This window comes from Notamacropus eugenii, chromosome 3, assembly GCF_028372415.1.
Source record: "Notamacropus eugenii isolate mMacEug1 chromosome 3, mMacEug1.pri_v2, whole genome shotgun sequence".
NCBI classification, from domain to species: Eukaryota; Metazoa; Chordata; class Mammalia; order Diprotodontia; family Macropodidae; genus Notamacropus; species Notamacropus eugenii.
In genome coordinates, this window is record NC_092874.1 from 8,201,582 (window position 1) to 8,748,581 (window position 547,000).

At 38.6% G+C, this 547,000-nt stretch overlaps 2 protein-coding genes and 1 pseudogene across 6 annotated transcripts in view; 1 reads left to right on the plus strand and 2 right to left on the minus strand.

Annotated features, from left to right (window-relative positions):
* Positions 1-20,020: 20,020 nt before the first annotated feature.
* On the minus strand, positions 20,021-433,131 carry AGMO (alkylglycerol monooxygenase). Of its 5 annotated transcripts, none has more exons than XM_072650817.1 (13): positions 432,746-433,126; positions 429,440-429,570; positions 411,652-411,803; positions 259,524-259,627; positions 248,997-249,092; positions 233,490-233,556; positions 225,034-225,099; positions 224,852-224,931; positions 221,466-221,600; positions 219,444-219,560; positions 188,851-188,933; positions 177,591-177,696; positions 20,021-21,833 (listed from the first exon to the last, which is right to left on the minus strand). In XM_072650817.1, the coding sequence occupies exons 1-13, from the start codon at positions 432,869-432,871 to the stop codon at positions 21,753-21,755; spliced, it is 1,344 nt and encodes a 447-aa protein (XP_072506918.1). In that variant the 5' UTR covers positions 432,872-433,126; the 3' UTR covers positions 20,021-21,752. The 5 variants fall into 5 exon arrangements, 4 of the variants coding, with proteins under 4 accessions (XP_072506918.1, XP_072506919.1, XP_072506917.1 ...); XM_072650818.1 differs by lacking the exon at positions 20,021-21,833 and adding an exon at positions 90,202-92,042 and having other exon boundaries at positions 432,746-433,128; XM_072650815.1 differs by lacking the exon at positions 20,021-21,833 and adding an exon at positions 151,643-153,016 and having other exon boundaries at positions 432,746-433,129.
* LOC140532392 (large ribosomal subunit protein eL6-like) lies at positions 404,980-405,716 on the plus strand (annotated as a pseudogene).
* A 77,860-nt stretch (positions 433,132-510,991) lies between the features above and the next one.
* Positions 510,992-547,000, minus strand: part of MEOX2 (mesenchyme homeobox 2) — an 81,623-nt gene continuing 45,614 nt past the window's right edge. Inside the window, exons 2-3 of the mRNA XM_072650819.1 lie at positions 531,339-531,511; positions 510,992-512,307 (exon numbers count right to left, since the gene is read on the minus strand). Of these exons, the coding sequence (XP_072506920.1) occupies positions 512,083-512,307; positions 531,339-531,511 (398 nt within the window). The 3' untranslated portion in view covers positions 510,992-512,082. The remainder of the gene's footprint in view (positions 512,308-531,338; positions 531,512-547,000) is intronic.

Here is a 547,000-nt window from a genome sequence, read left to right on the forward strand (position 1 = left end):
CAAGTGAAAATAAAGACAGTCCCTGCCCTGGCCCACATTCACAGGGGGAAAGACAGTGCATGGAAGAGAGTGAAGATGATGGAAGGACAGGCACAGGTTTCCAGGGGAGCCAAGGTAGAGAATCCGGCATCCAAGAGCAGAGCTGAAAGATGAGATGCCTGAGCACAGACACCTCTGACAATTTCTCACATGGAGGGTCCACAGAAGAACTTGGCCCACAGAGGTGGGGCCTAGGGTTGATGGCATCTCCCACAGTGAGATGTCTGCTGGGAAAAGGATGAAGAGGCAGCAAGGGGGTGTATTGGAAGATCCAAGGAAAGAAACAGGCAATCACTTTGAAGTCAATGAAGTTCTATGTAAATTTAAGTTGCTATTATTTTTTTAAAGTAATTAGCACCTGGCTACTCTTGACAAGGCCAATAACACTAAAGCCAGAGTATTAGAACGGGATGTGGCCTTTGGCTTCATCTAGTCCAATCCGTTGATTTTACATTTCAGGAAACTAAGGCAGAAAGAAAATAAATGGCTTTAAGAAAGCCACAAAGGTTGCAAAAAACCAAGGTGGGATTTGAATTCCGGTTTTCTGACCACAGAGCCATTGTTCATTTAATAGCAACGACCAAGGAAACTAATATTTACATTGCACCTCGATATGCCGGTCACTGCACTAAGCACTTTGTAAATGGTGTCTCATTTTATCCACACAACAACCTCGAGGAGCAGGTGCCATTATGGTTTTAGAGTGGGAGAAACTGAGGTAAGCAGAGGTTGAGTAACTTGCTCAGGGTAATAGCTAATTAGTTTCTGAGCCTGGATTGTAAGTCAGGGTTTCCTTACTCCAGTCCTACCACTCATTTTTCCTCCACTTTTCCTTTTACTAACATGACATATTTATAAAGATCCTTTAAAGTCTGTGAAGCACTTACATACCATCTTATTTGAGCCTCACAACAATCCTTTGGAATAAGGACAATGAACATGACTTTTTTACCAAGACTATTTTACAGATGAGGAAACTGGGGATCTGATAGACTGAGTTCCAGCTATTGTATTGAAAGAGGGGTTTCCAATGATAGGTCCAACACTCCATAAAACCATGCAGGTTTATTTGAAAATTGTATTCAATTTTAATATGACTTAGCTGCATGTTTTAACTTTTAATGTTTACAGATGGTTGATTTTTTTTTTAATAAAAGAAAATGTATAAATGGACATGAACCAACGGGCTTACCATGTGGGTCTCATATTATAATTCCAACTGCATGCTAATATGAATGAAAAATAGAAGATTTCACTTCATGCATGAAAAATGATGCCTGAATAATTCATCCCTTCATCCTCTCCAAATGCATTTATTTAAATGTAAGACTAAACGTTCTGCTCCGAGAACCTGTCTAGACAGAGTATGGGCAGTGAGCTCCTTGGATCCAAATCCCTTTTGTCATCACAGAAATACCACAGTCATTATCTTTCTTGACTCTGGAGTTTGAATGAGCTGAGATGGGTTTCTGATCTAATTGGTGTGGATGCTCTATCCAGTACATAAATTTAGAAAAAAAAATAATGTTTAAAAGATCGTAGAATATGTACTTCTCAGTCCATTTGCCTCACTGAGTTGTTCATAGCCTTAGAGACTCCATTTAAATTTTGGAAAAATGTACAATGAGAATGAAAAGATCAAAATGAAGGACCCGATGTCAATTTTATGAGTATCTTGAAGCACTATAAGTTTTTTATGAACATGTAAACAAGTTTTTTATAAACCACCAAAGGCTTTGGCTAGATAATGCATCCAGGATTTTTTTTTTTTTAAATTTATGAATCACTCCCTCTGGATTTATTTTCCCAATCCCAAATGGACTAGCAGACTAGGTTAGAGGTCAACATCCACTTCACTCTCAGAATTCCACAGGTAATTCTAAGGTATTTTTATGAGCCCCCATTAGTGAGTTCTATTAAATATCAACCAGTAGCTAAATTTGCTTCTAGGAAAAGCATTTTTTACTAAGACAATTTAGTAAGAAGAGTTGGGACAAAAATATTTCCTCCAGAAGTCTGAAGCATATTCTTTCACAAATATACACAGATTCGGGAGAAAGAGTAAATTTAAAGATGGAAAATGATGATGGTAAAGAAAGAATACATATGGTCAAAGGGTAAACTCACAGTTCCTGAATAGCTTTTGCAAAGTCCCAACTAACTGCACTATTTTCTCTGGGACACTCTTTCATCATCATAGATGACCTATATGTTTGCTTTCAGGCCCTGAGCTCTGGTACAAGGACAAAAGAAATGGTCAGATCAGATGGGCTAGGTGAGGCTTTCAATTCACAGGGGCAGCCAAGGAGAATATGGGTGCATCTCTTCTTTGAGCTGAATATAAACTCTATTTTTTCACTTCAAATCAAAGATACCTCTACCTCCTAACACACCCTGTCACTCAATCATTCTCTGACTCTATGAATCAATTAATTAATTATTTCATTCCTTCATATAGATATCTGGGTCCAGTGGTTCCTTTCTGGATGTCTCAGATTTGTTCACTTTCTCTACTCATACAGACACCACTCCATCATAGACCGACATCAACTCTCATTACAATGACAGCTTGTTAATTAGTCTGTAAGCTTCTGCAATCAGTCCTCCACCCAGCTGCCAGAGTTTCATAAATTTAGATCTGATAATTTTGCCCCTGCTTCCTCCCCAATAAATTCTAGTGATGCTTTATTGTTTCTAGGCTCCGTTGTCGACTCATTCACTTGTCGTTGGGAGATCTTCACAAACTGCCCCTAACGACATTCCTCCATCCTTCTCCCTGCCACGCACTGTAAGAACCAGTTATACCAAAATCATTACTGGCCCTTACGTGCAATGATTCATTTTTCATCTCCATGCCTTTGTTTAACAAGCTAGAATCCTGTCTCTCTGCACCTCTGCCTCTTAGAAGTCCATAGAGAGGTAGACCTGGAGTCACGAAGAACTGAGCCTTAGACACTTACTAGCTGTGCAACTCTGAAAAAGTCGCTTAACTTCTGCTTGCCTCAGTTTCCTCCACTGTAAAATGGAGATGATAACAGCAGCTACCTCCCAGGATTGTTGTGAGGATCAAATGAAATAATTGTCAATGATCGAGCTAGTCATAAACTGCTTGACGCACAGTAGGAGTTACATAAGGAGTTATTCACTTCCTTTTCCCTTCCTTCCCTCTTCTTGGAATCCCTAGCTCCTTCAGGGCTCAGTTGTTAGAACATTTCCCTCTGAGGTTACTTTCCATCTCTGGATGTATCACATATGCACACACATGTTTACATGGTATCCTCCCTACCGTTAGACTGTGAGATCCTTGAAGTCAGGGATTGTTTTCATCTTCACCTAGCTTAGTGATGCCATAGAGGAAACCCACTGGAATAATATTCCTGCTTGTTTAACCAATTTGCAAGGATTTCTGTGGGTAATGCTTCACTGACATTAGCATGCCTCCAATCTCCAAACGTGACAATGATATTACCAGCCTGCTCAAGATTTTCCTAGGGTCATTTGTTTCTAATATTTGACAGGCTGAGGATGGAGAGAGAACATCAGATGGCCAGAGGGTAAAATGATAAGCAGGCATGACGACATCAGGCTTAACCTTCTGGGCTGGGCTCCTGAAGTCTGTCCTCAATGCTGACTCATTGCATGACTCAGGACAAAGCACTAAATCCCCAGCCTTTCAGTACTTAATTTGGGAGCAGGATGAGAGAACTTTCCTGGGCAGCCAGGGAGTCATGGATCATAGTCAGAACCAAAAAGCTCTCAGCAGATGGGAGCTAATGGCATTGATAAATACAATGACTCAGCCTGACAAGGAATCAGAATTCGAGATGTTCATGACTGTCCTTGATGGAAAATAAGAGGTTCAGACCTAGAATACAAGACTAACAACTACTCCATCTCGAAGGGGCCTGGCTTTCATTTTCACCCCTGCTTTCCAGGCAAAAGGATTTTGTCAAAATTAATCAGAAAGATGAATAAAAAAGGTAATCATTTAAATACATAGCAGCTCATAACAATATTCCAATTGGTTCATTGTCCTGTTCCTTGTTGAATGTTTGCATTACCTCACTTTTTTCTATCTCATCTGATCTTGGCTCATCTGCAGGCCACCTTCTGGTGGATGAATGCTAAAGGGTGAGGACACAGAGCTCGTGTAGATTCAACTCATATTCACAGATGCATTTTTTCATCTTATTCAAGGAAAACAAAACAAAACAAAAACAGAGTTTTGCCATATTATGAGTGAATGTTATTACCCAGTTTATCTGAATGACTGACAAATCAAAGACCATGTGTCAGATCCATTAAGATCAAATGGTGATGGTCTAATAAAGCAGTAGGGACAAGTTGGGCCTCATCAGAAGAGCTGTGAACCCCCCAAGGTAGAATTCCAATTCAGTTTCTGTTGTCTACAAGGAAGGAATGCGTCATTCTTTCTGATCTACCTCATTTCCTTTCTAAAATAATAGTAGATAATAGTTGTATTTGTCAATTGTTTCACATATGTGTAGATGAAGAGGAGTGAGGGAGACAGGGAGAGATGAGTTAGGGGGAGAAAAAGAGGAGAGAGAGAGAGACAGAGAGAGGGAGAAAGAGAGAGACAAAGACAGAGACAGAGTCAGAGACGGAGATGGAGAGACAGACACAGAAAAAGAGACAGAGTCAGAGACAGAAAGAGTGAGTAGCATTTTTATGAACAGAAGAGAACAGAAACAAGCTCAGAGCAATGTACAGAGAAATCAGATAGTTTAGAAAGTAGCATTTGGATTCATTATATACTTTTTTCAACCAAAAGAAAAGTAGTGTGAGATGAAGATTTAGGGTTTCATGGAAAAAAAAGAAACTTCTATATCTGGCTGTACATATGAACTATTTCTATTTTGTTTAAATTCTGAATAATGTTTTAAAAGAGAAAATGCCTCATTGTCTAGAAACGAGAGAAAATAAAGTCCCTAGAGTCCAGAGAAAATTCATAGTTATCTCAGTCATTCAGTTACTAAGATTCACTAAGCCACTATGGCTAACTGTACTTTCCAGACTTCAGGTTAGGAGCACACTGAGGAGTGCTGGACTTAGAGTCAGGAAGACCTTGCTCTGTGTCCCACTTCAGACACTTCCTGGTATGTATTCCCAGTATTCGTCAGTCAGATGGAAAATGAGAATGTTGGACTGGATGACTTCCAAGGTCACTTCCAGCTCTACAGCTATAATTTTGTAATGGAAAGCCAAAAAATCAACAGTACTTATGTCTCATCAGCAGAAATGATCTTTACATGAAATAATTACAGGGATGATAACTTAATCTCATTTCATTGGTATAAGGAATTCTCATGTGAACAAAATCCCTCCACCAACACAGGACACAACTTTATCAGAAATGTACACTTTTGGAAAGCTGCCTACAGTTAACTTTCCTGGTAAGTTAAGTGACTTGCCCAGAATCACAGATTCAACACTTGTCAGAAATGGGGCTGGAACCAAGAACTTCATGGCTTCAAGGCTAGCTCTCTAACTACTGAACTTCCTGCAGAGGCTGGGTACCTTTGTGTGTGTGTCCCCATCACTAGAGTCATGTCCAGGAAAGTGAACACTACAGGCAAATCTGTTGTGCCTTCCCTAAGGTGGGAGTATTACAAGTGTGGATGAGGTCTATTACAAATAGAGTCATACAAATTTGGGAGATGTAATTCCTTAATTCATTCAGGAAAATTTTCAAGTATTCAAATAGTTCCTTGGATATTTACTGTGTGCCACTGGGACAGTAACTGAACTTCCATGGGCCTCACTTTCTTCATCTTTAACATGAGGAGATTAGATGTGATGACTTCTATGGTCTCATCTACCTCAATTAGTAGCTACCGCTTATAAGACACTTTAAAAGTCTGAATTATCTCATTTGATACTCATGATATGTCTGAGGGATAGGTGATATTATCCTCATTTTACAGATAAGCAAATTAAGGCAGAGAGAGGTGAAGGTCCTATGATTAAAGACTTTTGAAGTCAGGGTATTTGGGGCCAAGGTTGGAAAAGATGATTAGCCACCTACTGAACATACCTAAGGAGGAAGAGAAGAGTTTACAGATCAGATGCCAAAAGATCACATGAATTGCCCAAGGTCACACTGCTCACACCGGCTTTTTCTGACTCAAATTTAGCTCCTTTAGTACCATGATAGAACCTCTGATCTGTGTTTGGTGAAGACCTGAGAGAGAAATCATTAATTAAGCCCTTAACCAGAAAGAAAACAAGGTGCCACTTGTTATGTTGGGAGATGGTTAAAGACTTGGCAGCACTGGCAGGCATTCTTGGAAATCTCTGTGTCTACTTCTTCAGGAGGATGGATTCCTCAGCTAGGCTTTGCTAAGAACAGCCACTCTGAAACCTCCAACCTAAGCCTCCTCAACCTGCCTTCTCTGCCCACTACCAGGTCACAGAATTTCTCCAGCTTCTCTCTCCTGCCAGAGTAGAATGCCATTGACTTGCATGGAGTCACTCCTCCATCTGGTGGTCACATGGGGCATTGCTTTATTCACTTCCCAAGATGTTGCATTTTTGCAGTCTTATGAAGAAATATCAAGTCTCATGTTTTATAAACAAGACAAAATTAATCCAGGAGCCATATCCAGTCCATATGCCAAAGGTTTCCCCTGAGAGAGAAGATAGTTTTTCAAAGACTAGGACTGAGTCTGTTTCCAGATACATGTAAAGTACTTTACAAACTTTAAAGGACTGTTATAAATAATAGGTATTATTGTTACTACTGCTACTACTACCACCAGCACCACCACTACTACTCCACCTCCTCCTCCTCTTGCTACTCCTACTCCTACTCCTCCTACTACCACCACTACCACCACTGCTAATACTGTGTAACCTCACCATTATTGTGAATCTACTGGTCTATAAACTCAGTGAGGGCAAGCATCATTTCCATCAAAAATTCCCTCTTCCCCACTATCCAGCACTTAGTAAAATGCTCTTCACACTGAAATTCAGTTTCAAAATCTGGGATGCCATTTAGTGAGACTTTCCTTGACCAATCACAAAGACAAATTTTAAATTAGTGACTGAACCAAGTCCAAAAGAGGGAATATTAAAGATGACATCATTTGTGTTAGAGACTAAATAATTTGAAATTAATTAAGATATTGTTTTTGAGATATGGCCAGTACAGACATTTATTTTGCTCTGTTGTGATGACTTTATTACTTTTTGTTTGTTTCTTTATCAGGGAAAGACAGTGGGAGGAATAAATTAATAAAAGAGCAAACATTGTATATTGCATATATGTACATACACACATATTTATAAATCTATGCATACATACGATGGCTATCTGGGAGGAGGTAGTATATTAGAGAAAATGTAAGTGACCCAAAATAGCACGTATTGATATAAATTTAAGGAATTAAAAATAACTAAACCTTGATGTTTCTGGGTTCCAGAATTCAGACAGTTCACAGAATACAGCGAGGCTGGTCCTACAGAGCAGTCACCGAGCATTCTCCAGATTGGTAGCACTGACCAGAGATGGGCCCAGCTGGCAAAAAATGAATGCCAGAATGGGGATTGCAGAGGACTGAGCAAGATAGACCTGGCTACCTCTGTATGTATGGAATTGAACAAAAATTGCTCAGTTGGGAGGAGAGTGAATGCAATGCCCACAGTGCCAACTTAGAGTCACTCTTCTATATTCCAAGGCTATCTTTGGTTTCCATCCATATCCGGATAAGTGCGGATCATTTCGGTTGGCTGCTTCTGCCCTGACATCATGGAATTTTCATGGATAAAGATCACGCCTGTTATTTCCATAGTTCCCTAAAAGGCATGTTGATTTACCCAGGGGTTTCTGGGTATCCTGGCACTATACCCTCCCTGACCATAGATGGGCATTAGCACACAGATTCAGACTGGCCCTTGTAAATACTAATGCTAATAATGACATGCCTTGCACTTGACTTTGTTTTGAGTGAGGGAGGGCTGTGCAGGTCACCAGCCTCACTTCTCCAGAGCCATCTGAATCCAGTGACCAGATATTCATCAGGATGACTGGAGATGACCCAGGATGAGGCAATTGGGGTTAAGTGACTTGCCCAAGGTCACACAGCTAGTGAGTGTCAAGTGTCTGAGGTGAGATTTGAACTCAGGTCCTCCTGACTCCTGCACTGGTGCTCTGTTCACTGCACCACCTAGTTTCCTTTAATGCTAATATAATAACACTTGAAAGCATTTCTAGAGAGCGAACTTGTAGGTGTGCAAAGGACTTTATGGGTTATATTATGTGTTCCTCAAAGCATCCCTCTCTGATAAGTGTTATTATTACATTATCCCCATTTTACACCTTAAGCTGACAGAGGTGAAGTGCCCAGGATCATATCTTGTAAGGGGCAGATTTTGAACTCAGGGTTTCCTTATTTTAAATCCTATGCACTGTTCCTTAAGGCACCCAAAGACAAGAAAGAAATAGTCTAACCCTGGCCAGGCAAGGATGCATGCCTGCTGTATATAGGACACTTAGACCCTTCTAAGTGTTCTTAGGAGTTTGAATCAACCAAGAAAAAATAGAGAGAAGAATGAAAATTCTTTACAGATGCACTCCACTCCATTTCTTTGGTAACTCTCCACCCCTCTTTGTTATGAAGTCCAAACTGGAGTAGGAAGAGGATCCAAAGAGGCTTATTCAAGTTGTTTTTGAAAAACAAAAGATTTTAAAACCAGATTTTGTTTATTTACCCACTTTGGGGGGGTTTTTGTTTTTGTTTTTGTTTTTGTCTCTCACCCCACACTGTAAAATTGTCGGCTTGCCTTACAGGCTGTGGTATTTTCCTCTCTAAGATGCAGATGGCTTAGACAGGTTCTGTAGTTCTGTTTTCAATAACAGTCACTAACTTGGCACATTTTTTTAAAAATCTAAAATGTCAGCATTGAAACACAGAAGATGCGTTCTTTGAGAATCAGAAGGGATCTGCTCATGTATCAACCTCATTGAAGTCCATTTTCCTTTCCTAATGTCTAATGTTGTCATGCATTTAGTTATTTTTCTTTCCTTCATGTTAAACATCTTCATTGAATGAAATTATTTTTGTCTTCATCTGAAAAAAAAAAAACAACAAAAACCACAACAAACCCCAAACCCCAAGTGTTCTTTGCTTAAACCCTTTCTTCAGGCTTCCAATAGATGGCAGCGTCAAAGTAGGAAAGAGAGTTGGTCGATGCTCCAATGGAGCAGTCCAAAAGGCCTAGAGGAAGGGTTTTCTGTCTCCCTTTTTGTCAGTCCTCCCAGGGACTGAACAAAGTCTGGCCTCCGACTGGGCGATTAGCTCCCAAAATGGAAGTGTCCTGATTGAGGGGAAATTCCTAGTGGAGGGAGATCTGGGTGAATTGGCGATTGAGAGAGAGGAGGGTAGCCCTGGGTTGATTCTTTATCATTTTTCAAAGCCTGGCTCTCTTAGTCCCTCTCCACCCTGGCCTCCCCTCCCTTTGCTTCATCCTAACACAGCCCAAACTCCATCTTCTCTCCTTTTCTCTCGAACCCAACTCTAAAATCAATTTCAGATTCAAAGCCAGCACTCCCTGAAGAACACACCGATGATTTCTGTTCTTGGCAGAAATTCCATTTATGTAATGTAATTGGACTAACCTTCCTGCAGCTCTACTCAAGGAACCTCTTCTTATGTTAGAGGGAGTACCACAGGAAAAGGAAAGACTGGTCTAGGAGAGGATGGGCACTCAGCCACTTGGTCAACAGATGGGAAGACAAAACATGGTTAATTTGCCTCTTCTTGTTAATATCTTTAAGTCCCAACAATGAAGAACCAATAGGAAGGTTCCAAGGATAGGAAGGAGAGAAATTTAGGCTCTAAGGTGGCTTTCCTCAGGTCCTGGGGCTGCATCTGCGTAGGTAAGTCTGAAGGAAGCACCTCTGGCTGGCAGATCTTACTTATGTTGCTTCCAGCTTCTCCTCCCTGTTACACTCCTCTCCTGAGCGTCTTCTGCTCAGACATACCACTTTAGGAATGGGAAAATGGCAATAAGACCCAAATCAGTCTCTTCAGAAGGATTGCTTTTCCCCTTGAACTTACAAAGCCACTTTGTGTCCATCTGAATCCTTGGATCCTTTAACACCTAGCCTCTTTGCTGCCATGGGAGTAACATTGCTTTCCAAAGCTACTATTCTGTTGTGTGCGTCTTGGCTTCAAAGACATAGTCACTTATCAGAATCATCATTTGAGAAAGAAGGACCCTGTGAGCTGATCAGTTTGGGAATCAAAATAACTTGTTACATTCACAAAATAAAAGATGAGTACAGAGGATGCTGAGATTCTTGTCACTCTGCTTCCATTCCACTGTTTTATCATGGCTAAAAAATATGTGTGTATATTTGTATGTGTATATATATATGTATATATATATAAACATGTGTATGTATATATACATGTATGTAGCTAGATATAGATATATACACATATATGCATGAATATACATATATGTATACACAGTCACGTACATAAATACCTATGTGTGTACATCTACACAATGCATATGCTACTCACATGTCAGTCCATCACTAAACATTTATTAGGTGTAAGTTCTGGGGATCTAAATATGAAAAGGCAGATGGTTGCTGCCCTCCCGGGGCTCACCACTGCTGGAGCCAGAGAAAGCCTGACAGAGTCTTGTCCTAAAGAGCACAGCCTGGTGGCAGATGTTGTAAGGGCTGGCCTGGGACCCCTCTTTGAAGAGAGCCTGTCAAGCATCAGATAATGGTAAGAAATTCTTCATATCTCTGCTCAGTCTGGGCTTTAGGACAGGCCTTCTTAACCTTTTGTGTCCTGGAACCCTCAGGCATTTTATAGAAGCTTATGTACCCCGTTTCAGAAAGAAATATTTGTAGAAGCATAAAATAGAAGAGGCAGAGCCAAGTGGGCACAGTAAAGACAGGAACTCATCTCAGTTCTCCCAAATTCCTCTACAAAGAATTTTAAATTATGCTTCAAAACAAATTCTGGAAAAGTAGAACCCCCAAAATGGAGAGGTGAAACATTTTCGAGCCAAGGCAACTTAGGAAGTTGGCAGGAAAGGTCTATCACCCTGGCTGAGAATGGAGCAGAGTCTAGGACAGTTTATACCAGCACAGGCCCCAGCAAACCAGGAGCAGTCCTTGGGGCATGACTAAATCAGCTGAATCAGTAACTGCTTGCAGAGTTCTTAGGTCACAGATGGTAAAGGGTAAGACCAAGATTACAGGGGTCCTTTTGGTAGTATTGGGTGCAGGGCTCTGCTGCATAACCTATACATGGATCCAGGTGGCAGTCCTGAGTCATAGTCCAAGGAAGACAAGGAGCACAAGGAGTTTGTGGTCACAGGGGAGCAGAGACCCTGGTCACAGTTCTAGGACTTGTGATCATTTATAGACCATAACACAGGCCAGGAGAGGAGTAAGTGCACCTCGACTTAGATCCTACCGCTTTGGAAAAACTGAAAGCATACAGACCCCACAGAATGAAATCTGAAAATAAGTGCACAAAAACCTGAAGCTTGGGCCAGCATCCCCTTACCCTAGGAGCAGAGTCCAATTTTAATATAAAGTTAAAAGGCAAGAAATAGGCTAACTGGGGGAAGGGGTAATCAGAATTCACGCTGTCTTGGGGTGGGCAGAGGGGAGAGATGGGGAGAAAATTTGGAACTCAAAATCTTATGAAAATGAATGTTGAAAACTAAAAATAAATTAATTTAAAAAAAACAAAAAAAAAGTAACAGACTGGAAAATGAGCAAACAACAACTAAAGATCCTGACTATAAAAAGTTACATAAAAATAAAATTTAAGGGTCAGAAAGGGCAATATATGAGCACAAGGGGGAAGGGAGAGGTAAATGGGGTAAATGATCTCATAAAAAGAGGTGTGAAAGGAAGAGCTTTTACAGTGGAGGGGAAGGGGGGGTGGTAACAAGAGTGATTGAATCTTACTCTTCTCAGACTTGTCTCAAAGAGAGAATAACATACAAACTCAGTCAGGGACAGAAATCTATCTTACTCTACAGGAAAGTTGGGGGGAAGGGGATAAGAAAAGGGGGAGCTGATAGAAGGGAAGAAGGATTGAGGGAAAGATAAGTCAGAAGTAAAACATTTTTGAGAATAGACACAATGAAAGGAAAGAGGGAGTAGAATGCACATGGGAAATACAATGGAAGGAAATAAGAGGTTTGATTTGTTTTGTGGTCATTAAATGAAACAAAACTGAAAGTTACAGGAGTGCCATTGATGAAGGAATGGATGAATGAGTTGTGATGCATGAATGAGGTGGTTATGATTGTATTTTAATAAATGAGAAAATAGAGAATTTAAAAGATCTTTGGGAAGCTATACATGAAGTGATGCAGAGAGAAGTGAGCTGAACCCACAGAACAACTTATATTGTCAAAAAAAAAAAAGAACTTTAAAAAACTAGCGAACTCGATCAACTCGATGATCAAGCAGGATTAAAGAAGTTATTGAAAGAATGTTGCCCATGGCTCAGTAAATGGATTAATATGGTCAATAAGAAAAAATATTGTTGGATATGACCAGTCTGGGAATTTGGAATTTGATTTGTTAGATTATGCTTATGGGATACAGAGATTCTCTCTGTCTCTCTGTCTGTCTCTGTCTCTATCTCTCTGCCTCTCTCTCTCTGTCTCTCTCTCTCTCACTGTCTCTGTCTCTGTCTCTCTCTCTCTCTCACTGTCTCTGTCTCTCTCTGTCTCTGTCTCTCTGTCTCTGTCTCTCTCTCTGTCTCTCTGTCTCTGTCTCTCTCTCTCTCTCTGTCTCTCTCCCTCTCTGTCTTTCTATCTCCCTCCTTTTCTCAGCTGGGGCAATTCCTCTCTTCATTTTACAGAAGGAAAATGGCACTCAGAAACTGAAGTGACCTGTCTATGGTCACAAAATCAACCAGAGTCAAGTGCTGAGCTTTGGACCCCAGTTCTTTGATGCCAAATCCCAAGTGCTTCCCACTGTCCCACACTCTTTTCCTTTGCTTAGCAAGGGGCGGGGAGGGGAAATCCTTTCCCAGATCATCGGGTCACTACATCCACAACAGCAGGCAGTATTTCAAGTTTTCATGATAGAAAGTGTAATCTCTCACAGTTGACATTTGATAGGCAAGGACTGTGCTGGCCCTTGTTGTGGACAGAAGCACAGTGACCCAGGCAACAGCTGGGACAATAGTCAACAAGTAGAGGGAGATTTTGGATCTGGACATTTTGTCCACGTAACTGTTAGGCCCAGGTCACTTTGGAACAGCTTGGGCCATATATACCAGAAGGCAGCAGGCAGCCCCAGTGACTATGGCAAAGACTCTTGGTCAATCTTGATCAAAGGGACCACATGGCTTTTCTTTCTGGACCCCGAGATCTTGCAAATATTTTTTTAGTAGTAAATAGCTGGGACTTCTTCATAATAACAGTCTGCCTTTGTCAGGCACTTCTGGACCCAGACTGCTTTGTGAAGGCCATCTGAGATGAGGCCATCCTTTCTTCACATCACCAGTAGTATCTGCTATAATCAGGTAGTTAAGAAAGCCAGGCTTGTATCCATAGAAGACAAAAGAATTGTTTACTCCCTAGGGCAGAACCATGATGGTGGCCATGATCCCAACACCTCCATTTTCCCTCACTAGGCCAATGTAATGTAAGCTGTAAAGAGGCAGGTTGTTTGCTGACTTCTCTCTCTTTTTTTTTTTTTTGTATTTCCAAATCTTTGCACCAAGAATGTCCTTAAGAAATGTCTGTTACATTAGATTTTATCAGAAAACTGAGGTCTGGCTAAAGCTGGAACACTTCTGCATAGTTCTGACATCATCCTCAAGATGACTTTTGACATGCTGTGCTTTTGCTCTCAACACCTTTCCTTTCAATAGTGAAGACCAGAGCATGGAAGGGCATGAAGGATTAGCCCTTTGGAGGGGGGGGCAGTTTAGGCCTAACTTTCTCCTCACTTGTTTACTGTTGTCCACCTCCTCCACCCTCCCCTGGCTTCTTCTTCCCTGCGCCTCTGGTGGTCTGCTGTCTCTGAGCAGATGTTTCTCCCACACAATGGAAACATTCCCTCAAGTCTCTATGCACTTCCAGGCTTCCCTCATATGGGAAAAGAGAAAAAGAACAAGGATGGAAATTTCAAAACTTTCCTTTTGTCTCTTTCAAAAGGCTTAAAATTGGCTAGGAGAAATGCTTTAGTCCAGACCTCTCACCTTTCCCATGACACTGCCCATAAGAGATGTTCATCCAGGCCTTCCATATGAAACATATACAAACAAGCCTCTCTTTTCCACATCACCTCATAGAAATCTGGGCTATCACAGTGAATCACTGATAGTGAGCCTTCAAAGCAATCTCAGAGACCATGTCATCAGAATGGTTCCTGCGAGTCTGTTATTAGCCTCTGTGTAGGGGGCCCTAACCCCTGCCCTCAGCAGCCTTCACCACTTTGGGGCAAGGTCATTTCCTTCTCATCTAGCCTCAATTCGCCTCCTTGCATCTTCCCCCACTTTGCTCCTGGTTCTCTCCTTTGGCCCCAAATAGAACAACCCCAGGAGTACCAAAGGATCCTAGATTTGAAGAATACTCAGAGACCAGAGGCCCCCTTCATTGTTTGAGTACCATAGTAAAACATTAAGTGACATAGTCATACAGACAGTAAATGTTTGAGGCAGGATTTGAGCCCAGTTCTTGACTACAAGTCTAACACCTGATGCCACAGCAGAATGCAATGTCGTTGAGACAGAGTCACTTTGATTTCTGGCTTTGTATATCTTGTTCATTGAGTAGTGTCTAGCAAGGAGCAGGTTCAATTATTTTCTGTGACTTTCACGTCCTTTTCCCTGTAACAGCTGTCTTTCCAACTTACAACAATATAAACTCCTTAGGAATTTCCTGATTTGCTGGATAATGAACAGGGAGGAGACCTCCTATATGGAGAATATTGGGACCATACCTCATCCATATTGTGATATTCCGAGCCACCAAGAATCTGGAAGGTTTTCCATTCTCAGTGACATTTGGAAAATGGATTTCACTTCTAGAACTTTCCAAGGAAAAGGGGAGTCTTACCTCTTTGATTTTTGCCACCATTGGCTGAATTTGAACAAGCTAATTCCCCATTAATTTTCTGCATTTTCTTTATCAGTCAGTCAGAACGCTCTCCCCCACCCCCCTGCCTTACCTGCCAAAGTCTCCCATCCAATACCCAATGGGGACCATGGCAGGAATAAACAGTGGTGCCTCAAGGTTTGCCAGTGATAGTTTATTCATGCTCACAGTCCCATGTGGGAAGCAAATAAAAGTAGGAAAGTGAGTTTTGTGCATCATTCAAACTAGTGGAGCAACGTTCGCAAGGAAGGATCTTTGCCCAGCTCCTGAAAAATAAAATTTGTTTATGATCCCAACCTGATGATACAATTGGGAAAACTTGAAACTTTTCCTGAGCCTTATAGTAAAGCAATTTCCTCTTCCCAGCCCCCACCCCCACAGTGTTCTTCATGCCCACGGATGTAAAATGAGCTGAATTTCCTGTGACTTTTAAGTCCACCTACTCATATCTCCAGAGTGCTACATAATGGGGGTGGGGAGGAATGGGAGAAGCTTTCCATTTTAAGGCAAATTTTTACAAGGATGCCCCTATATTCCTCTTAACTTCCAGACAGCAAGAAGTTAGGCAACCTAATGTGATTTCAAAACAGAGATGGGGAGATTGGTACAACTTTATAGAAGGCTTCTTAACTTTAACGGATGAAGGGGAGTGGAAAGCAGAGAGGGGAAATGAGAGCTTGGGGATGATGCCATAGAGAAGTGGGACTGCACATGAGAAATGATGGCAAATATTCCTGAGCTTCTTATGTACACAGAGAAAGACCTATTTGCAACAACGGTAACACAAGTTTTCTCTCTCCTTAAGGCCATGCTATCACTGTAGAATGATTGCTTTTAAAGCCTATCATTCAGTCAAATTCAGGGCAAGAACTCTGTGAGATCTTCCAGTCCATTTAAAGATGGCATCCAATATGTTAGAATGGAGGTTCAGAGAAGAACAGGGCCTTGTGTAGGGTCACACAAAGAGTTAGTAGCAGAGTTGGGAGCAAAACCCAAGTCTCCCAACTCCCAGCCCAACCTGTCTTTCCACTACATCAGCTAAAAGTGTACTACTTTTATAACACATTCCTTGAAATCATACCCCACCCCCAAAGAGAAATCTTTCAAGCCTACTTTAATAAGCATATGATTCATGTATATTTATTGGAAAAATATACAAAGATTTAAAGCAGGTCTTAAATTTTACTTATTCTTTTAAGTAGATTAAAAATGTTTCCTGCTTACTTTTTTTGTGCCCTCAAATGATAAAGTAGACTATCTTTCTAAAGCCTCTTTCTCCATAGATTGCACCCTAGTAAAATTCTGCTGGCTCAGCATGAATTAAACATATTCCAAAATGAGGTCTTTTTATTATGTAGTATAAATATTCTATATCATGAGCAAAGGATGGACTGATCACACAGGAGGAGCAGGGTGTAAGTAAGGAACAGGCCACGTTCTCCACTGAGAATTCTACAATGTGAAGAGAACTCGAGACATCCCCTTGTCTCCCTCTTCCCTCAGCACGTTCCCCTTGTGGAACATTTATGAGAGGGCATGAACAAGAGTCACATAGGATGGACTGGCCTGGAGGGACTGTGATCTGCATCCCTAAAAGAAATTTTCTTATCAGTGACATCCCATCTAAATACATAATATATAATATACATCAATATATGAAAAATACGAAATATTCTACATCATCGGTTCTTCCACTCAGAGGACCCTTCATTATTTTCTGATCAAACAAAACATGAAGCTTGAAATAATCTGCATCCTGTCTGAATTAAAACTTCATCTACAGGTTACGGATATTTTGACTCCAGACTGTGGCCATCTTTTGACTCAAGGGTCAATAACTAAACAAGGGATAAGGAAGCCTTCTTATATGTGGCACTCTTAATGTGGACCCTTTTCTTGTAATTTCTACACCCCACATTTTTCAGTTTGTAGGCTGAAAAGCAAGGGCTGATATGTTTGAACTGAAACATGGACAAAAACACATTTTCTAAAGTATGTGGATTGTGGGGACAAAAGCCTCTCCAATTCTGGATACTATTTTATATTAGAAGCTTCTCTTTAATTCCTCTGGCACAAAGCAATGCCATGGCTATGACCATATCTTGGGCCATCATGAAATGTAAAAATTACTTTTTTAAATGTTAAAAATGTGTCAGTCAAGAAGCAAATTTGGACACTATCCTGGTGAATTTCATGTACAAGGCAACTTTATTAACAACCTCAAATGGTACATTTGACTACCTATGGACTAGTGCTTTTGTTAGGTTATTGTTTCTATCTGCCACACTGAAATACATTAACAATGGCTGGTGGTGCTGTTGAGAAAGGTTATTTAAAGAATCTCAGAAATTAATCCATTTTATCTAAAATTATCCATGATATTAGGCCATATTGAAACCCTGATACATATAGTAAATGATTGATAAATCTCTGTCTCTCTCTTTTTTTGTCTCTGTCTCTCTTTTTCTCCTCCCCCCATATCCCACATGTGGCTAAACCTCCAAGAACTTTTTTTTTTTTAATAGAGGAGGATTTATAATATTATCTCCAGTTAACAGACTGAAGATCAAAGACTCTGACTAGCCACAAAAGTATTCTTATTAAACTGAGGAGTGACTTGTCCAGGGTCACACAGCTAGTAAGTGTCTGAGTGCAAAACTGAACTTACAAAGATGAGCCTTCCTGACTCCAGCCTACGTGCTCTATCCACTCACTATACCACCTAGTTTTCCAATAATGAGTAATATCTGCCACTTATACTTTGAGTTTTGGAAAGAACATTACATATATTATCTCAGTCGATCCTCAACAACAGCCTATCAGATAGAGATTAGAATCAGTCCCTTTATACTTATGAAAACTAAGACCAGAAGGGCTTAAGTGCCTTTTACAGCATCATAAAGCTAATACATGTGTCTGAAACAGGATCTGAACTCATGTCTTCCTGACTCTAAGTTTGATGCTCTATCCACTACTTAATAGTGTCCCTCATACCATATGCCCTTAACAAATGCCCCTACACTGAGTTTTTGTGTCTGAGGTAGGGCTTGGATCTATTTCTCATGACTCCTTTCCCTTCTCTTTTCAAAAAGTGCCCCAAATCAAACTTGAAATAATTAGAATGATAAAAGAAATAGAAGACTCAGATGATAAGTAGGATGCTTTAGGCAGAAAACAGAGAAAGATTACTGGAAGTGGAGAAGTTTACTCTAGGCAAAACCTCTCCAATAGATCCGGGCCAAGTTCATGGCTCTGACCGATAGAGAAAGCCTGGGAAGCATTTCTCTGAAGCTCATGGCTAAGATTGCTTCCCCACCTCCCACCTCCTGGCATGTTTCACACACTGAAAACTACTTCCACAAGGTCCACCCCCAATCGTCACCAGACACTGGTCATCATCTGTCTGTCGCTGCAGCTTCCTCTCTTCTGCCTGTGCTTTAGTCCAGATTACCTTGAAGGCTTGGCCTAAGTCTCTCTCCATTTTCCCTAGCTATAAATGAGCAAAATGAGGATAGTCCCTAATTATTTGCCAAGTCTTTTGGCATTTCTCTCTGAGCAGCTCTAGATAATTGCCCAGTCTTGTGATTAGCACTTAGCCCTTGGGGAGCTGGGGTCAAATTTCTTCCAGCCATGATTGAGCATAAATTACATGGCATAGTTCAAGTTCAATTTCTGATGCAAAAAATTTACAAGATCTGTCATCATACATTAGTGTTTTCCAAAGAAAAGTGAAATTGGAAAATTAGCAGGTTGAAGGTACAGAGTCCTGTGCCCTGGCTCAAAGGACCACTACCTGTCTGGATTTCATCCCTCTCTCCTGCTTAAATATCTGGGAATCCACAGCCAGAAATCTTAAAAGTATAGTTCCATATTTGTCTTAAGGAAAAAAATATTCCAGATCACAGTTTCCCTGGAGAGATGGGGAGGGGAGGATGAAAACAGCATGGAAGGTATTTTATTTTTCCAAATACAGAAAGCACATTAGATAGCTAAGAATGGACTTATTCAACACTGAACCTCATCTCAGGTCTGTGTCTTCTACACAATAACTTTTTTTCTTCTCCTGCGCTAAACTCAAGGCCAATTCTCAAGGCGTTCATACCACATCCTTGTATGAATGTAGCTGTGAAACAAGTGTTCATATTTCAAATCTTGAATTCATCTTAAAAGATAATGTGCAAACAGATTCAGGGATCAGAAATGTGGGGGTCAAATCTGACTTGAGATACTTAGTAATTATATGATCTTGGGTTAGGTTTCCTTGGGTCTTTGAGTTTCCTCATCTTTAGAAAGAGACTTTTGGGCTAGAATAGCCTGTGAGGACTCCTCCAGTTTAAGAGATACAATCTCACCTTGGTAAGACACTGAACTATTCAAATAGAAGTTACCTTGGAGGGAACAGTCATTAAAAAATGAAAACTTATTTCAATATTTGAAAGGAAGGCATTTTTCCTCCTTGCCTAGGGTATTATAATTTATGGGCATAAGCACTGGAGGATGGAGCCTGGGACTTTGGGGCATTTTCACACTGGAGGACATGGGCACCCTGGGAATTCTCCACACTTTCAGATTCTGCTCATGGAAAGTCTAGAGACTTGCTAAGGGACAAAAGCAGGGTCCAGTATTTGTTTAGATCTTGAAAATAATTCTGTATTGTTAATAAATATGAAGACACATAAAAATAAATCAACCCAACAACTTGAATGTCTGATGTTTTAGATAGAGTTGGTTAAGTTTTCCACAAAGCAAAATTTCATCTGCCACAGCTATTCCAGTTTGAAAAATCAATGCTTTTCAGGCCTGGAGATGATGCCTGCTCCAAACAGACACCTGCAGTTCCAGCTCCTTCCTAGTTTCATTCTTTTTTTTTTTTTTTCTTTTTCTTTGGCTGTGCTTAGAGAGAGGGGCAGGCGCCAAAAGCCGGGGCCGTGGGAGCAGAGGTTTGGTCTGGTTTTGTCATAAAATGCAATGGAATATAGGCCAGGAAAACACTCGCTCCATGAAGGCACCACTTTGGCTGCATTTTTCAGTAAATGAAAGTGCCCGCAACAAAAACAAAACTGAAATGGGCAAAAAGGAAAGAAGAAAAGAACTGAGGTCTGTGTTTCCATCAGTCTTCTTCTTTCCAGAACTCCCAGTTCCTGTCCACCATTGAGCTAGACACCAATATCACGGCGACCTTTACCTTCATTCCCCAGTTTTCAGCAACATGAAGCACAAGGAAGCTGCTCAGTGGCGGGCTCCATCAGGCTGCCCGTACGCATTTGGAAAAACCACTAATTTTTTTTTTTCCTTGTTTATTAGTTTATTTGCCTATTCATTTACTCATTCATTCATTTAACTGCATTCTTATTCAATCATTAATCTATCAGTTTATTTATTCATTCGCTCATTTAAATGTTTGCTTATGGGTTTATTTCTTCCAGACCTGTAATTTCATTGATGTTAAGTATTTGCTCCTGTGAAAATATCTTCCAGCGATACATGTGGATCAGAATCTCATGTGGCACTTTAGTCTTACATGTTGCCTGGAACACTGAGAGGTAAAGGCACTTTCCCAAGGTCACACAGTATGTGTCTGAGATTGAACCCAAAGCCCATCTTCTTATCAGATGAGCATAAACACATTTTGTGCATAACATACACATTCATGTGTATGTGTATATATATGTATATATATATATTTGCAAAGTTTACAGACTCACAAAAATGATGTTTCTGGCTGTCATTATTGCTATTTACTACTACTGTTATTATCTTATTGTCTTGACTATACCATGTTTCCTCTCAGTGTTGAACTCAGGAAGTTTGGTATAGAGGGAGGGGCAATGGATTGAAAGTCAGAGAACTGGTTTCAAATCCTGCCTCTCTTATTTACTGTCTATGTGACCTTGGACAAATCACTTTATCTCTGGGTCTGCATTTCTTCATCTTCTAAACCAAGCAAGAAATCCGCAAGTATTGATTCAATGTCAGTTACACACCATATACTGGAGCAGTAAGGAAAAGGTTCAGCTAGAGACTCTCTCAGCTCTTTAGTAGCCTGAAGCTGATGATGGTTTGGTTTTCATGTCAATCATAGATCTTCTCAAAGGTCCAATCATGTGCTTGTAAGAGTAAAATCTGCCATATGTAAAGTTTTGAGTTCCTGTTGTAATGATGCATTTATGGACCTAGATATATGTTTTAATACTATTACAATAAATTCCCACGGAAAAGCAGGCTGTATTATTACGCTGTCACAAATAAAATCTTCAATTTGTACAAAAGTACTTGTGCTCCCACCACTGACCTAACTGAAAAGTGACAACAGAAGAGATATTTAGTGGGGATTTTGACATGGTATTGAAGTTAGAGTTGATATGAACAGAATTATATCAGATTCTAGTGATAACAGACCACAATTCGCCACAAAATTAAGCCAAACCCAGTGACCACTGGAGTCAATCTTTATGTAAAGGTTGTTTCCAAGAGTTAAGTATTGAATTACTTCCTTTGCACCAAAACCTTGACATCTTCTCCTAGGTTAGATTCAGCCTTCCAATGAAGCCCTCCTTTCCGTAGCTACAGAAGGTCATAGACGTTCCATGTCAGAGTTGCTTTGCATGACCTGAGGCAAGTTGTCTTATGCTTCTAATTCCCCAGTACATGGTGCAGATCGAGAATAAAATCTGTAGAAAATAAAACACATATATAAAGCATGTGGAAAGCAAAAAATAGTATTAATTCTGTGCCTTGATCAATATTTAATATTCATGTTAAACTGGCAAAGAGAAATTTCTCCCATGGGAAATGAACCCAGGCATTCTAGCTCGAGTTAAATTACACAGATTAGATCTGGCAGCCTGGACTTTGATATGGCTTAACAAACACAAGTTAAACATGAATTCAGGAGGCCCAAGTTGGAGGAGAGAAATTATTTTGTTCCCGTGCCTTTCTTCAGCTATGCTACGCCCAGTGGCTGCCACACATGGGCTTCTAAATTTTAGGTCATGAACAGAAGGAGCTCTCTCCTGGCTGTCGGGCATACCGCGAGTTTTATGGACTGTAGTAAATGATCTCATTGTTTTTATAGACCAAGATGCCTTTAGAAAAGAAGGCAAAAATGATTTTTAAAACTGCCCCCTCCCTTAAAGGCTATATATTCTCGGAGACCAGGAACTCCACTAGTCCCAAATGGCATGGGCTGGATTCCAAACACATTATCCCTGGTTCTCTCAGTGACCCCTATACTTCCTTCCTTCCTTCCTTCATTCTTTCCTTCATTCATTTGCTCATTTACCCAACAAGCATTTATTAAGCACCCATAATGGAACATGTGCTTTACTAGATATTGGGGATATAAAGACAAAATCAAACTATTTTCTAACCTCAAGGATTAGACATTTAGATCTGGAAGGGAATGCAGAGGCCATCAATTCCAAATTTCCCATTTTACGCATAAGGAAACTAAGGCACACAGAGGAGAAGTGATTTGCTCAGAATCAAGCAGATAATAAGAGTCTAAAGCAGGATTTGGACCTCCAGCTTCGTAATTCAAAGCCCAGCAGACAATCCTTCTACTGTTCTCAAGGAGTTTACAATTAATAGGGGGAAAAGAAAGACACACAGAAGATACATTCGATATAGACAGGCAGATAGGTAGATGAGAGAGGTAAGTAGTTAAATGACAGATAATGTGATAGAGAACTAGGTTGAGAGATGATAGACAAATAGATAGACAGACACAAAGACAGGTAGGTAGATAGATAGATTAGATAGATAGATAGATAGATAGATAGATAGATAGATAGATAGATAGATAGATAGATAGATAGATAGATGGATGATAGACAGACAGACAAAATAATGTTTGGGTGGGGATGAGACCCGTGGTTCCATTGATATATGGAGTATAGGTGTGTGTGTGTGTATGTGCGTGTATGTTAGAGAGAGAGAGAGAGAGAGAGAGAGAGAGAGAGAGAGAGAGAGAGAGAGAGAGAGAGAGAGAGAGAGAGAGAGAAGGGGTAAGGCCACAAGCTATATCTCTATAGATAGGAAAGGGGTGTATTATTTCAATGCTGCAGTCAATTCCCAGGAGAGGGAACCCCCTCTACTAATGCAGGTTGGCACATTCTCTACAAGTAATAGTTTTAAAAAGTAGCTTTTAGTAATAATATAAAACTCAAAGTGAAACGGGGACCATGTACAGCTGTACCTATGGCTCCCTGAGAGCTGCACAATTTTAAAATGTAATGTTAAATTTCTCATTGTCTTAGGGAAGAGGCAGAGGAGTAAGGAAAGAAGAAAATTTGGAACTCATAATTTTAGAAAAAATAAATGGTAAAAATTATCTCTATGTGCAATTGGGAAAAGTACCATTAAAAAAAAGTAATGTTATCAGTGTTTTATTAAATTTTTAGAGTTAGTTAAATATTTCCCACTTACATTTAGTTTGGGTTGGGCTGCCCTCAGGAAAATCCCAGTCCCTGCTGGCTGGATATCCTTGATAGTACAGTACTAAAATGTGTGATGGTTAGGGTTAGTAAATGTCCAAGTCAGGACCTGAATGAACATCTTCCTGCCTTTGAGGCTTCTACAAGGTAAATATAAAGCATTTTACAAGAAAAAAAAATCACTTGCTGCCAGGCCTAGAGGCCTGAGGGCTACCCGAGTCTTACCTTACCTATCGCAGGTCTTCGGCTGGCCAAACCGGATAAACGTATGAGAGAAGAGACTTTCCAGAGTCGAACGAGGGTTAGGCTTTATTCAGGGTCTTGGTTACATGTGCAGGGGGAACTCTTCCTTAGGAGAGAGGGAAATCTCCCAAGGAGGCAAAGATCTTACAGTAAGAGAATGAAAGCAGAAGTGGAAGTGGGGAGAGAGGGGAGAGGGAGGAGCAAAGAGAGGAAAGAGGGAAGAGGGGCCTTCTGTCCTCTAAGGGCCCCTCAGCGCTAAGAGTGCCTTCAGGCTTTCCTGACCCTACTTAAGCTCTCCGCCGCATAGTTTGCACCTGAATACCGTGCCTGTTAGATAACAGTAGGTGTGCTCAGATCTGGGCCAATCTCGAGGGCGGGGATGCGCTCTCCCAGCACTTTTCTCACGGGAAGAGGCGGAAATGCACGAGATAGCTTGGTCTCACACCTCAATTCCCTGCTGTTCCCTGGGGGGCCTCATGAGAACTCTAAGGTTTAGAAGTCCTCACTTTTACCCGCCCGAGACTGTCCACATGGAACTGAGCTTACACCCCCAACAACTTGCCACTGACGATACAGAAGCTATCTCGTAAGACTTCATGGAGGGGGTGGCATGTGAGAGACACTGAGAGGCTTAAGTGATGAAGGAGTATGTTCCGGGAACAGTGACTTGGATGTGCAGGATTCCTGAAAAAAGACAAGGAACCTGGAAATGAAATGTCATATAGAGAGGAGGGAGCAAGAGAGTTTGACTAGAATGATATCAGAGGCACGCACTGTCACAGTCATAGCCCAGTCCATCTGTAAGGAGGTCAGCTTGACAGCTGGGCAAAACCTCCCTTGGACAGGGGAGAGTCTGAAAGCAAGGAAACCAAATAGGAAGTTACTGTGATCAACAGCCACCCAAATTATGGTGCCTTGGCCTTCTCAGGTGTAAAATTGCATTGGCTCTGAAAATGTTCTCTTCTTAGAGAAAAGAAACAGTGTAATAAATCCATATATCTCCCTGGCTGTTCCATGTCTTCCTAAGTTTTACCTTCCAAGGGTGATATAGGAAACAATATAAAAAAAAAATTGTATATGAAACGACTTCAGCCTGATGAGCAGCCCATCTCCCCTTCCTCACCTCTCTGCACTCGCTCCTTACTCTCCTGCAACACCACAAATGCCAGGTTCTGGAAAGGAGGGTTTTATCAAGCTTCCTAGCATTAAACTCACTCATCATAGGAGATTCTTTTTTTAGATCTCTAAGGTTGTCAAGCCCCAAATGGAGCCTCAGACTAGGTGCCAGACATGCCCCACCCTGCCATCTTTGGGGTTAGGTTTTTAAGTCATTTAAATCTGACTTCATCTTACTTTGCCCTTTTTTATTACCTGTTCACAAAATGTTAAAAATATCATAATTTTTTCACAACTTCTGTGTGCATTGGTGTATCATGCAGGACAATGGGAGTTTGTTGGGCAGTGATGTTGGTGGCATCTGCAGTGTGTACATGAAAATCACTTATTTTCTTGTATTATTCCACTTCCTTCCTCAGTTACTAAACCACTTCCATCCCCCATTCCCAGGAAGAATGTCACTATTCCTGGAAGATCTATAAAAACCTATTTACAGAGGAAGCACATTTAAGCAATAAGGATGGATAGACAGAATCATTCCTGAGGAGATGCCGATGTCCTGAGGTAGAGCCAAGGGCCATTACCCAAGGCCAGTCATTAATCTACAGGAAGGGCCCTATACTGAAGGGCTTTTGGCTCTAATAAGAGGGAAAATGAGGGGAAAAAAAGTAATAACTTCCAAACATTGCCATTTGGATTTTATGTGTGGGTGGTTTAGTTTCAAATGATCCTTCTGGGCCATTCTAGAGAACTAATATCCCAAACATTAACCAGTCTGATTGCTTCATTCAATTCCCGACATTCCTTCCAGTTTATAATACATACAATATGAAAAATTACTAGAAGGACTTCAATAGTAATGTTGTATCGGGAGTCAAATAAGCATAGCATAAAATGTCTCTAGTGGTACTCATGGAGGAAAAAGGAAAAACAATGCTTCCAAAACTGGTTTTCATTTTCTTCTCTATGAATGTGATTCCCAAGTGATGGCGTAAAGGATTTTCTTTGTTGTGCTGGTACTAAAGAAAGTACTTCCCCATCCTTTTCAAAATATATTTCCCCAAAGGGGTAACCTTTGGGAATGGAATGGCAAATAGTTATCTATTCAATGTTATTTTTTTTCTTTACAGCGGGAAAGGTGTGTATTCTTATAGGAAAAGGGACAAAGTGAGAGGATTTGTGAAAGATGAGGACCTAGTCTGCTGGATGGTACAGGCTGGTCACATCCTATGCTCTAGGTCCAGTAACTAACGATTATTAAGACTATGACATGTCCCCTTTTGTGAATTTTTTAAAAGGTCTAACTTTGATAAACATTGAAAAATGTAGACATTTCCACTGAAAAAGTGAAAGGGAAGCAAAGGGAAGGGAAGCAGTATTGTTAATCATACCATTCTGTAGAGCTGGTTTTTAGAAGCATACACTCAAACCAGAGTGCCGGTTCTTTCGCTGTTTTTGCTTTCCTTGTAGCAAGTTAACATATCAAACTGAAGTCAAAACCAGACATTTTCTATATTCCCAAAATATGTCCCCTTCTGCCCTGTGGGTTCAGCATCTCCCTGTCAAGAGTTGGGTCATGTGCTTCATGATTGTTTCTCTAGAACTGCTACCTGAAGTCTTAGATTCTTCAGTTATCTTTTACAATATTCTTATTATTGCATCACTTATTTTCTCAGTTCTGATCACTTTACTGTGCATCATTAGTTACTATAATTCTCCTCAAGTTGTCCTGAACCTAACTCTTTTGTAGTCTTTTCTTATGGTACAATTATGTTCATATATCTTAATTTCTTTTGTCACACCTCAACTGACTGGGAACCTACTTATTTTCCTCTTTTACTGTAATCAAGAAAAAATGCAGTTAAATTTTTTTGCATATAAGTGTTGTTTCCTTCCCTGCTCCTCTCCCTCATTTATGATGTGAGCTTTCCTGTGTAGGCCATGTCTCTACTTGGAGCTTTATTGTAGTAAAAGGCATGAAGCATTAGTTAAAACCTACTTGCTGCCAGACTTATTTCCAGTCATCCCATCAGTTTTTTGTTGAACAAAGTGTTACTAAACTAAGCTTCACTCACGATCCTCTGCTTCTGAGTGGAGATGGAAGAAGTTAGACAACCATACTGGTGGGACATATGATCAGCTCATGTTATCTCATTTCAATGGGGCCCTACCTCCAGCAAGGCAATCTTTTTTTTAATCCCCTTAACATCTCTCCCCTCATCCCTATTCTCATGGGACATTAGTCATTCAGGTAAAATTGGAATTATCTGAGATCTCAGTACTTCGCATGTGATATTCCATTTCTCATTTCTATGCCTTTGTACTGACTGTCTATCACACCGTGAATGCCCTCCTACCACACCTACACCTCATAGAAAACCTCTTTTCTTTTAAGATTCAGCTGAAGCACTACTTTTAGCATGGAGATCCCACAAATAATAGGGTGGATTATCTCTCTCAAACTACCTTGAATTGCATTGAACTACTACGTATGTTTGCATTTAGTCTCTGCATATTTTGTGTATGTATATACTATTATGCATGTCCTTACATCGCCTTGGTTCGGGTGAAAGTGCCTTAGAAGTAGAGAGTGTTTCTTTCTTTTACTTGTATTTCCAGTGCCTTGCCCAATGCCCATTACCCTCTATTGTTGCATTCAGTCATGTATGTCTGCCTCTTTATGACTTCATTTGGGATTTTCTTGGCAAAGATACTGCAGTGGTTTGTCATTTCCTTCTCTGCCTCATTTTCCATTTGAGGGAACTGAGGTAAACAGAGTTAAGTGGCTTGCCCGGGGTCACATATGCACTTAGTTTATGAGGCCAGATTTGGCAGATAGGTCTTCCTAACTCTGAGCCAGGCACTTTATCCACTGCATCACATAGGTGCTCCCCCCTCCCCCCACCAAGTACACAGCCAGGCTTTCATAAACACTTGCTTTTTTGATTGTTACAGTGTTGCAGCCTTGAATGAGACTCTGGATCTTGTATAACTAATCTGTTCTCCCAATCAGCGTTGATGTATTTCCTTAACCAGAGCTAATGCTTCTGATGATCATTACTGTGTAGAAGAGATCGCCACCTGGCTTTCCCAAGTCTTTTTTTTTTTAATTATTATTCTTTTCCCTGATCATTCCCCTTGAGGTTGTTAGTCTTTTGCTTTTCTAGATGATGTTTTTTCTCCCTTAGCTCTATAGAGTAATATTTAGTAATATGACTGGAAAGCTAATGGATAAATAAGTTAATGTATGGAATATTTCCTTTAGTAGTAAGTTTATTGGCATGGCCCAACTACACTGATCTTTCCAATTATATAGGTCTTTCTTTAAATCTATAAAAAGCATTTCAGATTGTTTTCATGGATTTCCTATGTGAATCTTGGTAGAAGTCCTCCCAAGTATCTCACACCTTCTACAATTATTTTGGATTTCTTTCTGTCTGTTTTGTGACACATATACAGAAAAGATTAACACATTTTCCTTTTTATCAGGATAATATCCATGCAGCTCCAGACCTCCTCCAAATAAAGAGCTAGTGAACTAAAGAGGTAGTGGGGTAATATAAAAAAATGATAGGGAGTCAGGACTAGCTTTTTATTGCCACTACTGTGTGACCTTGGGAAAGTCATTTAAAGTCTTTGGGCCCCAGTTTCTTCATCTGTAAGATGAGGAGTTGGATTAGACCACAGATTATAATTTTATTTTTTATGTCATAGACTCTTTTGTCATTTTGGTTGAGTCTGTTGATCCCTTCTTAGTCAGTCAGCAAGCATTTATTAAGCAGCTATATGTCTGAAATTGTGTAAGAGCTCGGGACCCAAACAAAGCCAAGATAGCTCAAGGAGCTCACTACCTAGTAGAATGTTTTTAAACATGAAAATTCAAGTGCATTCGGTTTTAAATGAACCATGAACCCAATCAAATTGAAATAATGAAATACATACATACATACATATCTATATTTGTATGTATATGTATATATGTGTATATATACATGTGCCCCAGGTTGAAAATCCCTGCCACTAAATGACCTCTAGTATCCATTCTAACTCTCACTCTTAAGATAAAAGTTTCCACCTTTTCCCTGAAGTCTTTTCTCATCTCCCAAGCTCACAGTATTTCCTTCTCTAAGTAGCTAAAGCTTTGATAGCATCTGCTCTATGGAGGTGATTATTTAGCTAAGCCCTGCTTCATATTTGCCTCACAATTTTTAACATAGATGTGATTTATTTTCTTAAATATAGAGCAAGCATAGAGGCACAGGACACTTCTTACTGGTCTTTGTAATCCTAGACTTTATGTGTTAAAAGGCGTTATGTCAAGTCCAATCTCTCTTGCTTTCTTAGACAAAGCAGAGAATGCCAAAATGGCTCAACCCATCTATGTGGATCTAATTTAAAGAAGTACATGTAATTTTGTAGCAAATTGTAAGGCTGTTTTCTCCTTCACACTCATAGTTTTAGACCTGGAATGCACATGAGAGATCATTTAGCCCAACAGCCTCCTTTATAGATGATCAAAATGAGAGAAAGAGAGTACAAGGTGTATGCGTAAGGTGACACTGGTAGTAAGTGGCAGAGCTGAGATTTGAATGAGAGAAGTATGTACACATGATAGGAAGTACACTGCCTTGAATAGCCACTGATTTTTAAAAAATGGGAAAATTGAAACTGGATTTTAAAGCAGTAATTATCAAAAGAATTGACTAAGAAATAGAGTGGTGGATCAGTGGAATAGATTTGATACAAATTGCATTAGAGTAAATGACCATTGTATTTTAGAATATGATAAACCCAAAGATGCTAATTTTTGGAACAAAAAATAATTATTGATAAAAACTACTAGGAAAACTGGAAAGCAGTATGGCAGAAAGTAGGTATGGAGCAACATCTCACAACATATACCAAGATAAGATCAAAATGGCTACATGCCTTACACTTAAAGGGTGATACCATAGGGAAATTAGGAGAGAATGGAATAGTTTATCTGTCAGATTGATGAATAAGGAAAGAATTTAGGACCAAAGAAGAGATAGAGAACGTTGTAAAATGCAAGATGGATAATTTTGCACAAACAAAACTAACTCAACAAAAATATAAGTGAAGTAGAAAACTGGGGGGAAATACAATATGTCTGATAAAAATCTCATTTCTCAAATATATAGAAAGCTGAATCAAATTTATAAAAGTATAAGTCATTCGCCAGTTGATAAATAGTCAAATGATATGAACAGGCACTTTTCAAACAAAGAAATGAAAGCTATTTATAGTCATGAAAAAAGTTCTAAATTACTACTGATTAGAGAAATGAAAATTAAAATAACTCTGAGGTACCACCTCATTCCTATCAAATTGATAAATATGACAAAAAGGGAAAATGTTGAGTGTTGGAGAGGATGTGGGAAAAAAAATAAATCAGCCAGATTAACAGAAGAGGAAGTAAAATATTTAAATAACCCTGTCTCAGAAACAGAATTTGAACAGCCATTAATGAACTCCCTAGGAAAAAAAATCTTCAGGACCAGATGGGTTTGCAAGGGAATTCTATCAAACATTTAAAGGATAATTCCAATACTATATACACTATTTGTAAAAATAGGTAAGGGAATCCTACCAAATTATTTTTATGATACAAATATGGTAGTGATACCTAAACCAGGAAGAGTCAGAGAACAAAACTTATAGACCAATTTTCCTAATGAATATAGATGCAAAAATTTTAAGCAAAATATTAGCAAAAAGATTACAGTAACTTATCATGAGAATAATACACTATGACTACAGGACTTATACCAGGAATGCAGGACTAGTTCAATATTAGGAGAATGATCAGCATAATGGATCATATTGACAACAAAGCTAACAGAAACCATATGATTATCTCAGCAGATGTAGAAAAACTTTTGACAATATATAACCTCCATTCTTCTTAAAAACACTAGAGAGCCTAGGAATAAATGAATTCTTCTTTAAAATGATAAGTAGCATCTACCTAAAATCATAAGCAAGTATTACATGTAATGGGGATTAGCTAGAAGCATTTCCAGTAAGATTAAGGATGAAACAAGAATTCCTGTTATCATGACTGTAATTCAATATGGTATTAGAAACATTAGCTTTAGCAATAAGAGAAGTAAAAGAAATTGAAGGAATTCAAATAGGAAAAGAAGTAACAAAGCCATCATTCTTTGAAGATGATCTGATGATATACTTAGAGAATCAAGTAAAAAAAAAAACTACTTGAAATAATAAACAACCTTAGCAAAGTTATAGGATATAAAATAAAACTACATAAATCAAAGTTGTAGGAAATAAAGTAAAATCACATAAACCATCAGCATTTCTATATGTTACTAAGGAAGCCCAACAGTAAAAGACAGAAAGAGAAATCCCATTTAAAGTTACTGTAGACATTATAAAATATTTGTGAGGATAGATACCAAAAGAAACCCTCGAACTATATGAATACAATTACAAAACATCTTTCACACAAATTAAGTCAGATCTAAATAACTGGAAAAAACACCACCAGTTACATAGTTAGACTGAGCTAATATGATGCAAATGACAATTCTACCTAAATTAACTTATTAAATACCACATGAATCAAACTTCCAAAAATTATTTTATTGAGCTAGAAAAAAATAATAACAAGATCCATCTGGAAGAACAAAAGGTTCAGAATACCAAGGGAATTAATGAAAAGAAATTCTAGGGAAGCTGACCTAGCCATAGCAGATCTTAAATTGCATTATTTTTTTTTATTTTTATTTTTTTTTATTTTTTTATTTTGTAATGTTTAACAATCACTGCCATACAATTGTGATTTTATTCCCCCCCACCTACCCCCCACTCCCCCCCTCCCTCCCCACGACTTCATACAATTCTGTATAGATTCTACATATACTTTCCTATTGAGTATATTTTCACTATAGTCATTCTATGTAGTCAGACTAAGATAAATGAAAGAAATCGTAAAACAAATCAGAACAAGATACACAAACACATACACATACACAAACATGATCTGCTACAATATATGAGTGACTTCCATATTTCTCTCTCTGAGTGTGGCAGGCATTTTGCCTTGAGATCCTCCATTGGGATTTTTTTTTTTTTTTTTGGTAAGAAGTTCTTGTGTTATTACATAAATCTAAGTCTACCAGAAAAAACTCTCACACACTGTGGTTGTTGCTGTGCATAAAGTTCTCCTGGTTCTGCTCCTTTCACTCAGCATCAGGTCATATAAGTCCTTCCAGGCCTCTCTGAAGTCTTCTTGTTCATCATTTCTTATGGCACAATAGTACTCCATTACATTCATATACCATAATTTATTCAGCCATTCCCCAATTGATGGACATCCCCTTGACTTCCAGTTTTTGGCAACTACATAGAGTGCTGCTATAAATATTTTTGTACATGTGGGACCGTTTCCCATTTTTATGATCTCTTGGGGATATAGTCCTAGTAGCGATATTGCTGGGTCAAAGGGTATGCACATTTTTGTAGCCCTTTGGGCATAGTTCCAAATTGCTCTCCAGAATGGTTGGATGCGCTCGCAGCTCCACCAACAATGAATTAGTGTTCCAACTTTCCCACATCCTCTCCAGCATTTATCATTTTCTTGTTCTGTCATGTTTGCCAATCTTATAGGTGTGATGTGGTACCTCAGAGTTGTTTTGATTTGCATCTCTCTAACCAATAGTGATTTAGAGCATTTTTTCATATGATTATAGATAGCCTTAACCTCTTCCTCTGAAAATTGCCTGTTCATATCCTTTGACCATTTATCAATTGGGGAATGACTTGTATGATTATACATTTGGATCAGTTCTCTATAAATTCTAGAAATGAGGCCTTTATCCCCGAGCTTAGCTGTAAAAATTCTTTCCCAATTTACTACATCCCTCCGGATTTTGGTTGCATTGGGTTTGGTTGTGCAAAAACTTCTCAGTTTAATGTAATCAAATTTATCCATTTTGCATTTCTTAATGCATTCTATCTCTCCTTTAGTAAAGAATTCTTCCCTTCTCCATAGATCTGATAAATACACTATTCCTTGCTTCTCCAGTTTATTCATGGTATCAATCTTTATACCTAAATCATGTACCCATTTGGACTTTATTCTTGTGTACGGTGTCAGGTATGGGTCTATGCCTAATTTCCGCCACACTGTTATCCAGTTTTGCCAGCAATTTTTGTCAAACAATGAGTTCTTATCCCAGAAGCTGGGGTCCTTGGGTTTATCAAACAGAAGGTTGCTATATTCCTTGCCTACTGCATCTTGAGTGCCAAGTCTATTCCACTTGTCTACCTCTCTGTTTCTTAGCCAATACCAAGTGGTTTTGATAATTGCTGCTTTATAGTACAGTTTGAGGTCTGGTAGCGCTAGGCCACCTTCCCAAGCATTTCTTTTCATTAGTCCCTTTGATATTCTGGACCTTTTGTTTTTCCAAATGAATTTTGATATTATTTTGTCCAGCTCTAGAAAGTAATTGTCTGATAGTTTAATTGGTATGGCACTAAATAGGTATATTAATTTGGGTAGAATTGTCATTTTTATTATATTAGCACGGCCTACCCATGAGCAGCTAATGTTTTTCCACTTACTTAAATCTGACTTTATTTGTGCAAAAAGTGTCTTGTAATTGTGTTCATATAATCCCTGGGTTTGTTTTGGCAGGTAGACTCCTAAGTATTTTATACTGTCTACCCTAACTTTAAATGGGATTTCTCTTTCTATCTCTTGCTGTTGGACTTTGTTGCTAATATATAGGAATGCAGAAGATTTGTGTGGGTTTATTTTGTACCCTGCAACTTTGCCAAAGTTGTTTATTAATTCTAGTAATTTTTTACTTGAATCTCTGGGATTCTCTAGGTAAATCATCATATCATCTGCAAAGAGTGATAACTTAGTTTCTTCTTTGGCTATTTTAATTCCTTGGATATCTTTATCTTGTCTAATTGCTACAGCTAACATTTCTAGTACCATATTAAATAATAGTGGTGATAATGGACAACCTTGTTTCACCCCTGATCTTATTGGGAATGCATCTAGCTTATCCCCATTGCATATAATGCTTGCTGAAGGTTTTAGATAGATACTGCTTATTATTTTATGGAAAGTTCCCTTTATTCCTACATTCTCCAATGTTTTTAGTAGGAATGGATGTTGTATTTTGTCAAAAGCTTTTTCTGCATCTATTGAGATAATCATGTGGTTTTTGTTAGCTTTGTTGTTGATGTGATCGATAATGCTAATAGTTTTCCTAATATTGAACCAGCCCTGTAGTCCTGGTATGAATCCTACCTGATCATAATGTATTAATCTCGTGATAAGATGCTGTATTCGTTTTGCTAGAATCTTATTTAAAATTTTTGCATCTATATTCATTAGGGAAATTGGTCTATAATTTTCTTTCTCTGTTTTGTCTCTTCCTGGTTTGGGTATCAAAACCATATTTGTATCATAGAAAGAATTTGGGAGGACTCCTTCTTCCCCAATTTTCAAGAATAGTGTATGTAGTATTGGAATTAACTGTTCTTTAAATGTTTGATAGAATTCACTTGTGAATCCATCTGGCCCTGGAGATTTTTTCCTAGGGAGTTCATTGATGGCTTGTTCAATTTCTTTTTCTGAGATGGGGTTGTTTAAGTATTCAACTTCCTCTTCTGTTAATCTGGGCAATTTGTATTTTTTAAAATATTCATCCATCTCGTTTAGATTATCGAATTTGTGGGCATAAAGTTGGGCAAAGTAGTTTCTAATTATTGTTTTAATTTCCTCCTCATTGGAGGTGAGTTCACCCCTTTCATTTTTAATATTAGTAATTTGGTTTTCTTCTTTTTTTTTTTTAATCAGATTGACCAAAGGTTTATCAATTTTATTAGTTTTTTCATAAAACCAACTATTGGTTTTATTTATTAATTCAATAGTTTTCTTAATTTCAATTTTATTAATCTCTCCTTTGGTTTTCAGTATTTCTAATTTGGTATTTACTTGGGGATTTTCAATTTGTTCTTTTTCTAGCTTTTTCAACTGCAAGCCTAAGTCATTGATCTCCTCTTTCTCTATTTTATTTATGTAAGCATTCAGAGATATAAAACTTCCCCTAATAACTGCTTTTGCAGTATCCCATAAGTTTTGGTATGTTGTCTCACTATTGTCATTCTCTCGAATGAAATTGTTGATTGTTTCTATGATTTCTTCTTTAACCCAACCCTTCTTTAGAATTAGATTATTTAGTTTACAATTGACTTTTGGTTTCTCTTTCCATGGCCTTTTATTACATGTAATTTTTAATGCATTATGATCTGAAAAGGATGCATTGATTATCTCTACCTTTCTGTACTGGATTGTGAGATTTTTATGTCCTAGTACATGGTCAATTTTTGTAAATGTTCCATGTACCGCTGAGAAAAAAGTATATTCCTTTCTATTCCCATTTAATTTTCTCCAAAGATCTATCATATCTACCTTATCCAGAGTTTTATTTACCTCCTTAACCTCTTTCTTGTTTATTTTGAGGTTGGATTTATCGAGTTCAGAGAGGGGGAGGTTGAGGTCCCCCACTAGTATAGTTTTGCTATCAATTTCTTCCTTCAACTCCCCCAACCTCTCCTCTAAGAATCTGGATGCTATACCACTTGGAGCATACATGTTTAGTAATGATATTGCTTCATTGTCTATGGTGCCTTTTAGCAGGATATAGTTTCCATCCCTATTCCTTTTGATTAGATCTATTTCTGCTTTTGCTTTGTCTGAGATTAGGATTGCTACTCCTGCGTTTCTTACATGAGCTGAAGCACAATATATTCTGATCCATCCTTTGACCTTTATCCTATGTGTATCCCCCCGTTTCAAATGTGTTTCTTGTAAGCAGCATATTGTTGGATTATGGCTTTTAATCCATTCTGCTATCCGTCTCCGTTTTATGGGAGAGTTCATTCCATTCACATTCACAGTTATGATTACAATCTGTGTATTTCCCTCCAACCTCTTTCCCACCATTTGTGCTTTTAGCTCTCCCGTCTCCCTTCCCCTCCTCATTAGTATTCACTTTTCTCCCCCTCCTCCTGCAGCCTTTCCCTCCTTCTTTTAGCCCCCCTCCCTTTTGGTCCCCTTTACTCTTATTGCTTCTTTCCTCCCTTTTAGCCACCCTCCCCTTTCTTCCCCCTTCCCCTCCTACTACCTATAAAGCTAGTTAGGCTTATCTACTTAAGGTTATTGTTCCCTCCTTTGAACAAATCAGATGAGAGTACCTCTCAAACAATGCTCATCTCCCTCCCGTCCTTCCCTCTACTATAGTTTTGTACTTCTTCCTGTGATATAATTTGCCATTTTCTGCTTCCCCCTTTCCACACCTCCTATTACAACCCCTTCTCATACTTAAATCATATTTTTGACATGACATCATTTACTTTATGCCCGTTCCCTCTACATATATCCCTTTTATCATAATAGCTGCACAGTTCTCAAGATTAACAGGTATCATCTTCCCTTATAGGGAGGTAAACAGTTTGCCCTAATTGAGTAGCAAGTTTTTGTTTTTGTTTTTCCCCCCTGTTTACCTTTTTATGATTCTCTGGAGACCTGCATTTGAAGATCAAATTGTCTATTGAGTTCTGGTGTTTTGGTCAGGAAGCTCTGGAAATCCCTTATTTCGTTGAATGACTTTCTCCTTGCCTGAAATGTTATGCTGAACTTTGCTGGGTAGTTGATCCTTGGTTGAAGTCCCAACTCCTTTGCCTTACGGAATATTGGGTTCCAGTTCTTTCGATCTTTTAATGTAGAAGCTGCAAGGTCCTGTGTGATCCTGACTGTGTGTCCTTGATATTTGAATTGTTTCTTTCTGGCTGCTTGTAGTATTTTCTCCTTCACTTGATAGCTCTGGAATTTGGCAACTATATTTCTTGGGGTTTTGAGTTTGGGATCCCTTTCGGGAGGGTAACGGTGGATTCTTTCGATGACTATTTTGCCCTCTGAGTCTAGTATTTCTGGACAGTTTTCCTTGATGATTTCCTGGAAGATATTGTCCAGACTCTTTTCTTCATCATGGGTTTCTGGCAGGCCAATAATTCTTAGATTTTCTCTCCTGGATCTATTTTCCAGGTCAGTTGTTTTTCCAATTAAATATTTTAGATTTTCTTCTATCTTTTCATTCTTTAGATTTTGTTTGACTGATTCTTGTTGCCTCATTGAGTCATTAGTTTCTACTTGCCCAATTCTAATCTTCATCATAGTGTTTTCTTCAGTTAGCTTTTCCATCTCCTTTTCCATCTGACCAATTTTTCCCTTTAAGGAGCTATTTTCTCCATTTAATTTTTGTACTTCTTTTTCCATTCGACCAATTTTCCCAGTTAGGTTTTGGGTTTCCTTTTCCATCTGATCAATTTTCCCCATTAGGTTTTGGGTTTCCTTTTCCATTTGATTAGCTCTTCCTTTTAGGGAATTATTCTCTCCATTTAATTTTTGAACTTCCTTTTCCATTTCTTCAATTTTCTTTTTCAGGGTGATGTTCTCATCAGTGAATTCTTTTTTTATAGTTTTAAAATCATTGGCCAGTTTTTCTTTTATATCCTTCTTCAGATGTTCCAGGTAATCTAGTTGTGCTTGCAAGAAATTCATAGTCCCATCTGAGGTTTCAGATGGAAGTACAGTCTCAGCTCTGACCTCTTTGGTGTTTGTGTTTTGGTCCTTATCCCCATAGAAAGATTCTATGGTTTTTTCACTTTTCGTCTGCTTTTTCCGATTCATGATGTTGGCTGAGTGTTGTAGCTTTTGGTTCTTTCAGTCAGAAGGTACAGATCTTTAAGTTGAGCTGATGTGTGTCTAGGCTAAAAGCAGGCTTTTGTTTTTTGTTTCCCCGATCAACCCTGGAGTTAGCTTGTTAGGTATGTGGGAGGGGTGGTCTGTCCTCAGGATATCTCCTCAGCTGACTTGAGGCAAAGGCAAGGTCAGAGGATGGTGATCCCACCTTCCCTATTGTCTTCCCTTTTCCCCTGGAGGGCTGGGGCATGCCTAGAAGCTAACGCGTGTTCCTGCCCCTCCTTGGGCTCGTCTCCTGGCTCTGAGGCTTGCCTGGGTCTCAGTGCGAATTTTCTCTGCCCTGGGTCATCTGTCCCTCCAGCCGTCTCCGCTACCGTAGGAAGAATCCCCCTTTGCCACTTTTCCAGCCTCTGGTGTTATGAGACCACCCGCCCCCTTCTGCTGTTCCCGCTGATCCTGGATTAATCTGGGGAAGAATTTTATGGTTCCCTCATGGTCATCAGGGGGGAGGAGAGAGCACTTACTGATCACTCTGCCATCCCAGTTCCTGGAAGTTCAAGTAGTGACCCACCGAAGTCCGTCTTCAGGCTGAAGATTTCAAGGGCTGCTGCGCTGATGTCTGGCACTCAGCGGCTCTCACCGGCTCGGCCTGGCTTATCTCCTGCTCCTCTGGTCTCGCACGCCACTCTCGGGCTCCTCTGGTCCCCTCCACCCTGCCGCACCGACCGCTCTGCGCTGTGCGCCGGGGTCTTACCCCCGCGGAACCGATCCCTCCCGTGGACCCTCCGGTCGAGCCTGGGCTCCAAATCCGTCAAAGTCTGTCACCCACTGGATTTTACACCTCCAAAGTCTGGTCAGACTCTCCCCCCGGAGATATCCAGAGGAGTTTTTCCAGGAGCTTAGGTGAGTCGTTGCTTTCACTCCGCCATCTTGGCTCCGCCCCCAAATTGCATTATTAAACTGCAATCATCAAAGCACTTTATACTGACTAAGAACTAGTATAGTAGATCAGTGGAATAGGTTAGGTATACAAGACACAGTAGTCAGTGACTATAGTAATCTACTGTTTAATAAACCCAAAGAGCCCAGTTTCTGGGATAAGAACTCACTATCTGATAAAAAAAAAATACTGCTGGGAAAACTGGAAAATAGTATGGTAGAAAGTGAGCATAGAACATATACCTTATACCAAAATAAAGTCAAAATGTGTACATCATTTAGATATAAAAGCTGACACTATAAGCAAACTGGGAGAGCAAGAATAGTTTGCCTGTCAGATTTATGGAGAACAGAAGAATTGATGACCAAACAAGAGATAGAGAATATTATGATATGCAAAACAGATAATTTTGATTCCATTAAATTGATTTTTTTGCACAAATAAAGCTAATGCAACTAAGATTAGGATGGAATCAGAAAACTGGGGAAAAATTTTTTACAACCAGTATTTCTGAAAAAAGGCTCATTTCTAAAATATACAAAAAAAAAATGAATCAAATTTAAAAGAATACAAGTAATTCTCCAACTGATAAATGGTCAAAGGATAAACAGGCAGTTTTCAGAGGAATAAATTAAAGCTATCTATAGTCATATGAAAAAATGCTCTAAATTACTACTGATTAAAGAAATGCAAATCAAAACAACTCCAAGGTCCCACATCACACCAGTCAGATTGGCTAACATGACACAACAGGAAAATTATAAATGCTGGAGAAGATGTGGGAGAATTGGAACAATAATTCATTGTTGGGGGACCTGTGAGCTGATCCAAACACTTTGGTAAGCAATTTGGAACTATGCCCAAAAGGCTATAAAAATGTTCATTCCCTTTGACCTAGCAATACCACTTTTAGGTCTGTATCCCAGAGATCATAAAAAAATGGGAAAAAGACCTGCATGTACAAAAATATTTATAGTAGCTCTTTTTGTGGTGGCCAACAACTAGAAATTGAGGGGATGCCCATCATTTGGGGAATAGATGAACAAGTTGTGATATGTGAATGTAATGGAATACTATTGTGCTATAAGAAATGATGAGCAGGCCAACTTCAGAATGCTGAGTGAGTGGAGCAGAACCAGTAGAATATTGTAAACAGTTACAAGTACATTGTTCAATGACTAACTTTGATAGACTTAGATCTTCTCAGCAATGGAAGGTTCTAAAACATCTCCAAAAGGCTCATGATGGGAAATGCTCTCCACATCCAGAGAAAGAACACTGGAGTCTGACTGCAGAGTGAAGCATGCTGTTTCCTCTCTCTCTCTCTTTTATTTTGTATGGGTTCTTCTTTCTCATTGTTCATCCTACTGGTTATAATTCATCTTTATAACGTAGCTAATGTGAAAATGTTTAATATGAATGTATATGGAGATCCTGTATCAAACTGCATGCTATCTTGGGGACAGGGGAGGGAAGGGAGGTGAAGAAAATTTAAAACTCAAAAGCTTGTGGAAATGAGTGCTGAAAAGTAAAATTTAATTAATGAATTAAAAAAAAAAAGGAAATGTGATACTAAGGGAAGAGTCTGGAGCTAGAGAACCTGGGTTCAAACCTTACTTCCTACCCCATCTTTCTGACCTTGGACAATTCACTTTACCTTGGTGGGAATAAGATAATGCTTCTGTGAAATGAGAGCATCATAAATGATGGTCATTAAGGCCCCTCTATCTCTCTGAGCCTATGATTATATGTCCTTGATTGTCATCATAGTGCACTGCCACTACCCCTCAAAGTCATTAAGTGGCAAGGCCAAGACTTGAACCTGGGCTCCTGATTCACTCCACAATGGTCCACACTTTGCCATGCTTATTCCATGTATGGAGAAGGTCATGAATGAATGCCTGAAAATGTACCAGAACAGGGGAGATGGTTTGAAACCTAAGCAGACCAGGTAAATCAGATCAGATGTCCCAGTCCATGTCAGGGACAGGGGCGATAAGGTAATGATTTGGAGGCACACTGGAGAGCCCTGAGAACTACTTGCTGTGAGAACTGAATCTGAACATTTATTATCAACTGGTGCAATTGGTGAGAGAAACTGTGCATTAGGAAAATAACTAATATCAAAGTGACTCAGGTGAGTCATGGCTGAGTGGATAAAGGACTGGCCTCAGGACCAGGAAGACTTGAGCTCAAGTTCTACCTCTGAGTCAAACAGGCTTGTTGGCCCTTGTAAGTTCTTGACCCCCAGGCAGTTGTATAAGGCTAGATGTTTTATTCATATAGCTAGTTTTCTCTATGGGGAAATCCAAACACCAAAATGTTCCAGTTCAGAGTAATAAAAAGAAATAGCAACAGTAATAATGATGGTATTTATATGACACTTGAAAATTTGAAAAGCACTATATGTGTGATCCCTCTGGAAGAAGAAAAGGGAGGAAGTTACAACTAGGCCTAATTGATTTTAACCTCTAGCCCACTCACAAAAAGGAAACGTCCCTCAGGTTAAGTTTTGTTCTCTGATTCATTTTCACTCTGTCCAAGAATTTAAATCTATGAAACACTTAATACATTTTGTCACATCATGAAGTATTTAGGTGTTCCAAAGAAGACAACTTAGTGTTACCTCTTGCAGACAGCTCATTCTCCTGGATATCAAAAAATCAAGGCTCTCCATGAAGACAACATTGGTATAATTGCTAGGCAGTGTCATTATTAATGGAAGACCCTCATAAAGACACTCTGAGGTGACCAGGTGGAATGAGGTTGGAGTCAGCTCATTAACTATTCAAAACTACATTAAAATTTTGAAAGAATCTCATGCTGTTCTGGCTTCTGGGTCTCTCATTTATTTTCTTAAATATTTATGTGGGAAAATTCCTCCCTGAGAAGCCACCTCTCATTGACTTTTATGTGCATTGACTGTGGTAACAGAATTATACACACCTCCCTGCCTCATTTAGAATGTGGACAGGCATTAGGGGATCAAGCAGAGAGGTGAATAATTTCATTAATAATGCAGAAAGTCACTTATTTTGCTTCTTATCAAGGACTTGCAGTGTAAAATGCACTTTAAGAGATCTGAGTACTAATCATATTCGAAATAGCTTGGGCATTGTCCATCGTCTCTTCCCCATCACTGAATTATTGGCAGGAGGACTTTAAGTTCTTTGAAAAAACAAACAAATGAAGAGTTCACATCTCATATCAGCTTCATTGATATTGACACCGTTTCCAAGATGACAAAATTGGAGATGATTTCATCAAAAATTTCAGTCAACTCTTTGCAGAGGTGGAGTGTCAGATAAAAAATAACTCCAACTTGTAACTTAGCCTCATTAAAGGAATTTTCAGCCAGATGTGCTTGGGATCAGACATAAGTCATTGTCTGTCTCAGGAGTGTTCTCAACCCACAGATGTAATCATCTCCATGGGTAAATATAAAGTACCCTCAAAATAACATGTTTTAGGGACTTCCCTTGATAAAGATTAAAGTTTTACAAAGGAGGTAGGGAGAAGAACCCACAGGGTAAGATCCACAATAGCTGGAATGCCAAAATTCACATAAAAAAATGAAAGAAAGATGGAGTCCTTTTTGTCCAAATGGTTTCCTGTTCCTAGTTATGTAATTGAAATATTGCAATGGAAAAAGGGACTGCAATTGAGGTGCCATTAGGAAAACTAGAACCATCCAATGTCCATCCCTAGCATTAAGTTTACTTCCCTTTGAGAGTCTAAAAGGCACATGGTCACAACAGGCACTTTCCCGCTTTCCTGAAAACACAAAGCCAAATGTAGCCAGATGCTACTTAGAAGTAAAGATATCATGAATAAATAGATTATATAGAGATATTCATATAAATATCTACACCTATATGTGTATGGCACAGATATAGTTATAGCTTATATAGATTTAACACACACATACACACATATCCACATATGCACATGCACACACACATTATATCCCAGCTTAAAACTGAACTAAGAATTTTGGAAAACTATATTTCCTATCTATTTATAATGCCTTAATTTCCTGAAAATAGCATCTAAAATATGAATTTTTGTTATAGCTCTCTATTTCTGTAATTCATTTGCTATATTTTTTTCTGCCAGTAATTCTTAAGGAACCACAAGATGACAGGGAAAATTCATACAGAGGTTAAAAGGGGAATATAGACTATCTCATCCAAAATCTTCAGTCTTCAAGAGGAGGAAACTGAGGTCCAGGCAATCAATTGACTTGTCCAGGGTCACTTAGTTTATATCAGGGGCAGAATTTGAACCATGGTCATTTGATTCCAGAGACCACTCTTTGTCTGCTGTCCCTAGTGCCTGTTAAACTTTGGAGCACACCCAGCTCTGAGGGAAGAGAAACACTGGCCCTGTTACAAAATTTATTCACTTGTCTCATTTAGAAAGGTATTCAAGAACCCTCAATTTTCCTCACCCCTCTGGAGTATACCAGTTACCACTAAGCTTGGTAGGCACCTATTTAAGGGCACATTCATGTTTTGAACAAAGTTGTCCATCAATTATATCATTATTATTGTTTTTTATCTGAAATAAAGATTAAAAATTCCATTTCAGTCAAATAGCAAAAGATGGTATATATAAAATAGATGTTTATTTATTTACTGGTTAAGCTAGCCCTATTTATTTTGTATAAATAGGGAAAATGAGGAATATGATAGATATGGCACATGCTCTGTTAGATCTCTGATTTCACAGGGGGGAATATCTATCCTCTGCAACAAAGCAGAACAAAATCCATCAACGCCTGCTCTTCCCATGCGACTTTTGACCACATGCTCCCATAAATTCCATACCAGGAGTTCATCCATCTATTGAAGAGTTCCTCACTTCTGTTTGACATCCTAAAGATGCCAACATACAGGCTGACCATTAGCAGTCCCTCAACCCTGCCACACACCTAGACAATTTTGATAGAAAAGCAGAACTGGAGAAGTGGACAAGTCAGTAGCCTTCTGGTCCAGGTTATACACCAAAGGAATCCATAGCTTAATATGCTTGACCATTGGTTAAATTGAAGACCTATGAGAAGGGAAACCTTACCACCTCTTGCCTAATGCAGTCTACTTTGGGTCAACTCCCACTGTTAAAGGTTTGGCTTATATCAAACCTAAATATGTTTCTTTCCATATTCCACCCATTTGTCTTAGTTCTGTCTTCTGGGTCCAATAAGAACAAGCTTCATCCTTGTTCCACATGACAACTCTCCACATATTAAATAATAGCTAATAACAGTAACATTTATATAGTATAATCAGGTACTGTATAAACTCTTTACAAATACTATCTCATTTGATTAAAATGAGATAATAAACTTTCACACAGTTATCATTCCCTCCACTTCACTCTGCGCTTTGTCAATACTAAACCTACCATTTCCTTCAATCAGTCTTCATGTGACATGAACTCAAGGCCCTTAAATCTTCTGATTGCCTTACTTTTGATAGTATCCAACATCCTTCTAAAACCATGGTGCTCAGAACTGACTGTAATGTTGAAGATGTGTTATGAGAAGTGAAAAGGATACTGAGATTCTCTCTTCTTATTTTTAGTTCATACAGTAACATCATGAAAGCCTTCTCTTTTGTGCTTTATATTAGTAGCAGTGTGTTTTGTGTGTACATATAAGTGGGCATGTGTATATACCTTAGTAAGTGTATATGTATGTACAGACATAATTTGTATTCATTTTCCTTCTAATAAGTAATCTTAAAAAGTTACTTTAGGCATTTAAGAAGTTAAGTAACTTGTCTTTTTGCAGAATCATGGTGTGGATTGAACCCACGTCTTTCTGGGAGATTATATATGCAGCAATTCTATAACAAAAGCAAATAATGAGCCCAACATGTCAAACATAGATGTGCAATAGCCATAAAACCTGCCAACTACATATTAGAAAGTGGAATTGTAAAGTCTCTCATCAAAATGATGAAAATAGGAAAAAAGATAATGTCCTTAACTTTTTCTTATGCACATTCAAGCAGCTTGAGGACCTTAAACAAATCAAGAACAGGAGATGGGAGTTCCATTCTGACAATTCTAGCCAGATCTCTCAGTAGCAGCCCTTTCTTCACTTCCCCAGAGTTGAATGTCTCTCACTGTCTGTAATGATTTATTAGCCCTGAAAAAAAGTTTTAACCACACAAGAAACTTTAGGCCATCCCAGAATGGCTTTCGGCAATACCACTGGAATGTGTCTTATGTTCATAGAGACCATGTTCAAGCTGTCACACTTGCTCACATTTGAAACTTATAAACAGAGGTAGGAAGAGGAGGGTCTGTTCAAGACTCTCAGAACATATGTTGTATTAAATAGAAACTTACCTCCGGCTCAGAGAAAATGCATCAAGACAGTTGGCATGAACCAGCTACTGGGCCGGCAAAGCCATCTGGTGGGAATTGTCAAAACCACAATTAACATACCATGAAAACAGACGATACATTGCTAAGGGTTTTCTCCGGCTTTCCCATTCTTGGATCTGGTGCTACTGACACTGTTTGTGTACTTCTTCCAATGTCAACTTTGGTTGGCCTTTTCCTCCATGTCAGCTCAGAAAAATGGATGGGAGCAAGCTACCAAAGACTTCAAGATGGAGGTTTCCAAGGAGAGAAATCAAGGTGGATAACGTGAAGCTTTCTGTTACACTAGGTTCCTCTCACACTATCTTCTTACTGTTTTCTACTGCATAATAAGAAATCTTCAATTCCAAAGGCTTTAGTGGAAATCTATTGGCTCCTGCAACACACACAGACACACACACACACACACACACACACACAGAGCAAACAACCATGCTTTCTTTTCCCTCAAAGGGTTGATTTTCCCTGGGTGTGGCAGTTTATACTTGAAATTTGTCAACAAAATGTAAGGAAAATGCCCAGAGCTCCTATGATATTCATAGTAGAAAACTGAATTTAAAAAAAAATCTACACATGTGATTTCCATCAAGATGTTAGTGAGAAGACACAACTTATAAAAATTGTATGGGAATTTTATATTTTTTTCCATTTACCAAAATCGCTAGTTTTCCAAAAGGCAGTTTTTTCCAGGAAAGTAAAATATAAAAATAATACAAGGCAAAACAAATTATCCATGATATAGGAACATGCATACTCAAAGGGTCATTGGGCAAATATTATTAGACCACCCTGTCAAATGACCAATGAATGTTCTATAAAAATATATTGTCCCAATGCTTAGCCATCTCACTAATATAGAACTTCCTAAAGTAAATTCCGCTAAAGTTTTCTAAAAATGTTTTTATGTTCCCTGAAATGCTACATTTCTTTTTAAACTAGAAAAGTGATAGAATGTTACACAAGGGAAGACAGAGAATGTATCCCTCCAAACCCTCAAGTCCCTACTATTCAAAAGGCACATTAGGGCAGATGAAGTCACTTAGCCTTAATTGTCACCCATGAGGGGCAGAATCCTGATAGTTCATAGCTGAAAAGTGCTCTGTGGGGAGGGGATATAGAGTCCAGCCCATCCCAGGACAAGAACTTCATTCACTACAAGAGCCCCATCCCATCACTGCCCTCAAGGATGACTCTCCCTAGTTACATACTGACAAACATAAGTAGCTCATCCCAGGCCTTTGCATTATCTAGTTTTATATAGGTATCTATTTTATAAAAAAGAAAGAAAGAACATATAAAGCAAGACAGATATTACATAAAATGTTCTATTTTAATTTTTATAAAATTGGAAGCAAAACCCCAAGTCACCAGCCATTGGTCTACTGTACCTTGAGTGAGAGCATTTTTTCCCCTTTTTTTGCATTGAAATGTGAGTTGGCCAAGTCATTCCAGTTAAAAGAGAAAACCAAACTGAGAATTAGACTGAGCTTTGGCCACTGAGACCTCTACAGGAATCTCTTCCAGAGGATGATGATCAATTCATTAAAAAAAAATGAATGAACTCCATATCTACTTCATATCCTTCTACTTCTTGGTGCATTTATGTCCTAGTGGGTCTCAAGCTTACTTTTCATTCACTTTTCCTAAAAAACTGGAACAGAGCTTGCCAGCACCAAAGTCTCAACAGCACTAGCCTTTCCCTTCTCCTCCACCCCCTCTCCAAGACTTGCAGCTGTGAGATCAAAGCATCTTGTGCAAAACACCAACCCACCAAATGGTGGCTGATTATGCTCACAACCTTCTTGAAAATGTATTGGAAGGAAAGCTGGCATCTAATCTAGCAGGTTGCTAAGCCTGAATCGTGCACCATGTCCTGCTTGGCTCCAATATGCAGCTTAAAGATGAAAGGATTAGCCTTGGAGAATACAAGACTCATTGTTTTTAATATACCAACTTGCTTGTTAAACAATATTGTTCAACCTTCCTGTCATCAGTGTCTCATGGAAAATGGATGACATAGAGGGAAGGAAGGGAGGAAAGAAAGAGAAGGAAAAAAGGAAAGGAAGGAAAGGAAAATATCTATACATACATGCATGTGAATATATACAAATATAATAAAATATTTCACGCATAGAAGAAAATAAAATACAATTAGAAATGGACACGATCACAGTGTCTTTCTTACTACCTCATGGAATTTAGTATACATTTAAAAATTAACAGTATATAACAAAATTTCATAGTTTTATGTTTCATATAGAGTTCCTGTAGTCTGTTTTCTATATATTGCTAGCATTGTCATTGCTCATTAAGTTGATGTTGGATAAGAAAGTTTTCCAAAAAGAAAATCACTATGGCTCTGTCAGATCGTCTCACCTCCCCAAAACACTATTTTTCACTGTTCCGCTAATGGCTAAAGCTCCCCGTTGATGTCCCTCTTACATAAATCTTCATCCTATTGTTCTCACTCAGACATTGTTTCTACATGAAATGGTAAACAGTTTGGAACTGGGCATCCCTGGGAAGTAACAAGCAGCAGTGCTCTTATTCTAGGAATATCTACAAAGGACTGAGATTCATTTTACTGTCTAGGAAACAAAGGAACACCATTAAATGATGAAGCAAGGATTCCATTTTTGCCTCATACAAATGAGTACACTGATGGCATTTGTGAATGGTCTAGCTGATGCCCACATATTGTATAATTTCCTTTCTGGTTTTAAATAGGACACTGCATTTTGTATAAATTTACGTCTTGGAAAAATACTTGCCCTTGTTTTTTCATTGTATATCAAAGAGCTGCTTAGATTCTTCACAATGGTGGCCCTTTCTCATTGTGGACTATGGAAGGTCAGAGGCCCACATGTGGCTCACAGCTTTGGGGAAGTTTTCTCAATGTTCTGCCAGGGATGGGACCGCCTGAATGCTCTCTCTCATAAGTTCTAAGTCATAAACTGCATCCTTCTTGACCAGTCATGCCAGAAGTGGCCCCAAGGGTCCTCTGAGGCTTGGCTGATTGGATAATGGGAGGGCTTCCTGGGCCGCCACAGCTGTTTTCCTGAGGGAGGCCCAGATGCCTGGGTCTGTCCCGACTTTCCGTTTTTTGACTACCTGTTCTGGAAGCAGTTCCAACAAAGGGGGAGGAAAACAGCAGGCATCCAGCTGTTTTAAATAAGCCTTGGCAACACAGGTACTGATTACATAAACACTGAAAAAATTCAAAAAGCATTTTTCTCTGACTTTCAGGCTATAAAAAAGGTGTGAGACTGTACCCACACTCCACATTGCCTCTTCTTGAGGAGAAATTTAATGATGAGGATAAAGCCTTCAATTAGGAAAGCAGAGATGTTTCCAGAAAAAAAAAAAAAAAGATACCACATCCAACTGGGAAAGATCACACATTATAAAGAGAGAGGATTGGAAGGACCTGCATTCTCCACATGGCTTGGTATAGCATATCATTCTTTATGGAAGTTTCAAGACAAAAATGGGCACTGGACTCAGAGACACAGTTGTTTGTCTCACAGCCTGGGCGGGAAGAAAGTGTGTGTGTGGGGGCCAATTCAGTGTGACTTTATCCAATTGGCAGTTGAGAATTTCTTTTCTTTTTTCTTTTTTCGCCTCCAAATAGACTCCATCGTAATATTTTCCACTTTTCATATTAATCAGCTCCCGAGTAACACTCCATTCATGAATGAAAGATCATCCATGATCCTACTTTTCATATTTATATCTGGTTGCCAATCAAGAGGAGACAGGACTATGGAGAAGATTAGAATCACAATATTATATCCACTTGTGGATGGGGAGAAAGATGGGAGAGAGAACTGGTAGAAAAGGGATCTCTCAAGTGGGCACATGTTCCAAAATGGATGTTTGGATCTGGTAGAATTGCTCAAAAACAGAGTTTGATAAGGAGTCCTTTTTTTTCCTAACACATTAAGTCAGAAGTTGAACTAACCATTAGAATTATGCTGAATTAGGCTTGGCCAGAGCAGTTGTAGGGATCTAGCTAAATCCTTCTCTGGTAAACCACCAAGCTCTTCTCCTTTTGTTGTCACTCCTCTGAGCCCTAGACACTGCCTTGGACCATGTCTCTACCCTTTAAAATGCCCATTTTCGTTGACCAAAGATATTTTAAGACAGGAGGGAGTACAGATGAAGCTCTTACTTTCTGTTTGCTTCAGAGTTCTAAACTACACCTCACCTCCAAGAGTAGGTCCATCTACTATAGTGCTTTCACAACCAATTAGATTCAATTTTTTTTGTCTATAACTAGAAAATGTTTTTTTTTCTGGAATCTATTTGAATGTCAGAACGCTCTTTTCAATGGAAGGAAAGTGCTTAATGTATCTTAAGTATCGTTCTTCTTTTTTCTTTTTAGAGTTGAACCTTTTCATCAACACTCAACATCAGAGCAAATTTAAAATGTGTATAATAAGATCCACTAATGACTGCCTCCCTTTATTTAATAGCCTCCATTAGGCCCTTGATCTGATGGATCCCTGGTATATATGGTTACATGGTGCCAGTGTTTTGCTCACTATAGCTTCACTTGTAAAGCAGTTGTTATCGCTGTCTCAGCTCCAATATTATACCAAGACCATACTGTGCAACAAAAGTATGTGTGTCCAAATGCAAAAAAAAAAAGAAAAGAAAAGAAAATGTTTATTACTAAATGCTTACATATATATGTAGGATATGTATGTATGCCTACATATATATGTATGTATATGTATACATGTTGCTTCCCTACCCCCATTACTTCTGGTTGAACTCTGAAGTCCTTATGTATCACAAATAATAAAACCCTTGCCTAAACATGATAAAAATTCTATAAACATAGACACTCCCACACATACACAACTGCTTATCAGAGGTAGGGGCTACCGATTCACAAGTACAGAAAAAAAAACTTATTTCGTAGTCCTCATACACAGATGTGCATATATAAGTTTACATGGATATGTAAAACCATAAACAATTAATGGAATGAGCACAGAACTGAGATGAGCTGGGAAAGGGTCTTTCTGGGCTGGTCGAGTGGGGGTGAGCTAGTGGAAGCCAAATGAATCTTAGGAGGAAAGAGCTGGAGGTAGGGGGAGGGGTATGGGGTCAGTCATCTGGAAGGATTTAGGTGACTTAGTAGAAGGCAGCTGCTCAAACCAGAAGTTTGAGTTAGGCGCTGCTGAGCTGGTTTGGTCTCAGACTACTAATGTGATAGCCTTCCAGTAGGATCGGAACATGAATATAATATTTGACATTATTGCAAAATTATACACAGAGAGGTATTTCAGGTTGGTGACGGGTTACAAAAAACCATCCTGGATTATTCTAGGAATGCCAAAGTTGAATTGGCTGGCCCCCTCCTCAAACATTGTGGGCTACCCCTCATGGAGAGGGTGTTTCAAGAACAGGTTAGATGGTGCTGAGTACATTGTAGAGAAGGTTCTTGGTAAGGATCAGATTGGAATCAGTGGTCTCTGAGTAATGATGAAACTGGATATTTTAAGGAGCATCTCCCCACACATCACCCATGTTACACATTTCTGAATACCTTTATTAGATATGAACTCATTGAGTGTGAGTCCATTGGGCATTGTAAAATATCGGTGAGGATGGAGGAAAATGTAATACTGGTTTCTCTTTTAATTACAAATTATACTTAGGTAAGCAAATGTCATTTATATGCAGTTTATGCCATTTGTAAATAAATTAAATCCACACTTTATGCTATTTAATGATCTATACCTAAAAGCAAAAGACTTTTAAATAAAGTTCTTTGACAGCAAATTAGTTATGCCTACAAATCAACAAGGATAAATTTATTAAGTGTTTATTGTATGCAAGGCACTATGAAAATGCTAGAGGGAAAAAATAAAGGGAAAAGCAGGCTCCCTGCCCTCAAGGAGATCAAAGTCTGTTTAGGGAAATAACATCCAAACCATTGCATGCAAACAGAATATGTGAGGGTCAACTGGAGGTTTTCTCAGAGAAAAGTAATTAGCATTGATAGGTACCAAGAAGCCCTGCTTAGAATGTGGGAATTAAGTGGACACTTGGGAAAAAAAAAAACAAAAACATGCAGTTAGATTAGTCAGGACAAAAGCAAAAGCTAGACAAAAAGAATTCACTTTTTTCAATAAATACTGATTAAGCACATACTATAGGAAGAACTCCATGACAGATGCCATGAGAAATATTATAATGAATCAAGTAAATACTCTGCTCTCATGAAGCTCACAATTTAATTCACTAAAAAAAAGAATGAATGAAGCATTTATTAAGCACTTACTATGTACAGTGTTGTTGTTCAATCATTTAGTTGTGTCTCTTTATAACCCCATAGACCACAGCATCAGACCTTTCTGTCCTCCACTATCTCCAAAGTCTGCCCAAGTTTATGTTCTTTACTTCCATGGCACTATCTATAGATCTCATCCTCTGCCACCCCCTTTTCCTTTTGCCTTCAATTTTTCCTAACATCAGGCTCTTTTCCAGTGAGTTGCACCTTTTCATTGTGTGGCCAAAGCATATAAGCTTCAGTTTCAGTATTTGACCTTTCAGTGAATGCTCTGAATTAGTTTCTTTAGGTATTGACTGATTTGATCTCCTTGCTTTCCAAGGGACTCTGAAAAGTCTTCTCCAGCACCACAATCTGAAAGTGATGCTCAGCTTTCCTTATAATACAATTCTAGCAGCTATACATTGTTACTGGAAGAACCAAAGCTTTGACTACTAGCATTTTGTCAGCAGGGTGATATCTCACCTTTTTGTGTTAAATCTTGGTGATAGAACTAGGAAAACAATGAATTCCCATTCCAATGGGGAAACAACACAGTTGGAAGGTTTTAGCTGCTAGTCAGATGGAAGGATCCCATGGTCTTTAGGGTACAGAGAAAAAGCTGACAGTCAAATCTTTTCTGTAATGTCATTCTCATTCATAATCAGTCAACTTCTTATGGTGAACAAGGACCGTTGGTTGGAATTTCCTTTCTTGTGTCTTCAGTAGCTGTGATTGAAGCCCCTGTAAAAGCCACTGGGTCCAAGGCTATATCTCCACAGCCAAGATGATGACTAAGGGTCCTGGGCTAGAGGCCTGACTATTCCCAAAGGGTTCTGAAACTGGGCTGTCTCCGTCATGACTTTAAGCAAACTACTGAATCTCTGTGATGTTGAATTTATTTACCTATAAAATGAGATTTAACAAGGCAACAAATTTTCATCGTGTTTTTCTGATTCCAGTGAGAGCACTCTATCCACTGTGACACCTAGTTGCACTATCTGTACCCTTTAGGGAGAAGGGGGAGATGGTTCCTGTACAATATATATTCCTAGGGGAACTGTGAACTTTAAAGATACATACATATGAGCATATGTTCCTATATATGTGTGTGTGTATATGTATATATTATATATAGGTATATATACTTTTGTGTGTGTATATGTGTGTGTATCTGAAATAAAGTACATAGGCTATATCAGATTAGCACCAAAGAGAACCACAACTCAGAAGAAAGGTTAAGAATCCTTGGTCTTGATATCTCTAGGTCTCTTTTGAGTCAGAGTTCTGGTTATTTAAAGTGATGGCAAAGAAGTTATAAGCAGTATCCATTAGAAATATTAAATCCAACATAGCATTTTGATAGAAAAATCAAATGATAATATCTTGACTATGACTGCATGGTAATATGTGGAATAAGAATACCAATTGCATATATTTGGTAAATATCACTCCTAATTCAAAATGCCTTACTGCATCTGTGATCTAATTGGTTTTCCAAGCTCCACCCAATGATGTAGACCACAAATCATCCTATAATTCTTGCTCATGGCCTCCCATGAGTCTGCCCAATGGGGTTCCACAGCCATTGCAGGACTATCTTTGTTTTCTGCTGACATTGCTAAGGCTCCAAGAGGGCAAAGGCCTTGTCCATCTGCCTTGCAGTCTTGTCATGTGACCTGGTCATCTTCTCTTTCCATAGTAATATCCTCCCTGTGGGTCTTTGGGAAGATCCTCATTGGTTATCAATTATAGCCTGTTGTTGTCCATGGTGGAGTGACAATTGTTTTTAAAAAAGTAGGAATACATTTGCATAGACCCTGGAGGTTACTTATTTAGGGCCTGACTTGTCCTCTAACTCAAAATCCTCTTTGGGAATAAGCCCAAATAGTGGAATGTGTGTTATCGAAGAATTATTTCCCAGACCCTAAAAGGGTACACATGGAACAGCTAGGTGTCACAGTGGATAGAGTGCTGGGGCTGGAATCAGAAAAACCTAAGTTAAAAATCTGGCCTCAGATACTTATCAGCTGTGTGACCCTGTGTGACTTAGCCTTGAGCTGGAGAAGAAAATGACAAACCACTCCAGTATCTTTGCCAAGAAAACCCCAAATGAGGTCACAAAGGATCGACACAATTGCAAACAACTGAACCACAACTAACTTTCAACAGTAGAGACTCTTTTATAGGTTCCTCAGAATCGTCCAAGCAATTCTCCCTCCCAAATGTCTCTCATACTGAATATGGTTGAGCCTTCCTGAATCGAAATAATAGCTTGGGGTTTACAGAACACTTATTTTGAAAGCATTATCTCATTGATCACCAATTAATCAATCACAAAAATTAAGCACACTTGCCAAGTGTAGTCCTAGGCCTTGGAATATAAATACAAAAAGGAAATAATCTCTGCCCTGAGGAAACTTAAATCCTACAAAACACAAGGCCATAGTAACTTTGCAGAGTGGTCAACATGCAATTATACTGATTTTACATATCAAGAAAATGATCCTCATGGAAATCAAGTAGTTTGCCCATGGTCAGAGTAAGGCAGTTTAGTCTAGTGAATAACTTCATGGACTTGGAGTGAGGAAGACGAGTTTAAATGTTGCCAGGGACATATTTAACTGTGTGACCTTATATAAGCTACTGATCCTGTAAGGATTTAAAAGTTACAGAGCAATAGAAGTTATTAATCGGTATTAGTGAAAGATGTGTCCTCAATGTATTTCCTTACACCAGTGGAATTAGAAGTCCAGACCAAAAGAAGAACCAAAAATGGTACTCCAAAGGAGATAGCATATGTGAAATCCTTGGCAAATGTGAAATATTATTGAAATATTATGAAATATTAGAAATATCAGCTCTTATTATGTGTCAGAGGCAAGATTTTAACCCAGGTCTCTCTAAACTACTCTCTAGACTCTATGATTATACTAGATGTCACTGACTGTCTCTGAACCATTGCCAGAGATGGGATGAGGAAATAAACCTTTCTCCTGTTGTTGTGGAGATAGCTTAGAAACTTAGCCCTTCTGGACACATGGATGGGCTCTTCCTCTCTTGAGGGGAGGTAGTATTGATTGTTGGACAATCAGAATGACATTCTAACTGACATTGAACACTGACAAGTACCCTATAGAATACCTGTGTTTTCTAGGGCCTGCGAATCAAGTTCAGAGGGATAGGGATGTGGGTCATATCCTGAGACATAGGATCATGGTTCTAAGTTAATTCTTGCTCACAATTATAATTTGTTTCCTTGGAAATGCATTTCTCATGTCTCCCTGTCACCCTGGGGAGCAAATCAGAGCTACTCAGTCTGGAAGTAAGACAGCAAGAGCCCAACTCCCCTAAGTAAAGTAACCCAGCAACGTGAAACATATTAGTTTGAGGGTTTTAGGAATCTGGAAAATGGAATATCGAGGATGTGGGCTTAATTGAAAGACATGATGATAACCATGGCTTTTCTTCTGGAGAATATGGGGAAAGTGTATGCAAATCCTAAATAGTCATGCCATGTTCCATCATGGAGATGCATCTCAAAGGGCCCTCATCAAGAAGATGAATGTCACTACACCTCCCTTCCCCCCACCCTGCTTCCTGTTCCACTAGGATTCAAGCTTGGACATGAGACACTAGACAGGAATACACGAGCACTACAGAGGTGAACCAGTCAGTTCTCCAAAAAGGCATTCCTCAGAACCTCAACACATTTTTCTGGAAAAAAATCTCACCTTGGTTTTAAACATCAATCAGGGTTAGCACATAAAACCTCTCAAACTCTAGCACATCTGAGAGTGCTGGGGGCAGGCAGTCTTACTGAGACAATGAAGTGTCCACAGTGCCTGCAGACCAAAAAGCAATCAGGAAGGGGATGTCACAACTGTGCGATCCATCTGTCCTTCTACTCAGGACCATAGAGATTCAGCTTCTCTCTCTATTCTAGGGGAAAGTTTTAATGGGGAACCAACTGTTCCATTTTCTCTGCTGGCATGATTTTCAGGTAAGCTTTGTAGAGTCAATACTAATGGGAAAAATTAGGTCACACTGGACTGCAGAGCACTTGTCCATGACAGAGTATCTTGCAACCAGTCCATGGGACCCCCAAACCCTCTAAGGAGAGTGCCTGGAGTCAGATCTATGGGAAATTCTGCAGTAATCAGGAAGTGACAAACGGGGGCAACCTTGCTCTTTGACTGGAGCAGTCACATGCAAGTCAAGTAAAAACTTGTAGGTAATGACAGCATGAAATGATTCCCACTCTTCCTTCAGTTCTACTCCCAACACACAGTGAAGTATGTTGATTTCTGCAATTCCTAGTCATACAAATCGAAATGTGCATACTTAGATTGGTATGTTTGTATGCAGGCATGCATGTATATAGAAATATACACATAGAGTTATATGCATGGTCTTATAGAATGCATATCTGGGCCAGATTTTTCATGTGGTCAAAATAGAGTCAGATTGAATGCAGGGAGAGTATAGAAGGCATTTTTTTGAAAATCAGCAAGCACTTTTTAATGAGCCCAAGCTTCTCTCAGAAGCATAAGATTTTTTTTTTTTCATAGAAGTATTCTACTGGCATTATATGACTGTGAGTCATGGAACACTGACATTACCATATCAGAGAAACAGAGGATAAATATCAAATAGAGAGAATGGTGAGGAGCATGATGGATGTGAGCGGGTCAGAACACCTAAACTGTGGGACTCCATTGATTATATCAGCCCAATCTATTTCATTGTTGAATCCAGCAATCAGAACTGAATGTAAGCAAGGTTCGTGTCCTCCTTGAACTAATTAAATAATTCCTATGAGAACTGACCATGCTCAAAGGAATTTGTAATAAAGCATAACAACTCAAAATCAGACAGAAATTCTCAGGGACTGGAAGCATAGAAGAAGGAGCAAGGTCATATCTATCTGAGTCAGAAAAAAATAAAAGAAAACCTCAGCTCCAAGACAATCAGAGAAAGGAGGGGAGTAAGCAAAACAAGCTATGACAAAAAGGGATGATATTTAAAAGAGACATTGGCCTCATAGGCATTGGCATCAAGGCAATGGCACTGGTGATGGTTCTAGCAGAGAGGGAAGTCCCAAGAAATTATCAGTTTCCACAATTTCTTCCACTACTTAGTTGGCTTCTGGAATCAGAGAAATTTAAACTTCTAAGAGAGCTATTTTGAGTTCCTTTTTCTAAATGTCATTGCCTTGTAAACTGTTTTCCTGGCCTCTTCTTGTTTCCAGTTTAACTCTCCTGGAAATACAAATTCCTGAAGCTAGAATTACCTTTAGTAGAAATTTTCCTAAACCTCTGATTATGCATTTCATTATTAATCTTTGCCCTCCTCGTGGCCATTTTCTGAATTTTCTCTTGAAAATCTTCCCTGGGTTCATGTCGTCCACTCTTCTTGGTGTCAGTTGCCTCCAGAAATTGTGATTGCTCTTCTCATGAACCAGGACAAGTGGTTGATGGACCAAAGTCGTGCAGATTCTTTCAGTTTCAAGGTCTACATCTCCCTTCACAGAGGATCTCAACTCTTCCATAGAAACATACACAAGTAGTATGCCTTCCACCACAAAGCATAATCCTCCCCTTTTCCATTTTTCATTCCTTCCCTTTGCCTCCTTACCTAATCTCCTGTGGGATTTCTCCTTTTCAAGAAACTATAGGAATTATGTTTTTGTTTTCTCTTCTTTTGTTAGCCTTTGACTTGCTTAGTGTCAGGGGTGTCAGAATCAAACAGTAATGGATGCAGGCCACATAAAGATTTAGAAACCCTATTTTAACATTATCTATTCTGTATTGTATTTTTAGCTAATTTGTTAAACATGTTTTAATTACATTTCAGTCTCATTCTTGCCATATCCTGGCCACAGGTTTACCACCTCTGGTGTATAGCACATATCCCTTTCTATTTTCTTCTTCCCCTTGCTCTACTATTCTGTAATTCAGTGGCATGAAAACACTGATCTATCTCTAGGTGGGGTGCTGTGAGACTTAGTCAGATACATTAGCTCATTAGACTGCTACCTCAGTGGGTTTCTTGTGAACCTTGACCTAGAAAAAAGCTGAAATTACTTTATCACTTTTATCTAATTTCTATTTTAGAGAAATTTTAGAATTTGTCAGGAATAGAAAAAATCTGATCTATTTTGATGATCATGTAACTTGAAATTCAAATTTAAAAAAAGAAACCACTCTTCTGTTTATGACAGGAAAACCCCAAAAGGAAGTCCCAAAAATTTGGACAAGACTGAACAACAAATGCCACAGAGAAAGGGATTAAGAATACTTCATGGATCATTATATTGGTTCTATACTTAAACTGAGTTAATTTGATTTTATGTTGTAACTGAGAGCTCTTTTAGAATCAATATTGACCTGTAAGGATTTTCAGTGACTCATTGGAAAGTTTCTGTATCACAGAATTAATTTATTGGATACTCTTGACCTAGGACAAGAAATTAAATAGTCAAGCAGAACAAATTCCTAATCTGGTGAAGCCAAATACTATACATAAAATAACCTTTTTCTCTGTCATCCATTGACCTTCATGTCTTTTCTGTGACTTCTACAAAACTCTCAAAAAATTGCCATTTCATTTCTTATGGAGATCCACAATATGTTGAAAGTACAATGGTGGAAGTCATGATGTGGAAGGGATACCTCTACTTCAGATGTGTTCTGATGGGGCAGAAGAAAGGGACTATAATTGTCCCTGTTTTAAACATTAGACTTCCATTTATGTTAAGCCAATGAGAAAGTGTTAAGCACCTACTGTTTACCAGTCATTATGCTTACTGCCAGGGAAATAATAAAAAAAAGGGTGAAAACAGTCTGTTTTCTCAGTGTGTCCACACTTGAATCAGGGAGAAGACCTGCAAACAGCTATGTACAAACAAGCTATAAACAGAGTTCACTGGTGACAGACAACAGAGGGAAAGCATCAGAATAGAGGATGAGGAAAAGCTTCCTCTAGATGTTGACATTTTAGCTTGGTTTTGAAGGAAACCAGAGAGGTTGGGAGCAGCTCAGTGGAACCATAGTGCATATGGCACTTGGCCTGAGGTCAAGAATCATCTTTGTAAGTTCAAATAGGGCCTCAGACATTTACCAGCTATGTGACCCTGGGCAAGTCACCTAACCTTGTTTGCCTCAGTTTCTTTATATATAAAATGAGCTGGAGAAGGAAATGGCAAACCACTCCAGGATCTCTGCCAAGAAAACCCCAAATGTGGTCATGGAGAGTTAGACACAACCGAAACATGATTCGACAAGGAAGTCAGGAGGCAGAGATGAGGGTGGAGTTTCACGCATGTGGTACAATCAGGGAAAAGACCTAGGAAACAGAGATTGTATGTTGTGTTTGAGAAATAGTAAGAGGACTAGGCATGGAGGAAAGTACTGCTAAGTGGTAAAGAGCTTTAAAAAACAAGCATTGGATTTTATATTTTATCCTGGATGTAATAGTGAGTCACTTATGTTTATGGATTGGGAGGTGGGGGATGGATAATTGTACAGCCCAAGAACACAATAGTTGCTGCTGCTGCTACTGTTTTTAGCTAGTGACATTTACTGAGCTTGACATTCCTCCTAAAACCTCAGATCTTTTTCAAACACACAATAGAGTTTTGAGGGAGACTTGATAGGCTGCAATTTTCATTATTCTGAGGAACTACTCAAATTCATGGGGTTACATATATATACTGGGATAAATTTGAGTGTGTGTGTGTGTGTGTGTGTGTGTGTGTGTGTGTGTGTGTGTGGTCCTTTAGTCTGCTCTCCAATCTCATTCCTTCCATACTGGTGGAGGTAATTTTTTGACCCCAAATATTATGCTTGTCCCGATGGTTGGTTGGTTGGTTGGTTGGTTGTTGTCCTTTATCTTCTAAGAGGACCAAATTGACATCACCATGATAAAGTGAAATTTCAGTGTGTCTGACTGTGGCTGATTACACCAATATGAGCTCAGAATGTTCTACCACAGGTTGGGCACAGATAGTCCATGTGAATATCCGAAGTAGATATCCCAAATTTATGCGTCCTAAATTTACTTTGTGCTGTCTCAATTCTGCTTTGCTCAAAGAGCACAGCACCCTTTCTGACGTGGGCATGCCATGCTGAGTGGTCCTTTGCTAGTGTCCCCCATGTGGTACAGTCAAATTCAAAGTTCTTGAGAGAGACCTTGAGAATGTTCTGATATCACTTCTTCTGGCCACCATGTGATCTCCTGCCCCATGTGAGTTCTCCATAAAATAGTCTTTTTGGCAAGGGTACATTTTGCATTTCAACAATGTGTCCAGCCCATTGGAGCTGCACTCTCTAAAGCACAGTTTGAATACTTGGCAATTCAGTTCGAACAAGTACTTCAGTGTCTGATACTTTATTGTGCTAGGTGATCCTCAGAATCTTCCTAAGACAATTCAAATGGAAGTGATTCAGTTTCCTGGTATTGCGCTGGTAGATGGTCCATGTTTCACAAGCATATAACAATGAGGCCAGCACAATGGCTCTGTAGACTTTCAGTTTGGTAGTCAATCAATACCTCTTCTTTCCCAAACTTTTCTTCAGAGCCTCCTAAACACTGAGCTAGCTCTGGCAATGAGTGTATCCCTCATTGTTGATATGTACGTTCCTGGAAAGTACACTACCAAGCTAAGTGAACTTATCCACAGCATTCAAAACTTCTCTATTTGTTGTAGCCAATGGTTCCACGTATGGATGGTGTGGTGGTGACTGATGGAGCACCTGTGTTTTCTTGGTGTTAATTATTAGGCCAAAATTAGCACAGGAAGCAGAGAATTGATCCATATTTTGTTGCTTCTTAGCTTCAGAGGCTGCATTGAATGCTCAATCATCTGCAAACAGGAAATCATGCACCAGCACTCCCTCCACTTTGGTCTTGGCTTATAGCCTTTTCAAATTGAAGAACTTACCATTAGTATGGTAGTTTACCTTGATGCCATGTTCATTCTCACTGAAAGCATTTGCTAACATGGCTGAAAACATTATGCTAAAAAGGATGAAAGCAAACACACAGTCTTGTTTCACTCCATTGGTAACTGGAAAGGCACAAGAGCATTGTCCATTATCCAGAACCTGGACAAACATGCCATCATGAAACTGACATACAATATTGATGAACTTCTCTGAGCAACCAAATTTTGACATAATTTTCCATAAGCCCTCACAAATAACAGTGTCAAAGATCTTGGTCAGATCTACAAACGTTGTGTACAGACCTCTGTTCTACTCTTGGCACTTTTCCTGAAGTTCTTTGGCAGCAAACACCATATCGACTGCTCCTTGGCCGTTTCTGAAGCCACACTGGCTCTCAGGTATATGACCATCTACCAGGTGATGGATCAGCCTATTAAGAAGGACTCTAGCAAGAATTTACCACAATGACTAAGAGAGAGAGAGATCCCCCTATGATTGTTGCAGGACAATCTATTCCCTTTACCTTTATAGAGATGGATAATTGAGGCATGCTTGAACTCCTGGGGGATAACTTCCTTTTACCATATAACATGGAAAATTTCAGTCAGTTCTTGTATAAGCAATTGTCCCCCAACCTTGTAAATCTCAGCTGAAATAGAATCAGCACCAACTGCTTTGCCACATGAAAATAGCCTAATGGCCCTCAACATCTGTTCTTCAGTTGGAAGGTCAGCTAAGGAGGAATTGACTTCAACCTGAGGTAAATGGTCAATGGCTTCAGCATTGATTGATGACAATCTGTTGAGAACACTATGGAAGTGTTCAGCCCATCTCTCTAGGATCATGTCCTTATCACTAATCAATGTGACTCTAAGAGCACTGAGTAGTTGTGGTGCACCATAGGTTTCTGGTTCATAAATAGCTTTCAGGAAATCATAAAAGGGATGTAGGGTGTTCTCAGAAAGAACCAGTACCTTTGGTGTGTTGGCTGCCGACCCACTTGTTCCACCTAACTCTCACCTTTGGCTCCAAGAAGCTGCAGCATGGGCAGCAGCCATACCCTGGTAAGGCATTTAGGCAGAGCGGTCAAACCAGGCTGAGGGTAACCAAGGGTTCTATCTCTTCATCATTTAACCCTGGCTACTAATCTCACATGAAACTTCTCCCTAAACAAAAAGAAAACCTGGTACTCTACTCTGGAGAAATTCTAGTTCATCAACAGCACTCTTAAAATGTGTCATCCCAAACCGTCAAAGTATTCCAGGCATGAGGACTAAGGCAGAGTACAGGGAAATTCTGACTTCTCTGACTTCTCTTCTAATTCCAATAGTTTGCTTTTCTTTTATTTTTTTTGTAAGTAGGATATGCTTCTTACCCAGTCTGAAACACTCCCATAAACAACTCTGCTTTTTACAACATCTCTCTGAGTTCATATTTATCTAACTCATTTTTGACCCTTATAAACTGTCTTCAATAATAACTCTCACTTATGTAGTGCTTTTAAATTTGCAAAGCACTTTATAAATATTCTCTAATTTTATTCTCACAACAACCTGAGAATAGGTGATATTAATTACCCCAATTTTTCAGATGTAGTAACTGAGGCAGATAGAGGTTGTTACTGACCCGAGGACATATAATCAGTAAGTGTCTAAGACTTCCTGAATCTATGGTCAGCATTTTATGTGCTGCGCATCCTAGCTGCCTTAAATTTTCAACACTTTGGCCTCTCATTCCAGTTGACTACCAGAGTTCTGAATTGTAGTCTTGTCAGCCAACAAATTAGCTTTATCCGTTCTGGCTTTTTTTGATCCATAAATATGATAGAGATGCCTTACATATCCTTCCTCTAAGTTCTGGCATTATGAACAGAACAGGAACTGAGAACTAACAGCCTCCTTTTGTCCAGAATGCTGCCATTGGTGGTCATGTTGATTTGCTTTTTCATGAGAATGTTTTCACATGGAAAGTTTTGAACAGTTTCAAAATAGTTGTTTTTATTTTTGTCAGGCTAAAATCCCTCTCTGTAGTTTAAATTTGAAAAGACTCTCTTCATTCTTCCTTTTAAAAAGCCCTTGTTTTGTTTAGCTTCTAATGACTTGTACATTCCCCTATAGAGTAGCACCATGGTTATGGCATCTGAGTCATATTTATATATACAACTGGCTAAGTGCTTTTTGCTCAAGGGCTAAAAACACTTTGTAATTGTGTAAACTCCTACAATTATCATCTGGGGAAATGTGGCAAGCATTGCACTATGCTTATATAGTAAACAATCCAATTGTTTTCTAACTGTTTAATGGAAACTTTCCTAAAATATGTATATATGGGAAGTCTACCGTGATTATTCTTTGATACTTAACATATATTTACATTGAGGCATACCAATACTATTACTCATTGGTAACAAAATGAATTTAATATCCAACCGAAATTGGTAAGTAAATTAATAACCCTGTCCAAGGACATATTTCTAAAGCCACAGGCAGCTACAGAACCAGAGAAAAACAATGGTTCTGGGCCCTCCTACCATCTCTTTGATTTGTGTCTTGCTCTGAACTTCATTTATTTACTCTTTTCTAGGTGTACACCCTCACACACCTCTGGAAGCTATAGGGTAAGTGGAAAGCATATCAGATCAGAAGACTAAAGACCTGTGTTTAGATTCTAGTTCTTCTATTATTTTGTGTGTATATGGACATATATATATATATATGTATATATATGTATATGTATATGTATATGCATGTGATTGTGTGTTGTGGGGTGGTGCTCTTCATAAGTGGCTGTGTATGTTTCCATAGGGGTATATATTTATATCAAACCTTTCCTTTCCCCCCCCCTCCAATTCCCACCTATCCTCCTCCTTACACAGCATGATGGCAATATGTCCTTTAAATCATGTGTAAACCAACTTTCCTTCCTTTATCTTTCCTGAGTTTTGTCAAGAAAACTGTAAAAGCATTATATGTAGTAAAAGTATTATATATGTTCGAGAGAGATATATTCATAAGCAGGAAGGAGATCCTAAATGCCCAAGTTCCCTTACCATGGGGCAATAGAGGATTAGAGACTGGAAGATGGATGGGAATTTGGAAACAATTGAGTCCAACCTCTTCATTTTTGAATGAGTAAACTAAGTCTAAGTGATGTGACTTGGATCATCCAGTTCAGAAAAATCTAAAATAGGATCTGATCATGGGTCTTCTTAGATTCAAGTTCAGTGCCTTATCCATAACAATAGACTAGACACTTCATAAAACGAACCACACTAAGCTCACTGCTCACTATGATCTCAACAAGAAGAGCGCATTAACTAACAATGCCATCAGACTTTTTTTTTTATTAAATGAGAACTTGTGATCATTGGACTGATGATGATTAAATCCCCAGTTCAAGTAGTTTAGGAATGTTTAAATCCCATCCTCTTTCCTACAAGGGTTGTCTAATTTTATTTCTGATTAGAAACCAGTGGAGGGAACTGTAGGTAATATTATGTCATCAGAGAATCATAGGATGCCAAAGCTGGAAGGACCTCAGACATGTTTTTCAAAATTAATGCATTTTGCCTAAGAATTCTTCTCAAATACTGTTTCTCAGGCACATTAAGTTCCAGCCAAATCACCCTATTGTTTGTTCTTCACAGAAAGTATTCTATCTCCTACCTCTCTGCTTTGTCACAGGCTGTCCCCCAGGCCTATAATAGACTGTCACCACTTCCAAGTCTTTGTATCCCTAGCTCCCTTCATGATTCAACCCATTTGCTATATTCCAAAAGACTTTTTTCCAGGTCCTCTCAATGGTTAGAACTTCCTCATCTCACCCCTCCAAAAAATTGTATTTATAATTATATGGAGGGTGGGCTGGAGTTAAAAACTGCACTAAAACTTATCAGACACTTTTAAAACTTTAATAGCTTAAAACTGTACCAAGACCTTTTCTTTTTGTATTTGCTCCTTATTTTCCATTTACTCATGAATGTAAATGCCATTTTCCCCAGCAAAAGATAATCACCTTAAAGACAGGCATTCTTTCCCTTTTGCCTTCATACCCTTAGATATTGTATGTGGTTTAAAAAATGTTTAGGGGATAAATGAATAGTAGTAGGCTGTCATCCAAGAAATGCTTAAATTGCTAAATAATTGCATTCATTTCACATGCCAGTAAGGTTCTGTTTAAGATTCTGTAAGCTAAGTTTCAACAATATGTGAACTGAGAAGTATCAGAAGAACAGACTAGTTTTCAAAGAGGCAGAGGAACTAGAGACCAAATTGCTGATATTTGCTGAATAGTGGAAAAAGCACAGAAGTTGCAGAAAAAAAAATTTACTTCTGCTTAAATTGCCTACAAGAGCCTTTGACTGTATGGATCACAGCAACATGTGGCAAATCTTCAAAGGAGGTAGGAGTACCAGATCATCTACTTATCTCCTGAAGAACCTGTATGCAGACCAAGAAGGAACAGTTAGAACTGAACAGGAAACAACTGATTTAAGATTGGAAATGAAATGCAAAAATCCTGTATATTGTCACCTTATTTATTTAACTTATAGGCAGGATACATAATGAAATGCAACACTAGATGAATCAAAAGCTGAAATTAAGAGATGGCAGGAGATATAGCACTAATTTCAGATGGGAAGATGATACCACTCTGATGGTAGAAAGTGAAGAATTCGGAAGCCCCTCAAAGAGGGTGAAAGAAGAATGTGTAAAAGCTGACGAAGCTTAGCATAAAAAAAAGCCACCTATGATATTGGCAACTGGTCCCTTCACTTCCTGGCAAATAAAAAGAGAAGAAATGTTTCAGATTTCATATTCTTGGACTCAAAAATTATTGCAGATGGTAATTGCAGTCATGGAAATTGAAAGATGCTTGCGCCTTGGAAAGAAAACTATGGCAAATCTCGGCAGCACTCCAAAAAGCAGAGACACCATCTTGATGACAAAGGCCCATATAGTCAATTTTTTTTTCTAGTATCAATGTATGGATGTTAGAGTTGGACGCTAAGGAAAGCTGAGCACTGTAGAATTAAAGCTTTCAAATCGTTGGCCAGAGAAGACTCTTGAGAGCAACCCCAAATAGGAGGAAAGTCAAATCAGTCAAAACTAAAATAAATTATTTTAAGCTATTCATTGGAAGGTCAAATACTAAAGCTGAAGCTTAAAAACTTTGTCCCCACTACGAGAAGATTGGATTCATTGGAAAATACTTTGATATTGAGAAAGATTGAAAGCAAAATAAAAAAGGGGATCCAAAAAGGATGAAATGGAAAGATAGTATCAAAGATACATTGAACATGAACTTGTTCAGATTTTGACAGATAATGGAGGATAGACAGTTCTGGAGTGCTATGGTTCATGGAATCACAAAGAGGTAGACATGACTGAATGACTAAACAAAAATAATAAGGTTTCCATCCAGAATATGTTTAAAGACATACAGTGAGACAGAACCCACTACTTTGTGAGTCAAATTGCACTTTGGGAAAACCTAATTTTGTTGGATCATTGATAAACAACAAGAATGGATTGTAGAGGTCATTAAGAATCCCCTTTGTCTTGACAATGAGGAAAGTGAGACATATAGAGGTTAAATGACTTGCTTTAGATCACACAGAAGTGCTAGTTATAACCAGATTAGCTGACATCTGAACCCAGGTTCTCTTATTCTAACTAAAAATGTTCTTTCATAAAGACAAAGTTAGGAAGGATTTCCTTACAGCCTCAGTTTATATTTCTTCAACCTTCACCCATTTCTGCTCACTGCAGTCAAATAAAGCAAACCATATGTGTCTTCAATAGATGCTTGGGTAGTCTAAAAGCAGAAAACACAGTGTTTGGTGCTTTCTCATTCATACTGTTTTTCAAATTATTTGGAACACTAGCATAAGAATGTCTTGTGGGGTGATAATTTAGAGTAAAAAGAATCTAGGTTTGAATCCAGTCTTTGCCACTTATTTCTTTTGTGTTATTGGGAAACTACTTCTCTTGAATACAGCTCAGTTTCCTTATCTGTAAAATAATTTGGTGTGAGGAAATTTGCTGCTAAGATGACAGTGGAAGATGGACCAATCAAATAACTCATAGAAACTTCAGTGATTTTTTTTCCATTGTACCAGATGGAATAAAGATGAAGAAATCTAATAAGAAACTTCAGTGACTTCTTTCTCAATAAAATTACACCAAAAGTCAGTCAAATGCCCCTGGGAAATTCAAAACATGGCTCTGTAAAGCAAATAAAATGCCTGTAAGACAAAAGATTGGACTTGTACAGGCTGTAAGCTTCTGTGTCATGAGGCAACAAGAATAGAGAGCAATGGTAAGAAAACCCCAACATGATCAGAAAGTTCTAGTATGGGACCTTGGAATCCCTGGGAGTGGCAATGAGTAACCATTTGCAGAGTGTAGTGTTCTATATGTCATAGCACTCTATCCTGAGATTTCACCGTTGTTCTTGAGGACCCAGCATGCTGAACTTAAAAGATATGGAATAAAAAGATATGGTGGGTGTGGGAGTAATAAAAGATAAAGACCAGTGCGTGGATCTGAGGAAATTAAAACAAGACAAAGCAAGACCTCCCCCCATACCATTTAGCTTCACATGAACCCTGGACCTGGAGTTAGTTGTATTTCAGTATACCTCCTGGAGACATGAGAAAAATATAAGAAAATATCAACTGGAATCAAAGCTTTTACAAAGGCAGAAAGCTCCCTCCTCCATCCTCCACCCAAATGGAGGCAAACAACTCCATAATATCTTTAAACAGTGGTTCAAAGGAAAAAAATAAAACTGAATTTCTATAAAGTATATGTGAATACCTAGAAGAAAATAATGGAAGCAAGTGATAACATTGTATAAAAAACTCTGGAAAAGGAATTAAAGGAAGAATAACTTAGGAGAGTAAATGATGAACTTTATGCCAAAACAGACCCCCTTAAAACTTGAATAAACAAATAGAAAGTAATGGAATAGCAATAAATCTTAGAACAAGATTAAGGAATAAAAAAGAGAATGAAATGTACAATATCTAATGTAAAAAGGGAACTGATCTGGGAAACAAGTCAAGGATTGAGAATTGAAGAATTGTTGAACTTCTTGAAAACCCTGAACAAAAACAAATGAAGACGAAGAGTTTATTTCAACAAATCATAAATGAAAACTGGCCAGATCTATTAGAAATGGGGTAAAGTAGAGATCAAAGAATCAGTCACTTTCTAAAAGGAATCCCTAAATGTCATAGTCAAATTCCAGAGCTTTTACTTCAAAAAAACATGTAATACATCCTGCTAGAAAGCAACAGTTCAAGTGCTAAGAATTTACAGTTAAAGATCATATATGACTGAACAGTGTCTACTGAATAGAGGAGATCTTGGAACACAATATACACAAGATAAAACAGGTAGACCTAAAACCAAGGATAACTCTTCTTGCAAATCTTATCATCCTACAGTTTTGCTGAGGGGAAATGTATCTTTCATGGAGTAAGCTATGTTCAAGAATGGTTAATGAAAATGTCAGAGCTGGGTAGGAACTGTGAAATACAAACATGAGTCTAGAGAGAAAGAGACAAAGGTAAATTTATTTGAACAATTAGAGATTTTTTATGATTTCCCATAAGGGGGCGCATGAAAAACAAACATAAAGGAAAGGATGAAGAAGAGGGCATCTAAAGAGTGTTGCTCCTCTGAAAGGGGAAAAAAGTAGGTTAAACATGCCCATACACAATTTACATTTTGTTGTAGAAATACAATAAATTTAATAGAAAGATGAGCTTAAAAAGGGGAACAATACCAGGGATGAAATAGTTGCAAGCAAAACAAACTTCCTGACACAAACGAGAGATTAAAAATGAAAAACTTTAAAAAAAATTTTTTTCCTTAAGAAACACCAACAAAATATATCTAGAATCAATCAATGGGGTTGGAGATTGCCTTCAATTGCCACTTAGACAAATAAATAAACATAGATAGACAGAGAGATGATAGACATAAAATAGAGATAAAGATATAGATAGATATAGATGCATATGATTGCAACGAGATATTATTAGGCCATCATCAATTATTAAAGAGATAATTTCAGAAAATCCTGGATAGTAGGACATGAGGTATAGTGATATGAATAAAATCAGGAGAACAATTTAAAAAGGAAAGCAATATTATAAAGGAATACAATTTGGAAAGATTTCAGGATTCCAATCAATATCAAGGCCACCATGCCTCCAAACATCTCATGATGAATCAGGTTACCAATCTCCTCATGGAGAGGGGTGACACAAGGTGCTGAGACAAGCACTTCTAAATGTTTCTACTAGACTCACTCATTTCACTTGACTTTGCTTAATAGTTAGAAGGTGGTTTGGTTTCTTTTTTCTTTCCTTTGGTTGGAGAATGTGGGGGGGTTCAAATAACGATTCAAAAATGAGATCTAATGTCACATTTCTTTTTTAAGCATGGAAGAGAATGAAATGAAGTTCAAAGTGAAACATATATAAGCAGAAAAATGTATTAACTACTTGAAAAATCAAGGAGTTTTAAATTGATCTTCATGGTTTCACAAAGAAATCTCTTTTTGTGTTCTGCCAGACATATGGATGTATAAAATGCATATACATAGATGATCTTAGATACAAGGTAGTTAGGTGGCACACTGGATGGTGTGTTGGGTCTGGACTCAGGAAGACCTGAGTTCAAATGCAGCCTCAGACACTTACCAGCTGTGTGACCCTGGGCAAGTTACTTAACTCCATTTACCTTAGTTTCTCTTCCATATAATGAGGTCAAAACGGAAATAACAAACCCTTCCAGTATCTTTGCCAAGAAAACCCCAAATAGGGTCACAAAGAGCTGGACACAACTAAAGGAAGGGAGCAACAATAACAAATGTATAAATACACAAAACATACGATCATATGTATGTATAAATACATATATGTTATATTGTGGTGTTTAAGTTCACATACAGAGACTGAGGAGACGTTGCACTCAGGCATGTCATCTGAACTTGAAGACCTCCTCATGTAACATTTCAGGATTAACTGGGCTGTGGACCTAGAATTAAGTTCCATTTCACAATAATTCCTGCAGAGATGAGAAAATTAAAGAATACACCTACTGGAATCAAAATTATTGTAAACCCTCCCAAAAAGGGGAGTGAGTGACTCCATCATAGCTAAAAGCAGTGACTCAAAGGAAAACAGCAATGACATCAAATTTTCATAATGTCTACATGTATACCTAGGAAAACAAACAAACAAAAAACCAAAACTAACAAAAAACCCCAAACCTAAACCTAAATACATTATGGACCTCACTAAGGGTCAATTTCCTCACCTGCAAATTTAGCAAATTGAATTTGCCACATTTTGAGGTCCCTTTTAGATTTAAATGTACGCTCCTATGATGAGCTGGAGGTTTAACTTGTGAGAGACAATCCATTATTAGGCTCATATCATGACTAGTTCCATTGCTGGGGAAACTCATCCAAGTAGAGGCCATTGAAGTACAATCAAGCAGTCACCCAGACCAAATAACTCCAATTGAAACCTATCTTATAATGATGGCTTTCAAGCAAAGATCAAATCCAAAGACAAGATGAAAATGATGACCTAACCTCATTGTCCAAGCAAATGTTCCACATCTTCCTTCAATTTGCTCCCCAGAGTTCCCCACTTCTGATTCTGCCAAAACTTCCTTATATTGTTTTGGAACAACTGCACTTTCTTTTCATAGTTCTCCTCACAGGAAATTAAAGTCTCTACTTCCTTGACAGGTAAGAGTGTGAGTCCTTACTTTGGTGGGCAAGTGATAAAATATAACTTAAATTAACAGGTAGCTTGAGACACATATGGTCAAAGTCTGATTGAAAGGTCCTCTACGTGTAAGAGGAAAATGATCCTTTATACAGGAGGGGAAATTCCCCGATAGCCTGACTCAATAAAGCAAAAGAGTAATTTTTAAAAGATATCTTCATGCCATTAAACTGCAAAAAAAATCAATTTTAAAAGGAAGCAATGAAAGTTAAAATAAGAAAAAAGTATAGGAGGAAAAATAGACGGAATGAAGGTTAAAGAAAATCGGAAGACAGTAGGGATGGGTGATCACGAACAGGCAGAGGGTATCATAAGAAAAAGAGAAGTAAGGAAGAAATGATGGGAAAATTTACAATTGGGGAATAGAGAAAATCTTTGCAGCGAGAAGTTAGGAAAGACAGTCACAAGATGAGAAGGAGGAGAAATAAAAAATAAGGTAGAAAAAAAGAAAAGAACATAAAGGTAGAGGAAAGACAGGGGAAAATATTTAAAATGAGACCTATTTGAAATTATTAACTGGTTTGCCATTGCAGTCATTTGGCCCAATTGGAATTACAGCATTCCTCAGGGCATTGTCTTAATCGACTTAGCCAGGTGCATTATCTGGGAGGATTCCGATTTCGAGAAGAGTTAGCCAATCATTGCCCTGGATGGGAATTTAAAGTCCAAAAGAATAAGGGAGAGCTATCCAAATGATATTTATGCTGTGATCCAATCAAAATTGCATAAATTACCTAACTCAATTGCCAGGGAAGGGGGGTTAACTCTGATGCAGCTAGACAGCCGAGCAGCTGCTTTCATGATTTAAATCAAAACAAGCTGCACCCCCTTGCTGTCAGCCCAGTGATGTATGACTTGTAATGGGATGTTTCCAACCTTTGCTTCCATATGGTTGTCTGCATGTTAGGTCATGCGCACTGCCTGCAGTGTGACCAACTTTCCAGAAAACATCTGTGTCTTATTCTACCCTATTAGCTACAATGTAGCCTCCCACAAACATCAATGATTCATTGGACCACATCTTTCACTTTAGGATTAAATTAGGAAGTTTCATTGATAATTTTATCATGTGTACAACCTGACATGATGCATGGGAAAATGACTCCCTTTTGATTTTCTCTGGGGGTAGATGGAAGGGGATTCTGACAAAAATGTAGTCCTTTGCTTCTGGAGTTATAGGTGATAAATATATAATTTAAGGTTCAATTCTAATAGTTTAGTTTTAAAGAAAAGAACGTAAACAGACATCTATCTGCCAGTTCCCTTGGGGCTGAAAGGTACTTTTTCCTTATCTCTGCATTTCCAAAGACCAGTCCAAGTATTACCTCCTACAGGAAGTCTCTTTACTCTTCTTAGGTCTCTCTTTCTTTTGTTGTCATGTGGTTCTTATTCAGTCATTTCAGCCCAGCTTTGGGGTTTTCCTTGCAAGGATCCTGTAGTGGTTTGCCATTTCATTCTCCAGTGGATCAAGGCAAACAGAGATTAAATGATGTGTCTATGATCATACAGCTGGTAAATGTCTAAGCCCAGATTTGAACTCAGGGCTTTTTGACTCTATACTCAGTGATCTATTCACTGAGCTACCTGTACACCTTTTTAAATTTGGTAGCCACCAAAAAACCAATCAGACAAAGGGATAGTGATAGCACCTGGACCTTGATTCATTGAGAAAGGGAACTCACAGATGAGAAACTCTCCTAGGAAAACTGGTACCTGATTTATGGCTAATAAATCACAATAATGAAAAATAAAAAATAGTAACAAAATAATAGATTGATCTATGTATCTCTGTATCTATCATGTATCTATTTGTGTAACTTCAAGCTTTGAAAAGCAATTTACACATATTATCTGATTTGATCCTTACAACAACCAGGTTATGAAGTATTATTACTATTCTCCTTTTCCCATGATGAAATGAAGAAACTGAGGTTTATGGTCTAGCTAGTTGCCTCCAGCATTCAAATGTGAAGCTACGTGGTAGGTTTACAGTCTTCCCAAGTTTACAGTCTTGAATCCAAGTCTTCCTGAGAACAAAAATGACCCTCTGCTCACAACACATTATCTTTCATAGCAAAAGCAGTAACAGCAAAGGAGTCAGCATCTCATGGGATCAAAGCCTCAGTCTACATAGAGAAAAGGCACATGAACAAAGAATGAGACAAGGAAACTTCTGTTGGGTCCCCTTCCAAACCTGCCTAAGGTTTAACCACCTTTAGCCATGTTTTCTTTCTTTCCAATTTTATTTCATCTATGTTTTTTTTTTCTTTTTTCCTTCCTTCCCTTTCTTCCTTCTTTGCCCCCACTTAGGCATACTTCAGGGTATTTTCAGTCTGTATCCAGCTCAATCTCTTCTCACTCTGCACCAACTCATCTAAATCTTCCTTTATTTCCCTAGAGATCTTATATTGGTCATTGTTTTATAACTTTTTTTTTTTTTTTACAGTACTCTCATATTACAGTGGAGGAGGGATTTAAATTGCCTTTGGAAATTACAAAGGTTTTTTTTTACTAGTCCAAGCCTCTCAAAGACTTATTTTTTATTTATTTGTTTGATTTTTCCATCCTTTATCTGTTTACTTATTTACACAGCTATTTATCTCTCACCCATTACATTTATTTGTAGCTTTTTAAAAAAAAATTGTCCTTTCAATTATTCATTTACATTTATTTGTTTGCTTACTTATTTTTAACCATTATTCTTCTGAAAGTATGGTATGCTAGAGAGTCATGGAATAGTACAGTCTGAAAAATTGAAACCAAGGGACACCTGGAGAGGCAATGGTGAGGCATCCTTGAAAAGTCAAATCCACATTCCCAAACAAGGCTCACATAGAAGTGGCATAAAAGATGCCTTTGTTCCTGTAGGAAAAGAAAGAATACCTATATGACCTGAGTTGGAGAGAAGTGGTGGACAGCCCAAGCATTCCATCAGAATATTCATCAATTCAAAAGAACAGATGAAAGGCCCCAATTTGCTTGTCCCTCCTCCTTTTTCAGCTTCCCTGTATGGATCTTCATTCTCCATTAGATTGTAAATTTCTTAAAAGTATAGACTATCATATTCTTATTTGTATCTCTAGTACCTTGCACATTTTAAGCACTTAAGTGAATATTGAAATATTATTATTAATTTTGGAGATGTTATTTTCATTTCTAATGTGCAAAGTCCTTCAACTATTATGTAACCAAACTCATTCATTTTTTCTCTCTCATTTCATATACTATTTGGATGATTGACTGAAGATACTCCCTCTTCTCCAAAGCTGAAAGAAATATATTATTCCATTTTGGTCTTTTTGTGATAAAATCTTTTTACATTACTGATGTAGTTTCTTTCTTGTGGATTTTTCAGCCATAAAACTGTCAGTTATCCCGACATTACAAGTGAATTTCCTTGACTTGAAGTAGCTAACACAGTGGATAGAGAACTGGGCATGGAATGAGGAAGAACTAAATTTCCAGCTTGCCTCAGATGCTTATACCTGTGGTACCTGAATTAGTTACCAAACTGTTCTCAATCTCTATTTCTTTATCTGTACCATGAAGCCATCGCACTTAGTGGTCACTAAAGTCTCTTATACTTCTAAATCTATGATTTTCAGATAAAATTTTTAATTTTCTTTTGTTTAACAAAAACAATTCAGATATTAAGCCAATTCATAGTAAAAAAAATCATTTAGTTTTATATTCTTTTATATCAGCTTTTTGGGGAAAAGTGGAAGGTTAATACCATCGAGGTCAGTGCGTCTAGACTTGTTTTCTTTCCGTATTTAAATCAGGATTCTGTATTTTCTTGAATTCTTCACATTTGTCATTTCTCCTAGCAAGAGAATATTTCATTACGCTACAGTTTCTCCAGATTCCTTCCCCCATCATCACAATCATGGGTTACTTCCATTTGCTATTGAAAAAGAGCTTTTACGAACAATTTAAGACAGATAAATCCTCACGTAACACCTTTAAATGGTTTTCACATTCTTAGTGTATATTCTCATGTTATTTCCTGCCAAATTTCGGTAAATTGATGTTTTCCCCAAGCTCAGTATAATAGAAGTCTGAGCTCCCCAGTGTCCTGCCAAAATTTTAATTTCATCATCTTTAACTGACACGTGAAAAAAATAGAGGGCAGTAAGTATGATCTCAAAGGTCATCAATGGCTTCATTGCTCAATTCAATGGCCTTTGCTAAGCATTTTCTTTGACTTTTTGGGATGCTTAGCAGTTTTTATAAGCAGTAAACAGTCTTTGACTCCCAAAAAACTGTTTTCTTTTCATTTCTTACTTACCTCTCTGGCCATCACTTCTTTCTCTCCTTTCTAATTCATCACTTTCCTTTCATTTCCTCAACATCAATGTCCCCTCAAGTCTCTGTGTTTGACACTCTGCCCTTCTTTCTCTATAGTCTCTCTCTTCCTATTCTCTTTCAAATGTTTCAAAGACTATTTCTTATATTTGTGTATCCAGTTCTAATATCTCCCTAGGAATCTAGTCCCACTTTGCAAACTTAGACATCCCTAGCTAGATAACCTCACTATCCCCTCAACTTTAATATGCTCCCAATGGAATACATCAAAAATGTGCCCCTAGCCCATACTTCCTATTGTAAGAGCCTCTGAAAAGCTCAGCCCAGATGGTTTCTATTGTCCCTTCTCCATCCTTTTTGCAGTTGCCCAAATACATTTGCTAATCTGCAAGGTAATGTAGTGGGTAGAGTGTTTCACTTGGAATCAGAGATAACCAACTTTAGTCATGTCTCTATGATGTATTGACTAGGTGACTTGGGGCAAGCCTAAACCTCCATCACCCTCAGTTCCATCATCTATAAATAGAGATAATAATAGCACTTACCCTTAGGTTATTATGAGGATCAAATGGGATAACATATCAAAAACTATTTTAAAAACATTTAAAGCCCCACACAAATACTAGCTATAATTACTATTATTATATTGTTGATCTTAAAATACAATTTCTTTGCTCAAAATCCTTAGATATCTGCATTTTAGCTGAGTTTACATCTATAGTTTTTTTTTTCCCTGTCAGACAAGGGCCTGGATTGGGCCCCCATGTTGAATTTGCTCCTTTTTCCACTGAGATTTAGTATGATTAAGTGAGCAGAAACTTGGTCTTGATATGAGGAAATCTTGGAGTTTACATACATGCACAGAAAAGAAATTAGGCCCTCAACAGATCAAGGAAACATCAGTACAGAGAGAAAGAAGCAGAAAGCGGAGAAGATAGGGACCAAACAATGGGGGAGTTGAATCCCACTAACGTCTACACGTACTAGAACTGAAGGGACAACAAGTAAGGAAAAGATGAGACAATGTTCTCTGTGTCCATGAAAGGATAGCATAGACTGAAGAGCTACTGAAGGAAGGAAATTAAGTTATTAATTTGAAAATGTGACTGGAGAGTTGGAAAGGTACTGGGATGAGTTTGAGTAAGAGATTACTGAGATGTCATCACTAGACTTTAGTTTCACTTTTTTTCCAGGAGGGAAAAAGTTTGATCCCCTCCTTGAGGGTAGCGTTTGCCGTCCAGAAGGAGCAGAATTTTTTTCCTGTCTGGTGCCTTGACATTCCTGAACAACGATGATTCCTTGGTTATCACACAATGTTTGAGATAATTGTCATGGATGACCTCAGCAGCAAATACCTCCTCCTGCCGCTCCAGAAAGGGTCTTGACCTTTAACTTTTCATGAACGTTCAGAACAAAAGAAGAAACAGAGCATCCTCTTCAGGGAAGAGCAAGCCCAGTTTCTGGGAGTTTTCTTTATTGCGAGATCAAATCAGTCTCCATCCACTCAGTTTGCTGCTTTTGACGCTGGACCCTCACCCCATCCCAGGTGGAAAATGCCCTAAAATTCCCTCGACTTCACCTTCTCCAGAGCTTTTCCAGATTGCTGATCAATTAGCGATTCCGTTCCTCCCCCCATCCCAGAAAATAATTATGGATTTTCACTTATTCCACATTTTACAAGACCTGTCAGTGTGTGTGTCGCTTTACCCCATTAGCATGGAAGCTCTGTGAACTCAATGTTTTTATCATATTTGTTTTATTTTATTTATTCACCACCCAGCAATTAACAAGCATAAAATGAAGGCAGATTTCAATCTAACAAAAGTGCAGCCAAGGGTGTTTTGATTTATTATTTATAGGTATAATTAATATTTTATATATACACATATATTGTTAATTATTTACAAGTTTTGAATCATGAAATTCTAATTAAATTATTAAAAATATATTTAAATCCATAAAGTGACTGAAGTTGTTTAGACCATACAGATGAAAAAAATTAAGGAATCTAGTAGAAAGAAAAAGTCAAAGTGTTCAACAATGTTTCAACAATGTTGAAAACAGATAAGAAAAGGAAAAAAAAAACAGATGTAGTATTTTTCTAGTTCACCTTGCCATACCCACAAGAAAATTCTCGTCCCTGGATATGTCTTGGAATAAGAGGAAAGGAAGGAAACTTGGCATACCACCCAGAGTGCCAAGTAAGTTCAAATTCAAGGAGGCTCATAGGAAAAGAAGGATGCCAGAATGCCTCATCATAGCCTGCCTGAAAAGCTCAGGTCTTTGTCCCATAATGGTTTCCCGGAGTCTCCATCCTTCCTTCTCCAAACCATTCAGACTCAAGGTCACCCTCCCAAGTCATCTTCTGAGGAAGGAATTTTTATGACAGTTATTATGGGCTAGTGAAGTAGTTATGTTCATATGCTGCCTCATATTCTGCTTTAGCCTCTATGCTAATGTCCTCAAGGAAAGTGCTCTTTATGGTAAATAATGCTAATATAGATAATTAATAAGAGGAAGAGAACATTTGTTAAGGACCTACTGCATGCCAGGTACCAGGATAAACACTTTACAAGTATTAGCTCATGTGTTCCTCGCAACAAGGTAGGTGCTCTTATTATCCTAATTTTACTGTTGAAGAAACGGAGTCAGACAGAGATTAAATGACTTGCTGAGGGCAATACGACTCGCAAGTGTTTGAGACTGCCTGTGAATTCAGGTCTTTCTGACTCTGGTCGCCACTATGTGTATTTGTGAAAGAATGTTCACAATATTTGTGGTGTTAATATTTTGTATCTTTCACTTGCACCATGTCATGTTAGTAAATTACTTTGCCAAAAGCTAATGTTTTGGGGTCAGAATAAGAAGAAATATTTTAGCCTAGCTCTCACAACATATGTCCTCCACAACCACCTAGAAAATGTACCAAACCAAATATGATTAGGAAAGTCAACAAAAAGTCACAATGAGCAATTTGCCCCAGCCCCTGCAGAGCTTAGGAACACAGAGAGGTCTGGGGACATTGAGGTGGTGGTTGACCAGGAGTGTAGCCTTGTGGAAATGGTAGAAGCAGTAGGACTAGAAACACTCCAATCGTCATGGACCAGTGATGGGAAAGGAGCTGAGATAGAATGCCAGGACAGGAATTACTGGGACAAGAAGAGATCCCAGGGAGCCCCTGAACTAGTGCTGGGAACAGAAAGAATTATTGTCTGGTGCTCCGTCAACCATGACCCAGTTCTGTGTCATGGAACCAGGGAAGAAAAGAGGGGCCATGGTGGAACACATCATCTCTGTGTCTAAGAGGAGAGCCGTGTGATCGAGTTCAACCTTTAGCCCAACACATCAGCCTTTAGCAGAGTGGGAGAATTGCAGCACCCAGGAACAGGAAGGGAACAAAGATAGAGCACAAAGGCAGGAAGCCTTGGGGCAGATAGAAAGGGATCTCAAGGAAGCCCAGAAAAGCTCAGGGAATAAGAATGGATGCCTAGATCCTAGATGTGTCACCCATTACCTAGTTCAAGGTCACAGATCCAGAGAGAAGAGGAGTGGCCACAAAAGGGCATGGGGTAAGCTATATAGGGCACATAAAGAAAATTCCATAGGCTTACCTATGTGGCTCAGAGCACAGGAGAAGAGCAGTGAATTAGTTCTAACTTTTTCATCCAGTACAAAAATGTGCAGTGGAAAAAACCAGGGCAGGAAACCAACAACAAAAGGGGTTTACTTGAACTTGCAGAAGCACCCAGTGGGCTAACAGTGACTAACTATAGCAAAAGCCTTCTAAAATTAACTACACTCAAGACACCAGACCCAGTCCCAGGCAGGAATTTGCAGAGCTCAAACCTGGAGGGGAGTGAAGAAATATCGCTGCAGACCATATCACTTTGGAAGCACAGAAAAATTTGTAGGCCCCCAGACTGAGATGTGAAAAGAGAAGATGCTCAGGCTGATAAGAATCTACCCCTAACATAAAATCCAAAGTCAAGTTGTAGATTGAAAGAACTGAAACAATCTTGATCTTAAAGAGCTATTAAAGTGATGATGACATTCAAGATACAAATACAGAAAAAACTATTACGTGGAAATATCTACAAGCAACGGCTCAAAAAAAAAATAGGTTGAACACAAATGCCCATGAGAATTCCTAGAAAGGTGAAAGAAAGAAGTAAATAAAAAATAAATAAAACAATAGAGGGGAAAAATGAAAGAATGAGAAAATAAAAAATAGCTATCCACAAAGCTATGAAAACAGAATTAAAGTTTGGTAAAAGAGGGAAAAAATGTTACTGAAAATAACTCTTTAAAACACAGAATTGGCTAAGTAGATGCTAATAACTTAGGGCCTAACAGAGCCTGACACATAGTAGGCACGTGAAATGTTTATTAATTGACTGACTCAATAAAACAAAGTCAAAACACTGAAAATTAGAAGAAAAAATGAAACATCTGATAGAAAAATCAATAATGAGGAAAAAGATCAAAGAGATATAATTTGGGAATCATTGGTTCACTCTAAATGTTATGAACAGCAACAATAAGAAAATAATCATATATATGTCACATTTTGAGAAATTTTAAAGGAAGAATGCCTGAAAGTCTTAGAACTAGAAGGCAAAAGAGAAACTGAAAGAACTCACTGGCCAGTTCTTAAAAGAAACCCCAAAATGAAAATTTCTAGTAACTTTGTAGCTGAAATTCCTAACTCTTAGGTCAAGGAAAAAAATTAAATCAATCGAAAAGAAAGAGTTCTACTATTGTGGAAGCTCATTTAGAATATGGTATTATGAAGAGGTAGAGACAAGCTGACAGAGTAAAGAAGGCATAGTAGTTGAACTCACCCAGCATTCCCCTCCAAGTAGCTTTAAAATATCACATCAAATTGAATTCTAAAATGGGAAAAAACCAACAAAAGTTAGAATAAGTCACATTTTTTATTCCAGCACAGCTGAGGAAGTCCAAAGGAGAAGTCTTCAATGTTGGAGTTGAGGTTGGCTAGAGTACAAAGCAGCAGCAAAACTGACTGTGGCTTTAGAGTAGGGAGGGGGCAGTGATAGCAATAGTGGCAGCTGCAATACTAGGAGTTCTCAGAACCAAGAGGTAGTAAAGGACTGGACACCTGCCCTCAAAGATATTTCAAGGGATTTGTGTAAGAACACTTGGTGTAATGTTAAGCACCACTTGACAATTCCATTGCCTATTACCCAGTTCTGGGTCACAGTTCCAGGGAAAAGAGGAGAACTAGTGCTTTTGGACACAATTGGGCATGCTCCCTACTAGTTATAGTTCCAGTGAGGGATTTGTGGGAACAAGTAAATAAAGGCCATTCTTGGGTAAAGACCAGAGTGCAAACCAGCAGAGCAGTGAAAACACCGCTCCCTAGATCACACTGGAAACACTGAATATTTACAGCCCCCGGAGCTAACTGTAAAAATAATAGGACAAAAACACCTAAAGCTTGGGATAGTGACCAACCTTTCCCAGCCATGCAGCTGAGCAGAGCTCGACTCCAAAAAAAGTTCAAAGCCAAGAAATGGACTCCAGAAATGTGCAAACAAAAAAAAGTACCTGACAATAAAAAGCTACTATGCCACATGGAAGTTCATGACACAAACTAAGAAGCAAACAATGATATGAAAACAACTCCAAGTAATGTGCAAAAGAAAAATACAAATTGGGCAGAAGACAAATAATAATTCATGGAGGAGCTAAAAATATATTTAAAAATAATTTTCAAGATCAGAGTGTCAGAGGAAAAAATAGGGAGAGACATGAGAGCAATGAAAGAAAAATATGAAAAGAGAATCAATAGATCAGTATAATTGTTAGAAAAAAAATAAGGAAGAAAATAACTCCTAAAAAAGTAGAATTGGCCAAATGGAAAAAGTAGTGCAAAACCACACTGAAGAAAATAGCTCCTTAAAAATTATAATTGGCCAAGTGGGAGCTAATGACTCCTTTAGAAATTAAATAAAACAATAAAAGAAAGTCAAAATAATGGAAAAAATCAGAGAAAATGTGAAATATTATGGCAGAAAAAAACTCACCCATAGTGAAAAGAAATAATTTTAAAATTATTGTACTAACTGGAAGCAAGAAATGGTGAAAAAGAACTTAAAATTATATTTCAAGAAAATTTAAAGGAAAACTGCCCATATATCTGGGAACTAGAGGGTAAAATAGAAGTTAAAAGAATACCAAAAATTGATGAAAATGATCCCCAAATGAAAACTCCAGGAATAATATAGCCAGTTCCAGAGCTATCCATTCAATGAGAAAATGCTGACAACATCCAAAAAGAAATAATTCAAATAACACAGAGTTAGAATAAGAATCAAACAAGATTTAGCATTTACCATAATAAAGTGGAAGACGTGGGATATGATATTCTGGAAAGTAACTATCTGGGATGAGAATTTGCTGGAATTACCTTTCTAGCAAAACAGAGTATAATTTTTTAGGGGGAAGAACATTTAACGAAACAGAAGATCCCATGTCTTGCAGGGAGAACAGAGATGCATAGAACATATAACATTCAAACACTAGATTTGAGAAAGGTATAGAAACATAAACATGAATGAGAAATTATGAGGAACTTAATAAGGTTCAGTTACTTAATTTCCAAGTGAGAAAAAGACACATAGAACTCCAAAGAACTTTATCATCATTGGAAGAGTTAGAAGGAATCTACTTAGAGAGAGAGGGCATGGGTGTGAGTCTATTATATTGAGATGACCTGAAAAAAAAAAAAAAGGTAAAATTAAAGTAATTATTATTTCATTTTGTTCAATTTAGGTTAGGGTTAGGACACAAAAACAACAATTATATCAGTATGATTATAACAATGGAAGAAAAAATCTTTTGATAAAATCCAGCACCCATTACTATAAAATACCAATAGAGGTCATAGGAATAAAGGGAGTGTTCCTTAAAAGGATAAATAGTATCTATCTAAAACCATCAGCAAGAATCATCTATAATGGGGCCAAACTAAAAATCTTCCCAGTAAGATCAGGGGTGAAGCAAATATGACTATTATCACCACTATTGTTTAATATAGTACTAGAAATATTATTTATAATAATAAAAGAAGAAAAAAGAAATTGAAGGAATTAGAATCAGTAATGAGGAAACAAAACTGTCATTCTTTGCAGTTGATATGATAGTAGACTAAGAGAACCCTAGAGAATCAACTTAAAAAGCTACCTGAAATAATTAATTTTAGTAAATTTGCAGGATATAAAATAAATCCACATAAATCATCACCATTTTTTTTTATGACCAACAAAGCACAGCAGCAAGAGATTGAATGAGAAATTCCATTTAAAATAATTGCAAACAATATAAAATAATTGGGACGTTACCTACCAAGACTAACCAGGAACTATATGAACACAATTACAAAACAGTTCACAAAAATAAAGTCGGATTTAAATAATAAAAAAATAAATTCCTCATGGGTAGGCTGAACCAACATAACAAAATGACAATTCCACCTAACTTATTTTACTTATTCAGTGCCATACTAATCAAACTACCAAAAATATCTCATACAGTTAGGAAAAACAGCAAGTAAATTCATCTGGAAGAGTAAATGGTCTATGATATGGAGAAAATAAATGAAATGATTATATACAAAGGAAGGTGATTTAGCAATACTAAATCTCAAAGTATGTTAAAAAGAAGTATTCATCAAAACTATCTGATGCTGGCTAAGAAATAGAACAATGGATCAGTGGAACAGATTAGGTGCACAAGACACAATGTCAAATGATCATATCAACTTAAGTCTTTGGTAAGTCCAAAGACTGAAGCTTTTGGGAATAGACCTCACTGTTTGACAAAAACTGTGGGGAAAACTGGAAAATAATAGTGCATATACAAGGTATAGACGAACAGCTCATACCATATGTGAAGATAAGATAAACATGGGTACATGATGGAGACATATAAGGTGACACAGTAAGAAAATCAGAAAAACAAGAAATAATCTACCTGTCAGTTCTATGGATGAGGGAAGAATTCATGACCAAACAAAAGATACAGAGTAACACAAAATGTAAAATAGATGATTTTGATTATTTTAAATTAAAAAGGCTTCTGCACAAACAAAACCAATACAGCTCAGATTAGAACGGCAGCAGAAAGCTGGGAAACAATCTTTACAGCAAGTGTCTGTGATAAAGGACTCATTTCTAAAATGTATAGAGAACTGAGTCAAATTTATAAGAATACAAGTCATCCCCAACTGATAAATGGTAAAGGGATGTGAACAGGCAGTTTTCATGTGAAAAAATCAAACCTATCTATAGGCATATGAATAATGCTCTAAATCACATTTGATTAGAGAAATGTAAATTAAAACAACTCTGAGAAAAAGGAAGATTAAAGCACCTTACACCTATCAGTTTGGCTAATATGTCAAAAAAAAAAAAAGAAAATGATAAATATTGGAGAGGATTGGGGAAAATGGCACTCTAATGCACGGCTGGTGGAGTTGTCAACTGATTCAACTATTCTGGAGAGTAATTTATAACAATGACCAAAAGGCAACAAAACTCTGCATTCCCTTTGATACAGCAATACCACTACTAGGTCTGTATTCCCAAGAGATCATAAAAAAGGGGGAAAGAACCTAAATGTGCATAAATATTTAGAGCAGTCCTTTTCATGATGAAAAAATATTAGAAATTGAGGGGATGCCTATCAATAGCCTTCAATAGCTGAATAAGTTGTGGTATATGAATGTAACAGTATACAATTGTGCGATAAGAAATGAAGAACAGACAGATTTCAGAAAAATAAAAGCAAAAAACTTGTATGAACTGATGCAAAGTAAAATGAACAGAACCATGAAAACACTGTACATAGTATCAACAACATTGTGTGATGATCAATTATGATGACTTCGTTATACTCAGCAACACGATGATCCAAGACAAGCACAAAGGACTAATGAAGGAAAATGAAATCCACATTCAGATAAAGAACTGATCGATTCTAAAACAGGCAAGTTGAAGCATACTTTTTTTTCACTTTATTCTTTTTTATGTTTTTTATTTCTTTGGATATGTGTCTTCTTTCACAACTGTGAATAATATGGAAATATGCTTCACATAATAGCCCATGTATAACATAACAAATTACCTACCATTTTAGGAAGAGAGGAAGAGGAGGAAGGAGAAAAATTTGGAAGTCAAAATCTTGTAAAAATGAATGCTAAAAATTGTTTTGATATGTAATTGGGAAAAATGATTATTAAAATAACAGAGATCAACAGGGAAACTACAATTTACTGAAAGACATCATAGAGAATAAGTTGGCATAAATACTGAATATGATGAAACAAATGGCATAGCATCTAAATTCTCAAAGGAAAATCTAAATGACTTAGAAGAGGAAGTAGGAAAATTATAATACAATAACAACTTAAATTCCCTTTCTAAGTAGTAGATACATTTAACCATAAAATGAAAGGAAATCAGATGATTAATGGAATTTTAGAAAAAAATCAGACATGGTAGAACTTTGGGCAATATTGATTGGTATGGGATTGTGTGCACCCTTCTTAGGTGTGCATGATAACTTTAAAAATTGAATAAGTATTAGAGCATTAAAATCTCAACAAATGCAGAAAAGCAGGAGTATTAAATATATTTTTCCTGATCATAAGGCAATAAAATTGCATTAAATAACATGTAAAAGATTTAAATTAATTTGAAAGTAAACAATTTAATCTTAAAGAATGTGAAAATCAAAGAAGTAATCAAAGAAGCCCTCGATAATTTTATTAAAGAGAAAGATGACAATGAGACAATTTATAAGATACACCCAAACCAGTCCTTACAAGAAGATTTATATCTTTAAACACCTAAATCAACTGATAAAGAATTGGAAACAGAAGAAAAAGTAGATAAAACCAAATTAAAAGCTGACTGTTTTCAGTGGCTGATTGTTAATAGAAATTACACAAGCATCCACTACAATGCTAGTGGAGACCATGTCCTAATTCAGATATGTTATAAAGTCTAATTTTATAGAACTTTTTTTTATAAATGTAGAAAAATGAGTTACAAAATTAATTAGTATATAATACCAATTAACTTCTATTTATTAATGACATTAATTCACATTAATAAAATATTAATGGTAAGAAAAACTATTTGAATTCAATTAAATAGATGGAATTTTGCTTTATACTTATTATTGTAATGGAAGAAATGCTATTTTCCTCCAAATACAGTTTTTCCATCCAGGTGAACTTATTTAAAGAAGAAGCCAGATACAGTGGGAAGAACTTTGACCATAATCAGGAGAACTGAATTTGAATTTCAGTTCCCCTATGTAATAGGTGAATGTTCTTGGATAAATTATATAACCTCTGCCAGACTGTTTTCTCAGATGAGAAAAAGGAATATTAATAGTTTCATGACCTGCCTCCAATTGTTATTGTGAAGAAAGGACTTGGGAAAGACTTAAGCACTACAGAAATGGGAGTTAATGCTACAATTGCTAATAATAACAATATCACTAAAACCAAACTACCACTGGACAAGAACAGAACAGGAGCCTAGATTATATTCTGCATGTTGATACATGCATATATTTATAAACGCCATCTGCAAACACATACTAACATGGGAGGGGGATCTTTTACAATTCATATTATTCTAATTTTCTCCTCCAATATGACACTGTTAACTGATGCTACCAGAAGAGTTCTCTGAATCAAATAGTCTTTATCTTTACCTGAGTATATATTAAATCTTCAATTCAATTGTATTTTTAAGCATCTATATTGTCTTTACATGCGATCAAAAGAGGGGAAAGTTTATTGGCAATTCACTTACGTTATCTAGCAATCAGTAATAAATTTCTTTATAATGCAGATCTTCTATCTTTGCTTATTCAGCAACCCACTGAAATGATCTCTCTTTATCCTCTATGCCTAGCATGGTATCTAATGTCCACTAAGTCCTTAATAAACATTTCTCTATGAGTAAAACTGTAAGGTGTGACCTAGAACTATCACCACTCAAACAGTCCAGCAAATTCACCAACATTGCACAAGCCTCTGCTCCAAAACAATTGTTGATCCATGGGACTAAAATAGAGAAAATTTCACAGTGCGATTTTAAAAGCATAATTCCTCATTTGGCACCAATTGTCCTATGAACCCTAAAGAATAGATTTAGTTGGGGAAAAGTTTTTAATCTTCACATGGATATTTTGGAGAGAGCTCCTGGAATTTGTTGAAAAATGCAACCCAACTACATCTAAGACTACAGGGAAATGGACATCCCCAAGTTCAATGGCAAAAGAGTATTCTTTCAGAGTCTGTGATAAACTCTGAGGGAGGATTCTTTCATTCTCCAAGAAGTCTTAGTGTTATTATCCTCTAGACTATGCAGTTATTGCAGTATCATCTGCAGGACAAGAAGTGCATCTGGTTAGAATTGATGGAAGCAGGTTACACACAAAAAAGAACATGAGTAGATAATTCCCTAGAAAATAGAACTAAAAGTTAAATCAATCCAGATCCACCTATTTTATTTCTGGTTAGGGAGTTGGAAGAATCTCTGTGTTTTCCAGTGTTGGCCCATGAGAGTGTGCTATGGGTAGTATAAATGTCATTGGGCTTTGGATGGAGATAGCTTTGCAGAAGTCAGGGCTGGAGAGTTTCAAATAGAAAAACCACAGAACAACTAAAATATGTTGCCAATTAAGCTTTAAAATGGAGTTTTAATTTTAAAGGTATAAAGTTGATTGGTTAAATTCTTGTAGACAATATGAATGGACTTCAAACACAGGGAAATAAGATGCTGGAGAACACGGGAGTTCAGTTTATCAAGTTCTATAGAGGTCTTCCCACAAATCAGGATAAGCTGCAAGAAAAGAAAGTATAGATGGCTAACTCCACTATTTAGTGCTCTGTTTCGCTCTTCCTCTGTTTGTGTGTATGCGTATATATAATATATTTAATAATAATATTTATACATATATATGTATATTTATACATATATATGTATATATAGTATATATGTATATATATATGTGTATATATGTATGTATATATACATAGCATTTGTGTATACACACACAGAGAATGTAGTGTTTTAAGTATGTGTGTGTGTATGTATCTGGGGTTGGGGAAGATAAGTACATACATGTTTTGATTTAGAGGCAGGCTATTGTAGTGGAAATATTGTTAAACATGAAGATGAGAAAGAGTGGGTTTACATCTTGGTAACATCTACTGGCTGTTTGACCCTAGGTGTCATAGTGGATGGAGTACAAGGCCTGGAGTCAGGAAGACTTATCTTCAAATCTGATCTCTCACACTTAGTACCTGTATGACTCTGGGCAAGTCACTGTAACCGTGTTTGCCTCAGTTTTCTCAAGTGTGAAAGGAACTGGAGAAGGCAACGGTAAGCCACTATATTATCTTTTCAAAAACAAAAACAAAAAAAACAAAACAAAAAACCCCAAATGGAGTCATTAAGAGTCAGACACAAATGAAATGACTAAACCACAACAATAACGTGACCCTAGATAAGCCATGGAAGGGCTTTATCAAGCCTTTGCTTATTCAGCTATAAAATGAGGACTAAAATGAGAAGAGGCAGAGTGATGTAGGGACATAGCTGGCTTGGGTATCAGGTAGACGCAAATTCCAAAGAGGCTGATGCAACATATTGACTAGGAGCAACTAGAAAAGTCATTTAGAGCATCAGTGGTCCAGACAACTGACTATGACTGTTAGGGGATGGGTATTGGACGAAGGCATCTTCATGCTAGGAGAGGAGCTTCGTACACTATTTAAGTCACATGCCACAGGTCTTCCAAGAAAAATGCTTTGGATTCGAAAAGAGAGACAAGGTCAAATGTATAACCAGGAATTTTTCAGAGAAGGAAGGGAACTTATCAACAACCATGTGAAAAATATCCCAAATCCTTAACAATCATTGAAATGAAAATTTCAGACTGAGAAATACGTTAAACACAAACACACACATATGACATTTGTTAATAGAGCTATGAAGGGAAAAGTTCACTAACTCACTGTTCATGGAAACATGAAGTAATGAAAGAATGTGAGAAAGCAATTTAAAACTATAAACAGTCATTAGCCTGCATGTGCCCTTTGTCCAAAGTAGTAAGAAATGACAGAAAGAAATGAGGGAATGTCAGTGTGTCATACCGACAAGGTAGAGAGTGGGAGAAATGTGAGGAGTCCTGATGATTTTTTAAATTGTATTTTATTTTTAGCTAAAGAATAATATAAGTATTTCCATAATATGGTGTAATAAAAAAGATAATTGCGCATAAAACTGCAAATCTATAATATACCACTTCCTATTTATGTAAATATATAACAAAATTATGATGCAACATTCATTTTCTACCTTTTCTTCTCTCTCCCTTCACCATAGAGATGGTTATCATTAGACATGAATAGATGTGTGTGTGTGTGTGTGTAAAATTATTTTATATTTACTTCTATTTATAAATTATTTTTCTGGATGCAGATAACATCTTTCTTCATTTACCCCCTTTATTGGTAATTTGGATATTGATAATAGTTAAAATGACTTATTCCCTCAAAAGTCCTTCTTAAAAAAAAAATATTGCTGGGGTGCAGAGCCAAAATGGCAGAGTAGAAGGAAGGATCTGCTTGAGCTTTCCCCCCCAAACCCTTCAAAATACCAGTAAAAAATTACTCTAAACAAATTCTAGAGAAGCAGAAGCCACACAATGGCAGAGTGAAAGAGATTTTCAGCCCACGACAATCTGGAAGGCCAACAGGAAGGGTTTAATGCATCAGGCTCAGAGTAGAGTGCAGCCCAGCATAGGCTGCACCAACACAGACAGGACTAGTGCAGGGCTCAGAGTGATGAATCACTGGCAGCTGTAGTATTTTCCAGACTTCTCAATTCACAAATGCCAAAGACATCTTCAAATATCAGTGGGAAAACTCTCTCACCTGAGTGAGAGGGGAACATAGTCCTGGTCCAGCCCCAGGGTGGTGGCAACCACTACCAAGGTAGTGGCTGCTTCTGGAGTTCTCAGCCCACAGACAGTGGGGGAATCAAGTGTCTGAACTGGTTCACATTCCTGGGTGGAATTTCTGGGGCAAGGAGGAGCACTGGCATGTCAGAGTTGGTGGTGGCTGTGGAGAGGAAATCTTACTTACTGTTCCAGGGCAGAAAAGGATGTTCCTAGTTGCTCATAGATCAGAGTGCAGGCAAAGAGAGGAGTTAACACCTCTCCTTTGATCATACCGCTTTGGAAGAATTGAGAATTTACACATCCCTAGAGATATCTCTGACAACAGCTACAGAAAATCCATGAAATTTGGGGCAATACACTCTCCACTTAACAAAGAACTCAAAAGTCAAGTCATTGCCTGGGAAAATGAGATAAAAGGAGAAAATAAGACTATAAAAGTTTACTTTCTTGATGAAAAGGCATTTTCTTATGATAATGAAGGTCAAAGCATACAACGGAGGGACCACAGCAATCAAGGCTCCTACATCCAAAGCCTCCAAGAAAAATATGGAATGGTCTGAGTACATGGAAGAGCTCAAAAAGGATTTTGAAAATCAAAGTAAGAGAAGTAGAGAAGAAATTAGGAAACAAAATGAGAGGGATACAAGAAAATCATGAAAAATGAATCAAAAGCTTGCTAAATCAGCCCCCCAAAAATGCTAAAGAAAAGGATACCTTTACTAATAGATGAACCCAAATAGCAAAAAGCCAGTGAGGAAAAGAAAGCCTTAAAAAGCAGAATTGGCCAAATGGAAAAGGAGGTCCAAATTCTCAGTGAAGAAAATAATTCCTTAAAAATGAGAATGGAGCAAATAGAAGTTAATGATTTTATGAAAAATCAAGAAATTATAAAACAAAATCAGAAGAATAAAAAAGAAGACTGTGAAATATCTCATTGGAAAAACAACTGACCTGTAAAATAGATCCAGGAGAGATAATTTAAAAATTTTGATCTACCTGAAAAACATGATCAAAAAAGAGCCTAGATATCATCTTTCAAGAAATTATCAAGGAAAATTGCCCTGATATTCTAGAACAGAGATTAAAATAGAAATAGGAAGAATACACTGATCACCTCCTAAAAGTCATCTCAAAAGAAAAACTCTTAGGAATATTGTAGCCAAATTCCAGCATTTCCAGGTCAAGGAGAAAATGTTGCAAGCAGCCAGGAAGAAACAATTCAAGTACTGTGGAAATACAACCAAGAAAACACAGAATTTAGCAGCTTCTACACTAAGAGATCAAAGGGCTTGAAATATGATATTCAAGAGGTCAAAGGAGTTAGGAATAAAACCAAGAATAATCTATCCAGCAAAACTGAATATAATACTTCAGGGAAAAAATGAAATTTCAATGATAAGAGAGGACTTCCAAGCATTCTTGTTGAAAAGATCAGAGCTGAACAGAAAATTTGAGTTTTAAATACAAGACTCAAGAAAAGCATGAAAAGGTAAACAGGAAAGAGAAGCCTTAAGGGAATCATTAAAGTTGAACTATTTACATTCCTACATGGAAAGATGATATTTACAACCCATGAGGGCACAGGGTGAGCTGAATATGAAGGGAGGATACCTAAAAAATAAAATTAAGTGTTGAGAGGAATATACTGGGAAAAAGGGATAAGAATGTAGCAAATAGTCTCACATAAAAGCGGCAAGAAATAGCTTTTACAATGGAAAAGAAGAGGGGCAGTGAGATAGAATAATTGAGCCTTACTTTCATCAGATTTGGCTTTTATTCCAATGAGTTACTGAATAATTTTACTTTTATTTATTTACTTGTATTTTGCACATAGAAGCTGATAAGGCTTTGGCCTGTAGGCTTGTCAAGGTGTCATCACAAGTACAAAGCTCCACACCTCAACAGCAGGGTTGGGGTTGAGAAAAGGCATTCTATCCCAGTCACAGGATGATAAGGGTCTTCAACAGAGATCCATATGATTAGGTAGTCTCTGCTGTAAGACAGTTCTAATGAAGCAGAGACGACATCACATAAAAGTGGAAGGGAGAGGGAAGTGAAACAGCAGTGGCCCTTGCACCCAAAACAAGACTGGTCTAGTGGTTCTTAGGACAGGAGCAGACTTCGACAGAGGTGACTGGTGGCTACCAGTTCCCAGGCCTCCTGGCCACAGTTTACTTGGCCTGAGGGTTTTTGAAGTTCCTTCCAACAAATTTGTCCTCACTGCCTAGTTCTTCCTCTGTTCTGAGAAGCTGGTTGGACTTAGCCAGATGCTGAGACACACAAGGGAGTACCAGTCTTGATCTGCCCAGTGCAGAGACCCACCAACAGGTCTGCAATGAAGGTATCTTCAGTCTCCCCAGAATGATGGGAAACCATTACTCCCCATCCATTGGACTAGGCCAACTTGCATGCCTAGAGAGATTCAGTCATGGAGCCAATCTGGTTCACTTTGAGTAGGAGGCAGTTGCAGGCCTTCTCATTTGCAACCTTTTCAATTAGCTTGGAATTGGTCACTGTGAGATTGGTACTGTGAGTACCAGTGAGGGATTGCCTACCACCTGGATGCCTGCAGGAGCAGTGAAATTCTTCCAGGCTTCCCAATCATCCTGGTCAAAGGGATCCTCAATAGAGATCACTGGATAGTCCTCGATGAAGCTCTTGTAGAGATTCCCAAGCTCAAAAGGGGAGATGTATCTATTTGAATCATCAGGAGACTTGAAGTCCAAGACATATTTCCCAGATTAGAAGAATTCAGAGGCAGCAACATCCATGCCAATTATGACCTTATCAATATAGCCAGCCTTACCAATAGTATTATTTAGTAGGTCCAGAGCTTCTTTATTCTTTGGAATGTTGGGAGCAAAGCCACCCTCATCCCCTAAGTTGGTGGCGTCCTATCCATATTTCCACTTAATCACACTTTTCAGGGTGTGGTAAACCTCAACTTCAATGCTCATTTCCTCCTTAAAGGTTACTACTCCACCAGAGAGGATCATGAACTCCCATGTGGCCAGCTTGTTACCAGCATGGGATCCACCACTGATCATATGGAAGTCTGGAACTGGTAGGATGACTCCATCACTGCCTATAAAGTCAGCAATATGGTGATACAAGGAGACATCTTTCTCAGCAGCTCTAGTCTTACAAACAGTCAGAGACATTCCCAATATGGCATTTTCACCAAATTTAGATTTATTCTCAGTGCTTTCCATCTCTGTCATCAACTTGTTGATCTTCTCCTGCTTCACAACATTCAGTTTCTTGATTAATAAGGCTAGAAGAAATAGTTTTATTGATGTGCTCACCTGCTTTTGAGAATCCTTTTCCCATATAGCGGGTCTTATCATTGTGTCAGAGTTGTAGAGCTTCATGAATACTGGTAGAAGCACCACTGCACATAGCAGCTCAGAACAGATCTTTTCCAGGGTAGAGATCAACTTCAACAATAGGGTTTCCAGGAGAGTCAAAGATTTCTCTTGCCTGGATCTTGTAAATAGATATGTTGAGGTTCTGGTTAGTGCTTCCTCCACCAAGCTCAGAGAACAAAGGCCGAGGGGTCTATCTACACCCAGAGGGAGTGTTAAATGGGCAGGTTTATTCCAGGGAAACTCTCCTTCTTGTATTTGCCTAAAGGAGAGAATAACACACATTCAATTGGGTATGAAAATCTACCTTACCTTGCAGGAAAGCAAGGGGACGGGGATAGTAGAGAGAGGAAAATAGAAAGGACAGCAGATTGGAGGAAGGCGTAATCAGAAGTAAACACTATTGTTGGGAGACAGGTCAAGGAAGAGAATGGAATAAACAAAGGCCAGGACAGGATAGAGGCAAATGTGGTTAGTCTTTCACAATATTACTCTTATGGAAGTGTTTTACATGGCTATATATGACCTATGTTGAATCTCTTCCTTTCTCAGTGAGGGTGGGTGAGGAGGGAGGAAGGGAGAGAATGTGGAACTCAAAACTTTGAAAATAAATGTTAAAAATTGTTTTTGTATGCAACTGGGAAATAAGACGTACAGGCAATGGGGTATAGAAATCTATCTTTCTCTACAGGAAAATAGAGAGGAGGGTGATGGGAGAAGGGGGGTAATAGAAGGGAGGGCAGATAACAGAAAAGAGTGATTGAGGCACATGCTGCCCTAGGTTGTGGGAAGGAGAGAAAATTTGGAATTGAAAATTGAAACAATATTGCTATTATTGTGTACAGTGTTCTCTTCATTTTGTTCATTTCACTGTTCATTAGTTCCTGTAAGACTTTCCTTGTTTTTCAAAAATTATCAAGCCCGTCATTTCTTATAACACAGTTGTATCCCATTGCAATCATATGCTACAACTTGTTCAGTCATTCCCTAGTTGTTGAGCATCCCTGCAATATTCAGTTCTTTGCCATCACAAAGATAACTGCCACAAATATTTGAGAAATATAGGTTCTTTTCTTTTTTCCCTAATCATCTTTTGAAATAGACCTAGTGGTTGTATTGCTAGATCAAAGGGTATATGCAGTTTAGTAACTCTTTGGCCAAAATTCCAGATGACTCTCCAAAATGAACTGACTAGAAGAAGGAGAAAAAATACACACAGGGACTATGCAGTAATGTAAAAAAAAAATAACTGTTCAAAACTTTAGAGTTCGAATAACTAAAATGGCCCATCCTGACTGGAGATGTTTGATGATGAATCTTACTTTCCACATCTTGACACTGACATTATGGAGTAGAGGTTGGGAATGATATATACATATACACATACATACATACATACATACATACACACACACACACACATATATATATATATATACATATAAATGTCTGTATATGTGTGTATGTATATATGTGTGTATATGCTATATGTACGCATGTATATTCCAGAGAAGGCAACTTGTGAATTTCCATACTTTAATTAAATTTATTTTTATAAGGCAAGATTTTATTTTGGGGGATAGGGAGGAAGTGATAGTGATGTAAAAATATTACAGAGTAGATCATCAAGGAAACATTAAGCATTTAAAAAAGTTATATACAAGAAAGTAAAATGACTTTAAGGTGAGGACATAAATAGTACGGGTAGGAAATGCATTATTAAATTCAATGTATGTGTAAGGCTTCCTGCACAATGGGGAAGAAAAATGTTCTGAATTCACAGAGAATACTGAGATTTAGAATTTTTCACTCATCTTCTGATCCAGAAGTGAGTATCACATGGTTATAAATGAGGAGGAACTAAAAAAAAATAATAAAAATGTAAATGGGGCAGGAAGGAAGAAGAGTTAGGGCACAGTATTTTGCCTTACTAGCGAGAGGCCCAGACTCTTGCTCATGGGACTGAGGGAAGCAGTCTGAGAAGTAATGTGGACTAGGAGCTGCTATGGCAGTTTGAACAGCAGTCAGACATGTTTTTTTTTTCCTTTCTTTTCTTCCTAGACCATTGTGTGGGGAGGGTAAGATAGGGGGAGATGACCAAAGAACTACCAACTGCTCTGATCAATGGTGGCAAAACAAACTGGATTATTTCTACTCTCTACCTCTTTGATTGGAGACAAATAATGCCTGCCTCTACATGTGTTCCATGATTCTTTTACAGACTGTGCTTTGTCTTCCTTTGTCTTCTCCTCATAAATTCCTGGGCTTGAACCAGGAATATGCATTTCGTTGGTTTGAGGTATGAGGGCACATGGACAGCTCGGGTGATAATGACCTTTCTCATGCAGAGAGGGGATCCTAACCCCAAGCCTTAGAAATTCATGTTTTATAACAACACACCCATCTGGCCTACCAGAGCACCGGGGCCATTGAATTCCAGAGGAATAACTCCAACTGTATATACTTAAAAAATGTAGATCTAGTATAAATTCCTAGTTTGATGCAATCTGATTGCAGACCCCCCAACACAGCCCTACAACAACCCCTTACTTCATAGTTCAACATTTCTCTACACCCCAATGTTCAGGAGAACCAAGATCCATCCCCTTGTGCTGGTGTGGTGCTAATATGCAAAATTCTTATTGCCAGCCATGTCTAATTTAGTCGGTTTCCTTTCCCAGTGATAGCACACCGAGTGCAGAAATGAAACTTTGTCAGCAGCTAGCAAGTCCAGTTAGTCACCTGCCTAAAGTCAAGCAGATAGTAATTGGTAAGACTGAGATTGGAACTCAAAGCCTCAATTACACAGCTATAACACTTCATAATAGAGTTTTACAGAGGTGAATTGCACCCCTCTTCAAAATAGGGAGAATATACCTTACTTATATCTCTAACACTACAAATTCTGAATGCCTAGAACTTGGAGTCAGGAAGATGGGATTCCACATCCTAGAAACTTAGTAGAGTTGAACCTGCACTGATTTCACGTATATGCAGGATACGTCTTGGATTTACACATGGATGTCTGCTGCTCTACCTGTAAGCCCCTTCAGGATAGGAATTACCTTGTTTTTGTGAATACCTGATGCCTAACACATAATGCATAGTTAGGGCGGGGAGCTTGATAAGTGGTTATTAATTGGTTGCTTCACTATGTGACCTTGGACAAATACCTTAATCTCAATGTCATATTCCTTATGATTTACAGTAACCTCTCTAGGCCTCAATTTCTCCAGACATAAAATACAGCTGTGGGATTGGGGGTTCTTAACCTAAGGTCCAGGAACCCACAAGATAGATATAAAAGGGTATATGGACTGGGACAGGAAAAACACATCTTTATTTTCACTAACATCCAATTAAAAATGAAAATTTTCTCCATATATAAGTAACCCTCTTTCCTTTTTTCCTGATAAGGGGACCATGGGTTTCATTAGATTGCCAAAGGCATGCACGATCCCTGGATGGCATGATTCCTTTGTTGTTTTTTAACTGTAATTTATAGATGGCCAGTTAGGAGACAGTTCTCACACCAGGAGCTCCCCACATCAAATTACTGTTTCATGTGCTCAATTGTCTATTTTGACAATAGTCTGTTCTCTTAAGAATCCTTTCTAATTGTGCTTAATAGAACTCCTTCACTCCACAGAGACAGACACACTGCTAGGATGGTCTTGGGATTAATAAAGAATCCAGAGCGAATGCATGCAACGGGGGAGGAGAAAAGAATTCACGAGAGGCTCAAACAACAGCTCTGTATCTTGTAGCCAGACTATCAGTCAACACTTAAACGTTTCCACTGTTCATTTCCTTCTTCGTGGACATAGTGAGACTGTCCAGGGTGTTTAAGGGATGACTTCATAGGAATAAAAAGGTGTTTTCCTAGAATATCCCATTAAAAGCAAAGGCTGATTAAATCTTTCATCTCCTTCCCTCTCCATCAGATAGACAGATCATACACTAACCCCAGAAACTTTTCCAGAGATTAGGGTTTTATTTTAAGCCAATTTGATTACACATTCCAGCAATTACTCTCTCAGGATACTGGTTTTAGCAAAATAACTTCCAGCAGTTAAACTATTTCAACCTTTCTTGCTGAATGATGGCTTGGGTTTCTCTAGAGAGAATCTCACAAAGGATGAATAAATCTACTTCTGGTGATCATTACTGCCATTGATTCAGGCTTCAGTCTATGAGCCTAGAAGACAGTGTTGGCAAATTGGACTTTGATCTAAAGGTTATTGTCTTTAATAAGCAAATGTCAGTCAAAGAAGCATCTGCTTCAGTGCCAAGGCTTCCACAAGATACCAGAGAGTTGTCATAAGAGAGTTGATTCAGGGTACCTATTGCCTTGCTTAGAGGAATTGCAGAAGCAGCTGTCTGTAGGTTTGGGATAATAAATTTTACAAAAAAGGTGACTATTTGAATTATTGGAAAGAAAATGTATGTCCCTATCCATTGACCTCATACTTAAGTGCAGTTTGGATAACACAAAGTTATGTCTCCAACTGTATGAAAATCCAGATTTATAAACCACAGACCGATCTGTGAGTGTGGCTGCCCAGATGCTGGACACTGGGCCAGGAGCCCAGATTACTCCACTGGCACAGCAGCTGCATGAAACTCAAAAGCTATATTGCCCCCTCTGGTTTCTAAAGTGATGTAGTTAATAGAACCCTTCATAGATGCCCCAGTTTACTAATCAAATACTCTCTTTAGCATAATGGAATCTCCTTATATTTAACTCGGTAAATATTTGTTAAGTACTTATCCAGTGTTAGACACTGTGCTAGCCACAGGAGACAAATAGTCCTTGCCTTAATGGAGCTGACATTTTACTGCACAGATAAAACACTCCCTGCCCCAGACACAGAGAGAAAAACAGAGAGAGAGACAGAGACAGAGAGAGAGAGAGAGAGATGGCTCTTTGTGGAAGGAAGAATTTAATTTAAGAATTTAAAGTGATATAAAACAAAAATATATCCATGACATAAATTTATTTGGGAGTACTGAACACTGAACTTTTGGAAGAGAAGAATAAGACGACCAGATTTATACACAGGGAAGATAAGCCTGGCAGTGTTGGAAAGAAAGTATTGGAGAGAAAACTGCGTTAGGTGGAGATGAGGAACTGTCAAGAGTCTATTGGAGTAGTGTGACCAATAGCCCTGTGGTCTCTACGACCAAATATACCATTTATTATTCCATGTTTTTGTTATTTATCTAGTGTAGTGAAGTTGAAATGTCATAGAAATGATCCCTCTGACTTCTTGCCTCAAAAAATTAAGCCCTTGCATGAATCAAAAAACAAAAATAAATAGTTATTTTATTTTTAGAGGGAAAATCTTATTTGAAAGCAGAAAAAACAACTATTTGAGTTTCGAGTTTACAGGACATTTCACCAAATGAGTGTTTACATTGATTTTTTTTTGTTAATTTTTAGCTAATTATATTGAATAGGCATAGCTTGAATTATTTTGGTATTCCCATACTGGCCATGGATCTGGGGAGAATGAGAAAACTGTTGTAGAGATAACATTGAAAGTGCCTGATAACCAACAAGATATGAGAAATAAGGAAGAATAAATGATACAACCGAGGATTGAAAAATGAGAGATCAATGAATTCTGATGCTCTGGACAGAGTGAAGTCATAAAGGGGAGAGCACTGGGGATTTTAGGAGGAGAGAGAATGAAAAACAAAACTCAATGCTAGACAGTCCTGAAGTGGTCCCAAGTCTTAGCAATATTCTTCTTTTCAATATCCTGAATTCCTTATTTATACTTTCCCCACATATTAAATTCGTTTCTAAGTCTTGCTGCTTCTAAATTCACAATATTCCTGAATTCTCACCCTTCTCTCCTCTGACACTGCCTCCATGCTGGTTCAGGCCCACATCACGTCTCACCTTAATTATTGCAATAGCTGCTGGTGGATCTGTATGTCTCAAGTCTCTCCCCACTTCCATCCATCCTCCATTAGTGGCCAAAGTGATTTTTCTAAAGTGCAGATCTGATGATGTCACCCTTCTCCTCAAACTCCACTTAGTTAAGTTCATTGGCTCCCTTATGTCATCTATGGTCAAATATACTTTTCTTTACATATTTTAATGTTATTTGCCTAATTAGTTGAAGTTTAAATGTCATAGAAAAGCTTTATCTGGCTTTTTACCTTAAAAATGGTACTATTATATATCAGAAAAAAAAAAAAAGATGTTTGAATTGGGGTGGGGGTTTTGGGGGTGGAAATCTGAAATCAGAGAAAGAAAACCAACTATTTGAGATTTTGGTCCACAGGACACTCCGTCAAGTAAGTGGTTATGCTGAATTTTGCATTAACTTTTTGGTTAATTATACTGAATAGGCATAACCTGAATTATTTTACATATTTACTTTCCTAGTTTATGTCTAGTTGATATGCAACCGGATCCTGATTAGTGCCAATAATAAATGCTTTGAAGTTGTTGCATATATTTAAAATTATAATTATGTTAAATGTGGTAATTATTCCCAGATCATTGGAAATAAGCAGTGCAAATCATATCATTGCTTTAGAGGATTCATTACTCTCACTTATGTGGACTTAACTCTAATCAAATGAGACAGAGAGAATACTGTGCAAGTCCTAAAGCCTTAGGCAAACATCACTGGTTATGACTGACCATTTGATTCATCACATCTAGGAAATGTCTTTGTATGACTTTGGATAAGTGTCTTACCTCTCTAAAACTTAGTTTCTTATTTTTTCAGCTTTTATTTTTTCCAATTTCATATAAAAACTTTTCACATTTATTTGTTAAGATTTTGAGTTCCAAATTTTCTCCCTACTTCCTTCCTTTTTGCCTCATTGAGAAGTCAAGGAATTTGATATAGGTCATATGTATGCAGTCGTTCAAGAGTTATTTCCATTTTTCTTATGTTGTGAAAGAAAATAGAACAACAACAAAAAAAGAAAAATAAAGTTTAAAAAAAGTAACCTTCTATCTGCATTCAGACATCCATCAGTTGTTTCTCTGGATTCAGATAGCATCTTTCATCATAAGTCCCTTGGAATTGTCTTGGGTTATTATATTACTGAGAATAGCTAAGTCATTCACAAATTATCATCAAACAATGTTTCTGTTAACGTGGACAATATTCTGGTTCTGCTCACTTCACTTTGCATCACATCATATAAATCTTTCCACATTTTCCTGTGAAAAAGCAAGTACCCTGACATACAGAGGAGGACCTGCTACCACAGGTGCTTAGATCTCCTTTTCTAAAAGGAGAGATAACTTCTGATGGGTAAATAATCAAGCACATCTATTATTCACTTAGTTCAGAGGAAAAAGTCAGCATCCTGAACTTCAGAGAAAGTACAGAGAAATCAAAATCAAAGACATGCTTCCAACTATCTCACATAAGCAATGCATACATCATAGATCAACAGACAAATCCAACTGTCTGACCATTACATGTATACATAACTACCAGAAAGGGAAGCACCAACATTTGGATTTTCAAAGCCCAGGGCTACTTAACAGTTGCCCAGAGTCTCATGGGACACACAAAGCTTCTTCTAAAAACTAAGCCTTCAGGTAAAACCACACCTCACAATCCTTATACACTTTTTAGAGCCAGAGGGCATCACAACCCTGCAGAACCAGTGCCTAATTACCAAAAGGTGTGGATCTTCCTACAAATCTTCCAGGTCCATTAATAGATGAGGAAGATCTTTAATCACATTATTCAATCAGAGATACTTGATTACACTAAAATAAAAAATAGCAGAAGATCATACTTTGCTTGTCATTACATCCTGCAACTATCCTGCTTATCATTTCTTACAACACAATAGTATTCCATAAAAATCATATGACAAAACTTGTTTGGCCATTCCCCAATTGATGGGCATCCCCTAAATTTCCAATTCTTTGTCACCACAAAAAGACCTGCTATACACATTTTTGGTACAAATATGTCCTTTCCCCATTTTTATCTCTTTTTTGAATAGTGATCTAGTGGTTCTATTGCTGGATCAAATGATATGCCCAGTTTTATACATCTTTGGGCAGAGTTCCAAATTGCTACATAGAGGGGTTGAATTAATAAAATAGGTTTTAAATCTCTGTCTTTCTACCTCTCTCTGTCTCTGTCTCTCTCTGTCTCTGTCTCTCTCTTTCTCTCTCTCTCTTCCACTCTCTGTGAGTGCATGTGTGTGTATGTGAAAGAACCATGTAACCATTTGAAAGTGTTGTGAGAATAATATTGTAAATAAAATATATGGGGAGGGGAGGCAGAACCAAGATGGCTGAGTAGCATCACACACTTTCTAAAGCTCTGTCCCCAAGCCCAGCCAAATACCTGCAAAAATGACTCCAAACAAATTTTGGAGCTGTAGAACCCACAGAAAGATGGAGTGAAGCAAATCTACAGCCCACGACATCCTGGAAGGTCACCATGCCAACATTGGACAATCCAGCATGCACAACACTGGCACAGACAGGACATAAGCAGGCCTTGGGGGGGGGGGGCAGATTGAACCTCTCACACCTGTGATGGTTTCCAGCCATCAGGACCCAAGAAAACTGAGGAGAATTTGTAATGTCAATGGAAAAAATCTGTGGGACCAGTGTGGGAGAGTGGAGTAGTCCAGCCCTAGCCCCAGAGCAGCAGAGGAGGAAAGGGGCAGAGGAACCCATAACAACCACAGCAGCAGCAAGAGGAGAGACAGCTACTGTTTCTGGGGCTCTAGGCCCACAGATTATGGGGGAATTGAGCAACTGACAGTACACCCTCAACCTCACTGAAAGCAGAGAACTACCTTGACAAAGAGTTCAAAAGTTACATAAATGGCTGGGGAAATGAGCAAAAACTGAAAAAAAGAATCAGATTATAAAATCTTACTTTGGAGATAAGGAAGACCAAAACATGCAAACAGAGGAAAACAAAGTCAAAGTTCCTCCATCCAAAGCCTCCAAGAAAAATATGAATTGGTCTCAAGTCATAGAAGAACTCAAAAAAGATTTTGAAATTCAAGTAAGAGTAGAGCAAAAATTTGGAAGAGAAATGAAAGAGATGCAAGAAAATTATGAAAAATGAGTCAACTGCCTGCTAAAGGAAACCTCAAAAAATGCTGAAGAAAATAACACTGTAAAAATAGACTAATCCAAATGACAAAAGAGATCCAAAAAGCCAATGAAGAGAAGAATGCCCTAAAAAGCAGAATTGGCCAGATGGAAAAGGAGGTCCAAAAGCTCATGGAAGACAATAATCCCTTAAAGATTAGAATGGAGCAAATGGAAGCTAATGACTTTATGAAAAATCAAGATAGTAGAAAACAAAACCAAAGGAATGAAAAAATAGAAAACAATGTGAAATATCTCATTGGAAAAACAATAGACCTGGAAAACAGATACAGGGGAGACAATTTAAAAATTATGGGACTACCTGAAAGCCATGATAAAAAAAAAAAAACCTAGACATCATCTTTCAAGAAATTATCAAGGAAAACTGCCCTGATGTTCGAGAACCTGAGGGTAAAATAAATATTGAAACAATCCAGCAATGGCCTTCTGAAAGAGATCCCAAAAGGAAAACTCTTAGGAATCTTGTAATCAACTTCCAGTGCTCCCAGGTCAAGAAGAAAATATTGCAAGTGGCTAGAAAGAAATAATTTGAATATTGTAGAAATACAACAAGGATAACATAAGATCTAGCAGCTTCTAAATTAAGGGATCAAAGGGCTTGGAATGTGATATTCCAGAAGTCAAAGGAGCTATAATTAAACCCAAGAATTACCTACACAGCAAAACTGAGTATAATACTTCAGGGGAAAAAATGGTCATTCAATGAAATAGAGGACTTTCAAACATTCTTGATGAAAAGGCCAGAGCTGAATAGAAAATTTGATTTTCAAACACTAGAATCAAGAGAAGCATGAAAAGTTGATCAGGAAAGAGAAATCATAAGGGACTTACTAAAATTGTACAGTTTACATTCCAACATGGAAAGATAATATGTGTAACTCTTGTGACTTTTCTCAGTACTACGGTACTTGAAGGGATTACATACATATATACAGAGGGCACAGAGTGAGTTTAATAGGAAGGGATGATATCTAAAAAAATAAAATTAAGGGGTGAGAGAGGAGTATATTGGGAAGAATAAGGGAGAAAATAGAATGAGCCAAATTATCTCTCACATAAAAGAAACAAGAAAAACTTTTTCAATGGAAGACAAGAGAGGGCAGGTGAGAGGGAAGAAGTAAACCTTACTCTCATCATATTTGGCTTAAAGAGGGAATAACACACATACTCAATTTGCTATGAAACTCTATCTTACACTACAGGAGAGTAGGGGAGAAGGGGATAAGCAGGGTTTGGGGGGATGATAGAAGGGAGGAGCAATGGCAAGAGTGTCCTCCATAATTAGAAGTTAATACTTTTGAGGAAGGAGAGGGTCAAAAGGGAGAACAGAATAAATGGGGAGCAGGACAGGATGGAGGGAAATATAGTTAGTCTTCCACAACATGGCTTTTATGGAAGTCTTTTGCATAACTTCACATGTATAACACATTGAATTGCTTGCCTTGTCAGTGGGGATGGGTGGGGAGAAAGGAAGGGAGAAAAGTCGTAATTCAAAGTTTTAAAAATAGATGTTAAAAATTGTTTGTACATGCAACTGGGAAATAAGATACACAGGCAATGGAATACAGAAATCTATCTTGTCCTCCCAGAAAATAGAGGGGATGGGGATAAGAGAGGGGAAGGGTGTGATAGAAGGGAGGGCAGATTGGGGAAAGCGCTAATCAGAATGCATGCTCTCTTGGGGTGGGTGGAGGGGAGAGATGGGGAGAAAATTTGGAAATCAAAATCTTGTGGAAATGAATGTTGAAAACTAAAAAATAAATAAATTAAATTTTGAAAAAGAAAAAAATAAATGAAATATATGATTAAAAAAGAGACCAAGTTTTTGAAGTCTAGTTTTGTATATGCAGATGTGATTGTATATTACATATTATATACTATATTATATAATATGATATCATATATAATTTATTGTTGTTCAGTTGTTTCACTTTTCTGACTATCTGTGACCCAATTTGGGACATTCTGGGCAAAAATACAATAGTGGTTGGCCATTTTCTTCTGCTCATTTTACAGATGAGGAAACTGCAGCATAAAAGGTTAAGTGACTTGCCCATGGTCACACGACTAGTAAATGTGAGAGGACAGATTTGAACTCATTTCCCTGACTCCAGGCCTCGTGCTCTATCCACTGCACCATCCAGCTGCCCTTATAATATAGTATGCAATATAATATATAAGTATATGTTATGCTTAAGAAAACAAGTTCACAGTTTGAAGGGCCTAAAACATGCTAATATACACAATGAATGAAAGTTTTCTTCACTTGGAAATTGCTTACTTCAAGGAAATTATAGGGCTAAGATCAAACCTCCTCGTGTCTGTTTGTGTTGAGGAGCAATGCCGGGCTTCAGACGTACAGGCATACAATAAAACACAGTCCCTAGGTTTAAGAATTCATTAGGCATGCTTATAAATATCGTGAGTACAAGAAAAAAATGTGAAAAGACTATGTAAATGAAAACAAGCAGGAAGCAAAAATCTGAGCAAAGAAGGAACATTTTCAGATGGGTGGGTTAGGCCATGCTTCCCTGAAGTCTGGACTTCTATGCAGTCTTTGAAAAAGAGAGGAAACATGTTCAGAAGCAGAGATTGAGTAAAGAGGCAATGATCAGAATAAGAGCAGAAAAAGAGGGGAAAGGTGGGACAGTATGGCACAATGCTCATTTTATCCTTATAACAACTCTGGGTGGTAGATGCTACTATAATCCTCATTGTACAGTTAAGGAAAATGAGGCAGAGATAAGTTAAGTGGGAGTGTGTAGGGCTAGATTTGAACTCAGACCTTCCTGACTCCAGAGCCAGTGCTCTATCCATTTTGCCACCACCTGCACACCTGGCAAGACTCAGGTTGTAGAAGAATTTGAATGCCATCACAAGTCATGGTTCTTACATATTAAAATGAAGTGACAAAAATGCCTTGTTTGCAATTGGAAAGCATAAAATGGGACTTTTGCTGATTGGTTAAGGCTAGAGAAAAGGGCTTAGAATCGGTAACATAGAACAGATAAGAAGTTCTAGTAAAAGTTTATTTGCTGAGAGTGAATTTTTAACAAGAAATGTAGGACACCGAAGTTTGAGACTTGGAAAACCATCACCAGGAGGGGAGACAAAGAGAAGTCACTGAGGCAGGGAAAAGTGAAAGTCAAGATGGTTGATGGAACCAAGTGCTGTAAGACATAAGGGATGATAAAAACAGAAACATCTGTCAGAATGGACTAAAAGGCAGGTAACAAAGTCTTTCCAGAATGTGGTTTTGATTGAATATAAAGTACACAAGATAAATACAAAGAATAAAGGAAGAGAGGATGATGATAAAATTGGGACAATAGACTTCTTGCCCAAGAAACTTGGCAGCAAATAGGAGAAAAAAGGGTAGTAACAGCAAGGGGCAGAAGGTTAAATAACTTTTTTTCTTTCATATGATGAGGGAGACTATAGTATATTTGATGGAAAACTGAACAGACCAAGTTATCCTAGAGAAGGAGAAAGGGGATAAGTATTTATTCAAAGTTATGTAGGAGGTGAGACATTGAGAAACACTACTCCTCAGAGACTGGAAAGGAAAGGCGGTAGGATATTTGTAGACTGAGAATGATGGAAGTGAATGAATGGTAGATAGGAGAGATCACAATAATGGCCTTTATTTTCATATGTGCCTATGTTGTTGTGGCTAATTATTTTTTCTCCCTGCAAATCTGGTTGTTGATTATTTCTTGCTGAGAAGGAGGGGGAGGAGATCACAGAGGAGGAGCAAGAGAAAGAAGGAAGGAAGGAAGGAAAGGAGAAAAGAAGGAAGGAAGGAAGGAAGGAAGGAAGGAAGGAAGGAAGGAAGGAAGGAAGGAAGGAAGGAAGGAAAAGACATTAAAGAATAATTAGGCATATCATTGTTTATGGTCCTATTGTCTTTTATTTTCTAGTCTAATAAGAGGAGCTTGTCTGATGAAGCACGACTTTTCCCTTGTACCCTGCCCTGATGCGTATTTTAGATACAGCCACATATCAGGCATTCAAGGCTTAGAACAAGGCAAAATTACTTAATTATATTTATATCTTAATTATTTTAAAATTAATAATTAATTTATTACTTAAATATATATTTAATTATGCTTTTTGAATCAACAGTTTGAAAGTCACACATCACTTACTTTAGCATATTTCTGCCCTTAGGTAAATGACTGTTTTGGATTTTGCTTTGACTTGTACACACGTGGGCTTGAATTTTTCAATCAGTTCATTCAAGTTCCACCGACATCCAATTAATTCCATGGTTCAAGGAGGCCCTTTGCCCAGAATCACACCTGAGAAATTATGTGTATTTCCCCACCTAAGTCCATCAATTTCCACCTGAACAGCTAATTGGAGGCAATAAAGTGGCCTACCACTCATTGTCAAAGAAGTACCAGAGAGATGGTTGTCTTAAATGCTGAGGGGGTCAGACTGAGTGTTGACCACAGAAGGCTTGCTGGTCTCCTAATGATCTCCAGAAGGCCCACAATAGCTGCAAAAATTCCATAGTTTACAAACATTTAAATTGTTGCACAAACCAGAAGGGAAGAGACGTGGCTTACCTTGCTCTGTTTATATGGGATGTGTTACAGGATGCTCACTTTGTTTGGTTTAATTAGCTTTGTTTCATAGCCAAAATATGTCTGGGAACCAACAGAGTTAACAGAAACCATCGTTTCTGGATTGGAAATGTTGTTAGTTTTGCAGATTCTTCAGGGGGGAGAATTGTATCCCAGATGACAGACATGGCTCCTCTTTACTTTTTACATGTATTTCAGGAGAGAAGAATGGCTCAAGTTAAGACAAAGGTTTATATTCTATCATTGGATTATAGAAGCATAGATTTAGAGTTAGAAGAGATCTCAGATACTATCTAGTTCAGTTATATTATTTTACAGATGAGGAAACTGTGGCTCAGAGAATTTGCACAACTAGTCCAAGGTCAGAGAGATTGTAAAGAGCAGAGCTAGGTTTTATCACTGGTTCCCTAGAATCAAAATCTACTTCTCTTTTAACTACATCAAACTGCTTCCTGGAATATGCACTTAATTAGCAAATAGTCACTATACAAGCCTGAGCACTGTGCTCCCCAAAACTCCCAAACACTCACACACACACACACACACACACACACACAGAGAGAGAGAGAGAGAGAGAGAGAGAGAGAGAGAGAGAGAGAGAGAGAGAGAGAGACAGAGAGAGAAAGAGAGAGAGAGAGAGGGACAGAGAGAGAGAGAGAGAGAGAGAGAGAGAGAGAGAGAGAGAGAGAGAGAGAGAGAGAGAGAGAGAGAGAGAGAGAGAGGCGGAGACAGAAAGAGACAGAGTTGAGAAGCTGGAAAACTCTCTGGAAACTTCTTTTCATGAAGAAAGATGTCACCTAAAGTTGACCTGACCAAGCAATGATGAAAATGTCTTTTTCCAAGCAAGATGAGGTGAAAGTCCACCTGTCAGGGGCCCAAGTGCGAAGGTGAGGAGTTGAAGAGTTCCAGCACTTGCGACATGGTCACTATTGGTCAGGAAGACACTATTGTTATCTTGGCAATTTTAATGAGCTATTTTTGCTGTTATTTTTTTTGTTACAAGGAAGCTTGACATAGGAAATAGGGATTCTGCCTCAATGATAGAAAGACCTGAGATCAAGTTCTGCCTTCTCTGAGAAGGCTGTTTGCACTCTGTGCTCTAGGCAACTTTCAGGGCTGGTAACTCTTAGAAAAGTGCTGCCTTGTATTGACTGAAAAGGGCAGCCCATTCAAAGAAACCATGAGTCCAATCCCTCTGCCTCTAAGTCACTGTTCCCTGGCAAAGATATATTCAGAAATGAGTGTGATATAACAATTCAATTTCAAGAGGAACCTAATCACATACACATGGAAGAATTAGACTGTTTAAAGTAAGAAATGAGACTTTAAGTTGCCCAATACTCCAAGAGACAACATAGTTCAGAGGTTAGAACACAGGACTTGGAGGCAGGACTGCATTGGGCAGATGGTAGCTCAGATACTTAGCACATGAGCCTAGGTAAACTCAACCTCTCTTATTCTTAAATGGAAACAATAGCACCACTAGTGCATGAGCACCTAGGGCTGCTGCGAGGTGTGGAATGATTTAAGATGGGGAAAGTACCCTGTGACTCTTAAAAGACTTGTATAAATTTCTACTATTGGAACAAAGTTGTTGCTTTTGTCCTCTATTTCAAAGAGGTCCAATAACATTAGGGATAATGTCTTGACTACAACATGAATGGGATTTAAGTGAAGCAGAGTTGGATAAAAGTGCCAGCCTAGCTCACTCTCTTCCAGGGTCATTGGATTCCAGTAGTCAGACAAAAGTCAAGACAACTGTCAACGTTCCCCAAAGTATTGAATAACTTTGTCATCTTGGATGTTTGACCAGGCTCTAAGCACCCCAAAACCCCTGACTCAGCTGCCTTCATTGCCACTGGAACATATGTTCTCATCTGCCAGACAAAGTCTTCACATACTTGGGGAAGACATCTCCCTAATTCACCAATGGGTTTGAGATCTGTCAGCTACCCTTAAAGTATCATGCAAAGTATATAATATGATATGAAATAAAATAATATGTTATAAAGTATTAATGAAGTAGATCACATGAATAGCAGCCAGCATGTCTATGACATATTCACTTTTACAAAGTGCATAAATTATCTAAACAGGCCTCAGTTTCCTAATTTTTAAAATGAAAGGGTTGGACAACATGGTATCTAAGATACCTTCATACTCCAGATCTATGATGCTTTGACCCTCTCAATGAAGCAGGGAGGTAGGTACTATTATACCCTAAATCCTCATTTTTCAGATGAGGTCACGGAGTCAAATAGAGGTTAAATGACTTGCCTAATGCTAGGAAGGGTCTGAGGTTGGATTTGAAGTCAGGGTTCTTGACTTTAGGCCCAGAACTCTATCTGCTGTGCCCCTCACCTGTCCTGATAGATCTTTTGTCTCATTCTATCAATGAGATTTAAGAACCAGTCAGTCAGTAGGCATTCATTAAGTGATTATTTTGTGCCAAGCACCATGCTAAGCCCTGGAGTTATAGAGAAAGGAAATCCTACACGGATTTTTACTCTGTATCTTGTTATCAGATGTGTCTAAATATGTTACCCATTCCCTTCATGTCCCTCCAACACAACAGGAAATAGAGCAGTCCTCCAAGAATGAAAGCTACCTTCCAGTCCTTGTGCTACAGGGAGATTCCGACAGACACAGAAATCATTAGGCCAGATATAGCTGTTGCAGACATGTTCAGATTCTACTACCATAAGGTCACAGATGAAGCTGTTTTTACACACACGCACACACACACACACACACACACACACACACACACACACACACAGAATTCCACCCAGGTTCACTTAAATAACACATTCATCCCCAATCCAATGTGGCTATGAAGAGACTATTACCTCATCGGATGAATGGGAGCTGCTATTTTCTGTCCTGCTAACTGGCACTGCTTTGAGAAAAAAAAAATATTTCTGAAGGAAATTAGTCAATCTAGAAGGTGTGGATGACATTCTGTAATATTCCTTGTCTAAAACCTGGCACATATTATGTATGGCTGGGGACACTTTGGCCAAACAGCAACCAATGCTCTTTCCATGGAAAGCAACCACTGTCTAGGGAGCAATCACTGAAAGGGTCAATATTTGAAGACAATGAGGCTGTACAGAACCAGTCTACTGAGGGCTTTGGCTTTATTTATTTGTTTTTATTTAATTAAATTTTTTAAAAAATGCTCTCATGAACTCCTAGAGGACCCAGGGAACAACGCTATACTCTTTAGAAATAAATTCCTTGAAACCAAAGTGGGATGTTAAAGAAAACTATATAGAGGGCTATTCTGGAGGTCTTCAAGTACCTAGTAGGTCTGTTATTATTCTCTAGTCATGGATTGTGAGAGAATAGTAAGGACATCATACCTACGGGGTAGATGGCAGCCCCGGGACCATGAGTCTATCTCTCTCCGAAGCCTTGTGCTGCTTACAAACCACCTCACCACCAATCAGCTCATCAAAGACTGTGGCCACAAGGGAAAGAGTCCTAGATTTGGAATATGGAGGCTTTGACTCAATTTGTGGCTCTTCTCTTTCCGACACATGTAAATTGGGAGAAATCACTCAACTTCTTTTGCTTCTTGCCTTCCTCCTTTGTAATATGAGGAGGTTGGATAGGAGGATGCCTTAGGTCTATTTCCCCAATGCTTATCAAAATACCTGGAAGGCAATTAATAAATCCTTTTGACTGACCCATGAGAAGGGCAGGGAGGGTGGTACCATCCTCATTCTAAAGGGGACCATATCACGATACCAGAAGCGTGATAAGCAGGTTGGGAAATGTCAAATAGAGAATTTGTACACAACTTCTCAGATATCATTGCTTTTCTCACAACACAACACTCATAAAGGAGATAAAAATGCTATAATGTGAAATATGCTATTCATTTTGTAGTCCAAAAAATAAAAGGCTAATTATCTGGTTCTGTGTTCAAAACAAGATGAGAAGAAGAAATTGTTCAACAATCAATTCTTTGAACAGAATTTTCTTTCTTTTATTATTTTTCACTGTTAAAAATTAGTGGAAAATTTTCTGAATGTGTTCAAGGGAAGTCATGAGTTTCTTTTTAATACATATTTTCCTTACTAGACTGAATCAACTTTTTTGGAAAGGGCATTTTTTTTCCTCCAAGAGAAATGTGATTTTAATTTGGAGAATTGTTTTTAAGATGTTTTCTTTTTTTTTTCTTTTTGAAATTTGTTCAGTTATAGATTTTTGGTGTGTTTTCGTCCAACAAATTTATTACGGAGGTAGTAAATGTGTGTTCACTTTATCATCATTATTTTTTCCAATTCCCATTCCTCATTAGGAGAACATAATATATTCAAAGAAAATTAAAATATTTTTCAAGTTAATAAACATCACACAAATCTATTAAGTAAACATAATAATAATAATGTATTTATATAACACCTTGAGTTTTACAAAGTATTACACAAAATCTCATTTTATCTGATGCGATCCTCACAACTCTGTGAGGGAGGTGTAATATTATCCTCATTTTACAGAAGATGAAACTAAGGCACACAGTGGTTAAATGACTTCTCCAGGATCAAAACTAATAAGTATCTGAGACTAGGTTTGAACTCAGGTCTTTCTGACTCTAACATCATCCAGTGCTCTAGCCACTGCACCAGTGTGCTGCCTATAGTTTAAGAGTAGTATTTAATCTAAGTAGTCACTGGGAACTGGGATATCCCTAGTCAGTAGCTGCTGAAAGGAAAGAAATTGGCTTTCAGTATTGCATCTAGTCCTACCTGTGGTGACATGGGGAGACTGTTCAGCCAAATCTTTTCAATGAGTAGTTAAGCAATCCATATCTCTAGATTACACACTGTCTATGCAGATAGCATTTGACCCAGTGCTCAGGCATAGAGGGAAGATTATGTTAGATAACACATAGAGAAATAGCTTTTAGAAAAAGGTATTTTATGGAAGTGTTATAATAGGAACAGTTGGTACATAATATCCACCTATCCACCCTAAAAGTCTGTGACTCACTCTTTTGTCAGCACGTAGAGGTGAAGGGAGAGTGGGCTCAAGTTTAGAGCATGCATTCAAGAAAACAGTAACAGACTTTAGGAGACTTTTTCTTGAAGTACTCAAGATTGTTAGCACCATTAAGTGTGGTGTAACTTTTCTTTTGAGATCTTTGTAGACCTTGCATCTGATTTCTTTACCTTTTCCAGTCATTTCATGGCTCCTAAGACAGACTCTTCAACTAGCTGATTCAGAGACTATACTAAGATGCTTATGGGGAGATGGGAAGCCCCAAATTTCATGATACCTTGAAGGTCATAAGGCCCCACTCTTGACAGTGGTGTGCAGAGGAGGTCAAGGGTGAGGTTGGGGTATTCCCCTCCTACTCCAAATGATTCATTCCTTCAACGTTGTCTCTTTCTCTCCAACTCTCTGTCTTTCTACATCTTTGTCCAACCTAATCCATCCGACACCTGCAACAAATTTTCGAATCTTTCCTTCCAACTAGACTGATGGTTTCCCAAAGATGTAACAAAGTCCTGAGCATAGGAGAAATTTCTTTCAAAAAATGAATTTATTTCATTAAATATTTCCTAATTGTGTGTATAGAATTTTAACCATCATTTTAAACTTTTGAGTTCTAAATTCTCTCCTCCTTCTTTCTCCCTCCCTTTCTTCAAGCAAGAAAACACTTTGATTTTGGTTATAAATGTGAGGTCTGGCAAAATATATTTAAATATTAACAATATTGAAAAGAAAACATCAAAAATAATAAAAATAAATACAGAAAAAATGTCTCATTTTGTACTTAGTTCGTCATTTTTTGCTCTGGAGGTAGATAGAATTTTTCATGATGGAATTTTCTTGGATAATTGTCTTGATCAGAATAACTAAGTCTTTCACATTTGATCATCTTTAAAATGTTGTTGTTAATGTATACAATATTCTATTGGTGCTCCTTATTTTACTTTGCATCAATTCATCTAAGTCTTTTCAGGTTTTTCTGAAATCACGTTGCTTGTCATGTCTTACAGTACAATAGTATTTCATCAAAATAGTATACCAGAACTTTTTCAGCCATTCCCTGATTAATGGGCAGTCCCTCAATTTCCTATCACACATTTCTTATCACAACAACATAGGTATATTGACCTTGATCATTCCAAATAAATAATTGAGATGTTCTTGTCTGAATAAAAATATATCAATCAGGGATAAGTGCGGTATCCCAGTCTTACATAGCCAAGAAAACTAATGCATTCTTAGTCTAGATTATGAGAAGTAAAGTGACCAGAAGGCAGAAGGTAATACATCTGCTTTTCTCTTATTTAGAGGACTGCACTGAGGGCTGAAACCATATTTTAATAAAGATACCAAAAAACTAGCAAAGATCCAGAAGAAGTCAGTCAGGTTATTGAAAGGGGCACTCATGACACACGAGGATCCACTAAAGACAGTGGTAATATTTCACCAGGAAAAGAGAAGATTTGGGGATAAAATACCATTGGTTGTCTGGAAATACAAAAGGTTGCTATGTAGAAGAGTAATAAGATTTTTTCTGTTTGTCTATAAGGAACAGAATGAGGAGCAATTGGTGGATGTTCCAAAGAGACACATTCAAACTTAATGTATAGAGAAGTCTTTCTAACACTTAGACCTCTACCAAAATATAATGGGTTCCTTCAGGAATCATGGATTTCCCCCTTCAAATGCTGACTGGAAGATATCTTGGCAAGCAAGCATCAGAGGAGATTTCTGGTCAGGAACAGTTTGAAAAATATAGGCTATGAGCCCCCTTCCAACTCTTTGTTACCCTGGACACATTTTATAGGTTTTAGTGAGCCATGAGGACCTTACCATCTAACTGAGAGAAAAGGTTTACAAGGAAGTCTAATGTGATGTTACGTGTGTTGCAGGGCATGACTGACACATGAGAACAGGAAGGGACATGGCTGCTAATAGAGCTATACAGATTGAGTAGATAGACTGTGTTAATAATGGCATTATAATGTGCTGCAAACAGGAATGGATTTCCAGAATTGTGCTTGTGAATGAAAAATAGGCATCCATAACCTGTAATTTATCCCATATGTCAGTTGTTTTCATTTTCCAAGTGCATAGGTGGAAGTAAAACTCAATCTTCTGTCAAAAGAGGAGAAGATAACTTGTAAGAAGAATGATGGGCCAATATGAATGTGGACTTGGCAAACAGTATGGAAGAGACCCTGAGAGCGGCAGAGTGAGGTGGAGAACATCTGGGGTGGTTTCTTTTATCCAGTCAGGGAAAAGGTTACATCCCACCCAGTGAGAAATGACCCTCAGAAAAATGTAACTGATACGACTTGGCCTATGACATCAGCGTAGCGGTGACCTCTGAGGCTTCCTCCCAGCGTGTGTTTCTGGTTAGAAAAAGGGAGAGAGGGCTAGATGTGTCCTGCCAGTCAAGAATGTGAGGCATAGGAGAGATGCTGCAAAGCCAGGCAGTGATGAGAAACTTGGGGAAACCAAAGTTGGCAGTGGGAAAGAGGGCAATTAGAGGGCCTGACTGTTCTGGGAAGTTTGGGCAGAAAAGTAAGAGAAGTGGTTTTCCTCAATTCACTTAAATTGAGGCCAGACCTACTTTTTGGTCATTGCTTCCTTCTATTAACATAGAAATGATATTACATGATAATGTCTAATGGAATATGCCTCATGGCTCCTGATTGCCAGGCCAACTGCCCTACACACCAATCCTCAACTTCCTCCAGGCCTCGAATTCTTTTCCTCCTAATAAGTACTCCACAAAAATGCCTAGCACCTTCAATGCTTAGCTCAGGTGCCAACTTATAAAGCAAGACTTCTCTCACTTCTCGAACTGTTAGTTCTCTCTCCTTCAATCTCAAGCCATCATCTATGTGCTTAGGTTTGTGCTCAACCTTTTAGAAGACAGGACTATGAAAAACATTGTTTTGTCTCTCAAGCACTTCACATGTTACTCACAGGCACTCTGTCTCTTTAATTAGAACCTTTGAATTTCCTCTCTTTTGCTCATTACCTTTAATCATTCCATCTCAATGTTTTACCCCTTAAATCTCATTTCCCTCATCAAGACCCCCAGTGGATCCACCTCTCAATGATTGCTCAAGTCATAGAGTTATTTAGACTTTACTTTCCTCCTTTTCCATTTTCATGGAAGTAGTCTAACTGCCATTTATTTCATTGTCCTCTCCTCACATTTACACTGTCCTCTTCTCCTAAATCCCCTGCCCTCATTTCCTATGCTGCTCAACTATTGTCAGTTTTTAGTTCTGGATCATTCCCACCATTGACCTCCTCAACTCTGACTCCCAGAGTGAGTGACCCAACTGTGCTGTTTGTGCATATTAGAAATTCATATTATCTAGCTTCAGCAGCTCCCTTCCTCCAGAAGGGTGATTCTTTATTCCCCTCAAATGGATTTCTTATCTCTCTACCTAAAAAAAAAACTATGTCAAACTTCTCTTGCCCCTCAGGCCTGCCATACCAACTTCTGTCCCATCTCTCCACCCCATCAGCTGAAGGCTATTCCACATGAGCTAGTTCTTCCACTAGTCATTTCATCACCAAATCCCTCACTACACATGACACTTTCTCATTTTTCCATCTCTGAAAATGACATAGCTTTTTGCTACATATGTACTTGATTCCGTTGCAAATGGTCTTCTCCAGTAGATTTTTCATCTTCAATTACCTCTCCATTTCTACTGATTCTCTTCTCTTTCCTTTTCTTCCACTCTCTCCCTCCCTTCCAAAAATACACATGCATCACCCATCCTAAAATGAATAAACAAGCAAAAAGAAACACATCTTCACTAGATCCTAGGATATTCTGTGTGGATGTTCTAAAGGCACCTCAAACTCAAGGGTAAAATTGAACTAATCATTCATGAGCCCATTTAGGGTTTTCTTGGCAGAGATATTGAAGTGGTTTGCCTTTGTCATCTCCAGATAATTTTACAGATGAGGAAACTGAGGCAAATGGGATTAAATGACTTCTCCAGGGCAACGCAGTGAGTAATATCTGAGACCAGGTTTGAACTTGGGAAGATGAGTCTTCTTGACTTCAGGTCTGGTGCTCTATACATTGTACCACCTATCTGCCCATAACACATTATTACTCTCTCTTCTATTGTGAATTTTCCTATTTCTGTTAAAGTTAGCATCTACCTCCCAGTATCTGTAACCAGGTTATCCCTTTACCTCCTCACCCTCCCTCACCACACACATTTCATCAACTGATAATCATCCAATTTCAACCTCCTCAGTACCTCTCAAATCTGACTCCTTCACTGTTCTAACACAGCCACCATCTTCGTTAAGACCCTCATCCCTTCATGCCTGGACTATTGCAACAATTTCCTAATGAGTTTTCCTGCATCACATCTCTCCACTTTCCACTCCATTCTCTATTCAGTCAATGTAATTATTTTTCTTGAACATAAATCTAATCATATCTTCCCTACTCAGTCAACTCCAGCATCACCCTACTACGTCTGGCATAAAATGCAATTTCCTCACTTTAGCATTTTAATTCATTCACAATCTGGCCCAAATTTATCTTTCTGGCTTCCATGGATGTTATTGTTCCCTATACTCTACAATGAAGTCAAGATGTCCTTTTATCTGTTTCTCAAGGATGAAACAACAATTTCTATGTCCACGCCCTTGCAATGTCAGGGCCCGTGCATGGGATGATCTCTTTCCCTTCATCTACCTTAAGAGTCTTTCTCTTTTTTTAAGTTGTTACTCAAACTATCTTCTGTATGAAGACTTTCCTTATCCCTCCACTTGCCAGTACCTTCTTGCCCTAAATACCTTGTGATTCAGACCTCCTTTTGCTAGCACATCCAACATGGCAGGCTCTTCTCCTCCCAGAAGGCTTCTCATGGTGTGTCCATTTTGGGAACAGGACCCAGCCAGTCATCTTTCATTGCCCTTGCACTTGTGCTTCTGACTTCCTGGATTTCAACACCATGTCCTCATGATGGTATCTTCAGTTCAGTTCTCCTTGCCCTTGCTCTTTCCAATTCCATTTTTGTGTCTCATTATCCCCTTTGGATTGTAAGTTCCTTGAGGGCAGGAAGTATCTTTTAATTTGATTGTATTTGTTTTCCCAAGACATAAAGCAGCATATAGTTGATGATTAACAAATGCTTGCTGCCTTATTTCCTTGGATATTTTATCCAAATTAATTTTGTATTCTATATATTTTTACATGTGCTTATTCCTCTTTCTGAGTAGGGATTATTCATTTCTTACATTTAGATCTCTAGATACAATCCCAGTAAAGAGATGGGGACCTGGTAGATATTTAATAATTGCTGGTGGAATTGTCTTAGATGATACTTGAGTCTAACGAACGCATGCTATACAACTAATCATAACACAATAATATATGATATGATATGACATAAAATATTGATTAAATGCCTCCTTTGTGTCAGGTGCTATGCTAAATCCTGGGGATAAAAGAGTAAGAAAAAGGAAAGAGTGTTGGCCTCCAAGGAGCTTATAACCTAGTAGAAATTAATATAATGCAACATAATATAATACAATATATCTTCAGTTTTTTCAGTTGTGTATGACTCTTCATGATCCCTTTTGGGTTTTCTTGACAGAGATACTGAAGTGGTTTACCATTTCTTTCTCCATTTCATTTTTCAGTTGAGGAAATTGAGACAAATAGGGGCAAGTGACTGGCCCAGGGTCACACAGCTACGAAATGACTCAGGCTAGATTAGATTTCAGGAAAATGAGTCTTCCTAACTTCTGTCCTGGTGTTCCATGAACTGTGCCACCTAGCTTCTGAGAATCAGGAAGACTTGAGTTCAGATTTAGACTCTGAAACCACACGTGTGAACATGGGCAAGTTGCTTCACCTTCATGTCTTGTAAAATGAGGATCATGATAGTTCTTGCCTCCAAGACTTGATTTGAAACTCTCTGTGGCATAATGTATTCAAAGCGCTTTGCTAAGTTGAAGGTCAGTTAGTATTATTACTTGATATCCCTTCCTTGCCATGGTATCGAGCTTCTCTGCTAGCAAGGCTCCTTAGGACATAGCAGCACTTTGCTATCTATAGGAGGAGCCTCCAAGGAAACAGCTTCAAGAGAAAGAGTAAAATGGAAATATATTGTGAGACACAAGTAGACCATCTTTCAGTTAATGTAGGGAAAATGTTTTGTTAAGCTAACAATGTCAAGGATGGCTGGTGCATATGTGTTCACTTTTTGGCACACATGCTATCACTGTTATTATCACTATCTCACTCTCCTCATACTTACTGAGAGGTTTTTGACAGCAATGGCCTTGGAAAAAGGCCCTAGCCTAATATTTTTCACGTTCAGTAAGCTCTACACAACTGCATAAATGGTTAGAATATGTCAGTGCCTTTGTCAGTATTGTTACTAGGAATTAACATTGACAAATCTCAAATATACTATGTAGTTACTTCCCCAAAGTCAAAGAATCCCAAAACTTCTGAGGATTTCTTTGTTAATCTCTTTGAATATTAATAATTTGGAATTAACTATGTAATCCTGACTGAAAGCGTGGAAAAACAGCATTGACCCACTAAAAAAAGAAAATTTTTAAAGTTCAGAATGTTTGTCTCTGGTCATTTTCTTCACTGAAAGTCTTATTTATCCAGTTATTGGTGGCAAACTGCAACTTTTGTTTATCTATGAAATCGAGTCCCTGATTGGACTTTTCCAGGGTCATGGATTTTAATAGTCCATTGAAATACAGGCTTGTATTTTCCAGGATGCTGCCGGCAGGAGCTCCAATGAAACAATTCATCAAGTTGTTTAAACAGCCCTGGGAAGCGATAAGTCTTCCCCATCCCCAACCCCCCATTATCCACCTGGAAATAGAAGGCCAGCTTTCCCTTGCAGAGAGTACAAAGGCCTAATGTTTCATAAGAAAGGCAAGTCTAGCCAAGGATGGAACTGAGCCCTGGAAAGCCCACAGGAGAGTCATTTCCTTCTCCCACAGGCCTCAAGGAGGATAAGCTTCTGATGGTCACTCATTAGACAGAATAAGTAAGACAATACTCTTGGAACTGACTTGTACCATAGAAAATCATAATTTGAAGATAGTACTAACATATATCCATATGGGGCCTTGGTCTAATTACTCATTGGATGGTTATCTCCTTTGTGAATTTCCCATGAGTTCCATCCTTATTTTTTTCTTGGGCTATTCTCCTTAAGGCTGTTTAGCTGTTCATGAGAAGTTCCACAAGGGGGCAGGCCTGGGCAAGGGAGAGTTAGGGAGACTCAAAGGCCTTAGCAAAGAATCTGTTAAGACTGTTAGGAAAGAGTTGGGTGGGACAGGAAGTGAAATCACAGGCTAAAATACGATCTGGAGATCATCTGTGGACTCTGTATTCCTTCTCCTATTTCTATCCTCCAGGTGGAAAAAAGGCAGTGTGGTACAATGAATACAGTGCAGGACTCAAAGTCCTAAAGAGCAAGGTTCCCATTCTCTCTTTGAATGTGGTGAGTGGCTCAGGCACCACTCTGAGACAGAGCTCTCACTCACAGAATCTAAGACATGGAAGGGACCCTGCACAAAAGTGTCGTCTCTATATCATATGCAGCAAGCACCCATTAATCTTCTGCTTGAACACATCCTGTAACAAAGACCTCACTACTTCTGTTACTCATTGTAATTGGGCTTTCTTTAATTTTCTTTCCTCCTTCCTCTTCATCCTTGTGCTGTTGTCTAGAGCCAAAAAGAATCATCAAAACATGCTTTTGTATGACAGTCTGTTATATATTTAAAGACAACTATCAAATGCCTCCCTTGTCACACTTTCCTCTTCTGGGGTAAATATGCCCAACTCCTCAAACCGGTCATGGAAGAGTTCCAGTCTGCAGTGATGGAAGACATTTCTATACTTGCATTTGCCAAGCTTGACAAAAGTCACAATTTCTTTATTAATTTGGATTTATAAGTGAAGGTTACTTCTCTGGTGTAACAATTTGGGCCAAATAGTTTCAGAGTAAGGGTTCCATACTGTGGTCTTGAACAGTGATTGCCTGCCTATGTCTAAGCAATTCAGTCACAGAAAAAGAAGAGATGATTCTCAGCCTGAAAATTTGTTACTCCATTGTTACCATGAAAAGTCAGAGAAGGAAAATAAGGACCTAAAATAATGAGGACAATGATTTTTTTCACCTTAACCCCAAGTAAAAATCATGGTTTTTGAAATAGGGCACATTAAAAACCAAGTTCATTTATGATTCAAATACTAACGTGGGACTGAGGAAGAAAAATCTGAATTCTTAAATCTGTAGACCTTCTAGAAACTTCCAGGAATACAAAATTAGAGTGGGAAAGGTCATCTAATGACAGCTAGTTGAGTCCACACTTGAAGCCCACACCATCAAGTGGTCATCCATCCTCAGCAAGAAGAGCTTGTGTGAGGGGTGAATCCCCCATCCTGAAGACTTATATGACCTGATGCAAGGCAAAATGAACAGAACCATGAGAACATTGTACACAGTAATAGCAATAGTGGATGATGATCACTTGTCAATGACTTGACTATTCTCAGCAATACAATTATCCAAGGCAAATCGGAAAGACTTGTGATGAAAAATGCTCTCTCTAGAGAAAGAACTGACTGAGTCTGAATACAGATTGAAGCATAATTTTTACAAAATGTTTCTTTAGTTTTCTTGGGGGTTTTTTGTTTGTGTTCTCTTTTGCAACATGGATAATATGTGAAGATATTTTATGATTGCTCATTCAATAATGCCAATATCAAAGTTCTTGACTTCTCAAGATGGGATGGGTGAGGGAAAAAGGAAGAGAATTTGGAACTCAAAAATAATTTTAACATGAATATTAAAATTTTACATGTAATTTAAAAATTAAAAAAAAACATTCTTTAAAAAAAGGAAAACCCCCATCCCAAGGCAGCCCATAACACTTTTGGATAATTTTCGAATTGAGAAGCTCTTTCTTACATCAAGTCAAAATGTGTCACTTGAAAAACATACCACCTGCGCTACCCCCTGGAGCTAAACAGAAGCTTTCAAAATCATTGCCTGTGCAATAGACATTCACAAACATAAAAATAATTCATGTAACTCTTACCCACCACTCAAGTTGGCTCTTTTTTTTTGGAAAACCATCCTCAGTTCTTTCACCTATGCTCTGATCTTGGAGTGGGTACTCTGTCCTCTGACACAGATTGGAGCCTTTATGTGATTATATAGATGGTCTCCAAATACTTGTAGAAAAAACAAAATCCAGTCCTTGAGGACACATTGATCAGGAGCTTCTGGATGGAGCTGGGCTGCTCATTGGATGACAGACACATAATCCTTCTCTGCTCCACAATTAAAGACTTTTCACTTCAGACAACTTTGCAGAGTTTACAGTCCATTGGTAAAACTTTAGAGACCATATGGTCACCTCTTCTCCAGGATGAAACTTCCATCAATCCAAAGAATTGGCATGATTGAGAAAAAGAAAGGTCAGGAGGAAAACGGTAAATTTCTTCAACTATTTGACTGTCTGTCTTGAGGCAGGAAGATAATTCTTTTTCTGTGTGGCCACATGGAACAAAATTGGGAACACTGGACTGAATGTACAAAGAGATCAACTGAGGCTGGATGTGAGGAAGAGCTTCCTAACAATGTGAGTTCTCTAAAAATATGATGCACTCCCTTGGGAGGTGGTATGAACTCTCTCCTGGGAGGTCTTCAAACAGAAGACAGAAGATACCTTGTCAGGTGGGTTAAGAAGGGAATCCACATAAATTGGACCAAATGACTGCTGGGCTTTTTCCAGCTCTTATACTGTGTGATTTTGTAAGGACATTAGGAGACATTCTATGATAGTAAGTCAGATCACTCTTCTACATCTATTTTCTCCTCTATAAAATGTGATGGTGAAGCTAGAAAATCTTCTCTACTTTCCAGCTCTGAAACCTGTGAATCATTTATTATTCAATCATCCAGAAAACTTCAAACATTTAAGAGACAAGAAAAAAATCAAATGTCTCTTTTCTCTCAAGTCGTTGTTTAACATCTTTGATAAGAAATGTAGTCCCCCAAAGTAGACACTGGACAAAATAGAGATAAGGGAGTAAAGAAGAAAGGAAGATAAGGAGGAAGAAAGAAAATAAGTATTTATTAATAGCCTACTATGTACAAGGCATTGTACAAAACATCTTAAAATATTATTTAGTTTGATTTGTGAGGTATGTACTATTTTGTGACAAATTTGTGAGGTAGGTTCTATTATTCTTATTTTACAGATGAAAAAAATTGAAATGGAAAGTAACTCATCTGGGATTATGTAGCTATTAAGAGTATGAAGCTGGATTTGAATTATAGTCTTTTGAACTCCAGATTCAGCCTTCTACACACTGTGCCTTCTAGTTGCCTCTGAAGACAGAGCTGATTAACCCAGAGTGATCAATTTGGTAGCTAAGAATTCTGCCTGTGCTATTGACTGGATCTCGTAGAATATTTCCCCTCTACTTTCCTATTCTTTGATCTCCTCCTATATTCACTCAACTCTGGCTTTCATCTAAATGCAATCAAAGTAGCTCAAATATCCTTATGAGGAGTCCAGTAAGAGATCCATTTTGCCATTTCAGAAGGTCCTTTCTGTTTCACTTTGAGAAACAGATGGGTTTTCTGTTCTGATTCAGCAAAGCCAAGACCAAGTATGTTCATCTGACCCTGAGGTAATCTGTTGTACTTTCAACAAACAAAGGCCTAATGGGAATTCTTCCCAATTCAATATTCTTTTAGAGCTACAAGGGAAAACTTGGTGGAGATTAGAGTAACAGGAAACATACTCTTCTGGGACAGATCCACTTTGGGGAATTTTCCAACTGGGAGATAGTCCCTACAGCCTAAAAAACCCTCTCCAAAGCCCTACCTGGCTTAGGGCCCACAATTTCTAGTAACCAAACTTGACTTTTGAAAGAATTATTAAAAAAGTGTAGCAAAAGACTTTGTCACAATGCTGGAAAAAAATGTGATATATGGCAGCATTATGAGTTGTTAATGCTTTCTGGAGATTAGTTTTTCAACTTTTATGATCAGGAAAATACTAATTTTTACTTTCCAGTACAGTCTGTGCTGATTCTTATGGGATGATGAGTATATCTCTAAAACAAGCTTCCAGGGATATTATTCAAAGTCTAGGAAGTGGAAGCATGTTCAGGGCATGGAGGGGGGGGGGATGGCTTGCTATAATCTGAAATATACATGATAGATGAAAGTTCTTTTATTAAAACAAAAATGTAGTTATTGAGCCAAAAGGATTCTTAGAAGCCATGCTTTGCAAACACATCTATAGCCAGGGGCTTGAGAGTTGAAGCAACATATCCAAGCAAGTGGCAGTAAGTGAATTGAAACCCAGGTTCTCTAAACCCAACAATCTTTCCTGTGCAATTTTAGTAAGTACTAATTACTGATATGTTCCAATCACCTTACATTTTATAAATGCTAGTTCATAACTTCCAAAGAGCATTTACACGAGAAACCATAAAACCAAAAAATGTCTAACAAATTGTATTTAGAATGTTCAGAAATTTCACTGGTTAATGCCTATCAACCTTTAAATAATTAAACAAATCAACCCTGAAACTCATCTAAATAAAAAAGTCAGAAACATGCTCTATTCAATATATATTCTTTTTTTTATAATAATGCCCAACGACCAAAATCCTCCATTTAGACAACTCTGAAAAGTCATCAAGAGATAATCGTTTTCCATTATATTGTACCACGATCTTTAAGAAGGCCTGTACATATGTAATTCACTTCAGACCCTGCCAACCTGTTAAGCAGATAATACAAACATCCTCCTTCCATTCTCAAAGAACAAAGTAAGCTTTGAGAAGAACTACGCTTGCTCATGTTGACAGAATAAGTAACAAAGATGAAACTTGAAGCCGTGTTTGCCATGGTCTAAATCCAGACTATCCAAGCCCAGGCTGGTGACTCCATGATGACCTGAAGAAAGGGCTCCAAAATGTGTCTAGTGGACTGAGACCCAGTCCTGAAGAAAGGAAAACCTGATTTCTAAGCTCACCTCTAATATTTATAATCTCTGACTGAGCAAATAAGCAAATCTACCCATGCTCTGGGAGCTCTACCATGATCAAATGTACAAAAAAGTGCCAACCTGCATGAGTAGAAGGAGGCTCCTCACCATTTGATAATAGCTTTTGGGAGAGCATAAGTCACTTCCCTGTCCCTACATGGGAGACTTTTTTTAAGGTGATCATATACATCTCACCTTGATTCTGATTTATTTAATGGCAAGAAATGTGGTAAATTCTGCTATTTACTATCACTGGTATGGCTCATTGTGCAATTCATCAACCATTAATTAGGCATCTACTGTATGCAACATACTACATTAGTGACTGGGATCTAAAGACAAGAATAACAACAACACTCCCCCTGCCCTCTGGCCACTTTCCTTTAGCCTGGGATCCAATACATGCACAAAGAAGTGTAATATCAAATAAGCTAAAGAGGGACAGAGTGCTAAGCAAAAGGGAGATCAATAAATCTGTCTCAGAAGAGATGATCCCTCAGTTGATCCTTAAAAGATATAGTCCAATTACTCAGTGAGGGAGGTGAGAAAGGAGAGTAGCCTACGTTTAGTGTACAGCCTGTGTAAAAGTATGGAGATGGGAAGTGAGTGCCCTGCTGAGTTGGCCGGAATGGGAAAATGGCCCCTGAGTATTTACTGCTGACTCCCTCCTCCAATTATCTCTTATCCTCATGTCTCTTTGTATCTTTCAGCAGATGAGTGGTTGATTAGCAACAGGGACTATTTTTTTCATTTTTATCTCAGTATTCCCAATCCCCAGAACAGTGTCATATAAAGCATAGATGGGACAGTATTAACACACCCCAACATGCAAACACACACACACACACACACACACACACACACATAAACTTCAGTAAATGCAAATGGATCCCAGTCACCTCCAGGATTAAATATGAAACTTTCTGTTTCACCTTAAAAGCTCTTCATCACTTTGACCCTCCCTGCCTTACTCCTTCTTCTGCTCCAGTTCCTCTCCAACCCAGTGACATGGACCTCCAGAGCTTTTCCTTGTACAGACTGTGAGCTCCTTGAGAGCACAGGCTGGTTTGTCTTTGTTATCTCCAGGACTTAGCCTACAGTCTGCTAACCCTAACCCTAAATCAGTGCTTGTTGACTTGTTTTGCTTCATACAAAGTCATTGATTAGTTAAAGTCCAATGAATTACATTGAAATGAATGGCACATTCTCCATAGTAATTAGAATGTGAAACACATGAAGATGGATAATGAGTAATCTCTCTGGAAAGGTCAATGATGAGATATGGAGTTTACATTTCATCCTAGAGACATGAGGACCCACAGAAATTCTTTGAGCACCTGAGTGACATGGGTAGATCTGACTTGGGCAGGACTTTCTGGAAAAGAGGACAGGAAAGAAATGGAGAAACTTTTGCATATGGTGAATCTTCCTACCCCTGAGGGTTCAAGGAGCCAGAGGAGAATAAGTTTCCATATCTAACCCAAGACCTTTTAGGCACAAAGCAGAGAGACTGGGAGTGAGAAATCAGTAATGGGGCATCCCGACTGCCTGTCCTGCTTCAAATGAGGAGGGTTTAGGAATTTTGGGGAGCCCCAGCATAGTCTAGGCTAACTATCATTAGGACATAAGATCCTGGTCCCTGTATCTCTCTAAGGGAAGGAGAGGCAACATTTCTCAAAGGCTACAAAGTAAAACCCAGCATCTAAAACTTGTGGTCTTCAGGCTGTTGTGAGTGGCCACTCTTGGCTCAATGTATGCGAGTCTGGGCCAATGGCTCCCTGTGGGGCTGTATTTGAGTGCATATCTCCACCCTGGAAAATGTATAAAACAGCCTGGACATATTGGGAGATTTCATTTCCCCAATATGTTTGTTCTATGTTGCTCAGGATTGCAGATTTCCAAGAAATTTGTCAAATGGGTCAGAGAAATCCCTTCCTTTGGATTTACATGAAATTTTTCATCCTTGTGACACTTAAGTCAACATCAAAAGTTATTTTTAGTTTCAAAAACTTAATATGGGTTGATGAATAAGCTTTCCTCCAGAGATAACTCCTAAAATACATCATGAGGGTATTTGTCCCTTGGTTAATGTACATTAATTGACATTGCTTTAAGAAATCATCATTAAAATGCCATACAATATGCACATAGTTATTTCTCAATTATGCCTGCTAATGGAATGGAGCAGAGCCACAAGGGATCCAAAAGAATAAGCAATCTACAAAGCTTTTTATTTCATTTTGGAATGTGGAGCACTTTACATGGAATAAGTGTTAAATTCAAGCTGTTTACACACACTCAGGCACAGGCATGCAGGAGCAGGCATGCATGTGTACACACCCACATGCACACAGACTGCTCTCTGCTTATCCTCAGCATGCTTCCAGCTCCATCTGACAGTGAAGGGCCAAGGTCACTACAGGGAGGTAACAGGAAAGGCTTACAAATAATTTGGAGGATCATTCAGGTGGTGCAATGAATAAAGTACTGGGCCTGGAGCCAGGAAGACTTATCATTGTGAATTCAAATGTGGCCAAGTCATTTAACAGTGTTTGCCTCAGTTTATTCATCTACAAAATGAGCTGAATAAGGAAATGGCAAGTGACTCCAGTATCTTTACCAGGAAAAACCCAATAGGATCACAAAGAAGCAGATGTGACTGATACAGCTGAACAACAACACAGATAATCTGTATACTGTGCTATAGTGGAAAGAGCCCTGGACCTGCATTCAAAACCTACCTAAGTAACTTTTGGCAAGTCGATTTAATTTCTTGGTCAAAGAGAATTTTCTTTGTAAAATGAATGGGTAGGACAAGATCACCAAATCAAAGAGTAAAAGAATTGTAAGAGATCTCGAGAGGCATGAAGTCCAACCCGTGCATGAACAACACCCCCTTTTACATCCCAAGTGTTGCTTGACCATCTCCAAGAATGGGAAACTCTACACTTCTTTAAACAACTCATTCTATGTTTGTCAGCTTTCATTGTTTGGAAGTTTTATTGGACGTCGTCGAAACTTGTCTCTTGGGAAATTCTGCCCACTGCTCTTTGTTCAGCCCTCTAGATCTAAAGAGAAAAAGGCTAATTCATCCTCCAGATGACAGCTGACCTTTAAGGGTCCTCCATGCTTTAAATCTATGATCTTTCTTATGATCCTGCAATCAGAAATGGGAGGAATGTTAGAAATTATTGTAAAATCTGTTTTGAGCATCTTGCAGATGGTTACCATGCTATTCCTACATCCCCATGCAATCCGTCAATATGCATTTATGAAATACTTACCTCATGCCAGGAATCATGCTAAGCCCTAGGAATATTGCAGCCAAGTGTCCAGGGGCACTTATTAAGCACCTACTATGTGCCAGGTATGGTGCTAAGCACTGGATTACTACAGTGAAGAAATAGTAACAAACACACGTCTTTTCGCCTTACAGCCCTTCATTTTGTTTTCAACAACCATGAACTTTTACTTATGAGATTACCAGATTCTTTCAACTAAGACACACAACAAATAATTGCAAATCAGAAAACTGGGTACTGCATTTCCACTTCCCTTATAAACTAGAGACATAACCTGGGTTTTTACTTAGTCTCTTTATCTAAAAATAAATATAATAAAACTCTCCAGCATAGGTGTTAGGGACGAGGCTGACACCTATGTTGCTGAGAGAGGAACATGGCAGATTCATTATTACGTGCCAGGAAATGTATTTGGATTTAGTTTCTCTGACTCCCATGACTACAGTCTAGCAACACCCATCTATCCCTTTTCTCATCCGTCTTCTACACAGCTGTCAAAATGTTCTTCCCAAAACACAGTCATGGCCATGCTTATAGCACCCATTCAAAAATCTTCAATGGCTCACTATTGTTTTTAAGAGAAAATACAAGCTGCTAAACTTGGCTTCCTAAGTCCTCTGTTATGTGGAGCCAACATACCTTTCCAGTTTTCTTTTCCTTTTACACTCTTTCCGACATACTTCATCCCAGTTCAAATGGTCTCTGTTTCCTGTATGTAACATTTGTCAATCCATCCCCTCCATCAGTTCTTTCCACATAGGGACCCCTATCTGGAATGTACCACCTCCTGATGGGAATTTCACGGAATTTCAAGTTTTCTTCCAATAAAAGCTGAGTTATGCCTCCTCCAAAAGATGCTTATAATTCTGATGTTTAGTATAAATTGCCTTTTGAACTAACTTTTTATTCCATCGAATATACTTGGTTTATTTGGTCATTCATGCATCTATTTAACCCCCTCCCCTAGAATGGAAGTTTTTCAAAGGCAGGGAACATTTATGTTTTGTCCTTGTATCACCACGACAATGATAGTTCTTAATAAATGTGTTTAGAATTATCCTAAAATCCATTTCTATTAGTCACATACTAACATGATTTCTTCTTGTGGCCAGTTTAATCCCTGCCTGTCAATAAGACACCTGTAAACGTCATATTAACTCTTTCAAGTCTCTGGGACACTGTTTAATCAGTTACTAATTGGATAAATTAAATTCTTCTGTACCCTTGGCTACCACTAAGATGTCGTAGTGCTCTGACTCACTGACTGGCAATCTGATCTTGAATCTTCAGCCAGTTTTCTGCATCGTATTCTGACAGGAAACATAGATTTACTGGATACCTAACATAGACACTATATCAGGAATGAATTCTCTCTTGCAAAAAGGATATTGTTCATAATACCTAAGATACTGTATGTGCTACTCAAGTCAGTGTTAGCCCAGCTGTTGACAGCTGTGTAGATGGGACCATGTGCTTGCATTTACAGATGGGATATAAAAATCAGCACAAATGAAAATAAATCACCCTGGAGTCATCCTATTCCATTCATGAGACAGGGAGCAGGGGTAGGTATCTGGCCAAAGGCCACTGAATCTATGGTATACTATCTCATTTTACAATAGCCCTCTCTCATCTGCCAGCAAGAAGCAACCTAATTACTGTAAGCCAGAGGTGACTCCTCCCCAGGTCTGATTGGAGAGAACATGATGTCACTGAAGGCTTTGCAATCATAAATTAACATAGTACCCAAGTCTTTCAGCCATAGCCTGTACCTCCCACATAGAAACTAGGAGTGCTTGGATTTGACTTTCTATTTAAAAAGGACTTGGCTTCTGTAGATCAGAATATTTTCAGGCTGCCTCCCTCCACTCTGGTATTTGATGCAAAACAGACATTAGTTTCTCCCTATCACTAAAAGTAAGGAAGCAATTTATTTAGCTGAACATATTATATCCCCCTTAATAGAACACAAGCCCCTTGAGGGTAAGGATGATTTTACATTTGTCTTGGAATTCCCAGTGCCTATCATAGTGAAAATGTGATAAATGCCTGCTAATTTCAGTAAAACAATCAATTGTGGTTGTTGTTTTGGGCCAGATGTTTAAAAATCAAAGATCTATAATTAAAATGGTTAATGAAGTCTAACCTGCATTAAGGATTCACCCAGTTTTCTGCAAAGCCCAGGTGGCAATGGAATATTTGAACATGTATCCATGAAAAGAGAAGATAAAACTTGCTGTCGAGTCTTGCATCTCATCTGTATCAGCTATCATGAATTTACGATCTGCTTAGATCAGTTTATAAGCCAGTACCACAGGATGTGATGTGCCCACTTTTCCCTAAACTTCCTATAAGGGAACTCCCTATAATACCCATGACTCCAAAATTTTCTAACCTTGACTCATAAGGAAGTCACATCATGTTTTTGTTGCCTGACTAAATGAAGAGAAGGACAACATACTAGTATCTAAGCATTGTATGCTGGGAAATTGTTGGTTTTTCTTCACCAAAAACTTTTAAGTCAATGTCAGGGCCATGCCACTTGCACAATAAACAGGTAAAGCAAGAAGGTAGGAAGTGTCTGAGTTCTGGTGAATATCTCACACACCTTATTGTATTGCTAATGTATTTTAATGGACTATATTTTTATATATGAGATATATATATATATGTATGTATATATATATATATATATATATATATTTGACGCAATGGAAAGATCTTTCCCATCCTTTAATAGGCTTATGTGAGCTACTTAAGTCACATGGAAGCCTAAGCCACATGAGTTTCAGTCAAGTGAAGTCTGTGGTAGGAGGAGGTTTTCTGAACAGGTGGAGCAGGAAGAGGAGGAGCTGGAGCAAAGATGAGAGGAAATTGGTCAAACTAGTCAAATCTGGGAGAGAGATAGGAAGCAGGCAACTGGTTGTGAGTGAAAGGTCATTTTGCTTGATGGTGTTAGTGGGAAGGCCTGATAACGTATATAGACTTTCTGGTTTTTGGGTTGGATTTTTTTGTTCTCATGCTGGATTTGGCTTTCCAGTGTTGGGATTTGGCTTTCTGGTATTTGAATGAATGTTTTGATTCTGTATTCCATGTGGACAGTCTGTTATATTTTGCAATTCAGAATTGTGCTGGCATATTCATAATCCACTGTAGGCACTGTAAATATTGCATCAGTGCTACACTTATATAGTCAATAAACATTTGTTTCAGTTAGTTAAACATTCATATTTGAAACTGCCTCAAGGATATGATGTGAAGAAGAGTCATTAATGGACCAAGGTACATTTGGAGGGGCAGCTCTAGTGTTATGCCTGAGCAATGTACCCTTAGCCTTGTGCTAGTCACTGCTTTTATTTTGACTGTAAGCAATCACTCAATTAACAAATAATAATTTCGTACCTACTATGTGCTAGGAAAGAAAAAAGGCATATGTAATTGTTCAATTTCCTGTGGCATAAAGTGGGAAAGCAGAGGAACCATGCTGGATGATAGTGAGGATCCAGTGAATTCTCTGCTGTCCAACCCATTAGGCAGAGTGATCTGGTGTTCTAAAGCAGAATGTATTTGGAGTTAGGATGCCAATTCTGGTTCTGACAGCTATCTGCTTTCACCTGGGCATATCTTCTGTTCTCAATGTCCTCATCTGTGAGAAGCTAACACTCCTGGGTCTCCTACCTACATCAAAGGGTCATTAGGAAGAGAGTGCTTTGTCAATAGAACAGAAATTCTACCTGATATTTATGGGTCAAGCTACCATGTCTTCTATTAGAACCTGTAGTCCTAAGTTCTATTAGAACCTGTAGTCCTAAGAACATGTTACAAGAGGCCACCATTGCTGTCAATATGTTAGGACTACGACAGTCGCCTTGGAGTCAGGAAAATCGAGATTCGAATCCTATCTCTAATGCTTTATAACTATAAATAAGATCATGGGGAAAACACTTCACATCTCTGAGGAGGGATGATAAAAAATGTGACAAGTATCCATGAAGATTCAAATGATATCATATATATGGAGTACTTTTCAAACTTGAAAGTACTATGTAAATGCCAAGCCTTGCCTCCAGACACATTGTCTCTTCTATTTACTCACTCTCTACTGATAGCCATTAAGGGAACTCGTTAATTTGCACTACGAAACATAATGGGCTTACTGTAGACAAATGTATACACGCTTTACATCTGAGTGCAATTAATTCTGTGTTAAATATAATGTTTTTTTTGAAAAAATTGACAACAGCTTGCAGACCCTGGGATCCAATGTGAATGTATCTTTTTATGTAAAATGGCACAAGATAATGAAAGTTCAAAATAAAGCTTTTGGCATAGTTCACCGCTTTCTTCTTCTGTCTTCTATGTGGGGAATACACTTATTTTAAAAACTTTTCTGGAACTTTATGATGATCTTGTTAATCTCCTATTCCAGAATATTCATCTTGTACTAATTCTCCAATGTTTTATGAACCAAGACTTCAGTCTTCCCAAATTTTTGTGTATGTATGTATGTATTCATTTATATATTGTTTTCAAATAAATGCAAATTTACTTCAGGGTCCTCTTCTATTTTCTTGATGGAACCCATGCATTTTAGACAAAAGTCTAGTTTCTTTGAGACCCCAAGGTCAATCACTGATCTGGTACAAATGCAGGGAAGATATTTGTCATGAAGCACCTATTTCAAGCCTCCAGACCATAAAGTTTTCAAAAGGCAAATGATGAACAGCAAACTTTGGGCAGCAAATTTCCAGAAAGCCCCTATGTTGTGCCTCCTTCATAAAGATGATTTCAACAAGAACCCTTGGGAAGAGACAATGGGAAACCTCTACTTTAGTGTTCAAAAAAATCAATTTCATGAATGCAGGGTGGAGGTGACAACAGGCTCTACACAAAACATCTGGTGGTGGTTTGTAGGATGGTTAGGAAAATAAAAATCTCAGTAAGAGACAATATAGTGTTATATAGAAGCTTTAAAGTATATTGTAGAAGAGACATAGTATCCAAAGGAAAGAAGGGCCAAATCAGTTGCATTCTGCTCTGGTCAAAGTACAGAGGAGTTTCTTTATGGAAAAATCTAAAACATCATTTAACAAGAACATTCATCATAGTGAGAAGACTATAGACCATGCCATAAGAGGATCAGGTGAGGGAACCAAGGATGAGAAGCCTGAGAAGTGAAGGTGTGGGGGGCAGTCATAATGATCATCTTAAAGAAAACCCCAAAATTTGGTGAAATAGACCAGTGCAAGCAGTATGATTTCATCCGAATACTAGGAAATCAATGTAACTGTTTTTCCGCCCAACACAAGTAGAGGTACTGTTGGTAGACACATTGGAATTAGCAATAGTGCTTTAAATCTCGCAAGTGACAAATGTGTAGAGATGGTTTAATTGATAAACAAAGAATAAATAATTCTAAACAAAGAACTGTAATTGTCTTTTTGGTTCTTTACCTTCCAATAGAAACTTCCTTACTCCTCCCTCTCTACTTATCCAGGACTTTGAGATCCACACAGAGTAGGAAAAATGGGTAGTTAGTAATGACAACTTCAAATGTATATGATATGAACTCACTGATGAAAGAGAAGCAGATAACTGAATGTATTAGAAATCAGAACACAAGAAACAAACAAAAGAAAGTTAAAATAAAGGGCCAGAGCAAAATATATCAGGCTTCAGTTGAAGTAAAAGAAAAAAACAAAATAGGGTAGCAATGATCTCAGATAAAGCAAAAGCAAAAATAGGATTAATTAAAAGGGATAAGCAGACAAACTATGCTTTGCTAAAAGACACCATAGACAATATAAAACTTATACACACCCAATGGAATAGCATCCAAATTTTTAAGGGAAAATCTAAATGAATTATAGGAGGAAATAAGAAGTAAAACTCCACTGTTGGGGGACTTCAGCTTTCCTCTCTCAGAGATAGATATATTTAACTGTAAAATGAATTAGAAAGAAGTCAAGGAGATGAATAGAATCTTAGAAATGTTAGAGAAGACAGACCTCTGGAGAACATCTATGGTTATAGAAAAGTATATAACTTTTTTCAGCTGCACATGGAACCTTCAAAAAACTGACCATATCTTCGAGCACAAATACTTCACAATCAAATATATAAAGTCATAAATATTCAATTCACCCTTTTGAGACCATGACAGAACAAAAAATACATTCTGTATAGGGCTTTGAAAACACAGATTAAAAGCTAATTGGAAACTAAAAAATATAATTGTAAAGAATGAGGGGATTATAGGATAAATCATAGAAAATCTACAATTTCATTAAAAATGACAAAAAGTAGAAAGCATCCCAAAATTTGTGGGATGAAGCCACAGCAAAAAGTGGGAAAAATGTTATATCCTCAAAAATCAGTAAAAGAGATGAGGTTTTTTGGGAGCTCTAAGTGGTTACATTGCTGGATCATACACTTTCGGATTTGTGGGGATCTGAAATGAGAAGTGGCATCAGCAAAATGAGGGAAAGAATGAATTTTAGGTTAATATGCTACAGCATAATTGTATTTTTCCTCAGCAGACAAAACTCAAGCCTTTCCAATAAGATCAGAGGCAAAGCAAGGATGTCCATTGACACCACGATAAAGAAATTCTTTCCATAGCAATAAGACACGCAAAAAAAAACAAAACAACTCAAGGAATAAAAATAGGCAATGAGGAAAGAAAAATATCATTTTGTAGATGGTCTGATGGCATGCTTATGGAATCAAGCAAAAAACTAGTTGAACAATTAACAACTCTGGCAAAGTTGCAGGATATAACACATAGCCAAATAAATCATCAATATTTTTAGACACTAACAACAAAATCTAGCAGGAAGAGGAAGAAAAAAGAAAATTAATTTAAAATTACCTCAGATATTATAAAACACGTGGAAGTCTACCTGATCTGAGAAATCCAGGGACTATATGAACACAATTACTAAACACTTTTCATGCAGACATATCTAAAGAATTGGAGCAATATTAATTATTAATTATATAATGAAAATGACAATTCTTAATTTACTTATTCTTGCTATATCAGTCAAATTACCAAATAATTGCTTTATAGAACTAGAATAAATAGTGACAAAATTCATCAGAAAGAACAGAAGTTCAAGAATATCAGAGCAAAAAAAATTTTTTAAAAAGAATATCAGAGCAATGAAAGGGAAAAAAAAATGTGAAAGAAAGACAACCATCAGTATTAGACTTGCAACTACATTACAAAGTTTGGAAACAGAATGGTTCTTGTTGGATTTATGGAGAATGGAGGAATTTATGACCAAGTGAGATAGAAAACATTACGGAATGTGAAATGGATAATTCTGATTACATTAAATTGATTTTTTTTCACAAACACAGCCAATGCAACCAAGATTAGGAGGGAAGCAGAAAACTAGGAAATATTTTTTTTATAACTACTGTCTCTAATAAAGACCTCAATTCTAAAATATATAGAGAACTGAGATAAGTTTACAAGAACACAAGTCTTTCCCCTGTTTATAAATGGTCAAAGAATATGAATGGGCAGTTTTCAGAAGAAGACATTAAAGCTATCTATAGTCATATTAAAAAATGCTCTAAATCACTATTGATTAGAGAGATGGGAATCAAAACAAATCTGAGAGTTTGGTATGGCACTGAATCTACCTAAATTAATTTACTTATTCAGTGCCATACCATCAAACTCTCAGATAATTATTTTCTAGAGCTAGAAAAAATAATATCAGAATTCATCTGGAAGAATATAAGGTCCAAACTATCAAGGGAACTAATGAAAAGAAATGCCGCAGAAGATGGCCTAGCCCTATGAGATCTCAAATTGTATTTATTATAAAGCAACAATTATCAAAACCACTTGGTACTGGCTAAGAAACAGAAGGGTAGACCAGTGGAATTAGTTAGGTACTCAAGACAGAGTAGTTAATGAATATAGCAATCTACTCTTTGATAAACCCAAGGACTCCAGCTTCTGGGATAAGAACTCAGTGTTCTACAAAAATTGCTGGGAAAATTGGATAACAGTGTGGCGGAAACTAGGCATAGACCAATGCCCGACAACGTACACAAGAATAAAGTCCAAATGGATATATGACCTAGGTATAAAGATTGATACTGTGAACAAATTAGTGGAGCAAGGAATAGAGTATTTATTTAAGGAGATTTAAGGAGAAGGGAAGAATTTTTGACTAAACAAGAGATACAAAGCATTATGAAGTACAAAATGGATAATTTTGATTACATTAAACTGAAAAGCTTTTGCACAACCAAACCCAATGCAACTAAGATTAGGAGGGAAATAGAAAACTGGGAAAGAATTTTTGCAACTAGTGTCTGTGATAAAGGCCTCATTTCTAAAATATATAGAGAACTGAGTCAAACGCACAAGAATACAAGTCATTCCCTAACTGATAAATGGTCAAAGAATATGAGCAGGCAGTTTTCAGAGGAAGAAATTAAAGCTATCTATAGTCATATAAAAAAATGTTCTAAATCACTATTGATTAGAGAGATGCAAATCAAAACAACTCTGAGGTACCACATCACACCTATCAGATTGGCTAACATGACAAAACAGGAAGATGACAAATGTTAAAAAAGATGTGGGAGAGTTGGAACAATAATTCATTGTAGGTGGAGTTATGAGCTGATTCGACCATTCTGAAGAGCAATTTGGAACTATGCCCAAAGGGCTACAAAAATGTGCATACCCTTTGATCCAGCAATACCGCTTCTAGGACTGTATCCTCAAGAAATCATAAAGATTGGAAAGGGTTCCACATGTACAAAAATATTTATAGCATCTCTCTTTGTGGTGGTCAAAAACTGGAAATCAAGGGGATGCCCATCAATTGAGCAATGGCTGAATAAATTGTGGAATATGAATGGAATGGAATACTATTATGCTATAAGAAATGATGTACAGGAAGACTTCAGAGAGGTCTGGAAAGACTTATATGAACTGATCCTGAGTGAAAGGAACAGAATCAAGAGAACTTTGTACAGATCAACAACCACAGTATGTGAGTAATTTTTTCTGGTAGACTTAGTACTTCATTGCAATGTAAGGACTTAAATAATTCCCAATGTTCCCTTACGGTAAAAAGTCTTCCACACCCAGAAAAAGAACTATGGGATTCAATCACAGAATGAAGCAGATAATTTTCTTTTGTATTAGGTTTTGGTTTGTTTTATAATTTCTCCCATTCATTTTAATTCTTCTATGCAACATGATGAAGGTGAAAATGTATTTAATAGGAATGTATGTGTAGAATATATATAAAACTTTATTCTGTCTCAGGGAGGGAGTGAGGAAGTAGGGGAGAAGGGAGGGGGAAAATCTAAGATATATGGAAGTGGTTGTGGAACACTGAAAACAAATACAAAAATAATAAAAAAAAACATATCTGAGGTACTACATCACACCTATCAGACTGGCTAATATGACAAAACAGGTAAATGATACATGTTAGAGAAATTGTGGGAAAGCTGGAATGCTAATTCATTGTTGATGGAGCTGGGAGTGGATCTATCCACTCTGAAGAGCAATTTGGAACTATGCCCAAAGGGCTATAAAAATGAACATATACTTTGAACCAGCAGTATCATTTCTAAGACTGTATCCCAAAGAGATCATAAAAATGGGGAAAGGACCAACATGTACAAAATATTTATAGAAGCTCTTTTTGTAGAGGCCAAGAACTGGAAATCAAGGGGTTCCCCATTAATTGAGGAATGACTGAACAAATTGTTGTATATGAATGTAATGGAATACTACTGTGCTATAAAAATGATGAACAAGAGGACTTCGAGAAAACCTGGAAAGATATATTTGAATTGATGCTGAGGGAAGTGAGCATGACCAGGAGAACATTGTACACAGTAACAGCTGCAGTATGTGAGGTCTAATTTTTAGCCCTTCTCCGCAATGCAGGGATCTAAAACTTTTCCAAAGGACTCATGATGGAAAATGCCATCCACATTCTGAGAAAGACCTATGTAGTTGGATTCCAGAGTGAAGCAGACTTTTCTCTTGTTTTGTTTTGCTTTCTTTATCATGGTTTTTCCCATTTGTTATAATTCTTCTATGCAACATAACTAAAGTGAAAATGTGTTCAACAAGAATGCATGTGTAGAGTGTATATTGTTTTACATCCTGTCTTGGGAAGGGAGGGAGGACAGAGGTGGAGAAAATTTATAACTTATGGAGGTGAATATTGAAAACTGAAAATAAATAAATCAACTATTTTAAAAATAGAATAGTGAATCAGTGGAATAGTTAAGGTATATAATGACCAGAGTAATTTAGTTTTTCAATAAATACAAAGATTCAAGTTTTCCGAGTAAGAATTCAGATTTTGACAAAAATTTCTGGGAAAACTGAAAATCCGGTTTTCAGAAAGTAGGTATAGACCAATATAATTACACTATATACTAAGGTAAGGTCAAAATGGAGAAAAAAATTTAGACATAGAAGGTAATGTCATAAGTAAATTAAGAGAGTATGGGGAAATATTCTTGCCAGATTCATAGATAATGGGAAAGTGTATGAAATAGAAAAAATTACAGGAAATAAAATCAATTATTACAGGAAATCAAAAAGCTTTTGCACAAACAAAATAAATGCTACCAAAATTAGAAGGAAAATAGTAAACTGGAGGGAAAATACAGCAAATTTCACTGATAAAAGCCTCATTTTTCAAATATATATGGAAAGGAATCAAATGTATTTTTAAAAAGAGGCCATTGCCCAGTTGATAAATGGTCAAAGGATATGAATAGGCAATTTTCAGAAGAAATCATAGACATTGATAGTCACGTAAAATGTTCTAAATCATTACTGACTAGAAAAATGCAAATTAAAACAGTTCTGACATATCACTTCACAACTTTTAAATTGGCCAACATAATGGAATAAAGACAATGACAAATACTGCAGCGAGTGTGTCAAAACTGAGACACCAATACACTGTTAGTGAATTACTCGAACCATTCTGGAGAATAATTTGGAACTATACCCAAAGGCAACAAAATTGTGTAAACCCTTTGACCCATCAAGACCACCATTAGGTCTGAATCATGAAGAGATCAAAGTAAATGTAAAAGGAACCATTTGTACAAAAATATTTGTAGCATTTTGTTTGTTTTTGTAGTGGTGTTGTCAAAAAATTGGAATTCAAGGGAATAAGCATTAAATGGGGAAGGCCTGAATAAGTTGTAGTATATGTTTTATTTTATTTTATTCATAATTTTTGGAATAAAACAAACATTTTTATATAATATTACAACAAAAATAATCACATATGAAATTGCAAATCTATTATGTACAATTTGCTATTCTGTTAAATATACAACAAATTATCATGCAAATTTATGTTTTCTTCCCTCCCCTCCAACCAAGAGATGGTTACCATTAACCCCAAATGTGTGTGTGTGTGTGTGTATGTGTGTGTGTGTGTGTGTGTAAAAATGATTCTATACATGTTTCCATTTGTCAGTTCTTTCTCTGGATACAGATAGCATCTTTCAAAATAACTAATTCACTCAAAGTCATACTTAAAACAATATTGCTGTTTATGCATACAATGTTCTCTTGATTCTAATCTGTTCATCTTCGTTATTTTGGGCTAGTTCTTCCATGCCTCCCTAAAATCATTGAGCTCACCATTTCTTATAGCGCAGTAGTATTCCATCACAATCATATGCCACAAGTTGCACAGCCACTCCCCAGCTGATGGTCATTCCTGCAATTTTCAATCCTTTGCCACAACTAAGACAGCTGCTATAAACATTTTAAACTATATAGGTTATTGTACTTTTTCCCTAATTATCTTCAGAAATAGACCAAATAATAGAAGTTCTGGGTCACAGAGTATAGGCATTTTAATAACTTTTTGGGCATAATTCTACATTGCTCTCCAAAATATTGGATCAGCTCACAATTCCACTAACAATGAATTAGTGTGCCAATTTTTCCTCATTCCGCCCAACATTTATCCCTTTTTCTGTGACATATGATTATGATGGAATGCTATTGTGCTATAAGAAATGATGAGCAGGTATTATTTCAGAAAAACCTGGGAAGACATAAGAAATCATGTAAAGTGAAGTTTGCGGAACCAGGAGAACATTGTATATAGTAATAATAGTACTGCAAGGATGATAACCTGCGAAAGGCTTACCCACTCTGATCAAGGCAATGATCAACAAAATTCCAAAGGACCCATGATGAAGAGTGTTATCCACCTCTAGAGACAAAACTGAAAAAACTCTGAATGTATATTGAAGCGTACTTTTTTTAACTTCATTTTTTTTCCTGTTTTGGTTGCCTTCTGCAACATGGCTAACATGGAAATATGTTGTATATGACTTCACATGCAATCAATTACAAATTACTTGCCTTCTCAAAGACGGGTGAGGATTTGAAAGGAGGGAGAGAATTTGGAGTTCAATTTTTTTAACGAATATTATTTTTTTCAAGTAATTAGGAAATACTCAATGAAATGAATTATATATATATATAATGTACATATATGCACACAGACATATATATACATATGTTATATATGTGTGTGAGTGCATATTGTATGTATATATCAATATAACCTTGAGCAAGTGATTTCATCTTTCTGTGCTAATCAGTAAAATAATTGAAAAATGGACAACAAATAGAAATAATCTTGGAGGGGAGAAGAAAGAGAGAAATGAAGGAAAGTAAAGAGAAAAAAATAAATACTTAACAATTGAAAGACAAAATTTAATTTAAAAAAGAAAGAAACCATAGACACTGAGATGTTGTCAGAACCTAACTAGACTGGCTAATTAGAAGTTCTGCTACTGTATGTAGGGAACTGATCTGATTGAAGGAAATTTTAGCTTTTTGAAAAAGTTGTTTGAGGGAAATGAGATTCTCTTCTGTGAGTGAAAATTTGACTAGGGAAGACTGCCTTGTGCTCCAACACCATATGCAACTTGAGAAAAAGGAAACGCCTTGAAGAGTTATTGACATTTCCCTTTACTGTGCTCTATGGTTTGAAAGGAAGGAAATATAAAGTACTTACATTCCTGTATAGAGCAAAACCTGAGCAGCATTGGCAATACCAGGATCAAAAGGAACTTTCTTACAGTTAACTCAAAGAATGTAACTGCCTCAGGGCCTAGCCATTTGTATAGATCTGGGGAATTCTACAGATTCCACCTAAAATATCTTAATACTGTTTCAGTAATCTGAGAATAACAGTGAAACTGTTTTGTCCAGCAAGTGAGTTAGAGAGGCTCAAAAAAGGAGTAAGTCATATGGTGTGCAGACCATTGCCAAAAGAAATCATAGGTATCCAGGTGGAAAATAGCCACAAGTATTTGGGTCTCTCTGTATTCTGTGGCGCTAATTTTTCTATAAATTTGTGCCTACTTTTCTTTCACGAAAACTTTCTGCACTGGTGCTCAATGATACTGTTCAGAGTACTGGAGATGTTTTGTCATTCTTATTTAATGGGGAAGATTACATTCATTTTGTCATTTAAATATTTATTAAGTACCTACAATGTGCCACACACTGTACTAAGTGTTGGCAATATGAAGAAATGCAAAAAAAATGAAATTCCTTCTCTCCAATCTCATCTATTAAGCTGGTTACAGAATATTTAGGAAGATCCTGAGGATGATAGATACAAAGTTTAGATGATGTATCATGATCTTCATCCTTGAGAAATAAATATGCTACTGAACTACAAGCTCAATATGATACTGACTATGGAAAACACTTTGGATTCTTCATCATTCTTCATCCACTAGATTTTCAAAGCCTAAGAGTGAGTGGAAAGCTCAGACTCTGCACACACTTTGAAAAGAGCATGACCAACAGAGACACAGTTCATATGCAGACCCATCTAATCAAATGTGGATGTTTCATTTCCAGTGGGTTGACTACCAGATAATGATACTATTAGTGGAAATTCATGAAAATCATTTACTCAAGTGTAGAAAGATTTATCTCTACATTAGGAGAAAGAATGCTAACTCTGAGTAAACACTCTGTAATTGAGGCGTAGTAGGTGACTGTATTTGTCTCAGTGTTTTCAGTATCATATTTAGCTCAGTTTTATAGTTGCCTACAAAGGGCCAGGCTTCGTGCTCCAAAACAAGGACACAATGGTGAAATACACATCAGTCTCTCACCACAAGAAACTTGTATTGCCCATCAGCTGCACTGCTTTTGAATTTCTTTGGAGCACTCTATCATGTCTTCAGGCAGGTAAGTTACACAGTGGATAGAGAATTAGACCTGGAGTTAGGAAGACCTAGGTTCAAATTTGGCCTCAGGCACTTACTACCTATGCAACTCTGAACAAGTCACTTAACCTCATCTGCCTCAGTTTCCCAATCTGTGACATGAGCTGAAGAAGAAAATAACCAGCCACACCAGTATCTTTTCCAAGAAAACTCAATCTCAAAAATTGGGGTCAAAAAAAATTAAACACAACTGAAACAACTGAACAATCAATTCCTTACCCAGGAAACTCATCATTAGTAAATCACATTATCCTCCAGTATTAAATATGCAAAGCTTGAATATATGCTACTCACACCTTCTCAGTCCCCTCTGCCCCTTTGATTGGACCCTCCTATTGAAGGTCAAGACCATAGGATCCAGAGTCTCAATTTAAGTACAGGGGTTCCTTCCATCTTCTCCTCTTTCTTACCAGCTCCACTGCTTTTTGATTTCTTTGGAGCTCTCCATCACAGCCCTGGTTATAGGGTAACCAGGAAGTTCCCCATCCCCACAATGCAGTTTCACTTGGTGTTTTTCCTCCATCAGATTGTAAGATCCTTGAGGATAGGGACAGTGTTTATATTTTCATCTGTATCCCTAATATTTGCCAGTACCTTGCATATAGTAGGTGCTCAATAAATATTTACTGATCATTGTCTAGAGCAAAGACACACAGTCTACATAGATTGGTAAATAAAATGTAATCTGAGATGAGAATGAGCACTAATTGATGGGGCATCCTTCAGGTAGAAGGAAACAAAGATAAGAGACTGAATGCTGAGTTTGGCAGACAAATTTCACTGGGCCACATAGTTAGTCAAAGGGAATAATGTGAAATAAGTCAGAAAAGATAGACTAGAGTCAGACTGTGAAGGGCATTAATTAGCAAGCCAAGAAGTTTATATTTAATCCTGAAAATAAAAACAGGGATTCAGTCAAACAGTGAATATTAATTGAGCACTTACTATGTGACATGAACCATAATAAATGCTGAAGCAACACTAAAGTCTCTCCAGGAGGGAGATGATACCTCCAGTGCTTTAAGAAGAGTAGCCTGAATTGTATAGAGAGAACAATCTTGCCCTACAAGAAGAAACAGGGGATGGGGATGAGAAAAGGGAGAGTTGTGATGGAGGGGAGGGCAGATTGGGGGAGCAGGTATTCTGAATGCATGCTGTCTTGAGTAGGAGGAGGGAAAATAGGGAGAAAATTTGGAACTTAAATTCTTTTTTAAAAAAATGTTTATTTATTTTCAGTTTTCAACATTCATTTTCACAAAATTTTGAGTTCCAAATTTTCTCCCCATTTCTCCCGTCCTTGCATCCCAAAACACTGTACATTCTGATTACCACTTCCTCAGTCTGTCCTTCTTTCTATCACACCCCTCCCTTCCCTTACCCCATCTTCTATCTTTTCTTGTAGGGCAAGATAGATTTCTATACCCTATTACCCGTATTTCTTATTTCCAAGTTGCATGCAAAAACAATTCTCAACATTTTTTCCTAAAACTTTGCGTTCCAACTTCTCTCCCTTCCTCTCTCCCCACCCATCCTCACTGAGAAGGCAAGAAGTTCAATATAGGCTATATATCTGTAGGTATGCAAAAAACTTCCATAATAGTCGTGTTGTGTAAGACTAACTATATTTCCCTCCATCCTATCCTGCCCTCCATTTATTCTATTCTCTCTTTTGACCTGTCCACTCCCAAAAGTGTTTACTTCTAATTACTCCCTCATCCCATTTGCTCCCCATCTATCATCCCCCCACTCCATTTATCCCCTTCTCCCCTACTTTCCTAGAGTGTAAAATAGATTTTCATACCAAATTGAGCGTGCGTTATTCCCTCCTTAAGCCAAATGTGATGAAAGTATCACTTTTTCCCTCTCACCTCCCCCTTTTTCCATTCATTTAGAAAAGCTTTTTATTGTCTCTTTTATGAGAGATAATTTGCCTCATTCCTTTTCTCCTTTCTCTTTCCAATATATTCCTCTCTCACCCCTTAATTTTATTTTTTAGATATCATCCCTCCCTATTTAACTCACCTTGCTCTCTGTGTGTGTATATGTGTGCATAATTCCTCCAACTACCCAAATATTGAGAAAAGTTTCAAGAGTTAAAAATATTTTCTTTCTATGTATGAATTTAAACAGTTCAACTTTAATGAGACCCTTGTGATTTCTCTTTCCTGTTCACCTTTTCATGCTTCTCTTGATTCTTTTGTTTGAAAGTCAAATTTTCTATTCAGCTCTGTTCTTTTCATCAAGAATGCTTGAAAGTCCTCTATTCCATTGAATTAACATTTTTTCCCTGAAATATTATACTCAGTTTTGCTGGGTAAGTGATTCTTGGTTTGAATCCTAGTTCCTTTGACTTCTGGAATATCACATTCCAAGTCCTTTGATCTATTAATGTAGAAGCTGCTAGGTCTTGTGTTATCCTGATTGTATTTCCACAATACTTGAATTGTTTCTCTCTAGCTGCTTGGAATATTTTTTCCTTGACCTGAGAATTCTGCAATTTGGATACAATATTCTTAGGAGCTTCTCTTTTTGGATTTCTTTCAGGAGGTGATCTATGGATTTTTTTTCAATATTTGTTTTACCCTCTGGTTCTAGAATATCAGGGAAGTTTTCCTTGATAATTTCATGAAAGATGATGTCTAGGATCTTTTATTTTTCTTGATCATGGTTTTCAGGTTGTCCCATAATTTTTAAATTGTCTCTCCTGGATCTGTTTTTCAAGTCAGTTGTTTTTCCAGTGAGATATTGCAAATTGTATCTTATTTTTTCATTCTTCTGGTTTTGTTTTTTCTGTAATTTCTTGGTTTCTCATAAAGTCATTATCTTCCATCTATTCCATTCTAACTTTTAAAGAACTATTTCCTTCAGTAAGCTTTTGAACTTCTTTTTCCATTTGGTTAATTCTGTTTTTAAAACATTCTTCTCCTCATTGATTTTTGAACCTCTTTTTCCAATTGAGTTAGCCTATTCTTAAAGATGGTTTCTTAAGCATTGTTTTGGGTTGCGTTTAGCAAGCTGTTGACTCGCTTTTCATGATTTTCTTGCCTCATTCACATTCCTCTTCCCAATTTCTCCTCCACCTCTCTTACTTGATTTTCAAAATCCTTTTTGAGCTCTTCCATGGCTTGAGACCATCGCATATTTATTTGGGAGGTTTTGCATGCCAAAGGGTTCACTTTGGTGTCTTCCTCTGATGGTATACATTGTTCTTCCTCACGCAAAAAATGGAAGAAAATACCTGTTCACAAAGAAAGTAGCCTTCTATAGTCTTATTTTGGGGGGACAATTTCCCAGCCAGTTCCTTGACTTTTGAGTCCTTTGTCAGGAGGAGGGTATACTCTAGTGACCCATAAGTTCTCAGTTCCTCCAAGGTGGCACAATCAAAGGAGAGGAGTTTACTCTTCTCCTGGCATGCTCTCTGGTCTGGGAGCAACTACAAGCACTCTTTTCTGCCCAGGATCTGTTAGTAGAATTTCCTCTCCAGAGCCTTTACCAGTTCCACCAGGCCAGCCAGAGCTTCCTCTCACCCCAGGACCGCCACTCAGGATGGAGATCCAGAGCAGTGATGTGATTCCTCCAGGGACTTTAGGCTGAGGGTTCCTAAAATGAACACTGTGCTGCAGCAACTTCTGTTGCCCTAGGGTCGCTGGGGTCAGACTTCATTCCCTTCTCACCCAGGTGAGAGAACTTTCTCATTGACCTTTGAAACTGCCTTTAGTGTTTGTGGGTTGAGAGATCTGGGAACCGCAGCTGCTGCTGGGGATTTCACCCATTAGGCCTGCTCTGGTATGGTCCCTACCACATGACCAAGGCTGGGTGCCACTCTGCTCCACAACAGTGAAGTAGACCTTTCTTTTTTTTTTTTTTTAATTTTTATTTTTTAATGTTTAACAATCACTGCCATACAATTGAGATTTTATCCCCCCCACCTACCCCCCACTACCCCCCTCCCTCCCCACGACTGCATACAATTCTGTATAGATTCTACATATACTTTCCTATTGAGTATATTTTCACTATAGTCATGCTATGTAGTCAGACTAAAATAAATGAAAGAAATCGTATAACAAATCAGAACATGATACACAAACACATACACATACACAAACATGATCTGCTACATTTTGTGAGTGACTTCCATATTTCTTTCTCTGAGTGTGGAAGGCATTTTGCCTTGAGAACCACCTTTGGGATTTGTTTTTTTATAAGAAGTTTTTGCGTTATTACAAAAATCCAAGTCGAGGTAGATCTTTCTTGTAAGCCTTCCAGGCTGCCTTGGACTGGGAACCTCTTTCACTTTGTTGTTTTGTGGCTTTTGTTGCTCTAGAATTTGTTTAGATTCATTTTACAGGTATTTTAGGGGCTATGGAGGGAGAGAGGGCTTCTACAGATTCATCCTTCTACTCTGGCATCTTGACTCCACTCCCCTGGAATTCAAATTCTTATGGAAGTTAATGTTGAAAACTAAAAATAAATGTATTAATTTTAGAAAAGGTTTACTAAAGAAAAGGAGACTTCAGTCAGGTTCTAAAGGGTGTATCAGCTGTATCATAGGTACAGGTACTAATTTTTAGTAACTTACCATTTTATAAATGAACACCTGGGTCCACTAACAGTTAAAAAATAAATTTGAGGCCATTGTGCAAAAAAAAGATAGCTTCTAGGGAAGTTACTATTTGTTTTTTGTTGTTGTTGTATATATATACACCTAGATCCATAATATTTAAGGATATATACGTGCACTTACGCACTTATACACACATACATATATATATATATATATATAGTGCATTTCTTTATGTTTGTGTATGTTTGTGTGTGTGTGTGTGCATGTGTGTATGTGTGCGTACACATTTCTAGTCTGGTCCCCCTTTCTCAGAGAAAAATAGAGCAGCCAGCTTTGAAGTTTCTTCTACTACTCTCAGGCAAGAATCACAGTCTCCTTTGGAAAGTTGAGGGCAAGTTTCTAGAGATGTCTCCCCACATCTTCCCTACTTAAAAAATAGTATCCTGATGGCAGGGCATCAGAAAAGATGAAGAGAAAGACTGGATGTATAGACACTAAACAGGAGGCTATGGAAATGATCTAGATATGCATGGGTGAGGGTCTGAATTAGGCTGATGTCCTTGCAGTGGAAGGATGGGAACAGATATTAAAATGTTCTAAGAGTAACATCAGTGAGACAGAAAATTCATTATATTTATGGCAGAAGGAGAGAGTAATATTGAGGATAACTCTAAGGATAATATATGGGACTGGAAGCAGGATTTTGCTCCCAACCAAAAGTAGGAAGTAAGAAAGAGGGTGTGTCTAAGGGGATGGATAATGAGTTCAGTTTTCTACACGTAGTTTAATATGACAATGGGACGTGCAGAAAGGAAAGTCAGTTGTTATTCTGTAGTGCCTTTAAAAAGAGGATAGAGCCAAGATCATAGAGTTTGAGTACAGAAAATTGCTTTACATTCCTTCCATTAGCATTCTCTCTCTCTCTCTCTCTCTCTCTCTCTCTCTCTCTCTCTCTCTCTCTCTCTCTCTCTCCATATATATATATATATATATATATATATATATATATATATATATATATATATATATATAGTGTGTGTGTGTGTGTGTGTGTGTAATGAATTTTGAGAATGTGGACTTTGGTTGTAGCTACTAATAGAATCTCATTTTCCCTGAATGAGTGCATTGATAAAGACTGCAATATTTGGGGTATAAAACTCACTATTTTTCTCAATGAATCTCAATATTTCTTTCTTTAAAAGACAAAAACGTATAAGGGTAACATATACCCACAGATTAAAAAAAAATAACTTTCAGCTTTGATAGCAGGATGAGGAATAAAAGGTCTCTCAGGTCTTTTTCTAACTTAGATTCAATGTAATTCCAAGACATATGGACAGATTTATTATTCCCCCAGAAGCCAAACACATTGATGATTCTTCTTTTTTTGTTTTTTTCTCTTCTTTAACCTCCATAACCAGTCAAAGCTTTAGAAATGAATATTATTTTAAGAGCTGAAGCAGCAGAATTTTCATTGTCAGTTTCAACAAAGATTGTAGTTGTTTTTTTCCTCTCATTTCTATACTTGTTTTCCACAATGGGAGGATTTTAAAGGGAGGAAATAGAAGGGAATAATTCTAAGTTCTTACTTAGAATTCCAATGACCAGGGAGATTTTTAAAATGCACTATAGCTTTATATCTTTTTCTCGTGAAATGGCAACACTGTGAAGTAGTTTCAGAATTTAAAGGTTTCTGGTGTGTTTGCTCTGAGTTTTATTTAAAATGACAATTTACTTCCCTGCTGCCAAAATTACAGAAGAGATTTATTTAGACACCTAATGAAGCATAACTAGGAAATCGGTAGAAGGCTATATTACTTTCTCAAGTCCTGGGAGTCAAGACTTTAATTTAAATTTTCCTCCAGCTGAAAGACCATTAATTTAAAGCATTTATTTTCTCACCTCCTTTGTCATGTGAAAATATTATACAAGAAAGATAAGAAAAATAAGTCACCAAGATACATACTAGCTCTAGAGACCACTTCAAAATAGAATATCGGGAAGGGAGAAATTGCTTCTACTGGCCTTTTTAGAGCATGAGCACACTATTTGGAAAATTAGGTACATGTTACTAAGTTAGTTTTTTTCTTCTGGAAAAAAAGAAACAATTAATACTATAAAACTTACATTGTACTTATAGTGCCCTGAAATTTTTTTTCAGTGATTCCGACAATGAGAAAATATTTCAAGTATTTAAAACATTACAATTAGACTTGTAAATTTCCCTTCAAGGAATAGTTCTTTACCAATAGCATTCTAATTCTGACTATTTAAAGTTCTTTTTAATTTAAGTAAAACAGTGTCACCATGAGAGAAATATATCCACAGAAAATTCATTTATTCAGCCTAGATTGGAAAGCATGGCAATTGTAAATAAAATCTTCTTCTTCTTCTTCTTCTTCTTCTTCTTCTTCTTCTTCTTCTTCTTCTTCTTCTTCTTCTTCTTCTTCTTCTTCTTCATAAAAACTGATGTGGACAATTTCCTCTAAGAAAACATCACAAGAGTCAAGAAGAAACTTGAGGGGGCTATCATTCTAGTGAAACACCTTGGCAAAGGTCTTTGCATTGTCACAGAAAAATGTCCAGAGCCCAAACAGAAAAGGTATGGCCTATAATTGTCATTGTGGAATGATTTCTGAGTGTCCAAAAGAAGGGGGAAAAGTTTGCTATAGAACAGTGGAGGAAAGCTGGTGGGAAAGGAAGACAAATGAAGAGGAAAATTCTATAGAGAATTTCTCTCTCAAGAGGAAAAATAGGATATTTTGTTAGTGATTTCCACTAATTCATGCCTTCTTTACAAAATAACGTATTTCTTTTAGTTGTAATTTATGGAACAAAATAAGCATTTCTATAATGTAGTATAATTTTTAAAAAAAGACGATTACACATGAAACTGCACATACATTATGCATAACTTGTTATTCTGTGTAAATATATCGTAAGGGTATCCTGTAACTTCCTTTTTTTTCTTTCCTGCCCCTCATCCTAGGATTGGCCTTTGATGTCCTTAGGTCATATTCTGCTATGAATCTCACGGAATTCCCTGTAGCATGAAGAACAATGGGAAATGTTCCTGATCAATACTCTTACCATCCCCCTCATGACATGGTTAGCATTTAGATTTCTTATAGCCAGTGCTTTTTTTCCTATGTGCCAAGAGTGTTTCTTTCTCCTTGACTTCCTCTCACTTCTCTTTCTTCTTCTCTTCTTGGCTCACAGTAAGAAATGATTGTTGACTGACTGTAATCTGCTAAAATTGACTTATAACCACTATGTGCTTCTCCATTGCCCTTTGGGTGATCTTTAACTTTAACTCTTAGCAAAACGTGGCATTTCCTGGATCATAGCCACATGGAACCACTGAATTAACAGAGATGATATAATTATGTCATTGAGAAGATTGAAGTCATTAAAAGCATTGCACATTTTCCCAAAGGCGACTTTAGTTATGATTCTTCCATTTAATTCTGGAACTTTCTTGTTGTCTATTTGTACTGAAGATGTGCTATTAATGGACCATTACCCCCATTAGATTGTGAATTTCTTGAAAGCAAACACTTTCTTGCCTCATGATAATAATATGCTCATTAATAAATGCTCATCAACTGACTTAGGTCTATTGATTTTCTATCACACTGTAAACCACAATCTAGACAACAGACATTCTTCATCTACTTGAAGGTTCTTAAGTGGCTTTTTGGATGAAACAATTTGAGTAGCAATGATGTCACTTAGGAAGTTCTGCAATATTTCTGAGCTTAATGTAATCAATATAATGTCAAACAAAGAAAGACAACTGATGTCCTTGGGTAGATCTAAATTATAGGCAATCTCTTTTCTATTTGGGCTCTGGACATTTTCTGTGACAATGGCAAAGACCTTTGCCAAGGTGTTTCACTTGATTTAAATAATTTATAATCCTCTTTCTCCTTCATATAAAGTGTTATCGCTTGCAATAGAGAGAAATGGAAGGGAGGAAGGAAGTGAGGGAGAGACAGAGAAAGAGACAGAGAGAGAGAGAGAGAGAGAGAGAGAGAGAGAGAGAGAGAGAGAGAGAGAGAGAGAAATTAAATGTAGGTACAGAAACATTCTCAGTGAGTTTCCTTGTGATGTTCCACATTACCAAATCAAGATTGGTTGTTGATATAAAGGTGTTCATGAAGTACAGGAAAGTAATTTATTGTTTGGCTTCATCTTGGAGGCTGAACTCTTCTTATGAGATAACATTTATTAAACATGGTGCTCATCATATAAAAGTTGCTTTTACCCTTTCCTACTCACCCCCTTATTTTGTTCTGTTGTTCAGTCGTAATTCTCTGATATCATTTGGTGATTTCTTGGTAAAGATACTGGAGTGGTTTACTATTTCTTTCTCTAGCTCCTTCTACAGATGATAAAACTGAGACAAACAGAGTTAAGTGATCACCCAGGATCACTCAGCTAGTAAGTTTCTGAGACCAAATTTGAACTCAGTTGTTCTTGGCTCCAAATCTGGAGCTCCATCCATCCAACTGGCCTATTTTCTCAGAGCACACAATTAGGACAAAAACATTTTTGTCACCAAAAGTTGCAAACTTCTTTGCAGAGGGAACCTTTTCAAATAGCCTCAAGGTATTGAACTAGACATTATAAAGACATTCAGCACCTATTAAATTGGCAAGATCATTGAAGAAGACATTAGTGTCAGTGTAAATTCAATATTTAAAGGGGACTTTTATTGCAAGCCAGACACTGAGTTACTGGCCTTGTTCAGGTATCAGGGAAAAAAATTGAAGACTGGCCTGACATTTGGCATGGGTTCTCCCCTGCGGCTGACTTGGAGGTCAACTTTCTTCACTTAACTAGGTTGGCTTTTAGGAAACAGGCATAGAGTCCATTACAGGCCCCAAATGGAAGCTTTTGCTGTGATGTCAGTATGATCTGCTAAAATGAGTATGTGCTGTGCTGGTAAAATCTCAAGAAGCCAGAATGACCACAGCTTGGCGATGATAGGAATGGCATCAGGGGGGATTTATGAGAGAACACAGACAAGAACAAGACAAGAAAGAAAGGGATGCCTGGGTTAGCATTTGCATCCTTTGAGGAGTCATCCACTTCAATCCCTTCTTTACCTCGGTGAAAGTGAGATCTAAGGTGGTTAAATGACTTATTCAGAATCATATAGGTAATAAACATCAGAAATGAGATTTGAACCCACACCTCTAGATTCATGAAAACATATACATATGTATATGTTCCCTACACACATATATGTGTATATATGTACATGTGTGGGATTATATACATATATACCTTTACATATGCACACTTGAGCTGTCTTAATATAATTACATTAGAGCATGAAATAATCCATAAACAATTTTTCCGGTGATAAAGATTTATACATTATTCCCCCCTAAGACAATTTACCCATAGTATATAAGAAAGGAGGAGTTTGTGTTAGCATCAAGTGACCCAGATACAGGGACCACCCACCAGAGGGGCTTTCTTTTGAAGTCTCAGAGCACTTCATTGCCATGTAGACTGTCTCCTCTCTGTGGCTCCTGGACAAGGCTACACTAGAGCACCAAGATATGAATAAGGCACAGAATAAAGCAAACCTGACTTCCCTTCTTCTGCTTTAGCATATTAAGTGATTTTCCTATATTCAGACATGGGGAAACTCTTCTGAACTGATTCAATGAATCAAGAATAACCAGGCAAACAGTGTATACTCAGGGGAAACAAACACTGTTCACAAGGAAAAATGGCCCACAACACAGCCCTGGCTCAGCCCCAGGAAGAGTTGAACATGGACACCTCCCTCTTCTCTTTGGAAAGGTATGGGTCTGGAGTGGTGGTGAACCATCAACCAGGCCTGAAGTGTTGGCTGCTTTTGCTCAACTTTTTTTTTAATTTTCTCCCAGTGCTTGTTATGATACACAGCTCACGACACAGAGGTGGGGGTGAAGGATGTAATTGGAAATTAAGGTGATGTGAAAATAAATAAAAGTTAATAGTTACATTGTAAGTGTTTAAAAGAAAAGGAAGGAATAGAGAAGTGGTATTAATAATAAAGAGGGCTTCATGGATCTGGCTTCAAATCCTGACTTTCTCTCTTCCAGTCTATGTGACTACAGGCAACCTACTTAACCTTTGCAGGTCTCAGCCGCAGGTCTCAGTTTACTCAACTATGAAATTAGGGGATTGAACCAGGTAACCATGAAGGCCCCTTTGTTTATAAATTGTTGTTTCCGTGTTGCAATTTGTGAGCTCCTAGAAGGCAGAAGGGACTGTCTTTTGTTCTCTGTTGTTGCTCCAGTGCTTATCACAGTGGATGACATACAGTAGATACTCAATAAAGCCTTGGTGACCAACCTGGCCTCCAACTCCACATCTCTGATGTCTGTTCACAAAGAGGGATAAGCAGAGTCCCTGGCCTGCAATTTTATTGATATTAGGCAGTCTGGGCCAATTCCTTCTACCAAAGGAGGCTGCATCTCCTCTGCAAGTACAATCTTAGAGAATTGTCCACCCCATGGAGAGATAAAGTGCCCAGTTAGTGAGTGTGTCAGGAAATTTCTAATCCACGGATCTCTCTGACTTTGAGTCAGGCTCTTCGTCCACTAAACCAAACTGACTATGTTGTTTACAAAAGATACATTCAATGCACATTTCATTCATTTTGAGACAAAATAGAATTGATTTTAAAAACACAATATTTAATTTAGTAATATTGGAATATGCAGATAAAAATCAATGAAACTTGAAGACATTCATATATACACACATACATATATACATGTATGTGTATATACATATATATACGTATATGTATATATATTATACATATACATATATGGACACTATATATATATATATACATATATATACATATATATCCTAAGTTTTTGGACTCATTTTCATCCTTTTCTCAAATTCCTTTTTTTAACTTTCTAAATAAAAAACAGTCACAGATTCCTTATACAAAGCTTTCCTATATCTCTAGTAGCCTTTTTGTAACATGTGCCAGTTGCTTTTCTCATGTCCCCATCTCTGGGCAGCTTTTATTATCACCTCATTACTTCCATGCTCCCTCCATGATATCAAATTGACTTAAAAACATGTGACTAAGAATCAGAGGCTTTCCATTTTTCAATCCCTGGGCCTCCCTGGGGCCTGCTGATGATTACTCGGTCCTAATATCTGTTAGTTAATACCATGGGCTTCACCCAACTTCAAAGCTGAGATATTAAAGGCTCGTTTTCCACTCCCAAGCAGGTGTATTTTTATTAGCTCTCCCTTTCAAAATTGCAATGACTTCACTTGTTGCTATCCCGCCAACAACCGTTATTGGGAGCCGGCCGTAACTGCGAGGTCCCATGCAATGTCTGAAGTTGTAAAGCCAGGCGTCTCACCGCCCTCCAAACAATCGGCTGGAACCAAGTGTTACATCATTAAATCTGCCTTCCAATACACCCATGGCATGTTTTCCATGTGTGTTGGGCTCAACAATAGCCCAGCAAAAGCTGGTCATAAATTCACAGACCCCCAATTTGTTCAGATCCACGAACAATGAGTACAAGCTGACAGGCACCACTGGCATTGTTTGAGTCAGAAATGTCATACACTGAAATTGAATGTGTGTTTGGCCTTTATTGGAGATGGAAATGTTAGCTTTTTGCTGTAAATTTAAACAACCTGTCACAAGGGGAGACTCCACATTTGGGTAGCTTGGGAAAGCCTAGCCCTAAGTAATTGCTTAGAGAAAAACAAATAAACGCATAGAAAGTCTTCCACATCCTAATTGGTTTTGTGTAGAAAAAGGGCAGCTGAAGTGATGATGGCTTTCGTTTGACTCAGACTGGTTTTCTTTTCTTTAGGATGAATGGATACACTGGGCCTGCCTTCATCAGGGAGTACTGATGGATGGTTCCTGAAAATTTACTGAAGGAGAAGGCATGAGAAGGGGCCACACCATTCTCCAAAGCCTCACTATTCTGGAGAAAGAACACTAGTACGCACAAGACCAGGAAAATGCACATATAGAAACATTCATGCAAACACATATGCCCCCTCTCCCCCCCACACCATTCAACTGAATTCAATTTTTCAGAATGTTGCCATCCAAGTGGAAATATTTTCACTATCACACTGGTATGTGAAGGTTATCCTAATTACTTTTAGAAAGTTCTGCAGGTTTTTTTTTCTTTTTAATTCAGTTCCACTGCTTTTATGGTGCCCAGATTCCACCGGAAAATATGTGGTCACTCGTTTGCTTGGATAGAAATCCATCACCTGGAATAGAAATCATGGTTGGTTGGGTAGCCAGCATCCTTGTGCAGACAGGCCTGCAAATATACACTAGGACAGGCCCCTGCCAAATAACTTGCGTCTGGCCAACAGTGCCTCTGAAACACTCTGTGCGTACTAGTTACCAGTAAGATTAATTGCCACGCATGTAGACAAATATTATTTTAGCTCTCACACCCGGGACTTGGGTTGTACAGTAGCAAGTTATGGACTGTCCATCCAGTACCTGTCTGCAGGTCTGTTGGCATCAGCCAATCATAACATTCAAACTTCTTGTAATTGAATGGCATTCCTCATCAGATTGAAAAGAGATTACTATTCAAAGGCAAAGCTTTCCAAAATACCTTTAACAAATCCACAGAAAAAGCAAACCAAAACAAAACATGTCACCTAACAGATCCACAAGACAGGAAAACACACACAAAGAAATGCTAGTGTGATCCCAGGGTTCCCACTCTTTTGTGGGCACCACATCACTTTTCTCCTATCTACCTAATCAGTTCTCCTCTGCCCCAGGCTGAATCTGCCAAGGAAAACTTTTTCATTTTTGGTAATCCATAGAGCCCTGTGAAAAGCAGCTTACACATCCCATATTGGGGTAGAAGAAAAGGTTACCACACCTTTCCAAAATAAAAAATAAAAACGTATATCCACCCAGTTCTTTCCTTTACTTAAGGAAACTCTTAGCCAAGTGAATCAAAGCAGAGATGCCATTTTAAGCTGTGTTTATTTTCTTTCAATTTGGCCCTTTCCACAATTTCCCCCCAAATGACACCTTTCTTTCCTCTGAAATTGGTCCAGCCAATGGGAAAAAAAACTCCTGGTATGAAGACTATGGACATCCAGAACCTCCAGCATTCCTGCAAGTTATTTTTCCGGTTTTCCTGGTTTGTGTCCAAGTATTGGCCATTGGGCCATATTGTTATTTTTGGGGAATGTTGGCACCATACTTTCAGATAGGGATTTGAAGGTTATTTTCATTTGGCATAAATCAGACTTGGAAAAATTAGTCACCAGTTTTATAACATTCTTTATGTTTTAAGAAATGGATTATTTTATAAGTGAAAATGATGATTCTCCAAAGTAGCTGTGATTCTGTCACCTTGCCCTATGAGTATGACCAGCCTCTCCCAGAAACATCATTCTTTCCTTTTTATATGTATTTTTTCTCCCATCACATTCAATCAAACTCAAGGAAGGGTCTATGGCAACCCAGGTCCTACGCCAAGCACTGGAGATCAAAGACAAAAATAAAACAACCTCTACACTCAAGGAGTATCTATTTTACTGTGGAGATACATCATGTAAACAGAAACCTATGATACAGGGAACATGGAGGCAGCAGCCAGCACTAATTACCAAGGTAGATGAGGAAAGCCTTTCCAAAAGCACTTAACTCATGAGCGAAGTCATACAGAAAAATAGGGATACCAGAGAGCTCAGGTGAGAATGGAGGACATTGGAGGCAGGAGAAACAATCCATTCAAAGGTACAGAGATGGGAGATGGAACATCTAGGTGGGCAAAGGATGAGCAGTCCAGTTTGCCTGGAACATTGAGTATGAGAAGGGAAATTATTAAAAAAAAACCCAGAAAAGCATTGACTGGAGTCACAAAAAGGTTTTCAATGTGAACCAGAGAAGGACTTAGAATTAGAAAGGACTTCTGAGGCCATAGATCTCTACCTTCTCATTTTGAAGATGAGGAAACTGAGGCCAAAGATTTTCAGCCTAATGTTACATAGGAGTATCAGGGCAGGGACTTGCAACCAGGGGTTTAGTTACCAAACTAACACTCCTCCCCCGTACCTTCTTTCTTCATGTCAATAGGAGGTGATTCAGGATTCTGATGAGGGAAGTGACCTATGCTCAAGCAACCTGCATTTGTCATTGACATTGAAGTTCTGTTGAAGGGAGGAGAGACAGGTATGGGAGACCAATGAGGAGGCTATTATGATGGTTCATGTGATCTGGGGAGGGTCTGGTGGAAAGTGGGGCCTATGGGGGAATGCAGAGAGGCAGACAGTTCCAGCAAATGTTTGGAAAAGAGGAACAGGAAAAATTGGCCAAAGTCTGTGTATGGGGAATGAAAGAGAGTATGGAGTCAAGGACAACTGTGATTTCATTAGAAGGGAAATACCTTCTCATTCAAAGGTTAGGTTTCTATGTATTATGGCATATTATGTTTAAAGAAAAATCAAAGTCTGTATAAAGGAATAGGGGTGGGGCATCAAGAAAGACCTCATGTAGGGATCTATGCTTGGACAGAGCTTTAATGGAAGTTGGAGATTCTCTAAAGTAGAAATAAGGAGGGGTGAGTTCCAAGTATGAGGGCCAGCTAACCTGCCTCACGGCGAAGGAGCAGGAGATGGAATGTCCCATCTGGGGAATGGTAAAGAAGCCAGTTTGACTGGAGTGTAAGTCAAAATCCTTGAGACTTTTGTGAGTAATTGGCTCACATCATAGCCCGAATCTGGGAGGTCACAGTGGTTAATATTGTTAGGAATTCTGCATGATTTAATTTTGCATAAATATGGACAGGCTTGTAGAGTGGGCACTAGGATTTGTAGGGCACAGCTCAGGCAGGGTGGCCTTCTTCAGCCTGGGCAACCAGCCTGAGTTGGAGGGCAGAAGGAGGCTAAGGACATGAGGGCCATGGGAAGAGGGAGGCTCTCTTGCTTGACTGCATACTTCTGGTCACAAACCACATTCAGTACCTGCAATGCTCTTATTTTTGATGAGGGAAAATTTCTCTTAGTCATTTCACTGAAAAAAACATCAGATATAGATCTAGAGGGGTCCAAGAGGTCATTAGGTTCAATCTCATAATTTAGAATATGGGGAAAATGAGGCACAAAGGGATGAAATGTTTTGCCCAAGGTCACTCAGGTCATAAATAGCAGAACCTGTATTAGAATCTAGGTCCTCTGGCTTAAAATCCAACATTGTTTTATACTCCTTAGATAATCATAAATAAAGATGTAGAAAGAATTGCAAGACCACAGAACAAATAGCCTTGTTTTTTATAGATGAGAAAACTGAAGATTATAAGTGACTTTCCCAAAATTACTCCAGATAACCACCTTTATCTTGAATTCCAAAGAACCACTGCCATGTCATTAATTTGATTAAAGAAGATAATTCCATTACCATCTCTTTTCAGTAGCTCTCACTAGTATGGACCACATTAAATGGAGAAAAAGTAATTTAAGTATGAATAAGAAGCAACTCCTACTACCCAAGCCAACCCTTCACCCCAAAGAGTGAAGTGGTAAGGGCTAAGAGCTTGACAAGTTCTCGGGATAACTCTTGCTTGTTTGAAGTGAACTGGCTGTTGAGTCAAATCCTCTAATGAGAGACTTCAATGTTCTCAGTGAACAGGAATAGTCTGAGGTCATGTTGTACAGTAGGAAAAAAAGTAGTTGCTATATTTTACCTGTGTGATCATGGGCAAGACCCTTCACCTACCTGGACCTCATTTTCTTTATTTGTAAAAATGAGATAGTTGAATATAATGACCTCTAAGACCATTTCTAGCTTTAAATATATGGTACTGAGGATCTAACTCTGGGACTCTAAAGATTCCGTTCTTTTATTTAGCCCACAGAACTACAGCTTCAAGCCTGACAGGAATGAGGGCTGATGGCCTCTGTACTCTAATGAATTCCTGATTAATTTCTTTATTACTAGATTCTACAAAGTAATAATGTCATGGTGGGAGGGGGGGCTTGCCCTAAGCCAGTGGTGATGAAGGCACACGTCAAAGTCCTTGAACTTTTCTATTGCTTCCTTTCATGGTCCATATTTGAAATCATTGCAAATAGTGACAATCTGTGATTCTTAGTCCCAAAGAATCAGTAGATGATTTTTGACACTGGAATATTGAGACTGATGCTAAGGAAAAGTGGGATCGCTCAGAGTACTACACAGTTTCTTAAAGGCATCCATTCTACTGGGCTCCTCAGACTTGATACTGACACCAATTCATTTTTCATTGGCAGAGTCTGTCCAAGGTCTATATACTAAGGCACCAGCTATAGGTGCTGTGCCTACAACTGCATGAAGCAGTCTGGGATTTATACACTATCCACAAACCCACACAGAAGGAAATAATTTTATGAAAGTTTATTTTCAAGATTCAAGACAAGTGTGATAATGAATACTATATTTTTTTTTTCTAGAGAAGACAAAGGATCTTCGCAGGGCCATTTTTTTAAAATACAAATATTCATGGCATTCAGAACTTTGCACAGGGTCTGGCACAGAGCAGGTGCCATTTACTATGTATAGGTCTATTGATTTTTCTTACTTAGAAAATACTTGGAATATTCTTCATAAATGTAACTGAAATGAAATAATATATTCTGGGAAGAAAGGACAACCTAAACCATAATCACCCATTTTCAAAACCTCCATTTACAAAAGAAGGTGAGCTCAGATATCTTATTTCTCACCTGGCCACATTCTTTTGGGGTCACACATTTCACACATCTTCCTTCCTCGTTTACCCCCTCTCAGCTCCATTTGGACATTGTTTTCTTACATTAGATTGTAAGACGCTTGAGGGCAGGAAATGTCTTTTTTGTTTTCATATTTGTATTACCATTGCTTAAAAAGTGGCACATAGTAGGGACTCAATAAAGGTTTATTGACTACCATTAAGTAATCATATTGAATTAGAATCTGATATTTTCAGAGCTGTAGTCTTATTGATAACAGCTGACCCAATAACTATTTATGTTTCTTCTACTATTTATATGTGGAAAACAAGAATAGTTTCCCCTAATCAAATATTAAATATGGGAGCCATGAGGTATGGGATATTTTTTTATAATTCTTCTCACAGGGGGAGAAATAAACTGAAAGTCTAAATTTAAAACTATGCTTGCGTATGATAGGTTAGCTGAAGAAGAGCTTATTTCAGCACTGGGTGATGAATCCATCAATCCTCTTCCTTTCACGAGTCACAGTCACTTGGGAAGGTGATCCATTAAGACCAAATAACACTTTTGCAGGGATTTTGTGGTCAGGATTATAGCTGAGTGTAAGATGAAACCCCCAAGCTCATGTCCTCTCCAGTCAGATAGGGATCAAATTCAAACAAAAGTGAGGTGAGGAAAACCAGCTGATGAGTGGTGGGATGCAGAGGGAAGAAGTTGTTTTTGTTGTGATTTCTGTTTTTCAAGGCTTTGTGTTTAATTTTCTTACTTGATGCTAATGAGTTCTGAAAGAATCATATCATAAATGCCAAAAGGAAACCTGGATTCACCAAAGTTTCTATGACTTTCCTCTTTGAGCTACCCCACACCCCAACCCAAAGCTGCTTCTAGCCCAAACTTGGAACTGCATCTCTGAGAAGGGCGCTGCTATGGGGATTAATGTGGGTGAGAAACTCGTCCAAAAGTGTGAAATGATATGGCTAATAGCGCCTTCAATGACATGGAAAACCCTCTTTAAGAGTCAATATGATGGAGTGAAAATGTAATCAAGGCACCATGGACAGAAGGAATCTTTCTGTTTAAGATATTAAAGGGAGAGGCCAGTAGGGCTGCCTGGGCTCTTGAAAGCTCAGAGGGCTTTCTGAAGGAGTGATCTTCATAGACGGCGCAGCTATAAAATTAGAACCCTAATATAACACTGCATAATTTATGACTGAAGTTAGTATCCAGAGAATGGAACCTACTAAGGGGACAAAGGATACTCTGTCCATTAAAGGAGAGGCTGCATTCAAAGTCTTTCTATCTGGAGAAGATCAATTAGAATTTTAGGTCAAGCATTACAGCCTATATCTTTGCTGGATAAGCAGAGTAGCACATTCAGAGCGGATTAGGGTCAAAAGATAGCAAAAACTGTACTAATTAATTAATTGATCAACAAGCATTTATTCAATATTTACCGTACCAGGCACTAGACCAGATACTGGAGATGCAAAGATAAAAACGACACAGGCCTCGCCCTGGGAAGTCAAAGTTTGTTTGATTATAAAGACACCCAATATAAATGTATTGCAAATGGAGAGGGGTAGAATACCATCATCTGGGAGACCAGGAAAGTAAAATTTTAAAGAAAATAAGAGATTCTAAGTGGCAGAAGTGAAGAGTGACTGCCATTCCAGCATGGTGGGCAGCCTGTGCAAAATGTCATGGGCCAGCAACAGCAAAAAGGCCAGTTTAGCTGGATCAGAGTGGCAACGGTCTGAACTCTGAGCCTTTTGAGGCTGAAGTCTTAAGATCTGAGCTTAAAGACCCTCTCCATCCTGGAGGAGGGGAAGGGAGCTTTGCAGACTCTGATGACATAAGAGCTGCCTTAGGAGAAGGAAGGTCCTTGCCGTATGAAGGTGTGAAATGACAGGGTCACCATTTTTTGAGGTTATAAGGGACCTCCAAAGTCATCTAGCCCAGAGGTGTCAAGCTCCAAGCCTCCATCCCAAACCAGATTACAATAATTGGTAAATGTTTAACAACATAAGTAAGAGTAGAGTCCAACATAGATAATGTCACTTTTTGGTTTTCTAAGTCACTACATGGTCTACAAGAATCCTTTCTTTTTGAGTTCTTTAAATCAGTTTCCCAAACTCAACTTCAGAATGACAAGGGCCTATGCAACTCTAAGTCTATAAATGGTAAAGCAGGTACAGAGTCATCAGAGAGATTGTTTACCAAAAGCTTCCTACATCTATGATATCAAAGGTCCATTCCCTCTTTCTTTCCTCAAGAAAGTGCAGGACACCAAGTAAGACAAATCTAACATATTCTCTCTCAGCCCTCATTGACCTAGGAGATAGACACCTACATAGATAAGTAAATAGAGAAAGAAAACACTAGCTCCTGGGGGATGAGGGGGAAGGAAATCGAAGGAGGCATCCTATAAGAAGTTATATCAGAACCATTCTTTGAAGGAAACTAGGGATAAGAGGTAGTGATGAGGATGGAATTTATTCCACACTGGGGAGGGGGGTGAATGGGCTGCACAAAGTCAGAGAGGCAGAAAATGCAATGATGCCCAGTATTCTACGGAGCTCATTGTCCCTATAACAGGGTTCCTTAACCTAGGCTCCACATTCCCCTTTGTCAACAGATTTCAGGGATTTGAAAATAAGGACGGGGAAAAATACATCTTCCTTCCACTAAACTGTACCTGAAATTTACCATTACCCTCAGTTATAATTTAAAATTTAAAAATAAAAGATTATTTTGAGAAATCTATAGGTTTCGCCAGATCGCCAAAGGGGTGCACATAAAAGGATAAGAATCTCTGATCTACAAATTTACCAAAATCATAAGATATGTAGCCAGTGGGAAAACTCACCTACATATGATTCTCTCACTAACAGAAGGGGAAATGTTGAATGCACAAAGAAACTTCGAATCATGGAACAAGTTCAGGTACGAACCTAACCCCACCCCACCCTCTCCCCTTCCTCTGGAAATCTGTACTGTTAAAACGAGAACCAGGCATCACACAAGGCATGGCATATACTGTATATTAGCTTTCAATCAGCAAAGTAAACAATGGAATATAAGCATTACATGGCCCTACATTAAGATAAACCAAACTGCCTTTGTCTAGCCAGATGTAATCACTCAAATTCCATGAGGAAGGAGGTAACAGCATTATTTTGTCTAAGTCTCAAGTGCTGTATTTAGTAAATAACCAGGATTTTTGTATATTCATCTCTTCATAACACCTATTTCCAACTTCTAAACATGACAAAGTAGTTCAGTGTTCTGGGCTCAGAGCTCGAGGCTACAACGGGGCATTTGGTAATCTTCCTTCATCAGGCCATTTTTTTTGGCAGTTGAAGGAAAAATGTTATTTAAAAGACTTGCTTCTTGCATAACACCTAAATAGTAAAGTAAATACAACATTTCTTGCTAGCCACTTTCTATTCTGAGACCTCAAGTTTGGCATCCAACATATTTATATGGGACTCCCCCCCAAAAAGGCAAATGATGCATAGCAAAGCTAATGATGATAGGGATAATAATAATAAATTTACTCCAACAGTATAGTGAATGTGAACCTGAAACATTACTATTCATTTTACACACACACACACACACACACACGCACACACACACACACGTTGGAAATGAGTGAAAAATCAGCTGAGATGGAAGGTGAAGGATATTCTTTTACCTTATACAAACTCTACATCTATTCAAGGCATTTCATCTCCCGGCTCCATGACTTTGACTAGAGCATTCTCAGTGCCTGGAAGTAGTCCTTATTCCTGCCTCTTGAAATCCCTTATTCTCTTGTAAACCCATTTCAAGGATCACTTGCCCCAAAAAATTCCTTCCTAATTCCCCTTAGTTGATAAAGATTACCACCTCCCCTTCAAAGTAGGTGTATTTTGTTTCTAGATATTTTTAGTTTATTTATCTGGGTATAAGCTATTACCTTCCCACAGAATATAAGATCCTTGTTGATGGGACAGGATTTTTTCTCTTGTTTCAATTTGATTTAGTTTTTTCTCCATTTCTATCATCTGGACCAGGACCCAGCACTAAGAAGGCAGCCAATAAGCCTTTGTTGAGATGGATACTGGATTTGAAATTATGATTGGTCCCTGTCCTTGATACAGGAGGAATCTGAGTTTCCATACTTCTTATGGTATCTACATTTTTCCTGTAAGTCTTTACTTACTAAACATCTTTTCAGATCCATGTTCACAATTCCAATATATTCCTATGATGACATTGAGAGTTTGTTTATGTCTTCCCGTGTTCCCATGTAAGCACAATTGCCAACATGAACTGGAAGAATTCTCGGCTGTCTTCCCATCAGTTCACATGAACGCTGTGGGATGTCATGGAAAGAAACCAGAGACCTGGGTCTCAGGCTGTTTGCCAGTAACTAGCCATGTGACCTGGGGAAGTCACTTCCTTTCCAGAGGTTTGGAAAATTAGGTATGCACTGGACCGCAAGATCCCCAAGGGAAGGGGCTAGTAATCCCACCTGGAACATAGAAGTCCTTAATAAATAAAACTGGACAACTCCTAGACTGAAAGATGATGTCTGTGGCTCTTCCTATCCTAAGGTTCTGTGCTTCTATTCTTAGTGTTACTTTTCAGTAACTGCCAGGAGCAGAGAATTTGCCCATTTTCTCACTATTGCCTGCTCCATCCTGGCCATTCCACTCTTCTCAAGCTTTCCTAGGACCCAGTGTATGTTACTTACTGTGGTCAGCTATAGGTTGAAATACAATAGTTAGTCACTGTTCTCATTGTTAGTGTCAGCTGTATAGTTATTTAGTCTCAAATAAATGAGTAGCTAGTTTCAGATCAAATAGGGAGTGGGATGAGGTAAACCATGATCCGAGAATCAAAGATCAAAATAAATTGCCATTCACTTGGAAGGATGAACTGGGGCTGTATACCTGTTTATCATATTCTTAGAGGGAGTTACTTATCAAAGTTTATACTGTCATTATATGACAGACAGTAATTGAATCTAAGTATTTCTCATTCCGAGGCCCACTAAGCCACACTATCTCTCTCTTTATTGACTTATTTTTTTTAGGGGGAGAGGGTTCTCCCCTGTCCCACTGTGGTCAACTCTTTCCAATGACGATGAATCTCATTTAGAAGATTCTGCCATATTTTCAGGACTTTATTTTGCAGTTGTCACATTGTCTTCCATTAAAAGGGACATAAGAAAGACCTCTGAGAACTATAGAATCACATCATTTTATAATTCAAAATGTTCTCATTTGCCACGTCCTAATTCAATTGACTTTTAGATATGCTGAAATATTTGAAAGCCTAAATTATATTCTTTTAAAATTTCAGCCATTCTTTCTAGTTTTATTGTCTGGGGCCAAACATGTTGTGCTAGTTGTGCTCCCAAATGACTTTAGATAACTGAAGATACCTACCATGTCCACATCTTCTCTTCCCCAAGCTAAACATTTGTAATTTCTTACCAGGTCTCACTTCAGGGGATGGCTCTGCTTATTGGACCATGTACTGGATGTTCACCAAGATTGCATTCAACATATTTTTGGTGAGAATGCAACTCCTTGGTTGATCCCTGACTCAATATTATTCATTAGAGGCAGAAAAAAGAAAAAAGTCAAGCAAACAACAAGAAAACCAAAAAAGAAACAGCTATTGCTAGATGTTAAAATTTCTTATAGATTTTGCCAAATCATGGGCTCTGATGTAGAAACAATCCCCTCATATCCATTAAATTCACAAATAAGTATATTATTCTATAAATATTTCTGATCATCAATTCCTTCTCTGGATGATACCCATATCTAGGGTAGAGGGGAGAGGGAAGAAAAAGAAAATTACCAGATAATTTTGTTACATATTTGAAAACAATAGCAAGTTAGTTACATAGTAGATATCCAGTTTCATGTGCAATCATCTTTTTATTGTACTTACTGTATTATGGAAATACTTTATTCTACAAATTAAAATGCATTTTAATAATGATTTTTTTTTAAAATTCACATCCTGAATTGTCAAGACGTGTGATCAAATTTTGATTTAACTTTGTTCAATGATTAGGTAGCAAAGGCCATTGTTTGTATATTCCATTCACAAGACTTCTGTATGAATTTGCTGATGCTGGGTAAGAGTGGTCATGTGAATAAAGATTTTCCCCTATTTATTCCATACTGCTTTTCTCCAGAATAAGTCCTCTGGTATAGAATAAAGCTTAATCTCTGCAGATTTTCTCACATTCTCTCCACTTAGAAAAATCTAATTGAGAGAAAAGAGCGATGGAACCATCCACACCTCCTATTGGACCAGTGGGTTCAAAGAGGCCCAGAAAAAGTGAAAGCTGGATGGATTTCTAAGGAAAGGAGTAAACCTCTTTATAGCCCATGTAAAGAAGGTTCGGTCAAGCCCAGTTTCCACTGAAGCCACAATGAGGTATAGGGATGCCTTTCAAGTGGAATTACCCAATTGGCCTGAATAAGTGAGAAATCACAAGCTAGAGGGTGCTTCCAGTACCACGAATGCAGCAACTCAAGTATCACAACCAGACAGTGAATAGTTTTAACCCCTTTATACTCACTCTCATTTAACTTCACCTGTGTAAAGCTGTCTTCTTAACTAAGGGGAAGAAGGAGCTGCATACATTGTGACAATTTATATGAAGACAACAATTTTAGTCACAGAACCACGTGTAGCTCCCAGCTCTCCCTCCCACCTCATTCATAAAAAGACTGGGCTGAGATCAGGTCTTCTTTTGAGTTCCACATCTTCACTGTCTACCACAGGGACTAGTGGAATTCAATGTTTGGATAAGGAAACCAGGAGTTGTTTTACCCCAGGAACACTGTCAGCAAATTATCACTGAATTATCTTCATATACTCCAATGGTCCTTTGGTCTCCTTGATGTAAATGTTGTCCCAATAATAAAGATCACAAACCATCTAACCCAGCCTCTGTCCCTGCTTACCTCTTTTTCAAGTCAGTAAGCAAAGATTTCAATCTTCTTAGGACATTCCTTGGGTTCTTTGGAGATTGGGAAGATTCTAGTAAAGTCTATGAAGTGGACATCTATTGAAATGATCTCTCTCCTTCTTTCCCCAGCTCCAACCTCTAGGGATTTGCCTCTAGGCTCTTTGGGGAATATACTTATTAGTAATGAAGATTTCAGGTGTGTATTTTTAGATACAGTACTTTATCAAGCAAGCAATTCCTCCTCTGAACCCTTCTCAGCAAGGGCCACAAAGGTAACTCATCTCTGATCAAGGAAACCCAGTAATTGAACCTCAAAGGATCAAATTAAATCAATTCCCACAACTGAACCCAGGGGGAAATCAGAAGACCTGGACAAGAAACGGCAAGTGGTCCAGAAATGATCTTTGGTTACACTATAAATTACAAGAACTTATGGCAAGACAGCAGTGTCAGGAAAATATGTTTTTAGGTAGATTATACGAGATAATATTTGTAAAGCACTTAGCAACTGGCACATCATGAGAAGTATATAATAAATGATTATTTCCTTTTCCTTCCTTCCTTCCTCCTGCTACAGATTGCCAATACCCCAGTTTCAAGAGCTGGAGGTGGAGTTGAATTGATTTCAACACTTACTTGGTGTCCCAGCACAGGTCAAGGGCTACCTCCCCCACCCAGTGGCCCCATGTTATAAGGTTGGGAATTTTCTTTGTATTTCTTTGTATATATTTTGGATTTATTTAATCGTACATAAGATACTCCTTCCCCTTCTCCAGCAGAATGCAAACTTCACGAACACAAGGGTGTTTTTTTTTTCATGTATATCCACATCACCTAGCACTTAGTAGGTGGTTAGTGCTACTAGAACTGAATTCACTTCAGTTTTGTATAACCAGTATGGAGCTATCAATTCTTGTTTAGAGCAATTACATCTTTCCAGTTCACTGTACAATGTCAACTGTATTTCATTTGGACACTTTGATACAAAGAATGTGTTGCCAGGTGTTGGCCCTCAGAATGAAACTGGATTGCAGGTCAAGTCATTATGTACTCCAGATGGTATTCAATGAAAATGACCCAAATTGACACCTTTGAAACAAGCAATACCAATTTCTGGTTTCTTTTGTTTTCAAATGTGAAACACACACACACACACACACACACACACACACACACACACACACCAGATGCTCAGAGCCATTACTAGGAATATACTATTTTAAATAATTGGCCATAAAAGTCTTTGAATGCAAAGATGAGTGAAACCCCAATGCTATGGATCCCATTAAAAACCAAACCAACCAACTTTGCACTAGCTTATTTGCTGCCTACAGTAAGTATGTTATCTTGTATCTTTTCTTTCCATGGTTTTGCCCAGGAAGAATCCTGGGTTCTAAAGGTGTTTCTTGCTCCCCTTATCCATCTATAATCCAGCAGTCTTAAGGCTTAAATCAAAGACTGTCACCTCTGGGAGAACTCTCTGGATCTCTCCTTGTTGCTAGTGCCATTCTCCTCATGTACTTATCAATACATGTACATTATTGTTAAAAAATAGAAAGCATTCTCCACATATATAGCCTGCTCCTCTTTTTGTCCTTATAAGCTCAGTTTTTAACTCATCATTTGGAACCCAGTTTGTTGCATGTTGAAATTTGGGTGATGCTTGGCAACATCCACGTAAGTCACAATGGAGCTGTGAAGAGAGAATGTCACCTGCTAGTTCTTGTATTTTCCCAACATGACTCTGGTGCTCTTTGATTCTGATGAGTGTCAACTATCTCTCACTAATCAAAGTAGTAAAATGACCAGAGGAACTACATAGGCTTCTCTTAAAGCAACTTAGAGCAGGGAGGTCTAGGTTTCCAGTTTATTCCAGTCACTTGCCACAGTACTGCAAAGTAATTGAAAAGTTCCTGATAAAAAGGGACTGGTTTATTCATCTGGGACAAAAGAAATACATAATCCCCTTTAAGCTTCATTTCAATGGCACATGAGATGGCCTCCAACTTGTCCTGAGTGGGTTCAGTTTAAAAAAAAACTTTATGATTGTAAATAAACCCTGGAAAATTCTTTCTTGGATTTTACCACCTGAAAATGCAGCTGTTGGCTGACACTATCAAAGCCTCACAATTCCAAACTCACGTGCAGATCTCATCAAGGGCAGACATTTCTAATTGATTCCAGAAGTATTCCTTTTGCTAAGATCAGGGGGCAGAAGAAGAATAATGAGGAGCTTTTCAGAGAAAAAAACGAGGGGGAAGGGAGCTTTTCAAAGTTTTGACTTGGTTGCTTTGCCAGAAATATGTAGCAATTTTACGGTCAATTGGCTGGAGCATCTGGAACCAACCATACATCTTAGCCTCATTGAAAGTTGGTTGTGAAACCAGACCAATGGCCAAAGCAAAGCAGCAAGGACTCCCTGGCCCATCTGAGGAGCAGGATAGGCAGCATCTCTGTTTCCAAGCAGATATCACTGGACCTTTTGGAATTGGAGCTTTTGTTTACCCAGTGAACCCAATGGAATATGGTCATCCATTCAAGAGAAAGCTCAAGGAGAAATTCAAGCTTAAATGGCCTTTGGTGAATTCCATTCCTGCTGACAACGTTTTCTATCATGAGAGTATGTTTGCTTTCATTTTTTGTATAAGTTTCAAATCCACTAGACTATCTTGTTAGTGCCCAGAGAATGTGTAAAGGCTAAGGTCATAAATCATAGTTCTGAGTGTGGCATACTCAGCCGGGAGGAAATGCAATCTGGGACACATGGCTATTTCAGATTGGGGAGGGGGAGGAATGATTATAATGAGGGGAAGGGCTGAAAGCTGGGCACAGCACAAAACAGAGTTTGATGTGGAAATAATTTCTTATGAGCAAATGATGTTTACTTTAAAGTGATGATCATAATTCACTACTCTGACATTGGTGGATTGTAGCACAAACATGATAGGTAACTGTGAGGCAATGAAAAATGGGAGGTGATAGAAGTCAGCAGGCTCAAGATGGCCCCAGCTGTGACAAATGGACCCTGGGAGAGAGGGGTCTTCGAAACTTCTTTGTTTATTCAAACACTGTAATTAATTGAGATTTGCTTTCATTTGAGAACCCACTCAGCGTTTGTTGGTTGGCCATTTAGAGCTGACATCGTGAGTGTGCTGGCTCTTTGAGCACATTTCCCCCAACAAGCAACTATTTCCTGTTTTCCAGAATTGGAAAAAAGGCAAAACAAAACATCATCATTTAAATATTAAAAAGACTCAAAAGTATTTTTGGTATAAAACTGTCTTTAAAAAGAATGATATTTTGATGACTTCAGTGTAAATGAATTTAAAACATATGTATTACATGTCCCTCAAAATGCACAAAGTATGAAAATTAAGGAAAAAAAGTACTTATCATCTTCTATCTCCTTGAACTTCTGACACATGCTCAATAGTTGAAAGAGTCCAAGAGCCTTTGGAAGTCCCCAGCATGCATGCATTATAACTGGTGCCTGAATCATAGCATTTCTTCTATCCATTGTACCACCTAGCTACCCTGCAAAAATGTTAGTTTAGTTTTCAATCAATTAAGCTTAAAACAGTACTGAGACTTTTAGGAAACCAGTATAGCACTAAAAAGTTTGCAAAGCATCTTGTAACATTATCTCATTTTATCCTCACAACAACCCTGGGAGGTATATGCTGGTATTATTTGCATTTAACCAATGAAGAAACTGAGACAAAGAAAAGTTAAATGATTTGCATGGGTTCATATAGACAATAAGTGTCTGAAGTCACCTTTGTACTCATGTCTTCCTGACTCTGAGTCTAGCACTCTATTTATTATGCCAATAGATGTAGTCTATGTCAAATTTAGGGGTCATCCAAAATGATGAGGATGAAGCCTCCAGTACCCCGTTAGACCCAGAAGACATCAGAGGCAGCTATGGTAGAGGTGCAGAGATTCATCCATCAGCTAAGCTAGATTTGGAAGTAAACTTGGTGGGGCAAATGCTATGTAAAAAAACTGCCTCAATTTCCCCTCAAGAGCCAAGATAGTAGAGTAGAGGAAAGAGGGCGTGCCTACAAGTTGAGGGTGGGTGGGATGCTTTGTCATTTCTATATGTGTTGTACTTTTGCTATAAAATATTTTGTAAAATCTAACAGATATTAACTGGTTAAATGAAATTGAGGTGCTAATATTTGGCTATTAATGTTGGGGAGAACATACCAGAATGAGAGTTTAAGTCATAACATTAGAGAAGTATCTGGGGATAAGCAGGAGGCAGCTTCAGTAGACTCAGGAGAATCCAATGTTAGATTTTCATTGTGAGTACTTACACCTTGGAAATCAGTAAACACTACAAGTTAAGGCTTGATTCATTGCTTTGTTTGATTTTCAACACTTGAGAACATGATGGAGAAAAATAGTAATAATGCAGCTACGACTGAACTGGTACATTCTTTAGAGAGTTGATAAACATTTATCACATATTTACCAGCACATGCCACCTTTCTCCCCTCCAAGAAACTTGTGGAGCCTTTTTCTGAGGGACCTGCCACATCAGTATGAGCATTGGGGTGAGGTACGATGAGGATTCTCAGAACTTAAAAGGACTATACTTACATTAGGAAAGGGACGGGTAAAAAGGAAGAGGAAGGAAAGAAGTGAGGAAAAGATAAGGAGGGTAGATGGCAAGAAGGTGGGCAAACTGTCTCGATGGGATTTAAAGCACAGCATGGTCCAGGACTGGATAGAGGTAGTGTGCATATGGGAATAAATGGGAGTGAGAGTGAGGAGAAAACACTTAGTTGAAGTGCATTCTTTTTTAAAAAAAATAACATTAATAAAAAAAAAATTTCTGGCAAAAATTCCTATGCCACTTACACACCAACATGGTGCTACAAGTTAGTTTTCATATTTAAAATTCCTATGTAGGTGTCAAGTAATTACAAGAAATTTGCAAGACATGTCATAGACCTCCATGTTCAACTTGACTTAGTTTCTCTCCTAGACTCTGCCCTTCTCCCAGTCATCTTCTATAGCAACACCCTCCCATAATTTCATGTGTTTAAACAATACAACTTACAATCCTCAAAAATTATATTGTTCTTTATAAAAGAAACACATCAGGGAAACAACAGAGAGAATAGAAGAACAGTGCACACGTCCCTTCAAAGACTTCATTTTTCACTTAGCATTCATTTCCTTCTTCCAGGATAATGTGAAAGAAATCTAGCCACAATTGCTGCATGTATCTGTTATATAACGTATGTCATCTGTAAAGTTTTTTTTAAATAAAGTTTTAAGGATGTAAGCTATGAGTAAAATCTATGGGTGTTGTTGTAAGAGAATGACTAACAATACATGATGTAAAGTTGGGAAGATGCATCTAGTTGAGACAGAGAAGGCCAATGTTAGTGCTTCAAGCAAAGAAAGTAAGCCAATTAACACTTTGACTGAGGTTTTGACTGAGGAAAATAAATTTTCATGACCATTAGTCTAGTGAAAAAAAACCTGAAATCCAGATATTTTGCCTACATCTGCCTGACCTAAAGGGGTCAAGGACTCCTAGTGCATCCTGATGAATATCTGGTCACTGGATGCAGATGACTCTGCAGGAGAAGTGAAGCTGGTGACCTTGTACAGCCCTCACTCACTGAAAAAGAAAGTCAAGTGCAAGTCATGTCATCATTTCTCTGATGTCAGGGTCTTCTTCAACAATGAAAGATGAACACAATCCTTGTTAGCATATCCCTAAATTAAGTCAAGCTAGGTCAAGTCATCAAACATTTATTGTTTACTGTTTTCCAGGCACTGAGCATTTATTAAGCATTTATTAAGTGTTCACTGTATCACAGGGACTTGGAATAGAAAGAGAAAGAAAGAGAAAATCTGCCTTCATTTTAATGGGGAAAGACAGAACATGAAAGAAATTCAAGGACAGAGTAGAACAGGGCTACTCATGGAGGGGAATAGCAGAGAAAGTCCTAAGAGTCAAAAGTGTGACCTGGGGTGGAAAAAGGTTATATCTAACCTGGTCATCCTCCAAGAAATGGAGGTTCTGGAGGAAACAGAAAGTGAAAGGAAAAGGTCACAGAGGGCAGAAGGTAGGCACTTCCAGTGTGAGAAGTTCAGGGGTTGAGTGAATTTCCAGGGTGAAGAGGTTCTGGTGGAATGCACAATAAAGAAGGTCTACAAAGTAATGAAGGAAGCTTAGAGAGCAAAGTCATATGCACTGGGCACATAGAGATGAAGCTAGAAATCCAACATGGCATGTGGGCAGCAAGAGGGGTTCAGTCTATGGCCAGGAAGTGGATCATAGTATTAATCTAGAAGAAAAAGAGGCAGTGTTGCCTAATGGATGGAGGACTTCCCTTAGAATCAGGAAGACTGGAAGTGAAGACTTGCTTCTAACATATACTAGTTAGATGACATCAGTCACATAACTGTAACTCCAAGTATCTCTGGGCAGCTAAGAATATGTTATAAACAAGTTGAGAATTTTCATTGAAGATGAGAATTTCCACAATGGGAATTCTCTGCACTGAAAAAATCATGAGATTGGGACAAAACAGAATAAAAACAGAGCTGACTCACCTTAACCTTGGATTCTTAAATCATATTAAACAAAATAATAGAACACAACCTTTGTAAAGTCTTATTAAATGGTATAGGCTTTGAATGCAGTGGGATCATTTTCCAATAACCAGCTTAAGAACGTCTTCCTCCACATTCATCTTGGCTTGTAGCCTTTTCAGGTTAGATAATTTGCCACCAGTGCAGGAGCTTACTTGGAACCCATTTTCTTCCTTGTCGAAGGTATCCAACATCATTGAAAACATCATGCTAAAAACATGGGAGCAAGCACGCAACCCTATTTCACTCCACTGATGACTAGGAAAGTGAAAAAGCGTTATCCATTTTCCAGAACCCATGTAAACATGCTGTCATGAAACTGGCATACAATATTTATAAGCTTCTCCAGGTAACCAAATTTTGTTATGGTCTTCCACAGACCTTCACAACTGACGGTAGTAGATGGCTATCTTCCAGGTGAAGGATGTGTCCAACTTGGAGTAGAACCTTCCAAGCTCATATTGTTCTGATCAGCCATAGTCAGATACACTATGCCCAACATAGTGATGTCATTTTGGTGCCCTTCAAAGAGGAAGGGCACCAACTAAACATCTAGGACCTGGAGACTAGGCACTAAATTTTAAATCACAGCTACTCATGAATAGGATGATATGGGAACTGGACCTGTGTTTTCATCAGAGTAAAAGACTCTGATAAGGAAACACTCGACCAGTGCAGATTAATACTTGCCCTTAAAGGCATTAAGTGACCTGACCCAGAGGAGAGAGCCAGGATGTTGGAGAGATCAGTCCTGAATTCTGGTCAGTCAAGGTTTGAAGTCATCTCTTTCAATCAAAGTCACTACTCCATCATGGAGCATCTCCTGATCACAGGTACAGAATAATTGGAATCTCTACAAGGAGAAAATAGAGCCACCCTGATGAAAGGAAGAATACTTAAAATATTCCATTTTTGTTGTTTTCATTAATATAAAATCAAAATAATGCTGTTAAGCATATTGAGGACATATGCTTCTAAGTTTATGCTAGGAGTGGTCACATGCACTACCCACTCATCCATATCTTTTCCTAGTCCTCCATGATCAGCCACATGCAATTATAAGGTGACCAGGATTGATGTTTACTAAATAGTTGTTTTGTTTTGTTTTGTTTTGTTTGCATATCTAGGGAGTTGCATTGAATGACTCCTAGTGGGATCAAAGTCTTACTGTTGATGCCATTCGTATGACACAACACCAGAGATCTTCCTATTCAGATTATAATAAAGGGAGAAACAGGAACTGATACGTAGGTATGAAGAGGTAGACTCAAAATCCTAGAATGGTAAAGTCATAAGAAGTTGTGGAGGTCATCTACTCTAACCAGTTCTTTTCACAGATAAAGAAACTAAGGCTAATAGGAGCAAGAACTTGCCTAAATTCCCATAACTCGTAAGAGACAGTGTCAGGATCATAGTTATTTGTCTCTACACATCAGGGAACCCTCAATGAAAAGACTCTTTCAGACAGCTCTGCATTAACTCCAATAGCAGGGAGTCAATAAAGTTTGAGTGAATGTGAATTTTCTCATTGTATCTTCATTTTACATAAGTAGCAGTGATTAATGTGACTTCCCCATCCAGCAAAGCCAAGAGGATGCTGGGATTTCTGCTCACAAGAGTTGTCGCAATGAAATGACTATCTGCTGCCAATGCAACCTCCAAGTTTTAGGAAAGATGGACATCACACATTGATTACACGTAAACAAATGAAGTGGAAGTGGCATCTCTACTGGAGGATCCCAAAAGCAGAAAGCAGTTTTATAATTAACAGATGTTAAAGTGACCCATTCTAAAACTGGCTTTTATAGCTCCAGGTTTATTCATGTTTCTCCCCAAGTGAAATTTCTACTCCACTTACCCTGGTTTGCCCATTCACGTATGAGCAGATCATTCTAATGTTTTACTGATTCCTTCCTACCATGTTCTCTCTAACTACCCCATTTAACCTAACCTTTGGAGACTTCCTCTGAGGCTTTGTGCCAATATAGTGTCAATGTCATTCATGGTTTCAGATTCAGATGATCTTGGTTTGAGTCTTATAACTGACATCATTCTAAATGTTGGGTCTTGGGCAAGTCCTTTAACTCTGCTAGGTATCTGTTTATTCAACTAAAACATGGGAGAGTAATCATTGCACAGTATAGGATGGTTCTTATGGGAGGAGGAGCAGAGTCTTCAAAAAATATGAATTATAGAAATGGGAATTACATTTTATTATCAGTAGTAGACATAAATTGAATTAAGATTTATATGTCATCAGAAAACTGTAAAATAGTTTGTATTTTTTTTATAAATTCTTAATCTATCAAATGAATTTGTTTTCAAAAGTCAGTATGGTCATGAATCATCTTTGGAGGCCATTAGAGCATCTTAACTTTCATATTCATTAATCTTTGCAATACTTATGATTTCATTTCCATTCCCATTCATTTTATTGCATATGTATGTAAAACAAAATACAAATATTGTAATAAAAACTTAACCCTTGTGAGTTTCTATTGGCTTCAGTTTCTAGAACCTACTTTACCAAATGAATAGCTGGTCACCTTTGACCTTTCTTCTCTCCACTTGGTATAAATACTCACCAAGTTAAACATTTCTAAATCCATTAATGTAAGAAAAACTAAATGGCCAACAGATGCACAGGTATATTTCAGAAAAAAAAATGTGTGTGTGTGTGCGTGTGTGCGTGTGTGTACGGTATGTGAATGGAGGGAAAATTTGGAAAGAAAAGATATGAAAAAGGAGTAATCTTGATTTTCTGACACATTTATTTCAATAATAATATATAGGAGAGAATCAATGGGAGAATATTTGACTTAATATTCGGTAAAATTACAGGGACACATCAGTATAGAGAGGGGAAAGAAACTTTCATCAACATTCCCCACACCTTGCTAGGTAGAGATGTATTTGTGCTTCAGTGTATCATGGGAATTAGCAAAAGTGACTAGTCCTGATTAGGAACAGCACTCTACCCTGACCTAATCAATATTTCAGGCAAACTAAAAAAGGGATCTAAAACTTTTCATGATTTGACATGGGATCAAATTCACCAGCTTTCATATTTTATCCCAAATGGTAACCATCTGAGAACTGGGGCTTCCAAGGCAATATGGAACACAAGTGGGGTCTTTTGTCCATTTGGGGGAGGGAAGCTACACAAGTAACCATCAGGGGTGGGCTCACGGAGTGGGAAAGGGCTAAGGAATGGAGGTACCATTATCAGTCAATGGTGGCGCTAGCTTCAGGAAATAAAATCATGTCAATCAAAATTTGGAAACCTCCGGACCTCTGAAATACCTTCCAAGCTCCCCACTAATCAATGCAGCTGTTCCCTGGATTCCATCGTCTCTTGAGCCGTTAGAACTTTCCCTTACCCATAGCACAATGTATTTGTCTTACATATATTATGATTTTCCCTGTTTAGGATTTTGCCAATTTCTCCCCATGGAGTGTAATCTCCTTGAGGACAGACACTTTGGTGGTTATCTTTATAATAACCATGTTGTAATGGCAGCTACTAGCATGTATATAGCATTTTAAGATTTTCAGGGTGATATACAGATATCCGTCTTTCATTTCCCCTACAACAATGTGGAGAAGGTGCTATTATTACCAGTATTTTTGTATATAAAGGCAATGTGCCACAGATGGTTAGATGACTAACTTTAGGTCACACAGTGAGGGTCTGTAGCTGGATTTAAATATCTCTCCTTGGCTCCAGGCCCATTCCATGGTGCCCATGAGCCACCTCTATCTTCATATGCAAATTCCTACTTAATAAATTGTTTGATATGTTAGGGATGCTGAATTCATATGGGTTAAAATGAACCTGTTAAAATCTCCTGCTAAAAGTAGATTTTATAGAAAATACTTCATTTATTTGAGAAAAACATTGACTATGTACAATCAGTTAAGAGAAATGTTTACAAAATGTTTAGATAACACTAATTGTCTTGTAATCATTTTAAAGACAAATGATGAGAATATGGTGTCCTGGCATTAGAAGGGTTTTCAACCAGCCAGCACTAATTAAGATTGAATGGGACCCTTAAGCTTATCTGTCATGGTTTTATTCACACAACACTAGCAAAGAAAAAGTGGGAAAGTAGAGATTTCATAATGAAGTGTCCAAGAGAAGGATAGATTTGGAAGACCTCATCTATCCAGGGTAGATGGAATGCTAAGAAAGAGGGTAAAAATTGTGTGTGTGTGTGTGTGTGTGTGTGATCCTGACTATACATTTGAAATTCACAAATATGATCCTGATTATGGTTCTCTGACTCAGTTTCTTGCTCTATAAAATTAGAAGAATTATTCCACTATCACCACCCTCACAGCAAGGGGGAAGGGTGGAGAGGAGAAAGAACTTTAGGGTAAGAAAGAAATGTGAGCAATTTTTTTTTTTTACAAATTTTTAGCCCATAAAAGTTAAATATATCCATTTCCAAAAAATGCTACCCATTGCACCCTTGTATGTCTAATAGTTCCTTATTAGAATACAGGCTCATTAATGGAGGAATTGAATCTCTTTCTGTCTCTGTTATCTTGCAGTATTGGATGTCATAAGCATTTCTGGGTTGATTGATTTGGCTAAAGATAAGATATCCATTATAAAGAATATGATCTAGATCTCACATTTGCTCGTGAGTTCAATGGTTTAATGTATGTGATCATTAATGTTCTCGTTTTGTCCAATATGACCAAAAAATAAATCAACATGATAATCAAATCTTCTCCCCACAAAAACATTACCTTTTGGAGGATATTGAAGAATTTTTCCCCCAAAGCCCTTATCCCACTGAATTTTATTCTTTAGGTCATTGTCTTATTTTTCTTCCAACACTTTTTTTCTTTGGTGGGGGGAGGTGCTGCTTTTGTCTTCTTTTGTTCATTTTTCATGTTTGTGTTTTGGAAAGGAAGAGAGAATAAGTATCTGAAAAGATGAATGATTGACCACATAGGGGTGTGACATGGGAAGAATTAGATCAGTGTGTGGCCGGATCTCCTTGAGTCCTATCTGTGAAACAGCTGATTCACATTTGGTAAAAAAATGTGCCCAGGAAATAAAGGTATGGATTTCAGAAATGGCACTCCACAAACCTTCAGAACCTTCCTTCTCATTGTGATGTTGTCAGTAGAGGGCACACCTTGGGGTAGAAATAACTCTCCTTGATGCACACGGCCAATGGGTCTATGAGGGATTGAGTGACTAATCTAATGCCAGATGTCCAGTGTGTTCCAGGTAGGAATTTAACCTAGTTTTGACTGATTCTAAGGTAAATCTCTTCATCCACAACACAGAGCAGCTCCTTGTCATGTGAGAAAGTCAGTTTCAGCTACTCCTCATTATATTGCTTAAGGCTTTCAGGTTTACATGTTATCTCATGTGTTTCTCATCCTAATCCTCTGAGGCAATTTGTGCAAATATCATTTTCATTTTACTGATCTAACAAAGCTAAGTAGTGGTAGCATATCTCGGTATTTTTATTCATTCAATTCATGCAATGAACATTTTTTTTAATTACTTTAATGGTGCCAGGAGCCATACTTAGTACTTTGAATTTGCAATGCCTAGCCCAAGGTCAGACTTAGACTAGGGATTTTAAAAGGTTTGATAAATTGAACTGCTTGTAAAATGAATACCTCATCATACTTGTTGTATATTGACTTTTCTGGACTCACCACATATCTCCAGTTCGACAATCAAAGGGACAAGAACTGCTTCACCTTCTCTGGAATATGTCCCTTGACTGTTTGCTTTGTGTTCATGGAGCTCACCAGAGCAAAGGTGCCAAAGAGTAAAACTCAGCCTCTAATCCACATGACCACAGCCAAATGTCTTACCTTGCTTAGCCCATTGCCTTGCCATCTACAATGCTAGTCATTTCTCAGAGGGGTCTTAGGAGTGTCACAACAAGAATAAAATTTTTCCAAATATTAGAAAAATATTGCTAACAGAACAAGCTTTCTGACTGATAAAATTGAGAATAAAAAGAAAACCACCAAGGAAAGCCCAGTGTTATTAACCTCCCAAGTGTCTGAACTAGAAGGGTGCTCAGGGACCAGTTAGTGCTAAGCATGCCTACACAAGGATCTCCTGGACATCATGCTTGCCAATGGCTTCTTGGACATAACGATCAACAATCCCACTAAGCATACTTAAAGTATACACCATCAACCGAAGTGGGGCCATCATCTACATCATGGCAGGATTTAATGTATATAAAGAACCATGTGAAGGTTTTCAAATGTTAAACATTTTTTAAAGAAAATATGCTTTTTTTCTTTTTTTGTTACTTGGCATAAAAAAAGTGGCCATGTTAAAAAAAAATTGCCTACAAGATGACATCAGTGAAATGTTCACTAAATTTTTGTCATTAGAAAATGAATTGAACTTAACAACTAATCAAGCCATTATTGTAACAAGATAATATCAGTAAAATATGTATGTGGACCTGGAAAGGTTTGAGCAATCCAAATAGGTGGAAGTCATGTGCATTCAAACATTACCTCAAAAGCATATGCCCACGAAGGAATGAAAGGCTTCAAGTAATGCAACCAATATAGCACCAAAAACACTGCGCATCGGATGGTTTCCAAAATGGCTGCCCGAGTCCTGAAATGAAAAAGTAATTGACATGAAGTTAACATAGGATCCTAGAACTAGGGCTAAAGTGGTCACTTAATTCAACCTTCTTATTTTGCAAGCAAAGAAAATGAGGGCCAGGTTGTTTTGCTAGAAATTAGGAGGAACAAGATTTGAATCCTGATTATCTGACTTCAAATCCAATAGTCTTTCTATTATATTCTACCTGAAGTGGAATTATTTACCATTTCAATGCTGTAATTTTATATTTGTAAAATATTGATGGGTCAAAAAGCTCCAAATGAGCACATATTTTCAGATGCCTACCCTTTTCAAGGTAAGACGTGGTGCTGCTTAGTGGATGGTATCAACCCTGGCCTCTGGAAGACTAGGATTCCAGCATTGGCTCTTACACCGGGTTATGTGATTGTGGACAAATCCTGTGGTAAAGTCCCCAGGCAACATTTTAAAAGCTTTCAGTTACAGACTACTTGCTAATCTGTACTGGGAAAGGGAATGAACTCCCTGGGAATTTCCCCCAATGAAAGCACAGATCAGACTCCCAAAATAAGAAATAATAAAGCACAAAGCTATGAGTTCAGGGCTCAGGAACATGCAAAAATAACTTAACAACAGTCCTTGGCCTCAAGTTAAGAGTCTAGTGTTGTGGAGGGACAAGATATTCCCATTGATAACTCTAATACAGTTTTGAATCTATTTAATTCATGAGTACAAACCACACGGTACCCTAGATGGAAGGGACAAATATTGTCTGGGAAGGTTTTATGGAGAATGAAACTCTGGAGCTGGGTAAACTTTTCCCTCATGGAAATTGAGAGGGCATTGCTGATCCACCAGAAAGTCTGAGAAGCTAGACCGTCTGGCCAAGGTCCAAAATAAGTGTTGACCAAACAGTGGATCCAGACAGCTCTGCAGAAAGTCACAGACTGAGAGTGAGAGTAGAAAGGGGCCACAGTGCTGCTAAGATCATAGGGAAGAAAGGCAGAGCACAGCATGTAAAGAGGAGGCAAGAAGTAGTAGGGACTCCAAGACAAGAGCATGTCCAGACATTGTGGCAACACTGGGATCCAAAAATCAAAACAGGACAAGGTATTCTCAGCTTAGGCAAAACTTGAAAAAGCTAAGGCAGCATAATACAAAACTAGACATGGAGTTGGAAAGGTCTGAATTCTACTCTATTGTAGTTGGATTGCTATGTGAGCATGACCAAAATCCTTCATCTCTCTTTCCCTCAGCTTCCTTATCTCTAAAATGGGTATAATATCTCCTATGTTTCTTGTGAAGAAAGTGATTTACAAACTATACAGCAAAGAGAAACATGCCACTTTTTATTGTACTGTATCAATATGATGACAGTTAGCATGTTTCTGAGAATTACCATTGAGGTTCAACTTAACCCATGTTCCCTTAATTCTGTAAAGGTTTCTCATCTGTAACTCACTCTCCAGTACTTGCTTTGTGGAAAAGAGTTATTCAAGCACGGGAGGAGAGGAGTAGGACAGGGGACAGCATAGATTACCTCTAGATTGTAGAATTCTGGAGAAACCAAAAATGGAACACTAGTCAAGGATCATAAGGATCCTAAAGAGAAATCACAATTATCTTGATACTCCATGATATCCTAGCTCTGGCCCTACCAAGGCAGAACAATAGGTTCTCTCTGCATGGACATCTAAACTCGTTAATGTTATTGTTACTTAGTTTTTGCCAATTTGGTACATCAGGGTTCTGGGAGGGAAACAGATTATGGAGTCTGCAGTCAATAGAGAATATGGAAACCAAGGCAGAAAATGAAGATCATGGAAGTCAAAGAATAGCTGAAATAGTCAATGATCAATGTCTTTAAAGATACTACTTATTTAATGTCCTGAAATGCAGGCCTTACATTCTGAAATATTTAGAACATAAAACATGTGTGTTCCAAATTAAACACCATAGCCAATGGAAAAGTAGCCCTTTGTTAATTTATTTAATTGATGATTAATGTTTGCTGTCCACATTTTGTCTGATACTGTAAACAGCCCTAATATGCAGGAACTGTGTCTGTTTAACTTGCTTTGAACGAAACCTAATCTAGGACTAAGTGCAGATTGGCTTTTAATTAATCTCTTTACAATGACAGTGATGAACAACTATTTAAGTGGCAGAGATTATGTTCTATTGAATTTTCATCATGCTTTTGCTTTCAGTTATTAAATCACAGAGGAGAGAAAAAGCTATGGTTATCCCAGTAGACAGACAGCTCATTACCTTCTCTTACTCATTTGGTTGAAAAAACTAAGGCTGTGCTTCAAAGTCAGCTGCAAATGCAGAGTTCCAGGAAAAAAATGTTTTTGCTGGACTTCAAAGATTCTTTTCTGGGGCAATTAATCACTTAGATTTTTCAGCAGGGGGACTAACAAATTTTATAGGATATAAGAGCAAGTCATTTCTCATAAAGCTTAAATAGAGAAGCTAAAAGTGGACTTAGACAAGTCATGTTTGTGTTTGCTTACAAATGAATTCATCAGACTTGTTTTCTGAAAAAAAAAATGCCTAGTTGAGTTTTCAGGTAAAATGTTTTCAAATATCAGGAAACCAAAAGAGTAGAAAAATAAATAAATACATAGAAGGGCTCTGAAATGTCAGTGTTGGAATATTTTCTCACAATGTTTCCAGGTAGCCCCCGCATTTTCACTTGTTTTATTAGCCCCACTGGTAATTTACACTTGTTAGTTCTATATTTCTTTAAAGGAGAAGGAAAATGGCCACTAATTACTTTTGGAAGTTTGGTTTTAGGACTTTGTAACTGTTGGCAGCTTAGAATGTAAACAGATAGGGAAAACACAGCCGCCAAAGCAGGACACATACAGACATTTACATTTCCTCTTCAGTTGAATATTTTAGTCACTTGCAAAAAATGTCCTGAACCCTGGTGTTGAGCAAAACCAGCTCTCTGCTCACCTTGTCACCCATCAATTGACCTCTGAATGTAAAATGTGTGTCTCCATCCAAAAGTCTGGATATGGCCAGGACAAGACGAACTACAAGAAAATCCTTCTACCTGATAAGGATCAAAGATAAGTTAAATGATCACTGAAGACATCAGGCTAAGGACATATTTGTACATTCAAAACGTTTATCTTTATAATTAAAATGGACTGAAATGTTAACATGGCTGACATGATCCTGTTCACACACACCTTGCAGAAAGGTTTCTAGAAACTCTGGGGTGCAGCCCCTTTAAGATCTGGCCCAGCAGCCATCTTGGCTAACTTGCTGATTGGGGAAGGAATGTAAATAGGGATCAGAAACAGAGAGGAGTATGCAGAAAACGGTAATAATTTGGGGGCTTTTTTGATCTTTTTATTTTTTTTTTATTTTTTATTTTTTTTTAATGTTTAACAATCACTGCCATACAATTGCGATTTTATCCCTCCCCACCCACCCACCACTACCTCCCTCCCTCCCCACGACTGCATACAATTCTGTATAGATTCTACATATACTTTCCTATTGAGTATATTTTCACTATAGTCATGCTATGTAGTCAGACTAAGATAAATGAAAGAATCCGTATAACAAATCAGAACATGATACACAAACAGATACACATACACAAACATGATCAGCTACATTATGTGAGTGACTTCCATATTTCTCTCTCTGAGTGTGGAAGGCATTTTGCCTTGAGGTCCACCATTGGGATTTTTTTTTTTTTCAGAAGTTCTTGTGTTATTACAAAAATCTAAGTCTACCAGAAAAAACTCTCACACACTGTGGTTGTTGCTGTGCATAAAGTTCTCCTGGTTCTGCTCCTTTCACTCAGCATCAGGTCATATAAGTCCTTCCAGGCCTCTCTGAAGTCTTCTTGTTCATCATTTCTTATGGCACAATAGTACTCCATTACATTCATATACCATAATTTATTCAGCCATTCCCCAATTCATGGACATCCCACTGACTTCCAGTTTTTGGCAACTACATAGAGTGCTGCTATAAATATTTTTGTACATGTGGGACCCTTTCCCATTTTTATGATCTCTTGGGGATATAGTCCTAGTAGCGATATTGCTGGGTCAAAGGGTATGCACATTTTTGTAGCCCTTTGGGCATAGTTCCAAATTGCTCTCCAGAATGGTTGGATGCGCTCACAGCTCCACCAACAATGAATTAGTGTTCCAACTCTCCCACATCCTCTCCAGCATTTATCATTTTCTTGTTCTGTCATGTTTGCCAATCTTATAGGTGTGATGTGGTACCTCAGAGTTGTTTTGATTTGCATCTCTCTAACCAATAGTGATTTAGAGCATTTTTTCATATGATTATAGATAGCTTTAATTTCTTCCTCTGAAAATTGCCTGTTCATATCCTTTGACCATTTATCAATTGGGGAATGACTTGTATGATTATACATTTGGGACAGTTCTCTATATATTCTAGAAATGAGGCCTTTATCCCCGAGCTTAGCTGTAAAAATTTTTTCCCAATTTACTACATCCCTCCAGATTTTGGTTGCATTGAGTTTGGTTGTGCAAAAACTTCTCAGTTTAATGTAATCAAAGTTATCCATTTTGCATTTCATAATGCATTCTATCTCTCCTTTAGTAAAGAATTCTTCCCTTCTCCATAGATCTGATAAATACACTATTCCTTGCTTCTCCAGTTTATTCATGGTATCAATCTTTATACCTAAATCATGTATCCATTTGGACTTTATTCTTGTGTACGGTGTCAGGTATGGGTCTATGCCTAATTTCCGCCACACTGTTATCCAGTTTTCCCAGCAATTTTTATCAAACAATGAGTTCTTATCCCAGAAGCTGGGGTCCTTGGGTTTATCAAACAGAAGGTTGCTATATTCCTTGCCTACTGCATCTTGAGTGCCAAGTCTATTCCACTTGTCTACCTCTCTGTTTCTTAGCCAATACCAAGTGGTTTTGATAATTACTGCTTTATAGTACAGTTTAAGGTCTGGTAGCGCTAGGCCACCTTCCCAGGCATTTCTTTTCATTAGTCCCTTTGATATTCTGGACCTTTTGTTTTTCCAAATGAATTTTGATATTATTTTATCCAGCTCTAGAAAGTAATTGTCTGATAGTTTAATTGGTATGGCACTAAATAAGTATATTAATTTGGGTAGAATTGTCATTTTTATTATATTAGCACGGCCTACCCATGAGCAACTAATGTTTTTCCACTTACTTAAATCTGACTTTATTTGTGCAAAAAGTGTCTTGTAATCATGTTCATATAGTCCCTGGGTTTGTTTTGGCAGGTAGACTCCTAAGTATTTTATACTGTCTACCCTAACTTTAAATGGGATTTCTCTTTCTATCTCTTGCTGTGGAACTTTGTTGCTAATATATAGGAATGCAGAAGATTTGTGTGGGTTTATTTTGTACCCTGCAACTTTGCCAAAGTTGTTTATTAATTCAAGTAATTTTTTACTTGAATCTCTGGGATTCTCTAGGTAAATCATCATATCATCTGCAAAGAGTGATAACTTAGTTTCTTCTTTGGCTATTCTAATTCCTTGAATATCTTTATCTTGTCTAATTGCTACAGGTAACATTTCTAGTACCATATTGAATAATAGTGGTGATAATGGACAACCTTGTTTCACCCCTGATCTTATTGGGAATGCATCTAGCTTATCCCCATTGCATATAATGCTTGCTGAAGGTTTTAGATAGATACTGCTTATTATTTTATGGAAAGTTCCCTTTATTCCTACGTTCTCCAATGTTTTTAGTAGGAATGGATGTTGTATTTTGTCAAAAGCTTTTTCTGCATCTATTGAGATAATCATGTGGTTTTTGTTAGCTTTGTTGTTGATGTGATCGATAATGCTAATAGTTTTCCTAATATTGAACCAGCCCTGTAGTCCTGGTATGAATCCTACCTGATCATAATGTATTAATCTCGTGATAAGATGCTGTATTCGTTTTGCTAAAATTTTATTTAAAATTTTTGCATCTATATTCATTAGGGAAATTGGTCTATAATTTTCTTTCTCTGTTTTGCCTCTTCCTGGTTTGGGTATCAAAACCATATTTGTATCATAGAAAGAATTTGAGAGGACTCCTTCTTCCCCAATTTTCAAGAATAGTGTATGTAGTATTGGAACTAACTGTTCTTTAAATGTTTGATAGAATTCACTTGTGAATCCATCTGGCCCTGGAGATTTTTTCCTAGGGAGTTCATTGATGGCTTGTTCAATTTCTTTTTCTGAGATGGGGTTGTTTAAGTTTTCAACTTCCTCTTCTGTTAATCTGGGCAATTTGTATTTTTTAAAATATTCATCCATCTCATTTAGATTGTCGAATTTGTGGGCATAAAGTTGGGCAAAGTAGTTTCTAATTATTGTTTTAATTTCCTCCTCATTGGAGGTGAGTTCACCCCTTTCATTTTTAATGTTAGTAATTTGGTTTTCTTCTTTCTTTTTTTTGATCAGATTAACCAAAGGTTTATCAATTTTATTAGTTTTTTCATAAAACCAACTATTGGTTTTATTTATTAATTCAATAGTTTTCTTTATTTCAATTTTATTAATCTCTCCTTTGGTTTTCAGTATTTCTAATTTGGTATTTACTTGGGGATTTTCAATTTGTTCTTTTTCTAGCTTTTTCAACTGCAAGCCTAAGTCATTGATCTCCTCTTTCTCTATTTTATTTATGTAAGCATTCAGAGATATAAAACTTCCCCTAATAACTGTTTTTGCAGTGTCCCATAAGTTTTGGTATGTTGTCTCACTATTGTCATTCTCTTGAATGAAGTTGTTGATTGTTTCTATGATTTCTTCTTTAACCCAATCCTTCTTTAGAATTAGATTATTTAGTTTCCAATTGATTTTTGGTTTCTCTTTCCGTGGCCTTTTATTACATGTAATTTTTAATGCATTATGATCTGAAAAGGATGCATTGATTATCTCTACCTTTCTGCACTGGATTGTGAGATTTTTATGTCCTAGTACATGGTCAATTTTTGTAAATGTTCCATGTACCGCTGAGAAAAAGGTATATTCCTTTCTATTCCCATTTAATTTTCTCCAAAGATCTATCATATCTACCTTATCCAGAGTTTTATTTACCTCCTTAACCTCTTTCTTGTTTATTTTGAGGTTGGATTTATCGAGTTCAGAGAGGGGGAGGTTGAGGTCCCCCACTAGTATAGTTTTGCTATCAATTTCTTCCTTCAACTCCCCCAACCTCTCCTCTAAGAATCTGGATGCTATACCACTTGGAGCATACATGTTTAGTAATGATATTGCTTCATTGTCTATGGTGCCTTTTAGTAGGATATAGTTTCCATCCTTATCCCTTTTGATTAGATCTATTTCTGCTTTGGCTTTGTCTGAGATTAGGATTGCTACTCCTGCCTTTCTTACATGAGCTGAGGCACAATATATTATGCTCCATCCTTTGACCTTTATCCTATGTGTATCCCCCCGTTTCAAATGTGTTTCTTGTAAGCAGCATATTGTTGGATTATGGCTTTTAATCCATTCTGCTATCCGTCTCCGTTTTATGAGAGAGTTCATCCCATTCACATTCACAGTTATGATTACAATCTGTGTATTTCCCTCCACCCTCTTTCCCACCATTTGTGCTTTTAACTCTCCCGTCTCCCTTCCCCTCCTCAATAGTATTCACTTTTCTCCCCCTCCTCCTGCAGCCTTCCCCTCCTTCTTTTAGCCCCCCTCCCTTTTAGACCCCTTTACTCTTATTGCTTCTTTCCTCCCTTTTAGCCACCCTCCCCTTTCTTCCCCCTTCCCCTCCTACTACCTATAGAGCTAGTTAGGATTATCTGCTTAAGATTATTGTTCCCTCCTTTGAACAAATCAGATGAGAGTACCTCTCAAACAATGCTCATCTCCCTCCCCTCCTTCCCTCTACTATAGTTTTGTACTTCTTCCTGTGATATAATTTTCCATTTTCTGCTTCCCCCTTTCCACACCTCCTATTACATTCCCTTCTCATACTTAAATCATATTTTTGACATGACATCATTTACTTTATGCCCATTCCCTCTACATATATCCCTTTTATCATAATAGCTGCACAGTTCTCAAGATTAACAGGTATCATCTTCCCTTATAGGGAGGTAAACAGATTGCCCTAATTGAGCAGCAAGTTTTTGTTTTTGTTTTTTCCCCTCTGTTTACCTTTTTATGATTCTCTGGAGACCTGCATTTGAAGATCAAATTGTCTATTGAGTTCTGGTGTTTTGGTCAGGAAGCTCTGGAAATCCCTTATTTCATTGAATGACTTTCTCCTTGCCTGAAATGTTATGCTGAACTTTGCTGGGTAGTTGATCCTTGGTTGGAGTCCCAACTCCTTTGCCTTACGGAATATTGGGTTCCAATTCTTTCGATCTTTTAATGTAGAAGCTGCAAGGTCCTGTGTGATCCTGACTGTGTGACCTTGATATTTAAATTGTTTCTTTCTGGCTGCTTGTAGTATTTTCTCCTTCACTTGATAGCTCTGGAATTTGGCAACTATATTTCTTGGGGTTTTGAGTTTGGGATCCCTTTTGGGAGGGGAACGGTGGAGTCTTTCGATGACTATTTTGCCCTCTGAGTCTAGTACTTCTGGGCAGTTTTCCTTGATGATTTCCTGGAAGATATTGTCCAGACTCTTTTCTTCATCATGGGTTTCTGGCAGGCCAATAATTCTTAGATTTTCTCTCCTGGATCTATTTTCCAGGTCAGTTGTTTTTCCAATTAAATATTTTAGATTTTCTTCTATCTTTTCATTCTTTAGATTTTGTTTGACTGATTCTTGTTGCCTCATTGAGTCATTAGTTTCTACTTGCCCAATTCTAATCTTGATCGTATTGTTTTCTTCAGTTAGCTTTCGCATCTCCTTTTCCATCTGGCCAATTTTTCCCTTTAAGGAGCTATTTTCTCCATTTAATTTTTGTACTTCTTTTTCCATTCGACCAATTTTCCCAGTTAGGTTTTGGGTTTCCTTTTCCATCTGTTCAATTTTCCCTATTAGGTTTTGAGTTTCCTTTTCCGTTTGATTAACTCTTCTTTTTAGGGAATTATTCTCTCCAGTTAATTTTTGAACTTCCTTTTCCATTTCTTCAATTTTCTTTTTCAGGGTGATGTTCTCATCAGTGAATTCTTTTTTTATAGTTTTAAAATCATTGGCCAGTTTTTCTTTTATATCCTTCTTCAGACGTTCCAGGTAATCTAGTTGTGCTTGCGAGAAATTCATAGTCCCATCTGAGGTTTCATATGGAAGTACAGTCTCAGCTCTGACCTCTTTGGTGTTTGTGTTTTGGTCCTTATCCCCATAGAAAGATTCTATGGTTTTTTCACTTTTCGTCTGCTTTTTCCGATTCATGATGTTGGCTGAGTGTTGTAGCTTTTGGTTCTTTCAGTCAGAAGATACAGATCTTTTAAGTTGAGTTGATGTTTGTCTAGGCTAAAAGCAGGCTTTTTGTTGTTGTTGTTGTTGTTGTTGTTGTTGTTTCCCAGATCAACCCTGGGGTTAGCTTGATAGGTGTGTGGGAGGTGTGGTCTGGTATCAGGATATCTCCTCAGCTGGCCTGAGGCAAAGGCAAGATCCGGGGATGGTGATCCCAGCTTCCCTATTGTCTTCCCTTTCCCCTGGAGGGCTGGGGCACGCCTAGAGGCTAATGCGTGTTCCCGCCCCTCCTGGGGCTCGTCTCCCAGGCTGAGGCTTGCTTGGGTCTCAGTGCGAATTTTCTCTGCCCTGGGTCGTCTGTCCCTCCAGATAGCCTCCACCACTGTGGGAAGAATCCCCCTTTGCCACTTTTCCAGCCTGTGGTGTTATGAGACCACCCGCCCCCTTCTGCTGTTCCCACTGATCCAGGATTAATCTGGGGAAGAATTTTATGGTTCCCTCACGGTCATCGGGGGGAGGGGAGAGCACTCACTGATCACTCCGGCATCCCAGCTCCCGGATGTTCAAGCAGTGACCCACTGAAGTCCCGTCTTTAGGCTGAAGATTTCAAAGGCTGTTGCGCTGATATCGTTGGCTCGGCCTGGCTTATCTCCTGTTCCGCTGGTCTCGCCCGCCACTCTCGGGCCCCTCGGGTCGCCTCCGCCCTGCCGCGCCGACCGCGCTGCGCTGTGCGCCGGGGTCTTACCCCAGCGGAACAGATCCCTCCCGTGGACCTTCCAGTCCAGCCTGGGCTCCGAATCTGTCAAAGTCCGTCTCCCACTGGATTCTACACCTCCAAAGTCTGGTCAGACTCTCCCCCCAGAGATATCCAAAGGAGTTTTTCCAGGAGCTTAGGTGAGTCGTTGCTTTCACTCCGCCATCTTGGCTCCGCCTCTCTTTTTTTGATCTTTTTAAAGACAATGGTCAAACAAAAAAATCTTCATAGTACCCAAAGAAAAGGGGCACATGTGGCTGTGTAATGCATACATAGACAACCCAGAATAAATGAAAATTTAGACCCTGACAATATGCTTGACATCTGGCACATTGCTCCCCTAGCCAAATTTATACCTGTATGTATTCCTCGACAAGATGGAGACCCATCAACAATTCTTTGGTACATGGATGATAATGGGACTCTATCTGGGGGCATCAAAGTAATGCTATCCATGCACCTCTGGGAAAATAGGATCTGTTGCTTATTTAGTAGAAAACAATTGAAAGATTAAAGGCAAAAATCAACATTGAAATTGATATAACATGATTCCTGTTCTGTAGAGAAATGGGATTATGGGTGGCAAATGCTGTCAGAAGAAAGCAGCATATGGGTTGCTTTTGCTTAACTGTTTTTTTTTTCCTTTATCAGAGCAGAGGTGTCCAGTTTGGGGGGGGAGGGTCTTTTTTCTCTCTCTGTCTCTCTTAATGATTCTATTTGTCTGTGTGTCTGTCTGTCTTTATCTCTGTTTCAGTCTCTGTGTATGTTTCTCTCTCCTCTTTCTCTCCTTAATTTCCTCCTCCATCTCTCCCTCTCTTAACAGGATTCATCCATTCTCATATGCAATTCTGTTCCTGCGTGCTCTTTAACACAGTTAAGGTCCAGGTCCAGCATTTTTAGCCAGTGTTCCCAAGGCCACAATTCTTCCCATGACTCAGTTAGTGGTTCATTAGGCCTATAAGACATGACATGTGTCTGATCCTAAAGACACTTGATTGCTTCCAAGGCACAATTAAATTAAGTGAAAGAAAATGAAAACATTTTCCATTCTACCTTTGCTCCATGAGGAATCCAATGGAAGTCAGTGTCAGGATGATGTAGCCTGATCTCAGGAGAAGAGTGGCCTGTGATAACACCTGTTAAAGCAACAAGTAGACAAATTGATCATTTAGGGGGATTCACGAAGAAGTACTGTATGACACAGAAGTGGTCTGAAGCCTCTTTCCGTGTTGTCACATTAACCCTGGCACATTTTCAGCACAGTATGATCCATCATTACATTTGGGCTTTTTCGGAGGTTGAGCATTTTCCCTAATATCATTCTGCTTCTACGTTGGACGCTTTGGTGATCAGATTTTTCTGAAATCAGTTTTTATATTAAATAATCTTCTAAATGTTTCATTTTCTTTCAACCCTCCCCCTCCCACCAAGACTTCTCATTCCACTGGTCTTTGAACCATGTGTGTGCCTCTACCTAGGGGGAGATAGCTAGCATTTTTATAAATAAATACCACATTCCAGATCTGATTTTGAATATCACCAATTCTGTTGTCAACCCCAGGATCCTTCAGCAATGACAGTATTAAGGATTTTGGGGAGAAGAATTAGACAAGCAGAAATGTAACCAATGACCTCTGACATTACTAGTGTGTAGAATGAAGTGTTGTTTTTTTAAAATTACATATTGTAATAATCTTAATGAATCTCAGAGGCTCATAATTGGAAGGTCTATCAAATAACCAAAGTTCACTCTAGATAGGACAGAGCCCTTTTATAAAATGACAAATCAAATCAATCAAAATATTAAACATCTAGATCAGATATCACAAATGACCGTTCAGCCTATGCTGGAAGAGCTCGCAGTGACTCCCCAGGTAGCTCAGCCCACTCTCCAACAGCCCCAACTATTAGGTTTGTTTTATTGTTTTATTGTAGTTTTGTTGTTGTTTTTCTGAGGTCAAGCCTCAACTTGCCTTCCTATAGATCCAGCCCTTTGCTCCTATTCTGTCCCTGCAGCCAAGCAGAAAAGGTTTGATCCTTCTTCACCTGCTATTGAATTCCTATCAAATTTAGCCATTTTGCATAGATTTATATTTATTTTATATTGGTGCTATAGATGTTTATGTACTTGCTTCATTCATTAAAATTTTATCCCCTTCAACTGGCATTGCCTGATACATGGTTTGATAAAGATGTATGGATAGATTCTACAGAACTACCCTTCCAAATCTTTTATTTTAAATTTATTTATTTATTTTTAGTTTTCGACACTCATTTGCACAAGATTTTGAGTTGCAAATTTTCCCCCATCTCTCCCCTATCCCCACCCCAAGACACTTTGCATTCTGATTACCCCTTCCCCAATCTTCCCTCCCTTCTATCACACCCCTCCTTTACCTTATGCCCATCTTCTCTCTTTTCTTGTAGGACAAGACAGATTTCTATACCCCATTACATTGTGTTTCCTATTACCCAGTTGTATGCAAAAACAATTTGCAATATTCGTTCTTAAAATTTTGAGTTCCAACTACTCTCTCTTGCTCCCTCCCCACCCATTCCCATTGAGAAGACAAGCAATTCAATATAGACTATATATGTGTAGTTCTGATGAAGATTTCCATAATAGTCATGTTGTGAAAGACCTATATTTCCCTCCATCCCATTCTGCCCCCCATTTATTCTACTCTCTCTTTTGACCTAGTCCCTCCCCAAAAGTGTTTACTTCTAATTACTCCCTCCTCCTATTTGTCCTCCCTTCAATTATCTCCCCTACACTCCACTTATCCCCTTCTCCCCTACTTTCCTGTAGTGTAAGATAGATTTTCATATTAAACTGAGTGTGAATCCTTAAGCCAAATGTGATGTAAGTTTCACTTTTTCCCTTTCACCACCCCTTTTCTTCCCCTACATTTGGAAAGCTTTTTCTTGGCTCTTTCGTGAGCAATAATTTGCCCCATTCCATTTCTCCCTTTCTCCTTCTAATACATTCCTCTCTCACCCCTTAATTTTATTTTTTAGATATCATCCCTTCCTATTCAACTCACCCAATACCTTTTTTCTATATATCTCTCCAACTACCTAAATACTGAGAAAAGTCTCAACAGTTACAAATATTATCTTTCCATGTAGGAATGTAAATAGTTCAACTTTAGTAAGTCCCTTATGATTTATCTTTCCTGCTTACCTTTTCATACTTCTCTTGATTCTTGTGTTTGAAAGTCAAATTTTCTATTCAGCTCTGGCCTTCCATCAAAAATGCTTGAAAGTTCTGTATTTCATTGAATGACCATTTTTCCCCTGAAGTATTATACTCAGTTTTGCTGGGTAGATGATTCTTGGTTTTAAAGTTCCTTTGACTTCTAGAATATCATACCCCAAGTCCTTTGATCCCTTAATGCAGAAGCTGCTAGATCTTGTGTTATCCTGATTGTATTTTCACAATACTCAAATTTTTTTTCTTCTGGCTCCTTGCAACATTTTCTCCTTGATCTGGGAACTCTGGGATTTGGCTACAATATTCCTAGGAGTATTTCTTTTTGGATCTCTTTCATGAGGTGATCAGTAGACTATTTTAATATTTATTTTATCCTCTGGTTCTAGAATATCAGGGCAGTTTTCCTTGATAATTTCAGGAAAGATTATGTCTAGGCTCTTTTTTTCATCATGGCTTTCAGGTAGTCCCATTATTTTAAAATTATCTCTCTTGGATCTATTTTCCAGGTCAGTTGTTTTTCCAATGAGATATTTCACATTGTCTTCTATTTTTTCATTCTTTTGGTTTTGTTGTGCAATTTCTTGGTTTCTCATAAAGTCATTAGCTTCCATCTGCTCTATCCTAATTTTTAAATAACTATTGTCTTCAGTGAGCTTTTAAATATCCTTTTCCATTTGGCTAATTCTGCTTTTTAAAGCATTCTTGCCCTCTTTGGCTTTGTGGGCGTCTTTTGCCATTTAGGCTAGCCTAATTTAAAAGGTGTTATTTTCTTCAGCATTTTTTGGGTCTCCTTTAACAAGCTATTGACCCACTTTTCATGATTTTCTTGAATCATTCTTACTTATCTTCTCAATGTTTCTTCTGCCTCTCTTATTTGATTTTCAAAATATTTTTTGAGCTCTTCCATGGCCTGATACCATTGCATTTTTATTTTGGAGGTTTGAGATGCAGAATCCTTGACTTTGTTGTCTTCCTCGAGTGGTATCCTTCATTTTTCTTCATCTGAAGGGATGGAGGATAATACCTGTTCACCAAGAAAGTAACCTTCTATGGTTTTATTTTTTTCCCTTTTTGGGGAATTTTTCCAGACAGTTACTTGACTTTTGAGTCCTTTGTCAAGTGGAGGGTATACTGTAGGGACCTGTAAGTCCTCAGTTCCTCCAAGGAGACACAATTAAGGGAGAGGAGTTTACTAGGCTCCTGGCCTCCTCTCTGGTCTGAGAGCAACCACAAGCTTTTCTGCCCAGGACCTATGAGTAGGATGTCCTGTTCACAACTGCCTCCAGCTCCACCAGTCAGTGCTCTTTCTCGCCTTAGCGTTGCCACTCAAGTCTGAGATCCAGATCAGCTCCTTGATTCCCCCACATGCTTTAGGCTGACGGCTTCTAAAATGGATGCTGCTGCATCAGCAACCAACTTTCACCCACCTGACTATGGGGCCAGACCATGTTCTCTTCTCACTCAGGTGAAAGAGCTTTCTCACTGACCTTTGAAGCTGTCTTTGGCATTTGTGGGTTGAGGAATCTGGGAACTGCAGCTATTTCCAGGGATTCCATGCCCTGAGACCTGTTCCAGTTCTGTCCTTACCAGCAATGCGGGACCAAGGCTGGGCTGAACTCTACTCTTAGCCTGGTGTGACAAATCCTTACTGTTGGCCTTCCAGGCTGTCTTGGACTGGAAATCTCTTTAACTCTGTTGTTTTGTGTCTTCTGCTTCTCTAGAACTTGTTTAGAATGATTTTACAGGTATTTTATGGGCTTTGGGGGGAGAGCTAGAGTAGATCCATCTTTCTACTCCACCATCTTGACTCTGCCTCTACTATTCCAAATCTTAAATGCAATATCATGTCTTTCTCTGCCTCTCACCTCTTGAATCTTTTCTTCTCTAGGTTCTCCTTGTTCGTTCATCTAATTCCTAGAGGATACTTTCTCTGAAACATTCACCATCTTGATGACCTTTCTCTTCACTTGCCAATTGATCCATATCTTTCCTAACATGATACCCAGAACTGAACAGAGTACTGTAGGTATGGAGAGCAAAAGATAGTGAGATGATTACTCCCTGAGACTATCTAGGTTTCTTATAATGGAATCTGAGGTGATATTTGCATTTTGGGGTGCTGCCTCATGCTGTTGCCTCCTTTGGAGCCTATAGGCCACTCCCTAGATTCTTTCCAAATGAACCCCTTCTAAGCATTCAACTATCCCTTCCTCTTTTAGGGCATGTAAAGTTGGAATTCTGAATCTAGATGGAAATCCTATTCCATCATCTTCTTGACTTGCATCATATTTATTTAAGCTGAATGTTTGAACTCCTCAAAATTTTCTGAATACTTTCTTTAGAATATCATGGGATACATTTTCCCTCCAACTTTGTATCATTTACAGATTTTTAAGTATGGCATTTATGATTTTATCTAATACTTGATCAAACAAATTAATAAACAGCCCAGGTCCAAGCACTTAATTATGGGGATACTCAGCTGGAAACCTCTTTCCAACTTCTTATGGAAACATTAATGTCTACTTTTTAGCCCTGCTTTTCATCCAATTCTGACATCACCACCCCCTTCTAGTATTTTTTTCAGATTCCATCCTTCTGCCTGGTTATCAATATGGGAAGGCCGATGGGAGTTTCAAGCAAATATTTTTCCCAAGATATGCATAAAACATCAGTATCATTTTGTTATTTGTTTCTGTTTAGTCATTTTTCAGTCACATCTGACTCTTCATGACCACATTCAGGATTTTCTTGGCAAAGATACTAGAGTAGTTTGCCACTGCCTTCTCACATTTTACAGATAAGGAAGCTGAGATAGATAGAGTTCGGTGTCTTGTCCAAGGTTACACAGCTAGTAAATGTCTAAGGTCAGATTTGAATTGAGGATGATGAGCCTTCCTGACTACTTGGTGCTCTTAACTGCCCAAATATATCTCTAGTTTCTCCCAATCTACCACGTTAGTAACTCTACCAAAAACAGTATAGAAGTTGAAACATTTAAAATTAAAGAAGCAATCTTTTCTCCTATGGAGTTTCCATTCACTATAACACAAAGAAAATGTACAGAGATATGAAATATATATATATATATATACATATATATATGTATATGTATGTATATGTGTTCACATGGGTCTACATATTATAATAATTTGAAGGGATAGAGAGGACCAGGAAAACCTCTTGAAAAGAGTAGCCCTTGATCTGAGCTGTAGTCAGAGGGAACAAGAGACAGAAGGAAGAGCATTCCACATGTGTAGGGTGGACTAGCAGATAAGGGACGAAGACAGAAGATGGAATGTTGTACGCAGACAACAGAAAACAAGCAAATCAGCACGAATTTAAAGGTTGGAGACAGGTTGTGGTGGGTTTTAAATAACAAATGGAAAAAAATACATTTTATCCTAGAGATAACAAGGAGCCATTGGTGATCTTTGAGTAAAAGAATATAGTGTTTAGAAGTAAATCTTAACTGTCTGTTTTGCATTTGCCCAATACTACCCATTCCACTCCTAAAGAGGATATATTATGGGAAGATATTCCCCTTACCTAACTTCAGACTATTGCAAGGTTTCTAGAGATTTATTTTTTTGTATCCCTCCTGTTTATTACACTGGCTTGCAAAGCATAGGTGCTTAATGAATGCTTATATACTTAACTATCAATGAGTAGTTCAAAGTGGGGGAAAAAATAAGAAGGTATGCATATATTCTCCAGAAAGAAAGGAAATTCTCTCTCTCTCTCTGTCTCTCTCTGTCTCTGTCTCTCTCTCTGTCTCTCTGTCTCTCTCTCTCTCTCTCTCTCTCTCTCTCTCTCTCTCTCTCTCTCTCTCTCTCTCTCTTTCCCTCTCTCTCTCTCTCTCTCCTTCCTGAGAAATCTGAGAGAACTAATCTTGGAGTTGAGAATATCTGAATTTGAATCTTGTCTCTCTTACCATGTGAACCTGAAATCTTTCTTTCAACTTCAGTCCTCTCAACTGTAAAATAATGATAACAAGAGCTAACTCCTAGGATTTTATGAGACTTCAATCATATGATATGTGTAAAACACACTGCAGACTTTACAATGTTCTATAGATGGTTATTACTATTTTTATCATCATTATTCTATATATAGCAGCCTCTATAATGCCAGATCTCACACACTCATGCTATTGAACATGCACGACCCATAAAGATCATTGTTCCTCAATCCTTTCTCTTTGTCTGAGGGTCTAAATCTCATACTTTAACAGAAGCCCAAACTCTTGCCATAGGCTTGGCTGTGGCAATGAGAGGTTACCTTCCTTTCTGCCAAATCTTGTGTAGAAAAGCATTCCCAAGGCTCTCTGGAGTCCTTTCATAACAGGTAAAAGAACCCTGATTGCATTAGACTTCCTCTCATTTCAGGGTGGCAGTTACTGGCAAGAGTTTCCCTGAAGATACCTTTGTCCCAAAGGGTGCAGCCAGTGGTACGTTGGTAAGCGGTTAAAAACTGGCTCTTCAGGAGAAAACTAAAAGTATGCAGGGAATGTTTGTAAGTTTAATTTGTGTTAACATTTTTCTCCATCCTTTTCCTCAGTCTACACAATAACCCAAACTACACACTAAGCCATGACTTTTAACGTTTTGCCATTTACAAGTTGTAAAGGATCACATAGTAGGTGATTAATAAAACTGCTGGGGTAGCCAGGTGGCTCAGTGGATAGAACACCAGACTTGGAATCAGGAAACCAGCCTCAGACACTTACTAGCTGTATGTCTTGGAGCAAGTTACTTTTACCTTGCTTACCTCAGTCTCCTCACCTCTAAAATGAGTTAGAGAAGGAAATATCAAACCATTGCAGCCTCCTTACCAAGAAAACCCCAAATGGGATCAAAAAGTCAGACACAATTGAAACAAGTGAACAACAATAACATGGAAACAGAAAATTGTATGATTTCACAGTTGGCTCTCATGAGTTGATATGAACCAGCCCCAACACTGCTCTGGGTGCAGCAGAGACCCTCCAAATTATTGTTCAGAAGCAATGAATTCAGGCCTTGCCTCAGTCGGCAGATGAGGAATGGAGGGTACCCAGGTCATCTCATTCAAGACAGATCCATTTTTTTCTACCTTCCCAGAAAATCCCTCATATTCAAATAAAGGCTAGGTAGGTGGCCCTAATTGCTGTGTTCTGGCTTATCACGTGGCTACTATCTACCTGGTGAAATATTTAAAAGAAGTCAGAGAATTCCAATCCTTAACCTTGTTTTAAACCACATAGTCTTCTTTTTTCTGTCTCTCCAAAGAAAATTAACTGAAAAGTGCCTTTGAGTTTTGAAGTTTTCACATGGATCTTTGATGGAATAATGCCCCAGTGAGTCTTTTTGGAGAATGGGTCATCTTGAGAAAGGATTCTGGGATGCTTGTGGTCCTCAGGCAGATGCTAGGCCATGGTTCAGCATCTGAGGAGTAGAGCAGCACTTCATCTCCACATTCTCCTGAACCTCTAGCCCATGAACAGGCCAGCTTTGCTCAGCATGCTGATGTCCTTCCTATGGCCTCTCTGCAGATGAGACCATTTCAGCCGCTCTACATTTTTCATGCTATGTGACTCTATGGAGTCTCTGACAGTATTTCCCAGGGTCCTAATTATAAGGGTGTGGAACTAAAAATGGTCGGATTCTGTTACTCTCACAAAAAGGTACCTAATAAAAAACTCCACCAGTGGTCCCCCAGGAGAGTCACAGCTTCAGCTGCTTTTGGCTTGGCAAATAATCACTTCAACAAACTCCAGGACGACATGAGGTCATTGAGTTTTTCCTTTTTCTTGCTCAATGACCCTATTTTGACCTTGAAGGCAACAAATGCAGGGGATCTGGGCTTCTCCATGGACACAAATCTCACCTCTGAGACAGTTTCCACTCACCCACCTTGATTGTTCTTTTGGCACCAGATTTGGGGACCCTACCACAGGGAGGATGGGGCCTGTGACTGCATGAGGGGCCTCATGTTGAAAGGGAAAATAATGTGATAAACTTGGAACAAGAAAGACGGGAGTTCAAGTTATGCCTTCAACATTTAATAGGAGTGTGGTAATGGAAAATTACTCCATCTGTCTTAATCTCAGTATCATCATTTGTAAAATGGGGATAATAATAGGATTCATGGGTAGCTGTGACTTTAGCTGGATTAAGTCCAGCTGAGATGATGCATGTAAAGTTCTTAATACAAATTAATGTAACATAAATTCTAGTGAGGATGATGATCATGGTGATGATGATAATGATGATGACAACAATGAGCTAATTAATGTAGTATGATATTACTTGATTAATGGGGAAACTGAGGCAAAGTGAAGTTAAATGGTTTACCCAGACTCACAAGACTTTAAGTGCCTGAGCTGGAATTTAAACACAGATAATAAGATGATTAAAACATGATGAGTGAGAGCAGAAAACCTGGGGTCAAGTCCCAGCTGTTCCATTGACTAGCTTTGTGAGCTTAAATCAGTCACATTTCTTCTCTAGCTTTATTTGTAAAATGGGAATTATACTTCTACTAGCTACCTCTTGGGGAGCTAAAATAACGTATGTTCCATGCTGTACTAAGATAACTCAGTATTTTAATCTTCATTTGTTCAAGGACCTGTATTTCCATCTATGGAGCATTCTTACTACAAATGTAGATTGCAGCCTCATCAGGCCTTAGATGATGGTTAGTGAATTGAATCATGGCCAATGACCAGGTCCTCAGTGATGAATTTTGGGGTCTGTCCATGGGCCTGAACTCAAAGCTTTATTTCACCCTGGGAAGATCAGATGGGGCCTGAGTTCTGCTGACAGAGCCACTAAAAACCTGGGATATGGTAGAATCTGAAGAGCAGCATCATGTAAGGCTGAGAGGCTCATTAGTATTTTGAACAAAGGCTGATGCATTTTTCAGTTTTCCTCCTTTGCAAGTTCCTGTTCTTCTCCACTTTGGAGGAGGGAACACCCACCCTAGCATAGTGATAACCTCTCCAAGTCTAGATGCATGAAAACTAATGAAAACCAGGAGTATCTACCATAAAACAAGTTACAAATGAAATAAAACGAACCTGTGAAAATATGAGTTGAAAGGTCTGAGCACTGGATTCTGATTGAGAGTCAGATTTGGAAGAGATCTCCAAAGCCATGAAGTCCAATTGACAAGAATCCTCAGACAACATACCCAGTCACTGTCTCAGAGAAGATCCTTGACCTTAGCGGGGAGGATGGGTACATGCTCTCACTACAGTCCTTTCCACTTCAGTACAGCTCAAATTGTCAGTGATTTTGTCCTTACCTCCACCCTAAATTTGCTTCCTTGCAGCCTCTGTCCTGGTTCTGATGTCTAGGCTGGAAAAGGATAATTGTATCCTCCCTTCTTCAAAACAGTCCCTCAATACCACATCACACCTATCAGATTGGCTAACATGGGAAAACAGGAAAATGATAAATTTTGGAGATGTGGGGGAGAGTTGGAACATTAATTCATTGTTGGTGGAACTCTGAGCTGATCCAACTGTTCTAGAGAGCAGTTAGGAACTATGCCTAAAGGGATGCAAAAATGTGCATACCCTTTGACCCAGCAATAACATTTCTAGCGTTGTATCCCAAAAAGATCATAAAAGTGGGAAAAGGACACTTATGTACAAAAATGTTTATAGAAGTTCCTTTTCTGGTGGCCAAGAATTGGAAATTGAGGGAATGCCCATCAACTGGGAAATGCCTGAACAAGTTGTGGTATATGAATGGAATGGAATATTATTGTGCTGTAAGTAATGACCAACAAGAGGATTTTAGAAATACCTGGATAGACTTAAATGAACTGATGTTGACTGAAGTGAGCAGAACTAGGAGAACATCGTACACAGTAACTGCCACAGTGTGAGAGGACTATTTCTGATAGACTTAGTCCATCATCGCAAGGCAAGGACCTAAAACATTTCCAAAGGACTCATGATACAAATGCCATCCACATCCAGAGAAAGAACTATGGGGTTAGAACTCAGAAAGAAGCAGACTATTTCTCTTTTGTTATGTTTGTTTTTGTTTAGTGTTATTCATGCTTTCTCTCATTCATTTTAATTCTTCTATGCAAGATGACCAATGTGAAAATGCGCTTAATAAGAATGTATGTGTAGAACGCATATAAGATTGCATGCCATCTTGGGGAGGGAGGGGGGAAATTTAAAACTTATGGAAGTTATTGTTGAAAACTGAAAACAATTAAATTAATTTTTTAAAAAAGCAGTCACTTCCCCTTTCTCTTCCCAAAAGCAAATATCTAGCATCATTTTAGATTATCTTTACATAGCATAATTTCAATTTGGTTTACTGTCGTGCACACTATTCTTTGATGAAATGTCCTCCATAAAACATGGCAGCCAGAAATGAAGCCAGTACTTCAGATTTGGTTTGCCAATGTGAGAAGAGAGTAGGTCACTCATTACCCTTACCTCGTGCTTCTCTTCAAGAATATCAAGAACTCTTTTGGTCTCTGGCCACCTTATCATGATGATTATTCTTGCAGGTCACTAATGTCCCCAGGTCTTGCCATTGTCATTGCCAGACAATGTAGCTATACCTCTCCTATCCTGGAATTAACAGTTTTGATTTTTTGAATCCAGGCAAAACTTTATATTGATCCATTTTTTCATTCAATGGCCTCTTGGGATCATATTTTTTTCATCTTAATTCATCACCTACAGTGTTTACTCTCCTTACTAGTTATGTGTCACTTGAAGATCTGATAATCATACAATCAATTTGAATGTTGGATATGTTTTGAAGTCATAACAGAAAAAAGATATCAGATAAAAAAATCACATTAAAGTAATGACAAAAAGGGGAGACTGGGTGGTACAATGGATAGAATGTCAGGCCTGGGGTCAAGAATATCTGAGTTCAAATATGATCTCAGACACTTATTAATTGTGTGACCCTGGACGAATCAGTTAAACATGTCTTCCTCAGTCTCCTCATTTGTAAAATGAGTTGGAGAAAAAATGGCAAACTATTTCAATATCTTTGCAAGAAGCTCTAAAATAGGGTCATGAAGACCCTTTGCTGAACAGCAGCAACAAAAATTGTAGAGCCAATATGTATTTGAGCAAGGAGTGAGCGTACAAAGACAATCGCAGATTTTTGAAGTCCTAAATATTTCCTATATCACTATTTTTCACCAGCAGAAAAGCCCCAAATATAAGTTCAGACATTCAGTGTTTTCAGACTTGCAAGTCCAATTGTCAGGTTTAGAACACTGAGGATGTCCTTTGGGTTTGACTGACATTCCATCGATGTCACCCGAGTTGCAGCTTTTATTTTGTTTTTACATGTATTCCCTCCAAAGCATCGTTTCAAGTGGGTAGGGAGCTGACCTTGGAAGCATCCAGATGTGGATTCACATCCTTGTCATTGATACTTATTGGGTATGGGAATTTGAATATGTCACAGAACCGTTTAGTGATCTACACAACTACTTATGATGACCCATTTCAAAGGAAATTCTGACCTGAATTGGGAGAACTCATGTTGCCTCATTTGGGAATTGCCCTTTCCAAAGAAATCATATGACTAGCTTTAAAAAAAAGTGTTAATGTAAGAAATTCTCTGGTCTAATTCACTAACGAGCATTTTTGTCTTTGCTTATTCATTCCACAATAGTTTCTTAAATAGTTTACTGATTTTGACTAAACCCTGAAATCCTCTTAAAACCCACAGGAATGGCTTTGGATAATTTCTTTACTGACATGGTAGAAATACTGATAAGATACATGTAATTCCACACTTGAAGTGATAATTATTTTATTAAGTCAAAATTTTAGAAAGTGAATTCTGCCTTTTTTTTACCTGTAATATTTCCCAGTAGAGAATTTGTACCCACATGTCACTATTTATAACAACTAACCAATCACCACTCTTCCAAGGTTCTCAAATCTCTGTGTATTAAATAGGGATTTAGAAATGACACCCTGTCTTTTCAGCATATTTATTTTATTTTCTCACTGCCCACAAGCAGGGTAGATAGATGATCTTTATGGCTCAAATTTCTCTGAACATATTACATTAATAATCACCTAGAAAGTGTAGGAAATTAAGAAGAAACCATTCCCAATGGAGCATACTTGTAGAAAAGTGAATATACTGCAGATAGACACTAGGGGTTACTTTAAGATCTGGCACTCTGACCTAGGTTATACTTTTTGGTATGAGTGCTGAGGCTACAGTATATTATTTTTTCAGAGGTGATGTTAACACATGCTAACAAGAAAACCTTAGTAAGAGAATTGTGTGTACAGGGCATTTTACAGTAAATGGTGAATGAGTACAACATTCAAGGGATTTAGTCTGCAAAAATGTGGTTCCATGTTTATACTGGAGAGGCTCAGTCACTCTTTAATGGGGAGGGAATAGCCCGAATGATCTGTGTTATAGCCTATCTGCAGCTGCTGGATTTCACTCTGTAACAATCAGGGCCTTTTTTCAGCCCAGCGGTTGTCATGTGTGCTCTCATATCATTTGAAAAGACAAATGTCTTAGCTGTTTTAAGTTGGGGTACAGATGAATGCCAAAGGTATTTTCATTTCCAGTGTCGGCTCCCAGTATCACCCCATGAAGTGGACCCTGGAAGCTAAGCAATGATTTTTCAAGTCTGGCTGTCCCAAGATCAACAGAAAGCCAGTGGGTTATATCACTAAGCTAAACACCATATATTTAAATAGACATTCTGCAGGCGGCATCTAGGAAGGAACGTGCCTTTCACACCTTTGTGTGCTCTATAGCATCCCTTTTCTTCCTTCCAAAGAAATTCTACATATGTAATCTACGACCATATAAAATAAATGAGTGTTTCTACACTGCTGTCTATGTATAAACAGAAAGGCCTGGGGAACCACAGCAGGACCCCCAGTGACAAGCCCACCACCGCTTTTCCAATGTGGTTATTGGCTGCAATGAAACAGGAAAAAAATATTGCTGTTGGATTCCTATGCCTTTGTAAGGTTTATCAGAGGCCCCAGGTCCAAAAAGGCTCTGTGAAATTCTGCAAATAAGCAGTAATTCTTCATCAGCACACAGCATGATGGGAATTAGAAAAAATGTGCAAAAGCAGGCTCAAGACAATCCAATATGGCAGAATAAAGGCAGAATCTCACCTGAATTCCCCCAAATTCCCCTACAAGCAACCTTGGAACAATGTCTCAAATCAAATCCTGGAGTCACAAAACCAATAAAAGGTCAGGGAGAAAGAATTTTCTAAAGCAAGAAAACTTAGGAGATTGGTAGGAAAGGTCTATCTCACAAGGCAGTAGTTCAGGTTGGGCTATAGTGCAGCACAGACTGCCCTGCGGCAATGTGTAATGCCAATGTGATTCCCATAGCATCTGCTATGAATATATATATGTATCTCCAGGTCTGATTCAGAAAGTATAACAAACTCTCTTCCTCCAAGATCAAAATATTTATTTGAAACATCCCTATTGGGATACCAGAAGGCAAGATTGAGTAAGGTACTCATCACCAATCTAGGGAGCACTGACATTTCTCTCTGTCAAACCTTCCAGAGAGCAAGTTCCCGTAGACAAGTTCTTCCCTCAGCCTGTTTCTCTTTCTCACCACAGATGGTAAGAGGAGCATAAAAATGGTGAGAACAGGACTACAAGGGGCACTTTATTGGCGCTGGGTTCAGGATCCTTTTGCATTGCCCAGACATATTTTAAGGTTCCAGTCTCAGGGCGTAAAGGAGTAGTAGCACACCAGCACTTGTGACTACAGAGGAGCAGTTCCAGGGCAAAGAGGAGTGTTTGTGGTTGTTCACAAGGTAACAGGGGCACTGGTCTCAGTTCCAACACAGGAGCAATAGTGTCTGCAGTCACAGGAGAGCAATGACCTGAATCATAGTTCCAAGGACAAATGGAGCAATAGCATTTGCCACCATAGGAAAGGAGTGGTGATAGTCACAGGGAACTGGTAATAGACTGGAGAAGAGTGTTTCTGATCACTTACAAACCAGAGTACAGACCAGAAGAGCAGAAACCACACCTCTCATTCGATCAGACTACCTTAAATGAATGAAAATATTACAGATCCTGGAAAGAGAAAGCAACACACAAAAAACACACGCTAAAGTTTGGGACTTTCCCTCCTCTTCACCAGTTGAGCAGAACCTAACTTTAACATAAAGTAACAAATCAAGAAATAGGCTGGAAAAAATGACCATACAACAAGAGCAAAAACAACAACAACAGCAATTACCCTAGAAAGTTACTATTGTGACAAGGAAGATCAAGACACAAACTCAGAGTGGGAAGAAAAAACAAAGTCAAAACAGCTACAAGGAAATCCTCAAAGACACATGTGAATTGGAAAAAAACCATTAAGAATTTCTGGAATAGATTAAAAAGGATTTTAAAAATCAAATAAAAAATGTAGAAGAAGGTTCAGATTTATCCAGCTCAGACTCAGTGGAGTAGCTCAGATTCTTTCTGGCCCACTTGTAAATACAAGCATTACAAATGCTTAGGCTCCTTAAGAATTAACCCATTATGGTGAAACTTTAATAAACTTTATTTTTCTTTGACTCTTTTAAGAAGTCTTGAATTGAATTCATTTGAACAGAACCTGGTGTGTTGGTATTTTGGGGTCTCCAACACCCCTGAACCTCAACATTTATGGTTCCCTGACTGAATAACTACTAATCTCAAGATCTTCTGCCAAGACTGGAAAGGATTTGTCTTTTCCAGAGTGCAAGTCCTCAACTTCCAGATAACTGCTCAGGCTATGTACCCCTTGAACAGGACCCATCGAGGCAGGGACAGGTCTACGCCCTTTGCCAGCAGGAAGCAGTTTCAGAAGCAGAGACCTTTGTCCTTTCCCCAAAAGACTTTGGGTCCCATATGTTTGAGGGGGTAATCATGGGGTTCAGACTCTGGGAACCTCCCTGAACTGCTCCTAAATCTTGCCCCACCTACTTCCCACCCAAGCTTTGCAATGCCTGATAATTCCCAATTGCTTCCAGCTGTTTCCCACCCTGGATTACATTACTGCACTCCAGTCCCATGAAGATTCTCCTTAGACCCTCCTTGAAGACCACTAGACCACCTCTAGATCTTTCCCACTGACTTTCTATATTTAAGTTTCATCTCACCTCCATGAAGGTACTTGGATTCAATCCAGCTCAGACTGTCTAGCTGAGATTCTATCTGGCCCGCTTATGAATATAAGTGTTACAAATGCAACCCAATGTGGCAAATCTTTAATAAACTTTGTTTTTCTTTGGTTTAAAAAATGTAGAGGGCTTTTAGCCTAGACACACATCAGCTCAACTTAAAGATCTGTACCTTCTGACTGAAAGAACCAAAAGCTACAACACTCAGCCAACATCATGAATCGGAAAAAGCAGACGAAAAGTGAAAAAACCATAGAATCTTTCTATGGGGATAAGGACCAAAACACAAACACCAAAGAGGTTCGAGCTGAGACTGTACTTCCATCTGAAACCTCAGATGGGACTATGAATTTCTCGCAAGCACAACTAGATTACCTGGAACGTCTGAAGAAGGATATAAAAGAAAAACTGGCCAATGATTTTAAAACTATAAAAAAAGAATTCACTGATGAGAACATCACCCTGAAAAAGAAAATTGAAGAAATGGAAAAGGAAGTTCAAAAATTAACTGGAGAGAATAATTCCCTAAAAGGAAGAGCTAATCAAATAGAAAAGGAAACCCAAAACCTAACTGGGAAAATTGGTCGAATGGAAAAAGAAGTACAAAAATTAAATGGAGAAAATAGCTCCTTAAAGGGAAAAATTGGTCAGATGGAAAAGGAGATGGAAAAGCTAACTGAAGAAAACACTACGATGAAGATTAGAATTGGGCAAGTAGAAACTAATGACTCAATGAGGCAACAAGAATCAGTCAAACAAAATCTAAAGAATGAAAAGATAGAAGAAAATCTAAAATATTTAATTGGAAAAACAACTGATTTGGAAAATAGATCCAGGAGAGAAAATCTAAGAATTATTGGCCTGCCAGAAACCCATGATGAAGAAAAGAGTCTGGACAATATCTTCCAGGAAATCATCAAGGAAAACTGTCCAGAAATACTAGACTCAGAGGGCAAAATAGTCATTGAAAGACTCCACCGTTCCCCTCCCGAAAGGGATCCCAAACTCAAAACCCCAAGAAATATAGTTGCAAAATTCCAGAGCTATCAAGTGAAGGAGAAAATACTACAAGCAGCCAGAAAGAAACAATTCAAATATCAAGGACACATAGTCAGGATCACACAGGACCTTGCAGCTTCTACATTAAAAGATCAAAAGAAGTGGAACCCAATATTCCGTAAGGCAAAGGAGTTGGGACTTCAACCGAGGATCAACTACCCAGCAAAGTTCAGCATAACATTTCAGGCAAGGAGAAAGTCATTCAACGAAATAAGGGATTTCCAGAGCTTCCTGACCAAAACACCAGAACTCAATAGACAATTTGATCTTCAAATGCAGGTCTCCAGAGAATCATAAAAAGGTAAAGAGAGGGGAAAAAACAAAAACAAAAACTTGCTACTCAATTAGGGCAAACTGTTTACCTCCCTATAAGGGAAGATGATACCTGTTAATCTTGAGAACTGTGCAGCTATTATGATAAAAGGGATATATGTAGAGGGAACGGGCATAAAGTAAATGATGTCATGGCAAAAATATGATTTAAGTATGAGAAGGGAATGTAATAGGAGGTGTGGAAAGGGGGAAGCAGAAAATGGCAAATTATATCACAGGAAGAAGTACAAAACTATAGTAGAGAGAAGGAGGGGAGGGAGATGAGCATTGTTTGAGAGGTACTCTCATCTGATTTGTTCAAAGGAGGGAACAATAACCTTAAGTAGATAAGCCTAACTAGCTCTATAGGTAGTAGGAGGGGAAGGGGGAAGAAAGGGGAGGGTGGCTAAAAGGGAGGAAAGAAGCAATAAGAGTAAAGGGCACTAAAAGGGAGGGGGGTCAAAAGAAGGAGGGGAAGGTTGCAGGAGGAGGGGGAGAAAAGTGAATACTATTGAGGAGGGGAAGGGAGACGGGAGAGTTAAAAGCACAAATGGTGGGAAAGAGGTTGGAGGGAAATACACAGATTGTAATCATAACTGTGAATGTGAATGGAATGAACTCTCCCATAAAACGGAGGCAGATAGCAGAATGGATTAGAAGCCATAATCCAACAATATGCTGCTTACAAGAAACACATCTGAAATGGGGGGATACACATAAGATAAAGGTCAAAGGATGGAGCAGAATATATTGTGCTTCAGCTCATGTAAGAAAGGCAGGAGTAGCAATCCTAATCTCAGACAAAGCAAAAGCAGAAATAGATCTAATCAAAAGGGATAAGGATGGAAACTATATCCTGCTAAAAGACACCATAGACAATGAAGCAATATCATTACTAAACATGTATGCTCCAAGTGGTATAGCATCCAAATTCTTAGAGGAGAGGTTGGGGGAGTTGAAGGAAGAAATTGATAGCAAAACTATACTAGTGGGGGACCTCAACCTCCCCCTCTCTGAACTCGATAAATCCAACCTCAAAATAAACAAGAAAGAGGTTAAGGAGGTAAATAAAACTCTGGATAAGGTAGATATGATAGATCTTTGGAGAAAATTAAATGGGAATAGAAAGGAATATACTTTTTTCTCAGCGGTACATGGAACATTTACAAAAATTGACCATGTACTAGGATATAAAAATCTCACAATCCAGTGCAGAAAGGTAGAGATAATCAATGCATCCTTTTCAGATCATAATGCATTAAAAATTACATGTAATAAAAGGCCATGGACCCTAATGAATATAGATGCAAAAATTTTAAATAAGATTCTAGCAAAACGAATACAGCATCTTATCACGAGATTAATACATTATGATCAGGTAGGACTCATACCAGTACTACAGGGCTGGTTCAATATTAGGAAAACTATTAGCATTATCGATCACATCAACAACAAAGCTAACAAAAACCACATGATTATCTCAATAGATGCAGAAAAAGCTTTTGACAAAATACAACATCCATTCCTACTAAAAACATTGGAGAACGTAGGAATAAAGGGAACTTTCCATAAAATAATAAGCAGTATCTATCTAAAACCTTCAGCAAGCATTATATGCAATGGGGATAAGCTAGATGCATTCCCAATAAGATCAGGGGTGAAACAAGGTTGTCCATTATCACCACTATTATTTAATATGGTACTAGAAATGTTAGCTGTAGCAATTAGACAAGATAAAGATATCCAAATAATTAAAATAGCCAAAGAAGAAACTAAGTTATCACTCTTTGCAGATGATATGATGATTTACCTAGAGAATCCCAGAGATTCAAGTAAAAAATTACTAGAATTAATAAACAACTTTGGCAAAGTTGCAGGGTACAAAATAAACCCACACAAATCTTCTGCATTCCTATATATTAGCAACAAAGTTCCACAGCAAGAGATAGAAAGAGAAATCCCATTTAAAGTTAGGGTAGACAGTATAAAATACTTAGGAGTCTACCTGCCAAAACAAACCCAGGGACTATATGAACACAATTACAAGACACTTTTTGCACAAATAAAGTCAGATTTAAGTAAGTGGAAAAACATTAGTTGCTCATGGATAGGCCGTGCTAATATAATAAAAATGACAATTCTACCCAAATTAATATACTTATTTAGTGCCATACCAATTAAACTATCAGACAATTACTTTCTAGAGCTGGACAAAATAATATCAAAATTCGTTTGGAAAAACAAAAGGTCCAGAATATCAAAGGGACTAATGAAAAGAAATGCTTGGGAAGGTGGCCTAGCGCTACCAGACCTCAAACTGTACTATAAAGCAGCAATTATCAAAACCACTTGGTATTGGCTAAGAAACAGAGAGGTAGACAAGTGGAATAGACTTGGCACTCAAGATGCAGTAGGCAAGGAATATAGCAACCTTCTGTTTGATAAACCCAAGGACCCCAGCTTCTGGGATAAGAACTCATTGTTTGACAAAAATTGCTGGGAAAACTGGATAACAGTGTGGCGGAAATTAGGCATAGACCCATACCTGACACCGTACACAAGAATAAAGTCCAAATGGGTACATGATTTAGGTATAAAGACTGATACCATGAATAAACTGGAGAAGCAAGGAATAGTGTATTTATCAGATCTATGGAGAAGGGAAGAATTCTTTACTAAAGGAGAGATAGAATGCATTATGAAATGCAAAATGGATAACTTTGATTACATTAAACTGAGAAGTTTTTGCACAACCAAACCCAATGCAACCAAAATCCGGAGGGATGTAGTAAATTGGGAAAGAATTTTTACAGCTAAGCTCGGGGATAAAGGCCTCATTTCTAGAATATATAGAGAACTGATCCAAATGTATAATCATACAAGTCATTCCCCAATTGATAAATGGTCAAAGGATATGAACAGGCAATTTTCAGAGGAAGAGGTTAAGGCTATCTATAATCATATGAAAAAATGCTCTAAATCACTATTGGTTAGAGAGATGCAAATCAAAACAACTCTGAGGTACCACATCACACCTATAAGATTGGCAAACATGACAGAACAAGAAAATGATAAATGCTGGAGAGGATGTGGGAAAGTTGGAACACTAATTCATTGTTGGTGGAGCTGCGAGCGCATCCAACCATTCTGGAGAGCAATTTGGAACTATGCCCAAAGGGCTACAAAAATGTGCATACCCTTTGACCCAGCAATATCGCTACTAGGACTATATCCCCAAGAGATCATAAAAATGGGAAAGGGTCCCACATGTACAAAAATATTTATAGCAGCACTCTATGTAGTTGCCAAAAACTGGAAGTCAAGGGGATGTCCATCAATTGGGGAATGGCTGAATAAATTATGGTATATGGATGTAATGGAGTACTATTGTGCCATAAGAAATGATGAACAAGAAGACTTCAGAGAGGCCTGGAAGGACTTATATGACCTGATGCTAAGTGAAAGGAGCAGAACCAGGAGAACTTTATGCACAGCAACAACCACAGTGTGTGAGAGTTTTTTCTGGTAGACTTAGATTTTTGTAATAACACAAGAACTCCTTACCAAGAAAAAAAAAAAATCCCAATGGAGGATCTCAAGGCAAAATGCCTGCCACACTCAGAGAGAGAAATATGGAAGTCACTCACATATTGTAGCAGATCATGTTTGTGTATGTGTTTGTGTATCATGTTCTGATTTGTTATACGATTTCTTTCATTTATCTTAGTCTGACTACATAGCATGACTATAGTGAAAATATACTCAATAGGAAAGTATATGTAGAATCTATACAGAATTGTATGCAGTCGTGGGGAGGGAGGGGGGTAGTGGGGAGTAGGTGGGGAGGGATAAAATCGCAATTGTATGGCAGTGATTGTTAAACATTACAAAATTAAAAAAAAAATCTCTTACATGTCAAAAATATGTAGAGGAAAAACTTGGGGAGTAATTAGAGCAAAATGAGAAAATTACGAAAAGAGAATCAATAACTTGGTAAAAGAGATGCAAAAAGTACTGAAGAAAATAACATCTTAAAAAACAGAATTAACCAAGTGGTAAAAGAAGCATAAAAGCTCATTGAAGAAAATAATTTCTTTGAAAACAGAATTGGGAAGGTAAGTAGGAGCTAATGACTCCATGATCCATTGAGAAATAATAAAATAAAAAGAATGAAAAAGTGGAAGAAAATGTAAACTAATTTATTGGGAAAAACACTAACCTGGAAAATCAATTAAGGAGAAATAATTTTAAAATTATTGGTCTACCAGAAAACCAAAATCAAAAAAGGAGCGTAGCCATTGCTTTTCAAGAAATTATAAAGGAAAAATGCCCTGATATCCTAGAAGGAGACAGTAAAGTGGAAACTGAAAAAATCCAATGATCACTTCCTGAAAGAGATTCCAAAATGAAAAGTCACAGGAATATTATAGCCAAATTCTAGAGCTCCTAGTTCAAGGAGAAAATATTTCAAGCAGCCAAAAACAATTCACATATTGTGTAGAACCATAGTCAGGATAACATTAGATTTAACAGTTACACCATTAAACTGGCAGAAGACTTAAAATATGGTATTCTAAAAAGAAAAGAATCTGAGAACACAATTAAAAATAACCTACTCAGTCAATTGAGTATAATCCTTGGGGGGGGGGGGGGGGAGTTATTTAATGAAATAAAAGACTTGCAAGCATTCCTGATGAAAAGACCAAATCTGAATAGAAAAATTTCCGTTCCAACAGAGGACTAAGAAGAAGCATAAAAAAGTTAAACATGAAAGAGAAATCATGAGGTGTTATTCAATAAGGTAAAACTAATAACTTTCTTATATGGCAAGATGATACTTGTTACTCCTAAGAATTTTACAATTATTATGGCAATTAGAACAGGTATATATAGGCGGAGGGTATAGTTATAACTTGACTACAATGAGATGATTTAAAATAAATCATAAATGAGCACCCTAAGGAAAAAAATCCTGAGGACTAGATGGATTTATAAGTAAATTCCATTAAATATTTAAAGAAAAACATACTCAAATGCTATATAATCATATAAACTATTTGGAAAAATAGACAAAGAGGGAGTCCTACCAAATTAATTTCATCATATACAAATATGGTGCTGATAACTAAACAAGCAAGATAAAAAACAGATATACAAAACTGTAGACCAACTTGTCTAAAGAATATTAATGCAAAAAAAAATAAATCGAATGCAGGCAAGTAGATTATAACATATATTACAAAGATCATACACTATGACCCGGTTGTATTTATATGTGTAATGCAGAGCTGATTCCATGCTAGGAAATCTATCAGCATAATTAACTGTATCAATAACAAAAACAACAAAAAAATCACATGAATATATCGACAGATGCAGAAAAAACTTTAGATAAAATACTACACCGATTCCTATTTAAAAGCACTAGAAAGTATAAAAATAGAGCTTTTCCAAAAAAAGAAGTAGTATCTCTCTAAAACTATCAGTAATTATTATGAGTAATAGAGATAGCATATAATAAGTAAAGGAGAAGCCTTCCCAGTGAGATCCGGAGTGAAGCAAGGATGCTTATTACCACCACTATTAGTCATTATTCTACTAGAAATGTTAGCTATAGTAGTAAGAGAAGAAAAAAATAAAGGAATTAGAATAGGCAATGAAAAAACAAAAGTATCACTCTTTGCAGATGACATGATGGTATTCTTAGAGAATCCTAGAGAATCAACTAAAAAAAGTTGAAATAATTAACAATTTTAGCAAAGTTGCAGAATTTAAAATAAACCTTCATAAATCATCAGTATTTCCATTTGTCACTAACAAGATCTAATGGAGATAGAAAATAAAATTCCTTTAAAATAACTATAGACAATATAAAGTACTTAGGGGAATACCTGCCAAGACAAACCCAGTAACTATATGAACGCAATTATGAAGCACTTTTTACATAAATTCGGATCTAAATGACTGAAGAAACATTAGTTGATCATGGGTAGGCAAGTCAATATAATAAAAATGATAATTCCACCTAAATTATGGTACGTATTCAGAGACAGACAAAATGACCAAAAAATTTTTATACAACCTGATAAAGTAATAACAAAATTCATCCAAAGAAGAAAAGGATAATAATATCAAGGGAATTAGAGAAAACAAATATGCAGGAATATGACCTCACAGTGCTAGGTCTCAAACTATATTAAAAAGAGGTAATCATCAAAAGAATCTGGTACCAGCTAAAAAAAAGAATGCTGGATCAGAGGAATAGATTATTTATACAATATACAATAGTAAATGATCATAGTAATCTATTGTTTGATATGTCCAAAGATCCAAGCTTTTTAGACAAGAACTCACCATCTGACAAAAATTGGTTGGATAACTAAAAAGGCTAAAACTAGGTATGGACTAATATCTCACAAAGTATTCCAAGATAAGATCAAAATGGGTATATGACTTAAATATAAAAACCAGGGGAGGATTTATTTTCCCTGCTTCATCTGTGGATAAGGAAATAACTTGTGAACAAACAAAAGAGAGAAAACATTATAGGATGTAGAGCGGATAATTTTTATTACATTAAAATAAAAAAAAAATAAATCTCTCCAAGAATAGAAAGAAAGTAGGAAACTGATGGGGAGGGGAGGATTTTAACAAATTTCTCTGATAAAGTCTTCATTTTTCAAATATGTAGAAAACTGAACAAATTTTTAAGATGTCTCATCCATTTATTGACAAATTGTCAAAGGATATGAACAAGTAGTTATCAGAAAAATAAATCAAAGGTATCTATAGACATATAGAAATGATTCAAGTCACTGCTGATTAGAGACTTGGGTATTAAAATATATTTTGGCACCATTGTCTAATATGACAGAAAAAAAATGTTGGATGGAATGTAGAAAAATTGGGACACTGATGAATAGTTGGAGTTGTGAACTGATCTAACCATTCTGGTGAGAAATTTGGAATTTTTCCCATTGGACTACAAAATTCTTCATACCCTTTGACACAGAAATGCCACAACTAGGTCTGTACAACAAAAGAAATCAAAAGAAAACGGACCTATATGTGTAAAATTATTTATAGACCCTCTTTTTGTGGTAGCAAAAAACTAGAAATTTTAATGATGCCCTTCAATTGGAGAATGGATGAATAAGTTGTGGTTTATGCTTGTGATAGAATGCTCTTGTACTATAAGAAATAATGAGTAGCATGGTTTCAGAAAAACCTGGAAAGACTTATATGAACTGCTGCAAAGTGAAGTGAGCAGAACCAAAAAAACATGGTACACAGGACCAGAAATATTGTATGATCACCAACTATGAATAATTTAGGTATTCCAAGAAATACATTATGAAAAGAAAACCACAAAATAAAACAAAACAAAGTTACATGTATAGTCATGTAAAATATATTTCCATATTATTCTTGTTGCAAAAGAAAACAGAAATATAATAAAACAATAGAAATATATGAAATAAATCAGTTCTGAAGGACTTAGGAAAAAAAAGTCACTCACTTTCAGAGAAAGAATTGAGAAAGTCCGAATGTAAGTCAAAACATACATTAAAAAATATTTGTTTTTCTTGGGTTTTGTCTGTTCCTTTTGCAATAAGGCTAATATGGAAATATGTTTTGCATAACTGCACATCTATAATCAATGAAAAATTTCTTCCCTTTTTGAGGAGTATGGAAGCAATCAGTGGAGGAGAAATATTATTTGGAACTCATTTTTCTAAATTGTTTTTGCAAGTAAATGAGAATTTAGATAGATATAAAAGATACTCTACTTACTTTTTAAAAATTTTATGTAAACATAGTCCAGTTACCCAAATCCAGTAAAAAAAAAAAAAGACAAAGAAAAAATAGACTAATCTTACATATAAATACTGGCTTAAAATTTAAATGATACCATTTTCATAGACTACAGCAATAAATTTGAAATACACTTTAGAACTTTGATTTCTAATCATAAAATAAGTGTGGTTCAACATTGGGAGTACAATTAGCACAATCAATTATGAAAACAACAAGAATACATAATTGAGTGGATTAAGAAAAGTTTTTTTTTTTTAAGAAAACAATCATTTCTTTTTTAAATAACTCTTAAGTGTGTAAGAAGGAAATTGAGTTTCTTCTATATGATTACTTGTATGTATGTAAAGTCAAGTAATAGTGTTATTTTCAATTCTGAAAGAAAATAATCTTCTCTATGATAAACATGGGTAAAACATACTTCACTATTTTTAGATACAATTCTAGAAATGTTAACTCTAATAATAAGAGATGAAAATACAATTACAGTTGTAAACAGTAAGTAGGAGACCATATTATTCCTATTTGCAGATGACATATAGCAATAATTTCAAAAACTCTAGAAAACCATTGTTGTTGTCAATGTTGGTTCTGCTGCTGCTAATGATAATGATGATGATGATGAGGAGGAGGAGGAGGATTATGATGAGGATGATGATGATGATGATGATGATGATTAACTTCAGGATAATTACTGAGTACAAAATAATCTCACAAATTAGCAAAAACAAAAGCCAGACTCCAGCAATGTTTTGCAACGAATTTGAGTACCCCACTCAACGTTTATGTCCTCAAAGCACATCAGCACTTGGCATTTCTCCTGGTCCATCTAGTTACTTGGCTTTTTATGGCATCTTTTGTGGCAGTGTGAACCCCAGGGAAGGGGAGATGATCTTGAGGTGAGTGTACTTTGCATAAGTATAATGTGCTTGTATGGTCATTCTTAGAAATGCACCTAAGGCCCTCAAATCCACGGATAAGTTCAACTCCCTAGACTTTTCTTTAAAAGAGGGGAGGGGAAAAAGGCCTAGTCTAGCACCAAGGATGTAAATTTCCATTCTGGTTGTACGTGCGTGCGTGCATGCGTGTGTGCGTGTGTGCGTGTGTGTGTGTGTGTGTGTGTGTTTGGCTCAGGGACTTTTATTTAGAACATCTGGGAGAACTTGCTACCACACTCATCTGCACACCATGCCAAGGTCCTTTCATGGCACAGAGGGGTGGGAGCCTCAGGGCCTGAGAATCAGAACCATTTGTCCCAGCTCCTCTTTCAGCTTTAGCCAAACATCCCAATTGTTAATGCTTGGACATTCTCATCTGCTGAGATTGTGAAGGAACAGATTAGCAAGAGATTTTTAAAGTGAATGATGATGGAGGTTGTGCTAATGATGCCCCACTCAGAGCATTTGGTGTCAGGCCTCATTCTACAGCCAAGATGACTAAAGGGTTGGCTAGTACTTCCTGTAATCATGGAATGGGAGACTCAGAAATTTAGAACTAGGAAAGACATAAAGACTATCTTGTTCAGTTCTCTCCCCATTTTTGCAGGTAAGGAAACTGGTGCCCAGAGGGGAGGAATGTTTTTTCCAAAGTCATACAATAAAGGAATAGGGATTTGAACCCAAGACTGCAGAGCCAATACTTATTTCACTGTACTATCCAGCATCCTGCATTGGTCAGAGAGGTGTCACTGTTGGGAAAGTCTTGGCTGTGGTGAAAAACCTTCTTGGATTCAAATTTCATCACTCATGGAGGAAATAAACGACAGGTTGCATATGTAAAGTGTGACATCATCAAGCATTTAAAAAATTGCAACAATCATAAACACAGAAGACCTTCCTAAATGTGATTCTTAAGCACTTCAAGGAGTTCAGCCTGCTTATCCACAAAGGAAAAACAAACTTAAAAATAAGTGGATGAAAATTGCCTTTACTACGGACCATGAAAGGCGTTTGAATAGACACCCAATGGAATTTATTCTAAAAGTTAGTAATATAGACACTGAATATGGAAAATGAGTCAGACACAGCATTGAATAAAAAGAGGATAATATAGAAGTAGCCTTTGGGCAATCACAATGTTCTCTTAATAACCCCATCCTTCAGCCTGAAAATAAAGACTTGTCTTTTTCATACCAGTCTTTCAGTGACCCTGCATGTCTCTGTGGTAGGGGATCATAGATCTGGAGTAGGGAAGGAAGCACTGAAGACCTGAATCAGGAGAACATAGAGAGGGTAATGCACAGATGAATTGTGGGTATGTGTAGGCTGCAACACACTGCTTAATTGTACAAGATAGTTGATATAAAGGATGTTATAAGACACATGTATAACTAGGAGGAAAAAAAAAAGATCGTTCACACAAGAGGAAGAAATACCATCAATCCATTGACATCCACACCAATTGGCAAATGAATTGATTATTAATTCATGAAATTATGAAACAGGGGAAGGCACACCCAGTTCACTGAGAACTCAAGAAAGACAATGATTGACAGTGGGAAAAAAGGCTGCAATACCACTTCAATAAGGCATAAAGATGAGAAGCCACAGATTAGAGTCAGAAACCCAGACAGCATAAACTCAATGGAGATGGAAGAGGGCTTAAGGGCAGGAGTTGGAGGTCTCATTTTTATAGGGTTTGGGGGAAAATCAGACCAACTCCTTTCCGGGCCACCTTGGGGTGAGTGCATTAACATATCCAAATCATCTCAAAATTATCAGCATTTTTGATATTCTGGTAGTCTGGAATTGTAGAGGTCAAGTTAATCTGGAATTTACAAAGCATAGGACTAGAATCCTGATAGCAGCACCTAGGTGACTTCTGCTGATTCAGCAATATTACCAGGATGTGAATTTTAGTTAATATATAATACAGTTTGCAAACTGTTCTCTGATCTTTGGGATGCTTTGTATAGAACTTCCAGATTCCCCTTAGTAATCTTATTTCCTGTTGTTGTACCTTTGCAGTGACTTCTTATAAATTTACACTACTGATTAAAATTTGAGGAGGTGGTTAGGGTGAACAGAACAAGACACAATTTTAACACAGAAAAGAATATGAGAATGACCTGTAGAAACATAGCTAGATATCCTGAGGCAACTTTATGTGAGGACATGGAGGAGACTCACATGAATGAGACAGCCACAAATGGTTCACAATCTTCATTGTTAAAAAGAATGGCTAAATAGATGAGACTGTAGAACTATTGGAATGTCAAAGTAAGAGTAATGAGAGAGTGGAAGTGTCCTTAGGGGATAGAGCTGGCTGCGGAGACAGGAAGACCTTGATCCAAGTCCTATCTATGTGTTCCTAGGCAAATAATTCCCTTCATTTCCTGGTACCCCAGGTAGCTGCCTAAAGCTCTACTTCATAAATGAACTCCTGACCTATAGGTAGTTCTTTATACTAATGAAATCTCTGAAATTAAAGACGACAGATAGACAACCAAGAGGTACATTGATGCTTAGAAAATAATAAAATACTCAGAGAAAGACTAGGTGTAATAGCGGGGAGGAACATGGATGAACATCACCCGGGATGGGTTGGAAAGGGGGGTGGTTTTGGACCATTTGCACTCATCACATTAATGAAATCATGGACATATTAAAGTATCAGAGAGATGACTGAAATAAGAAGAAAATTGATTTAATCATGAGAAATTTTCTTAGAAAAAACATACATTTCCATGTAGTATAACCTCAAGATTGTTTTTCCAATGTGGAATACAATGACTAGAGCATTTTTCACTCCAGTAAATGGGAGATAAAGTGGTCATTTTTTCCTATGACTCAGCATTTCTTCAAATGTATCCCAAGTAACCTTTCTAGCAGATGTGAAGGGAGTGTGAACACAAGGGTTTTATTTAAGTTTGGGGTAAAAGCAAAACAAAACAGACAAAATGGATTGCTATTGTACGCACAGTCATAATTTTTTTTAAGTTGACAACATGTAAATGTGCATACATGTATTTTGCCAAATAGCCTTGAAGCAAAAATTGGTCTCAATAACATTCTGTCATCAAAAAACTCTAAGGAATCTTCCCATCATTCAGAATGTAAAAGCAACCAGAATTCCTTGTTTCCTGATGACATCAGATACACCAATTTATTTGAGTTGATAGTTTATTCATAAAATATGTTTTTCTCTGTTCACATATTTGTTTTGAGAACAAAATTTAATACTTCTCATTTTGAATGTGAAGATTCTTCATAGTACCTCAGTCCCATGGTAGCTACAACCCTAGATTTGAATTCAAGAAGACCAGAGATTCATAATTCTCCAAATCAAGGGGTCATAGACTATCATCTATAAATGATCTATAAACTATAATAACAGCAATTCAATATCCGTGATTTTCTTTGTCCTTTTTCTTTCCAGAGAAAAGTTCCCATTGATTTTGCCAGACCGCCACCAAGAGGGTCCATGAGATCCAAGCTAAGAAGCTCAGGTCCAAATGTTGAACTTCATCCAAGAATATTCTTCTTTTCCTTTCCCTCCTTTGTTATCTTATCAACACTCCCCACTTCTAACCTATGACACATGTCTGTATTTCTGGGCCCACCTACTTGTCTGAGACCCAGTTTTCTGTTGTTGCGGCTGTTCTTTTGTTTTAATTTCCAGTTGTCTGCTGAACCTCTTGACTCAGTGTTCCACTGACACTTTAATCTCATCAATTCTCAAACCCATCTTCTTTATTTCTTTTACTCTTAATGGTCCCACCATTCCTGGTCAATCAACCTTGGATTCATTTTTGACCCATCCTTCTTCTGTCAACACCCATACAATTATTCCTTATATTCTATGAATTCCCTTTCAATATAATTCTCCTTCATCTCCTCTCACTTTAGGTTCACTGTTCTAGCTAAGATATCACCGTCTCTTGCCTGGATTGGTGCATTGGTGTCATTTAACATTATTTCCATCCTCACAGCTCCTTTTTCTTCAATTTCACTTGGCACCACGCACCACTGCCAGAGGAATCTTGCAAAAGAATTCCTCTCTTATGGTCAGATCCCTGATCAAAAATGTCTTTTTTTTCCATTTCCTGTAGCAGTCCAAACTCCATTGTCTAGGGTTTAAGACCTCCACTGCTTGAGTCAAGCTTACTTTTCTAGACCCACTGCTCCTGTGAGCTCAAAATGGTGCATGCTCTATCCTGGTGTTTTTTTCTTCTTACCTTTTACTTTCATCCTAAAGCAGAATAACTTTACAACTCTGCTGACTTAATGCTTCCCCTATTTTCATGGGACTTTAGAGACCATCTAGTCCAAATTCTTCATTTGACAAGAGAAAAAAAAATGCCACTCAAGGAAGTTAAGACTAGTATCACACAGCTAATAAGTGTAAAGAATCAGGATTTGAACCCAGATCTTCCAAATTCCACGTCACACAAGCCATGCACTGAGCCAACTGCCATCTTCTCTGTGGCACCTTCATGATGACTCCCAGACAGGAATAATTTATTTCTCCTTCAAACTGGTTTTTCTTCTCTTACTGTGTTTTTCATATGAAATTTGTATTGTGATCGTTTGTAGCCATGTTTTCTCTCCTGGATGAATTTGTAAGTTGCCCATGGGCCCTTTCCGTAGCCTTCCTCACAGCTACCATGGAATCCAAAGAAATAAGGGTGGGACACAATGATAGTGAACCTTTCTGCAAATATTTCTTGATGGAAATAATATGAATCTACTCCTTTAATGAAGGTACAAAGAGTAAAAAGGATATAAAGTACTTCTCCAAAAAATGTTTTATTCCCTATTTTGGAACTTGGTTCTGCCCAATCCCAAAGGCATTTTCTAGTCATCAGTTATGCCTAAGCTAACTAATTTATAAAACTTTCTAAGATACCATTGGACATGGGCCCTTCCCAGCAACTACCCCTGATGACATATCCTAATCAGTGTTTTAGGGATTCTGTGTGAATTGAATTCAAATCCCTCAACATGAGTTTTTTTCCAAAGTTGACTTAGACTCTTCCTGGAATGAATTAAATTGGGGTGATTGACCTGATATAATGAGAGAGCATGTCTCCGCTGGAAAATAGGGGACTAGATCATACACCTCATAGTTAGCTAGACATAGGAGAATTACTTACGCCTTTGTCAGCAAATGTGTCCTCATAAAAACCAAGCATAAGAGCAAACTGCACAAGAGCATACAGCTGGAGTGAGCCAGACACATGGGTGGCATAAGGGACTTCTTTTCCTGTGACCTATGGCAAGGAGAGAAATGTCCTTGTGGTCAGCTAACCCCATCTTTGGTAATAAAGTGATGCTTTACAGGTCCTCACCAAAAAAGACAGGGCCGTGAATAATAGTACTGTAATTGTGGCCCCTTTATTCCCCTGTCCCCCCAAATAATTCCTACTTAGAATGATTTTTAGGTGTTAGAAGTTCTAGTCTAATTTGAACACAACCACAACAAATGGAGAGACACTAAGTCTCTGCTTCAGGCTAGTAACATCTCTGGACTTATCAGACAGACCTCTGCCTGCTCCAGACTCCTGTCTGCCATCTCCCTTCCCTACTTCCTCTCAGGGATTAGAGGTCAAAGGTTAGCAGTGCCAAGAATGTTAGATTTAAACTATTTTAGGAACAGTTCCACCATTCTCCCAGTATGATTCCCCTTGAAGAGGGAAGGTTATCCTATCCCTCTCCTCAAACTAAGGTTATTTCTGGTCACAAGAAGTCTTAACTATCAACCACTGTCAAGTGTCTCAGTCCCTATAGTCATAAAACATGAGGGCTGCAACTTAGCTGACATGACCAGTGCTGTTCAGCTCTATCAGGTTGGTTACTGATAGATTTCACGTTAAAGATAATAAAAATCACCAAAGAACAGTGCAGAAGCTGATCCTGATCATAAAAATGAATGAGCAACGGATGACCATGGTCATTTAGGCCTTTTCCTAACCCATTGATACCAACATAATGGAGAACTCTAGAATTACACAAAACAGAAGGTGGGATAATCAGGTACCACCAAGAAGATGAATGAAGGCAACAGAGGCAGAATTCATCCATGGTAACTAGGACAGCTGCATTTGGGTAGGCATAAAAGCCTGAAAACATGAGCAGTCATCTCAAATGGAAATCATGTCCAGATTTTTTAAAATTGCTACAATTTGATCAAGACACTAAATCTTCCAGCCTAAATGGTGAGCCTTGCTTTTCATTAGTCTGTATTGGCCTTTGCTGTGACTAATTTCTGATCTTTACCCTTTTGCCAATACAGACACAACCCTTTTTCTCCTTGCTCTCTCTTCTATCCACTCCAGCAGAGTCTCCTGACTAAAAGGCTACTCCATATCTCTAATCCTCTCAGAAGAGGGAAACCTCTTCCTCCTCTATTCAGCCCTATCATCTCTCCCTATGTTAAGGAGCTGCTAACCAGGCCCACAGACCTTACTCAAGTCCCAACTTTGCTGTTCTCCAACCCTGACCCTACCAGTGGTTGGGAGGTAGAAAATCATCAAACTGGACAATTAATTGGGACTGAGTAATCAACCATCCTAGATGAAACAGTCCTTACAGTGAATTAATTTTCACTGGGTTATATAATCATTGTCTACTCTCCTGAGTAACGTAGCAATTACTAAACTCTTTTTGTGGTACCGGAGCGAAAATAGGTAACTGATTTACAAAGAATATTCCTATCCTACTCTCAAAAAAGCAAATGTTAGCCCCTTGAAGGCAGGGACTTTTTACTATCATCTTCATATTTTCAGTGTCTAACAAGCATAGCCATCAGATTAAGAAATACTTGTTCATTAAATGGCACTTGCATCTGCAACATTGCTTATTTCTTCCACGGAGAGTTAGACTAGAATTCCTAGGGAGCTCTCCATCAGGATTGTTTGGTTTTATATTGCCCTTAATTTTCTTTATACAAAAAAGCACTCATAACATTCAGGGAAAAAATGCTCAAGATTTGGTAAATTCTTTATATCAATGTGGAAAGGGAAGGAGGCACAATCAGAAAATCCATTCCCCCCTTTCCTTAATTCCCCTATTTTCAAAGTCTCCATGTTGCTTGTCTCCAATTTATAGTAAATAGGCTCCTGTAGAGTTGAAAATTGCTGTGAGAAAGTAAATCAGGATGTGGGAATTCTCCTTACCTCAGGGATTTCCTCAAGAAGACCAAGCCTAGGTTTGCCAGGACTCCATCCTGGTCCTTTGAATAGGACAGACAACTTGTTCCAGAACCCAGGTGTGATCCAAAATGTAGTCCAAATATAATGCAAGTGATGAAACTGTGGAGGAAGGGGAAGTATTGCTTACTTTTTTTTTCCTCCTAGGTGAGGAAAAGTTTAAATAAATATGTAACCAAAGCATTATATTTCCTTTCACTATTACATGGAATTTGGGGTGAATGGTTCTTTCCCTTAAAGCCTTTTGACCACACCAATAAATTAAGCAGTTGAACATCAAGTGCCTTTGAGGGGAAACTTTTTGAATGAAACAATATGCATGTTTGGGGAAGTATTTTTTAATGAATCCCAATTGTATTTTCTACATTGCTTCTCCAGCTCAAAATTATTTTCCTGATTATAAGAAAAGAGCAGAGAAATTTAAGAAACCATTGTAGTGGAAAATCTTTTTCAGGAGATACCACTTCCAGAAGTATCAGCTAGAGGATTATACTCTGGGTTTCCATTTCTAATGACAAAATGTATTTTCTGTGCTCTTGTCCATGCGAATGTTGGAAATGAGTAGTGGTGGTGGTTATGGAGCAATTAGGTAGCAAAGTGGATAGAGTGCTGGGCCGGAAGTTAGGAAGAGTCATCTTCCTGAGTTCAAATATGACTTCAAACAGTTTGGTCAAGTCACTTAACCCCGTTTGCCTCAGTTTCTTCATCTTCAAAATTAGCTGGAGAAGGAAATGGTAAAGCACTCTAGTATCTTTGCCAAGAAAACCCCAAAGGGGATCAGGAAGAGTCAGACAAAACTGAACAAATGAACAACAGATAATACACCTCTTTAAACATTATTTGCCAAAATTTGATGCTTTTATTAAATGGTCAAATTTTTAGGCAACACAGTTTTTGAAATGTTGTCCAGTGGAAAACCAAGTCTACAAAGTCCCAATGGCAGCTTAGGACACACTACTGCAATCCAAGTAATCTTTTACAGATACTTAGAAAATTATGAGAAACTTGAGACTGCTTCACTCCATGTTAGCTATACTTGAGGCCATAAGTAACTGACAACCTAAAACTGTTCGTCTTCGATGTTTTATTGACAGAGTCAAAGGAAGAAATCTCAAACAACTAAGGAAGTAGAACACAGATGCATGGATGAGGGAACTATTGGAGATTATCAACTTGGAGGGAAAGAGTGAGAAGGGCAGTGTGCCCTAAGCATAAGTGGAGAAAAGATGGGCATCACTGCAATTAACAGGGAGAATAAACATGTTAAAGAGATATTGGAAGGAGGGCATTTCATCTGGAATGTTAGAAATATAAAGTGGCTCAAGAGTGAAAGAGAATAAAACATCTAGGAGCTGAATACAAATAAAGCAGAATATTTTTTGTAAAAGGAAAGTGACTACACTGTGTTGGGCACGCTCAGAAACTCAGAAGTCCTGTGTTAGCCTTCTTGGGAGCCGTCGAAGTGCACCCGAGTACCATTCCTGTCCCAGAGTAAATACTTCCTAAATATATGAGGAATGGGGGAGTGGAATTAAGGAAATAAAGAAAGAGTGGAGACATGGGACAAAGGAGAAGGAAAGGAAAGAAAAGAAGAAAGGAGAAAGCACATTGGATGAATATGGGGGGAAGTAGATAAGAATTTGAGGCATATATTATAGTAGGCAATGACTAACATGTTGACTATTTGAATCAAAATGTAGCCCACCCTTGAGAAATCAACAGAGGTCCTCCTTCTTTAAACTTTATCTGGTAACCTAGTTTACAATGAACCTTGCTTTCTCTGAACAGCCATTGAATGAATAATCAATATGATATATCTCAATAAACTGCTAAAACTAGTGAGGGCATGCTCATTACACTGAGTAGGAAAGAGAGGTCAAGAGCTTCCTTCAGTACAGAGAGATAGAGATACTTCCAAATACATTCTCACATCTCTATATCTATGTGTGTATATGTATGCTTATTTCAGATGTTATTTGCATTATTGGAGGATGTGAGTTAAAAGGAGTTCCACTGCCTTAATCTGTATCTCCTTGATCTAAAAGTCCCTTTGGACTCTCCAGTTTTAAGATCATTTCCAAAAAATAGTATTGTTGGTCAACTATCTTTATTTCCAAATGTTTCCCTCACTGTCTGTGAACTAAATGGTACATATAAGATCCTTGAGCTGAACTTCAGATCCTCCTCTTTTTTTATGTGACCAAGGAAAATGTAACTGGCACAGCCAAACGCATCTATCTAACAGATGGAATTTCAAAGTCAACCAGCAGTCTTACTCTTATCTAAACCCTCTTTGAATTGTAATTGTTTGACATTTGACCTTAAGTAAATGTGGTTACTGGCCCCACTAGCCTTCTTAAGTTAGAATATAAGCTTATGTCAATGAGGAATTGATTCAGAAATTGTCTTTTTCATTCCCAGAATCCAGAACAGTGTCTGACATATAGCAGTTGAGTTCTTTTCCAGTTACATCTGCCTCTTTGTGAGCCCAGTTCGGTTTTGTTGGCAAAGATACTGGAGCAGTTTGTCATTTCCTTCTCCAGTTCATTTTTTTTCAGATCAGAAAACTAAGATAAAGTTAAATGACTTGCCCAAGGTCATGCATTTAATAAGTGTCTTAGGTCAGATTTGAACTCAGGAAGATGAGTCTTCTTGATTCCAGACCCAGCACTCTCTCCTCTGTGCCACCTAGTTACCCCATCTGATATATAATAGGGATTTAATAAAAGCTTTTTGATTGATTCAAATGCTTGATTAGTTTAAAATGTACCAGGGTGCAGGAATCCATGCAAGATAGACTTTTTTTTAAACATGGGATATTACAGATGTTTTCCAATGAACAGAGGCTCTATCATAACTGATATCTGATAAATACCTGTTAAATCTCTTGGATTTTTATATTTAAGGCAGCAATGTATAGAAAAGAAAACAATCCTCAGAGACAAGAAATATGGGATTCAGGCAATGACTGTGATGCATACTGGCCCTCATATTTCACCATGGAAAGTCATGGAACCTCCTCTTTTCCACTCACTGTCTCCCCATCTGTCTGCATCTCTGTCTGTCTGTCTCTGTCTCCCCCTTGAGTCTCTGTCTCTGTCTCTGTCTTTGTCTCTCTGTGTCTGTGTCTGTATCTGTCTCTGTCAGTCTCTCTCTCTGTCTCTCCGTCTCTCTCTCTGTCCCTCTGTCTGTCTGTCTGTCTGTCTCTCTCTCTTTGTCTGTCTCTCTCTCTCTCTCTCACACACACACACACACACACACACACACACACACAGAGTAGGCAATAAATGATTGTTTGATTTGACTTGGCTGTATTTGACCTATTCCCCAAGAATGAAAGAAATTAGTCATACCTGTACTTTGAGAGGTTCAAAGGTGTTAATGGGGTGGGTGAGGCCATATGACACCTTTTCATTTTCTGCTTCAAATGTTCCTGAAAGAGATATTTAATGAGCAACACTTAAAAAGCCATTCATTTCTGTTATGCTAATAAGAACATGAATTTGCTTGATGGATTTCCATTAATGCTACTTACCAAAAATTCTATCCCAAATAATAAGGGTGCCAGCAAAATTTTTGTCTATGCAATAACGATTTCTGCCTAAAAGACAAAAACAGAAAAGAGAAAAGGCAAAAATTGTCACCAAAGAACCAAGAACGAAATTAAAATATTGAACCAGCTGCTAGTCTGGCCTTGTTGAATAATATCAAGACTTCAGAAATACCATGGCTTTTCTGGGGCTGTTGTCTCACTAAAAAAAATGTACTAAAAACAAATCCTTACAATGATTCCATTTGTGACTGTTGGATTTACGAAGTGTTTTCCCCACAGTAACTCAGTAACAACTCTTAATGCAAATAACAACTTCCTCTTAGACTTGAGTAAGGGAAACCGAGGTTCAGAGAAATTATATGACTTGCCCAGGGTCACACAACTAAGAAGTGTCTGACTTAGATCTTTCAATTCCCATACTGTTTCTGCTTACTACACTGAATTTCTATTGAAAATATATTGACCCATGATTTCTTATCTCTATTTTTTTCTTTCTATTTAAGTCTTATTAGATTATTGTGTAACTTTGTTTCTTTGATTTTTTTCAGAAATGTTTAAATGCTTAGGAATTTCTTTAAAAGTAAAAGTTCATCTTTGCTGGAATGTGAATTGAAAATAAGACGTAGTCCTATCGATTTTTGTCCTTCATGCTTGAAGAGAACTAAAATATCTTTACTATATTGGGGTCAAAGTACAGTGCAGCTGACTGTGGCTGTTTCGGACCAATATGAGCTTGAAAGGCTTTATCCTAGCTTGGGCAGAAATAGTCCATGTGAACATTTGGAGTGGAGATGTCTCTAAATATGCACATCTCATATTTCTTTTGAGTCACTTGCAATTCTGCTTTGATCATGCAGCACAGTGCCTTCTTTGATGTGGGCAATGTTGTGCCAGTGTCTCCCATGTCTCACCATTGATTCCAAAGCTCTTTAGAGAGACCTTGAGAGTGTCCTTGTACCACTTCTTCAAAAAAAAAGCTTACTTTTTATTATTTCATTTACAAAATACTTGCTTATTAAATTTAACCAGTTATCTTTTTTAAAATTAATTTCTTCATTTTTAGTTTTCAACACTCAGTTTTATATGATTTTGAGTTCTAAATTCCCTCCTTTCCCAAAATGACGTGCAATAGGCTATACATCTATAATCATATTAAACATATTTCCACATTATTCATGTTTTGAAAGAAAAATCAGAGCAAAAGGGGAAAATTATGAGAAAGAAAAAAAAGAGAAAAAAGAGAAAATATTGTGCTTTGATCTGCATTCAGACTCAACAGTTCTTTCTCTGGATGTGGATAGCATTTTCCATCATGAGTCTTTTGAAACTGTCATTCCATTAATGAGATCATTTCGTTGCTGAGAAGAGTTATGTCTTTCAAAGTTGTTCATCACACGATGTTGCTCTTACTGTGTACAATGTTCTGGTTCTGTTCACTTCACTCAGCATCAGTTTATGTAGGTCTTTCCAGGGTTTTTTTTTTTTTCTGAAATCCACCTGTCTGGTACATTATCTTGTCATGTGATCTTCAAAATCTTCCTAAGACAATTCAAATGGATGGTGATGGCATAATGTCCAGGTTTAACAGACATACAACCATGTGGTTAGCACAGCAGCTCTGTAGATCTTCAGTTTGTTAGGCAGCCTAATACCTCTTTTCTTTCACACTTTTCTTCGGAGCCTCCAAAATATTGAGCTCATGTTGGTAATGTGTGTGTCAACTTCATCATCTATGTGTACACCCCTGAAAAGCACACTGCCAAGAAAACGGAATTCACTCACAGCATTCAATATTTCTCTATTAGTTGTCACTGATGGTTCCACCTATGGATGGTGCAGTGCTGGCTGGTGGAGAACCTCCTTATTCTTGGTATTAGATAGACAGATAGATGGATAGATACACGTATGTATGCACGTATATGTACACATACGTGTATGAACATACGTACGTACATACACATGCATGTGCACATCGTATACATACGCACATAAACATATGTGCATATACATATACACAAATATATATACATATGTGTATGCATGCATGTACATGTGCATAGAAATATGTGTAAATATCTCTATATACTCATACATATACATACATGTACATACACACATGTGCATGTATGTGTGTGTGTGTTTGTGAATGTATATATTTGCATCTCAGCCTCAGAGATTGTTTTGGGTCCATAATCATCAGCAAACAAAAAGTTCTTAGAGAGAGATGGACCATCCTGCTGTAAACCCTATGGAGTTCTCGTTTTTCATTGAGCAGCTTCTAAACTTCTACATCATTTTTTTTCTTTTCTTTTTTTTTTTTTTTAAAAAAAAAACTATGCTCCAATCTGTATTCAGACACTACCAGTTCTTTGCCTGGGCATGGATAACATTTTTCACCCTAAGTCCTTCAGATTTACCTTAGATCATTGTATTGCTGGGAATAGCTAAATCATTCACAGCTCATCATCTCACAATATTGTTGTTACTTTGTACACAGTGCATTTCACTTTGCATCAGCTCATGTGAGTCTTTTCAGGTTTTTCTGAGAGCATCCTGCTCAACATTGCTTATAGTACAATAGTATTTCATCACATGTAGCACAATTTGTTTAGCTATTCTCCATTTGATGGGCATTCTCCCAATTTCCAACTACTTTTTTATGCTTCTCTTGAGTCTTGTGAAGACTCAAATCAAGTTTTCTATTCAGCTTTGGTCTTTTCATCAAGCATACTTGAAAGTCCTCTATTTCACTGAATGTCAATTTTACCCCTGAAGGATTATACTCAGTTATACTGGGTAGGTAGGTGATTTTTCATTGTAATCCTAATCCTTTTCCCTTCAGTATATTATATTCCAAGTCCTCTGATCCTGTAATGTAGAAGTTGCTAAATCCTGTGTTATCCTGACTGTGGTTCCATGATATTTAAATTATTTCTTTCTGGCTGTTTGCAATATTCTCTCCTTGATGTGGGAGCTCTGGAATTTGGTTACAATATTCTTGGGAGTCTTCATTTTGGAATCTCTTTCAGGAGGTAATTGGTGGATTCTTTCCATTTCCATTTTCCATTTCCATTATTCCATTTTAGAATATAAGGGCAGTTTGCTTTGATAATTTCTTGAAAGATACTGTGTAGGCTTTTTTTTTTTTTTTGGTTATGACTTTCAAGTAGTCTGATAATTTTTAAATTATCTCTCCTGGATCTATTTTCCAAGTTGGTTGAGTTTCCAATGAGATATTTCATGTTATCTTTTATTTTTTCATTCTTTTGGTTTTGTTTTATTGTTTCGTGATTTCTCATGAAGTTATTAACTTCCATTTGCTTAATTCTAAGTTTTAAGTAATTATTTTCTTCAGTGAGCTTTTGTACCTCCTTTTCCATTTGACCAATTCTACTTTTTTTTTTTGTTGTTGGATTATGGCTTTTAATCCACTCTGCTATCCGTCTCCGTTTTATGGGAGAGTTCATTCCATTCACATTCACAGTTATGATTACAATCTGTGTATTTCCCTCCAACCTCTTTCCCACCATTTGTGCTTTTAGCTCTCCCGTCTCCCTTCCCCTCCTCAATAGTATTCACTTTTCTCCCCCTCCTCCTGCAGCCTTCCCCTCCTTCTTTTAGCCCCCCTCCCTTTTACTCCTCTTTACTTTTATTGCTTCTTTCCTCCCTTTTAGCCACCCTCCCCTTTCTTCCCCCTTCCCCTCCTACTACCTATAGAGCTAGTTAGGATTATCTTCTTAAGATTATTGTTCCCTCCTTTGAACAAATCAGATGAGAGTACCTCTCAAACAATGCTCATCTCCCTCCCCTCCTTCCCTCTACTATAGTTTTGCACTTCTTCCTGTGATATAATTTGCCATTTTCTGCTTCCCCCTTTCCACACCTCCTATTACAACCCCTTCTCATACTTAAATCATATTTTTGACATGACATCATTTACTTTATGCCCGTTCCCTCTACATATATGCTTTTTATCGTAATAGCTGCACAGTTCTCAAGATTAACAGGTATCATCTTCCCTTATAGGGAGGTAAACAGTTTGCCCTAATTGAGTAGCAAGTTTTTGTTTTTGTTTTTTCCCCTCTCTTTACCTTTTTATGATTCTCTGGAGACCTGCATTTGAAGATCAAATTGTCTATTGAGTTCTGGTGTTTTGGTCAGGAAGCTCTGGAAATCCCTTATTTCGTTGAATGACTTTCTCCTTGCCTGAAATGTTATGCTGAACTTTGCTGGGTAGTTGATCCTTGGTTGAAGTCCCAACTCCTTTGCCTTACGGAATATTGGGTTCCAATTCTTTCGATCTTTTAATGTAGAAGCTGCAAGGTCCTGTGTGATCCTGACTGTGTGTCCTTGATAGTTGAATTGTTTCTTTCTGGCTGCTTGCAGTATTTTCTCCTTCACTTGATAGCTCTGGAATTTGGCAACTATATTTCTTGGGGTTTTGAGTTTGGGATCCCTTTTGGGAGGGGAACAGTGGATTCTTTCGATGACTATTTTGCCCTCTGAGCCTAGTACTTCTGGGCAGTTTTCCTTGATGATTTCCTGGAAGATATTGTCCAGACTCTTTTCTTCATCATGGGTTTCTGGCAGGCCAATAATTCTTAGATTTTCTCTCCTGGATCTATTTTCCAGGTCAGTTGTTTTTCCAATTAAATATTTTACATTTTCTTCTATCTTTTCATTCTTTAGATGTTGTTTGACTGATTCTTGTTGCCTCATTGAGTCATTAGTTTCTACTTGCCCAATTCTAATCTTCATCGTATTGTTTTCTTCAGTTAGCTTTTGCATCTCCTTTTCCATCTGACCAATTTTTCCCTTTAAGGAGCTATTTTCTCCATTTAATTTTTGTACTTCTTTTTCCATTCGACCAATTTTCCCAGTTAGGTTTTGGGTTTCCTTTTCCATCTGATCAATTTTCCCAATTAGGTTTTGGGTTTCCTTTTCCGTTTGATTAACTCTTCCTTTTAGGGAATTATTCTCTCCAGTTAATTTTTGAACTTCCTTTTCCATTTGTTCAATTTTCTTTTTCAGAGTGATATTCTCATCAGTGAATTCTTTTTTTATAATTTTAAAATCATTGGCCAGTTTTTCTTTTATATCCTTCTTCAGATGTTCCAGGTAATCTAGTTGTGCTTGCGAGAAATTCATAGTCCCATCTGAGGTTTCAGATGGAAGTACAGTCTCAGCTCTGACCTCTTTGGTGTTTGTGTTTTGGTTCGTATCCCCATAGAAAGATTCTATGGTTTTTTCACTTTTCGTCTGCTTTTTCCGATTCATGATGTTGGCTGAGTGTTGTAGCTTCTGGTTCTTTCAGTCAGAAGGTACAGATCTTTAAGTTGAGCTGATGTGTGTCTAGGCTAAAAGCAGGCTTTTTTTTTTTGTTTCCCATCATTTTTTTCTAATCAATCTTAATGTTTGTGAGTAATTTGCCCCAGATTAGCAAATGTAGTGCTGTACACTAAATCTCTCAAAGTTGTCCATTCCTTTTCTGTTCCACTTTTGTCAGTCATGTGTTGGTTCAGCTTTCCTCCAACTTAGTAAAGTATTCTCACTCAGAGAAATGCTCTAATCTGTTGACATTAAATTTTCTGATAATAGCCTTGCCTTGGGGCTAATGCATTTGTTGAATGTTAATGTTTAACTTGGAGAGGTTAAGTCTATGATTGGTGCAGCATTCTACACCATACAACACCTTTGCCATTCTTATATACTGTCTATCTCTTCTTAACAATGACATAGCTTATTAAGCATTAATGTTTACTGTAGGGCTGAAACTACAAGGTTTTATTGCATCTGGGTAAATGGAAGATGGTGTTTGGTGAGAATGTCATGAGATGGGAAAATCTTCAGTAGTAAATGACCACTGCAGTTATTTCTGACTCTGTTCCTCCCAAGCACTCCCTGCCATGTTAGATAGTCTGTGCCAACTCTAATAATAAATCACCCAGAATTAAGCTTGTCTTCTTTTGGAACATTAATGACAGGGGTCTCCAGGTCTTCATAATTTTTTCTACGACATCATCAGTGTTCATCATGATGGGAGCATATGTACTGATGATGGTTGCGTTGTGCTTTCTTGTAGGTGCCAATCACATTGTCATGAAGCTGTCCCCTGCTTTTGTGAGGCATATAAGTTTGTTGGCTGCTATGCATGCTACAGCTTCTTGGAGCCACAGGTGGGAACTTGGTGGCAGATGGACACTAAAGTTGGAGAGCAGCCCTGAAAAGGGCTCAGCAAACCCTCACACAAGAAATACTATTCTTCTCTGAACATCTGCACACTAGTATCCTAGCACTATGGCAATGCAGTCAAATAACTAAGCAGACAACTGGATGACTAGATAGATAGATAGATAGATAGATAGATAGATAGATAGATAGATAGATAGATAGATAGATAGATAGATAGATAGACAGACAGACAGACAGACAGACAGGTAGGTAGGTAGGTAGGTAGGTAGGTAAATAGATATGATAAAGAAAATATGTAGCAGATAAATAGTTCATTCATTAAATGTTTACTATATGTCCATTGTTTTTCAGTCTTTTCAGTCATGTCCAACTCTTCATGATCCCATGTAGAATTTCTTGGCATTCATACTGAAGTGATTTTCCATGTCTTTCTCCAGCACATTTAATCAGTGAAGAAACTGAAGCAAACAAGGTTAAGTTACTTACCCAGGGTCACATAGCTTGTAAGTCTGAGGCCAGATTTGAACTCAGGAAGATGTCCTTCTGATTTCAGACTCACCACGCCATCCACTGCACCCTCTGACTGCCCACTATATGTCAGACACTGATAAACGTTGGGTATACAAATAAAAGCAAAATATTCCTTATCCTCAAAGAGGTACAGAAGTCTAGAGAGTAAATGGAGATCGGAATGAAGGTAGCTTGAATTGGACACTGAAAGACATGGCTGATTCCACTTTCACATTTTTTTCTACTTTATGCATCTGATTTTGTGACGTATAATTCATTTTATCTTTCAGAAACTATGTGTTGTCATCTGTGAAAGAAAATGTGTCTTTTCTTCCCTTACTTCCATAATTTATCAAAGAATCAATGAATGACCCAGAGTTTGGAGAACTCATTAAGATATTGCCACCATAATGTCTTCTAACTCCAACTGCTAAATGATGAGAGTTCTCATGAAACAGAGACTGAGTTTCATTTTTTCATAATATGATTACTTTATCTGGTTAGTTATTAGTGATTTGATTTAAGAGGGCAGTGAGATGGGGGCAGTAGATAGGGCAGCACTGAACCTGAAGTCAAGAAGACTCATCTTTCTGAACTCACATCTAGCCTCTGACACTTACTATGTGTGTGATCCTGGGGAATCCACTTAAAAGTACTGACCTCAGTTTCCTCATCTGTAAAATGAGTCAGAGAAGGAAATGGCAAACCGTTCCAGTATCTTTGCCAAGAAAACCTTAAGTGGCATCACAAAGAGTCAGACACAACTGAAACAACTTATCAACAACAAATTTGTTACAATTAAAGTGTTTATATTAACATTACTAACAACCATCACAATGAGAGCAAGTATTTATAGAAATTTTAGATATGCAAAATGTTTTACGAACACTATCTCATTTGATCATCATAAGTCAACTCTCAGAGATAACTTCCAATATCATTCTAATTTAATAGATGAAGAAACTGAAATTATCTATTTGAATAAATATATGTATATATACACATACACACATACATATATATACATGTATGTGTATACATATATATGTATTTGAGGCTCAATTTCATCATCTGTTAAATTGGAGGATAGGTATCAGGTTAGGCTTCTTGCTCTACAAAGTCTCTGCCAGTTCTAAATCTATGATCCACTGAGACTTGAGAAAGTTCCTATTCCTAAACACTTTTCCCATTTGTTTCCTCAGGAGAAGAAAACTCACTTAATCTTAGCACTTAAGTGACTAGATAGCATTGGTAGCACAGAAGAAGTACAATAAAGCTGCTACCTCAATCGAATAAGTGAAACTGTTCAACATAAGAGCCATCTCACATGTTCACACATGGCTCAAATGGAACTGCCTGGTGGGAAAAGGGGTGCTGTGATGTGGCAGAGCATGCTGGTACCAGATTTCCCAGGTCATGCTCCCATCCATGTGTTAGCAGAACACCAAAAGGTTCTGTGTCAAGGCCATCACATGCCACTAGGAGAATCATTCTCAGGGCTACTTAATCCATTTCCCTCTTCACTTGGGCTGGTGAGATGCCAAGGAGGGGAAGATAAGCAGACAACCTCCTTACATGCCTTGGTATTAAGGTCAAGCCAGGCTCACAAGTCAGGATTGGGCTTCTTCTTCTCTGATACAATAGCTGAATTCCAATAAAATTCCACAAAGGACTTCCAGAAAAAGTGTGTGTCCAAGTTTAAAAAACAACAACACATAGATTCCATTCTCACTCACCATGGTGAACCCGATGATGGCTTGGGGTGTTGAGAATCAGTTCCAAAGGTCCAAGGTGTTCAATGACCTGTTTGAAAGCAGTGTTATTACCAAAAGAGAAGTCGGAAAAGCACTCTGAAAGTATAACTGTACATATGTAAATAAGGATGTCATCTCTGAAAATCCACTGGATTTAGTGCAACTTTAAAACTGGCAACACATTTGATGAAGATATTTATGTCTTTGCTAGAGTCATGACGTGGAAGACGGATTAGATTTGTTCTGTTTGATCCTCAAGGCAAGAAAGGGCATTAGTTGGCAGATGGAACAAGGCAAACTTGGGTTTTATGCAAAAAACAAAAATCTTCCTCCATTTAGAATTATCCCAAACTAGAATGAACTGCCTTGAGGGAAGAAGGAGGCTACTTTTTTCTGGGGCTGCTCAAAGAAAAGCATGTGATGTTATAAAAAAGAATGATGATGATGATAATCACTGTTTATATAGCAAAATTTCACAAAACAGGTTATGTAGATTAGCTGATTTGATCTTCACAAAGGTTTTCTTCATTGTATAAATGAGGAAACTGAGCCTGAGAAAAGTTAAGTGACTTGCCAGGGTCACACAACCAGCAAATGACTAAAGATGTGTTTCCTTCTACCTCTGAGTCCTCTGCATCCTCGCCCCCTTCACAATTCTGCTTCCTCCTTTCTGTGATGGCATCTGAAGGAGAATCTTGCTTAGGACAGGATAGGCTAGGTGGACATTGAGGTCCCTTCCCATTCTGATATCCTCAGATTTTACAAGTCAATATCGACATGTCACATAAAGGAATTGAACCGAATTATGCTATGAAAATTGCTGTTTGCATGAACTTCTCGCTGTGTTCATACATCAGAAATTTGTCTTATGCAAATTAATGATAACATTTACATTTTTCCCTTTCATGTAGCATTCGATCTATGATGTTTAAGTCAGATAAAAGTCCCCTGCATACTCCTTCAGTTCCCATTCCCATTAATTCCCTTAAACTTGCCAGGATATTATAAGTTTTTCATGCATTGCATCAAACCCCCAATTTTATTGCTAGTCAGTCACCCTCTATGATTCACTTGACAGAAAGTTGGTGATACAACATGACTATTATGGATATGTTTTGCATGATTACACATGTATCACCTATATCGAGTTACTTTCCTTTTCGATGGGGTGAGGTGGAGAGGGAGGAAGGGAGAGAATTTGGAATTCAAAGTTTTAAAACTAAACGTTAAAAAGTTGTTTTTATATGTAAATGGAGAAAATAAAATACTAAATAAATTTTAAAAATTTAAAATGAATCTTGATATATTGTGAAGGAAAAATGTTCATTTCCATTTTGAGCATTTGTGGTAAAGCATTCTGGTAAGGCAGGAAATTTTACTTCAAAGACTCTAGCATCATGATTGACAGCAACACTAACATCATAGAATAGAGATTCCTTTATGGCAGGGGCTATAGCTTGTTTCTACAGCACCTAGTACAAGGCTGGCACACTGGATGTGCTCAATTCATGATTGTTGATTGGGTCATCACTACCACTAGCATCAAATGTTCTTGCAAACTCAATGCTATACCAAGATTTGTAAGGTGTAGACTATCTTGCTTATCCTCCATTTGTAAAATGGAGATACGTAGAGAGGCTAAGATATTCTCTTATATCTTCAAGTGACCATATTTGGCAAGACTTGAATACATATCTCTTGATTCCCAGCTCAGTATTTTCCCCACTGTAGTACATATCTTCTCTACTTCCCATATCTATTTTAGGCACGGTTTAATAATAGAGATATTGTAAAGATGACTGAAATGATGAACTATTCTGTACTTAAAGGATCTGTGAATATGTTGGCATATGTCATCCCTCCATTAATGGACATCTCTATCATCGTGAGAATATTATATTCTCATAGATGGGAACAGAATTCTATAAAAGAATAGTTGCCAGAGAAGGAAGTTTGGATCTGGAAGTCACAGAAAAGATTAGTTAGATACATGAGATAAATGGATACATAAGATACATAGATACATAAGATTATCAACTTACATGCTCTTTCATGAAACAAACATAGTGTTTACTTTACTAAAGGACCCAAAGCAAAAATGTGGAAATAGATCATATGCAAGGTAGAACAAGGTAACTGTGTGTGGGTTGGGAAGGGGAAATGTCTAGCTGAAATGTGAATCACAGTTTGGCATTGTCCGGGGCTTGCTAGATACAGTGGTTTCATCAAGTTTGGATCCTCTTCTATTTTGCAAGGTCTTTCAAATATAGTGGACAATGATTTAGCAATCACATCTGTCAGTAATTTGATGGTCTGTCTTCAAGAGTTGGTGTGGTCAAAGGATTTATTGCTTTGTGACTAATCCCCCTGATGATGAACCTTTGATAAACAGACCACACTGGTCCTTGGATGACAAGCATACAGCGCATTCCCAGGCTCATATTTGAAGTCTTTATATCTTGTTTGACCCTGACAAAGGTTCCCCCAGTGCTCAATAACACAAAATTACTTCTGCCCCTAAGAGTAGACTAGTACAGAATGTTGAGAAGATCAAATGAGAAAATCACCACAAAAGTGTTTTGCCAACTGTAAAGTTCTGGTCATTACATAAGGTAATATCTGCCTCACTGAGCCAGACTAAATGTCATCTCACATTCTGAAGTTATAAAAAGAGCTCCTCCCTAACAGAATGTGAAGTGATTGGAAGCAGTCATTGGCGAGACACAGAATGAACCCTGTTTTCTAACATTCAACGGTAACTTGTGAATCACCAGCTATGTATGAAGTACCATGATCAGTGCTTGACACATAAAGAGCAATGGAGATCCAAGCCCTATTATCAATGAACTTCCATTGCACCACTCAGCCTTTCGATTCCTAAGAGAAAGGGATGATGGCTGAATGGATGGATGGATGAAATAAACTGGGCATATTTCACTAACCATTACACTGAAATATCAAATGTGAATCTTTACTGAACTAATCAATCTCTGGCAAAGGTTCAGATGGGCAAAAAGAAAATGATTTTATCCTTGTTTGCCCGTCCCCAGTCCAACATGTGTTCCAAAAACAAACAACAAAGGAGAAGGGGGTGGATGGAAGGAGGACATGGCCAACTGACTTCTTCCACCCAGATGTATTTCAGATGAGGAGAAGGGGTGTGTGTATTGCAGTCACAATGAAAGGAGCACTGGAGGCAAGTACATTCAGATGACTGCAGGCTGGGTTGGGGAGTGTTTTTTAAACATCTTAACCTTTCTTTACCCCAAAGAAAATCTTTACAATCATGAAGGATTAAACACTGGTGATACCAGACCTGGAAGCAGGAAGTTTTCTTCCTAGGCCAATTACAGTATAAAGCTCCACACCCTGATTATCTGGTCAGGTCTCCCTGCATCTTTAAGTCTGATAGGCCCCCTGGATGAGGAATGAGTCAGCACCTAAGCCCCTCACATTAGGGATCCTTCAAGCATAAAGTCTATCTTGTTTCAAGGTGAGATGTAGTTGCTAAATCAACACAATGGAATTTTAAGGAGGAAATTGAAGAGTCCTGGTAAATACGTCAGTTTGGCTAGGAAGTTCACCTTGCCATTTACCACTTTCTAGAAAATGAAAATTTGCATAATTCCTGCAGAGGTTATTTAGCCAAGGGAGTAGAGTGATAAGAGGATGGAGTCAAAAGATGTGGGTTCTCATCTCAGGTGCAGCTTACCTACCATTGGCCAAATCACTTGAATCCCCTAAACTTCAGTTTCCCTTTCAATAGAATGAGAGGGTCAGTTGTCTATCTCTAGAACAATGAGTTCTTAACATTTTATTGCATCATGGACTCCCCTGGCAGTCTGGCAAATTCTACTTTTAAATGTGTAAGATAAAATTCATAACATTAGAAGGAAGAGAATTGTATTGAAAAACAGTAATAAAAGTATAAAACACACCCACAAAAATCTATACACCTCAAGATAGGGACCCCAAAAGTTATATTTTCTGAGGTTCCTCCACTTCTAAACCCTAGGAAGTCTTTTAACACCATAGTGCTACTAAGTCTCTTTATGACTTTATAGATCCCTAGTTATGAAAAACAGATAAAAAGACAAAGACAGAGAAAGAGATAGACATAGGCACAGAGAGAAGGAAGAACAGAGGGAGAGATAAAAACAGAGAGGAAGAAAGGAAGATATGTATCAGCTGTGGGCCTGAATCCCTGTCACCTTCTTCACTCTTGCAGATAACAATGTGCCAGGTCCAGATATGCCTGGAATTTGGAATCATTTTAGAACATGTCTAGTTGGGAAGATATCCTAGACATCCCAGAGATCTATGCCCTCATTTTTAAAAATTGACCTTCAATTTAAGTCCATTTAAAAAACTGTTTTATTTATGAGTTCTAATCAATCCAGCCCAGTGCCTAGCACATAGTAGGTGCTCATTATATGTTTATTAAACTGAATTGAATCTGTCAATCATCATTTATTAAGTGCCTGGTATATGCTTAGCCCTGTGCCGAGTGCTGGAGATGAAAATCCAAAGAATGAATGGATCTCTACTTTCATTCAGTCAGTTACTTATATATTTCATAACTATTTAGACTGTGCAAGGTGCCTTATGCTAAACCCTGGGGCTTGCAAGAGACTTTCCTAAAATTATTTTTGTGATGTGCCTATGATTTCTACAATTAACATTCTGCCTCATTTTACCTAAAAGTTGATTTGATCTAGTTAGAAATAGAATATCTCTCTATGCCTGATTCCAATGATCTGACATGTATTAATAAAATCACATATTAGAAGAGAATGTTTTACTCTTGGCACATGAGAAAAGCCACAATATGTTTCCTTTCTTCTCCTCTCTTCCTACATCCCAGTAAAACCAAGATGAGAGCTCGAGACAGTCCCTCAAGTGGGCTACAGTGATGGAGAGGAATGGGGCAGTCCTCATTTCCCTATTTCAGGATGAAGAAGATGTGATTTTCTCTGACCACAAATGAAGCTTCCCTCAATCCAACAGCCTGGCCACTCCTCAAATGGACCTCACTTTACACTCTTGGTTTCTGCTCAAATTGTGATATGAATGAATGGATTATTGCTTGGAGGAATGCTATAAATTCACGGAAACGTTCTCTGATATGAATCAAAGTCAAACAAGACAGCAATAAATATAGCATTTATAATATATTTTTAAAACTAGAGACTGAACTCAGATTGATTTTAATGAAAACCCCTGGATTTGAACGATAGACAATGAAGCACATTTTCCTATGAGGTTAGAGCAGGAAAGAGAAAAGTGAAGCAGATAAGTGGTTGTTATTCACTTACTAGTGAATTACTATACAACACTGAATCTTTGCCTGGTATGTAGGAAATTACTGGAAGAATAGAAGATTTTCCTGAAAGCTGCAATGAGGATTCAACCTCAGCTTCTTTGCTGTTGTATGATCGCAGGCATCCATGTTATAGTCTTAAGTCTGTTATCATTAAGAGGAAGTTTTATATACTGTTATCTGCAGCGATAGGAGAGCCTTTTTTAAAAAATAAGACCACAAAGTCCTAAGGAAATGCTAAATATTGAGAAGGAACTTTTGTCACCACCAAAGAATGAACCCTTAATTTACAAAGGTCTTTACATGCTTTCTACAATACATTGGAATGAAATGAATGGAATGGAAACCATCCAGATGGTCGCAAGATTGTTAGAGAACATACCTTTCCTCTTGCTTCAGATAATTGTCCCTTATTTAATTGTCTGAAAATTGTGATGAAATCCATGGATATCATAAGCAGAGAAAAGTAATTTGAGTTCATTTTTGGAATTGGTTGACCCTAAAACAACAAACAGTTTCCTTTCCCAAATCTTAATCAATGTGGACATTTGAGGATAAATTTATCTTCTGGGCCATCTGGTAAGGAAATGTAAAAATAAAATCTTAATTGCATTCCCCACTAGAGCTGCCCAGTTAATTCATGACAACATGTCTTGGTGTTTTTACAGATGGCTACTGTGGCCATATTGACCATCTGATTACTCTATGGGGCAGTAGGGAAAGCAGACCTCCTTGGATAGGCCTTCATCTGTGGAGTTTCACACTTTGAAATCCTCTGTGAAGGCTGATTTATTCATTGCCAAATGTTTTCTTATCTGATTAGGCAGTTTTCTACTTCAGTAGGCATCTTATGTGGATGTAGTCAAATTTCCACGCTACAGAGTGAAAAAAAACAATATTTGTGATTTGAAAACAAAACAATCTAGAGGGGTCAGCCTGTTGGGATCATAAAGAGTGTCATAGGGAGCCTTGTTCTGATGAATCCCTACTAGAGACCTCAGGAGGGGAAGCCTAGCTTGAATGGAGCATGGAGCTGGGGAATGCTTATACATTAAACAAAGGAAGTGAGGAACTGTGTTAGTCATATATTATGTTGAAGCCTAGTCTTCATCATTTCTGGTTGCAACAACTGACAATGAGGGGATTAAAGGGGTGGGGTGGGAGTGGGATCTAGTTGTAATTTTAATTTAATACTCTTCAAATCTGCTTCCAAAAAGAGATGAGATTTGTCTTTAAGAAAACAACCTAAGCAATTACTGAATCTGAACTTTCAAGAAGACATGAAATCTATGTCACTTCTTTCTATATTTCTAATGAAAGGTACTGTTTGGTCCCTTTGTACAAAGACATGATGTTATCCTCATAAGGAATACAAGATATAGAAGTTCTGTTTGCTGATGAAGATAGACAGTTCAAGAGTACCTGCATTATGGAGACTTTCCTGGGGGCACTGAGATGTTAAGAAACTTACTCAGTGTCATATAATACTTACATGTCAAGAGGTGTCCTCTATTCACAAATTATGTCACACCAAGCCCACTAGCCCATGAGCAATGTGTTTCTGGAGCTTAGGAAAGAAATCAAAGTGAGAAATAGAGTTTGGGGAATGATTTGGCTCAAAGGTGATACTGACAGCCACTAGATCAAATTAGATCAATGGGGGGGAGAAGATAGAGGGAGCCAAGAGGAGGACTGAGGATAAAATTTTTCAGAATTTCACAATAGGGTACAAGATGGAGACAAGGAAGAAAGGAAAAACAAGAGAACTTAGTCACCTTACTATTACCAGGTTTATTTAAAGGAATGAGCCAGTGGTTTAGAGTGACAATACAGTTCTTTCTAGCAAGACAGACCTGGGTTTGAATCATGCCTCTGAGACTTTTTGCACAGTCAATGATTCACAATAGTCATTAAGCTTCTCTGACTTTCAATATCTTGAAACCAACCAATAGTTAACTGGTGTTTAATAAATGGTTATTAAATTTAATACATAACAGAGGATTTATCATGCCTATAAGCAGCCACTTCACAGGGATATGAAGATTAGGAACATTAATGTCCTTAGAGTGCTTTGCAACCTATTAAGAAGTATGAATATTAATAACAGGAGTCTTCTAGAATTGCCGCAAGCTTAAACTGAAGGAAAATCTATGAAATGCAATTTATAAATGTAATTACATTAACATATTACCCATTACACAAAAATTACCTGTTAGTTATTATATACATACCTCATTACATTAAGTCTTTGCCCCAGAAATACCTCTACTAGGTCTGTAGCCCAAGAGTCAAAGAAAAAGGAAAATAACTTACATATCCAAAACATTTATAGTCACTCTTTCTGTGGAAGCCAAGAATTGAAACTGAGAGGATCGTCAAAACTGGAAAAACATTGTATACAGCAAGAGCCATGTTATATAATGATCAACTGTGAATGACTTAGCTATTCTGAGCAGTAAAATGATACAAGACAATTCTCAAGGACTTATGAAAAATGCTCTCCATCTCCAGATAAAGAACTGATGGAGTCTGAACGCATATCAAATATACTTACAACAAAATTTCTTTATTATTCTTGTTTTGTTGTGTTTAATTGGATAGTGATTTCTTTAGCAATATGTTTTCCATGAGTTCATCAGATTGCTCGCCTTCTCAAAGGAAAAGGAAGGTAGAGAAGGAGAGAATTTGGAAGAAAAAATTTATAAAAATAAAAGTAATTTTTGACATATAATTGAGAAATATTTAATGAAACAAATAAAAATATATTGGAGTGAATTTTTTAAAGTGCCCATAATCTTTCCATTTGCCATAAGAAACTCTGCTTGGTTTCCACTTCATCATCACCCTCATCACACAGCATGTGTCAACATGAGTAGCCTATGTCCTTTCCTTTTTTAACTTCCATTTATGTATCATCTTCACTCATTAGACTGTAAAGTCCCTGAGGGCAGGAGGTGTGTTTATTTTTCTTACATGTATCTCCAATACTTAGTACATGTAGTTCTTGCTTGAACTAGCTGACTGAACAATTTCCTCTCAAAACACCACTCTGGCAGAGAAGTAGTACAGGCTTTAGAGCAGAGGATTCTAACCCTAAATAGAGCAGTGAGGAAGAACTAAATTCAAATCCTGCCTCAAATACATACAAGCTGTGTAATCTTGAGTCAGTCACCAATGCTCTTTCAGTTTCAGTTTTCTCATATTTAAAATGGATATAGAGCACTTGAGTTGTGAGGATTGAAAGGGACAATATATGGAATATCTCTTATGAACTTTAAAGGGCTATGAAAATATGAGCTATTCTTATTCTTGTAATTTCTATCATTAGAAATTATTCCCCTTCTCCCCTCTAGGCCTGAGCTCCCCTCACCTCCCTACCTTAATTCAGAGTTCAGATCATCTATTCCAAGCCACAGTCATTTCCATTGTTGTATGATCCAGTAGACTGTGAGTTCCATGAGGGTAAGTGTCTCTCCCTTGTGTCTTGCTTTGTTTTTAGAATTAGGCATTTGCTGATTGGTCAATATTTAATTTATCCTTATTTTGATTTTATGCTAAATGCATAAACACATATGTGTACATATGTGTGTATATGTGTGGATCCTTATTTTGAATTTGTTACATGCTTACATACATATACATATATTTATATATGTGTGTATATCTGTGGATCCTTTATCTTCATTTTGAACTTGTTATAAATATATGTATATACATAGATACATATATACCCACATATATGTGGGTATATATGTATGCATATGTGTATGTGTGTGTATGTATGTATGTATATCCCAACCCCCAATCATATATGCTCCTTGGAAGCAGAAACTTGTTTTCTCTTTACAACTCCTTCATCTAAGCACAATGCCTGGCACATAGTAGGTAGTTAAGAAATATCTGTTGAAATAAAATTAATTAAAAAGCAGCAAAGTAAGGCTCCATATGCACTAAGTATCTATTGGATACCCTTTTGAGATAGCAAATAAATGAAAATTAAAAAAACCTATAAAACTTTTCATCAGAAAATACTGTCACTCCAGAAATTATATTTATAATCCTACCCTTGAGCTCATCCAAAGGGAGAGATTTGGATGCACACTGGATAGTTTGGATGTAGACCTCATGAGAAAAAAGTGTAATGGTGATGGATCAGATGACAGGTGGCCAAGCAAGGGAGCCTTCTCTACTGATATTCTAGTTGCTGAAAGTATCACCCAGAAATCAACACAAACTGAATGAAAAAAAAATGATAAAGGATACCACAACATAAAAATTGACAACATAAAAATATCATTCAATATTTGAAAAATCAAATATCAATAATAAATAATTGAGTTTTCAGGTGTTTTTTCTTTCTTGTAAGTTTGTAGCACTGTGCTTTAGAAGTTATTGAATCATAAAAGCACTGACTGCATAATAAACCCTTAAAATAATATAATGAATATAATTGTGTCAATACAGGTCAAAGAGACTTTTGAAAAAATCTGACACTCATTTATTTTAAAAGCCTTGAAATCACAGGAATAAATTAATATTTCCTTACCATAATGAGTTGTATTTATATAAATCCAAAAGCAAACATATATAATGGAGAAAAATTAGAGGTCTTTCCAATGAGAATGGGGGTAAAACAAGGATGTCCATTACTAGCACTACTGTTTAGCATCATGGCTGAAATGCTAGGTGTAGTGATAAAGGGAAAAAAATGAGGGATAATAAGTTCACTAATGTACTTTTGGCCGAACTGTGACTTCATTCAGCCACACAATGGGATAGTATGGGATGTAACAACCAATGAACATGAAGAACACAAAGACTGAAGAGAAGTCTGGGAAAGCAGATGAGTACATGAATAGTGAAGTAAGCAGACCTTGGAAAATCATATTCACGAAGACCACAGCCTTGTAATTCAAAGACCAACAAAACAATTAGAAAACTGAAGAACTGGAAGAACTTAGCCCCAAAGAAGTGATATAAGACCATTTCTCTCTAGGTGTTTTCCAGAGTGGGAGCCTGGGGAGGGGGGTTTGGCTATAGGTTTGGAACTTTGCATATGATGCAGATGTTTCCATTTATATTGTCAGATTTGTTGCTGTTTTTGTATTTTTATGCTTAAAAGGTTTAATTCTCTGGATTCCTTATGAAATGCAAGTGATGTAAAAGCAAATTAAAGTTTAGAAATTAAGAAAACAAAAAGAAGCAAACTTCTCCAGAGCTCCCCTGGACCACAGTATCTCTACGGCTAAATGTGATCTGGACAGGATCTTTCTCTAATGGATGACATGGAAAACCAATGGTGTGGAAAATGTCTGAGTAACAAGTCTTTTAACTATAAGCAGAAATTAAAATGCAAGTTTGCTTGAAAATCTGTTAGGTAGCCATGTATAGCAACAGGAGATGCAAGCATTTGCTGCAATATGTTTTCTTGTTCTCTGTAAAAGTTTGTTTTTTGTTTGTTTCAGATGTGAGGTAATAGAAAGGTATGACCTATCCTAGTTGGAAGTATGGAAGTATTATTCTTCTTTCATTCTTATTTCCTACTGATTCAGTTATTTCCCTTAGTAGTCCATGCCCCTTTATCTTCTCTAAGCAAATTTTGTTATTAAGTAATCTAGTTATATAACCTGTTATTAATTATAGTACTAAAAATAAATTAATTTAGGCAGAATTATCATTTTTTAAAACTTCAAGTTTATTTTCAGCTAAACTGGAAGAAATATGTACTTGTAACTTTCATATTTTTTATAATTTATGTCTGTTGTAACAAGCTAGCCATGAAGAGTGAGTATCCCTCAAATGTTATTTTTATTTCTTTTAAAACTTTTGTAATTATGTGTACACACACAAACATACACATATACACATACAATAAAGAGAGAGAATCAGATAGACAAAAAGACAGACTGATGGTTTACCAAAACTTTTGTGCATTTTGCATTTATTTTGAATGGAATTTCTCTTTCAAGAAATGTTGGGGTTTTCAGCACATATTTAATTTGTATCTTGCTATTTTGCTAAAGAATTCATGAACTTCTGTGAATATGGGTGATTGAGGCATTGAATAAGTCATTATATAGTCACAGAGTCTGTAAAGAGTTGAAATTTGAGTCAGGAACACGAGTTTGAATCTCATCTCACACACTTGCTAGGTATATGAAACTGACCAAGAAACTTCACTTTCCTGAACCTCAACTTCTATGTTGGTAAATAACTACTTCCCAAGGATGCCTGCAGAGCAAATGAGATAATGCATTTAAAACACTATAAAATTTAAACTCTTTCTGTATGCACATATGAATTATTATTACTATTAATATCTTGCATTATTTTATGTAAATTTTCACTCCCTTATCAAAGTCTCACATGCATATCCACTGGAGAGGCAGCATGGTACAGCAGATGTAAAGGGCTGGCCTTCAGTCAATAGGCAGCCTATAAACAGTTCTCAACCGCCTACTACATGACAATCACCTTACATGAGCCTCATAGTCGGAAGAGCTGGTTTCAAATCTGCTTTTGACCCATAATGACTAAATGGAAAGAAATCCTTTAAGCTCTCGGTGCTCCAGTAACTCCCTAAGATTAAGTTACTTTGGAATTGTTGATCTGTATCCATTAAGGGACTTTCTGCTTGCATACTTCCCTTTATAAATGAACTCCTACATTTGGAGCCTTCTCTGCTTAAAAAAGGGGGAAAAAAGAAATATGTGTACATACATGTGCTATACGTTCAATGACAGTTGCCTTGTCATGATTGCAGTTCAAGTCCACTTATCGAGTAGACAAAATTCCAGCAAGTGAAACCACCTGGAACATACAGGGTGTTGAGGAATCAGTGAAAAAGATCTAGGAGCTGCCAAAAGTAGATTGGCTGTCAAAAAGTCATTGTCTCTATGGGTCATTAAAATATGGAGAGAGGATGGTGGCCACACAAAAATTTAAAAAAAAAATCTTCCTTGGACTTAGTGCTCTAAGATTCTTCCTTGGTTTGTAAGTACAACTATTCATAATCATCTACCAATTGGACTTAATTGCCATGGATATCATATGGCTTTTAGAGTGAGTTTCATTTCTTTTATTTTTTTTTCTTTTTTAATGGGTTTGGAAGCCCCTGGAGGGAGGAGCTGGTTACAAGCACCCAACGCAAAATAGTTGAAGATCTTATTCTTAGCTATGTTGTCACTGCTCTGCCTTTTCTTCTTTTGCTATTAATTTTAGCCCGTAAGCTATCTGCCACTGAGACAAGAAACCCTTAATCCCAGAGAAAATGCGCCAAGAAGTATGAGTATGGACCAAACCACTTTTTTGCTAGCTTTCTGCAGCTCTTGGATTTCTCCTCCAGGGCACAGTTTGTGGAAGCTTGAGAAGCTGTATTTTATGCCCTGAAGCTAGAAACAGTGAACAGAAAAATAAAAGGCAAGGAATAGAGCCCTAGGAAAAAAAGGAGTTAGAGGGGAAAGAGATGCTTTTAACTATTCCAAATTCTATTACAACTCTCCCCAAATCGGGAGGAGATCCTTGCTTCTTCACAAGTGCAGTTTGCTCACTTTTATTTCTCTGGACCTCAGTTAGCTTGCCTGTAAAATAAAGAGGTTGGATCTAATGACCCCTAAAATCCCCTACAACTCTAGTTCTATGGTCCAAGGATCCTGCGAGTGTGAAAAAATCACACCCCCTTTTCTTTACACTGGCGTAGAAGAGAAATGTTTTCAGCTAGTTATGCAGGATCAAAGAAGCAACACAGTCTACCCGTTAAGTCTCCCGAAATCCAGATACACTGAATGATTGTTGTTTGTTGGGGTGGTGGTTGTTTGAGCCTCATTCTTGGAGAGGACTATAACATCAGGGAGGTGAAAGGACCCTCACTTTCTCCTCCAGAGCCATCTGGGTCCAGTGGCAAGATATAGATCATAACAATGGGATATGGCCCCACTGAATGGGTAAACATAGGGAGAGAGATGTTAGTGGACAAGAAATCAACAAGATAAAACAAGAAAGTTGTCCCCTCAATCAATGCCTCCAATTGGATGAAGATTTCTGGGCATAGTGGTCACATTGCCCTCTGTGGAGGACAGTAAGGAGAGAAGGGATGTGCATCCATCTTTGATGACCCAAAAGGTCTTTATTTACTTCTTGTTTATCTTGAAATAACTAATTAATTTAAAGCTGTGTCTTGACTCTGAGTGTCTCTTCTCGTCATACTAGGTAGAAATCTTCATGACCTCCATCAGCAATTTCTCAGATTCAAAATGCTGACCACACTAGGAAATATTGAGATGAATATTTGAACATCCTCTTCAGTTAACAAAATTAAATCAAATAACCTAGAAAGAACCTCATTGTCAATGATATTGCCCAGGAGCAACTGACTGACTTGGAAGAATCCAAATGGTAATTTCAAGTGCCCTGTCATGATCCAGTCACAGCTACAGTTACAGAAGTGAATACTTCACAGTGTAGGTGTTTGGGTAGTTATAAGCAGAGTTCACTTTTTTTTTCATTGAATGAAGTAAGATTGTAAAGAGGCTATCATGAAATGAGATTCAATGGCCTTTGGAATCTCGGGAAGAAAATAAAGACAAATGAGAGATTTCTGTGACAATTAAAAGATAACCAAATAAAGAACAAAATTAAGCAAACATTTTTGGGAGCTTAGAAAAGAGCAAACTAGGAAAGAGAATAAAGATTCTAGGGAATAACAAAAAGAATTCAGGATAGGCAGTTAGGAAGATAGGGTTCCAATCCTTCCCCAGTCACCTATTAGCTCTGTGACTAAGAACAAATTATTTTTCCTCCCTGATGCTCCATTTCCTCATGTTGTTACTGGGGATAATAATAATCACAGAGCTGTTATGAGGACAAAATCAAATATAAATCCACATTATTAATGTTAAGTGCTACATCAATTTCAATCATCATTAAGATTCCTTCCTCAAGGTGATTTATTGCAGCCTGATTTATGAAAAAAAAAATGAATCCTATATAGAAGATAAAGTCAACAGACCATTCAGAACAAAATCTTATCTATTCATGTGCAGAGCACCTGACCTGGAGTCAAGAAATCATGAGCTCAACTCTTGTCTCGCAAACTCACTATCTGTGGGACCCTGGGCAAGTCACTTCACCCTGTTTGCCTCAGTTTCCTCATCTGTAAAATGAGCTGGAGAAAGAAATGGCAAACCACTCCAGTATCTTTGCGAAGGAAGTTCCAAATAGGGTCACAAAGAGTCCAGACACGACTAAAATGACTAAACAACAACTGATACTCTCATTTTTTTGCCACAATTGCATTTTTACCTGTGCTGCAGCTAGAATTACTGACAAGTGCAGTGATTGAAGAGTTTGAGAGCTTTACAGGCACTATGAAGATCATCTTGTCTGAGCTCATATTGTTAAATAAACGGTGTACTTGTCAGAGGAATTCTCACTGAATCATCAAATTTTGTTTCTCTAATAAATAACAAGTGTGAAGAGGCACCTGTGTATAAAAGGTGAAAGTCTGTAGTCATTTTATTTGTCATTTTGATGGCCCTAGTTCAGGGGATTTTCACTTCTATACCAAGCATTACTGATAGTAGAGTTTCACCAACTCATCCCAAGGTAAAGGACTAGGATTACATTTTTTTACATATGTTAGTTCAGAAGTCACTCTTCTGACGCATATAATGTTTTTATGATCCCCACTAATAAGTTGGAATATTGTTCATTAAGAACACAAAAAGAAAATTCTAAAATCTTCATAATACCACAATTGGAATGCTTCCAATTGTCTGCTTACCATTTCTCAAATTATCAGGCCTTTTGATTAAAGGTATCATGCTAGATCACAAGGTACTTCTATTTGAAATGTCTATCTCTAGAACTAAAGGAATCTCACCACACTTAATAAGCTACAGTACAACACACGCTCATATTAAAAGCTGGTATTAAAATGTTTTGATACTTTATAGTTCAAAAATGGTTTTATGTAATTGGGACCAACTGGCCTCATTGCTTCTTATAAACTTAGCAATATATATTCTGCAAGGGAAATAAAAATGAACAGCTGTTTTTCCTTAAAGAAAGCAGACAAAGATTTTTCTTACACAATAAATCAGTTGCTAGCAGATTTCCAGGACATTGCCTCAGGCCAGCTGTTTAGGTAGAGGATTTAAAATGGTATTTACCTCAGTGTGTATCCAAAACTGGTAGAGAAGGTTGAACTGGAGATGGACGGCATACACTGGAGGAGGGATGATGAGTGCCAGGGGACAATAAAAGATCTGACCAAGAATAAGAAAAAGACAGTTACAAAAAATCATAGAGAGTGGAGTGGAAATAAACATGAAGAAATATCAGTGACTCCACAGTCTGAATGTACGTTTCAGGCATCTATGGGTAAAAAAAAAAAATCTTGTACATTTCTTAGCCATTTGGACTTCATGTTATTCAGTAATGAGGTTAAAGCTATGCAGAAAACTCCGTCTGCTGACAGGCTTTTAAAGAATTGAATCCTGTGTGTTGACATAGCACACTCCCTATGTTAGCCTGTTAACCTTGGGAAGCTGAAAACATGCTTCTTTTGCAGAGGGAGGTTTCCTCTAGATGTTCTTTTTCTTCAAAGACAGGTAGGTGGATAGATAGGGAACTTACCTAGATAGACAAAGGGAATCTCATAGTAAACTGCATAATAGTTACATGTTGATTGAATGATTGAGAACCAATAGAGAGCCAGGAAACTGTACAGACCTCTCATTTACAGAGTGTAAATTGAAGACCCCAAAAGTTCAGAGGTCTGTCCAGGGTTCTACAAGCAATGTGTGGCTGAGCTTGGATTGGAACCCAGCTCCTCTCATTCCCAAGCCAGATTCAGAGTAATAAAAGTTAAATTCCATTTTTTCTATCTTATTCTACTTGTTCAAGTGAGAGAGTCACAGAGTCTAACTTCAAATTCTAGCACAGGGCTTTCTCTCTCCGTCTCTCTGTCTCTCTGTCTCTCTGTCTCTCTGTCTCTCTGTCTCTCTGTCTCTCTCTCTCTCTCTCTCTCTCTCTCTGTCTCTCTGTCTCTGTCTCTCTCTCTCTGTCTCTGTCTCTCTCTCTCTCTCTCTCTCTCTCTCTCTCTCTCTCTCTCTCTCTCTCTCTCTCTCTCTCTCTCTCTCTCTGTCTCTCTCTCTCTCTCTCCCCTTTTCCCCACTCTTTGCCTACTCCTTGCTCCCTCTGTCCTTCCATTGTGCATGTGGATGTACACCCTGAATGGGGGTGCCTGTTCATAGACATGCCTATGGAAAGAGGGACAAGGGCAAAGTAATGTGGTATACAGAGAACAGGATTTGAATTCAAAGGGTCTACATTCAAATCTCTGCGTTGATAGTGATATAAGTCACTTCCTCTCTTTAAAGTTCAGGTTTCTCATCCATAAAGAGGGGGAATTAGATTAGATGAGATCTAAGATGCCTTCAGTTCTAAATCTCTGATATATGAATAAGGACAGATGAATCCAAACGGAAAGGGAACAGCTTTTTGTATTTCAAATGACTCCTTTCAGAGAATGACTCGATCCAGATGATCATCACCTATGATGTCACTGATCATTTTCCCAAACAAAGAAGAAACAATCACCATCACCTATAAAAACCACCAGGGAAAAGCAAACCCAGTGCCAACAACAAACAATCTCAAAAGAGTGTGGAGAATGGTGGCATGCTAGTGGAAGCAAACTCTTCACAGGCTCTATTTTCTAACAGACGGAAACGCTTCTGCCTTTAGGAAAACAACTTCTGCTCTGACCACAGGGCTGGTTTGCATCCACAAGTAAACAGAAGCTAATGTTTTCTTCTAATTACTTTGATCCTTCTAGAATGACTGTATGTTTGGCAGGAAATATTTTATTAAGTGAAAAACTCCATAGGACCAGGAGAGGAAGAAACAGCATGACTTCCACTTTCCAAGTTTGTGCTCCTATTTCAGAAAACCCTGAAATGTGCAAAACTGATTTTTGAGGTTACTTCTGCCTTGGAGAAATAAATACCTTTGAACTTGTTTAAAGCTATTTGTCTACAATTAGGCAAAATGTCATTTCAAGGATTTCCTGTAATTCTCCATTTTTTTTACCTAAGAATAGGTTGATTTATGTGCCTCTTTTCTTTTTCCATCTTCATTGATGTCCTCAAGAATTCCATGAAGGCAAAGACCATTTCTTATACAAACTTTATATCTCCCTTGGCTCTGAGCAGAGGACACAGAGCACAGGAGGCAAACTATCTAAATGTTGTCAACTTAGTTTGTATTTATTGTATCCCCTGCATCATCATATAAAAAACTCAAGTCATTTCTTTGGCCTGTGGCCACCCCAAAAGACATTTGGCCAAATCATTTTATGTAGTTTCCATTAACACACAATAAATATGGGAAGTCCTTAGATGATTTGATCCCTCCTTGAAGAACAGATTGCATCTCCAGAGACAACTGAGTTGGCTAATGTGGCTAAAGTCTGATGCCATCAGAAGAAAAAAAGGTGGAAAAAAGTTTCAAATTTATATAACTGCGTCAGTTCCTCGGTCTACAGCAGTGAAGTCATTCTTTGAGACTCCCTTTGGGGTATATTTATAGTACATTTAAAATAGACTAAATTAATTAATTAACTTGGCTAACATGAGTGCCATAGAATCATTCACTTTCATGAAATCTTGCCAAATATGAAATCCAAATCCTTAATTTCACTCATAGGAAAGAGAACTAAAGGATGGTCAAGTGCATGAAGATGGCCTGAGTGTCTCAAAGAGTCTAATACTTTTCTAGATGCCAAATCAAGTCTGGAAGATAACATAAAAGGATACTACCCACTAGACTATCTTGTCATCCAACCAAATTCTTTTGTCTCTTGAAAAATATTTTAAAATCCCCATCACCTATTTTTACTTTTAAAGAGAAAGAGTATTATTTTTCTGCTGTGCCCACATAAAGCGCAGCATAGTTGGGGATGTAATCACTAAGCTCAGGATTAGGAAAGGGCTTCTGATAAGATCCTAACTAGATACCTCATTATAGTTCAGAAGGGACTCTGCCTCTGCTAGAACCACACAGCCTCTGTCAAGTTCTTCACAACTGGAAAAGACCTGGAATTTCTTTTGGAAATGTGTTGGGTGTCCACCATTTTGAAGAGCATCCTAGCTACATTTAAAGAAGCTCGTTAGAGAAGTTTGGATACCAGGTGATGGATTTTTTTTTTTTTTTTTTGCAGAAGGAAGATCAAAAACTAAGAAAGTCTGTGTACTAAGATATAGAGTCTCCATGATCTAGACTAGTGAGTGGAACCTTCATATGAATCCGATCAAGGATCTTTGAAGTGATTGAAATAGAACAAGAATAATGGTAAGAAATTCTTTGCATATGGAATAGGTTACTCAGTGTGATTTCTTGTGTATTGTGGATACTTAAATTAGACAGAGACATATTGATTGAGAGTTATCAGTGGCCTTAGGGGTCATAAGACCCAACACTCTTATTTTCTAGTTAAGGAAAATGTAGCCCAGAGATAAAAAGTAATCTACTATGACACAAACAACAAGTGGAAGAGCCAGGATTTAAACCCATTTCCTCTGATTACAAACTCCAGGCCCTTTCCTAGTGCCATCTTGCCTCCTATATTTATTTTCTATTGTTGTTGTTGGGTCATTCAATGTGACCCCATGGACAAAGTCCATGGGATTTTCTTCACAAAGATACTGGGGTTTGCAATTTCCTTCTTTAGTGTATTCCTATTTTATAGGTAAGGAACTGAGGTAAATAAGAATTAAGTGACTGGTCTGCTATCACATAGTTAGTAAGTGTCTGAAGGTAGATTTGAACTTAGATCTTCCTGACTCCACACCTGGAGCCTATTGCACAGCCCAGCTGCCCATACAAAAAAAAAAGTTGCCTTCGGTTTGTGCCCATCTTTTCATGTTTCAGTATGGGGTTTTCTTCACAAAGATACTAGAACAGTTCACCATCTCCTGTTCCAATGGATTAAAGCAAACAGAGGTTAAGTGACTTGCCCAGAGTCACATTGCTAGTGAGTGTCTGAGGCTGGATTTGAATTCAAGTCTTCCTAACTCCAGGTCCCCTGCCCTATCCATTGAGGAATTTAGCTACCTATTAGGAATTTTAAATCTGTGTCATTTTGTTTCTTTGCCAAGGTGGACTCTCAGCTAGTCTGTGGATACCACTTGTGTGGTCTATGGTAGAATATAACTCATTTAGAACTTTAATGGTGACTGAAGAAGGGGAAGAAGAGAAAGGAATGAGCATTTCTATAGCACCAATTATGTTCAGGCACTATGCTAAGTGTTGTATAAAAGTTATCGTTTGATCAAGATGGGGGAAATGCTTTAAAGAGCCTCACCCTAGTCCATGAAAAGAATCTGTCTCCTGCTGCTCCCAAGGAGATTCACAGAGGTTTGTTTGGTTACTTTGTTTTGTTTTTGTCTTTGTTTTCTTTTCTTAAATATGACAAGAGGTATGAGGATGGAATTGCCAGGCATGATCATACACCATGGCCTATAGGTATTTCTTTTCTTCGTTCATGACTGTTTTGTTTTTCAGTACCATAAGCAATGTGAATTTAAGCCACAGGTTTATATATCCACCAGGCTACAAGTCCTTTAAACCCCATGAATATAGAGCAATAGAACCTTCCCTCCTAACTGTGCTGCAGTAGAAGAATGAGATATGCTTGTGTCTAACCCTGAATCTCTCTGTTCTGGAACAATCACAACATACTGGGTTGTAGAGAGAAGTGAATTGACTGGACTCTTGTAGCTTTCCTAATGTTTGTGGAAGGGGAAGAGGAAGGATGGCCCAACACTCATAACAGGAAAATAATAGGTGCTAAAACCAATACCTTCAGACAGTATAACATTGTCTAAAGGCTCAAGAATCACTTAGGGGGTCTAGCCAACACATAGCAGATCTCATTTTATACTTGTTAAGTCATTTGTGGGATTTTTGGCGGGAGAAGGGGAGACAGTGTTGGGAAGGGTTATGGTCAGGCCTAGCCTTGAGAATGTTTTCCAAGATGAGAGAATGAGTATAGTCAGGAAGTAGTAAGTAGTCAATATTAACCCTGAATGCGTTGTGTGATCATATATATGGAGATTCAGAAATGGGAAAGGACTTTGGGGGATGGGATGGAGTGACATGTCAATCCATCAAAGGAGAAAATGAGATGTGGGGAAGGTATGCTGTCACCGAGATATTGATACACACAGGTGGAGTGTGCCCAGAAGCTGATATAACATAACTGATCACTAAAGCTATACTACTTTAAAAAAGTATAAGGACAATTCTCAGTATCTACATATGACTCTTTCACTCTAGTGGCCATGATGTGGGGGAAGAAGCTATTAATCAACTAGTTTATTTGTTTTCTCATTTACTAAGCAAATCACCATGTCATTGGCAAATAGAAATAATTCTGTCTCCTTCTGCCCAGTGATAATGTATTAAAATTTCTCTCTCTTACCTTATTGATATACTTCACATTTTTAGTAGTAATTGAAATAATAGTGGTGAAGACAGGTATCTGTGATGTATCCCTAAGCTTATTAGTCCATTTTTTTCATATATAGATATAGACATACATATGTACATATACATATATAAAGTATTTTAAAAGGGTTTCCAAAACTGTTCTTTTCAGTATGTTTTTTAATATGATTACTACAGGTGTTCTCCTAAGTTTCCCTCCTATTATGGAGCCTGAATATACTCATTTTGAGTTAAATAACCAACACTCTCTATGAGAGAACATGCCCTGGGACAACAGACACCCCTAGGGCAGTATTCTGTTCACCAGGATTCATGCTCACTAACCCCCAGGACCCACCTCGGCTACCAGCTCCAAGTTGGCAGCTGTTGTATTCCTATCCAGTCATAAGAGCTAACAATCTGGATCCTTTAATGTTGGAAAAGGGCTTTGCATATGTTAGCTCCTTCATTTCCAGCTGCAGTCCTATTATTCTCACTTTACACACACACACACTTGGGTGTTGATGTGCCTCTGTACTTACTTTTCTTGGGTCTATTTAGTTACCCATTTTCTTATTTGAAATAAGGGGGGGACATGGACATCCTGGAGAGATCTCCTAACTATTAAATTGGTGAATTCTTCATGGCATGCAGAAATCTATACGAAATGGAATATATTTATCCTAATAAAGAATTTATTTTCTAATGAGGGACATAGATAGATAGATAGATAGATAGATAGATAGATAGATAGATAGATAGATAGATAGATAGATAGATAGATAGATAGATAGATAGGATAGATAGATAGATAGATAGATAGACAGATAGATGGATAGATGATAGATAGACAGACAGATAAATAGATAGACAGACAAAGAGACAGACAAAGAGACAGATAGATAGACGGATAGGTGGATAGATAGATGCAGGATGGATTGATATGATATGATATGACATAATATGGTATGACGAGATGAGATGATATATATATATATAGGGTTAGATGGAATAAGCCTAATAAAGAGAGGGCAATTAGGGAGGAGGAACTAGAGTTTGGAGGATATTTGAGAGTTACATTAAATGGGCAATCTTTATTTAATCTAGTTTGCAGAACACTCACATTTTAGTTTAAAGAGTCCACCTAACATTGGTCTTTTAATATCAACTATTATTATTTTTAACATTAAATTATCAACTTAATACCACAGTAATTTGAACAAAAAAAACCACTTCCTTCTTGCATTCCAGCCATCACAGGTAAAAATAAAAGCTTTCTGAGCATAAATTACCTTTTCCTTTGATAGTTACACTTTCCTTTTGAAGACACAGCCAATTTATGATTTATTCCAAGGTGAATTGCTGCCTTAGTAACTACCAAGTTCCATGACTTGCTTATCATTCCACATAAAGAGAGCTTGAAAGTGTGCAGAGGATAAGAAGGATGGAAGAGTCTCTGAAAGCTCACTGTTTTCTGGTCTAGAGGGAGATTCAAGTCTAACCCGCCAGGGACCTATCACAAGATGGACTCCCTTTACTCAACAAAATTGTAAATCGACTTTGAGGACTCAGGAACCTTGCTGTCACTAAGCTGGAATACTTAAAATGTACAAACTCCTCCATTCATTCAGCAGCCAAGACAGGCTTTGATGCCTTCACCCTTTAATAAGGGAGAGTGTGAACTTTGAGCTGTAGGAAACTCTGGAGGTCACTGAGTCTAACCCCTTCCATTCCATAGATGAGGAACCTGATGCCCACAAGAGGAAAAATTACTTTCTTAGTGTGATGTAGCTAGTGACTGGTCGGATGTCAGCACTCTATCCATGTGGCCGCACTATCTCTCTTTGGTTCCAGCCCCTACAGGGAGCTAGGTCAGCTCTTTCCTTAGCCAACCCACTTAGCTCAAATCTGGCACACCAAAAAGGGATGTGATCTGCTAAGGCCAAAGATGGAACAGGGAAAAGCCAGCTCCCAGGAATCAAGCAATGCGTAAATAGGTTTTGCTCTGGTTGAACCATTAGACTGGGAGCTTCTCAGGGACTATCTTTTGCCTTTTTTGTATCTCTGAAGCTTAGCATTGTGACTTACACATTATAGGTCCTTAAAAAGCACTGACCGACCAACCCAGAGTCCTCTGTCCCATCATTTATACTTTAGGAGGCTCAATATGAAATAGTCCTTCCCTAGGATGGACTAGCAGATTGGCTTGGGAGAACCACTGACTCTTCTGAGTCATTTCTCTCATCTGTAAAACAGGGAAAAGAATATATTTATTACTAACTTAAGATTTATGGCAACAAAAGATTATGTAAACTGGATGGTGCTATACAAATGTGAGTGGCTATTATTATTTTAATGAAATGTTGCATTTATGTATCCACATAAATCCTTATATGTGCCAGCTTCTATACATAAATTTACATTGTTCAGTCATTTCTCAGTCATGTCCAACTCTCTGTGACGCTATGTGGGGTTATCTTGGCAAAGATACTGACGTGGGTTACCATTTCCTTCTCCATTTCATTTTATAGATGAAGAAACTCAAACACAGGGTTAAGTGACTTTTCCAGAATCACACAGCTAGTAAGTGTCGGAGTAAGATGTCTTCCTGACTCTAAACCCAGGGCTCTGTAAGATCTGAGTTTAAATTTTATATCAAACACCTGCCAACTCTAAGATCCTGTAGAAATCATTAACTCTCTATGTCTCAGTTTCTTCATCTGTAAAAGGGAAAGAATAAATACCTATCTCTTAAGATTGTAGTGAGGATGAAAGGAAATACTTGTAAAGTGCTTAGTCAAGCTTAAAATGTTATATAAATGCTAAGTATTATCATTATTATTAGAATAGCTGTGTCCAATTTCAAATTTACCCCCATGCTCAGCATTTGGACAACAAGGAAAGCTAAGATGGGTCAGGGTTGCAGTAGTACAGAGGGGCTAATACAACGAGCCAAGCTCACTCCTGAGGCAGAAGATGCCAACATCCCTTATATCAGTCTAGATAGAATGTAAGGTATTTGAGGCCTGGACCTAGTTCCCATCTAGCTTTGAGCCCCACACCCAGCAGAGCACCTGGCATGTAATAGCATTTTGTACATGTTGGTTGATAGACTATGCCTCATTGAATTCAATTTAGTCCAACTGAACAATCTTGATAGAAAATGATTCTTATGTATAAAGCCCTGAGAATAAAATAAATGACCAGATAAATGAATGAATGGATGCAAAGTATTTATCAACTATTCACTATGTATTAAGAACTGGGGGTGCCAAAGCAACATCTTGACCTCAGAGGACTTACATTCTCATAGGGACAGAGGTGACCAAGAATGGATAGTTTGGTCTGGGCAGTCACAAAAGTGGTGAGAAGAGCCAGAGGAGAGCAGATTCCTAGGCCCTTTCCAGAAGCAGCCAAAATTTTGATTTTTTCCTGTTCCCAGAATAAGAGACTGGAGTGTTTAGCTGGATGGCATGTGAAGGCTGGCTCTGTGGCCTGGCCTGGTCTGAATAAAGTTAGTTGTCAGTGACTCACTAACCAAATAGGACATATAGACTCAAGGCATGTGTTTCAAAGGCAAGCAGAGGGAGGGAGTAGTATTATATATTAAGACAATACATTCACATAAGAAAGTCAAAGAAACAAAGGAAGGATTGCATGGCAGAGAATGTGCTTACCTTCCTAGAAGCGTTACGGTCTAAGGAAGGGAACATTGATCTGGGAGGTGAGGGTTCTGGCCTGGTCTCTGCCAGAACATGCCATTATGTACCTGGCCTTGGTTGGGCTTGTTCTGCTGTGCTGAAGCTTTAGTTTGGAATTTGGTAACAAGAGATCAGTATGACCTCTCAAGATGTGTCAAGCCAATGTGTCATTGGAATGGGGGAGTCACAATAGAAAGGCATGCCTACCATTCTTTCCTCCCAGCACCAAGGGTACTGCCTCCAGTTGGTGCTGGACAAAACAAGCAAAGACACACAAAAGGTAAATTCTGATCTAAAAGATTTATAATATAGTGGGGAATAAAAGATGCAAATAGATCACTAAATACAAGATCCTTTGAACCCATTGAGAACATACATAGGGAGGAATTTCTGGAAAGGTTTCCTGTAGAAGGGGCTCCTCAGCTAAGACTAAAAGGTGTTAATTAGATGAGGCCAGGCAAAGGAGGGAGTATATTCCAAGGGCAAATGTCTGGAAGTGAGATGGCAAATCAGAGAATGTAGAAAGGGGAATAATGTGAAAGAATTGATGAAACATATTTTGAAATAAATTGTGGGAAACTTTAAATGCCAACCTAAAAGGTTTATTTTATCTACATTTTATTATTATATATGTGCTATTGCAGAACTATAGTTATTTCACATATATTTTATCCTAGAGGCAATAGAAAGCTAGTGAGGATTCTTAATCTTGGTAGTGACATGCTAAGACCTGTGTTTTAGGAGTATTTCCCTGACACTTATTAATTAATCAACTATTTGTAGTTGGTTATACTATAAATGAGTATTTATGAGGTACCTACTATGTATATCAAAACCCAAGACAAGGCCTTAAATATATAGGGACTAATTGACTGAGTCATCCTGCTAAATACTGGAAATAGAAATACAAAGAATTTTAGAAATCCTTCCTAGGCTTCAGAAGTCAGGGCTTCAATGAGAAGTCTGATAATGCAGTCCTGGAAAGAGGTGATGAGCACATGCCCTGGGGTGACAGCAGCCCCAGGGAAGTTGGGAAGAAGAGTTGGACAGGAAATAGAAAATTCCAATCGTATTTTGTGGCCAACTTGACATGACAAGAAGAGACTAGGATTGAAAGTGACTGAGTCATACAAGGATAAGAATTAGTTCCTTAAATCTGTCCCCAAACTGTCTTCATGTGACTCCATCTCAAAGGAATTCTGGGACAAGGAATCACTCACCCTGTGATAGGGAAAATGCAGGAAACAGGCTGTCCTCCCATTGCCCTGCCTCGTTTTCTTTATCACATGCTCTAGTTCTCCAGAGAAAAAAGCACTCAGCTTGTATTGGGGGAAAGCTCAAGGACCCAGAATCAAGACCCGCCGGAAAACTCTTTCTTCCTGTGAACATGGTCACAGGAAAAAGGAGGAAGTACATGTATGAGATGGTGATCATCCATTTATTGAGAAGAATAAAGAGGGTGGCATGTGCATGCTTTCTTTAAATGAGAGATTCCATGTGACTTACCCAGGATGTATATGTTTGGAAGGCAGATTGTCTCAATGCTGTGGATAAGTTGTAGTCCTCAGAGCTGTGATGTGTCTGGTGTGCCGCCCACATGATGTTAACCTCTGTGAGACATACAAGGTGGGAAAGCCATGAGAAGGAGAACACCAGGTAAGGAAAGAAATCCCTGCCATTCACAATGATGATGGGAGAAAAACCCTAATTGTCTGTGCCAAACAATGTCTGAGGGAGGATTACTCAATCAAACAAATAAAGCATGTATGGGAGGCAAAAAGGAAGAGGAGGAGGCAGAGGAAAAGAAGAAAAAGGAAACGAGGAGTTCATTCCAAGGCCCTGGAGGATTGCTCACTGCTCTAGTTTTAATAACTTTTTGTGCATGGTTATGAGCTACAAGCTCCTGAAAGGCCGGGACTCTTTTCCTTTTGTAGCAGGACTAGTAGTAGTAGGAGGAGGAGGAGGAGGAAAAGGAGGAGGAGGAGGAGGAGTAGTGATGGTTGTGGAAGTGTTATTATTAGTAGTAGCACTAGTATTAGAAGTATTAATAATAATAATAGTAGCAGCACCCATAGAAGTAGAGGCATAGAAGGGAGAGGAAGAGAAGTAGAAGTAGTAGTAGTAGTACAAATATTATTCTTTGTTGAGAATGGTCCTAGGACTATAGGATCAGAGATTCAGAGATGCTAGGTGACATATATTCATTTTGCAGATGAGGAATCCAAGGCAAAGACACAAAAGATCACCCACAAAGATCAGGGTCCAGGCAGAGAGTCTGATCTAAGTGTCTGATCTAAGTAGGCACTTGATATCAATTGTACCCTCAGAATACCAGCATTTACCCAAAGATTACCTCATAGCCCGTTTTAATTACCCTCTCTGAATGCTTGAAAACTCCTTGGAGGAAAGGACAATGTTTATTTTTTTCCTTACTTGTACCCCAGCTCCTAATGCTGAGCACCTAATAGACACTTAAAGCCTTGTTGGATTGAACTGAGTTAGAAGCTTCTAGCCTGGAGACGGCGGGTACCTCTTGGATTGCTCACACCTCTAGATTTAGAGATGATCCAGTCATACTTTGGTCAGGAAGCAAATAAATAGTGGAAATCCTTTCAAGGGCAAACTGAGATGTCCATCAGCCAACATGGTCCCAAGTTGTATGTTGGCAAAGACTTCATAGAAATGCCCTTCCCAAATGACACTTTCTTCAAAGAAATATAACTAAGGAGACATTATATACATAGATATAGAAATATAGATATGGCATTCCCCACAACTTATCAAAATATTAAAGCAGTGCAACTGTCACCCATCTTCCACTCACATCCCTCCATACCACCTTTTCCCTCTTTCAAATACAGGAAGAGACACAGACATTCTTTCATTTTTATTTGTATGTTATAAGGTGGAGTTTTGGGATTTTCAAACAAAACTCTGGTACAAGGAGTCCCCTTCTTACAATCCATTGTTTCTGCCAGGAAAGCATTTTCAATGGAAGTTCCACAAAAGAGGACACATCCATATTCTATATGCTGAGTATTCTCTCCTTCTTGCCATGAAGGAAGCCCAAAGCCCCATTCCTCCACTCCTGACTTTTGGTGTCACAGAGTGGTGTTCAAGATCCTCTTCTTCAAGTTCCAGAAAGATGAAGAAAAAAGTCACACGGAGATAGTGATTGTTTCTGTGCCAGCAGAAAACCAGTCATTTAGTCATGACCACCCAGGAATGGAGCTTTGGTAATAAGAGCAAGAAAAAGGCTGAGTGTTCTTTGGAGCTGGGGAAGACAGAAACTCTACTGCCATGGCAGGGCACTGCGGTTTGTTACACATTTCTGTGCATAGCATGACATGGTTCATATTCCATAAACCTAGGTGGCTTTTATTCCCTCATTTTAGTGTGAGAGGGATTCTCTGGGTAGGAGGTTATCAAGTAAATGCAAGGATGGATTGTTACTCAGTCATGTGACTCTTTGTGACTCCATTTAGAGTTTTCCTTGTCACTAGAGTGATTTGCCCTTTCCTTCTCCAACTTGTTTTATAGATGAGGAAACTGAGGCAAACATAGTGACTCACTCAGAGTCACACAGCTAGAGAATATCTGAGTATGGATTTGAAATCAGGAAGATGAGTCTTTCTTGTGTTTTATCCACTGCACTAAACACAGCTAGGTTCTGTGAGGAAGAGTTTAAGTAATCTGACAATGTAGATGGAGTGGTTGACGGAGACCCAGAAAACTGTGTTCTGTTGCTCACACTCAATTTCAATGTTATCTCTGCTTTATTTGGGTAAGAGGACAACATTGACACAAAGTCTTCCCTTATTTGGGATAACTGTGATGTCCAGTAGTTGGTAGATAATGAAGCCCTTTCCAGTCATAGAAAGTGTTTGAGTAAAATTCAAAGAAATTATGTTCATGTACAAATGAAAGGTGAGCTCAGTGGCACTGTATTGATATTCATACTCTCTTACCTTGTCTAGAAATGAAACTTTAAGAATGGTGGGAGTTATCAGTAGAGAGAAAGAAATAGAAACTCAAAAGTAATGACCTAAATCATCATCCAGTGGGGCACTAGGTGGCACCATAGTGCACACAGTGCCATGCCTGAAGTCAGCAAGACTCAGCTTCCTAAATTCAAATTTTGCTTCAAACACTAGCTAGTAGCGTGAGTCTGGGCAAGTCCCCAGCTCTGTTTGCATCACTTTTCTCATCTATATAACCACTCCAGTATCTTCGCCAGGAAAGCCCCAAATGGCATCATGAAGGGTCAGGCATGACTGAAAGCACTGAACACAAACAGTACCTTGATGGAAGCTGAGGATTCTAAGAGGGAGAGGTAGGGAGAAAGAATGGTCCACTTATGAGGAAAACCAGTGCAGAGACCTGGAGGTTAAATTAGATCAGAGAAAGCATTGATTGAATGCTTACTATAGGTTGACCACCCTTCCTTCCCATGAATAGTGATATAAAAAAAAGAAAAATAGTCCCTACCCTCAAGGAACTTCTATTCCAACAGGAAAGGTCATACATAAAAAGCAAGGAAAAGGTAATCCAAAGAATGAGGAGCTGAGCCAGGTTAGAAATGAGCATGACTGACCTAGAGTCATTCATCCTCAAATGAAAGATCTGAAGAGGAATCCACCACTTGAAGAACAAATCTATGGAAGTTGAGGAGTCATTTCAAAGGTGAGGTGGAAAAACAGATTTTTATGGATCTAAAAACCCAACAGAGTCATTTACATCAGATCCTAGAGACAATGGGGAAGGACTGGTGTTTATCAATTGGGTGAGTGACGTGGTCAGACTTTGCCCTCAGAAAAAGGAAAACATTGCCATAAGTGGGGAAGACAGATTGGAATGGGAGACATTTGAGGCAGCAAGGTCTACTCAAAGGCCAGTGAAGTACTTCAACCAAAGGCTTTCACTCAAATTGACCCATGTGAACAGAGCCAAAGGGATATAGGCAAGAGATGCTGGAAAGGTAAAAATGCCAAGATTCAGCAAATGATTTCCTATATGGAGTGAGTAAGAGGAATTGAAGTTGACATAAAGTTTACAAAATTAGATTAGCAAAATGGTGGTGTTCTTTGCAGTAATAAGGAAGTTGGAAAGGGGTAAGTCTGGGGATGGGGTGGTACATAATGAATTCTGTCCACAATGTGTGGTCTTGGAGATGCTTACAGGACATCAGATTCAAGATGCTAGATTCAGAGAACAAGTGGTAGACAAGTCCAGATCATAGAAGGGAAATGATGTGCAATCATTCTGCAAAGATTTGGAAGCATTATGATTTCAAATCAGGAAGGAAAAGATACTTTGGCAGTGAGGTATGTGAGTTAAAAAAAAAAATTGCCCACACTGAGAGAGTATGCAGCACCTAGATTTGGTGAGATCCTCTTTGGGGCACTGTGTTCTGTTCTGGGCATACCTTTAATGAAGAATTTTGATAAGCCAGAGAAAGTCCAAGGGAGAGAAACCAGCATGTGGAAGGGCTTTGTGTTCATGATAAAAGAGGATCAGTTAAAGTAACTGGGAATGTTTATCCTGGCAAAGAGAAGACTTGTGAGAAGGGGAAGGGAGGTGAAAGCTGTCTTCAGGCATTTGAATGACTCTCCCAAAGAAGCAGCAGTAGTCTTGTGCTTCTTAGCCCTAGAGGGCAGAAGTCTTAAGTTGGAAGCTGGAAAGAGGCAAATCTAAGTTTTATGTAAGCAAAAACTTCATTAATCAGTGGCAGAAGTTTCTCAACCAAAGCTTACTGGACAGTTCTGGATCAAGATGTGGAGGGATCTGAGTTGAACTCTGACCTCTGTGGACCCTTGAAAACTTGAGTTTCTCTGCTGAAACTAAAATTCTCTGGCTGGTCCTGGGCTTTTTTTTTTTTTCTTTTTTGCCTTTGTAAACTTCTTGTAGTGTGGGCTATTGACTTTTTCCAATCAGTGTCCTTCCCTCCTGCTCCTCTACTTCTAGACCCTTCATCATACTACCCCCTTTCCATAACATTACAAATAGAAGTCTTTGAAAAATATGAAGCCCTTTGGGATTTATTTATTTGTTAATGCTATTTTAATGCAGCCAAGCTAATGCGCTCACTAGGGGATGGGTTCTTCAGGTGAGTTTCGATAGCTGGCTAATGACCGATGGGTGCCCAACTTCCTCATGACCTCCACGGAAGCCCAGTAAGTGAACAAAGAATCTGAAGAGATGGCGGTTAAAGACCTGTCTCTTTGGTTGTTTTAATAGCTTTGACTTCCGATCACAAACTGTGTGTAACACAAGCCCTCACCCAATGAAGCCCAGCTGTGCAAACAGGGGACCGTAACTGGATCTAACTGCTTCACCTCGGTCATTTTTTTTTTCAGTATTGGGAAAGGTTCATGTAGGATCCTGTGATATTTTTTAAAGTCTGTGTTCATGTTAGATAGAGTCTGATAGTTTTCAGAGACAATTGCCAAAGATGTATTTTAATGATGAACTGCAGACTCCTGAGAATCTTTCATGAATACAACCAGAAGCTAGATGCTGCTTCCAATGACCTACTGCACTTTTCCAAGGGCTGACCAGCTAGGATTTGTGGAGCTACCATTGGAACAATATGGAAGATATGAAAGGACTCTTATGACTCCAAGAAAGAAATTATCTCTAAAAAAAAAGATTTAAGAAAAAAACAGAAATGACTGTTGAATGAATTCTGCTTTACTCATAGAGAATGAGGGGCTTACAGCTCAAAACTGGGAGATTTTGTCAGAATATTTTGTTTGTCCAGATTTTTTGTCTGTCAGAATAATATGCCAAAATTGTCAGAAATAAAATCATTTCCATTTTAATGGAAAATTAAAATGATATTGGGATACAAATATACACTTAAGTGCCACCCACCAAAAAAAGGAAATTTTGTCTACAAATGATCACCAAAATTCAAATATTTGATTAGATCAAGATTATTCAAGCTGGTATCCATCTAACTTCCCTCTACCATCTGAATATGAGATCTTTATGAGCAGGTGCTGCCTTGCTTTTGTCTTGCTAATCTGAGTACCTAGCAGAGGACTTGATGTACACACAGTTTGTTATTGTGTTTGTCCTTCATTCTCAAAGAGGACCATGACATCAAGATGATGACATGACTCACAGTTGACTTTGATTTGAGTGATGGAGGGCTGTGCAAGGTCACCAACCTCACTTTCTTCTCCTGAGCCCTCTGGGTCCAGTGGCCTAATATTCCTCAGGATGGCCAGAAATGGCCCAGGATGCAATGTGAGATCCTGGTTCTTTCAGGCCTAGGTCTTACAGCATTCTCACTTTGAGTGAGATATACCCATTCAGTGAATAGACTTCTTTAAGTAGCTTCTCAAGTCATGGCTCCTTTAAAAAAGAATCAAACTGGGAGGGGAAGACCCTCAGGGTCAATGGGTTGGTTACTTGTTGTCATTCATTCTCGAAGAGGACCAAAAGAACATCATCATGATAAAGTGAAGTTTCAGTGTGGCCAACTGGGGATGATCACACCAAAATGAGCCGCGAATATTCTATCATAAATAGGATCCAAATAGTCTGTGTGAACATTTGGAATGGGTACTCCAAATTTGCACATCCTATGTTTCCTTTGCATTGTCTCAATTGTTCTTTGTTCATAGGGCACAGCACCTTTTCTGATGTGGGCACGGCATACTGAGCAGTCCTGTGTCAGTGTCTCCCATGTCACACAAAGCTATTTTTTCTTAAATTCATTTATTTATTTATTTTTAGTTTTCAACATTCATTTCCACAAGATTTTGAGTTCCAAATTTTCTCCCCATATTTCCTCTCCCTCACTCAAAAACACCATGAATTCTGATTACTCATTACCCCAATCTGCCCTCCTTCCTATCACACTGTTCCCTTCCCTTATCCCCATATTCTCTCTTTTCTTGTAGGGCAAGATAGATTTCTATACTCCACTGCTGGTATTTCTTATTTCCCAGTTGCATGCAAAAGCAATTCTCAACATTCATTCCTTAAATTTTGATTTCCAGTTTCTCTTCCTTCCTCTTTTCCCACCATCCCCACTGAGAAGGCAAGCAATTCAATATAGACTATATACGTGCAGTTTTGCTAAAGACTTCCATAAGTCATGTTGTGAAAGACTAACTATATCTCCCTCAATCATATCCTACCCCCTATTTATTCTATTCTCTCTTTACACTTTGTCCCTCCCCTAAAGTGTTTGCTTTTAATTACTCCCTCCTCCCATTTGTCCTCCCTTCTATCATCCTCCCACCCCACTTAACCTCTTTTTCCTTACTTTCCTGAAATTTAAGACGGATTTTCATACCAAATTGAATGTGCATGTTATTCTCTTCTTAAGGCTTATGTGATGAGAGTAAGCTTCACTTTTTCCCTCTCAGTGCTCCCCTTTTTCCCTCCATTGAAAAAGCTTTTCTCCCTTTCTCCTCTCAATATATTCCTCTCATCCCTTAACTTAATTTTTTAGATATCATCCCTTCCTATTCAACAAACCCTGTGCCCCTTTGTACATATATATATATATATATATATATATATATATATATATATATATATATATATACATACATAGACACACACATATATATGTGTGTGTCTATGTATTTATGTATACGTGTGTATATATGTATATATGCATATGTATATATACACACATGTATGTGTGTATATATGTGTATATATATATATATATGTGTGTGTGTGTGTGTGTGTGTGTGTGTGTGTGCGTGTGTGTGTGTATAATCCCTCCAACTACTCAAATATTGAGACAAGTTTCAAAAGTTACAAATATTATCTTTCCATGTAGGAATGTAAACAGTTCAAATTTAGTAAGTCCCTTATGATTTCTATTTCCTGTTTACCTTTCCATGCTTCCCTTTTTTCTTGTGATTTAAAGTCACATTTTCTATTCATCTCTGGTCTTTTCATCAAGAATGCTTGGAAGTCCTCTACTTCACCGAATGATAATTTTTTTCCCCTGAAGTATTATACTCAGTTTTGCTGATTAGGTAATTTTTGGTTTTAATTCTAGTTCCTTTGGCTTCTGGAATATCATATTCCAAGCCCTTCAATCCCTTAATGTAGAAGCTGCTAGATCTTGTGTTATCCTAATTGTATTTTCACAATGCTCAAATTGTTTCTTTCTGACTGTTTGCAATATTTTCTCCGTGCACTGGGAACTGTCAAATTTGGCTGCAATATTCCTAGTAGTTTTTCTTTTTGAATCTCTTTCAAGAAGTGATTGGTGGATTCTTTCAATATTTATTTTACCCTCTGGTTCTAGAATATCAGGGCAATGTTCCTTGATCATTTCAGGAAAGATGATGTCTAGGCTCTTTTTTTGATCATGGCTTTCAGGTATTCCCATAATTTTTAAATTATATCTCCTGGATCTATTTTCCAAGTCAGTTGTTTTTCCAATGAGATATTTTGCATTGTCTTCTATTTTTTCATTCTTTTGATTTTGTTTTGTAATTTCTTGGTTTCTCATAAAGTCATTAGCTTACACATGTGCTCCATTCTAATTTTTGAAGAATTATTTTCTTCAGTGAACTTTTGAACCTCCTTTTCCATTTGGCTAATTCTGCTTTTTAAAGCATTCTTCTCCTCATTGACTTTTTGGGATTCTTTTGCCTTTTGAATTAGTCTATTTTTAAAGGTGTTATTTTCTTCAGCATTTTTAGGTCTCCTTTCGCAAGCTATTGACTCACTTTCATGATTTTCTTGCATTGCTTTCATTTCTCTTCCCAATTTTCTTCCACCTCTCTTATTTGATTTTCAAAATCCTTTTTGAGTTCTTCCAAGGCCTGAGACCATTGAATATTTATTCTGGAGATTTTGGATGCAGAAGTCTTGACTTTTATTTCTTCTTCTGATGGTATGCATTGCTTTTCTTCCTCTGAAAGGATGGGAGAAAATATCTGCTCATTAAGAAAGTAACCTTCTATAGTCTTATTTTTTTTCCCTTTTTTTGGGCATTTTCCCAGCCAGTTACTTGACTTTTGAGTCCTTTGTCAAGAGGAGGATATACTCTGGGGACTTGTAAGTTCTCAGTTCCTCCAAGGTGGCACAGTCAACAGAGAGGAGTTTACTCCTCTCCTGGCCTACACTCTGGTCTGGGAGCTACCGCAAGCTCTTCTGCCCAGGATATGTGAGTAGGATTCCCTCTCCAGGGCCTCCACCAGCTCCACCAGGCCAGGGCTCTTCCTCACCCCAGAGCTGTCACTCAGAACTGAGACCCAGATCAGCAGCTGGATTCCCCCAAGGTCTTTTGGCCAAGAGTTCCAAAAAATGGGTGCTGATGTTGCCTGGGGCTAGGGGTGGGGGAGGACTCTGCTCCCTTCTCACCCAGGTGAAAGAGTTTTTGCATTGATCTTTGAAGCTGTCTCTGGTGTTTGTGAGTTGAGGGATCTGGGAACTGCAGCACTGCTGGTGATGCCCTGAAGCCTGCTCCAGTCCTGTGTGTGCCACACCCCACAGCCAGGCTGTGCTAAGGACAAAGCAGGTGTGATAGACCTTTCCTGTCCATGTTCCAGACTACCTTGGCTGGAAATCTCTTTCACCCTGTTGTTTTGTGGCTTCTGCTGCTCTAGAATTTGTTTAGAGTCATTTTTCCAAGTATTTTATGGTCTGTGGGGGGAAAGCTCCTACAGGTTGTCCTTCTACTCCACCATCTTGACTCCACCCTGCAAATCCAAATTTCTTGAGAGAGACCTTGAGAGTGTCCTTGTATCTGACTTCCATGTGATAGCCTTCCCCATGTGAGTTCTCCATAAAATAGTCTTTTTGGCAGTGTACATTTTGCCTTCGAACAGTGTTACCAGCCCATCGCAGTCATGCAATGTTAGAATGCTTGGCAGTTTAGCTTGAGCAAGGACTTCACTGTTTGATACCTTATCCTGCCAGGTAATACTCAAAATCTTCTTAACACAATTCAAAAAGAAGTGATTCAGTTTCCTCACATGACGCTGGTAGATTGATGTTTCACAGGCATATAACAATATGGTCAGCACAACAGCAGGTGCTTAATGAATATTGCTGATTGGTTGGTTCAAGTTGATGTTCAGTGGATCTTGTTATGCTCTTGCCCTATTGGCATGGCACAGGATGAGGTGAGAGGAATAGGATACTGTGAGAGAACTAGAGCCTCCAAACCCTATGTGTTAGACAGCTAAGCTTAATATAAAGCCAGCTTGCCTTTAAGCCTTTAAACATTTTCCTTCAGGAAATTGACACATACTCATTTAAACCTAGAATAAATACAATTTTGCTTTTTCATTCATTCATCCCATTAAGACTTATTATTTGTCTACTAAAGATCAAGAACTGCCATTCCATCATCATGTGATTTTTGAAAACATTTTACCAGAGTGATTAGTGCTTATAAGTTGGTATAAATGTGAGAACACAGATATGGAAAAACGGAGACAAAGAGAGACAAAGCATTGTAAAGAGATAAAGAGACAAAAATGGAGTAATTCAATATTGCTCTGAAACTTTCAATGTGTTTGTTGTGACCTTACAGGAGAGAATTTTTTTTTCTGGTGACAGTATATTAATATTTGATTTCTGAAATAAGATAACATTTCCCCTTTCTTATTAATTATCTAAGTCAATAGTTTTAGGTAGTCACTTCCTTACATCAAGAAATTCTTTGTTCTTCTCCATGAGGTTTTCCTTTAGAATAAGATCCATGTTTTACCTTATAGATATCGGATGCCTTGAATTAAATTGAGCTGTCAAAGGGACGGGGCCACATGATCCTCTCACAATCATAGATCCAAAGTCTGTAAATCCACCTCATGGCTTAGAATCCCTCTCTGCATCATTGGCAGAGAGGACCCAGCTGAGGATGATATGACTATTCCTTTCTTATCTAAATATTTAAGATAGCTCTGGAGGAGAAGTGAGACTGGTGACCTGCACAGTCCTCCTTCACTCAAAACAAAGTCAAGTGCAAGTCATGTCATTATTTCTCTGATGGCATAGTCTTCTTCTCACAGGACAAACATGAGATCTTTAAGATGTCAATAGAATCACAACTGTTGGAGCTGGAAGGGACAATAGAAACAATAATCAATACAAGCCCTGGAGCTGTTTCAGCAGTAAACAAAACACTAGGAAAGAAGGAAACACATATTCATTAAGCATGTCCTCTGTGTCTGGCTCTCTGCTAAGAACTTTAGAAATATTTTTTCATTTGATCCTCACAACAACCCCGGAAATTGGAGGATAATTGTACCTCTATTTTATACTTGAGGAAGCTGAGGCAGGAAAAATGTCCAAGTCATCTAGCTATTAAGATCTGGAGCTAGAGTGGAATTCAAGTCTTCCTAATTTCTGAGCCAATGATTTGCCTCCTGGACTGCTTACCTACCTCTGAAGAACACTTAGTGACCCTGCTAAAGCTATGGTGGGTTCTTCTCTTCAATCAATCAATATTTATTAAACCCTACTATGTGAGACACTGTGCTGAGCACTGTGAATGCAAAAGAAGCCAAAGATAGCCCCTATCCTCAAAGAATTTACAGTCCAATGAAGGAGATAACATGCAAACACATATACACAAAGCAAACAACACATAAGTTAAATAGAAAACAATTAGCAGAGGGAAGGCACTGAACTGAGAGGAGATGAGGAAAGCTTCTTGTGGTGGGGTGTTAGTTGGGACTTAAAGGAAGTTATGGAAGATAGTAGTCAGAGAAGAAGAGGAAAAGTCTTCCAGGCATGAGAATCATCCAGGGAAAAAAAAGACCAGAGCAGGGAGATGGAGTGCCAGGTTCATGGAATGTCCAGAATGTCAATGTGAGGTAATTGAAGACTACTTGTCAGGGAGTAAGGTATAAGAAGAATAGGGTGGTAGGAGAGGGCAGGTTATGAAGGGCTCAGAATGCCACACCTTGGAGGCAACAGGGAGTAAATGGAGTTTATTGAATATTCAATAAATGCTGAATATTTATTGACATGACCAGACTTGCATTTAAGGAAAATCACTTTAGTGACTGAATGGAGGATGGACTGGAGCTGGGAGAGATGTGGCAGGGAGATCCACCAGCAGCTATTGCAATAATAAGGTCATGAGATTATGAGGGTCTGCACCAGGGTGGGAGCTATGTCACAGAAGGGAAGGGGGAATATTTGGAAGATGTTACAAAGGTGCAATGGCTAGGCCTTGGCACCATCTTGGATGAGGAGGGTGAGAGAAAGTTAGGAATCATAGATAAGTCCTAGGTTGTGAGCCTAGGGGACTGGAAGGATGGCATTACTCTTGATGGTAATGGAGAAAGTTGGAGGCAGGGAGGGTTCAGGGAGAAACATAATGAGATCTGTTTTGGACATGCTGAGTTAAGCAGAGACCTCAGGGAAGTTTCCATGTTGGTCCTATATCCATCATTACTCTATTTCTCCCTATGTTAATGGACACATTAAAGACATGGCTTTCAAGTAGTATATCCTTTCACCTGATCAATAGGACCTTTCCCCTGCTGGAAGATGTGCTTGCTGTAGAAGAATTCTGTATCTGTCTATGTGATGGATTCTTCCTCAACTGATTCTGAAGAAAGGAGAGTATCCACTGTGATGTTCTGAGGCTCTGGATTGTCCTGAATCACAAAGTGGACCCTACTAAATTGCTTGTCCTAAATTGCATCTAAGACCTAAATAGGTCTTTTGGAGTTGCTCCAAAAGAATTTGTGACCTACTAGTCAAAGTGGAGAGGCTAAGAAGTGTCTTTACAAACAGCTTGGAGAGAAATTGAACCATCTAGAATATCAAAAATCCAGTTAGGTCAGGATCTGGATAAGCGGGTAGATCTTTCCTAGCATCTTCCTTTTCTGAATGATTAGCAGTTAGAAAATCAGCCCTACCTGCTGACAATATGGACATCCCTATCCCAGAATGACTGCTCTCCCTCATCACCACCATTCTGTCATGCAAGAGACAAAGCCCTGCGCATGCATGCACAGAATCATGGAAATACTTGGCACTTATCAAGGTCTGAGGTGCCAATTACATGAGAAACTAAAAAATCACCCCTCTCCTCTGCCCCAGCTTAGTCATGCATGACTAGCAAGTGAGCCAAAGAAATTAATGGAGCTGAACCAAACAGACTAAGATTAGTAACAGACCCAAGCTATCAAAAGCTGCCTAATTGGACCATTCTGTTCTCTGTGAATGACAATAGATATGTCCTCATTTCTTTGCCTGTTTTCTGCTCATTGAATGAATTACTCATGTCATCAGTATTATCATCACCATATCAGAGGCTTCCTAGAGTGGGTGCCTGTGGATAGCACCTCCAGCTCTTTCCCTCTTCTACCTGTCCACTCAGAGCTTCCAATGCAGTCTCTGACAAGCTCTCAATGATATCAATTCCTTCAGAAAAAAGTATGTATTTAGGACAAGCAAGAAGTCCTGCATTCGACACATTTTACTAACATCTCCAGCAACAGACACTGGGGTGGGGGATCAATCATCTGAAGAGTTCACCACATTTTCCCCTTTTCATTTCCATGTTTGGTGACAAGCAAACACTAAATCAAATCTCCAGAGGAGAAAATGAAAACATGCCTCCACCCTTGTGGAGATCTCTTGACTCCTTAACCACCCTCCCTTTGATTGTCAGCATTGATTCTGGAGATGTAGACCCCAAAACACAACCTTTTAACTTGGGCAGTAGAGATAGTTCAAAACATATCCACTGGGCCAATTAGGATCCCCTTTCTAAAAACCTGCCAAGGAGTAGGAAAGCCAAGCATGGTGTGACACATGAGAAATTCTGTCCAGTGGCCTGGCATGACCATCACTATCATCATCCTCAACAGCAGCGGCTGCCACACTACTAGCATTCCCATAGTGCTTTGAAGTTTGCAAAGCCCTTGATGTTCATTATTTCCCTTGATTGTAACAACAACTCTGGCATGTAGGTGTTCTTACTGATTATCTCCATTTTATAGATGAGGCAAATGAGGCAGACAGAGGTTAAATGATTTAACCAGGGTCATACAACTAATAAATGTCCAAGGCAGGATTCAAACTCGGGTTTTGTTTTTTTTTTTTTTTACTACAAATCAACTGCTCTATCAACTGGGCTACCTAACCCGAAAACTTTTATTAAGCAGCTGTTGTGTGTCAGGTACCATGCTTGCCAGAAAGGGTACAAAGACAATATATACGTATATATCCTTATATGTATGTGTGTGTGCATGTGTATGTGTATGTGCCTGTGTGTATCCCTTAATAATATTTTGGAGTTTCCATTCTTTGGGCATCATAGGGATTAGCCTGAACTATGACACAGGGCTCACCTGAACTTAGTCATACCAACATGCCCAGGTTCTGCCATGATGCCAAGGTTTGCCCAGGGCTGACACCTCACCATCTGCCCAAGCTGTAATGCAGAAACTCACCTTGGCTTCCACCTCTTACCCTTGACCTTGAAATCAACATTAGCATTCCTACTGGAATGGGACAATTTACTTGCCAATGGCTCCTCTCGTAACCCCTTTGGACTTCTAAGGCCACAGCTCCCTTCTTGGACCCTACTTTCCCATATGTGTTGAATCGCCCTACTATAATGGAAGCTCTTTGAGGGGAAAATCTCTCTTACTCTTGTTCTTGTGTCTTCAGGGTCAAGCATAATACCTAGCATACAGTGGGCACTTAAGAAGTGCTGATTAAATTCAACTTCTACACTGGGAGTTAGTAGGTGATATTTAGGGGTCATGGCATTGCTTTCCTGACCTCCTTTGGCACAACTATAGCTGTTGGAGGATGAATAAATCAAAGGATCTCAGAGTTCATCCAATATGCTCTCCTTATCTAACCAGAAATAATAGTCATGTAGATATTAAGTGGGTAGTATAGACACTGGATTCAAGACTTTGGGACTGGCCTATGCTGGCCACTTGTCTACATCATTCCTGGAATATTCCATGCATGCCCAGCCATGGGATATAACATTCAGGTCTCTGTCTGTAGCGCATTTGCACTCTCCTTTATGTATGGCCTTCTTCAGTTAGAGAGATGGTACCTTACAATAACAATTGGCTTCTTTTCCAGCCAGAGGTGCCGCTGTGCCCAGACCATAGGACCTGGAGGCAGGAAGACCTGAGTTCAAATTTGGACTCACATAGTTGCTAGCTGTGTGATCCTGGGCAAGTCATAACTTCACTCAGTCTCAGTTTATGTATCTGTGAACTGACGGTAATCACAACACCTACTTCCCAAGGCTGTTGTGAGGATCAAATGAGATAGTACTTGTAAAGTGCTTAGCATAGTGTCTGGCACATAGTAGGTTCTTGTAAATGCTTGTTGAGACATTTATTAGATTTGATATTATTTATCTATATTGTATATAACACATTTTTATTATATAATATTTCATATCATCAGGTACATAGTTCAGTGGATAGAGTACTGGGCTTGGAGTCAGGAAGACCAGAGTTCAAATCCAGCCTTAGTCATTTAGTTGCTGTGTAATCCTGGGCAAGTCACTTCACTTCCATTTTGCCTCCATTTTCTCATCTGTTTGCCTCCATTTTCTCATCTGTAAAATGGGGATAATTAAGAGCACATACTCCCCTACATATAACTGGATGTCATATTGGTTTTACTGGCTCTCTCTATCACCCTGTTGGCTCCCACTAAACTTGAAGTCTGTTTTTAAAAATACATATATATTTCTCAGACAAAGTCTGCCCCAATCATAAACTTTGGAAAGTATTTTTTTAAACCACAGGGAAGATGTTATGCTAATCCCTATAAAATTTCATCTTACCCAATTCAGGCCAAAACTGTGGCCTGGACAAAATCTTTTTGAATGCTGCCTGTATCATCCAGGGGTTTAGCTCCCTGAACTTCCCAGCCCCTTCCCACACACCCTCAATTTGATTTCTCTTATATTTCTAGGACCAAGACTTTGGTCAAGAAATTTTATTTCTGTATACCTCAGTTTCTGCATCTGTATAACTGGGATAAAAGGAAGCACTTGAGGACTCCTTGGTGAGTGACTGTTAACTGAGGATCCCTGTCCTCTAATGAAGACAGAATGACTACACTGTGGCACTTAGGGCACTGGCAGCATCTATTCGTTTAAAATAATGACTGCTTCAAGATCACAAGGATGCTTGGACCAGAATTACAGCTGGTATTTATATCTAAATATAGATATATATTTGTCACAGCAAAGTGACAAAGTCCTTACATCTGTTCACTCACTCGATCCTCAGAACAAACCTGGAGGCTGTTACTAGAAATATTCAAGATCATTGACAAAGGAGTAGCGTGCGTCTAGTCAGCGCCTGAGTGACCAGGTCAGTGACTTGCTCAAGGACACTCATACCAGATGTGCATTTTGAGCCCAGATTTTCTTGACTCAAAGGTCAACAATCAATACATAAACATTGATTCAATACCTACCTTGTGTCAGCCTGTATGCTAAGCACTAAGGGTACCAAAAAAAGGCAAAAGTATTAGTTCCCTCAAGGAAGTTACCGTAGACAACGATGTGTCCATCACACCGTGTTCTTTCCTGTTCCAAGGACAAATGTGTATAAGACATCAGAAGGGAAAGGGAATGTAGGAATTTTTATAGAGTATCCTCTCACTACAATTAAGGAAACTGAGGCTCCAAGTCATTGCTGTCATATCATTTCTCTCTAGTATTAGTATTTGGCATGACTGGGATTAGGATCAGTGTCTCCTAACTCACAGTCAGGAGTTCATTTCACTAGATCTTTGTGGAGGCAGATTGGAAAGCACACTGACCCAGGAGCTTGAGGAATAGGGACAAAGCTGGACACAGATGCTTTCTGGGTACCCACATGACCTTGGGCACATTGACTAAGAAGAATGTGGGCCTCTGTTTCTTCCACTCTACAGGGAGGAAAATGGGTTTCTGTCCTTTTCGGGGTCTTTCTGCCCAAAGTCTATGATTCGTATTCTATTAACTTTGAAGCTTCTACAAGGGATGCAGAATAAAAACAAGAAAATTGAGCTCTCTTTGTTTCCAAAGTGGATATTACTGACAAGCAGAATAATCTGACTCTTACAAGCAGGAGAAAGAGCCTTGGGGACAAGAGTGGCCTTTACGCCAAGAAGACTTGCGTGGATTGGCAGGGCCTCCTACGGTATCCATGAAACAAGCTTGTGGGGAGACAGCAGGAACTTTGGCGTGTTGTCTTTGGAACAAGGATTCAGTTAATTTGTCTCCTTCACTTACAAAAGCCAAGAACAAATAGCCTCCTAAGGAGGAGAGGAGATGCACAGAAGGAAATCCACAGGCAAGTAGTATGAGGAAAAGATCAGAGGAAGGGGGAAGGACAGAAACCACCACGACAATGACTATGCACAAAGTGGTGGCCGTCTGCCTTCTTCATTCTTCTCTTATGGAACCCAGTTGAGTGGAGTCCAATTTCCCTGGAAACAGCAAATAGAACTTCCTAGGATACAGCCTGGACTTCAGTTCATTTACAGCTTCCTGAAAGAAAATGACAACTTAAGGATGACCTTGCCACTTGACCCTAAACTTAGAAAACAAGCTTTCTTGCTTCCTAGCCAAGGAGTCTAAGGTTTGCTTCAAATACTTTCATTCCCCAATGAATTCTCAGCCAGCACATGAAGAGAAAAATAAGAGGAAGTGGGATGGATAGGGTGTCCCCAAATGCTAATCACTGCATATCATGTATTTCCCACTCTGGAGCAAAATTCTGATGTCTCTGTCCTAGTTGTGGCTTTGCATATGATATTTTTGTTATATAGTTGGCAGAATTTGGGCTTCAGATTATCCTTATTTCTGCCAGAAGATACATCTGAAATCTGCAGGTCAATTCTCCAGATCCCTTCTTCTGCCTTCCTAAGTGTTGCTCAAGACAGAATTAAAAATTGTGCCCATTTAGTGGGGAGCCTGTAACTATAATTCTAGGAAAAGTGAAGAATCTTCACACACACACACACACACACACACACACACACACACACACACACACAAACCCCCAAGCCTTGGCACTTTGAGACTAAAGCAGTGGGTGAGGATCTTCCAGGTGAATCACACGTCACCTTTTCTGGGTTCGAAGCCTGTCCCAGACTTAGCTCTGCTTTAGACTTGGGAGAAAGGTCAAGATCACCAAGATTCTGTCCAACATCTCTATGGTGAATTTTGTTCTCCAAAGAAGGCCAAAATGACATCACCATGATATAGTGAAATTTCAATGTATCTGACTGTGGCTGATCAGACAAATATGAGGTTGGAATGCTCTATGACAGGATGGGCACAGATAGTTCGTGTGAATGTTTGGGGTGGATACTCCAAATTTGCCCATCCTATGCCATCATGCTGGTTCCACCTCCTCCCCACTCCAGCTCTGAGGATAGTCATCAAAGTCACTCTGCAGTTTCTTAGGAGGATGTGTCAGCTATCAATGGCTCCACAAGCCACAATTCCCCATTGAGCTTTGCTGTCTTCACTTAGCAAAATGCTAAGTTCCTGGAGGCCAGGATCTAAGGGCTCATATTTATTTCCCCAATAATTAGCACAAGACCTAGCACATAGCAAACTACTAAATTATTTACACAAGCACACACACATGCATATACATACATAATTCCCACGGACACATATACTATGACATACACACTCACAAATGCACACATGCACATATATGCATATACGTATATATATATATATATAAAGTTATTGCTCAGTCATTTTTCAGTCTTGTCTGATGCTTTGTGTCATTTGGGGTTTCTTTCATGACCCCATTTGGGGTTTTCTGGGCAAAGACGCTGGAGTGATTGACTATTTTCTTCTCCAGCTCATTTTACAGATCAGTAAACTGAGGCAGACAGGGTGAAGTGGTTTTCCAAGGTAACACAGTTAGGAAGTATCTGAGGACAGATGTGAACTCAGGTCTTCCTGACTCTAGGCCTGGAGAGAGAGAGAGAGAGAGAGAGAGAGAGAGAGAGAGAGAGAGAGAGAGAGAGAGAGAGAGAGAGAGAGAGAGAGAAAGAGAGAGAGAGAGAGAGAGAGAGAGATGAAAGAAAGAAAGAAAGAAAGAAAGAAAGAAAGAAAGAAAGAAAGAAAGAAAGAAAGAAAGAAAGAAAGAAAAAGAAAGGAAGGAAGAAAGAAAAAGAAAGGAAGGAAGGAAGGCAGGAAGGAAGGAAGGAAGGAAGGAAGGAAGGAAGGAAGGAAGGAAGGAAGGAAGGAAGGAAGGAAGCAAGGAAGGAAGGAAGGAAGGAAGGAAGGAAAGAAGGAAGGAAGGAAGATACATTGATACGTCGATAGATACATAGGCAGATAGATGATAGATAGATGGATAGAGAAATAGATATACATACAGATATTGTTAGTTATTTTCATCCATCCATCTATCTGTCTGTATGTCACTAAGCAATCCTTTCAGATGAGGTAATGGCTGGAGTTCAATCCAACAGGTATTAATTAAACACAAATACTAATTACTGTAATACAAAAAAAAACAAAACCACAAAACAAGAAAGCTGGCACCAAAGAATCGCTGCCTTCACAGAATGTACATTCTAATCCCATTAGTGGTTTTCATGGCATCTAATATTTCTTGAAAAGTCATCCCTTGTTGGGTTTCTTGATTTCACATTTCTTCCTGTAGATACGAAGATTCTCAAATGTCATCATGTCCTCTAAGTGATTCAAAGTCATCCTGTCCGAGTTCCTTGATTTGCTCCAAGAATCAACATTCCTTTCCCATGGTGAATCTTTCATTAGTGCATACTGGTACTTGCCTTATTGGTTACATCACTGAAGGCTAAAGTTAAATCTCTGAGAGGAAATCATGTGTATGAACAAGTGAACATATGAAAATAGCATTCATGTTTCTCATCTGTAAAATAGACATAAGAATGCTTTGTTTACTTCCCTTCAAAGGGGGACAAGAACTAGGTAGGCATTGTATCAAATGATGAAATGCTATTTTTCAGTAATATTTTATAATTTTACTATAATTTATTATAATTTCTCCTACATGTGCAAATGTTGTTATAAAAATCCTCTTATTTATGAGGATATTTTCATTTTAATTTGAAAATAACACTTTTCATCCTACTATTTTAGTGAGGAAAAATGCACTGTGCCAAATGACTTGGCTTTGTCTTTTGAAGCATTTGCAAATTCTGGTATTTCTAGTGTTGGTGGGCTGTGTGAACCTTAAAGCCTCATGGAACAATGAATGTCAGTCTCTTGTACTTTGGGTTTTGTAGGCAACCTTAAAATGATAAGCCAACTTTTCTGGTTGATTTCAAACTTGCAATATGTAGAAAGAAACTTGAGAAGCCCAGAACATTCAAACACTCCAGAAATGAGTAGGGATCTTGGTGTTGAATGTTTTCCCCAAACTCCCTGAAGTGCTTGTTACAAAAGTACATTAAATATTATCTTAGAGTGTAGTGTTATTGGTGTGGTCTATGGGTTAGCAAATTGGATGGGCAGCCAGCAACTGGGATTCTGTTCCCAGGCTTCTCAGCAACTGGGGATGCTGGACTACCACAAATTACTCAATTTGTCTCAATGACGTTTGTACAATTTTATAAGTAAAGAAAGTCACATAGTGAATTTTTTTTAAAGTCAAAGACCAATAAGCTTTTGCTCTTCTAATAAAAAAAAGATTTTGTAAAGACACAGTGCAGCATGTATAATATATCAGATTAATTACCACCTTAGGAAGGAGGGAGGGGAGAGAGGAAGGGATAGATTTTGGAACTCAAATATTTAAAAAAAATATTAAATGCTTTCAAATATAATTGGGGGAAAATAAAATATTTTACACAGACACTACAGAATAGTAGATAGACTGCTTGACATGAAATCAGAAAGACTGGTTCAAATCCTGACTCAGATATGACACATGAGACCATGGAAAAGTCTTTTCATCTCCCAGAAGTCATTTCCAGATGTAAATCAGTGGTTTTATGATTCCAGAAAACCATCACTGAAAAATGAGTGTTTCACAGGTGAATTTTTGAAACTGTTTTCTTGTCCCTAAAGAAAAAAGTATGGCCCTGGGCCTATCATCAAACTCCCCCAGGCCTCAGTTTCCTCTGCTGTCAAGTGAAGTAAATGGACTCAAGGATTGCTAAAATCACTTTCTTCTCTAATGTCGAGTGAATATAAGTATGAATCTACACCCCAATTCACAATGAGATAATTTTGTATGTTTACATACATGGTCACAGAATGCATGTAAAGAAAGCAGAACAGGATGGCCCAAGTTCAAACCTTATCTCTTCCACTTGATATGTCTGACCTTGAGGAAGTCACAGGGTTAGAATCTGGATCCTAGTTTCTTCATTTATAAAATAAGGCAGAAGTAGGGGGTGGGGAACATCTTGGCCTTTGAGGGTCCTCTCCGCCCTAATAATCTCCAAAACATTTCAAGCATTTGAATTAAATTCAGTTCACTGAATTTTAAGCAAGGGTGGGCAAAAATCAACGGACACCTTATGTTCATGACTCACCAACAACATTTGGATAGGAAGACAACAAGATGCATCGTTGTCATTGATAGAGCCTCAGCCCTGGTATCAGGAAGCCCTGAGTTTGGTCCCTGCCTCACACCTTCACTTACCATGTCATTCCATTCAGTCAATTAAGTCTCTGGATCAGTATTTTCTATCCTAGTGAATAATAGTTCCACGATAACCAACATTTATATAGTGTTCACTATGATCTCAGAAGGCAGATTCTATTATTATCTACATTTTCCTGATAAGAAACTGAGGCAGATAAAGGTTAAGGGACTTGTCTGCAGTGACACAACTAGTAAGTTTCTGAAGCTGGATGTTGAATTCAGGTTTTCCTGATTCCAGGCCCAATGCTTTATCCACTGCACTATGTGACCGCCTCAGTAATCATTATATAAATGGGAATCTCATCATTTTTTTTTTTTTACTAAATCCCTGATTCTACAGAGAACTGGCCTAAAAGTGTTCCTGCCTCCAAAAAGTCTTTAATTAGAGATCTGAGGCAGTGGTCTGGGTCCAGGCAGTGGTGAGATGAAGGATCAAATGTACATCTTCTGCTGCTCAATGTTGGTGATCTCTGGTGCCACCCCCTATCGCTGCCTGGACATGGCCAAAGCCAGACACAGGACTGGACAACTGACCTGATCAGGAGTCTAACTCTCCATCAATAAGCCAGCTCATCAATAATCTTGAAGTCTGTTACTCTAATGTCCTCTCTTGCCCTTAGCGTCCATGATCTGAACTCTGGAGAGAGGCCAAGGGACGAGCAGGCTCTCCTGTTCTGGGAGAGGCAGAGGTTGAGCTTGCATGCGACTGGTTCCTCCGATGATGTCATTTCTGATGCTGCAGCACATATGAAATTGATTAGCTGTGAGCAAATTAGCATGTTTCTGGGCAGCCAGCTGATATGCAGATGTCTGACATGAAGCACATACTGACTCCAAGGCTCAATTAGATGGTTTTGAAAAGCCAAGCCCTGGATCATTCAAGCCTCGTAAATCTCAACTTCTTGGAGTTTTTGCTTGGGTTAAACTTCCCAAAAAGGCAGGTTTGAGCTATCTGAGATCACAGTTGTCCTGGAGGAGCTGAGGGGCAAACTCTGTGTGTATGTGCGAGCGCGTGCGCGCGCTCGTGACAGAGAGACAGAGACAGAGAAGAAAAATGAGAGGAGAGGGGGAAAGGGAGAAACAGAGAGAGAGAGAGAGAGAGAGAGAGAGAGAGAGAGAGAGAGAGAGAGAGAGAGAGAGAGAGACAGAGAGAGACAGAGAGAGAGACAGAGAGACAGAAAGACAGAGAGACAGAGAGAGACAGAGACAGAGACAGAGAGACAGAGAGAGACAGAGAGAGAGAGAGACAGAGACAGAGAGACAGAGACAGAGAGACAGAGACAGAAAGAGACAGAGAGAGACAGAGACAGAGAGAGACAAAGAGAGAGACACAGAGACAGAGAGAGAGAGAAGGGAAAAGAAGGAAAAGGGAGAGGGAGAAAGAGAAAAGAGGAAGGAGGGGGAGGGGGAAGGGGAGGGAGAGAGTCTGTGTATGTGCACAGATTTTAGAGAATTCTCTTTTGTTCTTTATTTTAAGAAGCTCTCTTCCTCTGCATTCTAGGCTGTCTTGCAGAAAGATTGATGCTCAGGGTCCCTGCAAGGAAACACAGGGCCCAGCTTCCTAGCAGCCTGTAGACTCCTCCCTCTCTCTCTGCAGGACCCCACATATTTTGGCAGATGGTATTCACACAGAAGGGAAGGGCTCTAATGGTAGGAGGAATGCCAGGGAAATCTTTTTCCCACAATGTTCAAAATTCGGAGTGCAGCCATGATGATGCAGCACCCTGGGCAAATGGGAAAGCATTGACCTTTGGCCAAAAGACGCCAGCATTTATGCCCAAGGCAGGGTCACAGGACAGAGGGTTCCACTTCTCCCCAACTAACGGCTCTCTCTTGGCCCAGGTAAATATCCCAAATCCTCAGTCTCACCATCAAAGTCTTGAGCATCCTGGCTCCAGCTGCCCTTGTAGCCTTATTTTCTAGGACTCCTTCAAGTGAGCCACCCTCTGTTCTGTCTGACTGTTCTGCCACCTTCTGTCTCCTCTGCTTGACATTGGATCCCTCACCTCACTGCCTAAGTAGTTTCCCAAGTCTTTGATACCCTTCCTCCTCACGTCAGCCCTGTGAGATCCCTAACGCCGTTCAACATGCACGCAGTCCCCATTTCCTCCATGTTGGTTTCCTAATACCCCAAGTTATTAGCGCATGCATCCTCCTGAAGCTACTTCTATTACTTTGCAAATAGAATTGTATCTCTTCATTTCTATACATGTTCTGTCCCCAGGAGAAAGAAAGCTTTTTGTGGATAAAAAGTATTCTCTTTTGTCTTTGTTTCCCTAGGATCTATTATAATATTAAACGCTCAATAAATATTTATCTAGTAGACTTGTTTAATGTTGAAAACTGAATTTCACTTTTGAAAAAAATAGTATCTCCATTACATAAAGTGGAATAGATGAAATTTATCTGCCTTGATAGATCCCTGTATGGGGAAGGGAATCATCCATCCTTTTAGCCACAACCAAGGCTCTTTCCATCCGCCTTACTGCAGCTTCCTCCTACATGTTTCTTCTTCCCTAAATAGACTTGGAGCTGGATTTGGAGTCAGGAACACCTAAATATCAAGATTGCCTCTGTGACTTTCAGCAACTCACTTAACTTGTATCATTTGTAACATTGTCATCTGGAAAATGGGGATAAATAAGACATGACTCCAGAGTAGCTGTGAGGATCACATGGTAATATTTTATAAAAATCTGAGCTGATGTTTGCAAAGCATATATTGTGCAAACAGTAGCTACTATTATTGAGATGATATTTATTATTATCGAGAGCTGTCTTGATTTTCCTTTTGTATCCTTGGCAATTAGCATAGTGCTTACAAAGTACATAGTAAGTATTTAATAAATGCTTTTGCATTCACTCAAGAATTCGTTTCCTCAAATTTTAGGGAAAAAATCATTAGAAGAAAGAGGTATTTTCTACCTGATTTTAGATTAATTATATTTTTACATGTCTCAGATCCCTTCCCAGCTTAATTCTTACGTCTGCCAGAGCCATCAGTGGAGTGTCACAAATGGGACATTTTGGGCCACTTCTGGGCAAGACCACAGGAATTTAACCTTTTGAACCCCAGTGTCAAAGAGAGTCCATTTACCAAATTTACTACAGAAATACCAAGTCACCCTCAAAATAGTTCTGCTAGCATCTTGCAAGTCTCTCAGAGAGCTTCTTTTTCAAAAGGAAAAGGTATGAAAGAAACTCTATATTATCCTTCCTCCTCCTCCTTTCCCCCCGAAGGAAAACCCACCCTAAACAAAAAACATGTGTGCACTGGAGTCATTAGTTAGCCCAGTCTTGTTGTTGATGTTGTCTCTAAGTAGACACCACCCATGTTGCAGTGGGTTTTATCAGTCATGAATCTAGCTGCCACCTTCTGCATCTTTCCTGCCATAAAAAAGGAGGTCCTGGCTGTCATCATTAGCATACAAACTTCCTTTCAGCCTCAATGAAACCACAAATCCCTTGTCTGGCTTTACATTGCACTCATCATGGGATGGGACCAAGGCCAAAGGACAAGTCTTCATTTCTAATCTGGGTTTGCATGGATGTGTAGATATTTGAGGAATCAGATGGTGCAAGATTAAAAAAATGTGGAATTTGGAGAAAAATTCTCCTTTTAGCATTCTTGATCACTGCAGAAAGGGGAGGGGGGAGGGGAGGGAATGTAATCCAAAGGAATACAAAAGAAGAAAGAGCATATCTTCTTCAAAGATAGGAAATGCCTTTCATCTAAGCATCTCCAAGGGATTTTACAAGTCGGCAAGAAACAAGGCCAAAATAAGGGAAATAACTCGTCTACTGTCACGTAGTAAATCAGCAGCTGAATGAAAACTGATTTCAAACAGGAGAGGCAGCCTCAGGGAGCGAATCAAGGACACCCGTGAACGCAACAGGTTGGAATTGTAGCTCTGAGGCATCCTAGATGTAAGATCCCACAGTTGAGTAACATTTCCTTCCTAGGCCTCAATTGTCTTTTCTGGAAACCAGGTAGAATAACACTTGTTCTATACACTTCATAGAGTTGTTGGGAGGAAAAATGGGCTTTTCCAAAGGATCTGCAATCTAAATGGGATGGAGAGAGAGAGTTGTAGATAGTAGCCTATTCGTTCCTGTTCAAGTAAGTTCACCAAGGAGAGGCCACCTACCCTGTGAAGAGCCTTCCCCACTGACTCACTTTCTCATAATCAGAGGTTACTTAGCAGAGGTGCACAGGGGCATCTGGGTGGTGGATTATCCCCCTCTGAGAAAATAGCTGCCAATCCACCTTTTAATCACCCATGTCTCTGATGCTGCCATAAACTGTTTTTTCTATGTAGTTCCTTATTTTCAATATGTTACACTACCCAACTCTTTTTTCCCTTTCAGTGACACTGATTTTTAATTCTTCAGAGAATTTCATGAAAATTAGACATACAATAGTGGTAGTAAAAGATGGGTATCAAAAAGTTGGGGCTTTGTTTCAGGGAAAGGCTAGAGATCATTAAAAGAATTGTACCATTTCCACAAGGCCATCCTACCCACTCTCTTCCAGTTAAACTGGAGGGCCATTTCATTTGTCATTTGCCCCTTCTGCCCTCCTGTTAAATGAAATGTTTATACATATTTGAGTGATCTCTAAGTATGAGTTCTTATTCCAGCATGACTGAAAATGAAGAATTCTGGTTAACTCATCTTCTGCGTGCTGATATACTTACCAAGCATGGTAATAACTATAAAATAGATATTCAGCCCATAAAGAATCTGTGACTTCCTCAGCCTGAGCATGCATGCTCTGTCTATACACTCTGGAACCTCTATGGGGCTTAATAGATTATGGGTTTTTTTCAGGAGTTTCTGTATCTTGAAAACTCTTGTCCTTGGAATTAAGCTAGCAATGAGGTCTTCTGCACATAACTAGGCTCATCATGGATAGACTTGGAGTCAGAAGACCAGGGTCAGGAAGATATGAGTCTCCATCCTGCCTCTGACACTTACTTGATGACTGATTCATAGTAGTTGGATGACAGATAGACAACAAAGGTGGATCAGCAGCCCTGAAAAGGGCTTGGCAATTTCTCACACCAGAGGTGCTAGTGCTCCCTGAACATTCTTTGTGTAGTAGTAGTAGTAGTAGTAGTAGTAGTAGTAGTAGTAATAACAATAGTATTACTGGTAGAAATAATAGTGGTGATGGTGGTGACGGTAGTAAAAAAGCCAGGAGAAGAAGAGAGGTCTATTCATTTATCTAACCAAGGTCTTTGAAACTGTCAGTCATATGGGCTTATGGAAAACCATGGAAAGAGGTGTTTGTCCAGAGAAGTTCATCATATTACATATAAGTCCCATGACGGTGTGCTTGTACAGGTTTGGGACAATGGATGATGTTCTTGTGCTTTCCCAGTCACCAAAGGAGTAAGTGAGGCAAGGTTATGTACTTGCTTCCATGGACGATGTTTATAGTGATGTTATCAGATGCCTTCAATGAAGCTGAAAATGACGCAAAGGTTAGTTACCACATCGATGGTAAATTATTTGCCTTGAACAGACAAAAATCCAAGACTGTAGTGGGGGGATGGTTGGTGCAGGATTTTTTGTTTGAGGATGATTGTACAGTCAACTCAGCCTCTGAAGCTGAGATGCAACAAAGTATAGATAAATTCTCTAGCAATTGCATTTATTTTGTCCTGACAATTAACACGAAGAACACACAAGTGTGCCATAAGTCAGCACCACATCAGCTGTACATGGAATCATCAGTTACAGTAAATGGAGTAATTCTGAGCATTACTCAAAATACTGACAGTATACTTTCCAAGGATGTCCACACAGATAATGAGGTTGACACATGCGTTGCCAGAGCTAGTGCTCAGTATTTGAGAGGCTCAAAAGGAAAATGAGGGAGAGACAAGGTATTAGATTGATTACCAAACTGAAGGTCTACAGGGCCCTTGTGTTGACCTCATTGTTTGTCTGTGTTTGCAACCTGGACAGTCTACCAGCACCATGGCAGGAAACTGAATTGATTCCATTTGAATTATCTTAGGAAGATTCTGAAGATCATCTGGCAAAATAAGATGCCAAACACTGAGGTTCTTTCTTGATGTGAACTGCCAGGCATTCAAACTCTATTGTAGGGAACAACACCGATAGACTGGCCATATTATTACAATGCTAAATATTTACCTACAAGACTATTTTATGAAGAAATCAAGGCAAGCACTCACATTGGGGTCAGAGGAAGTGATACAAGGACACTCTCAAGGTGTCTCTGAAGAACAATGAAATCAATGATGAGACATGGGAGACGCTGGCACAGGACTGCGCAGCTTGACATACTTACATGAAAGAAGGCATTGTGCTCTATGAGCTAAGCAGAATTGCAGTAGCTCAGAAGAAACATGAGATGAACACATTTAGAGCCTCCACTCCAAATGTCCACATGAACTATTTGTGCCAACCTGTGGTAGAGCCTTGCAAGCTCACGTTGGTCTGATCAGCTACAGTCAGACACACGATACATTGAACCCAACATTTTTATGTCATTTTGGTCTTCTTCAAGTATGAAGGACAATAAACCAATCAGTAGTAGTAATGGTGGTGATGGTGATGGTGGAGTGATACTAGTAATAACAGAACTAGTAGTAGTAGTAGTAGTAGTAGTAGTAGTAGTAGTAGTAGTAGTAGTAGTAGTAGTAGTGGTAGCAGTAGTAGTAGTAGTAGTAGTAGTAGTAGTAGTAGTAGTAGTAGTAGTAGTGGTAGCAGTAGTAGTAGTAGTAGTAGTAGTAGTGGTAGCAGTAGTAGTAGTAGTAATAGTAGTAGTAGTAGTAGTAGTAGTAGTAGTAGTAGTAGTAATAGTAGTAGTAGTAGTAGTAGTAGTAGTAGTAGTAGTAGTAGTAGGAGTGGTAGCAGTAGTAGTAGTAGTAATAGTAATTAGTATTCATACAACACTTTATTACCTGACAGCCTCAAAAATAGTATTCCATGAGTCTACTATCAGACAACAGTAACTTGTAAAACTAAGGCTTCACTATTCCAACTGATGACTGTCTCAAAGAACCCAGGAAGCTTCTCAGGAAGCTTCCCCCCATCATGTTTCACTTCACTCCCTACTCCCCTGCCACTTTCTTTACAGACAATATTGATAACAACCTGACTCTCACCAGCTTTCTACTAACTGCTCCACTCTAGTTCACCCATGATGTTCAAATAAACTGTACCTAAATAAGGTAAGTCAATCTACTTCCCAAGGGCTCCATGCATACAGTCTGTGACTTCTATATTACTCCTTTCTATGTGTGTGTTTCCCATATTAGAATGTAAAGTTTTTGAATCCAGGAGCTTAAAATATATATATATATAATATATTCCTGGTGCTTAACACAGTACCTAGCATATGAGTATATAAAATGCTTTTTAAAAAATTCACTTATACAGTGCCTAAAGCTTTTCATTTTATCTCCATAACCTACCCCATTCTTGATTATTCCAGAAGAGGGCAGTACCACCATCTCTGATATTACAAATTAAGAGCTCCAGGGTAAACATTGACTCACTCTCCAAACTCCTTCCACACATGTGCTGGTTACCAAATCCTCTCATTTCTTTCTCCACAATAACTGTTAGATCTTCTTTAGTAAAACTCTACCTGATATCAGTTTTTCCTTCACTTCATCTGTAGCCACATAACCCTCTGAGGACTTATCATTGATCTCCTACACCATATCCCTATAGTCTCTTATATCATGATTATGTATTAATGTATTATTCATGTGTTAATCATGCATTATCATGTTTTAATATATTATGTATTAATAGCATGTATTACTATCATGCATCAATATGTATTAATTGTGTATTATCATGTATTAATCTCCATACCTTTTTTGATGGTGATGTGATCTTTTTCATCCCTTACTGTACCCATGTTATCTTATCCAGTCTGGGTCTAGAACTTACAAAATGGTCCTTTAATGCAAATATTTATCACTCTTCCTGCCCATTTTTGTTAAATTCTTACTTAATCTCAGCCTCTATATAATCATCTCAATATCTATTTATACATCAATTGAAGCGTCTCTTGTTCTCTTATCTTACCTGTTTCAATTGAAGGCATCACCATCCTCCAAGTCACTTAGATTTGCAATTTCATGGTCATATTTGTCTCACTACTATAACTCATGTCAAACAATCAAACACTTGACTAGTGTTACAAACTCTCCTCCATTTCTCTTGGATGTATCCTCTTTTCTCCATTCATAAAACTGCCACCCTAGACTAGATATTCCCCATATCTTACCTAGATTACTGTAATAAACTTCTAGTTGATTTTCATTATTTAAATCTCTTTTTCTCAAATCAGTGATTTATATAACTACCAAAATAAGATTCCTATGTTCTGGGTAAGACCATGCCATCCCCATGCTTAAGAGATCGTAGTGACTCCCTATTACCTTTAGGATAAAATGCAAGCCACAGCATGACCTTTAAAGAATACTTTACATTAATTTCTATTGATCCTTTTTATATATTCTGTGATCCAGTTACACTAGCCTGTGAGCAAAATAGCCTCAACCTTCCATTTCCCATCTGGTGCCTTTTCCCAGGTCATCATTATTGCATGGTATAGAAGGCACTCTTTCTCTCTGCACAACATCTCCATCTTTCTTCAGAGCTGATATCATGGGCCACCTCCATCTCAAAGTTTCCATTACTCCCTCAGGTGTTGGTGCTCTCTTCGCTCTTCACATTTCTTGGTATTTCCCTGTCTGTGAGCATACATCACCCCTTCAGTAAGCTACATTAGAGGAAAGACTATATCATTTTATCTTCATATCCAACAATATGCAGCATAGTACTTTGAGTCTAGTGGGGACATTTCACTTGTTGAGTTGAATTGAAGGGAATGAAATTCTGTCCTGGAAGTCCACCTCAGTGTATAGGTCTCAAGCATTGGTCTCATATCTATGTCATTTTCATCAGCAACTACAATGTTGTGTGGAAATAGTAAGAAGTGAAAATGGAGGAGAAAAACAGTAATGATGAGAAGAATCAGTTGCAACCACACTTCCGTCAACCTACCACCAGGATGGAGATCTGAGATCAATGGAGGAACAATTTTTTAAAGCATTTCAAATCCTCATTCTCTAGAACTGTATTTCCCTATATATATATATATATATATATATATATATATATATATATATATATATATATATATATATATATATATATATATATATATATATATATATAGTATAAAAATAAGAGTAGTAAAGTATTCCCTCAAATATTTATTTAATTTATATCTATTAAAAGTAAAGATCATATTCTGAGCTGTTTCAAATAGAAATACTAAATGAGCTACTTTTTTTACCCGCTAATATCATTCCTAATCTTAGAAGTTAGTTAAAGAGAATTTGGAAAGGGTAGGTTTGTGTAAGAGTTCTAGAATTGAGCCCTAAGATCAGTGAGTGTCTTTACCAAATTGAGATGCGAAAGTAGGGCCGTTAAAATCAGGATCTTCACAAATGAAAACACTCATTTTCACAGGAAATATAATAAATTCAAAATGGAAATATAAAGTTCACACCATGCTCTGTCAGACATTTTAGCCTATTCTATATGTAATAAAAATCTAACTCCCAACATGCTAAACTCAGTATACTAAATAAGCAAGTTAAATGGAGCCAGAATGACGTTCAAAACCATTTATTCAGGAAATGTGGAGACATGAAGGAACTCATTTAAATGTTCAAACTCTCCAGACGAATGGCCCATTTCCTAACAGAAGGCATCACTTCATTCAGAAAAGTAGTAAACGACAGCATTTAACTCCTAACCAAATAGATCTGCTTTTAGGAGCAGTGTCTCTCCTACAGTGGCTCATGCCAAATATAACTCCAGGCCCCAAAAGACATCCTGTACTGCCTTCCTCAGCCAGCAGCCTCCTCCCACAATTCCAGAGGAAAAACTAGAACAAATATTTGCAAAGAATTTTGACTTATAGCAAAATCCAAGGCTGATAAAAATCTTGGGTGTGAGTATCTGTCAGAGGCATTGAGAGACTTGGGACAAATGGCATTGAAATTTTCAAGAGAAGATTCAAAATCCTTGAGGTGTGGGGATATTTTTTACTGTATTCCAGGAGCATGGGATTGGTCTGACTCAGTTGCTCTCACAGGAAAGGAATGGTCTACATTGGGAATTCTGTTGGCAGGAACCTCAGCTGCAAAAAGCACACGGGATGTCTGGCTTAAAAACAAGTGGTAAAATGTTTCACATTTTTCATTTTATGATTGGATTGGATTTATGATAGTTATTCTCCAACAGAAAAGTTAACTTCCTTTTCTAATTTTACAAATTAATATTGTAAGACAGTAGACTCATAGAATCACATGATTTTAAGTTGGGAGGGACCTCAAAGGTCAATAAGTCCAAACCATACTTAGGACAGAACCCTCTTTTATCCTCCCTCCTTTTCTCACCCTCCCTATCACGTACCACATCAATGTTAACCTAGCCTTCAGACATTGGTGATGGGGAATTCCATCATTCATCAAGAAATCCACTTTTGGGGATAATTCTAATTACTAGGATCTTGACATAGAACCTAATTGGCTTCTATCCAACTTTCATTCATTGTTCCTAGCCTGGTTCTCTACAATAGTCAAAGAGAAGACTAATCACTTTTCCACTCAATAGCTCTTCAAATACTTGAAAATAAGCACTATGTCCCACATCACTTCCCCTCTCCCACTTTCCAGGCCCTACACAAACCTAATTGACTTTCCTTGGAAGCTCTGCAGTTTGTCAGTACCCATCTTAAAATATATTGGGCAGAAGTGAATGCAATATTCCAAAGTGGGAAAGAACAGTAGCCTTATCTCCTTAGAACTGAATAGCAATCAAGGGCAGTCTCCATCAATAAACAAACATTTATTAAGTGTGTCTGATGTGACAGGCATTATGGTAAGTGCTAGAGATAAAAAAAAAAATTGTCCCTTACATCAAAGAGCTTACAACCTACTGGGCTGACTACTGCTTAAGGTCCCATTAGTTTTTGTTAACAATATCCAGTTGTATCAAGATGTTGACTTTTTACTCAACTTACACTCAACCAAAACTCAGATATCTTTTTCAAATAATTTTCTATATAAATATTCTCATTTAATAACAGAAAAAAACCTCTACCTGAATACATTGAAATTAATGATATAATATTAAGTTACACATTCTTCATTAAGATAAGAGATGTAGAATATGATCATTTTTAAGACAGTAATAATAACATTAGGAGCAGCTAGGTGGTACAGTGGATAGAATACTGGGGTTGGAGTCCGGAAGACAAATCTTCCTGATTTCAAATATAGTCTCAGATACTTACTAGCTATGTGATCCTGGGAAAGTCACTTAATTTGCCTGTTTCCTCATATCTAAAATGAGCTGAAAAAGGAAATGGCAAATCCCTTCAATAATTCTGCCATGAAAACCCCAAGTGGGGTCAAAAAGTCAGATAAAACAGAAAATGACTAAACAATACAATAATATTAATAGAAAAATAATTATAATAGCATTTATAGGACATTTTAATTTTTGTGAAGTGTTTTTCATAATATTTCTCATTGAATCCTCACAATGAACCTATGAAGTAGGTGCAGTTACTACACTGATTTCACACATGAGGAAATTGACTCTTACAGGGGTTAAGTGACTTCCTCAGGGTGACACAACTAGTAAGAGTCCAATGCAGAATTCAAATTCAAGTCTACCTTACTCTAAGTCCAATACTCTATCAAAGAAAATAATGAAACTAAAAGTATGAAAGTACAGTCAGATTTCTCCTCCCCAGATTCTGTGATAAATTATCAAAGTTAATCAGTACAGGTTTAAAATATAAAAGTTAAGGTCCCATTAGTTTTTGTTAACAATATCCAGTTGTTATCTGTTATCTGTTGGGAACAGATAAGACAATAAATAATCAAAAATAAATGAAATCAATAATTGAGTACATGGTAGGACCCAAAACATGAGTAACTGGTAAGTAACTCCCTATTTCATTGCAATTGTTGGAAAAACTGGAAACTTATCTGGCAGAAATGAAGTTTAGACCAACATCTTTTACCATATACTGCACTAAACTCAAAATGTATATCTGATGTCAACCACTATATGAATCATATCATTAAAAAAGAGAAAGGGACAAAAAGGGAAAAAAGATAGAGAGGGGTAAAGAAGAAGAGTGTTGTCAGAGGGGACAGATGCAGAGAGACATGTAATATTGAGGAGAGGGAAAGTAGACGAGGTATTTTCCCTTGCTATGGCTAAGAGGTGAATTCCTAGGCAAGCAAGGGATACAGATGATGATAAAATGTATAACTGCAATTATATGAAAATTTTAAAAAACTTCTTCATGACCAAAATTAACGCAACTAGGATGAAAGGAGATGCAGTCAACTGGAAAAATCTTTGTATCGTAAATCTAACTTTCATGTTGTCTCACCCATTAAACTGAGGGTTTCTCAAGAACACAAACACAAAACTTTTTTCCTATGATCGGTGTTTAGTGTAATGCCTGCCGCATAATAGCAAATGTTTATTAACTGACGAAGCAACTAACTCAAAAGGTCCATCATCAGTTTGGCCAGAGGGGTGATAAATAATTTAGCTATGACAACTCTCAAACATGTAATAAGGACTGAGTCAGGGAACTGTTAGGATTTACATTGGCGAGTGTGAAATTCTTTATATCTTTCAGTTTGGCGAGTTTTCCCACATGAGATATTTGCAAAGTACATGGTGAATGTTTTCCCTCTTCCCCACTCTCAGAGTCTCAGTTTCTCTATCTGTAAAATAGGGATAATAACACCTTTAGGACATCCTTCCTGGGATCATTGTTGGCTCTGATAAGGCAACGTAAAAGAAGTTCTGAAAACTATAAAGTTCTCCATAAATGTTATATATCATAGTTGTCTGGGTTACTATTTGCTCCCCAATGTTCTTTATAAATGTTCATTACAATTGTGTTTGCATTGTAATTAATATTTTCTCCTCACTCTCTGCATCATGTTTGATGAAGTTCAGCTGGAAAGAATTATGTGACAAGTCATTATTCTGCTTCTTTCCTTATTTGTTATTCTGCTTCTTTCATATTTAATATTCTGTAGACTCCTGCTCAGGTGAACAAAACAGCTGCTATTTCATGGAGGAATCAAAGAAATGGAATGGAGGCTTTCTGAGAGCATCTTTAGGGACAATGCCAGGAGAACCCAGGTTGACACAGATGAGCTGAGCTTTCCGTTCCCACAGTTTACGATTTCTTACATTGGATCATTGAGATTGAAAATTTTTCTTTTTATGAAGTTGTACTCTTATGCGAGTATCTGGTATGGCCACATCTAGCAAAATATTATCCTTTATTTTCTATGGATTAATGCCATTCATGAAAAATTATGGGAACAGTTTTGCCAGTGGTAATTCTTTGGTTCATTTCTCTGGGAAATTTTCAAGAATGGGGGATAAGATGGGATTATGGGGGCAGAATATAACATGGGGATTTTAAGCTCCATAATAAGCTTCTGATGTACCATTCAGACCACCTGACCATGGCAGGGTGGTGAATGATTCCAAGCTACTTAAGGTATCATAAAGTCTAGCAGCACTGGCGTGTTCCTTCATTGCTATCCTAACCACTATATCACTTTCTGTAACCAAATCTATATAACTCATCCTTTTTTGAGCGGCATTGTTATTGTTTTAAAAATCAAATCATGGAATGTGAGGTTTAGATGAAATCTAAGTAGGCATCGCATTCAACTCATGCCCTATAAGAATGGCATCTATAACATACCGAATCTAATGATCATCCAGCAAGGAAGGGAAGTCTGCTCCTCTCCAGGCAGCCTATTCCATTTTTTTAAATAGTTCTGATGGTTTCTGAAAACAAGTTTAAATTGTTCTCTTTACAATCCTCCCCCACTCTCTCATTAGTCTTCTTTCTTCGCTCTAAGACCAAGAAAAACAAGTCTATACCTTTCTCCAAACAAGTCCCCAAATCCTTCAAGATAGCTATTAAGCCTGATATGAAGCTTTTCTTCCCCAGGCTAAACACTAATACTTCCTTCAATGTCTCCCCAGGTGACATAGACTTCAGACCCTTCACCATTGCAGATTTCCTCATCTAAACAATTAAGCTGACCAGTCTTTCTTAAACTATGCTACCCAGAAGTGAACCTGACTCTAACTGAGGTCTGACTAGAGCAGAAAACAATGGCACTCTCACCCCCCCAGTATGCCTCGACCCATGTCTTTCAGTATAGACTGAATTCTCAATTTACTTTCTTTGCTGCCACAAGAACTTTTACCTAGATTAATCTTCTAGATCATTAAAACTTCAAGATCTATTTCAAACAAACTACTAAGCCTTTCCTCTATCAAACTTGTGAAATTTTTAGTGCTCAAATGTAAGACTTAACGTTTTTTCTTCCTGAATTTTATCTGATTACTCTTAACCCAATGCTCTAATTTGTTGGATCCTGACCTATGATCCCAGTCACCAGTTCTTCCTTCCAACTTATTGTCATCTCCAAATCTGACTAGCATACCATCTATGTCTATATTCAAATCATTGATATCAATGTTAAATAGCACAATACCCAGCTTAGACACGTAAGTTACTCCACTGGAGATCTCCCGTCATGATACATTGAATCACTAATGATCACTTTTTGAGACTGGTCAAGATTTCTACATGTATTCACATAAAGATTAACATACAATTAGGATTTACTCCATCATCTCTCCATCTTCTCAACATCAAGTTGGATGAGATACTTCACACAGAATACTAAAATCTAAGTAAATTGAGTCTAGAGAGTTCATTCACCTACCCATTCAGGAATCTTGTCAGGAAAGAAAATGAAGTTAGCCTGACATGACTAACTTCTTCTTGATAACGTGATGACATTCCCGGCCACAACTTTCAGTAGGGCCTTCTTACTAGTTTGAATTGTAACACTCAGGCAACCTGTGGTCATCCTTGGCAGATTCTGGCACCACTGAGAAAGTATTCATTGCAATACAACACAAGACATAGAGAAAACCTCTCCTTTGCATCTGAACGATTCAATCACCCCCCTAAGGCTATCTATATCTGCATATACAAGTTAGTTTGCCCATTTCAACTGGCTTACATGAGTCACAAGCAACCAGTTTGATGGATCAAACCTCTTGTTTATCACTGAAATGTAGGGTCAAGTTCATCCCTAGCACTGGGGTCACCACAGGTCCCAGCTTTCCCCAAGAGACTTGGCAGACAAAAGGTGTTTGCAGGCTGAGCTAGGGAGTATTCTCAGCAAAGGAGAAGAGCATCTATCCTCAGAATTCCCTCATTTCCTGCCCTTTCCCCAGGGAGTCATAGATAAAGGATCTTGGAATGAACTTTTTTTGGGGAGTGGGAGAGGGGAAATCTCAAAATAAGTCTTGTTCCACTTTGATGAAATGGTTTGATTTTTATTTTCAACATACTTGGTTTCCAAGTCATTATTTTTGATAATCACATTACCCTAGAGGTCAGTCTTAAGCTTTCTGTTCATAATATTTATAAAAGCTTTGGAAGAGGTTGTGGAAAACAAAAGCTGCACATTTGCATATGATTCTGAATTTAAATTGGAGAGAAAAATAAGGGTGTGGAGATCAATGTAATGAGATTCCCAAGAATCTGAGTTATTTCAGGGATTGGCCAGACAGATGATAAATGTTCTTCTGGTTAGAATGGGATTCACAGTTACCCAGGTTCAAGTTACAAGGATTCACGTATGTGAGCTTTGTAAACTGTGACCCATGTTTCAACTCACTCTGCAGCCAGCATCCCCTTTGCCACGCCTGCCCCTTCTCCCTTTTCTTTTTATCCATTCTCTCTTTCTGTCTTTCCACATCACATACAACTGATGATCAACCTCAAAAACAAAACAGAACACCTATCTGTGGCATCATTTGAATGTTAACTTAGGAGGAACCTAAAAGATCACAGATATAAAATTAGAACAGATTACAGCGGACAACGACTTCTACATATTTAATTTACAAGTAAGAAAACTGAAGTCTCTGATGATTAAATAATTTGGCCAAGGTCACATATATAGCAATAAGCAGGGCAAGAATTTGAACCAAGGTCCTCTATTTCCATAACCAACTCTGCTTTGTGATGCCACCTTAAGCAATCATAAAATAAAAACTGTAGAACCCCATGAATAAGCCCCACCCCCGTGGTATATTTCTCTGGATAACAATTAAAGAGTCAGAAAACTACAGCAACAACAGCAACATCTTATCTCACTTGCTCCTCACAGCAACACCAAGTGGTAAGAACTCTTATTATCCTCATTTTACAGGTGAGGCAATTGAGTCTTAGAGAAACTACATGACTTGTGCAGGGTCACAGATATCTCATGTCTGAGTAAGGATTTGAACATATCTTCCTTATTCCAAGGCTAGCACTCCAGCACTACACCTCCTAACTTACCCAATAAAACCAAAGTCATGAAGCTTACTAAAATAACCTAACAAGAAGACTAACGTTTCCCCCCAAAAAACTGAAGGAGACTCTCCCAAATATGTACACATTGTCTATTGGAAGCATGAGCATAAAACTAGAATAAAATGGTAGTTGGGGTTGCTTGCAGGGAATGTGCCACCAAGACAAATGATGTCTCTTGTACTTTGAGAACATGAAATCCTTTTTTTTTCTCTTCTTAATACATGCAACTCAACTCTGCATGTCTTTTGACTTCTTCTTCCTTGCCTATCCATATTGCACAAACAATAATCAACAGAAGTGGAATTTGACCCAGTCCTTTGATTTCAGAGCTATTACTCACTTCATGGTACCATGCTTCCTTAGTAATTTTTTTTTTAATAGAAATGACAAGACAGAGAACCTGAAAAGTCAAACAAATTACACCAACACCTATAACAACAGAACCAGGTCCATTGTGCCAGTCTCATGATGTTAGAAACAGAACTAAAACCCCCTCCTCCCATTCATTGAGATGGTACATCTCTCACACACTTTCAGGTTTTAGGTAAACTGATTAGCTGATTGAAGGACTTCAAAGTATCTGGTGAATACCTCAAGAAGAAATACTAACATTTTAAAAGAATATGTTAGCACTAACTAATTGCTGATTGTTGAAATATTGTGGGAAATACTTTCTGAGAAATCTCTGGCTAGAAGTGAAGTAGATGACCTCCTGACTCCCTTTTGACATCCTTCGGCTGCATTCTGCAGAGTTATTATTTCTCTAGCCTCTATACATAACCCTATAAGGAGAAACATCACAGAAATGCAGCTGGGCTGATAAAAAGAAGAACGTACAGAAAGACAGGCATTAAGTTGGCCACTGGCTTCCTTGGGTCAGAAGAATAATGATGGCAAACATACATGCAGCACTTTATGGTATGCAAAGCACTTTATAAATACTATCATTCAACATCCCTGGCAGGAGGTACTATTATCATCTCCATTTTATAGCCAAAGAAACTGAGGCAGATAGGAAGTGTCTGAGGATGGAATTGAGCTCACTTCTTCTTAACTCTAGGTCCAGAGCTCAATGCACTGTTGCACCTCCAGCTGCCTTCCAAGAAAGCTAAGAAGACATCCAGCCGAGGAGATTAAGCCCCTGAGATGAATATGGAGTGAAAAGGACGAGTGGCAAAGAAAAGGCTGCCATTATCATTGGAGGGAACATCCACTTCAAGGAGGTACTAAATCTATGAGACTATTTTGGCTCTATATTTTTATTCTCACTGCAACTACTCTCCTGGTGTAGGACCTTGCTTATCTGCTTGAGAACAATGGTCTTCTTGAGTTTCTTCTACCCCTTCCTCAGCCACTTAACTCAGATTTTTTTTTAATTCACCTCTTAATAACATTTTCTACCAGGTAATCTTCTTGAATTTAAATATCATCACTTTGTAAAGCACTTTACCTGAGTCCATCCCATGTGAGCCTTACAATAGCTGAATAAGATAGATCCTAATTTAATATTCCTACACAGATTTAGCTTCTTGCCCAGGGTCACACAAGCTGTAAGTGACTGAGGCAATATTTACATTCAGGTTTTCTTTACTCCTTTTTTAGTGCTCATACCAATAACATCATATCACTTCTGTGCTCACAAACTTTGAGGGGTTCCCCAGTACCTACAAATAAAATATAGCTTCCTGATTGTGGCATTTAATGTTGTCCTCAATATGATTCTAACATACTTTTAAGCCTTATGTCACAGTTTTCCCCTCACTTTGCTACATTATGATCTAATTTGTTTCCTCTCTCCTGTTCTCATCCTGATCAAGGAACTTTGTGTATATCATTTCCCATACATAGAATTTTCTCCTTCTCTTGCCAATTAAAATTCCCTCTCTTCCTTCAGAGTTCGATGTGGATATTATCTTGGTTCCATGAGACTCTTTTCAGATCCCTCTTAATCACTTTTGTACCAGCCACTTTACAAAGCTAAAAATCATCATACCTCTACAGATTTCCCCTGACATATGCTCTAGATCTCCCTATTACACATATTTTTTCTTTATATCACAGGGATCCTAAGTTATCATGGTTTTCCCAAAGGGTCCCCTTCAATAAATTCCTCTCCTGGTGCCTGAACATGACCCAGAATGCCCTGGAGCTCTAAAAGACTCTGGCAGAAGGACACAAGCATTTATGAGTCTGTCCTAACTATACCAGGTTTAGTTCCAAGTATCTGTCCTTGGAGGACTATTTCAACTAAGTTTGAAGAGCTAAGCATCACATTTCCTGAATGTTGATGTATTTTTCACCCTGAGAAGTTCACAAAAAGCATCTCCTGTGATTTAGAGAATTTGCAATATGAATAAGATCATAGATTTAGAGGAAGAAGAGACATTACACCAAACACATTCATTTTTCAGATGAGAATACTGATGACCAGAGAAGCTAGGCTCACACACTTAGTAAGTTTCTGAGGTCAAATTCACAGCTAGGTCATCTCCAACATTTGTGGAAAAGGAACATCTTTACTGACCTCACCCTCTGTCTTTGCAGTTGAAAACTATATTTTCCTCCAACTACCTGATTAAGAGTTCCTTGGGAGCCAATTTTGGCCATTTCTAATTTTGCATGCATAGGACCTAGTTCATCAAATGCTGAGTATGTTGCCTAACTTGGAGACAATAAATACTGAAATGTAATAATGATGATGACAAAGACAATGATGATGAGGGTGATGAGAATGGTGAAGGTGGTGGAAACCATAATAAAAGAGATAAAAACATGAAACTGAACTCGAGACCAGGGTTTTGTTTTGTTTTTATAATAATTATTAGAAAGAACCTCATTTAAATTCGGCCTCTGATATATATGGGCTGTGTAACCCTGGCCATCTACTTATCTTGGAGAATGATCCCAAGGGAAACATTAAAGCAGGACTATAACCTGTGGATATCTGTGATAGTCAAGGTTTTCACATCTGTGACTAAAGGCCTTCTGAGTAAAGACAGAATTGCTGATCACTGCCCAGCTCCCCATTCAGAGTACGCCTTTTGGCACTTTGTTAATGGGTCCTCCAGGGGATCTAAGGCAGACCCTTCTCAATAAATGATTCAGGACTTGAGAATTCATCTTTCTTGCCAATATAGGAAAACCAGAGCCTTTTTAACTTTCCCAGAATAAAGTAGCTGCCAAACTCACAGAATGCCACATATCTGTCTGCAGCATCAGGGGAATATTCCCAAGACCCCTTAGATATGAGGACACTATTCTGTAGTTGGCATTGGAAGCCATGCAAGAGGTCAGGGAGATGATGGACTAAGGCAGATATAAACACTGAAAGAAGTGAAATATGACCTTTTCTTTTCTTCTAAGCTATAAGTGTTCAAACAGTTCTTAACTGTCCTGAAAGCAACTAGAGGTCCCCAGACAAAGGCTTGAAAGATATTACTGAGCCCAAATACAATCACCCTTCAGAAAGGTGTGAGATTCTCTCGTGGATTCATGATGTGAGTACTAGACTGGAACAATCTGGGAGAGGCACTAGGATGCCTTTTTGAAATGATGCCAAAAATATGAGAAGGCTAGAAGTTCACTCAGATTAAATATTCTTCAAACACAGGGGTGACCATTAGCTTCTCCTGTGCAAAAAAGGAAAAAAAATTCTCACCTTCTAAATGTTTCTCTGTTCCCCCAGGGGCTTTAGGATCCAACAATGGTTGTGGGCTGCTGTGGGAGCTGCTGCTGCATGATGTGGCCTCTGCGACTACCTCCTGACATTTAACTCTCTCATTCTTCTGACTCCTACTTATCTTTCTGGGCTTATTCCTTCATTTCCATTCACTCCTACTGTTTTTCAAAATGGTCTTCCTACTTCCTAAACTTGACTTACCACATAAAGGCCAACCTACCTTCTGCTAGAATGCTCACATGCTTCACTTTCTTCTTACAACAGTTTGCATCCTTTAAGACTCAAATTTGGGGCCACTTTGCATGTGAGCAAATGCTTTCTCAGTGTCCTTAGTTCTTAATCCTTTTCTTCCTTTTCTAATTACCATCAGTTCAATTCTGTTATTGGATACATTGGTTTACCAAGAAGACTTAGTTCAAGAGACACCTTTACAAGGCCTTCCCTTATCCAGCACGTTGTTAGCATACCCACCCTGTAAGTACCCTACATTTGTTTGGTATGTATTTGCATACATTTATCAATGTACTCAGTATTTCTCTTCAGTAGGCATGTGGGTGGCATGGTGGATGGAATGCTAGAACTGGAGTCAGGAAGACATGACACTTACTAACTTGGTGTTCCTTGGTAAGTCACATGGTCTCTCAATTTTCTCATGTGTAAAATGAGTGATATTAGCACTTACTTTACAAGATTGGTGTCAAGAATAAGTGATAGAGGGGATGGAGTCAAGATGCCAGAGTAGAAAGATACACATACACTAGCTCTTCCCCCACAGTCCATAAAATACCTGTAAAAAATACTCTCAACAAATTCTAGAGCAACAGAAGCCACAGAACAATGGAGTGGAGGAGACTTCCAGCACAGGGTGACCTGGTGACCCACAGGCTGGTGGGAAAGGTCTGTAGCAGTGGACATGGAGTGGAGCCCAGCACAGCCTTGGTCACATGGCTAGAGACTAGGAGGAGGATACGAGCAGGTCTTGGGGAAGGAATCCCCAGCATCAGTAGCAGAGGTTTGCAGATCCCTCAACCCAGAGGTGCCAAAGGTCAGTAAGAGGGTTTTTCGGCCTGTGGAGAAGGGAGCAGGGTCTTCCTATAACTCTGGACACAGGAGGTAGTCGCAGAGGCCACATCATGCAGCAGCAGCTCCCACAGCAGCCCACAACCATTGTTGGATCCTAAAGCCCCTGGGGGAACTGAGAAGCTGATCCATATCTCAGTCCTTTGTGGCAGCCCTGCCCCTACCTAATGCTCCTTGGGGAACTGAGCAGCTGATCTTTATCTCACATTGAATGGCAGCTCTACCCATGTCAAAAGTGCTGGGGGAATTGAGCAGTTTATCTGAATCTCAGTCCACAGTGCTGGCTTGGTGGAACTGGAGGCCAGGTGGCTGTGGAGAGGAAACTCTACTACTGAAAGATTCTAGGCACAAAAGATTCTGGTTGCTCCCAGACCAGTGCACACGCTTGACTGTGTCACCTTGGAGGAAAATCTTATAGATCCCCAGAGTATATCCTCATCTTGACGAAGGACCCAAAAGTCAAGTAACTGATTGGGAAAATGCCCAAAAAGGGAAAAAAATAAGAATGTAGAAGGTTACTTTCTTGGTGAACAGGTATCTTCTCCCATCCTTTTGTATGAGCATGAACAATGCTTACCATTAGGGAAAGACATAAAACCCAAGGCTCTGTATCCCAAACATCCAAAATAAAAATGCAGTGGTCTCAGGCCATGGAAGAGCTCAAAAAGGATTTTGAAAATCAAGTAAGAGAAGTAGAGGAAAAATTGGGAAGAGAAATGAGAGCGATGCAAGAAAATCATGAAAAGCGAGTCAACAACTTGTTAAAAAGAGAACCAAAAAATGCTGAAGAAAATAGCACCTTTAACAATAGGTTAACTCAATTGGCAGAGGAGGTTCAAAAATCCAATGAGGAGAAAAATACTTTAAAAAGCAGAATTAGGGGGAGGAGCCAAGATGGAGGAGTAGAAAGATACACATAAAGCTTAGCTCTTACCCCACAGCCCATAAAATACCTATAAAGAAGAACTCTCAACAAATTCTAGAGCAGCAGAAGCCACAGAACAATGGAGTGGAGGAGATTTCTGTTCCAGAGAAACCTGAAAAAGAGACAGGACAGATCTGTTGAGCACTGGACCCAGAGCAGGGCCCAGCCTTGCCTTGGCCACACAGCACCGAGAGGAGCACATTCCAAGCAGGCTTCAGGGACAGAATTTCCAGTTGCAGTGCAGATCCCTCAACCCACAGGCACCAAAGGTCAGTGAGAGGGTCTTTTCAGCTGGACAAGAGGGGAGAGGAGTGTCCCCATAACTCAGGCCCCCTCAGGAGGCAGCAGCAGAGGCAGCAGCAGACAGGGTCTCCCAAAGCAGGCAGGAGCCCACATCCATTGTTGAAGGTTTCCTCATAAACTCCTTGAGGGAACTGAACCTGGTGTGGCGGCCCTGCCCCCACCTGAGCAGCTGAACTTAATCTCACACTGAATAGCTGCCCTGCCCCCACCCAAAACCCCTAAGGCTTGGGAGCAGCACATTTGAATCAGCCCCCAAAGCGCTGGCTGGGCAGAACTGGAGGTGAGGTGGTTGTGGATAGGAAACTCAGAAGTCAAGTAACTGGCTGGGAAAATGTCCAGAAAAGGGAAAAAAAGAATAAGACCATAGAAGGTTACTTGCTAGGGGAACAGGTGTCTCCTTCTATCCCTTCAGCTGAGGAAGAACAAGGCATACTGTCAGAGGAAGTCAAGGCCTCTGCCCTCAAAGGGAACTTAAAATGGGCTCAGGCAATAGAAGATCTTAAAAAACAAGTTAGCAGCTTACTAAAGGAGAACCAAAAAATGCTGAGGAAAATAACAGTTTTAAAAAGCGGCTAACTCAATTGGAAAAAGAGGTCCAAAAAGCCAACGAGGAGAAGAAGGTTTTAAAAAGCAGAATTAGCCAAATGGAGGAGAAGGTTCAAATGCGCACTGAACAAAATAATTCATTGAAAGAGAGAATTGAGTACAGGGAAATGAATGACTATGAGTTAAACCAAGAAGTTAGTAAACAAAACCAAAAATTTGAAAAAAATAAAGACAAGGTGAAACAACTCATTGGAAAAACAACTGACCTGGAAAATAGATCCAGGAGAAATAATTTGAAAATTAGTGGACTACCTGGAGGCCATGATCAGAAAAAGAGCCTAGACATTATCTTCCATGAAGTTATCAAGGAAGACTGCCCTGATGTTATAGAAGCAGAGGGCAAAATGGACATTGAAAGAATTCATCAATCACCTCCTGAAAAAAACCCTAACTGAGAAACTCCTAGGAATACTGTGGCCAAATTTCAGAGTTCCCAGATCAAGGAGAAAATACTGCAAGCAGCTAGAAAGAAATAATTAGAGTACTGTGGAAATACAATCAGGATAACACAGGATCCGGCAGCTTCAACATTAAGAAATCGAAGGGCTTGGAGTGGGATATTTCAGAAGTCAAAGGAACTGGGATTTAAGCCAAGAATCACCTACCCAGCAAATCTGAATATAATACTTCAAGGGAAAAAAATGGTCATTCGTACAGTCGAAATTCAAGATTTCATGTTGAAGAAAAGACCAGATCTCTATTTAAAAATTTGACTTCCCAAGACAAGAATCAAGAGAAGCATGAAAAGGTAAACAGGAAAGAAAAATCATAAAAGACTCTCTAAAGCTGAACTGTTTATATTACTACATGGGAAGAAAATATTTTTAACTCTTGAATCTTTTTTCAGTATTTGGGTACTTGGAGAGATTGTACATACACACACACACACACACACACACACAGAGTACAGGGTGTCATATCAGAAGAGATGATATCTACACACACAAAAAAATAAAATAAAATAAAAATTAAGGGGTGAAGGAGGAAAATTCCATGAAGAGAAAGGGAGTAATGGAATGGGGCAGGCTACAACTCATAAAACAGATAAGAAAAATTATATTCAATGGAGGAGGTAAGGGAGAAGGGGAGAGGGGGAAAAATAAAGCTCCTCTCCCCACATGTGACTGAAGGAGGGAATAACATGCTCACTAAATTTGATATGAAAATTTACATAGACCATAGGAAAGTAGGAGAGGAGGCAACAAGTGGAGCGAGGGGAATGTTAGAAGGGAGGGCAAATGGGAGAAGTGAGTCACTAGAAATAAACACTTTTGAGAAGGGACAAGATCAACTGTAGGGGGGAAAATAAGCGGGGATAGGATAGGTCAGAGGGCAATATAATTAGTATTACACAACATGATTATTATGGAAGTCTTTTGCAAAACAATACATATTTAGTCTGTATTGAATTTTTTGCCTTCTCAGTGGGGCTGGGGAGGCAGGGGGGAGGGAGGGAAGTTGGAATTCAAAGTATTAGAAAGAAATGTTGAGAATTTTTATTGCATATAATCGGGAAATAAGAACTACAGGGATAGGGGCATAGAAATTTATCTTGCCCAGCAAGAGAAGAGAGAAGATGGGGATAGGAGAGGGGTGTAGTGTGATAGAGGGGAGGGTACATTGAGAGAAGAAGTAATCAGAATGCAAGGTATTAAGAAGCGGGGGGAGGGGAGTGATGGGGAGAAAAATTGGACATGTTACAAAGTGAGGTAAAAGCAATTAGTATTAAAAGAATAGACTGAATTAATTACTGAGAATAAATCAATGACATCTTTAGTTTGGACAAAAGAATTTCAGTCTAAATTTACTAAAGGAAGGTAACCTCAGGTGAAATTTGGCATTGATGGAAAAGCCAGGATTTTAATGGTAAATTTGATTTTATGATTGCCATTTAATCAGGAACTAGAACATCTATAGAAAGGCATGTAAGCCACTTAAGACTTGCCTCAAAAGATGTTCCTTAGCCAGAGTGAAACTATAATCATATTTCAAACCTGGTTATTGGAACTTGCCATTTTTAGATGCTATGGGACTTTTAAGTGACTGTTCTTCTGAGTCTAACTCCAGGTACGGGTAGCAACAAAGGTGATCTGAGCCTCCAATTCATGATGCCAATAAGCTGATGAGATGCTGGTATGAACTGCATAGGTGATCTCAAGGGAAGGGTGGGAGAGCGACTGTTTAGTATGGGCTGAGGTGGGATTCTCCTGACTCAATTTCCACACTAACACCTGGCAGACTTTAAGCCTGACTGAATGCAGGTGGATAATCTAATCGTGCCTGGAACTGACATGAAGTTGAGGTGATACCGTATCTCTGCAATGTCCTTACTATTGGTGGCAAATTCCTATAGTCAAAAGATTTGTAAGCTTAATAGTAGATCTATTTAAATATAGATTATGGGAAGGGGGACATCTGAGGTTCTCTAAAATTAAGCTATTAGGCATAGAATTTTAGACCAACAACAATAAGTTATGGTCCTTTAATTCTTAGTAATACTATGGAGACAATCAGGTCAAGAGCTTGTGAAGTTAGCAACATAAATATTATTTGTATCTCAGTTGGTTAATGTTCAAAAAAAAAATTCTTCTGTGGTCCATATTGTAAATGTTTTAAAAAGAAGTATCACCTGACCAAAAGCTGGAATTGCTTTAGCTGTTATAAACTGTGTTTAAAATAAATAAATAAATAAAGCAGAATTAGCCAAATGGAAAAGGAGATTCAAAAGCTCACTGAACAAAGTAGTTCTTTCAAAATTAGAATGGAACAGATGGAGGCTAATGACTTTATGAGAAACCAAGAAATCACAAAACAAAACCAAAAGAATGAAAAAATGGAAGATAATGTGAAATATCTCAGTGGAAAAACAACTGACCTGGACAATAGATCCAAGAGAGACAATTTTAAAATTATGGGACTACCTGAAAGCCATGATGAGAAAAGAGCCTAGACATCATCTTTCATGAAATTATCAAGGAAAACTGTCTGATATTCTAGAATCAGAGGGCAAATGAAATATTGAAAGAATCTACCAATCACCTCCTGAAGGACATCCAAAAAGAGAAACTCCTAGGAACATCGTAGCCAAATTCCAGAGTTCCCAGGTCAAGGAGAAAATATTGCAAGCAGCCAGAAAGAAACAATACCAGTAATGTGGAAATGCAATCAGAATAACACAAGATCTAGCAGCTTCTACATTGAGGGATCAAAGGGCATGGAATATGATATTCCAGAAGTCAAGGGAACTAGGACTAAAACCAAGAATCACCTACCCAGCAAAACTGAGTATAATATTTCAGGGGGAAAAATGATCTTCAAATGAAATAGAGGAGTCTCAAGCATTCTTGATGAAAAGACCAGAGATGGAAAGAAAATTTGACTTTCAAACACTAGAAGCAAGAGAAGCATGAAAAGGTAAACAGAAAGAGAAATCATAAAGGACTTACTAAAGTTGAACTATTTACATTCCTACATGGAAAGACAATATTTGTAACTCTTGAAATGTTTTTCGGTATATGGGCAGTTGGTGGGATTATACATACTCACATACACACACACACACAAGCAGAGAGAGACAGACAGACAGAGACAGAGAGAGAGAGACAGAGAGAGGCAAAGATAGAGACAGAGACAGAGGACACAGGATGAATTGAAGAAGAGGGGATCATTTCTAAAAAAAAATAAAATTAAAGGTCACTGAAAAGTAGTAAAAAAAAAAAAAACTTTCTGCTAAATAAAAATAAAGAATTATTGGACAAAGAACAAATCATAGATACCGTAAATAATTTAACTAAAGACAATGGTACCAAAAGATAACATTTCAATATTTCAAGTAGGTGGCAAAAGTTGTCCTTAAGAGAAAAATCATATTTCTAAATGTGTTTATAAACAAAAATATAAACAATAGATTGAAGAATTGGGAATGCAACTAAAATAATAGATCGACCATTAAATTTTAAACTCAATCATTTGGAAGATGACAGAGTGAGAGCAACAATTCACCTAAACTCTTAGACAAACTCCTTCAGATACCTCTAAAAAGAGAATCTGACTAAATTTTGGAGTTGCAGAATCCAATAGGAGACAGACTGTGGCAGATTCACAGTCCAGGACAGACTGGAAGGTCAAAGGGAAGGATCTATTCCAAGGGAATAAGCCCACAGTGTACAATGCAAGGCATCCAGTGCAGCTGTGTAGGAGGGCCCTGGGGAGACCTGAGGCAGCTATCAGCAGAGTGGTAGCCCAGGGTGAGAGACCAACAGAACCCGGCAAGTGACAGTCACTGAGCCCCAGATATCAGTTGCAGCAGCTACTGAGACTTTCAGTCTGCAGATTAAACATCTGTAAGTCACCTACTTGAACTTCTAGAAGCCAGGATGGCGGAGTGAGCAGTAAATGCTCTCTCCTCCCCCCTTGATGACCTCGAAAGTACCATAAAATATTTCCCCAGAAAAATCCTGGATCAGTGGGGATCCAGGAGGGGACAAATTGTCTCATAACACCTGAGGCTAGGAAAATAGCTATGGGGGATTTCTCCTACTGTGGCAGAGGGGAACTGGAAGGAGAGGGGCCCCAGAGAGGTGGAAACTAGCACTAGGACCCAGGTGAGTCTCAGAGCTAGGAGAAGAGCCCTAGGAGAGGTGGAAACTCACACTAGGATCTAGGCATGCCTCAGTACTCCAGAGGAAACGGGAAGACAATGGGGCAGCAGAGATCATCATCCCCTGAGCTTACCTTTGCCTCAACAGAGCTGAGGAGATCTCCTGTGACCAGACCATCCCTCCCCCATACTTAACAAGCTAACTCCAGGGCTGATTAGGGAAACACACACAAAAAAGACACCTGCTCTTAGCTATTTCACACCAGTCAGCTCAACACCAAGTTCAGCAGCTTCTAACTGAGAAAACCAGAAGCCACAACACACAATCACCATCATGAGCAAGAAAAAAGCAAAACAAGGGTGAAAAAAACCATAGAATCTTCCTATGGAGACAAAGACCAAAACACAAATACCAAAGAAGTCAGTAGTGAGAGTTCTTCCATCTGAAATTTCAGAAGGGATTATGAACTGCTCACATGCACAAACAGCTCTCCTAGAACAGCTGAAGAAGGAAAAAGAAGAAAAACTGGAGAATGATTTTAAAAGTATGAAAAAGAATTCACTGATGAGAACACCTCTTTAAAAGGAAAATTGAACAAATGGAAAAAGAAGCACAAAACCTAACTGTGAAAATTGGACAAATAGAAAAGGAAACACAAAACCTAACTGGGAAAATTGGACAAATAGAAAAGGAAGTACAAAAATTAATCGGAGAAAATAACTCCTTAAAAGGAATAAGTGGACAGATGGAAAAGGAGATGCAAAAGTTAACTGAAGAAAACAATTTGATAAAAATTAGAACTGGGCAAGTAGAAACTAATGACTCTATGAGACAGCAAGCATCAGTCAAACAAAATCTAAACAATGAAAAGTTAGAAGAAAATGTAAAACATCTAATTGGAAAAATAGCTGACCTGGAAAATAGATCCAGGAGAGAAAATTTAAGAATTATTGGCGTTCCAGGAAGGCACAATGAAAAAAAGCGTCTGGACAATATCTTCAAGGAAATCATCAAGGAAAACTGCCTGGCAGTACTAGATACAGAGGGCAAAATAGTCATTGAAAGAATTCACTGTTCACCTCCCAAAAGGGATCCCAAACTCAAAACCCCAAGAAACATCATCACCAAATTCTAGAACTATCAAGTGAAGTAGAAAATACTACAGGCTACCAAAAAGAAATCATTCAAATATCGAGTAGCTACAGTCAGGATCACAGGACCTTGCAGTTTCTACATTAAAAGATCAAAGGAATTGGAATAGGATATTGTGTAAGGCAAATGAGCTGATTGCAACCAAGGATCAGCTACCCAGCAAAGTTCAGCATAACATTTCAGGCAAGGAGATGATCATTCAATGAAGTAAAGGATTTCCAGACCTTCCTGACAAAAACACCAGAACTTAATAGAAAATTTGATCTTCAAACACAGGTCTCAAGAGAGGCATAAAAAGATAAACAGGGGGAAAAACTTGTTACTCAATTTGGGCAAACTCTTTACCTCCCTATTAGGGACGATGATGCCTCTTGATACTGAGAATTATACATCTATTATGAAATGTAAAAAGGATATACCTAGAGGAAACGGGTATAAAGTAAATAACCTGATGATAAAAATATGATTTAAACATGCAAATGGATGGTAACAGGAGATGTGAAAAGGAGGAAGCAGAAAATGTTAAATTACATGACCAGAAGAAGTACAATATTATAGTAGAAGGAAAGAGAGGAGGGACATGTGTATTGTTTGAGAGGTACTCTCATCTGATTTGGTTCAAAGATGAAACGAAAAACTTAAGTATAGAATTCTAACTAGCTCTATAAGCAGTAGCAGGGGAAGAGGAAAGAAAGAGGAGGGGAAGCTAAAAGGGAGGGAAGAAGCAGTAAGGGTAAAGGGAAGTAAGGGGAAGGGGGCTAAAAGAAGGAAGGGAAGGCTGCAGGAGGAGGTGGTGAAAAGTGAAAACTATTGAGGAGGGGAAGAGAGACAGGAGAGCTAAAAGCACAAATGGTGGGAAAGAGGATGGAGGGAAATACACAGATTGTAATCATAACTATTAATGTAAATGGAATGAACTCTCCCATAAAACAGAGACAGCAGAATGGATTAAAAGCCATAATCCAACAGTATGTTGTTTACAAGAAACAGATTTGAAACAGGGGATACACACAGAGTGAATGTAAAAGTTTGGAGCAGAATATATTGTGCTTCAGCTGATGTAAGAAAAGCAGGGGTAGAAATCCTAATCTCAGACAAAGCAAAAGCTGAAATAGATCTAATCAAAAGAGATAAGGAAGGAAACTATTTCCTGCTAAAAGCCACCATGGACAATGAAGCAATATCATTTCTGAACATTTATTCCCCAAGTGGTACAGAATCCAAATTCTTAGAGGAGAGGTTAGGGGAGTTGAAGGAAGAAACTGACAGCAAAACTATACTTGTGGGGGACCTCAACCTCCACATCTCTAAACGCGATAAATCTAACCTCAAAAAAAACAAGGAAGAGGTTAAGGAGGTAAATAAAACTCTGGATAAGGTACTTAAGATAGATCTCTGGAGAAAACTGAATGGGAATAGAAAGGAATATACCTTTTTCGTAGCAGTACATAGCACATATATAAAAATTGACCATATACTAGCACATAAAAGCTTCACAAAACAGTGCAGAAAATCAGAAATACTAAATGCATTCTTCTCAGAACATAATACAATAAAAATCATATGAAATAAAGGGCCATGGAAAGATAAACCAAAAATCAATTGGAAACCAAATAATCTAATCCTAAAGAGTGAGTTAAACAACAAATCACAGAAACAATCAACAACTTCATTCAAGAGAATGACAATGATGAGACAACCTACCAAATCTTATGGAATACTGCAAAAGCAGTTCTTAGGGGAAGTTTTATATCTTTGAATGCCTACATAAATAAAATAGAGAAAGAGAAGATCAATGACTTGGGCATGCAGCTGAAAAGGCTAGAAAAAAGAACAAAGTGGGAATCCCCAAGTAAATATCAAATTAGAAATACAGAAAATCAAAGGAGAGATTAATAAAATTGAAATTAAGAAAACTATTGAATTAATAAATAAAACCAATAGTTGGTTTTATGAAAAAAACTAATAAAATTGACAAACCTTTGGTCAATTTGATTTTAAAAAAGAAAGAAGAAAATCAAATTACTAATATCAAAAATTAAAGGGGTGAACTCACCTTCAATGACAAGGAAATTAAAACAATAATTAGAAGTCACTTTGCCCAACTTTATGCCCATAAGTTTGATGATCTAAATGAGATGGATGAATATTTTAAAAAATAAAAATTGCCCATATTAACAGAAGAGAAAGTTGAATACTTAAAGAACCCCATATCAGAAAAGGAAATTGAACAAGCCATTAAAGAACTCCCCAAGAAAAAGTCTCCAGGGCCAGATGGATTTACAAATGAATACTATCAAACGTTTAAAGAACAGACAATTCCAATTCTATATAGACTATTTTTGAAAAGTAGGGAGAATTCCTTCCAAATACTTTTTATGATGCAAATATGGTTTTGATACCTAAACCAGGAAGAGTCAAAACAGAGAAAAAAAATTATAGACCAATTTCTCTAATGAATACAGATGCAAAAATTTTAAATAAGATTTTTAGCAAAAAGAATATAGCATCTTATCATGAGAATAATACATTATAATCGGGTAGGATTCATACCAGGAATGCAGAGCTGGTTTAATATTAGGAAAACTGTTAGCATTATCGATCATATCAAAAACAAACTAACAAAAACGACATGATTATCTCAATAGATTCAGAAAAAGCTTTAGAAAATTAAAACACCCATTCCTATTAAAAACGCTGGAGAATATAGGAATAAAGGGAACTTTCCATAAAATAATAAGCAGTATATACCTAAAACATTCAGTAAGCATTATATGCAAGGGAGATGAGCTAGATGCATTTCCAATAAGATGTGGGGTGAAACAAGGATGTCCCTTATCACCACTATTATTCAATATGGTACTATAAATCTTAGCTGTGGCAATCAGACAAGATAAAGAAAATGAAGGAATAAGAAGAGATAAAGAAGAAACACAGTTATCACTCTTTGCAGATGATATGATGATATACTTAGAGAATCCCAGAGATTCAAGTAAAAAACTACCTGAAATAATAAACAACTTTGGCAAAATTGCAAGTTACAAAATTAACCCACACAAATCTTCTTCATTCCTATATATTAGTAACAAAGCCCAACAGCAAGAGATAGAAAGAGAAATCCCATTTAAAGCTAGGGGAGACAATATAAAATATTTGGGAGTTTACCTGTCCAAACAAACCCAGGGACTATATGAACACAATTTCAAGATGCTTGTAGCACAAATAAACTCAGATCTGAGTAAGTGGAAAAACATCAGTTTCTCACGGGTAGGCCAAGCCAATATAATAAAAATGACAATTCTACCTAAATTAATTTACTTATTTAGTGCCATGCCAATTAAACTATCAGATACTTATTTTCTAGAGCTGGACAAAATAATATCAAAATTCATCTGGAAGAACAAAAGGTCCAGAATATCAAAGGGACTAATGAAAAGAAATGCTAGGGAAGGTGGCCTAGCACTACCAGATCTCAAATTGTATTGTAAAGCAGAAATTTTCAAAACCACTTGGTACTGGCTAAGAAACAGAAGGGTAGACAAGTGGAATACGCTAGGTTCTCAAGACACAGTAGACAATGAATATAGCAATCTCCTGTTTGATAAACACAAGGACCCCAGCTTCTGGGATAAGAACTCACTGTTTGACAAAAATTGCTGGGAAAACTGGATAACAGTGTTGTGTAAACTAGGCCTAGACCTATGCCTTACACTGTACACAAGAATAAAGTCCAAATGGGTACATGATCTAGGTATAAAGATTGATACCATGGATGAACTGGAGGAGAAAGGAATAGTGTATTTATCAGATTTATGGAGAAGGGAAGAATTTTTTACTAAAGAAGAGATAGAAAGCATTACCAAGTGTAAGACAGATAATTTTGGTTACATTAAACTGAACAGTTTTTGCACAACCAAACCCATTGCAACCAAAATTTGAAGGGATGGGGTGTATTGGCAAATAATTTTTACAGCTAATCTCAGGGATAAAGTCCTCATTTCTAGAATATATAGAGAACTGAGTCAAATGTACAATACAAGTCATTCCCCAACTGATAAATTGTCAAAGGATACGAACAGGCAATTTTCAGAGGAAGAATTAAAGATATCTATAATCATATGAAACAATGCTCTAAATCACTTTTGATTACAGAGATGCAAATCAAAACAACTGTGAGGTACCGCATCACACTTACTAGATTGGCAAACATGACAAAACAGGCAAATGATAAATGTTGGAGAGGATGTGGGAGAGTTGGAACATTAACTCATTATTAATGGAGCTGTGATCTGATCCAACCATTCTGGAGAGAAATTTGGAACTATGCCAAAAGGGCTAAAAATATGTGCATACCCTTTGATCCAGCAATGTCATTTCTAGGACTGTATCCCCAAGAGATCATAAAAATGGGAAAGGGTCCCACATGTACAAAAACATTTATAGCTGCACTCTTTGTAGTGGCCAAAAAGTGGAAATCAAGGGGATGCCCATCAATTGGGGAATGGCTTAATAAATTATGGTATATAAATGTATTGGAATACTATTGCGCTATAAGAAATGATGAGCAAGAAAACTTCAGAGAGGCCTGGAAAGACTTATATGATCTGATGCTGAGTGAAAGGAGCAGAACCAGGAGAATTCTGTGCACAGCAATGACCACAATGTGCGAGAGTTTTTTTTCTGGTAGACTTGGATCTTCATAGCAATGCAAGGACATAAAAAAAAAAAATTCACAATGGCCTTCTAAAGCAAAGTGCCTTCCACATACAGAGAAAGAACTATGGAATTCAATCACAGAATGTAGGAGACCATTGAGTGTGTGTGTGTGTGTGTGTGTGTGTGTGTGTGTGTGTGTGTGTGTTATGTTTTGGTTTGTTATATGATTTCTCCCTTTTATTTTAGTCCTTCTACATGGCATGACTATAGTGAAAATGTATTCAATAGGAATGTATATGTAGATCCTATATAAAATTGTATGCTCTCCTGGGGAGGGAGGGGGTTGTGGGGGGTAGGTAGGGGGGGAAAATCTAAGTTTTATGGTAGTAATTGTAGAACATTAAAAATAAATAAAATGAATATAAAAAATAAATAAATTTTAAAACTCCAATTAAATTCAAACATAAAAATCTTGAAAACTGAAGCAAAATGCCGAAGTTGAAAACAAAAAGAAAAATAAAGTAATAAATAAAATTAAAAGCTCTTTATTAAAAACCATTAGAATATATGAATAACTAATTTGAATAAAAAAGGAAGAGAAAAACCAAATAGTATTAAAAATGGAAAATGAGTTTATGTAGCAAATAAAGAAGAAATGTGGGGTATTATTAGAAATAATTTTGCTCAACTGTATTCCAATAAAACTGAGAACTTAAGTGAAATAAAGAAATGCTTATTTTTAAAAAAATAAAATTTCCAAATAAACAGATCAAAGATAAAATCTGTAAACTCAAATTCTAAGGAAGAAATTGAGCAATAAATAAACTTCAAAAGAATAAAAATCTCCTGGACCAGATAAATTAATGAGTGAATTCTATCATATTTAATGAATAATTAATGCTCATATGTGCACACAAAAGCATAAAACTATGTGAATTAAAATAATAAATATCTCATATGGAAGGAAAATAAAGTCAACAATCTCACAATAAATAATGAAAAGAAATGGGAACACCGTCCGGACATACCTCAAACCTTATTAGAAAACAGAAATTAGCAAAATTAGAAAAGAAGAGAGAGGGGGAGAGAGAGAGAGAGAGCGAGCATACAGTGTATTGTGGTGGCAACTACAAAGATGGTTATCAACTGTAAATGACTAAACGAGTTGTGGCCTGATGGAATTCGGGTTAGAGCTGAACTATAAGAAATGAGGTAATGGGTGACTGCAAAGTGATCTAGAAAGTTGTGTATGAACTGATGCAGAGTAAAGAGAAGTGATTTAGAGGAATAATTATACTACAAGAATGATATTATGAAAATGAATAATTTTGAAAACTTTTATAAACTGATGAAACACAAGTAAGGTAATAATCTATAAAGGAGGCAAAACACTATGAAGAGAAATAACTATGAAAGCCATAGGAATATTGGTTTTTAAAAGACAACTTATACCTCAGCACACCAATCATGAATCATAACCATACATCAAACTGGAAAAAAGAAAAACTACAGTTATAGATCATCAGTTAGTCAAGCCTCAAAAAGTTTTGATCTCAACCCCCATCTGGCCCCAAAGTGATGATATTTTCAGCCATGACCACCATCCATACCAGCTACTAAATAACAAAGAATTTCTAATCCATATCAGTGGACATATGGCTTACATCAAAGAAATTCTAGAATCTAGAAGTAAAGTCATTTTATGTAAAAGTGGGTAATATGAGAAAGAGAAATAACTTCCATAGTGGATAGAGTCACAGAGATCTGAGTTCAAATTCCATTTACAAGTTGTGTGTCCCTGCACAAGACATTTAAGCTCATTAATATATAATAATACATTATTATGATAGAACCTACTTCATAGTATTATTGTAAGGATGAAATAATATCTACACAATTCTTTGGAAACCTTGAAGTACCATAAATGTTAACTATTATTATTTCATTCACACAGTGTTTTTCTATCTATATATTGGGACTCTGAGAAATTGCACCACATGATATAAAACCCCAAAGTTCCAGCAAACACAAGGTGTACCTTTAATAACAATATACTAAAGGTGATAGACAAGCTCACCACATGGAACACCATAATCTCAGAAGAATAAAGATTCACAAGTCACTTGAAAGACAGTGGAAAGAGATGATCAGACCAAAGTACGTTACAAATAATGACCAGTATGAAATGAAGATAAGCAAAGGATGTGGTAGTCACATGTCCAAAGGAGCATAACAGTGATCACATTGCAAGAATGAGATCAGCATTAATTCTTGACCCAATAAAAAAATCCAGTGTGGGCCAGTGTGTTAGGTGGTCAATTCATGGGAAATTTATAGAGAGAAAAGGATAAAAATCACATGGGAGAAACAAAGAGTGATGGAGATTTGAACCATTGAAGGAGGAGCACTCATAGAAGAAACCAATAATCTCTCAAGACATCCAAGTGATACTAAGGCTTTAAGACTCTAAGACTCCTGAGACCGCGAATAGATGGAGCATGCAAGAAGTCCCTGAGTCTCAGACTGAGATTCATGCCAAGCTACGAACAACAGGAGGGTGCCATAATAGTGTGGACAAAATATACAATCGGCTACTTTCTGAGTTGAATGCCAGAAAGTAATTGGTAGTGAACAAATACTACCGTATGTTGTCAATCAGATTAAACTATTATCTAAGGTACCAGAGCTTTGGCACAAAGTCCGAGGAAGGAAGAGTCCTAGTCTCACACACACACACATATACACACACACTAGGACATACATATATATGTGTGCATATATGTATGTGTGCACATATATATATATATTTACATATGTGTGCATTGTATTCGTCTATTTTCAAAGGGACCATGACATCAGAGAAATGATATGACTTGCACTTGACTTTGTTTTGAGTGAGGGAGGCCTGTGCAAGGTCACCAGCTTCATTTTCTTCTTCTGAGACATTTGGATCCAGTGACCAGATATTCATCAGGATGACTGGAGATGGCCCAGGATGCAATAGGAGACCTTGACCTTTTAGGCTAAGGCCTTTTCCGGTATTCATTTAAAGTAAAGTAATGCTCATTTAGTGAATAGGTCCCTTTAAAAAGTGGTCAGGGGTATGGCCCCTTTAAATAGAAAAGAAAAAAATAGAAAAAGCATGCTATGAGAGGCAGATTTATATATACATACATACACATATATATGTATATATATATATATATTTCCACTTCTTTAAAAGTCAAACAGTAAATTGAATTGCTTTTCTAAATCTGCTTTGTCTCCATTTACTTATTTTCATTTGACAAGGGAATGTTTGTGGATATGTATGATGCAGAATGTACTTTCTATGCAGGCTGTGTTCTCATGCCAGGACATGCATCCCTTCACACTTTTGAATTTGAGAATATATTATTTCCTTCATGGTTACACCTCCCAGACATTACTTTTGATCCTCCCAGTAGCTAGTGCTCCCCTCCCCTCCACTGAGAAACTATATTGTACTTATTTACATATTTACATATTTACATATTTACATCTCTGTTTATATAGTGCTTCTCCTCATTAGGATGAAAGATGCTTGAGGATAAGAGTTGTGATAGATAGATAGACAAATGATAGATAGATAGATAGATAGATAGATAGATAGATAGATAGATAGAGAGAGAGAGATAGATAGGCAGATAGATAGATAGGCAGATAGATAGGCAGATAGATAGATAGATAGATAGATAGATAGATAGATAGATAGATAGATAGATAGATAGACAGACAGACAGACAGACAGACAGACAGACAGACAGACAGATAGATAGATAGATAGGCAGATAGATAGATAGATAGATAGATAGATAGATAGATAGATGATAGATAGATAGGCAGATAGATAGATAGATAGATAGATAGATAGATAGATAGATAGATAGATAGGCAGATAGATAGATAGATAGATAGATAGATAGATAGATAGATAGATAGATAGATAGATAGATAGATAGACAGACAGATAGATAGATAGACAGATAGATAGGCAGATAGATAGATAGATAGATGATAGAGAGAGAGAGACAGACAGACAGACAGGTAGGTAGGTAGACAGACATAAAGGCAGACAGACAGATAGATTGATTGACTAATTGATTCTTGTATTTGAATTCCACATATTTCTAGACGCTCAACATACACTTATTGAGTGAATGAACATATGAATAAGTAAATTTATTATAAGTTGATCTATTATTTCACCCACTGGTGAAAGCAGTAATAGATGGATTTAGTTCTAGAGGAGATGACTGTAGTTTTTACATGGGATTAGGACAAAGGCTACCTTTTTTCATCTAAAGTGCATTTCTATCTTTTTTTGAATGCTATCCCATATGAGTATGGGATGTGAGGATGTAGTCATGTGGAGCTGTTCATATTTTTTTTTATTCTAAAAGGGTAAAAGGAAGTGCCCCTTTCCCAGGATCAGATTCCCCAGGTCTTTTCCATGTCAACGCAATCTGGGGGACAATGGAGGAGGCAGGTCCCTCAGACCTAGCATGTGCTACAGAATTAACCACCATCGCCACAGTTTCATGCCAACATGTGGAATATATTGAACAACTAAGAGGTACATTTATGTAATGCGAAAGGTCTAAGGGCAAGGAAATTCAGTTGTGGGGATGGAAATGTGGGCTGACATACCAGCTCTAATTCACATCAAATGAAGGCCAGGATGTCAACTACAATTTTCATCGCCACAGTGGAACACCATTATTTTCTGAACTTGTTGGGACTTCCATGCTTCTGCATGACGTCTGTTTTAGGCATGTGAATTACTCGACTTGTCCTTCCCCCAAATCTACTTCAAGCCAACTCTAAATATGTATAATGTTAGGGGTATGTTTCATAACACCGTGTGAACATTTAATTGTCTGAATTTCTGAACGTATTTACAGCCTCACTGCACCTGGGGTGATATCTCTTCCAGGCAACTAGAAACCCCTTAATTTTGATGCAAGCTACTTGCAATGTATGAAGACAAGGGTGTTGGGCTGTATGTTTGTTTGAGGTTTTTTTGGTAGTTTTATTTGTTTGAGTTTATCATGTAGAAATCACTTTAAAGCAGTTTTTTTCAGATCAATGATTACATCTCAAGTGAGAATGATTGAATCTGGACTGAATTTACTCTATCCCCATTTGAGATCAATGAAATAAGAGGCATAAACATTTATTTGTACTAAGTGGCATGTTAGGTTGACCCAGACAACCTTACAGGGGGCATTGCTAGAGAGGCTGCCTTTTGTACCTTGTGGTATTCTTCTGTATTTTAACCTGGATTAGATTATGAGTTCCTTGAAGCCAGATACTGTCTTTTGTCTCTTTTTGTATCCCCAGACATTTTTCATAGTGCCTCAAACACAGAAAGTGCTTAAGAAAAGTTTATTGACTGATTGGATGGCTTGTCCCGTCTCTGACCTTAATGTTCCCCACTCACCCTCTAACGACTATGGCACAATTCAGCTCCCCCTTTAGCCTCAGCAGAAAAAAGCACCTGTAACTTACTGGATTTCCAGACATCTCTGGAGTGCTTGGCATTATGCTAAATACTAAGAATAGCAAAAATTAACCAATATGTAAGCATACAAAAGCAAAAACCTATCAGTCCTTGTTCTCAAGGAACTCAAATTTAAAGGGGAGACAATAGTCAGACAAGGTACATACAGGACAATTTAGGGAAAGTCTCAGAATGGATGGCACTGAGATGAAGGAAGACTGAGAAAGGATTCTTGAAGAATGTACAATTTTAGCTGAGGCCTGATGTCAGCCAACAAAGCCAAAAGGTAGAGACAAGGAAACCAGAACATTTCAGTCCAATGGCCAGCCAGCGAAAATGCTCAGTCAGAAGACAGAGTGTCGTGCACAAGGAACAGACTCTAAAACAAGCTCGAAAGTGGATTAACACTGGCCAACTAAATCAGGGACTGGCATGAACCAAAGAAATGCCACTTCCTCATGGACAAGTCAAACAAACTAATGACAAGCATTGACAAGTGAGCAAACAAAGAAAACCTTCCACCTAGTCAGCAGGACATCAAAAGCAGGTGAAAATCATTGGTATCCTCCAGTGTCTAGCCCACCACTACACAAAATCAGCCCCTTGATCTTCCTAATTTTATCTCTAAAGCGGCCTGATTTGAATGAAATTCGTAATTATCGAATTCTGAATTAATGACATTTTGACAACTGAATCATTTCACCCTGAGTTATGTATTACCTTTGTACTCTTCCTACGCCAAGAATAGCTATATTAGTGTATCAGGGCCTCAGTTTCAGCAAAAAATAAACTCAATAAAATAAATTATGATTTCTAATATTTTAAAGCTATGAATTTCTGTAGTTGGAACTTTAATGGATCAGGATATGATTTTTACAGATTATAGCAGTATATTCAGCATAGATGGATAGATGACCCATATATATGTATGTATATATATATATATATATATGTATACACAGAGAGAGAAGGTAGATATATATGTGTGTGTATATGTGCATCATATATAGGCAAATTCTGTAACAACAAGTAACTTCTTTTTTCAAGCTTATATATATGTGTATACACACACATATACATATGTACACGTACATACATACATACACACACCCAGGTTCTCAGCACGCTGAAACTCAGAGAAAACACAAACAGAAATAGAGACCAACAGACAGGGCTTCTACCTGTCTGACCATATGCAATATATAGTTACCAGAGATAGAAGCACCAACATTTGAGTTTTCAAAGGTGGGGAGCTGCTTAGTGGCTTCTCGGAGTCTTGTCTGGCCAAACACTTCCAATGAGTAAACCCCGAAATAAAACCTCACCTCAGAGAATATAAACACTTTTCAGAGCCAGAGGGCAACCCAACCCCTTAGAATCAGTGCCTCATTAGAAATTAACAAAAGTTGTGGGTCTTCTTACAAAACAAATTTCTCCTAATCAAACTTTCGTGAATGGGTCGGCATATTAAAGGACAGGGAAGAACTTTAACTCTCATTAACATAATCAACATTATAACACATATATGCATATATGTACTTGCACATATGTATGCATGTGTATACATTTATACATGCATGTGTATATGAACATGTGTTCATGGTACATGCATGTATATGTTGTGTGTATATGTGCATAAATATGTGTATGCACTTAAATATGTAAGCATGAACAAAGGAGAGGTTATTTGTGTATGTATATGCGTATATACATACCTGCATATCCATTTGTTCACACTTAAATATATAGGTACACATAATATATATGTGCATAATATATGTACATATGTATAATTTAAGCGTGAACAAAACAGTTACTTGCGACCTACACAGCACCCTCTATCCTGAACTCATTTTGTAAATAATGATTATAATAACATAGCTAGCATTTAAATGCTTTAAGGCTTACAAAGAACTCTACAAATATTATTTTATTTGAACATCACAATAACCACATGAAGTAGATGCTATTAGTATCCCTGTTTTACATATGGGTAAACTGATATGGAAAGAGGCTAAGGGTCATTCAACTATTAAGTGTCTGTGGAGGGATTTGAACTCAGGTCTTCCTGACACTCCATTGAGTGTGGTGTTGCCTAGCTGCCACCTGTGAGTTAGACTCCATATCGCCACTAATTTTGCTTTTCCCCTCAAAGTCTGGAAAGGTAGCTTCCATAGGAGCAGAAGCAGGAGGCACTTTTGAGCTGCATTACATGTTCATAATTCTTATAATCTTATAATTCTCTCATAATTCTCCCTCTGTCCCTGCCTTAAGAACGTCATCTTGCCCTTCATACTTCCTAAGCTATGCAAGATGAATGAATCTTTAAAAAAGGAGTCCATATATTGTACTTGACAGAAGGAAACTTAAAAGCACATGGGACTAACAAAAGGTGCCTGCAACCCTGGCCCAAGTGCTGACATGGAGCAGGATACACTGTCTCTCCCTGGGAGCTCCATCTGTTCCCCTTCAAACCAACTTTGGAGGATTACTGGCAATGGATCACTGCCTTGGACACTCTTCACCACCCTGGTATATACTAGTAACTATTATGATCCTCTACTGGGGTCAAAATTTCCAAAGGGAAAGACTGCCTTCAGTGCTCTATGGGAAGGAGCCTGGTAATATCAGGACAAATTTAATAGAAACATGGTACACCGAGGTAGCTCCCTGCCCATCCTGACCTCAAACATAGTCCTCCTAATCATTCTCTTCCTCTGCCTTCCCTTTTCATGGTACCCTCTGGACTTTTCCTCTGTCAACAGACTTTCATCCTATATTTCTCCCTTCACACTTCTTCCACATTCTAATGCTCAGCAAAAATAACCTTTTCCCTGTTGTCATCCCTTTCTCAGGCTGGCTTGCTAATCTCCCACTCCCTGGCACATAATGCCAGGAGAAAGAGTTATCAGCACTTTTGCTGCCATTTCCCGTTTCAGACTCCTTGATGACCTTGTCCTTCAGCAGCCACTGCTTCTGTGTTGAATTTCACTTTATCTTGTCCAGATGGATGTTAGCTACATTGTCTTGGGACCTCACAGTCACTCTGTCATCACCCCAATAAGTTCAGTCTTTTGGGTTAGAATTGGAGGCTTAGGGTTAGGATTGGGGCTAGGGTTAGGGCTCAGAGTAACCTTCTCTGATCTATCTCCTCTCCCTCCTAACCTTCCAGTCTTCTAGTCACTGTCCTCAAATGCCATGAACTTGTTCCCAGTGGCACTTAGCCATGACCAGGAATGATCAAACCTTAGCCTCTCCACCCCTCTGAATAGATCTTAGCCCTAGACACTAGAGTGCCTAATGATCTATGGTTCTGGTTAAAGGGCATGAAGATGCTTATTTGCATAGCTAGCAGCTCATCTTTGGGGGTGAGACACACCCAAAGGAAATAGAGGAAAGGATCATTACCATGGAAGAGGGCAGGTAAAAACTATTTCCTGAAAATTCGAATGAATTAAAGAAAAAGTCTGTTAGGTACCACATATGTTCTGGACACTTCACCAATACTGGGGGTTCAAAGACAAAAACAGAACAGCATCTATCCTCAAATAGCACATATTTTAATAACTGGAGGCTACAACATGAATATGCAAATACAGAATTACCTAGTTACAGCTCTGGGTTTACAAGTTTCTAGTTGGGTCATAGGATCCTAGAACTAGATCTTCAAGGGACCTCAGAAGTCCACAAGGCAAACCTCTTATTTTACAGATAGGTAAATTGAGGCTCAGAACAGTGAAGACACTTGCTCAAAGTCACAGAAGTAAAAAAAAAATATCAAGAAGTTGTAGGAGAGAAAGAAATTTTATTTTTTGGCTGCTTTGGCCCACACACCTGGGCACATCAGAAGGTAGCTTTTGTTTAGGTCACTCTCTAGGTTTCTATATTTAATGCAAGTACTTGAGCTAAAAATATGTTCAATTTAAGATTGCCTTCCCCCAACCCTGCCCCAGGCAGCACATGTACGTTACAAAGAAATCTCCAGCTCAGGCCCATAGGCAAAGCAACTGCCCTCCAGTTTTCTAAAGTCTTCCTGGCTTTCAACACTGCCCTGAGGATGACAAGCAGCTTCACTCAGTGGGTTCTAGAGAGTTCCTTCCTCTGGACCTGCATAGACTAAAGAGAGGCCTTTGAGAGATAGATGTCAATCAAGAACTTTCAGGAATACACTCAGACTATGTTCAGTGAGAGTTGGAGCCCCCTGGTTCTAGTCCTTTCTAGAATGGGAATTGAAAGAGTCTGAGTCCCCACATGACTCCTTGGAAAGAGGGAAGGATGCCATTCAGCTGGCAATATGGACCAACACTGTTGTTGCCTTACCCTTCGTTTTAGTCCTAAATGAATGTTTTCTTCCTTCAGCACAATTTCTTCTTTGGTTCTGTTCATGTGGTAGTAGCCTGAACCCCTCAGACTTGAATCAACTTTCAATATTCCAAGTTTTTGCTTCCCTTCCTCATTAATGGTGTGGAGTGAATGAACCATGGCAACAAAATGACCATCAGACGTCTCCACAATTGGCACCTGAGCCTGAGAGAGACTGAAGAACAAGGAATGTGGGAGATATCTGAGGGTATATTTTTATTTACTCTGCATTGGATTCTCTCCACAATCAGGCACTGAACATTCTTTCCACCTACCCCTTAGTATGACTCTTCTTTCATGCTATTCTCCACCCAGTTGTGATAAATTTCAGCTTTACCCCCTCCCAACATGCCTGCTCTCAACCCTTTGTACTCCTCAGAGTCTTCTTTAATGTCACTAAACGTTACACTTTTAACTTCAGGCTTTGAAAGCCACTTCTGGGATGCCCAAATGGGGACTGTGTGTGCAGGGTTAATATCATTTATAATTATTGACTTTATTTTTTTCAATGATTCCTCCTCCATATGGTCCCTAAAGTGATTTTCTAAAGGACAGGTCCAACCATGTCAACTCACCGACTCATGAAGTTCCAGCGGGTCTCTATTGTCAGGTGATCAATAAGTACTTAGTGTCTATGGGCCAGAAACCTTTGATTTGTATTCTGTCTAACAAGAACAACAAAGTTAGTATGGATATAGCAGTTTAGGGTTCACAAAGTCCTTTACAAATATTTTCTCATTTGATCCTCACAATTTCCCTGGGAGATGAGTGCTATTATTATCTCAGTTTTCCAGAATGGGAGGGAGGGAGACAGATTAAGTAACTTGCCCAGAGTCACACAAAGTCAGATTTGAATGAAATCTCTCTCCTCTCTCACTAAAAATGTACAAATGCGCATGTCTACATGCAAATTTACAATATGTATAATAATAATAACTATATAGCTTTAACATACATCTATATCTACACACATGCACATGTATATACCTATACACAGAGCACATATGATTATATATACATGCAGTACACACACACATACACACACATTACATGCATGTGATTGCTTGGTTGATTGTTATCCTTCATTCTGATAAAGGACCAAAATGATATCACAATGTTGGGGTCAATGTATAGTTGTAGGACTGTGGCTGATCAGACCTACATGAAGGTTTTATCACTGGTTGGACACAAATAGTCCATAAGAACATTCAGAGTGGAGATGTCTCTAAATTTGTACACCCCATGCTTCTTTTGAGCTACTGCAATTCTGCTCTGCTTCTTCTTTGATATGAGCACCCCATCCTGGGTGGTCTTGTGCCAGTGTCTCCCATTTTTCCCAATTGATTCCAAAGTTCTTCATAGAAACCTTGAGAGTGTCCTTGTATTGCTTCCTCTGACCTCCCTATAAGTTGCACAGGGAAGCTGGGTGACATGTATAGAGCAGTGGACTTAGAGTCAGGAAGATTCATCTTCATGAGATCAATCTTATTTGCCTCAATTCTTTATCTATAAAATGGACTGGAGAAGGAAATGACACAGCACTCCAGTATCTCTGCCAAAAAAACAAATGGGGTCATAAAGAGTTGGCCACAACTGAACCAACCCAATGATAAATGCATTTACACAATGCATGTGTGTATATAAATATGTAACATGCATGTGCTTCTATGCATATATTTGCTCTGGTGTAGATGTGTGTGCAGATCTTTTATCTTCTAAGAGTGTAAGTTCCTTGAGGATAGGTCCAGTTGCATTTTTGACTTTGTATTCCTAGTATGTAATATTGTGCATGACACTCACAAGTGATGGCTCATGGGGAATATGAAATTCCTCCCTATGGGACATAAAGCCCCACTTTAGCTTGATCCTGTGAGTCTTTTTGGTGACCAGAAGTAGCTTCAGGAAACCTCCAAGACAAGCAACCCTCAGAATTCTTCTCTTGATCTTTCTGGGTGAATGCCTTTTTCTCCATATGATCCGATGTCAGGTTCACCTCATGCAAAATGAGCCAGTACAAGGTTTGTAGGTTTCCCCCAAACCTCCTTCAAGCCAGATCAGTCCCCAGTGACTCTCAGGATGAGATCACTCCATGAGCTCCTTCTTTCTGCTTTAATTATCATAAATAGCATTCATGATTGAAATTTCTTAACTACAGTTAGCAAGCTAGGGGTGGGGTGGGGATTGGGGCAGAGTCTGGGCCCCTCAGAGATTGTTAGTAGCTACAGCAGTAAATGGTGATTACCACACGATAAAGCTGCATTGTTTCCAGAGACAATGCTCCCCCTGTGATTAATGAGGTGATGGATGAGGAACATATGACTGCTTAGCAATCAGTTCCAGAACCCTTGCTACACACTAGTCCCAGCCCAAACTGTCAAGATTAATGACCAGATGACCAGATAGGGTTTCACCTGTGAGACTCTTGGACCTTGATGGAGAATACTCTCCCTAGGACTTCCAGAAGGCAGCGCTATTATGTGGAGCCAGCTTTCATTTCTGAGGGTTCAGAAACAAATGGGGCAGCATTCCCTAAGGTGGAAAAGCAGGAATTCAGCTCCACAGGCTTGAAAGTACAGGCTGATTGCTAGGTTTCATATCTTGCCAAGAAAGGAAAGAGTCCAGAGGCCTCACATAGAGACTCTGAATTTTGATGGCTCATCCCCAAACTGTAGGGCTAATCAGAGAGGTAAAGTTACTCAGAATTTGAGATCAGGAAGAAATGTGTTGAACGATTTACAATATATATATATTTGTAAAATACATATCTATGTGTATGTATGTAAATATATATATTTATAAATATATATTGCATATATTATACACACATTGTATACACACACACATATATACATGTATGTGTGTGTGTATATATATGTATGTATGTATGTATGTATGTATGTATGTATGTATACACACTGGACTCTTGCACATCCCAAAGCATTAAAGTCCTGAAGTGTGGGGACAGCACCTAGCCAAACATCTCAACATCACACCACCACAGAGTGTTCCCAGGATAGCTGAAGTGTATTCTGGGGTTCTCGGCCCAGAGTCCATCAAATCTGATAGATAGCCAGCCACATATATAACTATTATGGTATATTTGGTTGAGCCTGTATATTTGAATTCATTCATTTAAAAGCATAATTCTGAGTAGGAATCTATAGAGTTCACTGGGTTGTTGAAAAGGTCCATGACACAAAAAGGGGGAAGAACCCCTCGGCTAAAGGGTGAACTCAGACAAAAACACCATTTCTTACCAAGTTAATGAGAGATAAGACAAATCACAAAGCTACAGCTGGAAAGCAAAGATGAGAGAGTACACAAGGGTTCATCTGAAACCTCAAGGTTAGGAGTTGACCAGCAAATGACCTAAGGCAGTCAAAGTCTAGGCAAAATACATGGAAAACACTAACCTGAACCTAAGAAAGAGTCTCAGAGGTGGGAGACCAAGTTCGAACTGAAGGAGGAGGAGAACTAGAGGAAAGATATATTATGTGTTAGAAATGATAGAGCTGGGAGTCAGATGATACTAGTTCACATGCCATCTCAGTCACTTACTACCTCTCAACCTTAGGGCAATCTCTTAACCTGTCTTGGACTCAGTTACCGCAAGTATAAAATCATATGGGACAAGATAAACTTTAAAGCACATTTTGGTTCTAATTATTTGACCTCATGCAAGAATAACCAAATAGATTAACAACTATACACCTTTGTATATACACATCTATACACATGAATGCAGCACTCTGTTCGTGTGTACACATTTGTTTAATCATGTGTATGTTTTCATATGTGTGTCTATGTATTTTGCAGAAATATGCAAACACATGAATATATCTTGTTTAAGAAGTAATGTCATTTTGGGGTTTGAGAACAAGATTTTAAAATAATGAAACAAAATAAAAAGGTCTACCTTCCAAAGCGATCGAAGGAAAAGGGCAAATGCACAAAAAGGGAAAAAATGTACAAGTATATTTGTAGTAGTTATTTTGTGGTGGGAAAGAATTGGAAAATGAGCGAATGCCCAACAATTGGAGAATGGCTGAACAAGTTGTCGTATATGATTATGATGGAATAGGACTGTGCTGTAAGAAATGATGAGCAAGCTGATTTTAGAAAAAAACACATGGAAAGATTTATATGAAAGAAAAGGAATGAAGAGAGCAGAACCAGAAGAATACTGTTTACAGTCACAGCAATAATGTACAATGATCAAGTGTGAATCGTTTAGTTATTCTCACAATACAATGATCTAAGACAATTCTGAAGGAGATGATGAAAATGCTATCTACTTTCAGAGAAAGAACTAATGGAATCTGAATACAGATCAAAACATACTATTTTAACTTTATTTTTCTTGAGGATTTTTTTTTTTGGTCTGTATTTTCTTTTTTTTTTGATTTAACTTTTAACATTCATTTTCACAAAATTTTGGGTTCTACATTTTCTCCCCTTTTGTCTCCTCCCCCCACCCCAAAACACCGAGCGTTCTAATTGCCCCTGTCTGCCAATCTGCCCTCCCTCCCTCCCCACACTTTCCCTTTGGAAAGAAAGCAATTCAATATAGGCCAAATCTGTGTAGTTTTGCAAATGACTTCCATAATAGTTGTGTTGTATAGGACTAACTATATTTCCCTCCATCCTATCCTGCCCCCCATTACTTCTGTTCTCTCTTTTGATCCTGTCCCTCCCCATGAGTGTTAACCTCAAATTGCTCTGTCCTCCCCATGCCCTCCCTTCCATCATCCCCCCCACCCTGCTTATCCCCTTATCCCCCACTTTCCTGTATTGTAAGATAGGTTTTCATACCAAAATGACTGTGCATTTTATTCCTTCCTTTAGTGGAATGTGATGAGAGTAAACTTCATGTTTTTCTCTCACCTCCCCTCTTTTTCCCTTCACTAAAAAGTCTCTTGCTTGCCTCTTTTATGAGCAATAATTTGTCCCATTCCATTTCTCCCTTTCTCCTCCCAATATATTTCTCTCTCACTGCTTGATTTCATTTTTTTTAAGATATGATCCCATCCTCTTCAATTCTCTCTGTGCACTCTGTCTCTATGTGTGTGTGCGTGTGCGTGTGCATGTGTGTGTGTGTTATCCCACCCTGTACCCAGATGCTGAATAGTTTCAAGAGTTACAATTATTGTCTTTCCATGTAGGAATGTAAACAGTTCAACTTTAGTAAGTCCCTTATGACTTCTCTTTGCTGTTCACCTTTTCATGCTTCTCTTCATTCTTGTGTTTGAAAGTCAAATTTTCTTTTCAGCTCTGCTCTTTTCATCAAGAATGCTTGAAAGTCCTCTATTTCATTGAAAGACCAATTTTTCCCCTGAAGAATTATATTCAGTTTTGCTGGGTAGGTGATTCTTGGTTTTAGTCCTAGTTCCTTTGACTTCTGGAATATCCTATCCCATGCCCTTTGATCCCTTAATGTAGAGGCTGCTAGATCTTGTTATCCTGATTGTATTTCCACAATACTTGAATTGTTTCTTTCTAGCTGCTTGCAATATTTTCTCCTTGATCTGGGAACTCTGGAATTTGGCCACAGTGTTCCTAGGAGTTTCTCTTTTTGGATCTCTTTCAGGCAGTGATCTGTGGATTCCTTGAATACTTGTTTTGCCCTCTGGTTCTAGACTCTCAGGGCAGTTTTCCTTGATAATTTCATGAAAGATGATGTCTAGGCTCTTTTTTTGATCCTGGCTTTCAGGTAGGCCCATAATTTTTAAATTGTCTCTCCTGGATCTATTTTCCAGGTCAGTTGTTTTTCCAATGAGATATTTCACATGATCTTCCATTTTTTCATTCTTTTGGTTTTGTTTTGTGATTTCTTGGTTTCTCATAAAGTCATTGGCCTCCATCTGTTCCATTCTAATTTTGAAAGAACTATTTTCTTCAGTGAGCTTTTGAACCTCCTTTTCCATTTGGCTAATTCTGCTTTTGAAAGCATTCTTCTCCTCATTGGCTTCTTCAACCTCCTTTGCCAATCGAGTTAGCCTGTTTTTCAGGGTGTTATTTTTTTCCGCATTTTTTTGGGTCTCCTTTAGCAGGGTGCTGATTTGTTGTTCATACTTTGCTTGCAAGTCTTTTATTACTCTTCCCAGTTTTTCCTCCACCTCTCTATCATGATTTTGAAAATTGTTTGGGCTCTTTAAGACCTTTTCCCAGAACCGATCCCATTGAGTGGGCTTGGATTTAGAAGCACTGACTTCCGTGTCTTCCCCTGATGGTGAGCACCGCTCTTCCTCATCAGAAGGGAGGGGAGGAGAAACCTGCTCACCAAGAAAGTAACCCTCAATAGTCTTGATTTTTTTCCCTTTTCTGGGCATTTTCCCAGCCAGTGACTTGAGCTCTGAATATTCTCCTCACACCCACCTCACCTCCTGATCCTCCCAGCCTGCGCTTGGGGTCTGAGAATCAAATGCTGCTTCCCAGCCTCAGTGCTTTGGGCGGGGGCAGGGCTGCTATTCAGTGTGAGATTAAGTTCAGGTGCTGGGGTGGGGGCAGGGCCACCTCACAGGCTCAGTTCCCTCAGGGGGTTTATGCAGAGACCTTCAACAATGGATCCAGGCTCCTGCCTGCTTGGGGAGCCCCGGTGTGCTCCCACCTCCGCTGTTGCCTCCCTAGGGGGCCTGAGTTATGGGGGCACCCCACTCCCCTCTTGACCCACCAAAGAGACCCTCTCACCGACCCCTGTCATCTGTGGGTGGAGGGACCCGTGTGGCCGCTGGAGATCCCTTCCCTGAAGCCCGCTCGGATCTTTTCCTCTCAGTGCCGCGGCCACGGCAGGGCTGTACTCAGCTCCCACTCCCGGCGCCCAGGACCTTTTGCGAGAGGTTTGCAGGTCTCTCTGGAACAGAAATCTCCCTCGCTCCAATGTTCTGTGGCCTCTGGGTGCAGAATTCGCCGTGAGTTACTTCTTTGTAGATGTTCTATGGGTTGTGGGTTCGGAGCTATGTGTATATGCGTCTTTCTACTCCGCCATCTTGGCTCCGCCCCTTGTATTTTCTTTTGCAACATGATTAATATAAGATATATTTGTATTACTGCACATTATATCAAACAGCTTGTCTTCTCAAGAAGAGGAAGAGTAGGTAAAGAATTTGGAACTCAATTTTTACATGTTAATTTTAAGTGTAATTGAGAAATACTTAATGAAATAAATAAAATATATTGGGATGAAAGATTAATACAGAAGGATTCGCATAACTCTCAAGACTTGTTTTGGCAACACTTTGAAGTTCAGTTTGGAACAGAACCTCTGAATAATGCTTTCTGGAGAACAGATACACCTAGGTCTTATATATCACAAACAATACATTTATTCGCAGAAAGTTTTTTGTTCCAAAAGGAAATGTGCTGATCAATTTAAAAGAAAATGTTCTGAGTTACATTAGTTCTCAAGGCTTTGGATAAATTAAAAATTCATGATAAGGTAACCATTTCCACAAGTAATTTATAATGTCTATATAAATAAATGGAAACTAAATTTTATATTCATCAAGGCATCAAAAAATAACAGAAAAAAAAAAACAAAAACAACCTTGATATTGAAATCTGTGGATGATACCTTAATTCTACACAAATCACTTTCATATACTTGTTCATAAATTAAAGTTGTCTGGAAAATAAAATCCATTCAAATAGGCATGTGTCAGCACTCGCAGTATCCTAGAAATCTCTTCATAAGTGCAAGATTAGACAGATAGATTAGACAATGCATTCTATACCACACACTATATATACATACATATGTATATATTGTCTACAGTCATGATGTTCTCAGAGCGGGGAGGACTGATTAGAGGGATGGTCTCTTTGCCAATGAGTAATTACTACAAAGTTTATACTATAGTCTTAGGGATTTTCCTGGGACATTGAGAGCTTACATGATTTAGCCACAGTCACACTGCTCATATGTGTCAAAGGCAGGACTTAGATGTACTTTAAGATGACTTTGAGATGCACCTCAGATCCCTAATAACACACTGCCCTTGTCACCATCATGAATGACCACGTGTTTTTAGATTTGGATCAACCAAGGCTGAGGGAAGGTTCTTTTAAACCTGGAATAATTTAGCTTCTTCCTGAATGGAAACTCTATGGAAATTCAATCTTTACCATACGAAGAAATGTAAATATTACAAGGTGAAATCCTTGGGGTCTTGTTAGTGCTAAAAGAATCTAAAATGGGCCAATGATTCACATTAAACAGGTAATTAAGCTAGCACTGGAGGGTGATAAAAAAAGGAATAAAGGAAAGAAGTTCCCCCCAAATCATCCTGATTCTCAATACTTTATGAAGACTAACAGACATGCTTGCAAAAGGTCCAGTGGTGCTCTTGGAATGCTTCTTGACTTTGGGGAGAAACAAAATCCATATGAAGATCAGGGCTAAGAAAAATCCCATCAATTGAAGCTCCACTGCTTCTAGAAGTCTTTCTCTAGAGTGGGGGAGGGACATCCTAGTTGGAGGATGAGACTTCCAGCTTTATCATTGTGGGTTAAATGGTGGTTTCTTTCCTGGGGCAGGAAAGATGGTATCCACTCTTTTAGTTCCCAAATCAGGTCAGTTTGTTTTCTCTTATTTCTCCTGGCTGCAACATCTCTCACATCTCAGGAAGGGTTGACATCTTATCAACTGGTCCAGTCTATATAACTAATATGTAGCAGGAATGTGCACAGAGACTCTTGAAGCAACAAGGACTATGTCAGGGCATAGGAAACCTTAAGGGAAACAGTCTAGCCCCATAATTACTTCTATGGTATCTCAAAGGTAGATTCTATGCCTGGAAAACTTCAAAAAACTCAGTCCTATCCACGATAGGAAATGACCACAAAAAATCCTGTCATTCATTCTTCAATAAGCAAATAAGGGCTCAAAACTTACAGTAAATAACTAAAATTGATATAGGACTTCTCATTTTACAAACTACTTCACTCATACTATCTCATTTGATCCTCAAAACAAGTCAACAAAGAGAACATGGCTGATGTATACCTTGTCAAAAGACCAATAATCAAAGACTAACCAGGTTGGCTTATTCAGTTCTGTCACAGCTTAGTCACTGTTGGCATAGTCCTCCAGGAACCAATGGTCACTTCTACAGTATAAAGATTACATTCCATGTTGAACATATGATTGATAAACTACTCAGAATGACCATGGGCCTTTAGTGAACCTGTGTTCACCAAATCCCTAAGAATTTTCTTGGCTGATAAATAGGCAGGAGCTAGGGAACCCTGGTGGAGTCCCTGGCAAGAGCAGGGAAGTGTAATCGCCCATGCCATCACTATTCAACTTACCTCAGAATCTATATGGATAGAATAACTCTTAATGGTCCAAATAAGGAAGCAAGGATGCTTTGTGATTAACTTGTAAATAAGTGTAACTGGAGAGAGCATGCTGGCTGACCTGATCTAAAATACCTCTGCAGCATGAAAAAAGGGTGGAAAGGGGACAAAAAATGCCAAATACGAAAATCACCGGAGGCATTTCCTTTTCTCACTCTCCATTTCCCTGCACGAGCTTTAATTAATGCAATATTGCATTTAGGAAACCAATTGTAGTTGATAGTTTCATTCACTAGGCAACCTTAAAGGAGGCTGTTACATATAGTATGGGAACCATTTTTCTCCAACTTGGACACTGTTTAATTTCAGTGATCAATGTCCTTATCTTAGTGTCAGAATTTCATGGTTATTGGTCTTATCAGAAAACATTGTGGTTCAACTGAGCTTCAGAAGCAGGTTTACATCCATTCCTTTAATATCCACCCCCTAGGTAACTGGAGTTTCATCCCCACTTACTATCACCTGGTGCTTCCCTGTTACCTTCAGGCAAGTGATCCTGGCTTCTGGAAGAATACTCTAAGAGAAGAATCAGTCAATCAGTCATTCAATCAATCATTATTTAAGTATTTATCAATATGCCAAGCACTGTACTAAGTCCTGGCCATTGAACTAAGGCTCGAATTGAACGAAGTTGAAAAGGCTTTGAAGAGAGATATGGTTCAGGGGTGGGAAACCTGCAGCCTTGCCACCACGATGTGACCTTCTACGTCCTCAAGTGGGGCCCTCTGACTGAATCCAAACTTCTCAGAACAAATACATCCAGCACCAACCTCAGAATGTCTAGAAAGCCCTATCACTGGCCACATGGAGATGGACTGGTCTTGGTGTTGGGGGGCTATTTTTATCATTCACTTGTTTCAGTTGTGTCCAATTCCTTGTGATCCTATGTGAAGTTTATTGGCAGGGATACTGGAGTGGTTTGCCATTTCCTTCTCTAGTTTATTTTACAGATGAGGAAACTGAAGCAAACAGAATTAAGTCACTTACTTAGGGTCACATAGCTAGTAAATGTCTCAGATTTGAACTCAGGAAGACTCATCTTCTGGCTCCAGGACTAAGGCTCTATCCACTGTGAATCCTAACTGCCCTTAGGGAAGGGAAGAGAAACTCTTAAGAGTCTACTAAACTCTCAAGATTATTTACTAAGTACTCAGGGATCTAAGATAGGAGTTAGCAGAGAAACCATAATTTATCATGGTATTGACAAATTATTTGAAATGAACTTGCTGGGATGGTAATTCCTACCTGAACACAGGAAAGCCTTGCATGCTCTCTGCAGGTGACCTCACAATTTCAAGAGAATTAAAGGAAGCCCCCTCACAGGTTGGATGCCCTCCTGTGATGGATTATGGGAGGGCATATACTAGAGTCCCTTACTCCCCACCCCAGTATAGATGAGATTCTAGAGTCACCAGAACGTCATACTATTCAGATTTTGATGAAATGTAGAGTTTATTGTAAGAGAATTGCATAACAAATCCCAGTGGCAAATAAACTGTAAGAGCTCTGCTGAAGGTAAAAGGACTAGGGTTACATATTTAGAACTGGGAGGGACCTCAGAGGCTCGAGAGCCTAATCATACAGAAAGAAGTGTGTGGTTAGAATCACACATGAACAAACAAAGAAGGAAAAGAGACCTTTCTCCAAGTAAAGACTGAGGGACCCAGGCAGGCAGGGTAAGGGATGCCGTTCTGCCTAACTGACTGCACGGATGAGGGTACACATTTTGATCCTTTCCAGAGAACACTCATTACATCCCCCCTCCTTCTGCTGAGCCCGTTATATGTCCTGAGGCTTGACAAAGAGCAGTGTCTCAGATCATGATGAATGGAAACAATAGAAGCATTGGACCAAGGGGAGGAGGGGGAAGTTCACAAGAGGAGGGGCTTATGGTGTTTTGTTTTTTTTTTCCTGAAAGTGAATGAAGAAAGTCCTCCATATTGATAAAATTTTCAAGGAAAAAAATTGGGCAGGCCGGTGTACCCCTGAAAGCTTATAGGGTTCAGTTCCCAAGTAAATGCAGATAATCCCCCCCAGGCCATTCAGGTGCTGAGACAGAAGTATTACAGGTGTCAAACATAGTGCCTTTTTATTAACAACTTTGAAAACTTAAATTGGACCCTTGAGTACCATGGATACTCCCTTCACAGTAGATGAAAATGTCTTTCCATGGGACAGCCACCTTCTCCATTTTCTAATAAATCTATTTAAGTGGGATTTTATTTTAAGACTAGCTCCATATTTTTCAAATTAAATGTCTTATTAGAAAAAATACAAACAACTATAGTGGTTTAATAATTATATTTAAAATGACCAATTTCAAAGCATCAATCATCAGAATTCTCATTCACTTTTTGTTACATGATGATCCCATGTACTCCACTCTCCTTTTTTGTTGGTTTCGTTTTGTTTTGTTTTTGCTGCCATTGCTGTTCAGTCACTTTTTCCATCATTTACAACTCAAGGTGACCCAATTTGGGGTTTTCTTGGCAAAAAACCTGCAGAGGTTGGCCATTATTTTCTCTCTAGCTCATTTTATAAATGAAGAAACTGAGGCAAATAGGGTTAAATGACATGCTTGGGAATACAGAGCTAGTAAGAGTCTGAGGGCAGATTGTCTTCCTGACTCCAGGGATGGTGATCTTTCCACTGTGCACCTGCCATCTTAATGTTCCTTTGGATTATTTCACAATGGGCTTTCCAGGCTTATTTCTCTCTCTGATACTTGGCTTTCCTAATTGCAAAATGAGGCAGTAGGTAGTTTAGAGAATTGAATATTGGATTTTGGGTCAGAAAAGCTTGAGTTCTAATCCTTCTACAGACATTGTTTAGCTATGTGACCAACCCTGGTCAACTTACTTCACTTCTCTGTGCCTCAATTTCCTCATCTGTAAAGAAGAGATAACAATAGAACTTATTTCACAAGATGGTCGTGAAAATAAAATAAGATCATATATGTAAAATATCGTATGAATGTTAGCTCCTATCATATTCTAGAGAACTCTAGTGCATTGGTGTAACACAGTTTATTTTAATCATTCATTTACTGACAACATTTAGATTATTTCCATTTTTTGTTGCAATTATGTAGAGAACCCCAGTATAAACCTTCCAACTGATAGCACTTTTTGGTTTTGATAATGATTATATCTCACAGATGTCCTTATAGGGTCAGAAGGCATATCCTATTTATTGTTGTAATATTTGCTACAACCTATTGCTCACAATATTTTTCTTTTTTGACAGCATGCTGCAGTAGACTTTTTGTATCTGTATGATCCTGGCAAATCAATTCACTTCTCTCTTCCTTAGTTCCCTCATTTATAAAATGGGAGAATTACAGCATCTATCTTCTCTACCTCAAGTTTTTTCTCCTCAAAATTTATTAGTTTATTTGTTTTCAGTTTTCAACAATCATTTCCTTCATTAAGTTCCAAATTATCTCCCGCTCTCTCCCCGAAATGGTATGCAATCTTGTATGGGTTCTACACACACATTCTATTAAACACATTTTCACATTAGTCATGTTGCATAGAAGAATTAAAATGAATAGAAGAAACCATGAGAAAAAACAAACCAAAATAAAACAAAAGAGAAAATAGTCTGCTTCATTCTGTGTTCTGATTTCATAGTTCTTTCTCTGGATGTGGATGGCATCTTGCATCATGAGTCCTTTGGGAAATGTTTTAAGTCCTTGCATTGCTCTGAAAGGTTTAGTCTATCAGAAACAGTCCTCACACACTATGGCTGTTACTGTATATAATGTTCTCCTGGTTCTCTCACATCACTCAGCATCAATTCATATAAGTCTTTTCAGGTTTTTCTGAAGTTCACCCATTCATCATTTCTTATAGAATGACGCTCACATACTACAGATTGTTCAGTCATTCTCTAATGAATGGGCATCCCCTTGATTTCCAGCTCTTGCCCACCACAAAAAGAGCTGCTATAATTTTTTTCTGTACATGCAGGTCCTTTTCCCATTTTTTATGGTCTCTTTGGGATCCAGACCTAGTAGTGGTATTGCTGGATCAAAGAGTATGCAAAATTTGGTTGTCCTTTGGGCATACTTCCAAGTTGTTCTCCAGAACAGTTGGATCAGCTCACAGCCTCACCAACAAAGAATTAGTGTTCCAGCTCTCCCACATCTTCTTTGATATTTGTCACTTTCTTGTTTTCTCATGTTAGCCAATCTGGTAGGTATAATGTAGTTCTTCAGAGTTGTTTTGATTTGCATCTGTCTAATCAATAGTGATTTAGAGCATTTTTTTCCCCATAGGACTATATAGACATTTCTTCCTTTGAAAACTACCTATTCATATACCTTGACCTGTTTATCAATTAGGAAATGGCTTGTATTCTTATAAATTTGACTCAGTTCTCCATATATTTTAGAAATAAGGACTTTATCACAGACACTAGTTGTAAAAATTCTTCCCCAGTTTTCTGCTTCCCTCCTCTTCTTGGTTCTTTAAATGTTTGACAGAATTCACTTGAAAATTCATTTGGCCTTAGAGATACTTTTCTAGGGAGGTCATTGATGGCTTGTTCAATTTTGTTTTCTGAGATGGAGTTATTTAAATATTTAACTTCTTTTTTTGTTAATCAGGGCAATTTATATTTTTGTGAACATTCATGTATTTCCACTAAGATTGTAAAATTTATGGCGTAAAGTTATGGCAAAATAATTTCCAGCTATTGTTTTAATTTCCTCTTCCTTGGAAGTGAATTCACCTTTATCCTTTTTGATATTGCTAGTTTGATTTTCTTCTTTCTTTTTACAATTAAATTGATCAAAGGTTTATCAGTTGTATTTTCTCATAAACCAGCTTTTAGTTTTATTTATTATTTAAATAGCTTTCTTAATTTGAGTTTTATTAATCTCTTCTTTGGTTTTCAGTATTTCTAATTTGGAATTTAATTGTGAATTTTCAGTTTGGTCTCAGAAAGAACAATTCTGCCAACAATGAGTGTACCTGACTCTCCACAAGTCCACTGTTACAAAGGTTGTAGTTGTTTCTAACTTGAAAATTTAATGGGCCTGAGATATCTCACAGTTGTTCAATTCAAATAGCTTTGGTTATTAGTTTGGTTGAACATATTTCCAAGTGACTATTAAAGATTTAATATACTGTTTATTTTTTATAAAATATATTTTATTTATTGCTAAACATATTTTCAAATTTATTGTATTGATGATATGGCTTAAAAGCTCCAACTTAAAATTATTTCCTATTTATCAAAGTATCTTTACAATTAAGTGGAAGTTGCTATTTCTATCAAAACTATAACATTTTTTAAAATACAACTAAAGGCAACAGATTCTAATACTTTGAACTTCAAAGCATTCCTGTCTCCACAGGGAAAGTTTTCCAAATTCTATCACATTCTCTGCTCTCCATCTTGGCTTCCCCTTGTTTCCTTCATTCCCAGTGAAAATTCCACATTCTGCAAGAAGCCTTTCCCAGTATCCCTTCATGCTAGTGCTTGTCCTCTGAGATCCTGTAATATAGTCTCGTATTTGCTTTTTACCTTGCTATTTCCCATTAGATTGTGAGATCTTTGAGAGCAGGGACTATGTTAGCTTTTCTTTATATCAGTGCTTTGCCCAGTGAGAGAACACAGTACATATTTAAGAACTGATTGTTGACTTGACTTAGCTGGCCCTCAGTGTGTTCATGCTCACCAGGTTTTAAATTCTCTATTAGATTGGAAGCTTAATGAGGACATCTCTGTATCCCTCACACTTTGTCATACCCCTTCCCCAATAACTCAACCTACTTTGAGAATCCACAGGGATTTTTCATGGAAGCAGATCAAAACCCTTCTGAGACTTAATAAATCATCATGGAAACTCAATATGTGAAAAAAATAGTGTTATCTTCTGCTCAAGCTAGTGATGAGTTTTAGAAAATTTATCCATGCCAGTCCTCAGATGACAGAGGTATATTTGTATATGGCAATCAAGCTACAAATATTTATTAGGCACCTACCATGTGCCAGGCATTGTGCTAAGGGATTTGGCTTAAAAAGGGCAAAAGATAGCTTCCACCCTCAAGGAGTCCCCTTTTGGACATTGTTTTTCCTCCCAGCACTTTCTTCCCTTTATACAACATCCATTCTGACTTTTGAGAATTCAACACTGATGTATCTGGAAGCATGAGATGCCTTGGCCAAGTTTTAATAAGGATAGCCAATTGTTTATCATAGATGGTGATGGAGATCAAGAGCCATCCATGAGATGACAAAAATTTTGATAAATTAAAAGTCAGAGCAGCAATGACTTTGTTCTTCATCTTCATACACACATACACACAATACATAAATATACATACACATATACACATATATAAACATACATACATATGTCTGTATATATGCATGTTTGTATATGAATATATATAGACAGATAGATATTGATATAGATATTTATATAGAGTGATATTTGTGCAGATGAAATTCAGTTTTATGATGATAGTAACAATCTAAAGTGCTTTTATGATTCCCTGAAAGCTATTTATGGATCAAAAGCCTATGTTACATCACAGCTACTCAGTGCTGATGGAGCCACATTGATTAGTGATAAGGACATGATCCTAGAGAGATTGGCTAAACACTTCCATAGTGTTCTCAACAGATCATCATCCATCAATGACCGTTTACCTCAGATTGAAGTCAATTCCTCCTTAGCTGAACTTCCAACTGAAGAAGTTTTAAGGGCCATTAGGCTCCTTTCATGTGGCAATGCACCTGGTGCTGATTCTATTCCAGCTGAGATTTAGAAGGTAGGGGGGACCATTGTTCATATAAAGACTGACTGAAATTTTCCAGGTTATATGGCAAGAGGAGGTTATCCCCGAGGAGTTCAAGGATGCCTCCATTGTCCATCTCTATAAGGGAAAAGGAAATAGATTGTCCTGTGACAATCACGGGGGAATCTTTTAGTCATTGTTGACAAAATACTTGCTAGAGTCCTCTTTAATATGCTGATCCTTCACTTGGAAGATGGTCATATACCTGAGAGGCAATGAGGCTTCAGAAAGGGCTGAGGAATAGTCAATATGATGTTTGCTGCCTGACAACTTCAGGAAAACTGCCAGGAGCAGAACAGAGGTCTGTGCACAACATTTGTAGATCTGACCAAGGCTTTTGACATTGTTCGTTGTGAGGTTTTATGGAAAATTATGTCAAAATTTGGTTGCCTGGAGAAGTTTATCAATATTGTACGTAAATTTCATGATGGCATGTTTTCCCGCATTCTGGATAATGGACAATGCTCTCATACCTTCCCAGTCAACAATGGGATGAAACAGGGCTGTGTGCTTGCTCCCATGCTTTTTAGCATGATATTTTCAGCTATGCTGACACATGCTTTCAATGAGGATGAACATGGCATCAAGGTTAACCACCATACTGTTGACAAATTCTTCAATTTGAAAAGGCTACAAGCCAAGACCAAAGTGGAGGGAGTGCTGGTGCATGATTTTCTGTTTGCAGATGATCATGCACTCAAGGCAGCCTCTGAAGCTGAGATGTAACAAAGTATGCGTCAATTCTCTACTGCCTGTGATCATTTTGGTCTAATAATTAACACCAAGAAAATACAGGTGCTCCATCAACCAACACCACACCTTCCACATGTGGAACCATTGGTTACAACAAATGGAGAAGTTTTGAATGTTGTGGATAAGTTCACTTACCATAGTAGTGTACTTTCCAGGGATGCACACATTGACAATGAGGTTGATGCATGCATTGCCAGAGCTAACTCAGTGTCTGGGAGGCTCCAAAGGAAAGTTTGGGAGAGAAGAGGTATTAGACTGACTACCAAATTGAAGGTCTACAGAGCCGTTGTGCTGATCTCATTGTTACATGCTTGTGAAACATGGACAGTCTACCAGCTCCATGCCAGGAAACTGAATCACTTCCATTTGAACCGTCTTAGGAAGATTCTGAGGATCATCTGGCAGGATAAGGTACCAGAAATTGAAATTCTTGCTGGAGTTGAACTGACAAGTATTCACACTACACTTCAGAGAATGCAACTCCGATGGGCTGGCCACGTTGTTCAAAGGTAAAATGTATGCTTGCCAAAAAGAATATTTTATGGAGAACTCCCATGGGGCAGGCGATCACATGGTGGCCAGAAGAAACGATACATGGACACTCTCAAGGTCTCTCTCAATAACTTTGGATTTGACTGTGCAACATGGGAGACACTGGCACAGGACTGCTCACCATGGCATGCCCACATCAGAAAGGGTGCTGTGCTCTTTGAGCAAAGCAGAATTGAGGCAACACAAAGTAAATGCAGGATGCACAAATTTGGGATATCCACCCCAAATATTCACAGGAACTATCTTTCAATGACTCCGCTCAACATAGCTACTAAAAACATGCCCCATTCTAAGAACAATGTTTCACTGTTGGTCTGTGCCTTCAGATCAGCTTATGGGGTGATTCCCCCCCCCCAATAACAAAAACTGGCAATAAACCTTCAAAAACCAAGAGAACCCAATACAAACAGGAAGTCTACTGGAAAGTTGATGAGGTTCTGTGTGTTCTGGCTACCATAAGATCTTGTCACCAGCAGAGGCAATGGGGTGCCAAAACCTAGAAACTTGTTTTTGGGGGACAGCAGAGCTGGACAAGCAAAACAGCTGCCACATCCTCAGTCCTGGGAACATCTCTGATTGTCATCATCAGTTGTGGTCCTTATTCCCAGGACAGCCAAACGTTCTGTTCTTTGGGTTTGTTTCCTTTCATTTCATTTTTGTTATTATTGTTAAGAAATGAATATAAAGGATCTAGAGGCATTCCAGATCTGTTCAAATTGTTCTGCATCATTCGTGATGATATGCATTATTTTATTTCTTTAATTTTTGTTTTTAATTTCCTCTCCTTAATCTAAATAGGAGATACACACACAAACATACACTCATACATGTATGTGTGTATGTGTGTGGATATGTGTGTATATCTATATCTTCAAGACAATAAAATAAATCAATCCACAAGCATTTACTAGGCACCTACTCTGTGCCAGTGCACTGTACTAGGTGATAGGGATACAAGTACTACCTTCTTCCTAGCTCCCCTATTATGGTTCAGGGAATCACCATTATACCAGTCAACTAGACTTGCATCCTTAATATCATTCCTGACTCTTCATTGTCAGTACACACACACACACACACACACACACACACACACACACACACACACATCCATTCTGTTGCCAAACCTCATCATTTCTACCTTAACAATATCTCTCACATAAGCTTCCTTTTTTGTTTCCACTCACTACTACCCTAGTTCCCCTGATTCAGGTCTTTATCTCTTCTCACCTGGACTATTGCAATCACCTCCTACTTGTTCCCTCTTCCTGCAGTCATTTTACCACTGTTGCCTACTCTGTGCCCAAGTGCTTTTTTCTAAAGTAGAGGTGTACGTCTCCATCCTACTCAATAAACACCATGGGCTCCCTATCATCTCCAAACTTAAATATAATTCTTCTGTCATTTAAAAATCCTCACCCATTGGCCCCAATCTGCCTTACTAGTCTCCTTTCAATTGACTGTCCCTTCTAAACTCTGTGATCCACTCACACTGGTCAACTTACCATTCCTTACACAAGACACCCCTTCTCCATGCCTTTTCCTAAGGCTGGATGATCTACTGTCTTACCTGTTCCTCTCAGGGTGCTTGACTTTCTACAAGAACCCACCTCTAACACCAGCTTCTTCATGAGGCCTTTCCTAGGGCCTAGAAAGAGGACCGAATTTAGAGTTCCAACCTCATCTCTGACATATACTACCTGGGTAAAACTCATCACTTCACTCAACCTTTCTGAATCCTGGTTTCTCCCTGTATAAAATGAGAGTTGAGTTCCATAATATTTGAGATTCCTCCAGTCCTAGACCTTTGTATGAGGGCCAAGAAAGAATCCTTACCCCCACACTACCTTGTGCTTATACTGTACGTACTGATAAGGGTTAATGGTGGCTCTCTCATTTGGATGTAGACTTCCTGAGGGGAGGAATTATTGTGCCTTTGTTTTTGTTTCCCTAGAACACAGCAGTGTCTAATACAGAATTATTCTTAATAAATTACTGATCAATAAATTGATACAAAGACAAACCAACTTTATCTTATTTTTGCCTAAGGAATTATTACACTGGGGAGTTGTAAAAACCCCTTGGGGACTTTCATGTCCAACTCTTACTGGAAAAAATAATGGTCTCTGATACAAGAGGTCCCAACAAGTCACCATCCATTGTTGACTGACATACCAACAATGAGTGGGAACTATCTTCCTCTTATGCTAGCTCATGACCTTTTGGTAGGAAACTGGTGGTTGGGAGTTTCTTTTTACTCTTAAAATAAATCTCTAGTCTCAGACTTCTTCTCCCCAACTTCCATTCATTGCTCTTACTTCTACCTCCTTGACCCAAAAACAAGTCTAAACTCTTTCACATGAAAACCTTTCAAAAGCTTGAATTCACTGCCCATGTTCTCCCTGACTCTTTAGTACTCCAAGGTAAATATTCCCAGTTCCTTCAATTTCCTCCCTATGACATACATCCAGGAGTGTTCAGCATCCTGAGAGGCCTTTTCCAAATGTTCTCCAGCTCTCCAACATGCTTCTAAATGGTGGAATAAGAACTAAAGGCATGACTCCACATGGGATCTGATAAGGGCAGAGGATGATGCCCAAGATCACTGGGAGAGATTTTCTGAGGCTGAGACTCTCCCCTACTTATAACATCTTGAGCATGGACAAGCAATCTACTCCTGCTCAGCTATGGCATAAGCGATGAGGTCAGGTGTTGCCTTGAAATTCTCTTATGCATTATCTCACCTCTTACTTTTGACAACCTCTCCTCACAGTGAGGTACAGAGTGAGCAGTTCAAAGAAGGTCTTAAGGATAGGGGAGACCATGAGGGAGATCTAGCAGATGAGGGGTAGGCTGTATGAGGTTTGTGACCACAGTGTGACATGTGGAGTGGATGGGCAGACATTGGCAATGAGCATTCATGCTATCTGTATATTTCAATTGTATAGACAGGAAGTAGAGACAATGATAGAGAGGAAGGAATGCATGAGAGAGAGAGCATGGGTACAAATCACTTAGATGTGGGGAGAGAGGTAATGAAGTAAATTGGTAATTAGGTAAATAAAAGGTAATCAGAGCTCACCATTTGTACAGTGTCTTGAATGTTATGAAGCTCTTTAAATAAACACTTTAATGTGATCCTTACAGCAATCTTATAGGATAAATGCTACCCCATTTTATAGATGAGAAAACTGAGCATCAGTTCTTTTTACTTTTTTTTTTTAATTTATGGAATAAAACAAGCATTTCCATAACATGGTAGAATAAAAAGCTGATTACACATAAAACTGCAGATTTATTATGTACAACTTGGTATTCCTTTTAAATATGTAATTGTTTCCATGTAAATTTCTTTCCTTTTTTTTCCTTCCCTCTCCCTAGCTCTTAAGGGGCTGAGAGGGAATCTAAAGCCATGTCTCTTAGCTCCACGTTCCTTTCCCCTACTCTATACTTACTGTTCCCAAGCCACCCCTCAGTTTCAAGCAAGGAAGAAAAGGTGAATGACATTGGCATAAAAGAAATAAAGAAAAGAAGAGGAGGAACCAATTGGGGGACAAAGGTAATCATAGTTGAGGCATTATGAGAACAAAATGTTGCTTTCTTAGTTGAACAGTCATTTAGTATAGAAGCTTCACTTGATTATTTGTTGCAAAGGAGAACTCAAGAAAAAGTAGGCTAAAAAATGGCAGATATTCAGCCTCTTGTTTGACAAGCTCTCTCACATAAGCTTCCTTCTGTAGAGTTGCACAGACACTACCCTGATGCAGGTATATCTAATCAGAGATCTCCTACTGATAGAGAATAGGTCTGGAGTTTGGGAGAAAGGTCAGGGAAAGACCGATCCTGCTTAGGGATAACAGCAGGAGGGCTGATGTGAAATTGTCACCCTCTGATGTGTGACAGTAGAAAGTATGCTTGCTAGTAACATAAACCAATTTTGACACCCATGATTAATTAAGCTTTACTTTTCTGTTACTCCTATTTACTACTTTCTGGTCTTCAAATAAAGAATAATATTTTTCCAAGTACTGGTGAATACTTTTTACAGGAATTGAGGGCAAAGCTCTGGGGTATGTTGGAGCAGAATTTTCACTCCTGAGTGAGAGAAAAGGGTTATAAGTAGACTGTGCCCAAGACCAGGGGCTTTCAGCCTTTGTTTGTGCCATGGTCCTCTAAAGTAGTCTGAAGTCTTTGGGCTCCCTCTCAGAAGGATGGCATTAAATGCATGGAACTAACTATATAGAATTATAAAAAGATACAAACTATATTAAAATATCAAAATGTAATTTAAAAATTCATAAATTTGAGGTTAAAAACCCCCTTTTAAAGGAATAAAATCAAGTTTAAAAAACATTAAATATGTTGATTTTATTTGTTTTCCACTAAAATCCTAGTCTGATGCATTCTCCTAGTTCTCTTGACAGCGAGTGAATGTTGTTGGAACCTAAAGGCTGGTTGTTGTTTATCCCTCGCTATCACGACCAGCTCATCTTTTATTGTTGTGGTTTTAGTTCCAATTTCTTAATGTCAATCTTTCTGGCATTTCTTCAACACAGTTATTCATTTGTCAATTTAAATAGATAAGAATCTGTAATTTACTGGGTTCCTAATAAAATATCAGTCATTGCTGATCCATAGACCTACTTTCCTTTCTTGGTAAAAAAACAAATAAATAAATAAATAAAAAGGAAAGAAGAAAAGAAAAAATCCTCTATGAGAATGATCATCAAATGGATCAAGGACCTTTTGTTGTGCATGTGAAATGGGGACAAGATGATTTTCATAAACAGCAGATCACACCTTTAGAGTCACTCGGTTGGAATGCGTAGAAAATAGAAAACCTCTCTAAACTTAATGATTGTTGACTACTAAAAAGAAATATTTCTGGGGTTTAACAAATGCCTCAGATCTTTTCCTCCAACAAGAAGTCCCCTACACAAATGTGAGAATTATATCGGAATCCTGGGGAGTTATGACAATAGATTCAGTTTTGCTCTGATTACTAACCTCAAGGGAGTTCTATGTCAGGAAGCTGTGTGCTCACCAAAGGTATTTCTCACCATCATGGAGGATGTTCAGCTAAGAAGGAAGCATTTTAGATGATGAGTTCCTCCAGACATCCATGATTAATGGTAATGTGAGAATTTTATCAAGCCTCAAAATATTGATGATCCTCCTAAATGAGTCTGATCATCATTCAAGAGTGAGGTTCAGCAATCCACACAGGTCAAACCAAGTGGATGAAGCATGTATTATGTCTAGAATATGCTATACATTTGGAGGACAAATCAAAGTCACTGCTATGCAAACATTTTAGAAAATTATGGCATATGGAGAGGGCACTTGGCTGCCTTTCAGAAACTGTGCAGTGTTCTTAAAAATTCCACAGTTTTCCTGAAACAAAGGTCAATCTTTTTGAAATTAATATGGTGACTGGAAGGTAACACTATATATCTTACAAGGCATTAAATGCCCCAATCTCTGAAAAAAAGTGAAGTTAAACATCACCGCAAAGGCAATGGAGGAGTGTTTGACAAGAGTCAGTTATCTCTAATGTGTTCCCAGTGAAGGTCTGTGACATAAAGTGCTACAAAAGGACTATATCCACAGGGAGTTCTACAACCAGAAAAGGAGGGGACCTGGCCAGCCAGCAAGAGGGAGGGAGGGAGAGCCAGTAGTGGCTACTGGTCCACTAGCCAACTGTCCCCCTAGGACCCAGAAGATGTCAATACATCTCAAAGAAGGCCCCTGCCATATTATGTGTGAAGAGCCTATGGAAGGAATGGACAGGCTATGAGATGATGCAGTCATGGGGATGATTTCGGAGCTGCAGCTTTGGGAACAGAGAATACATATGGATAAACTTGTTCATCCATTAAAGTACAGATAAAAATGACCTGCATGACTGTGGGAAGAATGTGTGCTTTCAAAATTCTAGATTTCTAAAGTGTTGCCTACGGAGAGGCAGTGAATGGATCATCCTCCAAAGAGCACTGAAATGATGGTCAGGAAGCTGGGCATGGCCAATGAGTCCCCTGGCGTATAGGGGAGCAGCTGCCTTCATCGAGTCCAAATCTTCTTCATCAGTAAAATGGGCATGTTCATTGTACTATCTGCACCCACGAGTCATTGTTAACATCAGATTAGGTTAGCACTTTGCCACACTGAACAGTGCTGTTGATTTAATGCCAAGAGTCCTTACCCCAGATCTGAGTAATTATCTGTGTATTTAAAAAAATAATCTTTCATTTTAATTTCCTTTATATTTTATTATATGTATTGAAAAACATTATTTTTAAAAGGGTCCATAGACTACTCCAGGCCAATTGAAAGAGGGATCCATGACACAAGCTAGCTAAGTACCACAACCTAATACTTTATTATTAGTGCTAATAATAACCAGCCTTTGGAGAGTACATTGTTGTTACAATAGACAGTAGGAAGATAATTAAACAGAAGTAATGAGGGAGTGATCTCATAGTACACATAAACATATATACATACACAGACATACATATATAAACACTATATACTATGTATAGTGCATACATATACATACACACATGCATGAATGTATATATAATGTACTTTGCTATATCATGAGAAATAATTATCAAAATAATCCATTCCATTTGATCTGTGTGTATGTATCTACACACATATACAGAGCTTATAGTGGTAAAGCAAATATTATCAATGGAACCAATATTTAGCACACGTATAGATTTCTATTCAATATTAGACATGTTCAAAAAGAGCTATGATATTGAAAAAAATTTTTAATTTATATTACTTACTATTGCTTTTTATATTACATATATGTAATACAATATACATATATGTAATATATATTAAAACTATATATATATATATTCCTCTTAATTTATAAATTATTGATGGATAATGAAGATAATATAATGGAATACAATTTTGCTATAAGAAACGATGAGCAGACAAATTTTAAAAACCCTGAAAAGACTTATATGAACTGATGCTGAGTGAATTAAGCAGAACCAGGAAAACATTATATACAGTTACAACAACTCTGTGTGATGACCAATGTTTTTTAAACTTGGCTCTTCTCAGCAATACTATGATCCAAAACAATTCTGAAATGCTCATGATGGAAAATACTGAGCATATTCCAAAAAAGAACTATGAATCTGAATGCAGAATGAAGCAGACTTTTTCCCCTTTTTCTTTTTTTTTTTTTTGTGGTTTTTCCCTTTTGTTCCAATTCTTCTTTCACAAAGTGACTAATGTGGAAATATGTTTAACATTATTGCACATGTATAGCCTATATCAGATTGCATGCCATCTTGGCGGAGGGGGGAAGGAGAAGGAAGGGGGAAAATTTGAAACTCAAAATCTTATAAAAGTGAATGTTGATAACTATCTTTACGTGTAATTGGAAAAATAAAATACTATTAAGTAGGAAAAAAACTATATTTATATACAATTGGAAAAAAATAAAATAGTACTAAGGAAAAAAAGAGAGAGACCTATGTTCAAATCCTGCTGCATACCCTGGCTAGCTGTGTGACCACAAACAAGTTATTTAATCTCCCTGAGATCATTTCCTCATCTGTAAAAATGTAACTGCCAATGCACCACAGGAACGATTTTAGACTATTATTGTGAGGCTTAAATAAGATTATATTTGTAAAATACTTCCTAGACTTTAAAGTGTCATATAACTGACATCATTATTATTAATAATATTAACATGATTCTACATGAGAGTGGCTTGCATATAGTAGCTAAGATATATGTGTTTGTCGAATTGAACAAAATAACATTTATACAATAAATGTTTAGCATAAATCTCAGCATCTGCCAAAATTGGAATACCTTCAGAAACGGCTATGGCAATGGAGTACCACTGCCTTTCATCCCATTCAATTTAAATTCCTATTGTAGTATGGATATTGTGAGCAACTGTTTAACAAAAATCTGCTGTTTTAGACTTCCCTATTAGAAAAAAAGTCTTTTATAAAACTTTCTCCATTTTGCAATTTAAAAGTATTGGGTTGCAAAAAAAATATTTTAAACATGAACCATACACATTGTGAGAAACCTGATAATAGTAGATCTTTTATCATTTAAAAAATATTACAAAGTTCTCATTTGAAGAGAAAAATTGTATCTACTCCAATTTTTTTTGTTTGGGATTATTGAAACATTGAAAATTGTTTTACAAGTTAGACAAAATAAAATGGTATTTGAAGAAAAAAAAAGGCCATGTGACTTCCAGAATATTTTCGAACACCAGGGAGAGGGAAGACTCCAAAATTAAAATAGTTATTAGGAGCAGTTGAAAGCAGGCAGGGAACAAGAGCTGGGCCTGACTGGCCTGGCCAAGGATGTATTTTTGCAGAGTCCCTGAGGTACTCCTCACATGTACAGTGTAGAGAATTCACATCCTGGCTCTGAGGATTCTTTTGTCCACTCTCCAATCTACATGGCCAGGAACCTTCAGTCAAGAAAGATTTATGAAGCCCCCACTAACGGGGTCAACCTTGTTTTTATCAACAGAAGACTTCGTTGTAAAAATAATACCCTCCCCATCCCCTGCTCGGTTGGGTAGAGTCTCTTGTCACCAGTACTTTCTGTTTACTTTAACAACCTATGTGCCAGACAAGCCCCCAGCTCCAGAGATAGCGTTCATTTATTCTTCTAGGCATAGAAGTCTCAACTTCTGCTACCTGTCAGCTCTATGTCATTGGAGCCAATGTCAGAATCTGGCTATATCAGAGTTTCCAGAGACTTCCAAAAGGTGAACTGGTCCATATTGAGACTATGTGTGAAAATGAAAGCTTGGAGAAGAATCTTAGATAAATTTAGTTTTGAGAGGACCAGAGTAAACAAAGTGAAAACTCAATAGCATATAGTGAAAACGCTATACATGGTGACAAAGATGGTTTTCAGGAACCTCTTTTGTTTTGACGTGACACCCTTGTGTCAATTTAAATACCTTGGTTGGATAGACTAATTATTTAATTAGATATACCAGATACATACTAAATTCGAAAAAGAAATAAACATTATGCTAGATCCTGGATATTCAGAGTTAAAAAAATGAAATGGTCACTGTGCTCAAAGACTTTGCATTCTACTTGGGTATACAACTATCATCCATATAAGCAAATACTATACAGAAATACATACATACATATATATATATGTATATATATATATATATAAACTCATGTTTGTATCTAGTATAGGTTAACACACATGCATATTAATAGGTTAATAAACGTGTATATAATACAGCTAGTAGACATGTAAATACATGCATATGTGTGTGTTTATATCTCTAATGAGTATGAAGGTCATGATGTTCAGTCCTTTCAGTTGTGTCCCACTCTTCATTACCATACTTGGGTTTTTCTTGACAGAGATGCTGAAACATTTTGTCATTTCCTTCTCTAGTTCATTTTACAGATAATAAAACGGAGGCAAATAGTGTTAAGTAAGTTGTCTAGGGTCACACAGTTAGTAAGTATCTGAGGTCAGATTTGAACTTATGTCTTCCTGACTTTAGACACAAGACTATGCACTATGGTGCCACCTAGCTGTCCTATTTAATGCACACACAAATATATATATGTATATATATGTATATTTATGCATGTGTGTCTACATGTCATAATCAACAAACATGCATGAGATACCCATTACATGCCAGGCCCTCTGCTGGCACTGTGGATAAAAACATAAAGAGTGAAATAATCTCCACTCTGAAAGATCTTAGATTCTAATGGACACACACATATTAAGAAGAAATATTAACAGAATTAATAGAAATCAGTAGGGACTTGGGAGTCAGAGCCATCTTTAAAGGCTTCACACACAAGGTTATTCTTGAGCTAAGACTGGAAGATAGGATTTAATGAAGTTGAAGTAAGGAGAGACTGCATTCCTGATAACAAGAAGGGAGATGGAGCACTGGGTACAATTATCAGAGAAAAGGCCAGTAAGATTGATGATGTAGGAAAGGGAGCTATATAGAACGAGGCTAGAAAGAAAAGTTGGGCAAAGTTATGAAGAGAAGGAAAAGCTAAGAAGAGATATTTTTTATTATTTCTTAGAGGTAATACTGTGAAGTGACTGATGTTCTCTGATTGGGGCAAGGGTGTGGTCAGATTTGAGCTTAAGGAAGATGGCTTTGGCAGTTCCCTGGGGAATAAATTGCAGTGGGGAGGGACCAGAAGGAGGATGGTGCTACAATAATGGAAATGAGAGATGACAAGGGTCTGAGCAAAGGTGATGACTCTGTGAGAAGGGAAAAGGACTCCAATGTTGGAATGTGAAAAGATTTGGCAAATGTTTAACTCTGAGGGGGGAGGGAAAGGAAGCAGCCTGGGATAATGCAGAGGCTTGAGAATGAGATGGAAAGAAAGGAAAACTCTAATATACCAAGTTAAAAACAAAAATGGTATTTCGTGCATGCTTTTCCATGCCTTCAATTTCCCTATTTGATTGAATATTTTACCTGTTTTTGATGCCTTTAGAGGAAAAAAAAAACACAGTCCTCATAAAATAAGCTTTTAAAAATGGAAAACTCATCCTTTTTTTTTTTTTGATCCTGACTTCCTTTTTAAAGGTCCATTCAATTATTTTTCCTATCACTTCTGCTAATTGAGTTAAAGTATTCATTCATCTTCCTAGCTATTGTAAAGGCTTCCCTCATACAAAATGCTTTTCAATTTTGCATTGGCAAATGGCACAGATGAAACCCCAGAGAATTTTCCTGATACTTTGTTGTAATTGTACAAAGTGGTCCGTTCACCGAGAGCAGCCACAGTCCCCGGAGCAGAGATGAGAGAAGCTTTTCATGGGATTTGGCCAGAGCTCCTTGAGAGTTAATACACCCACTCTTCTTCCTTAAGTGTCTGGGGATTTTTCACATCCGCAACCCAGACAGGAACTTGGTTTTATGCCTCACAAAAAGAATGAATCTTTTTTCGTATAATGATCTGTAGTGCAATTACCAATAAAAAAGTAATATTCTTCCCTCTAAGCTGAGCAGTCTGTGAGGAGTGTTCTAGTAATGGGGGACTCCGAGAGCAACCAGCAGAAGGAATTTAAATCAAGTCAGGAGAGAACTCAATAAAAGAAAATATAAACACCACTGGTGCTTGATGCCAAAAGTTTTAGGAGAAAAAGAAATGAAGACCTGGAATAATCTGCCTCTCCTTCTGACCCCTATTAAGAAAATGCAATATAATAAAGCAATCACATAAATTAAAACACTGTATCATTGATTAAAAACTGTGAGGGACTGTTGAGATTGAGTCCAACTATGTTTTCTAGATGAGGAAACTGAGGTATGGTCAATGGAAGTGGGTCAGGTTAGGCAGTCAGTTCTGTGGACTGCTCACTACACTGAACAACTTGCTTTTGATTTTCATCCTAGTAGGTGATTCCTCTTTGGTATCATTACTTCCTGGCAGAGAGGCATAGCAGGAGTACTGGATTTGGAATCAGGGGACCTGACTTTGAATTCTGGTTCTAGTCCTGACTGATTGAGTGGTCATGTCATCTTTCTGAGCCTTAGAAGATATTTCCACCTCTTAGCATCCCAGCTCCATGCAAGGCTTTCAAGGGCAGCTCTCAGGGATCTCCTGATGTCCCTGGTTATCAGGGCTCTCTCCTTCTTTGACTTTATTGGTATGACCCATCTGCATATGTGGTCCTTCTCTTTGTACCCTACAGCCAAGACCAGTGCTTCAGACATAGTTTGAAATTTGATAAATACTTAGTATAATAACATGAAACAGATATCCTAATCTCTAAAGTCATCCTACCATATACTTCATGTTATACCAGTAGGTGTGGGGTAGAAGGGGTGATTAGGATCTTCTTATGCCCTTGATTTGCCCTCTGTAACTCTGACAACACTTATCCACCAAAAGATTTTAAGATTGTAGAATGCAGGGACAGTGTTTTATTGCTGTATTTCCCCAGTACGTTGCAAATGTTGGAAAATTAATTCAATTCAATAAATATTTACTTAGCACTCACTATATGTCAGGCACTGTTCTGGGTGCTAAGGATACAAAGGCAAAGAATGAAAATTTTGACAAGCAGATTATAATCTCTTGCAGATACAATGATAAGGGAAGGAAGAAGCAAAAATTCACTAGGAATGGCTTTTGAGGAAGAAGAAAAGATTAGTACCTGAAGGGTTCGGGTCATCACAGAGGGAAAGAGAAGATAAAGCTTTGAGAGAAGAGCTGAGAAGGCTGTATTTTCTAGGCTTGGAGAGAAGCTTGGGCAAATCATGGAGATGGAAGATGGAATATCAAGTTAAGGGAATAAGCAGTTGTCTAGTACGTGTGACAGAGAATGGGTAAAGGGGAATGGTCCTGCATTTAGCTAGAAAGCTAGTAGAATTGAACCAGACAGTGGAGAGGCATGTGGCAGACTGAGTGACTGCTGATGTTTTATCCAGGAGGTAATGGAGAGCTACTGAAGATTGTTGAACAGGAGAGCAATGCAACCAAAATATTTAGGCAGCTGTGTGGAGGGGAGATTGAAAAATATGGAGAGGAGGAGCAGTAAGACCAATAAGGAGGGTTTTAACAGTTGTTCTGGTGAAAGATGTTAAGAAACTAGATTCCTTAATGTTTGTGAAATGAATAACAAGCAGTAAAGGGGGAAACCTCAACCAAGTACTGATGCTGAGGTCATTTAAAAGTATTTCATTCATCAAAATAAAGACACAAAACTCCTTCTCATCTAAATTCATGTGAAGTGGATAGAATTAATTTGTAAGTTATTCATTAAATAGGATTTGCAGTTTGAGGTGCTACATTTGAAAAAGGATTTTGATAAGCTGGAGACCACCCAGAGAAGAGCAACCAAGATGATCAGAGGCCCTTGAGCTGTTCCAGGTGAAGCCATATTGGAGGACTTAGCAATATGTGTCTGGTAAAGAGACAGACATAGGTCACCAGACAGGTGGTTCCATGATTCTGTGCTTTTGTAGGGTTGATTCTTGGAAGAAAGATTAGATTCGGTCTACTTGGCCCTAGGGGGCAGAATTCAGTGTTGGAAAGGCAAAGTGAATTTGGAGGTCAAGAAAACCAGACAATTAGACCCATCCCCAAGAAAATGGCCTTGGGGAATAAATCCAAGGGCTGAAACCAAACCACTTTTTGCATTACTGCACAAGGAATCATTTTTCAGGGTAGACTAGATGACTACTAACTTCTTTCAACTCTAAAATTCTGTGATATTATGAACTAACCAATTGGCATAAAATGGTTAAAAATAATTATAGGTGGGGTCCTCATAGAGGAGGAAAATGGGAGAGCATTAGAAGAGTTTAGGAATGCATGTTAAAGTAGCAAGAAGGATAAGTATAGAACATATATTTATGGCTTAGAAAGGAGCTCAAATAAATGATTCCTCAAGATTGCTTGAAAAACTACTATTTTATGATTCTGTAATATTAATCTATTTTTAAAAGTCAATAATGGGTAGAGGTGAAGCCAAGATTGCAGAGAAGAAGCAGAGACTTGCTAGAGCTCTCTACGAAGGCCAGCCAAATACATGGAAAAAATGATTCTAAACAAATTCTGGAGCTGCAGAACTCACAGAATGGCCGAGTGAATCAAATCTCCTTCTCAAGAAAGCCTGGAAGGTTGACGGGAAGCGTCAACCTTGCCAGGCTGGGAGCAGGGTCCAGCTTGGGCTGCACTGGCAGAGAAGGAACTTCAACACGTCTCAGGGGACTGAATTTCTAGCACCTGGTGTTTACCAGACCTCCCAACCCCAAAATGGAACAGACAAATTGGAATATCAGTGGGAAAAGCCTGTCTGAACTACATGAGAAAGCATAGTGGTCTGACGCCAGTTCCAGGGCAGCAGAGGGGGTGGAGTAGCCCAGGGAAGCCACATCAGGGACTAAACAAGTGATTGTTTCTGGAGCTCTAAGCTCATAGATTGTGGAGGGACTGAGCATCTGACAGTACACACCACATCACCCCCACTGGAAGAAGACAGCTGCCTTGACAAAGCTCAGAAGTCAAGTAAATGACTGGGAAAATAAGCAAAAATTGGAAAAAAGAATCAGACAACAGAATCTGACTTTGATGACAAGGAAGACCAAAATATGCAACAGAAGAAGACAAATAAGTCAAAGCTACTATATCCATAACCTCCAATAAAAATATAAATAGATCTCAGGTCATGGAAGAGCTCAAAAAGGATTTTGAAATCAAGTAAGAGAAGTTGAACAAAAATTGGAAAAAGAAATGAGTGATGCAACAAAATCATGAGAAGGAGTCAACTTCTTGCTAAAGGGGACCTAAAAAATGCTGAAGAAAATAACAACTTAGGGGTGGAGCCAAGATGGTGGAGTAGAAAGACAGACCTGTGGAAGCTACCCCCCCATAACCCATAAAATATCTGTTAAAAATGACTCTAAACGAAAATCTAGAGCAATAGAAGCCACAAAACGTTGCAATGAAAAAGATTTCCAGCCCAAGGCAGCCTGGAAGGCCAACAGGAATGGTGCATCCCATAGGGTGCAGAGCAGAGCACAGCCCAGCCTTGACCACATGCATGGCACTGCAGGGACAGGACTGGAGCAGGCCTCAAGGTGCCACATGCAGCAGCTGTGGTTCCTGGATCCCTTAACCCACAAATGTCAAAAACAGCTTAAAAGGTCAGTGAGGAGTTTCTTCCACCTGGGAGAGAAGGGAACGGAGTCTGGCCCCACCAGCAGCAGCCACTGCAGCAGCAGCATCCATTTTTGGAGCCCTTGGCTTAAAGACGCTGGGGGAATTGAGCACCTGATCTGGATTTCAGCCATGAGAGTCAGCCCAGAGGTGAGAAGTGTTGGATGGTGGAGTCTCTGGAGAGGGAAACCTGCTCACAAAACAGAGCGTAGGTCAGGAGAGAAGTAAACTCCTGTCACATGATTGTGTCACCTTGGAGGAACTGAGAGCTATACCCTCTTCTTGACAAAGGACTCAAAAGTCAAGTAACTAGCTAGGAAAATGCCCCAAAAGGGGGGAAATAAGACTATAGAAGGCTACTTTCTCAGTGGACAGGTATTTTCTTCCATCTTTTTGGATGGGGAAGAACAATGCTTACCATTAGAGGAAGACATAAAAGTCAAGGCATCTAAATCCAAAAACCTCTAAAATAAATATGCAATCACCTCAGGCCATGGAAGAGCTCAAAAAGGATTTTGAAAATCAAGTAAGAGAGGTGGAGGAAAAATTGGGAAGAGAAATGAGAGAGATGCAAGAAAATCATGAAAAGCGAGTCAATAGCTTGCTAAAAGAGACCCCAAAAAATGCTGAGGAAAATAACACCTTTAAAAGCAGGCTAACTCAAATGGTAAAAGAGGTCCAAAAAGCCAGTGAGGAGAGGAATGTTTTAAAAAGCACAATTAGCCAAATGGAAAAAGAGGTTAAAAAGCTCACTGAAGAAAAGAGATTTTTTTAAAAAAATTAGAATGGAGCAGATGTAAGTTAATGACTTGACAAGTAATCAAGAAATTACAAAAAAAAAATGAAAAAATAGAAGATAATGTGAAATATCTCACTGGAAAAACAACTGACCTGGAAAATAGATCCAGGAGAGACAATTTTAAAATTATGGGACTACCTGAAAGCCATGATCAAAAAAAGAGCCTAGACATTACCTTTCATGAAATTATCAAGGAAAATTGCCCTGATATTCTAGAACCAGAGGGCAAAATAAATATTGAAAGAATCCACCAATCACCTCCTGAAAGAGATCCAAAAAGTGAAACTCCTAGGAATATTGTGGCCAAATTCCAGAGTTCCTAGGTCAAGGAGAAAATATTGCAAGCAGTTGGAAAGAAACAATTCCAGGATTGTGGAAATGCAATCAGGATAACACAAGACCTAGCAGCTTCTACATTAAGGGATCAAAGGTTTGGAGTATGATATTCCATAAATCAAAGGAACTGGGATTAAAACCAAGAATCACATACCCAGCAAAACTGAGTATAATCCTTCAAGGGACAAAATGGTCATTCAATGAAATAGAGGACTTTCAAGTATTCTTAGGGAAAAGACCAGAACTGAATAGAAAATCTAAGTTTCAAACACAAAAAGCAAGAGAAGCATGAAAAGGTAAACAGGAAAGAGAAGTCATAAAAGATTCAAGTTCAACTAAAGTTGTACTGTTTACATTCCTATGTAGAAAGATAATATTTTAAATTTTTCTCAGTATTTGGGTAGTTGGAGGGATTATTCACACACATATATGTATATAGACGGAGAGCACAAAGTGAGTTGAATAGGAAGGGACGCTATCTAAAAAAATAAAATTAATGGGTGAGAGAGGAATATATTGGGAGGGGAAAGGGAGAAGTGGAATGAGACAAATCATCTCTCATAAAAGAGGCAAGAAAAAGCTTTTTCAATGCAGGGAGAAAGGGGGCATTGAGAGGGAAAAAGTGAAGCTTACTCTCATCACATTTGACTAAAGGAAGGAATAAGATGCATACTCAATTTGGTATAAAACCCATTTTACACTACAGGAAAGTAGGGGAGAAGGGGATAAGCAGGGTGAGGAGGATGATGGAAGGGAGGACAAATGGGAGGAGGCAGCAATTAAAAGTAAATACTCTTGGGGAATACAAGGTCAAAAGAGAGAATAGAAGAAATTTGGGGACAGGATAGGATGGAGGGAAATATAGTTAGTCTTATACAACATAACTACTATGGAAGTCTACATATATATAGCCTATATTGAATTGCTTGCCTTCTAAGTGGGGATGGGTGGAAAGGGAGGAAGGGAGAGAAGTTGGAACTCAAAGTTTTAGGAACAAATGTTGAGAACTGTTTTTGCATAAAATTGGGAAATAAGAAATACGGGTAATGGAGTATAGAAATCTATCTAGAGCAACAAGAAAAGAGAGAAGATTGAGATAAAGGAAGGGAGGGGGTGTGATAGAAGGGAGGGCATATTGGGGTAATGGGCAATCATAATGCACAGCGTTTTGTGGTGGGGGATGGGAGAGATGGTAAGGTAATTTTGAACTCAAAATTCTGTGGAAATGAATATTGAAAACTAAAAATAAATAAACATTAAAAAAAAAGAATACTGTCTATTCTCAAAAAAAGAAAATAACAACTTAAAAAATAGACTATCCCAAATAGCAAAAGAGATCCAAAAAGCCAATCGGGAGAAGAATTCCTGAAAAACATAACGGGGAGGTGGGGAGGGACAAATGGGGAGAAGTTGGAAGTTTGAAAAATGAATGTTAAAAATTGTTTTTACAGGCAACTGGAAAATAAGGCATACAGGCAATGGAGTGGAGAAATCCATCTTGTCCTACAAGAAAACAGAGGGGAAGGGGATGAGAGAAGGGAGATGTGTGATAGAAAGGAGGGCATATAGGGAGAAGGGGTAATCAGAATGTATGACATCTTGGGGTGGGCAGAGGGGACAGATGGGGAGATAATTCAGAACTCAATATCTTGTGGAAGTAAATGTTAAAAACTAAAAATTAATTAATTAATTAAAAAGTCAATAATGATCTCTATAATCAGCCATAAAACAACAATTCTCGTCTTCCTACTTCCTGGCTTATCCTTTTACCCCGTCTTTTTTTATCCTATTAAATTGAAGAATAGTTTTTAAATACTGATTCTAACAATTTACACATTTCTATACTGTCCAGGCACTCTTCATTGCCTGTAGCTTAAAAATGCATTCACGAAGCCGATGTTCCAAGACTTTCACAATCTCACACATGGGAATCTCACCTAACTTAATTCTTACATTAACCTGTGGGTAGTAGGGACATACAGATGGGGGCAATATTTATGGGTTTTATCTCTCTGTCTCATCCCCAGATATCTGGCCACTAAGTGATAAATTTTAGTCCATGGAAAATAAGAGACCTAACATTAAATTCTTTTGCAGAATTCATCTCTGTATCATTGGTCTTCATTTTACTTTGATTTTATAGGCTTTACTTTGTTATTTGCTATATACTTTGTTTATGTTTTATGTTTTACTTTGATATTATATGAAACAATTATATAGTGGTCAATTTTAGAAATATACAGCAGAATGCTTTTCATGGGACACATTTTGAGTTTGTGAGCTTTATGATCAACAGTTATAGAAACAGTGCCCAATTTCATGTGGTTCTATTTAATCATCATTAATTAAATGCTAGTGTATTCAAAGGATTGTGTTAGTACTGGAGACATGAAGACAAAGCATAAAACTGGTTCTTTCTTCAAATAACTTGCATTCAATTGACCTACATATCACAAATTAAATTGTCTTAAAAACTGGTAACTATCTTTGCTGAGCTGTTTCCATTCTGCCCTGCTCCCAGGGTCCCCTGCAACAATGATCATTAATGGGAGGCAGATTCAAGATGGTGGGTAGAATCTCCTAGAGCTCCCCTCCAAATCCTTCAAAAAACCTGTAAAAAATAACTCTAAATAAATTTTAGAGCAGCAGAAACTACAAAATGACAGACTGAAGCAAACTTCCTGTTGGGATTGGATGCTCAATTCCGTGTGGACGGTCTCGGGCGGGTAAAAGTGGGACTTCTAAATCTTAGAGTCTTACGAGGCCCTCCATGAACAGCGGGGATCCGAGAAGGTCAGACTGAGCTAGCTTGGCTAGCTCGGGTATTTCCGCCTCTCCCCGGGAGATGCGTGATGGGTGGAGTCTCCCTGCCCTCGAGGTCATCCCGGATCTGGGCACACTATTGTTATCTAACAGCATGGTATTTAGATGCAAACTATGCTGCTGGAGAGTTAAGTAGGATTGAGGAAGCCTGAAAGCTTCTCTTAGCACGTAAGGAGCCAAGAGGACAGTAGGCTCCGCTCCTCTTCTTTCCTCTCTCCCCTCCCCCTCTCTCCCCGCTTGTACTTCTACTTCCAACCCCTTAAGATCCTAGCCTCCTTAGGAAATCTCCCCCTCTTCCTCCTAAGGAAGACCCCCCTGCACTTGTAACTAGACCCTGTAATAAAGTTCAACCCTTGTTCGACTCTGGAACGTCCTTTCTCTCATATGTGCATCCGGTTTTGGCCAGCCGAAAACCTCGGAGGTGAGGTAAGAAAGACTCGGGTAGCCCACACAGGCCTCTAGGCCTGGCAACTTCCAGTCCAAGACCATCTGGAAGGTCAACAGGAAAGGTTTATTATACCAGGTTGGAAGTGAAGCGCAGTTTGGCTTGGGCTACACCAGCATAGACAGAGCTGGAGCAGGTCTTATGGCAGCTGCTGTGGTTTTCAGACTTCTCAACCCACAAATGCTAAAGACAGCTTCACAAGTCAGTGGGAAGAGTCTCTCATCTTTCTGAGAGGGGAGCTTAGGATGGCCCCAGTGTAAAACCCAGGTGGCAGCACCTATTGTTGAAGCTGAAGTTGCCTCTGGAGCCCTCCACATAACAAAGAGCTCAAAAGACAATAACTGGCTGACAAAATGAAGAAGGAGGTAAGAGCGAACAGACTCCAGATACTTATTGTCTTGTTGAAGAAGCATTTTCTTATGTCACTGGTGATGAGGAAGATCAAAACATACAACCAGAAGAAGACAAGAAACTCAAAGTTTCAGCATCCAAAGCTTCCAAGAGAAATATAAATTTGTCTCAGATCAATATGGAGGAGCTCAAAAAATATTTTGAAAATCAAGTCAGATAAGGAGAGTAAAAATTTGGGGGAAAATAAAAGTAGTATAATAAAATCAGGGAAAATGAGTCAACAGCTTTCAAAAGGAAACCCAAATATTGCTGAAGAAAATAACACCGTTAAAATTAGACTAACCCAAATGGCAAAAGAAGTTCAAAAAGCCAATGAGAAGAAGAATACCTTAAAAGTAGAATGGACCAAATGGAAAGAGAGGTCCAAAATCTCACTGAAGAAAATAATTCCTTAAAAATTAGAATGCAGCAAATGGAAGTTAATGACTTTATAAGAAATCAAGAAATTACAAAACTATACCAAAAGAATGAAAAAAAGAAGACAATGTAAGGTATCTAATTGGAAAAACAACTGAGCTAGAAAATGCATACAGGAGAGATAATTTAAAAATTATTGGACTACCTGAAAGCCATGATCAAAAAAAGAGAGAAAAATCTAGACATCACCTTTCAAGAAATTATCAAGGAAAACTGTCTTGATATTCTAGAACCAGAGGGTAAAATAGAAATGGGAAGAATCCAACAATCACCTCCTGAAAGAGATACCCAAAGAAAACTTCTAGGAATATTATAGCCAAATTCCTGAGTTCCCAGGTCAAGGAGAAAATATTACAAGCAGCCAGAAAGAAACAAATCAAGTATTGTAGAAACACAATCAGGATAACACAAGATGTAGCACCTTCTACACTACGGGATCAGAGGGCTTGCAATATGATATTCCAGAAGTCGAAAGAGATAGGATTAAAACCAAGAATTACCTACCCAGCAAAACTGAACATCATATTTCAGGGTGAAAAAATGGAACTTCAATGAAATAGAGGAATTCAAGCATTCTTGTTGAAAAGACTAGAACTGAATACAAAATTTGATTTTCAAATACAAGAATCAAGAGAAACATGAAAAGGTAAACAGGAAAATGAAACTATAAAGAACTTATTAAAGATCAACTGTTTACCTTCCTACATGGAAAGATGTTTGTAACTCATGAAACCTTTCTCAGTATTAGAATAGTTGCAAGGAATACACACACACACACACACACACACACACACACACATATATATGTATGTATATATGTATGGGTGTGTGTATATATGTATGTACGGATATGTATATGTATGTGTAGAGAGAGAAAAGAGAGAGAAAAGGCGGGGGGGGGGGGGGCGGGCAGGGGCCACAATGTGAGCTGAAAAGAAACGTATGATATCTAAATAGAAAATTAGATGTTGAGAGGAATGTACTAGGAGAAAAAGAAAGAGAGAGGTAGAATGTAGTAAATCATTCCACATAAAACAAGTAGGGAAGAGCTTTTGTAATGGAGAGGAAGAAGGGGAAGATGAGAGGAAATAAGTGAGCTTTACTTTCATTGGATTTGGCTTCAGGAAGGAATAACATACACATTCAATTGGGTATGGAAGTTCACCTTGCCCTACAGGAAAGCAGAGGGTAAAGATATAAAGAGAGGGGGGATAATAAAAGGGATGGCAGATTGGGAGGAGTAATTGAAAGCAAACACTTTTGTAGAGGGTAAGATCAATGGAAAAAAATAGAATAAATGGAGGACAGGATAGGATAGAGGGAAATATAGTCTTTCATGACTTTTATGGAAGTGTTTTGCATGACTACACATGTATGTGTGTGTGTATTCATCCTTCATTGCTGAAGAAGACCATACCATCAGAGAAATGATGACATGACTTGCACTTGACTTTTGTTTTTGAGTGAGGGAAGGCTGTGAAGGTCACCAGCCTCACTTCTCCTCCAGAGCCATCTGAATCCAGTGACCAGATATTCATCAGGATGACTGGAGATGACCTAGGATGAGACAATTGCGGTTAAGTGACTTGCCCAGGGTCACACAGCTAGTGAGTGTCAAGTGTCTGAAATGAGATTTGTACTCAGGCCCTCCTGACTCCTGAACTGGTGCTCTATCCACTGTACCACCTAGCTGCCCCACTACATATGCATAACCTTTATAGAATTGCTTGCCTTCTCAGTGAAGATGGAGGAGAGGGGGGAAATGACAGAATGAGGAATTCAAAGCTTTAAAAATGAATGTTAAAAACTCTTTCTACATGCTTCCAAGAAATAAGATACATAGGCAATGGAAGTATAGAAATATATCTTTCCCTGCAAGAAAATAGAAAGGAGGTAAAGGGGGAATTGAAGGGGAGGCAGATTGGAGGAAAGGGTAATCAAAATACATACTGTCCTGGATTGAGGGAAGGGGTAGATGGGAAGAAAATTTGAAATTCAAAATTTTTTGGAAGTGAATGCTGAAAACTGAAAATAAATAAACTCAATATTTTTTAAAAAAAATTATCATTGATTCAAGAATTCAGCTCAATAAGCCTTAATTAATAATCTACCACCACTGAGGATAAAAAGAGAAACAAGTTAGTTTTTGCCCTCAGGGGAACTTACACTTTACTTAGGGCTGACACATATGCATATAGAAGTAAATATAAAAAATACAAGATAATTTCAAAGACTGGATGGGAGATTGCTAGGGCATGAAAGAATCTTGAGTAGGGGGCATTTATGTTGAGTATTGAAAGAAGCTTAGGATTCTAGAAGATAGAGGTAAGAAAAGCCAGCATTTTAGACATGGGGTCAGCCCGGGCAAGGTACGGAGACTACATATATAATTTGCACTTCAATACTGTCTTTAAGGCTACCTTGTATCTGTTGGGTTATTGAGAGCAGCTTTCTGGCAGCAGGGAATTCTGAGATTTTCTTAATCTATTTGGTTTTGTTTGTGGGCTTCATTTAGAAAAATTGCAAAATTTCTTAAAGACCTTTCAAAGGCTAGAACAATGCATCCTCCTGAAGCATTTTCTCCTGTAGTGTGCTAAGTGCGATCCTATCCTCTGCTCAGCTCTGAGGCCATGTCTTAGATTTCCATTCCCTCAGTTCCTGTGTGCAGATGGGCGCATCCTTTTGTTCCCCTTCACAATTTTCTCAGTTTGGCAATGCCCAAAAGGATTTGACCATCTGCCAAACACTTCCCCCTCCTCTTAATTTCTAAACTCTTATGCATTTTGAAAGTAATTTAATCCATATGTTTCTGATTCATTTACCCTGAAGTCATCAAAATATTGTTTTCTTGGAATTACGGGATGGCCAAGAAATTGTACCAGTCACGGCCCCCTCAAAATTTCACCACGAACTTTGCTAGCCTTACAAGACAAAGTCATGCAGAGGCGACTTTACCTTAACAAGTCTAATGTTCAAAGCTCTTAGAATTCATAGTCAGACAAACCTACAGAATTGTGGAAAATGTCACCAACATTTTGAGAGCCTTCTCCTTTCAATTATCTTTGAGGTACAGAAAATTGTACCCTTTTTGAAGAAGTAGGAATTGAAAAGAAAATGAGATATGATAGATGACTTCTGAATATAAAGAAGTGGCATTGATTCATCACTTCAGTCAAATTAAGTCATTAAATATTTATTAAGTGTTTGTTACCTGCCAACCACTCTACTAAGCACAGAGGCAATACATACAAGCAAAAAGAAAGAGAACCCTCCCTTGAGGAGTTTACATTCTAATGAAGGAAGACTATATCTAAAAGGGAAAAAATGGTAGGAGGGAAGGAAGGGAAGATCACTAAGGACCAAGGATATGAGGAAAGAATTGATATTAAAGGGAGAGGGCATGGTGAAGAAGCCCAGAACTTTAGAGATCATAAAGCATTTCATGCAAATATCTTACTTTATACCAACACCTCACATCACAGAAGATGAGCTCTGAAGTGATTGATTACCCAGATATAAAAGGTCACATCATAAACACATTTTACAAAATTATAAATTCTCTAATTTTAGAGAAAAATGGAATGAAGAAATTTTCTATCAGATCTAGAGAGAGGGGAAGAGTTCATGACTAATCAAGGGATAGAGAAAATCGCAGAAGATAAAATGGCAAAAAAAAAAAAAAAGCAAACTATGGGGATAGGGGTGTTCATCTATTGAGGAATGACTGAACAAATTGTGCTACAATGAATATGATGTAATAATACGGTGTTGTAAGAAATGAGGAAATACATGATTTCAGAGACTTAAAAAGGCATGTATGAACTGATGCAGAGAGAAGGGAGTAGAAGAAAGAGAACAATCTGTACTCTGATATCATTATAATAAAAATGAAGAATTTTGAAAGATTTAAGAGCTCTCATCAACTAAGTGATCAATCATGATTCCAAAGGACTGATGAAAAATGTTGCCTGCTTCATGACACAGAGATGATGGTGTAAAAAGCCAGATAAGCGATGCATTTTTGAGTATAACAAATGTAGGAATTTGTTATGCTTCGCTATACTAGGTGATAAAAAGATATATTCTCTCTCTCTCTCTCTCTCTCTCTCTCTCTCTCTCTCTCTCTCTCTCTCTCTCTTCCTCTCCCTCCCCTCCCCACTCCGCTCCACTAGATAAGGGAGGAGAGAGGGAAGAAATGGCGGGGGAAATGCTTGATAATTCTTAATTATTGACTTTTTTCTTTTGCTTAACTTTATATTTAATTTTTTCTTCCTTTTTAAAATATTATAAATGATTACTTTCTATGTAAAAGAATGGAATAGAGATATTAAAATGAATATGAGGGAAAAATAAAAGGCATCACTAAACAATTGAAATAGATATAATACGTGTGTGTGTGTGTGTGTGTGTGTGTGTGTGTGTGTGTGTGTGTGTGTGTGTGTGTAAAGTAAAGCCCTTTACATTGACAATCTCCTGTGGCATTCACAATAAGCTCGTGAGGAGATCACCACAGGGGACTTTACACAAAAGGAAACTGAGACTCAGACAAACAAAATAGCTTACTTATAGCCGCCTGGTTCCCAAGTGTCAGAGATGAGACTTGAACTCAAGTCTTCCTGAATGCAAATTTATTATGGCAACTTAAAATATCAGCCCCTGTGTGGCAACACTAAGCAGCACTGACAACACTAAGTGGAGCTGAACAGATTCATTCATTTTTTTGCAGAAACCTTCAGATGTATTCAAGCTTACAACAAAACCTTTCTTTCTTTAGATGTCTCATTCTTCCAGAAACAAATTACAGACTGTCCACATGGAGAAGAAAATGTGAGCATCACTCTCATTCAGTCTGACCTAGACAAAGTTGCCCCTCTTCCAACTAGGGTGGTTCTTTCACTGCTCTTCACTAATTTGGGAGGTGCCACTATAAATACTACCAAGCGTTTCGCAAATGAACCTATGCTCTAAACTGATGTCTCCTTTGGTCAACCAGTCTCTTTGCTGATAAAGAGATTGAATTCTGCATGTCTTTGAGAGTTTCAGAGTTTCTCCCCTCCTCCCCCTCGTGAATATTGTTTTCTCTTATCAAATATTCTCTCTGAAATATTGATTGTCAAGATCAATGTCTTCTTCACTTTGATCTTGTATCTTCACTTTCCAGAACCAGTAGATGGTAGGACTTCATACGGACAACTAATCTGAAGGTGACATCCCCATATTAGCATGTAGTAATTTTCTACCATACTATCAATTTCATTTTTGTGATGTTTCAATCATTTGTCATATGTGTCTAATTTTCTTTACAAAATTATTCATTATATGTAGAAACAAACAACATTGACCCTAAGGTGAGAGTATCTGTAATAAAATATTTACTCAGACTCTATCTGTACATACCAACCTCCCTCAGCCTCAGTTTCCACACACATAAAATAAATAGGCTGAACTAGAATATTTTTTTATCATGTGTGAGCATGTTTGACATTTTAATAGTTCAAAGGTGTCTAAAGCTATGGATTCCCCTTTCAGAATCAGTATTTTAAATGCACAAAAGGAAATAAACAACATTTTAAAAGAAATCAATTTAAATGAAATATTTATCCAAATACAAAAAACAAAAAACAAAAAAAGAAAAAAAAAACAAAAAAACGTTCACAGACCCTAGGTTAAGAATCTCTGGACTAGGTGACCCTGATGGTCCCTTAGCCGAAAGCTTCTCCATCTATGAGGGTTCTTAATCTTCCTTGTCCACTAGCCTTTACAGTTTTCATGCTACTTTAATCCTCCTCCTCTTTGTATAACTTCCTTTGGAATTTGCCAGTTACCAAGGTATCTGATGCTTTTGTTTGCAAGATCTTGGTAAGACATCCTAACGCTTCTTCATACCATCATCTGCAGCTAATGCTGGTAAACAAATTGCCATTATCTCCTTGGTGATCTATTTGTTTACACTCATCATGACCTCAGTGAGATGCGATGACCCAAAATCCCAGGAAATAATCTATCCAGTTGTCTCCACATATATAGAAAAGTCAGTGACACATTTATTTTTTCACCTTCTCAAGGAGAGTGCTTGAGCCTTCTACATACATTCTACATATATAGGGCTAATGGACAAATATGTAGAGCTCCCACATTTAGATTTCTCATTTTCTGCTGAAGACAATCTGGTTGTCCCCGATTCCCTTTCTTCTTTTCCTAGACCTTCCCATCTTGGTCGTGCCCCACCCATAGTCAGTCTTGGACATCTTGCCTACTATTCAAAAGCTTCCCTTTGTCTGATCTCTTCAGGCTGTATTGTTCCCACCTTTCCATCTTCTTCAGGCAATGGAAACCTGGCTCTCTGGAAAACCCTGAATCCCAGGTCATAATCAACTTCTCCAAAGCTAACTGATTCTCTCTTGTCCCTTTATACTCACTGACACAGTGGGCCAGGATGAAGAGTGATCAGACTTCTTTCTCCTGCTGTCACTCTTCATTTAATTAATCAAGTATTTATTTTCCAACTACTATATATGTATATATATATATATATATATATGAGGGTGGAAATAAAAATATAAAGAATGAAACAATACCCATCTGCAAGGAGCAAATAACTTCATCTACCTTGAGGTTCACTCCCATCCATCTATATTAGCCCATATGTTTATTATTATCATATTTTTATTATTTATTTTTATAATTATATTGTTACATTTATTATATTTTAAATTATTGTATTTTATTATTGTATTTTATTATAATCATTATTATTTATTAGATTGTATTGTTATTATAATCTACTGACCCCAATATAATTTTTTTCCAGTTCAGTACCTAATTTACAGTCTCTCTTGTGACTCTCATATTGGGTGCTTTAAGATATAATTTCCTATCCCCTTGTGCTGCCTAGCTCAGAGTTAAAATACATGCTTAACTAATCCCTCTCCCTCGTGATTCTCAGCAGTCAAATAGCACCTATTCTGCCTCTCCAATTCCTTTCTCATTGCCTCGCTTCCAGTCTCCTAGAGTCACTAATCTCACTGAACTCCTTTTCACCTCATTCTTGGGCTATTGCAAGAGCCTCTTATTTGATCTCCTCTCTTTCAGTTTCTTCCTTCTCCAAATCATCCTTCTCAGATCTGTTAAAATATTCTTTATAAGGCATGGACTTCCTCATGTCAGTCCCCTATATAATGTCAGTCCTGAAAATAATAAACACATTATTCTGATAATTAAAGTCCTCCCCAATCTAGCTCCATACCACCTTTCCAGACCTATTTCACATTGTCCTCCTTTATACATTTGAACCAGCTGTTTCCCAAATTCTTCTATGTTCCTGTCATCTCTCTCCTTCCCCAGACTGCATGCTTTTATCATCTCTAACTCTTAGAAGCCTTATCTGTCCTTGAGACTCAGCCTGAATGTGACCTTCTTTTTCTTTATGCTAATCCCTATTTGCTGATGCCTCCTCACCATGATACCTGGTATTTACTTATCTATCTCCATACTGTATCCAGGCAGGAGAGTGTGAGCTCTTTTAGGGCAAGAACACTGATTCTTTCTTTTTGTTTTGTCTCTGTATGTCCAATGCTTGGAAGAGGTAGTTTGTCTCCTAAATGTACATTGGATTGGAGGGACTAGTCATGTCCCTCCGAGTCCCATCTGCCCCATTTTAGTCACTGTTAGTACAGAAACAATGAAGTCTTTCAATATAACTGAGTACTATACAACTGGACTGTATCCAACATGTTTAATGCATTACCCCTTTCATGATCTGATAAACATCAACCAAGGATCAAAGATTAGAGTTCAAGGGACCTGAGAAATCATCTAGTCCTACGTCTTCCCCTGCCACTCGTATTACAGGTGCAAAAGTTGAGGTTCAGGGAGGTGTTGTAACTTGCTTAAGGTTGCACACGTTCCTCTGACTCAAAATCCAGCACTCTTTCCACTACTACACCACACTAACTCCTAAGGATTTTTATGAAGCAAAAGATTTAGTAAACGACCCCTCAGAATAACTAATGGGATTTTCACTGGTTTTAATTCTAATCTTTTTGCCTTGGCAAACTGATGAGTGTTTTTTGAGATGACACCATCCTTATTTCTACTGGTTACATCGATTGTGTCCATAGAATGAGCAAGAAAAGTCTTTGGTGTGCATATGTTTCTGCAGTTTGTTAAAGATGAAAAATAGTTTCATTCTGTGCCTCAGAAAAGGAGAGGTTAGAAGGTTACAACTCATGTTTGTACAAGGTATTACAGCATCTCTCTAGTCAATTGGAAAATGGAACTTACCGATACTCTGACTAAATCAAAACAATGTGCTTTTTTCCGCTAGAAAATCTCCCTCCCAAACATCAATTTGACTTCTTAGTCCCTCATTTAGAAAGTACATGGTGATTTACCACAAGTGTCCCATTTAATCAGTGGCATGAAAATAAAAAGGGAGTCTGGTTCTTGTTTCTTTGTATTTTCAGAATATAAATGAGGGGCAGTAAGAGCTGGCATTTCTAGAGACATCAATTGTATATTTATATAGCAGTGTTTATGAATTTCAGACTATGCTGAAGTTGGGTCTAAAATATAGGCAAGAATGGCATTTATTAATGAAACAGATGGGGGAAAATTAAGTTCAAAGTTCTCTTCTCCCCCAAAGAAGATGAGACATTAGATGATACCAAATGTTTGAAAATGAAAGTGTACAGGCACCATGAAATCCAATGATTCTTTCCAGTGGAGAAGCAAAAAACTCCATGAGAGTTCAGTTCAAATAAACGAACATTTGTTGTGTACCCACAGAGAGCCAGAGACTGTTCTAAACACTGGAATACAGTCCCTGTCCTCAAACGGCTTAGTAGCAGAGGAGACGATAGGTATGCATGTAATTGATCAGTCTTGTAATCAAGTCAAAGAATATTACTAAACATACCTACTTTGTGTCAAGCTCTGTATATATATCAGACTCTAAAGATACAAATACAAAGAAACAGTCTCTATATGCAAGGAGCCAACATATTTCCAATTAAATTTCATTTTATTTTCATTTTGTAATTAAATATTTAGAAACTAAATATTTTGAAATATATAGAATAAAAGGACTATATGAAATTACAAATCTATATTCTATACCACTTGCTTTTTAAAATAAAATCATATACATATATGTATATACATACAGTATGTGTGTATATGTATACATGTGCATATATACATGTATATTGTGTATATATACACATACACACATATACATATATGTATATTGTGTGCATATACGTGTGTGTGTATATATGAAACAAATTATAGATATTACTTTCAATTGCCAGGGTTTCTTTTAGAATTTCTTTCTTTCTTTTTCTGTGCATTGAAAACGAAAAGTTTCAATGGCCTTCTTTTTATTTTGCCTCCACTATTAGTAAGGCTTTTCTTCACATCTCTCTGGGGCATTTGAAATACTCAATGAACAATAGTATTGGGGAATAGAACTCTAAATATGCAAATGTATGCTACACACACATTAAGCCAAATATGTGTATATTCTGTATTTATACACCCATATAGGTATACTTATACACACACACAAAAAAAAAAACCTCACGGTATAAATAATATATCTCTTTTGTATTAATTCATGAAAGAACCAAAATCACTAGACAGCAAGATCAAGGTGAATGGGGGGAGGGGCATAACCCAAATGAACAACTGTGTAAAATTCTCTGTTTCCACCACACTTTGAGTTTGTCACACCAATCTACCCAGTCCCTTCCCTGATGTCCTCTCTCCTGACTCTACCTCCAAAGCAGTGATGAGAAGTGATATCTATTGTGTCCATTGGGCCACTGGCAGACTTCCTCTTTACACTCATGCATGCATTATTATTAAAATACAACACAAGGTCCTGGAAGACAGGGATTATCTTTGTTAATTTAGAATCCCCGATGTCCAGTATAACAGGTGGTACATAATAGATGCTTAATAAATGCTGGTTGATGACTTACAGGAATCAACGAATTTTATTTTACATCACATGTTAAAGTCTTCAAAGTTGCTGGTTCTTCTCCAACCCTGGCACAGGCCCTCATTCCCTCATGCCTGGACTATTGTGACAACTACTGGTGAGTCCTCCTGCTTCCAGTCTCTCCCCATTCTAACCCATCCTTCATTCATCCACAGATGGGATTTTCCTAAAGCACAGATCGGACCATGTGGCTCCCTATTGCCTCTAGATGAAATACAAAATGTTCTATTTGACATTGTAATTCCTTCATCACGTAGCCTCAACTATGTTTCCAGTCTCCTGTATCTTTGATCCATTGACCCTGGCTGTTTCACAAACAGGATACTCCACCTCTCAGCTCTAGCTGTCCTCTGTGTCTAGAATGCTCCCCTCTCCTCTGCTGTAGCTACTGACCTTCCTGCCTCCCTTTCAGTCTCAGCTAAGAATCTCACTTTCCCCAAGCCCTCATAACTTCAGTGCCTTCTCTCTGTTACCCCTACCCGCTTCTGTATACAGTTTACTTTGCATAGATCTGTTTGCATTCTGTCTCTCCTATTAGATGGGAAGCTCCTTAAGGAAAGGGACTGTCTTTTGCCTTTTTTTTTTTGCATCCCCAGGTCTTGGCAGAATGCATCTAGCATAGTAGGGACTTCATAAATGTTGACTGGTTGATCAATTCTCCATCAAGGGGAGTAAACCTTGAGCACACACTCCTCAGGAAATGCCACTCCATGTACAGCTCAGCAAAGTTGGGGCGCTGGATTTTGGACCTGAGAGGAGGACTTAGAGCATTTCCAGTCCAAATCCCTTCAGAAGAGAGGGACAGGTTCAGGGAGCAGCTTGTCCAAAGTGGACCCTCTGGAATACAGTGGAGTTAAGCCAGATGCCAGAGACAGAGTCCACCCCGCAAATGCTAGGTCAGGAAAATAGAGAGAGAAAAAAATTAGCAAAGTGGATCTCAAACTGAAAGGGGCCTCACAAGGGAAGGAATATTTATTAAGCACTTACTATGTGTCAGGCATTGTGCTAAGCACTTTACAAATAGGATTTCATTTGATACTCACAAAAGTGCTGCAAAGTAATTTTATTATCCCCATTTTACAGTTATGGAAACTGATGTAGACAGAGGCTGCGACTTATCCATAGCCAATTGGCTAGTCAGTGTCTAATGTAGGATTTGAACTCAGTATTTCCTGACCCCAGGCCAATGCTCTGTGCACTGCTTCACTTGGCTGCATCACAGATGGACCTCAGAGGTCATTTCATCCTTTCGTCTCCTTTCACATGGGAGCAGTCTGAGGTCGAGAGAGATGAAGTAAGTTACCAAAGTCACTAAGGCAGTATCTGGCAAAGGCAGAATTCAAATCCAGGGCCTTGACACAAAGCAGTATCACACTGCTTCCATCTGAACATTTGTAACATCAGGTGGAATGGAGGGAATGTTCTTTCCCCAGCTGACAGTAACAACAACCAGGCGACCTGATGCTTTAACATTTAAACGAAGCATAGTCACTAGAACACAGGCAATTACATGGAAAGGAAATGGTCACTACCAGCCACCAAGAAAGAATGTTTCATTTGGCAGATTGACTACTCAGATGGGACAGGGAGTGCTGTGTGTTACAGAGTAACACTGCTAAGCTAGAAAGCTGAGTTTTTGCTTCAGAACTCACTCCACCCACTCAGTCTGATATCAGATCGCAGGCAAAGTGTTGCATCACACTTGAGAAGTGGGTCCTCCAATTCCAGATTCTTTGAGTGCTTTCTCTATGCACCATCATGCAGAGAATTGCAGACGATTTCTTTGGCAGAAACATGTCTCTGACAGGCCTTTCCGGAGGAACAACTCTATAACTCACTCTACCTTAATGTAGCCTTAAACATTAAGTGTTTCCGTAAGCTCAAAATAGATAACAGCACTTTCTAATAACTACATTCTTAGATAAAAGTTTATTACCCAGACAGGAAAACTGCTTTCTGGGAAAAAAAAATTCTTTTATTGAGGTTAAAAGAAAACATCCTCTCTGTCATTGCTCCCAATAGGATATTCTCAACGTGGTAACTGGAAATGTAATAATTTTCTAATATTAAAAAAATAAAAAAATAATCAGTCTGATATTGTGGTTTTTAGATAGAGAGCTGGTTTTTATATCAGAATGACCTGGGTTCCAATCTTGCATTAATCTCTCCTCTACCTTAGTACTTGTCTAATAAGTTATAGCTGGGAAACGGCCCACTTTTGTGGAGATTTCCCTGCAAGTTGATGAATTCACAGACACATTCAGGTTTCTGTTAGGTCTCTTTCTCGGCTCTTCATTCCCTCCATATCCTCAGTTGTGAGGCAGCAATTCAGGAATGAATAATGGCTGGCCTTGGAAGAGATATATAATGAGTTCTAATACTGCAGATGCTAGCCATACCAACAATCATCAGCAGGCTTGAAAATTGATGCTATGTCCCAGTATGGAAAATTTAGAGGGATAATCCTGCAGATCACTCCCTGGTCAACTGTCCTGGGTGTAGAAATTGATAGTGATACCTTGCTCCATTGGGGACAGCTAGGTGGTGCAGTGGTTAGAATACTAGTCCAGAAGTCAGAAAGACTCATCTTTCTGTGCTCAAATCTGGCCTCAGACACTTATTAGCTGTATGACCCTGGAAAAACCACTTAACATTTCACCTTAATTTCCTCACCTAGAAAAGGAGCTAGAGAAGTAATGGCAAATCACTCCAGAATATTTGGCAAAAAAAAAAAAAAAAACCCATGAGGGTTTACAAAAGTTGGCACAATTGAAAAACAACTGAACAATTTACAACAAAAATCTTATTCCAGTGTCATGCAAGGAATAGGTCCATGTCAATGGTTGAATCTATGAAAACGCTGTCTTGAGATAATGGCTTGTTATACAAAGAAAGAAAGATAAAGAGTCTTACCTCAGCCCTGTGTAAAGGCCCTACAGCAGCTGATCTTTATCTCACACTGAATGGTGGGCCTGCCCCCTCAGTTTATCTCAATCTCAGCCCCCAGTGCTGGCTTGGCAGAACTGGAGACAAGGTGGTTGTGAAGAGGAAACTTCTAAGATTCTGGGCAACAAAATCTCTCCCTACTCCCAGACCAGAGTACACACTTGATTGTGCCACCTTGGAGGTGCTGAGATCTTACAGACCCACAGAGTATATCCTATTCTTGCAAAGGACCCAAAAGTCAAGTAAGTGGTTGGGAAAATACCCAAAAGGGAAAAAAATATAAGACTATAGAAGGTTACTTTCTTGGTGAACAGATATCTTCTCCCATCCTTTCAGAAGAGGAAGAACAACGCTTACCATCAGGGAAAGACATAAAAGTCAAGGCTGTTTCATGCCAAACATCCAAAATAAATATTCAATGGGCTCAGGCCATGGAATAGCCCAAAAGGGATTTTGAAAATCAAGTAAGAGAGGTGGAGGAAAAACTGGGAAGAGAAATGAGAGAGATGCAAGAAAAGCATGAAAAGCAGGTCAACACCTTGCTAAAGGAGACCCAAAAAATGGTGAAGAAAATAACACCTTAAAAAATAAGCTAACTCAATTGACAAAAGAGGTTCAAAAAGCCAATGAGGAGAAGAATGCTTTAAAAAACAGAATTAGCCAAATGGAAAAGGAGGTTCAAAAGCTCACTGAAGAAAATAGTCTTTCAAAATTAGAATGGAACAGATGGAGTCTAAAGAAATCACAAAACAAAACCAAAAGAATGAAGAAATGGGAGACAATGTGAAATATCTCATTGGAAAAACAACTGAGGTGGAAAATAGATCCAGGAGAGGCAATTTAAAAGTTATGGGACAATTTGAAAGTCATGATAAAAAAAAGAGCCTAGACATCATCTTTCATGAAATTCTCAAGGAAAACTGCCCTGAGATTCTAGAACCAGAGGGCAAAATAAGTATTCAAGGAATCCACAGATCACCGCCTGAAAGAGATCCAAAAAGAGAAACTCCTAGGAACATTGTGGCCAAATTCCAGAGTTCCCAGATCAAGGAGAAAATATTGCAAGCAGCTAGAAAGAAACAATTCAAGTATTGTGGAAATATAATCAGGATAACACAAAATCTAGCAGTTTCTACATTAAGGGATCGAAGGGCATGGAATATGATATTCCAGAAGTCAAAGGAACTAGGTCTAAAACCAAGAATCACCTACCCAGCAAAACTGAGTTTAATACTTCAGGGGAAAAAATGATCTTTCAATGAAATAGAGGACTTTCAAGCATACTTGATTAAAAGACCAGAGCTGAAAAGAAAATTTGACTTTCAAACACAAGAATCAAGAGAAGCATGAAAAGGTAAACAGCAAAGAGAAATCATAAGGGACTTACTAAAGTTGAACTTTTTGCATTCCTACATGGAAAGACAGTATTTGTAACTCTTGAAACATTTTCGGTGGGATCACACACACACACACACACACACACACGGACATACACACACACACACACACAGAGACAGAGAGACAGAGAGCACAGGCTGAGTCGAAGAGGATGGGATCATATCTTTAAAAAATAAAATTGAAGGGTTAGAGAGAAATATATTGGGAGGAGAAAGGGAGAAATGGAATGGGGAAATTATCTCTCATAAAAGAGGCAAGTAAAAGACTTTTCAGCGGAGGGAAAAAGGGGGGAGGTGAAAGAAAAAACATGAAGCTTACTTTCATCACATTTGACTAAAGGAAGGAATAAAATGCATACTCATTTTGGTATGAAAGCCTATCTTACAATACAGGAAAGTGGGGGAGAAGGGGATAAGCAGGGTGGGGGGATGATGGAAGGGAGGGCAATGGGAGGAGGGAGCAATTAGAAGTCAACACTTTTGGGGAGGTACAGGGTCAAAAGAGAGAGTAGAAGAAATGGGCAACAGGATAGGACGGAGGGAAATATAGTTAGTCTTACACAACACGACTATTGTGGAAGTCATTTGCAAAACTACGCAGATAGGACCTATGTTGAATTGCTTGCTTCCCAGCGGGGATGGGTAAGGAGGGAGGGAGGAAGAGAAGTTTTACTCAAAGTTTTAGGAACAACTGTTAAGTATTGTTCTTGCATACAACTAGGAAATGAAAAGTAATGGCAATGGGGTATAGAAATTTATCTTGCCCTACAGGACAAAAGAGTAGATGGGGATAAGGGAAGGGAGGGATGTTAGAAGGGAGGGCAGATTAGTGATAGGGGTAATTAGAATGCTCGACGTTTTGGGGTGGGGGGAGGGAGACATGGGGAGAAAATTTGGAACTCAAAATTTGTGGAAATGAATGTAGAAAACTTAAATTAAAAAAAAGGAAATAAAAAAAAAAGACCACAAAAAATGTGGGATTTTGTTTTGCCAGGCTTTTTAGTGACATGTTAAAGGCTTCATTTTTCTTTCTTTTGTCTCCCCTCATTCCCCACTACATTTTTTCTCTAATAAGGAGGGACAGATTAATAAAACAAATGAAAAATAAAAAAAAGAAAGATAAATAATTCTTGGATGAAGCATGTCATTATGCAAATAATAATATAATAAAAAGTAGTCACAGTTTGTATACTGCTTTGTCAATTATTTCATTCTGTCAAACCAAAAGAGAGAGCATGAGATCACAAAATTCTATGGCTAACATGACAGCAGTGTCAGTTAGTACCATGACTGAACAAAGATCCCTTTAAAATAGTTTCTTTTAAGTGATTCTCCAGTTTATGCTTGAAGACCTCTGAGAACGGGCATCTATAATTTGCTGAGGCATTCCATTCAGCTGTAGAACAGCTCTTGACCACTGGGGACTGTTGGAATAGAAGTATATCACAATGACTAAAACTGGCTGCCTCTTAGAATCTCAAGGTTCCTTCCAAACTCAAATTCTTCCTGCTGTATATAGGAGACCATTCCCTCAGCTCCTAGTATCTCCCTCCTCAAAACTACTTGATACGTTGTTTGAATATGTCTCCATATAGACATCCCTCACATGAAAGAATGTAAGTTCTTTTGTGACAGAAGTTGTGACTTTTGACTTTATCTTCCTGGCACCTAACATAAGCGCAGCATAAACACTTACTAAATGCTTGCTTATTTGGTTTTTGTTTAGTTTTGCTTTGAATCATATTTTATTTTTCCCCAGTTATATGGTAATTTTCAGCATTAAATTTTACAAAATTTGAGTTCCAAATTTTTCTCCCTTCCTCCCCTTCCCTTTTCTAAAAATGATAGGCAGTTTGAAATAGGTTATACATATGCTATCATGTAAAATATATTTTCATGTCAGTCACAGTTGTGAAAGAAAAAACAGATCAGAAGGGAAAAAATGAGAAAAAATAAAATAAATGAAAAATACGCTTGAACTTGCATTCAGAGTCCATTGGTTCTTTATCTGGATGAGGATAGTATTTTTCTTCATGAGTCCTTTGTACTTTTTTTGGATCATTGCATTACTGAGAAGAGCGAAGTCATTCATAGCTGATCATTACACAGTATTGCTGACACTGGATATATGTTTTACTGGTTCTGTTCATTTCCCTTTGTATCAGTTCATACACATCTTTCCAGGATTTTTATGAAATTTGCCTGTTCACAATTTCTTATTGCATGACAGTATTCCACAATATCTATATGTTACAGCTTGTTCATCCATTTCCCAATTGATGGGCATCTCCTCAACTTCCATTATATTGCCAGCACAAGAAGGCCTATTTAGTAAATTAATTGTTAATTGTTAAGTGAATAAACAAATGTTTCTACTGCTGCAGTTATTGCTGTTGGTGGTGGTGGTTTAACTAGAGCTAACTTTACAAATGCTGCAGTCCAGGTTTCAAACTGACTTGAGTAAGGGCAGAGGATTGAAGTTCACGCAGTGGAATCACCTCAGATTCTAGGGAGTAACCTCCAATTAGTTTTGTTTTCAAAATGGAGACTCAGAGTTAACTACTTGTTCCTAGCATGGGATTTAGCCTGGAAAGAGTATGAGTATCTACTTCTGTTTAATAATTCCTTAGGATCCTATTCCCATTAAAAACATTGATAAACTACATTAAGTTGGAGAAAGTACACGACATCCATGACAACAGGTGTTATACTCTCATTTTAAGGATAAGAAAAAAATGGGTTTCAGAGAAGGCACATGACGCCACTAACATCATAGAACTGGTGGCTCTCCAAGGTGAAATCCAAGGCCTCTCTTGATTCTGGGTCCCAGCAATGTCTGCATGACACCTTGCTTCCTTTCACTATAGCACTGCTGATCTTAGAATACAAGCATAGTACAGTTGCTTCACTCCTTCAGCCTCCTGTAAATACTGTACCAAGGAGCTCTATACTCTGATTAGTTTCTTGGCTTTCATGTTGTGGGAGGGAATCCTTCTCAAGCAGAAGAGGTCAGTGAGGAACTTGGCAGGTGTTTGAATAAGTCCTTTGTGTTCTCTTCACTCTCCAAAGTCATCCTCACTTTTTGATGATCTTAAGGAATCTTTCTTTTTCCTGGTAAAATTATTACTAGCCCCATGAGAGAGGAAGTCAAAGACACTCAAGTGCTGCATATTAAAATCATTGAGGAAGAAAAACCAAATCAGGACCATTGGCAGCTTGGTAGCTAATGCCTTTTTTAAAACAGTTTGATAATTGTGATGTGCTCTCTACTTCCACTTTTAAAAATCAAGAATCTGCCTATAAATATGGCAAATTGCCAAAAATATGACTCCAATCCAGTCCAGTTCAGCCAAAAACTCCAGAGAAAATAGCCTGGATATTGGATACCACTCACCACAATCCAGATGGATCTGGCTTCACCAACATCCTAAAGCTCCACGGAGTGATTTGAAATGGGAATGGATGTGCATGCACACACATACACTCACACACACAAATACAGAGCCATCTGCACTCATGTGCATACATGCATGTGCATGCATGCACACACACACAAACACACACATTCCAACAATGTTCCAAATATACAGAGTCAATTTGCACAACCACAATTGAAATTCCTAAAACAATGTCATGTAGCTTCCATTAGCGCTTCTGCCATTAATTTACTACTCCACCCCACCCCAAAATAGTCAATGAATGACTTTGTCTCACACTAGATGGTGGCAAAAAGAGGTAGAATGCTGGATCTGGAGTCAGGAAGACCTGGGTTTAAATTCTGCCTCAAATCGTTACTCTTTGTATGACCTTGGACAAATCACTTAACTTTTGACTGCCTCAGTTTCTTCAACTGCTAAATAGGGATAATACGACTTGCTTCACAGGGTAGTTGTGAGGATCAAATGAAATATTTCTAAAGCATTCTGCCAACTTCAAATCACTATAAAAACATCGCAACCATTATCATTATCATTAATATTATTTCTGAAGTTAAAATTTCTTTTTATGCCAACATTATTGTTTATGGAACCCGAATGATAGAAATCAAGTTTCCCACATCCTGTCTGTCATGCACATAGCCCCTTGTCCTCAATGATCTCAGAGAGCTTCACAAACATTCTCCACACTCTTCACCAAAGACCTCACTGTCTGCCTTATGGTGTTGAAATTGTCAGTTATCATCTAGCTTAAAATAATAAAAATGTGAGACAAAGTCATGAACACAGGCAGCAATGGAATGCTGGGCTCTGGGATAAGCAAGCAGACCAATCTCATTTAAGTTTAGAGTGTGAGGTCAGTCACTTGTCTGTAGATTGGACAGGTAGGTTGGTGCCAAATCAAAGAGTATGTTGAAAGTCAAGATGAGAGTTTTTTGTTTGTTTGTTTGTTTGCTTTTTGCTTTTCTCCTAGAGGTATAAGGTAGTTCGATACCATAATGGATGTAGAGAGAAGAATGCTGTAAGAAAGTGTTCTAGTGTCCAATGGATTATCGACGGTTGACTGATAGGCTCATGTTCCTACATCTCATCACTCAACAAAGACCCTAGGCAAAATCTTTCCAACCTTTCTTCTTCTCTCCAAAAGCGTTCGTTTATTTGTAATACTTTCTCTGTGAGTAATGTTGAAATTGGCTCTAGGGACCCTGGTGTCTTAAGAAAGACTTGTGACTCATCAGAATATGCTATGTGCTGGCTGTTGTAGATGAAGAAGTCATTAGCGGTGATTTTAGCCTTGGAAAAGAAAGACGCTAATGATTTTTCTCAAAGGAATGCCAGAAAATTTCGGACAATTGTAGACAGGGAAGCCCTGCTCCAGGAATATTTGTCTTGCTACCATGGTACTAAAAGCCAGAAAACAAATGAGATGGAACATGTGGACCACATCTTTGTAGCTGATGTCCTGAGCAAATCCCTCTGTCTGCCTGTGCTTTATAAAACAAGCTTACTTTCCTCTGAAATGAAGGTCTGGATGCAATGTGATGCTCAGAATTTGGAGGACCCTCCCACCTTCTGGGAAGGTGGGACTCACATAAAGGGGAAGACAATTGTATCACTTCTTTACAGGCTGCTGGGAATCCTTTATACAATTTCTGTAGGGCAGAATAAAGATGGTCCTATACTCAACATATGTTTTGTTAACTTGAGTGCTTATACAAGATCTAGATATTCCTTCGGCATATATCAACTCACTCTTTTTGAACTTATCCTTAGATTTCCCACTGGAAAATAAGGGCAATGCAAAAGAAGAGGGAATAATTTGAGAGATAGCCCCCAAGAGTAAATCTCATCTGCATTAGCCCAGACCCTGGACATCCTCTATCAAGGGTTTTTATCAATAGCAACAATGTTTCAGTCAGAGATTCACCCCTCAACATTTTTCATTCAGAACCAAAGTAACTTCTATTCAGCTAAGCTCAGAGATCCTTTACATATCCTTATTGGTGTATGTGGAAGGAACTATTCATAAGATAGGTCAACATTCTGCACAAAATATCACAAAAATAATACACAGATACATGAATGCATGCCCTGTGTGTGTGCTCTCTCTCTCGCGCGTGCACACACACACACACACACACACACACACACACACACACACACACACACACACACACACACACACCAGGGAAGGGCAGGAAACCAGAGCTCGACTGGATATTGTAACTGCTTCTGTGGGAGGGGGAATGCCTGGCAATAGTCTCCATAATTCCCACAACTACTTTTCCAGAATCTTGTCCTCTTTCCTGTGCTTCCTCCACCTACATCTTCCTCCCAGCACCTGCCCAGTAGCCACAGGAGATCTAAAAACTCAAAAGAAGTCCTTGTCCCACTGAGCACAGTTCTGAAGGAGGAAGAGGAAATGATGTGACTTTTTTCAAATTATATTCTTAATAAAAACAGAATTTCTTCCAGCTTCTTTTCACCTATCAAATGTCCCCTGAAAATGCACTAGGTTTATCCTACCCCAACTTTTGCTCTTAAGAAAGGTTCTGCTTGAAAAATTAGTAAATGGTTTCCAATTATCAAAAACAATAGCTCTACTCTCACTTTCTTTTTCTTTTTTTTCTACTTAACTGCATGTAGCTTGAGAAACACACCCCAAAATCAACTTTCCTCCCTCTGCTTCAGCTGCATGCTGGCACTCAGCCAAGTATACGTGAGCATCAGGACCTAGGGCTCTTGAGGAATTCTTGGGTTTTGGGGAGTTTCATTGCCATGGATTTGTATTTTTGCTAAGGAGAAGCACACAAGGAATGGTAACCACAGGAGGAGAAATAGGTGAGTATTTACAAAATTTGTAAGTTTCAAACAAGGCAATGTTGTCACCTCAGCTACCACCAGACACCACTGATGTAGAACATAAAAGTTTTGAAGACCTTCTATATTAGCTCATTTGACCCTTAGAACATCTCTATGAAGTAAGAATTAACCCCATTTTTCAGATGAGTAAAGGAAAGCTAAGAGACACATGATGATGCCCATAGTCACACACCTAGTAATTGTCAGAAGAGGAATGTGACTCCAGGACTTGCTAACTCAAAGTGAAGTTATTTGACCATTACAAGACATTTTGTTCTAAATTGTACTATCTCAATATTGTGCCATCAGCTTCTTGCCAAAAGAATCCAAGACTGAGCTTCCCAAGATTCTGATTCTGTGTTTGTAACAAGACAAAAAAGTTCTCAGTAGGGAACAGTGATGGAGTCATGATCTGGAGTAAGAGATCTCAAGGGAGACCAAACATGGAAAGCAATGATCGACTTGAAAGAACTTCCTAAAAAGCAGCAAACATCATTGGCAGGTATAGCCTGCGAGCTCAGGTTTGAAGTTGGCAAACCTATGTTTGTGTGAAATGGAGGAAGTCACAACCTCTTAGACTCAGTTTTCCTGTCAATAAAGTGCAGGGACTGGGCCAGGCCATTTCCAAGCTCACTTCTAAATCTAGGCATCCCAAACCATGGCTATTTTTGTTATCATTCTAAGTAGTTCTTTTGTTGGCTCATTATCCACATCTCACGTGAGGGGTCTGAAAAGACTCTGTTTTGCCCATTCCTGTTTCTCCTCTCCATACATACTCTCTCTCTCTGTCTCTGTCTGTCCCTCTGTCTCTATCTCTGTCCCTCTGTCTCTCAGTGTGTTTATCTGTCTCTCTGTTTCTGTCTCTGTCTCTCTCTCTCTTTTTCTCCCTCTCTCCTTTTCATCAATTCCCATCAGTTTAATTTAATTATTATCTTTAACCCAATTATTCAAGATTTCTCTTTGCATACACTCAGACATCACCTATTGGATATTTCAAACCAGAGATCCTAGAGGGATCTCAAAGTCAGGTTGGCCAAAATTGAGCTTATCATCTTTCTGCCCCCATCTCCAAACAAAAAACCCTCACCTCCTCTCTGATCCTCCCTGTTTCTGCCAAGGACACCACTATCCTTTTAATTACCAGACTCACATCTGGGACATCCCCCTCAGATGTTCCCTCTCCCCTCACACATCTGATGTGTGGTAAAATCTTACCAGTAATTCCCATAGTCTTTCACAAAGAGCTCTTCTTACTTTCATAATACCATAGCTCTTGCCCTTCTCCTGGCTCACCTGAACTCCCACAAGAGGCTGTTAACTGCTTTTTGGGCCTCTTTGATTCTATGCTAAAACCTATTGCAACAGTGGCATGTCTGGCCATGTAACTCCCCTAGTCAATAAAATTTACTTTACCTCTAGGATCAAATATAAACTCTTCTGTTTGGATTTTACAGGCCAGAACATCATGGTCCAAATTGACCCTTCTGGTCTCATTACCTTTCCCTCCCTATCCACACTCTATGCCCAAACCAAACTAGCCTTCTTGTTATTTTTTTATTGCACTCCATCTCCCACCTCCATGTCTTTGGATTGTTTGTGCCCCTTTCCTGGAATGCTGTCATTACTCATGTCTGCCTCCTTATAGAACCTCTTATTCCATTGAAGTGTTCAGCTGAAGTATTGTCTACTGCTGAAAACTTCCCTGATGCCCACCAACTACTTGTTACTTTCCTTCTTTCAACCATTTCATTTTTACTTTTCCATTAATTCTGTATGTACTTATTTAAGCCAACATTGTCAACTCATATAGATTGTAAGCTCCTTAAGAGCAAGGAATGTATCCCCAGTGTTGAATATAAAAACTTGAACACAAGAGCACTTAATAAATGCTTACTTGCTAAGTCTAAGTGATAGAATAAATCAGTCAAAAAACATTTATTAAGCACCCACTATGTGCCAACCATTGTGGTTAGTAGTAACTGAAGAATTTTTTTCAGTGGTTATTCTGAGCATCAAGAAATACCCACAACACATATTTGGGAAGTTATAATGAGCACAAATGTAATTGCATCATTGAACAAAGGTGAGTAAGGGAGTAGGAAATCTCTATTTCTGTTTCCAATCACATGAACTCACACACAGACACATACACTCATACACACATGCTAATGACAAGTAGACAAGGGTAGATGGACGGACCTGTAGAAGCTCTCCTCCCATAGCCCGTAACATACCTATAAAAATAACTCTAAACAAATTCTAGACTAGCAGAAGCCACAAAATGACAGAATGAAAGAGATTTCCAGCCCAAGACAGCCTGGAAGGCTGACAGGAAAGGTCTATGGCACCAAGCTCAGAACAGAGTGCAACCCAGCCTTGGCCAAAACATTGCACAGTGAAATCAAAGGTAGCAGCTGTGGTTCCCAGATTTCTCAACCCACAAATGCTAAATACAGCTTCAAAGGTCAGTGAGAAACCTCTTTCACTTAAGTGATAAGGGAGATCAGTCTGGTTCCAGTACCAGCCCCAGGGCAGCAGCAGTCACTGTGGTAGCAGTGACCATTTTTGAAGCCATGGTCTAAAGACCTTGGGGGAATCAAGCAGCTGATCAGATCTCAGTCCTGAGTGGAGGTCCTGGGGTGAGGCAGAGCACTGGAATGATGGAGCTAGTGGAGGTTCTAGAGAGGGAATCCTACTCACAGATCCTTGGCAAAAAGAGTTCTTGTGGTTGCTCACAGACCAGAGCACAACTTGATTGTGCCACCTTGGAGGAACTGAGAACTTACAGGTCCCTAGATTATACCCTCCACTTGGCAAAGGACTCATAAGTCAAGTAATGAGCCAGGAAAATGTCCCAAAAAGGGAAAAAGTAAGACTATAAAAGGCTCTTTTCTTGATGAACAGGTATTTACTTTCATCCTCTCTGATGAGGAAGAATAAAGCATACCATCAGAGTAAGACACAAAAGTCTAGTCTTCTACATCCAAAAACCTCCAAAAAAATTATGCAATGGTCTCACACCATGGAAGAGCTCAAAAAGGATTTTGAAAATCAAGTAAGAGAGGTGGAGGGAAAATTAGGAAGAGAAGTGAGAGCAATGCAACAAAATCATGAAAAACAAGTCAACAGCTTGCTAAAGGAAACCCCCCCCCCCACAATGTTGAAGAAAATAACACCTTTAAAAAAAGGCTAACTCAAATGGCAAGAGAGCTCCAAAAAGCGAATGAGGAGAAGGATGCTTTAAAAAGCAGAATTTTTCACATGGAAAAGGAGGTTCAAAAGCTCCCAGAAGAAAATAGTTATTTAAACATTAGAATGGAACAGATAGAAGTTAATGACTTTATGAGAAACCAAGAAATTACAAAACAAAACCAAAAGAATGAAAAATTGAAAGACAATTTGAAATATCTTATGGGAAAAATGATTAACCTGGAAAATAGATCCAGGAGAGATAATTTAAAATTTATTGGTCTATCTGAAAACCAGGATAAAAAAAGAGCCTACACATCATTTTCCAAGAAATTCTCAAGGAAAACTGCCCTTATATTCTAGGCCTAGAGGGCAAAATGGAAATGGAAAGAATTCACCAATCACCTCCTGAGAGAGTTCCCCAAAGCAAAACTCCTAGTAATACTGTAGCCAAATTCCAGAGTTCTCAGATCAAGGGGGAAATATTACAAGCAACCAGAAAGAAATAATTCAAGTATTGTGGAAATACAATCAGGATAACACAGGATTTAGCACCTCCTACATTAAGAAATTGAAGGGTTTAAAATATGACATTCCAGAAGTCAAAGGAGATAGGATTAAAACCAAGAATCACCTACACAGCAAACCTGTGTATAATACTACAGAGGAAAAAAATGGAGTTTCAGTGAAATAGAGGACTTCCAAACATTCTTGTTAAAAAGACCAGAGCTGAATAGAAAATTTGACTTTCAAATAAAAGAATAAGAGAAACTTTATGGAAAGAGAAGTTTTAAGGAACTCATTAAAGTTGAACTGTTTACATTCCTACATGGAAAGATGTTATTTGTAACTCATGAGACCTTTAACAGTATTAAGATAGTTAGAGGGAATATATATATATGTAGTTGAGTACGGGTAGGAATGTATGTGTATATTATATATGTGTAAGTATGTACATGGATATATGTATATTATATATGTATATATGTGTGTATATATACATATGTGTGTATGTATATATGTGTGTATCTATACATATGTACACATAGAGAGAACAGGGTGAGATGAATAGGAAGGGAGAAAAACTAAAAAAAATGAAATTTACTATTGAATGGAATGTACTAAGAGTAAGAGAAATGGAGAGTTAGAATGTAGCAAATCATCTCATATAAAAGAGGGAAGAAAGAGCTTTTAAAATGCAGGGGAAGAGGGGGAAGATGAAAGGAAAGAATTGAGCCTTACGGTCATAGGATTTGGCTTCAAGGAAGAAGTAACACACACTCAATTGGATATGGAAATCTGTTTCACCCTGCAGGAAGGCAAGGGGGTAGGGGATAGGAGAGGGAAGATAATAGAAGGGACAGCAAATTGGGGAAAGGGATAATCAGAAGCAAACATTATTGTGGGAAGAGAGGTCAATGGAGAGAATAGAATAAATGAAGGGCAGGATAAGACAGAGAAACGTGTTTAGTCTTTTACAACATAACTACTATGGAAGTGTTTTGCATTGTTACACATGTATGATATATTGAATTGCTTGTTTCATCAGTGAGGGTGGGGAGGGAGGGAGAAAATATGGTTTTAAGAGTGAATGTTAAACTTGTTTAAGCATGTAACAGGAAATTAAGCTATACAGGCAATGGAGTATAGAATTCTATTTTACCCTACAGGAAAATAGGGGGAAAGGGAGATGGAAGAAGCGTGGGTAATAATAGGGTGGACAGGCTGGAGGAAGGAGCAGATGGAGGACATGCTGTCCTGGGATGGAGGGTGAGGAGAGATGGGGAGAAAATTTTGAATTCAAATTCTTGTGGAAATGAATGTTAAGAATTGAAAAATAAATAAATTATATATTTTTTAAAAATAATTTTAAAAAAAGCAAGTAGACCAATAAATATATGGCAGATCAAGAACACAGGAAAACAAAATAATGTTCTACATATGGGGCAAGGACCAGTCACTAATGAAATAATGAAAAATTGCTCCATCTTCATGAGACAAACAATGTCACTGGGAGTTTTATATAAATGGTATATTAAAATGTAGTAAAGTGCTTTGACTTGAAATCTAAAGGTTCTCAGAGCACTGATCCTGTTCTCATTGATAGGCTCGGAAAGTATAATGGACTGAGTTTGGTGAGGATATATATTGCTGGTGTTGCCCATATTATTTTAGCTCTTAATGGTCTGCAAACATTGCATATACCTCCTCTACAGATTCTAGAGCACCTGAAAAATTATGTCCAAATTTGGTTGCGTGCAGAAGTTCATCAATATTGTATGTCAACTTCATGATGGGATGTTTGCCTCGGTTCTGAATAATGGACAGTGCTCTTGTGCCTTCCCAGTCACCAATGGAGTGAAACAGGGCTGTGTGCTTGTTCCCATGCTTTTTAGCATGATATTTTCAACCACGTTGACAAATGCTTTCAATGAGAATGAACACAGCATCAAGGTCAAGTACCATACTGAAGCCAAGTTCTTCAATTTGAAAAGGCTACAAACCAAGACCAAAGTGGAGGGAGCGCTGGTGCATGATTTTCTATCTGTAGATGATTGTGCACTCAGTGCAGCCTCTGAAGTTGAGATACAACAAAGTATGGATCAATTCTCTACTGCCTGTGCTAATTTTAGCCTAATAATTAACACCAAGAAAACACAGGTGCTCCTTTAGCCAACACCATACCATCCATATGTGGAACCATCAGTTACAACAAATGGAGAAGTTTTGAATGCTATGGATAAGTTCACTTACTTTGGTAGCGTACTTTCCAGGGAAGCACACATTGACAATGAAGTTGAGCTACCTCAGTGTTTGGGAGGCTCTGAAGATAAGTTTGGGAGAGAAGAGGTATTAGTCTGACTACCAAACTGAAGGTCGACAGAGCCATTGTGCTGGCCTCATTGTTACATGCTTGTGAAACATGGACAGTCTACCAGCACCATGCCAAGAAACTGAATAGCTTTCATTTGAACTGTTTTAGGAAGATTCTGAGGATCACATAGCAGGATAAGGTACCAGACACTGAAGTCCTTGCTCGAACTGAACTGCCAAGTATTCAAATCATGTTTCAGAAAGCACAACTGCAATGGATTGTTCATGTTGTTGGAATGCAAAATGTACGCTTGTCAAAAAAGACTATTTCATGGAGGACTTGCATGGAGCAAGCAATCACATGGTGGCCAGAAGGAATGATACAAGGACACTATTAAAGTCTCTCTCAAGAACTTTGGATTTGACTGTGCAGCATGGGAGACACTGGCACAGGACCACTCAGCATGGCATGCCTACATCAGAAAGGGTGTTGTGCTCTTTGAGCAAAGCAGAATTGCAACAGCACAATGTGAACACAGGATACACAAATTTGGAATATCCACCCGAAATATTCATATGGACTATCTGTACCCAACCTGTGGTAGAGTATTCCAAGGTCATACTGGTCTGATCAGCCACAGTCAGACACACCAAAATTTCACTTTAATATAGTGATGTCATTTTAATCCTCTTTGAGGAAGAAGGACAACAACCAGAGCACCTGGGACATGGTAGGCACTTAATCAATGTTTCCATGATTCTTTGGTTACTAATCACTGACTAAGCTCCTTTAGTGTGGCAGACACTGTAACAGGTGCTGGGATTTAAAGGAAAAAAGAGCATGACTCCATCAAGGAGTGTACAATCTATTTAAAGAGACAACATTTAAGTACGTGTAAAATATACACCAAATGAATGAACGAATGAAGAGTAAACTGGCCTTCTACCTAGGAGGTGGATTTGTAGCATAGGCCTGATTATAAAAGAATGAAATATTTTGTGAACTTTGTTAATTGTGCCAGGTGCTGAGTATAGAAGCAGAAGCAAAAGTTGGTTCTTGCCATTGAACAGATCCTATTTTAATGGGGGAGACAGGGAATCCTACATCAGCAAGGGTTCATGGGCAAGGCCAAAGGAGTAGTAGGTCACTTTTGGCTGGAGGAGGAGGGCCTTTCTGCAGACACCAGTGCTTGAGCTGGGTCTCAAAGAAGAGGACAGATTGTCAGAGGCCAGGAGGGAGTGCATAACAGGTTCTGGATACAGTCTATTTGATTGTGTAGATACAGTGGTTGGTGTGTCCTCCTGAGTATTATTGTGGAACTGAATTCTCACAAAAGTCCTGTGAGGCTCATAGGAAACTTGAATAAAACTGAGAGTTGTAAGATCACCAAGCACACACAAGCCCAAATACGATCTGAACTCAGATCTCTGCTGGCTCCAAGTCCAGCCCTCTTTCCAATAGCTTGAGCCATCCCACTGGCAGAAAAGTGCACACTGATGTGCCTGGCATTCTAAGAAGTACCCATAATTCTTAGAATTTCTTCTCTACAATGAAGTCCTCTTCATCTCCTGTCCCATGAAAATCCCCTAAATCTTTCCATTTAACTGTGCAAATCATATCTCTGGTCTCCTGACCTGACCTTGTCCTTCCACTGGCCTCCTATTTCCAAAGGCTTGTTTGTTTGTTTTTCCCTCCTACTTTCTTTTTTGAAACTGTAAAGCACTCTGTGTGTGTGTGTGTGTGTGTGTGTGTGTGTGTGTGTGTGTGTGAGAGAGAGAGAGAGAGAGAGAGAGAGAGAGAGAGAGAGAGAGAGAGAGAGAGAGAGAGAGTATCATTGAATCATTACCATGTAGCTAAGGAAAATGATAGTAAAAACTGGAGCAAACCTGATCATTACTGTTTCTTTTTATTTGAATATTTCAGAAGCCAAATAATAGTCTTCTCAGCTTTTAGCCCACACTTCTCACTATTACAAAATTGCCTTTTAAGTTGTTTATATAACTCAAAATACTCTCCCTTGCCAATAGCATTGGCTAAGTGCCTACTCTCTATTTCTTACTTTGAGACTTATTAATAATAAATAATTACAGTTAAATATAGATCAATGCTTTATGAATAACCTTGAATTTGAACCTCAAAAGAACCTTATGAGATAGATGTGTGATGATCTTCAATTTATATATAAGATATATATGGAAACTGAGTCAGAGAGGTTAAGTGATTTAGTTGCCTATGCTAAACAAAGTTAATCATAGCAGACAGTAGAATTCAAACGCAGGTCTTCTTGACTTCAAACCTAACAGGAGAACTCAACCCACTCCCAATTCTATTTGAATACACCCTCCTATGGTACCCTTCTCTCTTTCACCTTAAAACCTTCCCACTTCCAAAGAGGATTCACCTCATACCTCTTAGTTAAAAACTTTTCCTCATAATACTCATTAAAAACAAACTCTCGCCACCTCTGAAACCTGATCTCTATGAAGTCAGATCCCTCCTTGATGTAACTACCACCTGTGTAGTTCAGGATCTCTTTCTCTAATATGTCAGAAAATGAGTGCTCTGGGTGGAGATTATATCGTCCCAAAAGGTTGGCTGGAGTGTCAAGGTCAAGGCTGTCACTGAACCAACAATAAATAACATAGTGCAAGGAAAACTAGGATCATGATAATATACAGCTCTTTTTTACTATAGCGAATTCACAGTTTAGGCAATTAAACATATTGTCTTGACCTTGGACAAATTAGTTGACCTCCTTGGGCTTCAGTTTCATCATCTGTAAAATGAGAGGACTGGACTCCTAAGGTCCTTTCCACTTCTAAATCTATGAAGCCAGGTTGTTTTCCCATTCCAGGCCTCAGGTTCCTTATTTGTAAAATGATGGCATCGGGTTAGACATATTCTGAGATCCATTCCAGGTGTAGAGTTAAGATACCATGACTAGACTGTAGTACAAATTTAACTCAGAAAGAAAGAAAAAAAGAAAAGAAAGAAGGAAGGAAGGAAAGAAAGAGAGAGATAGACAAAGGAAAGGAGGAAAGAAGGAAAGAAGGAACAGAGGAAGGAGGGAAAGAAAGAAGGAAAAAGAGAGAGAAGAAGGAAGGAAGAAGAGAGGGAGGGAAAGAAAGGAAAGGATGGAAGAGAAGGGGGATACAGAAAGAAAGAGAAAGATTAAGAAATAAGAAAGAAAAGAAAGGGGTAGTGGGAGGGGGAGAAAGAAACAAAAAGAGGGAAATAAAGAAAGAAGAAGTGGAAGAGAGGGAAGTAGGAAGGGAGAAAGGATGGCAGGAGAGGAGGAAGAAAAAGAAAAAGTCTCAGAGATAAGAAAGAATAGAAAGGGAGAGTGAGAAAAAGAGAGGGAAGGAGAGGAAGAAAGAAAACAGAGAGAGAGAAAGGAAGGAAAGAAAGAAGAAAGGGAGAGAGAAAGGAAGGGAGGAAAGAAAGAATGAAGCAAGGAAGGAGGGAAAGAAGGAAGAAGAGAGGGAGGGAAAGAAAGGAAGGGGATGGAAGAGAAGGGAGATACAGAAAGAAAGAGAAAAATTGAGAAATAAGAAAGAAAAGAAAGGGGTAGTGGGAAGGGGAGAAAGAAGCACAAAGCGGGAAAGAAAGGAAGAAAGAGCAGAAGAGAGGGAAGTAGGAGGGAAGAAACGGAGAAAGGATGGAAGGAGAGGAGGGAGAAAAAGAGAAAATTTCAGAGATAAGAAAGAAGAGAAAGGGAAAGTGAGAAAAATAGAGGGAAGGAAAGAAAGAAAAAGAGAGAAGAAGGAAGGAAGGAAGGAAGGAAGGAAGGAAGGAAGGAAGGAAGGAAGGAAGGAAGGAAGGAAGGAAGGAAGGAAGGAAGGTGTTATGCAATGTTGTGGATCTTCTCCCATCCTAGAAAATAAAGGCGAGATAGTGTTAGAGGGGCACTGGGGCAGGGATCTGTTTCAGTCATTTTCCATGTTCCATCTACCAGCTTCTGGGGAAAAGATCACTATTTCCAAGCCAGAAAGGAATTTTTGGGAAGGTTCAACTATTTTTCATTAAGGTGAGGAGGCCACATCAGAAACAAGAGAAGGGACACAAAAGTACTGCCAAAGATGAAACTATTGAGTTTCATCTCTGAGCTCAAAACATCTCTTTAAATAATTTATCATTCAAAATGGAGCCAACAGAAGAGACATACCCTAAGCGAGAGTGACCCACTCACAGACACTTCAGCTTTAGAAATGAAATATGGAGGATGGAATCCCTTTCAAAGAGAAAGCAGATCACTCTGACGACTAAGGGTCCGAATACTTAGTCCTGTTCCTTCAGAGTAAAAACCAAAACCTGGTTTTTCCAGGCCCTATGTGACTGGATTGTGAAGGAACATTTTGAAATTCTCTTTGTGGACTTTTATGTCACAAAGGTGCCCCCATCAAAATTAGATAAAACGCATTCCCTCCAATTTGGCAAGCATTTATTGGGAATACATTATATACCAAACTCTGTCTAGGGATTGGAAATATAAAAAATAAAATGAAATGTAAATGATCTCTTAACTCAGACACTAGAAGATAAAGAAAATATTCCCCTTCTTATTCCCCAGCAAAGACCCACAGAGAGTTAGTGTAGTGTCCTTGGAGACGTAGTGTGGCAAGGGGGTCTAATCCTAACCAGAAGACTTCCTTTCACCTGCCTGTCCTTAGTTAAGTCACTTGACTTCTCTGTGGATCAATGTCTACATTTTCACTAGACTAGACGATCTCTGGGTTAGAACTTCCTGCACTAAATCTATGATCCTAGAGACATGTCTGTGTCTGCTTTTATTACATCAGAAGGAAAACGCACATCCCCTGGTAAAAACTTGCTTGCATATACCTGGCATCTTACACATCGTCTGTCCCATTAGAAATGTAAACTTCTCTAGGGCAAGGGCAAATTGACTTTTTTTTTGTTTTGTTTTGTTTTGTTTTTTTGTATCACTATCCATTAGCATATAGTCTCTCAAAGTAGGTTTTTGGTGAAAAGAGAAGGCAAAATGTGAATTGCAAAACCTAAAGCTACATGATGTTTTGTCTTGCATAGATACAATTCTCCATGGATATCTCTCCATACACACACACACACACACACACACACACACACACACACATACACAATATAGTCCTGGCCTGTGATGTGACCTCCTCAGTTATTTTGCCTAAATAGACTAGTCATTTGAGAGAACTCTGAGTTGTCTGGTAAGAAACCCCTCCTTACAGCCTCACTTGGCATAACAATTGTGGGGGTTACAGAAGAAAAAGCAGTCATTAAAAATGGTCCGGGACCTTCAATGTTGTTATAAAAATTGTTGTTACAGAAATAATGGGAGAAATAAGCATGAGAGCCCACCTACTTGATCCATTTCAAACAACCTTGGGAGCGAACAAGGCTGCCGGGCACTCGATGTGGTGAAGGGGGCAGGGAGGGCCTCACTTGAGAACTCATTTTAAAAGGCACATTTCCCTAAGTGCTGAAAGCAATTTTTAGTATCTTTTTGTGTTTCCATAAAGTGCTGCTTTCTCTAATAACCTCCCCCAGGGTCCTTGCAGCCTTGTATCCCTCCTAGTAGTCATAGAAACCAGCACAAAGCATATTGACATAAGTCTACTTTCATCAAAAATAATCATTTCATTCACCAGATGAGAATTAGGTGCCTGCCCTGGGCAAAGTCTGTTGCTTTCACTGAATTTGTTTCATTAGAATTAAAAGTCTATCAATTTAAGGGGGAAAAATGACAAGCCCCCAGATTTAATTCTATTTTCCATTGCTTTGTCATACATAAACCCATAAATCATGCAGGCAAAGAGTAATAACAATGTGTCTCTCAATCAGTGAGTAGTATTGGAGTAAGAGAAAGAAGGAAAAGACAAAGAGGTGAGGGACCAAGACTTCCACTCTCTCAGCCTCAGTTTCCTTATATGTAGTATGGTGATTATAATACCAACACTTCACATGGTTTTCATATGGATTAAATGAATTGATTGTATCTGCACACAAGCAGACACACATACATGTATTTGTTGTGTTGTTTGAGTCATGCCTGACTCTTTCTGACCCCATTTGGGATTTTCTTGGCTGAGATACTGAAGTGGCTTGCCATTTTCTTCTCCACTTCATTTTACAGATGAGGAAAGTGAGGCAGATAGGGTTACATGATTTGCTCAGGGTCATACAGCTAGGAAGTGTTTAAGCAGAATTTGAATTCAGGTCTTTCTACTCCAGGTTCAGTGCTCTATCCGCTGTGCCACCTAGGTGCCAATACATATATTTACGTATGTATAGAGTCAGTTCATTTAATACAAGAACTAGGTAAATATAAGCACTATGGTCGCCATTGTACAGATAAGGATATATAATACAACAAGATATGATTTAGTATAGTATAAGCGAGGTTAGGATAGGTGAACAAACTGTTGCCAGCCCACAGCAACATCTTCTCTGCATCTTAGAGAGGATCTTCTGTTCTTTTTTGTTTGGTTTTTGGAAGGGGAGGGATGAAAGGAAGGAGTGTGCATTCATACAACTCCTACTATATGCCAGACAATATGCAAAGGACTTTACAAGTAGCATCTTATTTGATCTTCACAATAACCCTGGAAGTTAGGAGCTATTAATAATCATATTTTATAGTTGAGAAACCTCAGATAAATAGAGGTTAACAGACTTGCCCAGAGTCACATAGCAATATGGCTGGATTTGAACTCAGGTCTTCCTTACTCCAAGCACTCTAGGCACTATACAAGTTGTGCCCATCAGAGACAGGAGTAGAATTCATGGTCTTTGATGGAGAGGACAGCTCTCTCTCTCTTGCACCTGGCAGCATTGTGTGACAGCTCTCACTTTAAGTTTTGAAAAACACATTATGTGAAAATCCTAAACCATCAAATTAACTGAAGATGGAATTACCACCTTGTTGTGAGACCTTAGCCAAATCCCCTTCCCCTTCTGGGTCTCAGTTTCTATATCTGTAAAATAAGGGAGCTATATCTAGATTCAATTCAATATCTTATATTATCAGAAATCTTAAGAAAACAGATACAGGGTCATAAGGAATTTAGAAATGAACAACTGTTACCTACCATGGAGAATGGGAGATCTACATCATAGGAAAGAATACTTACTTCAGGGAGATCAGAGGTACATTAGAGATTTATGCCCACCAGTGCCACATTTGCCTCCTGTCCCCTCCCCATACACATATATATATAAAGGCACAGAATGGAATGATTGGGAATATACATCCTGAATCTATGTCCATTGCTACCAATGTGGGAAGGAAGAGCAGCTCATTATAATAACAGGTTTCCTGCATACATTCTTGCATCACAGGATGGAACCATTCCAGCCTGGTCTTCTACTCTAAGCCTGAGGTAGAGTTGACATTGACCTGAAAGAGAAAATACGGCAGCAATCTGAACTGCTCATATAGCCAGAGGTTCACTGGAGAACTGGAAGAAGAGATCTGAGATGCAATCTTTTCTGACTCACTCTCATTTTTGCAGATGGAGAAATTGAGGCCTATAAGGTGTAAGCATTTTGTTTAACTATAAAAACAGGCCTGGCATGACAATATATATTGGTAATCTCTATTACTACAAGGGACTAACGGTAATGGATCAGTTGAGTTGCAATGGGGCTAAAGCTCATGAGCTGTACATACTATGCCCAGTCCCAATGAGATGAGGACTAAGTAGGGAGGTCAACAGGCTGCCTAAAGTAAGTTGAACCAGGCCCAGACAGAAATGAGAAACAAAAGAGCTTAGATGCTGAGGAGCAGTGGACTAGGCCTATGAATGGCCACTGTACTTTCAGACTGGGCAAGACCATAGGCTCATTTTTTAAAAAATTATAAACACAGGTCAGGGGGAGCCAAGATGGCAGAGTGTGAGCAACGACTCACCTAAGCTCTTAAACAAACTCCTTCAGATACCTCTAAAAAGAGAATCTGACCAAACTTTGGAGGTGCAGAATCCAAAAGGAGACAGACTGTGGCAGATTCACAGTCCACGACAGACTGGAAGATTGACAGGAAGGATCTGTTCCACTGGGGTGAGCCTATAGTGCACAGCACAGTGCATCCAGCACAGCAATGAGGGAGTGCCCTAGGGAGACCTGAGGCAGCAGCAGGCAGAACCAGTGGAGCAGCAACCCATGGTGAGAGACCAGGCGCTGAGCCCTAGATATCAGCTGCAGCAGCTCTGGAAACTTTCAACCCGCAGATTAAACATCTGTAAGTCACCTACTTGAACTTCCAGGAGCCAGGATGGCAGAGAGATCAGTAAATGCTCTATCCTCCCCCCTTGATGACCTCAAAAGAACCATAAAATATTTCCCCAGGAAAACCCTGGATCAGTGGGAACAGCAGAGGGGGTAAATAGTCTCATAACACCTGAAGCTAGGAAAATAGCTAAGAGGGATTCCTCCTACTGTGGCAGAGGCAAACTGGAAGGAGAGGGGCCCCAGGGCAGTAGAAACTCACACAAGGACCCAGGCAAGCCTCAGTGCTAGGGGAAGAGTCCCAGGAGGGGTAGAAATTCGCACTAGGATCCAGGTAAGCCTGAGAGCTAGGAGAGGAGCTCCAGGGGAGGTGGAAACTTGCACTAGGACCCAGGCGAGCCTCAGCACTAAGAAAAGAGCTGCAGGAGGGGTGGCAACTCCCACTAGGGCACAGGCAAGCCTCAGCACTAGAAGAGGAACACCAGGAAGAGTGAAAACTCGCACTAGGATCCAGGTGTGCCTCAGCACTCTAGGGAAAATGGGAAGACAATAAGGCAGCTGGGATCACCAACCCCTGAGCTTGCCTTTGCCTCAGCTCAGCTCAGGAGATCTCCTTTGACCAGACCACCCCTGCCCCACACTTAACAAGCTAGCCCCAAGGCTGATTGGGGAAGTTCAAAATAAAAAGATAAAAAGACACTTGCCCTCAGTTTTTTCACACTAGTCAGCTCAATACCAAGTTCTGCAGTTTCTAACTGGAAGAACCAGAAGCCGCAACACACAATCACCATCATGAGCAGGAAAAAGCAAAATAGGGGTGAAAAAACCATAGAATCTTTCTGTGGGGACAAAGACCAAAACATAAATACCAAAGAGGTCAATTGTGAGACTGTACTTCCATCTGAAACTTCAGAAGGGACTATAAACTGCTCCCATGCAAAAACAGCTCTCCTGCAACAGCTGAAGAGGGAAATAGAAGAAAAATTGGCCAATGATTTTAAAAGTATGAAAAAAGAATTCCAGGAAGAGAACATCTCTTTAGAAAGGAAAATTGAACAAATGGAAAACAAAGTTCCAAAACTAACTGGAGAAAATAATTCCTTAAAAGAAACAATTGGACAGATGGAAAAGGAGATGCAAAAGTTAACTGAAGAAAGTAATTTGATAAAAATTAGAATTGGGAAAGTAGAAACTAATGACTCTATGAGACAGCAAGAATCAGTCAAACAAAATCTAAAGAATGAAAAGATAGAAGAAAATGTAAAATATCTAACTGGAAAAACAACTGACCTGGAAAATAGATCCAGGAGAGAAAATTTAAGAATTATTGACCTGCCAGAAAGCCATGATTTAAAAAAGACTCTGGACAATTTCCAGGAAATCATCAAGGAAATCTGCCCAGAAGTGCTAGATACAGAAGGCAAAACAGTCATCAAAAGAAGGCACCTTCACCTCCTGAAAGGGATCCCAAACTCAAAACCCCAAGAAATATTGTTGCCAAATTCCAGAACTATCAAGTGAAGGAGAAAATGCTACAGGCAGCCAGGAAGAAACCAATCAACTATTCAGGAGCTACAGTCAGGATCACACAGGACCTTGAACTTCAACATTAAAAGATCGAAGGAATAGGAATCCGATATTCCATAAGGCAAAGGAATTGACACTATAACCAAGGATCAACTGCACAACAAAGTTCAGCATAACATTTCAGGCAAAGAGATGGTCATTCAACAAAGTAAGGGATTTCCAGACCTTCCTGACAAAAACACCAGAATTTAATAGAAAATTCTACCTTCAAATGCAGCTCTCAAGAGAGGCATAAAAAGGTAAACAGGGGGGGAAAACAAAAACAAAAAAACCTTGTTACTCAATTTTGGCAAACTGCTTAGCTCCCTATAAGGGAAGATGATACCTACTAATCTTAAGTACTGCACATCTATTATGAAATATAAAAGAGATATACATAGAGGGAATTGGTATAAAGCAAATGATGTGATGATAAAAATATTATTTAAGCATGTAAAGGGATTGTATCAGGAGGTGTGAAAAGGAGGAAGCAAAATATGGTAAATTACATCACAGGAAGAAGTACAAAATTATAGAAGAGGGAAAGAGGGCAGGGAGATGATCATTATTTGACAGGTACTCTCATCTGATTTTGTTCAAGGAGGGAATAAAAAACTTAGTTAAGTGTATAATTCTAACTAGCTCTGCAGGCAGTAGGAGGGGAAGGGGGAAGAAAGGGGAGGGGAAGCTAAAAGGGAGGGAAGAAGCAGTAAGGGTAAAGGGGAGAAAAAGGGAGGCACCTAAAAGAAGGAAGGGAAGGCTATAGGAGGTTGCGGTGAAAAGTGAAAACTACTGAAGAGGGGAAGGGAGATGGGAGAACTAAAAGCACAAACTGTGGGAAAGAGCATGGAGGGAAATACACAGATTGTAATCATAACTGTGAATGTGAATGGAATGAACAATCCCATAAAACAGAGACAGATAACAGAATGGATTAAAAGCCATAATCCAACAGTATGTTGTTTACAAGAAACAGATTTGAAACAGGGGATACACACAGAGTGAAGGTAAAAGGTTGGAGCAGAATATATTATATATTGTACTTCAGCTGATGTAAGAAAATCAGGTGTAGCAATCCTAATCTCAGACAAAGCAAAAGGAGAAATAGATCTAACCAAAAGAGATAAGGAAGGAAACTATATCCTGTTAAAAGCCACCATGGACAATGAAGCAATATCAGTACTAAACCTGTACACCCCAAGTGGTATAGTATCCAAATTCTTAGAGGAGAGGTAAGGGACGTTGAAGGAAGAAATAGACAGCAAAACTATACTTGTGGGGGAACTCAACCTTCCCCTCTCTGAACTTAATGAATCCAACCTCAAAAAAAAAAAACAAAAAACAAGGAAGAGGTTAAGGAGGTAAATAAAACTCTGGATAAGGTAGAAAAGATAGATCTATGGAGAAAATTGAATGGGAATAGAAAGCAATATACCTTTTTCGCAGCAGTACATGGCACATAAACAAAAATTGACCATGTACTAGGACATAAAAGCCTCACAATACAATGCAGAAAATCAGAAATACTAAATGCATTCTTCTCAGAACATAATGCAATAAAATTATATGTAATAAAAGGCCATGGAAAGATAAATCAAAAATCAAGTGGAAACTAAATAATCTAATCCTAAAGAAGGAGTGGGTTGAACAACAAATCACAGAAACAGTCAACAACTTCATTCAAGAGAATGACAATAATGAGACAACCCACCAAACCTTAAGGAATACTGCAAAAGCTGTTCTTAGGGGAAGTTGCATATCTTTGAATGCGTACATAAATAAAATAGAGAAAGAGAAGATCAATGACTTGGGCATCCAGCTGAAAAAGTTAGAAAAGAACAAATTAGAAATCACCAAGTAAATATCAAATTAGAAATACTGAAAACCAAAGGAGAGATTAATAAAGCTGAAATTAAGAAAACTATTGAATTAATAAATGAAACCAATAGTTGATTTTATGAAAAAACTAATAAAACTGACAAACCTTTGGTCAATTTGATTTTAAAAAAGAAAGAAGAAAATCAAATTACTAATATCAAAAATGAAAGGGGTGAATTCACCTTCAATGAGGAAGAAATTAAAACAACAATCAGAAATTACTTTGTCCAACTTTATGTCCACAGATTCGACAGTCTAAATGAGATGGATGAGTATTTTAAAAAATAAAAATTGCCCAGATTAACAGAAGAGAAAGTTGAATAGTTAAATAACCATGTCTCAGAAAAAGAAATTGAATAAGCCATAAATGAACTCCCTAGAAAAAAATCTCCAGGGCTGGATGGATTTACAAGTGAATTCTATCAAACATTTAAAGAACAGTTAATTCCAATACTATAGACTATTTGGGAAAATTGCCAAAGGAGTCCTACCAAAATCTTTTTATGATACAAATACGGTTCTGATAAACAAACCAGGAAGATCCAAAAGAGAGAAAGAAAATTATAGATCAATTTCTCTAATGAATATAGATGCAAAAATTTTAAATAAGATTTTAACAAAACAAATACAGCATCATATAGAGAAAGTAATACATTATGATCAGGTAGGATTCATACCAGGAATGCAGGGCTGGTTCAATATTAGGAAAATTATTAGCATTATCGATCATATCAACAACAAAAGTAACAGAAATCACATGATTATCTCAAGAGATGCAGAAATATCTTTCAACAAAATGCAACACCCATTCCTCTTACAAACTCTGGAGAACATAGGAATAAAGGGAACTTTCCATAAAATAATAAGCAGTATCTAACTAAAATCTTCAGCAAGCATTATATGCAATGGAGATAAGCTAGATGCATTTCCAATAAGATCATGAGTGAAACAAGGATATTCATTATCACCACTATTATTTGATATAGTAGTAGAGATATTAACTGTAGCAATTAGACAAGATAAAGAAATTGAAGGAATAAGAATAGTCAAAGAAGAAACAAAGTTATCACTCTTTGCAGATGACATGATGATATACTTAGAGAATCTCAGAGATTCAAGTAAAAAACTACTTGAAATAATAAACAACTTTGGCAAAGTTTCAGGTTACAAAATAAACCCGCACAAATTTTCTGCATTCCTATATATTAGTAACAACGCCCAACAGCAAGAGATAGAAGGAGAAACCCCATTTAAAGCTAGGGTAGACACTGTAAAATATTTGGGAGTTTTCCTGCCAAAACAAACCCAGGGACTATATGAACACGATTACAAGACACTTTTTGCACGAATAAAGTGAGATCTAAGTAAGTGAAAAAACACCAGTTTCTCATGGGTAGTCCAAGCCAATATAATAAAAATGACAATTCTACCTAAATTTATTTACCTATTTACTGCCATACCAATTAAACTATCAGGTAATTATTTTCTAGAGCTGGATAAAATAATGTCAAAATTCATCTGGAAGAACAAAAGGTCCAGAATATCAAAGGGTCTAATGAAAAGAAATGCTAGGGAAGGTGACCTAATGCTACCAGATCTCAAATTGTATTATAAAGCAGCAATTATCAAAACCACTTGGTCCTGGCTAATAAAGAGAAGGGTAGATAGTGGAATAGGCTAGGTATTCAAGACACAGTAGGCAATGAATATAGCAATCTCCTGTTTGATAAACCCAAGGACCCCAGCTTCTGGGATAAGTACTCACTGTTTGACAAAAATTGCTGGGAAAACTGGATAACAATGTGGTGGAAACTAGGCATAGACCAATGCCTGACACTGGACACAAGAATAAAGTCCAAATGAGTACACAATCTAGGTATAAAGATAGATACCATGGACAAACTGGAGGAGCAAGGAATAGTGTATTTATCAGATTTATGGAGAAGGGAAGAACTTTTGACTAAAGAAGAGATAGAAAGCATTATGAAGTGCAAGATGGATAATTTTGATTACATTAAACTGAAAAGGTTTTGTACAACCAAACCCATTTCAACCAAAATTCGGAGGGATGTAGTACATTGAGAAATAATTTTTAGAGCTAATCTCGGTGATAAAGGTCTCATTTCTAGAATATATAGAGAACTGAGTCAAATGTACAACAATACAAGTCATTCCCCAATTGATAAATCGTCAAAGGATATGAACAGGCAATTTTCAGAAGAAGAAATTAATGGTATCTATAATTACATGAAAAAATGCTCTAAATTGCTTTTGATTAGAGAGATACAAATCAAAACAACTCTGAGGTACCACATCACACCTATCAGATTGGGAAACATGACAGAACAGGAAAATGATAAATGTTAGAGAGGATGTGGGAGTGTTGGAATACTAATTCATTGTTGGTGGAGATGTGAGCTCATCTAACCATTCTGGAGAGCAATTTGGAACTATGCCCAAAGGGCTACAAAAATGTGTATACCCTTTGACGTAACAATATTGCTTCTAGTACTGTATCCCCAAGAGATCATAAAAATGGGAAAGGGTCCCACGTATACAAAAATATTTACAACAGCACTCTCTGTAGTGACCAAGAACTGGAAATCAAGGGGATACCCATCAATTGGGGAATGGCTGAATAAATTATGGTGTATGAATGTAATGGAATACTATTGTAGTATAAGAAATGATGAACAAGAAGACTTCAGACAAGCCTGGAAAGCCTTATATGATCTGATGCTAAGAGAAAGGAGCAGAACCAGGAGAACTTTGTGCACAGCAAGAACCACAGTATGAAAGAGTTTTTTCTGGTAGACTTGGATCTTCACAGCAATGCAAGGACTTAAAAAAAAAATTCCAATGATCTTTTAAGGCAAAATGCCTTCCACATCCAGAGAAAGAACTGTAGAATTTAATCTCAGAATGTAGCAGATCATTGTGTGTGTGTGTGTGCGCGTGCGCTTAATGTTTTGGTTTGTTATATGATTTCTCCCATTTATTTTAGTTCTTCTACATAGCATGACTACAGTGAAAATGTATTCAATAGAAATGTATGTGTAGATCCTGTATAGAATTGTATGCCATCTCGGGGAGAGAGGGGGGTACTGGGGAGTTTGTAGGGGGAAAAAACTTAAGTTTTATGGTAGTGATTGTAGAACACTAAAATTAAATAAAATTAATATAAAAAATTATAAACGCACACACACACACACACACACACACACACAGAGAGACACACACACACACCCCAAAGGTTAAAAGGAGTATATTGAAACAAAATCAGTTTCTCAGCCTCCTAGAATCTAGTCATTTTTTTCTTTACCCAAATGATCCTGAATCTAAAAAACAGAAAAGCCATATAGAAGAAATAAAGGCTCATCCTCCTGCTGATGAGTTCATGGGACATATTGGATCTTTCAAATGAGATTTTGCCAAATTTACATTTAAAAGAAAGGTGACTAAAGCTCTGTGAGATACCCTCTAATTTAAGGCAAGGTTGATATCCTTTTCTCTCCCATTAGAAGCTCAAACTCAACGACCTTCAACAGACTCAGACCGTTGAGTCTTTGAATTCAAGTAGACCATATAGAGATTTGTGTGATTTTGTTAACTGACACAGCGAATGCATTTACACAAGAAGAGAACTCAGAGAGCATGGAGGGCGCTTTCTATGCTACTGCTTTTCTCATTCCTGTCCCAGGAAAATCACCTAAGTTACAAACTACAACAATGAGAACTAGAATGATGAAGGAAGCCCAGCACGTGGTGTGCACCACAATTGTACACTGTATGCATCTGTCTTTTCTCTCAAGTCCCTGGAGGGGGAGACAGCCAGGAAGTGGACCAGCAGAGTGAGAAAGAACTCTGTACAAAATGCAAAGATACAAGAGATTTAGCACTGTTATCTTTTACTGAATGAGTGACTGGAAGAGATTCCTGTAATTTGCCTGTTTCCTCTTAATTTGAAAGAATATCGGGGTTGAGGCAAGATCTTTCAAGATGAATGATAGAGATTAGCAGAAGTAAGGCTCTTGTACATGATTCATTTTAACATTTGGGAAATGTTCAGTCCCAAAGGAGTGGGGGTTGGTATATAGCATGACTTAATCCCTTCAAAGTGAAGTTTGCCAATCACAGAGTACACTGGAACAAAACCATACTTTCTTCCTTAATAAAGGACGGTATCTTTCACCTAGGGAATAATTGCAATATTTTCTTTTTTCTGACTTTGTATTGATAAAAATAATTCATCTATTGATACTTTCTGAACTACTTATAGAAATCCATAATCTTGTCAACAAGGGTATGAAATTAACTGCTCCCTGATAGGGAACAGTGAATGCTGACATATCTCTTGACTCTGGAAGAAATCATATTCTTTATTTAAAAAAACAACAACACAGGATTCCTAACATTTGTTAGCTACTCTGAAGGATGCTATGTTTTAGAGTGATAACGGTGGTTCATCCTGGATTTTTCACTTTCTAGGGTTGTGACATCAAGTTAGTTGCCCCCTCTCTGTGTCTCAATTTCTCAGAATCTCAAAGTTGGAATCTACCTTAGCAGCCACCTTATCTCACCCATAACTGGAAAAGAATCATTGCCATATCACATTCAATGTTGTTCCTCCAGTCTTTTTCTAAAGACCTTCAATGACAGGAAAGCCACCCCCACACTGACACAACTCAGCCTTCAAACTATTTTGTTGTCCTGACTTGCAATGGCCTCTCTGCAATTTATGCCCATGCCCGAACTCTGCTCTCTGGTACTGTACTGAACTTGTCCAATCCCTCTTCCATAGAACAGCTCTTCAAATATTTGAAAAGTTATCCTCTCTCCAGATCTTTTATTCTCCAGTTTAAATATCCCCTAATTCTCATATGACATCAATTTGGTAAATGTTTGTTGAACTGAATGAAAATTAGACCCTTCAACCCCCTGGCTGCCCTGCCCTGGATGAGCCCAGTTTATCAAAGCTCACCTGTCACTCATTCTTGTCAAAAGCCATCTCTTTCAATTTGTTCCATAGTCTCTCCAAGAGGGTCTTTTTGAGATTGTCAGATTGGTTTCCCTTCTCTCAAGATGGTGGACAGAAAGCCCCCAAAGAAGCCAAAGGAAAAGAAGGTTAAAAAGGGGGAAAAAAAGAGCAAAACGGAAGATGTGGCTGAAAAGATGGGAAAAAAAACCCTCAAAAGCATTGCATTTGGAACCCAGTCCTGACGCAAGGGATAGGTAGGTACTCCAGGTCTGCAATGTACTCCCGGAGAGTCATATACAAGCAGAAATATATTGCACTAAAAACCCGGATTGAAAGGAAAAAGAAAGAGAAGGTATCTAGTACTATCTCAAAGAGAGTTGGTGGCAATAAGAGTGGAGGAACCCGTGTGGTAAAGATTCATAAAATGCCTAGGTATTACCCTACTGAGGATGTGACTAGAAAGCTGCTAAGTCATGGCAAAAAGTCCTTCAGCCAACATGTGAGGAGACTTCAGGCTAGCATCACCCCAGGCACCATTCTGGTCATGCTCGCTGGTCACCACAGGAGCAAGAGAGCAGTTTTCCTGAAGCAGCTGGCTAGTGGTTTGCCACTAGTGACTGGACCTCTGACCATCAACTGTGTTCCTTTAAGAAGAACCCATCAGAAATTTGTCATTGCCACATCTATCAGGGTTAACCTTTCAGGTGTAAAAATTCCAAATCATCTTACTGATGCTTACTTCAAGAAGAAGAGGCTCTATAAACCTAGACACCAAGAAAGAGAGACTTTTGATACAGAAAAAAAGAAAGCAGTGCAAGGCTGATCAGAAAACAGTGGACTCTCAGATCCTGTCCCAAATCGAGAAAATTCCTCAGCCCCCGTGGCTATCTGCGTTCTGTATTCTTTCTCTCCAACAGAGTTTATCCTCACAAACTGGTGTTTTAAATGCCTTGCAGAGAACTCTTATTAAAATATTTGGAATAACAAAAAAAAAAGATAGATTGTCAGACTGCCAACTCTCCCTCTCAGTTTTACATCCCACGCAGGTTGGTAAGGATGTTACCCATGTCTTTATCCAAGTCAGTGATTATGATGTTAAACAGCTTAGGACCAAACAGAGGTTCCTGCCAACTTTTAGTTTCTCCATCTGAAATGATTTGGTTGGTCTCTAGATCACCTTTCAGGGGACTTCCACTCATCTCAGCTGCAAAATGAAATGTAAAGTTATTTTTCAGTCTTTCTAAAAGTCAGTGGAGAGCACATAGCTATTCAAATAAGTGTTATTGTTACATGTGAGTCTTTGCTGTTGAATCTCGTGGATGCCAAGCACAGAGTTTGGTCTTTGGTACTCGATTGCGAACTACATATTGAAGCAGGCAATGCGAAGGAATGGGCATGGAATAGGTGGTTCAGATCCCTGTTCTGACATGTAATAGTTACCTGACCATAGTCATGCCCCTCCAACACTCTGAGACCCAGTGTCCTCCTATGGTAAGAAGAACACTTGTTCTAACTACCTCATCAGGTCTATGTGCAAAAGAACTTTATTTTTTTTTAAAAGCATATTACATAAATGCAATGTGTTATCAGGGAGAAAGCCTTATTGGATTTGTGATTTCATTGAATTTGGGAACTCTTGGAAGAAGAAAATCCCTCTACTAATGGAGGCTGGCACCTTTTTCGTGATATGGAGAATTGTCGAGAGCATTAAGAAGTTAATTAATTTACCCAAGGTCACACAGCCAGCATATGTCAGAGATGGGACACTTGAACCCAAGTTTCCCTGATCCTGCCTTCCCTTTCTGTAAAGGGGGTAAGAAGAGTGTGTGTGTGCGTGTGTATGTGTGTGCGTGTGTATGTGTGTGTGTGTGTATGTGTGTTTTCTAGTCACGAATCCCAAGTGCAGGAGGAGTCGTCGCTTATATTGTCAGGAGGGTTGTTGCTGCTTCAAACCCTTTATTTCACAAATAAAGAAAAAGAGATGAGATCAGGAGTGGCTTTCCTTAAGTTATTCTTCATTATAATTGCTACATGAGGCCTTCTCAGCACTGACACAAATGATAATCTCTCCTTTCAATTTCTTTTTCTAGGTAGTGACATGCTGTTAGAATATATATTCAATATGTATTGCTGTTCAGTCATTTTAGTCATGTCTGACTCTTCATGATCCCATTTGTGGTTTTCTGGCAGAGATACTGGAGTGCTTTGTTATTTCTCTCTCCAGATCATCTTACAGATGATAAACAGGGTTAAATGACTTCCCCAGGACCACACAGCTAGTAAGTGTCTCAGCCTGGATTTGAACTCAAGTCCTTTAGGCCCAGCACTTTATCTACTGTGTCACAAACATATATGTTTATGTGTGTGCACACATATACACATATATTCTTAATACATGCATGTATTTATGTATATAGATACACACGTGTGTATGTATATGTATATATGTATTTGCATATGTGTATTACATATGTATTGTATGTATGCATTCATGTGTGTATGTGATATATGTGTGTGATATATAGTATACACACAGCTATATACATAGGTATATATGTGTGCATACACATATATGCATGTGTATATGTGGGCTGTCTGCATGTGAATATGTATACGTATGTGTACATATGTATGGATGGAGAGAGAGAGAGAAAGAATGAGAATGAATAACAGCTAATTAAATTAATGAAATTCAGTTAACTAAAATTTCTGAGTTCCTCCGTTGCTCCCAACAATCCAAATCTTCTCTGAGCTCCTGACCAGAAGGCAACACACCATCAACCACTAAGGCAGGCTCATTTTTTCAACCCTGCATGTATAATTCTGACTTCAGAGACCCCAGAAGTTGCCCCTTCTTGCACAAATGTACCAGGAAGGAAGTGAGGGCTCCTCAGGGCTTCTTACAGAAAGCTAAAGGTTTTTATCTGACTGTACTCTCAACCACACACCACTTTACCCATTTTAATTTATGAATGAATGAAATCACCCATAAATCTCTCCCTAGCTTTTCTGTGGGAACAGCTTTCTCCAGCCCATGTAGCTTTCTACTGGGGCCAATTTCACAATCCCTTCTTAATACATTGGCTTTCAGGATTTTTTTAATAGCCTATTGAAGAAAGAGACTATTGAATATAAATGAGGAAAAGAAAACCTAACAGGTTCAAGGAAGATAAGAGTCTAGTCTTCCTAAAAGACTCTGGAAAGTTGCATTCCATGAATCTGTTCCAGATCTCCTCTATCAGACATCTTATTAGCCCACAGATGTGAAAGTGAGGAGACGCACATAAAGGGAGATTCCTCTCAGCAAGGTGGCAAAGCTGAAAGGTGATGGGAGCAACCCTTCCTTTTAACACCGCCTTCTCTTGGTGAGTCCTAAGTAAATGTTCCACAATGTTGTCCTCATGGTGTAAAGTTGTCAGCTCACTCAATTCCCTGAATGGAAATTCCCTGCACCATTACCTAGATGCAACTCATTTGCAGTTTTCAGTCCCAAGGAGCTACCTCGGGGCACCGAGGGGTGAAGTGTTGTTTGATCTGTATTTCTTTTATCATTAGTGAATTGAGTCATTCACTTGGACTAGTACATGCTCCTGGTCACCCAACTTTAATGAGTTAGATCCAGATTTTCTGGGTTCTAAGGCTGGTATATGCCATACCTCATTCTCCTCCAAATAAATTATTTCAGTTTCTTTGAAGAAAGTGAATCTTCTTCTTGTACAGGAAATTCCATTAGTATCTGTCTTACAGTTGGTGCTTTATTAGCACCAACAGAGCAGTTTCTTTCTGAATTGCTTTCATAGCCTGTGAAGTGCTGGCAGGGGCCTTGGGGAATATTGAGGCCACTCCCCTCACTTTTCTGTCTTTTTAAAAGCCTCCACTTCCTTCTTGAATATTTAACCCAAAGAGCAGATAAGAACAACAAAGAAAACGGATGTCCCCTTGCCTGACTGAGAATAACATCCCAGTGAGCCAAAAGGGAAATGTTAACCTGAAAACCAATTTCACTTGACATCCATGTGCCTTCCTCTCAACTCTGAGACTTGGAAGACCATCTCAGTAGAAAGTCTCCAAATATGCCAAATATTTATAGCAGTATTTTTTTGTGATAGCCAAGAAATACAAACAAATAAATCCCATCAACTGAGGTGTGACCAAACAAATTGTGGTACATGAGGATAATGGACTATAACTCTGTTCGATTAACTTTAGTAAGTGTCTGATGTGACAAGCACATAGTACAAATGATTAAAGTGATGGCTTACAAAGAAGCATGGAAAGATTTCTAGCAACTGATGCATGGTGGTCAACAGAGTCAACAAACAATATACACAGTAAGTACAAAAATGTTAACACAGGAGTCCCCCGGGACTAACAAGTCCACAGGGGTAAGTAGACAAGAATCATGAAACAATTGTAGGGATGGTCCTCAAGACCTATAAGAAGGCAGTGAGAGAGTTGTAGGCACAAGCCAGTTGGGTAAGCACTTTGGAGAAATTACAATAAGATATGGGCAAATAATTGGGGCTTAAAGGATTTCCCCCAGAAACAGGAATTTGCATTTAGTAGCAGTGGTGGTGATGGCAGAGGCATCAGCAGCATGTTGTCAAGCTCTCCAACAAGCAATATGGTGTGCTAGAAGGTGCCCTGGCATGAGAATAAGGAGGGTCTAGGTTCAGATCCTGCCTCCAACCATTCCTAGCTCTGTGACCCTGCACAAGTAACTTGTCTCCTATGGGCCTCAATCTCCACATTTCAAAAATACGAGGGTTAACCTCAATGGCCTCAAAGATCCCTGCCTGCCAGCTATGATGCCCACTCAAAACCATAAGTGCATCTGACAAAAAACCTCGAGAAAGCCCACCCCACCCAGCTCCTAAGCAGTGGCCTAGCCATATGGCTCCTCTCCTCTACTGATCCAGTAGGACCATTCATTTATCCTTATTACCTTCCTTCTCCACTCAGGACTTATGCTGGTACTACATCATGGACTCAGGGGTTCCTAAGTCCTTGAAGGCTTGGTCAGGGCTCTTACAGGTATCACCAAACTAGAAAGCTTTGGAGTCTAAGCCTGGTAGCAGTGAGTACAACCACGAGGCCATGAGGACTAGCTTAGCTGGGCTCAGAGAGCCTTCTCACAGTGGTATGTAGCTACAAGGTGAGGAACTCATGAGGAGTGAGACACAGGAGAGTAGAGGTAATGTTTATACGAACATCACTACAGATATGGGAAGGACCTGATCCTCCTACTCCCAGGTGCTAGTGAAAGGGCCCTGCCTCAAACGAGTCATGCCAAGTTTATCCAATTAGAGAAAGAAGGGATGATAACCCTTTCCCTTTTATCTTTCTGCATAAAAGGTCAAAATTAGTCAATAAATTTGACCCAAAAAATAAGATTCCTCATCTTTATTTACTCATGTTTAATAACTTACATACAGCAGGTTAAATGCTGTTTATAAATAAGCCCTCCATTAAAAAAATAATTTCTGCTCGATTTAGCAGTCTTTCATGGTTGATCCCATCCTTGGGTTTGGGACATGTGTATGCCAGTAAGATATTATTTCTTTAATTGTTTCAAAGGCAATAGATGCCAGGGTGATAAAGAGCCAGAAAGAACTGCAGAGATCCATTTGTTAAGCTCCCTCATTTTACAAATGAAGAAACTCATGCTTCTAGAGACCAAATGATCTGACAAAGTTAGACTGGCCAGAGCTCAGATTTGAACTCACCTCCTTCAACCCAGACTCAACTCTCTCACTACTGTCTATGCCACCTACTTCTAGCATAAAACAAATAAAACTCCTTTAAAAATTCATGCTTAATTTGTTAAACACAGGATCTTTTAACATAAAAATCCATTTTATCATAAAGTAAAAAAAAAAAAAAAAAAGTTCTCCAGAAAAGGAAAGATTTTTCAATGTAAGACTGTGGGATGTTTCTTCTCTGGTTGCCTGGACAGGTCATTGCCTGCAGGGACATTCCCTCATACTCCCTCCCATCCTCATACATACCTTCCTTATTCATCCTGTTCCCAGCTCTCTCTGACCTCCCAGCCTCCTTCTCATCATTATTCCAGATCTCCTCCTTTTCCTTCCTACCCACCCACTCAGTTCACCCACCCACCAAAATGTTGAATTTCTTTCCACAGCATTGTTTCAAGGCGGAACACTTCCCTCTCATCCCCATTCCATCACAGAAGTTCATCCTCTGCCACCAACATCAGCCTCCTCCAGCTATGACCTCATTTTCCCCTCCCTGCCAGAGCCACAGTCTCTTCTGGACCCTGGCCAGTCCCTATAATGCCCCTTCTCTTACTTTTTCTTTGCCCCACAAAGCCCCTCTGAAGGGAGGCTCCCTGGCCTCTCTTCCTCTCAGGGGAGCAATCTAGAATCCAGTCTGGCAAGGGTTCTATAGAAGAGGTGAGATTGTCCTTGGGTGAGTACTTTTTTTTTTAAAGCCTGGGAATGCCTTAATCTGCTAAGTTCATAGCTGATTACACTTTTCCTGGGAATGTGAAAGAGATGCCCAGAGGTTGAATAAGGCTTACATATTCCTGGCATTGCCCCACATTACCTAGGCAGTGGCCTGTTCCAACTCCCTTCTAAATTCACATTCAATCAGGTTGATGGGGAAGGCTACACTGTTTACAAGTGTCTTTCCATTTATCCTAGGATGGCGTCACCAGGAACAAAGGAAAACGGATGTAAGTTAGTGGGTGGAAGACTCAGACAACTTTCAATATTATCCAGCCTTTGGTGATGAATATGGGAAAGGGGGGAGGAGAAACTTAAGAAATATACTCTGGTCCCCTCCTTTGTCTTCTTCTTCATCTTCAGAATGACAGGATTTTTTCCACTCCAATTTCAAAGGCATTCCCATAATTAATCTTAATACACTTCACAACCATCATATACACAAATCATCGGTGAGATGTCTCATTGTAACTTACCATGGGCCATGCGGTGGAACCAATAGTAACCTAGGTCAACTCCCAAGAAGGTCAAATACCATGTCCATGGAGAATCCCAAGGCAGATTGAAGACTCTATAATTCTCCCACACATAAATATAAGTGGACAACTCAATACTCCTGAAAAAGAGTCTGCAAAGGAAACAAAGGTAAGCTTCAGGTTCGTGTGCTAGAAGCAAAATTATATTTAGGAAATGCAATAATTCTTTATCAAACAATTACTTTGTCTAACACATTGTGCAAGGTACTTGGGGATACTGAGGGGGAAAAATAACCCAGTTCTTGCCCTCACACATCCTGCATTCATAAGACCATTAAACCAGGACTGGAAGGGACTGACAATGCCTTTAAACCAAACTTTTTCACTTTACAAATGAGAAAACTGAGGTCCAGGGAGTTTTAACTCAATTCAATGCAACAAATATTCATTAAATGCTTACTATGTGTCAGGCATAGTGCTAATGGATGATGATAATCATCTATTAAAAGAACCAAAAGACAATCTCTGTGCTCATACTCTAATGCCTTGTCCCAGGTTGTATAGGTGACTTTCTTCTGGAAAACAACTGAGAGCAGGGGAAACTGGACGAATACAACACGCATGCAGGCACAGAAGTACATAGAAGATAATATTACAAAGGAGGGAGCATGTCAGGGCATTTCTTAACAAAAGCCTTGGTAGCTGGGCTGAGCCTTGGAGGAAAGTAAGGATTCTTGTGTCCAACAATGTACATCACCAAGGACAAAAAGGAAATACCCTTTCTCACAAAGAACTGACATTCTACTGGATACAAGCACATAGCTTGAATATAACATATCAGAAGGATCTCCAAGATGCCAGGCATGTCTGTTTGCAGAAGAGCTGACAGGATCACAGCTGCCAGGCTTCCATTTTCATTAAATGAAGGGGAAGGCTCTTCTTGCTCTTTTCTCCCTCTACATATCAAGTGAGAGCCCACAAAAGGCCTGGCACATTCCAAGGAGCCTTCAGTGTGAAATTATGCCCCATCTGTATCTCCTCCTGCGTTGTAGTGATGACCCAGACTGACTCAAGAACCCAGTGGGAGCCTTTTGAAAGGGAGGATCATGGTTCAATTGGTGGCCAGTTTGACTAATGAGATGGTGGCTTTCCCATATTTCTAAAACATTGCTTACTTTCTTATACCATGTATTTTAACTGAAAATGATCTGTCCTTCTCTAATTTATACATGCACACACACACACACATACACAGTGAAGCAAAGCTACTGTTAGCAGTGTGTGTGTGTGTGTGTGTGTGTGTGTGTGTGTGTGTGTATGTCCTCAGGATAAGTTGCGTGAAAATCAATTAATCAACCAGCAAACATTTGGAAGCACAAAATTTAAAAACAAAACAAAACAAACAAAAACAACGCTATATCATGTCCTCCAGGAAATTCTTACTAAATGCACATGGAAATCACCTTTTCAGGACAAATTGATTGAGGCATGCAGGCCCATGTTGCTCTGGGCCACTGCTGCCTGGAGGGATTGGGTGATACAGGAGCTACAAGTGCAGTTCTCATGGCAAAGTTCTTTCTTCACTTTTAATAAAAGATGTTAAGCACAGCTGTTTCTGAAGCATTGAACAGTTTTCAAGCTCATATAAATACTCTCTTAATTTTAGCATCTAGAGCAAAGCTCCCTCCTCCTCACCTTAGTTTTGCCTCTGTTTTGTAGACTTTCCAGAAAATGCACACACTGTATTCCTACAGAGCTCCAGCAGTGTCTAGAGGGACTCTGATCCATTCTGGACACTTGCCCAGGAACAATGAGAAGTCATTTCACTCAGAAGTGAAGGTGTAGCTACTAACTCCCTCCACTAACATTTTGAAACTAGACCTTTTAAATACTCCCAGGTACCTCTCACCAGATCTCTGCATGGTTAAGCTCCCCACCTTCCACTCAGAAAGTATATACAGCAAATGCATACATTTCATTTTCTTTTGCATCATTTCTATCTATGGTTATGGAAGGACAGACCTGAGGTCACATTCCAGACATATCAGTTCCTTGGAGCATTTCTCTCATTTCAAGTCCTGCTATTTCTAGGTGCCTTCTTTGCTTGGGAGTCAAAAATGGAACCCTCAACAGGTCATCATCTAATTACTGTCACTTACCAAGGGTCATCCATTTTGTCCATTGCAAAAAAAGAAAGGCCTTGGGAGAGAGAGAGGATAGAGGGCTAATCTTGGACCCTAAAAACCTTGGACATTCAAATCAAGACTGAGACACAGTAGTTGTATTAACTTCGAATTAAGTTTATTAATGTCTCAGTTCCCCCAGCAATGCTCTCTAATCATCATCATCATCATCGGTAGCAATAGCATCATTGGTGTTTTAAGGCTTACAAAATATTTTTTTTAAGTGACTCATTGATCCTTACAACAGCACTAGGAGACAGGTGATTCTATTATCCCCATTTTACAGATCAGGGAATTGAGATGGAAAGCTTGATTGTCAAGACTTACTCAGCTGGTGAGTTTCAGAGGCAGGTACGAAATTCAAGTCTTCTTGATTCCAAAGTCAGCATTCTAGCCATTAAACCATCTAGCCACTGCTTTTGGCCCAATAATAACAGATAGTTAGTATTCATATAAGGATTTAAAGTCTGAATTATCTCATACCTAGCAATCTTGTTAGGTGCCTATTAGTTGTATAGGCAGGTAGGTGGCACAGTGGAGAGAGTTCAAGTTTGGAAATCAGGAAGACTCATCTTCAGGAGGTCAAATCTGGTCTCAGAAACTTATTAGCTGTGTGACCATGGGCAAGTCACTTAACTCTGTTTGCCTCAGTTTCCTGATCCATAAAAGGAATTGGAAAAGGAAATGGCAGACCACTGTAATGTCTTTGCTAAGAAAACCCTAAATAGAGTCACAGAGGGTCAGACACAAATGAAAATCAACTGAATAAATGCATATTACAGTTTTTGTGACCTCCTACAGGTAAACTGAGGCTCCAAAGTCAGTGCCTTGTCTGTGGATACATGATTAGTAAGTGTCAAGAGCTAGAATTGAGGTAAACAAGTGCCTGGGTCTTTAGGAGCATTAACTTTAACACTGCTTCTGATTTCTCTGTCTAAGCCCAGAAAAAAACAAAAACAAAAACAAAAACAATTTCTCCATTTGACGCCTTGAGTTTTCTCATCTGTTAAATACAATCCTAGCCAGTGTCCTAGGGGCACTGTGATGAATAAGTCATAAAAAGTGGGGACCGCTCCCAGGGCTGAGCCAGACTACACATCACCACATCTTACTATGTAACTTTAAATTAGAGATGATGTGCTTAGAAATACTCTCAAATTCCTTCCATCGAGCAGCTTCCTTCTCAAAGTCCATTATTAAAATTACTAGCAGAGCCACAAGCAAATGAGAAAAGCTCGTAGGGCTTCCCCTGGGTTGGGGCTCAGGAGAGCTGTCCTGCCTTGAAATTGATGAGGAGGGAGGTGACTCTCTTATGGTGGGTCGCTTTAACAATGAGCAGCATCTGTCCAGATATGGAAATATATGTGTAAATGGTTGATATCTGCACTCTCAGCTTTGCAAAGTGAAATAAACACATTATATCACGAGCTTTCACTCATCAATGCATTGCTAATGTATAAAGTATTTCAGAAAATGGGCACAGTTTCAGCGGAGACATATAAATGTGTCTTTCTGTCTTTTACAATTACACGCTCCAGAATTACCTGCGTATTCCATTTAAAATACTCTCTCTCTCTCTCTCTCTCTCTCTCTCTCTCTCTCTCTCTCTCTCTCTCTCTCTCTCTCTCTCTCTCTCTCACACACACACACACACACACACACACATACACACACTCTAATTAGTAGATTTTATATCATGGAAAAACAATTCTCAATTCAGACCCTATTTGTTTAATGACAAAAACCTTTATTCTTTGTTAAGCCCACTTTTTTTTTACTTTCTTGCATATACTTCCTTGGATACCAACTGATTCCAAGCTATTCATCTCATTCATCATTGGATCTCTACCAGGTGCCAAATGCTTTTGTCAATAACATGTTGTGCAACTCCAAAGTCTTCAGTCTCTTACCAAGAACTACAGATGGGAAAAAATTAAAGGGATAGGATATTCACTGACTTCCCCCCCCCCCTCCCCAAAACCTGGCTTCATGCTCCCAAGGAATAAAAAAGTATATAGCAAAAAAAAAAAAAAAAAAAGCAAAAAACAAACAAACAAACAAAAAACAAAAAAAAACTTTATTCCCCCTACAGAGATGCTGTGGGCAAGGTCATATGTAGAGAATTTGTCTGAAATGAGCCCCCAATAGAGTTACAAGGCACATAAAAATGTAAATAACTGTTGGGGGGGTGAGGGGCAGGGGCAGAGAGGATTCTTACATAGCCTAAATGGCTTGCAAAGTGGCCAGTTGCCCTCATATGGTCGCTGGGTCCTAAACAACCAAAAAAAAGCAAAATTGGAAGAATGATGTTGTTGCTTAGTTTTAGCTGAATTAATTCACTGAGAAAAGGAGACAAATTCATTCAGCTATTTTAGGACCAGATAACCTAATTGTATTCTGCAGCATACTGTACCTTAATAATAACCAGTGAATCCTACCTCTCCCTTCTCTGAACCTGATGAAGTCTGCTCTCCCTCTAATCTAGGATCCATGGGAATGGAGATCTGGTTTCCTATCCCTTCTCTAGCACTCATGCTGGGTCAGCCCTAGTCCAACAACCCCTACTAAAATAAAATACCCCCTTCTTGATTCTTCCAACCTTGGGAAGAAAGAATTATTTTTAAAGAAAGATACAAATTTTGGAGGTGCATAGGAAACACTCTACCACGTGCCAGGATAACTCCTGTCCCATATCAATCATGTCAGCAAACGTTTAGTACACATGTACTGTATACCAGGCACTGTACTCAACAATGAGCATTCAGATAAAGAAAACTGTCTGCATTCTCAGATATTCTTACAATAAAGTGAAGAGAGAGCTTGTGCATACAATGTAAGTATATATCAAATGACGCCTAAAAGAAATGCAAGATTATGGGGGGCATTAGTATGTGGAGGGATATGAAGAGGCAGTTCTTGTGAAAGGTAGGGCTTAGAAGAGTTTGGAAGAGAACATTTTATTTTAAGAGACAGAAATGAAGACACAGAGCATTCTAGGCATGGGAGATAGTGCAAAAGCATGGAAGGAATACCACGTCTGAAGAACAAGAAAGATACCAGTTTGGTTAGACCACAGGGTGTATAAAGAGAAGGAAGGCACTTGGATAGGAATGAATGCCTTTAAATGGCAAACAGATAATCTGATATGCAGTACGTTCACAATCTACTGGTCTCTCAAGTCCAACAGGGCAGTGTTCCAATTGACTGTCTTCTGGGAAGAGGATGTTCACTTGTTTTTCTGATGAGAGGAGACGGTTCATTAGCTAGACACAGACAGACAGATAGATGGACACTGAAGGGAAACAGCTGAAGCTATACACACACACACACACACACACACACACACACACACATATATATATATATATATACATATATATATATATATATATATATATATATATAGAGAGAGAGAGAGAGAGAGAGAGAGAGAGAGAGAGAGAGAGAGAGAGAGAGAGAGAGAGAGAGAGAGAGAGAGATACACATAATATCATTTGGAAGATGGGGGTGAGAGTAGGAAAATCTTGATCATGACTTTCACATTTCAAAAGCCTCAGCATCCCATGGTCTTTGGGATCACCCTATGTCTCGGGGCAGGATCACTTGGGGTTACTCCTAAATGTAAATTGACTGATAACACTGGACCCTGGTCTTACAATGGAACTTAGCACCTCCACCATGGTGACTCCCTAGTCATAGATACTGAAGAGTCCGTGAGATCAAAACTCCATTAAACTCCAGCCTGAACACTTTCCAGCAGTGTGGCTGTGGGCAAGTCACTTAAGCTCTGGGAAACTCAATTTCCTCATTTGTGAAATGGGGATAAGCATAGTTATAATACACCTCCATCACATAATGAGAATGCTATGATAGCCTCAAATATCTATGAAAATATGACTTTGGGCTGCTGTTATTTCTCCAAAGTGTTGATGCTTTCCTTTCCAAATGAAAAAGGTTTTCTAGTGGTGAGTGATGAATATTGTCATATAATGACGTTAATGACAGAAATAGAGACAGGGAGGGTAGGAAGAGAAAAAGGAAAGAGGGAGGGAAAAGGGAAAGAAGAGTGGGAGGATGAGGAAGGGAGGAGGGAGGATGAGAAGAGTGTGAGGGAAGATGACAAGAGAGCAAAAAAGGAAAAGGAAAGAGGGGAAAACAGGAGGAAGAGAAAGGGTGAAGAAATGAAAAGAGAAGGGGGAAGAGAAGGGAAGAGAGAGGAGGGATAGAGGCAGGGGGAAAGAAAGAGGGAGAAAGGAAGAAAGAGACTAGAGAGGAAAGAGAGGCAGTGAGGAGAAAGTAAAAGAGGAGAATAGGAGAATGAGAAGAGAGCAAGGGAGAAGAGAGTGAGGGAGAAGAAGAAGTAAGGAGAAAAGAAGTGGAAGACAAAAAAGAGAGAGGGAAGAAGAAGAAAAGAGAGAGGAATCAAAGAAAGATAGAGGGAGAGCAAGGATAAGAAAGGAGAAGAGAGTGAGGAAAGGGTAGGAGAGAGAAGGCAGAGAAGATGGTGGGGACAAAAGAGGGGAAAGAAGAGAAAAGAAAGAAGAAAGGGAAAGAAAGAAGGAGAGAAGAGAGGGAGGGGAGAAGAGAAAGGAGAGTGAAGAGAACAGAGGGAGGGAGAAATAAGGGGAGGCTTCCTGAGAAAGGTTCATTTACTAAACAAAGTGAAGCTGCCTGTGATGGAAATCCCCCGAACTTTCCTTTAGAGGTGCCAGGTCTCGAGCAGACACCCAATTTATTACCCTGTCAACTGCCTTATTAGGGTTGACACAAATCGAGCAGAAATATTCCTGACATTCTCCAGTTGAGGCACATGAAGCCAAGCCGGGCTCAAGGTGGAGGCCAGGCGGGAGGCGCTGGGGGACCTCTCTTCCCTGCCTTCTATCAGCAAGATGGAGCTGCTCTCCTCCCCTTTTTAACATGCAAACCCAGCCATGAATTCACCAGCACTAGGAACAATTCACCAGAACAACACAGCTGGGAAATGATTATCAAGCTCTGGCAAGTCCTTGATTGCAGGAAATCGCACCTACATTTTCCAAAATGTTCCCACCAGACCCTGAATCCTAAACCCCAGCTCCTTCCTCTCCCCTCCACACCTTTCCACCCCCACATGACTCTGCTTTCTGGAATTTCTACTTCCAAGCTGAAAACCCAGCCTGGGGGGAGGAAAGAGCTCCCGGAAACAATCGGAGAGCTACACATCCAGCCCAAATTCTTAGGTGGGGATGCGGCCTGCTGGTTAGGGTAAGGGATTAGGGACCTAATTCCCAAATCCGCCCTAGCTTAGTCATTAACTATGAATAGAGGACCAAGGGCTTGCAATCTTAGGGTTACAAGGTTATGGAGAAAGAAATATTGCCAAGTCAGTGATGGAGACACACAGAGGCCTTCCTTAGACAGTCCCCTTTGCTCCCAATTCAAGATAACAAACACACACGCTTTAGGTGCTACCTCGTAGGTGCCGGGCAAAAACTCAGCACTCAACATACATAGGCAAGATGAAAAAATAATAATAATAGGAAAAACCCATGACTTCAAGAAGCTTGAATCCCAAATATGAAATAACCCAAGAGTCTGCTTTCTAGTTGTGGGGTGGGGGGCAGAAGACAAAAACTTATTTCTTCAACCAAGGGAAGTTTTATTTTTAAATATAATGATCTTTATACAAACACAAATTTATTTTTTCTCTACACTAGGAAGAGGACCTGTCAATGAATACTCAGTTACTGGGAGGAATTGACCAGATACTCTTGGCTGCTTTCAAAACACATTGTCTTCCAGTTTCTAAGATGATGAAGATGCAGTCTTAGGATAAATTGATAACAAAATACAATTTTTAACATGGAAAGTTTCACAGCAAACGGGTTCAAATTCCCTATTTCCTAAATAGAAGCTGCTAGGTAGCCCAGTTGGTCTGGACCTGGAGTCCAAATCTGAGGTCAGACACATTTCAGCTGTATGACCCTGGTCAAGTCACTTAACCATTATCTGACTCGGTTTTCTCATCTGTAAAATGGAAAAACCAATAGCACCTACTTCCCAGGATTGCTGTGAGACTCAAACTGAATATTTGAAAAGTGTTTTGGAACCCTTAAAGTGCAACATAAATATCATTATTGTTGCTGTTACTTTATCATTAGGCTTTTCATCTGTGAAACTGAACTCAGAGTCAGGTCTGAGAACTCTTTGCTCCTGGAGCAAGGGCCAGAAATTGCGTCCATGTCAATGAAACCAAACATTCCCTCATTGTTTTTGTGGGTGTAGGAGGGGTGGAGAAGAGAAGCCAGGTTGGAGAAGGATCAGTCTGGGAGTTTCCTATTTTAATTATTCTTGCTTTACTAGAAGCTAAGTTGTGTTTTTTCAGGATTAAAGGTAATAAAATAACAAAGGACTGAAAATTCTATTGTGCACCCTCTGACTTTGGTATCTCCAGCCTAACCTTGATACCCTCAACCCAGGTTAGATCTCTGCTAGAAGTACAGTCATCGCTCTGCAAAGAATGTTCCAGTATTGAAAGGCTTCTAAGCCTTTTCCCTATGAACTTCATGAAAGTCAGCGAGTTTAAGTCACTTGGGCTTCAGATGAGAGTATTGTAGAAATCCCCTAGCGTGTACATCTACACAGATTTTTGTTTGTTTCCCTTGTTTGGTTTGTTTCTGTTTTGGGGGTTGGGGTTTGTTAGGAGGAGGGAGGAGGCTGGAGTAAAGAGAATTATGAGTCAAGGAAGCCACACCTCAAAATGAAATAAATGATCTTTCAATTAATGTTTGGCTATCTAAGTACTAATTAGGCCTGAACATTCCCCCTTGAGAGAGGGGAAAGAAGTTAAACTCATTTTCATTTGTAATGATATGTGGCAGAAAATAAAATCCAACCAACCAAATCACCAATGAAAACATACCATACCGTAATGGCTGCTGCTTTGCATTCTTCTTTTTTCTTTTACACACACATACACACATATGTATATATATACACACATGTACATATACGCATACACACATATACACATATATTCCAAAAAAATTTCTGGATGCTGACCCTGAAAGCAGATATGCCCGTCTGCAAAAATGCCTGCTGCTTTGCTCCATCTAGTGGAATACTGATTTTTATTTAGCATGAACACAACGGATACCATGCCTTCCAGGGGCTATGTGGCTCACCCTGAGACCCTGCACAGTGGAACCACAGTGGTATCACATTTAGGAGAATCAGAACATTAGACTGATGTCTAATTTCTTTCAGTCTAATTTCTTCAAATCATGAAACAACATATGTTTTAAATATTTTTTAATCTTTTTGCAAATATAATAGAATAGGTATATGAAGAAAATAAATTCTACAACTTTTTAATTTGGAAAATTATTATAAAAATGGATTATACAGACATTTTGAGCTCAATGCACACTGAATATGCTTGATAATTTTGTTTAAAATTAATTTGAAAAGCTGAGGATCATAATAATTTCCTAAAGGCATAGTTATTAATTATGAAAAGTAACATTTGTAAAAAATAGCAAAAGTAAGGCTAGAACAAAGTAGACGGAGGTTTCCTCTGAAATGCAATGACCAAGAACACTCGTGTCATCCCTGCCCCATTCTTTCTCCTACTGTGAGTTGACTGTAATCTCTTGGTTATTGGAATAAACAACAGGTCTTGCGTTGGATGAAACATTTATTGCTTCTTGTTAAATTAGCATGCAGTTACTAAATGAGTCGCTCCAAGTGATGAGTACTTCTCACTAGAGAATCAGGCTTGCCAGCCCCTGTTATTACTTCTACGCTAAATATAGAATGTTAAAACTCCAGTTCTCATTTTTCTTTTTCTTTCTTTTTTTGGTTTTATTTTGTGTTCTTGTTGTTTTGGTCAGGGTCAAAAACATTTCTAAGGAACTTAATTTCTTCTCCTTATCCTCTATCCATCACCTCCCAAACAAACAAATAAAAACCTTGATAAACGGAGGTTCTTTTCACTAAGAAGTGGGAAGCCCTGTTCCCCAACATGGCAGGCAGAGCCAGGACATAGGGCTAGCTGATGAACTGCGTGCCTGGAAGCAGACTTTAGCCACCACCCATTCACAAAAAGGAACACCATGCCTTCTCGTTTGTAAATATTCCACTTCAGACTATACCTGAACTACATTCTAGTTTGATTTATAATCTGTTATTTCGAAAGAATTACAGATGCCTAAGAAATAGCGAACCAACTGCAGATATTTATATGTGGTATAAAACTTCTCCAGGGAGAAGAAAGTTTACAAAACCAGAAACATTTCAAGGAAGTCACAACAGAGGGGCCCAAGCGTCACAAGAGAGCTCTGCGAAAGATGTTCTTTTAATACAAAGGAAAAGATGTCATGATTTCCCCGTGGTTCCTTCTGAGATTAGTAGCCCGATTTCACCCACTATTTAAGGTTTTATTAGTAATTATTAGAGTTTTTTCTAAAACAGAACCACCTAACCTCTTTTTTCTCCTATCCCTGTAACGATTTTTTTTATTGAATTTAAGTGCTCTGTGAGCATGTGTGCAGAGGAAGCGATTGATTGCAGAAATACCTGCCTATAATGCGATGTGCTTAACGCCAGCAAACAGAAATTTCCGCACAGACAGGGAAGGCTCGGTTCTCCGCGGAGATCAGCTGGGGCAAACCCGCAGCTGTCTGCCTTCCTGCCTGCTCCCAGAATCCAGGCTCTGATGCAGCTGGACTTTTTTCCTTCTGACAAACCGCTGTCGGAGAGACGGGCTAGAAAACAAGAAGGACCCTTGACCAGATTTAAATGACCTCTTCTGTCCTGAGAGATGCTGACCTCCGTTTGGGAACATATGACCTTGACCTGACATTGAAACGGATTATTCCTCCCCCCCACCCCAAGTTTAATAGGCCAGGCCAGTCCACCCTCGGCACATTTTCCAGTGCAAAGATTGAGAAGTGGGAAAAGTCTGTCCCCAGACTCTGTTAGATGGCCTCCACGTCTTTGCCTTCAGAGTACCCAGCTCCATGCAGAAACGGACGGAAGCAATGCTATTTCCCAAAAAGAAGAATCTGCCCCATCCTCCTGCCACATTTTCTGTGCAGGAACCAGAGGCCTTAATGGCCAGCCTCAGTGGCTCCTGAAGAAAATGAAAATGAGTCCCTGGGAGAGGATACGATCCACAGTGTGTTAATCTAACCCTCAGCTGTTAATGATTTGCACTCCCATGTCCCCTGATGCTGCGGCTTCTGCTGGAATATTGTTTTAACGGTTTCTGTAGAGTTTCCCTGATCTTTTCTTGCTGAAAGGGGACTGAGGGGAAGGGAAACCTGAGCAGCAGCAGCCAGGAAGCCAGGCCAGAACCTGTCTGCTTATCCTTTGTTTTCCGACATACCTGTTCATTGGACTTAGAGGTGCAAGACTCTGCTTCCCACACCAGAGGACTAGATAAAGAGCAGCCACGGCCTCTGCCTTTGCTTTTTGCCGTGCGTGTGTGTACTTATTTCATATATACACATGCAACATTTTGCAGATCTTAAAATGCTATCCACAAGCTAGATATCGCTATTATTACAAACCTTTTTTTCTCATTTCAGATAAATAATGTAACTACAACTCCTCTTTAATTTATAACATTAGGGGTCGCTGAAAAGCTATGGATATTGTCTCTGATAAGGCACACATATAGCATATACATATATATACACAGACGCTTTCATTTTTGTTTCCTAGAAGAACCAGCAGACAGCCTGGCACTTAGAAACTGTTTCATCAGTGCCCACTTATTGATTGGTTGACACTCAGCTGCGGGAGGTGAATGTCAGGCACTATTGCCTCCAGTTGCCTGAGATCCTAGGGCTGCCCTTGTCCTTTTGTAGAAAGGGATGTTTGCTCTTGTAAAATTCCGGAAGTGTCATGGCAGCTTCATGCTAAATATCTTGGCATTAACCAATCCCAACTTTGGGCTCTGTAACAACCCAATTAGCTATTCATACATCATACATTTGTTGTCATCTACTATAAATCTAGCTCTGTGCTTAGGACATAAAGAAAGAAACAAATTGGTTCCTGACCGCAAAGAACTTACATTTGCCTAAGGGCAAAATAAAGTGTTACAGAAGAATTAACATAAAATATATACAAAATTGCCCTTAACAAGCATTTCTTAAACATTTACTTACTATTGAAAAGTGTGATGAATTAAAAGGAATGTTCCAAGTTTAAGACAGACACTAAACTCCTGGTGTGCTGTCCTTGACCCTGGACCACCAAAGGGATCCTGTGCTAAACTATGGGAGCCACACTTCAGGAGGGACACTGGTAAATTGACCTATGTCTGAGAATGGGGGAGGGTAAAGGGGAAAACATCCAGAGAAGTACTGCCAAGATGCTAAAGTTTTCCCTGTTCCAAGCAATGTGGATACTGAGATAAAATGAAAAAAACATTTCCCTAAGGGCCTTTTCTCTACAGACATCTCTACAGAAAAAGAAACAGGTAGCTATGTGGTACAGTACATAGAGTAAGGGACTTGGAATCAGGAAGTCTTGAGTTCAAATCCTGCCTCAAATCCTTACTAGCTGTGTGAGCAATTCATTGAACTTCCCTCAGGCTCAGTTTCCCCATCTGTAAGATGGAGATGATAATTTCACCTACATCTCCAGATTGTTAGGAGGATCAGTTAACATTCATGCAACACTTGGCAAACTTTAAAGTGTTAGATATTCCTGTTATTAAAAACTTTTTTTCTTATTTCAGATCTGTAATTTTATCCATAACTTTTCTGTAGCTTATAGTATTAGGAGTCACTGAAAAGTTATGGATATTGTCTGTGATCATGGCACTAGTGTTTATCAGAGGCAAAACTCAAAGTCATGCCTTTTTGATTTTGCAATCAGACCTCTATGATGAAATGGTGCCCCTCCGCAGATAAGTAAATACACCATTATTGGAGAGAGGAGAGAGTGTTACTAGGAAAGACTTCCAAAAGTAGACTTTTGAGGCAACAAAATGGTTCCATGGATACTGTTCTGGACTTGGAGTCATACTTAGTTCAAACCCTGTCTAACATACTAGTTGTGCAATACTGGGCAAATCAGTCAGCTTTTCAGCCTCAGTTTCCTTATCTGTAAAATGGGGATTATACTAATACCCACCTTACAGGCTTGTGGTAAGAAACATGTGGGATCACATTTGTAAAGTGACCTGCAAAATTTTAAGTGCTCTGTAAATACTAGATACTTTTACTGAAGGAAGCTGGGGTTTCTTAGAGACTACATCAAGGAGAGATACATTACAGGCATGGAGGAAAGCCTATGCAAGAATATAGAATGAAGTGTGTGTGTGTGTGTGAGTGTGTGTGTGTGTGTAAAAATATTACTTAGCGTTAAAAATCTCCTCTGCCCATTAATAGGCCTCAGGTACCTTTTGTTAATTTCTAATGAGGCACTGAATCATGAGGATTGTGCCTTTTGGCTCTAAAAAGTATATACACACACACACACACACACACACACACACACACACACACACACACACTGAGGTGAGGTTTTGCTTTGGGACTCACTTAATAGAAGAAGGTTATTTGGCCATATGAGACTCTGGGTAGCCATTAAGGAGGCCCCTGACTGAAAGCACAGGTGTTGGTGCTTCTCTCTCTGGTCACTATGTATGCATGTATGTAATGGTCAGACGACTGGATCTGTCTGATGAAACTGTGATGCATGTGTTGCTTATGGTCCGACAATTAGAAGCCCTGTCTGTTTGTCTTTATTTCTCTGCTTGTATTTTCTCATTTGGTGTGTAACTAAAGAAGATTGTTGATCCCTGAAAAACTGCTTTCCTTTTAGAAAAGCAGATCTAAGAACCTGTGAAGCAGACCCTTCTGTGTATGCCAGGGTGCTTGCCGCTACAGTGTGTGTGTGTGTGTGTGTATGGAGTGGGGGAGGGGGGAAGTGTATGTGTATGTATATGTGTATGTGTGTGTGTATGGGTATGTGTGTGTGTATGGAGGTGGGGATGTGTATATGTATGTATATGTGTATGTGTGTGTGTATGTGTATGTGTGTGTGTATGGGTATGTTGGAGGGGGTTTGGCTAAAGGGCAGAGTACATGAAGAGTGCCATGCGATAGGTTTAAATCATCAAAGGCTTTAAATACCCTTCAAAAGAAAGAAATGCTGGAATAGAGTCCCTTCCTACAAAAGAAGTGGAGACAAACTTCATGCCCTTTGATTACAGAACTGGCAAGAAAAATGCGGCATCACAATGAAACTTCCTATTATCATTTAATAAGAAATACAGGCATGAGGAATTCTAAGAAATGTGAGATTAAATACATGGATGCTTATTGAAACAACCAGGACCCAAAGAATGATATACAGAACGGCTATAACAATGTAAAAGAAGTGATCACATGATGGAAACTTTAAGTGAATAGCCAGTAACACTTGTAAAAAACAAGTAATGAAATAGACCTCCTCTACATAGAATGGAAGAGGACTACTGGTGCAGAATGGTACATATGTTGTGAGATTTTTGGTTAGTCTACCCAGTGTGTTAGTTTAACTATTTCGCTTTGACACAAGGGAAGGTTCACTTCAAGGAGAGGGATGAGGAGTGTTTTCAGAAAGCAATGTGATATGAAAAAGTATCAGCAAAATACATGAATTTTTTTTTTAAAAATCACTTGTGATTAACCATGATGTTTTAATTGCAGTCACAAAAACATGATTCATAACCACAACTCCAGCATCTCTCTCCTTTGTAAAATTATCTTCATCATCCTTCCAGTGCCCAATTTTGATGAAATAAATTCATTGAGTCAAGTGAATATACTTAACTTCCTCAGAACTAATGAAGTTAAACTGGCCACCAAGTAATTTTTAATAACTCAATTGATATTGCCCCCTCGAAGTTTTCCAAGGTACTTGCTTCAACTTGGAAGAGATACAAGGGAGAAGAGAGGTCATAGTGTGATAAAGTCAGATTCTGAGCCAAATGGGATCAAAAAGTTCAACTACTGAGGTACTGAATTGTTTGGGTTCTGACTGGCACAGGCAAGTATTTGGGCACAAATTAGAGAAGAAAATATTTTTTCTTTTCTTTTTACAAATGATTTCTTTTCATAACAACACGTACCAATTGCTAGGGGTATATAGACTAGGGGTTTTCTGGCTTGCAAAATGCTTTATAGATGTTATCTCATCTGTCCTTCATAACAACTCAGGAGGTTAGTAGCAAAAGAATTGTGTTCTCCATTTAACAGATGAGGAAACTGAGGCCCAGAGAGTTTCAACAGCTCATAACAGCACAGTAAGTGGCAGAACTCTTAAAATCAAGCCTCCTGAGTCCAAATTCAAGGCTTTGACTATTTGTTTCCTTTTCGACTTACACTAATTTGTAATTTTACTTTTTTCTATAACCCTTAAATTTTTATTTCATAAAAGGCAAAGAAAAAAAAAAAAGAATCCACCCTCCTTTTGTGGGTGGATCACAAAAACATTCCAAAGTCCTGAGAAATGCAAAAAGACAAGCCCTTAGAGCACAGTGAGAAACACTGGGTGGGAAACCTAAGACACAAACCACAAGCCCCTCAGCAGCTCCTCCTCACCCATGTTCTCTGTTGAATGGACTCTGATACCCAAGGGAGCCTTCTCCTTCTGCACATCCTACACACACACACACACACGCACGCACACACACACACGCACACACACACACGCACACACACACACACACACACACACACACACACACACACAGAGCTAGAACAAGGGTGTGTCTGTGCTGCTCTGTCCCAGGAGACTCTGACATCACATTCAGTTCTTAAGTAGGAAGGAAACACAGCTTAACACTTAGTGAGAATAATTGGTTAAATTAGAAAGCTACCAAAAGGCCAGTGAACCCCATCCTTTACAATGAACAAAAATCTGTTTTTATTTAGAGTGAGGTTGGAAAAAGATGCACTAACTGAAACAAATTTCCCTTTTTTGACATACAATAGACTGACCTGACTAGCATCCATTTGTGACCTGTTGCTCTGTGCTACCAGAGAAGTTCCAATGGCCAGCTATCACCTCTAGGGGAAAACACAGGTTGCTTTTGAATACCTTCACTATCCTTTGCAATCTTTCTTTCTCATCTGATTTTATATTCTTTTGCTAATATTTCTGACCAGCAAACCACTCCAGAACGTTTGCAAAGAAAATCCTAAATGGAGTCCTGGAGATTGGCCACAAAAGAATGACAACTACAATACACCTGATATTCCACCCCAAACAGTCTTGGCTGTCCCCATACATGTTCTTCCATTTCCTACCTTGTACAAACCCCCACCCTCCCTTACAATATCCCTTCCTCACCTCTACTGTGTGGAGGACCATAATCCCCTTTCAGACACAGATACAACTTTGTTTCTAGAAGAGACAGAAGCATACAGCTTGGGTATCTGAGGGCTTTCTCTCAAAGCCTCTTTATTATGACCCAATCATTCCCATACCCTCAGAATTGGCCCTTCATATTTACAGCATGCTCTTTTGTATTTACTTTTCTGTCAACATCTTGTTTCCTTCAACCAATGGAATTTCTTTGAAGTCAGGGACTTATTTTTACCTTTAGCACTCCCTTTCCCTCTACCATGATTAATAGGACCCTGCATGTAATAATGTTTAATAAATTATTTTAATATAACAGAATTTTATAAAAGCGAGAGTATCCAACTACTCTTGTGATGTCACTCCTGGATATATATCCCAAAGAGAAAACACACACTCACATAGCACACAGGTCCCCTATCAATCAGAATATTCACAGAAATATTTTTAGAGTAGGGGAAAAGTAAGACAAATGGTAGCCAGTCTTGGTCCTATTGATTCAGGGATACGGTTAAAGCTACCACAGTACATGAATGTGATATGATATAAAATAATATAACATAGCATAATAAATGTAACAAAATTATATGACATGATATGAAATGACATGACACAGCACAACATATAATATAATTCACAATAAGGAACAAGAAATAGGAAGAATTCAGAAAACCTCCATAAGCCTTGCATTAAGGGAGGGGGTTTAGACTAGGTGCTTTCTGAGATGTGTTCCAAATCTAACGACATAATATCCTCGGTCAAGACAAAGAAAGAAGAACCAGGAGCACAAAATAGACATGAAAATGCTGCTGAAATGAAGACCAAGTGATTAATTCTAATTCCTAGTCTTGGCCCCACAGAACAGGAAACAGGAAAGACAAACAAATCTTTTTCTACCTTCAGGCTTCAGATGGGGGACCATGGACGCAGAATGGTACATGCTCCCTCAGATGCAGTCAGTGATTAGCTTGGCCGTCTTTTTTTCTTTTGCCCTATATCCAAATGGAAGGTTCCACGTGTAGGAGCAGTGGTTAGGGGAAGGAAGGGGAAAGTATAGCCAGACTGAGTTTCTGAATATCCCAGTCGACCTAACTGAACACACCACAGACAGATGGATTTTCTAGATTAGAACACAGCAGAATTTTTCACATAATAGCTGTAACATAGACATTGTCTGCATACAGTAGAACACTTTCTTGTACTCTGCTTTGGGAGTATACAGGTACATTTATTCCCTATAACTAAAGAGTCTCACTCACGTTGGAAGCCTCGACAGGACACCTGCTGAGATGGAGGTTAACGCATCATCGATTCTTCCTGCTAGCTTCCCTTTGAGGATCCAGCTGAGCACCAACTCGAGCAGCATCAAGGAAATGAAAAATGGTGTCGCCTGCAAAGGAAATTCCCAGAAATGAGATTTCTGTACAGCAAACAGCACACGTGGAATTGCTGAGCTTCCTGATTATTCATGTCATTGAGACAATCTTCTTCTACTCCCTGGGGAAAAGGAGCCCAAGGGATATGGGGCAGGAGGTCTGCCAAAGGTGTCCTTTTGAATTTTGGGGAAAAATAGATTTACATTGAGAGGGAATAAGAAAATAATGCCCTTTATTCATTGAGAAAGTCATACTTATCGTTCCTTGGATGAAGGACATTTTTGGTGAGGTTATCCACTGTGCCAATGCAGAAAAGTATCTGTTCTGCAATTTCTAACCTTGGTGGGTTTTCAAGCCTAGTGAGAGATTAGGAGACTAGTCCAGGGTGGTCTTACATACTCCAAGCCTGGCCCTACTATACCATGCTGCCAGTCAAGGTTTTATTAAGGTTATAAAACAGAAGATTTCAGATTGGGTCTAAAAAGACAAGCAAATCAAGATATTATGGGACATGTTATTCAGATGTGATAAGACACTGGTGGGTTGGGGAGAGGGTGATGTCCCTGCTGATTTAAAAGTTAGTCAAAATGGCCTGTGAAATCTTAATTCTGAGACTTCGTGACTTAAATCAAACTAATCAGGCTCATAGAAGGAGGCTCCACTGGGGGATTGTGACCCTGAGCAAGTCTCTTAATTGTTGGGTATAGTTACTTCAATAATCATTTTTTAAAAATTAAGTGAAAAATACATTTTAATTTCTTTTTCCAGCAAGTCATATGTAAGGAAATGTCTTTATTGAAATATCCTTTCCTTGGTCAGGGTTTACTCCAATAAGTTTCATCTTAGGGATGGTAAATAGTCAAGGGAGAGAGATGGGGTATTTGCATGAGGAGACATGGCATGGCATCTTTCACATCTCAGACCCTTGGTTTTCCCATTTGTAAAGTGACATCAGAAGGAGGGTGTCTGTGCTACCAGTCTTGTAGGAGACTTGTGAGAAAGCAATCCGAGGACAACATAGTATGTGAATGTGTTATTTTCTTATAACTAAGACAAAGTGTTTCTGGAGAATAATTGTCAATAGAGCTAAGTTCTGTTTAAATGAAAAATTCAATTTTTCCTTTCTCACATTAGAAAGAAACTTAGTCGCAGGCAATCCAGAAAGGGGTTTTTAATGTAGACTCCCTTTTCCAAAGCATCCAAACACTTGGAAGCAGGTCAGCTGTTCTGAACTTTTCCAAACCCGGCTCTGAAGAACATTCTCTCTCTCATCATATTTTTGTCTATTTCTGGTCAGAGCTAGTAAATGCCGCAAGAACAGTTCAGGGAGGGTGTTGGGCTTTGATACGTTGGGTTCTAATTCTGGTTGTTTCCATTTCTATTCTTTGCCAGAGCCTGGGATTGAAAAGTGGTTCTGAACAGCGAGGAATTTCAGAGAAAACTTGGTCTGAGGTCAGCCTGGGAGAGAACATTCACTCAACTGGTAGACATGCTCATAATACAGGCATCCAGCTTCCCCCGGAGGAGAGGGCTGAGCATCTATGTAGACAGTTAAAGATCCATTGGTCTATCCCATACACTGAAGGTGAAGTACACCGGATCTAGGGTCCTTTTGCACAGATCTACCAGTAGTAAAGCATGAAAGCTGCCAGGGATTAGGATATTTCTTAAATTCTAGCATATCTAGGAGCAACAGTGAGAAGAAGTAAAACATGAGATGAACCTGGGATTCTACAGGATGGGGTCATCACAGATTGGCCAATTATTTCTTAGGAAACTAAGATGATAAAGAAAATAAATGGCATTAATATGACCTTTAAAAATTTCCAATGCAGACTTTGAATGATCACATTTGAGTCTTCTGTGAAGTAATTTAGGTATTCACATCACCACTACCCTTTTATAGATGATTCTGAAACTCATACTTGTCCATGGTCTCATGGTTAATTATCACTGCAGGTAGGATTTGTACCACGATATTTCCCAAGTACAAGGTCCCTACTCTCAAGCAGGTTTTCCTCCGCAGCTAGGAGGCACCTATAATGATAGAGTGTTGGGCTTGGAGTCAGAAAAACCTGAGTTCAAATCTTGCCTTTAGATATTTACTAGCGTTATGATCCCAGGTGATTCATTTAATATTGTTTTACCTTGGTTTCCTCATGTGTAAAATGGGAAAAATAATAGCACCAATCTCTCAGGGTCATTGTGAGGATCAAATAAAACAATGTTTGTAAAGCGTTTTGCAAATCTTAGAGAGATATATAACTGTTAGTTGTTGTTTCTGTTGTACAGCATCCCCTCCTCCACCCCCGTGCTTTTGCACTAGCTGACCCTCAGGGGTAGAATATTGTAGCTCCTCATCCCTGTCCCTTAGAATCCCTGAAATCTTTCTTAGGCTGCCTCATCACCAACTAGGACCTCCCTCTAAAATAACCTTGTACCTATTTGGTTTCCATCTAGAGAGGAACATTTTGTGCCCACTGAGAGAATGTAAGCTCTTGTTGGGCAGATAATGTTTTGTTACTGTTCTTATATATTTAAGGTCTAGAAAAGCACCTGGTATATAGAGGATACTTAATGAGGTTGTTTTGTTTGGTTAATCTTTAATGACCATAAAAGCCAACATTCGTAGAGCACTTTACAGTTTGCTTTCCAAACTTTAGCTTCTCTCCTTTGATTTCACAACAACCCTACAAAGTAGACACCAGCCATTTTAAAAAGGGAGAAACCGAGGGTCAGAGGAAAACCGAGACTCGTTCATGGTCATATAACCACTAAGGGCTGGAGACAAGATTCAAGGGTGGTTCTCTCATTACTCTATTTCAAGGTCTTTCCAAAGTATCTGGGTTCAAGTGCTGCCTGATCCTGGAAACTCACTAAAATTTTCAGTGCATTCTGCAACTCTAGTTGTATAAAAAGAATCAGTCTGCCTTTGGAGAGGGAACTTTCTCAACCAGGAGTCTCCAATGTCAGTGAAATCACAGGTCTACTGCAGTGACCATGTGATAATTTTACTGTTGTTTACCAATTGCTGGCAGAAGGTGAAATGATATATTTTCATTCTCTCTCTCTCTCCTCCCTCTTTCCCCCTCTTTCCCCCTCTCCTTCCCATTCTGTCTCTGTAACTCTGTGCTTCTCCAAGTATCTCTGGATTAGGAAGAAAGCCTGCCCTGTATTCCCAGATCTTACCTGTTTCACATAATCAGGCACCTCCTCCAAACTTGGGAAGGAGGTCTCATTGGGCTTCATGACATAGAACATCATGCGGATGCCCTGGGAGAGAGAAATATCCTTGGGGGCTTCTGGGGTCCCCATCTGAACCCCAGCCAGTTCAGGAGTTAGAGAGAGAACGATGACCAATGATCCAAAGATCAATGTTGATTAGTGAGTCACGACTAAGCCCTGTAGGGGAGGGCAAGGCAGGTGACAAGATAGTGCAGGTCACACCAGTCACAAAGGAAACCAAGTGTTGAGCTGGGTCTTTCTAGAGAAGACCAAGGAAATTCTTCTGCAGCTGTAGCTGTTGATGTCTGCAAAAAGAAACAGAAATTCTATACTCCCCTAGAGAAGCAGGCCAGGGGGTGGGGAAAGATAACACAGATGAAAGTTCACTGGGAAAATGTGGGTGGAAGCAAATGTGTCTGATCTCATGAGGATTGGCTATCTCTACCTGCCATTCACCAGCTCTATTCAGGCCTTTGTCATCCATCCTGTCCCCAAGGATTCACATCCTAAAGGGACAGAGTATCTGTTGTGTATGTGGTGGGGGAGGGGTTGAGGTTGGGAGTGAGGGGGGTTCATGTCTTTTCTCTCTCTCACTGGTTCATTTTTTTTTTCCACTAAAAAATCAGTATTTGCTAAGCTGAGAGCATAGAACTGCCAGTATATTACTGGCCCCAAAGCTTGGGACTTCTGGATTTCATCAAAGGCATTTGGGTGACTGGCTGCTGCTGCCCACAGGAGTCCCGGCTCCTTGGAATCTTGGCCATGCACACTGTCTCGGTTCCTCCTGGCCCAGGGCCTGGAGCTTCTTGGTTGCTGAGGCTGCCAAGACTTTGCTCAGAGCCATGTGGCTGCTTTCTTTCTCCAGGAGGCCCAGGCTGAGCTTCTGAGGTGGTCTATGGGCCACCTTGCATGGTCCCAACTCTGCCCCAAGACAGAGGAAAGAACAAACTGGTCCAAGAAGGTGAATCCCAATGCTCCTGACCTGAGCCAGAATTGGGGAAATCTGCAAAGTCCAATTTTCATGATAAAAATCATCCGTAAAATGCCGGCAGTCACTCCTAGCATCCTTTTCAGAACTTGTCATGGTATCAAATACTGTAAAAAGAAGGCCACACATGCTCAGCAAATTGTAGCTTTCAGCTCATCTATGAACATTGTTAAGTGCTGGTGCACTAACTCAAAGCTCTTTGTCTGAGTCACTCTTAGGGGAGGTCATGCACTTGCAATATCTGAACTACCTAATCATGTACATTTTCACTTATAGGAAGTTGAAAATGAGAATGAAAAAGCAGCTAAATAGAAGGGATGCTTTCAAGTTCTCCTTGGAGGGGCCAAGAAAGGAATTGACTTGACATCATAGAATAAGAGGTCACCTCATACTGCAGAGTGTGGGTGTGTGGGTGTGTATGTGAGAGAGAGAGAGAGAAAGAGAGAGAGAGAGAGAGAGAGAGAGAGAGAGAGAGAGAGAGAGAGAGAGAGAGAGAGAGAGGAAGGAGAAAAGGAAGGAAGGAAGAAAGGAAGAAGGGAAAGAAAGAGAAGGAGGGAAAGAAAGAAAAAGTAAGGAAGAAAAAAGGAAGGAAGGAAAGGATTCCTTGATATGTGAAAATAATGGAAATGTGTGGTAAGAAACAATGAACATAATGGATACAGAGAGGCACGGAAAGACTTATTGGAAGTGGTGCCAATTGAAGTCAGCAGAATTAGAGACATGACATACATAATGGCTACAATGATGGAGATAACAACAACAAAAATGAGAACTGAATGCTTACAGATACTGACAAAGCTTGATCCATCAAGGAGAGAGATGAGACGATCTACCCCCGCTTCTGAGCTCAGACAGGGGTCCAGTGGGATGGAATTCTACATATAGCAACAAAAGTTTTCCCGAATTGTTTTCCCTTCCTTTTTTAAGAAAAAATTAATCTTCATAAGAGATGAGGAAAAGGTGCATAAAATGAAGAATTGAGATGTTACAAAATATGTTAATAAATATGTACGTTTGAAAAAGACAATGTTGGAGAGAATTACTATTTACTCCCCCAAAAATCTATCAGAGAGAATGGAAAGAGAGAAACTCACTGAAGAACTATAGAAGATTCACCAAATGAAAACAACATTATACTGATTTAATTCATTTTAAGGGGAGGCTGGGTGGTGCAGCAGATAGAGCACAGGTCTGAAGTCCTGAACAACTGAATCCTTATCTGGTCTCAGACACTTCCTAGCTGAGTGACCCTGGGCAAGCCACTTAACCCTGTTTGCCTCAGTGTTTCATGTATAAAATGAGTTGGAGAAGGAAATGGCAAATTACTCAAGTACCTTTGCCAAGAAAACCCCAAGTGGGGTCACAAAGAGTGAAATAAAACTGAAAAGACTGAAGAACAACAATTCATTTCAAATGGAATGACAAGACAAATATGATCAAATACATTGAAAACTATTATTCCCCGGAGAGGACAAAGGTTTGTAGAAAATAGTGAAGCTTCTTGCTTATATATACTTATATTTTCTTTTAGAATCAATTTGAAGATGTTGGGTATGGTAAGCACCAGCTATCACTACAGAAATGATTATATTTTAACAGACAATTGATTCTCTCTAGGGGACGCAGAAGCCATTATTTTTATTTAGTTGAACACTATAATAAGAACCCAAACTCATTAAAGATCAAAATTAATATGAGACTCAAAGAACAAAAAAGTTGGAAGGGATGAAGAGTGACATATGATGAATACAATATTACCCTAGGGGGAAAAATAGAATGTAATGAAGTGAATGGAGGAAGACATTGACACCTACGATGACAATATCACATGGAAGACTAGTTCATGTAAACCAATTGTCCAAATGAAGTGACCAAAGAGATCGAGAAAAATGGACTGAGTTAACATGACTTACTTGTCCAAAAGAAAATACATATAGAGATAGATAGGTAGATAGGTAGATAGGTAGATAGGTAGATAGGTAGATAGAAAGATAGAAAGATAGAAAGAAAGATAGAAAGATAGAAAGATAGAAAGATAGAAAGATAGAAAGATAGAAAGATAGAAAGATAGAAAGATAGAAAGATAGAAAGATAGAAAGATAGATAGATAGATAGATAGATAGATAGATAGATAGATAGATAGATAGATAGATAGATAGATAGATAGGTATGGTAGCCAAAGTCTGGAAAGGAGAGTAGCAGTTATGGATAGCATTGCCTTGTGAAAGAATGAAAAATGTAGAGATTTTAACAAATAATTAAAGAAAGTTTGGTGAGAGACCCAGGAATAATAACACTTGAAGATAAAAATGGGAGAACAACAACCAGATGAAGGACAGTTCTATAATTGGCTTTTTTGACCATCAAGTACAAGGGAGCCATGCCACTTTTATTCAAAAAGCACAATATGTGATTAGAGAGAAAGCAGAAAGGATAATCAAGGATAGACATGGGAAAAGTAAATGAAATAAACCAAGGGTCATAGAGGAAGACTGTGCCAAACATGGCACAATTTGGTGAACACAGAGGAATTCATTCTCAAATTAGCTGAAGGAGGGGAAGAGAGCATATGGTTAAGGAAAGAAAAACCCTTAACATTATTATCTCAAAGGGAGCATAAAGAGAGAATATCAGGCTTTGGAAAGTGTTATTCCACAGGTGAATACACCTTTCCCTTTATACAGCGAATTGGAAGATGCAGTGCTACCTGGTGAAAGCAAACAGATCCATTTTCATTTACATTGAATGCTCATGACTCTTCTATTCAAAACCATTTAGTTATATTTTACGTATAAGTGGACATTGAAAATAAAACTGAAATTAGATAGCCTAACACATTTTAGAGGATTTTTATTTTGCTTATTTTTTTTGTTTTCATCCAGAATCAATAGATCAACTGTCTATTATTAGAATACCCTAGAGAAGAGGACCTTAGAAGTTGTAAAATTCCACTGACTTAAATGTTTGTTAATAATTTTTAAAAAGTATTTTATTCAAAATTTTGGTATATGAATGTAATGGAGGGCTATCGTGCTATAAGAAATGATGAATAAGAAGACTTCGGAGAGGCCTGGAAAGATTTATAGAACTGATGCTGAGCAAAAGGAGCAGAACCAGGAGAACTTTATACGCAGCAACAACCACAGTATGTGAGGATTTTTTCTGGTAGACTTAGTACTTCATTGCAATGCAAGGACTTAAAAAATTCCCAATGGTCTCTTAAGGCAAAATGCCTTCCACATCCAGAGAAAGAACTATGGAATTTGATTGCAGAATGTAGCAGCTCATTTTCTTTTATATTATGTTTTGGTCTGTTTTATGATTTCTCCCATTCATTTTAATTCTTCTATACAACATGATTAAAGTGAAAATGTATTTAATAGGAATGTATGTGTAGAACCTATATAGGATGTTATACTGTCTCAGAGAGGGAGGGGTGAAGTAGGGGGAAGGAAAGGGAGAGAGGGGAAAAGAAATCTAAGTTATAAGGGAGTGATTGTAGAACACTGAAAACAAATATAATAATAATAAAAATATTTTATTCAGTAGAGAAAAATTCTGCCTTAAAGACTCTCCTTCAACAAAGTGTCTTCTGAACCTATGTCATAATTATGCAAAATTTCTTGAACTATCTGACAGAGATTACTGTGTATGATAATCTTCTAATTATAAAAATAGGCAAGGCCTGAAACACTAAGACTCTGCCAAGAGGAGTTTAATGCTGTCATGGGAGAGATACAGCTCACAGGCCAAGTTGAAAAAGAATTTCCCAGTGAAGCTGAGCTCTTCAGATGAGGATGGTCTCATATAATAGGCTGGTTGCATGAAGCCCCAGTACATTGCAGAACCTCCAAAATCAGATTTATAATCAACTCTGAAGAGTTCAGCCTAATTACACATATGGTTAGAAGGGGGTAAGGATGAAAAACACTTACTGAAAAACTGAAATCAACTCCTCTGTCAGTTTATCTTGGACAGTCGCTACAATGGAAAGTGATTTAGGCCCAGAACTGTGCACAAAGAAGACTATGCATTATAATGGGCTTTTTTCTTTGAAAAATTAGAATTTTTAGTGACCCAAGTCTCTCAAATCTGAAACAAATGTCCCATCTTTTTAATACCAAAATTCTGACAATGACACATGATAGTCATGTAATACTACAATCCCAGAAGAATTTGAATTGAGTCATCCAAAAGGCAAAAGAGATACTTAGAGCCTGCACAAGCAGTCACAAAAAGTTACTATTTCTTTGTAAACTTTGAATTGTAAAGGAAATCATCAAAAAAATACAACATATGAAGGAAAAGGAATGATTGGGTCTATGGACAAATTGAGAGAAAACTAATGGATGACCTGTTTGGTCCATAACTGATTTCACTATGTCAAGAGAAATTGAGGAAGGCACTGAGCACACTGTAGGTCCCGGAGGTTTTTGGGGAGGACATATGCAAAAGTTCAATGGGATGGGCAGCTATGGAAGAATTGTGACCTCCTTATCTGGAGAGAAGCCACACATGGATGAGATTATAGAGGTACATGACTGGATATTGTTGTGTAATAAACAAGCACTTTTGTGTACTCACACTTTGCTAAACACTAGAGATACAAAGAAAGGCAAAGACCTGCTCCTTGCCAAGGAGTCCACAATCAGATGGCAAAGACAACCTGTACTTACATACCAGATACATAGAATAGATGGAAGGCCATTTTAGAGGAAAGGTCCTAGACATCAAGGGGGCATGGAAAGGTTTCATATGGAGGGTAGCATATGGGCTGAGATTTGAAGAAATCTGGGAGACAGAGGTGAGGAGTGAGAGCATTCCAATCATGGACAACTGCCAGGTAAAAGGTACCATTGGGAAATAGAGTATAATGTGCAAAGAACAGCAAGAACCCCACTATAGGTGGATTGTAGAGGATGGGGAGCACAGCAAAGGGGAAGACAAATGAGAGGGAGCCAGGTAAGAAAGACTTAGAAGGCCAAGACAATTTTGCATTTGATCCAAGGTGACCAAAGGTCTCTTAGTTGCCAAATCCAATGGCCTTTTCTCAGTCCTTGTTCTCTTTCACATCTTTGCAGCCTTTGATACTATTGGTCATTCTCTCCTTTGCACATTAAGATCTCAGGACACCTCTCTCTCATGGTTCTTTTCCTACCTCTCTGACCACTCCTCTTCTGTCTCCTTTGCTGGTCCTCTTCTAATCAGAGGCATCCTTTTGCCTGCTGTTCTGGATCCTCTGCTCTTCTCCCTCTGTATTACTTCACTTGGTGATCTCATCAGTTCCGATGGATTTTATGACCATCTGCCTGCTGACATTCTCAAATCTACCTCTCCTCCCCCAGCTTCTCTACTGATTTCTAATTTTGCATTTCCAACTGTCTTTTTAGACTTTTTGAACTGGATGTCCATGAGATATCTTACCAATATCATACCAATAACTTGGTATGTCTAAAATTGGACCTATTATATTTACCCCTAAACCCTCCCTACCTTCCCATTTATTATAGTGGGTACTGCCGTCTTCCCACTCCTCCAATCTCACAAGTTAGGAGTTATCCTAGACTTCTCACTATCTCTCATCCCTCATATCCAAGCTGTTCCCAAAGTCAGTCAACTTCACTTTTGTAGCATCTCTCAAATGTGTCCCCTTCTCTCCTCTGACACTGCACCCACTGTGGTGCAGGCCCTGCTGGTAGGTCTACCTGCCTCAAATTTTCCCCCACTCCAATCCATCCATCATTCGACTACAAGAGTGATTTTCTACCTAAATTGCAAGACTGATCATGATCCCATCCTTCCTCCTCCATTCAACCCCCACATACACACCCAGTAAACTTCAATAGTCCCATATTGCCTTCAGGGTAAGATACAAAATTCTCTGTTTGGCATTATCCAAAGTCCTTCATAACCTAACCTTTTCCTGCCTTTTGAGTCTCATACTTTATACCTTGACATATGATTTTGAATCCCCTAGCTTTTCCATCAACAAGACACTCCACTGCCCAGCTCTAGTCATTGTGTTTGTCCCAAATGTCTAGGGTGTTCTTCCTCCTCTGATCCAGCTACTGACTCCCTGGTTTCCTTTAGGTCCCAATTAAAATCTCGCCATTTACAGGAAGCTTCCCCAACCCATCTCCTTGAGAGCAGAGACTGTCTTTTGGCTCGTTTTGTATCCCTGGCACTTAGCATAATGCCTAGCACACAGTAAGTGCTCAATAAATGTTTATTGATTGATGCTGGAAGTAATAGAAACCCACCACAGTTTATTGAATAAAGAACATGATCAGATATGTGTCTTTTGAAATTCATTTGACAGCTGAATGAATAATAGATTCAAATAGGGAAATGCTTGAGGCAGAGAGGTCTACTAGCAAACTCTTACAAAAGTCCAGATATGAGATGTTAATAGTCAGCCCCAGGTTGATGGCATTTGAATGGAGAAAAGAGGAATTGTAAAGGTGGACATGACAAGTTTTGGGTAACATATATGGAATGTGAGTGTCTATAGTGTGAATGTTGTGTTTGGGACCTTCAATATGAACAGGCAATTTTCTAAGAGTGAAAAGTTTGAGAAGGAAATAATGTTTTGGATGCGTCAAGTTTACCATTTAGCTTTGAAAATTTTTTTGGGTTTTGTCCTAGCAGGTCTACTTATTTTTTTTAGCTTGCCTGCGTATGAAAGAATCCTACATTTCTTTGTCTCCCATAACTCCCTGCTTCAGTACACTTCGATTGATTACCACAATGTTAACAACACAATCATAGAATTACCAATTTAGTCCCCCTCTTCCACTACCATCCCCCCACCCTCACCACAATTTGTCTGCCTCTTTGCCTGTAAAATTTCTCATCTGGATGATATATTTTAGTGATTCAATAGCTCTGTACATATTTAGTCTCTTTACCAATGCTGAACATAACTTCTCTATATCTACACAGCCTTTCTAATTGTCCAGTTCTCTCCAGAAATCCTCCACAAAGGATCAGCCCAATTCATTGAAGGCCTTGTCTTCCATTATGTGATGGCAGCACTTGGACTATCCTTGTAGTATATCCTCACTCTCACTCCATGACCAGCCAGTATCCATTTGGGGTTATATCTGTTACTGAATCTTGCATAATTTTCACATATAGATGCCAAGAAAATGATAATTAGGCTACAAAGAGCACCTACAAACCAAACTTCAAATGAGTTGGTAGCCTAGTGATAGAAAGCTTCATGTTGTGGGAAACCCCATACTCTAACCAGATCCAGCAGAAACATAGGCAGTTGAGAAGCAAAGATTTCGGATAAACCTGTAGGAGGAGAGGATTTCCCTATCAGTCATGACTACAGCTTTCTACAGGAGGATACTCCCAAATCCAATGAATGTTATCAAAAATATTATCTTCCAATATGAAAGCGATAAAGAAAGACAGGCTGATTGTAATTAGGTTTTTTTTTTCTGTTTCTGACTCATAATATTACCTCATTGTTTTGAGTCAATATAGTTATCCTATAGGAGCAACTGGGAAGAAATTTCCCCTTCACATTAATTTTTAATTCAAGTAATTTTGTTTAAAAACCTCCTTCCTTCTTCTACAGCTTATTACTGGCACATGTGCACCTGTGGAAGATTATGCAACAAAATGTTTGGCATAAGAGTCGACAATGTTGAAATATGTAGTGAGCAAGCTCAGTTCTGCATGGCTGACTTGGTTATTTCCAATATCACTGTAATATTAAAAAAGTAATTACTATTTGCTTTCTTGTATCAAACCATGTATGAAGAAAAATGGAGTTTAACCTCTATCCACTCCTGAAAGATTTTTAATATAGTCCCTTGGAGTCTCCATCTTTGCATTTTATATTAGTCCTCATTATTAGCAAATGGGAACACAAAAATATTAAATTAATCTCTTTATTTTCTTTGAATAGATCATATTGCTTTTGGCCAAAGACCATTAAAAGATTGATGAAGCAAACTGTATTTGCAGTATAAGCCTTGGATTGACTTGAGGAGATAGACTGAGTTCTTGAGTGTGAAAACAAAGACTATCACAGATGTCTGCCCATGCAAAGAGTCAGACCATCCTTTTCTGTGATTTAATGTTAGTGTTTAAAGTCATTGCTTGTTAGGGCAAGGCAGTGATACTGGATTTGGAAGTTTGTGCTAATACAATTAATTCTCTTCTTGGTCTTACTAAGCTGGAAAGGTTTTGTGTGAAGGCTCAGGAATGAATGCTAATTTCTCAAGATCAAAGTGAGTAGAGAGGTTTGTCCAGTAGATCAGCAATGGGTGATGGAATGATTCACATCCAGGTGATGAATTCTGCTATTGTAATAATAGCACAATGGTACAAATGGTCACAGTACTCAAATAGAAGTTTTTGACCATCTTTAAATACTAATTCCTGAACTTTTATTTGAAAGTTCCTTGTTCAACAAACAGTTTAGAAATTACTGACTTTATTAACTGTGAGGTTCTCACTACAGATGAAAGCATTAGCTCTACTTTACACAGGCATGATCAAGATGGAGAAATAACTATATTTCCCAAGATGACAAATGTTCATTAGACGAATGAATTCAACAATCCCCATAAGGTGATGTGTTTTACAGTGCAGACTGGTTACATCATGGAAGTTAACTATGAGATGAAATAATTATAGACTTTACTGTGATTTATGGCCAGGATGAAGGGAAAATTATCCAGGGTACCTTGAGACTCCTGTGAGTGATAATTATTGCTTGAGGCAAACCAATCTGGGCACTACATAGAAATAAAGACAGGCAGGTGAATAGCAAGTACTTGGCAACAGATTCTGACAGTAACACATTTCAAACAAGGTGGTCAAGACTTCCTCTAATAAATGCTTAAAACTTCCCCATTCTCTCTGAGGAAAGAATCTGGGGCTGGATGTACAGATGTGTGAATCAGCTGTAGTTGGACTAATACTTGAACTTATCACAAGCAAGAGGATATACAGCACAAAGAATAGGGATTCCAGGACAGAGCCTTGGTGTGATGCCTACAGTTAATGAACTGACATAGAAGAAAATCCAGCAAAAAAAACCTGAGAAGTAGGCAGCCATATAGGAGAACCAGGAAGCATTAAGAAGCATTAAGCATCTCCTGATGCTATAGGAGAAGAGGGTTATCACCAGAAAGAAGTGCTTCAGAGAGGTCAAGGACGATCGAGACTGGAAGATTTTACACATAGATAATTATTGGCAACTTTGGAGAGGGTAATTTCAGTTGACCAGTGAGGCAAAAAAGCAGATTACAGAAGGTTTAGAAGACAGGGAGAGGGCGATAAATGGGAGCAGGAGGCAGAAAGGGAGAGGGAAGGTACCAATTGCAGATGGCTTTTTCAAGGAGTTTTGAGATATAAAGAAATATAAGACTATAGGTAATTGAGTGGTAGGATCAAGTAATGGACTTTTTTGAGGATGGGAGGGGAAACTTTAATTTGCTTATAAGTAACAGGGAAGGAACCAATAAAGATAAGAGAGTGAGGGTGAAAGTGGGGGCAATTTGTAGGATAGATTAGGAAGGGACCACATCATTAACGCACGTAGAGTAGTTTTTACCCGACTCTGGTATTAAGGGAAAGACAATAGAGAAAGCTATGCCTGAAGAATTTGAAAAGAATAGAAGAAAATGATCCAGTTCTTTATGACTGTCTTATGAAATGAGGAGAAGGGGGAGCTAGGAAATTATCATATTTAAGGCATCATGACTATGTTTGTTGAAGTCCCCAGCTACAGTGTGGGGGGAGGGGTTTGGGAGGAAAGATTATGATCCAGATGTTAAACTGGATAAACTCAAGGACCCCCGCATACACAGGAGGACCTGCTGTACAGGTTCTTAGATCAACTTTTCTAAAAGAAAACAATTTTTGAGGGGTCAACAATCTACTTTAATCAAACATATATATCATTCACTTAGTTCAGGGGAAAAAGACAGCACCCTGAACTTCAGAGAAAACACAAACAGAAATTACAAGCAGAAATTACAAACAGAAAGACCAACAGACGGGGCTTCCAACTGTCTGACCATAGACAACATATACATAGTTACCACAGAGAGAAGGACCAACATCTGGGTTTTCAAAACTTTAACTGCTACCCAGAGACTCATCTGGCACACCAATCTTCTTCCAAAAAACAAGTCTCAAAATAAAACCTCACCTCAAAGCTGGTGGGCAAGACCTTGGTGACCCAAGGTCTCATTAGAAATTAATAAAAGGTATCTGAGGTCTATTAATAGGCAAGGAAGATCTTTAACTCTTTTCCCCACCCACCATTAATCTTACATTAACATTACAGTAAAGAGGGAGAATAACCTGGGTGCTGAGAGGTGGAGGTAGTTATATATGCCACAGAATCTGGACTGCTTCATAAATTCAGATTGAACAAATAGTAAAGGAAGAGGGCTTATGGAATAAAGATGGTAGGAGAAATTCTAGGAGAGATAGGTAGTGACATTGGGGAGCAAAGGAGCATTCTGACCATTATTCATGACCAGCAATTGTTGAGAAGGAAAAATTCCTGTTCTGGGGGGATGAGTATAAGAGAAAGTATAGCTAGTACTAGAATACACAGTGAGAAAAGTGGTATCTCTGGAGGGAGAAAAGCCTTGTTGAATGCGGAAGATGGAAGGGCTAAGAAAGTAGTTCAAGATGAAGGAACTATGTTAATTATGTAGCAGGTAATACCAGAAGGAACAATGGAAGGGAACAATTGGGTGGATCTGGAGTGGGACAGTGAGGGGGTAGAGATGAGGTGCATGGGGACAAGTGAGCAGTAAACTTTGAATGAGAGAAGAGGGAGTACATGCAAAAAATGTTGATATTGTGGATGAAGTCACTTTACATTACTAGGCCTTACTTTCTTTATCTATAAAATAATGGGATTGAATTTAGTAATCTCAAAAAAATCCTTCCTACTCAACAGATAAGTGAAGTTAAATTCCCAGGAAGAAATAAAAATGTATTGACTTAAAAATCTTGTGAGAATAAAAATGGCTGATATGTGGGCAGCAACAGCAGGGAAAATGACAAAAGTGTCTCATTGGTCTGGATCTCAGAGCACAGCTATTCTCACCTGTATCTAACAGAGGAATTCCTCAACCACAGTCCAAAGTAGCAATCATACAGGCACTACTTGGCAACCTTCAAGGTGGCTATTCCACTTGTGGGTGACTATTAGGCCAAACTTGCCTCTGTATTGAAAGAGGGAGGGAACATAAATATCTCACGAACTCCACATTGAAAGAACCAGTTCCCTCATGGAGAAGCTGTGTGAGCTGAAACAGCATCCTGACTGGGCCTACTCCTCCCTTTGGAATGCCTTGGTCTTTACTCCATGCTGACTTCCCCAGCCTTGAATTTGCCTTGTCAAGGATATTTCATGCCCCCTGTCTCCCCAGGGATTTATTGAGTCCCTTCAGACTCTGATTTTATCCAGCGCAAAATCTTATAGGCACAGACATTGAAAATGTATATGATATACTCTTTCCCAAGGTGGATTCCATGAATTCCTACCCCATAGCTGAAAGACTATAGTGTCTACATGCCTGCAGAATTCTAAATTTTCTTTTTTATGTCAGGAAGAATAAGGGAAATTGAGAATTATGAGTAGCACCCCCATCCTGGTAAAGGACAAGGCTATCCACCAGCACCCAAGCTGTACATCATGCTGCCATGATAAATATATGGGAGTGGAATGGAATGGGATGTTTCTGGAGGAGAAAGCACTATTATCAGTGCTGAGATGTTTGATGAGACCACCCCATGTTTTTTCCTTTAGAATATCTCAATTATGGATTAGATGGATTTAGATGAATGTAGGAAGACTTTATGGATTTAATTTGATTTCATTCCACAAGCATTAATTAAGTGCCTCACATGTGCCAGACACTGTATCATGGGCTATGGGTACAAAGGTACAAATACAAAAATGGCAAAGTATCTGCCACCCAAGAGCTTACAAGGGAAGATCCCGATTATACAATAGAAGGAATGTGGATTCTGGAATCGAAGGGTCTGGATTCATATCCTGCCAATAATGCTTATTATCTATGTGACTGGTCATGTTACAGACCTTTGGGGGCCTCATTTCACTCATCCATAAAATAAGAGAGTTAGATGAGATAGCCTGAGACTCCTTCCACTTCTAAATCTAGGAACTTTTGTACACAAGTTGCTAAATATACAGAGAGACAAAATAAATACAAAGTGAAGGAAACATTTCCAACTGGGGCTGAGAAAGGCCTGGATTTCCTAAGAAGGAATTTCTTTTGACACAGTTAATTTTCTGTGCCTTTTCCCACTGTGTTCCGATGTGTCCCTTTCCCAAGGATCTGATGTAACGTGGCACTGCTCTGCATCATTTTCACATGGCAAGGAGTCAGTGTGTTCTGGTAAGGGGTGAGTCTGTCATGATTGAGCTTTTCAGGGACAGTTTTCATTATATTTTTGATGTGACCCATGGCCTCAGTCTCTGGCCCAACACTGTAAGGGTGTGCTGTGAGGGGCCAGTTATAGCAGATTATTCTAATAACCAGAGCCACAGGTGAACCCAGTCCATTGGGATGGAAGCCTGGCTCCAGCCCCTCCTGCCTAAGGAGTGACTACATCTTTGCTTCTTGGGGTGGTTGCTGTCACACCCTTGCTACAGAGAGAGAAGATCCAGACACTTCCTGTTTGGGTCTCCAAGGGCTGGACCTAAATGAAGCACAACTCATAAAGCTTGAGAGGAAGGTTAGGAAAGGGCTGGCCAGCAGAATGTGAACAAGAAAACACTTATTGAATAAGAAACCCTTTCCCAGTCTGGGTTGGAACTAACTCATTTCCATTAAATAATGTTATCCTAGGATACTAAAAATAAGCTTGTGTAGGAGAGCTCAACAAAGGACAGGGAGGGGAAGAAAAATGCTTTTTCTAAACAGTCCTCAACATTAAGGCTGTATACAATCTTAGCCCTGGCACTATCTCTATTAATCTGGGTGTTACAGGATATATTTTATAGACTGGCTACCTCAACTTTCTTGGTCAATGAGCTTTTACCAAATACAAGGCTCTGTTTTGTGTAACCATTGTGGGTTCAAGGGTGTTGTCACTTTTGTTGGCCAAAAACAAAACAAACAAACAAAAATAACAAGGTGACTTCACTAAGAACCTGAAGCCTATCCTTTAGTGTCAGCAGCAGAAACTGAGTCAAGGTCCTTGGTAAAGCTTCAAAGTCAATGTCAATGCTTCATTTCACCTCAGTCCTCAGACTGCTAGATAAAAATGTCTAGTGTTCCCGACAATGTGGCTTTAGCAGGCCCTTCCCACCACCAGCAGCCTAGTACAAACCATTTGATGACTCCCTTTTCTTCCCCTTCTGCCTACAGTTCATTATGTCTACCAGTGTCAGATTCACCCAATGCCCAGAGCTGATCTCATCATGCTGTCTCTCAAAACTCTTAGATGGCTCCCCATTACCTATGAAGTGAAACCCAAATTCCTCTCCCTCTAAATAAGCATCAATCAATATGCACTTATTAAGGACCTGCTCTGTGCTGGGCACTATGCTAGGTACTTAGTATATAAAGACAAAGTGAATCCCTGCCCTCAAGAGACTTAAATTAAAAATGCAGAACAACATGGAGAAGCATCACTAATAGGGTACCCCTGGGGGTGCTTCTATTTGTATCCTCTTTCATTTTTGTTGGTGACCTGCATTACTGAGTAGGTGGCAGTCTCAAACATGAAGAAGAAAGATTGAGAGGAATTGTTAAGAAGCTGGTTGACAGGCAGGAGCCAACAAGTTTGACTGGGTAGAACCAAGGTCAAGTATGAGATGAAATTTAACAAGGATGGATATAAAACAGTTATCCTTATGATTACCCAGATAGAAGAATAGAGATATACAGCAAGGCAGTAGATCTTGGAGAGGGCATGGTGGAATCCCAAGGATTTTCTAGTTCAAGATCAGTAAATAATATCATGGCAGATAATGGAAAAGAAAGTCAATTTGATTTCAGAGATCAACAAGAGAGGTATCATATCTAAGAAGGGTGTTAGTTCCCTTCCAATCTGACCCAATCTAATCATACTTGAAGTATTTATTATGTTCAGTTGAGGGCATCATATTTTAGGAAGGACATTGATAAGTCAGGTCAAATCAATAAGCATTTTTAAATGCCTAATATGTTCTAGACTCTGTTCTAAGGCTTGAGAAGCTGATAGCATCCAGAGGAAGGCAGGCAAGGAGCAGAAAGGACTTGAGGCCAGATGATGCTTCCAATGTTGTTTTGTCTTCATGTACCCAATGCTTTTGGTGAAACAAAGTGTCTTACACATAGTAGGTTCTCAATGATGCTTGAATTGAAGGAGGCATATTTGTTTCAAAGAAAAGAAATGGGGGGGCGGGGCAGGAGGGAGAGAGAGTCAGGTACAAAACTGGGAGATGGAGAAATGATTAGGCTGGTTTTCCTCATTTCCAGAGGATCAGTGCAGTTTCCAGGTCACTATAAGCAAATAATTCCTAAAAAGCAAAGTTGTGCAAAAGTGGGAGAGGCTATTTCAAGAGGGCAATAATAAGTAATAGGTATATATTACTTCAAGATTTGTGAAATATGTTATATTATCTCATTTACAACAATCCATGAACTAAGGATTACAGGTATTATAAAGTGCAAAGAAGGTGTTGACCTGAAACCTCAGCCAGGGGAGGAGGGAATAGTTCATCCTTCTGTTTTCTTCCATTTCTAACAGTGACTTGAATTAAGGTTTAATGGGGTGGAGGAGGAAGCAGAACCAAGGTTAGAGGCAACAACCAAGCTGAACTCTCTCAACATTCATTTCAGAACAATTTTAAAATAATACTACAAATCATATTATGAAGTGGTAAAGCCAGGAAAAGGTCAGAGTGTGACTTCTTTTGGCCTAAGAAAACTTAGGAGAGCTGCAGGAGAAGTGCGGGGTGGAGGCCTGCTTCAAGTGCACACATAGGATGCAGCTGCTTCAGGAGTCCAGAGATGGTAAGGGGGTCACGCAGCTGCTTGGAAAGAGGTTACAGGGGACCCATTGCTGGCACCGGGTATAGGTGGTACTGATTGGCAATGCTATTGTCTATACAGAATTCTAGATTTCAGTTCCAGAGGAGAGGAACTCTCCTGGTTGCTTCCAATGCAGCATGGACCCTGAGTTCCAGGACTAAGAGAAGGGCTAGTTCTTGTAGTTGCAGGGAATCAGGGACTCTTCCTGGATAAAAACCAAAGCACTGAATAAAAGAAAATTTACTATACCTTTCCCTGGATCACACTACTTTGAAAGAAATAAAAGTTTGCAGACACTCAGAATGAGATATGAAAATTGCAAAACAAAAAGCCTGAAGCCTGGAATAGTGCCTCCCTACCCTCAGGACAGCAGAGACCAGCATTAACATAAAGTTCAAAATCAAGAAATAGACTGGGGATAAAGATGATCACACAATCAAAATTAACTTCACTTTAAAAAGCTTCTTCAGTGGTAAGGAAGACCAAGACATAAGCTAAGAACATGAAAACAGAGGGGCGGAGCCAAGATGGCGAAGTAGAAAGACGCACATACACATAGCTCCGAACCCACAAAACACAGAACGGCAGAGGGGACTAACCCAGGGCGAATTCTGCACCCAGAGACCACGGAATATTGGAGCGAGGGAGATTTCTGTTCCAGAGAGACCTGCAAACCTCTCGCGGGGGATCCTTCGCCGTGGACTGGGCGCCGGGGCGAGAAGCAGAGAGCAGCCCTACCGCGGCAGCAACAACGTGGAAAGAAGATACGAGAGGGCTGCGAGACGGGATCTCCAGCGGCCACGCGGGTCCCCCCACCCACAGAGGGACCTGCAAACCTCTCGCAAAAGGTCTGTTGCGCTGCAGACGCGGCACCCAGCCCGGACCTGCGGCGGCGGCCTCGGCTCTGAGAGGCAAAGTTCTAAGAGGGCTCCGGAGGAGGGATCTTCATCAGCGGCACAGGCCCCCCCACCAACAGGTGACTGACGGGGGTAGGTGAGAGAGTCTCTTTGGCTGGTTGAGAGGGGAGTGAGGTGCCCCCATGGCTCAGGCCCCCCCGGGAGGTGGGGACTGAGAGGTGGCTGCGGACTGCGGATCCCCAAGTGGGCGGGAGCCTGGATCCATTGTGGAAGGTCTGTGCATAAACCGCCTGAGGGAATTGAGCCAGAGAGGCGGCCCTGCCCCTGACCACCTGAATTTAATTTAACACAGAATAACAGCCCTGCCCCCCGCTAAAAATCCTAAGGTGGGAAGCAGCATTTGAATCTCAGTCCCCAAACGTTGGCTGGGAGGAGTAGGAGGCGAGGTGGGTGTGAGGAGAACATTCAGAGTTCAGGCCACTAGGTGGAGAATATGCCAAGAAAAGGGAAAAGAAATAAAACTATCGAAGGGTACTTTATCGGAGAGAAAAAAACACTTCCGCCCCTCCTTTCTGATGGGGAGGAACAATGCTTGCCATCAGGCAAAGACACAGAAATCGAGGATTATGTGTCCCAGCCCACCCAATGGGCTTGGGCCATGGAAGAGCTCAAGAGGAATTTTGAAAATCAAGTTAGAGAGGTGGAGGAAAGACTGGAAAGGGAAATGAGAGGGATGAGGGAGAAGCATGAAAAACAGATCAGCTCCCTGCTAAAGGAGAACGAAAAAAATCTTGAAGAAATTGGCACCTTGAGAACTAGCCTAACTCAGCTGGCAAGGGAGGTGCAAGGGGCCAATGAGGAGAAGAATGCTTTCAAAAGCAGAATTAACCAAATGGAAAAGGAGATTCAAAAGCTCACTGAAGAAAATAGATCTTTCAAATCTAGAATGATGCAGATGGACGCTTTGGACTTTTCGAGAAAGACAGATATCTCAGAACATACCGCGCAGATTCGAAAAATGGAAGATAAGGTGAAATATCTTATTGGAAAAACAACTGACCTGGAAAATAGAATCAGGAGAGACAATGTAAAAATTCTGGGACTACCTGAAAACCATGATCAAAAGAAGAGCCTAGACATCATCTTCCATGTAATTATCAAGGAAAACTGCCCTGAGATTCTAGAACCAGAAGGCAAAATAAATATTCAAGGAATCCGCAGAACACCGCATGAAAGAGATCCAAAAAGAGAAACTCCTAGGAGCATTGTGGCCAAATTCCAGAATTCCCAGGTGAAAGAGAAAATATTGCAAGCAGCTAGAAAGAAACAATTCAAGTATTGTGGAAATACAATCAGGATAGTACAAGATCTGGCACCTTCTACATTGAGGGACAGAAGGGAATGGAATAGGATATTCCAGAAGTCAAAGGAAATAGGACTGAAGCCAAGAATCACCTACCCAGCAAAACTGAGCATAATACTTCAGGAAAAAAAATGGTCTTTCAGTGAAATAGAAGACTTTCAAATTTTCCTGATGAAAAGACCAGAACTGGAAAGAAAATTTGACTTTCTAACACAAGAATGAAGAGAACCATGAAAAGGCGAACAGCAAAGAGAAATCATAAGGGACTTACTAAAGTTGAACTGTTTACATTCCTACATGGAAAGACAATATTTATAACTCTTGAAACATTTCAGCATCTGGGCACTGGGTGGGAGTACACACACACACACACACACACACATGCACACACGCACACATACATAGAGACAGAGTGCACAGAGTGAATTGAAGAGGATGGGATCACATACTAAAAAAAAAATGAAATCAAGCAGTGAGAGAGAAATATTGGGAGGAGAAAGGGAGAAGTTATATGGGGCAAATAATCTCTCATAAAAGAGGCAAGCAAAAGACTTATTAGTGGTGGGATAAAGAGGGGAGGCAAGAGAAAAACATGAGGTCTACTCTCATCACATTCCACTAAAGGAAAGAATATAATGCACACTCATTTTGATAGGAAAACCTATCTCATAATACAGGATAGTGGGGGACAGGGGCACAAGCAGGATGGGGGGGAGGATAGAGGGGAGGGCAGGGGGAGGAGAATGCAATACGAGGTCGACACTCATGGGGAGAGAAAGGACCATAAGAAAAGAGAAGTAATGGGGGACAGGACAGGATGGAGGGAAATATAGTTAGTCCTATACAACACAACTAGTATGGAAATCATTTGCAAAACTAAACAGATATGGCCTATATTGAACTGCCTGTCTTCCAAGGGGAAGGGATAGAGAGGGAGGGAGCCAAAGAAGTTGGAACTCAAAGTGTTAGGACCAAATGTAATGTTCTTACCACTGGGTAACAAGAAATACAGGTTAAGGGGTCAAGAAAGCTATCCGGCCCTACAGGACAAAAGAGAAGATGGAGACAAGGGCAGGGAGGGAGGATAGAGGAGAGAGAAGATAGGTCACAGGGGCAATTAGAAAGCTTGGGTCTGGGGGGGGGGGAGGGGAAAAAAGGGGAGAAAATTTGTAACTCAAAAATGTCTGAAAATAAATGTTAAAAGTTTAATAAAAAAAAAAGAAGATGAAAACAATAGGAAAAAATATCCCCAACCCAAAAAATATTCTTCAAAGAAAAATGCTATTTATATTTAAGTTCAAAAAAGATTTTCCTGATGATATAAATAAATGAGTGCCACTGGAAAAAATAGGGGAAAATGAGAGTGTTGCAGTAAAATTATGAATCAGTATATACTGAAGAAAAAGCAGAATTGACCAAAAAGAAAAAAAGAAGATATAAAAAAGTTCACTGAAGATCATAATTCCTTAAAATTAGAATCAGGCAAGCTGAAGTTAAAAACTCCATGAAACACCAAGAAAAAGTAAACAAAGTCAAAGGAATTGGAAAAAAATGTACAGAAATGTGAAAATCTCATTGACTTGAAAAATAGATTGAGGAGATATAATTTAATAATGACAGGACAACCTGAAAGCCATGATTTAAAAAGTAGCCTCAACATTGTATTTCAAGAATATACATATGTAGATATAGATATACCTGCCCTGATATTGCAGAACTAGAGGGCAAAATATAAGTTGAAAGAATCCAAGGATCATCTCCTGAAAGAGATCCCAAAATGAAAAATTTCAGGAATATAATAGCCAAATTTCAGGGCTTCCACGACAAGCAGAAAATATTGCAAGCAGTAAGAAAGAAATTATTCAAATATCATGGAGTCACAATCAGATCACACAAGAATTAGCAGCTTCTACATTGAGGGAGCAGAAGACTTGGAATATAATATTCTGGGAAGCAAAGGAACTAGGATCAAGCCCAAAAAAAATCTGTGCAGCAAAACTGATTATAATCCTTTGGGGGAACATGGATATTTAACAAAATAGAGGACTTTCAACCACTCCTGATAAAAACACCAAAGCTGAACCGAAAACTTAACTTCCAAATATAAAACTCAAGAACAGTATAAAAAGGTAAACAGGAAAGAGAAATCATAAAGGAATCAATAAAATTAAAATGTTTAAATTTCTAGAAGGGAAGATGATAACTGTAACTGGTAAAAATTTAGTATTACTAGGACAGTTAGAAGGAATGTTGACAGAAAGGCGGCATGGGTATGAGATGACTGTGATGGAATATTAAAACAATATAAGATTACAGGGGTGATAAGAGATGCACTGAAAAAAAGGGAGAGGGAAATAAAGAAAATTAGCTCATATAAAAGAAGTGTGAAAGGAAGAGCTTTTACAGTGGAAGGGGAGATGGGCAGCACTGGTGGGCAAAGCTTGAACCTTACTCTCATCATAATTGACTCAAAGAGGGAATAACATACACACTCAATTGGGTATAGAAATCTATATTACCCCACAGGGAAATATGAGAGAAAAAAGATAAGAGAAGGGGAAAGTGGATACAGGAGGGAGGTCAGAAGAAAGGAGTAGTTGTCAGAAGCAAAACAGACTTTTGAGGAGGGACAGGATAAAAGGGCAGAGAAGGATGAATAGGAGGAAGTAGGATGGAGGAAAAGACACAGTCAATAATCATAACTGTAAATGTGAATTGGATGAACACACCCATAAAATGGAACTAATGAATCATAAACAAGGATTCAACAATTTGTTGTTTATAAGAAACTAACTTGAAATAAAGAGACATTAATAGAGTAAAAATAAGAGATTGGAGCATAGACCAATGACTCACACTGTACACAACAATAAAGTCCAAATGGACACATGTTCTAGGTATAAAGATTGATAAGATGGCCTAGCCCTACCAGATCACAAATTATATTATAAAGCAGAAATCATCAAAACCACTTGGTACTGGCTAAGAAATAGAGAGGTAGACCATTGAAATAGGTTAGGTACTCAAGATACAGTAGTCAATGAATATAGCAATCTGCTGTTTGATAAACTCAAGGACCCCAGCTTCTGGAATAAGAACTCGCTGTTTGACAAAAACTGCTGGAAAAACTGGATAACAATGTGGCAGAAACTGGGCATTACATCGAAAAGGTTTTACACACACAAACCCAATGCAACTAAGATTAGAAGGGAAGCAGAAAACTAGGAAAGAATTTTTGCAACTAGTGTCTGTGATAAAGGCCTCATTTCTAAGATATATAGAGAACTGAGTCAAATGTACAAGAATACAAATTGTTCCCCAATTGATAAATGGTCAAAGGATATGAACAGGCTGTTTTCAGAAGAAGAAACTAATGCTACCTTTCATTTTTCATTTCATATGAAAAAGTGCTCTAAATCACTATTGATTAGAGAGATGCAAATCAAAACAGTTCTGAGGAACATATCACATCTATCAGATTGGCTAACATGACAAAACAGGAAGATGATAAATGCTGGAGAAGATGTGGGAGAGTTGGAACACTAGTTCATTGTTGGTGGAGTTGTGAACTGATGCAACCATTCTGGAGAGCAATTTGGAACTATACTCAAAGGGCTACCAAAATGTGCATACCCTTTGACCCAGCAACATCACTTCTAGGACTGTATCCCAAAGAGATCATAAAAATTGGAAGGGATCCCACATGTACAAAACTATTTATAGTAGTTCTCTTTGTGGTGACCAAAACTAGAAATCAAGAGAAAATCAGGGAAATTGCATCTTACCAAAAGGTACAATAGACAATAAAGGGACTTCAAAAAAGTTACAGTAAGTTTCTCTGATAAAGGCCTTTCTTATCTATATAGAAAATTGAGTCAAATTTATTAAAAAAAAAGGGGCCATTCTTCAATTGATAATTGGATATGAACACAGTTTTCAGGAGAAATCAAAGGTATCTATATCAAATGTAATAAATAAATGCAAATGTAAAAATAAAATAAAACATTGTAATAAGGAAATTATTTATTTAAATATTAATTTTATTTAAATTAAATTAATTAATAAAATAAAAAATATGAAATGTGTTTTAAATCACTATTGATTAGAAAACTGCAAATTTAAACTACTCTGAGAAAACAGCTCATACCTGTCAGACATGACAAATGCTGAAGGGGTTGAGGAAAAACAGGTACACTAATGAACAACTGGTATAGTAGTGCACTAGTTCAGCCATCCTGGAGAATAATTTGGAACTATGCCCAAAAGGCTATAAACTGTGCATACCATTTGACCTAGTGATACTACTATTAAGTTTATGTCCCAAAAGATCAAAGAACAAGGAAAAAGATCCATATGTAGAAAATATTTATATCAGCTTTCTGTGGTGATGAATTGGAAACTGATAGGATATCCGTCAATTGGGGAAGAGCTGAATATGTTGTAGTCTAGGATTGTGCTGGAATGTTGTTGTACTGTAAGACATAACAAGGGACTTGGTTTCAGAAAAATCTGGCAAGACATATGCACTGTTGCAAAGTGAAGTGATAAGAACTGAGAGACCATCGTGCACAGTAAATGCAATGTTGTTAAGATGTTCAACTGTGAAAGACGCGGCTACTCTGATCAATACAATCATCCAAGACAATCCTAAAGGATTCATGAAGACCAACTACTACACACCTCTAGAGAGAGAGCTGATTAACTCAGTGCAAGTGGAAGTATGATTTTCTCATCTTTTTTTGCAATGTGGCTTATATGGAAATATGTTTTGTATTATTTCACATGTTTTGTGATCATTCAGTTGTTTTAGTTGCTTCCAACTCTTTATGAATGAATTTAGGATTTTCTTGGCAAAGATACTGGAGTGATTTGCCCTTTTGTTCTCCAGATCACTTTACAGATGAGGAAACTGAGGCAAATGGTGAAATGACTTGCCCAGGGTCACACAGCTAGTAATTCTCTGAGGTCAGATTTGCACTCAGGAAGACAAGTCTTCTTGATTACAGGGCTGGCAATCTATGTGCTGTGCCACCCAGTGGTCAAACTTAATTTCTTGACCAGAAAAACAAACAAGCAAGCAAACATACCTATCAGGTTAAAGAGGTGAGATCCTAACCACTAGATCACCAGGGAGCAGCATACTTGACGACATTACTTGCCTTCTTAGTAGGTAAGGGTAAGAAGAAGGGAGGGAAGATGGAATTCATAATTTAAAAAAAAAAAGAAAAATTATGTAAATGAATATTAAAAAGAAAGATTTTAGGGGAAAAGAAGAGGTTTGAATATAAAGAGAAAAGGTTATTATTTCCTACAAAAATAAAGAAATTGAACAAAATGTAAGAATTGCAGTGGTAGACATATGGGTGAGCAAGATAAAGTTACTAGATCACTGGCCCGAGGATTTAGAACTTTAATCAAGTCAAGGCCACTAGAACCTAAGTTTTAAAATATGCAATATACTGAGAGCTTTCTACTTGAAAAATTAGAAAGGAAAAGTAAACCTGATTTCACAGAAATAAGAAATGACTTATGCGAATAGAAAATAGGTCAAGAAGCAGTAAAAATAAAGATTATCTATAAGACCTTATGCCAAGTAGCCTTCAGATATGGGGCAGTAAAAACACTGAGTAAAATAGGGTTTATCTTATGCCTCTGAGATAATATTAATAAGGATAAAACAATGATTTTTCTACCTGAAAAAAATAGTTGACATGTTCCAACATGAACATGACCACCTACACAACCTAGAAGGTATGAAGTCCCTTCCTAATCTGAGTTTCTACAGGGAGTTTGATGAGAACTTTCAATATTCTGACATCTAGATAATTAAAAATAGAGATATTTACATATGCATGTAGACACACAATATAATCAATATCAGATATATATATATATACATATATAAAATGCTTATTTATATGTGTGTGTGCATATATACATGTATGTCATGTGTGTATATATTACATATATCTGTGGATGTATGTCTACAAATGGATAGATCATGTATATGTACATATATATGTATTATAGCTGAAAGGGTTTTCTACTTTCCCTCAAAGTAATTCTAATTATACAGAGAGGAAGAACAAATCCCTTTCAGCTATAAAACAAGAATATAATATAACACAGTTTTGTTGTATTCCCCCATTAAAATGTGAAATCCTTAAGAACAATAACTGTTTCCCCTTTCAAAGGCAGCAAGGTGGCTAGAACCCTGGAACTGCAGTTAAAAAGAAGCGAGTTCAAATCCAGTTTCAGGCATTTAGTAGTTGTGTAACCCTGGACAAACCATTTAATCTCTGTCTCCCTCATTTGCCTCATTTATAACATGAGAACAATATTGATCTGAGGATCAAATGAGATCTGTAAAGTGCTTATAAAACCTTAAAGGACTATACGAATTATCATATTTTATCATCATCATCATTATCCACAGTGCACACCTTCTGATTCATCTCATTCATTCCACAATCTGCTTCCAAATCCTTTTTGCAATTTGATCTCCCATCACCTTACTTTTGCACCGTATGTAACCCTCAAAAAAATGACCTCTCCTCCTCTCTCTGGGTATATGCTTTTCTTGCCCACCTCTGTTCCTCCTCTGGGACAGTCTGGATCTGATTTCTGAAATGCCCTTTATCCATATCTACCTATTACAATCTTATACATCTGATATCACGCCCCAGCTCCAAAGCCATCAATTTCTACCTATTACAAAGCAGATGAGAAGTAATCTCTTTAGGCCAGCATTTAAAGCCTTCCATATTCTGAATCCTACCTTTTCAGACTTAACCTCTCCAGTTCCTGGATTCTTCGTCATGGCCAGACTGGTCCACCATCTGCTCGTTGGCATTCATGGCATGCCACCACCTAGTGGCACCTGAGATCTCGCCTCCCTCCTTTCCAGTGTCTCTCTTCCTTCAAGGCTCAGTTAGACTCCACCTCCTCCAGGAAGCCCACTCTCTTCCTTGAGACCCCAGCTGAAGGTGCTTTATTCCTTCTCTAATTATTCTGGTTCCTTTGCCTGTATTTTCCGTTTTTGTCTTACTCCTCCCTGTTTTCTGTTAATACAGAACTGTGGGGATGCCATATCTCCCATTCCCCCACCCAGGTTATGGAGTCACAGTCCTTGGGGACTGTGAAATAACAAGAACCCTTATTTCTAACATATTTACAGTCTTTGTGGCTAGCTCAGTGCTTAATGGTTTGTTAATTAATGGCTTTGAATCAGAATCCCACCACCTACATAAAGCTTCAGGAGTCTACAGCCATGATTCTGAGTGACAAGGCACTGAATGCCATGGTCAGACCCTCAGCCTACTGCAGATTCTAGAGAGAAGGTAGTACAAGACCCTCCATTGGTAGGACAAGATACATTACACTGAGACAGGACTGTGTCTACTGACCAAGTTTTATCTATCATCTATCTTTAGAGATGGCCCAAGTGACAGAGACATCACTTATGCTCCTGACACTGGACACCAATCAGGCCTATGTAGGGAAGTACTCACCTCATGGGGAGCCCCTGCTTACCACAACCACCATGGGCACACTTCCAAGTGCTACCTGACTCTCCTCAAACTCTCTGCCATAGGCTCTGCCATTGGACCAGTGGGAGTCCTCCAGGAGCAAAGCTCAGATTCTTCCAGATTCCACGAGCTGGCAAAAGACTGCCCCAGGTGGGAATGAGGTACTGCTGGTCCTCCAGCCTCCTCCCTGAAGTTGTTCCCTCTCCACCCCCATCGACCAGCTGTACCACCTTCCCTGGTCAGGCTCTCCTAAAACCTCCAGGCTCAAGTCATTTCTTGCCTCTAAACTCTCTGAGCTCTTCATACCTGAATGCAGTAGGTACATCCTCCTCTCTAAAATACTCATTTGTAGCAGCATCATGTTGTCTGCAGCAGGATGCTTTTACCTGGTCAATAGATGTAATGACTTATTTTTTAATTGAATAAAATTTTTATTCTTTTGATTCATATTCAATTTGCTAAACTTAGCAGACAGTGTGTACCATGCCCTCACATTCCTGAGTGTTCCCAAAATATACATCATGGGTTCCTTAAAGCTCCTTCTTAGGGACTTCCTTTTTTCCAATGTTATCTGAACCCTCACTATGGGGGAGAGAAGTACCTTAACTGAGTGTTTTAATAATATATACCCTGCAGACTGTTGTTCAAGGCCCTCCACAATCTTGTACCAAGACATCTTTGCAGTTTCACTTCGTTTTATTCCCCCACCCAGCATCTATTCCAAATTCTTGCAGAAGCTACACAATGCACTACTTTCTTATCTCTGCAGTGAGGTGGCACAATAGCTGGGGCACTTGGCCTGGAAGTCAGGAAGATCTGAGATCAAATTCATCCTCAGACACTTACCAGCTGTGTGACCTTAGCAAGTTACTTAACCTCTACTTGCCTCAGTTTCCTCAACTGTCAAATGAGAATAATACAACACCTACCTCCCAGGGTTGTTCTGAGAATCAAGTGAAAGAATTTTTATAAAGAGCAGTGCTTGGCACACAGTTGGCACTTAATAATTACTAGTTTCCTTTCTTCCTCTGTCTCGGGCAATCCTTTCATTCTCCAAGGCTCAGTTAAACTTTTATATGTTCTATTTTGTCTTCATACACTCTACCATGCCTTTCCCCACACACATACAAGTGCTCTTTCCTTTCTCAAATTCCACTGTTTTTACTTATCTACGTACACGTAGTAACCTTCAACACCACCTCAAAGTGTCCAGGGGTCATTTCTTTTGTTTTCATATTTGTTTTTTGTGGGGCAGAGAACAAATCTGGTCTTGGAATCTCAACTCTGTGGGGTCTTCCCCATTATGAGAATCTCTCTGCAGATTTTCGTTGTGTTGTTGCTTCATCATTTCAGTTATGTCTGACTCTTCATGACCCATTTAAGATTTTGTTGACAAAGATACTGGGGGGGTTTGCATTTCCCTCTTCAACTTATTTTATAGTTGAGGAAAATGAGACAAAGATCATCACCAATTCCTCTTTAACTTATAGGCTTAGGGAACTATTCAGGACTTGAATCTGGGTCTTCTCCGCTTTATTGCGCACTTTAGTACTCTCTTGCACACTTATTTTATGCCATGAATATAGTTGCCACTAAAGGAATGCTTGAATTTATTGAAACCTGTGCTACCACCATCATTAGTCTCCATCAAACACTTTTAACTGAACTGCATTTACTTCTTGTTTCTCCTCACACATGACATGTCATTTCCTGTGCCCAAGCCTTTGCATAGACCATCTCCAATCCCTCTTCACAGGACTCTCAGAAGCCAAGTTCCAGAGGATCTCCGGTCATGGGCCAGGTTCCTGCATCAGCCTCTCCTCTACCCCAGGGCTATCTTGGACTGATCATGTATATTGGTTGTATGTATGGAATTGTTCACTCCATAACAGGAACCGGGCCTGATTTGCTTTGTTTTTCTATCCTGAGTGGCCAGATACTGTGGCTGATGGATAGTTAGTGCTTCATGAATTCTTGTGGTTCAACTGATGTATTAACTTATTTATTGATAGGAGAGCATCTTAAAGGGCCTGGATTAGAGTCTTTCCCAAAATAGGCCAATGAGGTGGGGATGAGGAGAGAGACAGCATGATACCGTAGATAGGACTCTGAGCTTGAAGTTAGAAAGGCATAATTAAAAATTCCACTTCTGATAGTTACTGTCAGTGAACTTGGGCAGGTCATTTCACCCATCTATGCCTCAGCTTTCTCACCCTGAAAAGGAAAGAGTTGGACTGGACGCACTTCAGGATCCTTTAGAGTTCTAACTCTATGAACTTTTGATCAGATAAAGATAAGCAGACTGGAATTAAATACCATATAGAGTTCTGTGATACAGGAAAAATCAAGCTATGATAAAAAAAGACACCAAGACTATGAGTAACTGAAAAGCCAAGAACAGTCTCAGAGATAAAATGATGACCTCTTTTTCTTTTCCTTAATAATAATAATAATAAATAGCTCATATTTCCATAGTGCTTTAAGATTTGTGACACATAGAGCTAAAAGCACAAATGGTGGGAAAGAGGTTGGAGGGAAAAACACAGATTGTAATCATAACTGTGAATGTGAATGGAATGAACTCTCCCATAAAACAGAGACGGATAGCAGAATGGATTAAAAGCCATAATCCAACAATATGCTGCTTACAAGAAACACATTTGAAACGGGGGGATACACATAGGATAAAGGTCAAAGGATGGAGCAGAGTATATTGTGCTTCAGCTCATGTAAGAAAGGCAGGAGTAGCAATCCTAATCTCAGACAAAGCGAAAGCACAAATAGATCTAATCAAAAGGGATAAGGATGGAAACTATATCCTGCTAAAAGGCACCATAGACAATGAAGCAATATCATTACTAAACATGTATGCTCCAAGTGGTATAGCATCCAGATTCTTAGAGGAGAGGTTGGGGGAGTTGAAGGAAGAAATTGATAGCAAAACTATACTAGTGGGGGACCTCAACCTCCCCCTCTCTGAACTCAATAAATCCAACCTCAAAATAAACAAGAAAGAGGTTAAGGAGGTAAATAAAACTCTGGATAAGGTAGATATGATAGATCTTTGGAGAAAATTAAATGGGAATAGAAAGGAATATACCTTTTTCTCAGCGGTACATGGAACATTTACAAAAATTGACCATGTACTAGGACATAAAAATCTCACAATCCAGTGCGGAAAGGTAGAGATAATCAATGCATCCTTTTCAGATCATAATACATTAAAAATTACATGTAATAAAAAGCCATGGAAAGAGAAACCAAAAATCGATTGGAAACTAAATAATCTAATTCTAAAGAAGGGTTGGGTTAAAGAAGAAATCATAGAAACAATCAACAATTTCATTCAAGAGAATGACAATAGTGAGACAACATACCAAAACTTATGGGATACTGCAAAAGCAGTTATTAGGGGAAGTTTTATATCTTTGAATGCTTACATAAATAAAATAGAGAAAGAGGAGATCAATGACTTAGGCTTGCAGTTGAAAAAGCTAGAAAAAGAACAAACTGAAAATCCCCAAGTAAATACCAAATTAGAAATACTGAAAACCAAAGGAGAGATTAATAAAATTGAAATTAAGAAAACTATTGATTTAATAAATAAAACCAATAGTTGGTTTTATGAAAAAACTAATAAAATTGATAAACCTTTGGTCAATCTGATTAAAAAAAAGAAAGAAGAAAACCAAATTACTAATATTAAAAATGAAAGGGGTGAACTCACCTCCAATGAGGAGGAAATTAAAACAATAATTAGAAACTACTTTGCCCAACTTTATGCCCACAAATTCGATAATCTAAACGAGATGGATGAATATTTTAAAAAATACAAATTGCCCAGATTAACAGAAGAGGAAGTTGAATACTTAAACAACCCCATCTCAGAAAAAGAAATTGAACAAGCCATCAATGAACTCCCTAGGAAAAAATCTCCAGGGCCAGATGGATTCACAAGTGAATTCTATCAAACATTTAAAGAGCAGTTACTTCCAATACTATATAGACTATTTTTGAAAATTGGGGAAGAAGGAGTCCTCCCAAATTCTTTCTATGATACAAATATGGTTTTGATACCCAAACCAGAAAGACACAAAACAGAGAAAGAAAATTATAGACCAATTTCCCTAATGAATATAGATGCAAAAATTTTAAATAAGATTTTAGCAAAACGAATACAGCATCTTATCACGAGATTAATTCATTATGATCAGGTAGGATTCATACCAGGATTACAGGGCTGGTTCAATATTAGGAAAACTATTAGCATTATCGATCACATCAACAACAAAGCTAACAAAAACCACATGATTATCTCAATAGATGCAGAAAAAGCTTTTGACAAAATACAACACCCATTCCTACTAAAAACACTGGGGAACGCAGCAATAAAGGGAACTTTCCATAAAATAATAAGCAGTATCTATCTAAAACCTTCAGCAAGCATTATATGCAATGGGGATAAGCTAGATGCATTCCCAATAAGATCAGGGATGAAACAAGGTTGTCCTTTATCACCACTATTATTCAATATGGTACTAGAAATGTTAGCTGTAGCAATTAGACAAGATAAAGATATTCAAGGAATAAGAATAGCTAAAGAAGAAACTAAGTTATCACTCTTTGCAGATGATATGATGATCTACCTAGAGAATCCCAGAGATTCAAGTAAAAAATTACTTGAATTAATAAAGAACTTTGGCAAAGTTGCAGGTTACAAAATAAACCTACACAAATCTTCTGCGTTCCTATATATTAGCAACAAAGTCCAACAGCAAGAGATAGAAAGAGAAGTCCCATTTAAAGCTAGGGTAGACAGTATAAAATACTTAAGAGTCTACCTGCCAAAACAAACCCAGGGATTATATGAACACAATTACAAGACACTTTTTGCACAAATAAAGTCAGATTTAAGTAAGTGGAAAAACATTAGTTGCTCATGGGTAGGCCGTGCTAATATAATAAAAATGACAATTCTACCTAAATTAATATACTTATTTAGTGCCATACCAATTAAACTATCAGACAATTACTTTCTAGAGCTGGATAAAATAATATCAAAATTCATTTGGAAAAACAAAAGGTCCAGAATATCAAAGGGACTAATGAAAAGAAATGCTTGGGAAGGTGGCCTAGCGCTACCAGACCTCAAACTGTACTATAAAGCAGCAATTATCAAAACCACTTGGTATTGGCTAAGAAACAGAGAGGTAGACAAGTGGAATAGACTTGGCACTCAAGAAGCAGTAGGCAAGGAATATAGCAACCTTCTGTTTGATAAACCCAAAGACCCCAGCTTCTGGGATAAGAACTCATTGTTTGACAAAAATTGCTGGGAAAACTGGATAACAGTGTGGCAGAAATTAGGCATAGACCCATACCTGACACCGTACACAAGAATAAAGTCCAAATGGGTACATGATTTAGGTATAAAGACTGATACCATGAATAAACTGGAGAAGCAAGGAATAGTGTATTTATCAGATCTATGGAGAAGGGAAGAATTCTTTACTAAAAGAGAGATAGAAAGCATTATGAAATGCAAAATGGATAACTTTGATTACATTAAACTGAGAAGTTTTTGCACAACCAAACCCAATGCAACCAAAATCTGGAGGGATGTAGTAAACTGGGAAAGAATTTTTACAGCTAAGCTTGGGGATAAAGGCCTCATTTCTAGAATATATAGAGAACTTTCTCAAATGTATAATCATACAAGTCATTCCCCAATTGATAAATGGTCAAAGGATATGAACAGGCAATTTTCAGAGGAAGAAATTAAAGATATCTATAATCATATGAAAAAATGCTCTAAATCACTATTGGTTAGAGAGATGCAAATCAAAACAACTCTGAGGTGCCACATCACACCTATAAGATTGGCAAACATGACAGAACAAGAAAATGATAAACGCTGGAGAGGATGTGGGAGAGTTGGAACACTAATTCATTGTTGGTGGAGCTGCGAGCGCATCCAACCATTCTGGAGAGCAATTTGGAACTATGCCCAAAGGGCTACAAAAATGTGCATACCCTTTGACACAGCAATATCGCTACTAGGACTATATCCCCAAGAGATCATAAAAATGGGAAAGGGTCCCATATGTACAAAAATATTTATAGCAGCACTCTATGTAGTTGCCAAAAACTGGAAGTCAAGGGGATGTCCATCAATTGGGGAATGGCTGAATAAATTATGGTATATGAATGTAATGGAGTACTATTGTGCCATAAGAAATGATGAACAAAAAGACTTCAGAGAGGCCTGGAAGGACTTATATGACCTGATGCTGAGTGAAAGGAGCAGAACCAGGAGAACTTTGTGCACAGCAATGACCACAGTGTGCGAGAGTTTTTTCTGGTAGACTTGGAATTTTGTAATAACGCAAAAACTTCTTATAAAAAAAAAAAATCCCAAAGGTGGTTCTCAAGGCACAATGCCTTCCACACTCAGAGAAAGAAATATGGAAGTCACTCACAAAATGTAGCAGATTATGTTTGTATATGTGTATGTGTTTGTGTATCATGTTCTGATTTATTATACGATTTCTTTCATTTATTTTAGTCTGATTACATAGCATGACTATAGTGAAAATATACTCAATAGGAAAGTATATGTAGAATCTATACAGAATTGTATGCAGTCGTGGGGAGGGAGGGGGGTAGTGGGGGGTAGGTGCAGGGGGGATAAAATCTCAATTGTATGGCAGTGATTGTTAAACATTAAAAAATAATAAAAAAAGAAAAAAGAAAAAAAAAGATTTGTGGCACATTTTGCTTCCACATAATGTCCTTTGGTCCTTACAACAGCCCTGTGAAGTGGGTGCTATCATCATGTCAACATTACAGATAGAGTGGCATATAGCTGGTAAATTTCTAAGGTACAATTTATCACAAATCTTTCTAAGGCCTCATGTCCAGTGACCCACACACTCCACGACGATGTCTCCAAATTAGACTCTATCTGCTGTAACACTTTCATTTTAAAACTGGAAAAACAGAAGTCCACCTAGGACAAAGGACGTATCTAGATTTGTATAAATGACAGAGCTTTGATTGGTACCTTGTAACAAGTCTTCAGATTCTCCATCCAGCCATTTCTTCACTGTAGTAATCTATGTCTCCCCTTAACCACACCCCCAGCAAGTCAACTGCTCTTAGAATTGCACTGGATCAAATTGAAATGGAGACTATCCTAAGCATTGAAATTATGCTTTTCTGGAGAAAGGAAAACTACTATTGGACATAGTGTGCCATAAACCATAGGTACAGATGTCTAGCAATGTAGAGATCAAAGTTGAAGTTTGGCTTGGAAAGCTAGCAGAAAAAAACCGCTGTAATAAGTAGATCCTATCTAATCAGGAGCTTTACGGAAGGGTGGAGAAACCATCCAGAGACCGAGAGGGACCTTGTGATCTCATGGAAAGAGCCCTGGACTTTAAGCCCAGACACCTGATTCTGGTCTAGGGGCAAATTCCAGGAACTGTGTGATTCCTTTGTCTATAAAAATGATGGCAATGAAACAGAATCCAGTGATTCTTAACCTGGCGTCCCTGAGGTGGGTGGGGCAAATACATACACACATACATACACACATACATGCACACACATGTGTGTATTTATTTGTATGTGTACATTTATCTACATATGAATAACCTACTTCAATGTAAGAGTTTTCTTTTGTAATCTTATGAATTTTATTTTATGTATTTACAATTGTGATTCTGAGCAAGGATCCATGGCTTCCCTAGACTGACAAATGTGTCCGTGATGCTCAAGACATTTAAGAGCCCCCTAGACTAGATGAACCCCAAAGTTTCTTTGAGCTTTGATGTTTTATTATACATTACCCACGTATTTAAGTCAGGAAATTCACATGTTAATTCTATGACTTGGAAATGTGGAGACCCGTGACTGTTGCTTGGAACTGAATCCTGGGATGCCATGGGGCGGATACTGACACTCCTCAGTGACAGGGTCTATTGTGTTTTTGTCTTTATATAACCAACGGCCAGTACAGTGGCCAGCCCACAGTGGACGTTAATTCTGTTGGGAAATTTGATGGTAAATTCAAGTCCCGCCTCCCACAATCAGGTCCATGGAATAGCTTAGCACTCAAGATCAGGAACTTAGTGAGTTATAAAAACTCGCTATGAATTTTAGATCAACTTTTGTGAGCAGGAAGAAGTAACAAATAGTAGAACTGCATTTAAATATAGAGTAGAGATTATAGATTGAAGCATAATTGGGTATTCAAGTATGAACATCACACAAACAGTTGGACATTTAAGACTAATTCTCAAAAAGGGGGCTAGGACTGGAGATATAAATTTAGATTTATCTGCATAGCTGTTTCCACAAGAGTGAACGAGATTATTAAGAGATAGAAGAGAGTTGAGAATAAGAAAAGGGAAGACCATACCCTAGGAAGACTTTGCATCAATTAACATGATTATTTTCATCCAACATATTTTTTTTGTCTTATAGATTTTCAAAAATATATTTGGCCCAGTAATATCATGACTAAGTCTTTATCTCAGAAAGATCAAAAAAAGGGGAAAGGACCTATTTGTACAAAAATATTGAAAGCACCTCTTTATGCAGAGATCAAGAATTAGAAATTGAGGGGATGCTATCAACTGGAAAATGGCTGAACAAGCTGCAGTGTTTAATTGTGATGGAATATTATTGTGCTATAAGAAATAACGAGCAGGATGATTTCAGAAATACCCAGGAAGACTTATATGAACTAATCCAAAGCAGAGTGAGTAGATGCAGGAGCACGTTGTGCACAGTAACAACAGTAGTATATGATGATCAACTGTGAAAGACTTAGCTACTCTGATTAAGACAATGATCCAAGTCTCTTCTAAAGGACTCAAGATGAAAGAAGTTATCACCTCCGGAGAAAGAACTGTTGAACTCTGAATGCAGATTGAAATCTACTTTTTTTTTCTGCTTTCTTTGTTATTCTTCATTTTTTGTTTGTGTTTTCTTTTGCAACGTGGTTAATATGGAAATATGTTCTGCATGTCTTCATATGTATAATCAATATGAAATTGCTTGCCTTCCCAATGATATGGGTGGGGCAAAATAGAGGGGAAAAATTTAATACTGAAATTTTAAAAAAATGATTGTTAATTTTTACATGTAATTGGAAAAATATTTAATGAAATGAAAATATACATTTCTTCAAAAATGAATTATTGGGGGGATAGTTGTGTGGAAGACGAAGACAAAGCTAACATAGCAGCTGGGGATATATTTTGGATAAGTGTTTTGGACAATGCCCTGCCCCCCACACATACCTACCACAAACTCTTCCCTACCCTGTGAAGGTCAGACAATTCCCTGTTCCACATGGGTAAGACAATTCTATCAATGAAAGGTGGGGACATGTCTTGGAACACCGCTCACAGTCTATCACTTCTCCAAGAAGTGACCGCCAGGGTGCTTTGTGAGAACAGTGTTTTTGTTTAGTTCTGGAGTCTAAGCATCGTCTTTAAAGGCATCAACGCCTGAAACACACCGATCTTTACAGATTGAGTTTTACTCTTGGAGCTCTAGTCAGAGGAAAGTGGTCATTCTGTACACATTGGTTGACCCAGTCATGACAACAAAATCACTCTAAGGAAGCCCCAGGCCTCAAGCTCTCTACTAACATGAACAGGACTACAAGCCAAAAGAAGAAAGCATGGTCATGATATGTGGTCCTCCCCTTGGAATCAACTCTGTGATGGGTGTTTATTTAAAGAGCACTCTCACAGCCCCTAGAGTAGAAAACACCACAGGGGCCCAGCCTCACACTTTCCTCTGGGTTCATGTCCCAAGGCTTTCTTGGATGGATGGTTGCCTTATACTGAGGTATTTCCATAAAGCCTCCCTGTTAGATGGGGTCCAAAGTGGTGCACTAGACCCTGCTCCACAGGGATGAGGGTAATGTAAGTTTTCCCCCCTCTCTCTCTTGATCTCTTCACATAAACATAATTATTATTGGGGATATACACTCCTAGAATCACATTTCTCTCATTGAGCCCAATTTGGAGGAATATAATAACACCCATACGTCATCTGCTGCCAGATCCAGCTAGTTATGAACAGAGAATCACAGGGATTTCAAACATTCTGACACTAGTCTTTGCTGAGAGATAGACATTGCATCTGTGGGAACATAGCTCAAAGGATCTTTAATCATCTCAAGGAATGACTCCATGTGCCAGTTAATTCCAGCACCACTTTTGACGAGCCTTATTCAATTACCAGGGTGCGTGCTGGGCTCTGAAGGAATTTGGATTAAACTTAGCCTGCACTCCCAAGCCCAATCTGACAACATCCTGTTTTCTTAAATTCCTGATGCAAACAAGGATTTCATAAGAGGTGTCTCATAGATCCAAACATGGAGGTCCCAAGAACCTCTGGATGACCCCCCAGAGAGCAGAAAAGGGCACTTCCATGTCCGGTATCAATGTCTGCTGTGGAGGGGCTGATTTCCATACAAATTTGAGGGAGTTGTAAGAAAGGTCTCCACAGTGCATAGGTAGTTATTTAGTAAACTGAGATCCTCCTAATTCATAGATGATCATATGATCACAGCCTGAGAGTCAGAGGGGACCTTTCATCTTGATCAATCCTCTCATTTTACAAATAAGGAAATGAAGGTCCAAGAAAATTAAGTGTCTTGCCCAAGGTCACCTGATAGTAGTCATCAAATGCAAGATCTGAACTGTGGTCCTTAGGTTCTTGCCTTGCTTTTGCCTCTGAACCTTCTCAATTTAGGGGGCTCTAACCAAAAGAGTAGGCAGCTGGGTGGTTCAGTAGGTAGAGTACTGGCATTGGAATTAGAAGACTCATCTTCATAAGTTCAAATCTGGCCTCCGCTACTTGTTACCTGTGTGAACCTGAGCAAGTCTCTTAGCCTTGTTCGTCCCAATTTTCTCATCTGTTAAAATGAACTGGAGAATGAAATGGTGAATCCGTCCAAAATCTCTGCCAAGAAAACCCCAAATGGGGTTAGGAACAGTTGGATATGACTGAATTACAAACAACAACAAACCACAAAAATCAGTTCCTTTGTTTGGAGTAAGGTAAATTAAGGCATTAAAGGGTCCTAGACCTTGGCCTTAGAAACTGTCAGTGTAGGGAGGATCACTTTATGTTTTTCTTTCTTTTTTTTTTTTGTTTTGTTCCATTTCCCCCCTAACATGCCCTCTTCCCTTCTGTCCACTAAGCCAGGAATGTTTCCATTTGATCAATGAAATAATCAACCATGCCTCCAAAGGACTCATGATAAAATACTACTCTCCTCCTCAAAGACAGGTAATAGACAGGAGGTACAGAATGTAAGGCAAGATGTGTGAACATAGCGTAAGAATTTGTGTTGTATGACCATTTGTTAGGGCTTTTTTTCTTTTTTTCTCTTCAAAGGGAAAGAAGGTTGGAGGGAAACAGACAAAGAGATAGTTGTTAAATCATTTAAAAAAAATAAATTAGCTATAGATTTTTTAAAATAGTAAAACTCATGAGCTCCATAGTGCTCCCTCCAGCTACTCCCAATTGATGTCAGAATCTGCTATGATAATAACTGCAGCTTTGGTTTCTAATATAATTTATGGATAAAAAGCACATCTGGGTCAATGATAACTTCCACTGATCTAGTTTGTGAAGTACTTTCCTCTTAACAAGCCTTGTTGTCCCAAGATCAGCATGCTTTCTGCTCCATCCTACTAACAACACTTTTAGCCCTCTTGACAACTCTCACAGACAGCAGTAAGCATTATTAACCCAGTTTCACAATGGAGAAACCTGAGGCTCAGAAGGCCAAGTGTCCCATGTTTGTGTCACGAACAGAGTTAAGACATGACAGAGCAGGAATTGAAATGTCAGCCCTTGGGTCCTCTGACTTTGAATCCAAGCTTGAGCAACTCATGTGTGAAAGACTCTCATACAGCTTGAAGGGTCAGGGTAGACTTTAGCCATCTGATTATTTCTCTGTTTTCCTGAAAATTTAATAAGTACCTAGACTGAGCAAGATGTGGTTCTAACCATTGGCAAAACAAAGACACAAAACCTAAACCAATCTTGTCACCAAGAAGTTTATGTTATATCAGAGAGAACAACTTAGATACAGATTAGCAAAGGCCAATTTTGAATAAGGTAAATACATTATGATTTCAGGTTGGCGCTAACAGCTGTATAGACAAAAAAGGCCTACCAATAAGAGGGGCAGGGATTAGAAAGTAACTAAACACCGTAAGAGATGCAGGTAGGTTTGAAATTCATTCCAGGCAGAGTTTCTTCTGCAAAAACATGGCAGCAGGGCCAAAGTGGGAACGTTGTGCCTGCGTACTCTCCATATGCTGTCACCAAATTCTTTTGAAAGAAGTAGAGCTCACCAGAGGAATTTCTTTTATAGGTCAAAGGAAATAAATTAGGGTTCATATAAAAAAATAACCAAATCTGCTTATGACCAACTCTGGCCCCAACTCTGTGTAGCTTTAACCTCTTAGAAGTCCCATTGGTGAATTGTTGATGGAGCTGTGAAGTTGGAACACAATTTGGAACTAGGCTCTCAGTGACACCAAAGTATGTATACCCTCTGACACACCTGTACCATTACTAGAACTATGTCCGAAAAAGATCCAAGAAATAGGAATAGAACTGATACATGCAAAAATATTTATAGCAACATACTGGGTTACATGGCAAAGTATTGGGAATGAAGAGGACCTACTAATTTGGGAATGGCTAAATAAATTTTTGCATAGGAATGTCATGGAATATCATCAAGCTCTAAAAATTGACTAAGGAGTGGTTTTAGAGCAACTTGCAAAAAAATCTGTGAATGGACGATAAGAGAACAGTCAGAACAATTTTTACAATATCTCAAACAATGTAAAGAGAAATAACTTGAAAAAAAACTTCAGAACTTTGATCAGCACAGTAATTCCCTTGAATATGGGGCTTGCTACCCAGTTCCTGAATGGGAGATAATCAAAATATATTTTTGGACAAGGCAAGTGAGCAGGTTTATTTTGTTTAACTTTGCATATTTGTTACAAGGGTTGAATTGCTTGTTTTTCATTTGGAGGGAGAAGTAGTGATAAAGTTGTCAAAAAAGGTAAGAAAGAAAAGAAAGTCATATGTGCATTTTTTAAATAAATAGAATATAGATTGACAGTTCAGTTGGAAAAAAGACATGGAAGACAGCTTTGAAAGTAATATGTTGGAATTATTATATACTTAACAAATCTCACAATAGAGATTCACATTTTCACATATAAATGTCCTCTGTTTTCTGATGGATATGTATTTTCTTTATTTGGTGGTCAGTAAATTTAGAGAAAACATAATTAAAAGTCTTCCTCTAAGTAGGCTCCCTATCCATATTACCTATGCTTTGGACTGTTGGGGATTGTCTCATACCAAGAGGGTCACTCCCAAGCTTTCTGCTTTACTTATCTACCTGGAGGGATTCCATGTTCAGTGCTGCTGTTTACTTTGCCTTGAGTTGTTCTTGTAGTACCTGATAAACAGTAGGAGTTACCAAATCCATAGAACACCCATCATCTTCTACCGTGTCTCTCCTTGGATACTTCTCTGGCAGATGCAATCAGTTCTTTCATGCAGCTCTCCATCAATGGTCAATTGATGAAGGTCAAGCCTGTCCCACAAAGAGTAATTCCAGAATTCCCTTATTTTGGCCAAGAGCATAAGGATTTTCTGGTCCAGCTCTAATAGTCTTCATCAAGTATCTTAGCACTAGATGTCTCCTCTGCATGACAGTTCTGCCTACTTCTGACCTCACAAAAGTATGCCCACTAGTTCAGAAAATTATTCATCCCTCATATTCCAAGCCCCTCTCCATCTCTGACTCCACACTAGGGTGACTCCATAGTCTGCAATGCTTCCTCCTGTGTCTGCATTGGCACCTCTCATGGGTCTGGAGTCTCAGCAGTGTGTCTGTTCTTACTCTTACTTCAATTGTACCTTCAGGAAACTGGAATCCTTCATGATTCTCATGGATATAATTATTCTAATTACCTAGTGTTTAAAAAAAGATGAGAAAATATTCTTCCTACTTCGAATGGTAGAAGACCATGGGAATGAAATATTACAATATTGAAAATACCCAAATCTAGTTGATATGTTCTTTAATTTTGATTAATTGTGTTTCTTTCTCTTTATTTTTTTTTCTTCAAAGGATAACTTGCTGCATTGAGGAATATAATTGGTAAATACAAATAGTTAGTATTCATATGGCTTTTTAAAGTTGGAAAACTCTTTACGTGTGTTAATTCATTTGATCCTTACAACATCCCCATGAGGTGGGGGCTATTATTTGTTCTACTTTTCGTATGAGGACATTGTAGCCTAGAAGGATTAAGGGACTTGCCAAAGGTCACATGAGGCAGGATTTAAATGTAGGTCCTCTTGATTCCAGTCTAGTATTCCATCCCCTAAACCATCTCACTACCTACACATTATGGGATTAAAGGGATGGTGAAAAAAGGAATATCAATCAAAAATTTGATTTTAAAAGATTAAAAAAAACTATCTTTGGCTCTTTCCTCCAATATTGAGTTGAAGAGGATGGGACACAAACAGCCAAGAACTCATCTGACATCATTGAAGACAAAGAGGATACTAAAATTTTACTGTGCTGCCAGGATGTGAATGAAGCTTTCTACCTACTACTAAGTTCTGCTGATTCATATGGAAATTAATGATGTTTTCATAAGAAAGCGGGAATAAACTGGTAGGACTGGAAACCTTTTAGTAAGCAGCTGAAGGATATGGGGACACAGGTAATATTTTCAGCTCTACTTCCAACTCATGTTTCAAATGGAAATTTAAAAAAAATTAAAAAAACAAGTTATGAAAAGTAAACACCTAGATACATAGGGAAAAAAGAGTTTTAAAAACCTAGACAATGGCTAGATAACATAACTATAAACCTTGGAATAGACACCAAAGAAATTTAAAAAACACTAAGAAGAATGCATTTGGCAGATCAGCTAATCTGACCAAGGAGGCTTTCAACAGATATTGGTGGGATCAGAAAAGCACTAGTTGGTGTGCCTTATCAACCACATAATTATGGCCTCTCAGAGTTCAAAGAGATTCCCAAGTACATGAAAACCAACACATACTGGAACAAGAACGTTTCTGACAATTAGTCACTCAACTTTTGATTAATAACCTCAAGTGAGGGGACTCTGACCACCTCCTATGGCAACCCCTTCTAGATTAGAACTACTCTGTTAGGAGGCCTTTCCCTAGAACAAACTTAAATTTAACTCTTTGTAACATCTATCCATGCCCTGCCACCAATTATGACCTCTGGAGCCAGACAGAAAAAGTCTAATTCATCTAACTTGGAACAGGCCTTTAAATACTTAGAGAGAATGATCTTGCCTAGTCCAAATATTCTCTTTTCTAGACTAAGCACCCCCAGTTCCTTCAGCATGGTGGTTTCCCATGACATGAACTCAAAGTCATTCTCTACCCCAATTATCTCCTGTCAGTTATAGAGCAAGAAGAACCTTGGGAGACTCAACATTAGTCAGACACCAAAAAAGGGTTATATAGCTATGTGGTACTGCACACTGGGATGATGTAGATAATACCCTCAGTGCCAGCTAGGACCTACAAATCACTGTGATAACTGAGAAATTGTGTTCCCTCTGGATAAAATAAGATAAGGCTGTTTGGACCAATGAACAAGACCCAAGTCCTGATTCCATCACACAATATTCACACTCAGAGGGGAGACAGGGTGGCATTTTATCAGTAAATATGGTGGAGGAGACTAATGGTCATAAAGACAGATGCTAGCTCATTTTTATATTAGCCAAACCAGTAATAAATAGTAAAGCTGAGATATGAACCCCAGATCTCTGACTTCAAAATCCACCCTCCATCCTTTTTCCTTTATTCCTGCTACAGATTATCATGGTATAAAGGTCCCTTCCATTGTCACTTGCTTTGTGCTACTTGAGAGGTCATTTCTTAGAGGCAGGACATTGATAGTTTTGAAGAATAAAGACAAGACCTTTGCAAAATGTCCATACTACGTGACCTGTGTTAATGGATAGTCTGAACATGCTAGCTGTCTTAGAATCAATGTCTCAAACATAATGATTTTCCCTCTTAGCTTCTCCACTGTATTTGGATGTTTAGGAGCAGGAACAGGGCATGTGATGGCTCATGCCAAATGCCTCATATAGCAGGACTGCATAATCCTATTTTTTTAATATAAAAGAGAAAACAAGATGTGGTGCAGTCACTTGCCTTCTTTTGTCATGATCATTGGTGTCTTCCTCCTACAATAAATTCTCTTGTAGTTGTTTAACTACCTGATCCTGCTGTATTAGAGGAAAACTATCTAGGAAATCAGGGATCACGGTAAACCTAGAACTGAAACTTGGCATATCCCGTCGGAATTTGCAGATACTGGGCAGGCTAGGGCTAATCAGTAGAAATGCGTGGCCACCTGTCCCCAGTCATCTGAAAATAACTGCATCTACAAAGCCTGAAGCAGATCACACTGGTCTGGGGACTGAACAACTACATACGGGTTTAGTGGAAAGCCAAGGGACAGCAGAGGCTAAAGAAGCTGCTCTCTGTTAGGAGGGACAATTGGGAGAGCTCTCCCTCACAGTATTGCCTTCTTCTTCAATGTGGAAGTCTAATCTGTAGAATCCTAGGCCTACTGAGAGAACTTGGCGCAATCAGTCCCCCTTTTGTTAGCCATTCCAGAGTTTGAGCCTTCCCAGAAGGGAAAAGAGAGCCCTGAGCCAACTGTGAGACTCCCTCCAGTAACAGACATTCCCATGCATCATGTCACTGGCATTTAAAAAAAAATTACAAGTCATTATAAAAAAAAGCTTATTTTTTCCATTGCTGCTAAAACTAGCTCTGCATAAATAAGGTTGTATTAGCATGTCTTTCCTTTTTAAAAATTCATTCATCTTTATGCCAACAACATTTATTAAATTCCAGCTCTTTACCAGGCACTCTTCTGGGTACTGATGCAAAAACCAAAAGGAAGCAGACCCTCCTCTCAAGAGCCTTCTATTCTATTTTATGTTCCTTTAGAATATGTTTCTTGCTCCCTGTGATACTAAGACTTTTAAAGAAAGGGCCAGAATGTCCTCCTTTCATAGTACAAGTTGTTAAAGAATTATTAAACATCTTTCATAAATATTTCTAATCATCAATTACACACACAAATACACCCTCCTCCCTTTTTTTTAAGCGCACCAGGTTATATCCCCTTCTAATGCATTTATTCTGCTAAGACTGTGCTTTGTGGGTATCCACCTTACCCTGTGACTTCCCCTTTACACCAGGAGCTCACAATTTTGTACTTTCCCCCAACCCCCAACAGCAAGGCTCTATATACAGTTGGAGCTTAATAAGTATATGTTAACTGAACTTGATGTAAATATGAAGTTACATAACTTTAAAAAATGTCCTTTGAAATAGAAAATGAATTCATTTCAACTTGTTTCTAATATAGGAAGGGAATGCTAAGGCACTGCAGGTTACTTAATAAGAGCAAACATGCATTGAGTGCTTTAATGAATCAAAAAGCATTCACAGTTTTTGTTTTGTTTTGGTTTTTTTTTGTTTATATATGTGGCACTATGCTGGGCTCTGGGGATAAAAAAGGAAAACAAAAAGAATCAGTTCCTGTCCTCAAGGAGGTTCATCTACAAGGGAAATATGGATAGAAACACACATATACAATGGAGATGATGACACCTTGCATTTATAGAGCTCTTTAAGGGTTGCAATGGTCTTTACAAATATTATCTCACTTTCTTCTCAAAACGATCCAGGGAGGTAGGTGCTGTTATCACCCCCTATTTTATAGATGAGCAAACTGAGACTGAGAGAGGTTAAATGACTTGCCCAGGGTCACACAGCTAGAAAGTGTGTGAGGCTGAATTTGAATCCTGATTGCCAATATATGCTCCACATACATTCTTGAGCATCAACTTAAGGTTTGTTCGTGTGTGTTGGATGAAGGGACCGGATTGACTACAGTGTTGACAAATGGCCTATATTGAAAAGCCAAGAAAATTAATAATGAAATATTTCCAAAACTCTTGGCCCTGCTTCTCAATAGCTTACTTTTCATTTAAAATTATGCATCAAGAATGGCATGTCTCTGTCCATAATGCCATCCTTCAGTGACTCATAACACATTAGATGTTTTCAATATGCCATTAATAGTCATATTACTTTTGCAATCCTTAAAAGAAAAGGATTTTCTCTCAATTTTCAATGGAGGAAAATCAAATCAGAGACTGAATGATTTATTTGTTATCTTATAGTTAAGACCATGGATGAATCAGAAAGAAAGCTAATACCCCTGAATCCTAAATTCACTTTTTTAAGTAGGAAGAAGCAGGTATCCATCCATGATTTCATCCAGGTAGACATCTTTTTGCCTAGAAATTCCCTCCCCCAGTGAACAAAAGCAATTTCCTAGGAATTTAGCCTTAGAGTTACCTTGAAGAGCCCAGAGAGTGGTAGCAACCATCCCAGGGTCGCACAGCAGGGAAGTGTCAGGATCAGAAAGTGAACCCAGGTCTTCTTCATTCTAAGACTTATTTGCTGGACCTTGGCATACAGCCTCTCCCCTGCCTAATTAGTTTATCTTAAAGCATTCATCTGATCCACAAATTTCCTGGAATCCCAAGATCCTGGCCAACTCTTCGCTAGGCCTGGCACAAAGGAATCAGCATCTAATTGTCCACAGCTGCTCCTCAGCTTTCTTCAGTCCCAAATGATCTTTGCCTCATTGATGCTGCTTCCATTCAGATCATGTTCAGACTCATCTTGGTCGTTTACGGTTAGATTTGACTTTAAGAAAGAATTCCTCTAGTAAAGGACAGTTGATAAAAGTTTAAATGTATTGAAGGAACACTAGTGAAAAAGTGAAGGGCAGCATGTTCCTGTGCCCTCCTGCTCATGATTGTGCAGCTGTGGAGAGGTCTGGGCTCCACCTGCTAACCATCAGGATTTGCCTCCCTCCCTGCTTCCATGTCACCATCCTATGCCAATTGAAGCCTGTCAAGTGAAAACACTTGGAAAAGAAAATGTTATTGACTGCTGAAGAGAGTCCAAAACCCCTCAGGCTTTAGCTCTACAGCTAAGATGAAAGTGGAGACATTGGTCAGTCTTCAGCATTTTTTTGGGTCCCCTTTAGCAAGCATTTGACTCCTTTTCTCATGATTTTCTTGCATCACTCTCATTTCTCTTTCCAATGTTCTCTCTACTTCTCTTACTTGATTTTCAAAATCCTTTTTGAGCTCTTCCATGACCAGAGACCAATTCATATTTTTCCTTGGAGGCTTTGGATGAAGGAGGTTTGACTTTGTTGTGTTTTATGATTGTATGTTTTGATCTTCCTTGTTGCCAAAGATTCTGTAGCCTGTTTTTTTCCCTGCTGTTTGCTCATTTTCCTAATTACTTGACTTTTGAGCTCTTTATTAAGGTAGGACTCTGCTTCCAGTGGGAAGGGTATATTGTCCCAAGCTTCAGGGGGTTTGTGCAGCTGTTTTCAGAGATACTTCTAGGGGCCTATAAATTTTCAGTTCTTCCAAGGCTGTATGATCAAAGGAGAGTTGTTTACTCATCTCCTGGTCTGTACTCTGGGCTGTGAATGAACACAAGCACTCTTTTCTGTCTTGGAACTGTGAGGAGGATTCCCTCTCCACTGCCAACACAAGCTCCTCCCCACTAGTGCTCCTCCTTGGAGTGCCCCAGGAACCAGGACAATCACCCAGGACTGCCACCCAGATCTAAGCACTGGTAAAGTAAGAGAATCCCACCTCAGGGCCAGCAAAGTGATCCCTGCAATCTGCCTCTGATCAGCTGCTTGATTCCCCCCACAGTGTGTGGGCGACAGCTCCTGAAGTGGAAGCCATGCCTCCACCTCCCACCTCCCACTGCCACAGCCCTGGGGCTGCTGTCTGACCATGTTCCCAGGTCCATCATAGCCCTCCCAGTGACCTTCTAAGACATCTTTGGTGTTTTTGGGTTGATAAGTTGGAAAACAGACCATACTACCAGTGATTCAGTGCCCTGAGGCCTGCTTCGGTCCTATCTGTGTTGGTATGGACCATGTTGGACTGTGCTCTGCTTCCAGCCCAATGTCATAGATGTTTCTTTCTGGCCTTCTAAAGTGTCCTGGGCTGAAAATGTTCCCCTCTGTCATTTTGGGAGTTTCACCACTCTAGTATTTGCTTAGTGTGATTTTTACAGGTATTTGGAGGGGTTTGGGGGAAGAGCTCTGGCAAGGCGCTGGTTTCATGCCACTATCTTGGCTCCACCCTCTGGTCACCAATCTTGGTCAGTCTTGCACATTTATTTTGAGATGCTTGAAGTCACTGGGGGAAAGGTTCTCCTGTTGCACCGTCCATGAGCCTGCCCAGCTCTCTAAGAGGGTAGAATCTTACTTGCTTGCTACGTAGCAGTAACATCTCCAGAAACTGGGTTCAAAATACAGCCAAAACCCAAGTAGGAAGGGGAAGAGAAATCCAGGCAGACACATCTAGGGACAAAGTCTTTAACAGCCAGAAGCAAATACAAATTGGATTTGGGATGGATCCCTTAATCAGCCTCTTTTCTGCACTCCTGGACATACATCTATAATTCAGGCCTCACCACCTCTGATGTCACATCTGTAATTTTCTCCTAGTTGGTCTCCCTAAATTCAGTTTTCTTGATTTCCAAACCACCATCTGCATAGCCACCAAAATAATGGTCCTAAGGCACAATCTGACCTTGTCATTTCCTTACTCCAGCACCCCATTATTATGTTAAGATACAAAAATCTCTGTCTTCCAGCTATATCCCTGGAACATCCAGCTCCTGTCTGTTTTTCTGGGTTGATTACATCATGTTCCTGTTCATTACTTAGCAAGCCAACTTGACCATATTTCAGTACCTAAAATGCTCTTACTCATTGTCTCTGCTTCTTGGAATGCTCAATATCATTCAATATGTAGCCCAAGGGCCACCTCCTATAAGAGGTCATCACCAATGCCTCTAGAGTGCAAAGAGATTTGGAGTCTGATGACCTGGGTTCAGCTCACAGCTCCAACACTTATAAGATGCATAATAAAAGGGAATCATTTCCCCTCAACAAAGGTCATTTTTCTCATCTCAGTAAGGGGGCTGATGTCCATGTGCTATCTACACAACAGAGTTGCTGAAGTGAAAGTGCTCTACTAGTCAGAAGTACCAGGTAAATATGAGTCCCCCTCTGTAGCTGACTCTTGAATACCTTGATAGACTGGGTACTATAGCCTCCTCAGGGTCCAAGAGCCAACACCCCTTTCAAGGTTTCACTACCATGTTTTTAAACTGCTTACACATGAAGGATTTTTAAATTAACATTTTAAGTGACTATTTATTTGAACATACTTTTCTTTTTTAAATTTTAGTTCAAAATTCTCTCCCTCTTTACCTCACTCCACTCTACCCACTGAAAATGTGATATCCATTATACATGGGAATCATGCAAAACTATCCCTTCATCTTAAAGGGTGATTCCTGAATGTGCTTGTCACCGAATTCCAAACAACCATCCTGAGCTCCATGACACTAAGCAGAATGCACATCCTCAGACTGAATCACTCAAGCATTTATTAAACATCTACTGTATGCTGGCTCCCATGCGAAGCTCTGGAGACATGAAGAAAATGAAAGACAACATTGGCTGTCAAGGAGAGACAACGTGCACACAACAATGAACAAACAAGATCGATGTAGGATGAATTGGAAATAATAACAGGAAGGCACTAGCATTCAAAGAGAACAGGAAAGGCTCTTCATAGCAGATGGGATTTTCATTGGGATGAATAGGAAGCGACGGAAGCCAGGAGATGGCTAGGAGAAGGGAGGGTCCTCCAGGCAGGGGGCAAAATTCCCTGGAGACTAGAAATGGAATGTTTTGTTCAAGGAGCAGTGGGAGGGAGGCCATTGTCACTGGATCCCAAAATGTGGGGGGGGGGAGGGAGTTGGTATAAGGTGTGAGAATACAGCTAAAAGGGAACCAGGTTGGGAACAGAGCACTTTATATTGGATCCTGTAGGTGAGAAGGAAGTAGTAGAGTTTATGGCAATGGAGGTGACAGATTCAGGCTTATGCTGTAAAAAGATCACCTTGGCAACTGAGTTGAGGGAGGACTGGGGTGGGGAGAGACTTGAGGAAAGGAGACTGACCAGGCATACTCTGCTATTACCGTTGTCCAGATTTAAGGTGATGAGTGCTTGCACCAGGCAGGTGGCAGTATGAGAGGAGAAAAGATATGACAAAGAAGAGTCAGCTTGGCACAGACTGGATACGGGTGGTGAAAGGGAGGAAGGAGTCCACAGTGACACCTGGCTTGCAGACCTGGGTGGCTATGAGGCCAGTGGTACCTTCAGAGGTAACAGGGAAGTTAGGAAGATGGGAGGTTTGGGGGGGGGGATAATGAGTTCAGTTTTAGACATACTGAGTTGAAGATATTTATGGAACATCCAATATGAGGCACATATTAGGAAGTTGGGGATGAAAATCTGAAAGCTAGGAGAGAGGTAAGGGGCAAGATGAGTAGATATAAGGATCATCAGTATTGACATGATAATCAAATCCATAAAAGCTGATGAGATCACCAAGTATACAAGGAGAAGAAAAGAGGATCCAGGACAGAGCCTTTTTGGGACACTCTCCTTTAATGGGCATTACCTAGATGAAGATCCAGCAAAGAAAACTGTGAAGAAATGATGAGATAAGTAGTGAGAGAAGCAGAAGAGAGCATTGCATTAAGAAAGTAAAGGAGAAATATAAAAATAACAAGGGCAAAGCTGTAGAGAGATCAAGAAAAATGAGTATCATAAAGGAGCCATTACATTTAATAATTAAGAGATGATTGGTAACTTGGGAAAGGGAAGATTCCATGGAATTATAAGGTAGGAAGCCAGACTGTAGAAAGGCAAGAAGAAAGGAAATGGAGGTCTCAATTATAGAAGGCCTTGTCAAGGAGTTCAGCTACAAAAGTGATATGAGACAATAGCTAGTATGGTTGGATGAAATTAATGAGCAGTTTTTAAGAATGGAAGAGACATGTTTGTAGTCAGTAGGGAAGCAGCTCTGGTTGGAGGGAGAGAAAAAGAGAGGGAGAGAGAAATAAGGAGGGAGAGAGAAATAGGGAGGGAGAGAGAAAGAGAGAGAGTGACAGACAGACAGACAGACAGAGCCAGAGAGACTGAAAATTACTAAGAAGCTAGAGATGATGAAAGGTGTGATTTTGAGGAAAAGATGGGATGGAATGGGACCATTTCTGCATATAAAGGGGATTGCTTGGATGAGGAGAGGAAGCACATGGTCATGAGTGTGTGACAGGGGTGAAAGGATCTAGTTGAAGAAGGCATTTGCGGGGTGTGAGATGAGGAGGAGGGGAGAAGAGAGAGCTTTTAGTGACCTCAATTTCTTTTCAGTGAAATATGAGACCAGATTCTTAGTTGTGGGAGTGGGGTGGGGTGGGGTTATAGTATAATTTTGGAAAGGAAAGATGGGGGAGGGTGTTGTCTGAGAAGGGAGCAGCAGCCAGGAGACAAATAGGTGTTAACCAACTGGAATCTTGGCAAGAAAAGCTGACTGCTGGCAGAAATAGAATGAAAGATCAATGGATTTTCCAATCAAAGAGGGGAAAGCCAAAGTGCCAAACTGCAAAGGAAAATTGAAATGTAGCCAAAATCCAAGAAAAGAAACTTGGTCTCAGATGAGGTAGAAATGGGCAAAGGGAGACTTGGGTTGTGCTATTCTAGCAAAGAGGAACATTCTGGGGTTCTAGTAGGGGCCACTGGGTTTCCTAAGTGTAGCTAGGCAGGTGGGGGTGGGGAATGAGGGGTAAACAGAGGAGATTCCTCCGGCTGACAGTTTTTATGTAGACCTATTCCATTGTCTAGTTGTGTACTCACTTCTGTCACCTGGAGACCCCCTTCAACAAAATGTCAAGGACACCTCTATGAGACCTTGTCTCTCCCCCTTGTTGTTAGCATGCTTTTCCTTTCAACATTGATCTTTACAGCTTTCTTGATAATTAGTAAAGGGAAATCTCCTTAAGAGCAGGAACTATGTCATTTGAATTGTATATGAAGCACCTAACGATGGTTATATCTGGTAATCAATCATTGTTAACAATTATTTATTTAATATATATGTCAGGCAGCACTGAGGATGGGAAGGAAAAATCCCTATCCTCAAAAAGCATATATTCTAATCAGAGAGACAATACATAAATAAGCAAGAACACACAAGCTCTATAGAGAATAGATAGAAGTAGGAGTGAGGGTTTGTGGAAGGATTTCCTATAGAAGGTGAACTTTGACCTAAGTTTTGAACAAGACCAAGGAAACTACTAGGCAAGGATGAGGTGGCGGAGGATTCCAGGGAAGGGGAAAAACCATTTCCAAGATATGGAGCTGGGAGATGTAGTGTGGAGTTTGAGGAACTACAAGCTGGCTAGTGTAACTGCATCATAGAGTGTGAAGTGGGGAATGAGGTGTAAGAAGCCTGGTAAAAACTGAAAGGGGCAAGACTATGAAGATATATAGGAGATATATATATATATATATATATATATATATATATATATATATATATATATATATATATATATATATATATACACACACACACATATATTGTATAGATAATATATATGTATATGTATATATGTATGTATGTATGTATATATATATATATGTTATAAAATGCCAAACAGAAGACTCTGTATTTGGTCCTAGTAGTAAATGGAAGACAAGTGGAGGTCTTTGACCAGGAGAGCAGCATGGCTATACTTGCGCATGAGCAAACAAGATTTTGACTTCGGAGTTAGGGATGGATTGAATGTAGAGAGATTTGAAGCAGAGACAAAGCAGAAGGCTATTGCAATAGTTCAGGTGTAATGTGAGGAGAGCATGAATGCTGTATAGGTGGAGAGAAAGGCATTTATAGGACAGATATTGTAAAGGAAGAAAAAAGCAAGATATGGCAACAGACTGGGTATGATGGTTGTTGTCCTTCGTCTTCGAAGAGGACCAAAATGACATCACCATTGTAAAGTGAAATTTCAGTGTGTCTGACTGTGGCTGATCAGACCAAAACAACCTCGGAATGCTCTACCACAGGTTGGGCACAGATAGTCTGTGTGAATATTTGGGGTGGATATCCCAAATTTGTGCATCCTGCATTTACTTTGTGCTGTCTCAATTCTGCTTTGCTCAAAAAGCACAGCACCCTTTCTGGTGTAGGCATGCCATGCTGAGCTGTCCTGTGCCAGTGTCTCCCATGTTGCACAGTCAAATTCAAAGGTCTTGAGAGAGACCTTGAGAGACCTGGCCACCACATGATCACATGCCCCATGCAAGTTCTCCATAAAATAGTCTTTTTGGCAAGCATACATTTTGCATTTGAACAATGTGCCCAGCCCATCAGAGTTGTGCTCTCTAAAGCATAGTTTGAATACATGGCAGTTCAGCTCAAGCAAGGACTTCAGTGTCTGGTACCTTATCCTGCCAGGTGATCCTCAGAATCTTCCTAAGACATTCAAATGGAAGCAATTCAGTTTCCTGGAACAGTGCTGGTAGATTGTCCATGTTTCACAGGCATACAACAATGTGGTCAGCCCAACAACTCTGTAGACCTTCAGTTAGATAGTCAATCTCATACCTCTTCTCTCCCAAACTTTTCTTTGGAGCCTCCCAAACACTGAGTTAGCTTTGGCAATGAGTGCATCAACCTCATTGTCAATGTGTACATCCCTGGAAAGTACACTAGCAAGGTAGATGAACTTATCCACAACACTCAAAACTTCTCCATTTGTAGTAACCAATGGTTCCACATATGGGTGGTGTAGTGGTGGCTGATGGGGCACCTGTGCTTCTTTGGTGCTAATTATTGGGTCAAAATTAGCACAGGCAGCAGAGAGTTGATGCATACTTTGTTGCATCTCAGCTTCAGAGACTGCACTGAGTGCACAATCATCTGCAAACAGAAAATCATGCACCAACATTCTCTCCACTTTGGTCTTGACTTGTAGCCTTTTCAAATTGAAGAGCCCTGAAAAGAACTTGGTTGCCATCACACCAAAGATACTGGTCTTCCTCGAACTATACTCTGACTGCGTATATAGATAGATTCCAGACTGCATCAAGGGGATTCCAGGACTATTTGAAGGTAGTGGAGCCAAGTTACTGGGGAAATCATGGTGCTCTTCAATGATAAGGGAGTGCAGTAGGGGGAAGAGTTTTGGGGAAAGATGTACATTCTGAAGCTGAGATGCCTTTACTGCAAAAGGCAGTTGATGATGTGGAATTATAGTTTAGAAAAGAAAGTTGGGATGGTTATAGAGATTTTTGCCTCATCATCTTAGAGTGGATCTTTAAGTCTATGAGAGCTGATGAGATTACTAGTAAGACAAATATTAACAGAGACAAGACCTCAGGACAGAGCCCTGGGGACACACGTGGTTAGTGGGTATGTAGCAGATGAAGGAACAACAGAACAGAAAAGGAACAACCAGAGGGGCAGGAAAGGAACCCAAAGAGAGCCACAGCATGGAAACCTAGAGAGAAGTATAGATCTGACCCACAGTGTGGGAGGTCTCAGAGAGAGCAAGAAGGATGAGGACTGAAAAAAAAGTGTTTAGATTCCACAATGAAGAGATTGCCGATAGCTTTGGAGAGAGCAGTGTGGGGTGGACGAGGAGCTCAGAAGATAGACTGCAGAGAGCTTAGAAGAAGCGGAGAGGAACAAGGAAGGAAGGAAGGTGGAGGCATCCATTGGAGATGACCTTCTTGAGGGGATCAGCCCCCCCTAAAAGTAGAGATACTGGACTCTAGCTAGTTCGGATGGACCAGTCAAAGGAGGTTTTTCAAGGCTAGAGGAGACATGAGGAAAGAGAAGGGAGCCACCTAGTGTAGGTGCCTTTCTCAAGAATTGGACACCAAAGGGAGGACAGGTCAGCCAATACACATTAATTAGGCACTTACTGTATATATCTCTGTGTTAATTGCTGGGGATAAAAAAAGACAAAACAAACGAACAAATAGCCCCAGTCTTCCAGAAGTTCATATAGGATGATAACTAGCAGAGAATAAAGTCAAGAGCTAGCATTATTTCTCCTGCAGGATGGGGAGACATAGGTGTGTTTGTAAGTAGGAAAGGAGATTAATATAGGTTTGTTGTATTGTTAAATGTGATCATTTTGAATCAGTGCTGACATATCTTAAATAAAGTTCTGTTTAAAATCAAGTTGGCATCTATGATTCTCCACCTCATGCCATAGCTCATGTCTTTATATCAGGAAAGGTTCCCAGGTTCAAAGGTCAAGAGCTGAAAGGGGCCTTAGACAGCATCTCAATCAGACCCCTCATTTTACAGGTGAGGAAGTTGGGTCTAGAGAGAAAGTGACTTGAGCATAGTCACACAGCATCAGAGGCAGAACTTGAGCCCACATCTTGACTCCAGAGTCAGTATTTTTTTCCAGTGACCTAAGCGGTCACCTAGCCCAGCCCCCTAATTTTTAATAATTAGAAAACAGATCCAAGAAGATTAATTGGCTTCCACATGCATAGTGAGCAGCAAAGATTTCTGTCATTCATTCGTTTCAGTCATATCAGACCCTTTGTGACTTCATCTGGGGTTTTCTTGGCAAGGATACTGGAGTGGTTGCCATTCCTTCTTCAGATCATTTTACAGATGAGGAAACTGAGTCTGACAGGGGTCAGTGACTTGCCCAAGGTCACACTTGCCCAAGGTTGTCTAGGATCAGATTTGAACTCAACAAGCTGAGTCTTCCTGACCAGGAACTTTATCCACTGTGCCACCAAGCTTTGATTCCCAATCCTGGACTTTTCAGGAGTAAGGCATGGGACATTAGGTCTGTTTAACCTTGGCACTTTTTATGTTCTTAGATAATTAGAATAGAATCTAAAGCTCTAAGCAATACTGCCTCTTGCATTTAGCAGCTATGAGGCTGGCCTCATTACCTGCCTAATCGGTGTGCTGCAATGAATGACCTCTAAGGCCACTCTCAGCTCTGAATCTATGCTCCCACCATAACACACCACTCTTTTCATTCCTCCAGAGCTAAGCTTGCTCCTGCCATGCCTGATCAGAATGTTTGTATTATCTAATGCTACTGGTTTGAGCTCCCATGAGAGGTGCTCAACCCATTTTTAGAGTCCAGCGACCAATGCTCCATTTGACTACTTAACATTAATTAGCCTTTGCAACGAAAACATTTACTTAAAAGATATAGAAAGTAAAATTGTATGGAAATTTTCCCACCCAACACTTTGGGGAGGGTGTCCTATCCAGTACCAACTTGACCTTTATGGGAGAAGGTTCAAAAATGAGTTCAGTTCTTACATAGAACTAGTTCTGCTGATTTCATATCCAAAGGAAGCATTTCTTTGTCTCAGTCACAGATGATTTGAGGCCTTGAAGATCATTCCTAAAGTTTGCTTTTTGCTTTTTAGGGCATCCATGCTGTGCTAGTTTGGATTCCAACTCCTGAATTCCTCTGACTCCCTCTCTCAAACTTTTGAAGCCCCCAAGTTTGAAGAGTCAATTCTCTTCATCAAATATTATAAGTCAAAGAGGACTTAGGTCCCTCAAGAGCAACTAAGACAAAATAAGAGGCTACTGATGCCCCCGACGCCAATCCAAAAGCTTTCTCTTTACCACATGTCTAGCCAACTGGAGTAATTTATAAAGTGTCTACACATGCTCCAATGTCCCCCAGACATTTAGCTTAGACATAATCTCAATTCAGGAAAAAAATTCCCATTCTCTCTCTACATAAAGAGATGATATTCTAGCCCCATGCACCTGACCCCCGTTGTACTATAATGATGCTCTAATACTATCAACATGAACAAATCCAATCATCTCTCATGTATTTGGAGAACTAGAGAGTTGCCATATAGCTGCTGAGTTGAATCAATGGAGGGGGTTATCAGACTAGAGAACTCCCCTACCAGATAAAATCACCCCTAATAAATACTTGAATTAGTGACAATCAAATCAGGCTAGCCCTAAGAAACAACAGCCTCCAACGTTCACAAACAACATATCTTTTAAGTGAGACTATTAGAACATTAATAAAGCAACAAATTGGCTCAAAATAGAATGTTAATTAGCCCACGCCAGTCTTAGGAGAACTGAAGGAGTCCAAAGCTGAGTGTGAATGTGCTGAGAGCACGTTAGTCATCTGGTGTCTTGGAGAAAATGCCAAGCTGAGACATTAAAAATTGTTGCTGACCATTGGATGACTTATACTAAGTTGAGCCCCCAGACCTCTCCTCGGCAGGGAATCCCAGATATTCTGGTCCTGTCCTTTGATATTTTTGTCAGTTGGTTCTTCCTGCCAAGATTCCAATTGATTAATACATTCATTCTCTGGTGGGTTGGATTGCACACCATGTCTTAATTTAATTTCCAAAAATGCACTTAAACCTGAGTCTGAAACAGCCTCATCAAAGCCCATCTGTTTATATAAGCCCAATGGGGTGATTTTGAGGATTACTCATGGCTGTTAACAATTACCATGTGGGGCCATCGTGGCCAGCCATCATCATCTCCCACCCCTCCAATGGCCTTGAGTATTAATAAGGATTTTCCAAACACAGGAGAAAAGTCCCCATCATCACTGATAATCAAGTTATTCTAAACTTGTGGGGCTGGCTTTATAAGGTTTTCTTCATATGGTACTCTCTTCCCTAAATGTGAAGATAGTGACAGAAGTGTTATGAGGAGCTTTTGCTTTTGGGCAAAATGGCCCCAAACATAGCCTCAGTTGGTCTGTGGCTGAGCAGTATTTTGCAGAAAAGATCTCACTCCCGTGTGCTGGCTGGCCAATTTCCATTTGAACCAATGATCCTTTTTAACTAGGTTCTAATCTCTGTGGTAGACTTCTACACTGCACAAGCATTGCAGGTTCTGTCAGCACCCTCTAAAGTGGGTGCCTTAAGCAAAGCTCTGATTGCCTGCACTTTTTAGGTCTCTGATAGTCAAGAGCAGGTTCCCTGAATCTGACTTGCCTCTTCACTGGCCCATTGAGATGTTCATCAATAACTTTCTGATTCCTCTGTTCTCCATATCCGTACCTCAATTATCTAATTTCACTGAATTTCCACATGAATGAAATTCTCTTTACCCTTTTAAGTAAGAAACATGTGAGTACATGAGTGAGCATATATATTTTGAGTGTATATATGTATACACCTATATACGTGCATATATACCTATACATAGTATGTATATATGATATAATTTTCATTATGCAAATATCCAAATATGAATGACAGAGAAAGAGAGAGAGAGAGACAGAGACAGAGACAGAGACAGAGAGAGACAGAGAGAGACAGAGAGAGAAATCCATATATATATTGCAATGGCTCACCTGACGTCTCAGTTCTTCATAGTGAGCAGTGTACATTCCTTGATTTGAACAGCCACAAAGCAAGGCCAGGGAAATTTTGAGAAGGCTATAAAACTCCCAGGATCCTCCATACCTGCACAACTCACTAAGGCATTTAGGATTTCTTCCCTCTTACCCAGAGTGGCATGAACCAAACATAGTTTCCATATTTGTATGTGTTATTGGTCAGTCTTTTGTGTCTTCACTCATTTTCAAGTCTTTGTCACTTATCAGAGTTGGCCACTTGCTTCTAGTAATAACATCCCTTTACCCTACCCTTAACCCCAAACCAATCTCTTTCTTTGAGATTTGAGAAAAAACTGATTTCCCCTATTTGAGGGAGCCTCATTTTTCCTTTCTGTGAAAGAGTGGTGGACAATAGGATCATTAAGCGTCTCTTTCATCTCTGATCCCATATTTGGACCCTTGTGGAGCTGACTGGTTGAGATGGTTCAGACTGCATGTCCAAAAAGGTTGATGATTTAAGAGCCATGTCCTGATTTAGAACCTACCTGAGTCTGTGACAGAGAGTTCTGTTCCATGCTCAAAGTGCTCTTCAAGGTCCCAAGGTCATTCTCCAGATTGAGGCCAGTCGGGGGGGGGGGGGGGGGGGGGGGGGAAGTGGGGGAAGAGGGAGAAGGGGGAGGGGTTACTGTGCAATGTGTAATGCAACTCTACCAATCTCTGCCCTATTGATGACTGGGGATGGCAGGAAGGTTAGAGAAGGAAATGTAAAAATTGAAAATAATTTTAATGTGAATTTTGCATGCATGAATACATAATTCCATTCATTAATTCAATAAGGGTATAATGAGATGCTTTTGTGCTTAGTGGAGTGGAGAGAGCTGGGTTATGGATTAACAGCACAGCCCATGCCTTTCAGGGACCTCTGGGATATCAGGGAAGATAAGGTATACATATACATGAATATACCATAAGGCAGAACATGGTAAGTGTACAAAGAGATACCCAAATCACAAATTACCTAAGATACAAAGACCCTGAAGTTTTTATTTCATATTCAGGGCTTTTTAATCTTATTTGATTCTTGGGTTCCTTTGGCAATCTGTGAAAGCTATGGAAGACTTCTCAGAATATTATTTCAATGCATAAAATGAAATAAATAAAATTAAAAACAAAATCCAATTATATTGAAATACAGTTATTTAAAAATGTATATATTTTTAAAGCTCCCAGATCTTGCTTTAGAGGTTAAATTGCCAGGGACTTATTTCTACAAAACTTCTAAAATTATGGTATGCATGGATGTCACAGCTAGAATATAGAGTAACACGAGACATGTTACTCTAAGTCTAAGTCATGGCTAATGTGCATGACAAGTGATCGCATAGAATTTGCCAGAAGCACCTAAGTGGTACTGTGGATAGAGCACTGGCTGTGAGTAAGGAAGACCCAAATTGAAATCAGCTTCAGACACTTATTGGCTGTGAGACTTTGGGCAAGTCACAACCTCTGTCCACCACATGTAAAATGGAATTAGTAGTGTCACCTATCTCCCCAGGCTGTGATGGGGATCAAGTTAGTCAATATTTGTAAAGCACTTAGCAAAATGCCTAGGACATACTAAATGTTTAATAAAAGCTTCTTCCTTTCCTCCCTTCCCTACCCTCTAAACTACTTGAAAGCTCGTATTAATGACCCAAATGGCACACATTGTTGGAGAAGGAAGACCTGGTTTTTCCTTCTGGAGAAGAAAACAAATCAAGCATTCCTGTCAAATGGGAGCCCTTTAAATTCTGTATCTCTAAGTCTAGACTAAATATGGTCATCCTTGAATCCATCCTTGGGATGGAGTCAAGGCTCTTCATCATCTTGGATGCCTTCTTCTGAATACTCACAAGCTTATTAATGTATTTCCTGAACTGTGGTACTCCAATCCAAACACACTGGACTAGATGGGTGACTAACACCTAGCCTCCTCATCTCCCATCCACGTATCTCTTCACATATTCACTCATTAAGAAATGACTGTAAGTCTAGATAATAAGTGATAGAGTGGGACCTGAATCTAAGGTTTTTGAACACTAGTCATGTCTCTCACCACAGTACCCAACCATCCCTGGGCTTCGAAGGCAGATCTCTAGTCCTTTAGACAACAGCAGCTGAGCATCTTTCTGTTTCACAAACACTCTTCAAATAGAAATTCAGAATTCTCATCTTCCCTTCAGGGATTGGAACAGCCCTTCTGTTCCTCTTCATTCAAGTTCTCGAACAAATTCTCCCAAATGGTCATGTAAGGCAAATCCAGTTCTCCTAGTGATCAAAGAGTTTTGTTATTAGTGTGTTGGAGAATTGATAAAGCAGCTTTCTCCTCTCACCCTCAATGCCAGGAATAGGAAACTAAGACATCAGGAAGGATTTTTTTTTCAGAAATCCAACACATGAGTTCAGTGCTACATCCACTACAAAAAGTTCAGCCCTTTTCTGAGAGTGATCAGCTTTGTTTTAGCTTCACTAGGCACCCTGTCCATGTAGACAACCGGAAAATATCAGTCTAACTGCCCTTCTCCACCAACTACCCTTCTTCCCCATCAAGAGCAGATTATTCTCCTGTTCCAATGCCAAGCTGAGCCTCACACCTGACTTCACTTCAGCAGCACCTGCCCAATGCATAATTAGTGGCCACTTTTAGGGAAAGGACTTCCATACGCCCCAGATGGCATTTTTTCATACCAGACAGGCAACGATGGATGTTGGATACCAGCCAAACTGTCTGCAAAAACTGTGAGAAATTCAAGACAGAGATCTTGGAAGGAAACTTTTCCTGTCCCACCCACAACTAGGTATACGAACATCTAATAAAATGGGGTCTTATTGGCTTTGTTGTCTAGGGCAATCTCCTGATTGGGTGAGTGACTAGTACAGAAGAGACCATCAGCCAGTCCTGCTACCCATACCTACTCTAGATCCTGGAGTCAAAAGTCGGAGTAGAGATCTTTCTGAAAAGTCATAATGAAAACAACTCCCTTGACTCTTGACCTTTAGGGGTCCAAAATGTTTTCCTCACAAGAAACCTGGAAAATCATTCTAATGATTGACATTTTCAATAGATAACTTTATATACAGTACTTCATTTCATCCTACAGAGGAGAGGTAGTATATTTTAGGGAACTGAGATTTAGTCCTAAAAGTCAGAAAATACAAGCTCAAGGTCTATCTAGAATACATTCTATACAGGTAACCCTGGGGAATTCAATTAGCATTTCAGTATTTAGGCAAGTCTATGCTCTAAGATGAGAAATTAATGACAAGGTGTTAACCTATACTGAGAGAAGAACTTTCTTTGCCCAGTACTTTACAACAGTAACAAAACCAGAGGTCTAGTCCCTATCTAGTATCCACAACCCTAGGAAATAAATTCCACCTCAGGGAAACAGGTCCTCATACACAGAGGAGAGAGAAAGAGAGAGAGAGAGAGAGAGAGAGAGAGAGAGAGAGAGAGAGAGAGAGAGAGAGAGAGAGAGAGAGAGTCTTTACAGGAATATGTTCAAATAAAGAAACTGATGATCATTCTGTAAAGCAAATGTCATGTTGATAAATATTGAATACACTTCTTGATTTTTAATAGTGAGTTGCTAGTGGTAACTTCTGCATCATTAAATATGTTGATAATGTGATTTATGCTGTGATGTGTTATTTGCATTTGTTCTAAATTGCCTGATATTTCTATGCTTTCTGAAGGACTGAGCCATATTTCCTTCCTATGTCATCACTGAGGTACCTTGGTACAGTACTATATGTGGAATCATAAAGATCTGGTTTCAGGTCTTGCCTCTGACCCTTTCTGTCTCTTTTACTGTGGATAAAGTGTAACCCATCTATTGCCTTGTGAGCACTAAAGGCCATAAGTTGCAGAGAAGGTGCTGAAGGGCATAGGAGTCTCTCCATCACAAGTGCCAAATTTCCACCCTTGTCCCTGAACCAGCCCCAAGTCCAGCCCCTAACCCACTCCTCTCTCTCCAATGCATCTGTTTTCCAAGATTATTATGACATTGAGATGCTGTGGGTAAAACATTTGGAAAGTGAACAAGTCCAGTACCTTGTTCAGAAGTTTGTATATGGGAGATATTGACAGATCCATCTTATTTTCATGTGTACCAAACAAGAAATGCAAAGCCCTTTCCAAAATGCCTGTGAATTTTTTGAGTTGTAGTTTTAACACAAAAAAATACCCAAACACTTACTTTCCAAAGAGGTTAGGATCCATATATATGAAGTCTATTTAGAGGCAATGCTTAGGTTAAAAAGTATCTTTTCCCCCTTTCCCCCACCTCCAGGATGGTGACTAATGCAATCAAAGATAATTTTCTGCAAAGGCACTTTTTTCAAGGTACACTTCCTTCACAGTAAGCTCCCTTTTACATGTTTTCTTAGGCATTCCCTAAACCACTCAAAGACATCAATTTCCAAAATAAAAATTGTGAGGACCAAAGAAGCAACCTGAGAGTCAGTTGTTGGAGTTGTATTTGGTCTCCCAGTGTGGCTACTGCCATGTTGTTCTCTATTCCATATCCATAAGAAAGTAAAGGTCTGTATTACCTAAAAAAGGAGACACTATCCTCATTGCCACATAACATCAAATCCTGCCATTTATCCATATGTGTGCATGGACTGAGACTGGGTGCAGCAAATAGTCCCATGGATCCAGTTCATGATGCCCATTTTAGCATACATCCAGATTGGGTCCAGATGCCATGTTCTGAGGGAAGAAGGCAGAAAGAAAATCCCTGGGCATTCCAAAGGATTTGCACTTTGACACTCCTCCCCTCTCCCCCATTCTAGGCCCCACAGCACAAAGATTTGGCTTAAGAACAAAGCAAGATTTGAGTAGCCAGGGTTCTCCTTCAGGAGGTAAGAAGCAGAACAAGTACTTGAAGGTACTTGCTACCCAAATCTGCTAAATAGATATATTGGGAGAATGGGATGGATAGCTGTGTTTGGTTGAGTAGAAGGAACCATTACAAAATGGCTTATGGGATCAACTTTTGTTTAATTTCCGAAAGAATAGAAGGCTACATTTTGCTAATCTGTTTAGTCCATTAGGAAAAAATCTCCATTTATAATAAAGTTTGTGAGAAAGATTTCTTTACATGAAAATGAAACAAAGGATATTCAGGAGTTACAGAACAGCCTAGGAAAAGAAAATGATCATTTTTAGATGAAGTGTATTTAGTCCTTACAATTTCCACACACCCATAAGTCCCCTACTCATCCACTTTCTCCCTGGGTGAATTTGACCAAGTTCACTTCTCTGGGACTCAGTTTTCTCATCTATAAAAGAAGGGAATTAGTCAAGATAACATTTGAGGTTCCTTCTAACTCTAAATCTTATTCTTCTCTGTTCCATCTTCATAAAAGAAAAATAAAATATAATTGTAATCATTTTTCCCTAAGAAAGCAAAAAAGAATTGCCTCAAACATCATTTTTAACATATTTGGAGCAGGGGAAGCTAAGCCTAAAAGGAGATTTCAGATCAAAACTTTTCCCACAAGTTTCCAATAGTCCCTAAGTCATCATATAGATTCTTTGTTTACAGGAAGCTATTGTCTATTCAATTGATTGGTCTGTTCAGATGTTTACAGTGGTGGATTTTTCACTGAATTAAACAGTAAGCCAGCTGCTTGATACCTCGCACATTATCTTAGTCAACGTCTCCTGGCAGAATACTTCTCCCCAGATCATATCACTTTGGAGAACAATTAAGCCTTGGTAAATGTTGCATCTCACAGGTTAAGGGATGAGTTTGACTCTTTGATTAATGGGTCCCTTTTACTGGACTGGGTTCCCACATCAACAATATTTAGGCAAAGCTTGCTAAAGACAGCAGTGTTTTGGGATGAGGGCACATTGAAAATTAAGATCTTCCAAGAACTTTAAAAAGAGGAGAAAGCTTGCATTATTAGTCTTATGAAATGAGTATCTTGTTGCATTAATTACTCTTTTCCCCCAACTGAACTTTTTGGGAGGTAACAAGTTGACAGACATGCATTGGAATATTATATGTGCAGTTGTTGCCCTTTCCCTACTGGAGAGCTCCAGATGTACTCTAGTACAGAAATACATGATCTGTCATGATGCGAAGGAGCCATTAGCACAGTACTGGACACCTCATAGGTGAATGGATTCAAAGACAAAAGAAAGAGTTTGAATACAGAGAAAACTGATGACAATGTCAAGATTTAAAAAGACCCCAAAAAATGTAGCACATGATGTAGTATCAAATAAGACGAAATGTGACGTGATCGAAGGTGAAGGGTTGGTTTTGTTGTTGCTATTTGTTTGTTAGGTTTTTTTGTATTTTTTTGACTTGGCTTCAGAAAATCAACAAAACATGCCTTGATAGCAATGGGAGTTTTAGTGGACTATGAGCTCAATGGTTCTATGGAATTTAAGGAAATAGATGTGATCTTAGGCTGATTTGGAGGCACAGTGTCCATTAGAATAAGTAGGTGATGATCTTCCTCTACGTAGAAAGGGAATGGGCCATGGTTGCTGGACTCTTGGCTTAGAGTCATGGAGATTGGAGATCCATCCCTACATGTCCCTTACTAGATCTGTGGCCTGGGGAAAGTCACATAACCTCCCTCAGCTACAGATCTTCTTTAATCAGTAAGTTAGGATAATGAGAGTTGCTATTCTATAAAGTGATTGTTCGGGATTCAATGAGACAATCAAAATCAAGCACTTGGCAAACCTCCAAACATGAGCTAAAAGTTAGTTATTACTATCGTTGTGTCCTGATCATGCGATATCTAGAGCTTTGGATTTTGTTCTGGGTGATGCCCTTTAGGAAGGATGATTGACAGTATTCAGAAGAAGATAAGGATGGGAAACAGTCTGAAATCCATGCCTTGGAGAAATTGATGGAAAAAGAGGAGACTCAGAAAAGATGGCAGTTTTCTTCATGTATTGAAGGGCTTTTATGGGAGAAAACATTATACATGTTCTCTTTGGCCCAAGAGAGCCAAACCAGGAGGAATGGTAGAAGTTGCAAGGACCGTCAGTTATAGTTGACCTCAAGTAAAACCACCTAATGATGAGAACTTGTAGATAAATGACCCTATGTATGGAAGGTTTTCCAAATACTTTAAAATGTTATGTAAATCTCAGTCATTTTTCATTAGCATTATTGTTTTTGTTGTCAGCGTCAGCAACATTAAGCATTCTTGTTCAGGGTCAGGTTGGAATAGATGGCTCCTGTGCTCATTCTCATATTATGCCACATAACCATATGATTATATGAAAATCCTACCAATAAGGAGAGACAGAGAGACAGACACAGAGAGAGAAAGAGATAGAGACAGAGAGATATGGAGATAGAAGTAGAGAGACAGAGACAGAGATTCAGAGATGGAGAGAGACAGACAGACACACACACACACACACACACACACAGAGAGAGAGAGAGAGAGAGAGAGAGAGAGAGAGAGAGAGAGAGAGAACATCCATGTCAGTCATGCTTCTTCCCAAGTTTCACACTAAACCTACTCTGTGATTCCATTGCTGTTCACATAAAATCTGGATGAAAACACAACCTCTAACACTGTCCAGATTCAATGTCAGGCTCCCTCCACTATTTCTAAGAATTATGCCATCAAGCACTGGATAAACATGCACCAAATTAGCCCACAAACTTCAATATCTGTTAAATTCCTAAATCCTATAACTGATCTTAAATAAATCCTCTATTTGCAAAAGGTTAAATACTCATATACTTAAGTATTCATTCATTGAATATCATCAGCTGAGAAAAAGACAGAAAAGTCGTGATGAATATTTTTTCCTTGACTCAGGCATCTTCAAGTCCATGTCACCTGACACAGTGGTAGAGAAAACAAATTTGGAGATGTTTTGTAGTTTCAAATTCTTTGGTATTTTAATATTTTTATAATTTAATGTATTTTAAAAAAACCTCTCCTTGATCATGGTTGTGTGTTGTATTTTATTCTGAGAATTTCACTTGGCCAGGATAAATACAGAAGAAAATCTGGACCAAAGCATGATCCAGCCATTAGGGAGGAGAAAAGAAGGAATGCGCAATTAAAGAGATTTGCTTTTTCATGTCTCCTATTCATTATCAAATCCATCTGTGCATTTCAGTGGTGTCAATGAAATGATTCCTTGAATAGAATGTTGTAAAAATGTATAGAAGGAAAAAGCTTTGGATAACATGAAAATTATGCAAAAAATTTGCTTGATGGGGTCTAAGATGGATAAAGGATAATGGAAAAAGAATTCATTTTCCATGAACTTTTTAATTAATTTTAAGTGTTTTTCCCAATTACCTATCAAGACAATTTTTAGTATTCATTTTTACAATATTTTGAGTTCGAAATTTTTCTCCCTCCTCCTCCCCTCTTTTTAAAGTAGTAGGCAATTTGAAGTGAGTTATGCATGTACAATCATGTAAAATGTATTTCCATATTAGACCCAGTTGTGAAAGAAGAAACATATCTAAAGGATAACAAAAATTAAAAAGAATAAATAAGTTAAAAAAGTATACTTTGGTCTGCATTGAGAGTCCAACACTTCTTTATCTGAATGTGGATAGCATTTTCCTTTGTGAGTTCTTTGTACTTGTCTTCGATCATTGTGTTGCTGCAAAGAGCTGAATCATTTGTAGTTGATCATCACACAATGTTGCTGATACTGTGTACAATGTTTTCTGGGTTTTTCTCATTTCACTTTGCATCATTCTTCCCACTTTTTTTTTTGGAAATCTGCCTGTTCATCATTTCTTATTACACAATAGCATTGCATTACATTTATAGATCACAACTTGTTAAGCCATTTCTTAATTGATGGGCATCCCTTCAGTATCCAATATTTTGCCACCATATAAATGGCTACTATTACTATTTTTGGACAAGTAGGTCCTTTTCCCTTTTTAATGATCTCTTTGGGATACAAAGCTAGTAGAGGTATTGGTGGATCAAAGAGTATGCACAGTTTGGTTATCCTTTGGGCATAGTTCCAAATTGCTCTTCAGAATAGTTGGACCAGTTGACAATTCCGTCAACAATGCATTAGTGCCCCAGTTGTCTCACATCTTCTCCAACATGTGTCATTTTCTTGTTTTATCATATTAGTCAACATGATAGATGTGAGGTGTTACCTCAGAGTTGTTTTAACTTGTATTTCTCTAATCAAAAGAGATTTAGAACACTTCTTCATATGTCTATGTATAGCTTTGATTTCTTCGTCTGAAATTCTTCTATTCATATCCTTTAGCCATTTTTCAATTGGGGAATGACTTGTACTCTTAAAAATTGGATGTAGTTCTCTATATATTTGAGAAATGAGACCTTTATCAGAGATACTTGCTATGAAAATTGCCAGTTTTCTTCTTTCCTTCTAATCTTGGTTACATTAGATTTGTTGTACAAAAGTTTCTTAATTTAATATAATGAAAATTATATCTTTTACATTTTGTAATGCTCTCTATAAACCTGTAACTCAGTTAACTTCTCAGTTAACTTTAAGAACTTGGATGCTATACCACTTAGTGCATATATGTTAAGTATTAATATTACTACATTATCTATTGTGCCTTTTAGCAAAACATATTTTCCTTACTTATCTCTTTTAATTAGTTTTATTTTTGCTGTTACTTTGTCTGAGAAGAGGATTGTTACCACTGTTTGTTTTTTTTTAACTTTGTTTTTTACTTCACTGGAATAGACTCCGGTCCAGAGCCTTACATTTCTTCTGTATGTTTCTCGCTGCTTCTTTTGGTTTGTTCATTTTGTGCAGTTTTTTTTGTAAACAATATATTGTAGAATTCTAGTTTTTGATACACCTTGCTATCTGCTTCTGTATTTTTGGTTGAGTTCATCACATTCACATTCACAGTTATGATTACTAACTGTAAATTTTTCCTCCTGTTTGTCCTCTCCTTTCATCCTTTCCCTCCTCACCATTGTTTTGCTTCTATCTATTATCTTAATGGTAATTTAAATTTCCGGTTGATTACAATAGATTTCTATATGAAACTGATTATGAATATCACTTTCTCTTTGAGGCAATACTGATGATAGTAAAGTTCAAGTGATGCCTATCACTCACCCTACCATTTTCTCCTCCACTGTAATAGGTCTCTCTCATCTCTTTATGTGGAATAATTTATCCCTTATGCAAGCCAGTGTACTCCTCTTCATCATCCCTTAATTATTTTTATGTCATTGCCTAAGAGTCACCTTATACCCATATCTTCTGTCCATGTATATTCCTTCTAGCTGTACTATTGATGATGCACTTTTTAAGGATGACAAAAATAATTTTTCCATCTGGGAAACAGTTCAGATCCATTGAATCTCATATGTTTTCTTTTCCTTTTACCTTTTAAGGCTTCTCTTGAGTCTTGATATTAGAAATCAAAACTTTTGTTCAATTCTAGTCTTCTCCTTATGAAAGCTTGAAATTCGTCTATTTAATTAAATGACCATTTTTTCCTTTGAAATATTATGCTTAATTTCATGAGGTAGGGGATTTTGTGGTATAGTCCCAGCTCCTTTGCCATCCAGAATATCATGCTCCATAATTTCCAATCCTTTGATGTTGCAGCTTCTAAGTCCTGTGTAACCCTCATTGTGACTCCACAGTATTTGAATTGTTTCTTTCTGGCCTCTTGCAGTATTTTCTCCTTGGACTGATAGTTCTGTAATTTAGCTATAATGTCCCTTGGAGTTTTTATTTTGGGACCTCCATCCTAAAGTGGATGGTGGATTCCTTCAATGCCTATTTTGCTCTCTGGTTCCAGAATATCAGAACAGTTTTATTAGATAATTTCTTGAAAGATGCTCTTTAGGTCCTCCTTTTGATTATGACTTTCAGGTAGCCCAATGATTCTGACCTTGTCTCTCCTGGATAGATTTTTCAAGTCAGTTTATTTTCCCATGAGGCATTTTACATTTTCTTCTATTTATTTTCATTCTGTTGAAATTGCTTGATTCTTTTTTTAAAATTTATTTCTTTATTTTTGGTTTTCAACATTCATTTTCACAAGATTTTCAGTTCCAAATTTTCTCCCTGTCTCTCCCCTCCCCCCACCCCAAGACACTGTGCATTCTGATTAGCCCTTCCCCCAATCTGCCCTCCCTTCTATCATACCCCTCCCTACCCTTATCCCCATCTTCTCTCCTTTCTTATAGGGCAAGATAGATTTCTATACCCAATTACCTGTATTTCTTATTTCCCAGGTGAGTGCAAAAACAATTCTCAGCATTTGTTCCTAAAACATTGAGTTCCAACTTTTCTCCCTTCCTCCCTCCCCACCCACTTCCACTGAGAAAGAAAGCAGTTCGATATAGGCTATACGTGTGTAGTTATGCAAAGGATTTCCATAATAGTCATGTTGTGAAAGACTAACTATATTTCCCTCCATCCTATCCTGCCCCCCAATTATTCTATTCTTTCTTTTGACCTTGTTGCTCCCCAAAAGTGTTTACTTCTAATTACTCTCTCCTCCCATTTGCTCTCCCTTCTATCAATCTCCCCCACACCTCACTTATCCTCTTCTCCTCTACTTTCCTGTAGTGTAAGATAGATTTTCATATCAAATTTAGTGTGCATATTATTCCCTCCTTAAGCCAAATGTGATGAAAGTAAGCTTCACTTTTTCCCTCTCACCTCCTCCCTCTCCGCCTCCATTGAGAAAACTTTTTCTTGCCTCTTTTATGAGAGATAATTTGCCCCATTCCATTTCTCCCTTTTTCCTCCCAATATATTCCTCTTTCATCCATTAATTTTATTTTTTTAGATGTCATCCCTATTCAAGTCACCCTGTGCCCTCTGTCTATATGGACACAATCCCTCCAACTACCCAAATACTGAGAAGAGTCTCAAGAGGTACAAATATTATCTTTCCATGTAGGAATGTAAAGTTCAACTTTACTAAGCCCCTTATGATTTCTACTTCCTCTTTACCTTTCCATGCTTCTCTTGATTCTTGTGTTTGAAAGTCATATTTTCTATTCAGCTCTATTTGAGGGTTTTGGATGTAGAAGCCTTGACTTTGATGTCTTTCTCTTATGGTATGCTTTGTTCTTCCTTATCTGAAATCCTTTCTATTCTTTTCATCAAGAATGCTTTAAAGTCTTCTATTTTATTGAATGGTCATTTTTCCCCTGAAGTATTTTACTCAGTTTTGCTAGGTGGATGATTCTTGATTTTAATCTTAGCTCCATTCACTGCTGGAATATCATATTCCAAGCCTTTCAATCCCTTATAGAAGCTGCTAGATCTTGTGTTATCCAGATTGCATTTCCACAATACTCGAATTGTTTCTTTCTAGCTGCTTGCAATAGTTTCTCCTTGACCTGGGAACTCTGGAATCTGGCTACAATATTCCCAGGAGTTTTTTGTTTGGGGATCTCTTTCAGGAGGTGATTGGTAGATTCTTTCAATATTTATTTTACCTTCTGGTTCTAGAATATCAGGGCAGTTTTCCTTGATAATTTCATGAAAGGTGATGTCTAGGCTCTTTTTTATCATGACTTTCAGGTAGTCCCATAATTTTTAAATTGTCTCTCCTGGATGTATTTTCTAGGTCAGTTATTTTTCCAACGAGATATTTCAGGTTGTTTTCTATTTTTTCATTCTTCTAGTTTTGTTTTGTAATTTCTTTGTTTCTCATGAAGTCATTAGCTTCCATCTGCTTCATTCTAATTTTTAAAGAACTATTTTCTTCAGTGAGCTTTTGAACCTCCTTTTCCATTTGGCTAATTCTGCTTTCTAAAGCATCCATCTCCTCATTGACTCTTTGAATGTCCTTTGCCATTTGGGTTAGTCTATTTTTAAAGGTGTTATTTTATTCAGCATTTTTTGGGTCTCCTTTAGCAAGCTGTTGACTCCCTTTTCATGATTTTCTTGCATTGCTCTCACTTCTCTTCCGAATTTTTCTTCCACCTCCCTTACTTAATTTTCAAAATCCTTTTTGAGCTCTTCCATGGTGTGCGACAATTGCATATTTTTTTTTGAGGGTTTTGGATGTAGAAGCCTTGACTTTGATGTCTTTCTCTTATGGTATGCTTTGTTCTTCTTTATCTGAAAGGATGGAAGAAAATACCTTTTCGCCATAAAAGTAACCTTCTATAGTCTTATTTTTTTCCGTTTTGGCCGCATTTTCCCATTCAGTTACTTGCCTTTTGTGTCTTTGGCAAGAGGAGGGTATACTCTAGGGACCTGTATGTTCTCAGTTCCACCACGGTGGCACAATCAAGGGAAAGGAGTTTACTCTTCTCCTGGCCTGTGTTCTGTTCTGTGAGCAATCACAAGCATTCTTATCTGCCCAGGATCTGCTAGTAGGATTCCCTCTCCACAGTCACCACCAGTTCCACCAAGCCATCATGCTTCCTCACCCCAGGACTGCCACTCAGTACTGAGATGCATATCAGCTGTTCAATTCCTCCAGGGTCTTTAGTAGAGTGATCCAAAAATGGATGCTGCTGCCACCTGAGCGTCAGGTCCAGATAGCACTCCCCTCTCACCCATGTTAAAGAGCTTACTCACTTACTTTGGCATTTGTGGGTTGAGAAATCTGGGAACCATGGCTGCTGCCTGTGATTCCATACCCTGAAGCCTGTTCCAGTCCTATCTGTGCCATGCAGCTTGGCCAAGGCTGCACTGCACTCTACTCTGATCCCACTGCAATAGACCTTTCCTGTCAGCCTTCTACGCTTTCTTGGTCTGGAAATCTCTTTTACTCTGTCATTTTGTGGCTTCTGCTGCTCTAGAATTTGTTTAAAGTCATTTTTACAGGTATTTTATGGTCTATGGAGGAGAAGTAGAGCAGGTCCATCCTTCTACTTCACCCGCTGTTTGATTGATTCTTGGTGTCTCATAATCATTGGCTTCCAGTTGCCCAGTTCTAACTTTTAAGGAGTTGTTTTCCTCAGTTAGCTTTGGTACTTCCTTTTCCATTTGGCCAATTTTACTTTTTAAGGAGTTGTCTTCTTCAGTGGATATTTGTACCTCCTTTTCTATTTGGTCATTCTTTTTTTTATGCAGTTTTTTTCCTAAGTTCTTTACTCTTCCAACATTCTCTTGCATCACTCTTATTTATTTTCCCAATTTTTCCTTTAGCTCTCATATGATTTTAAGGTTCTTTTTGAGCTCTTTCATGAAGTCTTTCTTGGCTTGAGATCACTTTCCAATTTTCTTTGGGGCTTTGCCTATAGGTGTTTTGGCACTGTTGTACTCTTCTAAGTTTGTGTCCTGATCTTTCATGTCACCATAATAACTCTTTGATCAGATTATTTTTTCTTTCTTTTTTCTCCTTGTCTTTTTTGACCTCTTCCCTTTCTTTTAAATTTGAGCTCTGCTCTCAGAAGAAGTACTTTCTAAGGCTTCTTGTTCCAGGGGCTGCAGGTCCAGGCTGTTTACCTGGTGCCGCATCAGTGCTGCCTTGAGGTCCATGAGAGACCCCTGTGTCTGGTGCTGCATGGAAGGAATGGAGTGGGGCATAGCTAGCACTCCTGGAGGCTATAGGAGTCTGGCAGCTTACCTGGTATTGATCCAGGGTCCTAGTGCTGATGTCTGGCATATGCTGAGACAGATGGGGGTGTTTCTGTGTTTTCCTAGAGCTTTGCTGAAGCACCTGCAGGTCTGGCCACTGGAGGCTGCCTATTTGCCCAGGACTACACTGAAGTACATGGTGGTTCTCAGAGTTGGAGTCTGTCTATTCATCTGGCTATGCTGAGGCACATGGAGTGAGTGAGAGGACATCCTGGTGTTTGTGCCTGCCTGATCCACCACAGTGGGACTCCCACTGTTTTGCTGAGATGGGTTTTGCTGTGATTTTTCCTGTCTTGGACTACATTCCCCTTTAATCCAAGTGAGACAGATATTTCTTGCCAATCTTCCAAGTTTCCAGGGGCTAGGAGATTGTTTCACCCAGTCTTTTTGCTGGTTCTGCTGTTCCAGAACTTGTTTTCGTGTGCAATTGTATGACAGTTTGGAGGTGAATATGGGAGAGTTACAGTGATTTACTGCCTACTCCACCATCTTGACTTCTATCCAGAATCTTTTCGTTTGTTTTAAACTTACTATTGTTTTCCTGCCAGAATTGAAAGTTGAAATGCTGAAACGCTGAAATACTGGAAGAGAGAGAGAAAGAAAGAAGGCGTGAAGGAAACAGTGAGAGGGTAAGAGAGACTGTTCTTAGATATTTCTGGCAAGTTGGAAGCTGGAAATGTGAAAATCAGACAAGAGGATGTTTTCTTACATGTTTTGCAGACTGATCCTGCAAATTCCAAATGTTCCAAAAATGTGGGTGTGCATACCAACTTGTAGGAAGCCAAAGGAAACTTGCAATGCTTGAATCCCTTGTCCAGTAAGTCTGCATTTTTCCTTATTTCCTGATTGTTTTTCATGTGAACAAACCAAACAAGGGATTCTTATAAGAAATTGCACGTTTCCTCTCAGAAGAACAAAAACCACTCTTATTCACCAGAACCAGAGTAGAGGGAACTTCATAAACAACACAGCGATGTGAAAAGGACCTTCAGGAACACTGTGAGCAAGAGAATTTATCTCCGTAAGTTGATTTGTCTATTAAATGATTCAAATGATATATTCAGCTCAAATATTCCAAAGAAGCTATTATTTCTTGAAGGGAATGCTCCCTGCAACAGTGTATACCTGAGCCCATCCACTCCTATGTATTCTGGTATTTCCAAAGGTTTTTAAACCATCACAAACGTCATCCAAGTATCACCTGTAAGACGATCATCATTGCCAAGAGGTGAGAAAGCATGATAGTGGCTCAGTGACTTATTCTCAGTCACTAGTTTAAGGGATTTAAAGATTACAGGTAGTTTCTAATGAAATTTTTAGATAATAATACTAATAATAGCTGACATTTCTAAAATCCTCTACAGACATTATCTCATTTGGTCCTCTAAAACACCCTATTGCAGTAGTTACTATAATTATGGTAATGTCCATTTTACAGATGATCTCAGGAAGACATAAGTTCAAATTCGGTTTCAGATACGTACTAACTCTGCAACTCAAAGCAAACCACTTGACATCAGTTTGCCTCAGTTTCCTTAACTATAAAATGAGAATAACAGCACTTACTTTATAGGATTGCTGTGAATATCAAATGAGATATCAGTAAAATGCTTTGCGCAGTGCTGAGTATGTAATGGGCATTATATAAATTACTCATTTCCTCCCCTGCCCATTTTCACTCTACTAGTAGCTGGCATCAAACAAAGCCTGAAGAAATGTTGACTGACTGACTGATTGGCTCAGGTGCTAACCAAGAATCCTATACTAGCACTTTTTTTAAATGTTCTCTGCCTCAATTAGATTGTGAGCTCCTTGAGGGCAGTAATTGTCTCACTTTTTCTATGTATATCCTGCTCACTTAACAGAATGGTTTTCACATTTTAAGCACTTAATAAATTATTTTTTATTCATTCCTTTTAGCCTCATAGTTTCCCCTATTCTTCAATCAATTTAAAGGAATATGCTAATGGCTATAATGCTTAAAACTAATGCACACATACACATATGACATTAATGTTTAAAAAGTTATAGCTATCTATCTATGTGTGTATACATACACAGACATTGGTACGCATCTGTGCCCTGTGTTTGTGTGATCTCATTTGAATTTCACAGTATTCCTGTGAGTTGAGTGTTATCTCCTTGTTATAAATGAGCAAACTGAATCTCAGACAGGTTGAGTGAATTGTCCATAGTGGCAAGGCTAATGTTACAAGGCTAAGAGATTCAAACCTGGATCTTTCTTACTCTAAATTTAACACATTCTTCCAATCAATAGGCTGCAAAGAAAAAATGCAGTTACTCTCTGTGCTCAGTTTTTCCTTCCTTTCTTTACCTGTCTGAAATGACATTCATAAGAAATCCTTTTAAGACTTTAAAAAATCATCCACTAGTCTGTCTTTTCAAATTCTTGTCTTTGTAAAGTTTGACTCGATGGAGAAAACTCAATCTCACCCTGACCATTCCCCCCTCCCGCCGACACACACACACACACACACACACACACACACACACACACACACATGCATGATCTCTAGAGAAGAAAAGTAATCAATACAAAATAGTTCAAGCCAATGAGAGGTCAAAGTTCTCCAGGGCCATGTTGGAAAAGAGCTGGAAATGTGTGGGATCATTGTAAAAGCCATGTAGCTGGGTTCCTGTTTCCAAATCCAGCTGAGAAAATCTCCCTAACCAAACACCCAGTCCACTTACAGAGCAAGAGGGACTATGCTCAGTCAAGAGTCAGAATCAGAACCAATTTCCTATCCTGTGAATTTCCTTAGAATGATAGAACAGAAGTTAGAATTACATGATGACATGAATGAGAATCACACAGTAAGACTGCACAGTCTCATCAGAGTCCCAGCTCAAAGAAAAGGATTCTAGTTTATTGTATAGAGTTATATTGTATATTGTATAGTCTATTGTATAGTGTATTGTATAGAGTTTATAGTATATTGTCTTTGAGCCCATTTGTGGAGCTGATTAAACACAGGGAAGTACAGTGGCATATTGGATGCCAGCAAGGCAATCTCTCTTCTGGCAAGGATGTAGAGATGCTATCAGACTGACTGGATTCTGGGCAGTATGGGGCTGAAGCACTCCAGAAAAATAATGGAACAATGTTATACAATTTCTAGAGAAGTTTGATCTTCTACCATCCTTAAGTGTCCCACAACTTTTTGTACTTAAATTTTTTAAAAACCCTTCTTGTAGTGGAAAGACAGTGTAGTGCAGTGGACAGAGAACTAGTCAGAGTCAAGAAGAGATAAGTTGGCATCCTGCTTCAGATATTTACCAGCTGTTTGATCCAGGGCAATTTAATTAATCTTTCTGGGCCCCTGTGTCCTCATCGCTAAAATAAGGATAATACAAGCACCTCTTCAACAGAGTTGTTGTGGTGATTACATGATAAAATATTGGTGAAGGACTTTGCAAATTAGCAAGAGCACAGAGGAATGGGAGGCACCATCACTATGGTAGTTTAGGTCTATGGCTTCCTTTTCTATCTAAAAAGAGGGTCTTTTTGTCATGCACATTTTTATTTCTGCTAGCTTTTTAAAAGCTTCTGAATGAATCCTTCTTCTACCTCCATGTTTCCCAGTCAAACCAGTCTTGTGGCTCTCACTTTGCATCTGTTGCATCATTTGCATGGCTCTTCTTTGCATCCTCTCCATTTTCACTCCATCTTATCCCATTTGTGACCCCCAAGGAGGGCACAAGCCTTGGATGATAGGCTAACCCTCCCTACACACTGCATCTGTGTCCTTCCTACTATGCTCAGTTTCAAGTATTCTGAGTCATTCTTGCTATTTCAATGACTGGAGTATATTTCTGATTCCTATTTAAATTATGATGGACTGTAATACTTGAAATGTTTCTTCCACATTCACCCAACGACATTCCTCCTCTGTCTTGGATTTCTGGAAATTATTTTCTTGCCCAGTTGAATTACCCTTCACTTGCCCTTATTATATTCAAACCTATTTACATCCCACCACTTCCCTGACTTGTCAAAAGCACTTTGGATCTCTGTCCTTCTCTACCCACCCATGGAGGTATCATCATCACTAATGGATGTTTTAGTCCATCACATAAGTCACGAACAATAATGTTCAAATATGATTTGGGACTCTAAACAAATTGACTTGATAGGAGTCCCAATGTCGACACAGAAGTAGCTGAAAGAGAAATCAAACAATGAGTGATATGGTCCCTAGAATTTGGGAGAGCATAATCCAAAGAATTTAAAGTAGGAATAGGAAGCACTCATGGCCAAAATTTCTACCACTGCAGTCAGCCCAAGAGGGAAGGTGAACGTTCAAGAATGAAATATTTATGACAAGTATAACAGATTCCAATAAAAAATAAAAGCTAGAATTGGGTAGATTACCATAGACTAACACCAGTGTTTAAAATGTGCATATGCAAGAAAATGAAGATGGAAACGGACAGGTAACTGAATTAAAAGTAAAGGAGGGACAGGATTATAAGAATTATGGGAAAGAAGGCTGAACTACTCAGTTTTTGTGTTGGTTCTGTTTTACCTCCCAAAGGGAATTTTTGGATTTACTAAGATAAAAATTAATGAGTTGAAACGAAAGTGAGCAATGATAAGAAGCTGGTTTTTTAGCCTCAATAATTCAAGTCACTAGACTTGGATGAACTCCATTATAGGATATTTATTGAAAGAGTTGATAAGTGTGATTACTGAGCTGCGGTCAGTGATCTTGAAAAACTGGTGAAGAACAGGAGAGATGCTGCAGAACTAGAAACAAACTGTTGTTCTGATTGACTGTGAAAAAGTGAAAAGAGTGGACTCATCCATATCTAGATTTTTGAGTTTAATTTAAGTTATGGCAATATTAAAGAATGTATTATTAATGGGATGATGTGTCAACCTTTAGAAAAGGAAATTGTGGACAATAATAACTAGGGTTCAATAAGAATAAGTCATTTTAGATTCCCTTCATTTTCTTTTTAAATAGAACAAATAGATAAGAAAAAATATATACCTGCAATTTAACAAATCATGTGACAATATTTCTCATGTCATCTTTGTGAACTATATGGGTGGATTTAGGCATAATGGCAAAATAGATTCAATGACTGAACAGATAGTATCAATGGTTCAGGGTCAACCTGGAATAAGATTCCTAGTGGAGGCCACCATGCCTCTTTTTCCTTATCTATTGAATATAGTTATCATCGATCAGATGAAAAAAAATATATATGTATAATATACTGACAAAATTTTCAGATGACATGGAGTTCGAAGGGCAAATCAGGCTCAAAAATGTTCTTAACAAGTTAGAATTATGAGCTAAGTGGAAAGAAAGGGAATTGAACAGAATTGAATGTAAAGTTTTATATGTGGGTTCAAAACATCAACTTAATAGAATAGATGGGAGTTTTCCAGAATGTAACTTGATATAAAAAACTCAACAACCTGAGAGTTTAGGGGCTGTGAGCTCAAAATAACCCAGAAAAAAGTCACAGCAGGCAAAAAATAATATGATCTTGGATTTTACTACTAATGTCATAGCGTAGAGATAATATTCTTACTGTACCCCAGTCAGAAAACTTCTACAGTTTTGTGTTCATTTTTCTGTGATGCTGTGTCTCAGGAAAAACCATGGCAAACTAGCATATGCCTAGATAAAGACAGAAACAATGATAATAGAAAATCGTGCCAGCAGGGGAGCTAGTAGAACAACTGAAAACGATTAACCTGGAAGAGAGACAACTTAGAGGAGAAATAACAATTTCTGTCTGGTATCACAAGGTTTGCCAAATGCAAGAGGAATTAGATTTATTCCACTTGGCCATGGCCTTGGGGTTGGGTGAAGGAGAACTAGGATCAAATGTCTGGGAATTGCAGTAATGAAGACTTTTTTCTGCCCAGTAGAAGAAAAAAGGAATCCTCATTGTTAGAACTTCTCTATGTAAAAAAGACTTATTCAGGAGTTAGAGAGAGCCACTCATGATGGCCTTCAAATGAAAGATGGATGACCACTTGTACATATATAGAACTGAAGTTCTATGGTTGCTAATATATATATATATATATATATATATATATATATATATATATATATATATATATATATATATATATATATATGTCTCTCTCAAGAACTTTGGATTTGACTGTGCAACATAGGAGACATTGGCATAGGTCCGCTCGGATGGCATGTCCACATCAGAAAGGGTGCTGTGCTCTATGAGCAAAGCAGAATTGAGCACAAAGGAAATGTAGGATGCGCAAATTTGGGATATCCACCCCACATATTCACACGAGCTATCTGTGCCCAACCTGGGGTAGAGCATCCCGAGCTCATATTGGTCTAATCAGTCACAGACACACTGAAATTTCACTTTATCATAATGATGTCATTTTGGTCCTCTTTGAAAATGAAGGACAACAACGAACCATCTCTAACTATAAATAGACTGAAGGGTTGGGGGTGGGGGGGAGGAGTCTTATTTCCTCAGCTTCCTAGTGAATACCTAACTTTAGAACAAAGAGAAATCTGAAGATCTTCGACATTTAATGGAAATCCTTTTTCTTCCCTATTTCATTATATTCATTGTATTGCATTGTATTGTATTTTTTCTGGACCTGTAATTTTTATCAAGAGAGAGGATTCATTCTAAGGAACTACCTCCATTAATACACAGAGACACATGTTCTATACTTCATGCCCTTAGAAACGAGGGGTCCTTCATTGCATTTCTAGGATTCCCTGTTCTTTTTTGCTCTATGTAAAATTTTGCATGGGGAAAAGCAAAGTGATAAAAACTTATCATGAAAAGCAAAACGCTCCTTAAGCAGCATAAGAAAATAGAATGGCCATGACATAGGATCAATTAACTCATTGCTCTCTTTGACATCTATGTTCTAATTCCCCAACTGGAGATCCAGCAGTCGTGAGGAATGTTGGTGAGATGACAGTTTATTTTTCACATAGAATTATTTCCTGACATCTACTCCATTGAAGACTGGCAGATAATTTTGTTTTCCATTGATTTTTTAAAGGGAGAAATGAAGTCCTGTTCTTTATCAAACTAAGATGAAAAATCCAATGACGTATTTTCTCATGCACTTTTTAAAAGTTTCAATGAAGTAATGCCAATTTAAACTTAAAGAATTCATGGAATCAAAGAAAATGTTGAAATAGGCTTTCATTGTTTTAGATTATCTTCATTTACTTGATGCATATCCTGTCTCCCATGAGATATGAATTTATGTAATGAATCAAGGCAAAACGGAACAAGTTCATCCCAGAAGAAAATCTCAGTTTGACAGGTACTAGTGTAGTCTGTTTCAGACTAGGAGAGAAGGATTTTTCTAACTGTTCAACAATTGACATGAGGTTTTCACGTATTCTTAGGAAATCACAGAAATGTCATTATTTTCAAAGGATCATTTATTAAACTTATTTTTTTTTTACAAAATACAATCATGTTTTCTGTTAAGGCTTTGGTGTTCTATATGTACACATACACATGAAATAACATTGTGTAGGTTTATTACAAATGAACTTAAGCTGGAGACAGCTTCTGCACTACCAACTACCAACTGTCTCACAATTTATCTCTTGCCGTTTAATGCCACATGGAAACAATAACAACAAAAACAAAAAAAATCTTCCTTCTGGTGAATTAACTTATTCCCATTGTAGAAACAAACCTACTATTTTTAAATGTTTTATAGAGATGACTTTGGGCAATGGTTGGAATACAAACTCTTCTGAAAGATGACTGATTTTTATGATCCTTAAAAAAAACATTTTTTTCAAGCTATAAGATAGGAAAAATGGAGGAGCTAGGTAAGGTCTATAATACCCTATTAGCAGCAGTTGATAGTAAATGCAACAGAAGATTTGTTTTGTCTGTGGTACAAAGAATGGTGTGTTCCATCCCTCTCTTCTACTCCACCTCCTCTACTAGAAGGAACACAAGTTAGCATGTATGCTCTGTCTTTGGAACAAGGAAACAAAAGAGAGCCAAGATGAAGATTGTCATTAGGAGTGTCTATTGCCATCAGCTAATATGAATGCTTTGCAAAGTTAGTGAAGACGGGAAAATGCCATAAGGTAAATATATACAGAGTTAAAATACATTTCTTATCCAATAAACAGTAATTCGGGGCCCTGGGACTGTTCAGGATAAAATGTCTCCTTTTTTGCTCTCCATAGCAATTTATTTTTCAGTGCAAGCTAAGCAAACAAAGACCTGCCCATTGTCCAAGGCATGACCAACGAGTGCGGAATGTTCCAAGCAAGTCCATCTTCAGCATCATCACCATGGAGGCCCCTTGGAGAGAAGTGGCACTTATTGTCAGTCCTCTACAGCTCAAGAGGTGCAAGCAGGAGAAGGCTGCCAATGCTCATTGCCATTGTCTTCTCCTTCTGTAAACCATGCCTGGGTAAGTAAGGCTCGCCATGCTAGCGTTTCTTTCCTGAGAACGGCGCTCGCTCGGCGCATCCCGCGCTCGGTATCATAAGTGAGCATGCTCGGAGCTGTGGTCGCTATCGTGGCTGTCATCATTGGCTAACGAGTCCCCTGTGTGCTGAAGGCCAGCGGCCCCAATGCCGGAGAGCTCCGAAGGCAGCAGGGTGCCCTTTTTCACATTCACCAGTTCCTTTTCCCGGGCAGCTGCCCCTTGCTGGCCTCCTTTTACTCGTTTCCATTTCATCCTCCTGTTTTGGAACCAGACTTTAACCTTGGAAAGCAAACAGAAGACAAAGAAAGGGGGGAGAAAGGGAAAAAAAGTTAAGTCCCAAATTTACTTTCTTATGTCAAAAAAGGAATGATGTTGTGTACAGCACTATAAATTTGAAATGGATACAACATGAAAATTTAAGCCTTTCCATTAAACACACACCCCTAAAAAGACAGAAAGCTCGTGTACTTTGTATTAGTTATGGCTGTGGGAGCAGGGGTGGGGTGAATTCATTCCCAAACAATGTGCAATGAATGTGAATTCATTCATAGAATGGGAATCCATGAATTTCGTAAGCAGAAGATAAATAATGTCAGTTGCATCAAACCAAAACGCTTTTGCATGAAAAAAGTAATAAAGCTACATTAAGAAAGGCAGTGGTTGACTGGGGGGAAAATCTTTTACCTCAAACATCTCTGGAAATATATTACATACTTAAGATATAGAGACAATTAACCAGAATATACAAGACAAGAAAAGTACTCTCTAATAGTCTCTAATAGTCAAAGGATATGACCAGTTCACCAAAAAATTGTAAGCTGTTAAAAATCAAATTAAAGAATGCTCTAGGTTACTTATAATAAAATTAATGCAAATAGAAACAACCCTGTGGTTTCACTTCACATCCTGAAAATTCACAAACATGTCAAAACATGGGACTAGTCAATGCTGGGGACATGCTGGGGAGAAACAGAGATACCAGAGCCCTGTAGGTACGGCTGTGTAATCATCCAACCATTCTGGAAATCACTTTGGAATCAAGTGAAGACAATGACTAAAAACGTCTGTCTCTTCTGACACAGCAATTTTACTGCTAAGCATGTACTCCTGGAGGTCAGTGACCAAAAGAAAGGCTGTATATGCCCCCAAAGAACTGGAGCAAAGTCGACATGCATTTATTGGGAAATGGCTAAGCAAGTGGTGACGCATGAATTCAATGGAATGTGACCAGACTGCCGAAGGATGAATATGACCATCACAGAAATAAGTGAGAAGATGTCTATAAAATATTGAAAAGTGAAGCGAACAGAATCAGAAAAACAATATCTGTGATGACAACTGCAAGGAAAATAGAAAGGAACAAAACCTGAACAATGGAAGTTTACAATGACTTGGTTTAGCCCCAAAGAAGAGGCAAAAGAAAGTACTTTCTCCGTTTTTTTTAGGAGGAGGGAGTAACGTGCCTAAATACATAATATAATGGGAGAGCTTTTTATTCTAATTTTTCAGAAGTGCAGGAATGCTCCTCCCCCACTTTTTATTCTTTTTCATCAAAGATGGATCTCTGGGAGAGGGAGGGAGAAGAGATACAATGGAAAATGCAAGTGATATGAAAATATTAATAATTGTTTCTATTTAAAAAAATAAATACTATGTCTTGCTAAAATTCTTTAGACCAGCCTAAATTCTTTGAGGTTCATGAGGGGATGCCTGGTGAGACAAGATTCTGTGTGTGCCAGAAGGACTGCTATGCTATCTTGGATCTGGCATGGGGTCCAGATTGTCAATTTAGGCTACTTTCCAGCTGTTGTAGCCTTTTTGTTCTATGAATTCCTCAAAGAGCTGCTTATCAATGGGGTACAGTGATGCTATTAGTGAGTGGTCACAAAGCCCACACAGTTTCTGCTAAAACCACTTATGCAGCAGCTAGTGTACATCAGGCACTTTGCCAACTACTAGAAACCTAACTACTTCCTTAAACCATATAGAAAGGGAAAAGGAGACCCCATAGAGAGCCCATATAACTGCCTATCCAAATCTTACTGATCCTCCCGAAACCAACCCATGCCCCACATCCATCACTACAGGGTTATATACCTATCAATGTTAGTGCCCAGGGAAATCAGGCAAAACTTACCCTGGCATCTCCTCAGAAATTAATGATATGAACATAATAAAAGAAGTTATTAAGATATAGTCTACAAAGTTAGAAGCAGACAATATAATAATGACTAGCATTTTATTCAGTGATTTAAAGTTTGCAAAGCACTTTAAAAATATTATCTCTTTATTCTCACAATAATCCTCAGTTGGCACAATTATTATCACCATACTATGGATAAGATATTTTTCTCTGATGACATGGTCTTTGGGCAACGAAGGACGAACACAATACTGAGAGTAGACACAGCTGGCTAAATGAAGACCCACCTAGTAATTCAGCTCCTTCTCTCTTGTCTGCCTCCCCCTCCCCTTCCTTCTCCTCTCCAAAGGAAGGTAAATTTAGATGGCCAAAAGATGCCCAGTTGACTTGGATTTCACTGGCTAGTTCCTCTCCCCTCCCCTCCTCTCCCCTCTCCTCTCCTCTCCTCTCCTCTCCTCTCCTCTTCACTCCTATTGAGTGATTATCAATAGTAACTGTTGCTGTTTCCCACCTGGCCTGATGTCTTTCTGTTTCTTGACCTCATTAAAGGGGCCATGCCCTGGCTACCTCTTAAACAGTCCTATTCAATGAAGGGGCATTGCCTCACCCTAAGTGAGTACCTGCAAAGACATTGGCCTAAAGGGCCCAAGGTCTCCCAGTGCATCCTCGGCTATCTCCAGTCATCCTGAGGAATATCTGGTCATTGGATTCAGATGGTTCTGGAGGAGAAGTGAGGCTAGTGACCTGCACAGCCCTCCCTCACTCATAAGTGAAAGTCATATCATCATATCTCTGATGGCATGGTCTTCTGTGGCAATGAAGGATGAACACAAGATAAGTCAGAGGTTAAGTGACTTTCCCAGGTTAAACAAGAAGTAAACATCCCAAACAAGACTTGAACTTGGGTCTTTCTGATCCATGTCTAATAGTCTATCCACTGAGACCTAGTTTCCTATTTTATCTCATTATTCTTGCTAATTAGGTGTTAAGCTCCTCATTAGTAATTAGTTGTTTTTAAGCTACTAATAGCCTTTGCTTCCTGAATTTTCACAACGTATAATCTCTGTGGTCTGGTGCCCCTCCTTGCTACAGCATTATTTTTCACCTTCATTAGCCTCTGCTCCTGATTGTGACTTCATCCAGAGCCCATTCGTTGCCTAGATCCGATTTTGTATGTTTTGTACTGTTAGCTAACTTTCCGTACACCTGTCTCTTAAACCAGACTACAGACTACCTGAGGGCAAAAATCACTGATTATAAAGCTCCGTGTTCTGTGCAAGGCTTATAATGGTGCTGGCTTATAACACTGTGGATTCAAAGTGAGGCAAAAGACAGCCCCTCCCTGCCTTCAAAGACCTTGCAATGTAATTGGGGAGACAAACTTCAAACAAAACCAACATACGCCAGGGCAAATCAGGGAATCAGTAGAGGGAAGACAGCATGAGGAAAGGAATCCAGAAAAGATTCTTGGAGAAGATGAGACTTTAGCCAAAACGTCAAGGTAGCCTGGGAAGCCAGGAGAGGGAGAAGAGGAGAGACAGAATGGCAGGTATGGGGGATGGCCAGAGAAAACACATGATTTCTGGAGAGTTGGGGTGATTTTGGGGAGGAAGTCAGGAGGCCAGTATCACTGGATCCCAGAAGACATAGAGAAGATGGTATAAAATATAGTACAGCAGTCATGGGGAGAGGCAGCATCCTGTACTGGAAAGCATGGTGGCAGAAGACTTCGGTCCTCTGTACCTGGGCAGGTTTCTGAGGGAAAACAATGTTTTGGTATGAGGGTGATACCTATCATACATTTAGACCCCAAAGGAACCCTAGGGATCATCTAATCCAACCCCCTCCTTTTACAGATGAGGAAATTAAGACCTAAAAGAATGAACTCTCTTCCCCATCGATACAAAATGGGAAAGGGAAGAAGAAGAATTCAAACTCAGATCCTGCAGCACCAAGTTCAACAAAATTCCCGCTTTGTGGTACTGTTGACTAAGTTGTACAGAATGCAGCAAGGACAATGAATCCAGTTCTTCCTAATTCCAATCTGATCCTCTAGCTACCATACCACACTTCCTCTAAGTAGTCCCCACCTACATCAGTGAAGGGAGTTTTCATGCCAGGACTTTCCCACCTCAATACAGCTATAGCGCCAAAAACAAAACAAAGTCAAATGAAAATGCATTCTAATTTCAAATTTGTACAGCCACTCCCTTGGCTGTGAGCACGAAAGTTTCCCTACTAAGATATCAAACTTGTGCATGTGTACTTGGGACATACTAACTGAGAATTCCACAAGGCAGACAAGGCTGGGCAGTATTTTAAGCCCTCCCATCAGTAAACACCAAGCAGGCCCAAAGATGAGTAGTTTCCATTGTCACGTGTGTGGCTTGAAGCCAGAAAAGTCTCCTCAGCCCTGTCCAGTCTCACGTTCCACAGCCCCTTCTGCAGGCTTCCCTTCTGTTGCCCTGGTTCATCAGGTCACAACACCAAACAACTATCAGACCATGCCCAGATACTACCCCACTCTGCTAATAACACCAGCATGACAAAATAACACTTTACTTCGCTCAAAAATGTACAGCGAAAGCCTCAGAAGGAATCATTTAGCCTGGGTTTGTATCATGTACTGAGGATAAAAAGAAAAGCAGGATCTGTATAAAAAAAGGGAAAGAAATAGGATCTGAGTTTCCCACTTCTTTAATCTATCATTCAGATAATGGGAAAGTTCAATCCAATTTAAATATGTTCTTCAAATGGCATTTAACATTGTCTTGGATTTCTGTTTTTATTTTTTTATTTTTTTTTGCTGGAAAAGGGTTTCACTTTTGGCTCTACTTCAGTCTTTCCATGGAAACTTAAGCAAATGTTCCTATTTCTTAGTGTCCATTTCCACATTTGTAAGAGGGAGACATCTGGGTTTCCCAGAATCCTCGAGGGGGCATTTTCTACACAGAAACCCCAGAGGAGAGGAGCACACAAAACGCCGTCCTCACCAACACTCAGGTCTAAAAGAAAGTCCTTTCAATTAAGTCAGTGGGACCTTGGCAGGAACATGTGAGGAACTGACTAGCCAAGCCACAATTTATATTTTTCATTTTTAAAATCTACACTCATTTCCTTTTTCCCCCTATGTGGATTATATCCGTCTGCAAAATGGCCCATCCCATGTTAAAGAAGTAGCTGAGTACAGTGGTGATTTCACAGGAACTAACCCTTCCCATCGTGTTGCGCTTCTTGTAGAATGGTTTGTCCATTTTCATTAATGGCTTAACAAACTCAAGGAAAAGGCTCTTTTTCTGCCCACAGCTGGTATCCAAAAATATGAGGCTGAAACCCGCTGGATGTTTATCTAGTGATTCTAACATGAGAAAGACTTTTCGAGAAGGATTTCCTCCATGGATCAGATACAAATATCTGAAAAATGAACTTGCTTTGGAATTTGTAAAGAGTGAATAATAGGGAAGGGAAAAAGAGGTGTGGAAACTTCAGCCTGGCATGTGGGAGAAACAGGGAGGAAATGGGAAGCCCTGCGAATTCCAACTTCATCTCAATTAATGGCTTGTACTGTCCTTTCTGAGTTGGATCATGAAGGCACAGAATTGATAGCCTTTGTTAAAACATGGCACTAAATGGGAGGATGGAAGGGGGAGGGAGAGCATCAAGGAGTGGGAACCCAGGGGGTTTTCTCCAGTCACCCCATAAATCTGTACAAAGAGCTATCCACAACAAATGATGGTGGCATCACTTGTTGTGCTAGTCTCAAATGACACCACAACATGGTTTTCAGCACAGAAGATGTGTTGTGTTTACCCAGGATCCTCCTGGAATGGAATGCTTTGGACAAAACGGATTTTAACCTTTTAGGTGACAGCAACCTATGTGTTTGAAACACCATATTGGAATGATACTTCCATGTCTTAACCAGAGAGTATATATACTCAATGTTGTTGGGGAAAGGGCACTAAAGCGCCACAAAGCAGCTGTGGGTTTGCCTCCTTAAAGCATGTGGGATTTTATGTCACTCATTTTTCTTTACAAGGGCCTCAATTTTCCTCCCTTGTCAATTGCAAATGTTCTATTAGCCACCCAGCAGAAGTCCTTTATAGATCTCGTCCATGATGAATCCTCCCTCCTTGAAATTACATTTCCCTTATTTGTCTCTTGGTGCTTCTTACCTCCTCCAACCCTGTTTCCTAGTATAGTCCCCTATAAAGGGAAGAGAAGGGAGAACAGGCATGTATGAAGTACCTACTACTGCATGCCAGCTTCTGTGTTAAACCCTTTACAAACATCATCCCATGTAAGCTTAGGGAAGGAATGATTTCATTATTATTTTGTAAATCTCAAGTTCCTAATATTAGATCACTACTTCATTTCATCATTTTTCATTATATTTTAAACCCAAATTCCTAGGACTGCATACTCATATTTTTCTGTATCAATTTTGATATTAAGCCTCAGTTTTCCTCATCTATAAAAAGAAGGAGTTGGACCTGATGGCTTCTGAGGTCCCTATCTAGGACTGAAAGTCTTGTCATCATATCCAACTGTCCAACCTTTCTCATCCCCCCATATGCACTCTGTTGTTACCTTTCAACAATTCTACCTTGACAGCATCTTCCATATACTACCCATGCTACTATGATGAACCAAGCCCTTATCGCCTACCATCCAAACTGCTGCAATAGCTTCTGAATGGGTATGCCTGCCTCAACTCTCCCCTCTTCAGTTCATCCCCTACTCAGATCTACAAGGATTGGCCTAAAGCAAACATTACTTCCATACTTAATGTAGTCCAGTGGCTTCCTGTCACCTGTAGGTTCAAATATGATATCCTTTGTTTGACCTTCAAAGCCCTTTACAATCTGATCCATCTCTATCTTTCTAGCCTTTTTATACTTTATAACCCTCCATCTTCTCTAGCATCCAGTGACATTGGCCTTCTTTCTGTTCTTAACACAACAGTTCATATCCAGACTATTTTCACTGGCTCTCCTCATGCCTAGAATTATCTCCCTTCTCCTCCCCACATCCTAGTTACCCTTGGCTTCCTTCAGTTTTCAGCAAAATTCCTACCTTCTACAAGAGGCCTCTTCCAGAGTCCTAAGTGCTAGTGCCTTCCTTCTGAGATTGCCTCTCATTTGCACTGTGTATGGATGTCTTCTATGTACATAGCTGATTACATGTCATCTCCCTCAGGAGAAGAACTCCGTGAGAACAGGCCTTTCTTTGTATCCATGGGGCACATGGCAAGCATTTCATAGATACTGATTGACTTGACTCAACATGGAAAATGGAGTCTAGAATCAGAAAGCAGAAATGAGCTCTGACAAGAGCCCTGAAGACCTCCTGGAGGTCTCCACTTTACAGATGGCAAGACAGGTGCCCAGAGAGGGAAACGGATTTTTCCAAAGTCCAACATCCTGACTTGAGAATTCCTGACTTGAGACCACTCTACTAGTCCGCTTTCTGATATCAGACTAGGATTTCCAAGGATGGATAGCATTATTTAGAACATCTGCTTACTGGCCAAAATACCCGACTTCCGTTTCCTTAGCTAATGACTTATTTTGCATTCACATCTCTCAAGTTGATGATTAGGCTGTTGTTTAAATTAGTTAAGGGACGTATGACCCCGTATCGAACATCTCCTTGGGAACCATGCTGCTGAGAGAAGCTTTCTGTGGATGGTTTTGTTCCACGATTTATAGCGGAAGCAGAAATGACCTCACCCCTTTCATATGAATATTAACGGAGAGGAAAATGTGACATAGTAAATAATTTCTGTATCATTAAAATTTACTGTGTTATATTAAGTCATTTTAATACAATGCCTGAATAAAATCTTAGTTATGCTACATACGGTCCAAACTTTCTTCCTGCTTTTGCACAGCCACCCCCTGTCTGGAATACACTTCTCTTCCTTCAAGACACAGCGTAATCACCACCACCACCACCACCACCACTACCACCACCTACTGCTACTGCTACTACTACTACTACTACTACTACTACTACTACTACTACTACTACTACTACTACTACTACTACTGCTACTGCTGCTGCTGCTGCTGCTAATAATAATAATTGCTATTATTATTAATAATAATAATGATGATTAATAAAAATAACGAGCATATGTGCACATTTACAGTCACTGAACCAAACACTTTTTACGAACACTCTCTCATTTGATCCTCACAAGAACTCTGGGCAGTAGGTGCTATAATTATCCCCATTTTATGGTAAAGGAATGTGAGGCAAACAGATTAAGTGACTTACCCAGGGTCACACAGGTAGTGAGTAAGAAAAGGTTTAAACTCAGGCCTTCCTAACTCTAGACCCATTGACTCATCCACTGCTCCATCTAGCTACACAGTCTTTCCTGATACCTTCAATTGCTGGTGCCTTCCCTTCTAAATGACGTCATCAATTTACTTTGGGTTTCTTTGTATTGGATTAGATTTGTACTGGATTTCGTTTTATTTATTTTGGAAAATATTTCTAGACTATTCATCAGCTCAGAGCACAAGTAAATTATATTGAAGGCTTACGTATATTAGTTGTCTGTTTTTTCCATTGCGCTCAACCAATATATATTAATTAATTTTAATAGGAGTGCTGTATGTGCCTGGCATTGCACTGACTGGGTGAGTGCTAGCTGCTCTGAGGGAAAGGACTGTCTTTTGCCTCTTTTTGTAGCCCCAGCACTTAGCAAAGTGTCTGGCACATAGTAGCTGCTTAGTAAATGTTTAGTAAATGATTATTATAACAAGGATAAGCAAATGGAGACCATCTGAGGAGGGAGAGAACCTTAGTGACTGGGACGAAGGAGCAGAGAAGGCATCCTGGAGGTCAGGGCACCTGAGCTGGAAAGGAAACCTGGAAATCAACCAGCCTGACCCACACCTGAGTGGGAAACCTGTCTACAATAGCAGCTGCTTGAAGCTCCCCAGTGATAAGATAGGAATGGATACAATGCTTGACTGCAAAGAAACCAAAGGCTCCCCATATCCTCCTGTTCCTGTTATTTTGAGTATGAGCTGTCCTTAGACAGGGCAACTCCACATGGCGTAAGTTTCTTCTTATGTTCCAAAGGGCATTGTGATGGACTAACTGAGAAGTCATTCTAGTCTTCTCTCTGGGGAGATACACTGGGTAAGTATTCACTCATAGGAAGTGGACAGCACTGGGGTGGCAGAGGAGAACCAAGTTTAGGGAGCTGATTTAATTTTAAGTCTACTTAGATTCCTTTAATAATACTACGGTTATCATCAGGAGAATGGTTCCTCACCACTCCTCTGTTGCTAGCCCATAGGCTACAATTTTTATCATATGGTGAACTCTTTGCTTTTGGTCTGTGTCTAGAATTTGCTCTCCTTTTGTCAGTGTATGAGGGGAAAGAAAGAAAACATAAGAATTACTGTTTACTTTTAACTAAAGAGATTTCATTGGCAAATGCCAGGAAGGAATTCATGACTTATAGCAAATTCCAGAATGCATCTTGATGTTAAATTTGCCATTATTTTACATAAAATTCTCTTTTTAAAAATTAAATCATCAATCCAAGAGTTACTTCCTCAACTTAGAGGATAGATGACTGAATGAAGGAATGACAGGAAACATTCAAATTTAAGTAAAGCTGGGCCAGCCTCTTATACCTGATATTTCTTCATTTCTTTCTGGTGTCTCTGGTGTTCCTGACCTCTGGCACATGGCCCTTGAAAGTGCTAGTGGTCCCTAAAAAGGATAATGGCCACCAGTGAAATGAACAAGTAGGTGACATTAATAGACCTAGTTTCTGGACCATTGGTTGGTCTTTTATTTTTATGAGTGTGAGTCTTCTTAGCGAAGTGGGAATTGAACAGGTTATGCTATCGTCTCCTACCTTAAGTTATTAGCATAATTAATATTAGTGTCTGAAAGAGGCTGAAGCAAGGAAGGTAAAATAATGATTGTCATCATCTTCATCCTCATGATTTGTGTTTTTTTTTTAGTTCACTAAGTACTATAACCTGTGACTTGGGAAACAAGTCCCAGTGACGGGAAAAAAGGAAAACTGTACAATTGCCCAGGGTGTAAAGTATGAAGTGTGAACATGTCTTAAGGCTGTTGAAATATTGAGTTACATTCAGCCTGCTTCAATATTTACTAGTTCCTATATTTAGGAGTAATATATAAAGGCAGAGTGTGTGGATCTGGCTCAGACTGTCACTTTTAGGATTATGGTTGGTTGAATATGATTGTTCCTGATGAAGTACTGCTTTTCATGTCTAGGGATTATTTTAATAGTTTGAGTGTTATTAAGAAATATTTTTATAAACAAAGCTAATGTTTTACTTGAATTATGCATTAAAAAAGAGTTACAGTGCCTTAAGCATGTTTTTACTATGTCTAGGGGTGAAGATATTTCCTAAGTAGAAAATAGCTCTGACTTTATAACTTAAGTCATAAGTAATATACAGCCTACACAGTATAAATATGCTTTATTGCTTATTACTCTTAAAGGAACATATTGTGCCCCTTAAGGAATGGCTGTCTTCACCTGTGTGTCACTACAGTTATGGAATGTATGTGTGCCTGCAAGCATCAGACCTTTCCACATGCACATATGTATAAGCAGACAGTTATGTATGTTTATTAACGCACATATACTCATGAAATAGTATGTATGGACATGTTTAGAAAGTTTGCACACTTTAATATATACATACACATGTAGTGTGATATGTTTACATGTCTATAAATTTATATGCTTAGGTATATCTATATCTTCATAAATATAGGTAGATAGAGAAGTAGAATGATAAAAAAGATGGGATGGATAAGTGAGATGATAGAGACCTACATGGGGACAGATAAACAGAAAGAGGAAGAATGACAGAGATACAGATATCGATAGAATGATATATAGAAAGTTGAGAAACAGAGAGAGACGAATGGATAGACAGATGCTTAGGTTAAGGAGACAAGGAATGAAAATGTAATTTCATTAGTACCAAGAACTCCCCGGTGAGGAATCCCTTCTACAAATATAGGTCAGCTTCTTCTCTGAAACTCATCAACAGTTGGCTACAGCAGTGGTGCAGAACTCCAGTAGGAATGAGGGCCAAAGGACAGTGCGTATTGACTTCAAAAACCACAAATTAATGTCATCTATGTTCTATTGCATTTTATTTGTTTTGTTCCAATTACATTTCAATCTGGTTCAGGCCTACTGTTAACTGTTACAGCCATGTTTGACAGCTCTGAACTAGAGGACATAGAAGTTAAATGAGTTGGTCAAAGTCACACACATACACACACACATACATGCAATGTGTATATTCGTGCATGCACGTTTGCCAGATGAGTATATGTTCACATACGCATACATCCATTGTGTGTATACATAGACTCTATATAGGGACAATATATGTGTATATATACATATATATACATTATTTATATATACATGCTATCTGTATATACATGCACATTATATATTCATGTATATACTTATAAATGTATATATATAATAGCTATCTATATACACACACATACACACGCACACACACGCACACACTCGCACTCACGTGTTTATTCCAAAACAGTCTCTGTCACCATTTGGAAACTTTCCTTAATGTCTCCCTTCCTAGTGCTGAAGTCCCTTGTGAATGACAGGAAAGTAGCATGTAACTGGAGTCTGATGAAAAAAGTAAAATCTGGTGTTGACTTTCAGAGAAGATAACTCTTTCCTTGCAATGACACACTCAGTGGTTTGATGACATAGTACTAGAGTGCTGTGTGTGTGTGTGTGTGTGTGTGTGTATGCACGTGGTAGTAGGATTAAAGGTTACTGTAATATAATGCATACAGCCCTGGACTTGGGGCCTGAAAGCAGATATCTGAAGCCTTCCTCTTATGCCTTCTTACTAGGTGCCCTTGGGAGTGACCTTTAACCTCCTTAGGCCTCAGTTTCCTCATCTGTAAAAACAGAGGAGAACAAGATGGCCTGTAAGGTCCATTCCAGTCCTAGGTCAGTGAAGACCTTAAATTCACAATGTGTCACTTCCAATTCTATACCCAGGATCCTATTCATGGCCTGCCAGAACTATAAACTCAATTCCATTTCATAAGCTTTTACCAAGTACCTAGTGCTGGACATATATCTCAGTCACTACCCAGTTCTGACCAAGGAAACCCAGCCTCCAAGCTAAGGAGATAAGAGCATAAGGCCATATGATTTTATAGATAAGACCTTTCAAGTCTGACAATTTACTCTGTATCAGCCACAAAACTACTGTCTATTTGGAAGGAAAAAAAAATGATCATTCCATGCTGGCCACCCAAAAGTGGATGGCTATTTTACACAGTTGGCTTAGGGCCAAGTGGTCATGTATGAGGAAACAATACAATCTAAACCCTCTCATTTCCATTAATGGAATACGATCTGAGGAGGTGGGACTTTTCCAGTTTTGTTGGCAAAAGCTGCATGTCATTGCTCTGTTTATTCTGGTAACCTAAGCTGGTTTACGTTGCTCCTTTGATTAGCTTGGTGAGAAAAGGGGAGAAAAAGGTCTTGTGAGGTGGAAAGACCTTTCATCCTTTCTATATTGGCCTTCCCCGTTCTATAAAATTGGCCCTTGGCCACCTCTTCTGTTCTGATGCAGCTGCTTCCTCATTTCATCCCCTAGCAAGATGTGACAACCTGGCGGCACGTTCCTCATTTATCTGGACAGCCTCTAAACCACAAGTTTGTCAGCCCTGCCCATAGGAAGGACCAGTAGGTCCAGAGGTCAGCTCTTCAAAATGTAGAGAATCCACCCCAAATGTCTACATGGACTGTTTGTGCCCGACCTGGAGTAGAACATTCTGAGCTCATCTTGGTCTGATCAGCCACCATTAGACACACTAGAACTTGACTCAAGCGTCGTGATGTCATTTTGGTCCTCTTCAAGAATGAAGGACAACATACAAGTCAGCTGCTGGGGACAAGTGGAGCTGGGCCTGAAAGGGGAATGTAAGGATGGGTCATGAGGGATAGGAGCTTGGAATGGCAGGAGTCCCCATTGCCAGCCTTCCTTTGCTCAGAGCAGCACGGTGAGGTTGAACATCTTCAAGATCTTCCATTTGATGCTGAGACCATTTTCTTTACACACAAAATGTTTTTCTCTAAGGCCTATAGGCTAAGCTGGAATGACCCTCAAATCTGAAGGGTTTGTCCAGTTGGGGCTAAAAGGGCTGGTTTGTTTTTCTTCCTTACTTTGTTACTAGTGCTATGTGTCTGGCACATAGTAAGCATGGGGGCAGGGAGTGGAGGAAGGGAGGGAAGAAGGAAGAAGGAAAAGAAGACAGATAAGTAGAGAGCAATGTAGATGATAGATTGATAGAAGAATGGATAGATAAATGCATATGGATTCCAGATACTTTGCTAAGTGCTGAGGATGCAAACACAAGCAAACAAGATGGCCCTTGCCCTCATGGGGCTGAAATCCTAATGGTGAAAGACAACATATAAAACTGATCTGGAAAAGGAATTAGCAGAGGACACATATATGTGAAAAACAACATATAAAGCCGAGCTGGAAAAGGAATTAGCAGAGGACACATATATGTTAGCATGATGTAGAAATGGTTAGGACATAGCATGGAGACTTGAATAAAGGCAAGATAAGGCAAAGGTTAACTGTTAAGGTCCTGGCACCCTAGGATCTGAGCTGAAGAGGAGGATGGGGATGGTGATTAGAGTACAAGATGCATGGTATCTACCATTTGCATTGTGTAATTAACATCTTGATAACCTTAATTCAATTAAAAAACACCTACTCTGTGCTGGGCATTCTATTACATGCATGTGAAGTTACTTGATTTTCATGCCCACCATGACCAGCAGGGAGCAGGGCAAAAGCTTACTTTCAGATGAGAATCTAGGTCTTAAAAATTTCTCCTTTAGCCAGACTGAGTCATGAATTTAAAGATTAAAGGAATTTTGGAGGCCATATAATCAAATCCTCTCATTTTACAGATTAGGTAACTTGGGCATGGAAGTCAAGTGACTTGTTCCAGATTGTTCAGGTAGTAGGTAACAGAGTGGAGATTTTCAGTGGTATATTCATTACATCCTGCCCTCAGAGTTTCCATTTTCTCCTTATGTAAAATTATATCAGAGGATGAAAGTAAAGATTAATGATATTTGGGAGTGAAGGGCAGAAGAGGAGAATTTGAGCAGAAAAAGGTCTACCCTTTCTTTTAGATCTCCAACTCTCCCCTCTTCTTCACAGATACCTCTCTTAATGAATCATACAACCTAACAAGAGATGGAGTTGACTACGAGTAAAGGAGGGAGATCATCACATGAGACCCTTTCTTAACAAGACAAGCAGTAGTGAAGACCCACAATGCCCAGCTAGCTTCAGAAACCTTAGACAAGGTTCTCTGGGGCTGTTCCAAAGAAGGAAGTTTGCATCTTTGTCAAGAAATAAGGAAGGCTTCCATCTCTACAGATAACTGCAGGTTTTCCCTAGTCAGGTAAGCCCAGCACTCTAACTTTGCTCCTGACGAGGGTCCAGGATTGGCATCCCATCATCCTTACAATTGGATAGAGGCATGACCTAAAATTGTTATTTTCCCCATGCGTGGCATAAAACATTGTCACACTTCCTGTGGAAATCAGTGTCTTCATATCAGACCCTAGATGTGCATTTCCCTCTCTCACTTAAAAATAAAAATAAACCAGAAGCATACAGATGCTTCTGAGCACCAAATGCCCATGTGGACTGTTGTCTAATATGGTAGAAGAAGATGAATTTGCAAAAATAGAAGGAAACAAACCTTCTATATCTTCCATCAATACATCTGGGGTATAAGAAAGTAACTTGTCTATAACATATAGTTATAGTGACTTGTCCAAGGTGAAGTTGGTATTAGAGGTAGCTAACAATCAAATACAGCACTACAGTATGATGACTCATGTGTGACTTAGACACTACTCACACTAAATCAGTTAATATATGAAACATGGATGCTGCGAACCTTAAAAGCTATAGAAAATCAATAAGCATCGATGAAGCGCCCACCATGTGCTGGGCACTGTACTGGGTGCTGGGGATGAAAGTGAAAAGAATGAAAGCCACTTACATAATAAAAGAGGAGATAAGTTCCCCCCATATACATATACATGTTTATCTATATATAGACACATACATATACATATGTATAGATACATACACACATACACATATGTATCTATCTATACATGTGCATATGTATAGATAGATATAAATACATACAAACATATGTATGTACCATATGTGTATATGTATATAAACAATCCCATATATGCCTATATGTGTGTATATATACACATGCATATATAGGCAATCAATCAATAAGCACTTATTGTGTATATTATCTTCTGGGCAATGTGAATAAATACAAATAATTAAATCCAAGGTAGTTGCAAAAGGAGGGTGCCTGAACTTGGAGAGATCAGGGAAGACTTCCTGCAAAAAATGCTTAAGATTCTCTTACAGAAAGAGAAGGGCTCTTTGACATACAGGTAAAGAGAAGGTTGCATTACAGACATGAAGGACAGTCATTGCAAAAGCTGAAAGTTGGGAGATGTAGTGGCATGTTTCTCGCAGGGACTATTTGACTAGATCACAGGCTGGAAGTGGGAGAGTAATGTCCAGTTAGGTTACAAAGGTAGGTTGAGGATAGTCTGTGTGGGCCAATAATTATTTTAGCAACGGTAGTAGCAGTAATGAAGAATAAATTGTTGCTAAACAAAATCACATAAAAGTTGTCTCCATTGTGGACATTTCAGTGGAAACCCAGAAGATCATGACAGAAGAGGAGATGATGACATTTATTGAATAGGATGTGTGTATGTGTGACCGCACCTTGTATATATACTTTCTGGTATATGGGAAGGCCTCCACAAAAGTAGTGCACATGGGAAAAGACAAAATGAGAGCCCAGCCTCAGAGGAGGAGGCAAAGACAAGGTCACAGATAGTATAGAAACACTATTCAGGGTAAGATAGCAAAAACAGTTTGTGGGGATAAAAAAAGAGCTGTCTAACTCTTATTCTGCATCTGCATTACTCTTTCAGGGTAAATAATCATAGACCTGGAAAGGTCAGGACACAAAACAGAAAACTGGAAGATGACACCCAGGCTGAGTAGGAAAACATAAAAAGAGCACCTAACTGTTCTTGAGGATTTTAAGTCACGTAGAGTGGATAGGCTGCATCTTCCTGCTTTTAGAATGGAACAGAGGTCAGGGCAAGAGAGAGGAGAAAGGAGAAGAAGAACACACTGTTCTCTTCCTTGGTCAGACCTCATCTGCTCTACTGTTTTCACTTATGTGAAGAAATTTTAGTAAGGATATTGATAAACTTGAGAATGTCCAAAGAGTAAGGGGCAACCAAGATCATGCCCTACGAAGGTCAGCTGAAGAAACTAATGTTGGTCACCCTGGATATGGTTCAGAATGAGTTTGTTTTCAGTCACAGGATAGATTCAATGTCTCCATGGTCCTTGCCAACTCAGAGACTGTGGTTCTGAGAAGAGGAGGTTTTAGAGATGGGCAAGACATACTAATTATCCTGAAGGACCACAATGAGGTGAAATATACATATATACGCATATGCACTTTGGCTTTGTAGACCTTATAATGTGAAATGAAATACTAATTAAAAATCCTAAGAATGATTAGGAATAGCAAGGACATGTTTTACTTTCTATTATGCCTGGTAGGAACAAATTCTCATTACAGTTATCTGCTGATTAGTCATAATCCTACAAGGGAGAATGACAACTAAAATAAACTAAATAATTTAAAACCAAATAGTTTAGGATTTTCTCTGAAATTTATTTTTAACTGAACATGATCTTGTTGGTGTATGACATTATCCAAAGTATGGCTCTTTCCGACATTCGCCATGTATTATCTGGTCTACTTCCCACATCATTCCTTGTGGCATGGAAGCTATTATGACTCCCATTTTACAAAGGAAGACACTGAGGTTCAAATGGATAATTTCTCTTTGGCCAACTAACTGTGTGTACTTATTCCAGTTCAATGTATGTATCTGTAGTCAATCAGGCAATTTCCAAGTGCAACCAAGACCTGACTTTGGACAAGAGAGCTGGGAAATTCTTCCATTTCCCCATTCTGCTTCCCAGTCCAATTCCCCACCACAATGCACTTCATGCTGAGAACAAACTGTTCTCTCAGAATTTGCCAAATGTTTCCTGGAGTAAAGGATGTCATTAAATGTTTGGGCTTAAAAAGAGGCTCTGAATTCACAGTGATCAGAGAACGTTGGGACATCCAAAGTACAGTAGGTTGTCAAAGCCAAATTTGAAAACAAGGCTTGAAAGATAAACAGAAACATGGTTGACCTCTCACTGACTTGTAATCATACTCTCCACAAAACCTGGTCCTCCGTCCTTATAGACCTAACACCACTCACCCATCTCCACTCTGCAGACGGCTTCACATCCTGCCTCCAAGAAAAGATCAAGGCTATTGGTCAAAAGTGTTTTTGTTTCCCTTATCCAGATCTTCAAATCTCTCTACGTTTCCCCACATCACCTAATTGTTTCATGGATTTCTTTGACAATTTAGTAAAGCTAATGAAACCTATCTCTATTTTTAAAGGCTAAAAATACAACACATAAGCATTTCCATGCACTTATATATCTATGTGCTCAGGTCTTCTGTAAAATAAAAGGTAAATAAAGGTAAATATAAGAACACTTAGCTTGACTGTGCCATCCTTCAACCTCTTCTTCAATATGTCTCCTACCATTCTCTGCTACCAGTCTAGCATTAATGATATTTACTTACTCCTCACCTACTCAGTATGATGCCCTCTCACTTTTCATATATTTTACATTAGATGTCTATCCCAGTGCACACCCATAAACACCTTCACTCTCAAAATGATGGAAAGTAATAAGAAATGATGTATCTGAATAATTCAGAGTACCACAAATAGACTTCCATAGTAGAATAAACACCATATGAAGGAGGAGCCAGGGAAAACAAAATACTGAATGTCTGTAGCAATCTAAGTGGAAAGTCCAGCTCCTTTTAAAGAAGAAAGAAGGAAAGAAAGAAATTACATATAATGCAATCCTAATAACCAAGTCTGATCCTGAAACAGGAAAAAGGGTCCCTTCTTCCTGCTCTTTCTTATAGATGGGGGGACTAAGGGTATGGAAAACTGCATATACCATCTAACTTTGGGTGCTTCCCTCTCCTCTTTCCCCTCTCCCTCTCTCTCCCCCTTTCTCTCTCTCTTTCTTCTCTCTCTCTCTCTCTCTCTCTCTCTCTCTCTCTCTCTCTCTCTCTCTCTCTCTCTGTCTCTCTCTCTCTCCCTCTCTCTCTCTTTCTGCCTCCCTCCTTCCCTTCCCCTATTATTTGTTACATGGGATGGCTCCCTAGGGAATAGAGAAAGGAGGAGAGATGTTTTCTGGAAGGAAGAAGATAAAGAAACAAAAAGACTTCCATAATAATTTGAATGATATAAAGCATTATTTTGCATCAATATAATGTTGGATTTTACATTCATGAACATTAAAAATAATTTGAAAATCATTGCACTTTCTGGAAAAGTACACTTCTTTGATTCATTCCCTGGTTAGCCAAGAATAACCTGATTTTTACTTTGTCAATATTAAACTTTTACAGGCACTCTCTAGAGGTGAATCTCCATTCACAATAACATATCTCATTTTCTTACTTAAACATGCTCCCTGGATAGCTCTCAAAGGCTTCCTGTTAGGTATTCATTGAGAATAAGGGAAATAAGAAATTTCCAATATGATCCTAACTCACATTCCTATACTGCCTCAATTTTGAGTTTGCAGATGTGCCCTTGGAACATTATCACAAAAACACTTAATTAAATACTGACTGTGTGCCAAACAGCATGCTAAGCACTGGAGATAAAATTTTAAGCAAACATTTCTCCATGGTTATTCAGCTGATGAGTATCAAAGGTAGGATTTGAACTCAAGTCTTTTCATCCATGCCAGGCACTCGATTCTCGATGCCAAGCTGTTTTTTTATATAAATGATGGGAGAAAAAAAATGACTGGGGAAGCTTTTCTTTTTTGTGGCCTTGATGCCCTACACCATTTAAAAGCAAAATTACTTCTTGCATCATTCCTACCTGTCTTTCCGTGAGATCCAAGTTCACTGCAATCTCATATCTCCTCAGCCGGGTCAGGTAGTTATGATGAGCAAATTCTGCCTCGAGTTCCCGGATCTGCTCCTTGGTGAAGGCTGTCCTTTCCTTCCTGGGCTTACTATTTACTTCTGACTTGTAATTTCCTTCCTGGGAGTCTGAAAGTCAGAGCAGATTACATGCGATGTCATTAAACTATTAAATTAATGAAGGCATCTGCTCACCCATCTTCATTCTTGCTATTGGAATAAAAAAATAAGATTGGTTGCAGAGTCAGTGATTGCCTATTCTAGACTATCAATGACCTCTTAACCAATGAAGATGAACAAACATTATATACAAAAAGAGAATAAAAACTCCTGGCAAGACTCAGAGTATCCATAACCGTCACATCTCCAAACATGAATGGGAAGTATTGACCTAGAGCCTTGCTTCAACTCCAAATAACCTCTATTACCAGCCAAATAGCCTTGAGAAAATAGTCTAGCTATAAGGAACAGGTATCCCCCACAAAAAACATTGATCCCAATTAAGTTTCACAAATGTAAAAAATGAAAGACAGTGAATGTCAGTGTGACTTCTTCATGAGTTTAGAGGTAAAATCATGTGGGAAGGAAGGTAGAAAAGCACAAAAAGATGCCTTCTGAATGTGGCAGAATGCTGGGGGAAAGGGGTAGAATTTCTTAAAAGCTCACAGACTCTCAAATGACAAAAAACTAATATTTCTTTTTAGGAAAACTAAAGAAGTTACTTTCTGAACATAATTGCAAAGCGATGAAAGAAAGAATCTTTTTATAAGGTCTTTTAAACTAAGGCTTAGGGACAGCTAGGTTTTGCAGTGGATAGGGCTTTGGCTTAGGAATCAGGAAGACTCATCTTCGTGAGTTCAAATCTAGCCTCAAACACTTACTAGCTGTGTGATGGTCAGAATTTATAGTCTTGGACTCAAAGATTATTATAGATGATGACTACAGCCATGAAATTGAAAGACATTTGCTTCGTGCAAGGAAAGCTATAGAAAATCTGGACCACCTACTAAAAAGCAGAGATATCACCTTACCAACAAATGTCTGTATAGTTAAAGCTATGGTTTTTCCATTAGCGATTCCTGACGGTGAGAGTTGGACTCTAAGGAAAGTTGAGTGCTACAGAATCGATGCTTTCAAATTGTATTGGTGGAGAAGACTTTTGAGAGTCCCTTGGACAGCAAGGTGATCAGTCGAAATGCAAACAAATTAATTCAGGCTATTCATTGGAAGGACAAATACCAAAGCTGAAGTTTAAATACTCTCGCCACATAATGAAAAGATGGGGCTCATAGGAAAAAACCCTGATGTTGGGAAGTATTGAAGGCAAAACAAAAAGGGGATGGCAGAGGATGCAATGGATAGATGGTGTCAGGGAGACAATGAACATGAGCTTGGAAAGATTTTGAGGGACAGTTGAGGTACAGAAAGACCTGGTGTGCTATGATCCTATGGAATCACAAAGAGTTGAACACAACTGAACTATTGAGGGACAACAAGGAAACCAAGGCTTAAAGGTCAGTTCTGTTGAGCAGAAGGGAACCTTTCTTCCTAAAAGGCCCAAAATTAATTTCCTTGGTTTTGTTTGTTTGTTTTGGTTTGGCTTTGTCATTTCATTGTATATGAAATTCCTAGTGGGCAAACTCCCTCCACCAATGTAGATTAGCAGTTACTTTGCAATCTATATTCCTTGAGAGTTGCACTGAGTGAGTAAGACATTCGCCTAGAGTTAAACAGACAGTATATATCAGAAGCAATATTAGAACCTAGGTCTTATTCCTGACACTGCAACCACCTCAGAGAGGCAGTGTTGTGTCTTGGATAAACCATAGGAGTCAGAGTCTAGGTGACATGCATTTGATATACCGTCTGTGTGACATGTGGTGAGTCACTTCACCTTCCTAGGGTGAAATTTCCTCACCCGTGAAATGAAGAGATAAGAAGTGATAACTTCTAAGGTCCCTTGTAAAACTAAATCTACAATTCCATGATCTCCATTCACTATGTCATACTTAGAGTATTTTTTAATCCTTCTGTCATGTGAGTGACAGTGTCAGGTTCATGTATAAAGGACAACTTTTTAACATTCAGAAAGACCATTATTCAAATAGATAATAATTCATATCAGAACATGTTCCTCCAAAATACCCATATAACTAATCATCCAGATAACTGCCTCATTTTACCACCTGTGTATACACTTGCATTCAATGCCAGGATTTAAGAATGATATGAAATGGTGTTTTTTTCTGATCACATATGATTACATTTGACAGAAGAATTATGATGTTTTCTTATGGGGTACAAAACTGAGGGCTATTTATAAACATTCATTTCCTTTTTGCCATGACCAAAGAATTCATTGAGTAGTGGCCAACCTATTATTTATGAGCTTTTCCACAGTTAGGCAGTCCTCTGGACAATAAAGTCAGTCTGTTAATAGAATTATAGTTGATGCCCTATTTCCCCAAACGCCTTGTCTTCATTTTGTCTTAATTATCTATACGTTTATTCAGTATGCCCATGTAGTTCCTGCATTGAGGGACGGGATGGATGGATTTCTGTATTTTTCTCCATGGGGCCCAGTACAATGCCTCAAACAGAGCAGCCACTTCAGTGTTTATTTGTTGATTGATTTTTCATTGCATTTACAATGCCAAGCACAGTATCTGCCGCATCATAAGCATTTAATAAATGTTTTCAAACTGATTGACTGATGAAAAGTTTTTTTTTTCCTTCCAAATGACTTATTTTCAGTCCAAAGATGCTGAAATACTTGGAATACATGTAGAAGAAATCCAAAGTATTTTGGATATGCTTTCCTTCCCCCTGCCAACGTACAGACTGATGGGAGCCATCATGAAATGACTAGGGGCTACTAGCCCACAATGGCACCCTCTAAAAGTGAAACTCCTGCACTAGGTCATGGTTATGTCAATAACTCTGACTCATGATTAACGGGATCTGAAGCTGACCCATTGTGATGCTTTCCGTGACCAGCAAGAGCAAGTCAGTTTTCATCAATATCCTGGCCCATCAGCCACTCTAACAGACCACAGAATGTGTTTTCCTGATGGGTATGTGGGCTATATCCAGCATTCCTTATAAATCACTAACTGCAGTTCTAGGCTCATCACTCACACCTATGCTGATGGGCTCCGTGCTTTGGCAGAGTCCAGTCAACTGTAATCATCTAGAGAAGTAGTGGCTACAGGTCATGTGCCTGCTGATTGGTATTTTCTACCCCATGGGTGAGACTCATTCCCATTATGTAAAAGCTGAACTTGGAAGGGGTGGGGAGAGAGAGAGAGGCCAGATCCAGATAACATCAAGACATCTAGTATCCTCCAGATGTTGATCTATGTTATTATTAGACAATGATAAACATTCAGGTATCTCAGAACAGCCAGATGTTCTGACATAATGTAGGCAAAACTCCCCAGTGAGTGGCTGCATTGTTCACTTTTCAGCTGGAATCTTGGGATCTTGTAGGATCTATCATAGCTCATATTCATGCTCAGAAAATGCACCTCTCACACTAGGCTCCCAGCATGTACACTCTGATGCCAAACTGGACGAAAGCCCTGTCCCCAGGCTCTGGGTCACTTTTCTTTGATGGGGCAAAACCCTGCTCCTTGCGTGTAAAACAAATGTGGACTCAAGTCAGAGCGAAGCTATTTTTTTTCATAAGCAATCTGATGTGAATGATTCATAGTTTGCCTATTTCCTTATGTAAGCATGAATGAATGAATTCACATTAGGGGAAGCGTGTTAACTTGTGTTTATTTTCATTTCTTTGAAATTTACATCCTTTAACTCTTTGTGATATTCACAGCTTCCAGAAAAGTGGCTAAATGGCTGTGTGTGCATGTGTAAATATAGAAAGACACAATAGCATCCATGCCCATAGCAATTAAGCTTGTGCATGGATCAGATTCAACACCCAATGGAAGGCTATCTCAAATTCCTTACCAACATGACAAGCTTAAATCTCATAGCCACTTACCGAATTTTCTTTCCAAACACAAGCTGTCCAAAAATTACTGCCCCAAATGTAGTCATTTCCATAGTGGTCATTCAAGTTTAGGGTAATTACTTATGGGAAGACTAAATTGTAAATAATATAACAAAGACGGAATCCCCACCCCCTTTCAGCTGTATCAGCAAAGGAAAACAAGATCTTGAAAAAACAGCAGATATACCAGATGTGTCAATTACTAACCCCTAAGAATATTTCCTTTTTTTTTTAAAACTTGCTCTCTAGGCTTTTTATCGTAGTTAAAGTTAAAAAAAAACTTTCCCCCTTTTCTTTCCCATTAAACACAAGCTCCCTGGAATAGTGTTTTTTGGACTTGTAACGTCCATAAACTTGGGTTGTTTTAATTTCCAAAGTCATAAATCTTTTTCTTTCTTTCTTTTTCTTTTTGGAATGTTTCTTTTTAACAGTCTCTAAAGGATAAAGACTGGGAGATCCCATCTCTTTCTGACCTTAAGGTCTTTGTTCATATCACCTGACTAGCTTTTCTTTGGTGGAAAATGGGTGGGAGAGTTGGAAGAGGCTTTTGGCAGATTTGAAATCAGCGTCCATCTGTTTCCCAGCTGTTTCAACTGAGGCAAAAATCTCTCAGTTTTCTTCCACTACCCATATCCTATGCCAAATGGTAGGTGTTGAGGGGGGAATTTAGAAATTGCATCCCTTCTTTCTGCCTCTCAGCCTCAAACAAAATATCACCATCTGGCACAACGCATTACAATGTAAAAGGTCACATTCTGAGTATTCTCACTTGTAGACCTTCGTGTGCACATTTAAGAAAGAGCATGTGAACACAAGTGTACACAAGTGTTCCTTCACACATATACAAAGAACTCTCTTTCTCTCATACACATACACACACACACACACACACACACACACACACACACACACACACATGCACATCTGAATCGCTCACTTTTCCTTAAAGAAATGTTGACTTATGGGTTCAGGTACTGGTTGGCTGTCCTTGTTCCATAACCTTTGGCTTGCTGGGACTATGCTAATGGAAGAAGTCTGTGTTACTTCCGTCAAGGATACAAATTGCTCTCCAAGGATCAGTTCTGTCTAGCTTTTAGAACTTCTCCACATGTGACTTTTTATTTCACCCAGGGCAAGGCAGTGCCAAAAGATAATAATGTTTTATTAGAGGCCAATGAGACAAGGGCTCTCTGTTCATGAGCAACATGGTATGTTTTTAAGTCAAATAGTATCACTAAAGCAGGACTGACTGATATCATAACACAAAACTAAATCTATTAACTTGCTTCCCTTTAGTTAGTACAGTTGTATGTGCACACTAACATTATAATGAACCACAGGGAAATATGACCAAAATGATCAACGTTTAGATTTAAAAGAACACAGGAACACAAAGGTCAATGATATTTTTCCCTTATGAGATTTCTTGTGTCTACTTTTTATTGGTTACTGAAAAGACAGATGTAGCACCATCTTATATGTAGCATTGCTGAGTTGCTTCAAAACAAAGTATCCAGAGGAAGAAGTATAGGGCTTGGTATGTTGAATGGCAAGACACACTGAATATAACTGGGCCAAATGGGTCCTTCCCAATGTTTTGAGTTGACAGAATGATCTCCAGTACCTCTCATGAAGGTGGTCTTGGAGATTCATGGCAAGAAGAGGATGGAAGACACTAGCAGAATAAGAGGTCATGTAGAATTCACTTGAAGGTGGCAAACTGCAACAGTAATCCTCTTCAAAAGATTCATAGGTCCATGAAGATACTGAAGAGCTTGATTCTAATAAGGTGCTTTACATCTGAAAAGGGAACCTTGGAAGAATTGTTTATTGGTTCAATACTTAAATCCCTCTACTTCGTATCTCATGGAGAAACAGTGATAGCCATGAGTGCTTGAAGGCTATGAAAAAGGAAGACAAGTTTCAGAGAATTCCTTGTTGCTTTGAAGGGCATTCGATAAGGGGTACAGGGAGGGGAACTGGGTTTCCTTTGGAATGAATTGCCTGGCTAAGTTCAGAAAGGCTCAAGCCCAACCTAGCTACAAAGAAGGGATTAAGGAAGAGGAGAGGGAGGGCAGAGATCAGAACAATTCACAAAGATGAGTGGCAAAGGTGAAACAATCTGTTTCTGTGTAACAAGGGCTTCATAGCAACAAAAACCCAGATCTTTGAGAACCAAGATGGACTTAGATTAGCAAATTTTCTCTCTCTCTCTCTCTCTCTCTCTCTCTCTCTCTCTCTCTCTCTCTCTCTCTCTCTCTCTCTCTCTCTCTATCTCTCTCTCTCTCCCTCCCTCCCTCCCTCCCTCTGTCACACACACACAAATTGGTTTCATGATCAAGAACCTTGTGGTAGCTCAAAATAATCATTCTGAAAGTCATAATTGACTTTCCTGGAATATTGATGTAAAATAATGTCAACTGAGACTTTTGGTAGCACATTTTTAATCTTTTTTTTGTAACACATTTTTGATACCAACTTATCTAAGAGTTATGTGCAAAAACTGGACTAACTCAAAACTATGTTAGGTTCCTTATCCTTATATTTAGCTTCTGAAAAATCCCAGATATTTACTACGGTTTTACAAAAAAAATTTCTGTGAATTTTCACAAACTCTATATAGTACAGCCAAAATTAGTGAGGCTTTTATTGTGAAGGTGGACTTTAACACAGAATTTTAGAGTTAGAAGGAAGCAACCCTTTCACAAAACACTTTGGGAACTTCACGGTTTAAGAAGTAAAGCGGGGTTTTCTTAACCTCTTTTGTGGCATGGGAGTTTGGCGAGGCCTATGGACTCCTTTGGCAGTCTAATTCAGCCTATGGATCCCTTCTCAAATTAATGTTTTTTTAACTGCAGGAAATAAAATACAAAGGATTACAAAGGAAATCAATGGTTATTGAAAATGAAGATGCAATTTGTTCACCATCCCAGTTCATGGACCCCCCCCCCCCATAATCTGACCTTGGATATCTTTGGAGTTCACATGCCCCAGGTTAAGACCCAGGTTAAAAGTTAAAGATGATTTCCTGAAATACTAAGGCAAATCCAGGGGCCAAAGTCTCAGCTCTAACAAACTAGCAGCATTGGACAAGGGGATTTCATTTCTTCATCAATTGAAATTCCTCTCTGTTTAGCTTGCTCCTGAAGTGACATGAGTACTGTATTTAGTGAGCATGATGTCAAAGTCCTTATGTGTATACTGAGACCAACTTCTGACATTTCCCAGAAATTATACTATGTGAAGGAATGATGCAAAGATGAGAGTAGGTGAAGGAAGATACGTGGTTAAAAATTAGTTTTGGTGGTGAAGAAGCATTTTTGAGGATGAAAAACAAGAATCTGGAAATTACTGCTTTCCATAAAGACAAAAATATAAAGAAATAAAATAGAAATGTTTAGGGAAAAGTGCCCAAGAAATTTAGAATATGAATATGAACTCAAAACAAGGGTTACCACTCAAGCATTGCAGAGTCAAAGCGTATGCTCTTCAATAAAGGGCCTTTACCCAAATGAAAATCATGTGAGCAGTCTGGAAATGTGCTCAGCAGCAGTGGACACTGGGATTAAGAGAGGCTCCAAAATTAGATAGGTTTTGCCCTTTGGATTCAAGAGTGCATGCCTCTTCAGTGATGGGATTGTTGTGGTCCATTGTGCTCCATCAGAACTTGGCAAACATTCCTTAACAACTCATCCTTAACAACTGTAGCACGGGCTGGATCTAGTTACAGGTCTGAGGGGACCCCAAGAGACTCTAACACTGGACCGAGAATCTTCTCCCTACTCCCCCTCCCCAACAAGATATTCTTTAAAGATTTACACTGAAAGGAAACTCTCTGACTTGTTCCATGCTGCCTAGAATGCTCTCTTGATGCAAATCTAACTCAGTTTTCCGGGTTTCCTTCAAGATTTAGCTCAAATCCCACCTTTCATAAGAGATCTTTCCTAGTTCTTATTTGTCCTCCCTTCCAACTAGTACCTTCTTATTCTAAACACTTCTCTTCTCCTCCCCTCCCTTCCTTCCCCTCTCTCTCCACAAAATCTTCTATATCCATAGTTATATACAGGTTATCTCCCTGATTATCATGTTAGCCTCCTGAGGGCAGGGGTGTTTTTGCCTTTCTTTGTGTCTTTATGGCTTGACACACAATCTAATCCATAGTATGCATTTAGTAACTTCCCGTTGACTTACACAATTGAAAGCCACTTCACTTTTTCATAGGAATGACGGATGTTTTATTTTGCATCAAACTAAGCCTAATTTCTCTGCAGCTTTTATCAATGGCAGATAATTCTGTCCTTGAGATTGATCAACTAATCAGTAAACCAACCAACATTTATTAAGCACCTACTATATGCCAGACACAGTGCTAAGCAGAACAAATCTAATCCCTTCTGTGCATAATAGTGCTGCAAGTCAGTGGACATCACTCTCATGCCCATATTCCTTTTCTTTTTCCAGAATAAATCCCCACTCCTCAGCTCTTTCAATTGTTTCTTGCATGGGATGATCTCAAGTTCCTTCACCATCCTGGATGCCCCTTTCTTGATACAATTCTGCCTGTCAGTGTCCTTACCAAAGAGTACATTCTTCTCAAAGTGGTTTGACAAAGGCAGAATATGGCAGTATTATCAATTCCCTAGTCCTGGACTCACTTAGCTTTATGGGTATGCTAAGTCTACTTTTTCCAGAAAAGCTGCTATCTAGATATGACTACCCCATCCATACTTCGGGAATTGATAGACTCCAAATGTAGCACTTTACATTCATTTCTATTCAACTTTGCATATTCAGCTTAATTCTGTGTTGCATTCTGTTGAAGTCTTTTGGAATCCTGACTCTGTCATTCAGTATCTTAGATATCTTTCCCTCTCAGCTGTGTGTCAGGCACAAAATTGATAAACATTTCATCTATGCCTCTATCCATCCAAGTCACTGACTGACAATAGGGGGAAAGGAAAAGGGGAAGGGAAAAGGAGAGAGGAAGAGAGGGAAAGAGAAAGAGGAAAGGAAGCATCAAGTATAGATGCCTAAGATCATTTCCACTGGAGACTCCCTCCAAGATCACATCAAACTATTAATGACTATTCGTTTGGTCTGACCCTTCACTCAGGTCCAACTCCCCCTAATTTTACTTTCACTTAACCCACATTTCTCCTCCTCTCTAAGAGAGTAAAAGGAAGAGGTAGAGGTGGAGAGAGAGAGAGAGAGAGAGAGAGAGAGAGAGAGAGAGAGAGAGAGAGAGAGAGAGAGAGAGAGAGAGAGAGGAGAGAGAGAGAGAGGAGAGAGAGAGAGAGAGAGAGAGAGAGAGAGAGAGAGAGAGAGAGAGAAGAAGAAGAAGAAGAAGAAGAAGAAGAAGAAGAAGAGAAGAAGAAGAAGAAGAAGAAGAAGAAGAAGGAGAAGAAGAAGAAGAAGGAGAGCAGAAAAACTCTACCTTCAATATTCCCTGTTCTAAAAAAAAATGAGTAATCCTGTCCATGAAGCATATATACTGAGTCTATCATAACCAGCCCCTACTGAAGCCTGTTACTTAGTTCAGTCTTAGCCTCAAAATACCCTTTCCCATGTTGGATTATTGGATTATTCTATCTCCAAGAGTTTTCTTATCCCAGGCTTCTAAGTGCATTTCAGTTAAGGGTATCCACTCTTTTGCTCTAATTCTGAACAAACATGACTCCCAAATCCTTTCCTGTGGAGGCAGATGAGTTGGTCCTGGATATTTCAAGACTTATAAACAAGAAGGACAATGTAGGTATCGTCTACCATATCATAACTACATAGTACACATGAAAAAAATGTTTAGGGGTAGGTGGCTAGGAGCTAATTTACTCAAATAGATAGTTGGTCGGGATTGTATTGTTGCTTTCACAGCACGCTGGGTGAATAATGCAACAAAAACACACTGTTTGGGACCCATCGTGCTAGGAAGCTGTGATTCCCCTAAATCATAGTTCCAGCTGCTTTCTTGTATGACTTATTCCACTAGAGTCCTTTAAAGCATCCTATGGTGGGCAAGTGATCTTTGGCCTTCAAAGACCATGCCAGTGCAAAACAAGCCACAAATGATTGTAAAGTTTTGCACCGAACTCCAGTGAAGATCTGCGTCCTTGTCATTTGAGGGCCAGCTTAGCTAAAGCCAGGGAAGAAGGCTGAGCATGAGGGGATGAATTTATGTGTTTGATTTTTTTTCTTCATTTTCAGGGACTTATGAAGACTAATTCTTAAGGTACAGAGAGATCGAAGTCAGCATCATGGAAGGAATGCACAATCTGCTAAAATCACTGATTCCTAACAACTGAACTAAGTTTGGGAGAATCAAACTTCATCTAGGATAACAGGTACAAAAAAATTAATTAGATTTTATTTTTTATTTGACATGATTCTATCATCAGAGAATCAGAGAATATTAAACCTGGAAGGAAACTCGGAAGTCTTCTGGTCTAATCTCATTTTAAAGATGATCATGCTGAGGTCAACAGATTGGAATATGTTTCCCAGCTAGCTAGGCATATATCTTGACTCTCAGGTAGAAGTGTCATTCCAGAATCATGAACATTAGTTCTGAAATTAATAAGGAGGTTTTTTTTTTTTCTCATTACATGTCAATCAATCCATTAATCAAACAACAAACATTTATTAAGTTCTTGTCATGGGATGGGCACTATGCTAAATGTTGGGGAAACAAAGAAAAGGAAAAAATCTACTCTCAAGAAGTTCATGTTTCAGTAGGGAGATTCATCCTCATCAAAAATTCATAAGAAATAAAAAGTAAAGCAACGCTGTCATAGTGTCATCACCTGTTTGCAAGTGTAAATAGGCCAAGGACTACAAAAACAATTGTTTCATTTACTAAACTTTGAAAAAAAAAAAACAAAACCCTAAATTGAGGAAAAACCAGTAATTGAAACAACGGTCCAGGTCTCATTTCTTGAAAACAATCCATTTGGTGGAATCAAGAGTGAAATGCTAGAACAAGTGTATGAGAGTTGGACATTGAAATGCAGGACACTGTATAAGGTCTGGTCAGTGTAAGTTTAAACATTGACTAGAAAATTTTATTACACTCTAAAAACTGATGATCCCCCCTTCCAATAAATTTACTGTTGATCCTGGCATATCAAAGGCCAAAGTTGACAATTTAATTTTATTTTCCAATGAAATTATTGAAGTGACATTTTACAAGGTCCAGTGGGAGCCATGGTTGACTTTGGTTTCCTATGAAAGTTTTACTGGGAAATTTGACAAAACTTACCCAACCTGGCAAAACCCAAAAACTGGCTGTACTTAGAGAGTTTTTCAATTGAGTCCTGGCAGCCTGTGTTGGAGATTTAAGTAAACATGAGTCACATACTACAAAAAAGGAAGACCATCAGAATGGCTAACTCATATCCATCAGAGGGGAGAAATTAAGTCAACAGATTCTTATGGGTTAGTCCTCCTCTGCCAGGAACTCCTCATGGCGTTAAAGTGACCCTGACTACTTAAAGATCATGCCAAGGGAATTTTCTCTTAGTAGGGCTTTAGTAGAAGACTTTGAGGATGGGCCTGGTAATGGAGTGCCACTAAGGAAAGCCTTGCTCAGAGCCAGAGGCACATTTCATATTACAGCGTACAAAATAACAAGCTGCAAATGAATATGTGACCTAAATATATAATACACACACTATAAACACACATACACATATATATATACATACATATACACACATACATACATAAATAAATATTATATATGTATATGCTTATAAAATACTCACACACACACACACACACAATGGTGGAAAGAGGAAAAATCTTCACCAGAAAAGATAAAATATGTCATTTTAATTTGTAAAATTAGCAAAATTTTATATGATCAGAATCCATACCATCCATGATCAACTCATATCTGGAGACACATTTTAATACTAGAGACTAAAGACAATCAGAAACATTATAAGGATCACCTGTCAATATCTACTATCAATCAATCATGAGCATGTTGTGCTCATGTGACCAGAAAATATAAAGTGAGAGAAAAATTTCTAGATACTTCTAGCCACTGAGCCACCTAGCTGCTTAATAGGTGAAAGAAACAGACAAAACATCCCAAAAGTCTTTGTGTCACTTTCTATTTTAATAGCTAAAAACTTTAATAGTTTTAAGTGTTAATAGCTTAAAAGGCAATAAGATTTTGGGGACATCTAATACATGGAACTGACACTAGTATCTAGGAATAAGAGCCGTTCTCCAATAGATCTGTGGCCAAAGGAAATAAATAAACAGTGTCACAAGAAGAAATGTAACATCACACTATGGCTAACTATGGATGATTTAGCTATCCTCAGTGATACAATGATCCAAGAAAATTCTAAGGGAGTTATCATGGAAAATGTTATCCAATTCCAAAAAAGAGTTGATGGTGTCTGAATGTCTATTGAAACATACTATTTTGCCCATTATTTATTTCTTTTGGTCTGTATCTCCTTTAAAAGCATGTTTAATATGGAAATATGTTTTACGTGATTGCACATATATAACCTACATCAAGCTGTTTACCATCTTGGGGGGGTCAGAAAATTTAGAACTCATTTTATTAAATGATGTTAAATTTTCCTTTATATGTTAATTGGAAAAAAAATAAAATTATTAAATAGAAGAGAGGTAAATCATAAACATCCATAAGAGAAAATATTCCAAATTACTAATAATAAGTAAACTAGAAATTAAAACAATACTGAGGTTTCACTTCATATCTATCAACAGTCAGAAATGAAAATGACTCAATCAGTATTGACGAGCCAATGGGAAGACAGACACACCGATACACTTGATGGTAGTCATACAATCCAAACATTCTGTGGACTATTTGGGAATTATGTAAGAAAAGTTATTGAACTATTCATACCCTTTGAGCCATTACTACCACTATTGATCATAAAACCACAGGAAATAAATAACATAAAATAATGTCCTCCATGTAAGATAACCACAGCTATGTTTTTTTGCTGTAGTTAAAAATAAAACAACAGGAAACCAATTATGGCATATTAATGTAATGGAATATGGTTGTTTATAAAGGGAAAAAAGTAAATTTTGGGAATTCAAAGAAACCTGGGAAGACTTATGGAACAATAATACCTAATTGACAAAAGTAGAAGTAGAACAGTGTGAACAGTGACCTCAATCCCTTAACTAATAAATAATAGTAAAAAGCTATCAAAATTTGATGAATTGCAATGAGCAATTTGCAGAATTGATATGAAAATAGCCTTTTATTTCTTCTCAAAAGAGAGACAGGCAAAATGGCTGTGGCATGTGAGAGCTGCTGTGACAGCTGGATATATGTGTTTTTTCTTTGCTTTTATTTTGTTACAAGAGTTGAACAGAAAGGGAGGTCTCAAGGACATATGATGAATATATAAAAACAATAGGCAACTTTCTCTTTTTCTTTTTAAGATGCTAGATTGGGAGCCAAAAGAGCTTTCTTCAAGTTGCAGTACTGGTTCAAATGTCAATTGTCACTTGCTACTTGTGCAAGCCCCTTCTTTTCTCAGGATCTTGGTTTCCTACTCTGCAAAATAAGGGAGATTGGGCAATCTATATTTGGAGGTCCCTCATAGCTCTCAATGTAGGTTCCTCTGCTAATTTGTCCCAAGGACTCAGCTCTGGTGTGTGTTCACATACACAATAGTCACAGCGTCTGTGTTGCCAGATGGTGGATATATAACTTCAGAAATGATGAGTATTTTGCCATCACCGGACTTTGTTAAGATCATCATGTGTGTCAAAGGACAACAAACATTTTTGTTGGGTTTGACACGTTTGGAGTTCTAGACCAGGTAACCCTCATGGTAAATGGGATAAATAACCTTTTCAAACACAGCTTTCTCCAACATGCTAGTATCTAATAAAAAGTTGTTTTCCTCAAGCTGCAAAGAGGTCTGCTTTGCAAAGTAGAAATCTCACATTCCATGAACCAAAATCAAGGCTACAACTTAATGTAAAATCATAGATTGGAGCTGGAAGTAATCTTGAAGGTCACTCCCTTAATCTTATGGATGAGAATGCTAAAACAAAGCAGGTTCAGTGTTATGCCTCAGTCACACCACACAGAAGGAAGATGGCCTTTGCACATAGCTCCCAATTGGCAACACAGCCTCCTGAATGTTCACTATATACGCCATAGTATGTATGGAGACCTAATTAGCACTTCACTCACAAAACGTGTGCATGCAGTCACCCACATTTGAGGATGTAGGCTTGACCAGGCTAAGTTCTCTTATTTCTTTCTTTGCAAATCAGTCCCCCCCTCCCCATCATCCTTGTAAACATTCAGTTGTGCTGGTCACATTGACTCAGTTTCTACTCATTCACCTGATGATGATGCCCCTCAGACTGAACCCTGAGATATACCTGGAAGCAAGAAGATGCTTGTGTTTCCTCACGGATCCTGCCGCTAGGATTTGTTCAAGCACATACAGAAAAGGTTTGCTGTGCTCATGTACTCCCCCTTGGTTCGTAGCCAAACACTATCTCTCTCTGTTTCAAAAACGGATGGGCTTTTTAAGCTTTTATGCAATAGTTTCATTCCCATTTGGGCTCTGGAGCAGTGTTGCTAAAGACTACTCATAAATAAGGGTGTAAAGTGTTTTCCCTCATGTCATTAAATGGAATGACTTGCTTTTGGAGTCCATCAAATAGAAAAAAGTGTCAACATTTTAAAAGTGAAACCTACCATTTGCTATTTATACCATACACTGGCCTGTTTGTACCCAGGCAAGATGAGAGGGAAAAGAATAGAATAGATATTTAGAAGGTGAGAAAGAGAAAGAAATGTGAGGAAAAGAGGTGAGAGAGAAACAAAGAGATGGAAGGGAGAGGAGAAGAAAAGAGAGGAGAGGGAAGGGGAAAAGAGGGGAGGGAAGGAGATAATGAGTTTTGCAGAATAATTAATGAAGGACCAACTTTGGAGTCATGAAAACATGGGTTCAAGCCCTGCCTCTGACACATATATCGAACTGTCACAGCAGCTCTTTGTGACACCTGCCTCTGACCCTTTCAAAGCCCCAGGTAACTCTCTAAAATTTGATTACAGTGGGTTGCTCACTGACATCCCCAGAGGGCACAGGCCCATAGAAGAGATTACAGATCTTGGGTGTCTTTTGAGTACACTGATGATTTTCCCCAGTCAATTGTGAGCTCCTTGAAGGTAGGGAATGTTTGCTTTTCTTTTTGTACTCCAACTAACTTACAGGTGGTGCTTCATATTAAATTGAGTCCCCCACCCTGATGGAATCATCGATATTGAACAATGAAGAAAAATGACAGAGCTGAAGATAGATGCAAAAGGAGATACAAAAGGCATCTGCTCCACTCCATCCTCCACACGTGAGGAAACTAAGAACCAGGGTGATCAACTCATATCTGGAGACACATTTTAATACTCAAGACTAAAGAAAATCAGAAGCCTTATAAGGATCACCTGTCAATATCTACCATCAATCAATCAATCAGCATTTACTAAAAGACCTTACTATGCACAGGGCACTGTGCCACATGCCAGCGAAACAGAAAAAAAGCTAAAATAGCCTCTGATTTCAAGGGGTATACATTCTAATGGGGGA

What these genes read in the sequence shown, in the direction of transcription:
- AGMO (XM_072650815.1), bottom strand. Translation starts at nt 432,871, where the DNA reads ATGGGGACCCCAGAAGCCCCCAAGGATATTTCTCTCTCCCAGGGCATC. An exon ending in GTCCTGTCGAGGCTTCCAAC is followed by an intron (nt 411,804 to 429,439) that starts GTGAGTGAGACT and finishes TTTCCTTTGCAG; the next exon opens with ACTCTTTTTCAGGAGTATTG. An exon ending in ACACATTTGCTGACAAAGGC is followed by an intron (nt 188,934 to 219,443) that starts GTAAGTAATTCT and finishes TTGCTTTAACAG; the next exon opens with GTGTTATCACAGGCCACTCT.